Genomic DNA, 511,676 nt, shown 5'->3' with positions numbered 1-511,676 from the left:
GCAGTTCGTCTTACAGTAGGGTTCCTCTTAACAGTTTTTTCCATTTATTTGTCACCTGGGAACGACATCCTCCAGCAGTCCTTGATGATCCTCATTAAACAACTACCACCCCCTTTTCTATTATTAGGTTCAATGGACATAATACTCTGTGGGGTAGTTCTGACATCAGTAGAAGAGGTCGAATTATCGAGCGATTGCTTGAAAACAATGATCTGGCCGTTCTAAATGTGGGATCTAACACCTTTTTCCACACGGCTACCCGTAAATTTACTGCCATTGATCTTTCCATCTGCTTCGCTTCCCTCTTGCCTCTGAGTACATGGGAGGTTGAAGAAAACCTTTATGGTAAAGTGTATAAAGTGTAAAGTGTATTGATGTCTAACGGCACCAGGGGTTTCCCCCATCTCCGCATTGCTTTCATTGTAGGTGTTCCAGTTCACTGGGAAGGCCAGAGATTTAAAAGTGTATGGATTTTGTATAAGTGTTATGTATCGTTGTTCATCTGGCCATTTAGCCGCTGGACCCCTACTGAGGCCCAACGTTGCCCACACTTGGCCCCGTGGAGGCAGACCAGGTACACAGTAGTATGGAGCTTTACTCTGGCAGGCCCTGCCACCTAGTTTCCTGAGATTTCAGTGGCTAGGGCCTAACCTTTATGGTAGTGATCACTTCCCCGTGTTATCCACCATTTCTAATGGGAGACAATGTCAACAGTCGAGGATACCAAGTTGGAAGACCGATCGCGCCGACTGGAATGTCTTTCGTCATCTGGCAACGTTCAATACCACTACAGTCGGCCAGGAGCCAATTAATGAGTCAGTAAAGCACATCACAGAAAGTATGGTACAGGCAGCGGCAGTTGCAATTCCAAGGACATCGTCCCGCTTTCCACGTTGTCCAAAACCATGGTGGAATGGAGAATGCACAGGAGCTAGGAAGGCTCAAAACAAAGCATGGGGAATATTTCGTCGTTACCCCACCACAGATAATTTAATAGCCTTCAAACGTGCACGTGCCAAAGCACGGTACATTAGATGTCAGAGCCAAAAGGAATCTTGGATCAAATTTACATCTCCCTTACACAGGCTGCCAATCCCAAAGCCATCTGGGACAAAGTTCGGAAAATGAAGGGCAAATACACCTCACAACCTTCATCGATCGTTATGTTATGTTATTTTGGCTTTTAGGAGCATTAGCAACTAAGGCCATATTGCTCCGGGGATATGCGGTGGTCATTCCCTGACCTTTCCTCATCCTCCGTATTTGGTGGTGACGGGCTCGAACCCCGGTCTAATCAAGAAGCGTGTGCTACGCACTGCTGCTCCTTCCCACCTGGCTACGGAGGCGCCTCATCGATCCTGGAACATAATGGATGTACAATTGAAGATCTAACTGCAATTGCAAATACTCTCGGGGAGACATTCGCTAAAGTGTCTTCAGAAACATCATATCCCCAGAGTTCCTCGCGATCAAACAAAGGTCAGAAAAACATCATCTGAAGCTGTCCTTTAACAATTGCGAGGAATACAATCAGCTCTTTACACAGTGGGAGCTGAAATCAGCACTCTCGCTATCCAAGGCGAGTGCTGTTGGGCGAGACGACATCCATTATGATATGATTAAACATCTTTCATCAGAATCCATGGATCGTTTCCTCTGTCTCTATAATAGAATCTATGTTGAAGAGACATTTACTGACTCATGGCATGTGACAACCGTCCTTCATTTTCCCAAACCAGGTATGGATCCAAAAATACCAAAACATTATCGTCCTATTGCTCTGACGAGCTGCTCGTGCAAGATCCTGGAAAGAATGGTCAATGCTCGCCTTTTGTGGTATTTAGAAGCTAACGACCTCCTTTCCAGGATACAATGTGGCTTCTGAAGGAACAGGTCAATAAAAAAAAAGGTAAAGTGCAGCCATTATCAACCCACTGCAGGATGGAAGCCTCCTCAACAATTCATGCTGAGAGAAATGGACCATAATCTGCCACGCTGGTCCAGTGCGGGTTGGCAGATCGACCGTATTCAGCAGTCAGGGGCTTGAACCCCGGTCTACTCAAAGAGCGTGTGCTAGTGCACTCCCGCTCCTGACCACTCGGCTACGGAGGCCCATTAATCCGCTTGGAAACATCTCATCTATACGTGATGCTTTCCTCAAACGTGAGCACCAGGTGTCGGTTTTCTTTGATATGGAAAAAGCGTACGACATGGCTTGGAGATATGGAATTTTAAAAGACATATATAATTTTGGTCTTAGGTGACACATTGTCCTCTTTATTAAAAACTTCCTTGCAGACCGGTCTTTCCAAGTTCGTGTAGGATCCGCCTTCTTCCGGCCATTCTGCCAAGAAGAGGGAGTTCCACAAGGATCAGTTTTAAGTGTTACGCTTTTTGCTATCAAAGTTAACTCTATATCTGAACAACTTCCTCCAACTGTAAACAGAGCCCTCTTTGTAGACGACTTTAGCATCCTTTTGCAGTCATCCAATATGAGGGTCATTGAAAGACAATTGCAGCATGCCATTGACCACGTCAACTCTTGGGCAGTCAATAATGGTTTTAGTTTCTCGCCGCAGAAGACTGTCTGCGTACACTTTTGTCGCAAACGGAACCTTCACCCTGAACCAGAACTTAAACTCGGAAAAAACATCATTCCAGTAGAAACCGAGACAAAATTCTTGGAGCTCATTTTCGACAAGAAGTTGACTTTTTTACCCTATATCCGTCAACTGCGGACAAAGTGCACGAGAGGGTTGAACCTCCTACGTGCTATCTCCTCCAATAAATGGGGAGCAGACCGCTCCACTTTACTCAGCATCTATCGTGCACTTGTCCGATCTAAACTAGACTATGGGTCCCAGGTGTATGCATCGGCTAGAAACAGCCTACTTAAGTGGCTCGACCCAGTTCACCACCAAGCCATCCGTATTGCTACTGGAGAATTTAGAACATCCCCTGTCCAGAGTTTATATGTTGAACCACGAACCACGACTGTCATTCCGACGAAAGCAATTGTCTTTAAAATATACATTTAAATTAAAATCCCTGCCAGACAACCCTACGTGGACATCCGTTTTCAAGCCACGATGGGAACACCTATATAACACTCGTCAGACTGCCAATCGGCCTTTTGGTATCCGTGTCCAAGAGTTGCTCAGAGGGCTCGACATCATGGTAGACAATGTTGCCCAGTCACCAAGGCAACTAACTTCCACCCTGGCATGCTCGCTTACCATCATGCGACTTCTCCATTAAAAATTGGGGCAAGTCCATAACTCCATCTTCTGTCTATCAACGACTCTACGCTGCCCACCGAGCCGAATATTTCGACTTCTTGCCTGTCTTCACTGATGGCTCGAAGTCGGAGTTGTCTGTTGGATCTGCTGCTATCTTTCCAGGTCATTCTATATCTGGAAAGATTCCCAAAGGATGCAGCATATATACAGCTCAGTTGTATGCTATACAGTTAGCCTCGGACCACACGGTTTCTGCTGGCTTCCAAGCCACATTGGGATCAGGGGTAATGAACTGGCAGATGCCGCGGCCAGATCACCAGAACCCCACAACATTTATTGCCTGTTAGTTCCCTATACAGACTACAGGCATCTAATACAAGCAAAATTACTCTCCCAATGGCAACAATCTGGGCATGAGCAAGTCGTGAGCAAGCTCTATCAGATAAAGCCTGTAATCCGACATTGGCAATCTAGTCTACGCAGGAACCGCAGAGAGGAAGTTGTTTTAGATCGCCTCCGCATAGGACACAGTCATCTTACACATGCATTTCTGCTGAGGGCAGATGACTGTCCTATGTGTTAGACCCCTCGACGTGGGCACCTGTACGTGGTGAGGGGACCTCCCAGTGATGCTGCTGGTTTTCCAGATTAGCATCACTGGGATCCAACGCCCATACCTTGGTTCCAGGGTTACATCATTGGAATCCGGCGTGTGCAGCCGTGCGCCGCGACCCGTGGAAGCGGAAAGGGGGATCCTGGTGGTTGAGGGGCCCAGCCTTAATACACCACTTTGGCCCCTGCTTCGACGAGACGGGTGGTCCCGGACCGGCTCGACTGGGATCAATCGGCGGGTGGTATTATACTGCTAGGGTCAACTGCGTTCCAATAAGTCTCCCTCCCTATGGTCCTGGGACGGGATAAAGACTTATTGGTAACGTGGGTATGGTGTTCTAAGCGAACTCGGCGTCCCATTCGTGTACGCAGTACCTGCTAGTTCACGAGTGGGCGCCCCCTCGTAGGGCTCCGTGGTGGGTGAGGTACTTAGGCATCAGACATTTTTCTTTACTCTCATGAGTAATTCAAATCCCCTTTCTTCTGGGGCCCCAACAAGGCCCCTACCTAATCGAGATGATGACGCAGATAACACCTCTGCAAAACGAGCCAGAACTGAGGATAAATCACCACCATTAGTGACACCGCTTTTCCTCATTCTCCATTCCACCGGAGAGCAGTCCATTGGAAAGATGTCACCCTTCTTCATCCAGAAAGGATTAGAAGGGTTGGCAGGTTCACCAAAATCTGTAAAAAGACTGCGTTCTGGCGACCTTTTGGTCGAAGCTTCTACCACCAAGCAAGCGGAAAAAATCATAAAGGCTACATCCATAGGGGGAATACCTATCATCGTAACCCCTCACAAAACTCTAAATTCTTCACGTGGTGTCATATCAGAGTGGGACCTTCTTCATGTTTCTGAAGAAGAGATCTGCTCTGAATTGAAAGACCAAGGAGTGACAGCTGTAAAGAGAATATCGATACGGAAGGATGGGAATCTCGTCCCTACCCGAGTTCTCATCCTCACGTTTAACACCCCACGGCCTCCAAATTCCATCAAGGCAGGTTATCTAAACTGCCCAGTGAGGATTTATATCCCAAACCCACTGCGGTGTTTTAGATGCCAAAAATACGGCCACTCACAAACATCTTGTCGTGGTAACCCTGCCTGTGCTCGATGTGGTGTTAAAGACCACGAGAGCAAGGAATGTACAGCTCCAAAACCCGCCTGTGTTAACTGCCAAGGTGAGCACCCCGCCTATTCAAGAGCATGCCAGCGGTGGAAAGACGAAAAAGAAATCCAAAAACTAAAAACAGAGCTGAATATTTCCTACCCAGAGGCCAGAAAACGTATCCAACCAGTAAATAGCGGGAAACCTTCATATGCCCAGAAGGTTTCTGCTAAGAGCACTATCGGGACACAAACTGAGATGACTATACCACCAAGAGAGTCATTCACCCCGATTGCACGCTATTTATTGAGTTCTCAAAAGCCCACCAAAAAAACACAGTCAGTTGCCACTCCTATATCCGTACCTCCTAGTGCTCCACCACTACCAAAACCAAGTGGTAAAGAGCCTGAAGTAACAACAGAAAGAATGGATGTAGAGAACAAGGAGGTACAGGATGAATCAGTCTTGGAACTCTTTGCGGAGGAAGAAATGGACACGGGACATCGTCCATTCTTCCCCAAAAAAGACAAAGCCAAGACTGATAAAAGTAAGCCCTCAGCACCTCGGAAGCCGCCTGATGGACCCACCAAGCCAAAATAATGGCTAAATTCCTACAATGGAATTGTCGTGGATTCCGGCGAAATACTGATGACATCAAGGCCCTCCTGCAAAAGCACGAGCCAGTTTGCTTTTGCTTGCAGGAGACTTATCTAAAGGCAAATGATGATCCCACCCTGCATAACATCACAATCTTTCGTAAGGATAGAATTGCGGATGGTCCTGCTCATGGAGGAGTGGCTATCCTTGTGGGTAATCAGACCCCAGTTCAGCCCTTGCTAATTACAACCAGCATAGAGGCTGTTGCAATTCGCCTTACAGTGGGATTTTTAATAACGGTCTGCTCGATTTATTTGCCACCTGGGACTGACATCTCCCAGGAAGACCTTGATGATCTTGTAACGCAGTTGCCTCCCCCTTTCTTACTTCTCGGGAATTTTAACGGACATAACACCCTGTGGGGTAGTGCTAACATCAACGGAAGGGGACGAGTCATAGAGCGTATGCTCAATGACAATGACCTTTCCCTTCTAAATACTGGAACAAACACCTTCTTCCATATGCCTACCCGTACTTTTTCTGCCATTGATCTCTCTATCTGCTCCCCTTCTCTACTCCCTTCACTCACCTGGGAAGTGGAGGAGAATCCATACGGAAGTGATCACTTCCCTGTGATAACCTTGTTACACAGTGGGAGACCGTGTCTTCCTTTTAGGTTACCACGGTGGAAGTTTGATCAGGCTGACTGGAATGCCTTCCAACATCAGGCAAATTTTGACCTCAGTACAGTCAGTCAGGAGCCTATCAATGACGCAGTAACGTACATCACAGAAATCATTGTCCACGCAGCTGCTAATGCTGTCCCAAAAACATCAGCCCGGTTTCCACCATTTCCCAAACCTTGGTGGAATTCACAATGCACAGCAGCAAAAAAGGCTCAAAACAAAGCGTGGGGGATATTTCGCCGATATCCTACCACGAACAACCTTATAGCCTTCAAACGTGCACGAGCCAAAGCACGCTACATCCGTCGTCAGAGCCAAAAGGAATCGTGGATCCGTTTTACATCATCTATTAACCAGTCTACCAACTCTAAGGTAGTCTGGGATAAAATCCGGAAAATGAAGGGAAAATATACATCCCACCCTTCTTCAATCTTAGATTATAATGGATGCGCTGTTGCAGATCCAACTGCAATAGCCAATGCTCTTGGGGAAACATTCTCTAACATCTCCGCAACATCCTCGTACTCCCCAGAGTTCCTGGTCCTGAAACATAAACTGGAAAGAGAAGCACTTAATTTTAAGTCCAAGGGCCTCTATCCCTACAACGGGGATTTTACTATTCAGGAACTGAAAAGAGCCCTCGCTCTTTCCAAAGCAAGTGCTGTTGGACCAGATGGCATCCATTATGACATGATTAAACATCTTTCACCAAAATCTATGGATTGTCTGCTCCTTCTGTATAACAGAATCTTTACTGAAGGGCAGTTTCCGGATTCCTGGAGAAAGGCAATCGTTCTTGCCTTCCCTAAGCCAGGAAAGGATCCAAAAGTCACCACCAACTATCGTCCTATTGCTCTGACTAGCTGTCTGTGCAAAATCCTGGAGAGAATGGTTAATTCTCGTCTAATATGGTACTTAGAATCAAATGACCTTCTCTCCAACATACAGTGCGGCTTCCGAAGGAACCGGTCCACTTTGGACCATCTTATTAGATTGGAAGCATCCATCCGGGATGCTTTCCTAAAACGTGAACACTTGGTGTCGGTGTTCTTTGACATGGAGAAAGCGTATGACACAACTTGGAGATTTGGCATCTTAAAAGATCTGCATAGCCTTGGCCTTAGGGGGCAACTCCCCATTTTTATTAAAAACTTTTTAGCCAATCGATCTTTCCAAGTTCGTGTGGGATCCTCACTCTCTCGTTCCTTCAGCCAAGAGGAGGGAGTACCACAAGGATCAGTATTAAGTGTCACGCTTTTTGCCATCAAAGTGAATTCCATCACAGAACAACTTCCTCCAACTGTAAACTGTGCCCTCTATGTTGATGACTTTAGCATATTTTGTCAGTCATGCAACATGAGGGTTATTGAAAGACAACTGCAGAAAGCTATTGATCGCCTCAACTCCTGGGCTCTTGCTAATGGCTTCAGGTTCTCGCCGGAGAAGACCGTTTGCGTACACTTTTGTCGTAAGCGTAATCTTCATCCTGAGCCTGAATTAAAGCTCGGACAAAATGTAATTCCAATAGCAGCGGACACAAAATTCTTGGGACTCGTATTCGATAAAAAGCTGACCTTTCTGGATCACATCCGTCAACTCCGCACAAAGTGCACAAGAGGGCTAAATATTCTGCGCTCTCTTTCCTCAACATCTTGGGGTGCGGATCGATGCACCCTACTACGCATCTATCGTGCACTTGTACGATCCAGACTGGATTACGGGTCCCTGGTATACAATTCGGCCAGAGACAGTGTACTTCGTTGGCTCGATCCTGTCCATCATCTGGCTCTCCGTACCGCTATTGGAGCATATCGCACATCTCCTGTCCAGAGCTTATACGTCGAAGCAAACGAACCGCCATTATTGCTTCGACGTAAGCAGTTGTCTCTAAACTACGCTCTAAAACTGAAATCCCTGCCAGACCACCCTACGTGGCTAACCGTTTTTGAGCCACGATGGGAAAATTTGTACAACACCCGTAAGACTGCCAATCGTCCTTTTGGTATTCGTGTCCAAGAGCTACTCAAAGAACTTAATATAAAGGTAGACAGGGTTGCCCAAACACCAAAGCAACCCCTTCCACCCTGGCATGCTCATGTCCCGGCATGTGACTTGTCCCTTCGAAATTGGGGAAAGTCGGACACTCCATCGTCTGTCTACCTGCAGCTTTTTTCAGCACACCGAGCTGAACATTCTGACTTCGCGCCAGTCTACACAGACGGGTCGAAGTCAGAATCATATGTGGGATCTGCTGCTGTCTTTACAGACAGCACTACATCGGAGCAGATTCCCTCTGAATGCAGCATATTTACTGCAGAGCTGCACGCTATAGAGTTAGCCTTGGATCACATTAGTGAATGCCAATACCAACGGTTCATTTTGTATACCGACGCTCTCAGCGTGTTACAGGCTTTAATATCTGTGAGATATAATTCTCATCCAGTTCTGTCTAGCATTCAGCAGAAGATTCACTTCCTCCGAGAACGTGAATATGATATCCGCTTCTGCTGGATTCCTAGCCACATTGGGATTAGGGGAAATGATTTGGCTGACGCCGCAGCCAAATCAGCAATTCCCAATAATGACCACTGCCTGTTAGTCCCCTATACAGACTACAGGCAAATAATACATCAAAAGATACATTCCCAATGGCAGGATTCGTGGAATAGACAGACTGCGAATAAGTTATATCATATAAAACCTGTAATTGAACCGTGGCAGTCTAGTCTGCGCAGGAATCGTAAGGAGGAAGTTGTTCTTGCCCGGACCCGCATAGGACACAGTCATTTAACTCATTCGTTTTTGCTGAGGGCTGATGACCCTCCTATGTGTGTGTCCTGTGGCACAATCCTAACGATTAGACACCTTTTAATTGACTGTCCAGATTTTAGCAGCACCCGTTTTACCGCTTTTAGTCATCTGACTGAGCCTTATACACTCAGTCAGATTTTATCCGACAATGACAACGTGTCTGCTGTTTTTAGCTATTTTAAATCAATAAAAGTTTTTAATTGTATTTAAAATTTGTTATTGTTATCTCTTTATTGATTTAATTTTTATATATTTGTTATTATTTATCTGGACATGGTGACCTAACTAATTAGGTCACCGAGAATTTAAACTTTTAAATATTGCATAGTCTTGGCGCATTATGGCCACAGCTGCCAATGCGCCAATAAAAAACCAAAAACAAACAAACAAACAAACCTATGTGTTAGAATTGTGACACCATTTTAAGTATACGTCACATTTTAACCGAGTGTCACGTTTTAGACATGAACGTGAATTTTATTTTACCACTTTTAGTCATTTGTCTGAGCCTTATACACTCAGTCAGATTTTATCCGACAATGAAAATGTGGCTGCTGTTTTTAGCTATTTAAAACCAGTAAACGTTTTTACTCGTATTTAAAATTTACCTTTTATTGTTTTTTCTTTTTTGATATGTTTTACACCTACGCTATTATATGTCTTGACATGGTGGCCTGACTAATTAGGTCACTGAATGCTTAATTTTTATATATAACCTGGTTTTGGCGCATTATGGCCTTAGTTGCTAATGCGCCAATAAAATCCAATCCAAACCAAACCTCAGACATCAATCCCATCGAGTATCTGTGGTTTGTGTTGGAACAGCAACTCCGTTCTGCGGCGTGTCAACCACGGACCTTACAGGAGTTAAAGGATCTGCTGGTTACGTGTTGGTACCAGATACCACAAGACACATTTAGAAATCTTGTAGCGTCCATGTCTCGCCCGGTACGAGCTGTTTTTTCTGCATGTGGAGGACCAACATCATATTAGGTAGGTGGTCATAATGTTCTGGCTCATCAGTGTATACAGTATATACACTGCCCTATCATTAATATCCGGATACCTGCCTTTAGATAAAAAGGGCTTTTATTGTCTCATTTAATATTTTTTGATGAAACCTTTTGCTTTTATGATAGTCTTCAATCTTCGAGGCATGCTCTCCACCATCTTTTTATAAATGTCAAGTGATATGTTCCTTCAGTTCGGCCTTGTTCTTTGGGCCATCTCGACGTGCACGTACCAGAGAATCCAATACTCGTACATCCCAAATATGCTTTATATGGTTCAGATCAGAACTCTGGGCTGGCCAATCCAACTTTTTCCACACTCATGTCCTCAAACCACTGTGTTACGACCCCTAGTAGTATGGCATGGAAGTGCATAATTTTCCAGACTCTCCTGGTATTGCACAGCATTCACGGTTTTCTCAATAACACTGATAGGCCCAAGCCAAACCATGAAAAGCAGCCCCATACCATGACACTGACTTCAGCAAACTTCATTGCTGGAAGGATACAATCAACAAGTAACTGTACCCCTGCCATTCACCACAACCAGGAATGGCCATCCGACTGGTAGAGTGCGAACCTCGACTCGTCTGTCCATAGGACTGTTTTCCACTGCTCTACAGTCCAGGATTCGCACTCTTTACACCATGTTAATCGGCGTCTAGCATTAGTTGAGGTGATCAATTCTCAATTCTGTTGAATTATTGAGATAATTCTGTTGAACGTGTCATCTTGCATGCCTACTTTTGGAATTATCTGTTCGAAGCCCAGTGTGCATATTTACAGCAGGTTCTGTGACGTGTTGCATGCATAGGACCTGAGGACCCGTTTCTCCATACATGGAGGGGTGTTCGGATGTTAATGGTAGGGCTGTTTATATATATATACACACAAAATATTGGAGAACAAAATATATACAAAATATTGATGAACGTACCTAATAGCATGCAAATTCACCTATAGGGGCGATGAAAGCGGCATTCATGATGGATTGGATTCGATAAGGTCTGCACAGGTGTCTTTAATCATTATTCCATTCCATAGTCGAGAATAAATGGTTATTCCATTTCTTGTCGAGAATGGCCTTTCAGTCAACAGTCACTCAAATTAGTTTCTAGACGAGCCCCATCTTGGATCCGTTGTTCCAGACGATCCAACAGATTCCTAGGATTCGCGTCCGCTGATCTTATAGGTCAAGTCTGATGATGTATTCGCTAGAGTATTTTACATACGAATCCTACTCAATTTTCGCCTTTGGGCTGCGATTGGATCTCTTCAAAGATGTGCCGCCGTCCTGGTACGTCAGCATTATGGGATTAATCAAGGTAACAGAACCCCTTCCAGAATACCGAGTAGATCCACAACGTATTATGAAAACAGTCCACAGACGAGAACACCACCAGCAGGTTACAGAGGGAAATATGTATTCGAGATTTTTAATTTCTTTACAGACGTATATTTTGCAAAAAAAAAAAAAAAAAAAAGAAAAGAAAACTATTATTACTGTTTGGATTTTTTTCGAAATACCTAATAAATATAAATTGAAAAAAAGACTAATTTAATAATAAAAGAGAGCCTTTTAAGTTTCTTAAAAATGTTCGCAAATTAATTAATTTTCTTATTACAACTGGCAACTGAAAAGAGAAATACACAGCAGTACATCCGGGAACTGAGAAATGGACAAAAATGGCAAAAGTTCAAAATATATCGAATTCAGTGACCATCGATAACACACCCTGACCTTCGTTTCCTAAAAATACCTCTCGAGTACCCAACGGACTATCTACAGTAGGTGTTGCCTGTCAAGCCAGCACTTCGGATGGCAGATGTATGATCGGCGAAGAAACGACGGGGTTAAGGTCGACTTTCGATTCTAATGCGACACTCGAATGCACAATTTAAGTAATCACTGAACTCTCTCAGCATCTAGGAACGCCCCTCGAACATCGTACACACACGCCTACAAACCACTCTTTGGGAAGACAATGCGTTATTGTTTCCTTCTCGAGCAGTGCATTACGTGGTTGTAGTGTCACGACAGGGGACTCATTACGAACGCTATCCATCATCCGCTTTTCTCCATACGTTCCCGCCCTTCGAGCTCTGTTAGTGCAACCCCTTTCTGAGTATGACAACCGTGCCCAAAATAGTACTTCGAAAGAGGTGGTGGCTATACCAATGTTTCTTTTGTTTACTGTGGACAATGGGCGATCAGGAGATATAAAAAATGCCAGTTCGTGAGACCTGCCTCGCTCTCCAACGCTGTTTTTATTTTGAAAGGAAAAAGCAGATTGCGGCTCTTCATAAAATGTTGTTGTTGTTCAACGAGAAAACAAACTGCCCACTGAGGTTTTTTTATGCATTTTTTTTTTATTTATCGAAATTATATTGAACTTTTCCTCAAGTTCTATAGAAATTTTGTGCAAATTTCGGAAAAATAAAAGAACTATTCTATATTTCCTGCCGTAATCTGAAAAGAAATTTATTAACCAGGAACACTGATATCTTAGTTTTTGTCCAATCTAGAAAAGTAGTTCATCTATTAAAGAAATTTCTAAATAAAATTTCCGTTTCTGTTTCAAGATATATAGGGAACAGAAAAATTTATAACTACGATTCTAGAAAGCGTATTTAGTAACATCGTATGGGCTCGAACAGGCGATGAGCGAATCTCTCTATTACACGCAAGCCTAATCAAACAAATTGGGTTTTAGGGAACATTTTTTCTACCATTTTATTAGTGAAAAAACAAAACTCCTTTCAGAAAAAAGTATATCACACCCAAATCGCCTTTAGCAGAATCTGAAATGTCTTGAAAAACACAGATTCTTTTTCTTGCGATATTCTGTTTGAGAGACGTAACAAATCGGAATACCGAAGCGTGCGAATCTTGTCATCCATATATTCGCTTCTTTCTGTGTCCAACAGAACGTTACTTCTACAGAAACTCGAGATTAACCGATTTTTCAAATGTAATGTGACGCCTGACAGTTACTAATAGGAATCTTGACACCTCCAGTCTATCGGAGTGTGCATATAATAACTGCACAAGAGAAGAATTTTTTCCATATATTCAGTTAAGTGAACGCCATCGAAAAAAACCCTTGTTCTTTGAGTTTTTAATACTGCCCGAAACTATCTATTGTATATAAAACAGGCAGCAAGGGGAGTACTGTACTGTTCTTTTGGAGAGGATTAAAATAAAAATGAATTTATTTGCTTTCTGACCAGATATTTTTAAATCTAATCTTTGTAACTGTTTAGGAACCACTAAATTGTTTATATCCTCATTGTAAAACTCTTTTAGTTTCTTCTTGTACCATCTAAAACAATCTGATTCATGTCAGATCGCTTTTCAGCTTCTCAAACTCATGGAAGATTCAAGGCGACAAGTTTGGTCTGTATGGTGGATGTTTGAAAACTCCAGCGAAGCCACTGGAAGGTTGTAGAACGTTGTATTTGGTCGCTCATTTTACCATAAAAATAACTTCTTCACTTGAACTTCATGGTCTTTTTGTTTTTGGTGGATGTTTTTAATCTTAACACAAAAAATAGCACAGCAAATCGAAAACTCTATGAGTTTTCCAACGCTAAAGAAAATTTTCTTTGAGATTTTAAAAGAGAGATTTTAAAACAATTATAAAATTTAAATTGGCAATTGATAATACGTTTATGAGTCATACACGTGACTGATTGATGCCATCACCGTATTTTTAAAACAAAAATTTAAAAGCTTTCCTAATAATAAATTTTTAACTAATTTTAATTTATGAAAGATTTTTTTCTGTTTGTATTTTAAAATATTTCAATAAACAAATTTTCTTGTACTCGTATCAAAACATTTTAATGTATTTGAAGAGTTATGACGAGTACTATTTTTGGTTCTTTTGTTCATGATCTAGAAACTACTTTGGAAACTTATTAAAAGAGATAGATATGCTTTGAAACCAAGATGAGATCAAACGCATCTTGAAAATGAATCTAACTGGAAAATTTAGTCGAATACACGCATAGTCGGGGTTTCAAAAGCTCTTAGATGTCTACCTTTTAGATATCTTCCGATCTACCAAAGATTGGAAAGATGTTGAATAAAAATAAAATCGCTTTAGCAGATCAAACGGAAAAGAGAGAAAGAGACCCAGTGATGTTGAAAATAAAGAACTCAAAGCAGCGTGATCTTGGCAATAAGGGACTACTTGAATACCAATTCGCGTAGATTCAGATAAAAGAAGTAGTCTGATCTCATTACAAAAGGATTTCTTGGTATACATTTGTAAGGAAAACTTTATAAACACTTTTGATTTACTTGGACAATGAAATCTGAGAATTGACATTAATTTGTTTGGGGAAACAATTGCAGGAAACTTGACGATTTTCTTTTTTTTTTTTTAAACCGCAAAAGTTCGTTATAACAGCAAGATATCCGAACCTTTATCTTAAAGAGAATGACAATAATTTATAGCAGATGGTGTTGACAAGTAGCTCCACCCAGTGCTTGTTACTAATACGTTGATTGCAAAGCAGATAGAACGAATGCATTAATATGATTATAAAGTACGTGAATGTTGTTTGACATTTGGGCCAAGAAGTTCGGAACCTCCGGGGAATAAAAACTAATCGGAAATAATGTTTCTTTGCGAGCACCTCATTGAAACTAGTCGAATGGCTCTGAGGACGAAGTCGCTTCGTGAGAAACTCGCCAAGAGGTAGTCACGATCTTTCAATATTTGACTGCCATACAACACTGCCCTAATTTGCACGCACTACCTCAACGTCGAGGACTGAAAATGTATTTTAATTCTAATAAATATTCGCTTAACCCGATGGTTGTTCTGTTATGATTCGATGGTGGTTTCTGAAGGAGGAAAATTGTCTGATCTAATTGGAAGTGTACACTAACCCACCAGACCAAATCTTAACTTTTGATGTACTCCTAATGAAACCGAGTCTGTTTATTTGTTGCTATTAAAATTGAATATTGCTATTAACTTCTTAATTTTCAATTTTTCACGCTCTTTTCGATCGAAGTTTGATCATTCTGTACAGGACTACAACGTAGTCCTGTACAGAATGATCAACCTTTTTGTGAAACGTATGGAAGGTTGATCATTCTTGTGTTGATCTTTCACAAGTCTTGAACTTGTGAAACGTATAGAAGGTTGATCATTCTGTACAGGACTACGTTCTAATCCTGTACAGAATGATCAACCTTCTATACGTTTCACAAGAACTGATGGCTGAAAACGGACTTTAACAACCGGACACTCGTATTATCCGAGGTACTCTAAAACCCAGATACTTCAGCTCATTTCAAAGTACTCAAGAACCCACATACTTCAGATCACATCGAAATACTCTACATCTTATCTAGAACTACTCTAGAAGCAAACACTTCAGATCATCTGAAACTGTTTTAAAAAAAGTTCAGTATCATCAATTGTTTTATCCTTTATTTAAATATCGATAATTAATTCGTTTATTTTAATTTACTTTATTTAAATTAATTTAATTACTGCTTATTTACTAACATTCCACTTTTAAATTAATGAATATTTATAGAGGTCAAAAACGTCTACTTCTGGAAAATTATCTTTCGATTATTGGGATATTATTCATGGACAGAGATAACATTCCGTTTCTACTCTATAAATCAAATGGGTGAAGAAAATTGGTTGTTTGTTTTTTACTACTTAATTTTTTTTTTTAATAATAAGGATAACCATATCTGTGTCCTTGTGGTTATCTGTACATTTGTGCATATCAGGACTCAGGAGTCTATCTGTCGTGATCTCCTCATAACTGTCCCTTTAATATTAATCCACATCTCTCTGCCCAGTCAGACATGGACGATCACTACATTCTTCGCTGTTTTCATCCTAAGCGATGAAGATATAAATTAATTCTCCGTACTCGTTCATATGAAGTGCAATTTTCTCTGAACTACGCTTAATTTCTTAGCTATTGTCCCAAGTCTTTGTTCGTATGATCGAACAGGGGGTCTTTTAGCTATAGGGGAATTAGCATGTGAGAAATGGTGTGACACCCCAAGAGGTCCATTACTGTCTGGCGAGTTATTGATTTTATTGCTAATGAAAGAGTCCATGAGTGTCTGTGACTGGCAGATATGAAGCTTGCAAATGACCAACGCTTTGCAAAGAACAGCTGTTGGCGACGCACTCCTAGAGGAGAGTGTCTCATCAGTGAGCGCGCGAAACATTCGCTTAGACGGTGAATATAAGTAAAGTCCTTTCCTTTCTAATGCCATCTTAATGGAAGAAGGGAGAAGTATTGACTTAATGACTTCTACAATGGTGAAAACTTGGCAAATACACAAGACATAATGTACGTATAATACTGCTAAGCAGGAGAGCTGAGAGGCTCTCCTAAATGCATTATTACACACCTGACACCTTTGGAAACCGAGTAAAAATTGTTAGACGTCAAAAGATGAAAAATAAAAGTCTGATGTGAGTAGTAAAGTTGATTATATGTCACTAACAGTATGTAAAACGTTTCGATGGGTCCGCTATAACCTTTATCAAGTTTTTATTATTATTGAACTTCTGCGCATTCGAACTATAAATTAAGTTGGGTTGTTGGAAAAGTCAATTTAACGTTTGAAAAGTAGCTGGAGGCGAATAAATAATCCGGCAGAAATCATAATTTCGACGAATGCTAGTTTAAACTAAGGATCTAGTAAATAGAAGAGGGCTTTATTGACATTGAGCGTGGATAAAGTTTATTTACGGTGTCATTGATCAACGTTCTTCCAATATTACGGTTGATATCCGTTTAATCCAAAAGACACTACGAAAGTCAGGCAAAGCTGACAAATTCTTATCATCATTAATGTGTTGGAGTGTTCGCACATGCAGTCGAAGGGCTGACAGCGAGATATGAATCGCATCCAGCTTCAAATGATGAAGGTTAAGCCACGATCCTCGCCATTTGTAGTTAATATTTTACAGCAGTTGGTACGTGTTATCTTAGAAATGAAATAGAAGTGTGAGATGGACAGGTTTAATGGGATTAAGCACACTCTCGCGCTTGTCACGTGATTAGTGGTGGACAGCAGTAGCGTTGTAAGTTGCGAAATGTTCACATCTATTAAGGATTCCACAATTCAAATTTAAAAAAAAAAATCCTGTACGCGCTAAAGATGTTTTATTTTATGTTAAAGCAGCCTTAGAAAACATACACTTGAGATTGTATTTTCAACACTTTTCACAATTCGATAGTAGACAACGAAATAAAATCAAAACAGTTTAAAATTTTAAAATCGAACAGCTAGAACCGAAGTTACGAACAATGTAACGATTTACGTTCAGGCCCGTCTACTTACTCTACCGAATGAACGTTAGTAACTGAATTAGCGTAATTTAGGCAGTGACGTCATTTCCGTCTCGCATTTTCGTTACCCATCGGTTTTACTTCAGTCCGAATTATTTAGTATGAGCGATGTAACGTTTAATGTTCACGCTCGCTGCATACTCTACAGAATCTCAACGTTAGTGACTCAGTTAACGTCATTTAGGAAGTGACGTCATTTCCGTCTCGCATTTTCGTTACCGATCGGTTCTACTTCAGTCCGAAAATTTAGGTGCTGCCAAATATGTTTTCGCATCAAAAACGGTAAGAATAAAAATAGCTAACTGGCAAAAGGCTATATTTTGCTCTTCATGGTGTAACTACCAGTATTAATAAAACTAATAAGTTAATAGTTGGCATTGCTTAAGTTTTCCATTGAAGTATGTTTGTGCGTCGAGGAAGAGAGGACATTCATTCTTCACACTTAAATAATGATAGTGAGAGCACACCATCAAACATTTATTAAGAAGCACATCCAGGCAGAGATATGTTCGATAAGGTTCATCAACACCGTGCTAATAATCAGCTTCCCCCGCTGTTGGAAAGTGTTATGGCTAAGGATGTTGCGTGACCATTTTTTATTCCTTCTTTTCCTGGGCCGATGTGCCTCTTCTAGTAATAAATCTTAATGAAGCGTGTCATAAGAAAAATCATTGTTTCAGCAGTACAACCGTGTTCATCTAAACGTCTCATTAACGTGTGGAATATTCGCCCGCGTTTTTCACTTCCCTGTCAATAGTTACCCTCCCTTTCACTAATCATGTCCACGTTGGAGTTTACCCAGCATCACTGAACTCTGAAGATATACATATAATAGCACTTCTAGTGTCCTCTGAGTCTAAGGACTTTAAACTATTTTTTAATTATGTCTGACGATGCTTCTCCTTGTATCCTCAAGCTCATTTAAGGAAATAAGCTTCGTTACTGTTTCTAATAGGAATATTAAAACTCACGCGTTTTCTAGAGAATTTAGGCAATTTAAGCATTTTCCTCTACTTGCTCACAGATGGCAGCACATGAACTTTGTGCGTACTGCGTGTTGGAGCCCAATACGTGTAATGGTTGTAATCTCTCGGATTAATTTTATTAATCCGAGAGATACATATTTTAATTATCCAATCATCATTAGATCAAATCCAGATCCAGAATCCGTTTCCAGAATCTCTTGTGAGTCTTTTACAACTTTGACGCGGCTTTTTTTGGATGACAAAACGAATTGTTGGAGGATTTATTGTCAAAGTACTCGGTCTTCTGCTCAATGTTCTTCTAGACTAAAAAGCACTTATTCGTTTGTGTCCCATTACTTTTGGAAACATAGTGTATATTCATTATGACTGAACATGCTGTATAATCTTGGTATATAATTCTCAGGCATCGCGTTGCTAAATGATAGACAACCTTTAAATTCTTTGAGCATACGGTGGGGATCGTTCATATGGGGCAATGAATATTCATTTCCTAATCTGGTTGTTTTAAAATTAGAATTATATCATTTACAGGTCTGGACAAGTTTGCAGGCAAATATTTGCATGGGGGAAACGCGTGACTCGGATTCTTCCCATTATTTCTTAAAGAGATGATGTATTTGTAGTTTCTGGGACTTGCTTTATTCGTGGGTTGAATTTTCGTTCTAATAATGATTTCTTTTTTTGTATAGGAGAGAAAAACGGTTTTTTAGCTTAAACTATAAATTTTTCAAGGAGTGTACTCAATATGCAGATTTTAATAATAGCATGTTCAAAACGAAATACCGAACAAAGCGTGAAGTTTTAGAAATAAAAATTTATTCTGTATAAATTTGCTTTTCACTGTTAACACTTTCTCTTCGAAGACTATGTAAAACATTAATTTTAACGAATGACAAAATCCCTTTTTGGCCAAATTCAGAAAAAAGAAGTTTCACTTTCAGCTAACAATGGACATTCTGTATTATTCATCACTCCTTTCAGGATTAGTGGACTGGATTAAAGACTCGATTCGGATTGGTTGAAGCCGCCCCCCCCAAACGCTTTATATCAACTACTACATTGGCCTTGGGCTGCCTCCACGTGCTAGGGATGGTAACCAGTAATTCCTACGGGACAGTTACAACGTAGCATTGACTGGCCTTTATGTGTACTTTAAATATACGTACTACACGATGGTGTAGTTATTCTTATGGCTGGAAAAGCCTATACATAAAAATTAAAAAATAATAATATAGCTCGATTTACCCAGTGTATTAAGTATTTATTTAATTTTAACAAAAATGTATAAAATTAAATCAATTTTCCTCGTTTTTCTGTTTATTCTAATTAAAATGGTGTTATACGACATTTTCATTGGTATTTTATATACATCTGCAAATAAGAATTAAAAGAGGCGAAGAATGCAAGGGGGAGAGAAAGAGAATGAGTGAGAAAATGAAGGAGAGAGTAAAGAGAAAAAAAGTAAGAGAGGGGCTGAGAAAATGGACAGAGCAAAGAGGAAAAGAAAGAAAGAAAAAAGGAACACGGCAAGAGAGAGAGAGGAGTGGAATTAAGAATAGAGTAAACAGGAAAAGAAAGAAAGAAAAAGCAAAGAAGATAGGGAGAGAAAGAGATTGAGAAAATTAAAGACAGGGAAAAAACAAGAGAGAGAGAGAGAGAGAAGGAGTGAGAAAATGAAGAAAGAAAGAAAAAAAGTAAGAGAGAAAGAGAGGGACTGAGAAAATTAAATTGACAGAGCAAAGACGGAAAGAAAGAAATCAGCAAGAGTCGAAGAAAGAAGGAAACTAGTAAAGGGAAAACGAAAGGTAGAGAGAGAGGAATGAGAAAATTAAGGATAGAGCAAGGAGGAAAAGAAAAAAAGGAAAAAACCGAACAAGAGAGAGAATGAAGGACAGAGCAAAGAGGATAAGAAAGAAAGAAAAGGAAGGTAGATAGAGAGGGAAAGAGATAAAGAAATTAAGGATAGAGGAAAGATAGAAAAAAGGAAGGAAGAGAGAGAGAGAAAGAGAAAAAATAAAGGATGGAGCAAAGAAGGAAAGGAAGCAAAAGCAAGTAAGACAGAGAGAAGCAGTGGGAAAATAAAGGACAGAGCGAAGAGGGAAAGAAAGAAAGAGGGGAAAAAAGAGCAAGAGCGAGAGAGAAGGAATGAGACAGGCAGAAGAAGAGAAAGAATGAAAGAGAGCATGAGAGTTAAGGGCAGAGCAAAGAAAGAAAGAAAGAAAGAAGAGAGAATTAGCTTAAAGGCACGAAAGTGGAATGTACTCAAATAGGCGCATGAATAAATAATCTCCGTATTATAATTCCATGAAGCAGCAGCAGCATTCGGGCTCTATCCTTCGTCCGCTCTCACGTTTGATGCAGTGTGGTCAATAAAAGCGTGCGCGGTGGCCAAAACCTCCTCTAACCAGCTTACTCCTTTTCTCCAGGCTACTTGCCAACATAAAACGGAGGCTCGTTATTTGCGCGCACACATCTGAAAGTATCATTCAAAATTTGCAAGTGTTTCGCGATGCTGCCTCACAAATTTTGACTTAAGTGAAACTGAAAACTTCCTTCGGTAATGTTGGTCCGCCAGATGAGAAAAAGAGAACGCACCACGCGGGAAAGTTGGACGAGAGCGCAGATTTTTATCACTATAATATGTTTTTGTTTAACAACAAACTCGAAGATGCCGCGCTCTCTTACAACTTTCCAGATAAAAATATTATTACTTCGAGCAAATTACATCTCGGAGGAATAAAACCTTCGGTAATTTAGAATACGATCTTTGCCAGAATTACGGCACGAGCTGCATCCGTACATCTCTTCCGGTGCTCTGATTCCGATACACAATCCTCTTAATCGAAGGCTTTCCTGGAAATTTTCTTAAATAGTCAAATTACAGAAAAATTCCGACTCTATTTATTCCTCCGTCCGGCCATCAGTCTTGGTTTCAAAAATAAAATGTACATTATACACCTTCCTTCACATCTCTCTCTCCTTCTCTATCTATCTAGCTTCCTGTTTATCTCTACGTCTATCACTTATCTATTTGTTCACTTATCATCGATTCATCTTTGCCAGATGGGTCATCTCGGATAACTCCTAGTCTCTTCTTGCTAGAAAACCTTATAGAGCCCGAGATCATCATCATCTGCATACAGTGTTCTCTCAACTAACAAAAAATATTCCACGAGCAACTGGTATCCAACAGAGACCTACTTTTCACTATAACACATCACAAAACCATTGAATACGTCTCCAAAGATCATATCAACGAGACCATTTCTCAAGAGAATAGCATCGAATGCTTTTGAACAGTAAAAGAGCCATTTATTTTCGTGTTTCTTAGGAAATTATTTCTTTTGGGGTTTATCGCGAAATGAGGAGTTACTAAAAAGCATGGTTAAGGGACGACCTCACCGTCAATCTGAATAATTTCGATGACGGAAGGATCTTTTATGGGTTATTTCACAACGTGGCTGAGTTAGTCGGTCCCAGGGGAGGACAGCATGGTTTTTTTCTCCCGGAAACTCCGATTTTTCGTCCAAAAAGTAATTTCACACTTTTATTCTTCATTCATTTCACCAACGTGAATTCCACACCTTAAGAATTGTACAATTCACCTACCTGAATTCCACATCTTAATTCAATTCACCTACATGTAATTCAACACCTTTAAGAATTGGCCCCGAGTGCCAAGCGTTTCTAGTGATCAGGCGATTTCTGTGCAATTCTAAAGCGATTCATATAGTGAAAGAGTGTTAGATATATCAAGAGTTTAAAGTTAATTCTCTTCTGTAAATATATATAGTTACTGAAAAGTATCAGTGTAAAGGTTCCTAAGAAAGGAAAGTCACCTTTCTTTTATATATATTCTAGTCCTACTAACCACTAATCTACTTCCGCTTGGTCACTAGGTGGCACCGCTCCTGCCTCCCCGTGGCGGGGCCGGAAACCTGGGAGGAAAAGCTCTCACTCCCAGGGCCAAAAGGAGCAAACATGAATGACTCAAACATTACCACGAATCCCAAAGATCTGACTCCTTTGAGTCGGAAAAATGAGGACAATGTGACTACTGCAACCAAAAGGCAAAAAAAGGAAATAGCATCACTTAATGCACCTACCTTTATTGTCTTTAATTCTACGACAGAACAGCCATTAGGAAAATTGTCGCCATTCGTCATCCAGAAATGTTTAGAAAGTGTGGCTGGAACACCAAAAAATGTTAAGCGACTAAAATCAGGCGACATTCTAGTCGAGACAGCAAATGCCAAACACGCAGAAAGACTGCTTCAAATGAAAACATTTGGTGGGATCCCAGTAAAGGTCTCTCCCCATAATACACTAAATACATCGAAAGGAGTAATTTCTGAGTGGGACCTTATCAGCGTCTCCGAAGAAGAAATTAAAAATGAACTTGAAAATCAAGGCGTTATAGCTGTGAGAAGGATTAAAATTACAAGAGATGGGACACTTATCCCAACCAGAACTATCATACTAACGTTCAACACTCCTAAACCACCTACAACTGTGAAGGCCGGATATCTAAATTGTAACATCAGACCATACATTCCAAATCCTCTCCGCTGCTTTAAATGCCAAAAGTATGGTCATTCACAAATGGCATGCCGTGGTGTAGCTATCTGTTCCAACTGCGGGTCCCAGGATCACAGCAATCAGAACTGTTCATCCGAGAAACCGAAATGTCCAAACTGCAAGGGAGACCATTCTGCCTATTCCAAGAATTGTGAATATTGGAAAAGAGAAAAGCAGATTCAGCGGTATAAAGTGGAACATTCTGTCACATACCAAGAAGCTAAGAGAACTATACACCCGACTATCTTAAACAGACCTTCCTACGCGCAGGTCATAACGAATTGTCGTACAATAGAAACCCAAACAGATTTTACAATTCCTCCAAAGAAATCTATCTCAGACTGGGCACGAGCACTACTCACAATTTCCCAGCCAAAACATCAAGAGAAACTCACCAACACACCACTTTCCGTGCCTCCCGATAAGAAACACTCAGAATCGAAAGCACCTCAAGGAAAACATAATGTCATAAGTCAGAAAGCAACCGAACAAATGGAGACAGAAGCACCCAACCAAGCAGATGAACCAGTATTAGAGATTTTCGCGGAAGACGATATGGACACCGGAAAACCATATTTCCCGAAAAAGGAAAAACCAACGTGTGAAAGACTTAAAACAGCATCTAGGAAACAGACCGAAAACCTCTCCAAAATCAAATAATGAAAACCATAATCCAGTGGAATTGTAGAGGACTCCGCACTAACATAGGTGATATATATGACCTGATTACACAGTATGCACCATTATGTCTTTGCTTACAAGAAACCTACCTCAGACCTCAAGACTCTACCTTAATAAAGAACTATACAGCATACCGAAAGGACAGAGTAACAGGTGGCACAACCCATGGTGGTGTGGCAATACTAATAAATTCTCGCATTCCTTCCCAGATTGTCCCGCTAAACACAACCCTTGAAGCGATTGCAGTACGCATAGCCGTTAGATCCCTCATAACAGTAATAACTATTTATGTTCCACCAAACCAAAATTTATTACAACAGGACTTAGAAGACATTGTAAGGCAGTTGCCAACCCCCTTCTGTATACTAGGCGACCTCAATGGGCATAGCCCTGTGTGGGGTAACACAACCACAGATCGGAGAGGAAAACAAATTGAAAAATGGATAGACGAGAATGATTTAACTTTGTTGAACGACGGCACACATACTTATACACATCTTCCATCAGGAAATACTACAGCTATAGACCTATCTATATGTTCTCCAATACTATTTCCAAGACTTGATTGGTCAGTGCACAGTGATCCTCTCAGCAGTGATCACTATCCAATAATCATCACCATGGCACTAGGAACCACATGCAAGTCACGCAAAACTCCCAGATGGAAAATAAATGAAGCAGATTGGGAAACTTATAAAACATTAGCAAAACTAAATGTTGATACCATCAAGCAAAAACCGTTAGATGCAGCAGTACAATATATAACAAATAAAATAATTCAAGCTGCTGAACACTCTATCCCAAAAACATCGTCTCACTTTCCAACACATCCAAAATCATGGTGGAATGCAGAATGTGCGCAGACTAAGAAAGAGCGAAACAAAACCTGGAATACTTTTCGCAGATATCCAACTTTAGAGAACCTCATATTGTTCAAGAAGGCACGGGCAAGAGCCAGATATATTAGGCGGGCCAGTAGGAAAGAATCCTGGATAAAATTTGCATCTACATTAACAAGTTCCACACCATCTAAAACTGTCTGGAATAAAATTAACAAAATGAGTGGCAGATACCCGATTACCCCAACTCCGATCCTAAACTGGAATGGACAAGTCACTGCAGAGCCATCAGAAATAGCCAATGCACTGGGCGAAACCTTCGCCAGAATATCAGCGACCACTTCATATACTCCCAGTTTTCAAATATACAAGGCAAGAATGGAAAGACATAAACTGAATTTTTCCACAAGAAATAATGAAGAGTACAACCTACCCTTAACATTCTACGAATTGAAACACGCTCTATCCCAGACAAAGCAAAGTGCTGTAGGTCCAGACCAAATCCACTATATGATGTTAAAACAACTCGATGATCAATCCCAAATGGCATTACTAGAACTATATAACAGAATCTTCTTAGAAAACCAATTTCCAGACAGTTGGCGTCATGCAATAATTCTTGCTTTCCCAAAATCGGGGAAAGACCTCTCTGACCCACGCAACTACCGTCCAATTGCTCTAACCAGTTGCCTGGGAAAAGTTATGGAGAAAATTATCAATGCTCGTCTAACATGGTTTTTGAACAGAAATAACCTCCTCAATCCAGCACAGCATGGTTTCAGAAAAAATCGTTCAACACTAGATTTACTGATCAAATTAGAAAACAGTGTGCGGAATGCCTTTATCCGAAAAGAGCACCACGTAATGATATGTTTCGACATAGAAAAAGCTTACGATACTGCGTGGCGTTATGGAATTATTCAAAACCTATACCACCTTGGATTACGTGGACATCTTCCTAAATATATTCAAAATTTCTTACTCCACAGGTCATTTCAAGTTAGATTGCAGAATACTCTTTCAAAAGTTTTCACCCAAGAAGAGGGTGTACCTCAGGGGTCTGTGCTTAGCACAACCCTCTTTGCTATCAAAATAAACTCCATAACTGAGCATATACCAAAACCTATTGATACCGCTTTATACGTTGATGATTTCAGTATGTCCTATCATTCTCAGAGTATGCGAACTATAGAACGGCAGTTACAGGGAGCAATAAATAAAATAAGTCAATGGGCACAAACAAATGGCTTCCGGTTTTCCACACAGAAAACTGCATGTATACACTTCTGTAGGAAACGAAACCTACACCCAGATCCTGAACTTAAACTAGATGGATATATGATCCCAGTTGTACCAAACATAAGATTCTTAGGACTTCTCTTAGATAAAAAACTGACATTCCTTGAACATATTAAGCAACTAAGACATTCTTGCATCAAGAAGTTAAATCTACTCAAAGTTCTCTCCGCAACAACTTGGGGTGCAGATCGACAGACACTACTTAAACTTTATCGAGCAATAGTGCGTTCCAAGCTGGACTATGGAGCACCAGTTTACGACTCTGCAAGACCAAGTGCACTGAGATGGTTAGATCCCATACACCACAGTGCACTCCGTATAGCACTTGGAGCTTTTCGCACTTCACCTGTACAAAGCCTATATGCAGAAGCCCATGAACCTTCACTACAACTTAGACGACAGAACCTATTATTACACTATGCTGCAAAGATAAAATCCATCACCGACCATCCAAATAGAGAGGTTCTGTTTTCATCGTACTTGGAAAATGTATACCAAGCCCATCCACGAATAAACCGCCCTTCCAACATCCGACTAAAAGATTTACTGTTATGCCGAGAGCTTAATTATGATAGCATAGCTACCACGACTACACACATTATTCCACCATGGATCATAATTCAACCTGTGTGTGACCTGCATTTCCAATCTTGGGGGAAAACAAATCTCCCGAGAACAAACTACCAGCAACTACATGCAGCATACAAAGAAAAATATGAACATTCAACTTTCATATACACAGATGGCTCAAAAACAGAAACTTGTGTAGGAGCTGCGATTCACTCTGAAGACTGTACTCTCATCCAACAACTTCCAAAAGAATGCAGCATCTTTACAGCAGAATTACAAGCCATTTTGATGGCCGTAAACAAAATTAAACATGAACAGATAGCAGACAGCATAATTTTCACGGACTCGCTTAGCTCTGTCATTGCTTTACAGAATGCCAATACTAAAGCACACCCAGTTTTACAACAGGTACAATATACAGTATCTAAGCTATTGCAAAATAATCACAAGATCAGTTTCTGTTGGATTCCAGGCCACACAGGAATAACTGGGAATGAAAAAGCAGATAAAGCGGCAAGAGAAGCTGCTACCTCTTACTATGCATTCCGCTCAATACCATATACCGATTACAAGTCGTTAATCCACCAAAGCAGTTTAAAACAATGGCAACAACATTGGAAAGATCAAAGTAACAACAAACTTCGTGTAATTAAACAAACACTCCGACCATGGACTACCAGTTGCCGATCCAACAGACACGAAGAAGTGATCCTTGCTCGATTGCGAATTGGGCATACCCATATGACCCATTCTTACCTACTCAGAGGTGAAGACCCTCCTCAGTGCCAAAACTGTCAAGTTCCACTCACTGTACATCACTTCATGGTGAACTGTCCAAGATTTACTTCAGAACGTATAAAAGCCTTTCAAATAACCACGAACGCACAAAACAACCTAACGCTCAAAACAATTTTAGATAACCGGCCAAATATTACCGACGTTTTCTTTTTCCTTAAGTTAATCGGATACTACCAATACATATAAAAATAAATAGTATAACATTTACCAAAAAGTTACGTAATTATAAAATAAAATCTTGGCTTCCCATCTGAACAACATAATAAAAAATGTCGAAATATGAAACTCTAACCTAGATTAGGCGCACTATAGCCTAAGCTGCTCTTGCGCCAATAGCTCTCAAACAACAACAAACTTTAAGAATTGTACAAGTTTTCTTTTAATTCGTTTCACCTACCTGAAGTTCCATACCTTTACGAACTTGGAACTTAATGCCATTTCATAAAAAAATGAAAGGTGTATTAATAATTTGTAATTATTAACTAAAAAAGTTAATATAATAAAATTTTATATACATATTCAGCATTAACTTAACAAATCCAAATATGTTTTTAATATAAAAATTGCTATATTACAATATTTTACAGCGATACTTTTGAATCATTAAAACAGTAACCTAATAACATTCTCTCAGTAAATGCGATATATGCATACAGGTTCAACTATGTCAGGGTGGCATGTATATTTAATATTTTAAGGAGCCCAAAACACCCTGACACTAACGCACTGCCTTTCAACCACAATTTAAACGATAGGCGCATTAATAATATATGAACACATGTCCTGAAAGTGCTATAACCTTGACCAGATCGAGAATTAATTTTTAAGATGAAAGCACTTTACAAGAAACTTTAAAGAAATAATCGCAAATAACTGGAGGCATCGTACCAGCGCTATGGTTGTTGACACCACTCAGATATATTCTGGCACAAATATCGAGAAGACACGTGACCTCGATAGTGAAGGGTATGGAATCGGTCCCATGTTACTTGAACGTGTCGTTTATGACACCATAAATCCAGCCATCCCCTTTCCAACCCCATTTTTTTTTTCTTTCCTCCTGAAGACTGCTAATAGGAGTGCGTCATCCAATAGTCTGTCGTATTCTCTCTAAAACCAGAGCTGATAACGTGACCATATGCATTTTTTAAACCCTAAACTGTTCTAATAACCTCAATCATAATCGTTGATCAACAGGCTGAGTTTACAAGTTATAACCAGCCAACATTCGTAGATTATCCGCCACCTAGTGGCACTAAAAGAAACTAAGCTAATGTTTGTTTATATTTCTTAAAATAACATATAAAGTATAATTAATATCTGTATATAAATGTTAATAGGTAAGTAATAATTAAAATATAAATATAATAATGATAAAATAAAATTATTTATGTTCCTAACCATCTTTATAATATAAAATGTAGCAATTATTAAAAATTCGAGCAGGATTTAATTAAAGATTTTAAATAACGTTTAGCATCTATGAGTTGTATTTTATTAGCAAAGGTTGCACAGGCATCTTAATTATGAAACTAACTATGCACACCGAGTCGTACGAACTCTGATTTAAAAGCCAATTATGTGTGCGAGTTAAGAGATTTCTTCTTCTTTTCCTTCTTCTTCTTCTTGGGTTCTAAGATCTGTTGAAGTTTGGCGATGTCAGAAACACGGATTTTCTTCCAATGCTGTGTTCAAAGGAGGGTTAGGGATTCAGAGAACCGTAACATAAAACAAATTTGACCAAATTGAAGTTCCTTCGAGCGAAATGGAATTGATTTCACACCGTTCATAGACTTACATTTGCATATATTTTGTTCAAACTGAAAAACCTTTCATGCTTAGTAAATAAGGAATATTTTTCAAGAGTTTAACGACAAAGGATGCAGCAGATGTTCGGCCAAACTTTGTCAGAGTAATGCGAATATTAAAATAAACGACTCCACTATTCTTAAAGGGGGAAAAAAATGTGTAGTGAGAAACTTATCTTTAAAAAGTTTAGAAACGAACTTGGAATTTTGAGCATAGGAAAATTGGAATCTTTTTTTTTTTCCCTAGCAGATAGGGATCTCTAAATTCAGATAGGGATAGGATTAAAGATCATTACCTACAGATAGCCACCTGTTATCTAGTTCAGTGCTGTAAAGGAAAGTTATAAAGTATAAATGGGCTAGCAGCACCACCTAGTGATTTTAATGGAAACTAAACTATGGGAAATACTAAAAGAATGGGAATTTTAAGTTGAGGCATACAGCTACCTCTTATAAAATGCAGTTCATATCAAAAGGCACAAGTTGGTACAAAAAGACAGTCGACGACGAATTTAATGAGCCCTTGCGCTCCTTCCCCATTGGGTCAATATCTAGTTTTCCGTTTATCATTTCTAGGTGACAAACTAACAGATTTTAGATATAAAATTTTTATTGCATAACGGTCTTGCGAAGTCCTGACTACTCGCTACTATTCTTTGAACTCACCCAACCCCTGGGACACGTTTTCAGGAACAAGGCAAAGATAATGTTATTGTAAAATCAATACTAATTACTTAAATCCATTTACTGCACAGCTACCGAACTAGTAGCAACGGAATTTTTCACTGAAACCTTCAGAAAGTAATGTTACATATAGATATCACCTCTCTCTCTCTCTTTTTTCACTCCCTTTTTTTATTCATAAGGAAACACTGTCGCTAGATGAAACGACTAAAACATTATCTATAAATGTGTCTGCAGGAGAATTATATTTCGTAATAGCTTAGAGATTGGAGGTTTTCTTTAAATTCTTCAATAAATCTCTTAAGAGATATTTTTCAATACTATTCGTAGTTTATTTCTTTTACTGGATTTATTATTATTATTATTATTGTAGAATAAATTACTATAAATTAAAATTGCCACTTTCTTTAATTTTAATGCTTTTCTAGGAGTTGAGTGAAATTTTTAAAATTTTAAATATTTATTAATAAATTTTTCGATAAAATTGATTTAAAAGTATTTATTTTTAATTAAAAACCTTAATATTTTTAAATCGGTTAGTATATGAAGGGAAGAATTAAATCTTTCCACTAGATGGCGGCACGATATGCAATAATTTTTGACTACAGTATGTAGGTGTAGGTATAAATAAAATCTTTATGACTCTTAATAGGAAAACTAGATCGTATCAGATTCCTTGGTAAACAACGTGAGAAAAATCTTTGACGAAAATATAAATTTGAAAACACTTTGCCAAATTGTCATTCTAAAATTAGATTGTCTCGCAAAAAATGGATTGTAATTTTGTTATTATTTTTTCACAGATGTTCCATCAAAGTAATTGAAAGAGTTCATTCATTTCGCTGTTGATATATGTTTGAGAGTAAATTAAAAACTTCACATTCGAAGAATAAAATATTAACGAGTTAAGAAAATTAAAATTTCATGCGAGTTAATATTATTTGCTTTTCAAAGGTAACATAATTTAGCTGCCTTTTTGAGCTAGCTAAGATTGAAATACAATAACAACAAAAAGAGAACGATAATTTACAATCAAGGATATGAATACATAATTCATGGATCATTATTGAAAAAAAAGTGTTCGTGACTGTACATTCATTATTAAAATAAAATCCGATTCACGCGTAAAATAATTATTTTTAATTAGTAATAAGCATTGCAGCGTGTTTTTCTTAAATAAAATATGAATTAATGAGACATTTGCAATGTGTATACGTGATTTACTTACCAGTATAGAAAAATGAATACGCAACTGGATAGTGTTACGAGTGGTAAAGATTCCACCTTTGGATAAATCAAACCTTTAATAATTGATAAAATCAGTATTAGTCTGGTTTCCCTAATTGCTGATATCTATGTGATTGTGTTGTAATTCATAAAACTGTTAATTCCATCAACAAGGATGGAAACCAGTAGAATCAAGCAAATATTATTCAAAATTAGAATTAAAATATTAGAAACTTTAAGAAAAGCCCGCCCACTCGTAACTAGCATAGAAGAAGCCATGTAGATGTACATGCCACATAAGTCTAGCCTGGCATGCACAGTACAGCGGTAGACTTCCGTTGGGTCAGAAAAGGGTCAAGGGGAAACTATCTTCCCTCGTAAACATGCAGGAGCTACAAGAGCTCCACAAATATGGGATGACACCAGAACGGGGGTAGAGCTGGGGGAGAAAAGTCGCTTCCCAAGTAAGCAGCAAATACTTTGAGCCCTCTCTGAGTGATCTTGATATTGGGTAACAATCTCGCTTGCCCAAAAATGGTCAAAAGTAGCATATGCGACAGAAGGGCCTCCTTAGTGGCCATGAAAAAGTCATGACGTACCCATGGTTCGATAGTCGTGAAGAGGTTCGAAAGATGAGGCAACAGATTCCTTGTCCATGACATGATATTCTGACCATCTGGGATTAGACCCTGGACTTGGAGCATCCAATGAGAGGGAGGAGTGGAAAGAACAGAAAAAAAGGGAGCTGCTCCTGGTATAAAGCTCCCCCCCCCACACTCTACCACCTTGAAAAGGGTGGTAGAGTGTGGGGGGAGGAAAAAAAGGAGGAATGTCTTTACTTCTTTTTTTTTTTTGATATTTTTTAATATTAAATATTCTCTTTTGTTTTGTTCCCTAATAGATATATGGACCCCTTTTTTTCTTATACCCCCACTTACACATCTGACTTTGGATTCACAGGAGAATTCAGGTTCAAGGGAACTTCTCAATTACGTGTAATTCCCATCGGAAAGGCTGAGTGTTCAAGAATAACAGACTCACTAATTAATAAATAACATAGTTTATTTACACATATATATGCAATTGAGTACATTGGTTTTACACTAGAAGGGTTATTTCTTTCTACACAACATAATCAATATCCTTACAGAAAACTGCAATAGTTTCTACTTTCTTCACACATGATCAATAAATACTTAACAGGTTTAGTTAACACCCTTTTTGTTATGTAAACGAAATTCTTACTTTATAAATTGATTTAGGAATTTCACTCTTAACTTCTGATTTATTTAGTGCCCCTTTTTGTCTTGGGGAATATAATTTCACAAACTTTCTCTAATCAAGACAAATCGTACATTTGACATCAATTTCTGGACTAATGCTTGTCCCTACATTCAGAAGGCTATTTCTTTCTCTGTATTTCTCTACCCTTCCCTTCCAAAATTTATTATACATATATAACTAATAACAAATATCAATTTTCTCTCCTTTACCTTTCTACATATGTCTAATTATACATTAATCAAAACCATAACTATCATTAAGCACCCGTTTCCTCCCCTTTAGTTCTTTTCTCAATTTACGTAGTTATACCTGTCAAACTACAACTATTATCTAACTTATCTCTACATTATGTATATATTTTGTACATATATATATATATATATATATCTCACAGTATCTTTCTAAACGTTCTACTTAATTGGATGCTAGGTTTCCTACAGTCCTTTACTTGTGAGGGAGAATACTATATAACTAGTCACTTACTTAATTTTTACGAACCGAACTTCTCTGTCTTGGGCCTTCCGCTCCTTGTTTGGGACTGTCATTATCTTTTGCCAAGGGCATTCACCTTAGGGCTTTTCGTTCTTTATTGGGGGCTGCTATTCTCGTCTGGATAGGGCATCACTGAGTCTCTTAGGAATTTATGGGCTGGTCTTCGATACTGCTACTTAGCCTTCGGTTCAACTATTCTGGCGGGCTCGGGATTACAACTTTACCTCTCAGCTCACTTATCTGCGCATTGGTCTTTATCACTGCCTTCAGATGATGGACTAGGGTTGATGGTGGACTAGGGTTATTTCTCTCCTTGGCCTTTATCACTGCCTTCAGATGATGGACTAGGGTTATTTCTCTCCTTGGCCTTTATCACTGCCTTCAGATGATGGACTAGGGTTATTTCTCTCCTTACACCACTTATTTTCACGCTGGCCACTTTCACTACCTTCCGATTACGGACTAGGCTTATTTCTCCTTACACTTCACTCATTTGAATATGGGCCGCTACCCTCTCCTTCCGATGACGGACTAGACTTATTTCTCTCCACTATATTTCTTCTATCACCAACCATATGACCAACTACTCGACTGTTCTCTTCTATCATGAAACTCATCTAACTTTTCTTAACTTACTGACTGTACTTAAACTTATCTAACCCTTCACTATTCCATCTTAACTTTGTCACATCTTTCTCAACCGGCTGACAGGACAGGACAGGACTTATTTAACCCTACACAACTTACCACTTCATCTTAGCTTTGTCAGAACTTTCTCAACTGGCTGACCTGAGTACTGATCTTAACTTTGTCTCACACTAAACCATTTTCACTAACACCGACAAATATCTCAACTTTTTGTGTCCCACTAACTCATTTTCATAAACACCCACATAAAACTCAACTCTGTCTCTCTCTCTCTCTCCCTCGTTTCTCTCATTTTATTCATCTAAATTACGTACCGCCCCTATATTGAGACTTGCCCTTGTTTCGAGTCTTAACCAATCTTCTCATTTTCTCAAACCTTTCACTCTGTCCTATTCGCCCATTTACAGATCCCGTTCGTGCTCGATCCAACCTCTTATTTTAATAAATTTGTAAATTAATTGTAAAAAAAATTAAAATTGTATAAAAAAATTGTAAAAAAGAGGGAACTACTTTTAACAGTAAGTTATTTCGTATTTAAATTGTAAAAACTTAAGCAAGGGCTCATTTAAATTATAAATTGTAAAAATTTAATTAAACTGTTAATTGTAACAAAATAATTAAATTGTAAATTGTATTTAAATTGTAAAAACAAATATATATCCGGTTCAGATAGTATTTCAGCAGTATACTATTGCAGTAAGTTATGGTTTTACAAATCTTGACAAGTTACGTGATCCCCGACAGCCAGACTTGACTAATCTTTGCCTATCCAGGCATTAATGTGTATCCCAAGGGGTATTCGTTCTAGCTGGATTTTCATTTAATATTTTGGATATCTGTCACGCTAAAATCCGCATTACTTTCCTGCATTCAACCAAATAATAAATCCTCAAATAAATTACTCTCTTGCCTTAGGATGTTAAGTAAATAAATTGCCTTGAGTTCTTTTATTCACGAAATCCCAAGGTCTGGGAAAGTAAGTGTATCTTAGTGCAGCGATATATTCATATTATCGAACATCAAGAAGATAACGGTGGATAATTTACGAGACTTTTAAATCAATACAAACAGAGAAGACAAATTGTGTAATGTATCTAAATAAAATATTTCTTAAAGAAGGTTCAAATCAAAGTAGGAACCGAGAATAAATACAGCGCAGAGTATCATTTAAACTGTAAACACTTCATACGTGGCAATAGTACAGAATACGCTAAATAATGATTGGAAAACATTGGCAAAAGAGGTTGCTAAGAATAAATTTGATAGAATAGCTTGCACGTAATCCGAGATGCGTACTGATAATGAGATTTTAGTAAATAACATGATAATTGCTTGTTGTTCTTGTTAGATTTGTTGGTGCATCAGCAACCTAGGCTATATATAATGCACTAACACGATAATTAAAATTAAGACTTCTACTTCGAATACAAATACAGTGATGCGAAAAAAATTGCATCACTTGTAAAATTCATCGAACTTCTATGAAATTCCTTTGTTTTATCTCGCATTTATTAAAATTTTCTGTTAAGTAGCTCTAATTTCTTAAAAGAAATAAGAAGAGAGCCCGGAAGAAAATCTCTCTTTTCTTTAATTTAGATAGCCTTACTAAATGTACTAACTCTACGCTTGGCACTGCTCCTGCCTCTCTGTGGCAGGGCTGGTAACCTAGATGGTAAAGAGAAACTCCTAGGGCCAAAAGGAACCATCATGGATAAAAATAATTATCCACTGTTAGAGCTTTCGAGCTCAAGAACAGACACCTGCTTTGACCATGACACCAATCATGACTTAGGGAAAGAGCATCCAAAGAGACAGAAGACTAATAGATGGAGCAACCCTGCCCATCATTTTTAATTTTCCACTCCCTCACTAGTCAGCAATGAGCAAACTGTCTCTTTTCGTAATACAAAAACATCTGAAAGGTACTGCAGGATCTCCTGAGACTGTTAAAAGACTGCAATCAGGAGACCTATTAGTGGAAATTATGAACCACAGGCATTCGGAGAAACTTTTACAGATTACGATCTTTGCTGGAATTCCAGTAAAAAATATCTCTCACGCAACCCGAAATTCATCTAAGGATGTGATATCCAGTTGGGACCTTCTAAATGTCACAGAGGAAGAAATAACCCGGGGACAAAATGCAATTCAAGAAAAACGTATAATGACTAAAAAAGATAATCAACTTATACCAACCAGAAATATTATTCTACCTTCAATACCCCTAACTTACCCGCCTCTGTAAGAGCAGGTTATTTACTTTGCCGCATCCGCCAGTACATTCCCAATCCTTTAAGATGTTATAAATGTCAAAAGTATGGCCACTCACAAACTGTATGTAGAGGAGTTCCGGGATACGTCTCCAAATTTACGTAAACAACAACCCAAACTCTCAGACCAAGCATATAATACTCCTCTGACAATACCAGCGGCATCTCTTCCTCCAGTGAGTGCAATTACACCCCATATTACAAACTCAAATGTAATGAAAAATATTCAAGACACAACCGTGGACAGAGATGGCGCATCTATACAGGAAGATCCTATTTTAGAAATCTATGCTGAAGAAGAAATGTACACGGGTGCACCAGTTTTCTCCAAAAAAGATAAACCAAAATCGGAACGTTATAAGACAGTCATCTTCGAAAAGCAGTCAGATACAGCACCATCAATTAAACACAAATAATGCCTTGTGTTTTACAATGGAACTGCAGAGGATTTCGTTGCAATACAGATGATATTCATGATCTAATAAAAAGATATTCTCTAGTTGCCCTTTGTCTTCAGAAAACTTACCTAACCTCTCAAATTTCTCCTTCGATAAAGAACTATTGCCTTTATCGAAGAGATCGTAATACAACAAATGCTGGCCTCGTGTGCCAAGCGTATTTCAAGGCCAAGCGATATTCTTGTGATATATAGAGCGCTCTTGTAAAGTGATTGAAGTTATTTCCTTTTAAGTTCCTACATTTCTATCAACAGTCTTTCTTTAAAACTAGTTCTATACTTGAAAGCCACAAGAACACAGAAAGGAAACACACCTTTCTTTTTCCTATATTTCTAGTTCTACTAATAAACTAACACTTCAACCGCTTGGCCTCCGAGCGTCACTGCTCCTGCCTCCCCGTGGCGGGGCCGGTAACCTGGGGGAAAAGTTATCCTCCAGGGCTAAAAGGAGTAACGATGGATAAAAACGACTATCCAGCTCTAGAGCCTTCAAACTCAAGGCTAGATAAACCCAGTGATGATGAATTAAGCAAACCAAAAAGGCTCCGAAGAGAAGTGCAGTGCAATGAGATGCCAAACTTTCTCGTGATACACTTTCTCTCCAACCAGCCTGTCGGCAAATTATCACCATTCGTCATACAAAGATTTTTGGAATCCAAAAATGGTTAAACGACTGCAATCCGGAAACCGACTTATTGAAACAGCCAACTCCAAACATTCCGAGTGCTCAAAACAACGACATTCGGTGGCCTGCCAGTATCTATTACTCCACACAACACCTTAAATTCCTCGAAAGGCGTTATAACCGAATGGGATCTACTTACAATATCTGAAGAGGAATTAGTTCAAGAACTGAGTAATCAAAAAGTAATCAGCGCCAAACGCATAATGACTAAAAAAAGATGGAAATCTGTCCCAACTAGACAATCATTTTAACTTCAGTACCCCCGATTTGCCATCCTCAGTAAAAGCTTGCTATTTAAACTGCCGAATTCGGGCTTATATCCCTAATCCCATTCGTTGTTTTAAATGCCAAAAATATGGACATTCCCAACAAGCATGCAGAAGAGAAGCTATTTGTGGTTCCAAGGAACATACACAAGCAGACTGTTCAGCATCAAGTCCCATTTGCCCCATCTGCAAAGAAAGTCACCCAGCCTTTTCAAAATCTTGTGAAATGTGGAAAACAGGGAAGAAAATCCAAAAATATAAAATAGAGCACAAAGTCACATACCCTGAGCCACGCAGACAGGTTATGTTGATCATGCTCAGTCGTTCATATGCATCTCACACTCGAAGCTGTACGTGTATCAGTTGGGCAAATTCTAACTCTAGTATCTCTGTACCTTCCACCTAACAAGATGTGCACGTTTAAAGAATTAGAAGACCTCATAAGACAAATACCACCACCTTTTTGTATCCTTGGTGATTTCAATGCGCATCATCCATTGTGGGGATCAGACCACATGGACAATAGAGGACACTTGATCGAGACGATACTAGACCAACTGAATCTAACATTATTGAACACTGGTGAAAATACTTATACTTACCTTCCCACTGGATCTATGTCAGCAATTGATTTAACGCTCTGTTCTCCCATATTATATCCCAGTATAGAATGGATAGTATTAAACGACCCACACAATAGTGATCGCTTTCCAATCATATGCAGAATCCAAACGTTTCAAACATCATACCCTAATAATCGCTCAAAATGGAAATTCTCCAGAGCATATTGGGAAAAGTTTTCAACCCGTGTTTCTTTTGATAGCCAATTGATCAGACTACAACCCATTGATGATGTCACAGAGCATATTACCAGGAAAATACTGACCATTGCCTCCGAAGCAATACCTCAAGCTTCCACATGTAAACGCAAAAACCTTAAACACTGGTAGAATGAAGCTTGTACCAATGTCAAAAAGAAAAAAAAAAATATCCACCTCTTCCTTCTCCCATCTTAATCAAAAATGGACAGGAAATTTCGTCTGAAGAAGAAATAGCTAACGCCCTTGCAGAGAATTGCCTATAACCAACCGTTTAACCTATTTGAACTGCAAACAGCATTGAATAGATCACCCAACAGTGCAGCTGGACCTGATGGTATATATTATGTAATGCTGAAACATACAAACACGGCCTTGAATTTACTATTAATGTTCTACAATCGGATTTTTCTTGAAGGTACATATCCATCTTCCTGGCATCATTCCATCATTTTAGCCTTTCCTAAACCAGGAAAAAATCACCCACTTCCAGAAAATTACCGACCTATTTCCTTAACCAGCTGCCTAAGTAAAATCCTAGAAAGAATGATACACAGCCGGCTTACCTGGGTTCTTGAAACTAAAGCACTGATGAACAACAATCAGTTTGGTTTCCGACAAAACAAATCCACTTTGGATTATGGTGAAAGCCGAGACTAACATCCGCAATGCTTACGTCAAAAATGAACATCTTGTAATGGTAAGTCTCGATATTGAAAAGGCTTTCGACACTACCTGGAGGTATGGCATATTGAGACAACTTCATTCCATAGGATTGCGAGGGCACTTACCAGAATTCATTAGAAATTTTCTTCAACACAGAACCTTTCAGGTCCGCTACCAATCTGTACTTTCTCGGTCCTACACTCAAGAAGGAGGTGTCCCACAAGGATCAAAACTGAGTGCTACCCTTTTTTCACTTAGACTAAACACCATAACACACAACATCCCAAATACTGTAGAACTATATATGTATGCTGATGATCTTATTATATCTTGCCTTTCACAAAATATTCATACCATTGAAAGACAGCTGCAACTCTCCATAAATAAGTTGGAGACATGGGCAATGCAGAATGGATATCGTTTATCAGAACAAAAAACAATTGCAGTTCACTTTTGCAAAAAACGTAAGCTACACGCAGAACCGGAACTCAGATTAAAAACCATTTGATCCCTCTCACTAGTAATCTTCGTTTCCTAGGCTTAATATTGGACAAACTGAACTTTGTTTCACATATCACATACCTCCGAACTGTTTGTCTGAAGAAACTTGATATACTTAGGTCCATTTCTGCTATGACATGGGGAGCTGATAGATACACTCTATTACATTTGTATCGTGCTATTATCAGATCTCGCTTAGACTACGGTGCTATTGTACATGATTCAGCTAGGAAAAGTGCATTAATCAGACTTAATACCATCCAACACAGTGCCCTTCATACTGCTCTGGGCGCATTTAGAACATCCCCTGTTCAGAGTCTGTATGTAGAGGCACACGAACCTCCACTTCACCTTCGAAGGAAAATGTTGCTTCTAAATTATGCAGCTAAAATTCAAAGCCTTCCAGACCATCCCGTTCGACCGTTGCTTTCCAACCCTGAATGGACAGCATTCTATAACAGTAAACCGACTGAAAAGAGACCAACTGGCATTAGAATAAAAGATTTGCTTCATACCTGGAATATTGATTTTGATAACATTCTTCAAGAGAGCGACATTCCTCATCCACCCTGGTCTGTAAATCTTCCTCACTGTGATACCCACTTTCAGCAATGGGGAAAGAAATCCCTGGCAGATGAAAATATCAAACAACTACATAAAGAACATGCCCTCAACAATATACAAAGCTGCCAAATATATACAGATGGCTCAAAAACAGGTTCTGCAGTTGGTGCCGCAGCTGTCTTTTCGTCTTTTACAGTCTTCACTACCAGTTGAATGCAGCAGTTATACTGCTGAGTTATATGCAATCAAACTAGCCTTACAGAATATTAACACTCTCCACAATGCTAGCAGTATAATATACACTGATTCATTGAGTGCAGTGTCTGCTCTGGGCAATCAATTTTCAATATCACAACCAATCAAAAAACAAATCATTTGCTGTTTAAACCATCTACGAAGTAGGAATCATTCAGTGAAATTCTGCTGGATCCCAGGGCATTCTGGTATCTTAGCCAATGAGAGAGCAGATCAGGCAGCCAAAAAAACCAAACAGTACAACACCAGCAAATTACCAAGTACCATATAGAGATTATTTGAAGCATATAAAAAAGTTTGTATGTTTCAGTGGTCAGAAATATGGAAGGCACAAAGTAATAACAAGTTGCTTCAAATCAAAGAAGAACCAGCGTTATGGATTTCCAGCTTCAGACAAAATAGACAGGAAGAAGTTGTACTAGCAAGACTAAGGATTGGACATACGCACCTAACCCATATGTTTCTACTCATGGGGGATGACTCACCTCGGTGCACGCATTGTACACTACCAGGTCCTAATAATATAGGACCTGGCACATTTTGGCCTTAGCTGCGCTTGTGCCATTAAACACCAATACCAATCCCATCGAGGATCTGTGGTTTGTGTTGGAACAGCAGCACCAATCTGCGGCGTCTCAACCACGGACCTTAAACGAGTTAATAAATGATTAAGTCATCAATCCAGAAATGGAGAGTCCATTCTGATCCATAGCAGTTATTATTATTAAACATTCTTTTATTTCCACATCAGTGGACAGCCCCAGAACAGCCTGGTCCTGCTAGAAGGATGTACATTATGAATATTCAAAGTGATTACGATGCTTGAATTTACAAGGAAGAATTACAAGGCTGTATAATAAATAAATATAAATTAAGAAGCAGTTATTTTAATAAGCTAATTTTTTTTTTTTTTTTTTTTTTTACCCCTCGACGTGGGCACCTGTACGTGGTGAGGGGACCTCCCAGTGATGCTGCTGGTTTTCCAGATTAGCATCACTGGGATCCAACGCCCATACCTTGGTTCCAGGGTTACATCATTGGAATCCGGCGTGTGCAGCCGTGCGCCGCGACCCGTGGAAGCGGAAAGGGGGATCCTGGTGGTTGAGGGGCCCAGCCTTAATACACCACTTTGGCCCCTGCTTCGACGAGACGGGTGGTCCCGGACCGGCTCGACTGGGATCAATCGGCGGGTGGTATTATACTGCTAGGGTCAACTGCGTTCCAATAAGTCTCCCTCCCTATGGTCCTGGGACGGGATAAAGACTTATTGGTAACGTGGGTATGGTGTTCTAAGCGAACTCGGCGTCCCATTCGTGTACGCAGTACCTGCTAGTTCACGAGTGGGCGCCCCCTCGTAGGACTCCGTGGTGGGTGAGGTACTTAGGCATCAGACATTTTTCTTTACTCTCATGAGTAATTCAAATCCCCTTTCTTCTGGGGCCCCAACAAGGCCCCTACCTAATCGAGATGATGACGCAGATAACACCTCTGCAAAACGAGCCAGAACTGAGGATAAATCACCACCATTAGTGACACCGCTTTTCCTCATTCTCCATTCCACCGGAGAGCAGTCCATTGGAAAGATGTCACCCTTCTTCATCCAGAAAGGATTAGAAGGGTTGGCAGGTTCACCAAAATCTGTAAAAAGACTGCGTTCTGGCGACCTTTTGGTCGAAGCTTCTACCACCAAGCAAGCGGAAAAAATCATAAAGGCTACATCCATAGGGGGAATACCTATCATCGTAACCCCTCACAAAACTCTAAATTCTTCACGTGGTGTCATATCAGAGTGGGACCTTCTTCATGTTTCTGAAGAAGAGATCTGCTCTGAATTGAAAGACCAAGGAGTGACAGCTGTAAAGAGAATATCGATACGGAAGGATGGGAATCTCGTCCCTACCCGAGTTCTCATCCTCACGTTTAACACCCCACGGCCTCCAAAGTCCATCAAGGCAGGTTATCTAAACTGCCCAGTGAGGATTTATATCCCAAACCCACTGCGGTGTTTTAGATGCCAAAAATACGGCCACTCACAAACATCTTGTCGTGGTAACCCTGCCTGTGCTCGATGTGGTGTTAAAGACCACGAGAGCAAGGAATGTACAGCTCCAAAACCCGCCTGTGTTAACTGCCAAGGTGAGCACCCCGCCTATTCAAGAGCATGCCAGCGGTGGAAAGACGAAAAAGAAATCCAAAAACTAAAAACAGAGCTGAATATTTCCTACCCAGAGGCCAGAAAACGTATCCAACCAGTAAATAGCGGGAAACCTTCATATGCCCAGAAGGTTTCTGCTAAGAGCACTATCGGGACACAAACTGAGATGACTATACCACCAAGAGAGTCATTCACCCCGATTGCACGCTATTTATTGAGTTCTCAAAAGCCCACCAAAAAAACACAGTCAGTTGCCACTCCTATATCCGTACCTCCTAGTGCTCCACCACTACCAAAACCAAGTGGTAAAGAGCCTGAAGTAACAACAGAAAGAATGGATGTAGAGAACAAGGAGGTACAGGATGAATCAGTCTTGGAACTCTTTGCGGAGGAAGAAATGGACACGGGACATCGTCCATTCTTCCCCAAAAATGACAAAGCCAAGACTGATAAAAGTAAGCCCTCAGCACCTCGGAAGCCGCCTGATGGACCCACCAAGCCAAAATAATGGCTAAATTCCTACAATGGAATTGTCGTGGATTCCGGCGAAATACTGATGACATCAAGGCCCTCCTGCAAAAGCACGAGCCAGTTTGCTTTTGCTTGCAGGAGACTTATCTAAAGGCAAATGATGATCCCACCCTGCATAACATCACAATCTTTCGTAAGGATAGAATTGCGGATGGTCCTGCTCATGGAGGAGTGGCTATCCTTGTGGGTAATCAGACCCCAGTTCAGCCCTTGCTAATTACAACCAGCATAGAGGCTGTTGCAATTCGCCTTACAGTGGGATTTTTAATAACGGTCTGCTCGATTTATTTGCCACCTGGGACTGACATCTCCCAGGAAGACCTTGATGATCTTGTAACGCAGTTGCCTCCCCCTTTCTTACTTCTCGGGGATTTTAACGGACATAACACCCTGTGGGGTAGTGCTAACATCAACGGAAGGGGACGAGTCATAGAGCGTATGCTCAATGACAATGACCTTTCCCTTCTAAATACTGGAACAAACACCTTCTTCCATATGCCTACCCGTACTTTTTCTGCCATTGATCTCTCTATCTGCTCCCCTTCTCTACTCCCTTCACTCACCTGGGAAGTGGAGGAGAATCCATACGGAAGTGATCACTTCCCTGTGATAACCTTGTTACACAGTGGGAGACCGTGTCTTCCTTTTAGGTTACCACGGTGGAAGTTTGATCAGGCTGACTGGAATGCCTTCCAACATCAGGCAAATTTTGACCTCAGTACAGTCAGTCAGGAGCCTATCAATGACGCAGTAACGTACATCACAGAAATCATTGTCCACGCAGCTGCTAATGCTGTCCCAAAAACATCAGCCCGGTTTCCACCATTTCCCAAACCTTGGTGGAATTCACAATGCACAGCAGCAAAAAAGGCTCAAAACAAAGCGTGGGGGATATTTCGCCGATATCCTACCACGAACAACCTTATAGCCTTCAAACGTGCACGAGCCAAAGCACGCTACATCCGTCGTCAGAGCCAAAAGGAATCGTGGATCCGTTTTACATCATCTATTAACCAGTCTACCAACTCTAAGGTAGTCTGGGATAAAATCCGGAAAATGAAGGGAAAATATACATCCCACCCTTCTTCAATCTTAGATTATAATGGATGCGCTGTTGCAGATCCAACTGCAATAGCCAATGCTCTTGGGGAAACATTCTTTAAGATCTCTGCAACATCTTCGTATTCCCCAGAGTTCCTGGTCCTTAAACACAAACTGGAAAGGCAAGCACTTAATTTTAAGTCCAAGGGCCTCTATCCCTACAACGGGGATTTTACTATTCAGGAACTGAAAAGAGCCCTCGCTCTTTCCAAAGCAAGTGCTGTTGGACCAGATGGCATCCATTATGACATGATTAAACATCTTTCACCAAAATCTATGGATTGTCTGCTCCTTCTGTATAACAGAATCTTTACTGAAGGGCAGTTTCCGGATTCCTGGAGAAAGGCAATCGTTCTTGCCTTCCCTAAGCCAGGAAAGGATCCAAAAGTCACCACCAACTATCGTCCTATTGCTCTGACTAGCTGTCTGTGCAAAATCCTGGAGAGAATGGTTAATTCTCGTTTAATATGGTACTTAGAATCAAATGACCTTCTCTCCAACATACAGTGCGGCTTCCGAAGGAACCGGTCCACTTTGGACCATCTTATTAGATTGGAAGCATCCATCCGGGATGCTTTCCTAAAACGTGAACACTTGGTGTCGGTGTTCTTTGACATGGAGAAAGCGTATGACACAACTTGGAGATTTGGCATCTTAAAAGATCTGCATAGCCTTGGCCTTAGGGGGCAACTCCCCATTTTTATTAAAAACTTTTTAGCCAATCGATCTTTCCAAGTTCGTGTGGGATCCTCACTCTCTCGTTCCTTCAGCCAAGAGGAGGGAGTACCACAAGGATCAGTATTAAGTGTCACGCTTTTTGCCATCAAAGTGAATTCCATCACAGAACAACTTCCTCCAACTGTAAACTGTGCCCTCTATGTTGATGACTTTAGCATATTTTGTCAGTCATGCAACATGAGGGTTATTGAAAGACAACTGCAGAAAGCTATTGATCGCCTCAACTCCTGGGCTCTTGCTAATGGCTTCAGGTTCTCGCCGGAGAAGACCGTTTGCGTACACTTTTGTCGTAAGCGTAATCTTCATCCTGAGCCTGAATTAAAGCTCGGACAAAATGTAATTCCAATAGCAGCGGACACAAAATTCTTGGGACTCGTATTCGATAAAAAGCTGACCTTTCTGGATCACATCCGTCAACTCCGCACAAAGTGCACAAGAGGGCTAAATATTCTACGCTCTCTTTCCTCAACATCTTGGGGTGCGGATCGATGCACCCTACTACGCATCTATCGTGCACTTGTACGATCCAGACTGGATTACGGGTCCCTGGTATACAATTCGGCCAGAGACAGTGTACTTCGTTGGCTCGATCCTGTCCATCATCTGGCTCTCCGTACCGCTATTGGAGCATATCGCACATCTCCTGTCCAGAGCTTATACGTCGAAGCAAACGAACCGCCATTATTGCTTCGACGTAAGCAGTTGTCTCTAAACTACGCTCTAAAACTGAAATCCCTGCCAGACCACCCTACGTGGCTAACCGTTTTTGAGCCACGATGGGAAAATTTGTACAACACCCGTAAGACTGCCAATCGTCCTTTTGGTATTCGTGTCCAAGAGCTACTCAAAGAACTTAATATAAAGGTAGACAGGGTTGCCCAAACACCAAAGCAACCCCTTCCACCCTGGCATGCTCATGTCCCGGCATGTGACTTGTCCCTTCGAAATTGGGGAAAGTCGGACACTCCATCGTCTGTCTACCTGCAGCTTCATTCAGCACACCGAGCTGAACATTCTGACTTCGCGCCAGTCTACACAGACGGGTCGAAGTCAGAATCATATGTGGGATCTGCTGCTGTCTTTACAGACAGCACTACATCGGAGCAGATTCCCTCTGAATGCAGCATATTTACTGCAGAGCTGCACGCTATAGAGTTAGCCTTGGATCACATTAGTGAATGCCAATACCAACGGTTCATTTTGTATACCGACGCTCTCAGCGTGTTACAGGCTTTAATATCTGTGAGATATAATTCTCATCCAGTTCTGTCTAGCATTCAGCAGAAGATTCACGTTCTCCATGAACGTGAATATGATATCCGCTTCTGCTGGATTCCTAGCCACATTGGGATTAGGGGAAATGATTTGGCTGACGCCGCAGCCAAATCAGCAATTCCCAATAATGACCACTGCCTGTTAGTCCCCTATACAGACTACAGGCAAATAATACATCAAAAGATACATTCCCAATGGCAGGATTCGTGGAATAGACAGACTGCGAATAAGTTATATCATATAAAACCTGTAATTGAACCGTGGCAGTCTAGTCTGCGCAGGAATCGTAAGGAGGAAGTTGTTCTTGCCCGGACCCGCATAGGACACAGTCATTTAACTCATTCGTTTTTGCTGAGGGCTGATGACCCTCCTATGTGTGTGTCCTGTGGCACAATCCTAACGATTAGACACCTTTTAATTGACTGTCCAGATTTTAGCAGCACCCGTTTTACCGCTTTTAGTCATCTGACTGAGCCTTATACACTCAGTCAGATTTTATCCGACAATGACAACGTGTCTGCTGTTTTTAGCTATTTTAAATCAATAAAAGTTTTTAATTGTATTTAAAATTTGTTATTGTTATCTCTTTATTGATCTAATTTTTATATATTTGTTATTATTTATCTGGACATGGTGACCTAACTAATTAGGTCACCGAGAATTTAAACTTTTAAATATTGCATAGTCTTGGCGCATTATGGCCACAGCTGCCAATGCGCCAATAAAAAACCAAAAACAAACAAACAAACAAACTAATTTTTTTTAAAAAATCTTAATTAATTTTAAGAATATATATAAAAAGAATATTATGCTGCCCCCTCCATAACCATAGTAAGAGTCATCCTTCTCAAAATTGTGACCTTTGAGTCAAACTCAAGGAGGTTGTTAAATTAAGTTGCCTAAAATGTTATGCGAACATATCCATTCTAAAGTTTACATGTTGATGTAACTTAACTCAATTAACAGACAGATATAAATGAATGTAGCACAATTAAGATTTATTTTAATAAAGCGTACATCTGATCCACAGCAGTTATACATTGGAACTGAAAAGAGCCCTCGCTCTTTCCAAAGCAAGTGCTGCTGGACCAGATGGCATCCATTACGACATGATTAAACATCTTTCACCAAAATCTATGGATTGTCTGCTCTTTCTGTATAACAGAATCTTTACTGAAGGGCAGTTTCCGGATTCCTGGCGAAAGGCAATCGTTCTTGCCTTCCCTAAGCCAGGAAAGGATCCAAAAGTCACCACCAACTATCGTCCTATTGCTCTGACTAGCTGTCTGTGCAAAATCCTGGAGAGAATGGTTAATTCTCGTTTAATATGGTACTTAGAATCAAATGACCTTCTCTCCAACATACAGTGCGGCTTCCGAAGGAACCGGTCCACTCTGGACCATCTTATTAGATTGGAAGCATCCATCCGGGATGCTTTCCTAAAACGTGAACACTTGGTGTCGGTGTTCTTTGACATGGAGAAAGCGTATGACACAACTTGGAGATTTGGCATCTTGAAAGATCTGCATAGCCTTGGCCTTAGGGGGCAACTCCCCATTTTTATTAAAAACTTTTTAGCCAATCGATCTTTCCAAGTTCGTGTGGGATCCTCACTCTCTCGTTCCTTTAGCCAAGAGGAGGGAGTACCACAAGGATCAGTACTAAGTGTCACGCTTTTTGCCATCAAAGTGAATTCCATCACAGAACAACTTCCTCCAACTGTAAACTGTGCCCTCTATGTTGATGACTTTAGCATATTTTGTCAGTCATGCAACATGAGGGTTATTGAAAGACAACTGCAGAAAGCTATTGATCGCCTCAACTCCTGGGCTCTTGCTAATGGCTTCAGGTTCTCGCCGGAGAAGACCGTTTGCGTACACTTTTGTCGTAAGCGTAATCTTCATCCTGAACCTGAATTAAAGCTCGGACAAAATGTAATTCCAATAGCAGCGGACACAAAATTCTTGGGACTCGTATTCGATAAAAAGCTGACCTTTCTGGATCACATCCGTCAACTCCGCACAAAGTGCACAAGAGGGCTAAATATTCTGCGCTCTCTTTCCTCAACATCTTGGGGTGCGGATCGATGCACCCTACTATGCATCTATCGTGCACTTGTACGATCCAGACTGGATTACGGGTCCCTGGTATACAATTCGGCCAGAGACAGTGTACTTCGTTGGCTCGATCCTGTCCATCATCTGGCTGTCCGTACCGCTGTTGGAGCATATCGCACATCCCCTGTCCAGAGCTTATACGTCGAAGCAAACGAACCGCCATTATTGCTTCGACGTAAGCAGTTGTCACTAAACTACGCTCTAAAACTGAAATCCCTGCCAGACCACCCTACGTGGCTAACCGTTTTTGAGCCGCGATGGGAAAATTTGTACAACTCCCGTAAGACTGCCAATCGTCCTTTTGGTATTCGTGTCCAAGAGCTACTCAAAGAACTTAATATAAAGGTAGACAGGGTTGCCCAAACACCAAAGCAACCCCTTCCACCCTGGCATGCTCATGTCCCGGCATGTGACTTGTCCCTTAGAAATTGGGGTAAGTCGGACACTCCATCGTCTCTCTACCTGCAGCTTTTTTCAGCACACCGAGCTGAACATTCTGACTTCGCGCCAGTCTACACAGACGGCTCGAAGGCGGAATCATATGTGGGATCTGCTGCTGTCTTTAGAGACAGCACTACTTCGGAGCAGATTCCTTCTGAATGCAGCATATTTACTGCAGAGCTGCACGCTATAAAGTTAGCCTTGGATCACATTAGTGAATGCCAATACCAACGGTTCATTTTATATTCTGACTCTCTCAGTGTGTTACAGGCTTTAATATCCGTGAGGTATAATCCTCACCCGGTTCTGTCTAGCATTCAGCAGAAGATTCACGTTCTCCATGATCGCGAATATGACATCCGCTTCTGCTGGATTCCCAGCCACATTGGGATTAGGGGAAATGATTTGGCTGACACCGCAGCCAAATCAGCAATCCCTAATAATAATCTCTGCCTGTCAGTCCCCTATACAGACTACAGGCAAATAATACACGAGAAGATACATTCCCAATGGCAGGAGTTGTGGAATGGACAGACTGGGAATAAACTATACCGTATAAAGCCTTTAATTGAACCGTGGCAGTCTAGTCTGCGCAGGAATCGTAAGGAGGAAGTTGTTCTTGCCCGGACCCGCATAGGACACAGTCATTTAACTCATTCATTTTTGCTGAGGGCTGATGACCCTCCTATGTGTGAGTCTTGTGGCACAGTTTTATCAATTAGACACATTTTAATCGAATGTCCAGTTTTTAGCAGTATCCGTCTTACCGCTTTTAATCATCTGACTGAGCCATATACACTCAGTCAGATTTTATCCGACAATGACAATGTGTCTGCTATTTTTAGATTTTTAAAGTCAATAAATATTTTTACTCGTTTATAAAATCTACATTTTTCTTATACTTCTTGACATAGTGACCTAACTAATTAGGTCACTGAAAGTTTAAATTATTTTATAAATGACATGGTCTTGGCGCATTATAGCCTTAGTAGCTAATGCGCCAATAAAACCAAAACCAAACCAAACCAAGCAGTTATACATGTCAGAAATCTTCCTCCTTAATTATGATAAATTCTGAAATATTCTTAAACATAAATGACGCGAATGTACTCTTTAGTAACTTCCAATATTTTACGTATATTGCTCAAACTTTCTTCCAACTTTTGCCTCCCTTAATAAAGCTTTTTCTATTATTGCTCTTGTTCTTCGAAGAGCGAACTTTTGAAACTCGTCAGCTACTTTGGAGCATATTTTTCTATAATCGCGACATTCCACTTTTATGGAACTGTTTCCAAGCAAGAATATTATACAATTAGAAACTTCATATGGTGAAGGAAGACATAAATCTTTATTAAAAAAGAAACTTAATTTCTACGAAAGTATCGCTTTTCAGCAATAAAAAAGAAGATGTCGTCCTCTGTGAAGGGGAGAAGGGATGGATGACTTTGACATAGAGCCAGATATCAGTGACGAAGCTTTCTAACCTCAGCTAGAGTCTCTCATTTTAGAAGCGAGAGATCTCTTCTCTCGGTCTGTCTCTGACACTTATAGGCTCACTATTATGATGGATGGACTGGAGTGTGTTGTTTGCGGCTTTCAACAGCATGGAAATCCACTTTAGAAAGCCACTAAGCATCTCCGCTTCGAAGGAACAACTAAACGGGTCTGTTGGCTTTCATATTTCCATTTAGTGTGTCAGCAGTACGGGGATATCCTCTTTCCCTTTCTGTCTACCTATCGCTCTCTCTCAGCGTATTCAAAAGAAGAAAAATACATTATTTTTAAATTATCTACGTGTGTAAATATACTTAAAATCACAATAAAAATCAAACGGGAAAGACTGGAAACATTTTTTTTATTTCTTTTGAATATATCTTCATACAGGGGTGACAAAAACCCGTTCCCTTAAGAGCAGATCGAAAGAAATTTAAACCCAACCTTCGTTGAGTACTCAGTTGTTGATTCTGTCCTCACGCAAGCTTATTCTGTTAAGATGGGAGGAATTTTTATGGGTTTTTTTTTATTCATAACAAGATTGATTTCGTGGATTTTAAACTGCGAATTTCTTGAAGGAAGCTTAATGAGGAGAAATTGTAGAATCAGCATAAAAAATCCTCATCCTTGATAAAGTTGTTTAAATTTATAAGTTTTCCGCCTGCTTCAGACTAAAATGAAAGTTTGTTCCAGCAGCTAATTATCTTTTGCTAAAAGAAAATTTTATTACAGCTACTCCTCAATTATCCTTTCTTAATTTAAATCTATAGCCCTCTCCTTGAGTTTATTGAGAAACAAGAAAATGTACTTAAGTATTTAGAACTCTTTAAAAGCCATAAACACTGTACCTCGTTCAGCTTACCATGCAAATACCTGGTTTTCCAGATTGGGCAACTTAATGTTTACAACCAACAGCACATTTCTTTCTGAGATCTCAGAAAAAATTGTACAATATTCAAGATGCTTTTTAACTGTAGAATTATTGAGAGAATTCCTGTATATTAATTTTAGAATCGCATGATTTGTTCTAACAACATATTTACCTTCACGTTAGATGAAGGTCCATTACCTTTTTGGAGAAGCTGTCTGTTTGAAAGTAGTGCGATACTAGGACAACTCTTGCAAAGGCAAGTTTGTTCAGCTGCAAAAATGAAGACCCCAGCATTATCTGTGCGGTTTACATCCTACTGGCCTGTTATCAAAGGCAATTTAAACATGCCCCTCCAAGTTATACAAAAGAAAAGGCTGAGGTCATCCAACTATTTGCGTTCCTAGAGCTTAGGCTGCTGCTCGCAACTCCACTGGCTAGGGACATGCAAAGTTTCTGCAAGTTTCCAGTTGTTTTAGAAGTCTCTCTCTCCAATGTATAACTCGAATGGCACTCTCAAGCAGCAACAGCCTCCCACCCACAAAGTTCTCTTCTCTATGAAGTTTATAAAGAGAACCCCTAACCAGCACAAGGCCTGTGTGTATTTATAACTTATAAAGAGAGGATTATCCTCGAGTTACTAAGGAATATTATGTAAGACAACATCCCTTTTAATTCCGCCTCAAAAGGTAAAAACAATTAAGGGCTGCTTGTTTTTACCTTCGGGACAGGACTTAGGTACACAGCAACATCAGCTACGCAAAGTTAGCCTTATCGAATGTTAATTCTTCTTCGCACCAAAGAAAGTAGCTCGATCCAGATGCGCTTATTCTGGGCCTTGGTGAGGATCTCTCCATTCCATGGCCCTCCTTCTCTACCAATCACAACCCTACCGCTTTCTTCCATACCTGTCAACAAAACAGGAGTTAATCCAAACAATAAACAACCATCTTAATAAGGCTGCAAGTGTTCAGAAGGCTTTCCCTGTTCATCTTAAAATATCCAGTCCTTACGTCATTGCTTTCGTGGGTAGTATAGTTGGTATAATCGCTGTCCTCCCCATACTGGGTAGAAAAGACCTGAGTTTGATTCTCGTCGATGATGTTAAGAATTTATATGAGCCTTTTTCACAACGTGGCTCAGTTAGTCGGTCTCAGTAGCATGGTTTTTTCCCCCAGAAACTCTAGTTTTTCGCACAGCAAACAGAAAACCGACCACAGAATACATGCAATTGACAGACGGTATGCAGGGAACAATATGGCCTTAGTCGCTGCTGCTCCTAAAAACCCTACTACAAACAACAACTTTACTTCATTGACATGCTCCTACAGATGTTCGATAAAATTCTACAGGCGGCTAGCGTTCCTGAGATATGGAACCACTACATCATATGACGATACCTTAAAACAAAGGAGTTTAGGCCTATCTCTGTTTGGGGTCCGCGGGGTTAAAACGATGGTTGTAATCATCGCCCTTCCCACTCCGGGTGGAAAAGCCTTGGTTATAACACCGTCAATGATGGTAGGAATTTTTATGGTCGTTTTTCCCTCCATAGCTGAATTAGTTGACATCAGGTGTGGATTGCAAGGTTTTTTTTTTTCAGGAAAGTCGGGTTTTTCGTCCCTAAAAACAGGAAAAGTCGACTAGGAACATACGCAATTTATGCACATGTTACACACGGGTTCGTTCTCCCGTAGCCCTAATATGACCCTTTTTTTTCATCTCCATTGGGTTTCGTGTTAAAACTCTTAGAGAAAGCTGTGCTTAATCACCTCCTCAAACCACTATTTTGGACACATACCAAGTTACCTTTATTCAACTTTAAAAGGGAGTTCAACTATCACCGACTTGCGGAACATGTCCTAAACAAAGGGAACCAGTTGTTCAGTCGCGTAGAATAATTTCCACAGTTACCTTTCCATATATCCTCAGGACATTACGAACCAACAGGAAAATTAAGGGAACAGATGGAGAGACTACCCTGACAGCATTACCCAAACAAGGGAGGCTACCACCCTCGACTCCTTCATATCTCCGCATAGCGACTGTCTGCGCGGGTTGCACATTGGCATCGTCATCGTCCTTCCCACACGGGGTGGGAAAGGCCTAGGTTCGCATCCATTCAATGACGCGAGGAACTTTTATGGGCTTTTTTCACTTCGTGGCTGAGTTAGTCATTCTTAGGCGTAGATAGCAAGGTTTTCCCACTGGAAACTCGGGTTTTTCGTCTAGCAGAAAAGGCAAGTCGACCACAGAACACACGCAATTTACAGACAATAAACACGGCACGGCAGATGAATTAATATCCGGGTGGCCTAATATGACAATTTTTTTTTCTGCATAGCGACTTCATTTTATTTAGAGGTTTGTTTAATCTAAGGAATTTACAAGTTCACCTATAGTCTCTTTAGAGGCCACCAGCAGATCTCGGCTCTACCCAAATTCCTCAAAACTATCGGAGATGTTGTAAATGTGGAAAAGGTCGCAAAATCACATTCACAAAGAAAGGTCGAAGAATAACATCGCGGTCTCTTTCTAAGGACACTTCGGAAGAGTCCAACAGTAACGCAATTTGATATTTTTGGATGACCAGTTGACCTTGGAATCGCACCTTGCCACTACCAGAAGGAAATCCTTAAGGATACTATGCAGAGCTAAATAAGAACTTAAGGGATCCTTCCACCCTTCACTCATTGCTCAGTACATCGTAAATCGTGTAAACGCAATAGCCTTATATGTTTCTGTGATATGGGCTTCTGCTCGATGCCACCGGGATCGAATATTGGATCCTCCGTTGGCTAAACCACTCCAGAGGAAGGCCAGTCACCATTTCCAAGGGACGGTACCCTTCGGAGATTCTGCTCCAGACAGTTAACGCGGACCACACAGTTTTCGAAAAATCATTGCGCTATTTCAGATCGGTAGACTGGATAGCTCCTAACCGATTTTTTTTTGCAGATTATCAGCATATATCTGATTTATATTCAGTTGACTGTTACGTTGATTGTTTTTTCTTCCAGTATTTTTTATGCGTGCAAACCAAGCAAGCTTGTAATTATCACTATTTAGCATCTATTTTACTAACATTCTTCAAGCTACTGTATATACATTGAGTAATCACTGAACTATGACCACCCCTATGAAAACTGAACGCTACCCATTGACCACGTGGGGTACGAGAGTGCGCAATTAGTCGACTACGTAGTACAGATAAGGTGTTAGTGGTTCAGTAGATAGTAAAATTCCGAGCGTGATCGGTAAAAGGAAGGATTTATCGGACTTTGGTAAAGGACAGATTGTGGGTGCTCGACGAGCTGGTGCCTCGATTTCCCTAACAGCTGAACTGGTGGGGTGTTCGAGAGCCGCCGTTTAAAGTGTACCAGGACTGGCGTCAAAATGGTCAAACAACGACCCGACGGCAAAACTGCAAAGGTCAGCGAAAGGTTGATGATAGAGGTGAGCGCCGGGTCCGACGACTCGTACAGGCGCAGCACTGTTGAACAGTTGACTACCCAATACAACATGGGCCAACCCGGAACAATATCTGGCATGACCGTGTCGCACGCTCGCACGTATGGGCTATACCAGCAGACGACCCCTACAACATCCTCTCCTCAAGCTCAAGGTGAAAAATGTCCAATGATAGGACTCAAACCAACCTAAAAGACTTAGAAGAGAAGTAGAGTGTCAAAACCTCCCTAACTTTCTGGTGATACACTCTCTATCTGCTCAGCCTGTGAGCAAGCTATTTATGATCCAAAAATATTTGGAATCGATTGCAGGATCACCAAAAATGGTGAAGGGACTACAATCAGGAGAATTCCTGGTTGAAACAGCCACCACCAAACATTCTGAGTGACTATTAAATACAAAAACATTTGGTGGGTTGCCAGTATCTGTTACTCCCCACAATACTTTAAATTCATCGAAAGGCGTCATCACAGAGTGGGACCTGCTTTCAGTGTCTGAGGAGGAGTTAGTCCACGAACTTAGCAATCAGAAGGTAATCAGTGCGAAGCGCATAATGATTACAAAAGATGGAAATCTCGTGCCAACTGGATCCATCATTTTAACCTTCAGCACTCCTGATTTGCCATTCACTGTTAAAGCTGGCTATTTAAACTGCCGGATTCGGCCGTACATCCCGAATCCTCTTCGCTGTTTTAAATGCCAGAAATATGGCCATTCTCAGTAGGCATGCAGAGGAGATGCCATCTGTCCTATATGTGGCTCTAAGGACCATACACAAGCAGATTGCTCAGCCTCAACCCCCTTGTTTCCTAACTGCAAAGGAAGTCATCCTGTGTTTTCTAAATCATGCGATATGTGGAAAACTGGAAAAAAAATTCAGAGATACAAAATAGAACATAAAGTAACATATCCTGAAGCACGCAGACAAATTATGTCCACCATGCCGAGTCAATCTTATGCGTCTCGCACCCGAAGCTATCTTTCAACTGCAACTCAAACAGACGTGTCAATACCACCGAACACCTCTTTGGTAAATTGGGTTAAAGAAACCTTATCAGCCTCCAGAAAAGATACTCCTAAACCTAAAAGCAATGAAGCCACAAACACCCCAATTAGTATCCCAGTTGATATTCGAAAAGCTTCAGAAGACACTGAAAGGATGAAAACCACTAAAGATTGTAAGAAAGCCGAACATCAAACAAACAGTATGGAAGTAGATGTACACCCAGATTATGAGGAACCCATCCTAGAATTGCATGCCAGTGACACTATGGATACTGGTCGCCCCACATTCCCAAAAAAAAAAAAAAAAAAAAGAAACCGGAAAAAATGCCCGGAATCCAAAAAACAGCCAGATGAATCATCCTCAAATAAACCTAAATAATGCATAACATCATACAGTGGAATTGTAGAGGACTAAGCAGCCATTCTGATGACTGCTTAGAATCTAAATCTCTTAGAATCTGCTTAGAATTAAATCTCTTAGATTCTAAGAGATTTAATAGCTCAATTCAATCCCATAGCTGTATGCCTACAGGAAACATTCTTGTCACCCTAAGTTTCGCCAAAATTTTCCAATTATATGATGTATAGACGAAATAGAAACGCAGAGTCTCCCGCACGTGGAGGAGTAGCCATTCTGGTTAATTCTAACGTGCCAACCAAGCCAATCCCTTTAATAACAAATCTAGAAGCTGTGGCTACTCGTATTGCAGTTGGTACATCAGTTACTCTTGTTACCGTTTATATTCCACCATCTCTTCCTCTTCCCCGTTCAGAACTTGACAGTCTCATTGCACAACTCCAAACTCCAATTTGTCTTTTCGGTGACTTCAATGGACACCATCCATTGTGGGGGTCCGCTACAATGGACAGAAGAGGCAAATTAATTGAAGAATTTATGAATAATAGTGATCTTAATTTACTAAACACTGGATCTCATACTTACATCCACCTACCTACAAGATCTACTTCTGCAGTTGACTTGTCAATTTGCTCTCCATCCATCTTTCCAATCCTGACATGGTCGGTATTATCCGATCCCTTTAACATTGACTACTTTCCAATTATTTGCTCAATAGAAACAGCGGTAACTCAAAATCCTAACCAACGATCCCATTGGAAGTTTAGTAAGGCGAACTGGGATGGTTATTCTGCTCAAACCTTCTTAGACAGAATTTATGTCCAACAGAAACATATTGATGATGTAACTACTTATATCACCAATCAGATTCTGACTGCGGCAAATGCTTTCGTTCCAAAATCCAAGACATTTCGTGCTCATAGAAATCACTGGTGGAATGCAGAGTGTTCTAATGCCAAACAAGATAAAAACCGTGCATGGAATGATTTTCGGGAGTGTCCTACTACCACTTACTTAATTGCTTACAAAAGGCTTAATGCAAAAGCAAGACAAATTAGAAGGAAAGCAAAACGCGATTCGTGGATTGCTTTTGCATCAACCATCACAAAAGACACTGACACGCGGATCATCTGGAGAAGGATACAGGCGCTAAATGGCAAATTTGTTCAGATGCCCTCTCCTATAATTCACTGGAAAAGAAATGACATCTCTACGCCCGAAGAAGTTGCCAATGCGTTAGCAGAATCTTTTGCCACCATCTCTGCTTCTGCTTTCTATGCATCCTCCTTCCAGAGCATTAAAAATCGTGCAGAACGGTATAAAATTAACTTTTCACGCGCCGCTCTTTTCCGTACAACCAACCCTTTACTTTAATAGAACTGAAAGAATCATTAAAGAGATCTCATAACAGTGCTTCAGGGCCAGATGGTGTTCATTACATTATGCTAAAGCATTTACATGAAGAGGACTTGTGTAGCCTGTTGATTTTCTACAATCGGATCTTCTCTGAAAATGTCTATCCTGGCGCCATTCGTTCATTATCGCCATACCAAAATCAGGCAAAGATCCTATCCTGGTTCAAAATTATAGGCCAATATCTCTTACGAGCTGCGTAGGGAAAAGTTTTGCAAAGATGATTCATACAAGACTCACTTACATCCTGGAGTCAGAGAATCTCCTTCCAGACCATTAGTATGGATTTCGGAAGAACAGATCAACGCTAGACGTGCTTATCAAAGCTATCCGCAATGCCTTTGTCATGAAACAACATCTAGTCATGGTCAACCTAGATCTTGAAAAGGCATTTGACACTACATGGCGTCATGGGATTATTATGGACCTTTACCACTTGGGGCCATTTGCCGAAAATAATTAAAAAATTTCTGCAATTGCTTTCTTTTCAGGTCCGATATAAAAATGTGCTTTCTGCATCTCACATTCAGGAAGAAGAAGTCCCGCAGGGATCGATACTTAGTCCAACACTATTTTAATCCGAGTTAGCAGCATAATACGAGATATCCCAAAACCGTTGAAACTTACATGTACGCAGATGACCTTACAATTTCTTGTCAGTCTCAAAGTATGAACACCATCGAACGGCAGCTCCAACTTGCCATTACCAAAATACAGTCCTGGACTTCATGGAATGGCTACAGATATTCAGAAAAGAAATGCACTCTCACCCACTTTTGAAAGAAACGAGCTCTCCATCCCGATCCGGAATTACAAATAAACAATATTCCAATCCCGCTTGTAAGTACCGTTAAATTCCTTGGAGTGATATTAGATAGCAAGCTGAACTTCCAAGCTCACATCTCTCATTTAAGAAATACATGTCTAAAGCATCTGAATATACTGCGACCAGTCTCGGCTATGTCATGGGGCGCTGATCGGTATATTCTACTGCATCTTTATAGAACTTTAATCCGTTTACGGCTTGTTATTTGTTATTTGGTTTTTAGGAGCATTAGCAACTAAGGCCATATTGCTCCGGGAATATGCGGTGATCATTCCCTGATCTTTCCGCATCCCCGTATTTGGTGGTGACGGGATCGAACCCCGGTCTAATCAAGAAGCGTGCGTTACACACTGCTGCTTCTTCCCACCTGGCTACGGAGGCGCCCGTTTACGGCTAAATTATTGTTATCCAGTCTATGACTCTGCCAGGAGCACTACTTTACAACGTCCAAATATTGTCTAGCACAGTGCTCTCAGGACTGCGTTGGGCGCTTTTAGGACTTCTCCAATCCAGAGTCTTTATATCGAAGCACATGATCCTCCATTACATCTTCGTAGGAAATCATTACTGCTCCACTACGCTGCTAAGATCCAGAGCCTTCCATCTCACCCCAGTTGGGAGTATCTTTATAATACTCGGTGGGATTTGTTATATGACAGCAAGCCAAATGAAAACAGACCTGCTTCACTCAGGATTAAAGAGTTGGAATATCAATTTAAGTGATATTTTTCAGGACACAACTGCACCTGTTCCACCTTGGAGATACGTTTCTTCCTCCCATGATACGCATTTTCCTGAGTGGGGAAAGAATACTGTACCTTCCTTTAATATTAGGCAGTTGCACTTAGCTCACACTACTCTGAACTCCCATGCCTGTAAATCTATACTGAGGGGTCCAAAAATCAGCCAGTACGGTTGGTGCTGCTGCAGTGTTTCCTTCTCTAACGGTTACTGCCTCACTACCATTAGTCTGCATCGTCTTCACAGCCGAATTATATGCCATCAAATTAGCACTTAGTAAAATTATTGAACTTTCCATCTCACCTGCTATAATTTACAATGACTCGCTCAGTGCTGTTTCTGCCATGAGGAAGAATTTCTCATCTTCTCATCCTGCCTTGAAACACATTCATCCTCAGCTATTTTCCTGCAGTGTGGTGTGTCCAATCAATCAATAAATCAATCAATCAGTTTTTGCTGGATCCCTGGCCATTCTGGTATTCCGGGAAATGAAAGTGCGGACCTCGCTGCTAAACATCCTCAACCAGCTGTCCCAGAACATCCTCAGGTTCCTTGCACTGATTATAAGTCTGTTATTCGCAAAGCAAGTTACGACAACTGGTCACAGATCTGGAAAAGTAACACCAACAATAAACTTTACCAGATAAAGCAAGAACCAAAGCTGTGGCTCTCAGGCTTTCGACAAAACAGACGAGAGGAAGTGGTACTGGCAAGACTCAGAATTGGACACACTCATCATACCCATCTGTTCCTGCTACTGGGAGAAGATCCACCCCACTGTTCATTCTGTGACAGTCAACTTACTGTTAGGCATTTCCTCTTTGATTGTCCCTTATATTCAACCATACGGTCAAACACTTTTCAGTCGGTCTCTAGGTTGAACCTCTCACATGAACCTCTCTATGCACTTTTGCAATCCGTTTCTAATGCCCAACTACTTGTTACTCATCTGGGTTGGAGTTTAGGCTCTCCAATCTACCGAGATATCACGTGATTGGTCATCTCTATTCCAGGTAAGAGCTCTTCTCTTAACTTGTCAAATAATTACTTTTATTTAAAACAGAAATAGCGCGGCATTTGTTGTAACTAGCGCTCACAACCACTTTACCAATTTTAGGCATCACAATAGCATCCACGAAGAGTTCGAAACTGGAATATAAAGTGGTTGGCTCTTTGGAATGTGTCTTGTTAAGATTTTTTGTTCCTTTCATATATCTTTTAATAATAAAAATCTTCATTATATCTTCGAAGTATTATTTCGCTTTCAGAAATTCATACATATACACTGACGTCCCAGAAAATTAAAGATTCATGTTGCTACTGTAAAAAATAAAATGTCTTTCTTTCGTGTTTTTTTTTTAGAAACTGTTGAGACTGATTTATTTTAACCGAAGTGCGCAACATTATTACAGTAGTCTTCTCGTTCAACCAATTTTATTATCCACACAGAAATCCGGATTGCTAGAATTTCCTGAGTATTGATCTATATTCTCGGAATTCCACGAGTTTCTGATGAATTTCCACGATCTTATCTTCGTATTTTATAACGCACACACACATACAAATATAATATGCAAAAGGATGTTGAAAAATGCACCACTAAAGCATAGTTTTCTGTCTGTCTGTCTGTCTGTCGATAAGTTCCATCCATTAAAGGCATAGAAGCCAATGGTAATTAGGATTTTGTCATTCATCTGATTAGAATTTGAAATATATATTAGGAAGTAGCACTTCCTATAAAACACATACATTTTGTATACCCGGTGGGAGACTCGGTTCTGAATCTCATGAATTTGTAAAGTCCGCTTCAGTTAGGTATCCAAATATCTAATGATCTTGACTCTACTAGTTTCCTAGCGTGTCAGAAGAGAAAGAAGTTGAACGCATAGTTAGGGGAATGCCGAGAAGGTGGGCAAGAGTGGGGAGGAACTCAGGAGAAATTTCGATTTTTCACTTTATACTGGCATGAAGCCAAATCGATTCAAAAGTTCTGACATCGCTCCAGGAAAGCTAGCGATATCTGTGAGGCCAACAGATGTTGTTGAGCAGTTCTACAGGCTGCTAGCAATGCGTACACACTCCCCCTCCTCCCCCCTATCTCAGCAATGAAACGCAACAACGAATGACACGTACCGTTATACTTTTTACTGCTTTTCACTTTGCTATAAACACTTCGAAAACTGAGATTTTCAACTTCCAAGTTATTTGCGAGATGTTCTTCTTGTTTTGTCTTCTTTTCGGATGATAAAAGACTAATAGATGGATCTAGACTGATTCTCGAGGAACAAGCGTAAGAAGATGCAGCTAGAGACAAAGAAAGCGAGAGAGGGAGAGTAGGATTTCTTCTGGGCTTCTAGTTATATGAACCTGTTCTTTCTGGTCCCTGCAGACACAACAATTTTCCTGAACAGAGCACTTTTCAAATAATAGTTTTGTGTTTTTTTGTATCGAAGAAGATAAAATATTTATGCTTTATATCTCACAGAGGTTTTGTGCTACTCGCGTTTCCAAAATTGAGGAAGCTTCCTTGAGGGAAAAAAAAGCAGAAACCTGATGGCCTCAAAACTTATCTCATAATGCCAATTTTATAGTTTAATAAAAGACAGAATGCTGAGGATCGTGGCATAAAAAAACCTACGTTATAAAACAGCTAAATTTTTAATTTAAAAATTGAAAAGATTAAATGGTACGTCTATTTTTTTCGGTGAATGGCAAACTTAATGAGACATTTTCCCCTTTTAACCATATGTGGAGAAATAGACTGAACGCATACTTGAATGGTATTAACTTAAAAGGATTTCTGGGTGTTTGGTCGGGGAAGGTTCAGCAACTGAACCCGGAAGCGGAATGCAGTTACAAAGGGACCGTCTTTACCATGTGAAATGTGTGACTGAGGGCTAAAATATAACTTTGGTAATGGTTATAGTTTCCGGTGTTAAAATAGCGGTATAAGGGAGATAATCAAGATAAATTTATGTTTCAGTATATTTCAGAAAAACGACAATATGAAATCTGAGGCCCACTATACCCAGGTTTCTAGCATTGGGCCAGATTTTGTCTGGCCAATGCTAGAAACTTCAAGAAAGGAAGTTTACCCTCTTTGCTTCCTAGCTTTATATAGGAGGAGCCTAAAATATAAACATCTCCTTCCCGTTTAGGTTTTTCTCATAAAAGGAGGTCGGTAGAAGCAGAACGTTCAGGGTTTCTCCGTCCATATTGTAACACCTTTAATCCAGGTAAGATTATTTATTGATTTTTTTTAACATACCTCCTCAGTTGAATCCTGTGTTTCTCCAGGGGCATGAAATGGTTGAAGGTTGGGAAGCTAGAAGAAAATTACGGGCGCAGAGACAAGGTTAAAGGAACAGGCCATCGTTTCAACTCTTAGTCAGGAGCTTCGAGAACTACCACGGGTCCTGGTGAAAATGCCTCACTCGGCCAGAGCACTTTTCCATGTAGGGGACTCAAATTCTGACCCCTACACATTCTCCAGGGAAGCTTACCCCCCTACTCTTACTCCACCCACGATACTAATCTGCAACTAACTTTTTTCAGTAAAACTATAGCGCAAGTTGCAAACCCAATGTCAGAAGATGAGCATTACCTAGTCGGCATCTATTAATGACCTCTACTTATGGTCACTGGAACAACCTTCCCCACCCAATGTGTGTGTTTGCTAAAAAATGTAACTTACAGAGGTGAAGTAAAGCGCGAACAAGGTTCTTTTCAGTTATCCCAATCTTTAACCTGTCTGTGGCACTTTTTTAAGGATCTCCTAAAAAAACTTAGACTGTGCGTTAAAAGAGGAAGGTGGTTAGCCCCTGTGGATAGCACAGTTTGTAGAATCGCTGTTCTCCCACACTGGGCGGAAAACACCCGAGTTCGAATCCCTTCGATGACGCCAGGAACACTTATGGGGCCTTTTTCACAATGTGGCTGAGTTAGTCGGTCTCAGGAAGAGGCAGCATGGTTCTTCCTCCCGAAAACCCAAGTGTTTCGTCCAGCAAACAGAAAATTGGGATTTCGTAGCCACTCTGTAAAATCATTATAAACTGACCACAGAACACACCCAATTTACACTGCGCAAATATGGCCTTAGTTGCTGATGAGCCTAAAACCCTACAGCAAAAGAAGGTGGACAGTACGTTCCATCAAAAATATAAAATATCAACAAGATTATTGTGATCACTAAATTCGCCCTAAACGTTAGTTCATCTCCGCCATGGTTCTCTGTGATGATATATACAAAACTGTACAATGGCCAGAAATAAGTGTAGTTCTATGTTTCAGTAGTGTGTATGTTGTTGTATTGTTTAGTTGTTTCTGGCCGCTTAGCTACCAGGAAGCAGCGATCGCCAGAAGGCTGCTTACCAGTACCCGTCCACGCCATGAAGAGGCTGGCCCAACCATACACGTACTATACTAAATGTAATATTGCCAGCACCCATAGAAAGAAGGGCAAGTCGTACGGGCGCAGCAGTATCCTGTAATCACGTATGGTGGTGAATATCACAAAGAATCCGCATCCACTGGAGAAAGTGTAATACACCTCTGAAATGTTTACATATAAAACCTGGCACATTTTGGCCTTAGCTGCCCTTGTGCCCTTAAACACCAATACCAATACATATAAAACATCGACTGCACTCTAGTTATGAAGTGCAGCGTCACCATGGTGGTTTCATGAACTTTGGTAAAGGCAGGCTACAGATGATAAGTTGGAGCGAATGTCTAGTGTCACCGACACTTCATGGCTGCTGGATATTTTCTACACACAGCTGTATCAAAATTCAACAAGGATTGGTAAAGCATGCGGCAAAGAGTAGCAGTAAACGAAGGTCACTACATCTGGTGAGAAGGGCAGGATCATATAGTTTGGGACAGTAGAAGGTGCCAGAAACATCGTGATTGAACAGTTGGAAAAAAGGTTTGCTAGTTCGATGACTCATGAAACTCCTCAACCGTATGGTAGTCCTGGAGTATAAACAGAACATTTAAATTTAATTTTTAGAAGAATATCTTGAGGATAAATTCAGTGGACGTGAATCTGATATGGTGTGGACTCCTCAAAGTTCAGACCTAACAATTCGTTCTGGGACAATTGAGAAAATTTCTCAACTCCGCCCAATAAGAGTTGAAGATAGCTTCCAGGAACTGCTTTTATGACCTCCAACTGTCACCATGGAAGAAGATGTCCAGCAGAACATGGGGAGAAATTAAAATTTGTGCGGAGAATTGAAGGAAGCATATAGATGACTTGTAACTAGCATGCATAGGGATCTTGTGGCCACAAACAACAGGTGTATCCGTCAATCATATATTCATTTCTAGGCCATAAATAATACCATAGATAGACAAATAACACCGATGTTTCGGTCCTATTTGTCAAAGAATTTCAAGGTTTGATCACTTGATCAGCTAACCAACGAGAACTGCTTAGGTTAAACTCGAGTGCCACATCACCGCTAGTGATAAGTTTGAAAATAAAAACGTCATCTAATAAAGATTACATTCATTGTGCCCTTACTGACCGATCGAATTATTAATTTTAATCTACAACGAGCAGAATATTAGTTGAAATGTTAAACACTTCACTATCAGTTGTTTCCCACAGTGAACGGAGATTATGTCGAAACGCCTTGTCTAATGTGCCCAGAGGGAGTCGTTGCACTGGCGCAAATCGGGCCATTAGTGACCCAACCTTTGCGATAAATCTCAAGGACCGTTGGACAAGAATCCTTCCACTGAATCCGTATTTTGCGCGTCATATATAAATGCAACGAAGAAAATATATTCCTCCTCGAAAATAAATAAGTAAATAAAAATAAAAACGCGTACTTTTCTCCACTGGAAAGTCTATTTGTTATGTAAATCGACAGTTATCCTACATGATTATATCAGGATCTAATGCTTCATGATCGCGTTTTCTCTAGAGAAGGGTTGGCTGCCTCGGAAATACAAACTCTTCTCTTTGTATGCATGCGTATAAAAATGAAATCCAATTCGGAATATCAAATTTCGTGCTGTCTTGTTGATACCAACTCCATCGGGAGAGGAATGAAGTTTTCATGGAGAGCCTTAGGCAAACATTAGGACTGATTGCCTTTTTTTTTTTTATTAATGTACCGGTTTAAGTAGAAATTGATATTATCTGAGAACCCCGTTTAATCTACGTGCATTGGGATCACAGTGAATCTATCATATTTCATACACCGATTGGATTTCCTCAATCCTCTTAGGTACCACTTTAGTTTTTATTTAAAGGGATACCCTCCTGTATTTCTGTCCAAAGTTTCAAACTAAACAGAAAATCAAGATGTTTTCAGCGTTGAATTAGATTAAGAAAGAAATTATTCGAAAACAGAAAAGAAATATGATTGGAAATTTTGCTCCTGTTCATTATCTGCAATAGCAACTGTCGAATGGGGGTTTGGGGGGGAGTTTAAAGTGTTAAAAGCTGCAGACAATCTCCCATTCACAGGCTCTGACAGATACTCTATGATAGCGCAGAATGTGTGTTGCTAATATTGATCATTACCTGGCAAAAAGTATATTAAAGAAAGGAAATAGATAAAGTTGAAATAAGCAGCAGCTGTTTGAGTCATACGAGTCTGCTAGCTTTAAGCTTTTTATAATGATTATGTGCTCTGTGTCTGCGTGTTATTTATCAATCTACAACTACATAAAGCTGAGTGTCGTGAATAATTTGGAAAGAGAAGCGCTTCTAATCTCGCTGAGAGAAAATAATGAGAGTTTCATAAGTAGCGATGACTTTGCTACAGAATTTGAGAGAACGTTACGTCCAATGAATTATGTATGAATTTAAACCTGAATCTACTTTCTCCCCGTGCGTTATCTTCTTCTTTGTTTTATTTTCCAACATATTTCCTGAGATGAAAGGACTGAAGAATTTAGTTAGTGTTTCCACTTTGGTAGGCCTTTCCATGAGTACACGAAAAGCAAACAAGTCTTTTCTTTGAGTCGGAAACTTTGACTAAATTATCCTTCTGACTTTTTAATGTAAAGATGAAAATAAAGTCGTGCTAATAAATAGTACGCAGCAAAAATATTAACAGAAGAATATATTATAAAGGAAAAAACGAGTGCAATTAAGGTGGATAGTCTAAGAAAGAAAGAGAGAGATATTTTACATATCCTTATGGTGTCCAAATACACACGCTGGCCAAAATATACTCAATATCGAATCGGACTGCTGTTGTTTCGAATAACAGAAAGTGTGCGGCCCGACAAGGTGTTTTAGTGCGTTTTGGTCTCATTGTAACCATTATTCCAGCAAAATATCGCGTAGCTGCAACAAAGTTGAAGGAAGAGGACTTCGTTGTCCAATCTCTCTCCAGCATCCCACAAATTGTCATTAGGATTGAGATAAGGTGAATATGTTTTGACATTGTGAGATATACCCTCTTTTGAGGTTGCTTTTGGTTATCTAATTCTTGAAAATAGTGATCCAATCAGTTTTCAAGTTGGTGGTCCACGATTTCTATTGGCTGTACCCTGTTAATAGGGAGTATATGTGATTCTTTTAGTTTGAAGCTGTGTCTCTGTCCAGAAAATATAGTTTGTTCAGGAGCTCTGGAAATATTTAAGCTGAATGTTTTTGTTCTTTCTTCCCTTTCTTCCATCTTCTGTATGTCTGGCCACAAGTATACCATGCCGCACTGTCAAACCGCTTGGTATACGGGCCTTTCGACTGTGTTGGTATGCTAGTAGTGAGAAGCGAATAGCTCTTTGAGGTTCTTTGATCTCTGAAATATGCATTTCAGGTTCGTGTTCTTTGAGATACGTCTGTGGGTTTGCAGTAGATTGCTGTGCGTATGGTGTTTTCAGAGTTGTGATGAAACCTTGCAAATAAGAACAGGAGAAAGCCGTTGTTTTATTTCTACTATATCTTTGTGTTGGCCGTTCATACGAGCGAACAGGTTCTTCACCCTCTCTGGAGCTGGCTGGAATAATCTAGTGATGCTCTTAGATTAAGATTCTACGACAATTTTGACAACATTGTATTCAAGGCAATATACGCGAACCCACAGACACAGGTATCGTACTGAATTTTAGATCAAACCAATCCAACACAAATGCACCCATTGAAAAAAGTTGGATCTTGAGAGTTCTGAAAACTTGCGACCTAAGAGTCTATTTGCCACGCCCCCCCCCACCCCAGTATCGGTCCGAAGAACCAAACCAATTTACTGGACATCGCAAGTGTTGCCAATTTGAGTACCTATTTCAGAGGTCCAAGTACCTTAAACAGCTATTCACCTCGTACACCCAGGATACCAGCATGTATTGGTGGCAAAAGATGTAAACCATGTAGATTGAGAATTCCAAATGATGTACTTTCATCATCATCATCAGCCATTTTCAATCCACTGCAGGATGAAGGCCTCTCCAGCAACTTTCCAGTTCCTTCTGTTTTTGAGCACTGGCCATCCATTTACTTTACCACGACCTATAGAAAATGTGAGAAAAAGAAGGAACACGAAAAATCCATCTGAAATAATAAAAAAAAACATCTCCACAGTTTCTAAACAGCCAATCATTCCTGGGCACAGACACATAGCTTCAAAATAAAAAAGCCCCACATGCTTTCTGTGAACAGATTTAACAACCGCGGAAAGTATAAAGACTATTTTTTTATATTGGTAGATAACAGAAAAAACAACTAAATAATCAACATTTTCAAGAATCAGATAACAAAGAGGGTTTCATAAAACCGCACAAGAGAGTATATTGAGCAAAGTCAGAACCTTCTTTGGGTTGTGGATGGTCCCTCGTATACTCAACGCATACCTGGTAGTCCCTTGTTCCGTTTCCTTCAGGTGATGAATAATCGCAATATTGATTTTACACTTAAATGATCTATGTATAAGAAATTGCTCTTTACTCTGTTTTATTAATACAAATTTTGTATATATTTTAATGCTAGTGGCTGCTTTGTATTGATTCTCTGTAGTTCTCGGCTTTCTCACAATTATCTAGGGTCTGCGTGCCCTGTGGGTGAGAAATTTTGTAAATAAAAAAAAGGACAGAAATGGAAGTAATAATCATCACAGTCTTGTTCTTACCGACTTCCAGCGTCTCCTCGAAGAGGACAGATGAATGAGTCTTCCATAGTCTAGTTTTCAGCCACCAAAGCTTATCTCACGTTGACAACAACAGAAGATGGACGTTTCCATTGGGAACAAGTCGTTTTCCCATTCGTAAAAAGCTATAGCATTGCAACTGAAAAGTTAGATCAATGTACTAATTTTTTGGAATGTGTTTTACGTATTTTAACAACAGTTAACTTAGTTTGCTATTCTTTAAGTATCTGTGCAAGACAGAATTAAATAATAGACAGATTTTAGTTTAGGAAATAAAAAGCCATACGGAATCTATAGAGAAAGGTGGATGGTAAACTACTGCGATTATATGTTGCTCCGATAATTCGCGAACACAACAGAAGTGTCCTCTGGAGAATCGCCATTCAACAGATGCATTACCTGATTCCCACAGGAGGAGACATTTTCATTTGTTAATGAGTCTGAGTTGTTCGAGGACTGTGCCGTGTTGATATACTACTTGATCTTCGGGCCCAGATTAATGGTGAACACCTTTAAAATAATTACGCTTTGCAGGAGACTGGTTTCGAGATCTGAGATCGACTACAGCGACTCCATTGCTTACTGCGTACCCAAAACACTCAGGTATTTTCCCGAAAAGCTCAAGAAAATCGATAGCCAAATAATTATATAAAGGATTCGACACATTTATCCCAAGTTTTGCTTCATTTATATATATAATCAACTTTAAGTCTATAATTACGTAAAGTACTTCCATACATTAAATGTACACTCGGTGTCCATTTTTATGATAACTTACGTAATATCGTGTAGCACTTTTGCCAGCAACACAGCAGGGTTATCTTGACATTAACTCCACGAACGTTTTGTTCCTGTATTGACTCACCCACGCTGAACAATACCATGCAGTTTCTATAGAGTGACTAGCAGTGGTTCTCATTTCCGGATGGTTCTTTCTATATCGCTTTCTACATTTTCTATGGAAATGAGATTTGACTGTGGGGGAGAGATTGAAAAAGGGAAAGACTCCCATTGTGGTCCTTGAACCAGTCGGTTAAGAGTTAAGCCCAGTGCAATATCCTGTTGGAAGTTATAGGGTTTGTTTTAGGCGCATGAGCAACTTATGCCATATTGCGCCAAATCTGTGGTCGATTTGTTGTATGCCGAATGAAAAACCCGAGTTTCGGGAGAAAAAACCATGCTGACCTTGCCTGAGACCGACTAACTCAGCCACATTTCGAAAAAGACCCATAAAAATTTCTTGCGTCATTGACGGGATTCGAACTCAGGTTTTTCCCACCCGTTGTGGGGAGGGCGGTGGTTATACCAACTATGCTACCCACGAGGAAATATCGGAAGTAATAATCACCTGAAGGTATAGGTGGCCAACATCATGATATACACCTAATCCGAATAATAGCTTGAGATCGGGATTGGTCCGTGGGAATTAAGTCTTCTATAAACTACCACAAAACGTGTCCCAGCCCATCACATTTGAATGGGACATTCTCAGCATATTTAATGTTTTCTTTAAATCTGCTGCGAATGCTCCCATTCACCTGGAGTACATAGTCTGGTTCAATTCTCACAATCACACGAAGAAAGGTACAACCAATTGTCCAATAAAGTGGATACCAAGTGTGTACAAAATGCAAGAATATCTGTATATATATATATATACCCACTTATATTCTATATATCACTCCAAGTTGTTTACGAGCTCTGAAATTTGTTCATTAAATTGGCTGCTCAAATATGCTCTCTTTCTAAACCGCACAAATTTCTAAAACGTGCTTCCAATGCAAACATATTTGGAATTGTATAAGTACATATAAAATAGAAACGGGTATGCGAAGGATACATTTGTGTATGATGAATTAATTGATAAGGACAAAACGCTATATATATTTAGTTTTCTCGCTGCCAGCCTCCATTTTTATTCTCACCAAATATTTAACTTATTCTGAAAGTCTTTTATTCAGCAGGTTAAATTCTGCAGGTTATCTTTTAACACTCCGTACAACTATTTACTACCAACTTCCAGGTGAATACTTTTAGAATATGGCGTTGAAAAAATTCTTCAACTGTGCTAACGTAAAATACTGGCATTAAGACAGTTCCTTCTGAAACAAAATATGTTGGCATATTCCCCTTATATCTGGTTAGAACTGAGCAGCTTATTTTTCTCAAATATTTCCTTTTAGTTTTCAACTCGCAGTCTTTACAATGTTGAATAGTGAATTTTGATTCTTAAAAAATAAAGTCTTCTTACTAACAACTTGGTATAAAGGATACCCATATTGCATTACCCATTTCAAAGTAAAATTTACACTCAGTGACCAAAAAAATTATAAACCTTTATTCAACCTTTTATATAAACCTTTATTGGGCCACCTTTTTGCCCAATTTACACCCTATACACGGCTTAGTATGGATTCCACTTGGTGTCTGAGGGAGTCTAGCTCCAGAATTAACTATTTTTCCAACAGGATATGTGTACTACAGTATTGTGGTCGGCACGGCCTCCGTAGCCAAGTGGGCAGGAGCGGGAGTGCAGTAGCACACGCTGTTTGAGTAGACCGGGGTTCAAGCCCCTGACTGCTGAATACGTCGACCCGCACTGGACCAACGTGGCAGATTATGGTCCGTTTCCCTCAGCATGAATTGTTGAGGAGGCTTCCATCCTGCAGTGGATTGATAATGGCTGCACTTTACTTTTTACTTTACTTTATTGTGGTCGGCAGAGAGCTGCGATGCCAAATCACTCTTTCCAACATATTCCAAACTTTCTCAATTAAGAAAGGTTAATTGAAAAATTTCTCAATTATTCAGGGAGGGGAATGTCAGAAGTTTATCAAACTCTGGCAGGGAGTTAAATGATTTTGTAATACCTGAGAGCAAAGTGAAGGGGAAATTGTTGAAGTTAAACGTAAGGAAGGAATCTGGGGTGGATGGAATCTATCCAGTTATATTAAAGGAGGCAGCAAAGGAAGTAAGAAAACCCTTAGCCATAACTATGAGAGCTTCCTTGGACTCAGGGGAGGTACCCATGGACTGGAATTGTGCAAATGTGACTCCAATCCACAAAGGAGGATCAAAGGGAGACACAGGTAATTACAGACCTGTTAGTTTAACTTCTGTTCCAAGGAAATTAATGGAGGCACTGGTTAAAGAAGCATTGCAGGATCATCTAGACAAGACTGCGGTAATATTTCAGACACAGCATGAGTTTGTTAAGGGAAAGTCTTGTCTGACCAATTTGGTTGGATACTATAGTCACAAAGGAACTGAATGCAAAATATAATTTTGATATCATATACTTGGATTTTAAGAAAGCCTTTGATACTGTTGGAGGCCTCATTTTACGAAGGATGTAGAGCTTCTGGAGTTTCTCTTACAAAGAAAGGTATAAATTCTGCAAATTGCAGTGTTTGGAGACTAGGCACCTGCGAGGTGAGGTGATATGATTGAGGTGTATTAGGCTTTGAATGGTTTGAGCAAGCTCAATGCTGATGGGATTCTTCCTCTTGCCCAAATTAGTAGCCTGACGGGACATACATTCAAATTGAGGAAAGACTGTTGTAGGATAGATGTGTGGAAGTTTGCCTTTAGCTAGCGGGTGGTTGATTGCTGGGACAAAATTCCATCTGTCGTTGTAGAAGTTGATAGCTTAAATAAATTCAAAGCAGAACTAGACAAACATTTGGAGTTAATGGATGGGTGCAATGGGATTTTTTGGCTAAGCTTGCTTTCTTGCATTATGTGCCTCTAGTAATGCTAACTGGATTCAGATTTGGAGAATTAGGTAGCAGGACAGATGTTGGAATTCTTGGAAGGTTTCTCGAACCATTCAGCTATAATTTTTGCACGACGGATAGTTCCGTTGTTGTCTTGAAAGAATCCATCGCGATCAGTGTAAAAATGAAGCACTGCAGGGTGAAGGTTGTCCGATACAACAGAATACGAAAGAAAGATATTCACTAGAGGTAAGATGACCTTCTAGAGGTATGAGCGGACCCTGTCTGTATCAGCAGAACATACCTCCATATCACGATACCAACAAAAAATATTTATTTTTGAAAAACTCCTACTTCTTGAAGGTAAATTAATCAAAAAATGTGCAACCCTGTCCTTTAATAAGTACTGAGACAAAGCAGTAGAGAAAGGGGATAGCTGTTGGAAGCTGCTGAGTCTTCCATAGTCTAGTCGGAAGAAGGCTGCGTAGGAAGCCGGAAGTTACTGTGTCTGTGTAACTGCTTACAACGTAACCTCAGCGCCAACCAACCCCGGTCCTAATGCACAGACCAGAACAGAAGCCGTGGACTTTGCAGCAGCTGCAGAGCGTGATGTGGAGTAAGGAATCATAGTTCATTCATCAGTTGGTGATAAGTTTACCTCGAAAAGGCATAGATTGTCGCTTTGCCACTTTTCACCTGTTTTGAAAAAGTTTGGGCTAAATACCTGAGCAATTTCTAACAGCACCTTGAACTAAGGGAAATATCATTAATAATTTAATAAGTTAAATAAATAAATTTTCTGTTTATACTCAGGGACGACTGCACGGTCAGTGGAGTTCACAAGACAGAGAGAATAAAAAGCAGCACCGTATTTAATAATCACGCGTGCTTGAACCAGGGTCACTATTTATGGATTATAATGACATTTTTAGTTGGATATCAAAAAATATCTGTTCCTGTTGGTCTCTAAGATAAATAATTCACTAAAATCATTATTAAATATCGCATGTTCAATCCATTCCTTCTAATCGGTTCAATATTTCCTGTTCATTTAAATATAATTTCAGGAGGGGAGAATTCAGCTGGTTTCATGTGGAAAGTTTTTCCCTCTTGTATGTTTTCTTTTCGGATCTCTCTCTCCACAGGATTTTCATCACGCAAACAAGTCTTAAACAAACAAAATACACGACAAATAGACCTCAGTAAACATGCAGCTCAGACACGATACACGAATGTCTCATGGCCTGATCTGCCTTGGCTCTAATCGAAACAAATGTCCACAACTCTTCCTTAGAGAGAGAATTACGATATCTCCCATTGTGTTATCCCAATGCATTATAAATAAGCATATAGTGGTTTCCAAAAGTATTTGGACACTAGTAAATGTTGAGGAAACCGAATTTTTATTAAATAACTTAAATGGTACTTGGGCCTACCTTTGGCCTGAATAGCAGCAATTATCCTTTCTTGGAGAATTTTCATCCTTTCATCACGATGACGTTCAACTGGAATTTAGCACCATTCCTCCTTCAGAGCAATTGTGGCAGTCGAAGTGAGTCACATTGGATTGCTTTGATCCAGCATTTCAGTTTTTCTATGAGGTGCTCTATGGAATTAAAGTGAGGACTCTCAGACTCTCCGTCAAATTATGGAATGTCAAACCAGGTGTGTAAGCTTGGTTTTATGCGACAGAATATTGGTGAAGGAGATCAGTCCCATTAAATCGGCAGAGCGAAAATAACCCTAAATTGATTCAAATTTTAGTTTCGTGATTCCAATTCGAACTACATTTGACAAATTATTGACAACAATTAAGCTCTGAATTTAAAATATGGAAATATCTCAAAGCATCAGTACCTGAACCATGCAAAGGACCCTACAGAGAACCTACAACGGGAGTAGGGGACATCGGAAGCTACAGATCTCAGATACCGTTCGAAAGGTACGGCTGCATTGGTGCCAGAATGCAAACGATTGACTCAAAAGGTGGTCAACTGGTTCGATGAGTTCCCATATACACTTTTTAGCACTATTTTCACCTTGTTGACTCCATGCTAAGTTTTACTGAAACAGTGATTTGGGCCAACGGCAGTCTTAAATCCTAATAGTTCATGGGCTTAATAAAGTGGACAGGCAGTGTACATATATGTTGTAATATGCTTATGCAAATCATGCATAAAGGAGGAATTTTTTCTTTAATATAATAAAATGAATACGATATTAGCGTTAATAATAAAATGCGTATTTTAGAAACTAAAAAAATTAATTTAATATTAAAAAAGCGCAAAACATTTAAGATTAAAATTCCCAGATAGTAAAACACACCATAAAATTCAAATAAGAAATTTGATACAAAAAAAGCACATCGACAAATCAAACAAACAAATAAAAAAGTTATCAGAATAGGACGAAAATATAAATTCAAACAAATACTAATTATCAAAAATAATACATTATCAAATGGCAAAAGTATTTATAAATACCATACAATAAAAGACAGAAAAAATATCTTAAGTTATAAACATATGGACAGTGTAAATGGATCAGAGAAAGCGAACGGCTGTAACAATGCGCAGAAACGCCTAAGTGGAGAGAAATAAAATCCACTTTGACCTGCAACCAGTTGTAGTGTTCCTCCACTGGCAGGCTACATACAGATAGCCAGTCACGCACTCCATGTACCATTTATAAGAATGGACACCGAAAGTCAAAACTTACGCCACTATGCAGGACACCTTTGCGTACTTGCACGGTGCTGCACCCTGCTGGTATCGATTCATGTGCCTCGTCATTGGTGAGTGTAGGGCTATACCGCGATTCCTCGCGCAAGTAAAGCGGCTCTTACCAGGCCGCTCTCTAGCAGACACATTCACAGTGAGATTGCCTTCCAGCTTGCTCGAGCGACCCGTGTTATGTGTGAAACTGCTTTCGCGAACTGCTGCTCGGTGTGGTGATAGCTTCTTACCATTGAACATTGAGCACAATCTCACTGAGCCAAAAAGACCCGCAGCAGGGACTTTCAGTGGAGCCAACTCAAGTGCTATTTCCTTTTTTTTTTTTTTTCTTTTACAAATTATGGTGTTTAATGTGGTGATATCGAGTAACTGGATACAATAAACCTAACCTTCCTATATTTTCTGACCATGTGCGATGGACGATAGATACCAATCTCACACTATGAAAAGGTAAGTGTTTGCTTTTGCAGTATTAGACAAAATGCACAAGCTCGTGTTATTGGCTAAGTCCACTAGGAGGCGTATAATGATCAAGAAAATACTCGCTGTCATCCTAAATGGTAAGTTCAGTGAGCAGAAAAGCAGCTTGTCAACACCAGCTCTTTTCTTACCCCCGACAACTGACATTATGGCAAGCTAGTGAATCGTAGAACTGATTACCACGAAATGCATCCAGATATATTTCTCTCGCAACGTCCAATTCGTTTTTTATCTATTTAGGTTTTCGTTTTATTTATTTAGGCTTAATGATTTAGGCCTAAGTCATTAAGATTTCGGATTACAGCCTGATTAGTTTAGACTAAACATTTAATAAATGCAGATGTTAGATGAAGAGGTATGGAGAATCTATACATTGAGGAACGAGTCAGCTAACTGTAAGAATAACTTAATCGATCTGTTATTCTTGCACTGTTAAACTCTTGAACACATGTAATGTATTTCTTTAGTTTTACATCATAGAAAATAATTATATATATAAAACAATATTTTAATTATTATTATTAATCTAATTACTTAAAAATAAATTATTTTTCTAAAAAAATTCTTAAATTACTTTCTGAAACACCTTATTAAATATAATGGTTAATTTTTATATAATGAAACAGAAATAAGCAGAAGGATTTGGTTGTTGTTCTGTGGGAATGTATTTAACCTTTTTTCGTTTTTTTTAAAGATTGGGGACTCTGCTAAACGTAAGTTCTTCGTACAAGTTTTTTTGGTTGCATATCCTTTTGCCTTAATTGGTTTTCTGTTAGGAAAATGCACCTTGAGCAAAAACTGCAATTCTCGCTACCAGCTGAGATCATTTGTCTCAGTAATGATGATAACAACAAAACCAGCTATCTAATTACCCACTCTTAATTGCTGTTTTTATGATCTGAAAATAGCCGGTAACTTGACATCGACGCTTTGTGTAGTTACTTAAAAGTGTCTCAACGCTTCGGTAAACTAACCCGCGTAGGGTATCCTTCGCCTTTTACATCTTGTTCCTTTTCCACACACCCGCCCATTCTTTGCGACCACATCCCGAGTAATCCTGCCTTACCGTGAGGCTGAATTTTCTGCAATCTGTTTTTGTATTGATCTGGCAGTGGTGTTGGTAGCGGGGACCCTGTCGTGTGGCACACACGAGCAATGGGACTGCATTAATTGTCATGCATAGCGCCTCGTGCATGACTCCGGATATAGCGTAGTGAAGCGGTCCATCTGGATCAGAGAGAAATGGCATGTGAACACGACAGGAGGGGGAGATCGGTAGATAGCCAAGTCCTTCAGAATTTTTCTTGTACTAGGAAGGAACAAATATCTGTAGAGATAGCCTTGAACCTAGTGTCAGCTTTTTTGTAAGAACTTGCAGCTGCAGAAAATTGTAATTACCTCGGGGTCTGCTGCACTGTTTATTGGTTTAGTATTTATATTTAGATGCGTAGGGTTTTGTACACAGCAAGCAGAAATGTTGAGCTGGTGGTTGAGGAACCTAGCGATTGTAAGGCAAAACAACTCGCGTTATTCTTAATTTTTTTACCTTCTTAAATATAAAAGAAAGGTTAAGATGTAAAAAATGGAGGTTGTTGTAGTTGATAATTTACAAACGAAACTGCGAGAAAAAATCTTTTTGGAAACTTGAGTGAACAAATTCTACAATACTGCGCATGCGCTATTATCATATCACGTGCAAGTGAATATTGCAGTTCGTCCTTTTGTACAATAAAGGTTTATATATTATAGTCATTGAGCGTATTCGCGCCTTTATTGTATTCCTATAATAGTTATTTATACAACATTTATTGGGTCTTACGTATTGCTAGATCTAATAAGTGGTCCTGAGGGTGATTACGTATAGCTTTGTTTCACTCATGCCTCAATCAGCTGGGGAAAAAATTATAAAAAAATAATGTATTATTTATTAATAATGTTTAACTACTAAAAAAATTTATATATTTTTTTAACTTTATAAAATTTCTTTTATTTAAGAAACATCGCTTAATACAATAACTAATGAATATATAAGACTCGAAGCCAAATTTGAAAATTTGGCTTAAGCTCCTTTAAGGCCTGTTTCTTTTTTTTTGTGGAGATGTTTGTGTCTGGAAAGTCTTATTTCCTAGGTATTAATTATGCCTGGAGAGTCTTATTTCCTAGGTATTAATCATAAATTACAATCGTTTTGTTCAATGTAACATTTAGCGCGACCTATACATCATTCCCTGGCTTGCTTATTTGCATGTCTTGGGACTCAATCTAAAGGTTTCCAATGTGCTATTCTTCAGTTTTTGTTGGATTTCATGTGATCCAACAACGAGTAACCTAAGGGGGGGTGGGAGAAGTCTTGTGATGGTGGTAGCCATTGTACAATGTTGTTCCGACTAATCCATCGGTTGTACTCTGTTTAAGATTCCAGAAACATTATGGAAAGCATGGGCTGGTGCCTTTATTGTATAAACCACATCCCCTGCCAATTTTCAAGGGGTGTTTTCCAACTGTCCGCAGAAAATGTAGGTATGCTATTCCTGAAAGCCTAAAAAAAAAGTTCCTATTGATTGTCCCCAAGAACACCACAGCAAACATTAAAAAAGGAAAAAGTGTGTTGATAATGAGAACTGACAGTCGTGTGTAGGTCTCTTTCGGCTTAGGTATGAGTGTTTAGTGAGCTAATAATTCCATTTCTTGAAAAACAATTCATTTGTGACCATGAACATGACTGAGAAGTTGAGGATCACGTACATTTCAAAATGAGTGGCTGACAACAGTTTCCATTTATTCATATCTTGTAACAGTTCTTGTGAAAGGGGTGTAATTGCTGTACGTGTAATACATACGCGACTTGACAACCTTTTGGTATTTGACAGGAGATACTTAAATTGTACCAAGTACGTGCTTTTCAATATTTCAGTTCGTCGAAATTTTGCTTTGCCAGCATTTACCCTTAACGGTTCCAGCTTGCCTGTTTCTCTAAATTATCACTTGGCAGTAGCAAGTGTTTTACAGTTTGGTGTTCCTGAAATTGGATATTTTTCAGCGTATCTCTATAAACAGAGGCTACGGAATTCTTATGAATTTCACCTTAAATTAAAGTCATCAGTTAACTTGGCAAAAGAAAACAGATTTGTGGTCTCTCCATCACATCAATTGAACAAGTGGTTACTCATAACTGAATAGTTGGTGTGATTCACGTAGTAGAACCATACTAAGCATTCGATTTTGAAAGGTCTCGTCAAATTTACAGAGGGTTGCCTACTGATGTAGTTCCGGAAATGCTTCCCTTACGAGTTTTTCCTATCCCCCCCAAAGAGTGAAGTTAATTTTTTTTATTAAAATAACTAATGCACACTTTAAGTGATTGATGAGAACTTTCCTTGATGTCTACATCACAGAAAGTGTTCGAAATGGCCATCATAAGCAGACATACATTTCTTGGTGCGTTTTCTCATATATTGTCGATCATGTTAAAAAATTCCTCGAGTGCTTCGAATTGTTTTACGAACATCCACGATACGTTGTCGGAGAACTTGTGCATTACGAACCGGGGTAGCGTAAGCCAGAGCTTTAAGATATCCCCATAATAAGAAATTCGGAGGCTTTAAATCGGCATAGCGTACAGGCCATATAGTTGGTCCAGCTCTACGAATCCATTAGCCTAGTTAATTATCGAGAACTTCTCGAGGAGGGCGTGTTTGGCGGATATTCTTCCAGCAATGGAGGTAATTCCTCTTCGAAGGAATTACCTTCATAGGTGGCAGGAAAAATGCACCAGCCAGATAGTCACCAATGATACCAGCCCAAATTCCAAAGAAGCTGTTGCGGATGCTGGAACTAGGTGATAACATGCGAATTTTTCCATGTCCATGGGATTGTTGTGGAAATTCATAATGACATTTCTTGTGAATTGTAGTTTCTGTGAATAGTAGATAGTGTGTAGAAAAGAAGGTTGAATACAATGTTGCAGAAGCCGACAAAACAGAGCTCGCGGATGAAAATAACCTTGTGAGAGGGCCTGGACTTTCTGCACGTGATATAGGCAGAGTTGCTGCTCGCGAAGAATTTTCATTCAGTTGAATGCGCAGCACCTAATATTACTGCCACATTTATTGTGATAGTTCCAGGAATCTCCTCAATAGTCTCCTTCCTCTAAAACCAGTGTTCAGGCAGTTCTGGTTCTCCTGTCGCCGCTGATTGGTGATAGGCGAAAAGCATCCTGTGTCTCGAAGACGGAGATGGTTGGATGGAGGACTATAAAAGTATCCTTGACGGAACATCGTCGTTGGGGGTAAAAATTTCCCATGGAGAGACGATGAGCATTAGATTACCGATTATTCATAGCCGTGGTAAAAAATTAATAGATTGAAAATAACAGCAGAAATAATGATTCACTTACAGATAACTTTAGGACAACTGATAAACTACGGATGACTCACATTAAGAACAGTTGCCTCACCAAAGGACTAGACGCATTCATTCTAAATTAGCCATTGCGGGAAGCACAGTGATTATAATTCCCATGCAGAATGGAAAAGGTCTCAGTTCGAATCTTTCAATTGCGCGAGGAATTATGGGATTTTTTCACAACGTTGCCAAGTTATTCGGTCTCGGGCAAGGTTTTTCTCTGAGTAACTCCGATTTTTCGTCCAGCAAGCAGAAAACCGACCGAAGAAGATACACGCAATTACAAACACAACACAACACACTGACGCCTCACAGCCTGAGTTGCTTTGGCAAAGAACACAGACAGACACAGATGCACGCGTTCCAAAATTTGTATGCATGTACAGACCAAAGAGTGACCTCATATATGCAAATTGGATGTATCTATCATCTTACTTCTTAAGAGACCTATTTTTATTTTTTTCGCTATGAATTTTTTCATCATTATGCTCAGTAGAACTGCCCCCCAAAGTCTTAGACCTTTCAAAAACACCCTGTCGAGGTGTTTTTAAAAGATCGGTTTCATCAGTTGTAAGTTTAGAATACGCTCCCGATGTTAATAGGAAGATGTAACGTTTATTTATTTTAAAATTTAGGTTTATGTTGTTGTTATATACGCATCATCATTAGCAAATGCTTTCAAATATCACTCTTGTTTATACAATGTTCGCAGTTAGTTTAGAAAATACGTTAACAGCAAAGAGAGAAAACAAGTAGTATTAAACATGATAAACAAAATGGTTGTCTGGACATTGCGAAACGTAGAAAGAGAGAGAGGTGGAAATAGATGGTAATTCAGGAGGAGACTAGCGAATTACTTAAAGAGTATCAGAGTTTCGGTGCAGCAGATGTGGACGAAACAACGCAAGTAATAGTTTGTATCAACAAGACTGTAATGAAGAAAGAGAGGCAGCGATTGTGCTTCCTCCTTGGTTGCCAAGACTTCTCCAGGGATTAGAAAGTACGGAAGGAATCTGCAGAAGAATGACAATGACTTCTCCTTGCTCAGTTCCTGTAAATCGCCCAGTTTAAGAGATTGAAGAGAAGTGTTCTTTGTGTGTATGTGTGGCTTGTAAGTTCATTTAGCCACAATGCAGAAATACGAAGCATCGTCCATTTGAACACCTCCGAAAATATTTACGCTGTTAAATTTAAATTATTTTAAAATCTCAATTCATGATTATTAAAGAATTAAAAGGGATGCAAGATTTTTAACAGACGTAGTTGAAAATTTGCAAATTATTCTCAAGGATTCATTACTTCATAAGTTAATTTGATAAATAGAGAAACATTTGCCAGTCCAGATGAGCTTCTCTACTGCTTCCAGTGTAAACAATAAAAGCTCATTTCCATTAGCTAAAAGCACTTAAAAATAAAATATTAACTCCCGTACTTCTAGGTAAAGGTAGGTTGAGAACATTTTGGATATTAAAAACCTTATATAAAAAGCCCTCGTGGGACCAGCAAGAATATAATGCCACATACAAAGAGTACGGTTCCAAATTAACCTCATTATTCTGTCACAATAAACAGCGTGTTTAGCTTCAAAGTAACAGAGCCGGTCCTCACTCCACCAACGAGGTACAATTAATGAATATTTCTCGCCTCTATCTTTTCGAACTTTAAATAAAATTGTGGTTATAATTGAAGGATGTGACAGCGGATATTATATTTATGAGGCGATATCAGCTTCTGCTGTTTCCTTTGAGATCTGTTCGATGCTTAGTTTGATACTAGTTTTAGAGCGGCTAATGTGGATTAGGTCTTTGGCTATCGGTTTTGCCTGCGCAATTAATATAACATCGTTCTGGGCTAAATGCATTTTAGTCCAGAATCCTTTGCCCGAATTAGTCCGTACTGTGGTGGTGGATTTCACTAGTTATTTGAGGAAGCCTAGCTCTAGATTTGACCATTCTTCCACCAAGATATTTATGAGCTGCTCTTGTGGTCAATAGAGAATTGCCCCTTCCAACGAATCCCAGACATTTTCAATTGGATTCAGACTTAGACATAGGTGGCCAGGACGGATGTTGGAAATCTTGGAATATTCCTGGAACCATGGAGCTGCAATATTTGGACGGTGGATGGGTGCATTATCTTATTGAAGAAATCCATGGAAATCTGGGTAAAAAAATGAAGCATTGCAGAGTAAAGTTGGTCCGATACGACAGACAATTTCCGTGACAATTTATATTTGCATAGCGTACGTTTAATTATCTGTTGACGCCAATTGGAAAAGGTTTCTAATTTTTTGGATAGCGAGCGTAGTCATTGGAGAAATGTTTCTGAACTTGTATCATACGCATAATAAATAAATAATGAAATATTTAAAAGTATCATTAATACTTTTAATATTTGATAATTTCTTTAGAAATATATTTGAATTCTTTAAATACATTCTTGATTTTTAAAGATGCAGCATGTAAAATTTTTCTCAAGTTACAACTGCACGTAGAACAGTAGATACAGACAACAAAAATGAATGGTAACCACCGTATCAGTATAATAATAATGAAAAAAAAAAAGTCAAAACAATTCATCGATCCCCATAAGTTGATTACCTGTCACGAATAACAGATTATTGCTTGGCCAACATGCAGATAGATGGTCTGCTCCTTGCTATCGGAAGTATCGCGATTGATCGTGGAATATTTCAAAGATTTACTGAGTCCATCAATAGCAAAGTATCCCGAAACAACAAGTAGATGGACGGATTGTTGAACCAATTGAATTAAGAGAAATAAGTAACAAAACTCATTTCAGAAATGGGATTTAGGCAACTGCCAAGGTGTATTTAAGCCGAAGTATTAAACTTTATTTCATAATAGAAAAAAAAAGGGGAAAAAAATCGAATAAATAACTTCTGAGAGCCACTTTCAGCGAACGTAGCAGCTCCGGAAATCGACTTACTGCAGCATTGTTTCGTGAAATCAATCGATATTTTCTCTTTATAATCTACTTAAAGGATGCTTAAAGAAGTGTTTTAGGAAGTAATGGTGCTTTGAATGGTCAAAGAAAGTGTATTTTCGTATATTTTTATAATTTCCTATGCACGTGATGGAGGGAGGGAGGGTGTTCGCCGCTTGCTAAAGGCAACTTCCCCCTAGGTCGTTGAACTACTAATATGCAGCCAGCACAGTAAGCGAAACATTGAGCAGTGGTCATTTATCACTGTTCCAGGTTCTCTTAAATATTTATGCAACAGCGGGATGTGTGAGGTTCTCTAATATCCCTGGCCACAAGAGTAGTTCTCTATATTTATAGTTCACCGGCTATGCTAATAGCGTGCCGAGTGGCAACACTTGGTGCAGATTTTACGTTGATATGATGGTTTGAAATATATAAATCTTCTCCTTGGTGTACCCCGTTTTGTCTTCACTTCTACTGACATCAGTCTTGAAATATAGTTGTTATTCAAACACCTTTTTTAGATTCCATTCTAAGTGTTAACTCCATGTTTTTATTCCACTGTTTAAAATATTTTATCTAAATGGTGGTTGCTCGATGGTATTGGACAGATCGCGTGATAAAATGCAATTTTTTTTTAATTGCATGGGTGCAGGATTTTAATATCTCTTTGCAACGAATGGCCTATGTTGTTTAAGGATTAATTAATAGTTTCGATTGTTTTGTTATTCATATTTTTATTGTTGTGGTACCGTTGTTGGATGGATGGTTTGTGTGTGATGGTTTCATCCAGATCGTGCTGCATCAACGATGAAGTCTGTTGTAGTATTCGATGGTTTGAACTTGGTCCACTGTTATCGACGAAAAAACAAATGAGCTGTCTGTTATGACACTTAATATTGACATAAATGCGTTGTTGGTAATTCTTTGGAGAAGGATCGTATTTGTCTTAGTATGACAATGTCCTGTGTCACAAGCACATTCGGTGCAACAGTGGTTTGAGAAGAATAATGGGATGAACCTGCCATTTTCATCCAAAAACAGATCTGAATTCAACTGGACATCTTTGGGATATTTTGGAATAACAATTGAGAACCAGAACAAGACGCGGTTTTTGGGAGAAATGAAGCAACATTACAATCTCCACCTACCAAAACCTAAACTTCCCTCCCTAGAGGGTTAGTGATGCCATTAAAGCTCAAGGGTTTAATACTCGATATTAATTTTTTTTCTAACGAAATGTTTTTCATTTTGTGTCCCAATACACGTACATTGGAGGATGGTGTGTATACAACGAATTTTCGAGGACAAAGAAACTAGACATCTAAGGGGAATTACAGTAAAAAAAAGTCGTTTATAAATGGGAATATAGCGGTTAAAATTAACTTATAAAGAACTTAAAAGGTTTCGCATTTATGAAGTTTAGAATATACAGCAGAACTTCACAAATCCCACATCCTTGGGGACATAGGTCTTCCTGGATTTTTGAGGATTAGTGTCTTCTTTATTAAGAAGAACAATAAAAAGGGTTCTGTATCGATGATGTCTTCAAAAAAGAAATTTAAAGGATAATCTAAAAGAAGCAGTCAACAAGAATATTAAATTTGAAAAAGAAAAAAATAATCCAAACGCTCGCCAACTGAGAAAACATGGTAGGCGTCAGTACTGACTATTTTGGGAAAGTAATTATTCCCTAAATTATCTACAGCGTATCAGTTCCCATAGGCACTCTATTCGAATAGCCACCCATTAATATGTCGGTCTTATGCCGTCCGGGTGGTCAGTTTTTCATCCCGTGTTCTGTCCCAAGCGATCATTCACGCACAGTCCTTTAATTAACCGCTTGACAAGATGGGACCATGCCAAAAATCCTCGCAGAAGCCAGGTATATTACATCGACTGTCTTCCATTTATCAAGTGTCGCAACCACTCCATCACCCATCTGGGAAGTTTATACGTTTAGCTTTCTAACCTTGGACACACAAGGAATGGTAATTTACCTTGGACCGACTGTCAGGAAAATTACACAGAGTCCCGGTGTTGATTTATCGATTAGGTAACTATTGCCGGATTTGCTCATGTTGTAACTCTGAAAACGGAAGGATTGTACAGAATATTAAAGGGCTAATAACACTCGGACTATATATCACACCAAACGTTTTGGCGTAGAGGTACGCCTTTGATCACAGAAAGGGTTTATGAGAAGCTTGTTATACATTCCTGAAGTTCCACACATAAAGTTCCTTCCGAACGGTTGTAATGACCACCATTACACAACACTTTAGTAGGAGATCGAAGTATATATCCTCCTCGGATAGATGAAACATATATGCTCTTAAATATACACATTTTCCCTCTGGATGATGATTATTATACTATATTTGAAAGTCTCTGGAAATAATACTTTAGTTACTTGTAAAATTGGATTTACATCCACCCTCCAGGATGCCTCCTTAGCCAGGTGGGCAGGAGCAGCAGTGCGTAGCACACGCTTCTTGATTAGACTGGGGTTCGAGCTCGTGACCACCAAATACGGAGGATGTGGAAAGGTCAGGCAATGACCACCTCATATTCCCGGAGAAATATGGCCTTAGTTGCTAATGCTCCTAAAAGCCAAATAATAACAACTTCCCTTCCAGGTGAACCTTAAGTCCCCTCTAAAGATGGGATTAGTGTTTCCTACTTCGTCTAAGGTCCATGTTTATAGAGATGAGAAACTTAAATCCTCAGTAGAGATGAAACGCTTATCTTAAATCCCCAGGAGAGGTGAGAAGGTCAAATCCGCATTAAAGATGAAAACTAGAAATCCTCTATAGACGAGAAGCTTAAATCCTCATTTTAATGAGGATTTCATTTACAGATGAAATCTAAAATCTTCTATAGAGAAGAAACTTAAAAAACTTAAATCTTCAATAGATATGAGAAATTAACTTCTCTATAGAGATAAGCTTAAATCTTCTCTAGACGAGAAGCTCAAACCCTTAATAGAGATAACTTAACTCCTATAGACTTGAAGCTCAAATCTTCACTAGAGATGAGAACTTGAATCCTCTTATGGAAATGAATCCAATTAATGTACAGATATGAAATTTAAGTCATTATGGATGATATAAGTTGCGCATCAATATCTGAAGAGTTTTTTTTTATGTATTGATATTTCTCCAAATTAATTAATTAATTTGTCGAATTGAGTTCTCGAGTGAAGATAAAAAAAAATCTTGAATGCTTCATCATTTGCAAAACAACAGAACCACGACGAGCATAAACTCGGCAGCATTTCTGCGTGGTATTGTGCATATATCTAAATAACGGGTCCCAATCGATACACGAACAAAAGATTTTTCTGTACAGTTACGTAGTTTGGCTGCGAAATTCTAAATTGAACAAGAAAAGAATATACGTGGTTTTAAGAGAACGTCGAAAGAGAAAAAAAGAAAGAGCTCTTCTTGCTCTATTCTTTGAAAACAAGGATGATATTTTTTGTTTATAAGAGATAGTCGAAAGGAACGTAATTCTTTTGCCAACATTTGACGAATAAGATGAAAACAGAGATGACTTAGATTGATATAAGAAACCGGAGTGTGCGGATGAAAATATAAGCTTTAGAGAGATAGAAAGAGTTTCAGTAGCTACAAATAAATCTGTATAGCGCACATCAATGGAGAGTAAAATGCTATTAGGGCTGCGCTGGAATGCAAACATGCTGCGCGTTCAGCTTCCATCTTTTGGAATTTATCATATCTTCAGACACCTGGCACTATTGGTTAATTTGAACAATGTATTAACCAATGAGAGTGTGGAGTTCTTTTCAGTGACTATGGAAATCGTTGTCTTTGAGGTAAATTCCAAACCAAACGGAGTTTAGCCAGGGATAGCCTCCGTAGCCGAGTGGTGAGCAGTGGGAGTGCAGTACACACGCCCTTTGAGTAGACCTGGGTTACAGCCCCTGACTGCTAAATCCGGTTGATTTGCCAACTCGCACTGGACCAGCTGGCAGATTATGGTCCATTTTCCCTCAACATGAATTGTTGAGGAGACTTCCAGTACAGTGGATTGATAATGGCTGCTGTTTACCTTCCATTATTCAAGAGAATCGCTGTTTATCTTCTATTACTTGTTTTCTGTATTTCTAACAGAATTTCGATTAATAGACTGACTACATTAAATAGAGAGAACATTATGAAGGCGTATATGATTAATTACCTTTAAGCATTTGGTGTACTCTTTCAATAGAGATTCGTGTTATGCATCTCATTTGTATTTTTACAACTCTGTTGTGATTCTTTTTTATAAAAGTAAACTGTTTCATCAGGAACCTCGCATAATACTTTTTATTATTTTTTTTATTGATTTCTGTCTTTTTGTGCATAAATTATTGTGGACCAATAGAGGTAGTACACGAAGTCGCCTATTGAAGGAGTTTCTCACAGCCACAAAGTCGTTTAAAAGAAGTTCAGTTTGGGCGAAAAATTGCGATGGAGTGGAATATAATTCAACTTTTCACTCCACTCCCAAGCTTCGTTTCCTCCTCCTCTCTCTCTCTCTCTCTCTCTCTCTCTCTCTCTCTCTCTCTCTCTCTCTCTCTCTCTCTCTCTCTATTCCTGTTCAATCTATTTACTGTCTTTATCTCTCCTTTTTCAACTCACTCTTTCTGTCTGCTTCTACTTTTCTGATTCTTTCTTGCTGTTTCTTTTTGTTTATCACTGTGCGTCGCTTTCTGCTTATTATTTTCAACCTTTCGGCCTGTCTCTTTCTCTCGTTTTTTCAATGTTTTCCTATTTCCCTTTCAATCGATATTTTCCTTTTTATCTATTTTATTGTTCTCTCTCTCTTCTCCTCTTCCTTTTCTCTCTCTCTTTCTGTTTCTATTTCTCTCTTGTGTCTTATCGACCGTTTCTCTCTAATCAATCTATTTTTCTATCAATCTGTCACTTTTTCTTACTATTTCTCTTTCTTTCCGTCTTTATCGCTTCCTCTGCTTCTTGATCTGTCTTTATCCCTTCCTCATTTTTCTCTTCCTCTTTCTTATCGAACTGCCTCTGTCTTTCTCTCTAATCGATCTATTTCTCTCTGTTTCTATTTCTCTCTTTCTATTTATCTATATCTGTTTATCCGTGATTCTATTTCTGTCTATCTGTCTGTTACTTTTTCTTTTGATCTCTTTAGTTTCTCTTGATATTTTTCTCCCTTTTCTGTCTCTGTCGCTCTAATCGATTTCTTTGTCTACTTCTATTTCTCATTTCCTCTTTCTGTCTTTGACTTCCTCATTCTATCTTATCGATCTGTCTTTGCCTCTTCCTCATCCTGTCTTTCTTATCGATGTCTGTTTTTCTGTGTTCCTTTCTAATCGACTTATCCCTCTGTTTGCCTCTTTCTCTTTTCATTTTCATGTGTCCATCTCTCTCAACCTGTGTCTTCCTCTTTCTATCTGTCGTCTGGCATCTCTTTTTATCCCTCCTTTTGATTCTGTCTGTCTTTCTCCCTCTTTTTTTGTAATCGATCTATCTCCTGTCATTTCTATTCTATCTTCCTCTGGTTTTCACTTTCTGCCTGTTACTCTTATCTTTCTGTATTTCTCTGTCATCGATCCGTCTCTTATCTTTTTCTCTCTTTCTACCTATTTCTGACTTTTACTGTCTGTATTTTCTCTCTCTCTCTCTCTCTCTCTCTCTCTCTCTCTCTCTCTCTCTCTCTCTCTCTCTCTCTCTCTCTACTGTCTTTGCCGAAATATGGTTCGATCGTGAATTCCATCCTCGTGCAGCAAATCCCGATTCTTCAGAACATGAGCATAAGCAGCAGAGGCAGTAGTGGCGACCATTACCAAGATAATGATTACTCACTCATTTATCAGACACGATGCAGATTGTTTGAATTTGGTCTGTGGTAGTAAATCGCTTCCATATCAGCAGACCATTACAGGCTATAGATAGTAGCGACAGCTACCTCTACACAAAAGGAGCATCTCGGAGAATCACAGAAGCGGTCAATAACGATATCGACGTTACCAGACGCATCGGCTGCTTGGGTAGCCCAGTAAAACACGGGCGAAGTTGTGTCTAACCTTCCAATTTTACGTAATGGCCGTCAGAGAGGTTTTATAATTTGGTGATGAGGCTCGGTAAGGTATTATCTTGCCTGGCAACTTAATGTGGAATGAACGATAGGCACCAAAAAAAAAGTCGACTTCAGTTTTCTATACTAATGGCCAAGCTGCAAAAGACAGGTGTAGGTCGTTAAACTTCATTTAAAGTCGACTTTTCAATTATGCTAAATAGAAAGGCTAATCAGCTCATTAAAATATTTTTGAATAAACCATTTTGAAGATAGAAAAACGCGTCTTATGTCATTAATAATTAATAGAATATCCCTACAGTTATATTGGCTTTCTTAAGAAAATTTTAACCTGATAGAAGCCGTTCATTGATATTAAAATTTTCATTCCAATATCAAATGATTGTTGAAAGTTTAAACAATGAAAAAAAATGGGAGAAATTTCAACAATGAAAAATGGGAGAAATTTCAACAATGGCAAAAAAGGGAGAAATTTCAACAATGAAAAATGGGAGAAATTTCAACAATGAAAAAAAAAAGGGAGAAATTTCAATAATGAAAAAAGGGAGAATTTTCAACAATGCGTAAAGGAAGATTTTTAACAATGGAAGCTGCAGTCGATTGTTGAGAACTTGCAATAACATAAAAGGGTGTAAGTCAGAACCTGCACCTATTTTCATTCTCGTAATTTATTACAGTTTAAGAGAATCAGTCAAATTGTCGCGTGTTAATGTGACAGGATAGATTTAAATGGGTGATTTGCACCTCATTTTAAAAGGAGGCTGTTCTTGGTGCGTATGGGGAGTTTGCCATAAGCGACGAAAGACATTCACGTAGGTATCTCTAGAAACTCTTATTTTTATCACTTTACATCTAGATTAGAAAGTGGTAAATCTGATTCCGAAGCCCATTGGCCTAGATGATATATCGGGAGGCCTAAGGAAAGGCCACGTGTGGCCATCAGCAAAATCCCACACATATATTTGGAAAAAGGTGTTTTTCGATAGACCGGCAATATCGATATGTTATCATTTACCTGCGGGGGCTTTTATACTTGCGCACCATTTTTCATCCTTCCCAGTTTTAGAACATCGCCTCCGATACGGTCGGAGAACGCCGCTATCTCGTTCCGCTGAATGCTTGAACTTGTGCCCTTCGCTGGATGGAAACACCGTATAGGGGAGCTGTTATAAATGAAGAATGACTGCGAGCGATCCTGAAGATTAAGAATTATTTTCGTACGAATTATGATTTGGGAGGAAAAACACGAGAAGTCGATCGATCGATTTGTTGTTTGTATTTACACTATTTTAAGGGGTCTTAATCGGAAATTCGTCATTTGTATGCCATTTTTGGACACTAGGCGGCGCTTGTAGTCGGCAATTAAGCATTCGTCCGGTTTCTACTTCAACGCCACCTAGGGAGAGTCGTCGCTCGCGAGTTTTTAATTCTATTACCCGGTCGAGAGAATTTTATTAGCGGCTTTGCTGCAGCGCCTCCTGGAGGGGAAGAAAGTAAGTCATTAAGCGCGCGCTCGCTCCATTGTGGTTATTTTGGCGCAGATGTGCCTAATTCGATTGTTGTAAATCTATTTAGGGGGATAAATAATGTCCAAAATCCATTAGAGGATTTTGCTAAGTATGAATTTAGAGAAAGCGAATAAGATTTTCCTTAACATGAGTCGCACGTTTCACTTAAATACGCTACACCTGCCTTCAATCAATAGCCGCTGCCATCATTTACCTAACCTATTACTGTACGTGTGTCTAATTCCAATTTTTTTTGCCCGTTCCTTCTTGTGTGTGTGTGTGTGTGTGTGTGTGTGTGTGTACACGAGTGCGCGCACGCTCAGTCATCCAGAGTCGATACCCCTACCCTACCCCCTCTACGGTTTGGTTAGGTAGCATGACATCAAGAATAAAGTCACTTCATTTCCGTTTCTGACGCGGATTCATATCCCTTCCCCTCTCTCTCTCTCTCTCTCTCCCCCCCTCCTCCTCCTCCCCATCTAACATCCGGTACTTGAACACCTGTGTTCACTTAAAGTAAAAACCTACTTTTTCGCTTGTACGTTGGTTAATTTCGCCGAGGTCAGCATTTGGTGTGTTTCGATAAATAACTCGTTGTTATGGGGCTCAGTTTAACGAGAAATCGAATGAAAATACTCTTTGCAGTTTCAATCGAAAGGTTTTTAAAATTTAAAGAGAGAGAGAGAGAGAGAGAGCGAGCTCTCCCTGCCCACCTTTCAAAGGCGACACAATTTTACACGCGATCTCCTGCACCCAGTTGTTTTGCACGACATAAATAATCCTGCTTATCAACAAGCCTTGCGAAACAAAGCATACTGAGCTATAAATAAATGTTTTGCCTAACAGCCAATTCGCATTCTATTCATACGCAAAAAAAAAAAACTGCGCAGTTTATACTTTTAAAATATATATCGCGCATTGCTAAATTAGTGTGAAATTGCTTAGAAGGTATTAGAAGTTTGATAACAAGCACGAATTGTATTATCGATTATAATTCAATGTAAGAAAGAGCTAATTTGACTAGTGCAATACTGAGGCAACTCGTAAAAGTGGCTTCGTGTTACAGATTTTCCCGTTTTCTGATACTGTATACCATTTAAAGAAAACAATTCTCTTTTCTAATACGTGTACTGTTTGCAGTAGTGCAATACAGAGGCAACTCGTTGTGAAAGTGGAGAATGTGCCACATGAGGATAAAACATTATTTTAAAGAAGTTAAGTTTAATTTTTTATTTTATTTTAATGATATCATGATAATAAATATCTGATAAATAAATAATACAAGTAAATATTAAATGAATATAAATAATACAAAACAATAAATAAATATCTTTTATTATAATGATTAAACAAATTAGCATAATTTCATTTAAGACTTAGCAAGTAACGTTATTGTTTTATCTCTACTGATTAATGTAAGAGCACATAGGATATTGCTAGGTCTATAAAAGGTCGCAAAGTTTTATCGAATTTATTAAATATAAATTCTTATTGTGGACAATGAGAAAATATTTTTGGATATACTATAGAACATGGGCACAATTTTTGGCTAGTGAAAAAGGTTATGTTAGTTTACGCCACTAATCCGCGATGGATTCAAGCAAAAGAAGCCACACCCCCAAAGTGGTACACTTTTTTTTTTTTTGGTAGTTGTTGGTGCATCGGCTTCTGTGACCATAATGCACCTCCCAAAGTTTTTGCAGTACTTTGATCCAAGCCCGAGGCGGGATTCGAACCCGCGACCTTTGGGTTGCCAGGCAGGCACTTTACCCACCTGGCTAGCCCGGTCGGCTACACATGTTCTGGAGTATAACCATTTTTTTATATACTATAGTAAGTTTAGTAGTATAAGTGCCACACAACAGGAAATTGTGAATTAAACTTTTAGCAATGAACGTACTGTATAACCTATTTTTGATGTGCAAAACAATGAAAACATTTCTTTTCCTTGGAAGAAATTTGCTGCCATCTATTGGCCACTACATCAGTCGTTATGGAAACACCCATATACCATTAAAATCCCTTATCTCTTACTACTCGGACAAGAAGTAATAGTTCATTGTGTCGTTCTACATCTAAATTCTAGTAATCAAATATCTAATCTGATATCGAAGGAAAAACAGCTCGAAGGGGGTCCCATATATCTCAAATAATTGTTAAAAAAAAAGGCAAAGTAATAGCTTTGAAGCCAACCATAGGAATGACCAAATAAATCGCCATCCACTTTGATCTCGGATAACCTCAATAATTCTATCGATGGAACGTATATACAGCTGTAAATTCCAGTCGTAAAAATGTAACAGCCATAATGCATCAAGCCAAGGATTACAAACAAGCAAACGGAGTACTTAGATTAACTTTGCTACAAGAATGGCATAGATAAAGTTGGCTGGAAACGTACCATTAGGAATTAACGATGTTGGAATGCAAGAAAGGAAATTCTTTGTCAGTTCTTCTTAAACGTTTTTCCCTGAGAGCCCTTTTCTTTTTAAATCACATTTTAAAGTACGTAGCTCCAGCAACGTTCAAATCCTTCGATGCCTTGACCATTTTATGTTCAAATATACAGATGACACATTTGACTTCGAAAATTGCTTAGTATATTAAAGAAATTATAAATAATCGGGTAGCTTCTTTAATTATAAATAGGTCACTTAGGCCAGACATTGCCAACTGATTAAGCACGAGAGTGTAGTAAGGTACACGGGTGGACCGTGGTTCGAACCCCAGCGACTGCTAAATATGGATAACGATTGTATTCATTATTGAAATGATTAATTATAAACTCCTCTAACTTTGTGGTTCCTGCTGGAGTATAAATAGATTATAAAGAGTACGATGGGCCACAAAGTAAAAGCATATATCCCAAATCCCTTGCGCTGTTTAGCATTAGCATTAGCAGAGGCATATGATGCAAGAAAGCAAGCTTATTCAGCATCAGCCAAAAAAAACAAAAAAAAAAAAAAAAAAAACCCACTCCCATTTCACCCCTCCGTTCGTTCGAAATACCTGTCCAGTTGAGCTTTAAATTTGTTTAGGCTATCAACTTCAACAACCAGTGATGGAAGTCGGTTCCACCAACCAACCACCCGCTGGCCAAAGGCAAATTTCCGCACATCTATACGACATCCGTCCTTCCTCAATTTGAATTTATGCCCTCTGAGGTGATTATTCTGAGAAAGATGAAGAATCCCATTGGCATTGAGCATGCTCAAACCATTCAAAGCCTTATACACCTCTATCAGATCACCTCGCCGGTGCCTAGTCTCCAGACTCTGTAATTTGCAAAACTTAAGCCTTTCTTCGTAAGAGCAACCCTTTGTTCCATTTACTAATCTTGTTGCCCTTCTCTGTACCCGTTCCAGCAGCTCTACATCCTTCTTGAAATGAGGCCTCCAGACCTGTATACAGTACTCAAGATGTGGCCTTACCATTGCCTTATACAATGGAATAATCACCTCCTTATCCCTGCTAGAAAAATTCCTGTATATCATTGACAAGACACCATGAGCTACTCTTGCAGCTCGTCTGCACTGCTCAGAGAACTTCATATCTGCCTGCACAATTACCCCCAGGTCCTTTTCATTCTCCACCACTGTCAGTGTAGTACCGCAGAGTTGATACGTTGCTCTGGGGTTACTGTTTCCCATATGCAGCACTTTACATTTGTCGATGTTAAACCTCATTTGCCACCTCTCAGCCCATCTGTTTCAAATGTCAAAAATATGGACCCTCGCAGACTGCATGTAGAAATACACCGACATGTGCTAAATGTGGATCCAAAGAACATCAGATTGAAGACTGCCCAGCTCCAACCCCAAAGTGGCCAAATTGTAAAGGAGAACATCCTGCCTACTCCAGAACATGTGAAAGATGGAAAAAAGAAATACACAAATACAAAATAGACCACAATATTACATACCAAGAAGCAAGAAAAATGGTCAATCAACTATAACCAGTAGACCAACATACGCACAAGTAGCAACCAGATTGAAATCAGTTGAATGTCAAACTAAAATCTCAGTTCCCCCAAATGAATCTTTCTCACCACAAGTCAAACACTTACTCCAAGATAAACATGAGAAAAGGGTGAACACACCGATCTGAATCCCCTCAGATTCTCCAACCTTGCAACAGTGTAAGAGTAATGAAGGACCACGTAATCACGAACCTGCTTCCAAATGCATTAAGTGAAACCTTTGCAAAAGTATCAGCAAAAGCCACTTACCATCCAGAATTTCTGATAAAAAAAAGGAAAGGCAGAAAAAAATAAGATCAAGTCTAAATCAAATGGAAACAAGTCCTACAATCAACCACTTACCATAAATGAACTCGTGAAGTTTTGCCCTAGCCAGACCGAGTGCAGCAGGACCAGACGATATATATTACGATATGATCAAGCTCCTTAACAAGACTGAATTAGAAAATCTATGGAAACTGTATAACAGAACGTTCCAAGAAAATGTATTTCCCAACGCATGGCGCCATGCAATAATACGAATCTTCCCTAAACCTGACAAAGACCTAACAAATCCATGCAACTATCAATAGCTCTCACCAGTTGTCTAGGAAAATTACTGGAAAAATGACAAATAAGAGATTGATATGGTATTTTGAGGAAAATAACATCTACACAAACACAAACACGCAATGTGGTTTTAGACATCACACGTCTACACTGGACCACCCGGTTAGGATAGAAGCCAACATCAGAAATGAATTCGTAAAATCACAACGTATGGTAACCGTATTTTTGAAATCGAAAAAGCATATGATACCACATGGAGATATGGGATCCTACGAAATATGCAGGACTCAGAGGCAATCCTCCTATGTTTATCCAGATTTCCTTAAAACAGAATTTTCGAAGTCAAAATGCAAATTTCTTTCTCCAAAATCTACCAACAAGAAGGCGTCCCACAGGACTCAGTCTTGAGTGTCACTTTGTTTTCCATACAGATTAATTCAATCACAAACCAACTCCCTCCTTCGGTGTCACATGCATTTTACGTCGATGACTTTAGTATAGTCCTCTAGTCAGTCCCAGAACATGAGAACAATCAAGAGGCAGTTACAATGCGCAATCAACAAGATGAGTAAGTGGGCACTAGAAAACGGATTCAACAAAAAACAATGTGCACATTTCTGCCTCAAAAGAAATCTCCATCGTGATCCTGAATTAAAACTAGAAGGCCAGAATATACCAACGCAACCGAAAGCAAAATTTCTTTGGCTAATCTTAGATAAGAAACTCGCATTCGTGAAGCACATCCGGGAGCTATGTAAAAGCTGTACAAAACAGCTGAAAATATTTAAAATCCTTTCATCAACAGCATGGGGAGAAGACATATTCCTTATTAAACCTATACAAAGCATTAATTAGATCAAAGTTGAACTACGCAGTCCCAGTGTACGATTCAGCACGGAAAACAGCTCTGAAATGGCTGGACCCAGCTCATCACAATGCACTGCGTATAGCCACGGGTGCCTATCGTACCTCTTACATACAGGGCGTCTCAAAAATATTGGTACAAACGTTTAGGAGAGGTAGGTAATATCTAAAGGAATGTGAATCGCGTAGGAATCCATAACCGGAAACGTCACAGTAAGTCGGTAGACGGCGCAGTTCATCAGTTCGCGAGAGGGAAAATTTCTCGTTTACTCATTCAATCATTCAAGCAGTAGTCGCCGCACGAAGAGCATGCATCAGTATACGAACTGTGAGCTGGCAGACATGCACCCAGTGTATAGATTAGCAGAGGGCAATGGACGAGCCGCTCAACGAATTTATGGAAAACGCTTCCCAGACAGACATGTACCGGACTACCGTTTGTTTGCGCGTGTGCATCAAAATTTGTGCGATTATGGCTCATTTAGAGATAACAGGAGTAGTGCGAGCAGACCATGTTCGACGCGAACTCCCGCCATGGAAGAAAGTGTGTTGAATGCCGTCCAATAATCCTACTACCAGCACACGTGCCGTTGCCTCTGCCTTAGGAGTGTCTCGTTGCAGTGTACAGCGTGTCTGGCACGACGATCCCTTACACCCGTTTCATCTCCAAAGGGTTCAGTTACTGCTCCCCCAAGATCATCCTGCACGTGTGGCTTTTGCGCAGTGATTTCTCCAAGAAAGTATTCAAGACTTGAATTTTCCAGCCTATGTTTTGTTCACGGATGAGGCTTATTTCACTCGGGAAGGCTTATTCAATCAGCACAATGCTCATGTGTGGGCTCACGACAATCCACACAGTGTGCGCCCCCATGCGGCACAACATCGCTTCGCAATAAATGTGTGGGCAGGTATGGTCGGTGACTGCTTAGTCGGCCCATACCTGTTACCATCCCGCATTAACTCCACTAAATATCAACTCTTTCTTGAACAAGTTCTACCAGGGTTACTTGACGATGTTCCAGCAAATGTGAGACGGAACATTTGGTTTCAACATGACGGGGCGCCTGTCCATTATGGAAGATGTGTTCGTGACCATTTGAACAGGCATTTTGGGCGTCGATGGATTGGCCGTGGTGGATCCGTTGCTTGGCTCCTACGCTCACCTGATTTATCGAGCCTTGATTCCTTTCTGGGGGGGGGAAGCCTTCAAATCTATCGTATATGAATCGCCTGAGGAGACGGAAATGGATCTCATGGCGAGACTCGTCTGCGCTGCTGCTACTGTTAAAGAAACTCCAGGTGTGTTCGACCGTGTCCGCCAATCCATGCTGCGTCGGTGTCACGCATGTATCGCGTCACATGGTGGAACCTTCGAGCATCTGTTGTAACATCATGAAATGCATCCATCTCGTACTCCATTGTTAATATTATGTCAAGTAAATGTTTGCCACTAATTACTGTCTTGTGTTTCTTGTGCCTCTCCTCTGCTAGTGCTTTCCCGTGACGTTTCCGGTTATGGGTTCCTATGTGATTCACATTCCTTTAGATGTTACCTACCTCCCGTAAACGTTTGTACCAATATTTTTGAGACACCCTGTATATATTCTCTATGCCGTAGCCAACGAATCATCCCTAACACCTAGGAGACAACTGGCGTTGGATTATACATTAAAAATAAAATCTATGCCCGGACACCCCACTTGGAAGACGCTCTTTGATCCACGTTGCAGAAATATTTATCAGAATCGTCAACTAGCAAATCAACCCCTGGGGATCAGCATGCAAGAATGTTTAGCAGTACATAACCTTAATATAGACAGAGTAGCACACTTACAAGTTCCCACCCGTCCACCATGGGATTCGCATGTCCCGAAATGTGATTTCTCTTTTCAGAAATGGAATAAAAATGCAATACCTGCAACAATCTTTCAACAGTTACCTGCAGCGCACAGACTTCAATTTTCTGACTATATTCCAATATACACAGATGGCTCGAAAACAAACACTTTAGTGGGAGCAGCAGCCGTTAAACCCTGACACAACCAACCAATCTGGCCTTCTTCAGTGTTGTTTTACGAGCGTTTGAGTACGATCACACTGAATAGGCAAATCTTCTTGATCTGTGTACGATGAAGAATTTGAAAGGATAGTGATACGATCTTCAAGAACTTGTTTAGGATGACTTAACTGTCCTTCCTTATCTATTTTATCAATCATCAAAGATCAAGAGCAACGAATTGCTTGAAATTCCTTTTGATATTCTTGATCCTTTCAAAATCTAATGACAAAGGACCCTTCCCTAACCCTCCATACTGTACAGATCTTTCTCTTTCCGAAATAAAATTTAAACCACAGCACAGCGGGAGTAGATTCAATGATTGTTTGTTAGCTGGCAGGCTGGAAACCGACTTTTCCAGATCACTCGAAAGGTTGGGTTAAGGTCAGAGTTCTGAGCAAGTCAATGAAACTTGCTCACCTGACTTGGAACCAAGGCGGTACAGGCTGTTGGTGAAATGGTGCATTGTCATGCTGAAGAGAATTATAGTTCCTTATAATGCTGATATTACAGTGTAGGAAAAACGAAACTGTCCAAAATGTTAATGTATCGAATGGCATTCATTGTTCCAGGAACGATGACCAATGGTCCAAGTTGAAAATACAAGAAACAACCTACAGGTGGGGGACAACATCTGCCAAACATCATTTCCAGATCCCAACACGCCATCAGATCAGAAAACCGTGTACGGCCATTCGTCACTCCATAGCACAGCTTCCAAAGTTCCAGGGACCAATTACGATTGACTGTGCACTAGGCAAGTCAACGCTATATATTGCGTACTCTGATATTTCGTTCGCGTGCTATCGGATTTTTCGTAAAATCCGATCCATCTATATCCCTTCGTATCGAACTTGTACTGATATCACTTACAGTAGCCTCCCCGAACTCCTGGTCCGAGGAACTATCAATGAAATTTTTAGGGATGCATAATGAGTCTGTTGTCATTATTCCCATCCTTCCTCATGTAATATGTGGATGAATTTTCATGAAATTTTATATTTTGGACTTTTATAACTAATTGTGAATCTGTCCTAAACTTCATTACAATCAGACCAATAGAAATCTGCAAATTATTGTTTCTATAACTCGACTCCCATAGATGGAATTCCATGAAGTTATGTTTCGATCTGTCGGAAAGAATTGTAGAATCTTTCCAAATTTCATTAATATTATAGAAATCCAGCAATTATTATTTATTTTTTCATTCATATCACATAGATCCAAACACTATATTGTAGAAGAAGCACTAGATATTGTTTGTTGGCATGCGCTAGCTGGAGGAATAAATGGACAATGTGGTGGATGCGCAGAAACGAATTGTAATCAGTTTGCGCATTAAAGTCATTGCTTTTTGTTCCTTTTTTTTAAATAAATTATGAATTATTATTTGCTAATGCGCTTGAAATGTAACGCACAGGGTACGTTAACTAATCTTTTTCTCAAAGATAAACTTGAATATCAAAGGATGAGGTTTATAAACAGATTTAGGTTCAAAGGCAGCGATCATGGAAATTTTAATATTCTGAAAAATGACAATTTTAAAACTTGTTTGCTTTGAGGCATCTTCTAAAATAAAAAAGAAGATAAATCCGAATGAATCGTTAGAAGGCATGTAAACAGAGTTTAATTTAAATTAAGGCACAAAAACAATCCTCTTCATATGATTACATTTAAATTAAAGAAAACCACCTGAGGATACGCTTAACGTTTCTGTACAAATTTAGCTTATAAATATCTCGCATTTCCATCTCTAAAAGTGTCATTAAAAAAAGTTTTATCTTTAGAATTTATTATAGAATTTATTTTAAATACAGCTTTATCCTCTAGAGTAATAATTTTTCTCTTTCTCTCAAAATTTAATGCAATTTAGACTGAATACGTTCTTTGTGGGATAACAATTTGCGAAATATTTTAAATATATATACAATATTATGTAAGGGTACGTAGAGATATGGTGTAAAAAGTTAATGTATAATTCAAGATAAAAGTGTAAAGCAACTATTTTTATCCGTGCACTAAGAACTGGCCCCGAGTGCCAAGCGATATTAGTGACCACAGCGCCTTTTCATAGTGATTATCTGATACGCTTTACTGTATATACGTTTCTCCTGAGTTTCGCAAGTCCGTTAACTCTTGAGCATTATAATTGAATAGATCTCTTATATTATATAACCCAGAAAGGAAAGTACCTTTCTTTAACCCCCTTTTTTATTTTTCGTTAATACTAACCTTCACTTCGCTTGGGTCACTAGGCGGCACCGCTCTTGCCTCCACGTGGCGGGGCTGGTAACCTGGGAGAAAAAGGTAATCTCCCGGGGCCAAAAAGAGCACGTCATGAGTAAATCAAACTCTGACTTATCTGGGCTGCCAGATGCACCCCAGTCAACAAAAAAGAAAGACAGTTCTATTGCAGGAACTTCAAAACGGCAGAAAACTGACTCTGACATCTATCCTACTCCAGCTTTCCTGATCATGCACTCAACTGGTGAAAATGCAATTGGCAAAATCTCGCCATTTAGGGTACAGAAGGAATTAGAAAGCAGAGCTGGAACTCCTAAGTCTGTAAAAAGACTTAGGTCAGGAGATATTCTGATCGAGACCTCTAATAGTAAACACTCAGAGCGACTCTTGAATATTAATCTCTTTGCTGGAATACCAGTTACTGTGACACCCCACAGATCACTGAACACCTCTAAAGGAGTGATTTCTGATTGGGATTTAATAGATGTATCCGAAGAGGAGATGCTTGAAGAACTTAAAGAAGAAGGCGTTATACAGGTCAAGAGAATTTCCACCAGAAAAGAAGGAGTTCTGACTCCTACACGTAATCTCATTTTGACCTTTAATACACCACATCGCCCAGCATCCATTAAGGCTGGATATCTCGTCTGTAATGTCAGACCTTATATTCCAAATCCCCTACGGTGTTTCCGATGCCAGAAGTACGGACATTCCCAGACAGCTTGCCGGGGAACTCCTGCTTGTGCAAAGTGCGGGTCAGTTGATCACAACTGCGAAGCCTGTACTGCACCCCAACCGATATGCCCAAACTGCAAAAAAGATCATCCCGCTTACGCTAGAACATGTGAACGCTGGAAAACTGAGAAACTTATTCAGATTTATAAAACCAATCATAACGTGTCCTATCAAGAAGCTAAGCGAAATATCTCACCACCAAACCTTGCAAATAGATCTACGTATGCTCAAATCACCAAAAAATTCCAATCAACCGCATCGCAAACTGATCTAACAGTACCCCCAAAAGAGTCTTTCTCGAACTATGTAAAAACACTGTTCAATACAACTGAAACTCAGGCAGTCAATACGCCTATTTCTGTACCAATCGAAAATCACCACTCCCCGGATGAAGGGCACAAAGAAAAACAAATCGTAACTACTCACCAACAGGAAATGGATACTAAGGAAATACCCCCAGATGACCCGGTCCTACACATTTTTGTAGAAGAAGACATGGAAACAGAAAGGCCCTACTTTCGAAAGAAAGACAAAAACAAGAGTGAAAAACAGAGAACCTCAGCACCAAGAAAACGCTCGGAAAGTCTAACTAGAGATAAACAATGAACACAATAATTCAATGGAATTGTCGTGGTTTCCGTGCCAATATTAATGACCTATACGACCTTATCTCTAAATACACACCAATATGTCTCTGCCTCCAAGAGACATATTTCAAACCTCAAGACACACCAAAACTGTCTTATTACAATATCTTTAGAAAAGATAGAACTGATCAAAATACTGCACATGGTGGAGTAGCTGTTATAACAAACCCATTTGTTCCTGTCAAACAGGTCTTACTAAACTCTCCTCTCGAGGCAATAGCGGTCCGTGTAGCTGCTGACATCCATATTACAATCTGCTCCTTATATATTCCACCAAGCTATCCCATCCAACAAAATGATCTAAACAACCTCATAGCTCAACTCCCCACACCTTTCCTCATTCTGGGAGACTTAAATGGTCATCACACACTATGGGGTAACAACAATATTGACCAAAGAGGAAAACTAATTGAAAAATGTTTAGATGATAACAACCTTCTCCTTCTAAATGACGGCTCACCTACTTACGTTCACCTTCCTTCTGGAACATATACTGCAATAGACCTGTCTATCTGTTCTGCAAGTTTGTATCCTACTCTAAAGTGGACGGCAAACAATGATCCACTGCATAGTGATCACTTTCCCATTACAATTGAATTAGTAAATAAACCCTCTTATCAACTTACTAGAATTCCTCGGTGGCTAATTGATAAAGCAGACTGGGAGATGTATAAAAAATTAGCTAAAGTGGACCCTGAAATTATACAAAAATCCCCAACCAAGGAAGCGGTTGAGTATGTCACAAAAACTATACTACACGCAGCAGGACAAGCTATACCAAAATCCTCCTCAAAATTACCTGTACACCCAAAAATATGGTGGAATGACGAATGCCGTGCAGCAAAAAGAGATCAAAATAAAGCTTGGAATACTTTTAGGCGCTATCCAACCACAGCTAATCTCATTCAGTTTAAACGCGTTAGAGCAAGAGCCAGGTATGTTAGACGCAGTAATAAAAAGGCCGCTTGGATTCGCTTCACTTCAACCATCAATCAAGCAACTCCCACACACAAAATTTGGAAAACAATCAGGAAAATGAGTGGTAAATATCAAACGACACCTCAGCCTATCATGGAATGGAGAGGGCAGAACATTTCTGACCCCGCCCAAATTGCCAATATACTAGGAGAAACTTTTGCCAAAACATCAGCAACAGAAAGTTACATACCAGCCTTCAGAAGATTCAAAGCAAATTCAGAAAAACAAAAGTTAAACTTTTCTTCAAAAGCAGAAGAACAATATAACTTACCATTCACTATCCACGAACTACATAGAGCCTTGTCAACATCTAGGCGTAGCGCTGTAGGACCAGATAATATCCATTATTCAATGATACAGGAACTAAGTGCTGAATCACTGCAGTCACTTCTTGATCTGTTCAATAGGCTCTACCGGGAAGACACATTCCCTGAGCAATGGCACCACGCTACAGTCCTTGCATTCCTTAAACCTGGAAAAGACCCGACAAACCCTACTAGCTATAGACCCATTGCTTTGACCAGTTGCCTTTGCAAAATTCTGGAAAAGATGGTGAACCGTCGACTGATATGGTACCTGGAAAATTTCAATCTCTTAAATTCTGCACAATTCGGCATTCGACAGAACAGATCAACACTAGATATACTAGTAAAACTAGAGAATTCCATTCGGAATGCATTCCTTAGATCGGAACACCATGTAATGGTTTGCTTTGACATCAGCAAGGCCTATGATTCCACGTGGAAGTATGGAATACTCCGTGAGCTACATCGCCATGGACTTCGGGGCCATCTCCCGATTTTCATACGCAACTTCCTAGACAAGAGAACTTTCCAGGTTCGATTTAAAACTTCGCTGTCCAAACTATTTTTTCAGGAAGAAGGAGTTCCCCAGGGCTCTGTACTCAGCGCTACACTCTTTATAATTGTGATAAACACCATTGCTGAACAACTTCCGAACACTATTGATAAGGCACTGTTCGTAGATGACCTTAGTATTTCTTGCCATGCGAAAAACATGAATACGATCGAGAGACAATTACAAGGGGCAATAAATAAGATCAGTACATGGGCACAAACCAATGGTTTTCAGCTTTGTTCTCAAAAAACGTTGTGTATCCATTTTTGCCGACAACGTAAATTGCACCTACACCCGGAACTACAACTGAACGGAAAACCAATAGCAGTTCAACCCAGCATACGATTCTTAGGAATCACCTTAGATCATAAACTTACCTTCCTGGAACATATTAAAAGACTAAGAACATCCTGCCAACAAAAATTAAATATCATCCGGGTTCTCTCAGCAACAAAGTGGGGAGCTGATCGCCTTACCTTATTACGGCTATACAGATCTTTAATAAGATCAAAACTTGATTACGGGGCCCCAGTATATAGCTCAGCAAGGCCTAGTGTCCTTCGCTGGCTTGATCCTCTCCATCATAGTGCAATACGCATTGCTCTAGGAGCATATCGTACGTCACCAACACATAGTCTATATGCCGAAGCTCACGAACCCCCTCTCTCTATCAGAAGGCAACAACTTATATTACGCTATGCATATAAAATTAGATCTATGCCCGAACACCCAAATTGGGAATTACTTTTCACTCCCCAACACAGCAGGTTATACCATAACCGCCTTACTGCTAACAGACCGTTAGGTATAAGAATAAGACATCTTCTAGAAGAACTTAATCTGAGTTTTGATAATATCACAAGTACCCCTCCACTACTCCTTCCACCGTGGAGAATTACTCCACCTTTATGTGATAAATACCTTCATAAATGGGATAAATCTGCACTAAATAAAGAAAATTTTTTGCAATTGTACCATGCAGTGGTGGAGCAGTTTCCAAACTTCATTGTAGTTCATACAGATGGGTCAAAGAATGACACCCACGTTGGAATCGCCGCAGTTTTCCCGAACATAACATTAGCCTACAAACTGCCACATGAGTTCAGTATCTTTTCTGCTGAACTAATGGCAATTCAGGTTGCACTGAAGCATATCGAGTCCTCCAATATTGAAAGCAGCATAATATTCTCTGATTCTCTAAGTGCACTTCAAGCCCTGGAAAACACCATGAACATCACCCACCCTGTCGTTAAAGAAATAACAAACTCTTTATATACCTTATCTGAACTTGGAAAAACCATACACTTCTGTTGGGTCCCAGGACATATGGGAATTCCAGAAAATGAATTAGCGGACAGTGCCGCAAAAACGGCCGACTTACCACCTGATGTACAGTGGAGAGTTCCACATCACGATTATAGACAAATAATACAGGAAAAATGCATGTACCAGTGGCAATCAACATGGCAAAATCAACTTGAAAATAAGCTTCGAAGTATCAAGCCAAAACTTGAGCAATGGCCTTCAAGCCTCAGTGCAATTCGACAACAGGAGGTAATACTAGCTCGTCTCCGAATAGGTCACACTAATATTACTCATGGTTATCTTTTAAGAGGGGAGAATCACCCCCAGTGTGATCACTGTAAAACAGTACTTTCAGTGAAACATATCCTTGTGGAATGCGCAAAATTTGCAATAGAACGCCAGAATATCTTCACTCCAGCCACAACTGAAGACCCACTAACACTTGTTTCACTTTTGGGCAATAAAACAAATGTCTCAAAGATTTTTACTTTTCTCAAAGCGATCAATGTATACCACCTCCTTTAGCTAGTCAAAAATCAGTCTCCTGACCCTCGATCTATAACGAAATAGCAGAAATACTAACCTATGTATGGCGCACTATGGCCATAGATGCCCATGCGCCAAAAAAATCCCCAACCAAACAAACAAACAAGCACTAAGAACAATTCGTTTCTTTCTGCGCATCCGTCACATTGCCCCTTCATTGCTCTACCCAGTACGTGGCAACAAAAATAATACCAGCGCTTCAATTACAAGATAAGTGAAGTACTAAATTTAATGAAAATGCATCCACTGGTAGTCGTGTTATTACATGCGGACGGACAGACAAAGAAATAATTGCCGGATTTCTCTTTATCCGAAATTAATAGTTTCGGATTTAATACATTTTCTTCTAGTGATTGGCTCAACAAATCTTTTTTAAAAGGTCCAAATATAAATTTCATGAAAATTCAATTACTAGAAGATTCACTACGAAAATCCAATCACCAGCTACATTATTATTAGTAATAGCAGTAGAAAATGGTGCAAGAAAGCAAACTTATACAGTACCAGCGAATAAAAAGCCAAAACTTCCCATTTCAAGGTGTCTGACAGTTTATTTAGCTCTTTTCTGAATTTATTCAAACTACCACCTCTATAACACGATGACACTTTGTTCCAACAACCCTGTGGCTGAAAACAAATTTCCGCACATCCGACCTGTAACCATCGTTCCTCCAATTCGAATTTATGCCAACTCATGCATGTGTAGTCTGAGCAAGAGGAAAGTTCCATCAGCACTGAACTTGTTCAAAGCCTTAAACTCCTCAATCAGATCTCCTTTCAGGTGCCTAGTCTCCAGACGCTGCAATATGCAAAACTAAACCTTTCCTGGTAAGACACCCTTTTTCTCCCCTCGCCAATATCGTTGCTCTTCTCTGCACCCGTTACAACAGATACACATCCTTCCGTTAATAGGACTTCCAGACCTGTATGCAGTGCTCAAGATGTGGCCTAACTATTGCCTCATACATTGAGATAATCACCTCCTTATTCCTGCTGGCAAAGTTCCTGTATATCATTGACAAAACCCCTTGAGAAATGCAGCCAATCGGCACTGCTCAGAGAACCTCATATCTGACTGCAGAATTACACCCAGGTCTCTTTCATTCTCCACTGCCCTGAGTTTAATGTACCACACAGTCTACTAAGTTAAACTGAGAATATTGCTGCTCCCCATATGGAGTATCTTGCATTTGTCATGTTAAACTTCAATTTCCACCGCTCAGCCCATCTGTATAATTTGTCTAGATCCCGTTGCAATAGAATGCCGTCATTACTGTGATTAATTACCCTGCCAGCCTTAGTATCATCTGCAAACTTAGACATTAAGCCCAATATACTTTCGTCATCAGTAATAAATATAGAAAGCGACAATGGGCCCAGTAGTGAACCCTGAGGGACTCCACTAATAACATTATTCCATGAAGAGTAGTCTGTTAATAGCCGTTATATCTTCTCTCGCTCAACTATTCCTTTATCGAGAGCAGCAACTCGCCCTTCATGCCACATTTCTCCAACTTGTATAGCAGTATTTTATGTGTAACAGTAGCAAAAACGTTCCTGAAATCTAAGTACATGATGTCAAAATTAATTTTTTGCATCCCATTTCTTTGTTACTATGTCATAGTATCCAGTCAAATTGATCTGGCAAGTTGTCCCTTGACATATCCATGCTTGTGATGGCAGTATAATTGCATTCCTATCTAGATTGGTCCTTCATTACTTCTTTAACCAGTGACTCCATTATTTTCGCTAAAACAGAAGCCTATCATTCTGTGTATGCTCCCTAGCCTAGCAGTTTTGGGACCCACCTAAAATTGCCTCGATGGTATCAGTAAATATTCTTGTACCCCTTCTATTTAATCGTATCCCATCCATTTGGAAACTCTTCTGTTAACAAGCACAGATCATGCTGTGGAAAATTATACCCTACGAGTCTGGCACAATCTCTCCAGGGCTGAATTGATTGAGAAGGCTCTCATCATGTACTCCTTCCTATTGCCTCTGGGTAGGATTGCAGACAATTTCAATACTTACTTTTCTCAACATTGCTCTGCATGTTAATTAAATCCTCAGATCACCTACTCTTAATCCATTGGTGCCAACACGTACAACAATATCCCCTTTTCACCTTTTGTGCTCTTAAAAGATGATGGCTGCTCCACAACGTCATCTGCTTAAGTTCCTGGTAAATATGCCCTGGTCCTATTCTATCTATCCTTTCTGTATAGTACAAGGTGTATCAATGTAGGACCCATGTAAGGGATAGTTTTAGAGCCTAAAAACAACAAAAAAGCTCATGTAACCATAGATGTGGTTTCGCCCTGATTCCAAGTTAGAGCCATTTTTGTGTTCCAGCAACAATCTGCTTATGTTTACAGGAAATGTTCAAAATGATCAATGTGCGACTGAATACAAGCCTGCAAACGCCTCATCATAGATCTCCTCACTCGCTCAAAAGTTGCAGGATTTGTCTGTCGGATTTGTTTGCAGTTTTGTTCTGCACAGTGGCGTAGCATGTCAATGATAATAATTGGTGTCAAATAAACAATGGCTTTCAGATGGCCCCACAAGTAAAAATCGAGTGGATTCAAGTCCGAGGACCGTGTAGGCCAGACAATGGGTACTGCACGACTTATGCATTTATTGAGGAATCGCTCATCTAAAATGTTTTTAGCGACACGGCTAAAATGAGGTGGAGTACCGTGGTCCATGCGACGAATGACATCAAATATAACTTCTTCCAACCACTTAAATGTTCTCTTAAAAAAATTGTAATAGGATGCTCCTGTAAATCTCTCGAGCGGAACTGACTAAAATGTCGCCAGTTATTCCTGTCCATACATTCATGTCGAATTGGAACAGTTGCTGGTGTCTTTTTTGAACAATGGCATGGGGATTTTTTTTTCAGCTCTTCGATGAGTGTTGTAAAAATTGACCGCACCATCCCTAGTAAATCCGGCTTCATCAGTAAACAATACAGCGGTTCGTAAATGCTGATCACAAGCACACATCTGCAGAAACCAAGCACAAAAAGCTTCTCGTGACGGGAAGTCAGCTTCAGTAAGTCCTTGTACATCTCTGAAGATGTCATGGATAAAACTGTTGGTTCCGTAAAATTCTCCACATAGTCATATGTCCCAAGTTCTCTGCTGTTGCTATTCTGCGGATGTCTGCCCACATATCCTGCGGATATGTGGGCAGACTTAAAATCGTTTCGAAAGAGCCAAATATAAAATTATACGGAAGTCCATTCACTGAGAAGCGAGTTACTGCATGCGGACAGATGGACAAAGAAACAGTAATTGTAAGATTTCTATTGGTCACATATAAATTAAATTTGGGACGAGTGGAAAAATATTTCTAAACAAGTCAACTGTAAAATTTCATTATCAGCCATCCCCTAGGAGTCGAGTTACTGCATGCGGATGGACGAACGGACGTGATGAATTTAGGCTCTGTGCGCGTATATGCTCCTATAAAACAGGACAATCCAAATGTACAAAATATTCACAGGATAGAGACGTGACACATAAACGGATCATAAGCGAGTAATAAATAGAGAAAACATCGTAAAAATTCTTATATTTGTATTAAACACGCGTTATTTGTTCTCGTCAGTTGGGCATGTGCAGTTTCCAGTCTGTTTTATTCAGCTTGGATAACGCAGAACCTAGAAGAATAAAGGTAGTAGTCGTACCGGGATGGAGTCACCTTGGGTCTTCTCTATTGCCATTATAATTAACTCGGCTAATTTGAAATCTAAATTAAAGCTTTCTTTCGTGACCTTCTTTTTTTAAATCCTATTTGCGGTTAATTTTTAAAAGGCGCCAGCAGGATTTTATGCATTGTTAAACACTTTTTTTGAAGAAAATATATTTCGACCAGGACTGATTTTCTTTTTTACTTTTAAACGAACAGATTGTGGCAATCAGGTGATGACTGCTATTGTTACACTAAAAGCATTCACAGAAAACAAAAGAAAGAGAAAAAAAAAGAGAGGGAAAGGTTAATAAAAAGAAACACGAGGAGCAAAGTCTCGTTGGGAAGCTTACGACAAAATTGAAGTTCTCGATCACGTCCTAGTGCACTGGCAGACATGAGAATTGCTAATAGCTGTTTCCACTGGTTGAATTGACTCGCTAGAAGAATTCCGGACATCGAGGATACTGATTTTTCTTGCATTTGAGAAGCTCTATGCATTTAATGGCGTATATATATAGAAATGCAGTTGTTATTAACAAGCAAAATGAGAATGCAGTAAATAATACATTTAAGTAGACTTAAAGATGGTCTATTTGGTGTATACACCTCAGTTTGTGGGCCCTAAACTTTAATTTGTCTTCAAAAATATCTTCGTAATTGAGGACATATAAATAATATTTATATACAACAGAAAATTCGAGTTAGATGTTCTTCGGGATGAAAAACCCGAATAACTCGATTTTAGAAGCTTTTAAATGTCTGCGAATCACAAATCACACTGAAATATGGGTAAAATAAATAAAATACATTATAATTAATGTTAATAATTCGAGATTCTGAAATCTTAGGTTGTGATAAATCTAATTTTAGAGTTGTCAAATATGTACACGTGTCAGAGTTCTTAAAGTTTCCTGATTTCTTTACTGGGATTCGAATGACGCAAAATTATTGAAGCCATCCTAAAAAGAAAGCATAAAATTCTTCAATCTGTCATTTTAATTGCGATTCTTATCAGTGTATGAGAATTAGGTAAACATTCTCAGTTTAATGTATTACAGAACGGTATCGGTGGGACTAAAGAGCAAATGATGAACAAAACAAACGCTGCGTACGTGTTTAAGGAGAAAAATCAAGGCTTAATAGTCATTATCTTTCTTTGTAACCAAAGAAATTGCAGTATAAATCTACCCGCATCTTTCCAACTTCATTTGCACCAGTAAATAGCTGTAATTTGAGATGCAATTAAGACTAACTACACGTACATTTTATGAAGATAAATGAACAAAACTAATTCCTAAGATGCAGGCATCTTTAATTCCAGATACTGCTGCCGGTTCACACTTGCCGATGTACACGAAATTCTCTAAAGATAACACTTATTTGACTGAGAAAAATAATAAAACCGAAATTGCCATTTACAGTGAAATTTTTCACTTCTACAGCAATCAAAAACAAAACAGAAGTTTCAGAAATCGCTATCATAACAGCGAAATCATGGAAAGAACCCTCTCTAGAAGAAGATTCGTTCATTCTAGAGCACAACGAATGCAAAAAAAATTGAAAAGGAGTCGAGGATATTCATCAGAGAGAAATTCAAAACATCTCCGTTGCTGTGACAACCGACTCTTCTTGTTTTATTGAAAGACGATGTCGCAATCAGCTTTTTTTTTTTCAAAACATTAGTAAATAAGAAAGGCCATCACACGCAAACAAATCTATGGAGTATTAAGGATCCTTGCATTTCAACTTTTCCTACAAGTCATTGCTTTTCACTCCCGAGAATGTTTTCTTTTAGAAAAATGTTTTCCTTAGCAGCACAGACTTTGGTGAATGAAATGAATTCACTTTTCCATAATATGTGATTTTTTTTTTTTATGCTGTGATTAGTGTTATGTGCTGATCAATTGAGAAACGTTTATCTATAAAAGCACCGTTATTGATTTGAGTCCTAATAATAATCATTCCATTTTTTTATTATTTTAAAAAAATACGATAATTGTTATTCCTAAATAGACGTATCTAAACGTCTTTGAATTCTACATTCATTGCTAGAGGGCATTTATTATTTACACATAAAATACCTATAAATATTACTAGTTAAAAAGAAAGAGAAAGCGAGCTCGAGCATTCTTTTATTTATTATCTCCAACTGGTTTTTACGAGCTCGTGCCACGGTCTGATAGTATGATGGTAATTCTGGTTTTGTGTGTATCTGTAAGCAGTATAGTAAACTGCGCAGCTGGAAAAATCTCGATAAATATTTAAGATGCATTAATGGACAGCAATCTAAAACTACCTCTCAAAACTATTTTAAATTCGTCTTCCCAGAAACGATATACTCTTATTTCTTTCTATGTTCTAAAAAAATCTTGGTGCTAAGGTTTCGTGTCTTTGTAGTTGATTGTGTCTGCCAATCGACCTTGCACCATTCTCTACCCCATACCACCCCCAAACGAAGGGTTTTATTTTTAAGACTACCAAAGTGACATCGTAACAAAGTGTTAAATCTTAATAATAGATGGTAGGAGCCCAATCCATTAGTAGCCTTCTATAGAAATGGCTAACCCTAATCTTCTATCGGTGGGAATTGCAGCATTCATCAGCTCTTCCGGGAACTGAGTCCTGATGTAGCTCCAGGTTCTATCGACATTACCTTGATAAACAAAGAGATTCTGAATTCCCTGAGAGTGATGGGGGAAACGCTTAACGTCAAAGAGCATCTCCTTAAAGATCGATTGGTACCCATTTCTGGGGTCTATCTTTGCGAAGCGGATAACAATTGGTCGACCAAGCGAGCGTCAAGCTAATGATGCTGCCGAAGTTCGGAGTTCTGTGGTTCTGGTGGTTGGGACTATGAATGACACATGTCCGACGGTGTGATTGATAAGCTATAGGGGCTGTATGGAGAATTAATAAAGCCGAAACGCCGAATCGAGTTATTCTCTCTTTATGGGAGTATGAGGAGCTGAAAAGATAAAACCATTTTTTATAAAGTAAAGACGTTAATGGCTTAAGTTTTCTGAAAGATTTTTTTTAAGAATCTGAAAATTCAAGCGATGAAAATTGGACGAAATCGAATTCTTAGTAATACAAGACCCGCGCGAAAGGTATGTTTCAATGTATTGCCGATAGAGGGCACATCTCTGCTCACAAACTGGTTTCGTCCATTTTAAAGTTGTTCTTTTGCACTATTGTATCTGCGTTGTTGCAGATATCCGCTAGATGGCGCGAATCGAGTACTTGCTCGCGTGGTTATCTTTCTTGGCTAAAAATTATCATACAGTAGGCCACCCTTATTAAATGCCATCGTGTCAACTCAACTGCTGACTTAAAGACGCTTGCGTGCAGTCCACTGTTGTGCTAGGATATGCCAAACGACAGCGCATGAGCAAAATAAGCATTTTTAATATATCGGATATAAATTATTAATTTTGAAATTTTTAGGCATACTGAGGATGCGCAGTTATGACAACAAACTAGGCCTGTTTGTTTTTTTTCCAACTAGATAATTATTATTTATCTTAATAAATAGGTTAAGAGTGTTTAATCTTTTTATTAACATTTTTCTCAATGGGTTTTTGTGTTCAATTCTTTGGAGAAAAACTGCAGATGTTTGAACAGTGCCAAGTTCCATTTTGTGAGTGATCGTTGATGGCCTTCGCAGTCAAGAAGCGAGTGGAATAAGTTATCGTAGAAATTATCTGATGGTTGAACTGTCAGTGCTTTAGATAATTGGATAAAGAAAGGGGGAGGGGATAGTGAAGCAGTAAAAATACACTTTAATGCACTTCTGTGATGTGTTACTTGTACTAAGTGCAGTGGCTGAAGCATGGCTACACGTACTGGCTAGTGATCATCATTTTTATGGATGTAATTGGACAATAGGGCGCCTCGCGAGACTTACGATTCTCGATCTAGCAAACGTCTTTTGTTTGGTATAAAGACCAACGCCTGACATCACTCGAAAGAGGTTATTTGCTTAAGTTACACCAATTACAATCAAGCATATGTGTTCCCATTGGATGTTTTGTACATCACTTAATTGGTCCCGTCTTTAATACAACTAACCACAAATCCTACCCAGTGCTCTTAAGCACAATTTTCTCCATAATTACTTTGCTCGGTAATCACAGTTCATCTTATTTTCGAAACTTTGAATCCCCGAGTAATTCTTGGCCTCTTACAAAGGCTTAAACTTCTCTTCCTGAATAATTCTTAAGTCTCTCTCTCTTTTTTTATTTGCAAAAGCAATATAGGAAAATGTATCGGTCTAAGAACACCTAAGCTGGCTTACGTTAAAAACAGGAGATCCGTTTTTATTTATTTTTACTTTCCCACTAACGTGTACAGAGTGAGCTTTTATAGTTAAGAGTATTAATTAAGATTAAAATTAATAAAAAACGGCATTGTTATTACTGTGTGGATGAGGTGTAAGGGGATTATCTTCTGTTTGCCTTTTCACGTTTTTTAGATCCTGATTAAATACTTAATTCCTTTTAACAGAATCGGAAGAAGATTTTTCTTTTTTCTCGCAAAAGGTACTTTGGTAATAAAGACGGGTACTTACTAAGGACGAGATGTTAGGTAAAGTTATTTTAAACACAACGATATTGTGAACAGGGATAAGACAAAACTCTTTCGTTCTGATCAATGTCTCTGATTTACAATCACTTTCAACCAGAGGTTAAAGGTGATTGTAAATCTGGATGTAAGACTTTGCTTGTTGATGAAACCGAACATGGATGCAACTACATTTGAATATCCTATCAAAACTTATCTTTCAGATAATGGGTTCGTTGCTAATCCGGAAAAAAATTTTCCTCCTTTCCCCATCTTTAGCAGAGCTGAGAAGATGAAATGGAATTATTGTATTAGAACCATGTTGGTCAACTATTTATGTGAATCCCTGCTCTGACATGATACGTCCTGGAGCCAACGAAGTGTTGAAAAGTTATACGGCGAATATGGGACCAGTCATATATGAAAACTAAGTTTGTTCTATTAGATTGACAATCTGTGATGTATTCAGTAGCAGTTCTCTGGTGAATTTGCCTGTTTGCTAGACGAAAAACCCGTGGTAAAATCTTGCAATCTACACCTGAGAGCGACTAACTCGGCCACGCAGAGAAAAACCTATAAGTTCCATACAGTTTTGTTTGGATGCAGCGGATAATTCATATTTCAAACCTACGTTGTGTCCTATTTGTTTACATATATTTAAAAATAGAAAATAATACTTCTAGGGAGGGCGTAAATAAACATTGCGTAGAGTTTATTTCGCGTCAATAAATAAGACTGAGTGTTCTGTACCTATTGGAACAATACATATTTGCCACGAGTAACATTCTCGCTAAGGACATTTTCTTTACATCCGATGTTAGAGTTATGGTTTCAGATTTGCGTTTAAGAAAAAAATATCTGCAAAAATATATTTATGGTTGAAAGAGCTTGTTTCAAACTCGACACTACGCACGACCGTTGTGAGGTTTTCCAGTTACCTTCATATCTAGAAGAGAAATCAAATATTCTGATGGAAGAAAAGTCTTTTTGTGCTATTCGATGTCAACGGAATTTGGCGAACAGCAAGACCTGCCAAAGAAATCTCACCGATGCAAAAGTCCGTGAAAAATAGCAAGGTCTCCGTGTTCAAGTGTGCACACGTGTGATTATTTCGGGGATAACACTCTTCTCTTGGGATTCGTCGAATAGAATTAAACTATCCGAAGCAAATACTCTTTCGCTAGTTAGGTGACCAGCTAAATCAGCTTGAAGAGTCACTCGACCTAAAAGAATTGAGCAAGGATAACTTCGCTTTACACCTCTGGAAACTGTTCGTGCGCCTGAGTTTGCGATGGTTTATTTTTGTTGCCTATACAGAAAAATCGGAGCAATCCAGAAGGAATTTCGTCAGCTTAAAACCGGCTCTGTTCGTGAAATTTTCTTTTGCAGCGATATAGATCGAATACAAGGCCCACTGCGAGTAGAACAACGCAGGTGCACTGTAAATACTGACACTGTTTTTTATTATTAACGGGGAAAGTTAAATAAAACTTATTTATTTCCCCTACCCGCTAGAGATGCATCATTGTCTCAAAGCATTCTTCGTAACCGTATCTGTCCCTTCTAGTCACCAGTTTCGTTGCACTCTTTAAAATCTTTTTGTTGTTCTGGGAACCGTTTTAAAACAGCCTCTTGCAAGTGGTTTTATATAGTTTGTTTTCTGCCAGCTCACTTCTCGACTTCTTAAAAATGGAAGGCAGCAAATCAGCATTAAGCAATGCATAGTCGAGCACATGTCAGCGGAGTCGCTGGAGAGTTGTGGTGTGATGCAGTTATTTCCTATCATTGTACAGGTTTTTAGAGCAGGCTCTTCCACAGAATCATAGCTGACGTCCAGCTTCATTTGTGTTAAGACTCTGGACCTCACTGCTGTAAAATGAATCAACTACGCGCACAGGCCCAAAATTTAGAAATATTTATTCAGTGTATAGTAGATCCCGAAATGTAGTCCCCTTCACGTCGTGGCATGGATTCCACTGGAGAATCTAGCTTTAGATTTGATCATTCTTCCATCGGAATATTTGTCATCTGCTGTATTGTGGTCGGTAGAGCAATGCGAAACTGAACTATCCTGTCCAACATATCCGAGCATTCTCAGTTGGATTCAGATGGAGAATTAGGTGACCAGGATAGATGTTGGAAATCTTGGGAATGTTTCTCGAAAACCATTCAGATACAATTTTTGCACGATGGGTGGTTACGTTGTCATCTTGAAAGAATCCATCGCAAACTTGGTAAAAATAAAACGGTTGGAGATGGATACGACAGAAAGATATTCATTGGGGGTAACAACAACCTTCTAAGAGTATGAGTGGACTCAATCCGTATCAATAGAACATACCACGACACCACCTAAAATCGCTTGAGTGATGGATACGAGTCAATTTGTATGTATAGCTTCATGAGGTTCATGCCACATTTTCACTCTACCATATATTGATGCTCTGTTTGCTGTTTCTTCGGAATATGAACTAATGAACTGACATATCCTCCAAATTGAGGATATTATATTGATGCTGTGTATTATGTTATCAGAACGCTGGAAAACGATTGGTGTTATATTTGATATCATCCGTACGCTGGCACACGATTCTTCATGTGCCAGGAATGATAACCAACTAGTGGTAGTATATGTTATGCTATAAATTAGCTGTACAGTATTGTGATAGATGATGGGGTTTCCAGGAAAGCTGGCTGGGACCGCCTTCTTTAATAAATAAATATCTTTCCCATGACCGGATCGATTAAGAAGTCCCAGGAAAGCGTACAGTATTTTCTCATACTAAGGAACGAAATTATGATCATACCATGTGACAACTTATGTTTGAATACCTAATATGTAATTATCTGTTAACGCCAACTGCAATAGGTTTTTAAATTTTTTGGCCAGTGAGTGCAGTAATTTTAGAAAATACAAATACTGAAGTTTTCTAATTTTTATATAGCAACAGTTTTTTTTTTCCTGAATCTCGCACCAACACTTATTCTAGAAGCTACTAAGATTATATCAAAAGCGACGTATTGATCAAGGAAGAGACAAACCGGATGTCAAAAGAACTGATGACCTCAGTGACAGAGAATGAAAGATGCAGGGATGATGATAAATTATAGGGTAATCTTGAATCATAGTTAATTCAAATTAGTTCATAATTAAGATATTCGGGAAATTAGATACACCTAGGATGAGCAAATATAATAAGCTGAAGAAAAATTTGTATTTAACATCGACATTCACATAGAAAGAAGTTTTAGACTTATTTTTATGTTCAGTTATAGGTAAATTATCAATCCACTGCAGGATGGAAGCCTCTTCATCGAGTCATTGAGGGAAATGGACCATAATCTGCCACGCTGGTCAAGTGCGGGTTGGCAGAACGACTGTATTTAGCAGTAAGGTGCTTGAACCCCGGTCTACTCAAAAAGGATGGGCTACTGCACTCACTCCCCTGACCACTTGGCTACTGAGGTCTCTATGTTTAGTTATATTAAAAGGGGAAAAAAAGCGGTCATCAAGCCTTTAAGTATAGTAATGAGAACAACTTTGGATTCAGGAAACCTCCTTGTAGAATACCTACTTGCCTCTAAATTCGTTTTCTGTACAAGGGAAGATTGAGTCCATAATTATTGGTGTGATACAGTTCCACGAAAACGATTTCTTTTTTCTGTAAATTGAAGTTATGGGAGAAGTTATACCTGTAGATAAAGGGTTGTAGAAGACAGCCCAGTTAAGTTGAAGAAGACAGAGTGTTTATAAATGGCGCTGCTTCTCATGGATCACTGTTTCCAGGAGTTCCAATAGGGTGTGTGTGTGCACTGGGTTCGTTATATTCACTTTATATAGATTTATAAAGTTTTTAATATCAACTTAGCTGATCATAAACGGTAAGCAACGTTGTAAAAGATAGTAATGAGATATTCTACTTCAACAAGACCTAGATAATTTAAATCGGATGTGTTGATGACAGCTGTTGAATTTTAACATTGTTAAATTCAAGGTCTTGCATTTAGTTGGCTGTAATTCTAGGAAAAAACGTACCACTTGGTGGCAACGAAGTCAAAGTAATTGATGACAAAAAGACTAAAGAATAATTACATAGATCCAAAGGAAGTTCTCTGAGCACACAAAGCTACTTACTAGTACAGTCCACGAAGCAGTGTCTGTGGTATAAATGATCTTTGCCAGTAAAATAAAAATGTTTGTATAAAGCAATGGTTTAAGTCAGTTTCAATATTGTGTGCGGGTTTGGGAACCGCATTTTAGGAAGAATGCGGACCTGATATGTTCTTCTCATCTCTTTCATATTTTTAGAACAATTTTTCTACCAGAAAATGACTGTATATGTATGCAAGCCTTTTTCTTCTGAAAAACTAATAATATAGAATATTTTAAAGAAATCTTATTTTATTAGAATAAAAGTAAATAACATGAACCTAATTACCAAATGTGACATGAAGGATTAGCCTGACTGGTTGAACAAAGATGTTGATGTCTGGTGTGATGATATTCAACAACTGAATGTACGTTTTCTGCTGCGTATTCAGTGTATATATATATGTGTGTGTGTGTGTGTGTGTGTGTGTGTGTGTAGTAGCATCTGTTTATCAGAAACATTTGGAATCGAGGATCTTTCAGCTAGGCTATTTTAAATGCAATTTACAGTATAAAAATTATACTAAAACTATATTTTCTTGGACAATTTTCCTGAATATTGTTTTAACACACTACATTAAAGTATGAGTTCAGAATTCTATCTCTTCCTGTCAATATTCTTTGGTTAGATGGACGAAACCATTTGGATGTAAACATCTAATATTTTGTCCTTTTTATCTTGGTGGAAGAAACTGAACAATACATTATTGGGTTGGGTACTGCAGTAAAAGAATTGTGGTCATCCAGCAGCGGGGTTTGTTTTTTCAATATTTCTTTGGATAATATTGGATAATAAGTGGGTAAATTGTATCATGCAGTAAAAATGCAATCACCCTTGCCGTACTATCCGTTTCGCGTCCTTGACTCGCTTATATTTCCATAATTCGCTATTTTTCTTGAAATGTTATTGAAATTCAGTGTCTTACCGCGTGGTATTCCCAAGGGGAAGTTCGTAAGGGAATAACTGCAACAGCGACAATGTCTCATGGGATCTTCATTCCAAGAATCCTGACAGCGCAAATAGTTGAAGGTCAAACAAAAATATATGGAAAAGACCATGGTCGAATCGCTGGTTGCCAGGTCTTCCAGATTGATCGAGAGTTGTCCGAACTGGTTTCTATTCTTCTTCTCCCCGTAGCCTCAAGAGTGAAATATGTACATTAAACAAAACGGGGAGGTAAATATTTGCTTGCAAAGCTTTTGAACTGTATACATATCCAAACATGTTTGCATGTTTTTCAACAAAAGCATGGAACTTTAATACTGAAATAAGCGGTAATAAAATTCAATGTTATAGAACGGCAGTTTTATCATATAATAGGTTAACGATGTAAAGGAAACGTCATTAATCCATTGCAGAATATTAATGGATATCATTATAATATTCGATTTCTTTATGGAAGCTCGTTTGTGGTCAAATTTACATTAGGAAAAATTTGACAGACCAGATCAGTACTGCAGCTGAATTGACATGGTCTTAGAGGTAATCGAGGTTACCATCAATTTAAGAAGTGAAATGCAGCTACCCTTCCACTCGCGTGAGCACAGTTTATAGAATCGCCGTCCTCCCCACACAGGGTGGAAAAGAGCTCAGTTCGAATCTCGTCGTGACCTTTGGAATTTTATGGGCTTTTTCACAACGGGGCTGAGTTAGTCATTCTCAGGCGAAGGTAGCATGGTTTATTCTCCCTGAAACTAGGGTTTTTTTGACCAGTAAAGCAGTTCAATCGATCACAGAACACACAATTTATAGGCGCAATATGGCATAAGTCGCCGATGCGCCTAAAATCCCACAAGAAAGAAACAAACAAAGGGTTGTTCTATGGTGGATCTAGACTTGATGTATTTTATATCACACCGTGACCGAGTTTCGTCAGACAAGGGTATCAGCATGTGGCTATTCTGCCACCATCTTTTTCATAGTCATCCACCGCTCTGTCATCATTTACGTTCTGCAGAAAGCCTAATCAAATGCATTCTGCGCAGCTTTAAAAAAAAACAAAAACAAAACGAGTAATGTATTTGTAATTCACTTTCATATAACTGAATGCTTTGCATACTTCGGAGCTTAAAATCGTATTGTGAAGTCATATTCGGATTTACGATGTTAAATGGAAGCCAAATTTCACTCAATGAGCTACTTAATTATGTTTAGATAGAAAAACAAGAACAAAGATATATATATATATATATATATATATATATATATAACTTAATTTTTGGAAATCTTTTTTTTTTTTTTCAGGATTTATTTTAAATAATAGTGTGCAGCTTCTCCGAAGACCCAACCAAGCCATATTTTTTGAGCGGAAGGCTACCATAGGCACGTTTGCCACATCATTCATATGGCCTGATGACTAATCAATGTCGAATTGGATTGAATTGTTTAGAATTACCTCCCCGGGCAACTACTCTATAGTGTATGTCAACTGGACGTTTTATATGTTTTGCTTGTCCTTGCTTCCAGCACTGGTTATACGCTCACTGGCCAAAATACTAGAAACCTTTATTCATTATCTAGCATGAACACCTGTCCCCGAATTATGCACCGTACACATCTGAAGTATCTGTGGAGTATAGCCGAGGCTATCTCTAAATTTGACCATTCTTCTATAAGGCTGTCAGCTGCTCTATTGTGGTCAGTAGAGAGCTGAGAAACAGAACTATCTTTTCCAACTTATCTCACAATGTGACTCAGATCTGCAGTATTAGGCGGCCGGGGGTAGATGTTGGAAATGTTCTTCGAATAATTCGATTCAGTTTTCTCGCGGTGGATAGTTACGTTGTCGTCTTGAAAGAATTATAGTTAAAAAATAAAACATGACAGGGTGAAATTGGTTCGATACGATAGAAAGTTTGAAAATTGATTGAACATTGACAGAAAGAGTGGACGTAACACGACCTTCTAAAGAAATGGGCGGAGCCGGTCTGTACCATGATACCACCTTCAGCCGCTTGAGTTGAGAGCAGGACAGTCTGGATGCATGGCTTCATGAAGTTCACGCCTAAATACTAAGTTCACCTACCATTGGTGCAAAAAGAGCAAACTGAGACGTGTTAGACCTGATGATCTTTCACTATTGTTCCAGTATTGTCTTGGATACAAAGAAGCCCCAGGAAATCGTACAGTATTTATCTGATGTCGAGGAACATGTAATCATACCATATGACAACTTACATTTACATACTTTGCGTTTAGTTATGTGTTGACGCCAGTTACAAAAGTGTCTAATTTTTTTGTCCAGTGAAACTGAATTACTGAAGTAGGATAAACCTACTGTTCAACTTGTTAAACCTACATGTTCAACTTTGGACAGCCTGCAGAACATACACGCGACGTACGCTTGATTTCCATGTGTTCCTACGCAGGCTTTTCAAAATGTAAACTAAGACGTGTTCGTAGAGAAAGACATTTATTTATAGACATCGACGCAGCATTTTTCAACGTAGTCTCTTTGAATATTAAGGTGTTTGATCCACCATGAAATCACTTTCTGTTTGCACTCATAAATGGGCATTTTATGGATGCATTCACTGTAGCACTGACGTCACCACCTTATTATAGGAATGAATGTGTATCCTAGACAGATGTTTCTTCAAAGGTTCCAACAGGAACTTTTGAAGAAACATTTTCAGCAAAAAGCTTTTACGAAGAGCATTTTCACTTAGCTTTGGTATTCAAAGTTAATTCAGTTCAGAAGGACGGATGAAGAGCACAGAGCCATTATTAAAAGAACTCGCAAACGTGTTCTTTCATTCCTTCTTTTAACATTTGAAGAGGCGGAAGCTCATCGTACTAATGTGAATTCATCTGTCAGTGCAAAATGTGAGGAAGTGGCCGGAAAGTTCGAAATCATCGGACGATTGAAGTGAACGTAAAAAGCAGAGGACCTTCTTCAACATGGCGTCAATGCATTAGCATGGGAAGATAGACGTAACTCGGAAGCAGTTGATACAAACGTTTAATCCTTCACACGGCATTGTATGGGCCTTTTACATGTGTCTGAGCTACCGGAAAGTGTGTGGCAGATGATTGTCTAAGCAACTGACCGATGACTGCAGGAAAGAATGCATGGTGATGTCCCTCACCGACATACACCAGTAACCTGAGGAGAGAGAAAGGACATTTTTGGGTAGAATCGTAACCAGGGACGAGACACGGGTGTTCCACTAATTCTCGAGGCTAAGGCAGAAAGCATCACACCAAGTATTAGTATAAGTAGTGGCAAATGATCCAAGAAAGCAGCTTATAAAGCATGAGCCGAAAAATAAAATTCTTACATCACCTGTTCGTTCCCTCAAATAATTTGTATAGTTCTTTGAATTTATTCAAAGTACCCATTTCCACAACAAACTGTGGAAATTTGTTCCAATGATTAACTACCTGCTGGCTGAAGGCAAACTTCCGTACATCTATCCTGCAAGCATCCTTAATCTATTTGAATTTTGTCCCTCTGTGTCTCAGCAAGACAAATAATGTCATCACTGAGGATGCTCAATTCATTCAAAGCCTTAAAAACAACCGCAATCAGATCATCTCATAGGTGCCTAGTCTGCAGGCACTGCAATTTGTGGAAATAAAGCCTTTCTTGGTAAGACCACCCTTTTGTTTCCTTCACCAATCTTTTCCCTTCTCTATTCCCGTTCCAGCAGTTCTACATCCTTCCTAAAACGAGGACTCCAGATCTGTATACAGTACTCACGATGCGGCCTAACTATTGCCTTGTACAATGGGATAATCGCCTCCCTTGTCCCTGTTAGCACACTTCTGTATATAGTTATAAAAAAAAAAAAAAAAAAAAACCATCATGTCCTGTCCTGGTATTCTGTCTGCAGTGTTAGGAGAAATTCATATCTGACTGCAGAATAACCCCTAGTTTCTTCATTTTACACTAAGCTGAGTGTAGTACCAAACAGTTGGTACTAACAAAAAGGTCTTGTGCTTCGGGAATTTGCATACTGAAACAAATCTTGTCGCTACCAAAGAAACGCAAAAGTATAAAATAAATTACAATGTACGGAAACTTATTAAGAATGGTAATTAAATATATACAGAAATGCTAAAAGTGATAAACTACTAAACTTGATAAAAACAAAATTTATATTGTCTAAAGGGAGCGCTCTGCCCGTTTGTAAATAAGGGACACATCGAAAGTGATGCTTCTCATGGAATGAAGATGTCCAGGTCAGGTGAGGGCTTCACCAACAAGACGCATCAATATACTTCAGTGACTTAGACAACTTGACCTACTGCTCTAAAAGTCTGGACAGGGAGACTTGTACTGCAAAATAGTCATGGATGTGCATTCTCAGTGAAAAAAATTCGGAACAGTGTTTTATATATTTCCTTGGTATTTTGTAATGTCAATGCGGTTAGTCGAATAAGAGGTTAAGATAACCTTTGAAATATCACATTTAAATTATTATATGAGATGGAAGCATTGGGAAGAATAGACGCAAGTTGAACTCAGTCAGATGATAGTAAGCAGCGACATTTCCAGGAAACATAAAATGATGTATCATAAAGGTCAGTCCAAGTAATCGTGATGAATCACTTAATTGTTAATCGTTTTAGCAGTCACGGATTTAACCGCGGTTCACTCAAAGAGCGTATGCTACTGCGTTCTCACTCCTTAATACTCAACTATGCGAGAAACAATAATTCCAGTTGGAGAGAGACTTGAATTGCCGCTGTTGATCCTCAAAGTCTGTTTCTTGGAAAACCGAAAGAGAATACCATAAAAAAGGTTTTTATGCAAGGCTACCCGTCTTAATCTATTTAACTTCAAAGCAAAGGGAAGTTTATTTAAATTGGAGTCAGCAACCTGACCATGTTGATAAAGAGAGATGGAGAGTGTGTTTGTTTTAAGTGCGTTTTCCAAGGTTTGCCCTATATACCAGATGGGGAATGTAACGAGACGGAAGGACACCTATGGAAGAAGTAGTGTGTGTTTTGTTTTCTGTTTCTAGTTTTGCAATGTAATCTTCGAATCGTTCGCCCTTTAACAGGTACTGGTGGTCCGACCTTCATTTTATTGGCCGTTAATGCCACAACATACGGTTTGTTTTATGGATTAATGCATTCATAATGAAGGAACTGCATGTATGTATTTGTGCTGCATACGTGCATTAAGATCTCCGATTGAAATCCTACAGAGAATATCTGTGATACTACTTCCTCTACTTTTCTCAAGACATCTCTTACAATTAACCCGCTTCCCATAATATTGACCTGTGGGATTGTTTACCAAGTAAGGACTCTTCAATTCCTAAGATTCCACTAATACCGATACGTTAAACGGTTGCAGGTTTCTTGAAACATCCTTATTTTACGAAATTCTCCTATTTTAATTCCTTTTCAAGAGATGTAAACAAACTACTAGCACTTTTCCACAATCTTTGATCTATCCATGCTTTATGGGCTTTTAATACAATTTTAAGGATGTTTACATGATAAAAGTGATTTATTTTCAAATTTTTTTTCCCTTCAGTAATAAGGGAAAAAAATACAATATCGAGTTTTAATTACATAAAAACAGACAATTAAATAAATACCATCAAGGATGTTTATTCTTTAAAAACTGTTTTACGAATGATTTTTATATAATAGAATGCTTTTAGACAACAAAATGAGCAACGTGATGATTGATCTTACCGAATTTTTCATAAAAATAATTTAAAAGAAAAATGATAATTAAAATACTTAATCTCTTTTAGCAAACCTAACAATTGATGCAAGTATTCATCAAATATGAAATGTTTTTGATTATCAAAGTTGTTTCCTCCTTTGATAAACCTTCGGAAACCTCATTTTATAAAGGTTGTAAACTTTTACTTGAATAATTGATTGAAGACAGGGTATTTAAATTTAACAATTACAAGGGGTTCAGCCATCCACAAAACTTTTACTGCCACAAACGTGGCAGTAAAAGTTTTCTCCCGTAAGTGAGATATTCCAGATTTTTCAGGTCGCAACATATAAATGAGCCTGTGAAAACTTCTACAGACATAACACTGGTGTAATTTAGCCTAAGATGCTGATGCACTTAGATGCAAAAGAGTAGATGTTTCTATGAGCGATGTGATATACGTATTTACCCCATAAGACTCAAAATTAAAGGGTGAAGATGCTTTACCTTATTAAATATTATTGGGCATGGTTTATTTTCTGAAAGATAAATATAAAAATGGCTCTAGTATGTATGTTTATTGAAAATTTGAAGTCTGTAAATAAACATGTATATGAATTCTCATTTTATGAAGCAGTGCATAGTCCAGCAGCAGAAGTATCTGAGAATAAGATGTGAACTTAAGGAACACTGAGTATTCCTCAGCTGTCGAGTCGGACAGCGATGTTGAGATTAAGGAAGAAACTGACGCCCAATCAAGGAAGAATGTACCTCGCCCTGTTCAAAGCTCTAGACGTTCGGTTAAAATTGCCATTCTAAGCTGTCCTATCCATCGCTTTAAATCACTGTAATAACCCGCACTAGGAGCACAATTAGAGCATCAAGAGGAATTATCAGTTTCAGGATCGCTCAAGGTCGAAACCCTCTTGGCAGTTAAGTGGAAGCTCTCCTTTCTCTCAAGGGTGACGTTAATTAACAAAGCGACCACGCTGAAAAGGGCCCTGAGTGGCCGTAATTAAAGTGTACTTGTTCAGTGGCCCGGCAATTCTCTAAGCTGGTGAATTATTTTATGAAGCTTACAAATTACAGCTAATACATCATCATAGGTGTCTTCAGTTTTCGAGAAACATGGATAGATTTACACTGTTAAGATACTTTCCTATTTTTTTTAGCAGGGACTATATTTTTAACGAAAATCCGGTTCCAATCGTTTCCAATTACGACCCTGAATAATGTCTTCTTTACAGAGACCAGTAAACATACCGTCCTTTATTTGATAGCCATTACAGACATAAATAACTATAGGCAAGAGTAATTCAGAGGTAGTAACATGGAAAGAACGTTGCCTGTTTAGTAGCTGAGGCTCTCGTATTTATAACTAGCTTACTTCTGTGTTTTTATATTAAAAAGGGCAGTGAAGGTATTAAAAAATATATTTCGCTTTATTTTGTGTCATTTCGATCTGTTTTTACTTATTGCACGTCCCCACAAACAAGGATGCACGAGTGAGCACGCACGCGCTAAGATGAACGAGTTGGTTGAAGCCAGGAGTCGCTTTAATTTATGACAGTGAAGTTGAAATTGGGAGCAAAATCGATATGAAAAATAACTTCGATATTTCCGAATAAATGTTTAGTAATTACGAATCTTCGTGCAGTGACTAAGAATTATTAATTTCCAACTAAATAATAGCAAAAAAAAGGATAAAAATAAAATATTTAATAATAAAGAAAATTAGAGATGCATCGACATTATACTACAAAATTAGCTGAATAAATTAGCTTTATTTTCCAGTATTATATTACTTAAATAACTACCGCTCTCTTATTAATTCATTAAACGTTTTAATTAAGTTATCTGATACGTCATTAATATTTTAATGAATGTAAAAACGATTAAATTTAAAAATAAAACCATATATTGCTTTATTAAGTTATTGCGATATTATTATAATCTAAATACAGAAATGCTAATTAATCATACAATTAATTTAATTATGTACTTCTGTACTGTATATAGTGTTAAATATTAATATTATACAGTGGAGCGTACATGGAGTTATAGATAGCTTCTTCAAAAAACTGCTAAGGAAAGTCAATAAACGCCGATTTTATTTCTCCGGTTATCTTGACCTATTTTTTTGTTTAGGATGAGTGCCTAGACAGAGAAAGTCACACTTCTGAATGAAATATGTTCTCCCTGGAATACATAAAATGCTGCTTATTAGAACAAATGCTACTTGGCTTATCTCAAGTGGTGTATGAATCCCCTTCAGTGATGCAAGTATAAATTTATTGCTAAAACCATATCCAGTAAACTCCTGAACAGGTTGGAAGTGGAAAAATAGTGCAACAATTTTTATTTTACGCTTACATGGTGAAGGAATGAACAAGCGTGATGTGATGGAGAAAAAAGGTGCTCAAAAGATAAAAAAATAATAATTATCATATTAAATAATAACAGGAAATAGGCGATGAATATAAAGGAGATGAATACCATCCTTTCTGTCGTCGATTCTTAAAAGCAAATGCTATAAGAGCTAGCTGCTAGTCCTCAACTATTTTATTAATTTTTCAGCATTTTAAAGGGTTTTTTGTGTAAAATATCCAAATTTTTTTAAAGAATTCTCAATAGACTACTGCTTAATCTGTGATGTGCGAGTAGATCATCACAGTCAAGAAAGTGGAAGTTTTTAAAATAGGACGGATTCAAGTACTGTGCAAACTAGAGGAAAAAAAACATTAAAAATCTAATTTCGATCTAATCATCGCCAACATTAAACTATAAAAGCTACTACAACTGAAATGCGCGGAAAGTTTTCGAGATTGAGAGAATTATTCAGTTAGAAGACTGGAAAGTTCGTTTCACGAGTCTATTTGCTTCTATGTATTTCTGTCGATTGCCACATGCATGGCTGACTTTTCAAAGACCAGTTATTAGCTTTTGCTAATGAAATTTTTAACATTACATCTGAGAGAATCCGCAATAAAACATTTATAGATTTTTTATGTGAGCTGACTTTATTTGCGTAAGAAGAATGTAGTATAATTATGGAACTGCGATCCTGTTTTCTTGAAAAGAAAAACTTTACATCACCATATCGGGAGTAGAAGTAACTAAAACAAAGTCCTTTATGATATTATGGTTGGGCAACTTTGCTTAAACTATTTAAATAGTCGATTATAAAAGAATAATCTTGATTATTCTTTTAAAAGCCACGAAGCTTGTTAACTCTATTCATCAGCTGGATTCTGGAGTATTAGTGGCTGGAAATAATTTAATTTTATTAGTACACAGTTTAGAAAATGTATCGAAAAGCATGATGGGGAAAAACTGTTAAAAAACAAATATATATAATTATAATAGTATGACTACCTATTTAATGATAATTAAGTTTATCAAGCAGATTATTAAATTTATTAATAACTTAGGAGGTCGCTCACTCCCTCTGCCTGAGATCGGCTAACTATATACAGCTTCAATTGAAGAGGGCTTTCGAAATTCCTCCAGTCATCGACAGAAAGCAACCCAGATCTTTCCAGATGAGTGACAAGTAGTGCAACCACTATACTTTCATGGAGGACTTGTTATTGTGGTGGCCCCGAGTGCCAAGCGATATTAGGGACCACAGCGACTTTCATAGTGATGATTTGGTACGCTTAACTGTAAATGTTTCTCCAGAGTTTCGTAAGACTGGTAACTCCTGAGTATTTATATTTAAATATATTTATCCAAATACTATAACCATAACCTAGGAAGGAAAATCACCTTTCTTTAATCCCTTTTTATTTTTAGTTTATACTAACCCTGTCTTCTTCGCTTGGGTCACTAGGTGGCACCGCTCTTGCCTCCACGTGGCGGGGCTGGTAACCTGGGAGAATAAGACAATCTCCCAGGGCCAAAAAGAACACGTCATGAGAAAATCAAACTCTGATTTATCTGTGCTGCCAGACGCACCCTAGACAATCAAAATGAAAGACTGTTCTAATGCAGGAACTGCCAAAAACTGAGACAGAGAATTATCCTATTCCAACTTTCTTAATTATCTACTCAAATGGTGAAAATGCATTTGGAAAACTCGCCATTTAGAGTCCAAAAGGAATTAGAAAGTAGAGCTGGATCTCCCAAGTCTGTAAAACGACTGAGGTCAGGAGATATTCTCATAAAGACCTCTAACGCTAAACATTCAGAGCGACTTATGAGCATTAAACTCTTTGCAGGACTACCAGTAACTGTGACACCCCACGGATCACTGAACTCAAATGAGTGATCTCAGACTGGGATTTATTAGATGTATCTGAAGAGATGCTGGAAATTAAAGAACAAGGTATTATTCAAGTGAAGAGAATCTCCACCAGAAAAGATGGCAATCTGACCCCTACACGAAATCTGATATTGAAATTTAACACACCGCATCGTCAAACATCCATTAAGGCCGGATATCTGGTATTCAATGTCAAACTATATATATTCCAAACCCGCTACGGTGTTTCTAATGTCAGTAGTACGGACATTCCCAGACAGCTTGCCTGGGAACCCCTACTTGTGCGAAGTGCGGTTCAATAGAACATGACTGCAAAGCCTGTACTGCCCCTCAACCAATATGTCCAAACTGTAAAAAGGAACACGCTGGAAAAACGAAAAACGTATTCAGAAGTATAAAACAAACAATGTTTCCTATGAAGAGGCAAAGCGGATCAGCTCACCACCAACCCATCCAAACAGACCTAAAAAAAAGTAAACTGCAGCCATTATCAACCCACTGCAGGATGGAATCCTCCTGAACAATTCATGCTGAGGGAAATGGACCATAATCTGTCACGCTGGTCCAGTGTGGGTGGTAGTAGTAGTGGCATGCGATGCAAGAAAGCAAGTGAATGAGCTTATGCAGCATAAGCCAAAAAAAAAAAAAAATCACACCATTCTCTCCAAATGCCTGTCCAGTTCCTCCTCAAATTTATTCAACCTATCAACTTCACAACGACAGATGGAAGTTTGTTCCAGAAATTAACCACCACATTTCTGCACATCTATTCTACATCTGTCCTTTCTTAATTTGAATTTATGCCCCCTTAGTTTCGTAATCTGAACAAGTGGAAGGATCCCATCAGAATTCAGCGTGCTCAACCCATACAAGGCCTTATATACCTCAATCAGATCCCCGCGCAGGTGCCTAGTCTCCAGCCACTGCAATTTTCAGAACTTAAGCCTCTCTTGGTAAGAGGATCTCTTCATTCCCCTCACCAATCTTGTTGCCCTTCTCTGTACACGCTCAAGCAAATCTACATCCTTCCTAAAATGAGGCCTCCAGACCTGTACGCAGTACTCAAGGCGTGGCCTGACCATTGCCTTATACAGAGGGATAATCACCTCCTTTTCCCTGCTAGCAAAATTCCTATATATCATTGACAAAACCCCATGACCTGCCCTGACAGCCTGTCTGCATTGCTCAGAAAACTCCATATCTGACTGCACAATTACTCCCAGGTCTTTTTCATTTTCTACCACCTTAAGTGTAGTACCACACAGTTGGTACGTTTCTCTGGGGTTACTTCTACCCATATGCAGTACTTTGCATTTGTCAAGGTTAAACTTCAGTTGCCACTTCTTAGCCCATCTGCCCAAATTATCTATATCCTGTTGCAGTAGCACACTACCATTGCTGTCATTAACAACTCTGCCAACCTTGGTATCATCTGCAAACTTCGACATTAAGCCTGCTATACCTTCATCAATATCATTGATAAATATACAAAACAACAGAGGACCCAACACCGAACCATGTGCGACTCCACTAATAACATTAGTCCACGAAGAGCAGCACCCATTGATTACCACCCTCTGTCTTCTCCCACTCAACCATCTTTTTATCCATTATAGCAACTTACCCTTAATACCATACCATTCTGCTCGAATTTGTACAACAGTCTTCCATGCGCAACAGTGTCAAAAGCTTTCCTGAAATCCAAATATATGATATCAAAATTATTTTTTGCATCCAGTTCCTTTGTAACCACATCATAATATCCTATCAAATTTGTCAGACAAGACTTTCCCTTAACAAACCCATGCTGTGTCTGAATTATTGCTGCAGTCTTGTCTAGATGATCCTGAAATGCATCTTTAACCAGTGACTCCATTATTTTACCCAGAACAGGAGTTAAACTAACTGGTCTGTAATTACTCGTATCACCCTTCGATCCCCCTTTGTGAATTGTCTGTGGAGACCTCCCCTGAGTCCAAGGATGCTGTCATAATTATGGCTAAGGGTTTGCTTAGTTACTTTGCCGCCTCCTTTAATATAACTGGATAGATCCCATCCACCCCAGGTGCTTTTCTTACGTTTAATTTCAACAATTTCTCTTCCACTTTGCTCTCAGTTATTACAAAATCATTAAGCACCCTGTTACAATTTTATAACCTTGTGGCATTTTCAAACCTTAACTCCTCATGAGTGAATGTAGATGCAAAGTACTCATTCAGTTTGTTTGCTATCTGAGCAGGATCGTCAACAGTCGAACCATCGATTTCAAGTGGACCAATCAGATTCATCCCCTTCCTTTTAGAGTTTATATAAATAAAGAAATCCTTTGTGACTTGATTACAGACTAACTTATATCTGCCATAGGTTTCTGAGTCGCTTGATAATTTATATGCATCCCATGCATTTTCTTCTCTATTACGAGTCTCATTAGTTCATTTGATAACCATTTAGGCCTAAACCTTGAACAATATTTCTTAATAGGTATGAAACTTTTAGTAGCATCCACGATTAATTCCTTGAATGCTTCCCACTTAGAATTTACTGTTGGTAACATCATCAGTTGATCCCACTGTACAGAAACTAAAAACTGTCGGAGATCACTGTACCCACCTTTACGGAAGCAAAAACCCTTTCCTTTACCCCTGATGGTAATTAAATCTTTAAGTAAATCCCACATCAGTACACTGTAATCACTGCCACCTAGTGGTTCCTTTATCTGCAGATTCTTAATGCATGAAGAATCACTGCTGATAATCAAATCAAGAGTATTACTTTCTCTGGTTGCCTCTCGAACATGCTGCTGCAGAAAACAATCATCCAATAAATCCAAAAAAGTCTGAGTAGTGCGTGAGTGACCAACCCACAAGTACCAGTCAATATCTGGGAAGTTAAAATCCCCTATTATAAGACATTCTGATTTACTAGCCCACTCTATTTCCCTTTACAATTGTTCATTGTACTCATTCGAATCATTAGGCCTATAACACACTCCTACTCTAATTTTTGCTTTCGCAGTGCTTATGTCACACCAAACTGACTCAACAGTGCACTGTCCATCTATATCAACTGGGTGCACTTCTTTTGATTTTATGTTTTTCTTAATTAACAGCATAACCCCTCCTCCCTTCCTGTCCTTTCTGTACACATTGTACTCCCCAAATTCCAATTCAGCATTCCTTATATCTGTGTGACACCACGTCCCTGCTATCCCAACAATATCCGCCTTTGATGTCTTGACCAACACTTCAAATTCACAAATTTATTTACTATACTTCTAGCATTGGTATGCATGCAAGCATACATGCTTCTATTCCTATTCCTAGTTACCCTAACACATCCCATATACCCACCTATTTCACGATGACTGCCATCTGTCCCTGAAACCCCCAACACCCCTCGCTTCAGGTCGCTACTTATTCTAATAAAGTTGTGTAAGAATCACCTTCACCTCTGCCTGCGGCTACTGTTAAACTATTAGCCTTTGTCTCCCCCCAAGCTAGCAGTTTTCTGATCCACCTAACACTGCCTCGATAGCATCAGCAAATATTCTTGCACCCTTTCTATTTAAGTGTATCCGATCCCTGTAGAAGCAGTCTCTCCTGTTAACACGTACAGACCAGGCTGAAAAAATTCTACCCCTTGAGCCTTACACAATCTTTCCAGGGCCGAATTGATCGACAAGGCTCTCATCATATACTCCCTTCAATCGTGTCTGCGCAGAACTGCAGACACTTTCAAATTCAACCCCAATTCCCGGCTTTTTTTCAACAGTGACCTGTACTTGTTAAGTAATTCTGCCGGTCTCCTACTCTTAATATCATTAGTGCCAACGTGTACAACTATATCACCTTTTGTGCCCTTAAAAGATGATATCCGCTCTACAACGTCATCAACCTTTGCCCCTGGTAGACATACCCTGGTCCTGTTCCACCTATCCGTTTTACAAAGCATGTTTCCCTGACAATAGTCACCAACACCTACTAGTTCCTGAGGTTCCAGCGCATTCTGCCTTGGGGGTTGCCGCTGTGTTGCGTGATGACCAAGTGCAAGCTCTGGCGTTGATGTGGGCAGCTGAGAGCTTGATGGGCCCCTCAATTTAGATCCTTCGAGGGCATCCACCCTGTCCTTCAAGCTCTCATATAGGCCCATAACAACGCTGAGTTGTCGCCTGATTTCCTTACATCGCGCACACACAAAGACAACCCCACTTGGCAATATCATGTTCTGTTCCAGAGAGTTCGGCAAACATTTCACAAGTTGCACATTTTTTTTAGGCTGTGATGAGTTGGAGAATCGCCCCCTCAGTTCTCCCCCGAGTTACAGCACTCCTGCCACTTTGTGCCCGTTGCTTTGCTGCTCTAGTTTGGGGCATGATACTTTAAATTAATGAGATCAATAAATTAAATTAATTAAATGTCAATACTACGCTATCTAATAGAAACAGTGAAGCGTATTACGCTATATAATTATACGTTAGAGCTACCTAGTTACCACAATTAAAAATTTGAATTCCCTACCACTATATACAAAAACAATGACTGCAAGATTCGAACGAAATAACGGTTTTACGTATATTAAGTAGTAATCCACAAAAACTCTTTATCTAAATAAAAATAAAAATAACCAGCGTAACTATAAGACTACGTATAAAGTACAATATAAAATAACAATTAGGTAAATAAAAAGGCAAACACTTATCGCTTTTTCGGAGCCTGTAATTCACAGCTGTAATTTTTAAAGAGTCAGCGCCCTCTCAATCAGATTAGCAGATCGACCGTATTTAGCAGTCAGAGGCTTGAACCCCGGTCTACTCAAAGCGCGTGTGCTACTGCTCCTGACCACTCGGCTACGGAGGCCTATGTACGTCCAAATTACCAAAAAATATCAGTCAACAGAATCGCAAATTATATCACCATGAACTTCGTGGTCATCTCCCGAGTTTCATTCAGAACTTTCTGTACAAACGCACATTTCAGGTTCGTTTAAAAACTTCATTATCCCAAGTGTTTTTACAAGGAGTCCCCCAAGGCTCTGTACTCAGTGCTACACTTCATAATTGCAATAAACACCATTGCCGAACAGATTCCAAACACCATTGATACAGCACTATTTGTAGATGACCTTAGCATTTCGTGTCGTGCAAAAAAACACGAATACTGTTGAAAGACAATTACAAGGGGCAATAACTAAGATCAGTTCGCGGCACAAACTAATGGATTTCAACTCTGTCCGCATAAAACGTTGCGCATCCATTTTTACCGCCAACGTAAACTTCACCCACATCCGGAACTACAACTGAATGGCCAACCAATAGCAGTTCATCCCAGCATGCGGTTTTTAGGAATCGCATTAGATCATAAACTTACCTTTTTAGAGCATATTAAAAAAATAAGAACATCCTGTCAGCAAAAGCAAAATATCATCCGGATTCTCTCAGCAAATAAGTGGGGAGCTGATCGAGTTACCATGTTGCGATTATACAGAGTCTTAATAAGATCAAAGCTTGACTACGGAGCACCAGTGTATAGCTCAGCAAGACCTAGTGTCCTTCGCTGGCTTGAACCTATCCATCATAGTGCATTAGGCATTGCCATATCTCCAATACATAGCTTATATACTGAAGCGCGTGAACCCCCTCTCTCAATCAGAAGACAACTTATATCACGCTATGCATATAAAATTGATGTATGCCTCCTGAATATCCTAACTGGCAGATATTTTCACCCACCAGCACAGCATGTTACACCGAAACCGACCATTAGGTATGCGAATAAAATACCTTTCAGGAGAACTTAATCTGTCTTTTGATGATGTTGCAAATACACTTCCAATATCCTGAGCGCCTTGGGATATTACTTCACCTTCATCCGATTTATCCCTCCATCAGTGGAAAAAAATCTACATTTCATAAAGAAAATTTCTTACAACTACTGCATGCAGTAGTAGATCAGCTCCCCAACTTCTTCGTACTGCATACGGACCGATCAAAGAATGAGGCCCACGTTGGAATTGCCACAGTTTTTCCGAGTATCACATTGGCCTATGAATTGCCATATGAGTTCAGTATATTTTCTGCCGAACTAATGGCTATTCAGATTGCACTGAAGCATATCGAGTCCTCCGATATTGAAAATAGTGTAATTTTTACAGATTCTTTAAGTGCAATTCAAGCCCTGAGAAACACCACGAATATCACCAACCATCCATTCTTAAAAGAAGTAACCTCCTCTTTGCATACTTTATTCGAACTTGGAGAAAACACACCACTGCTGGCTCCCTGAACATATGGGGATTCCAGGAAATGAATTAGCTGAAAATGCCGCAAACTCGGTCGTCTTAACGCTCAATGACAATTGGAAAGTACCATATCAAGACAAATCAATAATCCAGAGAAAATGCATGTACCAGTGGCAATTATAGTGGGAAAATCAATATAAAAACAAGCTTCGGAGTATCAAGCCAAATCTTGAGCGATGGCTTTCAAGCTTCAGCTCAATTCGAAAACAGGAGGTAATATTGGCGCGCCTACGAATAGGTCACACAAATATCACTCATAGTTACCTATTAAGAGGGGAGAATCCTCCCCCTGGGTGTCTAACTGCAACGCAGTACTTTCAGTAAAACATATCCTTGTTGAATGCCTAAAATATGCAAGAGAACGCTAGAATCTTTTTACTCCAGCCACAACAGCAGACCCTCTTAAACTCACTTCGCTTATTAGGCAATAAAGCAAACGTTTCAAACATTTTTACCTTTCTCAAAATGATTAATGTATACCATCTGCTTTAACTAGTTAAACTTAATTTGCTGGTACTTTTTTTTTGCAATTATCTCTGACAGGAATTAGCATTAATACTTACCATATGTATGGCACACTATGGCCATAGTTGCCCATGCGTATAATAAATCCCTAAAACAACAACAACAACAGCTATTGTGGTACCCTCTTCAGCAATTGTGTCACTACTGGGGGTAACAGAATACCACGAGTCAGCGCTAGAGTTGAATTATATAATGTGCCAAACCAGCGATGAGCGTCCTCTGTATTTTAATAGTTGGCCACTTTCACGACAATTGCAGTGACCTTAAATTTGGCAGACAACTTTAGTAATAACACAATGTATTTTAATATATCCTCTACAAAGGTATGGGTTCTTATTCTTCATTCTTTGTGTCCACCAGGACCTGCAAGATGCCTAATATGCTGTCTAAATTCGACCAAAAAACTATAAGATATTGAAGAGTTTTTGAATACAGGATTATTCAGATCTACGTACTCGTCTTCAACATCTTTCTTTTTTTGTGCGAGTTGCTGAATTAATTCCCTTTTGTAAAACTTAATATAACTTAATAGGCCAAACTTATCAATGTAAAAACTCGTTGAAGATTCAAATATCCAAAAAAAATAAAAGGCTTAATAGTGATTACAGATCTTATGCCCAGGACTGAAGACATTCCTCTCATCTGATTTAGCATTAATCGATTCAGTACCATACTGGAACAATGGAGGCTTCCACTAACTTTTCCTTACCGTGTAGATGTCAGTATTTTATGAATGTGCAGTATAAGTTCTTTACAACAACCAATTTCAAATGAAAATTTCTCCATGGGACATGCTTTCCTATTTACCTCTGTTAAGCGAGCTTAATTATTACCGCTCGTGCAATCTATATTTTTAGGCGATATACGGTGGCACAAGGGAAAAAGACCGTTGCAATATGCATGGTCACGCCTTCCTTGTAGCGTTTCTTTCGAAATTGGTCACGTGACGCGTCAAAAACAAAGCAGATTTTTAGAAAAGGCTTCTGTAGTTGGGTAGTATTAACCAATTCTTGTTCCATTCTGTTGGGAGGAAGGAATGATAACAGCCCGTGATTGCACCGGTTGTCTTCTTTGTGCTGGTTAAATAACGCACGCAGGAGATGAATTCCCTTGTTTCTAACACTTTGCTGCTCTACCTCATCGAAGATTACATCAGATGGGAGGAGATCAAATGCCTCCTTGATCACCAATTTATTACATGTACGTTTGCAGATAAAGAAAAACCTTTCAGACAAAGTAGGGCGGAAACATGCCAGCTGGGCATCTTCTGTCGATCAGTTAAATAACAATTCTATTTCCTTCAACGTCACTGTTTAAAATATAATTTAAAAGAGACCGAGTTCCAAATAGAATAATCGAACTTTTCGTAGCCATAAATAATTTAGATGGCAGTTGAGATAACGATATGGGTTTGTTACGATGCTTGTCGACTTAAATCGAGAAATAATAGCAATAATTGCTGTAGCGGAAAATTCTAGGCTAGGAAAAATTGCGCATGCGTGTGATCTCTTTTAAAGATATTTTAACCAGTTAAACAAGGCTGATACAAACGGATTTTTTACTAACTCAGTTGGCCAATCATAATATTTCAGTCAAGATAGAATCAATGGTGCTTTTTCAAATTGTAGTCGACTTGGGCAGTCTTGAGTGAAGGCAGCGTGTTTTTTTCCTTCACAGAAAGTCGGGTTTTTCATCCCATAAATCAAGGAAATTGTCCATGGAATGAAATAAATAACAGACGCGATATTTTGATGTCTCGTGCCTTTAGTTGTCTAGGCATATATTCTAAACACTTCATCCCCCTCCAAATTTAATTGAAATTATCGTAGAGAAAGCTAAAACAGTTCGCAACTCTTAATTGTCCAGTGTTACTGAATTAATTTTTTAAACCCCATTAAGGCCGATTCTTCTGCGCAACGTTTCCTAAAGTCGATAAGATAAAAGACAGAGTCCTGGATGGTTCTTCATTCAATTATCTTCTTGGAAATGACAGTAGGCAAGCTGCCAAGGTCAAGTAGGTTATGTTCAACAAGGTGACCTGGCTAACCATAGTCTTAGAGTGTTCCGATCTCTTCGCTCTCTCAATGTGAGTGTCCATTTACGAAAGTGCTTGACTATTTGAGGAAAGGAACGCAATCAATCATTCCCAAACATGCCCGCTAAGTTCCAGACTGACGTAACACCTGACAGTTGCAACAGAACTATCTGTGTCGAACTTCTCGCTTGATTGATGACGCCTGAGAATTCGAACTCGCTTTGTCTCCGATTCTAAATTACCGATATTATCTGCCATTGAAACCCATAACCATCGTAGGCTGCAAAGTGAGGAATCGCCAACTGTCGAAGGGATTTAGTAAGGCATAGCTCGGAATTTGCTGAACCAAATCCTCACAAGGAATTTTGACGAGGCAGACCAAAAATGAGAAAGCCCAACAGACCAAAAGCAGTAGTCTTGCATCGCTGAAGAGACTTTCAGTTATCAATATCTTAACAGTGAGCTGCAGACGTGCTGTTTGACGGAAAAACATCACAGATATGATCTCTGAGCGATCACTAATATTTGGAAACGATTACTATCAGAGGAATTACAGCATATCCCCTGCCAAAATTCATATATTATATATCTTTTTGGAGTTTGTTTTATCGCATGTCAAGAAATCAGTAGAAAACAAACATGAAAAATCACATTCCATTGACTGAAAATGAAAAATTGATACTCATATTTATATATATCTATATGATATTAACTTTGGTTGCTTAAATGAAACAAAGTTTTTGAAGCTATCGATTTCTTGAAAGTTTAAAAGAGAACGACTACTATCAGGGGAATCTCCTCGTTTCCATCAGCAGAAGGTAAACCATGAGAAGTTAGGAAAAACGAAATTCATTCATAATAAGAGAATAAAATATTAAATTGTACTAAATTCATGAAATTTTATTGTCAGTATTATGTAAAATATAAAAGAAAGGCGTATAGTTAATAATTTAGTATAAAAAGAGGTTATTTTAAATAAATTGATCATGATTTTGAATCCTTACCTTCTCGTTAATATGCCTTTCAGTTAACATAGTGGTTACGATGCCCGAATTTCCACACCCTGTCGATAGCCCTAGATTCGAATCTCAGTTTTGACTAGAAGAACTTCTGTCGATTTCGAACGAGAGGTTTTATCTCCTGGAAACTCCACTACCAAACATCATACGCTATACAGACACAATATACTGATGACTCCCACACGACCATCGCCTGGAGAAAATTGTGCAAGGCTCATGGAGTAGAATTTTTCTCAGCATGGCCTGTGCTTGTTAACAGAAGAGACCTGTTTCTACAGTGATGGGATACACTTGAATAGAAAGGGTGTAAGAATATGTGCTGATTCTATTGAGGCAGTGATAGGAGGATCGAAAAATATGCTAGCTTGGGGGAAGGTACATAGATTAATAGTTTTTCTTGCATTGCTACTATTGGTACGTGTCTGGGATTTCAAGCCCTACTATGGGTCATCATGGACAACGCACAGATTTAGAAATGACGCACTTACAGTAATATTTATTTGCTTCAGCCAATACAATATATGGCAATGTCTTAACCAAGGATGCAGAAGTAATGACGGTTGATGCCCGCCCCTCTAAAAAAAAAAGTAAATAGAATAGGTTTTCCTTTATAACGCCTTTTAGAAAAAAAAAATATATATGCTACAATTTAGTGGAAAAAAGAAATTGAGCATGGATTCCCTGAAATATCAAAGGGATTTATATTAACGTATCTCTGTCAAAATTCACTTATTTGGTTTTCCAATATAAATCCAGTACAGAAAATAATGGAGAAATGCATATTCACAATCTGAGATAGATGATAGCAGCATGTATAAAATTATAACATGCTACGAACCCTAGTATTAAACCACTCTATTTATAAAATAGACTACTGGGTAATGGGTTCGGTTTATCTCTCTCCTATAATTTCATAGATAACATCAGCCTATTAGATACTCCAGCAATAACGCAAATTGGGATGGCAATCTATTAAGTCTTTGACAAACTTCGGTTCGTTTAGCTATGACAACGCAATTCTTCATATTATGCTCCGCAATCTCACTTGTCCCTCAGTGGGACTATGAGGTAAAGTGGATCACCCAAGATGTAAATATTATTAAAAATAGCTTTGGAAAAATGCGATTTATTGTATATAAAATAATTAACTTCTGCTTCCATTTCTTTTTGCTGTATGAAATAAACTTAACGAAATTTAAGAAGCTTAATTAAATAGCTATATCTATATACTTTTGAGATACCCTGTTGATGAAATTTAATTCCAGTATTTTGTGATTCGATACATTTACAAGCTCCTATGTTTGAAATATTATTTTTAGAAATATTTTTATTGAATTTATAATTCTTTAAAATTTTGTGGATAATAGAACGTAGTAGTAACTTCAATCTGTGATAATTGTTTGGAACATTAACTTAAATTACTTTAATACTTTTGCTTTGTATTCACAACAGTATCCTGTTTAAATTTAAAACGCGCTTTGAATTAACTTATCTCGATAATTATTAAATATCGCGTTTTTAAATAAGTTAAAGCCATTACATGTCCATAGATGGCGCCATCTATTCCATTTTTTTTCTTATTTTAATTCTATTCCATTTTTTTAATTCTATTTCATATTTTTTCTTATTTTGTGTAATTATTTAAAATATTAAGAAAAATAAAAGTTGGATTACCGTTATGTTATTAGCAACGATTTTTATTGAAAATCAATCCGTTACTCCTTTTATTTTCAAATTATTTCCTTCAAAGGGTTTAAAAATCAAAATGTTTAAAAATATTTCACTCTTAAAATATTATTGCGTAGTATAAAAGTTTTAATATTTTTGTTAAACTATGTTATATGAATGTTATTTCATAATTTCTTTTGCATTTTACTAAACGTGTTTTGTTCATTTTAATCAATTAAAAATTATTGCAAAAACAGATTTGAACTTGGCACCAATTTTTACTTTACGCTTGGCTTTTCTTTCTATTAAAACGTTTTAAAGTAAATTAAATTTTATATCATAAATGAAGTTTTGCCGTTTATAAACTTTTAAATATCCTTAATCGCCCAAAAGATCTGATGAGTATTTATAAAATCTGTAGAAATATCAGTACAAGGAATATTTTTATGTTAAATGAATTTTACAATAAAACCAGATAAATCATTTTTCTTTTTGATGTCTATTGTACCCAAGATCTCAACCATTCTAATATTCACATATCAGAATTATAATGCTCATTTTATACTTTCGTTAATAAATGAATAAATTTTAAATAATGGAATTAATAATAATGAAAACATTTATAGATATTCAGAAATAAAACTACATTCACTTTGGGCAACATTCATAATCAATGCGGACTTCTGAACGCATTGTGCAAACGGGAAGCGGCTGATCATTGAAGAGTCGAATTACGGGACCTCCGAACACGTGCATTTAACGAGGTAAGCCTCATGACGTTGGCGCATGCTGTCAGAGTAAACACGTGATCAGACAGGAGGATGAACAACGAGATAGACGGCCAGTAGGGTCTTCTCCCCCTATTATTTGGTGGTCTTCAGCCCATAATTACCATACCGTTAATGGACAGTTGTACCGCAACAACAGGGCCCATAGACAAGGAGAGGAGAATGTCTGTGGTAAAACCTACCTCTGTTCGCATAATTTTCTATTATTCGCTATAGTATTCATTAAGGCTTTTATTTTAAGTTTTTCTACGAAGATATTTATGATGCGTGGAAAAAGTAGGGATTAAATTTTGTAAGGGTGCAGCCAACAATCTGGGCCATATCGTAAGAGGTTTAAACTGGGGTTTAAACATCTCAAGAAGTTACTGATAACCGCTGCATAGAAGAGCAAGGAAGTTACCAGTGAATTTAATCCGAATTCAAACAGATTACAAGTAACAAACAAAAAACCCAACTTTCTTATTCCAATTAGCACAAGTAAAAGAAACATAATAATTGCAATTTTCATAAATCAGAGAATTTTTTTGGAAGAGATAGGTTGCTCTTGTTTCTATCAAGACAATAGTGTCTTAGCTGGCCAATAAAAATACATCTTGCCCACGATTCGAAGGTTCTATAAGGAGCTGTTGATGTTGTAGGGTTTTTGGGGCATCAGTGACTAAATCCATGTTGCTTCCTGTGTATTGTCTGTAAATGTTCGTGTTCTGAGGTCGATTTTCTGTTGGCTGGGAAAAAACCCTAGTTTCCCATAGAAAAAAACCATGTTACCCTCTCCAGAGACCGACAAACTCGGCCACGTTGTGAAAGGACCATAAATTCCTGCGGTCGTCGAATATAAGGAACCTTGAGCTTGTTATGTTCATCACATTTTCTAAAAATATGCGATATACAGCCAAGCGAGAGACTGAATTTGTTTTCCTTGGTGCGTGATATATTAGCAAATGACACCTTAGAGCTATATTTCATATTTTATTAAGTCTGAAGTTTGGTAGTTTCCCTTAGTTAACACTTACGTGTCCTGTTTGAAGCTGTTCATTAGGGAGCCAGGAGATTTCATTATGATTAAATATGAATTTTGGGAGTTTCGTTGTGAATAAAAAAAAGAAGAAACTACCTAAATTAATAGTGAAAACTGTACAATGGTTATCAGATATTAAAGCGTTTTTATTGCTGTTAGAAACCGTTCTTTTTAAGATGCGTAGACTATTTATATCCATAATCCCAACAATTGCCAATTAGAGAACGAGTTTGTAATCTCAGAGAAAGTTTGAGAGACAAAAAGAGTTCTTGAACAAAAATTCGGCATAAACGAGGAAGTTTTTTCGTTTCCGGCACTTCATAAATAAAGGAGCGATCTTTAGCCAATTTTTCTTTGAGAATGTTCCCATTTTACTGCTTAAACATGCAAACACACGCAGTATTCTGTAAACTACCACATAAAAAAGTGCACTAAGGAAGTGTTTCTCGAAGAAACAAAAGGTGGTATCGATCGATCTCAGCGACCAATGTATCGTTTGTACAGCATCGATTTATCGATTTCTTTTCTGAAAATGATTTTCATCCCAGCATCATATACTTCCGTTTCGTCTCAAACATACGAAACCAGTTACCGGTGATGAGCACGGAATCCTAAATAGAAGAATGCTTCTGAATAATACCACAGTCTTTTTTATATCCCTTCTGAAAAAAAAAACGCAAAAAAAAAGTTTTTCTTCTCTGTAACCAGGGAGAAAAGTCGAACATGTATGTAACTTTGTGTGCAGGGGCGACCTAACGTGCCAAGAGAACCTTGTCTTATGGTGTTGTCGCTCGGCACGAGCCATCGTCTAGTAATAGCGAAGGGAGGGAATTGACAAGAGACAGGTGGTTGCGTCCACCTGGAATTTTACCTTATTTCTTGAGTGACATCGAGATAAAAGTGTCCAATGCAATACATCGTATAAGATTGCTTCTTCGAAATACGTTCCTACTGGCAACAAAAGGAGATTTTTTTTTATTTTCTTCAGTAGTGGGCTGCCCTTTGCCAACTGAAAGTGGAGGAGGTAGCTACAGTGAAGATAACATGTATTGAACAGTCTATCTGATGGAAACAATGTCTGCTTTGAGAAATCAGAATTGATGTGGATGTTTTTGCCGTTTCAAATTAATTTTAATGCACCATAGAGAACTTCCAGGCATTTCTTTTCGTTTATCTTGAAACCCAGAACATAACGTGGATTCGTGGGTCCACTGTTTATACATTTAAATAAAATCAAGAGTCAGTTGGATCCAGTTTTGGATTGTTTAACTGTTCTTTGTTATAACTGATTTTAATTTAGCGATTTTAGATTAATATGGTGAACATTACTTTACTGCACAAGTTTTACCTTTTTAGCGGCGTTGAAACAAACTATTAGATTGTTTATATAATTAATGTTATTTTCGTATATATTATAGGCATTTGTATTTTATAATTATTAAGAGATTGTTATTGGGCTACGCCCAAATTACTTATGCTGATATGTGTCTCATTAGGCATATTTCTGTGCTTATTAGTAAGGCCAAATGACTTAAGGAAGTGGACTGTTTATGAATCGGCCAAAAAACAATTAAATAATGTAAAATAAAACAGAGAATAAAGAGAATATGCATATTATTCCAATTTCACAAAGGTAACCATTCAATTTAGTTTTGAAATTAACCAGACTCTCTGCCACGTCGGGGAACAACGTATTCCACTGTTCGAAAACTCGCTGCCCATAGGTGAAATTCATGACATCCAGTCTTTGCCGTGATTTTATATTTGTCTCCTGGTTCTCGCCTCAGAGTGAGGTATAACAGACCTTATCGATTTATACACCTCAATGAGTTCTCCCCTTATAAGTTTTGTTGTTAAATTTGTAATCCATACCTTCTAAGCCATTTTATATGCGCATCGATTTGCACTTATCACTAATCTAGTCACCCTTTTCCCTACAGAAGCTTTGTCTTCTCTTTTTTCGTGCGGTCTGCAGATTTGAACACAATACTCTAATCATCTTGTATAGAAGGATAGTAATGTTCCTATCCCTACAAGTAAAGGTTGGTATGAATTATACAGAAACCATGTGCCTTCCTAGCAGCCTTTTTAAACTGCTATTGTTATGTAAAATTGAATTCTAACGCCTAAGTCTTTCTCATCTTGAACTTTAAGGCTTCTTTCCCCAAAGCTTACACATGACTCCAGGATTTCCGTTTTTCAAACGCATAACCATATATTTAGAAACTTTAAACTTCAGTTGCTATTTTTCAGACCACACATGCAACCGATCAAAAGTCTTTTGGACGCATTATGGCCTGGCACGAATTGTTAACCACCCTTCCCACTTTCAAATCATAATCATCTGAAACTATGACAGCTTCCACTGTATGCGCTCTTCCAAATCATTTATGAAAATTATAAATGAGACCCGAGACCTGAGGGATCCTGTTTGTTTCACTGATCCACCCTGAAGACTGATGACCATTAATGACAGCCTTTTGTCGCCAATATATAGCAGCCTTCCGTGAGGGATGGTATTAAATTATAAGTACATAATATCAAAATTATTACCAGCATCCAACTTTTTAATGGTATTGTAGTAATTTACTATATTGGTCAGGTATGACCACTGAACCCATCTCGGGATTTATTCAAGATACCATTCTTGTCGATATGGTCATGAATCCCATCTTTAACCACGCGTTACATGGTCTTCCCTGCCACAGGGATCAGATTCACTACCCTGTATTCACCCATCTCTTATTCACTGTGGTCTGTGACTGGACAAATTAGCATTCTCTGATTTTTCCATAATTTGCCTTCTATTTCAGCAGATATCTTCGCTAAATGTATTCTAGCAAACTCTGTTTCCTTTGTAAAGCTTGCCATTATGAGGATGGTGTATCCTTTAAATAACGAAGAACTCGCGACTTGTATGACTTAGTTGAATTGCCAGAAGGATGCCCCAATACTTTTTAAGATTAAAATAAATTTTTTCAAGAGACTGTGTTTTTGATAGAATTTATTCAACTACTTTACTAAGGGTTTTTCACACAGCCATTCAAATCATAATAAATCTTTAAAATATCATAAGTCAGTACGTAGAGTAGCATTGCAACTGCCAGATGTAAATTTTTCATCCCAGAACTCATTGTAGAAACAAATTTTATCTGCTATTAATGAAAACATAACAAAAATAAGTTTAACTTATATTAATCAAATTATTTTACATATCAACTCTTCTCTGCATCTTTTTTAAAGATCCCATCTGTCATCTAAATTATTTTAAAAATATATTCTGCAATACTGTGCTGTTTATAACAAACCAAAAAAGAATGCTATCGTACCTTACTTTACCTGCATCGTGCCCTTTCTATAATAATTTTCCTTTTCCAGTGAGTTACTAACAACATCCGGCATGGACTAATAATTGCTCCAATCTTACTGAGATCAAAGATCCTCGTAACACGATATCCAAGAGCAAATTGTCAATACGACTTAGGCCTAACGATTATTAGTCCCACAGGATATTTACTTAATCGATGCTTTGCGTCTGTGTATCTTGTTGCAAAGTAAATTACAGGATTAATTACTTTGTCTGGTACAGAGAAAATGCAAATATCCTGCTACTAAGTTGATAAATATTTCATCTATTTTTCGTGATGAAAGCAATTAAATATAGTTATATGATCTTTCATCTATACTCCCAAAAAAACAAAACCAACGTTGTGATTGATGCTTTTTTCCCCTCCTCCTCATGTGGTTTCATAATTCTCAGAAAAATTAATTCTGTTATGCGCAGTAGGAATGATATTTACTATAACTGGGAACTGGCACTCATTGCTTTAGGAATTTAATTTATACAAAGCATCGGGCAAAAATAAAACACTTGAAATGAAAATAAAATCTCTTTAGTTTGCCTCGATATGGTTTTCCTAACAGGATAACGTTGTAAAGACAGAAGCGGGCTATTGTAAAAGCATCCTTTTACCTCAGCGAAGGTGACAAATATCATATTTTCCTAGTTGGCGTGTTTTATTATTCAGAATTGTCATCTAGGAGCTATTCGGTACAGTCAACTTTTCCACAGATACTGCACGCCATCTTTTGTTTCAAAATGCCTCTGCTATTATACGAAGACTTCTTGAAAAATACATAAGGTGCTACACACTGACGACAGTGTGACAGCCCCTGTCAACGCGAGGAATTATGCATGAGGAGGAGTTATGACAGCAATGTTGAGAGCACCATCACACATCGTATTGAACCTTCTCAGAGCTTTTGGGAAGCCTTAAAATATGCATATGTTTCGAATCCTAACGCCGTTACTTGAAAGGCAGCGTCCGATGTAAGGCTCACGGACGGAGCCACGAAATACCGAAGTAAATCTTAGAAAACACGGGTCTTTTGAAGTTGCTTTCTTTAAGACAGAAATATCCTCCTTTACACCGCGCCTTGATGTTATGAAAGTATCAAGGAAGGACGAAAAAAACCTGCTTCTCAAAGAGTTTCCTTATCTTGTTTATTTTTTATATTTTTTCCCATTTCTTACAATGTGCTCCTGAAAGCGTCTGTCCTTTCTTGAAAAGGTTCCTCTGAGTTTTTTTCTCTTTTTTTTTATTTACACTTTAATGTGTAGAGTAGAAAGGGAATATCTGAGTCTTCTTTGAATATTAGCTCATTGATTGAGGCATATTCAGTGCTGGTTCATGGTGGTGCTCTTTATTTGGCACGATGATGAAAATGTGTCGAATCTGTCAGGCTTTTATAGTTCGCTAGCATTAACTTTTCAGTGTGGAAACCAATAAAAGATTCTACAAGAAGAAAAAAAATTTTTTTTTTGTATAATTCTATGCCAGATAACGTCGTATCTGAAATAAGTAATTCGTTCTCTGAATTTGCATCTGTTTAAACATAAAACGATGTTCAAAGGATATATACGTGAAGATGTACTCGTACGTAAAATTATTACATGGATAAAAGTTAAAGCAAAGATTTAAAAAGTGAAGCAGATTGCAAAATAACTGGTTCAAGTCAATACGTGGTATTGCTGTTATCTCCCCGTGGACACCTTTACATGTTTAGGGGATATCCCAGAAATGCTGCTGGGCTTCCAGATTAGCATCACAGGGATTCAACGCCTATGCCTTGGTTCCAGGGTTACATCATTGGAATCCGGCATGTGTAGACGTGCACACGACCCATGGAAACCCGAAAAGTTGATCCAGCTGATCGAGGACCCAGACCTAATACATTTTAACCTCTGCTTCGACAAGATGGAGGGTTCCTGGACTGGAATTAATCGACGGGTGGTTCTTACTGCTAGGGTGAACTGTATTCTAATAAGTCTCCTTCCCTTTGATCCTGGGATAGGGTCAATACTTATTGGAAATGTGGGTACGATTCTCTAAGCGAACTTGGAGACTCGTTGGCATAAGCAGTACCTGGTAGATCGCAAGTGGGTGTCCCTTCGTTGGGCTCAGTGGTGGATAAATTAATTAGGGCATCTGAAATTTTTATTTTACTCTTAGGATTAAGTTAAATTCATCTTTTTTTCTTCTGGGGACCCAAACAAGGCCCATACCTAACCGCTCGGAATTGATAACACCAATCCAAGAACTGATGATAGGACATCATTGACACCACTTTTCTTCATTCCATCGGAAAACAGGCAATTGGAGAATGTAACCCACTTCATCCAGAAAGGATTAAATAGGTTGGCAGATCCCCAAAATCTATGAGAAGGTTACGATCTGGGAGATCTTTTAGTGAAAGCCTCGTGTGCTAAACACGTCGAAAACATTTTGAAAGACACATCCATAGTAGGAATACCTATTACCGTAACACCCCATAAAATTACGTTCTTCACATGGTGTGTTACCGTGATAGGTGTTCCTCCTATGGATGTGGCTTTCAAAATGTTTTCGGCATGTTTAGCACACGAGGGATCTTCATGTCTCTGAAGAGGAGATCTGCTCTCAATGAAAAGGTCAAGGAGTGACAGTTGTCTGGCAGATATCGATGCGTAAGGATGGGAACCCCGTTGCTACACGAGTTCTTGCATTCAAGGCCTCCAAGTTCCATCAGGCAGTCTACTGAAGCTGTCCAGTAAGGATCTACATTACAAATCCGCTGAGGTGTTTTGAGTGCCAAAAGAACGGGCACTCACAAACAGCCTGTCGCGGTAACCCTGCCTGTGCTAAATGCAGTACCAAACGAGAGCCACGAGAGCAAGGAATGTTCAGCTACAAAACCAATCTGTACAAATCGTCAACTAGATCGTATTGAATACTCTCGAACATGCCAGTGGTGGAAGGAAGAGAAAGATTGTATTTGCAGCGGCAAGCCTTCATATGCCCAGTAGGTTTCTGGGAAGTGTAGCGTTAGGATACAAACGGAGATGACCATACCACCATCAGAGTCATTTACTCCCATCGCCCGCTATTTACTAATCTCGCAAACACGCTCCCAGAAGGAGCAATCAGCTACCACTCCTCATATATATCCCTCCTAATGCCCAACTGGTAACTAACAGTGATAGAGATAGGGGAAAAAAAACGTGTAGTATCCGGTGTAACAGGAAAATATGGACAGCAAGGTAAAGAAGGCACCATACGATTCCGTCTTTGAACTCTGTGGGAGAAGGAATTGGGCACAGGACAGTGTCCATACTTCCCCAAAAAATATAAATCTAGACTAAAAAAGGAAGTCATTCAACGGATCCACAAAGCCCAAATAGTGACCAAACTTATAATTGAATTGCTGTGGATTCCACAGGAACCTTAATGACATCAAGACCCTCCTCGATAGGCACAAGCCAATGTGCCTTTGTTTGACGGAGATTCATCTAAAGGAAAATGAAGATCTTATTTTACGTAATGTCAGCATAATTCGTAAAGACAGAATAAGAAACGGACCTGCTCACAGCAGAGTCGCCATTCATGTGGGCATCCATACCCCTTTCCAAGTAACCACCATACAGGCGGTTAGCATTCACCTCTTTGAACAGATTGAACAATATGTTCAATCTGTTTACTACTTGGGATCAACATCTCCCAGACAGAGCTTACTGATATCGTTGCGCAATTGTCTGTTTCTGTTCTTTTATTAGGAACTTTTAATGGGCATAATGGCCTCCGGGACAGTGTAGACATTAATATGAGGGGCATTCTCGAAAATATCTGTTCTGACTTCAAAAATACTACGTCGACCAACAAGGATATCTAAGTAGAATTTGATAAGTCTGACTGGAATGCTCTCGAACATCTGGCACAGATTGATATCACAAGAGTCAGCTAAAAGTCCATCACCGATGCATTTACGTACATTACAAAACGTATTATTCACGCACACAGAAGCAGTTGCAGTTCCTAACATACGTACACGGTTTTCACCATTTCCGAAACTGGAGGAGGGGATTCAGAATGCACAGCAGCAAGAAAAGCCCGTAACAAGACATGGGGGATATTCCGCCGATATCCCACCACAGAAAATTTAATATCCTTTAAACATGTACATTCCAAAGCACGCTATATCCGACGTCAGAGCTAAAGAGGATCTTGGATCCGTTTTACTTCCTCTATAACCGAGGCTGCTAGCTCAGAAGTAGTCTGGGATAAGAGCCCTCGTGAGTAGAACAGTTGGTAGAAAGTGACACAGACCATATACATTATGATGTAAATTGCGTGTGTTCTGTGGACAGGAAACCCATGTTTCTAGGAAAAAATTAAGAAGAAAAAAATGCTACCCGCTCCAGAGACCGATTAACTCGGCCACGCTGTGAAAAAAGGTCCATGATAATTTTTTCATTTCAGTTAGAAGGTTCGAACTTAGTTCTCTTCCATTCAATGTGAGGAGGACAGTGATTACACCTCAAGGGTATATTAATGCTTTCTGCTAAAAAAACAATAATATATCTAGAAAACTAGGCGTCTCTTTCATTACTATTGCAATACCTAAAAATCCATAATAATGATCAGGTATGAGAGAAGAAACCAATGCTACTAAAAGAAAACTTTCTCACTAGCCTGGTATCCGTGGGTGACACCTTCATAGTGTTCATATATCAATTCTAATTCCAATACATACAGAGCATACGTGCAGACTCTATTTTCCTTCTCTCTGCTATTGTACAGATACCACCACTACTCTATCTTTGTGACTTATTCTCCAGTGGTATATGCAAACAGCTGTTGCTCAAACGCTCTGTGCACATAGCGTCAGTGCCTCTCGTGGGTTTTAAAATATTCTCATGAAATATTTAAGCTTAGAAATGAGCTGGCAAATAATAACGTAAGGGCTGGGTTTAAAACGTGAGGATTTTATGCTGTATGATTTTGTTCGAACAAAGATTCTCAGTATTACGAGCATTTTAGTAGAACCCATATCGTCAGCATCTCCTCATTGGAACAAGCTTTGGAACTTTTCACAGAGAGCGAGTTTTGAGTTTTTTTTTTTCTCTTTCCATATAACTTTCTTGTTACCGTATTTCATGTGGCTGCATTATTCTCAGCGAAGCCCTAGGCATTAGTATTCATCTATTCGTTTTTTATTATTCCAACGTAGATTGGCCGGTCTCCAAGTCCACCATCTATTACCTCACTTCTTCCGTCTTAAGCCTATGTAAATCTTAAAGATGCTGTACCAACACCTTTCTGGTTCTTTCTTGTTAGCTCTTTGTTACTCCCTCGAGGTATCAGTCATTTCCTGTGGTAATCCCTTAACTCATTTCGACGAAAGAATACTCGTTGAAAACGAGCGCACAGCCGTGAAGATGGTGATTTGATATGTTTCTTAATATCACTAATAGATCCCACGCTTTACGTGGCGCTCAGATTCACGAACATAATGAGCTTCTCCAGTTATAAATGTGCTCGAAAACAGCGGTGGAAAAACTCGAAACAAACACATATCGACACCCACAAATATGAGTATGTTTCGTATTTAATTTTTCTTTCTTTCCATAACTATATTTTGTTTTTTTTTTTGGTTAATCCTTCTCTTTCATTCGCTCTAATTTATCGCTCTCTCGAAAAATCGACCGTAAAGCAGACGTCATCAAGAAGTTTTATGACTGGCCGCAAGATGGCACTGTCGCGGTTAGTTCAAAATTCATACACTAGGTAGCGGTAGAATGCAATCTACCGAATAATTTTTCGTATATTTCTAAACCACTGGTGGTGTAATTTAGAAGTGAAGCTTCATTAAGTAAAGTTTTGTTTAGTTCTCTCTCTGCAGGCTGTATTTTTCTACAAAATTACTGACTCCAAAGAACAGCACATATTCATCAAGTTTTCTTTCAGACTAAGGAAAAGTGATTTCGAACCTAAGCTACTTGAAAATTTACTTTGTTTTAACGTACTTTGTATAAGGAACAATAAGGAATAATGGGCAGAACTCCAAAGTTTCAAAAGCAGGATGATTTCTGCTGATGATGGGCTTTCAGGACATTCATTCCCAAGAAAAAACATGGAAATATGATTTAATTGGCTTCCAGTCTTGGACTATTTATCTGTGTGAATATAAATGGAATTATTCTAAAGCGTTCTGATTGTCCCAAAATCGGGTAAATGTATCAGGACTTTTAGAAACAGTTTGTGGAGACCCGAAGTTCCATTCTAAGATCATCGCAGGCGACTGAACTGGGTTCATGGGTACCACTGAAATAAAGCAAGTCTTCACAATGGAAAAGTTCAAAATCACTGAGCCTAAAGAGGGTCAGACAAGTTCGTTCCACTGTGAAGAGCAGCTCATTGTATTCTTTGATATTGAAGGAACTATGAAGGAATTCATCCTCAGGGACAAACCGTAAATTACCATTTGCTAAAGACTTTTTCCAGTATCTACTAGTAGATGTGATGGTGCACTGGAGATTAGTTTTTCTCATCATGACAACTGTCCTGCTCATTCTGCTTGACCTCGCTTGTGCTCTCCTCTGTGGCAGCTTAGCTGGCACGGTACAATGCCATCTGCCACTCGTTTAGAAGTCTGAGTCTGAATTCCTGTTAATGACTGGAGGATTTTCTCTTCACTTGCGACTAGTTAGCAGATCTCAGGAGGAGGGAGTTTTTCAATGCCCTGCACGCGATTGCTTGGTGCTGTTATAAATTAATTTGATCCAGATGTCTCCAGCAATAACAAAATTTCCGGACTCAGTAGATCAGTGGTTCAAAGAATAAAATACCAGCCATAAACATTTTCGATAACATCTCAAAGCAGCTTTCGTATACGATATACTGATCCTCGTGGCCTTAGTTTCCTCTAAGAGCACCGAAATTGGATTTCCAAGCACCGACCCACCCTCACTTCTCTGATCGGTGTAAATTAGTACTCATTTTTATCGCGCACAGACAATTTCCTCCTCTGGCATCAACTTCTCTTCGTGCACTCGGCCGGAGAAATCGCACACACGACGACGCTTTAACAGCAAAAAAGGGGGGAGGGGGGAAGGGAAGGGAGGAGTCGAACGGAACGCTATGATCTCTAGTGACAGTTCACACAGATAAAATAAAAGACGTCGTGTCAAATCACTTTGACCTCACGTGAGGAGAAGACTTCCATCTTCCAACCTGATGACACGCACCCTCTCCTAATACATCCCCCTCCTCCTCCCCCCCACACAGAATTCTCTCCGTATGTACTGCGTCAAATGATCCGACGTTTCTTTGCGTCCGGCAGACGTTACGTATACATTGTCGATATTATCGATTCGTCAGTCACCGTCGGCGAATTCAATAACCCTGACGAAATCAGAACTGTAGATAAGCCATTTTTCTCATACGCTCACTTATCGGACCAACCCTCCCCCACCCACCCACCCACCCTCCCTTCCATACTTGGACCGCCGAACCGCCTGTTTCCTGAGTGGGATTTCCTCGCTTTAGTTATCAATCGGAGTTTGCGAGCCAACCGCCAGCTGGTTCGCTCTCCACAATGAACATCTCAACAAACCTTCGACGTTAATTACTGTGCTAGCCTTCCTCCGTGTGCCACTTACAAGATAGATATGGAGTAGCATATGTGCGAGAATGTAATCAACTCACGCATACCTGCACCTGATACGAAGAGGGTGTAGGGGGTGGAGAGGGGAGACCAAAAAAAAAGACAAGAATTTCACAAACGGGGAAGAAAGATTTGGTAACTTGATTAAATCTGCAGCCCAGATGTCGGATGCTAAGGAAATAAATCATCCCCGCTCCCGCTTCAACGGAACTCGTTATACGAGGAAGACGTACGGAGTTATGCGAGGTGCCTTCGACGAGAAAGACCTCCAGGAAGGAAACACACCTTCTTAATGGGACCATTCATACCTTTCGCCGTGTAACCGGTTGAATAAAGAATTCGATACGAACGTTCTTTTCGGCTTGTTTGTTTTCGAATCTGTTTATTATTGTTATTTGCCAGCGCTGTGTGAAAAAGTTTATACGATATTTAAAGCGTAATTTATTTATTAAAATCAATGCGGGAACCTAAATCAGAGAAATGGTGACAAAGAGAAAGGAAAAAAACCATAAATTTGTTTCTTAGCATTGTAAAATGAGAAGCTAACCGAACGAACTAATTGTGAAATTTTCCTGTGGATACTTTGTTTGCTGTTATTAGTATTAGTAAGACCAAATAATGCAAGGAAGTGAACTTTATCTTCCTGAGCCAAAAGTTAATTAAAACAAAACAGAAATATTCATACTATTTTCATTATTTTGCAGTTTGTGAATTTGCATTTTTTTCCTGATATTCTGAAAGATAGATTGCTAAATTTTATCGAAGACACATGCCATATTTTTGCGTATTTTTTTTAGTCTATATTTTTCTTTTATAACCTTAGTCATTGACCATCTGTCTGTCCGTCCGCATGTAACAATTCGACTTGCACTGGATGGATTTTCAGGAAATGTTCTACAAATTGTGTTTCAGGAAATTTGCGTTAAAATAGACCATTTTTAATTAATGTTCGAAAGCTATGTAATACGATATTAAAGTGATATATGAAAGATGAAGCAACTACTGTTATAAAGATCTGGCCTTTTCACCCCAGCAACGAAATCATCTAGAATTTTTTTTTCTCTGTAAATTATACTGCTTAAAATAAATAAAAAAAATAATTCTAATGTTCGTAAATTGGTAGTTAATAGAAGAAATTAGATTTACACATATATATTTTTTTCTAAACTAGTTCGGAGGTTGTTGGGGGAAATCGAAGTTCGCAGAAACCAGTTTAACTTGACAATTGATTTCCACAGAGGATGATCTGTCAAGTTCTTTCCACCAAGTACAGTTGATTTTTTTTTCGAAAATTCGGCAGCGCTCACTTCTCAGTCAGAAAGTTTCCAAGACCTTGCATTATAAGAGGAATACCATTAACTTCATGTTTCACTAGAACTTGACAGTTCTCAGAATAGTTGCTTTACAGGGAATCCAAGATCTCTTATTCGGTGCTCAAGGGGACATGTATTTCTGAAGATTATCAGGACAGATTCTGAACAGAAAGAAAAAAGAATTTTAATGTATTTATATTACAATTAAATACAGTTTCATTACACCCAGACATTTACATGTTTACAAAGTAATATTTACGTGTTATTCGTTTTTTTAGGTGCTTTTGCATATATATATATAAAGCGTCTATTACCTTCATGACCATCTGTCTGTCCGTCCGCATGTAACAACTCAACTTCCACTGGAAAGATTTTCAGGAATTGTTTTTCATAAAATTCGAATTATTTGTGTATAAAATGAAAAAATATTAATTTTCTGTCTGTACTCTGGAACGACCATAAACAGTCATATGAGCTTATAAAACTCAAAGAATACAAGAACATCACCCTATTTCGCGGCCCCGTGGGATCGAACCGCGTAGATTACTCTATCCTCGTACTTGACCACTCTGCTATGGTATCAGATATTTAGCATGTCTCTGTAAGGAAAAGTCAGCTGGACACCAAAATTTGCGCGTACGTTCTTTTAGGTCCGAGTCGATATCTCTCCCAGTTCCCTCTCCCTACAGAAAAAATGCATTTTCAAATGTCGAGCACAAAAAAGCTTGTGCACCTTTGATCAACAGACTAATTTGATATAAAATATTCAAAACATGTACGTAAATTTTTGAAATATAAAAATAAAGGAAGGAATATAAAAATAAAAGAAAATATGGAAAGTATTAAGACACTAATTGGAGAAATCTCTCGAATGTCTGGTAATTTTTATTTTTGTACAAATATCTTTTTTGCAATGGGACATAAGTTGGAGTAGTACTCCATCCCCATCTTATTTACACTAATTAGACTTTAGCATCACTCCTTTCCTGCTTATATCTTTATTCTTTGTTTGCATAACTTAAGTGTTTGAAAAGAAAAAACTTCTTTTCATTTCAGGGAGCCAGTTCTCGTTTATTTAAAACATCCCTTATATCATCTTTCATCTTAGTTATCTGTAGAATATAAGCAGTTTGAAATATCGGGTTTTCTCTATTGGTATAACAATGTACCATAGATATCCACACTACAATGAATATCTTGTTACTCAGGACCATAAAATCGATCTCGAATTTCTCAGCATTGTGTCGTTAAATACAATTTCTTCTTCCTATAATATTTTGAAAGTGTAACCTTTCAGTTACAACAGTAGACTGCAAATCCTCTATAAAATTATCAAAAAAAGTCACTGAGAGTGAATCCAAAGGCAGAGAATCTCGTAAGGAAGCCAATACTATTGCTAAAATGAGTTAACTGGATTTTACATCACTATTCGCCAAAGCCTATCCTTGAATGTAGGTTTGTAGAGTGCATCAGGCACTCTGAAAAAAGGATCTTTTGTCGTAGAAATATCTTACTTCGTCCACATAAAGAACATTGCGAACATAATCTTCTCTAGGAGCACTGTTGTAAAGCTCTTCGAGCAGCACAAAAGAGTTTTGAGTCTTTCCTTTTAGTGAAGTAAAGATTTTTGAGCCTTTTCCTTTTTGGTAGTACAGTTAAGAATAGGCCCACATTATAGAAAGTATATATTTTTTAAAGGTTTATCTGGTTTAATAGATATCTGGCTATAATGTAGATTCTGTTATAGTTGGTACAATGAATGGAATATGAGTTGATTTGGGGATTATAAAAACGTTTTAAAATTCTTCTCTACCTTTTTTAGTATTTCAACTTTTAGGAACAGTCTCTGTTCTTTGAATAAGTCACCGAATAATCGATTTTTATCTTAATAAATGTCTTAATATGATAACCCCATTGTGGTTGTTGTAATAGGGTTTTAGGAGCATCGACAACTAAGGTCATTTGGCTGTATATGTCGCAAATTTCGTGTGTTCTGTGGTCGATTTTATTTGCTGGATGAAAAACCCGACTTTCCAGGAGATACGACTGACACCGAATAACTTGGCCACATTGTCAAAAAGCCCATAAATTCCTCACGACTTCGGTGGGACTCGAACCCTATATTCTTGATGAACTATACAGATTTACAGAAGACTAAAGTTATTAATGGCTAATTAGAAGTTGAAAAATACTGAGGAAAAAACAAACAGTTTGAATATTTATTGAACATCGCAAAAGAAAGTTAAAAGATTTGCTATTTGAGGTTACTTTTCATCGTGAAAATGAGATTTTATTTTTACTAAGATATAGAACGAAAAATAAGATAAGTTTTATAATGAAATGCATTTAGGATTTATTTCTTCAGTTTTATCTGACTTTTTAATTTTAACAAACACAATCCGTTCATAATGAACGATCTTCTTTTCCTCTAAATATTTATCACTAGATAAATTAGAGGTGGGGAGAGAGACCATGATTGGCTAATTATAGGAGCACTTCTGTACCAAACTGTACTCTCCTGTTTTTTCTATTTTATTAGGATCGCATTGGGATTTCATCTTGAAAACACGCGGAGAAACATGAATACTTAAGACGTTGTGTGTTTGGTGCCCAAACTCGATTAATCTCTATAACTCTGTATTCATAGTTGTAGAGTGAGGAAAAGTTTCGCAGTTTCTTACACACAAATAAATCTGCCGAACATTCCAATGAGGACATCGTAAGTGTCCCCATACAGCTTTAGCAAGGCACGCGGGGTGAAGATCTGGGGGGATAAACGAAATGGTGAACGAAAGCAAAAGGAAGAAATCAATAGATCCCCACAGACCCCTCTCCGAACAGCGCTGCTCCCAGAACAATCGTGAAAAGTAGGACGTCTAGCATCTTCGTCTTCTTCTTATGTCGTCCGGAGGACGACTGGGCGGAGGAGGGCTGGTGATCGTTCTCGTCGTCTCGCTTCGATTGGAATGTCTCAATGTCCAAACACGAGTCTCTTCTCTGCTAGTGGAGACAAGTAGGGAAAAAAAATGGAAAAAATGGATCGTCAGACTTCTGTTTGCAAAGTTAAAAAAAGTCGGTTTAGAAATACTGGGGCTAAACTCTCTTGTGTGCTCTATTCGAGTTTTTTTGTTATCGCTCGCAGTAAAGAAATCTTGCGAAGATATATATCTCCTGGCTGGATGACTGTTACAGCTTTCAGCGAACTCAATACCAAGAGATCGATGCAACTATACACAGAATATCGCTGCAACTAGCGTTTTATTCACCATTTTACATTAAGGGACTTTGGTCATATGAATTTTAATTCTATTTCGGATTTTTCAAATCAAAAATGTAAATATTTCGATGTCTATCTTCTTTTCCTCGAGCTGCCAGCACTGGTGCAACATATCGTGTGTTCAAATCTACACGACGCCTCAAAATATGCGGTCCATTAAAAGCTAGAACCATGTATCTAGTTATAATCTCCTCTGGCTCTACATGACGATCCAGTTGTATACGCAGAACCGTTTGTATTCCTACGTATGTTTCTGTGTATAATTCTGTATTCATATTTTATGGTCATAGACATTTAGACGGACTTGAAGTTCAATGGTAGTAAAGGAGAAGCAAATCAAGTATTTTATATATAGACTAGATCTGCTTTTTAATGAGATTTTTCTCACGATATTTATATTATCCAGCAACCATACCATCAGACAAAATAACATTTGGACATTATCCTGTCTTTCCAACATTAAGGTTGATCTCCCATTTCACATAGTACAGTTGGGAACATTTGGGATTATGGTTCGTTACAAATGGAAGTAAAGCGAAATTAGGATAGTTACAACACTAGTTCCAGGAACAATTAGACATGTTTCTATAGTACACCTGTAAAATTACGGTTATTTGCTCAGCAGTTATATAATTAGACTCATCAATAAGTTGCTATGTACAGCATTTAGGTAGATGCATCATGAATGATATGAATGCTGAAGAGCAACTCGCATTTGTTTATTTATTTTGTAAATTCCAATATACCTACAGCAAGAAAAATCGTTACCGCATTTAAAATTTTTATGTTTTGTCAACATAAATGCATATTCACATACACTGCATGGCCACTTTATAAGGACCACGACCTAACAGCATGAGATCGCCGTTGACCTAAGCTAGTGCTCCGACACGAGGTGGCATGAGGTCAACAAGATGCTGAAAAGTAACATGGGTCTACTGGACCATTCGTGCAACAAAATCACAAACTATGTCGGGTCAATAAGGCTTTATAGAGCTTTCCTGCACACCTCACCTATTTTATCTAAATATTATTGCATAAATTATCGCATAGAGCCTACATTTCCACGAAAGCAGTGTACAAGTTAAAAGAAAAAAAAAGTTTATATTTAATAAAAGTTTTGTTAAATAATAAGAATAATTCAGTAATTTTTGTTTTCGTATTTTTTAAAATTTTTGATTATTTCTGACCGTTTCATTGTTGATTGTTTCATTTTTTTTGGTTATTCTGACCGTTTCATTGTTGATTGTTTAATTTTTTTTGGTTATTCTGACCGTTTCATTGTTGATTGTTTAATTTTTTTTGGTTATTCTGACCGTTTCATTGTTGATTGTTTAATTTTTTTTGATTATTCTGACCGTTTCATTGTTGATTGTTTCAATTTTTTTTGATTATTCTGACCGTTTCATTGTTGATTGTTTCATTTTTTTTGATTATTCTGACCGTTTCATTGTTGATTGTTTCATTTTTTTTTTGATTATTTCTGACCGTTTCATTGTTGATTGTTTCATTTTTTTTTTGATTATTTCTGACCGTTTCATTGTTGATTGTTTCATTTTTTTTTTTTTTGATTATTTCTAACCGTTTCATTGTTGATTGTTTCATTTTTTTTTTTTTGATTATTTCTGACCGTTTCATTGTTGATTGTTTCATTTTTTTTTTTTTGATTATTTCTGACCGTTTCATTGTTGATTGTTTCATTTTTTTTTTTTTTTGATTATTTCTGACCGTTTCATTGTTGATTGTTTCATTTTTTTTTTTTTTGATTATTTCTGACCGTTTCATTGTTGATTGTTTCATTTTTTTTTTGATTATTTCTGACCGTTTCATTGTTGATTATACTTTGATTATTTTTGAATTTTTCATTTCTGAATATTGTCTGAAGGGTAGTGCGGCAAATTAATACCAAATCACATGATGGTAGGATAATAAATTGGGTGATAATCGGATGATTATTATATGATAACAAATTGATTGCTGAAATTATAAAAATAGGTCTTCATATTAGCACATATGATTGTAGTTTAAATTTAAATTCTGGTGATTTCTAGAACGATAATTAATAATACTTCTGGATGAGATCTACTTTTCTCACTTCTCCCATAGAAAAAAAGAAAGGGACAGTTTATTCAGGATGAATAGTTTTAACATGATTTCTATTAATAATTCCAAATACCGCATGATTAAACTAATTTCGGTTCAGTTCTCTTTAATTAATCACAAGAGAAGGCGGAAAATTTTAGAGTTCACTGAAGACATTAAGGCTGTGCCGAGAAAGCCGTGTAGCCGGGTGCACCTGGATCATAGCCTGGAGCACTCAAAGAGGAAGTCTTGCAGTGTTTGATCAAGACTGATTAGTTTCAAGGTTTAAGCCTTTTCATTAATCAATGTGGACCCTTTTATTGTCTGTGTCGCTGACGGGCAAATATTTCAACCCTTATGGTCCGCGATTGAACTAAGTCATACTCGATGAAGCACTGAGGATAATGAAGAAGACTTCAGAACGAATATTATTGGAAATTCGATGGCCAAAATAAATTTAAAAAAATAATGATAAAGTAAAATGTAAGTGTGGATATCGGGTATTGTCTCTTCTTAGAAGAAGCGAGCGGTTCCAGGAAATTTATTTTTATATTCCAATTGCATTCTAGTGTTACATCTAGTTGTCAAGTAGAATATATCAAAGTTCCTAAGCTGTGCAAACAATATCCTTCTGGGTGGAAACTTAAACTGCTTGTTTGTCTAATAATAGCTTTGAATGATGATGGAAAATCCATCAAGTGTAATTTATACGTTATTCGCAGTTTAAAGAAGGATTCTTTGAATTGAGAATAATTCTTTGAACTGTTTCTGCATTATTATTTAAAAATGAGATTAGACAACCACCCAGAAAAACTAAAAAGGAAGGATTTCAAATCCATGAAGGAATTATTAGTAACATAAATATATTACAAAATAAATATTAATGAACCAAGAAAGACTAAATAAATTATTAGTAAATTAATTACGTACATTAATTATAAATTTTTGATTCATTCAATGCTACAGATCTCTTAATTTTCAAATAAACACCTTTTGTAATCATAAATTTAAAAATTACTGCATTCTGGTTTTGTTTTTATATACAAAACAAAGTGTGAGATGTTTCGTCACATGATGCATACTTTTAATTTTCCTCTTTGGAATTTCGCAAATATCGAGGCAGAATCCTGTTAAGATAAGTCTTGGAAGAAATGGAACCTATTCGTATGGTGGGTTGGAGAAATGAATGCAATGTTACTGGGAAATTTCCATGTAGTGGTGAAAGTCGGCATTTTCTTGTGGATGGCTAAATTGCTCAGTCTATTTTATACTAATACTATAATTTAAACAGCCTAAGAGTAGAAAATGCTTCTTGTCCAAACGGTGGTAGAGAATTCTGGTCTCCTACCAAAGCTATTGACCATAACTTTTGCCCATCTCTATTCCCAACTCAGCTAAAAGCTAGTGATTCTATTGCCACCTCAGCTAAAGATGCAGCCGATTTGCTAGCATCCCACTTTTCTTGTAACCTTTGTGTTAATGATCTTGATAAACCACCTCCTCCCGTTCCTAGTACACTTTGCTCAATATCTCCTGCAGTTTTCCGTCAAAACGATGTCAGAAGGATTTTGAACGATATTGATTTCAAGAAAGCTTCAGATCTTGTTAGTATTTCTCCTCTTGTTATCAAAACTTGCGCTCCTGAGCTTAATCGTTTTCACACTTTCTTATTCCACTGGTATTTTTCCTTCTGCTTGTAAATTTTCTCATATCCAACCAGTTTCTACAAAGACTGACAAATCTCCCATCGAATTATTATTGTCCTTACATTTTCTAAAGTAATGTAGAAATTCATTAACTATCAACTTAAACTCTTGACCTTCCATCCGATCAATAATCGCCAATATATGAATTCAGTCAGTGTAGATTCACTTGATGATTGATATACTGGCTTAGGTTACCCATCTATCGACCAATTCAATGGAAAAGTCTGGTGAAACTCAAGCAGTTTTTCTTGACATTTCAGACTCTTCTGATCGTGTTTGGCATATAGGTCTTCTAAATCTGCTTCCATCTTATGGATGGCAGATTGTTTTTTGTAATTGGGTATCCAGTTTTTTCTCTGGTGGCTCATTGCGGATGATGGTAAATAGCTGTCTGTCTTCTAACTTCCCCACTTAATATTGGTGTTTCACAAGTTTCAGTTTTTTTCTACCACTCATATCCTCTTTTATATTAATAGCCTTCTTCCATTAACTGGAAATCCCCTCCATGGTTTTGCTGATGTTAGCTCATTGCATTCCACCTTTCCAATTTGAGAAATATTTTTCTGCACAAACAGCTTCAACTTCTCGGATATCCACTACCAGTTCTTTAAACGCTGATCTTCAGGTAATTTTCCAGTAAGACAAAGATAACTTAGTTAATTTCAATCCTTCTAAAACTCAGTCGTCTTTTGCATCTCGCAAAAAGGATTCTTCTTCTCCAATGCTTATCTTCGATGACACTCAAATTTCTAGACACGATCATATATTTCTATTAGAGATTATCTTGACTTTTAATCTCTCTTGGCACAAATACTGCTTCCTCTGCATACAAAAAACAACCTTTAAAAGCAGTTACCGTGAAACGATTACTCGAAATGATTGGTAAACTGTAGATAAACATCTTAGTGATTCATTTCATCTATCAATATCTAACAAAAGCTAATCAATTCATTAGAAATTATTTCCATTTAAGCGAACTCCTTTGCAAGCTGTCCATTATTTGTTATGCATCTAGGATTAACGTAATTATTTCCCTAACTTTCTCCCCATTACTTTGCCCTGTGTACCACTTAAATCGACAAACTCCACACGACGGTACGATGTTACTGGAACATTACGAACCCGTCTTGCAGACATCCACACAAACTTCACAATTCATTAAAGGATTTTCGATCACATTGCAATCATTTTAGCTTCAATTTAAACTACCTTCGAGCTCTTCCATCTCGGTACAAGTAAAATAATTGGTAAATTCCTTCGCTATAGCCTAAGGAACATTTGTAACGGATCTTTCCGATACAGGGATATTAATTAAGTTTCCATTCTAAGTAATGCATTTATGGCACTTAGTACTGTTCTTCAGACTTCTGGTTGTTCATTTTAATTCAGCTCACTTAAAATATGGTTGTCTTTTAGTAGTCTTTGAATATGTTTTTATTTATTTAAGAAATTAAATTCACCATAACTGAGGGTTTAAGATTTCTGCTAACGCTATTATCATATAGGGTTATTCATTTACATAATGACTCAATGGTCAATGGTACTTACCGGGATAACTATGGCAAAAGTTACCATGAATGTGGAGTGAGATATATTTTTAGGTAATTGGAAGAATGCAGCTTCATTTTGGTAGCAGTGGAACAGCATTTGTGGTACGCAATTTGAGTTTTATCCCAAGAAGAACGCGTGTTTATTTTGGAACAATAACTTACATCGAAATCATTTTTTAAAGGCCAAATGAGATTTAGAAGGTTGCATCAAGCATACTAAAAGACAGTTGAGGTACGTCTACATATTAAAAAATAAATAAATAACAACACATTTAAAAAAGTAGAATTTATATAAAATTTCGAGAGTTAATATTTATATAAAAACGGTAATTAAAGTATTGGGAAATATTAGAGTCAGTAATTGCTGTAAAATGAGGGATATGATGATCTCAGAGAAGTGTTTGTTAGAAAAGTTACTGATATTAAAGAAGAGAAAACTCTACGTGAGGATGGTTAACAGGGTCCACACCAATTTGTTGTATGCAACATTTCGGTGCACGATACAATTTGGTATATCACCCAGAGATCAGACATTAACAAAATCGGTGAAGTAGAAGGGTTAGGAAAAAAGTGAAATTTTGCCAACTTTGAACGAGGAATGCAGAAATTTAAAGTATTTTTTACACCTTGTCTCCGTGCTAACGGCCTTTCAGGTAGCTTGTGGTCAGGGTTCATGCCGTGTGGCAAATGAGGTGGTTCGAATCCCATCACAAAGGAGGTAGTGTTATGGGTGGGTGCTTTGGTTCTCTCCCCGACCTGGTAACTTTTTTTATGAATCAAGCAAGACAATACAATAGATGTAATTCACAGACGCCTCACGAGCTTAGTTGTTTGGCGCAAAAATAAACACCTTTTTAACTACCCTCCCTCTAGATAATGAAGTGGCTTTTGGCTTACTATTCCTTAGTCAGGATCGTCGAGAACCGCCATGGGCCATGGTGAAAACGCTTCACTGGGCCAGAGCACATTTCCATGTAGGGGACTCAGGCTTCACTTCCGTCCCCTCCACAAAGAAGCTTTCCCGCCTACCCTTAACCATCCACGAAAGTAGCCTACTACTAACTTATTCCAATAAAAATTATAGCGCGGGTTACAAACCGAACGTCAGAAGATGCGCGTTACCCAGCCCGCATCCATTAATGATCTTTACTTTGGTCTCTGGAACAACCAATCCCCGTCCATTGTCCTAGATGAATTCCGAAACTACGATCTTCAAAATGCGGCCCCGAGTGCCAAGCGATTGTGACTGAGCGATTTCACTGTGATTCTAGTGCGATTTCCAAAAAGCGATTTACAGTTCTTTTTCGTTCCTGTCGTTAAGAAATCTATTTATTTCATAACAGCTCTTGTAACAAATGTACCTGTACAGAGCAAGGAAGGAAAGCCACCTTTCTTTATTTCTCATAGTTTATTACTAACCCCTACTACTTTTCGCTTGGTCACACCAGGCACTACTCCTGCCTCCCCGTGGCGGAGCCGGAAACCTTGGCAGAAAAGTTAATCTGCCAAGGGCAGAAAGGAGCAAAGATGGACTATACCAATACTGACTCTTGCGGGATGAATTCCCCATCACATTATAGAGAGCAGGAAGATCATAACCCTTCCTATGCTAAGAGACATAAAAGAAGGATACAGACCAGAATATCTGGTCTCACTTCCTTATAATACATTCCTTGACTGACCAGCCAGTCAGCAAGCTTTCTCCTCTTCTGATCCAGAAATGTTTAGAGAATGCTGCTGGCTCACCAAAAATGGTTCGCAGACTAAAATCAGGTGACCTGCTTGTTGAAACAACACAACCCAAGCACTCTGACACGTTACTTAAATTGAAAACACTTGGAGTAACTCCCACAGAAGTGTCGCCTCATGCCACCTTAAACTATTCAAAAGGAGTTATAACAGAATGGGATCTTCTACACGTATCCGAGGAAGAAATTAAACACACGAACTCTGAGACCAAAAGGTTATTCAGGTTAAAAGAATCCAAATTAAAAAGGATGGTTCATTATTTCCAACCAGAAACATCGTACTAACGTTCAACTTGCCAAATCCACCAACTTCTGTAAAGGACGGATACTTGAACTGTCATGTCCGACCGTATGTACCGAACCCTATCAGATCCTATAAATGTCAGAAATTTGGGCATTCACAGGCAGTATGTCGAGGGACTGCTGTATGTGCTTCATGTGGATCTAAAGATCATATCCATTCTGAATGTTCTGCACAATCCTTACAGTGCCCAAACTGTAGAGCTAATCACTTCCGCTTACTCCAAAGACTATGAAACATGGAAAAAAGAAAAAAATTATTCAGAAATACAAAACCGAGCATACAGTTTCCTATCCTGAAGCAAAGAAACAAATATCGCCAATTACAGTAACACGCTCATATGCAGAAACTGTCCAACAGCATAAACAGATAACTATTGTTACCACCACTACCACTGTGGTTCAAACTAATGTTACAGTTCCGCCCAACATCTTTATATCACATTGGGCTCACTCAATCCTAGCTCCATCACCAAAATCACTCTCAACACCAACTTCCAATCAAGCCATCAATACACCTGTTACAATTCCGCCAAACACGCCTTCCACGTCGCAGCCAACCACAAATACTAAAGACAGATATAGATGACAAACTCTCTGTCCATGATCATATGGATACATCTGAAAAAAGTCTCAGAGGAACCAATCTTAGAGATACATGCCGAGGAAGAGATGGAAGTTCGTCCATTTTTCCACAGAAAAGAGAAAAAAACCTGAGCGACCCAAGCAGACCCCCACTCGTAAAAAGACAAATACAAAGCCAATATAATGCGCACAATAATTCAGTGGAATTGTCGCGGTTTCCGCAGTAACGTTGATGACATTCGCTACCTAATTGATAAATATAATCCGGTAGGTGTCTACCTTCAAGAAACTAACCTAACTCCACAAGTAAACACAGCAGTGAACCGCTACGGTACCTATAGACAAGACCGATTCCCTTACAGTGGAGCTCATTGTGGAGTGGCAATTTTAATCGACTCCAGAATTCCGTGTAAACGCCTCCAAATCCAAACATCTTTGGAAGCAGTTGCAGTACGAGTCTCAATCCAGTTTACATTCTCACTGGTTTCACTCTACCTTCCCCCAAATCAAGAGTATGCATATTCGGATCTAGAAGCATTACTAACACAGCTACCACCTCAGGTCTGTATCATGGGAGATTTAAATGGACACCTTTCCATGTGGGGATCTCGCCACCAAGAAACGTGGTAAATTGATTGAAAAATTATTGGAAGAGCAAAATCTCTCACTCCTTAATACTGGAGTTGAGACATACATTCATTTGCCCACTGGAACAGCATCTGCAATTGACATTTCCATATGTTCACCTGTCCTATATCCATTGATTGAATGGACAATCTTGAATAATCCTCTTAATAGCGACCATTTCGCTGTGGTCTGCAAAATATTAACAAATGACATTACACATCACGATGGTCAAAAAAGATGGATATTCCATAAACATGCCACATCGTGGTGGAATGAAGAATGCAGTATAGCCAAGAGAAAGAGGAATAAGGCTTGGAATCTCTTCCGAAAGTATCCCATTTCCATCAACCTCATAAATCTAAAAAAAAAAGCCAGAGCTAGAAATATCAAGCGTAGAAGTAGAAAGGAATCGTGAGTTTTGCCTCCACATTTAACAAAAATACAGATACCCGTGTTATATGGAACAAAATCAGAAAACTTAATGGGAAATTTCTTTCGGTTCCAACTCCACTAATAATCTGGAATGGACGGGAGATCACTAACTCCAAGGAAATCGCAAATATACTTGCAACTACTTTTGCAAATGTATCGGCATATACCCCACCCTTTCAGAAAACGAAAAATAACTGAAAAATACAGACTAAACTTTAATACCAGCCAACAACTCCCATATAACCAGCCTTTCAACATAGAAGAATTGCAAAAAGCTCTGGCTAAGTCTAGGAAGAGTGCAGCAGGACCCAATGGAGTTCACTATGCAATGATCCAAAAACTTAATCAAAAATCTCTAAAGGCATTACTTATGCTATACAATTGAATTTATATGGAAAACGACTGTCCAAACTCCTGGCTTCACTCCCTTGTAATTGCCTTTCCTAAACCTGGCAAAGATCATACGATCCCCACAAATTATCGACCAATAGCTCTAACAAGTTGGCTTGGGAAAACCCTAGAGAAAATAGTGAACAACCGATTAACCTGGTTTTTGGAAACAGATAATGTACTTAACATAAATCAATACAGCTTTCGTAAAAATAGATCATCTCTGGACCCCATGATAAAAGCAGAGGCAAATATCCGCAAGGAATGAGCATCTAATTATGATCAGTCTCGACATAGAAAAGGCCTTCGACACACCTGGCGATATGCATTCTGAATGACCTCCACAACATTGGTTTGCGAGGCCACATACCAATCTTGATAATAAAATTTTCTGAAGCTCAGAACCTTCCAAGTAAAATATCAGAACAATCTGTCACAAATATATACTCAGGAAGAAGGAGTTCCTCAGGGTTCTGTGCTGAGTGCAACTTTGTTTGCAATCAAAATAAATTCTATTACAAAAGACCTGCCAAAAACAGTTGAAACATTCCTTTATGCAGATGACGTTACCATTTCATGCCATTCACGAAACATGAACATGATTGAAAGGCAATTACAAAGCTCAGTGAAAAAAATAGAATTGTAGACTAAAAACGATGGCTACAGAATATCATGACCAAAAACAATGGCCATACATTTCTGTAGAAAGCGAAAAATGCACCCAGATCCAGAAATAAGACTAGAAAACCACCAACTGATACCTCTAGCAAATAGTATACGTTTCCTTGGCCTGATTCTCGGTAAAAAAACTTAACTTTTTGGAATATATCAAATGCCTCCGAACAACCTGTCTAAAAAAACTAAATATTCTCAGAGTTCTTATTTTATTTTCAACAGTGGGAGAAAAAACCTATACCGTGCTATAATCAGATCAAGACTAGACTATGGAGCCCTTGTGTATAGCTCGTGTAGACCAAGTGTCATCAAATGGCTTTATTCCATACATCATAGTGCTTTACGAATTTCCTTAGGGGCATACAGAACATTGCCTGTACAAAGCTTATATGCAGAGACCCATGAGCCTTCACTATATCTCCGGAGGCTGCTATTAAAATCTGAAGTCTTCCTCATCATCCTACTTGGCAATATCTCTTCAGTCCACAGTGGGAGATCCTCTACAGCAATAAACCCACAGTAAATAAACCAGCTGGAATACGACTAAAAGAAATTAGTTTCAAAATGGGGCATAAGCTTTGACAACGAACATGAGGATAATAGCATAAGTATTCCACCATGGCACACTTTCATGCCATGGTGGAATACTTTTTCCCCACTGTGACACTTATTTTCAACAGTGGGGAAAAAGCACTCTGGCAAATGTCAACATAAAACAGATGCATGCAGCCCACTTATCACAGTTCTCTGGATATCTTCAAATATATAGAGACGGCTCTAAAACAGATACCCAAGTTGGTGCTGCAGTGGTCTTTCCACACACTGTTATCTCACAGCAACTCCCAAACCAATGCAGTAACTATTCTGCTGAGCTAATCGCCCCAGTAATGGCCTTAAAATACATTGCATCCTCTAATCTTCTGAAACATCTCATATACACAGATTCATTGAGTGCAATACATGCTCTCCAACAAAGACAGACTCCATCACATCCCATTCTCTATCAGATACAAGCTCACCTTGTGAAACTTAAAAGCAAAATGAGGCAAGTAAAGTTCTGTTGGATCCCAGGACATACAGGCATTGAAGGTAATGAAAGAGCTTATCGAGCAGCAAAGAATCCTACAAACACAAACCAAAGGCTTTACAAAGTTCGGCATTCCGATTACAGACCTATCATAAAACAAATTCTCCACACTCAGTGGTCACAAATGTGGCAAAATGAATCAAACAAACTGTTTCAAATAAAAACATGAACTTCAGCCATGTAATTCGAGTCTTCATAAGAATCGGCACGAAGAAGTCATTTTAACCAGACTGCGCATTGGACATACACATCTCACACACTTTTACTTACTCACGAAAGCAAATCCTCCAGAATGTCTTCACTGTTCTTGTCACTCGCTGTAAAACACTTCCTTATAGAATGTCCACAATACCACGCGGCGCGACAATCAGCCTTCCATCTCCCTATAAATATCCAGGATTCCCTGACTTTATCACAAATCCTAGGCGATAACTCCAACATTGAACATATATTTACTTATTTAAAACTAATAGGATATTTTAGCCAGATATAAACCATAATTAAGAAACGTCAACGTCATTGTCACATAATACTAATAGATGGGCGCAATATGGCCAAAGTTGCTTTTGCGCCAAAAAAAACCAACCTACCTTCAAAATGTACATTCACAGGCATATGCGGATGATTTGGTACTCGCCCTCGCAGTGGACCCTCGACAACAACTAGAAGCAATGGCCAACAGAGCCCTCACTACCCTGCAAGAATGGGTAAACCATAACTTCCTTCACACCCGTCACCACCAAATACGGAGGATGCGGAAAGGTCAGGGAATGACCACCGCATATTCCCGGAGCAATATGGCCTTAGTTGCTAATGCTCCTAAAAACCAAACAACAACTTCCTTCACATCTCATCAACAAAAACTAACTCCTTACTACTCAAAGGGAACCTAAATATTAGGAGGCCCGCACAAATAAAAACACAGGGAACAACAATCCGCCTAACAGAGCAAATGAAGCACCTAGGGATTGTCCTGGACAGGAACCTGACATTCACCCTCCACTTAAAATACATCCAAACGAAGATCGGAAATTACATGGCCATGGTCAATAGAATCACCCGACGAGACTGGGGCCTTAAACGCTGCACACTGTCCTTGCTCCATAAGGCTGCCTTAAGCCAATCATCAGCTATGCCTCCAGCGTATGGTACCACAAAGCAATAACAGCAACGAATAGAAAAACTTGACACGATACAGCGCTCCATACTGCTGACCATATCTAGGGGGGTTCTGCACGGTCAGCACCCACGTCCTACAAGTGCTGGCCGGTGCCCGCCCCCTTGACCTGGAGATTGTCCGGACAGGCCTAATTGTCTAACCTCAAAATGTAGTACAGTAACCTTGCCTATACCACGGACCCAACAAACACCCTCACGATGGAGAAAAGACGACTCACCTGATGCGGATATGGCAGGACCGCTGGACCAATTCCACCAAGGGAAACATCACCAGGAAATTCATAAGCAATGCCGAAAGGACCTACCCAAATTCGCCACATTGGTTTTTCTCAGGTCTACATGCTACCTTCTTGCTAACAGGACACGGACCCATTAGAGAGAAACTGTCCATCCTAGGCATCACTAACAATCCACTATGTCACTGTGGACTCCCTGAAAATTGGGAGCACCTAATGTAGAGATGCCAATTAATAACAAAAATATTACCTGCCGCTAGACCAGGAACATAACATCATGAGTGATGAAAGGCACTACGATGCCTTCAAGATATTTGCCCACGATCTCTTCGAGAGACAAAAAACCTTCCCGCTCAACTAAGTTATAATTCTGACGTGGAATGTCCCTCAACCGATGAGTATACGTCCACCCATGACCAAACCAAGCCTGGCAACAAAACTGATAGCACAACCTGGACGCGACTTGTGTACCTGGAATGATGTCTTCACCGGATACGACACTTACGTGATCTGGACTCTGCACCGACCTTGACAACCTGCAGCTCTGCTGCCAGCGCCGTCTGGCGATCTTTATCACGCTCCCTTGCGCGGTACCTGTAACCCCTCACCCCTGGCGGGGGAAGGAGAGGAGTTCTGTCTCCTCTCCTCCCCTTCTTCTGGTGAGGCATGGGCCTGCCTCACTGACTGATTGGGGTCGCCTTCCATAACGTACCCTTACTTCTGTATTTCCCCCAGTCTTCAATCTACCCCGCACTCTATTATATGCAAGCGAATGCTTGCATATAATTATCTCCAGTTTTTGGGCTTTTCCAACTTTTTTTTTAGGTCCTTGCCACTGAAATCTCAGGAAATCTTAGATGGCAGGACCTGCCAGAGTAAATAACTATAATACTGGTGTACCTGATCTGCCTCCACGAGGCGGAGTGGGGACAACATTGGGTCCCATTAAGGGCCCAGCGGCTAAATGACCAGAGGAACAACGGTACACAACACTACACATACACAAAATCCATACATCTTTAAACCTCTGGCATTGACAGTGTTCTGTTTCACACCCACAAAGTATACTACGCGACGCGGAGATGGGGGAAACCCTAACAACACTCCACACTCTCCCCCGCCCATTTGTATTTCCTAAAAATGCAACTTACAGAAGCGAAAGCAAAGTGCAAATAATGTTCTCTTGTATCCCAATCTCAATTTTTAAACAGGATATCCTAATAAAAATAAGTGCGCATTACTTCACCCTGTGTACCACTTATATCTACTATAACTGCGTACAATGGTGCGATGTTCCCGGAATATTACTTCGTAGGTTACTCGCCATCATAGTACGCACCATCAAAAATATTAAATATCAAAAATGGCATTATTGTGATCAGTAATTCACCACTTACAGCGCGGAATGTCAAGAGTTTGCATTTTCTGTCTTGCTGTGCTGTACGCCGAATTCTACCAAAGAATCCACCAATTGTCTTTCACCAAACTGTCACATTCAGCGAATTGTCATGCGAAGAATTGGCTTAATCCCTGGTATACATTCAGCTATAATTAAAAAGGCTACATATGCGTGTTGGATCCCCTCCTATTTATGATTTTCATGAACGATATTGAAGATATCCAAGCGAAGATGTCAAAGTTTGCTGATGAGTTGAAGGCATGTCCTGCCTTAACAATTTGAACCAGGACATACTACTTCAGAAAGATATGGATCTGTTACATACATACTCCTTGGTTCAAGGTCGCACGACCACTAATACGATTAATGATTATATCTATGATATATTGTATACTCCTTTGACCTTGTGGTCATTTCGGACTATAAACAGAACATATTTTTTTTTTTTTGGCCAATGCAGAAAACGCCCGCTTCCTTGCATTATATGGCTTTACCACTAATAATATTAATCGTAATTTTTTAAAGTGAAACTTCAATTCCACCTTAAATCAAGAATATTTAATTACCTCCCCCCGAAGGAGTAAGATGATCGATATATTGGAAGAGAATGCATGCCCTCTGATAATGTGAATATAATGCATTGCCAAGGTATCTTCACATATCTTGTATATTAACTGAACGACACTTTTATCGAAGTCGTCCAAGCAACTGACAGTTGACTGATGATTTCCTTTTTCTTCTTTTCACGAAAATGGAACGCATCACCTGCATTAACTTACCTTCCCCTTCCAGTTGATGCTTCTTTCCTCACTAGCCACAAGTATTCTCTGCATTTACTTTATAGTGACAAAAACGTAATTAATACGAACTACAATTCGTACCTCTTCTTCGTTTTGTACTTTTAAGGCACACCAGTGATTGGATAACAGGTTTAACCCAGCACTACTCAAAAAAAAATTCTCTGGTAATTTGAACTTAGTTTTCTCTTTGCTACGTATATAACTGAGGTTTTTTGCCTCTATACCCAGCAACAGAATAGTAATTTAATCAAAATCTGCAATTATATAAACATTTTCAAACGTCGCATGCGCACAAAATGGCCGGAAATGACAGTGTTTTGAACTTCAGTTTTTATTTTCTTTCCATTGTATTATACTGATTTTTATCAATTAAATAAATTTGCCATCTTCCCGAAGAAACTCAAAAATTACGATAAAGAAATTTTAACACGTTGATAATTTTGTGAGCTTTCTTGACACGAGGTGCAGTAATCACTCCATGAATGTTTTAACAATATTCGAATATGCGTGCAAAAACCTGACACGTTCTCTGAATACTTAATGGCACGCATATTAAAGTTTGATATAACAACCCGAATATACATTTCTGAATTGAATCACATTCACTATTCACACTAAACAAAAACTATTAAACTTACTTACCCTTTGCCGGGATTTCAAATTATTTCATAAATCTGAGAGGAACTGAGTCCCGAAGGACGATGGATAATTGCTCATTAAATGGAATTAGTTAGTTGGTAAAGTGTTTATATTTATCTACTTTTGACAGCATTTTTGTTTTTCCTTCCAGTTAATATGAATGCCTGCAGCTCTATTTCTAATATATTGAAAAACATCCATAATCTGTATGCATATTTGTTGGCTCTTAGAATTTTCATCGTCACCGGATTTTACACTCGAATTCCCTCTAGACTTAATACTGAAGAAAATAACAGACATAATGCTTGTGGGTAATAATCCCATCTCTGTGTGCTTTTTACGTGTTTTACGGATTTTCAAGATGGCGGCTTACAAATACTACTCATTTTTTAAATCTTCATAAAATATTGTTGATATTTATAACTACGATGATTTTCATAAAAGAATTTGAAAACTGTAATTGTAATTTTAATAGTCTAAATATTTTCCTTCCTTTTTTTGTATTTTGTTGATATTAATGAAAATTTATTAAAACATCTTTTTATTTTTATAATATGGGAGTTTTAAATAACAAGTCAACGGGATGGAATCCCAGTACATGGGATCTACTTGAATCCCGTGTATCTGTTTCCCCGATTCTTTAGTACTACCAGAAAAGATCTACAGTGTAGATGGAATTCCAATAGTTTTGCGTTTGTAGTTTCCGGTATTGAATTGCACAACAAATTCAGTACCAGAAGCTACAAATAAAAAAAAATTCTGGGATTCTATCTACACAACAAATACAGTAAGGGAAGTTACACACAGACACAAAAGGCGCCCTTTCTAAAATGTAGAGTTTAGTAGTTAGAATTGCAGGTGTCTACATATTAATCGGTTTGCGTACATACCTTTAAAATTGCGTACTAAAACGAAAGATTAGAATTATATTGAAAGGTATGAATTGTTTATGAAATGACTTAAAAGAAGTAAATTTGTTTACTCTAAATTCAAAACTGTAAATAATAAAACTAGCACGGGTTCTATTTTTTTAATTAATATTTTTTGGGCTTCCATTTTACATTTTTATAAGTTTACAAGCCTCTTTTAACCTAGATACAACTGCGGAGCGCTACTCAGCTGGAAAAGAAAATGGGGGAGGGGGAAACGTTTCGTTAGTGTTGTTAATGATTTATTTGCGTGTGGTTTAGTCGAGAGGGTATTATTAGGAGAGGCAGCCTAGCCTTGAAGGCTTGCATATATCTAGAACGCATGCTGATAAAGTATATGAGAACTCAGTCAAATATTTGTGCAGTTAATATAACAGGGTCTCTCTCTCTCTGAATTGTTTATAGCAGAAAAAAATTAATTAAGCTTTTCGTAGAGCACTATAGAAAAGTCATTCTTACCAAGAGAGAAAAAATGAAGAAAAACCTATCTGAAAGAAATGAAGTGGATTAAAGAAACATAAAGGGATATTGACTTAGAAAGTTCCTCGAATGTAGTGTGTTCTAGTCTTATTAGAATGTTATTAGCTTAGTCTGCGCAAGTTTAGACATTTGTAATAAGAATGGAGAAGCTAGTTCATTTTCTCCCTGCAGTGCTTTAGAAATACAAGGACTTGTTTGCTATACTTCGCAACGACTACTGATATTCAAGCAACAGAATTCGATTTCGGTATTATGCTCTGGTTGATCTCCAGAGTCAACGTCGCCTCTTCAATCAGACCTAGGAAAGGTTGCCGTGTATAAAAGACTCTTGTAGTTGCTACTTACTTCCGGTTTATTGATGGAGTTCATATAGTATTCAGAGATCTTATTAGTTGCTGAGAGTTAGTAGCATTGCTGAAGGGATGAGATTAGCGAGGGAAAGTAAGATTAATGTCCTAAGGCTATATTGATGACAAATAGGATGGAATACGTAAAGGAAACTGGAAATATCTGTAAATTTAATGATGCGAATGTAAAATTCGGTGCATAAAGGGTTCAATAATTTAAACCTTTGTCGTTCAATTAACGTAAAGGGATTTGGTTGCCAGTTAACGCTAGAGGTGCTAAATTTTAGAGAGGTATATGCAGAGGGTTGATCAGATTTGGAAATTCTCATTCCAATGAATATTAAACACTAACAACTGAACTTATATCTTTGAACATTTACACTGATTATCTTGTCCTTTTGTCTGTTTTGGCAGGATTTAAATTGCGTGGATAATGCAATGGTCTTAATTCTGACAGCCATCTTTCCTTTGTAACGAACTGCCCTGTGATAAAGAAGCAAATAAAAGGCATATATAACTGATGAGATGGAGCAAAATCAAGATGGCCGTTGTCTATCACAATACAAGTCTGAAGTCGTACAATACCCAGTAATTCACATATCCCGAAAGAGTAAAGACAGTCCAGAGGCTTCAAGTCCGGTGACCATGGTACAGAGCTGGGTATGATCCACTGATGCTCGCCAATCCTACTGTTATTATTTATTTATTTATGTGTAGGCGCCACCCTTCAAGCAATGGCATCTGCGTCGTATACAAAAAACCTTTCTTTGTGCATACTTTATTCTTTTATTTCTCTTTCACTCAGCTTTATTTTTACCAGGACAACCTGGTATTGCACTACTTTCATACACATTTTTAAACTAATGGACAGATTAGCTTTTTAGAGATGACACTACGTCACCAAAAAGGTTCCTCGAAATTTAGCCATTGTCTCATCTTTTAAAGATGTGTCATTAATTTTCTGTTATAAAACCACCGCTCTGATTCGGGCTTGAGTCGGCGATTAAAGACTTTCTCAAGTACGAAGATCCTCATTTAAAGCATAGGGAGGATCTCCCAAATGGTACCGCTTTCTAATTGAGGTCACAGCAATTTTAACTTTTTTTTTTTTTGATGAATTGAATGGTATTTGTAACGACCTAATTATGGAAGGGGGTATTCCAATATTTGTGTACGCGCTGTATGAATATTCTATAGAACTGCAAATTGGACAAGACTTATCAATATTTCAAACTGGATTTGCATTTTGTTACTGCAGCCGTCTCGTGGATGGCAATTATGGAGTTGTAACCTCCGGAAACAGACTCCCTTGTCGGATATAATTAACTTAGCAATGCTTCGGGGCAAACGGGAACGCAAACAGGAAAATTCATTGCGACACAGAAAAGGCTGCTGCCGCTTCAATATACGGCAAATGATGTCGTGCAGTTATGGTCAATAATGCTTTAGGATGTATATTTTTCTTTTGTTTTTTATGCAACCTAAAAATGTTCCAGGAATACGCACGCGATGATTAGGATTTATTCCTTCAAAGATGCCACTTCCACTCAATGACTCGCTAAATTTTCGTACGAACATAACTCGATCTATTTTTCGGTTATTGTCATCGGTATTTTCTCCAGTTCGATGATCTACAGTCATCGGGTCACATGGCTGTCTTAACATTTGGGCACTCTCTGACGCGCACACAAAAAACACCCTCTTAGACAGTAATCTTAACAGCTGTAAGAAATGAAACAAAACTCTGATTTCGCCTGTCCGATTCTCGTGTGTTCTATTTGAACCTCAATCTCTTAAATGATTTTTACGGATAATTGTTTTATCTTTTTCTTCCAAGATTGCTTCTAAGGTGTAGAAAAATCTAGAAAGAAGTACAGTAAAAGAGTCGTGTAATATATTTTCCTTTTTTTTTTTTTTTGTTTTGTTCAATGGTTCATATTAAGGCCAAGGTGAAAAAACACATCGTGAACGCAAAGTGATTGTCTACAAGGTGTTTTTCTTCACCAAAAAAGAAACATAGATTAAGACAAAGAAAAAATCTTTAACGATAGTTTGTGACTCTGCTGTGTAGTCTGGAATAGGATATTGTTCCTTGAGCTGTTTTCTGATTAGAAACTGTCCTCAACTGTACGCATGACAGATTTTAAATAGGAATAAGTGAAAATACTTTAATATTTCTCCTCTTTCAAAAGAGGAATGATAATTGGTGTCTAGATATTAAATAGGGCATAATCGAGGGAGTTACTTGGTTGAAAGTATACGGGTTCAAAGTTTGTACGTTGGGAACCAAAGGTCTTGAGTACAAACATGAACCCATAAAAAAGAAAAGCCGTAAGAGTTTTATAAACAATCTTATGGCAATCTAGGCTTCTAGATCTGTTTTCTCCCAACAAAAACGTCTCAGAAATCGAAATAAAAGGATAGTAATAATAATGATGTATTTTGTACATTATAAGGAAAGAAAAAAGTGAAATAAGACGATGGAATCTATATGAAACCGTTAACCACTTTGCTTGATATTCATGTACAGTACGCTTTAAAGTTTAATACCACTTTATTTTCGTTCAACCACATGTATTTTATGCTTGAATTAGATTTTTGAGATATAACCAAAGAGATTTTGATCGTTAGGTATATAAAATAAATGCTTTGTATTTGGTTATTTTAAAGTATGCCCCTAAGTAACTAAGGCTTTAAACTGCGAGTATTTAATGGTCGTTTTCTTATTTTTTGGGATGAAAAACACATTTCTGGGAAGAAAATTCATACAATCCTCGTTGGAGACTGGTAAGCTCAACTCAAAGAAAAAAAACATTATAATAACAAAAATAGATCTCCTTACTGGGAAGAAGTGTTTCTCATTTTCAGTCCGTGACAGTACCAAACTCATCCTTGTTAAAAGAATGAAGAGAGTAGTCACGCAATCCGCATCATTATCTCAGAGGTTCTATAAGTAAATGTTAAAAAAAACTAATAAAAATATAAAGAATTCTATTTAATAAATGAAAGAATAGCTCTTCATAAAACAAAGATAAATATAGAGTGTTTAGATATAAATGAACGAAGGTAAGAGACAAGCGATTGTGAATTAATAATTGAAGAATTAAATAACATTGAACGAAAATACTGAACCTCGGCTGGAGGATATGCAGCTACGTGTGTTCTATCAGCAAGTATAACATTGGTGAACGTTGGAATACCACCACATTGGAGCTTGTATGTACGGGATTTGCTCAATTAATTTCCTAACCGTTGGATGGTCTCATTCCCTGGATATCAAGAGATTTATCAAAAGATGCTTCAAGACACTTGAAATGAAATCGGCTTCCTTCTTGATATTCTACGTACTACCAAAGGTGCCCATGTGGGGTTTACTGAAGTGCGGTTGTTTTATAAAAGAAAAAAAAAGTGAAAATAAATCCTCTGAGTCTTGGTTAAATGCAACAAATTGGGGAATAATGGTCGCAGGATAGATGTGTGAAAATTTTGCTTTCAGCTAGAGAGTAATTGATGATTGGGGCAAACTCACATGTGCTTTTGGAAGTGGTAGTTTTAATAAATTTAAAGAAAAATTAGACAAATTATTAGAAAGGATGAGCAGGTGATGTGAGAAGTTATTTATTTTGCTTCCATTCATAAGTTTTTCGGCTACTAATATAATTCAAAGACTGCATCTTCGACGCATTAGTGAAGAGGATCATGGCTCATTGCTTCTGGATCCAATCGACGTGATGTCAGTACTATTTCAAACGGGCTCCTTTGTGTACGGGAATCAAAGGAACAGAGGCAACTGGTCTGGTCTAATTATGAACCGCTGTTCCTGGTTATAAGCTCTGTTGTGGACCCAGAAAGCTCTGAAAAAAGGTTTGTGTTCTGTGAAATCTCTGACGCCTCGCAGTCAGGGCGAAATAACAGTCATCTTGGGTGGAAATGACACGAGCAAGGTCTCGAAAGCGCGCGCGCACACACACACACACACACACACACACACACACACACAGAGTAAGTAAGTAAGTAATCGTCTAATGCCTGGATGTGACCGTGAGTCACATCCAGGCATCAGACCATTTCGGCTTGACTTTTTCCTGCGTCCAGTCGCCTTATTGCTACTCACATCAAAGTATCGCCCAAACGACCAGCTAATTTTTTGGTACTATATTAGAAGTAACTCATGTGGTTATGTCAAAAAGCCCAAAAGGACCCAAAAGTTGAAAGAACCATCAGCCATTGGGCTGATGGTTCTTTCAACGGATTGCAGTCAACAATTGTACTGAAATATTTCGGATAGCCTATCCAATGTGTGCGTCTTAGAAACTTTGACTCCTCTGGATGACCTTGCGTCGACCAGCTATTTGCAGCCGCTTATTTTGATTCAAGTGGTCTTTTTCGGTACATAATTGATACTCCTTTACATATCCTGTTCAGTTTGGGTTATGCTGCATCAGTTTTCTCTTTTACTCTTCCAGATGTACCATAAAGGATGGCCCCGGGTGCCAAGCGTTTTTCGAGGCTAAGCGACATTACTGCGACTTAGAGCGCTTTTGATAAGCGAATAACGTTATTTTTCAGGTCCCGTCTTTCTCTCAACAGTTTCATTTAAAAACAGTTCCGTACTTGAAAACTAAAAGTCAGAACGCAGAAAGGCAATTCACCTTTCTTTTCCTTTTTCATATATTTTTTGTAGCACTAACCAACTAGCACTTTAACCGCTTGGCCTCCTAGCGGCACTGCTCCTGCCTCCCCGTGACGGGGCCGAAAATCTTGGCGGAAAAGTCCTCCAGCCAAGGGCCAAAAGGAGCAAACATGGCAAGCACAGACCATGTTTCTGCTACTCAAACTAGCAGAAAATTAGACTAAGTAGGTTCAGGTACAGCTAAGCGACAAAAGACACTCTCCCTCTGGTTGCACCGCTTTTCTTAATTATTCATTCCAAGAATGAACAATCAATAGGAAGTTTGTCACCATTTCGAATCCAGAAAACTCTCGAAAGCATAGCTAGTTCCCCTAAAACAGTCAGAAGACTAAAGTCAGGGGATCTGCTAGTAGATGACAAACCAAAAACAAGCTGAACATCTAATGAAAGCAAAAACTTTTGGAGATATTCCAATAACAGTTACTCTCCATTCCACTCTGAATTACCTGGAGAGAAGAAATTACCTCAACGTTCCCGAAGATGAAATCAAAGAAGAGCTGAAAGATCAAGGGGTTATACAAGTCAAAAGAATAACAATTAAAAGAGACGGAGAAATTATCCCAACGAGGAATATAATTCTGACCTTCAACACTCCAAAACCACCGAAAACTGTAAAAGCTGGATATCTAAACTGCCCACTGAGACCATACATATCAAATCCTGTCCGATGTACGGACACTCTCAAGCAGTATGCAGAAGTTTCGCTATCTGTGCAAATGCGAGTCAAGAGAATAAACCCAACAAGACTACAGCACAAAATTCAAGATGTCCCAACTGCGGAGGGGAACATAATGCCTACTCGAAAGAAATGTGAAGAGAGAAAAGAGAATACAGAAATATAAAGTGGAAAACAATGTAACATATCAAGAAGCTAAAAGAACAATACAACCACAAAGAACAAATAGACCATCTTATGCACAAGTAACACAAACTTATAGAACAATAGAAACACAGACATAAGTAACGATTCCACCAAAAAAGTCCATGTTAGATTGGGCACACTCACTGTTCATTGACCCAAAACAAAAAGCAGAACAGGCGATAAACACGCCCATTACGATACCACCAACCAGAGAAACCAGCAACTCTACAAAACAAGATATAACCACTGAAGTAAATGGGAATAAAATGGGCAACATGGAAGTAGAAGAAAAGAATCAGACGGAAGAAACAATACTAGAAATTTTTGCAGAGGAAGAAGAGATGGATACTGGAAAGCCATACTTCCCTAAAAAAGAAGGCAAAAATCAGAGAACCCTAAGCCAACAACCTCAAGAAAACAAGCTGAAAATACTAACAAAACCAAATAATGAATACATTTTTACATTGGAACTGTAGAGAATTCCGCAGCAATTTTGAAGATATCCACGATCTCCTATCGCAGTACAATCCGATTAGTCTGTTTGCAAGAAACATATCTTAAACCTCAGAATAAAATAACGCTAAAACATTATAATATATACAGAAAGGACAGGATTACCAACAGTGCAGCACATGGTGGAGTAGCAATCTTAGTAAATTCCAGTATACCTACCCAACAGGTTCCCTTGCAGACCAATTTAGAGGTCATAGCAGTACGCGTTGCAGTAAACTTTCATGTAACAGTCGCCTCCATGTATCTGTCACCAAACCAAGATATAAGTTATACAGAACTTGAAGACCTGATACTCCAACTACCCCCTCCTTTATGTATCATGGGAGATATGAATGGCCATCATCCTCTATGGGGAAATGTAAACATAGGTAAAAGAAGTCAAATTCTAGAAAAACTACTAGATAAGCTCAACCTAACACTCTTAAATGACAGGACATCCACATATGTACGTCTATCCACAGGAACTAGCACAGCAATAGACCGTTCTATATGCACTCCATCACTATACCCCCTCTACTGGAGTGGGCAGCTCACAGTAATCCACTAGGTTCCATTTTCCGGTAAAAATTGCTTTAAACGAACCGACCCCTTGTCAATCGGAAAGAACTCCAAAGCGGAGATTAGATAAGGCAAACTGGGCAAGATATAAGCAGCTGGCCATATTAGAAGAACAACTAATCCATCAGGTGTCAATTGACATTGCGGTGAAATATGTGACTGATAAACTCCTCCAAGTATTTCAACAATTACATGCCTACTCGTTGATCTCAAGATAGGCATCATGTAGTTATTTCTCGAGAAATACCCACACTATACACAAATATATACGGATGGATCGAAAACTGATACAAAAGTAGGCGCGGCAGCAGTTTTCTCTGATACTACAATAACCCAAGTTCTCCCAGCATCTTTACAGCTGAACTACAAGCAGTGAAGTTAGTAATGGACCGAATATGGCACCAAAGGTTAACCCATAGTCTGATCTTCACGGACTCCCTCAGTGTAATACAAGCAATACAGTGCGATTCAAAGAATTTCCATCCGACTTTGAGACAAATACAAGTCACCCTAAACGAACTGATTAAAAGAAAACAAAATGTTACCTTTTGTTGGATTCCTGGACATACAGGAATTAAAGGAAATGAACAAGCTGACCATGCAGCAAAAACGGCAACAGGCATCATACCATCAACCACCAAAGTACCATGTACAGACTACAGATGTCGCATCAAAGTGAATAGCAAGGAACAATGGCAAAAAATATGGAACGAACAAACCAATAAACTTTTTCAAATTAAACCAGTTTTAAAACAGTGGAAAACCAGTGAAAGACAGGTCCGAAAAGAAGTAGTAACCCTTGCCAGATTAAGGATAGCATACTCACATCTTACTCATTCCTGTCTACTTAGAGCCGAAGAACCGCCTCAGTGTAATCAATGCCATGTACAACAAACAGTTAAGCATTTATTAGTAGATTGTCCAGCTTTTATAAACCAAAGAAAAATAGCATTTAAGTCTAAGACGCTTTTGTTTTTGAAAACATTTTAAGTGAAGAAAGTAATATACAAGAAATCTTTCATTACCTAAGATTATATAATCAGATATAAAAATAAAATGAACACAATTGAACTTCATCTCCAAGTAAAGTTGGGCATTAATGTGAACTACTATTGCAAGAGACCACACTTAAAAATTACAAAATCATGAGAGGTGCATTATGGCCACAGAAACCGATGCGCCAACAACTAACAAACAACAACCAAAAAGGATATCTGCGGTCAGCTTATAGAAAAAGCCACAGACACGCGTAATGCTTAGTGTTTCTAATAAAATTTTCACTGATGTATACACAAAAAGAACACCACGAAGAGATCCCGTTAAAATTTCACTTAAAATTAATATTTCAGTTGAACAAACCTAATTCATTATCCCCTTATAATAATTTGTTGCTTTCTCTAAGTTTATATTGCGCTCACAAAGATAATATCAACTTCTCTCAGTCTCCATACAATTTGTAAGTCGATAAATATTCCTTTCCTTGTTTGAAGTGGGCTTGCCTTACTAAAATAAACATCACCTCAATTATCCTTCCTTAGTACAAAGGCAGCTACATTATCTTAAAATTCACCCCAACTTTCGAGGATTCTCCACACCCTGCTTCAGACGTGTAACAATAATCTTTGCGCATTCCAACACCCAGCGTAAATAATTACACAATCTAACATCACAGGCTAATTTTACCTTTTCCATTCTTCCCTAGTTCATTATTTTATAATATTTAGCTTATTACCGATGCATTGTGAACGTTTCAAATTACGAGAAGTAAATTAATGTGACGTCTGTGCTTTATGCTATGGGGACTACGTTGAATGGCTCGTAACTTTCAATTGGGTTATTGGAAATACGAGCTGAGAAGACATCTGTCAACTATATATTTTGTGGCACAGTAAATCACAGTTTATAGGACCAAAAAGTCATTAACTTAAATAATTCACGGTAGAAATCTCTACTCGTACCAGAGATGAGTCCGTATAGTCCCATTTGAAAAGGACTTTTCAAGGTATTCGAACCCGAACCTTTCCAAACAAGTGACAAGTGGCGAATCCACTCTTCTGTCATGGATAACTCCCAAGAGGGTCGACACATAGCTACAAGGCAATCGAAATCATCCAGGCTAACCAGAAGACTTATTTTCTTTATATGGAGTACCAATCTTGTATAAAACAAATTGCTGGCAATTGCTGAAAATCATTACGGAACAGTCCTCTTTCCGATGCTCCTGTTGGCTTAATCATTAAGTAGAATAACCCAAAGCAAGAACTGTACGTTAAAAAGTTTCAATTTCTTGCACGTGGAGTCCCTTGCTAAAATAATGAGGTGCAACATTTGTCACTTAACATTTCGCTGGCAACTCACACTCCCTGGTAGGTAGGTTACTCTCTGATATTGCAATCGATTCTAGGTCAATTACTATGCAAGATAGTGAACCCCATTTGGTCGGTGTTTGTATGCCGACCTATCAGAGCTCTTCTAATGCTCGAGAACCGATTACAAGCTCCCACTCTTTGAAGTGGAGTATTTACCTCTCAGCCGCTGCACGATGGGTCTTGTTCTGCATAGCTACGTGCGTGAGTCTTGTTAGCTCGCAGACACGGAACTGCTATGCAGAACGTGAGCCCGGAGAATAAGTAGCAAACACAGGGGGAGAGAGAGTTGCTTCTGTAATGATAGTCGCCGCAAAAGCGCTTGGAAAGGAGCGAGACATTTTTGTTGTAATTTTGCTTTGTCTGCGTTGCCACGGACAACCACTTCATTTAAGGGACATATCAATGACTCATTGTCTTAACGGCAGATGAAACTGTTACTAGATCAACGGTCAATTATATATTTATGTGTAATATTTATAGGACTGCTATGAATAATGGTTTCGGAAGGGACTTGCATATCTCCATAATGATGTAGTCCAATGATTACACCATCTGGAGATAGTTAATTTGATGAGAAAGGGGATTGACGTTGGGGGGGGGGGATGGAGAATGACATCATTAATAGAAACATTTCTTCTAGAATCGGGATGATTTTCCAGATATTATTACAATATCCCAGTTAGACGTTGGGCATCAAATGATACTTGCCCAACGCCTATTAAGAAATTAAAGTCATTTAGAAATTATCGCTTTTTAGTTTGAAAATAGAAATGTTTGAGTTGCCTCAAGAATTCGACAAAGAAGTATCCAGTTAGGAAGTTTAACTGCAGTCTCTGTGTGGTTGTAGTCAAGTTCCAGTCAATGGATTATCTCCAATGTTTGGAGATAATCCATTGAGATTTACATTTACCGATAGTTTGTTCCAATCATTATTGTTATTGTCCAATGTAAAATCTCAGGTTTTCTGAACTCCCACCCTCCAGATAAATTTTAGGATGGCCTCTTTCCTTTAAAAACTAAATACATCGACTCAATGGTCTGGTCCTCATCTCTTGTGGATTCTTGTTCTTGTATTTATCGCAGAACCCTATTTTGTAATTCGAATTGCGCATTTTATTGTTGATACTGTATAAATGAAGATTAATCGTGCTGCCATCTGTCGAACTTTCACTGAAGTAATGCAGCGATTATTCACTGTAGTGGCATTATCGAAATACAATGTAGCCGGATGAAAATCCTCCAGTCTAATTTCAATTTAAACTAACCAAAAAATATGGATTCCGAATTCTTACTATATAGAGAACCTTAATAGTTATTCGAACTGCTGAAAAGCCCAATGTTTATTCTAATAGTGATAGTGTTTGTTGTTCGCTCTACCCTATCTTGTTCTTATATTCTGTGGACTCAGGACTCGTGTTAAAAGAGTAAGGAATTATAACTCGCCTATCATTCCTAATCGAAGGCGAAAATATTTGTCCATTGTGGTACTTAGTCATCCAATAGTGTGGAGATTTTTCTGCAATCTCTCTTTATAAACTAAATAAGAAAAGAAAAATGGGTGTACGATAACTTAATAACTTATGGAGTGACCGACATAAAATAATTAGTATTTGTGTATTTTTCTATATTCTATAAATTGTCTTATAAAATTTCCAATATAATAATTACAAAATTAATAATTACAATTCTCAAAGATAAGTTTTTAGCAACATTATTTAGGCTTTATGTGAATTATAAAACGAATCTTAAAAATAAAATTGAAATCTATTAAGGACAAATATTAATAAATTGTTTTTATTAAATTTATTTCACGCTTTAGTTAATAAAATCATTATCATCCGCTATAAACAAATATATCCATAGTCGGTTTCCTTGGAAACAGGGTGGATAATAATCTGCCTATTAAAGAGTTCGTTTCTGCCTATATCCGAGGTCACGTGACTTTGGATGAAGTCAACTAAAAGTTCACTTATATTTGCACGTACTTAACTTATATAATCTTTCCAAAAAAGAAAGCTGTGACCTTTAGATAACTAATAAATGAATAAAAATCTTTTAACCTGTAGTCAGCAGCATTTTGTAGTATTAAACCAAAATAGCTTTTTAAACAAGTTTTTTGTGAAAAGACAGAACATAAGAATAAGGCAATGAAATGCAATATTAACGAAAAGGGACGGATCATTTAACGCAGAGCACGTATTACAAAACTTCGCATAAATATAAAAACATGTGGGAGAGATAGACTAATTTAAAATATAAATTGAATCTTATTTTAGAGCAGTAGATTGTTTCAAAAAAATATGAATTCAAACGTACACCGTATTAGAGAAGGAACTCCTTTTCGAAAATTAGGTCGCAGGAGTTAAAAAAGAATGGAAAAAGTTGGGTTATTAAATTTGCGCCCAAATAGGTTTTATAAAATAGAATAGTTCTGGTTCATCTATCAGTGTAGGTATTCATGAATAGACAGAGAGTGCAAAGCCTTAAATACATTAAAATTATCGGCAATTCAATTACAGTTGGTTGGACGTGATTAATTGGTAATTCAGTGTTAGAGCGCCAGCAAATAGAAACCCTGCCCATATTAACTTCTCATTAGGGATGGAACAGCTTATATTAAAATCATTAAGGCTTGTTGGGGAAGTCATAAACCGTCAAAGACTGGTACCTTGGGAGTTACATATTAAATACGGCTTGTGAAAAATTCACGTCTCATGATCTAAAATGGAGAAATACTCTCTGGAAACGCGCGAGTAAGCTTCATGCATGCATGACTCGGTTGAATTGCGACTTACACTCAAAGATGAACGTCATAAATCAAAGAAGGGCCATCAATCATTAGACGAATCAGTTAAGGGTTAGAGATTCTAAGGATGTAGACGTAATACGCTAGCTTCTTCACTCCTTTCATTAATTCTATTTCTTAATCTCTTTTTAAAATTGTTTTATCCATGGGTGGAATTTTTGGATTTAGTTCGTTTTGGTTATTAATAGAGTGGACTATAAATGCCAAACGATTGTAATAGTTCTCCAACAGTGGGATGGTGTATGTAGCGTGAGCAAACCTTTCGATTAGTGAGGTGAATCCTGGAACAGGTTATGAAGTCTGTTCATCGGAGATTCAATGGTTTCTGATGGAAAAGATGGCTGAACCTATTGCTTCTGTGTAAAAAAAAATGTCATATTAAGGCCACCAGAGAACGAACACGCATTTCCATAAGTTGCGTGTATGTTCTCTGGTCGATTGGCCTGTTTTACCGGACGAAAAACCTGAGTTTCCGAGGGGAGGGGGGAACTTATTGTCCACGTTTGACCCGACTAACTCAGCCACGGAAAGAAACAAGCTCAAAGGTTCCTAGCGTTCCTGATTTGGTTCGAACCCAGGCCTTTTCCGCTCGGTATGGGAGCACGAGATATTGAGGCCTAACTCGCGTAGGTGCAACTTCTAAGGCCGACCGGGCTAGCCGAGTGGGTAAAGTACCTGCCCGGCAACCCAAAGGTCGCGGGTTCGATTCTCGCCTCGGGCTTGGATCAAAGTACTGCAAAAACCTTGGGAGGTGCAATATGGCCACAGAAGCCGATGCGCCAACAACTACCAAATAAAAAAAAAAAAAAAAAAAAAAAAGCAACTTCTAAACAATCCTTTCAAGAAGTTCTACTAAAATTGCGTGTAGAAACCTTGATGTAAAAACACAAAATAAAAATGACAGCAGAAAGTTCCAAGTATTTTTAATTCGTTGATTTTTTTTTTTGAAAGGCTCTTTCCATACTTTTGATATTTTTAAATATTCATTGCTTTCGCATATGCATCAAGTGTATATAACATTTTTTATACCAAACATGAATAGAATTTCTGTTTAGGTCCCCTACTTGAATTTGGTTCGCTATTTGAGTTACCCGTCAGTGGAGGATTCTCTTTTGTGGATGGAAAATACATTTCCACGAGAACAGCCTCGTTTTTTTGAATTCTAAAGGAACGTGCGCACACACAAAATCACTACTCTTGACAAAAACACGTTGTACATGGTGTGGCGTAAGAAATAAGGCATTGCGTTGATGTTTGTAGGGTGACCAACTGAGCCCATTTGAGCAGCTGGAGATTTTTTGGTAGAAAAACAGTTTTTCTTCAGGTCGGTACGCTATGGTGTCTCTCCAATATCTCTTAACTTCAAGGATCCGTTAATCTGAATAAACTATACGCAGCTCTTACCAAATAATCTCTCACCTCTATAGTTCCTTAATTTTCAATTTAGCATGTTTATTTATGGGATAAATAAACATTCGTTTTTCCTTGTACACTGGGCGTGTACAAGGAAATGAAAATGAGGCAGACTATTTCGTGTGTCTATAAAGACATTCTGGATTGTACAGTAGTACAATCAAGAATGTACAGAGCAATGATATGTTCTCACAGATGTTCAAATAATACATCGTAATTTGCGATTTATGGATAGTTCAGATTACAATAATAATTTTGATAAAAGTTAAAATTATAATTGAAAATAATAATTTAAAAAATAAGAAATAAAACAAAGAATAATTTTAAAAAATGAAATAAAATGAAAAGAATAATTGAAAAAAAGGAATAAAACGAACAACATTGAAAAAATAAGAAATAAAGAAAAAAAACCTTAAAATAATTAAGAAATAAAGAAAAAGTAAAAAATTTAAAGAAAAAATTAAAAAACAAGAAATAAACAAAGAATTTTAAAAAAGAAAAAATTTAAAAATATAAGAAAAACTAAAAAAGAAAATTTTAAAAAAATAAGAAAAACTAAAAAAGAATTTTAAAAAATAAATAAAAATAAGAAATAAACAAAAAAACTAAAAGAAAATTTAAAAATAAGAAAAAAATAAACGAAAAAATAAACAAAAAAAACGAAAAAAAATAAACGAAAAAAAATAAAAATAAGAAATAAACAAAAAAATGAAAAAATAAGAAATAAAATGAAAAAAATTAAATATAAATTAAAAAAAATTTAAAAGATCGAAACAACTTTAAAACAGTTGAAGATGATAAAAAATTGAATAATTAAACATTTTGATAAAGAAATTTTAAATAAAAAAAATTAACAATTACAAATTAACGTGAATAAACGAGATAAACTAATCTGACCTTATTCATTATCGTTCTTCATGAAAAGATCGACTTCCTCTGAGCATTTATAAGAGTGCGCTTCCCCTGGGCTTCGCTCCTCTTGTTTGTTTTTATTAGGGGCCCAATAAAAAGAACGACGCTTGTTATTCTCATTAACCTGAACTTAATGTCCGCTGTTTTTGCGCTACCAGCTAACTAACTGGGTCACGTGACGAACATGTGACCGATCCGCCGATATTAAAACAGGCCGCGAGTTTCCTCGCAAGGAGGGTGATGTATGAAAGAGGTGAGTGAACTCGGAGTACGGGATGAGCGAAATAAGGACACAAGAATAATAAATCCTCGTGGGATGAAAGTGTCTCCGATTTTTGTTTGTGCATATTTAAAGAAGAGCGAAAGATGAGTCAGTTCGTTGTATTATTTCTACTTGAGTCGCCAATTTTGAAAATTACTCACAGTTATTCGCGGAGTAACGTTAAAAAGAAAGAAAGAAAGAAAAACCCTCACCGATGTGGAGCCAGAGTGATTTCATGTTCGTCATTTTTCATTTCTGCCGTTATCTGGTGCTTTTATAGTCGCTCGCCCGCCTGTGCTAGCAGTTTGTGGTTGAAACTTTTTCCCTACTTTGGATCGCCATCACATATCTCTCGGTTAGAACGTAAAATTGTGCATCGGAGGACCAGTAGGCAGCATGGTTCATTCTTTCTTTGTCTTCTTATCTCATTTATCCCACTGCGCTTGTTTCATACTTCAAGAAATTCGTGCGTACCAGACTTCCCAACCAACTTTGACCATTAGAGTAAGACACGTAGCCGAATGTAAGTGGAGAGAGTGAGGGAACGGTAGAGAATTCTTCTTTCTCTCTGTCGATCTACTCCTTCTTTAGGCATCGGACTGAAATAAAAAAGATCTTTCAAACGATTTGAACAGAACGATAAGTAAAGAAAAAGAAATTTAGCGCATCATTCGAATTATAGATCAGAAAAGCCATTTTCTTTAGAGGGAACTGAACGTTTATATTCTAATATATCCCTTTTCCCTCCGGCGTACGATATTACCCTTTTTTAATAGCACTATACGTCCTTTCTTCACAATATTAATCAATCAGTGAATTGTAAAAAAAAAAAGCAATTATTTAATTTAGTTTTTTCTCTTTTCGTTTTTTTTTGTCTAAAGACAGGTGTCTGTATATTAATGGTAGGGCAGTGTATATAACTCACTAAGAGAAATATCCCCTCTTTGTTGGTGAAACAACTGCAAAATTGGATCCCAATCCTACTCCGGTATCATCTAGCAGCAAAGAAGGATTCAAGAATGAATAATTCCTGTATAAGGCTATGAAAGGTCAGAGATTTAGTGACGTGTTATGTTTATAATTCTGTGTTCGCCGGTATGCTTGTTTCTGGGATGAAAATCACCCACGCTCTTTCGACACTGAAAAATTGAACACCGAGTGAAAATGAATTCATTATGAATGAAATTATCAGTAGGGAAAAGGGGCAAAATGAAGGGCGGAAAAAATAATATTCTCATATATACGTTATCTTATCTAGGGTTGGATGTATTTCAAAGTTTACTTTATGATATATTACACAGGGTGGGCACTTTATTTGTCACTTTACCGAAAAGAAATGCAATTTATGGAAAAATAAATTTAGTTTCATATAAATATCATAAACAATGTAAAAATAACATTAATATTAATGGGGTACTATGGGCGTCAAATTGGCTTCTAGATTTAATATGTATATAATATAGTGACAGATTTTCTTGTCTAGCAGCACCTGGGTTTTTGCTACAAACCCGAATATGCTTTGTGACGCAGTACAAACTCAGCAAATACCAGAGATAGTGTAAGTATTTCAGTTGGTTTGCGTAGTGTAGTATGGGTTTATGTTGGTCTCTTGTTCCTCCGGTATTTAGCCGCCAGGCTCTCTAGTGGGTCCCCGCGTTTCTATCCACCGCCTCGGGGTGCAGCCGAGTACAGTAGAAGAATGACATTGGCAGGGACGAACTCCTGAGCTTGCCAGGGGGGACCCAGTGTAAAAGAAGAAAAAAAAAAAAAAAAACTCTAGAAGGTGACGACGTGAAAGGTAGTGATGGTGGAGGAGGAGGGAGCAAAGCAAGAAGGTTACGGTGGATGATAGGAAGGCTGTCCACCAAGAAGTAGGAAGTTAAAGGAATAAAGGGGCACCCCTGAAAAAAAAAAAAAAAAAACCTCTTCATCCACACGGGGTGAGGACTGACAAGAAAAGTAAAAGATTTGTTGTTGTTGTATTAAGGTTTTAGAAGCATCGGCGACTAGGCCATATTGTTTGTAAATTGAGTGTGAGTTCTGAGGCCGGTTTGTCGTGGTAACCCTGCCTGTGCTCGATGTGGTGCGAAAGACCACGAGAGCAAGGAATGTTCAGCTTCCAAACCGATCTGTGTAAATTGCCAAGGAGAGCACCCTACTCCAGAGCATGCCAGCGGTGGAAGGACGAAAAAGAGATCTAAAACAGAGCTGAGTATCTCCTACCCAGAGAAACAACAACCATAAATCCTACCTAGAAAACGCATACAACCAATAAATAGCGAGAAGCCATCATATGCCCAGAAGGTTTCTGCGAAGTGCACTATCGGTACTCAAACTGAGATGACTGTACCACCAAGAGAGTCATTCACTCCGATTGCACGCTATTTATTGAGTTCACAAAAGCCCACCAAAGAAACAGTCAGCTGCCACTACTATATCCGTACCTCCTAGTGCTCCACCCAAAATCAAGTGGTAAAGAGCCACCAGTAATAACAGAAACAATGCATGTAGAGGACAAGGAGGTACCGGACGAATCAGTCTCGGAACTCTTTGCGGAGGAAGAAATGGACACGGGACAGCGTCCATACTTCCCCAAAAAAGATAAATCCAAGACTGACAAAAGTAAGCCCACAGCTCCCCGGAAGCAGCCTGATGGACCCACCAAGCCAAAATAATGGTTAAATTTCTACAATGGAATTGTCTTGGATTCCGGCGAAATACTGATGACATCAAGGCCCTCCTGCAAAAGCACGAGCCAGTTTGCTTTTGCTTGCAGGTGACTTATCTAAAGGCAAATGATGATCCCACCATGCATAACATCAAAATTTTTTGTAAGAATAGAATTGCGGATGGTTCTACTCATGGAGGAGTGGCTATCCTTGTGGGTAACTCAACCCCAGTTCAGCCCTTACCAATTACAACCAGCATAGAGGCTGTTGTAATTCGCCTTATTACAGTGGGATTTTTATTAACCATCTGCTGTATTTATTTGCCACTTGGGACTGACATCTCCCAGGAAGACCTTGATGATCTTGTAACGCAGTTGCCACCCCCTTTCTTACTTCTCGGGGATTTTAATGGACATAACACCCTGTGGTGTAGTGTTAGTAACAATGGAAGAGAACGAGTCCTAGAGCATATGTTCAATTACCTTTCCCTTCTAAATATTGGAATAAACACCTTCTTCCACATGCCTACCCGTACTTTTTCTGCCATTGAGCTCTATCTGCTCCCCCTCTCTACTCCCTTCACTCACTTGGGAAGTGGAGGAGAAGCCATACGGAAGTGATCACTTCCCTGTGATAACCTCGTTACACAGTGGGAGATCGTGTCTTCCATTTAGGTTACTGGACTGCCTTCCAACGGCAGGCCAATTTTGACCTCAGTGCCGTCAGTCAGGAGCCCATCAATGATGCAGTCACGTACATCACAGAAAATATCGTCCAAGCAGCTAAGAATGCCGTTCCAAAAACATCTGCCCGGTTTCCACCATTTCCCAAACCATGGTGGAATTCACAACGCACAGCAGCAAAAAAGGCTCAAAACAAAGCCTGGGAGATATTCCGACGATATCCTGCACCCGTAAGACCGCCAATCGTCCTTTTGGTATTCATCTCCAAGAGCTACTCAAAGAACTTCCAATCAAGTTAGACAAGGTTGCCCAAATACCAAAGCAACCCCTTCCATCATGGCATGCTCATATGTTCCAGCATGTGACTTGTCCCTTAAAAATTGGAAATTCGGACACTCCATCTGTCTATCTGCAGCTTTATTGAGCACACCGAGCTGAACATTCTGACTTCGTGCCAGTTTACACAGACGGCTCGAAGTCGGAATCATATATTAGGATCTCCTGCTGTCTTTACAGACACCATTACATCCATGCAGATTCTCTCTCAATGCAGCATATTTATTGCAGATCTGCACGCTATAGAGTTAGCCTTGGATTACATCAGTAAATGCCAATACCAACGGTTCGTTTTATATTCCGACTCTCTCAGTGTGTTACAGGCTATAATAACTGTGAGATATAATTTTCATCCAGTTCTGTCTAGCATTCAGCAGAAGATTCACTTCTTCCGGGAACGTGAATATGATATCCGCTTCTGCTGGATTCCTAGCCACGTTGGGATTAGGGGAAATGATTTGGCTGACACCGCAGCCAAATCTGCAATTCCCAATAATAACCGCTGCCTGTCAATCCCCTATACAGACTACAGGCAAATAATACACCAAAACATACACTCCCAATGGCAGGATTCGTGGAAGAGACAGACTACGAATAAATTATATCGAATAAAGCCTGTAATTGAACCGTGGCAGTCTAGTCTGCGCAGGAATCGTAAGGAGAAAGTTGTTTTTGCCCGGACCCGCATAGGACATAGTCATTTGACTCAATCATTTTTGCTGATGGCTGATGACCCTCCTATGTGTGAGTCCTGTGGCACAATTTTATCCATCAGACACATTTTAATTGACTGTCCAGATTTTAGCAATATCCGTTTTACTGCTTTTAGTCATCTGACTGAACTGTATACACTCAGTCAGATTTTATCCGACAGTGACCACGTGTCTGCTATTTTTAGCTATTTAAAATCAATAAGGTTTTTACTTGTATTTAAAATTATTGTTATTTCTTTATTGATTTATCTTTTATACATTTGTTATTATCTATCTTGACATGGTGACCTAACTAATTAGGTCGCTGAAAGCTTAAATTTTTATATATTACCTAGTCTTAGCGCATATAGCCTTAGTTGCTAATGCACCAATAAAATCCAAACCAAACCAACCAAAATCATCGCACATTCAGACAGGACACAAGTGCCACCTAAAGTCATCTACCAAGACAGGGCATTTTTTCTTTTCAGCAAATCACAGTGCATTCATACTTGATATTTAATTTAATATGTACAGCGCATTTAATATGTGCATAGTGTTTAGGGTAAGGCGCCCCTGTGGTCTTCTACAACTGCGCCGTCTGTACTCTAGTGAAGTATGTTGGATTCTTTAAATGCCAGAAATATGTGTGGCATGTCTATAGTATTGTGGTGGGTTCTGTAGTTTCTTGGACGCAAGGCTCCTAATGGAACCGTACGTTGCCCACCACCACCACTGGGAGGGAACCAGGCTGCCCATCATACTCTGGCTGGCCTCTGCCAGGGTCGCTTGAGATTCCTGGCAGAAGCCACAATAAAAAATAAAAAAACACTTTTTGTTGAAGAGAATTCACAGGGAATAAGTTTGTTTGTTATTTGGTTCTTAGCAACTAACGCCATATTGCTTCGGGGATATGCGCCGGTCATCCCCTGACTTTTCCGTATTTGGTAGTCACGGGCTCGAACCCGTGACTTCCTTATGAATATTCGGTTCTTTCTCTATCCAGTTTGGTTTCCAACACTTGACGTCCCCGTAATAATAGCAGTCTTAGTTCCACCCACAAAACAAAATCAGTTAAAAGTGAAAAATCGAAGTTCATGAGCGATATCGCTATTGTAACTCCCTGTGGTGAGATCAACGAAGTGAAGGTCTCACTCCTGGCATCACCTCCACCCCTGTGTCAGTCACTTTCATACGTTCCAATGGAGACGGCAAAGTAATTTATCTTAGAGATAAGATAGAGGTGACTTAGCTTATCATAAATAAACAGATAAGAACTGATAAGACTCGTTTGCTCTTAGTGTCAGATGATCAATTACTTCCTTTCATGCATTCTATTTAACTTGACCCCCCACTTTTCCCCGGGGCTTCTTAAACATACTTTCGCGAAAATTTCCAAATGTTTGATGAAAAAATCGAAACTATTAAGGAAAAGCAATCCATGCATTAATTTTTCTGATGTTACACACTGACCTTGACTGTTTCTGTGTAATTATTGATATTGCACCAACAAAAACCATCTCAATGCATCGTGGCAATGGACACTGTACTTACCAGTTTAAAATAAAATGAGGAAAACTTTTGATTTTTAAGTTTTAGTTATTAAATGATGGTAGAAAGGCCCTGTCCCTCAACATCTCTTAGTAAATATTGCTTAGACTTATTCTTATGAACCGCTTTCAGATCCTGTCATCAGGCCTTCAGGGGACTAAGGAACGAACGATCGCTGTAATTCCTCCAAAGACTAGAGGTAAAGCTCCTTGTCTTGTCATCACCTTCATACTTTTAAACAACCTAATTTCGATCTACTTGAACATTATTGGCTTCCAGTCTTGCTCGAAAGTCGCGATACGGCCTGACACTACGAACATGATAAAGCTTTTTCGCATAAAACAAGTGCTTAGTGTACTCCATTTTATTTAAAATTGCTTAGAGAATTTTCCGCTAGAGGTCAGATATAGGTTGCCATCCTAGTCCCATCTGATGATAGTCAGTTAAAATGCCAATAACCATTATTTGAGCAATGGGAATATTCCTGTTCCTTGGTATATCATTTAAAGTTTTAAACTGCGTTATACACATACTAGCCAAAAAAATACGAACCTTTATTCAGTATCGGATCGGGCGGCCTTTGTTTTGAATAACAACAAGTGTGCAGCGCGGCATGAATCATACAAGGTGTTTCAGTGCTATTTGGTCTAATTGTAACCATTCTTCCAGCAAAATATCGCTCAGCTGCTACAAAATTGAGGGAAGAGAACTTCGTTGCCGAATAATTCTCTCCAGCATATCCCACACATTCCCAAAATAACTGACATCAGATGTGGGCCAAGAAAGATGGTGGAAATGCATGTCATGTTTTTCGAACCACTCATGCACGATTCTGGCGCGGTACGCTGCTTTATTATCATCCATAAATTGGCCATTACCTTTGGGGTAAAAGTGCAACATTGCATGGTGCCAGTAGATCTGATACAAAATTCAGGTACTCCCTGGATGACATTCAACCTTCCACCGGAATCAACGGACCCAGTCCGTGCCTGGATCTTCATTGTTCAATCATGACTTTTTTTTTCTTTCTCTGAAACAAGTGGCTTCCTAATAGGCAGGCAACTTCCAATACAAAGTTTCTTCAATTCCCTGCGCATGGTACTGGTTGAAATAGGGCAGTTCTGGGCTTGATTGAATTCAGATATTATTTTCTGCACGCTGGATGTCCACATAGTCCTCCCTACAGTACCACAGCTTCGCTCTTGAAGTATTAGTTTTTTACTACATTTACCTTTGAAATGTGGAAGAACCGTTTGCTTTCCAATCATTAAAATCCTTTGAGATGGACACTTTTGAGAAACCAGTTTTGTCTTTCGTTTCTTGAGTCGTGGCTCCTGCTAAACGTGCATCCACGACAAGACCTTTTTTAAAGTCTGATAGATCACACGTTTTCCTCGTTTTGGCTTCAGATTGCTGCCAGTCCAACAGCCTGTAGTCTTTATACCCAGAAGCAACAGATCATCACTCCATGTCACAGTTTTCTTTGCATCTATTTCAATTTCTTTTGCCTGTGGCTGTCTTAATATAAAGATTCGTATTTTTTTGGCTAGTGTGCGTATATATGTGGTAAGAACGAACACAAATTTTACACAGCTCCTTTCTTGCTACAGTTAAAATATTTTATTATAATTTTCATTCTCACTTTTGTTGCTGAGAGAGAGAGAAATTTAAGCGTTTGCAATCCTACATTATAAATGCATATACATCGTTTCTGACTCTGTTATTAGCACAACTATTTCTATATCGATACATCAAAGTTTTAATAAAAGCTATTTTCTTATTTATTAAGGGAAGGCAGTCTAGCGATGTGACACTAATAAGGGTGTATCCACAGTGTCATCTTAAGAGTTTACTTTTGTTATGAAATGCTAAGACTAAAAGGTAGTTAATTCAATGGAAATATACTTGATTTGTTTCGTCCGCTGCAATACCAACATTCTTTTTTTGCATCAATAAAAAAGCCCACGGGGATAGCACATTGGGTATAATCACTGCCCTCTCCATAGCGGGTGAAAAAGACCCGAGTTCGGGTCCTGTCGATAATGTGAGGATTTTTGATGGGGCTTTTTTACAGCGTGGCCGAGTTATTCGGTCTCAGGTGGGAGTAGCATGGTTTTAAAATGATTAAAGCGAATTATTTCTAATGAAAGGAAAGTGGTCATCTTATATTGTAGACCTACGTCATATTAAATGAATAATTTTGCCAGAATTTTTAAGAAATTTCGTGTTTCGATGGGGAATTATAAACTTCCTTGTACACTTTCATACCTCGGAAGAAGCCAGTCTCTCTCCTCTGTGAATCTCAGCTATGTTAGCGATTTTAAGAATTTCACTACTGCTGTTGCTTCCTTACTGTGTCATATTGATCCATCAACACGGAAATATACTGCGTTCTGCATGTTCAATGACCTACAGCAGGGAAAGCTAAAAGACAAAAGCTAGAGACAAATTCCAGCTCATTGAAATTTCTAATTTCTCTTTTAGGTGGAAGTCCAAACAGCGTATGCAGTGATGTTCACAGACTTGTTTATATATTTTTTTTTTTTTTTTTTTTGAGTCAGAGCCCCAAAAGCCTCTTACAGCCCTTCTTCAAAAGGCAGATCATGAACCTAATCTCTCTTTATCCTGCAAGTAAGACTTCCTCAGCGACGGTTCTGAATAATCCCTTTAGGAGCATTTTTTTTGTATTATTTTGTATACACCAGTTGGTTTTGTTGCCAGATAAATAAATTAGACATTTTAATATAATTAACAATTATATCAATACATATAAATATCTAGAATGTTACATGTGGACGGACGGGAAATTTTGAAACTTGTAGGGGGTGAATCTGCAAACTGTGTGTGAAGAGAGAGATCTAAAAGGTGAATAAAACTGAACATACATAGAAACTATCAAAGGATAAATCATTTTCAAAAATGATTGACTGAGAGCCATATGATAAAAGGTGCGAAAGATGGTTAAAAAGACTTCCATTGACTGTACTCCTTCTGTTGGCGCTTACACCAGTCGTGTTCTCCAGCTAGAAAATACCTGTAAGATATTAACTTATTTTGTTTATACGAATATTATATTTATTTATGCGAATCCATATTTTGCATTAAGCGGATTTTTCCAGCGCAAACGAGATCCACCAGTTTAATAAACTCTCAAATGCGAACCAAACTGCACCTTAATGCTTTTATGTCCCCAACACTCGAGTTCTTACACCTGAGAATGCTTGCCTTAAAGGGGCAAAAACTAAGATGTTTCGGCGTGGGCTCTTTGCTAGCAAGTTGAAAGGAATGATTGCGTAGAATAGCATTAAATATTGCCAAGGATGATAGTTTTCGCTGTGTGTTTACTTATTCATTGTCACCATGGAAACAGTTCAGCAAAAGCCGGTCTCAAGACGACTTTACCTTCCCTCGCACAATTAATCCTCTCAGTATACCTGCGATAGTTTCTCGATTACTTATAAATGTTTTACGGTGATCTACAACCGAGATATGTTGCTCGGGGGATCCCGAGAAACGTTGAAAATTAGATTCTAATCAAGACAAAAAAGTTGGCTATCCGTATCGGCAGTTTTTCAACGGATTCTCACTTTGTCAGCTGGTTTGTTTATTTACTAAGGGAATACTACATTTCGTTTACATTTATTGATTTACAGCCTTTTTACACGTATCCGGTATTAGTGGAAAAATCCCAGAGGATGTCGCTGGGACTTTTCTGCATCGAGCCCATACAGAATATTTATGCACGATGGGAGACAAAATTAATGGTAGCGCGCGCTGTTTTTGGTCAGTATTTTTGTAACGGTAAATCATTAGATGAAAATGGACTGCCCTACCAAAAGTAATCGGACTCTCCTCCCAGTGTAGTGGACGGTGCGAGCAAGATGTACGCAAAACAGGAAGCAGCCAATAAGCCCCTTTCTACAGCTGAACTGGCGGTTGCAATGAAGGAGGAATGAACAGAAATTCCTGCTGCCCGCTACAAAGAAGTGCTCGACAGTGTTCCACGAAAGATCGATGTTGCCATCGGGGGATAGTGTGAGCTTACATCTTTTTAATTATTTATTAAAATTCGTGTTTTTCTTAAGGGTGTTTGTATCCGAATACTTTTGGTATGGTAATGTAGTTTGTGCGTGCAAATATTTAGTGTGTATTTTCACTTTTACCTTATTTCGAGTGAAGAAATGCGTTTATATTATTAGAAATGGCAATTGTAAATATAAATAAATTTTAAATATGCAGTGTTGTCAGAGAAATTGCTCCATCTACGGAGAATGAACGGATTTACCTGAAATGGACGTAAAGAATTAGTGTGTCAAGCTAATCGGCGCAGTAAAAAGTACAATAACATACCTGTTACCACCCTGATGCAGGAATCTTAAGATAGACAAACATTTGAATGCAAAAAAAAAACGGTGAACGAGTATCCTTGAGTCAGAGTGTGCAATGTCTTTCTCACGAATAAGGCGACTCTATGTACAGTTGATGGACTTTGAAAGGGATTGGATTGTCAGAAACTGGATAGTCAACACGAGAAATAGCATTTGTGTGCATTACCAATGCTCTGGTAACGTCTGAATAATAAGAAATCGAAGTTTGACACATCTGCTGAGTAGTGTCAGGAATTATGCCTCTCACCAGGTTTCCAACAGCATAACCTCATCCCTGTCTGAGACCATGTCTAGAAGCAAGTTTAGCACACAAATTTGGGAAGTGAGGCTGCATTCTCTCCATCCGTCTACCTCTGAGATCATTCGATCGTTGTCAGTAACTGTAGTGGTGCAGGGAGAGAGATATTTAGAGACAGGAATGGCATTGTGTTATCTTTGCTAACTAACCACGTTTCTATTTGAGAGCCAGTAACAGCTGTATGTGCGCCTGGAGGCACCACAAGGACAGAAGTAATCCAGTCCGCATCAGGAAGTATTACATATATAGTACTTTTCAAAAACGTATCCGGACACACACACACGTTGGTTTAACATTTACGTCAGTGCCACTCACTTCAATAGTGTTTCGATCCCCCTTTTACCTTTTGTGTATCTTATATACCGCTCTGAGTCATTTGTTTATCACGGAAAGTTCAATAGACTATGCAGACAGGATTGTCCAGAAACTTTTTGGATGTACTATACATTTCAATGAATAAATTTAATAATTAAAATCTATTTTCCTCTTTTATAATAAGTAAAAGAGGCTCCTGTGGCAAATGGACCAAGAAAGATACGCAAGACTCTCTCTTCGCATAAATGGAGACACGAGTCTCCAGGCAACAAACTCCATCTAGAAGAAAAAGTTAATTGTGTTGCTGAGGAAAATAAGTTGATAATATAGAAAAATGAATGATTCGCCCAACGAATTAGAGGATTAGTTGGTATGAGGTCTTCTTCTAAAGCTGGAAGAATGTCTGTTTAGTACTACGACAAAAAAAAAACGTATATTAGATTTTCGGATTCCCAAAGGAAATAACCTGTTTCATCACTTTAATACCCATAAATTCAATCAATTGTTACAGCCCTTGATTAAAACAAGCACTTCATCAGTAAGCTTAGGATAAATTAGAAAAAAAAATAAGAGCGAAAACAAAATTACAACAACAAGTATATGCAGTTGTTGTGAGATAAGATTACCAATAAAAGGCCTCAAAATTATTACAAAAAACACGCATATTCTCATCATTATTTATAATCTGTCAAGCGCATTTTATGGTGTTTTGTTTTCCTGGAAATAATTAAATTTCAAAATCCAATATAGTTTACAAACTTGTCCAATCTAAGACCCACACTGATCCAATCAAGCATCCAACTCCTAGATTGAACTATTTATGTTTTAATTATTTACGTGCATTATATTAATATTGTAAATAAATGGTTTAATATTTTATGGGCATTTAAGCACTGGTAAATTTTACAGAATTCTTTTCAAAGTTTTATTAGTTAGGGGCGCCAATTGAAGAATACTAGAGAGAGAGATGCTTTCAAAAGATGAAGGATAGTCAGACAAATGACAATCTTAATTTTCGAAGAATGCAAATTACTTCGCCACAGTATAATTCGAAATTAAAAAAAAAACACTGAATATAATGAGTTCTGACCATATTCAAAGAACGACTTGTGGCATCCTTGAAAACTCCAGTTCTAAATCTAAATCCAATGCTAATAACTTTAGATAATGCAAAATACACAATCATAAACATCGTACGTTATTCATTGAAATATGCTTTAATATTTTGGCGACTTCAGCTAAATGACTTCGAGCCTTTTCGTATGTAAATATATTTAGAAGAAGAAGAAGACTTCGCTAAAGAATTCGCATATTTGATCAGCCTTCAGATGAATAAAATATTTCATCTTTGAGAGAGGCTAAGATTCATTATAGTAACTTCCATTACCGGGCCATGAGAAAAGCTTAAGATTTATGGGAACATGGTGGTAATAACTTACGCTCCCTCCATGAGGCTTACCGTTAGCGCGTTGTCTGAATATAAAGAGGATTACATCAGGTAAGACACTAAACATAAAATGTATAGCGAGGTGTCCAGGATATCGCATTAATTCTTCTATTATATAATGAAAACTAAAATTATTCGCGCGCACACTTCTACAAACATAAGAACACATTTATCATTCTACATAAATCCATATTATTCTAAGTAATTTTGGGCCCCTGGGAGATGTTTATTTTAATACCTTTGCTTACTATTGTTTTGAGTTTGTAGCTGAATCTTAACACTGATGAAATGGGTAATAATTTATCCGATGTAAAACTTGCACACGGTTCAAATTAATGGCTTCCGGAACCAATGTCGGAACCGTTATTTTTAACTTCCGGAACTACAATCCGCACAGTTCCGGCCTAATTTCAGCGCTCATTAACTGCAGTTAATAATAATTTTAGCGTATTTATTTAACTCGAGTTAAATCATTAAAGTTAAAAAATAACTTAATTATAGGCGTTCAATTATCCGCCTGCAAATAGATTTTTTTTTTTTTTAAACGAATGATAAATCCAAAGAGGTAAAAATGATTTCGAAAATATTTCAAACCAGAAAGTTTTCGGTACAGAAAATTGCGTTGTCATCGGAAAATAATGGCAACCAGACTATAATACTACACATAGTAGCACATGCTATTTTATTATCCTACTAAAAGTGACAGACACCCATTTCAGAGTGAAGTGGCCACTAATTCTCGTATCATATATTCTCCCGAGAGATAGATGAGATAATTTAAAAGATACGTAGGGATTTATATGAATGTAGAGTACAGCTGTAGAGTTTTCAATTAGATTTATCACCTGTCGTGTACTGGATAGGATTAAGGGACCCATTATCCTTCGATATCATTATTCAGGGGAAGCTTTGTGAACCACCTATAAAAAATGAACGTGTTTGCATTAAAGAAGGGTTTTTATATGCCTTGCTTTCAAATCAAATAAACAGAACGAAACGCTTTATTTTACCCACTTGGAAGAAAGAGTCAGAACCTGGATTCTGCACATTTTATAAGAATTTAGGGAAAAATACGCACACTCTGCAAGAGCTGTTAAAAAGTAGCAACGTGCTCCTCCATTTGAACACTGTTTTATTTAAAATATGTAGCTGAATAAAATAATATACATAATATAACTGAATAAAGCTAATAAAAACATAGCTGAATAAAATATGTAGTGCAATACAGACGCAACTCGTGCTGGAGATCCTCGACAATATGAGATCGATGGACTTAGTAATAAAACCAGTCATCTGCCTGTAAAATTAAGTTCAAAAATTAAACTAGCTGATTGAATGAATTAGATGTGACGTCATAGGCTGCTTTAAGATTTTAAACAAATTTGAACCACGTCTCGAAAACTCTTTTTACACTTAACCGAAAGAAAGGGGGCGCCACTTGAATGTCGAATTACTTCGGCAAATAAACAAAATCGTGTTGGTATGGTAAAGGCTATCCACGGCCGTTCATTATCATGAGTGACAAGTAACAGTTTCCATAAGCTAAACAATACCACTTTGACTTGTTTTTACGGTACCATCAGGTGATCGATCTACACTAAAAGTTGTCCGCTCAGTAGAACACGGTAAACAAAGTACACTTGCATAATTTACCATTCTCAGCCAGTCTTCATATAATAAACAACTCCTGGGACGATGTTTCTCATAGATCAATTTACGCCACTTCCATTTCGAAATGCGAACCCGTTCTTGTTTTAATAATTCACGGTAGATTTCATGGGTCAGCTTCTCTAAGAAACTCGATGGTAAACCTACTTTAACACTTCCCGAGCACGCGGTTAAGACGATGTTCGATTTGCCTGTTGGTGGGATAATAAATCAAAGAATAAAGCTTCTTATAAAATTCCTGTAGCCTGCAATGGGTGTCGAACTCGAGACCTGACCTTTCCAAGCCATTGTCTCCGAGTCATATGCGCTCCCTCAGAATTTGGTTGGGCAAAATAACTTTATTTACTCTAACAACGAAACCTTTTTTCTCCATGCAATTTCCCGGATTAAGCTAAAGGTTTTATTATGTATTTACACAAGGTTGAATATTGACATACTACTTTTAGATAGAGTGGTGTATTATTAAGTGGGCAAATGACTTCTCCAATCGGGTGTGGTAGCCACACAGAAGTTGGTACATCCTCACTGAGAAATCTTGACACGAACTCATTGATAATAAAATGTTTGGTTTCGTGTCATGGTTGAAATAGAGCTGTTCAACTTAAAGCACGCTAAACACACAAGTCTTAGGTACCAACGTAATTTTGCAAACAAAGCATTCCAGTTTCCAAGGTGACACATGATGACTGTGTCATCACGCTCAATTTTCCCTATTGCTTTGTTGTAAGTAAACAGTTTATTTTAAAGTGGGTTTATTCAGTAATGTTTGTCTCAATACCTGAAAAACGTGAAAGAGATAATATGATACTGCCCTAAATAAAACTGAACACCACAACTTTAACCTTATAATTGTGCATGTCCTCTTTTCATTTTTTCAGCATTTCATTTTATTATTAAGATTACAATAGTTTTTCTGTTTGTTTACAGGTGTGGCTTTCGAGACAATTAATATAATTGCTCTGCAGGCCAATTTTTGTTAAATGGTCTTGAAAAATGTCATTAGCAGTGTGGTTCTTTATATATGTTTAAAAAATCTTTCGAATTAGCTGTATTTCTTTAATGATGTTAAAGGAACTCTAGAGCAGCTATTTTTAATTCAGCTTTTAAATTGTCTAATTAGTCACATATCTGATTATAAATTTCTCTAATAATTACTTTAATTAAGTCGTGTGTTTAACACTCTGGTATTTAAAATCTTGCTTACCGCAGTTTCGCCTAAGTTCTTTGTGAAAAGGAAGAGTTTTTAAATTGTAATCATTGGTCTAATTAAGAACTCCAACGAACAAATTCCCTTATAATTGTTAGTACTAACCAAAGTTACAAATATGTTGTTTTTATATAAACAGTCTTGTTTTCTTTGACCCAAGTACAGATATCGGCGTATTCCTTCACACTAAATAAAGTACTCTTCTGGTCCATCCTAAATAGGCGTAGTTTACAGGTTCAAAAGTAATCGAACACCTACCTATTTCGAATACCTTTCACTGATGCAATAATTTAATAACGTGTCGCTTGTGATAAGAAAAAGGCAGTACTTTAGTCTGTTCCTTATTCAACATATTTCTTTGAAATATCATGGTACATAGCCATGCTGAAACAGAAAAGGAACCTTCCCACACTACTACCATAGAGTAGGAAAAGTGAAATTATCCAGAACATCAGCTTATTGCATTCATTGTTCCAGGGATGACATCCAATGGTTCAAACCACAAGAAACAACCCCAGAAGGTGACAGCCCCTCAAAACTTCAGCTGGGACGACACACTCTTGTAATATTTTTCGAGCATGGCCAGACTCAAACATGGCTGTCAGATTGGAAAACCATGTACCGTGATTCGTCACCCCCATAACACACCTTTCCAATGTTCCAATTATAGTAGGCTGTGCACCAGAGAAGTAGACTCTGTACTGCAGACCATCTGTAAAATTCGATGATATGCAGCTCACTGCATATCGTCTTTGTACTAATATCAGTTCTGCAAGCTCCCTGAACTCCTGGTTGACAGTATATGATCAGGGATCCACTCCTTTGAGTGCCCTTCGGTCTCTTTCCGTCGATTTTTGCTGTCTATCCGAATATTTCTTGGTTGTACATGGCACGGCTGTATACAACCTGGCTGTATATGACATAATCACCTAATATGACATCCGATGACGAATTTCCTGTTTCTTTTATACCTATTTCTGGCACGTGGATGGCGCTGTAGTTCATTTTTACTGAGTCATAAGGATATCCGGATAAATTTGAAAATATGATATGCAGGGTGTCCCAAAAAGGGGTAAACAATTTTAAATGTTTGTAACAAATGTAATTTTAATGATAGAAACATAAAACCTGCTCTAAATGTGAGAAAAACAGTTGAAGTTTTTACTGACATTCAACATGTGCGCCACTTGTCACACGAACAACATCTAATCGATAATAAAGTTCATCCCATGTTTTTTCAAGGATGTCACGCAATCATGGTAATTGCATTTGTAATCCTGCGCTTTAAGTCTGCGATGTCTGCAACAGGGGTCTTGTAAACTGTGTCTTTGATGAATCCCCATAAGAAGAAATCACAAGAGGCTAAATCTGGTGAACGTGGTGGCCACGCAATGGGACTATCAAGCCCAATCCAACGGCCAGGAAACTTGTCATCAAGAGACCTCCTCACACTCAAAGCCCAATGTGGCGGCACTCCATCCTGTTGGAAAATAACCCCATTTGGCAGTTCATCCAATTGAGGATACACATAAAGCTCAAGCATGTCGTGGTAATTATATATATATATAAATACAAATATATATATATATATATATATATATTTTTTTTTTATTATTCTTTTGTATTATAATTCTTTTGTATTATCATTCTATTGTTTCTTAATCTGTTTTGTGGGAACTATTGTAAACGTATATATATATATATATATATATATATATATACTTTTTTTTTTTTTTTTTTTTAAGGTCCTAGCCACTGAAATCTCAGGAAATTAGGTGGCAGGACCTGCCAGAGTAAATCTTAGTCGACTGGTGTTTCCTGGTCTGCCTCCACGGGGCTAAAGTGGGGCAACGTTGGGCCTCAGTAGGGGTCCAGCGGCTAAATGACCAGATGAACAACGGTATACGACACTACACATGTACAATATCCATACACTTTTGAATCTCTGGCATTTCCAGTAAACTGGCACACCCATCACAATGCAAGCAATGCGGAGATGGGGGAAACCCCTGGTGCCGCTTGACACCAAACACACTTTATCCGCTCTCACAGTCGCTTCTTGAAAGAAAAAGGGTCCAATAATAATCACGATCAACCATGATGATGCCACACAACGCATTCACCTTTGAACTATCTCGCTGATACTCCTGCGCGCAGTGTGAGTTTTCAGTCCCCCAAATTCTGACATTTTACTTATTCACCTTTCCCGAAACATGAAATGTGCACTCGTCCGTGAAACAAATCCGTGTCATTACACGTTCATCTTGTTCCATTTTCTCCAACATGTCTTATGCGAATTGTTTACGTTTCACACGGTCATCCCGGGTTATGCGCTGGAGAATCTGCAGTTTATAAGGGTGCATTTTCAATTTCTTTGCAACACTCTTTCACTGAAGTCTTGGGGATGGCCAGTTGATGTGCTGCTGTTCTAAAGGATTTTCGAGGACTATGAACGAATGCATTTCTCACAACTTCCACTCTTTCCTGCATCAATGCTGGTCGACCAGGACTTTTCTTAGGATGGACGCTACCTGTTTCCTTAAATAGCTGATACCACTTTCTGATGCTGTTACGGGTTGGTGGCTTTATCCCGTATTTACTCCTGAAATTACGCTGAGCCTGCGTTTCAGACCGGGTTTCAATAAACCACCCCACTACCTGTGCTTTGGTCACGGGATCCATTTGTTACCTCTCTACTTAAACTTCAGGACAACCGTCACAATCTGCAAACGAAAAGAACAGATTATTAGAACGGATTATTGAAGTAAAAACTTCAACTGTTTTTCTCACATTTAGCGCAGGTTTTGTGTTTCTATCATTAAAATTACATTTGTTACAAACATTTTAAAATTGGTTACATCTTTTTGAGACACCCTGTATATTCTGAAGGCGCGGGATTTTAGAAGAAAAAAAAACAAACTAATCCGAATATATGGTAATATAATTATTAAATATTTTTTGTAATTATATTAATTTGAAAATTCAATCTATTTCGGGTTCTTGTTTTTTTTTTTTTTTTTCTTTTTTGTAGTGTCTGAATGGATCACATGAGTAAAGCTGGCCGCTTGACCCGCCAGGGATCACGGATGAGACGACAACGAAGTCATGAATGGCAGGATTATAGCTCTTCAGAAAATGATGACGAAATTAAGAAACAACATTACTGCTTCCAAGAAGATCATGCTGCTCATCAGTATGGCGATCAAAGGGTGGCACAGGATACAAGGAAACACGGCATTGGTATTTTTATTTAATTATAAATTAATTAATTTCCCTACGTTTCATTTCGTTCATTTTATATTTTTACTCATAGACAGTATTTATGCTATTTTATATTTATAACAGAAAGTTGTAGCATTCTATATTCTTTCTTCCTCTACACACCAATAAATTATATTTTATTTTGCAATATAAAATAATATTATTTTATATAATACAACTTCTTCGAAAAGCGTAATGAAATAAAAATATTAACAGGGTTTATTCAATATAGCTATCATACTTCTTTGCCGTTGGATAAATAAATCTAGTAAATAATAAAAAAACAAAAAGTTTGCGGATTCCCAGTCGTCTTCGTTTTTCGTTCGAAACTTCCAAACTTATTTTCCGAAGTGGTGGTATAGCGAAGAATTAATACAACCAGCCATAAGTCGAACCATGACACGCGAAACAAATTTTACGATCACAAGTTAATTAAATTCAAAGATGCCATGTATCTGGACAGCTGTCGAGTTTGTCACGTTCAAGCGTGACTATGCGACATTAAAGGGGATCCAAGCAAATATAAGGACACGAATCGAAGGAGATACTTCTAGAATTGGATTTTCTGCATAGACGAGAAACAAACTCGGTTTAAGATCAGATCGGTCATAGTGGCGAAGAACATCCAGGTGGCTTTATGACAGTTTCACTTTAGTGAGCAAGTTCTAATACTGAAGACTTATTCCCAAAATGTATTTGTAACCAATTTCCTAGAACTTCAACAAACTTAAAGTAGACCGTCAAAAATTTGTTTCCATCCAAACAGTAAAATATAAATATTTGTTTTTAAATATTTGATAAGACATTAATAACCTTTTAATCTCAATATTAAATTTATTTTTCATCGGATATAAACTTGTTTTTTTTTTTTTGGATTAAGTTAGTTTTCAAGAAAACCGCTAGAGTTTATAAATAGTCAATATTATTAAATAATACTGACTATTTATTAATATTTATTTACAAATCGAGAATGCTTGTGTGACCACTAGAGGGCGAACTATCGCGAAGCATAAGAATGTGTTTAAATAATAAAAACGCAATTATGAAAGAAGATATCAGGAGAATAACTGTCATTTTTAACATTTAATATTAAATTATTTTTTATCGGGCTGAGGTATCTTCTTTTTTTAAAAATACCTCAGCTTAATTTAATAAAGTTTAATAAATTAAACTTTATTAAATTAAAAGTTAAGCGCACGAAGTTTGTCTTAAAAACCACTGATAACTGTTTTTGTTCTCTACTGAATAGTGTAAGAATAAAGTTGTTTATTGTGCATACAGGACACACAATAGACCTTGTACAGGATACCAAGGTGACTACTAGAGGGCGGTATGAGCAGTGAAATCAGTCTGCAGTAAGAATGTATTATTTAAAAAAATAAATAACACGTTTAAAAGACCTTAATCGTTAGTATGCATTTAAGTTTTTCAGCGAATAAGAAGCACAAGAAATGTCTCTGCACAACCAGACATTTCCATTTTGGACAGGACATTGGAAAAAAATTAAATTTTTGGCTTATAGGGGTAACTGGGTAACTAAGCGACACGGAAGAACGCTATCAGCGTACGAATCAACGGAGAAAGCGTTGGGGTGTTAATGTCTTCGCCTTTCAAACGATTTGTTTTTTTCAGTTCAGTGCTCCGTAGGTCCCCACCTTCTCAACCGTGATCACGAACAAGTTGCCCCTCACGACAAAAGCTTCTCCTCCACCCATTAGCGTCCTCTTTTTTCTCTCCTTATTTTTCAACTCGCTCTCTTCAACGTCTTGCCCCACATCTTCATAGTCATTTGTCTACGGACATCACTCTGCTTCGCCTCCTCCTTCTTAATTTAACGGGTCATTTACGTAATATTTTCGGCCCTAGGATCTCTTGAAAGCCATGTGCCTCATGACGGAAAGAATCTCCGCACCTCATGTTATCCATGACCAGCGCGAGATTTCCTGCATTCCTTGCTGTAATGGTTTTCTCTAAGGAAAGCTACTCTTCTTCTTACACAGCGCCGGTATCGAAGACTCCTCTCTTTTTTTCTTTTCTTCCCTCTTTCTAAAATGTCTTGCGTCCACTCTACATGCAATTGAACTTCAGTTTCTACAGAAGTCCAAAAAAGTAATTCAGAATCCTTAAAGGAGAATAAATTGGTTTTCCAGGCTAGCCAGTCACCATTTAGATCGTCTTCTATCGGGTAAAGTTTTAATGCTTCCATTTAAAAAAAAAAAAAAAAGAGGAGAAGATATAAGATATTGTCCTCTTAAAGCATTGGGGGATGGAGAAAGAGGGGAGAAGGTAAAAAATAGTCTGTTGAAAACATCCCTATTCGTATGACTGCATTAAAGATCTTTCGGGTCTCTTAGAGCAGCAGCAGTCGGCCTCTAAAGTGAAGGAAAGCGAGATAAAAGGATCCATTTTAGGAAGCTCCAATTGTTATTGCATACACAGTTTTATGATACAACTCATTCGGTTATCGTAAAGCTCAGATAGGAGAGATATCTTTGCATTTATCCGTTTTCAATTTCAGGAATAAGAAAAATAAATACAGAGATAAAAGTTAGGAGAGTTAAATATTGGAAATGGTCGTTGAAATAGATAAAGAATCTCTTTTTTTTTCCCTGTCCATTGGATGGTTTTCTTTATGTTCGGTACATTTGAATAAATAACAAATTGCTTAGGATGTTTACACTCTCTCTCCTCCTCTTTGTATATACACTGGTGGACAAAATTAAGGTAACAAACAGTTTATCGTCAATATTTTAATTATGGTCATAAAATAAAATGAAAATATGTTATCAGAAGTAGATTTCAATGCAGATTCCGAATAAGTAACCGAAATTGAAATTAATACAATTAAATATGAAATTTATTACTACCCAATGTCATTTGAAGGGCATCATCACTTGGCGGACCGCCAGGGGATAACACAGTCCATAAATCACTTCAAATCAGGGATTTTGGGATGGCCACTCAGCTATCACCTATCTATAAGGCACTAACCAAAAGTTTATGGACTTATTTTTTTTTTTTTTTTTGTTGTGGCAACTCGGTTGATGATATGGTGTTCTGTGGCTAGGTGGTGATAATGTGCATATAACTTTGGAGTCAACTTCGCTCGTATAGCTTGCTTCAGGATTTTATTGTACGGGTCTTTGAGTAAGATTGTGTTGAGTACCCATTATGAATTCTAGTTTTGTTAGGATTACGGATTTGAAAGAAATGTTCTAATCAAGTTTCTGTTAAAAACAACTCTGAAATATAAGAAATACTTAAGACTGCAGCTCTAAATGGGCTGAGCTCTATTAAAGATTAACGTTCAGGGTGTTCATCCATGGTCAGCTCAGATGAAAACTCTACAAATTTTAGCGAGCTTCTTAAAACTGGAGACTCTCCTATGGAAGAGTTCTCACTCGGAACCCTTCTATCAAACTTAGCAACATTTTTTACAGAAAAATCTGAACATGTAGCGGATAGCGCTGAAATCTGTTGTGTGTCATGTCAAGTTAATGCGTATGTCACTGTCTTCAAGAACCTCATGAAGATGACCTTACCTTCGTTTCAATTACGAGAGGAAAAGTGGGAGGAGAATTATATCTCCGGCCCCTACGATAGTTTAATATATGAGAGTTGCCTCCACCTTTAGACCTCAGAACAACTTCCATTCGTTAGGGAATAGAGTACAAGATGTGCTATAAGCGTTCCACAGGGAATTTAGCTCGTGTAGACTACCTCATCTTGAAGATGATCCTTGCGGGACACAGACCATCCCCCCTCATCCCAAAAATACTCAATCGGGTTGACATCCAATGACTCAATAGGCCAGTGTTGGGTAAAATCATAATGCTGAATTCGATATGAGGCACAAAAAACACAACAGCTTTAAGACAACTGCGTGCGAATGACTTATGATACGCAAATGACCTTGTTGGTCAGCTACTAAGGCGCATTGTAATGTAAATATTTGATGGTCAGTGGGATCGGTAAATTTAAAAGCCCATGGGAAGAAGCAGTTAGGTTTTTAAAAAGAGAAAGAAAAGAAAAGTTTATATTATGTTTCTTACGAACTACCAGGTCACATTCTTCGTTTTGTAAAAAATAAAATATTTTCTACTGTAACTTAAGCTTCCTATTTGATGAAATCATTATTTTGTACTTTAAATATCTTTCGAATATGCAGAGAAAATAAAGCATAAAATAATGAGTTGTAGCATTTGATTGCTACAAAGCAGGCTCAGCCTTACTTTAATATTTTCTCGGAAAACAAAATCCGTGGAAAGTGAATTCTTTAGTTCAAATTGCTGTAGTGTTATTGAGTAAACATTCGGGAAACAGAGAAGTAAATAAAGGAGACGCATTCTTAGGCGGAACGAAGAGCTGGGAGGTTTGTTTCCGAATTTAGTAAAAAGAGACGAGATCCATATGTTGTTTGAAATATCAAATTTCAAGCAGTGAATAACTTTTCTTGTTTCCTGCATGAAGGCATTGCTAAAATGTATGAAGCGCAAAAAATGTTTTTCTTCTTAATGATGCCTTGAACGTCTCGGACTGCAGTATGTTATTAAGTTTAATATGAAGCCAAGAACGTGGAAGAAACAGGAACGAGCAAAGGAAAACAAATGCGTGCAAAATTGTACACCAAACACACAATACCTTAAGGAATACAATTGAAAGAAATGATCCTAACGTTCAGATTTAGTGCTTCGCCAAAATTAAAGTAAACGTTAACAAATTTTAAAATGGGTTTTAAATTGGTATATTTCAAAATTTAATACGGAATTACTTCTTTGGAATTATCCTCAAATACATTGGTCAATGGTGTATATGATGTTTTTGGATATGGAATGATATTCTTAGATAGGTGGCAGAAGGTAGTTTCATTGTGACAGCAATGCTCTTTGAGGGATAGTGCAGTGCGTAACGTGGTTATTTTTCTTCGAGAAGAACGTCTGTTTAATTAGGAATATTATTTTTCATTTAAATCAATTTTACAATGAGACAGATTGATTTTTTTTTATCACACTGACTTGGAGGAATCCCAACTGGATTACACCAAATGAAACCTTCTTCAAAGAGTCGAAGGAGGACTTTTCCAGCACTTTCTCTAAGTTTTAATTAACTTCTCTGTTCGCTACTAATAAAATATTGTCTCATTTTGATTGGATAACCTTTGTTTGGATTAGCTTTGTTAAAATTCTTATTTTCAGTTTGTGGTACTCTGAGTATTTGTTAGTTCCCTGAGATTTGGGATTCATGAATGGTCTAATGATGTCCAGGACTGTATAGGCGTTTTTTAAATCATCCCTATATGAGAGCTGAGGTTCAGAGTTTATACGAGACTAATGCAGATACTCTGTAACATTTCTATTTCTGCCTAGGAATGCGGGGACACTGAGAAGAACTGGAACTCATTTTCCTGCTTCCACCTGATCGTTACTTTTGTCTTGTTCAAAGTTATTACAAGGGGGCAGTTAATAAGTATTTACTCTCACCTATAAATATTTGAATTAGGGATTTGAAACTTGGTTAACAATTTCATTCTTCTCTGTGTAAGCTACCTTCTAGAGCTACACATTTCCCCATCTCTGAATAAGATCTTTCAGGACTCGTGAATAGAGCTCCGAACAGAAAACCCAGACTTCCATTTCAATAATTATCTCTTTATCAGTCATCCGAAATCTATGATCATATAATAATAGTTAATTTTAAGGAATAAGAAGACGGCAGAATGTTTTCAAAGCCGCATTTGATTTCAATTTCCCTGTGAAAGCAGCCTTGTAAGCAAGAGCATCGTTGATTAGAAGGTGGATACCTTTTGGATAGCTTTCCGAGTCTCTTAACTTTCCTAGACGGTTTCTGTAGAACTTCCCATGATGCTGTTGCCTTTTGGGAGGTAATCTGTAAGGATAATACCTCTACAGACTCAGAAGACTGAGAACTTGAGCTTGGCATTTTTGGAAATTGCTGAAAGAGCTGGCTTCCGCTAATATTGTCTTTACAAAGATCCAACAATCTTGAGGGAACGCTCTTTCCTGTGGAGATTTTGAAGAGGTGTCAACAAAAACTGTCCATTGATGAAAGCTAGCTCATTTCAGCCATACACTAAGTAGCCACTAGATAATACCATTACTTCTCAGTCTTCGTGTTTAAAGGTTGACTGGAACTGTACATGCTTCGGCGCTGTTCCTGTTTCTGTCCAGACCGAACTGTTGGAAACACAAATCCTCAATGAAAATTAGAGAATACCAAAAATCAGAGTATACCAAAACGCTATTTTTCTCTTATTCTGAGAGAACGGTTGATGATGGCAAGGTTTTAGGTAAGAGTATGTTTATGATTTCATATTGATGTAGGCTACTTTGGACGTGATTTTGCAATATTAAACCCTGGCGTTTTAAATGTTTTAATTTTACTGCGATTCATGACACTCAACCTGACTGAAGATTCATCGTTTTTAATTGGATACATTTGTTTGTTACAAAAACTGAGAACATATTAAATGCAGGGATTAGTAAACCTCCTTTCCAATATAAGCACGTGTGTGTCCCCGTCTGGTATGCTTTCTCTCTCACTCAAGTTAACCCAGTCATTCTACGATAAAGTCTGGAGACATCCATCTTAATATTCATTACAAGAAAAGGACGTTTATTGTACACCCCGTTGTGCAAACGAATGCGGTAAGAACTCCCCCCTCCCCCCAGGAAATGTCCTATTAAGGTCTCGACCAGTAGTGAAATAGATTCAGGAGTAGTTGACAAAATGACTCTCAATCTGGGGCGATTAGGTCAAGGAGAGTCTTAACAAAGAGAGCAGTTGGGTGCAGAGACTGAAAACCATTAGAATACAATGACGGATTACGTTACAAGTGACGTCACCATATATGATATTTGAATGGATAAAGCTGAGAAGTGGTAATGGCAGAGGAATACGGACAGAAGACCTTCATAACAAAATTTTTAATCTGAGAGAGAGATTATCCTTCTTGCAACATATAAAGAACCACGATACGCACAGATTGCACGTTACAATAGCTCATCATGGAACTTTAGTCGGGGATTAACAATAAAATATGGGAATGTTCTTTAACTAAAACAGATGTCAAGGAAACTGAATAAATTAAACTTCAATAAAAATAATGTATGGAAAGGTAAGGTAGCGGTTACAATTCAACTGTCAAAGCTGACAAGTCCAGATATTTTATTATTATTATTATTAATATCAATTTATTTCCGAAGAACTGTCCTTTTACAGCTATGCAGCTAGAGGACATGAGTTATATACAGAGAAAAAAAAACATAAAATACAGACATATGCATTGCATACAGAGCCAGATACAATATACGGCCTTAAACAGCCACTGGTGAAGATACAAAAACATAAAGTTATAAGAAATACAAAAACATAAAGTTACAACAAGTACAAAAACATAAAGTTACAACAAATAAAAGTGCATCCGGATACATCGAAGAATGGATATTGCGGTATCACAGAGAGTCCACCTAGAGCTTGACTAAGGCATACATGTCTGCAAGAATGGAAGATCTGTAGGTTCTGTCCTTGCAAAGTTTCTCAGCGTCTATGGCTAATCTGTTAAATATTTGGAAGGAGTTGTGTGGAAACATGTTGTCCAAGGAGGACATGCTACGCAGCTTCGACCTGTGTGGGGAGGTGTTGGACTGGCATCTTCTACTGTCGGACGGTCTGGCGATGATATCCCAAATATCGGGTGACCTCAGTTTTCCGGATAGAAGCTGAGAGAGGGTAAGAAGGTTCCTAGAGATGATGTGATACCTCCAAGGAAGCGTATTAAGATTGGTGACCAGAACAGATTTTGAGATTGTAGGTGTTAGCCCAGCAACCCTATTTAGCCATTTCAAGATCCAGAATTCCAGGGAGAGGAACCTGGCTTGGTATGATGAGGGTGCTGAGGACCATATAGTCGAGGCATATAATGGAATTGGGAAAATACAACGAAGAATGTATTTGATGATAAGGTCCGGGTTATGGAAGTTGGAGATCTCTTGTTTTACTGCCCATAAAGCCGAATATGTTTTCGTTCGAGTGGCATTAAAGTGAGGCAAGAAGGTGAGGTCTTTGTCCCAGATGATACCCAAATCTTTATGTTGGGTGACTTTTTTAACTGGAGAATTCGCAATAATGATGTCCACCTCGTTGGTATTTTTCTTCTTAGTGATAGAGAGTTGTGCAGTTTTCTCTTTATTAATGGAGAGCCCAATCGCATGAAGGTAGTTTTCCAGTTCATGTAGCTGTCGGTTGGAGCTCACAGTAATAGACTGGAGAGACTGGGGGCATTTTGTGATGACGAAGAACTTAATATCATCTGCGTAGGTGGTAAAATTAGTACGGTTTGATAGGAAGGGTTCTAAAGATGCGGCGAAGAGGGCGGCAGAGAGAACGCCCCCTTGGGGGAGCCCTCTGGAGCAGAGAATGTGGTGATTATGGTTTTGATTTCTGATCCATAGGATCCTGGACTGAAGGAGTTTCCTAAGGAGAACTAAGATGTTGCCAGAGATTTTGAAATAGTTGCACAGTATGGTACATAATGCATGGGTGGACAGATTGTCAAAGGCCGCCTTAATGTCGAGAAACACAATATCCAGTTGCTCTTTGTTGCTTAAGGTACTTTCAATTCTGAACAGTGTGTCCAAGAGGTTGGTGATCGTGGAACGTCCAGGTAGTACACTATGGAGGTATGGAGGTTTGTGGCCGAACATGTGATGGATGAGAGCAGGAAGTATGGCTCTTTCCAAGATTTTGAGAAAAGTGCATCCTACAGAAATTGGTCTGTAGTCATTAGACAATTTTGGGTTAGACTTTTTTGGAACTGGAGAAACATAATATGTGTTCCAGATAGCAGGGTAAACTCCTGTTACGAGGACGGAATTGAATGCATCAAGCAAGAGATCAATGATATATACACTGCACAGTTTAACCATGAAAATAGGGAATCCATCCGGGCCAGTGGTAGACTTGTTGGGAAGACTGTTGATGACCTCAGTAAGGCGTTCCTTTGTGATGGCTATTTTATCCAGTGATGTCTGGTTAGCTGGTGGATTAACCCGAATTTACAGGAGATATTCACTGAATTAAAGGTGTTTGAATTTGTTGGGTTTAGAGAAAGTGTCCAGTCAAGTTAACCAATCTTAGGCTAAGGGATTAGGGTTTTCCTCTTAAGTTAATCCGTATTTTGAACCAAACGTGACCCCAAGATTGTCTTGGTTTTGAACAAGTAGGATGGAAGCTCCTTCCAGAATAGGCTGGATGATTGTTAGGTGCTTCTTTTATGAGAAGATCACAGTTTCAGTTCTATGATGCCTAAATGAAAGTAGCATGAGATATATATAAAAGGAGAGAAAATATATGATTGGTAAAAATTTGTTTTGATGGAAATTTCATTTTGAAATAAGGTGCAAAAATTTAACATTACCTATAGGACTATCTGATATACAGTTAATCTAACAGTTAAATAAGAAAATTTCAAGAAATGACTATGTTATTCTTCGATATTTCGTTGAACCAAATTCAGTTCAGCAGGTTATTGCAAAACAACTGAACAAAAACAGAAGGTCTTCTAAATTTTACGCTTTGTTCCTTTGAACACCTTGTATCGACTTTAATATTGCCCTTCGTTGGTTTAAGCGTCTCTTCCCCCATCTCAGTGCTCTGAGTTCACCGATTCATGTCATACTCGAAGCACAGCAGCTAATTTACACCCACCCGTCAGAAAAGAAAAAAATCCACTGATGGTGTAGATGATAGACGAACTAAGACGAGCAACAGACCATCTGCACAATGCATTTATCACGTGATATACAGGCCTCAGTGAAGCGTGAAAATTCGACAGCACAGGAGAAACACTAAAACAATATGGCCACTATGGTTTTTATCGATGCTGTAATGGCTAAAACATCGACTAGGTTAAAGTAGAAGACGTACGATAAAAATCACAAACGTCACACTTTTTCTCAAAAGATAAGATTACTCCAAAAATAACCACAGAAACTTTCAAAGAACGTAAAGAAACCAAAGAAGCAATCAACAGCTCGTAAGGCTATGCACATTTTGTTAGATGTTAGTATTATATGATGAAAATATGCATTCTAGCTTTCATCTAAATATATGATGTCCAAAATAATTTTTACGTCATGTACTTGGGTTTCAGTAAAGCTTTTGACACTGTACACAAGACAGTTTTAGAAATCAGAGCAGTGCCTTTTTGTACAGCTGACCTATTCAAAAAGGGGCAAGTTATTGCTAGGAACTCTTGAGTGGGAGAAGACAGAGTGGTTATAATTTGGCACTGCTTTTCTTGGACTATAGTTATCAGCGGAATCCCACAGGATTCAGTGCTGTACCCATTGTTTTTCCAATATTTATTGATAATATTGATGAAAGCTTAATGTCTATTGTGGGGGGGGTTAGAATATTTTAATTATTTTTATTTGTATATGTAATTATTTACACACAATATATATTTTCATATCCCTCCTCGGAACCTTCATTAGGCCGATGCTTAAGAAATTTATTTGATTTTCTTTTCTTGAAGCAAGGGGGGTCCTCAATTTCCTTCCAAGGCCCACATGCTACCTGCTGCATAATATATATTATCCATTAATTTTATCAGAAGATCCAAGTTCTAAGGACTTTATTTTATTATTTTTCTCTTTACTCTAGCTTCCCAGTTTGGATAGTTCGTACCACTAATTGTTAATAGTTGGTGTCAATATCACACATAAGCTCAAGATAAAACAACAAACTAGATTTATTTTATACAAGATATTTACACACACTTTATAATTCATAATATCGAAATTTTACAACAATAAACTATTACTATACATGTTATGATGTCTACACTCATCTTTGTTCTTCTAACCATAATTGTAACTTCCTCATCTGCTATACAGAATGCTAATAACTAACCAATACAATCATTTGAGGTTAACACAATCATTTGAGCCTTTTCAGGCTTAATAACTTTCCTTGTTTCTCAGATACTTCTAATCACAGATGAGTAACACACACACTTTCTTTCTCTCTTTCTCCCAAGTTATTGACTCTACTTCCTATCTCTTACAATATATTCTGTTCCCCTGGTCTCAGTTCTTTACAAAAATGTCCTGTCCATTACCTTTTTCTTTCGTTTATTTATTTCTAACACCGTTTCCGTTAATAATTATTCTACATAAACTTACTTGCTTTCCTTTTCTACCACCTGGATGAGTTTTCCTGCTTTGCTTCAGCTATTTCCTCGCTGGACTTGGCCACCGCAAACTCGCTAGATGTGCTTCCGGCTCGACTTCAGACGTTCCAACCGCGTACAGAATCTTTTTCCAGGACTATTGTGTTTAGCCCTCCAAGGGTAACTCGGACGACCTTCCTTACTCAGATCATTCCGCCTTTGCTATTATCTGCACCCACTAAACTATCATGATCTAACTTTCCATACGCGTTTCCCCGCACTCCAAAAAAATATCTTTCTGCCACTCTTTCGCACCTCCGGGATTCTCCTCCGGATCTTTCCCTTCCAGGCTTCGGGACTCTGACTCTCCGGCTCTCTTCCATCCGCGTTTTTTGTTTCCAACTCTCCCTTATTTTCCATCCAATCATTTTTTCCTCTCTCTCTTCATCTTGAATTTCATTCGCTTATTTTTCTTTTCTCCTCGCCTGGACCCGCGTCTCATAGGTACAGCTGCTTTCTTTGTATTCACAACATCCGGGCTCTAACCAATCTCAAGAACTATCTTTGGGATGCCCGCTACCACTTGCTTCTTCCGTCACACTTTCTTCCAAGACACCGCCTGTGAAATCATCGAGAGTACCTCCCGTGTTGGCCTGTTTGTACTTTGTTTACAGCTCGAACACGGAGAACTCTCTGATCTGGGCCTTCCCTTTGGATGGGTTACCGAAACCACTTTAGGGGTGTGGGCGTTCTTTTGTCTCCCGCTACCGTCAGTAGCCACAGCCCTATTTTTTCTGTAGGCACCAACTGCGTCAAACTGGCCTACCCTTTGTATCATAGTCTGGTCAGCGTCCTTCCTGCTGCTACGCTAATCTCTCACTTTCGAAGTGTAAACAGACCAGAAATTCTACTGAGTGCTTCACTGTTTTTAACTTAGTTATTTATTAAAATTTGATAATCTATAAATTCTAAAAATAAGTGTAAGAATAGTTCTTACACTATGTTTGCAGATGATACAAAGGTTGGCAGGGTGATTACATTACTGATATGAATCAGGACGTGCTGCTGCAAAGAGACCTAAGGATAAATTGTATTCGACATGAAGTTCTCTGAGCAGTATAGGCAGTTAGAGTTCATGGCATTTTGTTAATGATGTACAGGAAATTTGCTACCACGGACAAGGAGGTAGGTATTCCATTATATGAAGCAATGTTAAGGCCACACCTTGAGTATTGCATAGGTTTGGAATCCTCATTTTAAGAAGGCGTGGATCTTTCTTGGAACAGATGCAGAGAAGAGCAATGAAATTAGTCAAAGATACAGAAGAATAGTCTTGCCAAGAAAGAATTCAGCAAATTGTACCGCTTGGAAACTAAGCACTTCTGAAGAAAGTTGATTTAAATGTTTAAGGCTTTAATGGATTGAGTAAACTGAATGATGATGATATTCTTTCTCGGATAAAACACAACTTTAAATTGGAAAAGGATGCCGGCAGGATAGATGTGCTTTCATCCAGAGGGTGATTGATTGTTGGAACAAACTTCCATCAGGTATTGTGGAAGTTGGTCGTTTGAATAAAGTTAAGTCGAATTATTAGAGGGATGGTCAGATGCTGTAGGTGTTTTTTTTTTTTTTTTTTTTTTTTTGACTGATGCTGTGTAAGCTTGCATCTTTGCATAATTTGCTGCTACTAATATTAATAATCGAGTTACTGTTTATCGAATTCGCATATATCCGGGACTTACTCTATGTTTTAATAAGCTGAGCAAATCGAACAAGACGCCTGGTGGATGAGCCGCTGGATATAAAAATCGGTAACCTAAAAGTGCAGCGATGCCTAACAACACAAAATTAAAATCAGCAAGCAGAAGACTTCAATCAAGAAGGTTATTGATCAGTTCATAAATAAATAAATAACCGTAATACGTCCGGCGTATGTAAAGCAGAATAAACACAAACCTTCTACAGTACATCGAATCGCATAACTCATCCATGGCGAACGGTGCAATTAAAAAATGAGATAGATTTTTTTAATATTTGGATTTCTTTTTTTTTTTGTTAAACACTCTGACCACACTAAAAGTGGACAAAAATCGTATCTTGTTTTCAGAAATGGAAAGTGGGCTTATGGAATCACTGCTTGTATATGTGTCCTTGATAAATTTTGGTTTCAACCCGATCCAAATTAGATTTATATTATACGAAAGGATGGGCACGATCAATTTAGAAATTTTCGTTCTATAAAGAACGAAATCTTTTAAGATAACTAATTGGACAAGGGTCGATCAATGAATAACCTATATTTAATACTTGGCTTGGAAAAGCATCATTATGTTAGATGTTTCCATTATTTTGTCCACCCACTGTATTTTTACACTAATTATCATCGCTCATCTTCAGTTATGTCATTAAAGGGTTGCCAGGTGTAGTCACTGGAAGAACATCGCTGCCTCTTACCGATGGGATAGCAATAACCATCAAAATGGCCGCATAGTAATAGCAAAGTATTAAAAATAAATGGCATAATTTTTTTTCCTTATGTTGTTTGCTTATATTTCAGCACTGAGACAACTCTTAAAGACAATTTAGAATTAGACAGAATTAGAAATTAATATCAGTGTGAAATTTTATTACATTCTCTAAAGATTAATTGATCAATAAGGTTGAATAAAAATATAAATACTGTTATTACTTACATATCCAGGATCACTGTTATAAAACGCGAATACTTTTAATTGTATTTTAATTCATTCTATGTATTCATTGTACATACACGCAGAACATTGTCAGAGTGAAGTGGATGACTTTGCTTACGCTCAGTTGATAATATTTATAGAAATTCTTTCGATTTTCTCTGTTGCTGTTTATTTAAATGATTTATTTAAGAGGCCTAAAACATGCTCTCTTGCGAATAGATCGTACGATAAATCAATTTAATGCATCAATAATAAATCAACGTCAAATTTCTCTGTAAGCTAAAAAATCTCCTTTGACAAACAATCAGGGATACTATCGGTTACAAAAAAATACTGCATGAGCGATTGGTAGGGTATAGTACTTAAAAAAAAACTTTCTAAAGTTTATTTAAAATTTAGATACATCAAATCGACAAAGTTCGGCCAGTTTTTCTTTCAAATATTGTTATTTGTTTGTAGCTATATTTTTCCTGTTTTCAACGAAAGGATAAAGATTTTTTTTTGTATGATCTTGCCATATGTCTGTTATTTCATTCGTTTCAAAAACAAACATAGTGAGTAGATAACTTTGCTGGATTGAAAATCGAGTAGCATTTATCTTGAATTTTATCCTGGTGACTATAATCAGTAAGTGAGATCGAGTCAGTTGCAAAATGGGTTAATTGTATCTTGTATATTAATTTTTACAGCAGTTTATAATTGGTCCTTTGCGGGTGTTACAATGGACCCTTGAGGGTGTTATATTTGGTGTTGCAATGGATCCTTGCGGGCGTTACAGTTGGCGTTATAATTGCCTCACACGTAGGAACAAAAGCCACAAATGCATTTTTTCTGAAAATATTTATAAATTGAAAAAACTAGTTACATTTCTTTTAAAGGTATATCTACAACCACAAAATAACACCCTTTCTTGTACGCAAATTTCATAACTTCGTTAAAAATAGCTTCGTTATAAAAGAAAATGCAAAAAATGTTACCACTGATCCCTCGGGCTTATTGAGTATACGCAAAGATTAATTGGAATAATTGCAAACTGAACAAAATCTTAAATTGATTTTTAATGAAAAAAATAAACGTTTATATAATGCAAAATAAATAAAATAGTTAATTCTATTATGGTTAAAGATTGAATTATTATACGATCTTTATTAATTAATAAAATATTTATTATCAATAGAAATACATTTACAATTAAAGTGTGACCTGTTTAGGCAAGGCGAATGCATATAAACGTCCCCACAAAAAAGGATCATGGAATTTTCCATATTCTAAAGGGTAGAGCAATTGAGGAGATTTCAAGGACATGTCTTGACGTTTCTTAACGATTTAAAGGAATAATGCAGTCCAGACGATATTGCATTATGTTCAAGAATGTTTTATAGCCTCTTTTTCTTAAAATTCCTTCAATTCTGATGGTGTCGCCAACTCCAGAAAAACAGAAGCAGCCCTAGATCATGATGGAACCACCACCGTGCCTGAATGTAGCCATTAAACAATGTGACACCATTTGTTCTTTCGTTGATCGTCTCGCAAACTCTACGCTTGAATCCAAACATTTCAAATTTGGATTCATCCGTCCACAGTACGTTTTAACTCTTTTCAGTTGTCCAATGTTGATGGCCCTTAGCCCAAGCCAACAGTTTCTTTCGATTTTCCAGTTTTAATAAGGGTTTTTGGACCGCTACACGACCGTGAAGTCCTGCTTGTTTAGGATGAAGTTTTAGAGCAGATGTAGACACGGGAGTTTCTCTGTTCTTATTGAACTCAGCTCGGAATTTAGATGCAATAAGTCTTCCATAGCGTTTAGAAATCACTGTTGTGGTCTTATCTTGTTTCCGTTTTGGAAGCTGATGATTCCAAACTTTTGGACCGGATTGTATGCAAGTAGTTCTGTTGGTTAATTAGTGGTTTTACCTTATACATCAACTTGTACAACATTTGTTTGTTTTAAATTAAAAACATCTGAACTATGAAGAAGGTATCTCCAGCTTACAATTAATTCTTATTAAAAATTGTTTCCCTTAGTTTGTTTCATTTAACGTTGTACAAACGAAAAAAATAAACCCAGACTTGAATATTTTAATAAAAATACAGCGTTAACTGGGGTCGGAGAGAGAAAAAAATGAAATGAAGGAACTAATTTTCCTTTATCAACTGACTTTAAAAAACAGGAACCTTTTCATGACCATTAATGGATTCAGTCTAATATCTGTTTGCAACAGCAGTTCTAATTCATGTTCCTTATACGTGGAAGGTCACAACGTTGAAAATTCATATGCACACCACTTTAGCCCTATTAAACTAGAGAGAGAGAGAGATAATGGAATTTAATGGAGAAGGAAAACAAAATGATTCCAAATTAAAGCGAAGTTTAAAAATCCAGTAGGCAGAAAAAGATGGTAAAAGAATACATTTCCTTAAAGCCCATCATTTTGCCCCCTGTTATTGCCATTCCATTTGCCTCATTTTAGATTTAAAGGAAGGATGTAGTAAAATACTCTGGCGATCAAGACATTCGGTCGATTAGCACGTGCGAGAGAGAGATGCCCTTCCCCGACACTGTCCTTAGAGTGGCAGAGATAACTAAACTCCGCAGCTTTCATTTTATGACAAACTTAAGTTCGCAATTTCAATTTCCGCTCCGTCCATCTGCACAACCCTCTCATAATACGAAGAGAAAGAGGTGAGCCACCATGACAGTATCTGTTAACTGGAGATCCCTTGTGTTTTCAATAAAGCGGCATTGTGCTTGTCATTCCTGTATAAATAACACATAAGATATTCGGACGCATTTGGGAGATGGAATGGTGTGTGGGGGGGCAGGAGGAGGACACTTTATAGGAGCACAATTGGCTCATTCAAATGGCGTACGGATGCAGCTGTAAGGTTTCCACATAAGATTATAGTCACGTGATCAAACTTCAATTTCTATCGTGTGTGTACCGGCGAATGCTGCTGGCCAAGACTGTTGGCTGGAGGAATAAGACTTAAACAGTTCTACTTTTTTTCTTTCTTTTTTGACTTAGACGGAACACTGCTTTTGTCTTCTTTAGAAGAAAGAGAAGTCTTAGAGCTATCAATATCACGAAACGCTATTGGTGTCGAGTGTTGGTGCGGTTGTTTTCGCCCTAGGGTAAAATTATCGGCATTGTCTTTATAGTTTCCGACTAGAAGTCTGGCTATCGATTACTTGGCAGAACCAACTTCATCGAGAATTGCCTCGTCAGCATTATATAGTTGTATTCGGAACGGCATAGAATACAGAAAACTAGGTCATAAATTGCACTCTGGCTTTTAAAAAGTTCTCAGTAAAAAAGAGAGAAAGTAGAAAAGATTGAAGAGCTATGGGAAGGACTTTGGGTATTCGCTAACAATATAATAGCATTGATCACGCCTAAAATGCAGGAAATGCTATTTAGCTTCAAGTAGAGGGACCAGACAGTCTCAATTTAACGGGATTTGTTTCGGTTTTTCGATTTTTTTGTGCTGGTGTTTCAAAAGCTTCTTTTCGGGACTTAAAACTATCCGGTTTTCCTATATTTTAAACTATACGCAAAGATTTATTGACATAATTGCAAACTGAACACAAAATCTTAAATTAATTTTTAATGAAAAAAAAAAAAAAACAAGCAAGCATTACCCAACAGTTTTTATCATCTCCATTTGAAAATTGAGACTAAAAATGAATTTTCAGGAATTAAATTTTCAATCTCAAACTAAATCTGTAAAATACCCATAACAAAAGGTATTCGCATTTCTGGTGCTCGAGAAACAATTTTTATGAGCGTAAAAATTCTTCAGGTTCCGTTTTCGATTTGAACGTTGGAGACCAACATTTTCCAGCCAACTCTGGAAAATGTCTCTTGCTTTGTCAAATAGTTCTTGTGTCGTAAGTCCCTCCCCTGTCCATTCATTGATATTATCAAGCCACTTTTTTCTTGGTCTTCTTTTAATCTTCCCTTGCAGGATTAGTCTCTGCAGGTCATATTGTGGGCCTCTTATAATATGCCCGAGGTATGCAGTCTTTTTCTTTGCAATTGTAGTTAGTAGTGTCCTTGTGGTCCTTGCCCTCTTTAAGGACTTGCTCATTGGTGACCCGATCTGTCCACGGAATTTTGAGCATTCTCGAAGACTTCCAGTTTCCTGCCTTCCGCATGACACAGGTCTCGCATCCATATAGGAGAATGCTCCATGTGTAGCATTTCACCATTCTATGTCTTTTCTGAAAATCCAGTTTGGTGTTACAGAAGAAGTTCTTAAATACCTCTTTGGCCATACCAATTCTGCTTCTAATTTCTGTCTTGGTCATTATTATTTCTAAAGATCTTCCTTGGATATTTAAAGCTACTGAGTTGTTCGATGGGGGAGTTGCCACAGTGTATTTTGATTCCAGGCAAGGTGTTTTTGTTTATGACCATAGTTTTAGTCTTTTTGGCATTAATTATTAAGCCTATCTGTTCTCAGATTATATTTTAAAAAATCTACAATTCACTAATTATTTCGTAGTTTATAAAATCTACTATAAACTACATTAAAACTATTTATATTTTTTTTGAAAATTCATTTTTATTGAATATAGCTGTAACACACCACAGTAATTAAAGTATTCGTTTAGGATTCTCTCTCTCTTCTTTCCACATTTAATTGGTCACATGAACGAAACCGTGTGGATATAAAAACCGTTAATGCCATGGAACGAGTAAAGACTTATTGATAAAAATCACCTAAACATTTTGAAGTCCTCATTGTCCCGATTTTTTTTTAATTGTCCCAGATTTTAGACTTCAAAACCCATTTTGTCCCAATTGTGGCTGTCGGCGTCTGTTCGTCCTAGTTTCGAATAAAAAGCGAATGTCGAGATTGGCGAATCTGTAATCAGCAGTGAAGGTATTGTTGAACAGAAAGGCCTTCCATGACCGTAGGCGAATAATTTTGCTTTTTCGTTTCGATTCTAGTACTGCACCTTGGTCGTGAAGCTTTGGAGCAATAATAGCGTAGGAAAGGTAATTTCGGTTAGTTACTTGCTAGTCCGCTAGGCGGCGCAGCGATCGCACTTGAAAACTGACAAGTTTCAACCGGTTTAAGTCGTCTGCCATTAGCAAATATCGTTTGGCTTCTATTTTCGCTTAAATTCTGAATATTAAAGATTCCTTTTGTTTTTTAAACTGTTTAAGAATTTTTGCTTTTGTAAATACCGGAATGCTTATTCTCTCCAAATTGATTAATTATTTTAAATAAACCTGGATAATTTACTCATTAACACGCTGAAATTCGCTATTCTGTGGAGATACATAGCGTATTAGTTTAAGGATGTTATGTAGTTCTGGTGTTAATTAAAGATAAAAAACAAGCGCATGTATTTGGCTATAATACCTGGAACTTTTCATAATTAATAACTGCATCGCTATAAATAATGACGTCACAGAGTAGCTTGAATTCTACCAATTTCGGTTTTCAGTGACTGTCTCTAAAATAGTGAAAATTGGAAGCTAAAAATTTTGTAAATTCTTTGAGTTGCGATGATGATTTCGAAGCTCTAATTATTTCGCATTGTTCAGCGCTATTGTATCCGGAACTTTTAATAAATGCCGGACAATTAACCAACAGTTTCTGCTGTTGTTTCCCTGAAGATGAAAGATATTTGCAATTTTTTTATGACTTGTTCTCGAAACATTTGATGGGAGTGTGGGCTCCTATTGTGTTTACACGTGCTAGTGTTCATCTCAGCTGGCTACCGCTAACCGCTGTCATTGTAGTCATCCTGGTATATTGACATTTCTGTCATTGTCAATAGACGACACACAAAGTCTCTTGTTATCGACGGATCTAGATACGATTCGGACACAAGTCTGCGTCTCGTCTCCCGACATTGCCTGCTCCTTATTAGCTTTGATAAAGACTTCAATAAGCTCTGGTAGAGAGGAAGAAAGCTGCACTTGGAGAAGGGGTTTTAATCTACCTTCGAGATCAATTATACTTAGGAACAACTTTTGGTCAGCAAAACTATATTTATTAAATACGAACTACTTCAGTTCCTAATAACTTTCGAGTATCTATTCGCGCGCATTCAAAGACCGGAAAGCTAACATGCTGTCGTCAGCCTTAGTTGGATGCCGGAAATGACGAATAACTTCAACAAGAGAATGATCGTTAGTACCAGTTCAGCAGACATTTGACTGAATAAGGTATGAAAATAAGCTTATATTCTTGTATAAAGTAACACTCCTGGGTAGAAACGACAAGGATTTGATTCTGTCGCTGGCCGAGGTTGAGAAATACACTGCAAGACCATTAATGTCTGATCTTCAGCAGCATATGCTGTGTAAGCTTGCTTTCTTGCATCATTTGCCACTACCAGTATCTACAAATAACCTTTATTTTACAGGAAAACTAATAACATATGATGAAACCTTTAGCCTTTGTGATAGCCCTAGTCTCCATTGAACACTTTATACTAGTTTTTTTTTTTTTTGTAAATCTCCTTCGATATTTTCGGCCTTCAAAGTGGCGACCAGTTCAGCGCTGTATTTTGGGCAGCTGTCCAGTCCAACGTTTCGACTCATGTCGTCAAACTACTCCTTCACAACGCCAAAAGTATAACATGGAGTTGTCCTGCTGATACAGGTATGGTTCTTTTACAACGTACTGTCACAAAGCAGGTAATACGTCCAGAACGTCTAGATAGAATTCATGGTTTTGTTCAAAATCACCAATGGACCATGAAAAGCTAGTGAAGATCATCACACTGCTTCCACCAAACTTTATTGTCGCGACAATACAGTCTGGTAGGCAATTTGCTCAGGAACTCCACCACACCAAAGCACGACCATCAGATTGGTAGACGTGTACCGTGACTTGTCACTCCAAAGCACGGCTTTCCATTGGTCTACGTCCGAGAACAGCGGGCCTTACACAAAACTAGATGGAGTCTGGGATTAATCGAGGTGATTAGTGGCTTGTGAACGGCTGCGTAACCGTGGCTACCCATATCATGTACAGTCCTGTGCATTGTAATGATGTTGACCTGCATCTCAGTCGTCTCAGTGAGGATCTGTGTGCTTCGGCAACGTCGCCCTGCATTCTGAGCAGACGATCCTTTGCAGGGCCTCCTCTATCACCAGTCTTTATCCATTTGCAGATGACATCTCCAATCTTCGACCTATGGATCTTCAGTGCCGTTGAAATGCCATTTACAGCTCAATTGTTGTAATACTGTTTCCTCGAAGGCCTAGGAGCATATTTATAATTGTCTGACACGTGATTCTTGGACAGGACATGAGGAACCATCAATCGAGGGATGTTCGGATAGTATCGTAGGGTAGTGTACATTCCTTTCCAAGTAAAGTCCGCTTGGAGGGATTTTGTACACCCCACAGGGGTAAAAACTAAATAAATAAATTGGTAAGTTCAGATAGAAACTTGTCAACTCCTGGTGTTTTTTTTTTAGTAAACGAAGGACTCACTGGCATCTTATTTTTACCTTAATCTATTAAAATATTTTTGATTTATTTACGTTCTTGGGTTCGTCCCTTAACTTTTCAGCTCTACCATATTCTGGTAAGACGGTGTAATGCACTCCTACGTTGCCGGGAAGAGAAAGATGATCCGTATTTTCTGCCTAACTTGTCACTAAGAGACAAGGACGCATTTAGGGTGGCGAGCGCTTCATTTGTGGTAGCGTCACAAGCTGTCTCCCCAATCGTGATATAATAATGCGATGTTCAGCCGATACAATGCAGATGCCACTGAAGTGCGGATAGGGAGAATTGCATTTTGGTGGCGAACTCATATTACAAATGCATCTGCTCTAAAAGCAATCCGATATTCATGAGCGTTCGGAGGGAGGAGTTTTGGTTATGCTGATGAGGAACCCCGATAATTCCTTCTGCCGCATTCTACTTGTAGCGCGGCATTTAATCCAAGCTACCGCCGGCATCACTTTGACGGACGGCGTGACCTGTCGAGAGCACGAGGTCGTCGGTGTCAAATAGCAGTTACACCTTGTAGAGACGTCGGAAGATCGATCGTCTATGCAGGTCCGTATGATTATTTTATTAGCACCTTCTAATACACGACTATATATAGATATCCGCCGTTTCTTTCGTCGATGGCCTTTGTGTTGGTGGGCCTATTATTATCCGAAAGTAATGGATGAGAAGATCGAGTCGATTTTTGGAGACAGATTTTATTTAGAATGTTCTGCCAACGTCTCAATCTCTGGTGACTCGCCCCGGATGGGTGGTAGTACCGTTTAATCATACTTGGAACTTGCTTATACACTTGCCCTTTTGCTTCGACAGCGGTCTTTAGGAGTGTTATGAATGTCCCATTGCATTTGTAATAGAATAAAAAAAAAATGGAAGAAACCTTACTGCCACAAAAGAACAAAAATAATGGCTTTTGGGTGATCAATTATGATTATCCACTAGTTTTAGCACTCGGCTATTCCTTCCCTCATGGCGGTAGCACAGTTGGTAGGATATCCGTCCTCCCAACACCTAGTGGGAAAAGACCTGAGTTCGAGTCCCGTTGATAACGTGAGGAAATTTTTTAGGTCTTTTTCACAACGTGGCTGAGTTAGTCGGTCTCAGGCGAAGGTAGCAAGGTTTTTCTCCCGGAAACTAGTTTTTTTTTTTCTGTCCAACAAACAGAAAATCGACCACAGAACCCACACAATTTACAGACAATATACACGGAGCAACATGGCCTTGGTTGCCGATGCTCCTAAAATCCAATAATAACAACCGCCTGGTGGCAAAGGTGTCCCGATGAGTACTGGAAAATGTGATACTGAAAGTTCATGGTATGGGGTTCATATGGAGTATTTGCTTAGCTGGGAAAGGAACGTGATCTGACGGACTGCGAAAATGGGGCGATTGTCAGGTACAATCATCCCGTCGAGGTGTTCCAAGAGTAGACGGATAGTATACAAAGCAGCAGTCGCTGGGCCAATGGCGTGTCACCACCACAACTCATTGATGGTCGTGTGGTCGATAGATAGAGAACGTTGGAACAGCTGACCACGATCCAATGAAATCTACTTCGTATGGGCCTTTGGAGTAGGAGCCTGGTCAAGGTACCCATATTTACGGCCACCTATTGCCAACGACACCTAAATTTTACATCTGAACAGCGTCATTGGATCATTGACAACTGGAAAAGAGTTGCCTCTTCCGCTGAATCACATTTCCTGCTATGCTGTATGGACGGTAGACGGAGGGTACAGCGAAAAACTCTGTAGAAAAATCACACCGACAAAAACATGAAGGTAGCGGTAGTGTTTTGGTATGGGGATATTTTCTTTGAAACTATTTGGAGTTGTCATACTCCTGGATGTTGAAAAACTAGCAACCCGTTGTGTCTGATCAGGTACACCCCTTCATGGTGACTGAATGCTGGGATGACACAAGTGTTCCAGCAGGAAATGAAAGCGCCCTGCCATGTTTCCGATATTGTTTGAGAATGGCTCACCCAACAGGAAAGGGACTTAAAGGTGCCCACCAAATCCTTCAGATATGAATCCCATAGGACTTCTCTACGATTGCCTGGATTGACAGTTCCGACATATGATTATTCCAACACGGACTGTTCCAGATACCCCCTCTACCATGTCCTGAAGACATCGTAGAGTGGGTGTCTAAACGTATAGCGGCGGTACTGACAACAAGAGGAAGATATACCCACTAGGCAGGTGGGCATAAATGTCTGACTGGACAATGTACATATAGTAACATTAACCAGGATTTTCTGCTAACTATACGACTAGAAGTAAACTGTTAGCTAGTTGTAATCCTATAGCTTGTATAGTAGTGGTTCATGATCTGAAATAACTTGGCTTTGATCCAAAACAACCTCAATAGTAGAAAATGCAGGTCTGATTCTTCCACTAGGTAAAGTATCGTATTTTCATGGAGTGCATTCTCTAACAGGGGTGGTTTTGTTTATATTTTAAACTCGTTCAAATTTTAAATGGTTTATTCTACCTTTACATCCTTATTATTTTAAAAGAATATGCACCATAATAAAGAGATTTCTGAAAATGAAACTTTCCCCCCGATAAATGATACTGTAGGAACCAAAATAGCTGGTTCGTTGACCTGTAACTGTGGCTTAAACGAATATATATGTATACCCCAGTGCATTTCAAGACAACGTAATATAGAGATCCACTTACGCACTGTTATTTACAGCTGTACATCACCAAAGCTATCCTGTTAGCTACCTTTAGTTATCAACTTGTAGATTGCCTGTGGCGTTATAAACGGCAGACAGTACTAGCGTATACACACGTGCATTTAGAACTCCCAAACAAGAAAAGCTTGCACAAGTGAAACAAATCATTTCCCACAAGTTTGGACAAACAACAGTCGTGTCCTCTGCGCGCAATGAAACAAAAAAGATTTATTTAGGAGGCTGGAGCCATTAAGTAAGACAATAAGTGTGTTATTGTCCGTAGACCATATATCACTTGTCCAATGTGGACAATAAGTATCTTGAAAACACCGCATTGCTTCGTATCAAAGATCAAAATAATTCCGCGCACAGGTAGTCTCACATTATTTAGGTGGACGTACAGACGTAAAAAGAAGCATTTGATGTTCGTGGTAACAAATCTCTTTGGACATTTTTTTTTACTAATGTACCTTGGCATTACAAAAAAGGATTTCATTGAAAAGTAATTGGAAAATCTCTGGGGAAAAAATCAACATTACACACCGTACTAATAAATAACATATGGTGGTGGAAACAGGTCAACTGTCTCGCGATTTACCACCGTCATATCTTATCCTTCGTGAATCTGGAGTGGTCAGTTCAGATATCTCCCCACATCTGGTACATAGCCAATGAACAAATGTTTCATCCTTTTCGAACAGGACAATTTCTTACTTCCACAAGAAACCAACGAGGAACTTTGTAGAGGAACCAGCTCCTTTTCATAATCGGATGGTAGAGTCGATTCCTCCATTGTCTGTGGTAATTCTATTCTTCTGTTAAGCGCCTCACAATGGTACCGTGTTTTAAATGCTCGCGTAATACAATAAACCGATAGTTCAGTTGTAATGTGAACCATTCTATTTGAATGGCATCTCGTCTCCATAAGTAGGATTATTGAAATAGGATCTTTCTTATTTTGTGACTTGAATACATCATCGATAAATCTGGAAGGATGTAAAATCCATTCTGCGCGGTATTAGAATTCTTCCTTCATTAATTTTAATTGAATTTTGTCTATACCTTTTAGCATTTCGAGAGCTAAATTTAAAGTTCCCATTCAACTAGTCTTATTAGTCCCATTTTCGAAATGGAGTTTCCATTCTCGGTATTTTTCTATCGAAATCACAAGGTTTTCATTGCTCCGCTAATTCCTTAATCCTGCTAGCATGTGCACTAATCCCAACTTTAACACGTCTCCCCCTTCCTCCCTTTTTAGATTTTTATTTTCTGGAGAAAATTTTCTAATTGGATAATGCTACTGTAATTAAATAATTTGCATATTTTTATGCTACAGCGTGACAAATATTTACATATTTTAATATGTTGATCGAAAGGATTACCCAAATTGAACATTTTAGTTTCGTTTTACATCGAATCTGACAGAATTCAGTAATTAATGTACACTGTATTGTACCTAAAAAATTTCTTTTTTATTCTTTCTTGATCGATATTTCCTTTTCGGAACAATATCTCAGTAATATCGATATCGGTAAGGTATCCAATCCACGTGTTCGACAAGATTTTGCAGTTCCGGCGAACGCCAAGTTTTTAATTATATTTAGCCGTTTTAGTAACTTAATTGTTATATTAAATTATTTTCTATAAGTAGCTTATAGTCCTAGTCAAGCTCCTTGGTTTATTTTGAATTTAGATAGCGGTTTTGAAAGTTAACTATAGCGAAACACGTAGCACTGTATTAGAAATCTGTTAGCTTAGTATAGTATTATCGATTAATCAGTAAAATTTATTAATATTATTAAATTTCATTGTTAATTAAATTGTACTTAAACATGACCCAGACTAGAGCAGCAAAGCAATGCTCACAGATTAGCCAGAATGCTGTGGTTCGGGGGTTAACCGAAGGGGGCGATTCTCCAACGCATCACGGCCTAAAAAAATGCGCGAAATGTTAAATGTTTGCTGACCTGTCTAGAACAGGACACGAGCTGGACATATATGTGTGCTAGGTGCAGAGACTGTGAAGAAATTAGGCGCCAACTCAGCGTTCTGATTGGCGTCTATGAGAGTTTGAGGTGTAGGGTGGATGCCAACGAGGAAATTAATAACAGGGGCCCATCAAGCTCTCAGCTTCCCAACTCAGTACCAGAGCTCACTCCTGTGCATCAGGCAACACAGCGGCCAACTCCAAGGCAGAATGTGCTGGTCCCACAGGAACTAGTTATTGTTGGTGACTCTATTGTCAGGGAGACGGGGAATATATTATGCAAAAAGGATAGGTGGAACAGGACCATGGTATGTCTGCCAGGGGCAAAAGATGATATCTACCCTACAACGTCATCATCTTTTACGGGCAGAAAAGGTGATGTACACGTTGGAACTAATGACATCAAGAGGGAGAGGTTCGATGGGCAACCAGAGGGGAGTAATACTCTTGATCTGATTATCAGCAGTGATGAGCATTAGGAATTTGCAGATAAAGGAACCACTGGGTGAACTGGGTGACAGTGATCACAGTCTACTGATGTGGGATTTACTTAAAGATGTGGCCCCGGGTGCCAAGCGTATTTCGAGGCCAAGCGATATTCTGGTGATATATAGAGCGCTCTTCTAAAGTGATTGAAGTTATTTCCTTTTAAGTTCCTACGTTTCTACCAAAAGCCTTTCTTTTATAACTAGTTCTATACTTGAAAACCACAAGTTAGAACACAGAAAGGAAACTCACCTTTCTTTTTCCTATATTTCTTGTTCTATTAACCAACTAACACTTCAACCGCTTGGCCTCCGAGCGGCACTGCTCCTGCCTCCCCGTGGCGGGGCCGGTAATCTGGGGGAAAAGTTATCCCCCAGGGCTAAAAGGAGCAACGATGGATAAAAATGAATATCCACCTCTAGAGCCTTCAAACTCAAGGCTAGACAAACCTAATGATGAAGACGTGAACCAAGCAAAAAGGCTCCGAAGAGAAGTTCAGTGCAATGAAATGCCAAACTTTCTGGTCATACACTCTCTCTCCAACCAACCTGTAGGCAAATTATCACCATTCGTCATCCAAAGATTTCTGGAATCGATTGCTGGAACACCAAAAATGGTTAAACGACTGCAATCTGGAGACCTATTAATTGAAACAGCCAACTCCAAACATTCCGAGTGGCTGCTCAAAACAACTACATTCGGTGGCCTGCCAGTATCTATTACTCCACACAACACCTTAAATTCCTCGAAAGGCGTTATAACCGAATGGGACCTACTTACAATATCAGAAGAGGAATTAGTTCAAGAACTGAGTAATCAAAAAGTAACCAACGCCAAACGCATAATGACCAAAAAAGATGGAAATCTCGTCCCAACTAGGTCAATCATTTTAACCTTCAGTACCCCAGATTTGCCATCCTCAGTAAAAGCTGGCTATTTAAACTGCCGAATTCGGGCTTATATTCCTAACCCGATTCGTTGTTTTAAATGCCAAAAATATGGACATTCCCAACAAGCATGCAGAGGAGAAGCTATTTGTCCTATTTGTGGTTCCAAGGAACATACACAAGCAGACTGTTCAGCATCAAGTCCCATTTGCCCTAACTGCAAAGAAAGTCACCCAGCATTTTCAAAATCCTGTGAAATGTGGAAAACAGGGAAGAAAATTCAAAAGTATAAAATTGAACACAAAGTCACATACCCTGAGGCACGCAGACAGGTTATGTTGACCATGCCCAGTCGTTCATATGCGTCTCACACTCGAAGCTTTATTTCAACAGCAGTACAAACAGATGTATCAATACCCCCCAGCACATCTATGGCTAATTGGGTTAAAAATACACTATCTAATTCAGGAAAAGACACACATCAAACTAAAACCAGTGAATCGACCAACACTCCAATCAGCATCCCAACTGATACTCGGACAGTCTCGCATGATAAAGAAAAATTAAAAACTACCAAAGACAACAAGAAACCTGAATCATCCACCAATAGTATGGAAGTAGATGTACACTCAGATCTTGAGGAACCCATACTAGAACTTCATGCAAATGACACTATGGATACTGGGCGCCCCAGCTTCCCAAAAAAAGACCGGAAAAAGTGCTCAAACAAAAAACAGTCTGATGAATCATCCTCAACTAAACCTAAATGAACCACAGTATCTTACAATGGAATTGCAGAGGTTTTCGTTGCAACACCGACGATATTCAATACTTAATTAACCGATATTCTCCAGCTGCCTTCTGTCTACAGGAAACTTACCTGACCTCACAAATTTCTCCTTCGATAAAGAACTATTGCCTTTATCGAAGAGATCGAAATACCGCTAATGCTGCCCATGGTGGGGTAGCAATCCTAGTAAACTCGAAGATCCCAACTAGACATATCCCAATCCAAACTGAAATAGAAGCTGTTGCTGTTCGCATAACTCTCCATAGTGCAATAACACTTATCTCAATCTACCTACCACCAAACCGTTCTTACTCTTTAAGAGATCTTGAAGATCTGTTTATACAGATACCTCCACCTCTCTGTATATTAGGGGACTTTAACGGGCACCACCCATTATGGGGTTCTCCCAAATTGGATAGACGTGGCCGACTAATTGAAAGCTTTTTAGAGGCACTAAATTTCAGTATACTCAATACTGGTGCACCGACACACGTACAGCTCCCAGCAGGACACACATCAGCAATAGACCTCACAATTTGTTCACCAGTACTAGTCCCAACCATAGAGTGGAATGTAATAAATGATCCCATGGGCAGTGACCACTTTCCAATAGTATGCAACTTTCTGATAGCAAAGACTCCTTCAATTCAACCGTGCAGAAAGTGGAAATTTGTCCGAGCAGACTGGGCAAAATTTCAATCGTCAATTGACCTTGATGAGGAAAAAATCCGCCTCCAACATATTGATGATGCCACAGATTACATCACGTCGCATCTTCTAAATGTGGCTAAAAATACAATACCACTATCAAATCCCCCGGGCCGAAAGCATCATAATTACTGGTGGAATGACAAATGCACCACAGCAAAGAGAGCAAAAAATAAAGCTTGGAATTTGTTCCGGCAATGTCCGAGCACAGTCAATCTTATTAACTATAAGAAGTTAAGGGCAAAAGCACGCTTCATACAAAAGCAAGCAAAGAAAGAATCCTGGATCCGTTTTGCCTCTAGTTTTCACAGAAATACTGATTCCAAAATAATATGGAAAAAAATTAGACAGCTGTCTGGTAAGTTTCCTACCATACCTTCTCCAATCCTCTCTTGGAATGGGAAAGATCTCTCTAATCCAGTAGATATAGCTAATGCTTTGGGAAATACTTTTGCCGAAATTTCAGCAGCAACAGCCTATCCTACCTCATTCCAAAGAATTAAAAACACTGAAGAAAAGCATGCTATTCATTTTCAAACTGCCCGTCTTCTCCCATATAACAAACCTCTGCAATATTCTGAACTTTTACATGTCATTAAAACTGCCCGCAATGGTGCTGCCGGGCCAGATGGGATTTATTATGTCATGCTACAACATCTTGATGACAAAGCTTTGCGCTGCCTCCTGGTCCTTTACAATCGCATATTTTTAGAAAATGTTTTTCCAGCTTCTTGGCATCACTGTACAGTTTTGGCATTCCTGAAACCTGGAAAAGATCCATCCAACCCGAATAGCTATAGACCCATATCTCTCTCAAGCTGCCTCAGCAAAATTCTTCAGAAAATTATCCACAGAAGACTCGTCTGGATCATAGAGTCGGAACAGCTAATGAGCCATAGTCAATATGGCTTTCGTCAAAACAGGTCATGCCTAGACCTTATGGTCAAGGCTGAATTTGCCATCCGTAATGCTTTTGTCAAACATGAACATCTAGTAATGGTTTCAATAGACATAGAGAAGGCTTTTGATACCACTTGGCGGTATGGTATACTTAGTGATCTTTACCTTCTAGGACTACGAGGCAACCTTCCTATATTTATTGAGAACTTCTTACATACTAGATCATTTCAAGTTCGATACCAACATGCCCTTTCCACAACTTTCATCCAGGAGGAAGGTGTTCCACAGGGATCAGTACTGAGTGCCACTCTTTTTGCTCTGAGAATAGATTCTATCACTAAGCAGCTTCCAAATACAGTTGAGACTTACCTTTATGCAGATGACCTTTCCATCTCCTGTCATTCTCAAAATATGAGGTCTGTTGAAAGACAGCTTCAGATATCACTTAATAAAATTCAACAATGGGCAAGCCTCAACGGCTATCGGCTCTCGCAGCAAAAAACAGTTGCCATCCACTTCTGTAGACAACGCAAACTCCATCCAGATCCTGAACTTCAAATTTCTAACATCGTTGTCCCAGTCACCAGCAACATCAGGTTTCTTGGATTAATCCTTGACAACAAGTTAAATTTCCTAGACCATATTAAAAATGTACGGACGTCATGTCTAAAAAAGTTAAACATACTCAGAGCTTTATCTGCCCAAACATGGGGTGCAGATCGTACCTCGCTTCTTCGTTTATACAGGGCATTAATCAGATCCCGTCTCGATTATGGTGCTCCTGTCTATGATTCTGCCAGAAAGAGTGTATTACGCTGGCTTGATCCAATTCAGCACAGTGCTTTGAGAATTGCAATTGGTGCATTCAGAACGTCGCCAGCACATAGTCTCTACATTGATGCTCACGAGCCCCCACTAGCTTTACGCAGGAAAACACTGTTACTCAAATATGCTGTAAAGATACAAAGTTGTGCCTCTCATCCCGTTCAGTCATACCTTTTCAACCCACCATTTGAAATCTTATACAGAAACAAACCTAGCATAGTAAAGCCAGCTGGTCTTCGCCTTCTTGAATTGGAGCAAGTTTGGAATATTTCCGTCCATTCCGTACAACAAGTAGCCACATGTACTCAGCCACCATGGACTCCTCCTCCTCTTCCAACCTGTGACTCTTACCTCTGTCAATGGAGAAAGAATACTTTGCAAGCATCAAATGTCAAACAAATTCATGCAGTTCACACTCAAAGATATACTGACTTCTCCCCAATCTATACAGATGGCTCTAAATCTAATTCAAATGTTGGAGCAGCTGCAGTGTTTCCGAATACAACTGTATCAGTTTCCCTTCCATCAGAATTTAGTATATTTTCTGCTGAATTATATGCAATCAAATTAGCTTTAGAAAATCTCTGTTCAGACAGTTCCTTCAAATCAGTTATTTACACTGATTCCCTCAGCTCAATCATGTCGTTATGTAATTCCTCAGATGAAGTCCACCCTATTCTTAATGAAATCAGAAGCTTATTACTGCAAATTAAAGAACGCAACCAACTGGTCACTTTTTGCTGGATTCCATCCCATTCTGGTATTTTAGGCAATGAACTGGCCGATAAAGCTGCAAAAAATCCAACTACTTTTGATTTAACCAATATCCCTGTTCCAGCATCAGATTATGCACTAACTGTTCATGCTGCTTGCATATCACAATGGACAGCACTCTGGCACTCTCAGACTAATAATAAACTCTTTCAGTTTAAACATGATCCAAAAATCTGGCACTCCAGTATCCGTACATCGAGACAAGAAGAAGTAGTCCTTTCAAGGGCAAGAATAGGACATACCCATCTGACCCACCTTCATTTACTCACAGGAGATGATCCACCACAATGTACACATTGTTCTAATAATTTGACAGTAAAACATATTCTTATTGGCTGCCCCTATTATAAACAAGCCAGAACTTCATCCTTGATCTCACTGGTTAATCTCCATAAACCAATAACTCTTGAAAATCTCATTGGTGATAAGGCAAATATTTCTGAATTTTTTGACTTTCTCAGGCAAACTGGGCTTTTCAATTATTTCTGATTTCAGATTTTCTTTTGATTTAGGGAAAACTCATGTTTTAATATAATAAGTGAATAGGCACATTATAGCCTTAGCAGCTTATGTGCCATTAAGCCTCCAGAACAACAACAACAACTTAAAGATGTAACTACCATCAAGGGTAAAGGAAACGGTTTTTGTTTTCGTAAAGGCAACTACAGTGGTTTTAGACAGTTTTTGAATTCTATACAGTGGGATCAACTGGTGATGGCCCCGAGTGCCAAGCGATAATGACAAGCGATTTTTCCCTGCGACTTATAAAGTGATCTTTGAAAGTGATATAGTTCTATTTTTGTTGTGCGATTTTCTTCTGTTTTGTTCACTTAAAGTGGTTCTTTGCTTAAAAAATCTTACGTAAGAACCCAGAAAGGGAATCTACCTTTCTTCTTTAGTATTTATATTAAATACCAACTCACTCTACTAATCTTAATAACCGCTTGGTCACTGGTGGCACTGCTCCTGCCTCCACGTGGCGGGGCTGGTAGTCTGGGAGAAGAAAGTCCTTCTCCAAGGGCTAAAAGGAGTAAACATGGATACTAATGATTTCCCACGATTAGAGCCAAAGAGCTCGCAACATGACAACCACGAAACTGATCATGACTTCTCATTGTCGAAAAGACTAAAAAAGGATGCAAACAAGCAGGAAGCTCAAGCTTTCCTGATCATCCAGTCTCTATCTTCACAACCTGTCAGCAAGCTTTCGCCTTTCATCATACAACGATGCCTTGTAAATGCAGCAGCATCTCCAAAAATGGTGAAACGTCTTCAATCTGGTGACTTGCTAATAGAGACCTCTCTTCCAAGACACTCTGACCTCCTGTTAAAACTTTCATCTTTAAGTGGAATTCCAATTCAAGTCACTCCACATAACACCCTGAATTCTTCCAAGGGAGGGATCAGTGAATGGGATCTATTGAACGTTTCCGAGGAAGAAATAATTCAGGAACTAAAAGATCAAAATGTAACTCAGGCCAAGAGAATCATGATACGAAAAGACGGCACCTTAGTCCAAACCCGTAGCATAATTTTAACCTTTAGTCCGTCGAATCTACCATCCTCAGTGAAAGAAGGATATTTAAACTGTCGTTTTCGGCCCTTTATCCCAAACTCTCTGAGATGCTACAAATGTCAGAAATTTGGCCACTCCCAGACAGCATGCCGTGGAGATGCAACATGTCCAAACTGCGGTTGCAAAACTCACACTCAATCTGAATGCAAGGCACAAACTCCGCAGTGTCCTAATTGCAAGGGCAATCATCCAGCCTACTCAAAAGATTGTGATCTTTGGAAGCTAGGAAAAAAAATACAGAAATGCAAGACTGAAAATAAAGTATCTTTTCAAGAAGCTAGAAGACAAGTAAAATCAAGTATTCCAAAAACTACTTATGCTTCGGCTGCCCATAGTTACAAATCAGTAGCATGTCAGACAGAAGTGTCAGTCTCTCCAGACAAATCGATCGCCGACTGGGCTCGATCAGTACTATCAACTCAGCCTACATCTGAATCACAGTTAGTGGACCAAAGTAATAATACGCCACTCACAATTCCAACTCAGAACATAACCCACAATACAGTGGCAGAAAAATTGCATAAATCAGATAGTGTGGAACTGAAACAACCAACAAACATGGATACTGATGATATGCCCAACCAAGAAGATTTTCTTGAATTATATGCAGATGGAGATATGGAGGATAAAAATGATTCAGGACGCCCTAATTTTCCTAGAAAAGAAAAATCTAAATCTGACCGTCATAAACAACCTACGTATAAAAAGCAGACAGATTCATCTTCCTCTTACAAAACCAAACATCCTTAGAAGCCGTTGCCACGCATGTTGTTAGTGGTATTACTTTGACATTGGTTTCCATTTATCTTCCGCCTAAACATCAGTATACTATTCAGGAACTTGAAGATCTTGTTATGCAGTTACCATCACCGTTTTGTTTACTAGGCGACTTTAATGCACATCACCCATTATGGGGTTCCCCCACCTCAGACAGACGAGGTAAGCTTATCGAAACGTTGATCGATAGGCAGAATTTAACATTACTGAATACTGGGTCTCCTACATATGTGCATCTCCCTACTGGCTCAACATCTGCTATAGACCTTTCCATATGTTCCCCAATACTCTTTCCAAGTATAGATTGGATACTTCTGAGTGATCCTTATAGTAGCGACCATTATCCATTAATCTGCAAAATTCAAACATCCTGTTCATACCCAACAGAAAGTCCAATTTAATGGAAATTTTCAAAGGCTGACTGGGCAAAATACAGATCGCACATCTCATTTGACAACGATATCATTCAGACCGATTCCATGAATAGTGTTACTGAGCACATCACGACTCAAATCCTGGCAGCTGCATCAGTCACCATACCTCAATATCAAGCAAGAAATAGACGAAAAATAAATTACTGGTGGAATGAAGATTGCAATAAGGCAAAAAAAGAGAAAAACAAAGCATGGAATCTTTTCCGCAAAAATCCTACCACCCTCAATTTTATTAACTATAAACGGCTCAGAGCTAAAGCTCGCTACATCAGACGCAAAGCAAAAAAAGAAACTTGGATTAAATTCGCCTCATCAGTTAATAAAAATACCGATATCAGATTAATCTGGAGAAAAATAAAATGTTTAAACAATAAATTTCCACCTCTATCCACCCCGCTACTAAACTGGAATGGACAAGAACTCTCTAATCCCACAGATATATCAAATGCACTGGGAATTGTATTTTCTCTGTTGTCTTCTTGTAATGCTTATGATCAATCATTCCAAAAACGTAAAACAGTTGCAGAGAGGTCCAAACTGAATTACACTGACAATTCTGCTTTATCTTATAATCAGCCATTTACCATGTTCGAGCTACAGCAAGTTCTTACCAACTCAAGAAACAGTGCTGCTGGCCCTGATGGGTTATATTATGTAATGCTCCGAAATCTGGATCAAAGATCACTCTTTTCGCTGCTCTTATTTTATAATCGAATATTTTCTGAACATATCTTCCCCAGCTCCTGGAGTCATTCTTATGTAATACCGATTGCAAAACCCGGTAAAGATCATTCGGTTCCTCAAAATTACAGACCAATATCACTCACCAGTTGTCTCAGCAAAACTCTTGAGAAAATGATACATCACCGTCTCACCTGGTTCCTTGAGTCACAAAACTTGATAAGTAACAAACAATTTGGATTCCGGAAAAACCGATCTTCATTGGATCTTATGATCAAAGCCGAGACAAATATCAGAAATGCTTTCATCAAAAAGGAACATCTGGTCATGGTCTGTCTTGACGTTGAGAAAGCCTTTGACACTACGTGGCGTTTTGGAATCTTAAAGGATCTACATTCTCTTGGCCTGAGAGGTAATTTATCATATTTTATCCAAAATTTTCTACAACGGAGATCCTTTCAAGTTCGTTATCGGGGAACCCTCTCTAAAATCTTTATTCAAGAAGAAGGAATTCCACAAGGATCTGTTCTCAGCGCTACCTTGTTTGCAATGAGAATAAATCATAATTGAACTCATTCCGAAAACTGTGGATTCATACCTATTCGCAGATGATCTCTCGATTTCCTGTCATTCCCAAAACATGCATTACATTGAACGTCAACTTCAAATATCAATGAATCGCATCCTGACATGGATGACACAAAATGGTTATAGACTATCCAGCCAGAAATCTACTGCCATACATTTCTGCTCCAGACGAAATATGCATCCTGAACCTGAGCTACACTTGAATAACCATCCTCTTCCCATAGCTAACTGTACTCGTCTACTAGGATTGTTCTTTGACAATAAGTTAAATTTCAAAAAGCACATTGAACATCTCCGCACTACTTGTCAAAAAAAACTGAACATACTAAGAGTCTTATCAGCCACAACATGGGGAGCAGATCGCCAAAGCCTGCTACATTTATATAGATCAATAATCAGATCTCGACTGGACTACGGTGCCCCTGTCTTCGATTCTGCTAGGGAGAGCGCTTTATCTCGCCTCAATCCTATTCAACATTCAGCTCTCAGAACAGCACTAGGTGCGTTCAGAACATCTCCAGTGCAAAGTTTGTATGTTGAAGCTCATGAAACTCCCCTAAATATCAGGAGAAAGATGCTGCTGCTGAATTATGCAACCAAGATCCAAAGCCAGATGACCCATCCTAATTGGCCAATACTTTACAATCCACAGTTTATGACCTTCTATAGAAACAAACCACAGACAGTTCGGCCTGCTGGTATTAGGCTAAAACAGCTAGCAGAAGATTGGGATATACACTTCAATAAAATCTTACAAGATCCTATAGATCCTGATCCTCCATGGTCTGTCATCATGCCATCTTGCGACAATTATTTCTACCAGTGGAGTAAACACTCTCTATCAGATATTAACATCCAACAGCTCCACATAGCGCATACTCAACGTTATCCTGACTTCGCTAAAATTTATACAGATGGATCGAAGTCTGAGAGTGGATCAGGCGCAGCAGTAGTACTCCCTGATACTATCATTTCTCTATCTCTCCCAACAGAGTGCAGTAGTTACACGACTGAATTATATGCCATAAAGCTTGCTATAGAAAGTATTTTCCACATGTCAATCCCCTCGACGTGGGCACCTGTACGTGGTGAGGGGACCTCCCAGTGATGCTGCTGGTTTTCCAGATTAGCATCACTGGGATCCAACGCCCATACCTTGGTTCCAGGGTTACAACATTGGAATCCGGCGTGTGCAGCCGTGCGCCGCGACCCGTGGAAGCGGAAAGGGGGATCCTGGTGGTTGAGGGGCCCAGCCTTAATACACCACTTTGGCCCCTGCTTCGACAAGACGGGCGGTCCCGGATCGGCTCGACTGGGATCAATCGGCGGGTGGTATTTTACTGCTAGGGTCAACTGCGTTCCAATAAGTCTCCCTCCCTTTGGTCCTGGGACGGGATAAAGGCTTATTGGTAACGTGGGTATGGTGCTCTAAGCGAACTCGGCGTCCCATTCGTGTACGCAGTACCTGCTAGTTCACGAGTGGGCGTCCCCTCGTTGGGCTCGGTGGTGGGTGAGGTACTTAGGCATCAGACACTTTCTCTTTACTCTTATGAGTAATTTAAATCTTTCAAACCCCTCTGGGGCCTCTACGAGGTCCCTACCTGAAACTGATGAAGATAATGTATCATCAAAAAAGAAACACCGAACAGAAGCTGCACCACCTCCTGTACCTCGATTCCTTATCATACATTCTACCGGTGAAAAGGAAATAGGTAAAATGTCGCCCTTCTTTATTCAGAAGGGTCTAGAAGGGCTGGCAGGGTCCCCGAAGTCGGTAAAACGACTTAGATCGGGTGACCTTTTAGTAGAAACTTCCTCAGTGCGACATTCAGAAATGCTTCTCCAAGCAACATCTCTTGGGGGCATTCCAATTAAGACATCACCACACAGGACATTGAATACATCGCGTGGCGTAATTGCCGAGTGGGATCTCCTTGAAACATCTGAAGAGGAGATATGCACCGAACTTAGTGATCAAGGAGTAACAGCCGTTAAGAGGATATTTATGCGTAAGGAGGGAAAACTAGTCCCAACTAGGGTTCTTATCCTTACATTTAACACACCTAAACCGCCTACTTCCATCAAGGCTGGTTATCTGAACTGTCCTGTAAGACAGTATATTCCAAACCCGTTGCGATGTTTCAAATGTCAAAAATATGGCCACTCTCAGATGTCATGTCGTGGATCACCCGCTTGTGCCCGCTGTGGAGCAAAAGAACATGATACAAAGGAATGTTCTGCCTCGAAACCAGCATGCCTGAATTGTGGCGGTGAACACCCTGCATATTCAAGAGCATGCCAAAGATGGAAAGACGAGAAACAAATTCAAAAAATTAAGACTGAACAGAACATCCCATATGTGGAAGCAAAGAAACAGGTAACACCAGTAAACAGTGGAAAATCTTATGCACAAGCAGTTTTGAGGAAGGTTTCAATTTCGACGCAAACTGATATTTCAATATCGCCACGTGATTCTTTTGCACCCCAAGCTAGATACTTGTTGACACAAGTACAGCAAGATAAAGCAGTCGCTACTCCCATTTCAATACCACCCAAGGAAGTAGCACCTAAAGGAAAATCACCTCCAACTAAAACCCCGCCTGTTATTAGTGAGGTACAGGAGGAAATGGAGGTAAATGAACAAGCTGAAAGTGTGGAAGAATCTATTCTGGATCTTCATCCGGAGGAAGAAATGGATATAGGGCGCCCTCAATTTCCCAAAGGCAGAATAAAACCGAAAGCGGGCCAATCAAAACCCGCATCACTTCGGAAGCCAGTCAACGGTTCCACTAATTCCAAGTAATAATGGCTAAATTTCTGCAATGGAATTGTCGTGGATTCCGACAAAATATGGAGGATGTCAAAATGCTAATGCGCAAACACGAACCTGTTTGCTTTTGCTTGCAGGAAACGTACCTAAGGGCAAATGATGACCCCATCTTGCGAAATTTTACTGCTGTTCGTAAAGACAGAAACGGGGATGGTCCGGCTCATGGAGGAGTCGCAATCCTAGTGGGCAACCATACCCCTTTCTCACAAGTTCTGTTGAACACTAACTTGGAAGCAGTAGCCATTCGTTTAGCTATAGGGTCTTTACTTACAATATGTTCTATATATTTGCCTCCTGGGACACACATTTCCCAGGCAGATCTTGACGATCTTATTACGCAATTGCCCTCTCCTCTTCTACTTCTTGGAGACTTTAACGGACATAGTGCTCTGTGGGGTAGTGCAGAAACTAATGAACGAGGTCGTATTGTTGAACGTTGTCTTGACAATAACAGCCTTTCATTACTAAATATGGGAATAAACACCTATTTCCATATGCCTACCCGTACTTTCTCTGCTATCGATCTCTCCATCTGCTCGCCTTCTCTGCTACCTTTGCTTTCCTGGGAAGTGGAACAGAATCCTTATGGAAGCGATCATTTCCCCGTAATATCTACCATAATGGACGGACAACCTTGTCATCCATTTAGAACTCCACGGTGGAAGTATGATCAAGCAGACTGGAGTAAATTTTCACGGCTTACTGAATTTGACCCTGTACAAATTCAACTGGAGTCAATTGATGAAGCAGTGAAGTATATCACAGAGTGTATTATCCACGCAGCGGCAATTGCAATTCCAAAAACATCCTCCCGATTTCCACGCTTTCCAAAGCCATGGTGGAACCAAGATTGTAAAGAAGCAAGAAAGTTACAAAATCGGGCATGGGGAAAATTTCGACGTTATCCCACCACCGCAAATCTTATAGCCTTTAAACGTGCCCGTGCCAAGGCACGATTTATACGCCGACAGAGCCAAAAAGAATGCTGGGTCAAGTTTACATCCTCAATTAACCAGATGACCAGTGCCAAAGTCGTCTGGAATAAAATTCGGAAGATGAAGGGTAAATACACATCAGTCCCTTCATCTATGTTACAATATAATGGTTGTACATTAGCAGACCCAACTGCTATTGCCAACGCTCTAGGAGAAGTATTCTCCACTATATCTGCTGAAACTTCATACTCTGCTGAGTTTCTAGTCTTAAAGAAGAAAGTGGAGAAACAAAAACTTAACTTCCCTTCAAGCAAAGCCGAGACTTATAACCTGCCTTTTAGTGAAGTAGAATTAACTATTGCACTTGATGCCTCGAAAGTGAGTGCCGCAGGGCCAGATGAAATTCAGTATGAGATGATAAAACATCTTTCATCTCACTCTCTAGAGCTGTTGCTACACATCTACAACCGAATTTACTTAGAGGATCAATTTCCTGTTTCTTGGAGTAGGGCAACTGTCCTCGCTTTCCCAAAGTCAGGAAAAGATCCAAAAATTCCTAGCAACTATCGTCCAATTGCTCTGACCAGTTGCTTATGTAAAATTTTAGAAAAAATGGTGAACGCCCGCCTTATATATATTACCTTGAGGCAAACGACCATTTGAACAAAATTCAGTGCGGCTTCCGAAGGAATCGATCTACTTTGGACCATTTAATCCGACTGGAAACAGCGATTCGCGATGCTTTTTTAAAGCGTGAGCACTTGGTATCAGTCTTCTTTGACCTGGAAAAAGCTTATGACACAACCTGGAAGTATGGTATTTTAAAAGACTTCTATTCCTTTGGTCTGAGAGGCCACCTCCCTATTTTTATTAGAAACTTTTTATCTAAACGACTCTTCCAGGTTCGTGTTAAATCCAGTCTGTCTTGCTTCTTTTGTCAAGAGGAAGGAGTTCCCCAAGGCTCTGTCCTTAGTGTAACGCTGTTTGCAGTCAAAGTTAACTCCATTACAAAACAGCTTCCTCCTTCAGTAAATAGTGCTTTGTACGTTGATGATTTTAGTATTTTCTGTCACTCCTGTAGCATGAGAGTTATTGAACGACAATTGCAGCAAGCACTCAATCACCTTAGTTCCTGGGCTTTAACCAATGGGTTTAAGTTTTCTGCCCAAAAGACCGTTTGCATGCACTTTTGCCGCAAACGGAATCTTCATCCTGACCCAGAACTCAGACTTGGACAAAATCCAATTCCTGTGGTAGCAGAAACAAAATTTTTGGGACTTATCTTTGATAAAAAATTGACATTCCTACACCATATCCGTCAGCTTAGAACAAAATGCATGAGGGGTTTGAACATGCTCAGTGCTATCTCCTCCAACTCTTGGGGAGCAGATAGAAGCACATTATTGCGTCTATACCGAGCACTTGTTCGCTCTAAACTTGACTACGGTTCCCAAGCTTACTCTTTTGCTAGAATTTCTGTACTCCGATGGCTTGATCCAATCCACCATAAAGCCATTCGGATTGCCACGGGGGCTTTCCGCACCTCGCCTGTCCAAAGTCTATACGTTGAAGCCAATGAACCACCTCTGATGCTTCGACGTCAGCAATTGTCGTTACAATATGCCATAAAAATAAAATCCCTGCCTGACCATCCTACGTGGACATCTATTTATATGCCACGGTGGGAAAATCTATATAATACCCGTAAAACTGCTAGTCGGCCTTTTGGTATCAGGATTCAAGAGCTGCTTCATGATATTAACTTCACGTTGGATAATATATCCACGTCAGTCAAGCAAGTCCTTCCCCCTTGGAATATACGATCTCCGTCTTGTGATTTCACTCTTAGGAGTTGGCTGAAAGCTAACACATCGCCATGTATATATCGGCAACTCTTTGCAGCACACCTTGCCGAATACTCTGAATTCTTACCGGTTTATACAGATGGCTCGAAGTCTGAAGAGTTTGCGGGATCTGCTTGTATCTTTCCAAGCAAAACAATCTGCAGTCGTATTCCAAGTGAATGTAGCATATACACTGCAGAGCTACACGCAGTAGAACTGGCCTTGGATCATATAAAAACCCACCACTACCAAAAGTGCATGCTATATATGGACTCTCTAAGTGTATTACAGGCCCTGTCCAATGTGAGGACCACTCACCCAGTATTATGCCGGGTTCAGCAAATACTACACTCGCTCTTAGAGTTAAAATTTGATATTCGATTTTGCTGGATTCCTAGCCATGTTGGTATCAGAGGCAATGACTTAGCTGATGCAGCGGCAAAATCAGCAGCGCCACAAAATCCCATCCGCTTGTCAGTCCCCTATACAGACTGCAAGCAACTGATCTACAAAAAATTATGTGCGCGTTGGCAAGAATCTTGGAATGGGTGCCCTACCAACAAGCTGAATGAAATTAAGCCTGTAATAATGCACTGGCATTCTAGTCAGCGCAGGGTCCGACGGGAGGAAGTAATTTTGGCTCGGCTACGCATAGGACATTCTCACCTGACGCATTCGTATTTGCTGAGGGCTGATGAATGTCCTGTGTGTAGACATTGTAAAGCAATTTTAACCATCCGTCACATTTTAGTCGAATGTACTTTTTTTAGTAATGAACGCCGCTCATGTTTTAACCATCTGCCTGAGCCTTATACACTCAGACAGATTTTATCCGACGATGACAATGTGCCAGATGTATTCAGGTTCTTACAACTGATTAATTTACATAGTTCTATTTAGATTGCTCTAATGTTTAATATACTGTAAATGTTTTATGCCATATTTTAGTGTTTATAATATATTAACTAGATATGCTACTTTATATTTCTAAATATTTACATTTTGTTACCTTAGACTTGGCGCATGATAGCCTTGATGCTGATGCGCCATTAAACATCAAATAACCAACCAACCAACCAACCACATGTCAATTCAAAAGAGCTTAATTTACACAGACTCGCAGAGTTCCTTATTAGCCTTGCAAAACAGCTCCCCGTCTACTCACCCTCTATTAAAGCTCATTAGAACAGAGTTCATACGTCTGAGAGAGCGCCAACAAAAGGTTATTTTCTGCTGGATACCTGGCCATACTGGAATACCAGGAAATGAAATTGCGGATGATGCTGCCAAACATCCATCGAGAGCAGCCCCAACAAATTCCTTAGTACCGTTCACAGATTATAAAATGAAGATCCGAAGTATATGTAAAGGTCGATGGACTCTACAATGGCAAGCACAAATTCATAATAAACTTTTTCAAATTAAACCTGTACCAAAATTATGGGCTTCTAACCTCATTGCAAACAGACAAGAAGAAATAATCCTAACCAGAGCCAGAATCGGTCATACTCATTTAACTCATTTGTTCCTCCTGTCAGGGAATAACCCTCCTCAGTGTAATCATTGTCATTCACCACTTACAGTCAAACACATACTTCTAGAATGTACTCTGTATCATAATGCTCGACTAGTGTCATTCAGTTCTCTGGCAAGCTTAAAGGTACCTTTATCACTTAGCCATATCATAGGCGAAAAATCAAACATCGCAGAATTCTTCTCCTTCCTAAAACGAATAGGACTATATAGCCGTTTCTAATTGCTTCTACATGAACCAAACAGGCAGTATGAACCACTTTTCTAAGTGCAATATGGCCTAAGTAGCCATTGCACTTAAAACCCCATAAACAACAACTGATGATGTTAAAAAAACTTTATAAAGGAAGGGTTTTAACAATCTCTATAATGTCTCGCTTAGAGAAAAGACTAAAATCACTTTGGAAATATTGCTATTATCACTCGGGGCCATTTGAACAGGATCATCAACAGTCAAACCACCACCATCAAGTGGACCAACCTGATTCATCCTCTTCCTTCTAGAATTTATATAAGTAAAGAACTCCTTGCTGTTTTTCTTTGCATCCTTTGCCAAGGATTTTTCATAATCAGCCTTTGCCTGTCTAACCTCCTTTGTGACTTGATTACAGACTAGTTTATATGAGTTTGTTTATATGATTACAGGCTAGTTTATATTCATTCATTTATGGTGGGAGAGTGTGTGCCAAGGCACACTCTCCCACCATAAATGAATGAATTGTACCAGACAGTTATACAACGTTTTATATAGTTATATTTTTCTAATCGGAAAATACCTGTAAAGGCAAATACCTTAGTTATGATGCAAGCATATATAGAAGATGTCCCCATGGTTCAACTAAATTCCAGCATATTGGTCCCCAGGACTGGGGACCAATATGCTGGAATTTAGTTTTGGGTCAATGGCTGTCTCGGTGTCATGAGCACTGTCATCGAATTGCATATGCAGGTGATCTAGCCATATGTATTCCTGGGACTCTACAATGGAGTTAGAAACCATAGGGAGTAAAATATTACCTGGTTGTCTGGGCGTCTATTAACAAGTTAGGCATATCTATTCATGGACTAATGTTATTAGAGGAGTCCCCAGGGCTGGGTGTTTGGTCCCATTGTTGCTTTCTATATTTATCAATGATATTGATGAAGGTATATCAGGCTTAATGTCCATGTTTGCAGATGATAAAAAGGCTGGCACGGTGGTTAATGACAGTACGTTGCTGAAACAGGATCTAGAACAGTTGAGGCGCCTCCGTAGCCAGGTGGGCAGGAGCAGCAGTGCGTAGCACACGCTTCTTGATTAGACCGGGGTTCGAGCCCGTGACCACCAAATATGGAGGATGCGGAGAGGTCAGGGAATTACCACCACATCCCAGGAGCAATATGGCCTTAGTTGCTAATGCTCCTAAAAAAATCAAATAACAAATAACAACAATAACACAGAACAGTTGAGCAGAGGGGCTGACAGGTGGCAATTGAAGTTTAACATTGAAAAAATGCAAAGTTCTGCATATGGATAGCAGCAACCCCAGAGTAACGTACCATCTGCGGCATTACACTCAGGGTAGTGGAGAATTAAAAAGATATAGGGGTGGGTAATTGTGCAGTCAGATATGAAGTTTTCGGAGAAGTGCAGGCTAGCTGCCAGAGCGTCTGAGCAAGTAGTACAGTGGTATCGTCACCGTCCTCCACACACCGGGTAGGAAAGGCCCGGGTTCGAATCCCGTCGATGACGCGAGGAACTTTAATGGGCTTTTTTCACTCCGTGGCTGAGTTAGTCGGTCTAGGCACAGGCGTAGATGGCAAATTCTTTCCTCCAGAAACTGGGTTTTTTCTTCCAGCAAAACAGGCAAATCGACCAGAGAACACACGTAATTTACAGACAAAACAAATATATGGATAGATGTAATCATTTACGGGTGACCCTAATATCATAATTTTGGCTGCCAGAGCAACTCATTGGTCTTGTCAATGATATACAGGAAGTTAGCTAGCAGGGTGATTATCCTTTGTTACCCTTGAGTACTGCGTACAGGTCTGGACGCCTCATTTTAGGAAGGATGTAGAGTTGCTAGAACGAGTACAGAGAAGGGCAACAAGATTGGTGAGAGGAACAAAGGGGTACGCTTATGAAGAAAGGCTTAAGTTCTGCAAATTGCAGTATCTGGAGACTAGGCACATGCGAGGTAATCTGATTAAGGTGTTTAAGGCTTTGGATGATTTGAGCTAGATCAATATTAATGGTATTCTTCCTCTTGCTCGGATTCCGAACCTGAGGGGGCATAAATTCAAATTGAGGAAAGACAGTTGTAAAATAGATGAGAGCGGAAATTTGCCTTTAGCCAGTGGGTGGTTGATTGTTGGAACAAACTTCCACGTGTCATTGTGGGAGTTGATAGCTTAAATAAATTCAAGGAGGAACTGGACTTTTGGAGATAATGGATAGGTGAAATGGGAAAGTTTTTTTTTTTTTTTTAGCTGATGCTCTGTAAGCTTTCTTTCTTGTATCATATGCCACTGCTAATGCTATTAAAATAACCAAGATGATGATATTTAAAGGATCATTCAACAATGACCGCCCACCAGAAATATTAATTTACGATAAGCAAATAAAATATGTAAAAATTTGGGAATAATATTAGACGACAAATTACACTTCTCGGTTCATTTGGACGAATTGGCTAATAACTTAGGGGCATTCTGTGCTGCATTCATGAGGTTAATTAGAGCAGATTGAGGTTTAAGTAAAAAGACATTACGGTTATCTTATAATGCGGTATCCGTGCCTATAATGACATGTGGAACCGGGAGCTGGTACAACCGGATTTACACATAGTATACAGAGAATTAGAATACCATTATAAGAAGGGTAAAGACGTTAGTACAATTAGTATAAATTGTCAGCTAGAGAATAGCTTAAAACGGAGAAAAATAGATTTTTAAATGAATTATATCAGATATGGAAAACAAGATGGTGTAACTGGGACGGTGATCAGATTAATAATTCAGTTTAAAAAACATATTAATCAATAATAGGAAAAATGTCGTTTTCCTGGGACGGCTACATCGTATTTACTAACGGGACATGGCTCTTTAAAGGCCAAGTTATTTCAGCTTGGGTTAGAACGAAGATGAAAATAATTGCTTATGCGGCTCTGAAGAAACATGGAAGCACATGTTATTAGAATGTCAAATGTATATAGAAAGACAAGAGATGAATTATTCTGCCTAGCTTCAATAAAGGATGGTTGCCAGTTACCGGTCTTATTGTTGAATGAAACTAAATTTAAAGGGTTATATATATAAACCCATTAAACGTCTGGCGCCCAGTGGATGCTGTTAGATACTGGACATGGGCCCGGCTCCTCGTGCCAGTGGGCGGCATTGGGAAGCAATTGTCCAGGTGATGGCTGCTCCCCAGTGGCAAAGAGGCCTGACATAACAACACATACTAACCACATGTCAGGCCCGCTTTACAGATTTTCTCTATATCAGAAAATTTTTACGTTGTTGGAAACACCTTCCTAATAGTGAATAGGTAGCCCTACCCCGTCTGCCATTAGAGATACCTGGATTCTTCGTAGTATGGACTCAACGAGGTGTTGAAAGCGTGCCACAGGAATGCTGGTCCATATCGACTCAATTGATTTCGACTTTTCAAATTGGATATTAGCAAATCTATACTCCGACTAGCTCATTTCACTCACTATTCCACAGGTTCTCAATTGGATATGAGATCTGCGAATGGGAAGGCCATCAAAGCAGGCCGAATGTACTTCATATTCCTGGCTTTGTAGCGTTGCACCTTATCCTGCTGAAAAATCCTATTTGCAGATGAAGACACTGAAGCCATGAAGGGATGAGCCTGGATAGAAAAAGCGTCTAGGAAACCCGTGGCATTAATTGTTGCTCCACTGGTATGGTGGGGCCACGTGCAGCACGAAGCACTCTCCATTCCACCACCACCACCAGCCTCATCGCTGACGCCTGGCAGGATGTACGAAGTCATGCTGTTTTCACCCTATTCTAATCCTCTGAACAGGTTAAATGCAGGAACCGGGGTACGTCAGACGAGGCAACGTTTCTCCACTGTTCAATGGAGGGTTGGAAAAACATTGAACCCACTCTAACCATACCACTGTCTAGTGTTGTTCCTGAATCCACTGCAACCGTGCCGTTTTGTTTATTTTTCATATACCAACCTTTAACAAACTTCGCCTACCTATTAAAGAAGAATTTTTGCTATAACAACACCTCGTTATAATGAACAGTTTGAGTTAACCCGAAGGCATTTATCATTATAAACAGTTTCAGCTGCGTTCTACTGGATAAAACAAATAATGAAAGAAAAAAATATAAACGTTAAATTTGCTTCTCCTCTATACTAAGAGGTATCAAACAAAAGAACAGAATACTTTAAAGATCTGTTTTAAACTACGGAAACTCTTAGCTGGTTAAGAACTGCGAGGCAATCAATAAATGCGCCCCCCATCATTACAGAAGCCTACTTTTGATCACGTTTAGAAATTGACAAAAGAGAATTCTATAATTTAGGGGTGTTAGCAGGAGAGACACGAAATTTGTTTCTATAGTTTGTGCGCGCAGCGCGTATAACGATGTACGATAACCATAACGAGTCGTATGATAATAAACATAAGCTTGGGTTCCAGGGTCTGACTTGCGCACGTTGCTTATAGTAATGTGGGCCGTTTTGTCAACAAGCGTTGGTCTGCAAAGGCTGCATTTCTAAAAGATGCCTGGAAGTAAAAACGTTAGAGATTCAGACACGGCATTGGGGTCTACTTATAGCACAATTCTCTCTTTCTATCTATCTTTCTTTCTCTCGTAGAGAGCTGCATCATCCGGTACTCGTAAAATTCAATATTATAAATATTTAAAATGCAATTCTGTCGTGATTTGAAAATGTAAAAAGTAGAACAGAACTTGACTACTTTTTTTGTTCTTCATCGATTTTTCCTATACTTTTTTTTTTTTCCCTCTATCTCATACGAGAGCAGAGTTTAAGAAAAGTACTCCCAAGAGTATTGTACTTGGACCACTGACATCTTCCACCTTAAACCTTATTAATAAACTTCATGAATATGGATGAGCAAAGACGGAAGTAATCTATAGAATTCTTTCACAACTAGCGATTTCTTCGTAGGTAATAATCTAGAGCTTTCTTGTCTTATTATGATTTGATTTAGGAGAGTAGGAGATCATGATGAATACCTAACTGGAAATAGTGTGGACTGCATGTTAGGAGACATTTAATATTTATCGGAATCCGCAAAATATTAAAACTAATTTATGTTTTACCCGTCTTGCAATAATGGAAAGAATAGAGCTGGTTAAGTTTTATACAAAAGATGAGAATTCAAAAGTTATAACACCGGAAGAGTGGCAGAGCTTCCAAGACGTGGTAGACTTCTGTTTTAGAACCCTTATGGGAAGATTCGCTGTAATAAACTGAATCGTATATTCTACCACTCTTATTACTATCAGTCACTCTGCATATACTAATACTTTCGCCTAGAAACTTCGGATATCAGAAGAACCTCAAATGTCTCGTTAAAATTCTCTCTAGGAATTATGATTCTGTGGAACTCTGCAACTTATCGACTTCCATATCCTTACTAGGCCAACAAGACATACGCGGACCATCCAAACCCATCTATCCAACAGTGATATTACGAAATACAATATTGAGAACAGGCTCTTAATTGAAATTTAGACTTTTTTGACAACCCACAGAATTTCCTTGATTTCGTTGACGTTCTTGAGTCTCACCTTGGTACAATAAGTCATGTGATCTAATCAGACTCTCCTTTCTTGTTATCCTCATAAGTTCCTATTATTCTTATCTTATTACCATCCCTGTTAGCTTTCCACAATCGTAAAACTCGATGAAGGGATGTAATATTGTTTCGAAAAGTAGCCATCTGGTCATTAAGAGTATTTATTGAGGTGCTTCTCATTATTTTGATATGCCATTACGTGAAACCACGTAACAAAAAGACGTAAGATGTATTAAGATTGCTGGCCATCATTTTGGGTATTGATCTCACTCATTTTGGATTATTATAAATATTTTATATTTCATCATACTATTGGTTTAGCCTTCAATCCATTTTTTGCGTGCATATTGAGGAGAAAGTGATTTGTGGTCAAATCTAATACGTTTTTTTTGGTGATGCTTTGGTAGAAAGCGGGTAATCTCATTAGCAACTGAAAAACGTCTGCTCTAAATAGATGAATAGAAACTGGGGCATTGAGATGCAGAGAGTATTGAGAAGCTATTGATATCGGGACTCTGTTTAACAATTATAGCAATACATTACCCATCTTTCTTTTTTTCTGTGCGATTCAAAAATTCTTCTGGAGAAAGAGGCTCCCCACGATACCGGATGCTATTAGTTTGCTACACTTGACGGGCAGAGTTTCTGCTGACGGCCCACTGCCGACATCTCTTCCATCGTTGTGTTCATTCCGCCACACTGGTTATTGCGTTAAGCCAGATTCTGCCGCTTGTCACTTCTCGTTATTGTCAACCTCCTCAACTAGCTGTCGCGTTAAAGTTGACAAAGGCGTCCCCCCCACCAACCCATAACCCTAACCTTTCGATCCATCCGTACGACAGTGACGCTAAGAGGTCAACGAAGCGCAAGATCGCTGCATCCTTCGGTGATGGAGAACATCAAAAAGGTCACATAGCAAGGGGAAACGGGGATATGGAGGACAAGGTGTGTGTGTGTGTGTGTGTGCGCGTGTGTGGGGGGCGTGTGTGTGCGTGCGTGCGATTTCCCGGGTGATGCAGAAGATTTGGTTCTCTCGAAACTCAGTCAACGGAAAAATCGTGACAATGATGAGTGTCCGTACAAATATCCCACTTAAATATTGGAGGCAGCAATGGAGTGCCATATTACATTAACGTTATCTGTAAGAATGGATTGCCACAATGGGTTCCACTGTCCATTTCAGACAATGACTAGCAAGCAGCGAAATGCATTATAAATCCGATAGCATCAAATTGGGATACCATCAGTGAAATGGGCTAAAAAGATAATTTATTTTAAAAGTAAACAGTCGTGGAAAACCGGACCATTTTAGCTGTCAAATCAATTAATAATATTTAGTCTAGGTATTTAGTAACTATTTTAATCTTTATTTGTAAATTAATTTGCAGTATTGTTATTTAATTTTTCTTTCACAAATCATAATGAGCCCACACGGTTAAAACTTTACTAAAATGTATCAGCTACCAGATACAAAAAAATACAAATTTGTTTATATTAACAAATACAGAGTGTACTAAAAGTTTGGGCATAAAGAACCTTAGCTGATCTCAAGTTTCCCTTTAAAATTCTCTCTGGGAATTATGATTCTCTGGAACTCTTGCAACTTATCGACTTCCATATCCTTACTAGGCCAACAAGAAGACACAAGTAGACCATCCGTAGCCATCTATCCAAGAGTGATATTACCAAATACAATTTTGAGAACAGGCTCTTCTCAACTGGATTCTGTTTGCGTCCACTGTAAATAGAAACACTGACTTCAAATTAATATGGAAGAACATTAGACAGCTTTCTGGCAAGTTTCCGACTATTCCTTCCACAATCATGCCTGACCAATCTGAAATAACTTATCCCATTAGTTAGACATGATTTCTCTTCAAATCCATGTTTCGCTTTTCGTATAATTCCATTCATGTCCAGATTTGTAAACTAGAGAGACATTTGGACATCTCCAATCTATTGGGATTTCACTTGGGTCCAGGGATGAATCCATTATATAATATATAGCGGTTTAAATCTATTCTACTCTTCCCTTTAATATCACCGGATAAATCGCATCAGCTCATCGTGCCATTTTCCCATTTCAAGTGTGATAATTTCTCTTCTACCCCATTTACAATGATCACACAGACATCTAGTTTCCGATAACTATTATCTGGGCCGTAGTACTCACTCTATCAAGACTTAAAGGACATTCACGAGTAATTCATGAAGTAAAATTCATTTAGCTCATTATCCACCTGTTTACGATTATTAGTGATACTACCAAAGCTATCTTGTTGTGGGCCAGTATGGTTCAGTTCCTTCCTTCCTTTCAGTGCGCATATATCTGGTGGAGAGACATTTGCATATCTTCAAGTTATTGTGTTTTCACTTTGGATCTAAGGTTGTATCCTTTGCATCCAAAATGAAATTCTTTAGTAAACCCTTTTGGGAAGCTGCGAGTCCAGATCGAATAAGAAAAGACGCCTATTGTTCTAAAGAAGTAATTAAGATCAGATCGCTGTTATTTTTTTCTTTTCCGTTCTATTTCCCCCCCCCCCCCAAGAAGCACCGACTAAGAATAATTACTAATTGTTTCTTGTGAATTGAGTAATAATTTTCTTGCCGGCAGGATCAAGTCCTGTTTTCAGAACTATCCAAATTTCGAAATCATTCTCTTTTAATTTGAGAATAATAGTAAGTAAACGGGTGAACCAAGGGTTGGTATGAGTTGAAATAGTAATCGTTTTTGAAACTGCATGCGATGAGATTAAAGCTAACCCATAAAGGAAGACAGACCATTGCGTTCATTATCGATAAAAAATGTAAAGTCTTTCAGGGAAAAGAAAGATTAATTTTAAAGCCCGAGATTCGAATTTTGTATTTACCAGTAGGAAATATTTTGACGCAATTCTTTACGATAAAAGATGTTAAGGAATAGATATCAGAAAAAAAAAATTAGAAGCTCGAATTAAGTAAGGAAATTTTACCAGATGAAAAATTTACAAAGAGTAAATTACAAGTTTAGAATCATAAAACTAATACTAGGAAGATTTAGTAAATCTGAATTGTGTTTAGCAGTGATCTAAGTCTCCAAAGAGTATTGTTATTAAAATGGCTAAATAGTAGTTGTAGTAGCATGTGATTCAAGAAAGCAAGTGTATGAGCTTATTCAGCATCAGCCAAAAAAAATACAATAAAATAATTCACACCATTCCCTCCAAATGCCTGTCCAGTTCCTCCTTAAATTTATTCAACCTGTCAACTTCCACAACGACAGATGGAAGTTTGTTCTAGCAATTAACCACCCGCTGGCTAAAGGCAAATTTCCGCACATCTATTCTACATCTGTCTTTTCTTAATTTGAATTTATGTCCCCTTAGGTTCGTAATCTGAACAAGTGGAAGGATCCCATCAGAATTCAGCGTGCTCAATCCATTCAAGGTCTTATACACCTCAATCAGATCACCGCGCAGGTGCCTAGTCTCCAGCCACTGCAATTTGCAGAACTTAAGCCTCTCTTGATAAGAGGATCCCTTCATTCCCCTCACCAATCTTGTTGCCCTTCTCTGTACACGCTCAAGTAAATCTACATCCTTCCTAAAATGAGGCCTCCAGACCTGTACGCAGTACTCAAGGCGCGCGGCCTGACCATTGCCTTATACAAAGGGACAAAAACCTCCTTTTTCCTGCTAGTAAAATTCCTATATATCATTGACAAAACCCCATGACCTGCCCTGGCAGCCTGTCTGCATTGTTCAGAAAACTTCATATCTGACTGCACAATTACCCCCAGGTCTTTTTCATTTTCTACCACCTTAAGTGTAGTACCACACAGTTGGTACGTTTCTCTGGGGTTACTTCTGCCCATATGGAGCACTTTGCATTTGTCAAGGTTAAATTTAATGAAAAGAAGGTTAAAGGTTAAACTTAATGAAAGTTTAACCTTTAACCGGTCTCCGAAGCCCTCATCTCACGATTCAATACATCCTTAAATGCGTTACACCGATTCCGTTGTACGCATCGACTATCTGGTCATAGGCCCCCGAGAACAACATCAAGGCCTTCTTAGGAGTAGAATACTGGCTCCTGAGATGGCTAAACAAGATCGCCGGGAAACCGTTTACCATCTCAAGAGCGGTCTTGTCTGCCAATCTGGACATCACACCCTGGAAGTATATCATCACAACCAGAAACATCTTAACTGTGGCAAAGCTACTAATGGAGAGAATAAATGCGCCGAAAGTGGGAAACGTGATCACTCGCCCTCGGATGATATGACCGAGAATAAACAGAAGAACCAAGTCTCAAGTGCCAACTGACTCAATTGGACTCTCTGGGGAGATTTTTCCCAGCAAATACTGTGAATTATTTTAATAATTTAAATATAGATCCAGAGAAACTATGTACAGACAAAATGTATAGGACAGAAATATTTGGTAATGTGTACCGGCAGGTACAAATATAATAAGAAGACTAATTTAATAATTTATATAATAATATTTAGCATTTAACAACCATTCGCAATTAATCCATTAACACATACTCTGTGTTTTTTCATCTCCAAGTATTGTAAATAAGTTCATGTAAATATGCTTGTAAATACTGATATAATGTAACCACACCCTCTAGCCACGTGCTGTCTATGGGTGTCTCGTAAGAGAAATAAACAGATCATAATAATAATAATAATAAATTTCAGTTTCCACTTCTTAGCCCATCTGCCCAAATTATCTAGATCCTGTTGCAGTAGTACACTGCCATTACTGTCATTAACAACCCTGCCAACCTTTGTATCATCTGCAAACTTCGACACTAAGTCTGATATACCTTCATCATTTAAATATACAAAACAACAGAGGACCCAACACCCAACCCTGTGGGACTCCACTAATAACATTAGTCCACGAAGAGCAGCACCCATTGATTACCACCCTCTGTCTTCTCCCACTTAACCATCCTTTTATCCATTGTAGCAACTTACCCTTAATGCCATACCTCTCCAATTTGTACAGTAGTCTTCCAAGCGCAACAGTGTCAAAAGCTTTCCTGAAATCCAAATATATGATATCAAAATTATTTTTTGCATCCTGTTCCTTTGTAACCACATCATAATACCCTATCAAATTTGTCAGACAAGGCTTTCCCTTAACAAACCCATGCTGTGTCTGAATTATTGCTGCAGTCTTGTCTAGATGATCCTGCAATGCATCTTTAACCAGTGACTCCATTATTTTACCCGGAACAGAAATTAAGCTAACTGGTCTGTAATTACTCGTGTCACCCTTCGATCCCCCTTTGTGAATTGGGGATACATTTGCACATCTCCAGTCCATGGGAACCTCCCCTGAGTCCAAGGATGCTCTCATAATTATGGCTAAGGGTTTGCTTAGTTGCTTTGCCGCCTCCTTTAACATAACTGGATAGATCCCATCACCCCAGGTGCCTTTCTTATGTTTAACTTCAACAATTTCTCCTCCACTTTGCTCTCAGTTATTACAAAATCAATCATTAAGCACCCTGTTACAATTTGATAACCTTCTGCCATTTCCTTCCCTTAATAATTCCTCATGTGTGAATGTAGATGCAAAATACTCATTCAGTCTGTTTGCTATCTGAGCAGGATCATCAACAGCCGAACCATCGATATCCAGTGGACCAATCAGATTCATCCCCTTCCTATAAGTAAAGAAATCCTTGCTGTTTTTCTTAGCATCTTTTGCCAAAGATTTCTCGTAATCTGCCTTCGCCTGCCGAACGTCCTTTGTGACCAGATTACTGACTAGCTTATATCTGCCATAGGTTTCTGAGTCGCTTGATAATTTATATGCATCCCATGCATATTTCTTCTCTGTCATGAGTCTCATTAGTTCATTTGATAACCATTTAGGCCTAAACCTTGAACAATATTTCTTAATACGTATGAAACTTTTGGTAGCTTCCACGATTAATTCCTTGTTGCTTCCCACTTAGAATTTGCTGTTGGTAACATCGTCAGTTGATCCCACTGTACAGAATTTAAAAACTGTCGGAGACCACTGTACTCGCCTTTACGGAAGCAAAAACCCTTTCCTTTACCCCTGATGGTAATTAAATCTTTAAGTAAATCCCACGTCAGTACACTGTGATCACTGCCACCTAGTGGTTCGTTTATCTGCAAATTCTTAATACACGAATGATCACTGCTGATAACCAGATCAAGAGTATTACTTTCTCTGGTTGCCTCTCGAACATGCTGCTGCAGAAAACAATCATCCAATAAATCCACAAAACGTCTGACTAGTGTGTGAGTGCCCAACCCACAAGTTCCAGTCAATATCTGGGAAGTTAAAATCCCCCATTATAAGACATTCCGATTTACTGGCCCACTCTATTTCCCTGTACAATTGTTCATTGTACTCATTCAAGTCATTCGGCCTATAACACACTCCTACTCTTATTTTTGCTTTCGCAGTGCTTATGTCACACCAAACTGACTCAACAGTGCACTGTTCATCTATATCAACTGGGTGCACTTCTTTTGATTTTATGTTTTTCTTAATTAACAGCATAACTCCTCCTCCCTTCCTATCCTGTCTATCATTTCTGTACACATTGTACTCCCCAAATTCCACTTCGGCATTCCTTATATCTGTGTGACATCACGTCTCTGCTGTCCCTACAATATTCGCCTTTGATGTCTTGACCAACACTTCAAATTTAGTAGAAATCTTTATTGCGATAATAATGATACAATTCGATAGATTGCAATGTTGCCCTTCACGGCCACCAGGCCAGGGGTTAACAGTAATAATACAATATAAATAGGGAACATTGATATATAAAACATAGGAAATGCATATGCGGAAGTACAATTCCAAACTCCAAGTATCATACAGTCATTTACAATACAATATATACAGAAGATATGGGCGGAAACGGATAATTTCATATGCATATAGTAGTATAAACAGGCAACGTTCTTTGCACTGAACAGAAGTAGTTAGTCCATCATTACTAACTGTCATACTGAAGAGTTAGTATACCGTCTTCACATCAGGTGGTGTTGATGGCTTGCAGCATTAAGACGAGCTTCGAGGAGAAGGATCAGGGACAGGGAAGTACAATTCAAGGGTGCGACGTCTGTATTCCCTGTCAGAAGCGAACTTGTTAAGGTCAGCATCCAAGGACTGGGCACACGAAAGTAGCTGAAAAGGCAGAAACCTATCTGATAGGTGGAGACGGCTGTGATGTGGGCATAGAGTTGGAGTCGCTCTGAGGGAAGACTGAGGGATTCTCCATGAGCACAGGTCCCAGAATGATGGTGCCGAAATCTCGCCAACCATCATTTTGATAGTCGTGGTAAGACGTTTCACCCTAATCAGCGTGGGGAGCCTGTGAATTTGAATTAAGCTGGCCATTTCAGTTGTCCTGAGCTGAGGAGGCAGTTTGTGTTTGTTTATGGCCCATTTTAAGAGCCAATACTCAGCAGAAAAAAGTGGCCTGATTGTGCTAGTTGCAGCTGATGCCCATATCTCTGCAGCGTATAAAAGCGGAGAGTATACAGTGGTTTTATATATTTTCTAGTAGTTGTGACTTCATTTATATAATGTAGATGCTGTTTGGCAATCCATCGGAGTCGAGCTGCCAGGGTGAGGAGCTTGTCTATGTGGTAACTGAAGCAGAGCTTAGGATCAAACACAACCCCGAGATCAGTATGCTTATTGACGATGGGAATTGGAGAATTACACAGAATGGGCTGAATATAAGAAGGTGTTTTCTTTAAAGAGAATATCATAAATTCAGATTCTCTGGGTTTATTTTTAATCCGAACTGGTTGAGGTAGTTTTCAATTTCCGTCAGTGTATTATTAATTGATCCTGTTATCATGAGAAGATCATCGTATGGAGAAATCGGTGTGAGGAGCTTTATATCATCTGCATAACATAAGATATCATACCTGGACTCAACAAGTGGAGAGATAAGTGCTGTGAACAAGAGCCCAGATAAGACACCACCCTGTGGCACGCCTGAAGAGATACTTCGCTCATATAATGTGCCCATGGACAATAAGCTGGATTATTCTGTTTCGAAGGAGTGACGTGAGGAACTGTAGAGTGTCTCCCTTGATCTGGTAGTGGTCTGAAAGTAGCTTCAGCATTGAAAGAACGTTTATAGAGTCAAAGCTTTATTTACTATACTTCTAGCATTGATATATATGCAAACATACATGCACCTATTCCTAGTTACCCTAACACATCCCATATACCCACCTGTTTCATGATGACTGCCATCAGTCCCTGAAATCCCCAGCACCAATCGCTCCAGGTCGCTACTTATTCTAATAGAAGTTGTGCAAGAATCACCTTCACCTCTGCCTGCAGCTACTTTTAACCTTTTAGTCTGTGAACTACCCCAAGCTAGCAGTTTTCCGACCCACCTAACACTGCCTCGATAGCATCAGCAAATATTCTTGCACCCTTTCTATTTAGTGTATCCCAACCCTTATAAGCAGTCTCTTCTGTTAACAAGTACAGATCACGCTGAAAAATTCTACCCCTTGAGCCTTGCACATTCTTTCCATGGCCGAATTGATTGAAAAGGCTCTCAAAATTATATTCTCCCTCCTATCGTGTCTGGGCAGAATTGCAGACACTTTCAAATTTAACTCTATTTCACGACTTTTTTGCAACATTGATCCTTGTTAAGTAAATCTGCAGATCTCCTACTTTTAATGTCATCGGTGCCAACGTTTACAACAATATCACCTTTTGTGCCCTTAAAAGATGATATCTGCTCTACAACGTCATCAACCTTTGCCCCTGGCAGACATACCCTGGTCCTGTTCCACCTATCCTTTTTACACAATATATTTCCCTTCTCCCTGACAATAGAGTCACAAACAATAACTAGTTCCTTTGGGACCAGCGCATTCTGCCTTAGAGATTGCCACTGTTTTTCCTGATGCCCAGGAGTGAGCTCTGGCGTTGAGTTGGGCAGCTGAGAGCTTGACGGGCCCCTCATATTAATTTCTTCGAGGGCATCTACCCTACACCTCAAGCTCTCATAGACGCCCAGTAGAACTCTGAGTTGATGCCTAATTTCTAGACACTCTCTACACCTGGCACACACAAAGACATCCTCCTTGGCTAGATCATATTCTGTTCCAGAAAGTTCAGCAAATATTGCACAAGTCGCACATTTTTTTTAGGCCGAGATGCGTTGGAGAATTGCCCCCCTCAGTTCTCTCCCGAGTCACAGCACTCCTGCCATTTTGTGCCCGTTGCTTTGCTGCTCTAGTCTGGGCATGATATTTTAAATTAATAAGGTCAATAAATTTAATTAATTAATTGTCAATACTACGCTATCTAATAGAATCTTAAATGCAGTGATGCGTATTACGCTATATAATTATACGTTAGAGCTGCCTAGTTACCACAATTAAAATTTTGAATTCCCTACTACTCTATACAAAAACAATGACTGCAAGATTCGAACGAAATAACGGTTTTACATATATCAAGTAGCAATCTACAAAAACTCTTTATCTAAATTAACAATAAAAATAACCAGCGTAACTGTAAGACTACGTATAAAGTACAATATAAAATAACAGTTAGGTAAATAAAAAGGCAAACACTTATCGCTTTTTCGGAGCCTGTAATTCACAGCTGTAATTTTTAAAGAGAGTCAGCGCCCTGTTTCAAATGATTCAAAGAAGCGAATTTTTTCTGAATCAGAAAAAGAGATCCTTAAATCGTGTTCGATTATTTATAAACGCTGAAGCCTTCTGTTACACCCTGAGCTTTTATACCGATGTCCCTTTGGTTCCAACCGCGCCTATCAATATATCCTCATTCAGTTACTGCTCTCTTTAGTAATTTTTCCCTCTCAAGCGCAAGACCTTATATTTAATGGAATTGGACCATATTGCCACTTCCAGACCATATTTGTGTTGGTTCAAATCATTTGAAACAACATGGCCTGGTTCTGGTCATTAACTGCTCGTCAAACGTTCCGACCGACCCTTGTATTCCTTCGTCAACGCCATTAGGGAAGATTAGAATCAAAAGGCACTCTGGCACCGATCCTGAGGGACACCACTTGCTACTCTAGTCCTCTCTGAAGAATGCCTATATACGACCATCCTCTGTCTCCTGTCTTTCAGCTCCCTCACGCCTGATGGATCCAGGAATCTTCCGTGTAATCCAAATTTTCTCCAATTCATACAATAATCTTTAGCGGAGAACAGTACTCCGTGGCAGCGTAGTCGGCACTTCACCACTCATTTGTTGAGGACTGGATTCGAACTCCTCCCTCCAATGACTGGAAGCATTTCTAAAGTTCTCGATCGAGGATGTGTTTAGCTGGTATCAGGAGAGGGATTATGGCTTTTCCCATGAGTTATTCTGGGTTTTTCGGTCGCGAAGCATGCACATTGGTCCTTGAACGTGCATTTCTACAGACATACAATAATTTAATCAGATTGGCCTAACAACACTTCCATTTCAAGACCTCATGTTTTGCGATTACTTTCGAACTTAATTTTTTTATTCAGGTTGTCCTGAATTGTCGCCTTAACTATAGGCTTCATGATCTTGCCCACTACAAAGGTCAAACTCACCAGTTTATACTTTCTATTGTCTCTTCAGGCCCTTCCTTGTGGATTGAGAACGAGTATGAACTCGTTTCTAGTCCAAAAGGATGGTATCGGAATATAATAATGGCCTCAGTAACGTTAGTAACGCTATAATACTCAAATGTCACAATTTTCGGCATATCTGGATGTATACCATGTACCTGTCGGGCCTTAAGTTCCCTCAGCATCGGTAACTTTTCCGACATACGCTTCTTGGAGATTCTGCGAAGGATCCATCTGTTCTTTGCTGTATTCACACTTCTTCCCATTCGCAGTAGTTTGTCACAAAGATGTTTATAATTATCATACGAATCAGGCTTCCACTAGTTTGAACCTGCACCATGCTTTATTTTCCTCAATTAAATCTTTCAGGTCTGGTGCAATCCACTTTGGTTTCTTTCTTTTGCGCTGGAATACTTCAGCACTGGAATTGAATGCTTTAATACAGAGATAACGAAAGTTTTTGATTTACGTTGCAATTTATTAAAATAAAAATAAAGCCAGTGCAGGAATATTATCAGTATGACCCGTATATAGGTCGGAAAAATTACAGAGCTATTACTGTTTGTATGCGAAGCGAACTCAATTTGGGACTGTTTGTTAAGAATAAATTACAGTCTCATTTAATATACCAATTGTAAACATCACAATGCTCTGCAAACTTCTATCAAATAATTATTCAACATACACGCAGAATGGGAAGTTTGCTAACAGTAAACGCCGTGATCAGCATTCGTATATTGAAAGCAAACTCTTCATAAATGATGCATTGGGCGAGATGCATCTTGGGTTATATGATACCTGTTCGCAAAAATTTCACCACAATCATATTTAGATGATTGTGGTGAAATTTCTTAGATACTTCAAAAACTATATAGATATACTAAACAGTGGAAAAGGTTAGAGTGGAAATACAGTTGAAAAATGAAAAGTGATTAAATGTTAATATAAATAATTTAAAAGTGATTTACACGTTAAAATTTAAATACATGTCAACGATATAAGAGTTAATTTAGCATGCCAACCGATCTAATATTTTCTATTATTTAGCTGTGATACACAATAGAAAATATTAAATGATAAATACGTATTGAGAGATAGATAGATGCCAAACGATAGCAAAGCAGTTTACATGTCAATCAATAGAATAGAAATAGAAGACAACAATAGAAAATAGATTTAAAAATACATGCCAAACAATATAAAAGTAATTTACATCATAACAATAGAAGAGTGATTTACATGTTAACAATAGAATCTTGATTACGTGAATAGAATAGTGATTTACATGTCAAAACAATAAAATTCGCGAAATGTGATTTCGTTATCATTTTCTGGGGACTATTTATAAACAATAAAATGAATTGCGAGGCTTCAGCGTTTGTATACTGTAGAAAAGAGGAACGATTTAACAATACGTCTTATACAATAGAATTTGCAGGAATGCGGTTTCAGTTATCTCCCAGATTTATGTTTAAAGCAATGGGATCAATAATGCGGCAAAGTCTAAGACTGCTTGCAAACAACTGAAATTAATTTGAATGGAAAGTGAGGAGGGCCACTGCAAAAACGCTAGCGATTTGAATGAAACCTGTAAACAACCCGGATGGTTTAAGCTGCAATAGAACGTGTGGAGACCCTGCTTTATCGAGGAGTTATTTCGCATGCAAATGTTACAGTAGCTATTATTTGGATTCGCGTGCAGTGAAAAAAAAAAAAAGCGAGAGACGGGGAAGAACGTTCTGATTTCATCAGAAAGTCTCTCAATTTAAATATCATCTACGACGACCCCCCGCTGTTCCCCCAACGTGCTTGTGTAAGCCAACTTACCTTTCAACTTTCTAAGATTCGGAGTAAATTCATTAAGAAATCGATTTTTAGTATAAAGGAGAAGAAAGGGCCTTTTGAGAGGAAACTTCCGAAGTTTCTGTGAACTTTGTGGTATCTGCTAGTAACAGGATTACAAGCATGAATCAATCAGTTTAGTGAAATTAAAAATAGCCTCCCCAGGACACCGCTCCTTCGGTAATACTTGAGTCTACAACGAGTGTGTGTGTACGTGCAAGAATTTTCCCTCTTTCATACCGTATTTCTGAAACGGCTGCAGCTAAAGATTAACGGAACTTGGCCATAACGAGCAAGCTGGAAGTTATCAGAAAAGCAAGCTGTACGAATTTATTGTGAAGCTTTGTTTTTTTTTTTTTTTTCAGGTTTTTGGAAGAGGACAGTTTCTTTGTGGGAGCGTGTTTTTCTGTGTGAAGTATGAATATTTTTAAAACATAAAACCTCGATATTTAAATGATTTAAACAAAATATAACTACAATTATTGTAATATTTTGTTCAATTCTGCTTGGGGATCTCTCCAATATTTTAAATGCTCAAAAATATCTAACGCTAGATATCTGAATAGTCTAGCAATGGAAGTTAAGGTGTTCAAATATCCAAAAATACCCAAAACTGCAAACGTTTAAATATTATTATTATTGCAATCCTTTTTTGCATGTTTCTGTCTTTGAAATTACTGGGGAGAAGAAAACTTAGTGGTATCCTAAGGATTAGTGTTCGTGGATTGAGTTATTGATCTTTTTCGATACCTTGGATCTTTGGAGAATTTGTCGAAATCAGAGTTCAGTTATTGGACCAGGCTAAGCATATTAAAACTCTTAAAATCTAAAAGATGTATGTTTAGATAACTTTAAAATCTTAAAAACTAAAGCTTAAATAATTTCAAAATCTCGCAAATGTTCGAATATAAAATAATTACAAAAAATCTCAAAGAATCCCCGAAAAATCTTAAAAACTACGAATATTTAAATATAAAGAAATCTCTCAAAATTGCAAATGTTTAAATATAAAAAAAAACCATCTACCAAAGTAAAAATAATTAAATATAAAAAAATCCTACTTCAAATATATAAGAATTCAATAATCAGTGTGATCTTCAAGAACGGTATATTTGTTTTATTTCTAAGAATTCTTGGAGCATAATTTCCTTAATAAGAACAGAACATTGAACGTTCATCTCCTCTGTTATACCTTCACAATGATTTACCTTGGTACTAAGCAGTTGTCTATTGTGAAGTAGAGTGGCAAAAATCGAAGTTAGCTTATCTTGTCACGAGATTCGACTCAAAATGATGGAAATTGCTCTTTAGATGAGCGCGAATACAGTGTTTTTCCACTGCAAGGGTGCCTTAAATGACATAAGCTGAGAATCGCAGCGAATGGACAATATGTAGGACGAACCAGTTGTCACGTAAGCATTATAACATGTCACCACCAGGACGGCGATAAACTTTATCCTCATCAGAAGCATCAATTTTTCGCTAATAGGGCATCGTGTTATTTCCTTTTTAAAACAGTTTCTGCTGCTAAATTGGAGTAGAATTGATCAAAATGTTTATTGAATTAAGTGAGCTTTATTGGTTAAACTTATTCGTATACGCCGCTGGACTGTTGAGAGTGGAATCTCTGAGGAGATCACCAATAATCGCTACAGTTCAAGAATTGAAGCAGATTTTTTTCGTTAGTGATGGCATACACTATTGATATTAAGAAGTTATCCAGCTCTCAAAACGTTAGACATTTCATATCTCCTTTAAGAATGGTAGTTAGAGAAAAATACATATTATTCACATAAAAAAAGTATAAAACGAATTTTAGCACCTAATATAAAGATATGGTCCTTAGATTCAGTAAAACCGCACTAAGCTACACTGGCTACGTTTCAGGATCAACTATTGAGACTTTCATCAGACCAATAATGGGGAAATGTGAATTGATAGTTGCCTAGCTAATCCCAAAACATATTTTAATACAGTATTAGGTACAAAATAAATTAAACTTCAAATTTTCCACTGATAAATGATAAAGCGCTTTTCTTTTATATTTTTTAATAACACCCACATAATATCCTTTGCGCAATAAATTAATCTTTCCTATCATAAATGCGAAGTACATATTATATCAAGCCTTAGAACATTATCTGTACCACTTAAATAGAATTAACAGATTGTGTTATAATAATTTATACGACATGGCTAAATCGAGAATTCCATTTAACTGCCAGAGTTGGAAGTTGACGTTAATTTGAAGTTAATTTTTAATTTTTAATTTTGAAGTTAATTTTAAATTAATATATAAATCATTATTTTTAATACTTCTCTTTAATTAAAATAACGGCTTTTTCCTGCAGAACGAGGTCGTGGCAGAGGAAACAGCAGCAACAGCAGTGGCAGGTCGTACAGTCACAGCAGCATGGAGTTACTCACAGGCCGAAATTACGGGGGCTTCAGCGGGTCTGAAGGGGAGATCGAAGGCGACGCCCGTTACGGACAAAACGCCGGACAACACCGAGAAGCAGCGTTGATCGCAAGTAGTGCGAAAAATGGACAGTATCCCAGATATGGGTCGTTGCCACGTCAGGGTCACAACGGCTCTGCCGCTAGTCGAGAGCAGATGGCGTCAGTGTCAAGAGAGCCGAACAGGAATGCTACTCCGGGTAACAACCCTCGAAGTAGGTTGTCGTTGTCTCTTCGTCGAGGGCCGTCCTCTTCATCTACCTCGGATAACAATTCGGATGCCACGTACACGGACTCTGAGTTCATGGCAAGGAGAAGGGGAGTGCTAGAAAGCCAAAATGGTAGGCGCTGTAAGTCCTTGTACGTTAAGACGCATTCGTGAAAAACTATCCATTTAAACTCCTTTTACTGCTAAAAGTGGTTCTGTCCCTCTCTCCCACCTTTATTTTATATATCGGTTGATAAATCCGTTGCTCTTTTCTTCAGGTAAGGATAAAAGCTAAACTTAATCATCAGCCTCCAGATGACGCCACAACACTGTTAGTTAACGTACGCAAACACTCCCTTGTTTGTAATTGCAGAAATACATTACAATTTAACTATGCACGATGACTACGTTTAAACGCTCATGTTTACCATCAACCCAAATAAGCATAATGACGTACTGTATTGCTAATCATGGCCGAGAACTAGCTCTAACTGAAGTATGCATGAATAAATAAATGAGTGAGACTCCGTTAGGGACACCAGTGGTTTTCCACACCATATTTCTTTAGTTATCTGCTTAGTGTTCTCAAGCTAGGAGAACTGAGGCAAATAGGACCACCTATATGTTTTCCCCGATGTGCAACACAATGCTGAAAAGTGAGAACTGATGTCGCTCTTACTTTATTTTCTCCGAAATGAGGACCAAAATGTGTTTGTTAAAAAGCACTTACAATTTTCAGCATCGATCGAAGTGTACATGAAATAAAGCACACAAGACACTGGAAACAGTGTTGCCAGAAGCCGAATTTCGTGATTCAAAATTGCGTTATTCCAGTTGTATCTGGACATTAAAAGCTTAACGAAGCTCCCTCTATTAGTTTATGTAACATTCATGTGTATCAACTGCATATTCGAAATGCCAAAATAATAAAGTTACTTTTTCGTCTACGAATTTCGGTGACAGTACTTTTATTTTACCTTCTTAGAACCTCACCGAACTATGTTGATGACCACTACTTCTAGTTACCTTCTTGCGGAAAAAAAATGTGCATCGGTTGAAAGAGGGAGGTACAAAAACCAGAAAAGTGTGTCCGATTGAAGGTATAAAATAGACACTGGGTATTTCGGTTGAAAATCGGAATGTCCGGCCGAAAACCAGATGGTTGACAGCACCAACTGGAACCAACCTCTTGAGACAGCAAAATGGTATAGGGCGTATTTTCATAACATATCCTTGGTCTTCCTGATCTCATCAGAGGGCATCAGTGCCAAAGTGTATTAGAACATCATTTATAAAACACCTAGTAGTGGTGCATGCTTGCCTTTAAGACCGGGGGTACTTTCAAGATGGCGGTACACCGTCCATCGGACCAATGTGTAGAAGGTTGGCTTCAGAAATAAGAGAAAGATTATTAGTACATGGTCCTAATGAAGTGACCAGGCAGTATATAACTCTGATAAAAGAAAACTTGTAAAACGTGTTCTGTCTTCTTATGTTTTTGACAATTAGAGAAACGCAAATAAAGTTTCCTTTGAGTACATTGTTTGGAATATCATCTTGTAAGTCTGTTTCTTACGAAAAAGCGAATAGTTGCAGTGATGTTGTAAATATACTTCTCGTATTATCTACTAACATACAAATATTACCATCGCTTAGTGATAATATAGGCGCCGTGACAGACCAATTTATTTTTTAAAACTGTGGGTTTACTGTGCTTATTTTTATCTCAAAAAACAGAATATTATGATAATATTTTGCAAGATTGGTCAGTTTCACAGACAAATAAAAAAATCCAAAAACAAAAATAAGAAAAACCTTCTCTTAAACGTATAAAAGGAAAGATTAAGAAACTTTAAATCGTAAACTAGACAGTCCTATAAAAACAAAGGATGAGCATACTGTCCTTTGAACTGTGTTTCGATTTGACTTGGTTGTTTACTTGTGACCTGCTCCACGTGAGTATTCATATTACTGGGAGGCTTCGGTGCATTGCTCTTGTTGTGTGCTATAATTTTATAATCAATATTTCTTCTCGTGACAATAACAGAAGCCTATCGTTCCAGTTACTTCATTGCTGAAAAGTAGTTTAAGTAATTTCAGCCGAGGAAAGAGTCAGAACAAAACAAAACACAGCGATCTATTTACATGCGCTAACGAAATCCCAAACAGAAACGATCCTATTTGCTTCATAGTTGTGATACTCGACTCCAGACTCACAGTGGCACATTGCTCTTCCGACTTCAGCACTGCAGCTAAAAGAACGACATTATCAAAGACTATTAACTCTCTCCAATATAGGCGATGACTACCTGTTTATCGAAACCAGCGAGGATCTGGTGAAACTCCCGATAATAACTGAAGATGTCACAGTCCACAACGAGGAGGTACAAGTCACCCGGATAGTGAAAGATACTTAAGTTTTTTCTGGTTCTCATTAGTATTTGATGAGTTTGTCTCGTCAAATGATTTCGTGCACGCAACCTAAATAAACTCTCAAACTTTTATCTATTTTTCTTGCAATCTTCGCGATAATTAATTTGAAAGTCATCCATTATGTTATGTAGTTCCTAACTCAAGACAGAAATACGAAAGGTCACAACAAAAAAGTGAATCAAGCTACGCTGTCTTGATGAATTAAAAGGCTCTTCGACGCAGCTTTTTTGATTCTGGCTTTGCATTATCAGGATTCTGTAATAGCACGTCCTTAGAGGCCACAATACTTATTATATTAAAAAAACCACCCAACAGCTCAACTCTTAATAACAATTTTCTTCCGTGAGATAATTTAAATAATTCGCTTGTAGAAGAATTCATTATGATAAAGGTATTTTGGTGTAGAATTAAACAGCTCGTAAATGCTTTCTTTCTGTACTAAATATCTTTTTTAAACATCTCTTTCAGTCTTTAATGCTTTCCGGAACTTCTTTCCTTTAACTTGCAGTATTTAGAGAAAGTCCTCCAGAGCCAGCGCCTCCAGCTGTTCCTCCTCGAAATATCCCTCCAGTACATCACATAGAATCTCTAGGCAGGCGACCTAGGTTAGGATACCTAGAGAGTGAGTGCGAATCAGAGCCACCGTACCTACCAACCATGTTATCTGGTCCATTACATTCGTATAATTCAGAAGGTAACTGGAATATTTACATAGTATCGATCTAATTTATATACATCAAGATAGAGTCAAAAAGCTCTCCAAACTTCAGTATCTACCTTAAATGATTCAGGGTTGTACACCACGCTACCTCCAAACAGTTCCTTTTCCAGTATACCACAGCATACAGACATTTTTTACTTGGGAAAAAACTGGATCGAGTGAAACTTGACAGATTTTCATATTAATTTCGGCTTCTTAACTTTTTGACTCTATCTTGAACATGTTAATATAACGATCTAATCATACTGGCCAAAAAAAATCCTTCCAGGATTTTTAAATTTCATTATATTTATTAAAAGATTTTTAAAGTGAATAATATGCAATCCAAATCGCGAAATTTGATTCAAAATTTGTGATAATTATATATGACTTAGTATTAGTAATGGCCACATGGTGCAAGAAAGCCTTTGGCTTATGCTGCACCAGCCAAAAAAAAAAAAAAAAAAAAAAAAACCCGAACAAAACAAATAAATAATAATTAATAAAAAAAAGGAAATAAACATATCATCCTATGCGCTTCCCTGACCCGCAGGTACTATCCAGATGACCTTTGAATTTCCCCAAACTGTCAGCCTCTACCACCCATGAAGGCAACTTATTCCAGTAATTTATAACTCGCTGGCTAAAATAAAACTTCCTGCAGTCCAATCTAAACATTGCCCCCCATAACTTGAATTTATGTCCCCTAGTTCTAGCATCATTTATAATCTTGAAAATTTCGTCCTCATTCATTTTACTGATGCCTCTCAGAGCCTTAAACGCCTCAATCAAATCTCCTCTAAGGTGTCTAGTTTCCAAACTCTGCAACCCACATATTTGAAATCTTTCTTCATAAGGACGCCCTTTTGCCGATCTCACCAGGCGAGTAACCCGTCTTTGCACCCTTTCAAGAAGCTCGATATCTTTCTTTAGGTGCGGTCTCCATACTTGAACACAGTATTCCAAGTGTGGTCTAACAAAAGCCTTATATAATGGGATTATCACGTCCCTATCTCTACTTGCAAAAGTTCGATAGATCATCGATAGGACACCATGGGCCTTCCTTGCGACCTGTTTACAATGCTCAGAGAATTTCATGTCTGACCGATCGTAACACCCAAGTCCCTTTCCTCCAGTACTGGGTTTAGTTTAACTCCACCAAGTGAATAAGTTATTTAGGGATTACTGTTTCCCAGTCGTAATACCTTACACTTTGTTTGATTAAAGCATAGCTTCCATTTTTCTGACCATTCCTGAAGTCTATCTAGGTCTCTCTGAAGAAGCTCAGCTTGACAGTGATCATTACCTACGCTACCAATTTTAACATCATCTGCAAATTTAGACATCACGCCCTCTATCCCTTCATCAATGTCGTTTATGAAAATTAAAAACAACAGTGGTCCTAATACTGATCCTTGGGGAACCCCAATTCTTACATCAACCCAATCTGAGGAATAGCCATTTATCACAACCCTCTGCCTCCTGCCCTGAAGCCATCCTGCTATCCATCTAAGGATTTTCCCAGTGATTCCAACCTGTTCAAGCTTATAAAGCAACCGCTCATGTGGGACTGAGTCAAAAGCTTTGCTAAAATCTAAATAAACAATGTCGAAATTATTCCCTAAATCCAGCTCGTGAGTGACCCTTTCGAAATAGCGAACCAGATTTGTTAAACATGATTTTCCCTTTACAAAACCATGCTGAGTATCCTTGAGAATTTCAATTCGATCCAAATGATCCTGAATTCCACCCTTGATCATTGCCTCCATGATTTTACCTACCACTGAAATCAGACTGACAGGTCGATATTAAAGTTGTATGGTATTAAAGTGGATGAATTGATCTTCACAGTAGGTGTGTTAATAGCAAATACGTAATGAGAAAAGTGAAAATCAAAATTTACAGAATACCTACAGGAGACAAATGCATTGAAACATGATGAGAGTTCTAATCTAATAGAGATTTCCCCTTGGGAAATAGATATGATCTGCAGTGATTTTTCATGCCAATTAACAGAAGCAGAAGTGTTTTAGTTGCAAATAATGTCTAAAAGTTTAGAAAACGAAACCATCAGCAAAGTAACACTACTGAATATTTTGATGTTGTCGGCATACAGTCAAAGTTGTACATTAGAAGTGGCAAAATTAAAACACTGGTCACTGATAAATATAATAAAGAGAGCACATGGCCTTCAGGAAACAGAGCAGATGAGGAAAGATTCAGGTTCTAAACCTTCAAACAAACATTCCTTAATGAAATCTTCTATCCCATATAATTTCAATTTCTGCAACAAATATAAGAATTAAAACAATCAAAATGAAGTGGGTCCATAAATATTCTTAGACACAAAATTTAGAATGCTGTGATAATAAACCAGAAGGTTATTGTTCAAGTTACTGAAGAAATTGAAAGTGAAAGGCGGAGTTATAGTCTGAGAACTGTTTTGCTAGTGTGGATTGCTTCTCCTTTTCTCTTAACCTTGAGTAGAAGACAGAGTGGCCACGTATATCTTGGATCGTGGAAGATCCTGTACATCTTAGCATGCATTCTTCTCCGTAAGGGAGCAAACCTTTTTAGTCGGATGGCGCACAGTCAAACATCAGCTAAAATTTTCAAGCACAGCTGGATAATATGACCAGAATTTTGTTCATTTCCTACAGCCTACGCTCACTTAGAATCTCATTCGCGGAGATGGGGTAAACCTCTAGTGCCGCTTGACCCTAAACACACTTACTTAGAATCTCATTGAGAAGATTTAACCGTCTTGGAGAATCTCTATCAGTGCCCTAAAATGGTTGGACAAAATACTTATTAACATGATCAACACTTGAGACGTTCATTGCAATCCAGTCCAGGATGTCAAAAGTAGTCCAATTCGCTGTTGACATTATCATAGATTTTTGGCTAGTGGCTAGAGGGCAATAGAGCTATAACTAATACTAATTAATCAAATTAATTTGAATGTTCTCTCATAATGTTGGTAATTTTCTTTAATGCAATTATCTCTTGATGTTATCCTCTTATCTAATTAATGTAATATGAGCTAATCTGTAATTAAATCTATTCTTTCTAATGCAATGGATCCGATTAAATGGGGTGTGACGCAAGCTATTCTAATCAAGCAATATCTGACTAGCTGCCGTAATATGAAACATACCATAGTGGCCATTTAAGACTAAACGTTTTCCAGCTGAAAAGATGCCATTGGAAACCCCCCCCCCCTTTACTTATCTGATATTAATCTAATAGCATTTAATGTAAACGAAAGCCAAAAGAGTCCCTCACGGTAGATCCCAATCACTGTAATGTATCGAAAACTACTATTCAGAGATTGCATACTCCCAACTTCAACTAAATCTCTCCAACAACTGCATAAACATCATTTAAGCCATTTCTTTACAGTCACTTAACAAAGAAACATTAGCAAAATTAATCCCTACGTATGTATTAAACGAATGTAATCCCAATTGTCTGCAAGTAGTGTAATTTTCTACACCCAAATAACCTTTATAATGTCTTAGTTAACCTCCAGAGGACACAGTTAACCTCTAAAGAAAGTTTAGTCGAGAAAGTTTCCGACCAGTACCACACCAAGCTAAATTACATTCTAAGTATCGGTATAATCACCGTAAGAGGGAAAAAGGTCAGGCATTGTTTGAATGTATTTTCCTTTGGTTTTATTTATATTGGACACACTTTGAAGAATGTGGGTCTAGTTGAAATAGTACTACGGTGAAATATAAATGAGAGAGAGAGAGAGAGAGAGAGAGAGAGAGAGAGAGAGAGAGGCAGGCTACATCATAATGGTGGCACAAGCACGCTTGAAGATTGGGGAGGACAGAAAACTCGTGCTCGTGTAGCTCATTTCCAACCTTAAACGTTATCAGTAAGTAATTATTTATATTACACCGTAGCGTCGTAGATGGCAGATGTGGCCCCGTAACTATAAATGTCTCTTCCCAACGATTAGTGACATTTTATCACCCTTCATAATTTCCAGACATGACTACTGCCAGCCATCCGAAGCAGATAGTAGAATCGACGGTGCCGGTTGCAGAACAGACGGTGGATGACGGTGGTAGAGAAAGCGTTAACAGAATTAACAAGAATGAAAACGAAAGGTACGTGCCTTAATCTACCTTAATAGCAATAACGCGCTGTACGCAGCGAGGAAATCTGACATTGTTTTCTCATCATCTTTATTGCCACAACTTCCATAAACGATGTACATCGATAATAAAGCTGAACGTGTTTTACTTTTTAATTTCTTTCCTTTTTTTATTCTGTAAAATTTTACTTCCTTCGTAATGCCATTTTCTTCTTATTGTTATTGGAGCGTTTTCCAGGTGGCGCTTTGTGGTCGGCATGATTTGCCAAAATTTGTAACTTAAATCTCTCATTTAATATCCCCATTAGGCTAATAATGTATTTAATCTCTACAGTTAACCACTTTGGAAGCGCCCCTAGTGGCAAAAATGTCTGGATAATGTTTTATGAATGATGAAAATTGGATTACGAAACTTTATTCTGTAAACACAAATACGGTGTTGAATTTTATGCTTGAAATTAGTTTTAGAAGAGTATTCACATTTAGAAAATTAATAGCTTCGGTTGTATTATTTGAAATATGTTCTTATTTTATAGGATTTCTACATTTCATTTAACATCCTCGTTAGGCTAATAATGTATTTAATTTCTACAGTTAATCACCTTGGAAGCGCTCCCTAGTGGCGAAAATGTGTGGATGATGTTTGATGAATCATGAAAATGGTTTTAAAGAAATTTTATTCTGTAAACACAAATACGGTGTTGAATTTTATGCTTGAAATTAGTTTTAGAATAGTATTCACTTAATATAATTAGAAAATTAATAGCTTCAGTTGTATTATTTGAAATATGTTATTTTATATGATTTCTATATTTAATTTAATATCCTCAGTTAGCCTTTTAATAATGTATTTAATTTTTACAGTTGGAAGCGCTCCCTAGTGGCAAAAATGTTTGGATATGTTTTATGAATCATGAAAATTATTTAACAGAAATTTTATTCTGTAAACACAAATACGGTGTTCAATTTTATGCTTGAAATTCGTTTTAGTCTTGTATTAGCTTTAGTTGTAGTACAGTATTTGAAATATGTTCAAATTTTATAGGATTTATTTATTATTCTCCTTGTTTATTAATTATTAAGTTTCTTATTTAATAAAATTTATAAATAAATAAAGCAAACATTAAAACAATTAAAGTCCTTTTCCTAATAACTCTATAAAGATATCAAGAACGGGAGGGGTATTTAAACACCTTTTATTTTTATCATAATTATTTTATACGATTAATATTCCCACTAATATTAATTTAGTGTTAGGATAAACCTGCTCATCTTCATTTTTTTATGAAACCGCTAAACACTACAAATCAGTAAAACACTAAAACTAATTTTGATTATGATCAAACACTTAAAATTTAATTTTGTTACTTTTTATTATATTTTATTTTACTTATTTTTCAGGAAAATCACCTAAAGTTTAAAGAAATATGCACGCGAAGCATTTTACACCAATACAGTTTATTAATATCCTCAACTAACTTCATATTCCTATTTGTTTTCTCCGTTTAAATATTATCTCCAATAAAAATTATACAGTAGGTGCTCCATTTTGTGTAAGGCATAACTTTCCGGTGAGCCTAGAGCCAAAGTTTTACCCTCACTAAAACTCTGGCTGTTGAATATATGCTAAATGTTACGTAATGGGAATTTCTTTTTGCTGTATTTCTACATAAATCTCCCATTTCGGTAAAGGATAATTTAATACGCTGTTAGAAGACTTGACAAATTATTCCTTGTAAGGAGAAAGCATGCTAAGGTTTCTCTTCGTTGTATTCAGCTTTCCTTGAAACAAATTTATTCTTGTGAAGCCTCCTATAAAAGTTTCATTACTCGTATTTAAATATTCGGGTACATTATGATGCAAATGAAGATTACAATTCTAATGACATCTTTGCAAGGTAATTACGGAACCAGACAATCACATGGGCTTTGCTGAGTAGTAAAAATGGAAACAGGGTTACCAAATACACTTATCACAGCACTCTGGATCAGAGTAATATTTTATAAGTGAGGTAACGTGTACGCTACAAGCGGGTGACGTTCCACAATGCAAAATTAAAATCAAAGCCTTCATCTAAACAGATTGCTAGATCATTTGGTCTCGTGTCTCTTGTGTAGGCATTAATTGTACTCTAAAATATACTGATAGTGTTTCCTCCATTTCACTACCGATGTTGAAAATTAAAATTCAATTTGCAACTTCAGTTTTAAGTTGCCAGTTAAAATTTAATCCGAATTAGATTTCTGAATAATTAAAAATTTTATATATTCAATATTAAAAAAAATCAACAACTTTAGAACAACGTCTGATATTTAAATTAGAATTACTTAAAAGTTAATCTGAGACCTCTATCGTGGAATCTCCGGTCTCCTCATTCATCCCACTGGTATCTCCGGTTTAATTTTTAACCAAATCGCCACTCACTTTATTTTTCTAATTAGCTGCTGACACTATCTAGTTGTATTTTCTTTGGTTATCTAGGGTGTACAGCCAACCTCTCCAAGTCCAGATGTGTCGGAAGGATAGTGACTCATCTTCTCCTAAACCAACTGTCACTTCTCCTCCATCTGCTCCTGTTGCTAATAATCCTTCGTCTAACACCGTAGGTCCAACGTATTGCAATCCACTCCCTGTTTTCTGCAGCACTCCTAGTTCGACCACAGGCCCTATGGTGCCTATGACTAATTGTGTCAATCCACAGTTTATTCAACCTCCCACAGCACCGGGTGCTGTCCGGCATCCCTTCTCGTCTCCTTCAGCCTTTTCATCTGCCGCCATTGCATCCTCCAGGTTTCACTTCCGAAAATCATGTACTCACCGTTGTTCCTGGAAAATGGCTACCATTGTCTTAATAGTGATAGGGGTGGTGCTGACAGCAGTTATGGCCTATTTTGCAGGTAAGAAATAAAAGAACAAGAAATTGCATGCGTGTCATGATATTTCTTAACTAGTTCTGTAAGAACATACGCCATTAACAGATGATTCTGTAAAGAGTATCAGATGCAATTAACTTTAAAATATCAGCCTGCATGTGACAGTTTATTAATTAGATGGGAAGTCTTTCCAATAAGGATTCTAATGTTAGTTTTTGTAATATTACGAAAGATAAAACTCTCTCTCTCTCTCTCTCTCTCTCTCTCTCTCTCTCTCTCTCTCTCTCTCTCTCTCTCTCTCTCTCTCTCTCTTTCTTTCTTTCTTCCCCTCTCCTCTTTCACCCCCTTCCTTCACGGCATTTTACTAATTTTCTTCGCGATATCTTTCATTTTCTTAAGATATTCTCTTCGATATCTTTGTTTTCCTAATTTAAGATGTGAGGGAGTAATCAAAAGATCATAATGTCCACGAATGTTTCCATTGTATTCAATTCTGCATCCCACACACACCAATTAAACTTACTTATCTATATCGAGTCGATCATTCATAGACACTAGTAATACAGTCCATAGGTGACACCTGATATACTCATTCACGTGGTCGAGACTGATTTATTATCAGCCTTGGGATTCTTCTGTCTCTTGAATCTGTCAGAAGCATAATAAAGAAACTCCGGGAAGAAAAACTATGCATTTTTCTGTCTTCGTATTCTCTATAAATGAAAAATTGCCCAGAGTTTAGTGTTTCGCTATAGAAAGAGGAGAGCAATTTCCTTTCGTAAAATATGGACGGCAATCTCACTCCTCGGCTACAACAACCCTGTCCTCGCGTTCCACTAATCCCATATATTTCCTCAAGTGCAATTTTCCAAACTTACAGATAAACCATATTGATCGACTGAGAACAATAAATTCCCTTTCTGTTTCAGCAATGAGTTCCTTGGGGGTGAGCCCGGAAACAAATAAGCCATGCATAGTGGTTGAAGATAGAAATCATGACAGTGCGACAGGAACGCCAGCGTCGCCATTAGCGAAGGGTAAGTCTGAATTTTTCCTACGTCTCTACCTCTCTCTTGAACGTGCAGATGGACAACTCCATCCTAAGAAAATAGCGCAGTTATTCACAACCGATTTCGCTGTCGTCCGTTCGACCTACTTCGAAATACTGATAGTTACCACTTGTTCTAAACAAAACTCAATGCATTAATCCACTAAATGTATGTCGCAGCGAACTATGCATGCGTTAAGAACAAATACTTTTTTTAATCCAATAAATAAGGCAGGAGAATTTCAGCAACAATACACTACATTTTGAACATCTATATATATTGTCCTTGAACAAAATGTGCAAATCTGAAGGTTCGAGATCAGGACTTTGAGGTTGTATTAAGATCTTAAATTTAAACCACCGAATTCAGTCCTCCGTTCAATAATCAATATTCCCTTATTTAGAAAGTAGCGCTCCGGAATATTCTTAACAAGTTATTGGATTAAATGTATCATCTTAGATGCGTTCCCATCGAAAAATAATTCCTTGAAAGTTTTCAAATCAAAAGTCGACGGATGTAGTTCTCGAATGTTTCAATTTATCAGTCAACAAGTCACGATTTTTCATATTCTGAAAATTCATTTCAATTTATTAATATTTTTCTTAATTAAGAAACATCGATTGCTTAGGCGAATTATAAGAAAACATTTCTCAGTCCTTTATAGAATTTGTCATCAATTGCAGTCGCTAGAATTACTAATTGAACATCATCTAACAAAGTGATTAATGAAATTCGAATTCATTTATTATAATATCGCAGCAGCTAACAAAATCAAATACACTGCCAGTCAAAAATAAATAATGAGTTTGAGGAATGCTTTTGTTTTGAGTGTATGGAAAATTTCAACAGTGACGTCACCAAGTCTTTATTGGCATTTAAAAAATGATAACGTAGTCTCTGAGTACGTTATAACTGAGAGATGATGGAACCAGATGTATAAGAAAACATTTTATTTATGATTGAATTACTCTTGTTATTTAGAGAATGCATTAACGTATCATTATCATGATATTTAGTAACGTATAATTAAACCTGTTTAAAATGAAATTAAACAGAAAAACTTAATTGTGTTTCAGACATTCACGGAGATCAGATCAGGCAACCAGTGTGTGTGATTATGCCACGAGAAACGTCCCTTTACCACGAGCTGAATTTAGGCACTCAAATATCCAGGACTCTAGAAGCCCACGAATCATGGAGCACTTGGTTTAGCCATCCAGAGGCTGCCTTTGTTAGATTCAACTTTTCAATCCCTCATGGGGCAAGGTTAGCTATATTAGGAAAGAAGAATGACCCGCCTTCAATCACGGCTTACGACATCATGGATGTGGCTGGCGATGAACAAAGAAGATACGCAAGAGCAGCACTGGTAGGTAAACTATTGAAGTAAGATAGTATACAAAGGGCTTTTGGAAGGGCATTGATAACTGTTGAGAGAAATATATGAAAGAAGTATTTTTTTTTGTGTGTGTTTCTAAGCTCCTCTAGGATTACTCGTGGCCCATCTCGATTAGAAATTAATTAACTAAAGTGTACATAACACTGACCTTTAATTAAGAATCAGTAAACATCAGAACAATGAGTTGAAAGGAATCAACGGTAACTTAATCTCCAGAAGTTTATAAATGCGCACAAAAAACGCCATAACTCTCTCAGAAAACAATCCATTATCTTATCTGCTGAGGATGCAGTCTTAACTTCTTCTTCTGGCCCCGGGTGCCAAGCGTTCCGTGGCCAAGCGATTTCAGTGCGTTTATACAAGTGAACTATCTAAAGAGCTTTTGCCAATACATATTCTGTTTATTTCTGAATAGCGTTTTCTTCATTTCATTTTATATTTCAGTAGCTCCTTCGTTCTACAAGTAGTAGGCAAAGGCCCAGAAAGGAAAGACACCTTTCTGTTTCTTTTTCCTTTAGTACTAACTCAACTAACAGCCGCTTGGTCACCTCGTGGCACTGCTCCTGCCTCCCCGTGGCGGGGCCGGTAACCTGGGAGGTAAAGAAAAACCCCCAGGGCCAAAAGGAGCCAACATGGATAAAAATACTTATCCACCATTAGAGCCTTCGAGCTCCAGGGCAGAAAATTACAATGACCATGACACAAATCACGATATAGGTAACAACACCAAAAGACTGAAAACTGATAGGATGGAGCAACCCTGCCCATCTTTTCTAATTTTCCACTCGCTATCTAGTCAACCTATGAGTAAACTGTCTCCCTTTGTGATTCAGAAACATCTGGAAAGTATTGCAGGATGTCCAAAGACTGTTAAGAGACTGCAATCAGGAGACCTATTAGTGGAAACCAATAACCACAGACATTCGGAGAAACTTTTGCAACTAAGTAATTTTGCTGGTATCCCAGTAAAAATATCTCCTCACGCAACCCTAAATTCATCGAAGGGTGTGATATCCAGTTGGGATCTTCTAAATGTCAGCGAGGAAGAAATAACCCAAGAGCTGCAGGGACAAAATGTCATTGAAGCAAAGCGCATAATGACTAAAAAAGACAATCAACTTACACCTACCAGAAACATTATCCTCACGTTTAATACCCCTGACTTACCCACCTCTGTAAAAGCAGGTTATTTGCTATGCCGCATTCGCCCATATATTCCCAATCCTTTACGATGTTACAAATGCCAAAAGTATGGCCATTCGCAAACTGTGTGCAGAGGAGTTCCAGTCTGCCCCAATTGTGGGTCCTCTGAACACAATCAAAGTGACTGTTCGGCTACAAAAATGACGTGCGCTAACTGCAAAGGTGACCACCCTGCATATTCCAAAACTTGCGAAAAATGGAAAACAGAGAAAAAAATCGTAAAATACAAGGTTGAGAATAAAGTCAGCTACCAAGAAGCAAGAAAACAAGTTACACCTACTATAAACAAAAATTTAACCTATGCCAATGCAGTAAAAAAATATGAAACAGTCTCCACTCAAACAGATGTCACCGTTTCCACTAATAAATCAATTTCTGATTGGGCTAGAACTGTCCTCTCTGAGAAACAACCAAGTGTACGCAAACAACAGCCCAAAGTCTCAGACCAGGCAAATAATACTCCTCTGACAATACCAGCAGCATCTCCTCCTCCAATGAGTACTACTACGTCCGATATTACAAACTCAAATGCAATGAAAAATACCCAGAACACAACCATGGATACAGATAGCACATCTATACAGGAAGAACCAATTTTAGAAATTCACGCTGAAGAAGAAGAAATGGACACTGGTCGGCCAGTTTTCTCCAAAAAAGATAAATCAAAATTAGAACGTCATAAGCCAGTCACCTTCAAAAAACAGTCAGATACAGCTCCATCAGTTAAACACAAATAATGCCTTGTATTTTGCAATGGAACTGCAGAGGCTTTCGTTGCAATACAGACGATATTCATGACCTGATAAATCGGTATTCGCCAGTTGCTCTTTGTCTCCAAGAAACTTACTTAACTTCACAAATTTCTCCTTCGATAAAGAACTATTGTCTTTATCGAAGAGACCGTAATACAGCAACTGCTGCCCATGGTGGTGTTGCAATTCTGATAAATTCAAAGATCCCAACAAAGCATATCCCACTGCAAACTGAAATAGAAGCTGTTGCTGTTCGTATAACGCTCCATATTTCATTAACACTTGTGTCAATTTACTTGCAGCCAAACCATACATACTGTTTAAAAGAACTTGAAGACCTCATCATACAGATACCTCCACCTTTCTGTATTTTAGGAGACTTTAATGGTCACCACCCACTATGGGGCTCTACTAAATTAGATAGACGAGGTCGACTCATTGAAAGCCTATTAGAAGCACTAAATCTTGCCTTACTGAATACTGGCACGCACACTCACATTCAGCTCCCAACTGGAGATACTTCGGCAATAGATCTTTCCATTTGTTCTCCAGTACTGGTCCCGACCATAGAGTGGTATGTTATAAACGATCCTATGGGCAGTGATCACTTCCCAATCGTATGCAAGGTATTGATAGCACAAGCTCCTTTAACTAAACCTTGCAGGAAATGGAAATTTACAAGAGCAAACTGGGCAAAATTTCAGTCATCAATCTGTTTCGATGAGAAAAAAATCCGTCTCCAGCGTATTGATGATGTGACAGATTACATCACGTCGCATCTCCTAAACGTGGCTAAAGATACAATACCATTATCAAATCCACCGGGCCGTAAACACTATAATTATTGGTGGAATGAGGAATGCACCAAAGCAAAAAAGGCAAAAAATAAAGCGTGGAATTTGTTTCGGCAATATCCAACCACAGCCAATCTGATAAATTATAAGAAAGAAAGGGCAAAAGCACGTTACATACAGAGGCAAGCCAAAAAAGAATCCTGGACCCGTTTTGCATCAACAATTAACAGAAACACTGACAGCAAATTAATTTGGAAAAAAATTAGACAGCTTTCTGGTAAGTTTCCAACCATACCTTCTCCAGTCCTCTCCTGGAATGGGCGAGAATTATCTAGTCCCTCGGATATAGCTAATGCTTTGGGCAATACTTTTGCTGAGATCTCAGCAACATCAGCTTATACTACATCTTTCCAACGAATTAAAAACAGTCGAGAACAGTATTCTGTTAACTTCCAAACTCCCCTCTTTCTACCATATAACAAACCTCTACAATATTCTGAACTATTGCATGCCATTAAAACAGCTCGTAATGGTGCCGCAGGACCAGATGGCATCTATTATATCATGCTGCAACATCTTGATGACAAAGCTTTGCGCCTTCTCCTGGTCTTTTACAACCGTATTTTTTTAGAAAATGTGTATCCAGCTTCTTGGCACCACTCTATTGTTTTGGCTTTCCTGAAGCCTGGAAAAGATCCAACCAATCCCCATAACTATAGACCAATATCTCTGTCCAGCTGCCTCAGCAAAATCCTTGAAAAAATTGTCCACAGTAGACTTGTATGGATAATAGAGTCACAACATCTCATGAGCAATAGTCAGCATGGCTTTCGACAAAACAGATCATGTTTAGATCTCATGATCAAGGCTGAATTTGCCATTCGCAATGCTTTCGTTAAACATGAGCATCTGGTAATGGTTTCTATAGATATACAGAAGGCTTTTGACACCACCTGGCGACATGGCATACTTAGTGATCTTTATTCTCTCGGTCTACGGGGCAATCTTCCCATATTTGTTCAGAACTTTTTATACACTAGATCGTTTCAAGTAAAATACCAAAACGACCTCTCTACAACTTTCATTCAGGAAGAAGGTGTCCCTCAGGGATCTGTACTGAGTGCCACTCTCTTTGCTCTTAGAATCGACTCCATCACTAAACAGCTTCCAAACACAGTTGAATCATATCTTTACGCGGATGACCTTTCCATTTCCTGTCATTCCCAAAGCATGAGATCAATTGAAAGGCAGCTTCAGATATCACTGAACAAAATACAACAATGGGCCAACCTTAACGGCTATCGACTCTCACAACAGAAAACAGTTGCTATCCATTTTTGTCGACAACGCAAGCTCCATCTGGATCCTGAACTTCAAATTTCCAATGTCTCCATCCCAGTCACTACTAACATCAGATTTCTAGGATTAATCCTTGACAACAAATTAAATTTCTTAGACCATATTAAAAATGTACGTACATCCTGTTTAAAAAAGTTAAATATACTGAGAACGTTATCCGCCCTAACCTGGGGTGCAGATCGCACCTCCTTACTTCGGTTATACAGGGCATTAATCCGATCCCGTCTCGATTATGGTGCACCTGTCTATGATTCTGCCAGAGCAAGTGCTTTGCGCTGGCTTGATCCAGTTCAGCACAGCGCCTTGAGGACTGCACTTGGGGCTTTCAGAACATCACCAGCACATAGCCTCTACATCGATGCACATGAGCCCCCTTTAACTCTACGTAGGAAAACACTGCTACTGAAGTATGCCGTTAAAATACAAAGTTGTGCCTCGCATCCAATTCAGCGATACCTATTCAATCCACCATTAGAAAACCTCTACAGAATTAAGCCTAGCATAGTAAAACCAGCTGGTCTTCGCCTTCTTGAACTGATGCAGGTTTGGAATGTCCCCATACATTCTGTACAAGAAGTAGTAACATGCGCTCAACCACCATGGACGTGTACTCCTGTACCCACCTGTGACACTTACCTTAGCCAGTGGGGAAAAAATGTTCTTCAAGCATCAAATGTGAAACAACTTCATGCAATTCACACTCACAGATATTTTGACTTTTCTCCAATTTATACAGATGGCTCTAAATCTAACTCAAACGTTGGAGCAGCAGCAGTGTTCCTAAATACCACTATTTCAGCATCCCTTCCACCTGAATTCAGCATATTCTCAGCAGAATTATATGCAATTAAACTAGCCTTAGAAAATCTCTGTTCTGACTGCTCATTAAAATTTGTTATTTACACTGACTCCCTCAGCTCAATTATGGCATTATCTAACTCCGCAGATAAAGATCACCCTTTTCTAAATGAAATTAGAAGATTATTACTGCAGATTGAAGAGCGCCACCAACTGATCACCTTCTGCTGGATTCCGGCACATTCTGGAATCTCTGGTAATGAACTGGCTGATAAAGCTGCCAAAATCCATCTACCTTAAATTTAACCAATATACCTGTTCCAGCATCAGACTATCCACAAATCATTCGTTGTGCATGCCTAACAGAATGGACAGCACTCTGGCACTCTCAAACAAATAACAAACTTTTTCAATTTAAACAGGATCCTAGAATTTGGCGTTCCAGTGTCCGTTCATCAAGACGAGAAGAAGTACTTCTTTCAAGATCAAGAATAGGCCATACACATTTGACTCACCTTCATTTACTCACAGGAGATGATCCACCACAGTGTCCACATTGTTCTCTAAATTTGACTGTGAAACACATTCTCATTGAATGCCCACACTATAATCAAGACAGAAATACAACCCTACTATCTTTGGTTAACCTTCGGAAACCAATAACCCTAGAGAATGTCATTGGTGACAATGCAAATATTCCTGAATTTTTTAATTTTCTGAAGAAAATTGGACTTTTTACTCATTTCTGATTTCTCCTTTTCTGACGTGACAGGAATTTCTAATATTTTATTACAATAAAGGAATAGGCGCATTATAGCCAAAGCAGCTTATGCGCCAGAAAACCCCCACAACAACAACAACAATTAACTTCTTCTTTTTTTTGTAGGGGGGAGACTAAGCCGAGTGCTGCCATTTCATTGGTGAATGTTTGGATTTGGATTGAGTTATGGAAAGTCCATAATCCATTGCCGATGTTAATTGTGTTAGTTATTTTTCTTATATTTTCTTACTTCAGTTTATTTTAGATTCTATAACTTATTTCCTTTTCATCAACTCTTTTTAGTTTTAATCAGTTTTCATCAGCGCGCATCCCTCTTTCTTTTAATTACCTTCTTTTGGATGTTCACTTCGGAGATTAATATTTTATATGTTTACGAACATTAAAGTTAATTTAAATCGAAAAATCTTCTTGGTTTACTTAAAATAAATTATTGAAAGATAATTATCTTTCATCGCACCATCCATTTTAAATATTCATTTCTTTAAATTAACTGTTTGCCTCTTATTTAGATGTTAATCGGTATTTTATTGAATCGAACAAGATATAAAAGAAATCCAACATTGTTCGTTCATTATTAACTATTAATGTATTAAGAAACTTCGAGAAAATTATTTATTCAAAGGAAAACGACTGAACTTATAATTTTGGGTGCTCATTCTAGCAAACGTGTACATGAGGTTATGAATTTTTTAGAACAAGCAACTTAGTTCGCCTTTGGAAACAAAGTTTCTTTCCAAAAGAAGTTGTGTCCCTATCGTGTATACTCATTAACTTAGCCCTTTATTTTATTAATTTGCAGCCTCCAAAGAGACGCCCTCGGTAGCTAAAGGTTAAATAGTTTCACTAGGGCGTCTTTTGTGCAGGTTAGCTGGGATGAAAAGCAGAACCTGTTATTGATCGGAGAGTGCAAATTAGAATTTATTGGAAACAAATACATCCTCTAAGTTTTTAATCTGCGGCGATACTTATCATCTCTCTCTTTCTGCAATATCAGCGTCCTTTATCTCCCATTCCCAAAACTTCAAGCGTCTTCGAGGTACGAAAGAAGATTCTAAGTTATGCTTTTCAATTGGAGGGCCTTTGTCAGTTTTCGGTTTAAACAAAATTAGAAGCCTTTTCATCCAACTGTATTTCTGTTTATCCTCGAAAAATTCAAAGAATGACAATGATCCATCTAAGATTGTAGCTGAGAAGAAACAACGGACTTTAGATACTCGTAATATGAACATTGAGTTCGTTCTGTTAGTCTTTTTGTAAGGATTTATACTCTGTGGTCGTTTCGAGTTTATGTGGAACTTTTGATTCAATGGCAAAAATTGAAAAAAAATCTGACCTTTGCAGTTTCATATGGTGACTAGAACACCCTCACTACAAGACGAGTCCTATTATTGATATTCAAAACTTCACACTCTTATGGGGTCTTGTTTTATTCCAGATTCTTGTTGCTGGACTTGAAATGCATTCTATGAATATGTTTCTTCATCTAAGTCCGTAATTAATTTTTTTTAAAAGAGGTCAAATCAAATAGATCTAAAACTTTATTTATTACAAAAGAAGCAGCGGAAGCAAGGGGGCAAGATGATTATTAAGCATAGGGGAGAAGTCATCGCATTATTCTCCCAGTTGGTATAATCCCTCCTCCATACAGTGCCAAGACCCCGAGTACGGATCCCGTTAATGAGGCAAGGAATTTCTATGGATCTTTTTCACAACGTGGCTCAGTTAGTCTGTCTCAAATAGGTAGAGTGGATTTTTCTCCCAGAAACTGGGATTTTTCATCGAGGAAACAGAAAATCGACCACAGAGGCCTAAGTTGCTGATGCGCCTACAGCAACCACATTATTCCTTCCAGCAGAGAGTGTTGAAGGTTCAGACGTCCCTTAGGTCTCTGTTGCAATCATAATGGATACGAAATATCATGGAACTTGCATATCATCATGAGAGAAACTACTTTTAAGGGGACCGTTTATAAATATGCTGTGTGTACTCTATATTTTAAGAATAAAATCTTGTAATTTTCAGACCTCATAAGAAATAATAAGATAATGAAGTACAAAAACAACACAATGAGATTCCGAAGCACAATATGAACATAGTAAGTGATGGCGTTACTATTTCTGAGTGACGAATTTTACATAAATTTCTAGAAATCGAATTAATCAGTGGAATAACAAACAACTTTGTATACAGCATATTAAAGACGTATTTAATGAAAGAAGTTTGTTTTTGATATATTTTTTGATCTTTTCCATAAAAGAATAATAACCATGTATGCATGCTAAAAACGAAAAATGAAACCAATTAGAATAAAAATAATCTTGTTTATTTCTAAGACAAGAAAAATTCACTAGCACTACAATATTTAAATCTTTTGTTTTATCCATCTCAACGGGGAAAAAACCTTGCGGTGAATAGAGAGAAGTCTTATTTTCTTTGCATGAGTTACATTACTTAGTAGCCCAACTAAGTCGCCAATATCCTTAAACCCTTTGCAAGTAGCAATCTAGTAATCCTCTTTCAGAGGATCAAAGTTATGGTTGTTTGCTTTTTTTACCTCCAACTTCTGACACAAAAAAGATTTTCGCTGTACGAGCTTAACATTAATTTTAAAACGTTACAGGACTTTGGAAAAATAAAAAAAAATGAAGTCCAAACAAAAAAAATAAAAATAAAATAATAATAAAAAGTTGGCAGAATCATTGCATGTTCTTGTCTCAAGAAAGGCCTGTTTATACTGGCCTCCCTATTTGCAATTCATATTATCTTAATGCGTGGTTTTATTTCGTAGGCACTGGCAGTTAGCAGTTTTCTGTGGAGATGGAGAGTGCAGTGAAAGGAGAAAAAAATGGATGTTTAACACGGTGTATTGTCTCTTCCAGCTGCGAAATCTATTATTCGTTTCTGACCTTATACTGTAATTACGATAATTTTTCAGGTTTCCCCCGTTTTCTGCAACTCAATTAGGGCGTTACAACCAACGTTAAGTAGAACAAACTATTAGAATAATTATGTTAAGCGAGACCAGAAATAAAAACAAAATCACTCGTTTACATTGCTTGACAATTAAAACAGTGTAATACGTGAGGCTTAAAATTAATGTTTGCTTATATTATTGAAAGATAAGTGGGGATGAAGAAAGAAGAGAATGGAAGCGCAAGATATTTCACATAAGATGGAATCCATTACTGACTAGCGAGAGAAATATATCAGGTATTCTTAGAGACAGAAGAGTGGTTCAGATTTCGTAGTAAACTTCACAGAGGCTGTAGTTCCTTGTAATGTGGAAAAGCCTCCATGTTTGTAATGTTTCCAATTTGATACATCTTTCCATTACTCTCACAATGGATTAAGTAGTTCATTTACTTGGAAGCTAAATGGGCTCCTTATCGATGGAGAGCAGGACAGGTATCGCAGTTTATGCCCACTCACTGCTCGTCCATACACGAGATTGGACGAGCAGTGAGTGGACATTAAATTTTTCTTAAGGTTAGATAAAACTTCAAGTAAGAATTAAACTTTGATCCAGCTGGTATAAATTTGTTTCGAAGCATTTCCGCTACCACTTCCAACTATTGTTTACAATTGCGTACAGTTGTTATTATTTTAGTCTCTTAAGCATGTTTTCCCTTTTTCCTTTCCAGTCTGACTTATTTACAAGTGTTACACATGGCTGAAAAACACATCCTCTGTGTTTAAAATGCTGCATCAGATTATTTTGTATCTTATCCGGCTGATCTTTAATTATAACCTGTTTTTTTTTTTTTTAATCATTGGAGGTTGCAGCTTTGCCGCTAAAGGAAACAAGACAACTTTGGTTTATTTGTCCAAACTGTTCTGAATAATTTTTCTTTTCAATTTTGAAGACAACCAATTTCAGAACTTCAAATTTTGTAAAAGAAGTAAAACTTAAGACTAATTTGTATTAGTGCTATTTCCTTTATCCCTTTGAGCCTTGTTTGTGGGGCGGAGATTTAATGGGATCACTAATTCTCCCTCTTCTCTTCTAGCAAGTGTACGATATCTCCTATTTTATTTAAAAACTCGACAATTTTCTTTTTTATTTCTTTTTTAAACCACCGAGAGGTAACAAAGTTACTCCCCAGGGTAAAATAACAACTTCGCTCCTTGACCGGCTTCAGGTTTTGAATTTTTGAGTAAAGGAATTTATGGTTTCAGAGACACGAATATGTTTTTAGATATCCAAGATGTCAATCTACAAATGCGTATTTTTATTTTTCCAAAAACGAACGGTTTATATTACTAATAATTCAGAACAGTAACGAATTGGGACGCAGCTACCTTATCTTTTTTCTTTCTTATTTAGTAAATCCTGGAAATTTTCACGATATATATAGCGAACTAGAGGGGAAACTTGAAATAGTAACTTCTAGAGAACATCTACAACGATAAAGAGAAGAGAGAGATGTACAAATCTCCCGGTTACTTTTATCAGGGAATTGGTAGTGTATATAGAAAATAAATGGACCGATTAGATGGAACTAAAGATACATCTTCTCCCCCTCTTTCTCCCCTTATATAAACGTTTTCTTATTTTTTTTTTCTCGGAAATAAAGAGTCATAAAGTTCCTCAATATATCCGCAGTACTTCTTCCATATTTATACCTTTGATTAGCGGTCGCATTCCGTTTAAGGTCTCAAGGCATATTATCCTCTCTCTTGCTCATGTTCAGAACGAGTAATTTTGTTTACTTCATGTACGCTTATGATTTTGGCTGCTTGCCAGTTTGCACAAGTAGTTTCGTATCTACCCTGCCGTTATTTCCTCTTCCTGTGTGTTTTTCTCCTTCCTCTCTTTAAGCCAAAGCTAGTTTTCCTTCGATCATAGACTACCCTAAACGGCTCATCTTATCTTCATATTTCCTTCAAGATTGATTCCATCCTACTTTCTACTTTGGTCATTTATCGGCCCAAGTTTCCTCTGATAATCGAATACGTGTCGCATAATTCGTAACTGGAGACTCAAATACACCCTTATCGCTGCCATAGATCCGTACGAGTGTGGTGCAGATGCTTGTTATCAGTGGGGGATGGAGACTGTTAGATGTTGCTATCTGAAAAATGTAACATAAAAAAATTTCTTGCAACATTTAACGCTAATAGGTGAAATCATTAATGTATCTGAAAAGTTTTAAGAAAAAAAAAGCCACGGACCACTTTAATTGTGTGAATAATCTTCATGTGAGGTAAATATATCATAAAATTCGCGAAAGAGAATACCACGTTATTCAGGATGGAGAAAAACTTATTTCTTTTTAGAAATAAACCTTAGAGAAAGACTACATTATCATTCTGGAGTGTAGTTTTCCTTGGGGACTCCATCTTTATCTTAAATACTTCACGGTTGTTTGAATTCTTTATCGACTCCAACTGACACCGTATTCTTTTGAGTTGCAATACTTCAGTTTGGTTTTGAGGTTCAAGACTGCATGACAGGTGTTCCCTCTCCTACCATACAGTTGGGATGCCTCTTCAGATAGTCTGAAGAGGCGCCCTCTAAAAAAACTATTATGTAGATGTTGATTTTCAAGTCATAACGGAGTCAGAGGTGCCATGTGGCTTCACGAACAAACAAAAATATTTTTTCCCTAGGAGGATTAAGAATAACTTGTGGTCTTGTGCAAGTTTGCAAATTTCCGGCCAGAGATAATGCTAATTTGATCTTGATCTTATATTCTCCTCTACCTCGACCATCATCATCACCAACCATTTTCAATCCACTGCAGGATGAAGGCCTCTCCAGCAACTTTCCAGTTCCTTCTGTTTTGTGCAATGGCCATCCATTTACTACCCACAAACTCGTGAATTTCATCCGTCCATCTCCGTTGTTGTCTTCTAGGTTTTCTTTTAGCTCCTTTTGGGTACCATTCTGTTATTTTTCTAGTCCATCTGCCATTATGTCTTCGAGTTGTGTCCTGCCCAAGTCCATTTCAGTTCTTTAGTTTTTATAAGAATGTTCTTCACTTGTGTTTGCTGCCTAATCCACGTGTTTCTCTTCTTATCCAACAGTCTGGCTTATAAGATGGTAACGTGATATTAAGCTAAAGACCATCTAGTGCCATAAACAGAACACCAATGCATGTGTGTACTTATATTAATCTACTTCTGTATCATTTGAAACAATGCATCTTTTAGCTTTCTAGCGATATACATCAACAGAATAACAACTTCAATAAAAGTAGTTTAAATAATTAATATTCGTTGCTCAGAATTTCCATTTTTTTTAGAATTCTATTTTTAAGAATGCCCTATTATTTCTTAAAGTCTGTTTTCATTTTTAGCTATTACAGAAAGTTTTGAAGTTTTCCGAGCAGAGTACCCACATGAATTTTCCTCAGCTCTTCCTTCGACTACACAATTACATCGGCAACATAAAAAAACGATACACGTTGCATGCAGCCTCTTGCAAAGTTCCCAGATTTCTGTGAAACGACACAAAGTTTTTGTCATTTTCTGTTCAGGTGTGTATTTCGTTGCCATGGTAGCGGAAATGCGTCCGTCGAATAACACCGCAGATTTTAAGTTGATTGTGGCGGAAATAAGGGAACGAAGCTGAAAAATATAGAGCTCAAAATTTCATCTCTCAAAGCGTGATTGCTTGTAACATCCTTGGGAAGTCCTGCACGCACGCCCTACATGCTGGCTGGTGGTGCCTGCTGCGCCTTGTGATATTATACAAATTATGGTCCATGCTTAAATTGCCCAATGGAAAATGAAGATAAGTCGCTATGAATTGCTTCTCTATTTAAAGACGACCTCATGATTGATGTAATAATCCAGAGTAAAAGTTTCTGTTTTGTATCGAGTATTTATGTATTATCTTAAGCGTTCGTATAGAAGCATACACTGTGCTACAAAAGTCACGGGACAACGCTCTGTAGCCAAACGATGAGCACACGAATATTGATTGGTTGTCATGTGGGGGAAAATGCCTTCTCGTACTATTTCTCGGGAATTAACCCTTGTGCTGGGTATCTATGAGGTCCCAGAAGTTGCTTCTTTGCTTGTAATTTTAATAATTGGTAGCCAGATAATAGGTACTGAATCTTCGGCTGCCAGAATTCTCTGAAGCATCTTCCTAAAGGACCTGAGAATTTTCTAAGATCCTTTTGAAGTAAAAGTACATTTATTTTTGAAATGTAAAATATTGTTTTTTTTATTTATTTTAATTCCTAGTAATAGATCTAGATGTGATGGTGAAATGTGCCACCTGCTGGAAGGATCTTTTGAAGCTTGAAGTTCTGCTGATGAATACTATCATTTTCATATCCACCATCAAGGCATTCAGAGGAAGATGCTAACAGTGGCGAATAATTTTTCATATCATTTTCTCAATCCAACTAAAAAGATATCCTTGAAAGAGGGTGCACGGCAACTGCATTTTACTCAATATATTTTGCGATACGTTGTGTGGACGACAATTGTAAAATAGCAGAAATGAAAAGTTGATTCTAGGCAACTTATTCTTCTTATACAAAAGGCCTTTTTATAATTGGAATAAAAGAAGTTATATCTGAGCAGTGTAAACAGGCAATCAGGACAACCCATGGTGTCCTATTGATGATTCATCTAACAATATCCTGTAGAGATATGGAGGTCATAGTCCTACTGTATAAGGCAATTGTAAGACTACATTTGGAATACTGCGTTCAATTATGCAGACCTCATCTGAAAGAAGACATTGAGCTTCTTGAAATGGCCCAAAGACGGGCAAATGTGATATCGACAGAAGGGCGACCATACGATGAAAGACTTCGATTATGTGGGCTACAGAGCTTGGAAACTAGGTCCCTCAGAGGTGACCTCATTGAGGTTTATACGGCTCTGAGGGGGTTAGTAAAATGAATGAATGAAGGTGGAAAAAATTCCAAAAGTAGGGGTCACAAATTCAAATTACAGGGGAAGAGGTTTAGACTAGATTTTAGGAAGTTTTTTTTTAGCAAGCGCGTCTTTTATTACTGGAACAAGTTGTCCTCGCAGTTGAGACTGACAGTTTGAGTAAATTCAAAGGTAACATATGTGTTTTCTTAATTACATTTTTTCCGGACAGACCAGCAAAAGCCTGTGGCTTCCTTGTAGTGTATGGCTACTACTATTGTTTATCACAGAGCAGACTTCACGAAGTTATACGCATGCCTCATTTGCATAAGGTCAGCTTAATACCCCCGATACATCGCCGAAAATACCATGGTATACTCTTCATGCGTAAAGTAACAAATTACTTGATTGATTCGCCTCATATCTACCAACCTTGTACTTTAACACGCAAAGGCTACATGCTCCTGGCACATTGCGGTTATCCCAGAATTCCATGGGACGTGATGCTTGGAGAATAAATCTTTTTGGGATTTTAAGAAACAGTTAAAATATATTGTAGCCGGAGTTGTTTATTTTTGGTGTATTTCTCGTTTATCATTTTAAGTTTGTTTAATTAAAATTTTACATTGTATAAGAAATGTTGTTTTGTACATTTTGTATACTGTATTATTGGCTTCTGATTATGAGGGATTCGTTTCTGCGTCATATTAAATCCATAAGTTGCTGCAATCTGTTTGCTACCCCTGTAAATGACGCATTCCCTCAGATCTTCAATTATTGCAAAACTCTTACAGCGAAGCAACTTCTACAGGGGAAATGCAGACTACAATTGAACAAACCGTGTATTTATTCCCTTATTTCATCCACTTCAACGCAGATAAATGCTCTGCTAACTACTGGAACATACATCTCACCTCTGTGTGAGCATTTCCGATTATTTATATCCGCCATGTTATGCCCTTCCAATATTTCCTGACTGTACTGTTGCCTAAGAGAGAGTTAAGATGAAGTAGTAGCTACCATTAAGAAAACAATAAGTCTGTAGCATCAATATTTCACGAATGTACTTTTACATTTCCTTCTAGAATATCTTCTAGCCACGTAAAGAAAATATTTCAACTTCTTTTTTTAGCCTCGCCAAGAAATCAGCTTTATTCATTATTTAGAGCCAGGGACGTGGTACTTATCAATCATTAATGACGAAAGGAACGCTGTTACCATTGGTTTCCATCCTGCACTGGCACGTGAGTACCTTTCTCGTTCATGCAATTCTTAAACAGAGATTTACAGTTAATACCGCGATGTGTCTGCAGACAGTGCACGAAGATAATGCTAAAATTTTGGGGTCGATATCAGTCAATCACGGTTTAGCGTAGTTTTAAACTTGAAGAAAAAAATGAGTTTAGTACACTCAGATAAAAAAGGTTAGGGCGCATTTATTTTAAATTTATGCTTCGATTTTTGCAGTTGGATGTTGCTGATATGTAGCATTTATTTTTCCAGGAGATGTGTCGACGTCATGTCCTAGCAACTGCCATCACCATGGAAACTGTCATCTTGGAAAATGCCATTGTTTCCCGGGGTACATTGGTCACGACTGTGCTGACAGTGAGTACAGAAGCATCTAAATTATCCTCTCAGATGTCTTCTTTTTAGAAAAAAATAATAAGCGGGAAAGTTTAATTCATTAGTTGTTTAGATTCTTATGTCTTTCAAAACATATTGAAGAACGTTCACAAGGAACAGTTTAATTTCAATTTTCATATCAATTTTAGATTCATATCTCAGTACGAATGATGGCATATACGTTCAGTTTACTGTTCGAGTCAAATATTCTGTAAAATCATTTTGTATAAAGAGATAATGAGCAAGGAGAGTTATGTCATCCTTTAAAAGGAAACTTTACACATAATAATTTCTATAACAAGCAATCACCTTCTAGATGTTGGGAAATCCTCCATAGAGTACGATAAGTCTTAAGTTCTACAATATATTTGCAATAAACTTACTGGATGCATAAGATAAAATCAAAAGCATAAGTATTTACAATAAAATTATATAACTTTTAATTCCATGGTAGCATTCGACAATGATATGCTGTGCGCTGCCTTCTTCTATTGTCTATTCATTAATCGGACCTCCTGTAACCGTTATGCTGGGTCATCAGAGGAAGCATGTGATAATGAACCCTTGCGAAATGTGCTCCATCTTCTGAAAGTAAAATATCTTTTGCTGTGATAGATGCAAATGATATCTTATACCTTTTAAGGCAAATATGAATGATTGACTTTTGCGTGAAGTTTGTAAAATTGGAAAGAAGTTGGATCTTATCTAGAAAGTTTTTGTATTGGGCGCATTAAGTAGGACATCAGTATTCAGGTTACAAAAGCAGTTTAAGCGTGGCAAAGGGTTGATGGTCAAGGACTATTTCTTTCAACAGAAACGGTTAAACTGATCAATGATTGTTCCAGAATGTTCCTATCCAGAATAGCAGGTCCGGTCTCAGAACTTTTCAGACTCCTCGTAAAAGATTGATGAGATATTTTCTCTGGATTTTAAAAGTGTGCAAAAATGTTTGCTCGAATAGAACATATTCTTTAGAGCAAATTAACCAAACTTTGATCATTGATAATGGATTCATAAAAGTAATCAGAAATTAGTCATTTGTACCCACCATGATCTATCGAATGAGTCAAGATATTCCACAAAAAAAGCACATGATTCTAGAAAGTCCACTGATAACGTATTTATTCTTATACCATCGAAATTCTTACCCATCTTACAGTTTCTTCGAGAACAAAATTATGAACTAATTTTTTTAAAAAAAATCCCCTAAGTGCAAATATTCTTAATTATTAGCGATTTTTTTAATTTGGACATTATTAATCGTAGTATTTTAATACTTTAAACTCTTAAATGGACATTATTTACAAGGTTATTTATATATAATCGCACAGTGAGTGAAACAACTTTTAATTTTGAAAAAAATATTGCTCAATAATACTGGCAGCACATGACTTGAATTAATATCACATATCATTCTTAGAAGAGAGGCATTTTAGCAACACAAACACGTTTTTTTTCTTTATTTATAGGTGTATGTCCAGTTCACTGCAGCGGGCATGGGCGTTACATGCAAGGGACGTGCCGATGCGAACAGGGCTGGAAAGGCGTTGAGTGCAACGTGCCACTGACGGAATGTGAGACTCCTGATTGTAATGGACACGGAAAATGCTCTGATGGGAAGTGTTCTTGTGAAGCAGGCTTCAGAGGGCAGCATTGTGAAGAGGGTTAGTTTTATGTATTTCTTATATTTATTGTTTTATTCTTACAACAGACTCATGTTTAATATTTTAGTAATTTAAGGAATATTCACATCTATAGATGTTTTTTGTGAGTTACCACATAACCCATTGTTTTGTTGATGCAGTCGATTGCCTGGATCCAACTTGTAGTGGTCATGGGGTGTGCGTCCAAGGGAAGTGCTGGTGTAAAACTGGGTGGAAAGGAAGCAACTGTAGCGAAGGTGATGACAGATTAACTCGATGTTTCCCTGATTGCTCACTTCATGGTGTCTACGACTTGGACAGTGAAAGCTGCGTATGTTTCGATCTTTGGACAGGGCCTGATTGTTCTCGAGGTAAGATACTAATAAATGTTAAAACCTCACTTAATTTTAGATTATATAAAAATTCAAAAATTAAGTGATCAGTTTAAGGTAAAAGTTTAAAATTAATTAAATTTACTGTCGATTTCATTTAAACTAAAACGATACTGAAAATAAAACAAACCGATTTATCCTTAGGCTTAAAATATTATATTAAATTTATATATTTTTAATTTTTTTATATTTATTTAAAAGGCAAAACTTTTATGTTGATCACTTCGATTGTTAAAGTTATTTGTTAATGCTAAATTCGACTGTTAAAACCAATTGTTAAAGTTATTAATGTTAAATTCGATTGTTAAAGTTATTAATGTTAAATTCGATTGTTAAAGTCAATTGTTAAAGTTATTAATGTTAAAGTCAATTGTTAAAGTTATTAATGTTAAATTCGATTGTTATTAATTAAGAGTCTTAAAGAGAATACTGTTGCAGTTAATGCTATTGTAATTTAAAACAAAAGAAACGTTAATAATCACATCATTAATTATTTAAGTTCAATTTATTAACTTTTAAAGAGCATCTATTTACCAATTTTCATTTTTAACGAATTTACTGAATTAATTTTGATTAATATACCTTTCACCTTTATTTAAACCAAAAAAAAAATCAAATTTTATTATTAATTAATGCTAGGGAATCTCTCATTTCTGTTCTTTCATTTACTCTTTTAATTCTGCCTATTAAATATTTAAAAATATATAAAAAAGGTAATTTTAAAAGATGGGGATTCCCTTTATTTCTTATATTATCGGAAACTCTAATTTTGAATAATAACCCCCTCTTGTAAGCGAACTCTTTCCCCGGATTTAAGAAACTGCAGTGATTATAATGTACTCACATTATTACGAATATGAAAATGCGGTATTCATTACATTAATGGCCTAACAAAAGTAGACAAGAACATTGGATCTCTCAATTTCAGAACACGCATTAATCATGACTCTGTCTAAGAACGAAGGACCTTTTACAATGCAATGAAGGTCGAGTTTTATCAAGAATTTCGGATGAAAAGTCCATGTTTTTTGTTTGACATATTCGGTGCCTACTAGAACAAATTACCCTAACATTAATAGGGTAGAAGATAAAGAAAAAAAGTCTAATTGTTATAACCTTCGAAAAGTAGCTCAGTAATCGGTGTTTTTGGCGCACTAACTGTAAAAGGTCTAATTAGTCACAGGCCTGTGAATTTTTCGCATGAAGAGTTCGATAAAAATCTCTCTCTCTAGCTAGTAACATCCCGAAGAAATATATAGGAGAACATTATCTTCCTTAGATATAGACAGTTTCAGAATCATAATTATGGTTTTATGTAACCTATACTAGACGAAATAATTCTTTGGCATTTATTGGGTTGTTTAGTCCGAATTTCAATAATTGTTGATGATTTTATTGATTTTCCGAGTTCAAAAAGGAAAGATTTTAATGGGTTACCAAACGTTTGGTTGAGAAAAAGTTCCTTAGGTTAAAAATATGCAAGGGTCAACTGACAGTGCGTTCCAGTATATCTTATTATTTAAGTATTTGATGAATCTTTCAGCCAAATGCAATCTCGACTGCGGACCACACGGACATTGCGAGGAAAGTCGTTGCCGCTGCGAAGAAGGGTGGACTGGAGATCACTGCGACGAAAGAAGCTGCGATCATCGATGTCAAGAGCACGGCCAGTGTCACAACGGCACGTGCGCCTGTCGCCAAGGGTGGATGGGAAAACATTGCACAATAGGTGAGTTGGGTTTACAAGGGTTGATCAGACTTTTTGAACAAAGCGATAGCCCATGAAAGAATTTGTTTTGATTAATAGCAAGGGTCATCTAAAAAGTGTGCATTTGTAGGAGATTATATGGAAGAAACATTTATCATTGAATAACTTTTTGGAACATTCACCTAACCTTTTTTTTTATCAAACCTCGTAAGGATTCGGTTTATAGCCTCAGCCACCTAATTATAACGCCATCAGACAAAATAAAGTTCTGTTTATTCTGTAGTTTAAACACGTTACCTCATTATAAGGCATAATTCAAAAGACTTGCCTCGTTTATAAAACATAAAGACGTTAAATTATCCATTGGGACCATCGGTATATCACAGTTCGTGAATATTTGAGGAACTACGCACTTCTTCACCAAAAACCTATTTAAAAGCAAACCTGTATTCAATCTCTCGAACACCGTTCCTTAGCACCTACTTTACTTAGGCAAGTATTTTAATCGCATGTCCCAAAATGGTCTTTCGCGAACCCATTTTAGAAAACTGCATTTTCTATAAAAGATGCCCGAAATCTCTGATGTACACACGTAGCTGCAGAATAATCGCAGTTTGTAAACATATATATCTTAAAAGGCTTTTATAGCGAAATTTTCTTAAATAGCTGCAGGTAGTTTGTCAGAGGGAAGGTGAGCTGTGGTATAAATAGCTAACGACATTATTTCTAGGAGGCGGTGTTCCTAAACATGTCGCACGCCTGTGTGCGTGCCAGGATGGCTGAGTTATATCTACTTAAAGTTCTGAAAACTTTCTATTAAACATTCAGAATCCCTGTTTTATGGCATTGATTTTCGTATATCAGTAAAGGCCGAGAGTTGTTAAAAATGACTCCAGTCTTACATACTTTCCTACTGTGTATACTTTTTATCTTTAGATAGAGAAAAGTAATGTATAAATGTTTAAACGCATGTAGCTGGTATCTGATTGGTGCTTATTCTTTCTTTCTCTCTGGCAAGATGGATGCCCAAGGGAATGCAGCGACCACGGACAGTGTTCTCTTGATAACGAAGTTTGGTCATGTCGATGTGACCCCGGATGGGGTGGACGAGACTGCATTGTTCCCCAAGAGACGAACTGTCGAGATGATATCGATAACGATGAAGGTAGGCGATTCATATATCTCTCTATTTGTGTGGCTTTTAGTGATAAATCATGTCTTCTTGTCAGGAAAAAGGCTCACATACGAAGGAACAGTGCCGCATTAATTTTGATTTGTGATAAAAGATATGGAACTTCTTCAGTTTTCAATTTCATGAAGCTATCGTAACAATAGAAAACTTTGTTTGGGAGAAAAAGGAATTTATTCCTGAGGGGAGAAGGTAGGGGTCGAACGCAACGCTATTTCTAACTACAATATATTTAGCCTCACGTAATATCAGAGGCAAAGATTTGCTGTTTTCATGCACTCTGAATAAGTCATATTTCTTTTGTTGCGAGTCTAAAATAACAAAATAATGAGGAATATTGGTTTATTCTACTAACTAATAATATATTTACTAATATACCATAAAGCATTGTTTTTTTGAAGGCTACTGTATCTTTGATAAAGATCGAAAATGTTTATATGAAGTCAGGGCAGTCAAATAAAAATAATTCCTAATTTTCTTTATTAAAATAATGATAAAACTAACACTCAAACCCAAAAATAAATAATAAGTACATAAGTAAAAATGATTATAAATAGATTAATTTATAATAAAGGTGTTAATAACTCAATGGTCCTGTTTTCCAGGTTGTTTCTTAAGGAAACTTTAATAACTCAATGGTAGTTTCTTTTCCTGATTGTTTCTTAAGGAAATTCAGTAGCCAACCATCAATTTTATATAACTGTTGAAGCGGCTTCGAAAAGTGATGCTATGAGGGTGTTATCAAAGGCTGCTTCCAAGACAAAGTAAATAATTGCTGTCTCTGATTTTTTTTTTTTGAATTCAGAGAGTTTTGGTAATTATCAGCAAGCTTGTAATGGTGGATCATTCATGCATGGCAGAGTGAAGCTGCAGAGGTTTGTGAAGTAGAATTTTACTCGTGAGTAGTTAATATAGATGTTTCTAGGGGGGTTTCGTTGGCAGGAGGGATGTGATATCTGTATAAAGTATTCCGGATGAGATAGTACCGCTTTCTGACCATTTGATGCCTTATGTTTTTCAAAATCGGTGGTTGAGAAAGACATCAAGGGACTGAATGAATTTAGTCCCTTGATGCTGAACTCAGGCAGAGAATTTGCGCCGGTTGTTCTTGTGGTTGGTGAGCAATTGATTACTACGATGAGCTGCTTTCATGTGATTGGCATCAGTACGAGGTCGTCTCTGGGAACCCCATCATCATGCATGTGAAACTCCGAGGCTTAACCATCTTGCATTGTGTTGAACTTGGAAATGAAATGTAACACATTTCCAAACTGCTCTGCAGGGGAGGTTTTTTTTTTTTTTTTTGTTATGCTGAGGAATAGGTGGTAATCTTTCTTCAAAGTGGCCTCTACGTGCCCTCTCATGATGTGATTAAAAGCGGTTAAAGCAAGCCCTGGCTTTAAAGTAGACCACATTCTCTCCGGTGCATGACCAGACTTATAACGCTTATGAAGCTCTTGTTTTTTTCTAAACTCCACTGTTTCTGAAGCGGTATATTTTGATCGATAAAGCGTTCGGTTACCAGTGCTGTTGGTAACTGAATATCATATTTCGGTAGTGGAACCCATCGCATTTAAGGGGTTTTTAAAGCAATTTCTTTGGTTGCATTCATTTGAGCAAAGTTTTCATAAAACACACCCGAGCTGCCCGATAGTAACAGCTGGTCTAAAGTTGTCAGCTTGGTGCGAATACTCTGCATGTACTCAGAGTATTTTTATGGTTGTTGGAACACTGTAACCAAGCCACTGGCTTGGTTACAGTGTTCTCTGTGGAGATCGCCTGTGTCCTCTCAATTCCAAGAGGGATATGTTGACCTTATACAGCAATGTTTAAATTATGAAATAAGAATTTTTTTAAAATAATTTTTAAAACCGATTACTTTATACACTTTGAATATCTCAGTGTTTTAGTGCACGAAATCATCAATAATGTACCTCCGTTTCCAAGCAAAATGGTCTAGGATCCGTCGAAAATAAGGGTATCTCTAAATGCCACACGCTTTTAGAGTATAATCACATCATCATAGAAGCTAGATGGCGCTACAGCATTCTGACTGGATACAGCAAAGTGTGACGGCAAGGATACTCTGCTGCTTCGCTCAATAAGTTTATTACTTCTGAATTTAAAATGCCTAAAACATTTCTGTAGAGAATTTCCAACTGGACGAACCGCATTTTACATGCATTGTAGATCACGCACACGCACACACATGAATATGGCAGTTTTACTGACTTAATCCGTATTTAATGCGCAAGAAAACATATTTGCTTTGGTTTAAAAGCAGTTGCGAAACTACCTTTGCTTCTTATCCTCAATAATGTACACAAAGTTTGTCACAAACGCACAGAGAACTTGTTCGACTCTTACTAGAGATCGTACCAATCCTGGAGAGCCTTTATACAGTAGCAATAAAGTTTTATAGCTAACCATTGCGCATGAAATTCTCTATCACTACCTTTTGCTATTATTAACTCATTAACATTTAATGGCTTTGATGTTTAAACAAAGTGCTATCTATCGGCTTTAATTACAACTCTTGAAAGTGAATGTTAAAGTTTCTTTTACGATCAGGTTTTAAGTTCGGATCGATATAAGTGGATAAAATTTGAGATTAAGTTATAAAATCTCTGTAAAGAAATCATAAATTGTCTCCATATGGCAGCTGATAGTATCAATGGCATCTTAAAACCAATTACTAATAAATTACTAGTAGATCTTCATTTGCTGTATAATGAAGAGGCTTTAGTGCGCATGTTCTGTGCTTTTTTTCTAAATCTAAACAAATCGATTACTATCATAGAATTTCATGTTTTGTTTTTCCTCTACGACTGTGTTACTAATATCCTTAATATTTATAAACAAAACAGATGGGTTGATAGACTGCGCAGACAGCGAATGCTGCTTCACCGAACAGTGCCAAGACAGTTTGATGTGCGTATCTTCTCCAGATCCTCTTGATATTCTTCTCAGAAAACAGCCACCAGCTGTGACAGCATCATTCTATCAGAAGATGAAATTCCTTATTGAAGAAGACAGTGTTCAAAGTTATGCCCACCGAGACGAATATTCTGAGAGGTAGGCTAAGTTTTCATTATCTTCTAAAAAATCTAAAATAGTCTTTCTGGTGATTACTCTGAAAATAGAACTCCTATCGAATATAAATAAATTGTCTTTTAATGCCTTTAAGGTAATACCTTATTTGCGACAATTAACCTTTAAGGTCATATCCTATTTGACCTTTAATGTCATTGTCATACCTTATTTTAACCTTTGTCTTTAAGGTCATATCATATTTGACCTTTAATACAATACCTTTAAGGTCATATCATATTTGACCTTTAATACAATACCTTTTAAGGTGATACCTTACGTGGCCTTTAATGTTAATACCTTTGAGACTGTACCTTATATATGAAATTTAGGGTAATATTTTAAAGGTCACGGTTTATACCTATACCGAAAGCTATTTTGACCTTACAGCTAAATTTTCTGCTTTGGAATGATAAAAGGCAAAGGTTTCTAGCCTGCCAATTTAAATAAGTATGTAAATTACTAGAGGAATGTTTTTTTTAATTCTTGCTTCTAAACAAATTGAGGTATTATCGTGATAATGAATTTTATAAGTGACTTACAAGAATCTGTATTTTTTTTGTTCCTTTTTATGTTATTTGAAGACTGGAATTCTTAAGTGTCGTAATTTTTCTTTGAGCATTCTTACATCATTAAGTCTAGATTCTAATTGCAATCAAAAGCTGGTTCTGCATTCTAAACAGACAATATAATTCCTTTTTTTTTTCTGAACGGAGATAATTAAATTAACTTAGGCTCGAAAATATGCGGATGTGTTTGATTTTACAGAAAAAAATAATTAAGATTACATTTTAGACAAAAAAAATGGAAAATTAAGATTACGTATTAGACAAAAAAAAAGTGGAAAAAAAATCGAAGAGGAGTTCAAAGAAATTTAAGAAATATTTATTCTCCGTTAAACGTCTTAGAATACACAGGCATTTGACATTTAGACGTGTTGCCAACTTGATATCTTAATTCTTAAGAAACTAATTATTCAAAACAGAATGCTAGAAGCGTGAATTTTACTTCTCTGATGTGTGGTAATATGAAGTTTGCTTCTAGAACATTTAAAAGCTATTAGAAAAGCGCTAAATGTGCGTGAGTTTATTGCCCAACGTTCTATTCTTCAAATAGATGGTATTATGATACGATTTTGAATACTGTGTGATCGCTAAATGCGAATTTTCTCTTCAAATATATGCAGATACCTTTCACTGAATATATTTCGCTTTGTGTTTGAAGTCCAAATATAGAAGATATATCGCATTATCCTAATGCGTTAGGGTAATCAATAGCTACCAGCAACATATCTCATGAATGCACTGGATATTTATTTACTAGAGAGACCATAAGCCAAGTTTGCGCGAAGCGAAGGCTGTCTCTTATAATATGAAATCCTTAAAATAGTGCGTAATTCGAAAAAATAAGTTTTAAGTTTAATAAAAACCTGAGTTTTTCATCCAGCAAAACAACAACTCGACCGCAGAACACAAGCGATTTACAGACAGCATATACGAAGTCATATGGCCTTTGTCGCTGATGTTCTTAAAATCCTAGAACAAGAACAACAACAAGGTATGAACATAGGATCCTTGGTATCAGATGAATAGTGTACGCTCTCCTGGGACTTCTTAGTCGATCTGATAGCTGGCAAGACGGTTGATCTTTTAGATTTTCAGAAAGTTGTTATTTTGGAGTACTTTTAGCAGGAACCACAATTGAGAAAACAAAGGATATCACTGAAGCGACCATCTGTAAATATACGAGTGGAAGACAAAAGGAGAATGCAGTTCTATGAGAAAGAAATATATCAGGCGGGAGTTGAATAATCTGGGATTTCGTAGTCGTGTACGTACACGAAGTCATACTGTCCAAACTGTTTCGTGTCCGCCACTCAAGCGGTTGAAGATGGTATCGGATACGTTCTGTTGGTACGGACTGTTTATATTCATACAGTAAGAAGGTCATGTTAGCTTCAATCAATATCGTGTCGGACCAAATTCACCCTGCATGTTTCATTTTTACTCTGATTGCGATGGATTCTTTCAAAACGACAAGGCAACTGTCCATCATACAAAAAATTGTATCTGAATGATTCCAGGAACATTCCCAATATTTGTAACATCTTCTCTGGCTGTCTAAATCTGAAAATCTGAATACAATTGAGAATGGCATGTTTATGTTGGAAAGAACGGCTTCGCGGCTCTCTGCCGAGCAGCTGACAAATATCCTGATGGAAGAATGGTCAAATGTGGAGTTACATTCCCTCCGACACCTAGTGGAATCCATGCCACGATGTGTGCGGGTTGTTATTTTTATTTATTTTATTTCAATTTAGAAAAAAATGTGACCCTACTAGATATTGAATAAAGGTTTCTAAATTTTTGTCCAGTAAGTGTATAATCAACATTTATCTCATTGTAATTTTAACAATCAACTTGCTGAAATATTAATTTATGAAACGTATTTTTTAGTTTGGTTCGCTCTTCATTATACTTTAAATAAGCAAAGATTTATGACATAAGTGATTCATTAAATGAAATTAGAAACTAAATTAACTTTTATTAATTTGGCTTCAAAAATAATTTGAATTGTGTTTGAATTCCTGATTTCAAGAACGTTTTGGTTCAGTCTCGTGATTATTTTTAATCTGATTGACACTAACGAGATTACAATTTTCAAGAATGCTTAATATTGAAGCCTATTAGAATAAACTCGCTGTTTGAAAGAGTAATTCCACTTTATAAATCAATAATTGTATTTTCGATGTTGATATTTGTTAATTTTGTGTGTCTAAATGTTCTGTGTGGTGTCCAATATTGTGCCAGTGTCTTTCGTGTGTGTTTATGTATACAGTTATCACACGGAGTGTAATCCTAGTCTTGTGTCTGTGTGTGTGTCCTTTTCTGTTATTTAATAACATTATGTATATTATATAAACAGTAGAATTTTTGTATTAAAATACTAACTTTCACAAATATAAAAATTTACTAATTGAGTAAAGAAATTGTTATTTTTCTATGTGTTTTATTAAATATAAAAGTGTATAATATGAACATGGATGTATTTATGTATCCCATTGCTTAACCACAGCTATACTTATTAATTTATTCACAATTAACAAGTGATTATTACCTTTGTTAATAGCATCACGTTCTGGAACTTCTGGCTGTCCCTTGGTCGCATGCACTACTCCTACCCCTTCACCTGCTATGAGAGGAATAGTGCATGTGACCAAAGGGACTGGCAAAAGTTCCAGAACGTGATGCTATTAACAAAGGTAATGATCAATTGCTAATGTTTTCTTAATGGAAATAACTTGCGAAGGAAACCGACTGTTTTAAAGTCATCATTAACAATATTTCACTTTGAAATAAAGAAATAAATTCTCAATCCCATTTACTTGGGATTGAGAAACAGATTTTGAATAAGTTTTGCTATGCTTGACGTAGCCGATTGGTTATCAGGGGAGTATAGATATGCACGCGTTTCAGTTGGTCATGGTTCGGATCCTTGACCGCTAAATGCAGTAATTTTCTCTTCTGACCATATATGGCTGTTCCAGAGTATAAACAGAAAATATTACTTATGTCACAAAGCTATGAAGCATCCGGTAATATAGTCTTCCATGATGCCTGAAGAAATCCAGCGAATTATGCAGATAATTGCTAGAGTTGAGAAGTGGAAAATTGGTGATTGAATCTTCTTGCAAACAGCTGTTGCAATCGTATCACAGGACTCAAACTCCCAACAAATCTTCTCCCCAAGACCAAGCCACTGTCACCACCAACCTGGATTGTCTGAAGCATGCTTTTTGAGTCCATGGCCTCGTGTGATTTTGTTCACAAGCGATTTCTAGCCATCATCTTTATGCGCAAATAAAAGTGACAGGCAAATCGCAGTTCTGGAAACGGGCAGTTAGTCGGGATGTCTACTGTTCTACTACAATTGGTGGAGGGAATATTATATCAGCTGGAAAGAGCAGGCCTAGATTTCACTTTCCTTTTAGCAATCGCTTCTGATGGCTGATTTTTATCCAGTTGTCATTCTGTATACAATTCAGGGCAAGAATCATTTTTCAAACCGGGATAAACCATAGTGTCTTTTCGTGATTAGTACAATTTCAAACAAGTTGGTAACATTGATAATGACTTATCACGATTAACAAGCCACTGGTAGGGTGGGATAACTATGCTGCCTCCATAAAATATACAGACACAACTGTAGCAGACGCGATTTTAGCAACGTTAAGCAATGGGAACGATGTAAAAGATTGGTGTATGTTAAAAATTTGTGTTGTGTTTCTTTGTGCGTCTTAAAATGCTCCTGTACATAGAGCTGACCGTATATTTCGTGTTTCCCCCTTTGCTTTATCTCCATAACCTCACAGCCAGTTCTGGAGTGCCTTCGTTAAAAGGTAAGCAAATCAACCCACCCACATTCTGTCTATGTCTCCCACCCTCTTCCTGCTTGTACCTGCTGGCTTGCCACTGCTTGTTTCTCCACCTAATCCATCCAACGATGCATCCGCTTTGCTCAGCCACCACCCTGGGCTCTGTCCTCCTATGCTGTGCTCCTCTGTGGTGCTCCTAATGTTAACTACAATCAATACTCGTGCTTGTGCGGAATAGCTCCGTGTGATGCCACCTTTTTGTGTTTTCGAGCTGCTTTGCTGTACTTTATGTGTAGTCCTGAACTCGGGCTCCAATCTGTTGTGTTGTGGAGCCTTGCTTGTTGTCTCAATGTACTCAGTGGATAGGCCGCATCTTTAAATGTATGTCAGTTAATAGAAGAATGCAGTTAAAATGCTCACAGCTGTGTGTGCGCTTTATTTCAATAACCAATGTGTCTTGTTTGTACATTACTAGCAGAGCAGTATTAATAGTTTTCCATCAGTTACTAATTTAACCAAATTAATCATAAAAACATCATGCATGACCGCACATTGTAGCTTAGATTAATACTGAATGGTATTTTTTGTTGGATAATTATACATTTTTGTGCAGGGATGTCTGCTTTAGCTCACCTAGATCTAGATCATACTATGAGGTTGTTCTCATAGTTAGTAGACGTTCTGCTTGGGCCCACATTACATTGGTGCATCAGCTAAGCATCATTGTAGTTTTGCATGGATGGTGTCAATTGCTCAGCTCTGTTTTACTAATTTCCTCTCCATATTGCACCAACTATGTAGGTAGTATGCATGCGACTTCTATAAGTCATATATCAAGTATAAAAGCATTTCATACAAAACTTCCATTAGTAACTATTGTTGTATTATGTTTATTTTTGTATAACTGTTTATACTATATATTAGAATTAGTACGTGGACCCATTGATATGTAACTTTCTGTACGAGATACACGATAAATTCGGTACTGGAACCAAAGATGTGGAGAATCCCGAACTCAAAATTCATAGGTGTATTTCAGTGTCCGTTTAATGGATATAATGAATGATAAACTTTACTGATTAATTCATAAACGATCTTTTAAAAGATCGGTCACTGAGAAGCCAAAATATTACAACTGCTAACCGATTTATGTAAGTCACAGGAATGCCCAGGGCTATAATGTCCAGGATTTATAAGAAAAGCTAAGATGCTTAGGGAGAGAGTGAGTATTTCAATATACATGGTTAATCCGTATCTTCCAGAACAATTCCCAAAGAACTGGATACCAACAGTTAGCTCACTAATAGTCTGGAAATAGTATTGGGGTCTGATGAACCTCGATTTGTACTCTTTCGTATCGACGTCAAAGCTAGAGTTGGAGAATGGCTTAAGGGTATGAATCCATCTTGTGCTATCTCTATCGTACAAGAAACAATTGGAAGTATTGATTGTGTCGAAATGTTCTCGTGGTATGGACTGGGGTCCATCCTGCAACGCTTAATTTTTACACATAAGGTGATGGCTAATTAGAGATAATAATATGACCGTCTACCCGCTAGATCTGTTTGTGAGTGGTTCGAAGAACATGATCAACATTTGCCTGGGCCATCCATTCTCCAAATTTGAATCCACTGGAAATCTGAAGGGGCATCAGAACGTGGTGTACAGGAACAAAGTCCGCTAACTTTCATGATTGAAGGAAGGGGAGTAATTATTGTCGAAGGAAGTCTCTAAACGCCATTCGGTTGCTAGTTTAGTTCATGACATGTCGAATCCAGGCATGTGGAAGTCCTGAAGATTCAAGGACTTCAACATGCCTAGATTCAAGGACTTCCACGTGCAAAATATCAGAAGGGTCAACTTCTGATATTTTGTCAGGGTCGGACCTCCTAAATATTCAATTAAACTGGGAAATAATTCATAGCAAAATTAGGTTGCCTGTAATCGAAAGGTGGCCAATGCTACAAAACGTTTTCATCTCAATGGGTCCTCACTTTGTTTGGTAATTAAACCTAACTATACATTTTGATAAAATTAACGTTTGACGATGTGAATTAGTTAAGATGGTTATGAATTAACATACATTTATAAAAATATTCGTTGAATCTTCTAAGTGCAATTTTCAGTTTGATTTAATACTGAAGGAAAACAATTTTTCAAAAAAGCCTTAAGATAATCCACTCAATATTCTTATTAAAACGACATTGCCAAAACAACATGTTTTGACCATTCAAATTAAGCCAATAAGTAATTAATAACAGAACTTCAATGAAGAAACATTTAAAAATTTGAATCGCTTGATCTTCTGCAGTGAGTGTGATACCATAAGCACCCTAGTTTTCTTTCTGAACAGAGAAATAATTTATCTTTACGATAGAAATAATTGAAAAGTAAAGCTCATTCAATAGGGTTATGTTTTTGTTTAATAGGGTTAGTATTTTCTATAGAAGTGGGAACAACTGTCTGAAAGTAAAGTGTAATATTACATTGTCCATCTAATGAAAATGGAAATGTATGAATTACATGCATGAATTACTTATCGTTCAAATGGCAGATGAATCATTATTCAAAACATTTGAAACTAGTATGTTGAAACCTCTTAAGAGGCGCCTCGGTGGGCAGGAGAAGCAGAGCGTAGCACACGCTTCTTGATTATACCGGGATTCGAGCCCATCACCACCAAATATGGAGGATGCGGAAAGGTCAGGGAATGACCACCACATATTCCCGGAGCAATATGGCCTTAGTTGCTAATGCTCCTAAAAACCAAATAACAACAACAACCTCTTAAGAATCTGAGAGGTGATGATCAAAAAGTTCTGAGAATAGAATTTAAAAGACATGGATACAAAATTCTGCGTTTTTTTTTAATTTTTCAATATTCATCTTTAAGTTCAATACACTTTTTGTATTTAATCTTCAAAGAGTTTAATTACTCAATTTCTTCAGATTGTGCATCAAAAGAAGCTTCCACAACTGCATTTTAGCTCTTCATCATCTGTGGCTTCTGAACACATGAGGCTATACGTATGTACAAAGCCCTGTGCGATCTGGGCTTTGTGCATACGGGCGCAGCGTTATGGAGAACCAAACCCCATGACCCAACTTTCCTCATCTTTTTCCCTAAATGCAGCTTTTAACTTCGGCAATAAGTTGCTTAATATTCACAGGCAATTGTGGTTTTACACTCAGTGATCACAGAATTGTAAACACCCCATTGGTAATGGACTAAACCGCATAGCTCGCAGTATACAAAGTGGAACAGCTTCATACGCTACGCCCACTGTGGTTAAGATGTACAAAGAATGGTGTCGAATGGATCGAACCACCTTCGCTAACAGAATTGTAAAGGATTACGCAAGGTGGATGTTCTTGGTAAGTGAAGGGTGAGCTGCACGGACTGAACGCCAGGTTACTGTGCGACAGTTGACATCGCAATACAATGTGGGAATGCAAGAACGATATTCCAAATGACGATGCGCCGCACGCTAAGATGTATATTAGGTATTAGGTATTAGGTATGTTCGGGGTCTGACGGCACCTGGGATTTCTCCCATCTCCGCGTATGTTCTCTGTATCGGACAAGCCAGAGATTTAAAAGTGTGTGGGATATGTACTGTGTAGTTTGTTGTGCCCATTGTTCGTCCGGCCTGTTAGCCGCCGGGCCCCTAGTGAGACCCGACGTTACCAATACCTGCCACAGGGAGGCCGGCCGGGTGTTACCAATATTTGTACTCTGGCTGGTCTTGCCACTTACTTTCCTGGGATTTTAGTGGCTAGGACCAAAAAAAAAAAAAAAAAAAAAAAATCGAGGTTGATATTAGTGATACAAGTTAGTATTAATATTGCGCGACGTGGGGCTGTGCGGTGAAAGTGAGTTTTAAAAACCAAATAGGTTCGGGCAAGAATTTTGATGTTCTCTTTTGATTTTGACATGTAGGGCTAAACGCTGTGCAAGACAAAAGTTTGGGGGGAGGATGAAGACTGGGGGGAAGAAATTGGAAATAAGGGGCCGACAGAGTAGATGGCCCCTGCAGGTAGTGAGGCATGCCCGTGCCCCACCAGAGTGAAAAAATTGGGGAGGCAAGGAGAGGCAAGCCTCTCCTCCCCAGGAGTTTGGAAAGAAAGATCCGCTCAAGAGAGTGCGGATTTGGGTCGCCAATAGGCTGTTCCGGCGGGAGAGTGCCACGTATGTCGTCTCCATCAGTTTGCAGGCCCTAAAAAATTGGCCGTTGAGTCTCATCTAGGTGGGACACTAATAGGGGATTAAATCTGGATGTCATCCTTCCAGACTGCATGTGGTCTGGGGCTTATTTTCTGGTCATTATCTTGGGGTCATAATCAAGTCTACTGGCTGTCATTATGGGGTTTTATCCCTTCCGTGATGTTTGCTAGTCCTTACACTACCTTTTGTCATTATGTAGTGGGTCTATGCTGCAAGGTCTTGGGGCAGTGTCCCTTTGTTCTGATGTCACGACTATTTAAAGGTGTTTTTTCGCTTCTATTGGCGGTAATCATGACTCTTGTAGTTCGACAATCTATTGTCACTTGTCTTTTCCTAGTGCATTTTGTAGTCAGTCCAAGGTCTGTATAGTCGGTTCCTCTGTGTCGTCTCGCAGCTATTTGCAGTTTTGTTTTGTCTCATTCCGTTAAGGTCTTCGGTATATGGCGGCTAGTGTTTGGCGCCTGCTAAATAATCCCTGGGCAAAATCAGTTAAGGCTAAATATTCTTCTTGTGTATCTAGTAGATGTGACTCGAGATCCCTCGGTAAATAGTGAACTCTAGTTATTAGTCTGCATCTAAGGTCTTCGTATTGGACACACTCAGGGTTCCACAGCAGACGACCCAAGTGACCCCCCTCTCCTGACCACTGATCATCGTCGTCTGCGAACACTGTGGTGTCAGCAACGCGCTGGTTGGACTGGAAACGAGTATGCTGGTCGAATGAGTCCAAATACCTGGTGCAACATGCCGATGGATGCCTTGTTGCGTGGCGCAAGCAACACGCCTCCAAGGACCCATTGCGCATGGTACTCACTCTCCAGGCAGATGGCGGCAGTTGATTAATATGGGGTATGCATTGCTGACAAGAACTAGGACCCGTGGTGTGCATGGACCAACGTTCCACTGCTGAGGTTTACCGGCAGCTCTTAGGAGACCATGTATACTCTGCCATGTTGCAGTTTTCTCGGGCAGAAACGGATCTTCCAAGACGATAATGCGCCGTGTCATCGGGGTGGCACTGGGCACGAGTGGTTCAACGAACACAGTGAAGATACTACCCATCTTGATTAGCTTCTAAATTCGCCTGACCTCAAACGAAACGAAAAGTGAGGCGCCTATGAACACGCAACCATCATCTACTCAGACACTGTAAAAAGCTTTGAAGACAGCATGGCTGCAGATCCCTATGTACGTGTTTAGACATCTAGGGGAGTCAATGCCTAGGCGAATAGCGGCTGTAATCTCTGCAAATGGCAGCCCAATGTGGTATTAGGTAGGTGATCATAATTCAGTGATCACTGCGTGTAGGTACAAGGTAATCAATTAGCAGCAATCCTTTTGTTACCCAGAAACTGAGTTGAAATATTAACTGCATTATTTAAAATGAACAGTAAATTAAAAATAGAAAAATAAAACTGAACCACGTCGCACTCGCGAACCAGAAAATTAACTGAAAACCAGATCCGCATTGGTAGTAACCCGTGGATTTCCTCTGGTACCCGACCGAACCCATGCAGGAAGGACTCTGTCTAGTTGGATCATTTAAATAGAAAGTCATGGAAAAATCAAAAGAAAATACACTAAATCTCAAGAATTATATTTTAAAATTGCGTTTATTAATTTTGATATAATTTAAAACTTATTACAGAATATCAAAAGGCATAAATAATATTTAAACCTTCTTGTCCTGTAATCCACACACCAATTACATCTCATAGGCTTTCATTTTGGAGATTTTGCTTAATTCCTGGTATTTGTCGAAGTTTATACTATCCGTTTAGGATTATGAGCAGAAAAAGGGGAAAGATAATCTTATTAATAAGCCTAATTAAGTCTCCAAATGTTTAAATAAGTAATTAATATTCGTAAAAGGATCTTTGAACGACTACTAGATGTATATTTATTTATGTAGTCTTAGTTATAAAACTAAACATTTTAACAACAAAGATAGAATGTCAACTCAATCATTTTATCGTTAATTTTTAACCGTAAATAATTAACTCTATTCAAATTAGTTCTAAGCTATCGGTTTAAGAATTCAGTCTCTTAATTTAGTTAAGTACTTCTAAATATAAGAAATTTCTGTGAATTCTTTAAAAAGGATTGAAATAAAATAACTTCCATTACCGCTGATTTCAGTCGAGTGTCTGTGATTCGTGGTAGAGTCATTAGCAAGGAAGGCAATGGACTTATTGGGATTCGTGTGAGTGTCGCAACCGATCCACAGTTCGGGTTTACTCTTACCAGGAATGATGGTTGGTAAGTGGTTTTGCATTCTAAACACTGCAGTAGACCTCATTAAAATAATTCGTTACATATTAGGCCACGATCCATCCTCCCTGTAAAAGATTCTTTTGTTATGGCTTCTTTTATACAGTCTTATCTGGTTTAACGTTAATGAGCGAGTTTACAATGCATAATCACGTTTATAATTGACTCGAAGTTTTTAATTCTTTAGCCATCTTACGAGAATTTTTAAATTTACCATTAATGATTTCTAAACAATGCGTTTTAATCAAAATTATACAAAGAATAACCTCCCCTTGAATTTCCCACATTTACAATTACAGCATGGTCAATTTACGTTTTGTGAAATATTTATCAAAGTCCAACGATTATAAAAAGAAAACATTACTTTAATAAAACACCAAATAACACTAATTACACTTCACATAAATATCCGAGCACGTTTTGCTGAATTTTCGCACGAGTAACTCGCTGTTGTTGCTTCTACGAACAAATAATAACAAGAAAAAAAGTTTGACTTTAATGATAAACTAATTAGGCCTAGTTAAGCCTAATTAGGCTTAAACATGTTTTTAAAAAAACGTACATGAAATACTAAGGGATGTTTTTAATTGAATTCTATATTTAACGGCTGAATTATTAGGACACAGACTAATAATGAGATTATTTTATTAAATTAAGTAGTAATAGATAAATGAATAAAATATACAAAAGAGAGAAAAAAAATCAAAAGTTTGTTTTGTTTCTTTTTTCCTTTATGCACGTAGGTTTGACATACTCGTTAATGGTGGAGGAGCAGTTACTCTGCAGTTTCAACGTAATCCATTCCATCCATTGAAACGAACGGTGCTAATCCCGTGGAACGACATCATCGTTATGAACCCTGTGGTGATGTCAGCACTTGCCGAAGTGGAAGTAGAAGAGACCCTCTTCGACCACCAAGAAACGTGCGAACATCATGATTATGATCTGATGAAGCCAATTGTGTACCAAACTTGGAAGCCGGTTTCCCAGGAGGGGTGCACAGAAAACAGTGCTGTGATGGCGGAAACTCAGGTATACCTCCGGATGGTGAATTAGATGATGAAGTAAAAGGGGTGGAAAGATCATATATTGGATCAAACAGTATAAATTGTTGTCTGGGTGATGGTATTCAACTAAGAATAAATAATAGAAGAGTTTTGTGATGGGAAGTGTTATTTATTCCAAGTATAAGGGATAGGCAACTCGTTGTGAAGGATTTCACAATATTAAATGTTTATAATAACGATGCCTAACGTACAAACTTCGTTTTGTCTTAAAATTCAACTACATGGTAATGATGCAATCGCATTAATAATGTCATAGCTTGAATTTTTCATAGTTTGAGGCTTTCTGTCCTATAATTTAATTAATATACGAATAGTTCGATTTGGGACCTGGTCCAAATATAGGAACCTTTCCCCTACATTATACTGGATAACAATGGCATTGGCAGTTATGTAAATAAGGATTCCAGAATTATCTAGACCCATAGCTGGGATAATAGGGAGTTATGGGGCTCATTTACACTTTAAAATCATTATTAGGGGCGTGTATGTATGTATAGCACGCACATATGTGCCCATTGTCTTCGCAATGTTCATCTGTCTGCTGTCTGTCCGTCCGCACGTGACAGAGGAATTCCCAATGGACAGATTTTCATGAAATTTTATATTTGGGGCTTTTAAAAATATTTGTCAAGCCATTCCAAATCTGATTAAAATCGGAAAAATGAAAACCGAATATTATTTAAGTTTTCAGCTTTTTAAAATTAAATTTAATCCTGAGGAAAAAAAAGTGTCCGACATTTCTTCTGGATAATCCCCATATTTAATAAATAAAATGCTTTAAAAATAAATACTGATATTTTATGCAATACTGTGTATTTCTCTTCTTTGTTTGTTGTCTGAAAAAACAAAGTTCGATATTTTAGAGATATGTTATTTCTCTATTCTAAAATGTATGAAGGGTCCTCGAGGCTACATGTGGCGAAACCTTTTCTGTGTAGGTGCTACAAGAAAGTCTCTCAATTCCTGGATCGGACTTGTTCCTTATATACCACAGCAGTCACGCCCAAGGATATCTCTCGACCATCCACATGCAGTTGACCCCTTCCTCCATCCCTTCCGCCCTGCGGTTGGTCCATCTACGTATTATAGTGGAGGGAATCCTTTTCGAGAAAATATTTGAGGCCGACCCAGACATAAAATACACGTATGCGTGGAATAAAAGAAACATCTATAAACAGAAAGTTCATGGACTCACTACAGCAAGAGGTAAGCTCGAAGATTGTACGTAATTTATGTTTTCATTCCATTTATTTTTCTTTTCCAGAATATAAAAGCGTAATCTGTTCTGTTTCTCCCGTAATCCCAGATTAATGCAGTTATAAATTACTGGGACGTAAGATTATTTCTGGAAAATTTTCTTCTTGGAACGAAAACAAACCCAAATCTACCACCGCTTCTTTCCACTCCAATCTCTTAAAACAACACAATATTCTATTTTATTTACAGTTTTCATTATCTTCTCGCGAGAGTAAAATCGCAGTAAATTTTCAACGATAAGCCTCGTGCTCTTTCAACTCTGGGAGGCGATACCTTGCTCCCCATCACCTGCTTAACTCAACAAAACAATGCACAGGACTTCTGGTTTTTATGTGATATTTATAGCCAGCTTCTAAGCAGCTCCGAATTTTTTATTTATTTTTTTGAAACAGGATGCTAAAGGATTGCCTCCTGATAGGATGATGCTCGGCTCTTTCATTTCTCAAAGACTTTGTTTGAAGCAGCGGAAGAATTATTTGATTTAAGTAGATTTATGTTTGAATTAGAAGAACAAATATCGATAGCAAAAATCGATAGGTACTGCAGTTTGGTATTATTGCTGTCAGTTGGGCATCCTTGTATTTTTCTGCAATTTTTAATCCGGAAACATTTACTTTTGAAATATATACAACCCTCTAACCAATTAAAACAATTAAAAGACTTTGTAAGTTGTTTTCGAGATCCTAAGTTAATCAGAAATGTTTTGGGGATGTCAACGAGTTCCAGGTGTTCCACTTCTGTGGCAAACTTTTTATTAACGTAGGGGATTTCGGTAGCATCCTTCTCTTGTAATTCTGATCTTTCTATTAGGGGAAGGGATTAAGTAGCGAAGCTGGTTTATAAGTTTCTAGGGAGGTTGCAAACTTTTGGAATGATGCCAGAAACACTTAATAAAAGATTTGGAAACTGTGATCCGTCGTTGAAACATCTGAAACTATCCTCAAAGTAGGCTGTAGTCGACTACAGTGTCCCCTTGCGAGAATATTTTGAAAGTTTATCCGAATATTGCCTAGTTTTTCACGAGTGACTTAACACCAGTTTTTTTTTCTAAAAGATCAGTTAATTAATTATCAGTTAATTAACTATACGTCGCCAGCTTACTTTTCTGACGGATTACAATACTCATTTCTTTTGTTTCCTTTTTTTTTATAATTTAATTTGTCTACAAAGGTTTTGGATAAATTTAGCACTGAAATTGATTTATTTTCCTAATTTTAAACAATTCAATAAACTAAAATTGCAGCATCTGGAGACTAGGCACCTGTGAGGTGATCTAATTGAGGTGTATAGGTCCTTGAATGGTTTAAAGTGGCTCAATGCTGTTGGGATTCTTCCTCTTGCTCAGATTACGAACCTGAGGGGGGTATAAATTCAAATTGAGGAAAGCCAGTTGTAGAATAGATGTGCGGAATTTTTTCTTTAGCCAGTGGTTGTTGATTGCTGGAACAAACTTCCACCTGTCGTTGTGGAAGTTGATACCTTAAATAAATTCAAGGAAGAATTGGTCAAAATTTTGGGGCAAATGGATGGGTGAAGTGTGGCAAGTTTTCTTTTTGACTGATGCTGTATAAGCTTGGGTTCTTGCATCATGTTCCTTGCTAATGCTAGTTAGGAATGCAACAAGGAGCTTCTTAATCATTGTACGCAGGGCAGGATAGCGATCAGAAATTTCCTTCTGTAACCAAAACTCTTGATACGACTATCTCTTAAACTTTGGATTCAGCTCAATGTCATTTTGTAGCTCAATAGTTCTTCCTCCACTACCTCAACTTCCTCAGTATCTGAAAATGGATTTATCGCCCATGGAATTTCCATCAAAAGAGATCCTCTTTATGCAGCGATCCAAATGGTCGAAAAACTTTCAAATCATCCTCCAGCGCATCCCTACTTCTCTGTGCCTCTCAGCGCCACCAAGAGGCGGTATCGCTAACTTTGGGAACCACTGGATTAAACGACAAAATAGTATGTTCTATCCTTGGTGCTACATCATTTATTACTCACAGTTAATGAACCCATCATAAGTGGTTGGTGGAGTTCGAGATACGCCAATAATATTGATTAATAATAATATTATCATTTGTAATGTTAATTAAACGAAATTATTATTATAATAATATATACACGAGGGGTGTTTGGAAAGTTATAGGCTGTAGCTGTTTTTCCTAAATCAAAATTGTCCAGAAAGTCAGAAACAGTTTCTTTTTCGAAATTTGCTTTCGCATTTCGTACACTTCTTGTAGTATTCTATCCATTTCTAAAACACACGCAACAGACTGATTTTTCGTCATGCACTTCAGCATGATTTTTTTCATCTCCATATCGCAACTCAATTTGCATCCTCTTGGCTCATGTTCGTTGTACACATCGTGTATCACCTTAGTGCTGCATGCTTCTTTGACAAATGTTGGTTTACTGACACCTGTTGGATTCAGCTCTGTATCAATGATGTATCGGAAATACTACCAATCGACGTGTGACAATATTAATTGCCTTAAAATGGTGCGATTTGATTTATGATGGTTTTAAAGTTTGTTGTTTTTCTAGGGTGTTAAAAGTACTGGCATAACATCAATTACTGTTTTGTGAAAATGTAGAAACCTTAGAGACTTTTGTGCCCCCAAGAATAACTGTACGATAAACCAAATACGCTTTTATCGTTTTAAGAAGAAATTTCAACTACACTTTTTCCCCTTTAAAAGAATATTCCGAGAAGAAAGTAACCGAATCCCCAATAGAAACTCCATTTATCATCTTTCCTAACACATGTGCAAGATTTTACTTTTTTTTCTCTTTCTCATATTTCAACCGGCGATCGTGGGAAATTAAATTTATTGTAGCAGGAGTGTCTGTGAGCCATGTCAGTGTTTTAGTGGGGTTCGCTTTGGTTGAAATATTCCAGCCAAATGACGAACGCACAAGGCGCAACAGAAATTATCATATCCACACGCTATATTTAATATTAATCAGCCATCTGGAAACTCGTCAAGAATTTTTAACGAACTAACTTGTCACAAACAACCGACCTGCTGTGACAAATGAGGTAACTAAACCTTCAAATAAAGGACGTCTGCGACTTAACAAAGACATTAAAGGAAATATCGGACGATCTGGGAGGTTAGATGATGAAATATTCAGCAGTCGAGAAGTTCTTCCCGCACAACTTCCACGATTTTCATCACGCTAAAGATTTGGCTCATCGGAAGGCTGTGGTGGTAAATTTAGAGACATCGTATCTAGGGATCAAGGAAAAGTATGCTTTGGAGACAGATGCTAGAATGAAAGAATAATTTCGGTAGCTTTCTAATACACATTAATACTCACATTCGATGACTCAGATATTTTTCTTTCTTTTAAAGTTTGCATAATTCAGAAAGATCAAGTTTAGAAAAATCAGCGCACACCTAAAATTTCTTCTCTTTTGTCTTCACAATGAATTTATAATTATTTATTTATTTTTATTGTCTTTTATATTTAGTATATTAAGGTGTATTATATTTAGCATATTAAGGTGTGTTATATTTAGCGTATTAAGGTGTATTATATTTAGAATGTGCTACCTTTGATTTGCAATTCATCTCTTACAATGTATTAGCGATTGTTTTCAGATACATTTTTATTTTATTTTTTCTTATTTATTTTCATTCATTTTACATTTAGGTGTGCTAAAATATATATAATTTTAGTATCCTTCAGTTTATGATATTACTGTTATTCTAGTATTTGTATTTACATTATATTTTGATGGTTTTGTGAGCAGTTTTTGTATCTGTTTAATGTCTTTTTTATTCTTAGTGTACGTTAATTTTTTTTGAAATTTATTTTAATGCTTATCTTAAATATGAAAGGTTATTAGTAGCATTATAATATTGTAAATACGTTGAAGGGTGAGAACCCAGCAGGACCTCGTTGGTGTCTGATTGGATCTCTGTATTCTAATTTTCAGTAAACACAAAAAGAGAAATTTTATACATGAGAGAGATGAGAAGTAGAACGAAATAAATGAAGGAAAAGAAAAGATGGATCAGTTGGACCGTTGGATCAAAGCTGAACCATACATGGATGTTGGATGATTAACTTGTTCTGACTGGTTTGGAAGAAGTGGAATTTAATGTGTGACCATAAGCTGTTATTGAAGATGAGCATGGGAGTAGACTCCTTTTTAAGAGAAATAAGATAGGCTGGATTTTATAAGGATTGATGTGTGAACTGAGTTCTCTTTATTTCAGTGGATGCTAGCCGGCAATCAGCATTTAAGAAACTGATGGTGGATATTCGAGAAGTTGAAGCTGTTTGTGGCAGCAGGAAAGAGGAATGTGGTGAAGGGAAGCTCGAGATCAACAAAATTTCTTGAAATGATAACGAAATTTAAATGCAAGAACGATTGTTCTTTTGTGATTGCAGATGTGTCATTGAAACAATTGTAATATTTATCTTAAAATTACAAAATATATCTTGCCTGACGGAAGAAGAATTAATATGCCATAGAGATTTTGCAACTAGTTTCTTCTTCAAAGAAGATGTGCAATTATTGCAGCATAATATTACTCATACTATCACAAGGCGTTCGGTGCTCTTCCAAACTCCCTTTTAACGAAAAACCGTCTCTTGGTTTTTTGTTCTAACTACTTTCAGTTCCTTCACACGGCATACCGTGTGATGGAACTGAGTCCCTGCCTTAAATTTCGATGAAGTCCGATCGTTCTGCGACAACTAAATCCTTTGCTTGCACCTTCACGATGGCGGTACTGTTAGTAATCTTGAGTATAACCCTCGCGTGTACTTGATATACTGGAGGTGACTATCCAGATATGACCAACGAAAGCAGGGTTCAAGGTGTGGCGTCCAAGCTACACAAAGGAATACTACCCGTCTGTGTTATCAGACAATACTAGGTGGTAGATGACTCTCATCAACCGGTAGTGTCACCACTTTGCTTATTGGAGGCTTGAAGTATGAAACCCATGTTAGCCCCCAGAGAAAAGCTCCAGCACCGCCCATCTTTTCCATCATGCCGGATGTCTGATCTATGACTGACGTATTTTGAGGTTATGATGAGCATCATGGAGAAATTCAGTCTTTCTTACATTTCGAGGGTACAGCCCTAAAACGGTGTTCATTTTTTTCATTCATTCATTTATTAATTACACACAATATAGTCTCAACATTATGTACATAAAAGTATATACATGATTTGTATACAAGATATATTTACATATAATTATATGCTCTGACAAACATTAAACTCTCGTGTGTGTGTGTGTGCAAGTGTGTTCTTATTCAGGGTAGCTCCCAGGCATAAGCCCAAATCTACCTTGAGAACTTGGGAATATATAGTCTTTACAAAGCAGTCCTTAAAAAGTATGTTAAATTACCTGAGTCTGATTTTACTGTAGCGCTATTCGCACTTGAAATCCCGCACCCACTGGAGGTAGTGCAATACCAGTGAGTGCCAGCAATCCCGCGCCCCGGGTTGCCCATACCAGGGAACCAGCAGGGGAAAAAAAATAATAATAAAAAAATAATATATATATATATATATATATATATAATAAAACAACAATAATATTCAATAGTCTGGATGGCACAACTATAAACTTCAAAAATCACAGTTCAACTGAATATTTCCTCAGCTGCTGTTTCACATGCACTGGAACCACCAAAACCAATAACGGTACTATCCAGCAATCTCCAACTGTACGCCATGGATAATAGAACCTTTAGACCACCAGACCCGACGCAATGAATCTAAAACGGCGTTGGCAGGTCCGCCGCTAGACAGTCCACCGGACCGAACCTATTGATAACTCTCTAGGAGACACCCGGATCAGCTAGAGTGTAATCTCGCCGCCTGTTTTTTCTGAAAGATACTGAATGCAGAGAGTCCAGCAGTGTGTATGTGGAGCATTATTGGGGCCACGTTGTCAGGAGCTACGGATATTCTTGCTGTGTACACCATATCCAAAAATTTCATTACTTCATACAACATGTCCCCCACCTTGCAGCTTAGTAAGAGGAAATGGCTATTCCTATCGATATGGTCATCATTGGTGACCATCTCGATAGGAATAGCCAATTAACCAATCAGCCAATTAACCAATCAGCCAATTAAACAATTAACCAATCTAGTTAATTGTTGGGTTGAAGTCATAAAACAGTTGGATGCAAGAAACAACATTGACATTATTTATCTTGTCTTCCGTAAAGTTTTCATACAGTTCCCTGAAAAAGGCTCTTTCAGGGAAAACTGGGGCTAATGGCTAAAATAGCAGACAGAGTAGACATAACTGGACATTCCTGGGAGTGGACCAGTATTGGAAATACTCCTGTTTTTAATCTTCCTTAATGATATGTGTATGCAAGGTAGTGCAGAGGAAGTTGTCTAAGTTTATTGATAAATGAAATGTATTAAGAGTGGTTGATGACCAGAAACAGGCTATTTTGAATGACTTAGAGAAGCTGCCCAAATGATCTGAATAAAATGGCAAGTGAAGCTTAATGCTTCTAAATGTAAGGTTTTGCATTTGGGCACAGAAATTCAGGAACTGCATATAAGCCCGAGGGGGGGGGGGGGTTGGATTTACAAGTGGTTCGGAACAAGAAAGACTTAGAGGTTTAAAACAATCAGATGTGAAATTTACCATGAAGTATAAAGTAGTGGGAAAAATGATGTCACTGTTCCTTTGTATAAGACTAAATTGAGACCGCATTTAAAATAGTGTTTTCAAATCTGGAGACCGCACTTGAACAAAGACTTTTAGAACTAGAGCTTTTAGAAAGGGTTGGAAGGAAGGCAACCAGATTTTTTACGTGTGCTAATCGGTGCCCATATGAACAACTGTAGTGCGAACTCCAAAATTTGGCAATTGGACATCTTATAGAGAACTTGATAGAGGTAGATGAAGTCCTGAAGGGAATGAACAGAAAAATTAACGAGGTAGATATATTTTCAGTGTCATATGAAAGAAGAATGAGGGCACAAATACAAAATTTGGGAAATAACAGAAGGCCGGTTCTTATTAGGTTCACTTTCGGGCAACGGGTTGTTTATCAACGGAATAAATTGCCTGCCATGGTGACCGAGGCGAAGAGTTTGGTAACGTTCAGAACAGAAGTAGATCATCACTTTTTGGCGATGATGAGGAGAGTGTGAGTAATTGAGAATTTTTCCCATTTTTTCTTTGTTTTTTGAAAATCCAACTGAAGTCCGCTAACTTGCATCATTTAGTCATACAACCCTTGCAAGTACAGTGTCCTTTTCAAGTAGTCCTTGTTGATCAGTGGGCCAGTTCATTTAACTGACTAAACGCTTGCTTCCTTGCATTATTTACAAATGCTAATACTAATTATAATACTAAAACAGCATATATTGAGATTCGTTGCTCCAGAGCATCCTTTTCTGCGTACTACCATTTACAACATCAGAAAATGCATTTACTTATTTGTGTCCTGATGCTTTTTTGTATATTAGTGACAGAATTATGTTGCTTAATAGAGATTCCTTTATTTTTTATCCTAATTGTGTACTGTATACATGTTTTCATTTCCGTAGTTGATGCGGTATCTTCGATTTATATTTTTCTTTTATAAATTTCCAAATACGCTCCTGTTTGAATGCGAATTCTTTCATAATACTCACGAGCATGGCTAGTCTCATTGTCACTGAGTTACCTGCAATTCGGCTTGCTCTAATGTCCCTGGTTAAACAGCAAGAACTATCTCAACGTACAGCTGCAAGAGTCGTTAAGCGAATAGAATGTTCTCTTTTTACGGAATGTTTGAGGCCATTCAACTCCTCCTGGATAGTTTCCGAAAACTTGGACAGTTATCAAAAAGCTCTCAGAGGACCATTAATTGGCTAATTCGGAATAAATATAATACCGGCTGAAGATACACTCCCTTATATCATTTTAACATTTCATTTTTATTTCCTGTTATGATCCTAAACTATTTTATTTCAGTTTTCTTCCACTTTTATATGCTTCCTCGTACACAGAGTCCGTATACAATTGCCACAAGCCACCTAGAAACGCTTCTCTTTGGTGTGTTAGTCCTATGGCGTAGCAAAGACATTTCACGAGCAATAAAACAGCATTATTGGCCCAGAAAAGCAATGTAAGTCGTTAGTTTCCTTGCCAACTTAATCTTGGAAAATCTTGCATAAACTTTCATGGTACCATAAAAATTGCAATCAATTCTGCAACTACGATTTTTGATTTCTTTCTGATCGAAGTGATTTCTGTTAAGTTATAATGTTTTACTGTACTTTGCTCATTCCTTTGTTTGTTACGATTATTTTAATGTCTTTTAAGATTAGTTGAGAATGTGTCGAAGTGATAAAGTTATACGAAAAAAAGAAAGATAAATTAATAGTGAACTATACGATAAGAGACTTAAAATTTTAAGGATATTGGCAATATCCCAACCTCAAAATATAAACAAATCAAACCTGCTTTTGTTCATATTCATTTCAATGAACATCACGTCTCCATCATCCCGTTATGTGTCGCTTTTAACAAGAGTTATCCACATCCGATTGAATGAATAAAGATCAACTGATTACAACCATCAAATGTACATTGCATAAACCCTATTTAGCTATTTATTACCAAGGAAGTTATTAAGTTTTGGCAGCTTTGAAGATATGGTTCACTTCATTTATACAAACTAGAACTCTGGTACTTCCTGCTCTCCAATGGGACTGAGTGACATTCATTGTACCCACTGGAAATAAACAACTCTAGCAATTACTTTCAACTCACAACGGCAGAACTTTGCCATGAAAATGAACAAGACTGTTGAAAGCAAATCTAGACAGAAGATGAATGGTATTGCCCAGGATTAAAGGTAATACATATCCACAAACACGAGAGAAATTTCATCTGTGCCAGGTACTTCAATACTTTGGTTGTAGCGACATATTTTGCAACATATGACCCGAAGAAAATGGGTTTTCGCTTTGACTTAATTTGTCATTTCCGCTTGGTTCAGTAACAGGAAAATTTATCCACTAAATAGAGATCGTTGCGTTGCTTATTCATTTGAACAAATACGTTAGAGAATAAGAAACCTTATCTTGACTTACATAATTAGGACTCATTAACAGCGTTTTTAAGCTAGTTCTTCCCTCGAATAAGTTAACGGATAATTGCAGCGAACGCCATACTCAGACAAGAGCGATGAAGTGACATCTTACATCATAACTTACGAGGCAAAGAAGTGAATCCAAGTTAGAGTTTACCTTGTAAACAGTGGTAATATAATACCCCCTTCTATCCCCCTGCTGTAAGGATTTCGGTGCGTTTAAGCAATTACTTATGTAAACAGTGGACTTGAGTATCGCATATGTTGACAGTAATCTTTTAGAGTTCAGTACTTTCGTTACAAATTAATTAACTGCTCGTTAATTGGCTTGTGTCAGTTTTCTGCTAGCCATCATTGTGTTTCCTATTCTTAACTGGCAGTTATTAATCTCCACCCACACACTGCTGTCGCTTGCAATAAGGATAAAAGTGACTTGTCATAGATATAGTAGGCGATCTCGACCCATTTTAGCTTGGGTAGGTGATGAGTAATTAAATTCACAACGATTCTTTGGAAAAAGGCTTTTTTTTTGGGATGAATTGTTGAGAAAATTTTGTTCAAAGGAAGCCGATTTCTGATATGATGACAGCAGTTATAGGAAAGTTGAAACAGATGCTGTTACTTTAAAATTATAGAGAAATATGCACCTAAATAAAAGCATGAAATAAGTAATATGCTTTTCTCTAACATCTTTAAGAAGCACCCATCTCTTCATCTTCATCACTGTTCTAAGGTTGGGTCAGGTGGTCAAAGCCTTCCATCTTTTTCTGCCTTCCCAGATCTTGTATTTTATCGTTCTCTCCCACTCAGTTCCTTTTGTTTCCACATCTTCTCTAATCTGATCTTTCCACCTCTTCCTCTCTGCCTCTTCTTGTCCATTTTCAAACGCATTACGAAGGGCCCATATTTTATGAAAAATGAATGTTAATGCATATATTGATGAAAATATACATATTGATTAATCAGTACTGATTTATTTAATAGATCTTTAAATTGTAGTTTTCGTAGGATACGATTACATGAACTGCAAGCGAACAATCTGGATAGCTTACTCTACTATCCTGAAAGGATACGATATGGATACGTCTGAGTTAGGAGGCTGGAATCTGGACATCCATCACAGATACAACTTCCACGAAGGTTCGTTGTTTTCCCATAAAATGATCTTAACAACATAATAATGTCTGAGACTGTTTCTTAATACATTTCTTAATAAATATTTTATATTGAATTATGAAATCTGTTCAGCTTTTTTAAAATTTATTTTCTAACTCTTAGGAGTGTTACAAAAAGGAGATGGCACAACGGTTTACTTCCAACAACAACCCCGGGTGATTTCAGTTTTAATGGGAACAGGTCAACAGCGCCCTCTGTTGTGCCCCGAATGCAACGGAATGGCAAGAGACAGCAAGCTATTAGCTCCTGTGGCACTGACAAGCGGTCCGGATGGTAGCATCTACGTTGGAGATTTTAACCTTGTCAGACGAGTGACACCTAGCGGTCAAGTGTACACCGTGTTTAGGATGAGGTAATAACCTATCCAAAGAAAGGTAAAATTAGTATCATTATATACCCTAACGTCAGGATCGCTAAGAAGAGTTTTTCTTGCCATACTCAAACGTCAAATGTCATTATATCAAAATGACACAGAAACCAAAGTAATGGGTTTTTGTGTTATACTGTTTATCTCGGTTACAATACCACTTTTTATAGTGGCAATTTATTTCTTCGCTTTAGTTTTTGTCATTAGACAAGTTATATTATGCTCTCCGGTTGAATTACTAGTACTCGGTGTATTGTGTTGCTCTGAAAGATATAAATGGGCATGATCTATTTTTATTTTCCAAGAAGCTATTGGGTTTTTTCTATTGTCATTATTTTTCGATTAAATTCTTTAATTCATGGAGGATTTGTTAGACGCAGTAAGGTCGTCTTGGACATTTAGAATAGAGGGTACATATACTCGAAGATATTGATTATTTCTTTTATAGTGGACGTAAATTATACGTCCACTACAAAACAGCCATTTCGCATCGAAGTCCATTTCGGTCTTTGTCGTTTTCTTCAAAAAAAGAGAGAAAATCGCATTTGGTGCGCTGTAGAAGAGAGAGGTATGAAAGAGGCTTCGAAGACTAGATCATATTTACGCAGCCTGCTTTAAAACACGCAAAAGTAGCACGCGTTGTTAATTGCTGTTGCATCAATGACGAAATAAAAAAGAAATGTTGGTAGGGGGAGCCATTAGAAGGAAGCTGGTTATAGCTCAGATGCCATTGTATTCATATTAAAATCGCACCATTTGCCTGAAAATTTTATGAAACAGGGGCAGAGAAATCTACTTTAATTCGTGAATACTAGCAATTTACGAAAATGAAACCGCGCGTTTAATTTTCCATTCTGCAAAACAATCATTGTCCTCGGCTTAATGTGTTAAACATTCCATAGCTGTGGTTTCTGTACAACTAACGCTAATGGGACTTCAGCACACAAGCCAAAAGAGCATACAAGAACTGACGTCCCCTTAAGTTGCCAAAAATGGCTTCGTGAGGACTAACAGGAAAGAAATGTCACCCAGTAACATTGTTCAATGGGAAAAGGTAGTTTAATCGCACGTGATGAGAGTTGACGCGACGTGGGGGGGACCGGAATTTATAATTACATCACAGCTGGAGTTACCAAAGGCGTCTTTTATCTAACTACATGCAAATTTTCTGAAACGTACGAGCTATTTTTGCCTTCATTTCTGTAATTAACAGGGCTCCTTTAAAAATTCTTCCCTCATTATCCCCGAAACAAAAGGAGAACATCGCAGCACTAATGTAGCCTAAGTGCTTTATGATAAAAGTGTAATATGCGGTGTAATAATTTTGGTAACTTCGTGTGTGTCTCTGTAAGCTCCTAATTATGCAGTTCTGCAAATTAAACACGCTACAACACGCGTATCTAACACATCATCAATTATGTAATTTTAGTTTTACATTTTTGTTTTTATGATTCTATTTACAAGGTGTACCATATTGTTTGGTCATCTGGCATTTAAATGTTATTAAAATATGCTTGGTTAACAACTCTTTTCTTTTCTACAGAATTAAAATGCTCGATTTAGAAATGCATTGCTATTTCTATTAGTCCGTGAAAACACCTACCCTTAAGAGATCGCTTCACTGCAGCACACAGCAATAATGCAGGGCAACACCAATTGAGACTGTTGCTCTGCATTACAAGACTGTCATGCCAAGTAGCGACATTTGAAGGGGCAATTCGTAAACTCTTCCTTTTCTATTTATCCCGGAGTATTTAGAAAAGTTAATTCGCTACATGATGGAGCGTTACTGAGAGTTAAAGTTAGTCTTCATCTCCTTCTACTAAAAGCACTCTTTATTCTGCACATATTAACTTTTTTGTATAAATAAAATAGCATGAGACTTAATGAACAGTTGCGCGATAGGTTTTCATTTATATCACCAACAATTGTTCTTGGAAGCTATATATATGTTATGGCACACATTGACTCCTTACAGGAATAGACAGAACGACGGAACTGTGGTATGATGTTAATACCAACGTATATTAATCATCCTGTGTTGACTCTATACGATGATCATTAATCTTGAACATCACACTCCAGACCATACATCTTGCTGATATTGGCATCTCAACGCTAAATTGGATGGCCTTATTCTGTCCTTTTCACAGTCCTGATCTGATGTTATCATTAAAAATCCTTTTTTTTTATCCTTCTGGCTGAACGATAGCTTTTAATCTTTTCAAAACGTAAATATGATTTTTTTTCTAAAACTGTAGTCCTCCTTAAACAGTAAAAATTCTAAATTTGCATTGAATGCCCTCTTTATCCAACAATGTTTGTTTATTTTGTGTATATATACTCAGAGACCAATTTATTAGGATCACTAGTTCCTGCAAGTATATCAGGTGAACTGTTTAATATGTCAGTACCTCTGGCACAGTATCATAAATATAGGTTATGGAACATTTAAGATCGAGTAAAATCAATTCAAAGCTCTTCAAAACAGGTATAGATCTTTAGCCATTAATCCACACTTAAAAATTCTGATTTCTTACATCATATAATTTAGATTTTCTTTAAATTTCAGAACCACTGAAATGGCTACCCAGTATCACGTCACACTTAGTCCTACTGATGGTCATCTTTATATTTCCGACCCTGAGAGACATCAGATCCTAAGAATACATTCTCTGGATAAAGTAGAAGATCCTGACTCGAATTTCGATGTAGTAGTTGGTAGTGGAGAAAGATGTTTGCCAAGAGATAAGGATAATTGCGGGGATGGCAAACCAGCTCTAGAGGCACGAATAGCATATCCAAAAGGTATAATGAAAAATTTTATACTTAATTTTCAATAGTTGCTGACATTCTTTACTTCAAAAATTCTGGTAATTTGATACTTTGATTTTTATGGTTAATCTTTCTAACAGTAAAACATTTAATACTTTTCATCCCTATTTTAAAAATGGTTTGGATCAATTCTACACATTTGATTTGTATACTTCCCGAGATTGTTCTCTTTAGAATTGTCCTATCTTTCCCCAGTGCATACATCAAGCGTGGTTGTTAATAAATTTGTTAAGTAACATATTAATGAAATGATTTCAGCGGAGTAACTTCGGTTGTTGTGTAATCCGCCAGGACGCTTTTATAAAACAGAGAATAGATTGTGTCTCTCCAATGCTGGCATTTCTGGCTGTTGGTCGTGTGGCACAATCATTAATTAAATGCGATGAATCGAACACAATTATTAATTAAGATTACTCAGTACTCCTTAGTGTTATTAATCGTGATAATGTTTGGAACTCTGCATCCTTCAGAAATGATAATCAGGAAGGAGATGAGAATTTAAAAATCCCTTTGCATATTTCAGTTTCTGGGACCGTTGTCGTAAGGGTCCAATAATAACACAACAATAATTAATAGCTGTTTAATGTTATTCGTACGTTTTCCTACGCAGAAATTACTTATAATGCAATTATTGATTTATAAATACACAGCTGGGGGCGTGTTTGAGTGTTTCTAGAATTCTTCCTAAACATGGCTGAGTTAATCTATCTCGAGAAAGGTTTGCATAGATTTCCACCGAACCGAAAACTCCGGTTTTTCATCCCTTAGATTACCTTCAACACAGTACTGCTGAATATCTTGGAAGATGTTTTACTCTCCAAATCCCGGGTCTTTTCTCCATCAAACAATGGACAGTGGAGACCGAAGTGGAGCGAAGAATACACGCTGTTACTGATGCCTGATAGTCTCGGTTGCTTTGGCGCTTAACACACACTTAAACGCCTTAAAGAACGTCTGGATATTTTTGGAGGAACACGTGGATACATGCGTGCGCTCGTATCTTTAACATAACTGCAATGATTGCCGATCTGTTCTCGTGAAATTATAAAACGAAACGGGAAAAATATATCCAAACAGAATAATCTCATTTTGCATCTAAGTATTCTCCACCTAGAATTTAACTCTCGCCTCACAGAAAATCCTGCACAAAAGTCTGTATCCAGTTTCCATCTCCGCCTTGGCAATTTGTGAATGGAAAATGCTTCAAGCCTGAAAGGGAAAAATGCTCGAAAGTTGCGTGCAGGGGTGGTTCCGGAGGTCGTATCGCTTTCCCAAACGTTTCCGTGTTCAGTGGTGTATTGCAGTTAAATTATACGGTGAAGTGAGGTGTACTTGGGAACCTTCCGAGGCTATTCTGCAAGTAAATATTCAAAATATAGAAGCAGCAGCAGAAGATGGGTGATACAGCAGGCAGGAAGGAAGGAAGCAGGATTATTGTGGAGTTTCATCCACAGGGCTTTTCAACGCTGCTGTAATGGAATTCGAATTCTACTTTGAAATGTAGTTCTAAAATGTCTAAGTTCCTAACGATATTGCTTCGTCTCTTATGGGATAACGGTAAAAAAGAATCACGGCGGACAATAGAAAAGTCTGTACTTATCAAGAGGAAGGCTTTTCCGAAGACCAGCAATTCCGTAGAAAAGGGGTTGTGCATCCAACATTAAATTCGTAAGAGTTTCTCTACCTGTACGTATTTATATTTAACCCAAAATATCTTTATGACTCTTGACTTTATTATTAAATACATTAAAGTTGTTTTTATGGTGATGCTTATACAGGAATGGCTGTAGCAGTGGACAATACATTATATTTTGCCGATGGCTCAAACATACGAATGGTTGACAGTCGGGGAGTGATCCACACGTTGATTGGTGACCACCATCACAAGCGCCAGTGGAGACCAATCCCGTGCTCCGGAACCCTGAAAAGAGAAGAGGTAAGTGGCCCTGCCATTATTTACTTTTAATATAAAAACTTTAAAATATCTTCCTCGTTATTTTACTAAATTAGGAGATCAAGGCACTAAGGATTGTAATTTAGCGCGCAGAGATCAAATTTATTCCTTGAGAATCAGTACTCTTAAAGTACTTTGCTTTGATAAATGGAGCACGTTCATCATATTCTACAAGAGTATGGTTGAACTCCTGTCTGGGTCATCGGAATATATATCAATGGAACCTACGAATGGCAATGGCAATTATCTGGTGTGTGACTAAGCCACATACGGATACTTATAATAGGGAGCATTTGGATTATCTGTAACATTACTATAACAATGAAAACGGCACTTTCATTGTGAGAGAGTCAGAAGGCACGCGCATAGGTGGTGGATTTGATCAGTTGTCATCTGATCACTGAAGCCCTTCTAATAATTATCCCCGTATGGGTTCACGCAGCGAGAAGTGGTGGAATTCCGAAAATTAGTCAACCGGACATAATATTTGGACATCTGAGGGTAGTTTAAATTATAATTAGTAGCTGAATGAGGTTTCATAACCAGAGCAGGTGATGCTACATAGGCCATTAGCAACGGTATCTACTGTTGAACAGAAGCATTGTGTAAGGATAAAATCTGTAATGAAAATTGAAACTTTGCCGAATCGTCTTGATAATTTATAGCGAAAGATCAGTATGTTTATGTAGCTAACTGATGACTCTTTAAGAATCTTAAATTATTAGCAGTTAAAATTTAATTAAATAATGATCAAAAATATATATTGCAGAACATCGCATTTGGCTCTCGAATGTAGTTACTGGGTGGCAGGCAGGCAGCTGTTTGTATTTCTCATAATTTGATTGGAAATGAGACTCCTGTAGGCTTTCAGAGTTGAGCAACCTCTTATAATCAATGATGTGATAATTTATGTGGTGAAGGGATGCATCGGGGAACATCTTGTCCATTTGTTTTAGTCTAGAGAGTTTGGATTTGAATTGTTGTTGGTTCCTTGAATTTTCTCTGCTGGTGGGAGCTATTATGTTAGCTGAGTTTGGTGAATCGGTTTCAGAGGTAATTAACTTTGCAAGAAGCATCACTCCAGACTCGTTGATCATCTGTTGCAGAGGCTTTGTTTTTATAAAGCTGTTTTCTGGATATTGTATGGGGAAAACGAAGTTTACTATTCAGTCATCTAAGAACCCAGTACTCTAGGGCAAGGAATTTCTTGACGGTAACTTGAGGAGCACCAGACCAGATTTCGGACGCATAACACAGAATGGGAAAAATGCATCTCTGAACATGGTTTATGACTGCTTTTCTATCTTGAATCGCTGCTGTTTCTTGCTTGATTAGCCATTTTGCTCTTTGATTTTTTTTAGCAACATATACACAGTGAGAATTAAAGGAAAGATTTTTGTCAAAAACAACTCCTAGGTCTCTGTGAGCATATACATTTGGAATTGAAACGTCTGCAATTTTAATTTCTATGTGGTTTGGTTGTTTTTGTAAGGAATAAGTTATTTGAGCAGATTTGTTTGCATTTATAGTCAGATTGAGATTCTTCAGATACTTGATGATTCTGCACATCTGTAAATTCGCATCATGGCTAACCTTGGAAATGTCATCACAGGATTTGGAAATAAAGCAGATTTGGATTTTCTTGTAGAAGTGGTTATAGAGATGCTGAAAATATAGTGTTGGAGAGAAAACCTCCTTGAGGAATGCCTGTTGTGGTTGTGACGAGAATATTATCGCTATTAGTGAGGAAGATGATTTCTGTGATTTAGGCTGTACTGTAGATAGGTGTCAGCTAGGCTTGTTGTTGTGGAGCGACCTCTAGGACCAAAATGCATGTTGACAGGTGCATTAGCGAAGATCGCATCCTGAAGATATGGCAGCATGATCTTATCAATAATTTTAGCGATTACTGACGATAGCTTATATGGTTATTACTAGTAGCCTGTTTTGGAATCAGGGTAATTCTAAAAGTCTTCCATAGCCGTGGAAGGAATGGCTGGGAAATGCACCTGGAAATAATATGAACCAAAGAATCAATGATGAATGCACTGGACATTTTAATAATAAAACTAGGGATGCCGTCAGGGCCTTCACTACTATCAATTCGTAATTGGTTAATAATTTTCTGAACTGTATTCTTGTTTACAAGTTGGTTGATTAGCAGGGCTTGACTAGGAAGCATTTCGTGTTGCACACTATTTGCATTTATAAGAATTGAATTCTTTAAATCTGTTTTGCATATCTTCAGTGCAGATGTCAAAATTGCATGTTTCCATATTGATTTTTATCCATTCCAAATCCTGGTCATGCTGCGAGGTAGCTCTTGTTTTTGAAGAAAGTGCTCTTTTATTATGCTTGAGCCTGAACATTAAATAATTTTTGTACGCCTGAATTTTTTTGAGCTGAAACAGTGCTCTGCTCTTTTTATACTTTATGTATGTTGATGAAGTTCCGTACTTCTTCAACTGCCTGTGGCATTTTTGTGTCCTTTTAAAGTATGGTTTTAGATGGGATTTGAACCACGGTTTGGATTGAAAAGAAAGTCCTACGAGTTTGGATGCCGACTCTGTTTTTAATTTAATTGATTCAGCCATTTTATTAGTAGAAACGTGGCGTCCTGAATAGGTGTATTTTTGCGAAACTCCCACTTCTTTCTGAAGGAATTTAATTGATGATATTCTTCTAGTGATTTCCAGAGGGGGGCGAGAATTCCCACAGCGAATTGCTGCTTGCAGTTGGACGATAGCTTTTGTGGTCAGATCTAAATGTAATGTTGCTGCTACGTTTTTCTTGAAGTTGAAGATTAGAGTAAACAAGATCAAGCGATTGATTATCTCTTGTAACAGGGACATTGATATTTTTAGCTCCTAGAACTAATAAGTAGTCGGACAGCAACTTCATTTGTAAATTGTATTCTGGCAGGGGGAGATTAAAGTCGCCCATTATAATTATGTTAGATTGAGACTTATGAACAGTAGTGATCCAGGTTATTACTTCATTAATGATATCATCCAGGGGGAATATAAATATTATATATTTGAAGCAGTGAAACTTTAACTTGGATCAAAAGAGAAATTCCTTCAAAGTTGTAGGAACAGCAGTTGTAGGTGTTAATAACTTTAATGTTGATTTTAAAATAATTGCTGACCCTCCAACTCTTCGATTAATCCTAGATGTCATGTATGGCGTGCAGTTGAGATTTTTCGGCAATAGAAAAACATGCTGAAGAGGTTCCTGCATCCATGTTTCAACTAAACAAATTATGTCATGAGGTTCTTCAACCAAAAGTGCTATAAGCGTAGACAGTTTATTTTTTATACTTCTTTACATTCTGAGGAAAAATGCTGAGATTAACATAGATGTTAGAAGGATGTTCGCAAGTATTAAGAGGAAGGATAAATGATGGACTATGATGCGAACCCGGACTGGTATTATCTAGCTATGCAGACAGTTCAACAGATTGAGAGTTAGACGTTAACTTCTCACTAGACTTGTTGACAGAACCTAGAATAGTTCCATAAAATGGCATGACGAGTAGACCATTCGGCCAGATATCAGGATTTAGATACTTTTGTAGATCACAATCATTTAGCTGAATTCTGAAGGATGCATAAGTCGGATGTTTGGTTTTTATCTTGAAAGCACTATCCGGAATTTCCAGCTCCAATGGTAGCTTATCCATCTTCTGGGAGGTAGTATTGGGATCTAGTCTGCTAACAAAAATATTATTACTTCTAAACATCGGACGATTTCTATTTCTAATTTTAATACAAGACTGCATATTTCTTGTTCCTTGTATGCTACCATATCTGTTTTTTTCCAGCGGGGAACCTTGAAATTTGGGGAATTTGAAGGAAAGCTATTATGGGTAGGCACTTTGGGATTAGGATCAGATGGATAATTTTGACAGTGCAAGTACATACTGTCAAATTTCTGTTGATTGCTAATTGTGGTGGGTATCAGTTGCATTGCCTCTGTCAACAATACGTTGAGAGGATACACGATTCTACCCTTGGAGAGAATGAGAGATAGAACTAGATTTGATAGATAGCGCTGATGTTGTTTCTGGAACAAATTCTTCAGCATCTGGACTGAGGACTGGAACTGCAGAAACCTGATGAACATAAGAAGGGCGAGGTATTGGAGGGCTCTCAAACATTGCCTTTAGGTCAAGAAGCATATGGTAGAATTTGCATTGTTGATCTTCTCTTCGAAAAATATTCTGTTAATATCATCATTTTCTCTAAATTGTTTCCTCAGCATTTGTTCCAGGGTAACAAATGGGATATCTTTGTTCGGGGATATCGTAGGCAGTGGTGACGGGTAGGAAATGTCCTCAGTTTGTGTGGAGGCATCTAAGGGCTTCGGAGATGGTAATAAATTGACAGAAGGAGATGAAAGATTGTCAGAGCTGCATGGGAGATCAGCATCTGTTGGGGTATTCTAACAGTTTAGTTTATGTTGACTAGAAGGAGACTGTAAATTCGAACTTCCATTGTTAGCTTTTTTACAGGAAGGATATTTCTAATTATTTTTTTTTAATACACCTGATGACTTCAAAAAATTTTTAATCAAAGAACATAAATCACAGTAAATCATACTGCAACCATTGCAAATAACCCAATTACGAACTGTTTTTAGACATACATTGCATGAAACTGCTTCTTTAGGTGCCATGCTGAAGATTTAAAAATGACTGAATACCAGTAAACAGAATATACAAAAAAGCAGGTGGTTCATTATCGACACAGCAGGGTACCGTAGCGAAGAGTTAGAATGTCCGAGTAGCTAGACTACAGGTTAGATCGGACGTAGGTGTGGCTAACGGAAAAATTTCTGGAGGGCTACAGGACTTGACCCAAAGCAGGAACAATATCAAGGTCACAAACGGCCTTATGACAGAAACCAGCGTTTCTGTACGTAAGGCTAGCGAGAACGTTACACACTATAAACTTAAAACTCAAATAAATAGTACTTATCTTCATGAAGACTTCATAAAAACCATCCAAGCTGCCCGATACTCATCTACATGTCAGGGCACAACTTTACAAAAATGCCATTTAAAAAGCACTTATAAATTACTATAAAGCAGGAACTAAATTACAGACGTCTAATACCTAGGCCACCTAGCGACATATTTATGGAAACAGAGATGGGGCGAAAGTATTAAGGGTAGGGAAAACTATATGTTTTTACCTAGAGTAGATATTATTGATGCAAAGAAAAACTATGGCTCCAGTTTTGGTATCCATGCAGCTTTCCTATTAACTGGGCATGGATTGGCATTAAGATTATGTCAATTAGGCCTTATAGATAGTACTAAGTGTTCCTGTGGAGAGGAAGAGACATCAATACATGTAATGTTTGATTGTCCTCAGTATGCCGATTTAAGATTACAGTTAGAGTTATCACCTGGAAGTTTGAATCGCTAAACTTTGTAGTTGATGTTTGTTGATAAGAGATGTTTTACATATTTTCGTTCATAACGTTTTAAGTCGAGTATATTATTAAGAAACAGATAGTAGAGCCCCTCCTCCTCCTCTCAGGGATGGAAACCCGATTCATTGGGCTGAGGAGAAATAATCTCAAGGCTAAATCTTTTAATATCAAGACTAAGTGGTCTTATCCTCTATTTGATCTTGATTAAGATTTAATTGAGTTAATTGTTCATTTAATTATTTATTTTATTTTAATGGCAATATCTTCTCTTTTGTCCTAACAAAGTTTTGAGACATCCACGGATGGACTTCGATCCGGGGAGTGGTTGTTAAAAGTACTTTAAATGGAATTCCCTACGAAGATGAGTATATTAAGTATAAATAAAATAAATTAAAATTGCGTTCAGTTAAGATTCAGCTCTAGAATAAAACTCCATAATTATCTTTTAATATATCCTTCATAATCATCAGCCTCAGGCTATAATTATATGATAGCATTTCTGTTCAAGGAATATTTTCATAAACACTCTCATTCATTGCATAACTTGCTCTTGAATCAACTGAATTCAGAGAGCCTACAATGGCATACGGATTTCATCTACGCTTATTAGAAGAGCCTAACTTTCCTCATTCATATTCTCTGCTCTTTAACAATAAAGAATGCATTAACACGTGTTTTCAAGACCAAAAACAATCATACTTTTCTTTCAAACCTACCTGGAAAAATATTGGCGGAGAACTTTCACTGTTAAGGATGATATTTTGTTCAAGGTGAACTTTCCTTCTTGAAGGCTTCTAATAAGTTAATTAAACGATTGAAATAAATTAACTTGCCATCATCTCTCCAAAACTGATACAGATATAAAAGTCTCTCTCTCCAATTGAGAGACAATCATGAAAACAATAACACTGCATCTGGCAAGGTGCCAAGGATTCTGCGAGTTTAATTATTGTCATAGAAACGCAACAGATGGTTGTAATTCGTGCTCTGAAAGGTTTCTTCAGAGTCTCTTATCGCTGAAACTTTATAAAATTCATTGAATTTTCATCGGATTAATTTGTGTTCTCAGTATCTGAGTTCTTAAAACTGAACTTAATTCTCTTTCGCACTTAATGCATGTTTTTGCCAAAACTCCAAGTTAAAAAAAAATAAATAAATAAAAGAGAAAGTCGTAGTGAATGTTGCAGTTGAGAGATGGCTAAAATTAACTTTAGTGAGTCTATAAAAATAATGTCATACAGAAATCTTGAATAAAAGAAAGACGAACTTGTCTTTTTTTTAATTAAACTAATCAAAGTAAAACTGTCGAATTTCAGAGTGAATTTTTATTAATCAGGAAGAAAAAGAAAAGAAGGATGTAAGAAATGCATCCTACGATGAATTTAGAGTTTGTAGTTGCATTTAATTTGCTTTCATTATACAAATATATCACAATTCTAGACGAAAGTGCTACTTAGAATGACTCTTTTTAAAAATAAAAGATTTTTCAGCTAAACCAAAAGTTTTATTTCATTGCTGGTAGTGGTTGCACAATGTATACATATTTATATTTTTTTCCTGACAGGCAAAGCTGCGGTGGCCAACAGATTTAGCAATCAATCCACTGGATGGCTCGCTTTACTTTATCGATGACCACATGGTGCTCAAACTGACCTTCGACAACTGCGTGATGGTGGTAGCCGGCCAACCCGTATACTGCAAATCCCAACACACAAGCAGCCACAAAACCAGAGTAAGCGGAGAAAGGACTTTGGGATCGCTAATTGGCTTCACCTTTGGTCCATCGGGCACTATGTACATCGCCGAGATAGACTCCCGCAACGTGCATAAGGTCAGAAGTCTGTCCCCGGAAGGCGATCTCTTGCACTTCGCTGGAAGAGAAGGTTCTTGTGAATGTGAATGGCAGAACTGCTCGTGCGCATCAAAAGAAGAAGGACTGTTGGCCTTGGACACGCGACTTTTGGCAATTTCTTCTCTGACGGTGACCAGCGACGGGGTCGTCCACATAGCTGATCAAGGGAGCTTACGCATTTTGTCCGCTATCCCCTACCTTCCGCAGGCGGACGAACAACAAGAGTTCCAAATCGCCTATCCAGAGAGCCACGAGGTGTATATCTTCAATAAGTACGGCCAGCATGTCGTCACGAGGAACGTGCTCACTAATAAGAACGTCTACACTTTCTTGTACAACGTCAATACGAGCTTCGGTAAGCTGAGCGCAGTCACTGACGTATCGGGAAGCAAAGTTTCCTTCCTCCGAGATGCGGGACACAGTCTGCACACCATCGAAAACACCAGGGGTGAGAAGTGCCGCGTGCAAGTGACCAACCAGGGACTCATTGAGAGTTTCACAGATCCCGACAACCTGGACACAAACTTCGAGTACGATGGGCAAGGTCTGTTGACCGTCAGATCAGATGGAGCCGGAAGATCATTCTTCTATTTGTACGACGAAAACGGTAGGCTTACTCACGTCGTGAAGCCAAGCGGGAAAGTGTCATCTCTGTCCTTCGACCTGGGTCCAGAGGGAGCGTCTGTTGTTTCGGAAGATCAAGAAGGGATGCGATCAACTGTAACAGTTAAAGGAACCACAGTGGTCACTGAAACAGGTAAAGTAGTAGTTTTAAGATATTTCTTAACATACAATAGGGTTGTAATGGGTGACAGTGCCACCTAGAGGATTATTATAGAAAGACTAACGCATAATTATTGCTGTCACGGTGTTTTAAACAATATTATATTTACTTACTGGAAGCCTTATTGCTTAGTACAGCGCTTTTAGACTATATATTAAGAATCCCTCAAGGCATTGCGAGCTTCTTCTTGGGCAGAATGCGAAGACTGTTATCACATAAAATTAAAAGCTAATTTAGAAATTAAGCACAATGAAAATATGCTACATATTAAGTTTTTCTTGACCTTGGTGGTATGAGGATAGCGGGAAGAAAACAGGACTCTCCCAGAGGAAGATGCGGTTCAAGATAAAATAACTGAGAATCGCTGACTTAGAGGAATAAGACATTATTACGAGAAAAATATAATGCTCTTACGTTTGGTTATCTTGTAGCTTACATATTAAGAAGAACTTTAAATACAGCTCAAGGGAATAACTGAAATGTAAAATAGTAGAATAAAATAAAACTACTCCGTTTCCTAAACATAAGAAATTTTTGCGTTTAATTATTAACCGTTTTTTTAATTAAAATACGTTATATTTCGATATTTAAAAAAATCATGAAAAATATGCTGTTAGTGCTTCAAAAGAAAAATATAAAATCATATTGAAGTAACTTTTTTGAAAACGTAGTAAAAGGAACATTAATTCAATTGAGAAATTAAATAATGCTTTTTGTTATTTATTTTTTCCCTTTCACTGGAATGCGTAAACAAGAAATAAAAGAGCAAAATCCACATATTGGATAAACTGATAACAAAATTGTGACAACAAAATTGTGAGAACAAAATATTATGCAATCATTTGCCACCAGATGGCCATACGATCTAATTAATCGAATTTGTATATACCTCACAATATTATGTAAATAGTTTAGTAATTCCTTAAGAATTTTACGACTAGTATAATTAGTAATTCATTTATAATCTAGAATGTTGATTTTACTGGCGTTAATTTATAATAACTAGAGGAATACAAGAACACCAACACTACATTGATTGTCCCTGAACCTTTCTCTCTTTGATAATGAGATAAATTTTGATTTTTCCTAATCTAGACATCTCTCATTGTACCACTAAAAGCATCATTCGACAGTAGCGATATCTGCCGGTAGGATTTATAATTTAAAAAAATAATAATTTAATGTTAATTAGCGTCATTAAGAATACTTGTGTCACAGCATGATAAATGACACGAAAGAAAAAGAAATGACATTTTTAAAAACACACACCGACGAATATCAAACATCACGAAAATTCTATTAAGTTACAAACAATCACTATTTGTGTCTGTGCGTGACAATTTCTTTACAGATCAAAACTGTTTACACTAGAGGAGGAGGAGGAGGGGGGGGGGAGGCTGATTTCCATTAAGTCATATTTATTTCACTATGGAATATTTTTCTTCCTTCTTTCATCTTCGAAGCGCTTTTATCACCGTCATGTTTTCATAGAATTAATTAATATCTTTTGAGAAGGAAAAAGGATAAATTTACGACTAACTTAAAGCGTCTTTGCACTTCGTACTTGCCAGAGTTTAATTAAAATTCTCACAGTGCAGTGAGCAGAAAATCTTTCAAGGTTCATTATGTCGCATCATAAGTAAAAATACAGTAGTAATATCAGTCCGAGTAATTTACATGCCTCATGGGCTGGAAGATAAGGTGATTTGTCCTCCGGAGCTTTAGGATCGTCCTGCGTGGTTTTCACTTGGCTGAAACGCAATTTTTGGAAAACTTTTTTTTGCTTCTTCTTTCTTCTTCATTCTTTCCTTTCGAATTTAGAAGAGAATCTAATTTTCCGACCCATAATATGACAAAAGATTTACGTTTAATATTTGACGTGAGAAAAATAATAATGCGCCCTCGCACGAACTGCCAAGCGGTAGCTAAGAGCCGACCAAGGGCCACGCGTTTCTCTTTTCTTTTGTACCAACGTACCCACGTACGCGCGCGAGGAACCATATCCTGTTTCCTGCGCGCTTCTTTTGTGAGAAAATACTGCTTCCTAAGGTTTCTGTAGATTAGCACTCTTTGAGATGGTGTAATAGATATTTTTATTAGCATACTTTATTTAATAGTAAGGCTTCTCCCAGTAGAGATTAAGGTTACCGATACGATGGAGCCTTACAACGTCAGTGCTAAGTTCTCCAGAGTTTTTAGAGATATCTTTTGCATAATTATTCATCCAGCTGATGTAAATTGCTTCTAAATGCTCCACACGTATCTATTATGCAACACTTATATATAATAATGTACAGGAAAGTAAAGCACACTTTCTCTTAATTAATAAACGGATCAGAATGGATACAGTGATTGTGTTTTAGATTAACTAAATGTTCTTAGAGTTACGTTTAATGAGGGTAAACAACCTTCAACTGTAAAGACGTTTAGGATGACTTTAGATTTGTAAATAAACATATGCATTCGAAGAATGAGGTTAATCTGATTATCCTTAAATACATTTGGAATTGATAAAATTTTCAGAGTAATTTACTGTTACGTTTTTCAAATAGATGGAATACCGATCCAGACAACATTATATCAAGATGGAGCTATAGAAGTGGAGACACCATGGCAGCAGGCTGTTGTTTGGGAAGCTACTTCACACCCTGTTTTGACAGGAACCCTTCCAGTGCAGGCAGGCATGTTTCCTGTACCCGTCTCACAGATGACATTCATAGGAGATGAGGAAATCAGCAAAATTTCCTGGAATTATGGCATCAAATACAGTAGAAAGGAGAAGGAGAAAGATGATAGACTGATATCGGCAGTGGAAAGGATATTAATGGTAAGTTGCCGATTTGAAGCATAATATCAAAACTACTGCTGTTTTTTTCGTGAAAATGTATAGTGAATTATGTTTTCAGCCATTACATAATTAAACTATAGTAGTTTGCAAAAATATGGAGCGCTCAGCATTCTTTAGCTGTACACTGTATAATAATATATTTATATTTTTCAAATGATTATTACATGGAAAAGTACGCGCAGAAATTCTAGGAGTAATACTGTTTTTTTGCACATATTTTTGGGTGCAGCCCATTTGATCAGTTCATTTTAAACACATTTCTCTACAGTGTAAAAGCTCCATATTTTTATCCATTACTTTAATGTCATAAATGAGAAAAAGAATGGAAATGTATTTTAATGCGTCACAATTTTATTGAACTTAAACCGATCATATTTCAAATCATCGGTGTGTACATTTTGTAGGTAAACGAGACGCAGTATTTAACCGTGGAGTACGACCTTATCGCTGTTAGAGAAATCCTCTACAACAGCTCTCGGAGACCATTCCTTGTAGTGCAATACGATGCTTTCTCAAGACCAGTCCAGTGGCTTCCCACTACTACCAGGCTGCCACTTAACATCATGTACGAACGACTAGGCAGAATCTCCGGTTGGCAGCAAGGAGCTCTCTCAGAGACGTTCAGCTACGATAGGATGGGTCATCTGTCAGAAGTGAAGTATTCGGATAACTCCGTAATGAGATTTGGATATGAGGGGAAAACAAAGGTACAGTTCTACGTATATACGTAATTATTTCAGAGTACCTCATTATGACACTAAAATGCCAAAGCTTTGCGCTTAAAAATATTAACAAAAATAAGATACTTTTTTTTTGTGAATTCATGTATTCATATTTTCTGTAACTCCTATTATTTTATATTTTGTCTTTGTTCTGTACCGTTTTGGTGTTCTCTTTTATCTATTTTTCTTTTCATTCTTGTATTTCTAATTTTTCTTGTGTCATGCAGAATACTGCATACTAAAGGAAGTTGTTCCTTCCAATGTTTTGGATGTTCCCTCACTCGAAGCAACTTGATCACTGAATAGAATATAAAATATCCTCGAGAACGGAATCCATTTTAAATTGCTAAAGACAGCGAACAACTATGAAATGAAATAGCTGAAATATTTAAATTTTGTATTTGGGCTTGTTAAAAATATTAGTGGAGCCAAACCAAATTTCTTTAAACTCCGATAAATAGAACCAACAATTGTTATTTCTTTTTTCCATACAGTTTTTTTATAGTTAAATGTAATTTTAATGCAGTATTATTCCTCGTGAACGTGTTATTTTTTTAAAGAGACATATATAAACAGAGAGAAAAGAAATTTAAAAAGGTGTATATGGGAGAAGAGTAATAAATATCATAGAGAACTTACAAAGTTTAAGTAAGTGCTCTATAAAGTTATAACGATAGTAATTAATTGATAAGGAGATTTTTATAGTTACTCTTAATTTCTATTAATCACAGAAAACGAAAAAAAATCCTTTTTTTTTAAGAAAAAAAGTCACGCCTGAAATTTAATGTACTGTTTATATTAACTAACTTGTTTCCATCGCTAACAGACAAATAGTGCTCCCAGACAGCCACCAAATATTTGTATACTATTAAAATTCAATAGAGTACACACTGAAGAAATATACTCCCACAAAAAAGAAAAAGAATTCTTTCACTCATTCAAAGATAAATGAACCTCAGCGTATCTGAATACTGTTCTAACCGTATTTTACACACTCAAAGCTCAGCAGATACTTAAAGGAAATGCAAGTGGGGATACATTGGCATGGTCATGGAATGCATTTCACGAAGACTGCTGAGTTTGCAATTGGAATGCACAGATCCTCTGGGTTCTGTAACCTACTTGTTCTGTTATGCAACGAAGAACACGATCGTGTTACCGAAAGCCACTGTTTGCGTGTCATTTTTAGATAGGTAAGGAAAGAGGGCTTTTTTTTATTATTATTTCTTCCTTTGTTCGTCTTTGGAGGGAAAACTCATGAAATTCGTTGCTTCCGGTGGGACGTTCTGTTCCATTCCCAGATCCTTTTAGCCTTGTTGAAGAATTTATCGTGTGGGAAAAACGATAGTTTTAAAAGAATCTCGTTTGGTAGCGTGGTATAACTAAGACGTGGTTCGTCGTATTTGTCTTATTTCAGTCATGTTGGTGGCAGGTTTTTTTCCTTTTTTTTTTTTTTTAAGCGCAGCTTCTTAATTATTTATTATTTTCGATTTCAGTCATGTTGGTTTTTTTTTTTTCCTTTAAGCGCAGTTTCTCAATTTTCTATTATTTAAATTAATTTTAAATATCATTTAATAAACTATTTAGAGAGAGAGAGAGACAATGAATTTAATTAATTAACGTTGATTTAGAATATTTTAAAAAAAGCCGATTTTCAAATCGAAAAATCCAAAAATAAAATTAAAAATCCCAGTTTAAAAATAAATACACCATTAATATTCAAAGATACTTATGTTCTATATATTGTATATTTGATCACCTGCTTTAGTTTTGATGGTTATGATTTATCGTATCTTATCATTGTAATCATATGTTTATTCTTCAAGGTTTCTCTTTACCATGAGCATGCTCTTTTGGGATTTTTTGTTACTTATGCTTTTATTTATCATACTTTATCTTGTTGAACCTTATTTATTGTATTATATTATACTTTATTGTGTTTTATTAAAGAATTTCGCTACATTTATGTTTTAAACATTTCAATTGTACAAGGTGCGGCTAAAAAGAACTGTTGGGTTTTGGTTTGGGTTTTATTGGCGCATTAGCAACTAAGGCTATATGCACCAAAACCAGGTCGTATAAAACAAAACAGTTAAGCTTACGTTATAACAGTACTGGTATAAAATATATAACAATAAATAAATAACAGTAAAAAGGTATAAGTTAAATATGAGTAAAAAATGTTTAGTGATTTTATATAGGTACCCCATTACGTTACCCTTAATCTCAATGTGCCTTGGGATCTAGCAGAAACTGATGTCAAAGGAACACTTAAAAAGAGAATGTAACATCTGCTAGACTTGGATCAGGAATGGATTATATCTCATCTCTGATAAAGCCTGTAGTATACTTAAAGAGTCAGTGTACACCATACACAGTTGCTATTTGTGGGTCCAAGGCTAACCTGTAGAGGGTGTTCAGTGGGAAACGACACCAAGGGTTCCCCCCATCTCCGCGTAGTATACATTGTGGGTATATAACAGAACGCTGTCAATGCCAGAGGTTTAAAGGTGTATGTATGGATTTTGTATATGTGTATTATCGTGTACCGTTCTTCCTCTGGTCATTTAGCCGCTGGGCCCCATTAGGGACCAAAACGTTAACCACACTCCACCTCGTAGAAGCAGACCAGGTACACCAGTATTATAGTTATTTACTCTGGCAGGTCCTGCCACCTAACTGCCTGAGATTTCAGTGGATATGACCTTAAAAAATAAAAAGGCTGACTGCTATAGATAGGGGCCAGCCAAAAGGGGTACTAGTTAAACGATTTGCTGTTATTAAGTTTTTGGGTGTAGGGCTCAAGCTAACTCTATATTATTATCATTTATTAAATCCAAATACACTACAGATACATTCTCAATTACTGTCTACAGTGAATAAGTATTACAATACATTCCGATACATATAAAAACAAATAGTTGAAAAAAAAACTAAATTTATGAAGGTACAAAGGGTAAGTAAAAAGGAAAGGGTGATAAAGAGAAATCCCCAGAGGAAAGGAAGGATTAAAGAGATATAGTGAAATCAATAAATACCTATACAGTATGTGTGAACATCCAAACAGGACTTGTCCAACACCAATATACAAAACATGGCAAAGGCCACTTTGAAGTCCACGGCCGAGGACGTATTTCCAGAAGAAGCCACAGAATCCAGTAAGAGCCTAATCGCATCTACCGTTGATTTACGTACTTTTACGAAATCCGAATTGGGAACCAGCCTGTAAATTTTTGTAAGTATAGTAATACATAAACCTAGTAACTATTAATTTTTCTAAAACTTTTCCAAGAAAAGGCAACAGGCCTATTAGACGAAACAATGAAGAAGAATCAGCAGATTTACCAGGTTTCAAAATGAACTTTAAATTAGCTACTTTCCAAGGTTTAGGAAAAACACCATCACTTAAGTATTTGTTCATCAGATTTAGGATAAGATTAGGTTTCAACTGCCATATTCGTTTTAGGATCACTACTTCAAGCAAGTCTAGACCTGGACATTTGTTGTCTCTGAACGTATTAATAGCTTCCCCAGTCTCATTCTCATTATATGCATCCTCCTCACTTGCGCCTATAAACATAAGATGGTCTATTCTATTCTAATATTAGCCTGGTCTGTGCTTTCTGGAACATAAATGTCTTGACTGATAATCTCAACTCTGTAGTGGACATAGTGCTTTTGTCAAGCAGTTCCTGTGGTTCCCCACAAATCCGCGTTGAGTACTCTGTGAAGTGTGCACAACATTTTAAGGCCAGTCAGTGTGAGGCCAAAAGCATATAATCCCACTGCAGTGGAGAGGCGGCATCAGCAAAGGAACTTCAAGGAGAACAGGTAAAGGCAGGAATCCCCTTGGTTTGTCAAGAGAAGTTGAGAATCATTCGGTGAAGTCTTCTTCTAGGAGCAGCGGGGAACATGTTAGAGCATTGTAGGAGAAGATGAAGTTACTGTGATTGGACAGGAAAAAATTAGACGGCTCTCGAGTGGCCACATAATAGAGACTCGGTGATGTGATTGCAATGGTGCATCCTGTGTAGCACATAATCATTACTGGAATTGGTATATCCCTATGGCTGACAAGTTATTTAATTTCTGATGTGACTGACAGTGGGGAAAGCTAGTTGACAGGATGAGCTACGGTAGTCATAGGTATGCCAGTTGGTGGTTGTGAGTGATAGCAGTGCCTGTTGAAGACCGCGGTGGCATAGGTCGAGAATGCTTTATAGGCTCCTTCTGATTCCAATACCCTAGCCTCTGGATGGGTTGTTGATACATTGAGGGCCAGAAGAAGCTGGTTGCGGGGGTCAAGATAGATCGGACAGGAATGCATCACGTGGTTCCAGTCCTCTAGCTCTCCACAGATGCAAAAGCATTGTCAGCCAGACCAAAATCGAGAAGACGCCTTTTATATTATACATGGCCAGTCAAAATAAAGGATGTGTAGACATTGGGATAGAATGAGTTGCAGCGTCGTTTGTTGAGGAAGGTGACATCCGGAATAAAGAGTTTAGTAGTAATTTCACCTGTTGATGAGCTGTTCCATAGGGAAACCAGTTCACTCCACACACGGGTCATCTCATGTTTGGTGTTAGTGTCTGTACGTGTTTTTATGGTGAGTATTTCAACCTTTTTATTCTTCTTGATGGCATGAGAGAGGTCGAAGTATATGACATGGAGATCTAGAGGTAGGCATCCAGTAAAACTTCTAGTGCAGCGGTTGACGATTCTTCAGGTTGCAGCATCATAAGCTGCTGAACCTGAAGAATCAGACGTTGCATTCTTACTATAGTCATTCTGTTATACTACACTGCGGCGCCATATGTGACAATGGGAATAAGCTAACTCTATAGTAGTGGCATAGTATATAGGGTCAGGCGCCACGGGTGGTTTCCCACATCTGCGCTAAGCTAACCCTATAGGTAGGTATGTCGAGGGTCAGACGGCTCCGGGGATTTCTCCCATCTCTGCGTATGTTCTATGTATCGAGTGACTATGCCAGAGGATTAAAATCCCCTGTCTATGCCAGAGGATTAAAAATAATGTATAGGTCATGTGGTATGTAGTTTGTTGTGCCCATTGTTCATCCGGCCTATTGGCCCAAGGGCCCTTAGTGGGACCCGGCGTTACCATACCTAGCGACGGGGACGCCGGCCGGGTATACCAAGAGACTAATTATACTCTGGCAGATCCTGCCACTTACTTTCCTGAGATTTCGGTGACTAGGACCTAAAATAAAGGTTGGAGCGATCTCAGTTGATTTAGGTAAAACTGCATTTAGAAAGCGCTGCATGGGATTTTAGGCTGACAGAACTATTTCTAGACAGCCTAAAAGGTCGGGCAAATTTTGATGTGATTTAAATTTGGACATGTGGGGCAGTCGCTGTACAAGAGAAAGTGTTGGGAAGGGAGTGTGAAACTTGAAGAGGGGTCGATAGGAAGGTGACCCCCCATTTTCAATGGGGCATGCCCATGCCCCACCAGAGTGAAAATATGGGGGGCGAGGAGGGGAGAAGAGCAAATACTCTCTTCCCCCTCTCCGGGAAATAGGAAAAAACAAGGCCGCCCAAGGGAGTGCGGTTTTGGGTCATCAGTAGGCCATCCAAGTCACTCTAAAGTCTTGTCTTACTGTGGTATGGTGAGTTTTGTGTATGTCACGTACTTGTTTGACCTCCTGCAGTCTTTCTAGTCGGGTTGCCTTTGGTGTATTTCTATCATTGATTTCCTTCTGGAAAATAGATTCTGGGAATATTGACTGAGTGCCTTGGAGTCTTCTTGGGTGTCTAACAGTCTGGGTTCTTGGTTGTCTGGTATATATTGGATTGCCGTTATTAGGCGTAGTCGTAGGTCGTCATATAGATCGCACTCAAACATTAAGTGTCTTCAGAACTCCGAGTTGCCACAGGGACAGTCCGCGTTATTTATGATGCCAAGTTGGTGAAGCTTAGCTTTAAATGGGCCGTGTCCTGTAAGGAGGAAGGTGAAACCACACTGGTGCCTTAGGGTACAGTTTGGTGACAGTGGGGAGGAATCTTCTAGGCACTGAGCCTTTTTCTGTGTCGCTTCATCTCCTCTGCCAAATCTGGACAATGTGGTCGGCGATTCTTCTCTTCTCACAGTTGCGGTCATATATTTTACTAAGGGTTAGCAGCAGAGCTATGGGTCTGTAGGAACTAGGTATCTCCGGTAGCCTTGTTGGGTTTTTAGGAGCAGTTTTAAATTTACCTTTTTCCACTGTAGTGGAAATTTACCTGCTTCTAGGCAGCAATTGAATAGTTTTAGCAGTAATTCCGGTATATGTTCCATTGCTTCTTTTGCCATCTCCGGTTCGATTAGGTCCAGTCGACGGCATTTCTTATTTTTCGTACGGCTTGCTGCACCCTGAATTTCTTCTAAGGTGAAGGGGGGGTTCTATTTGGTCATTATTATAGCAATTATTTGCTTGGCAGATAGCCTGCAGCTCATCTGTTAGTGTTGTTGGCAGCTCCTGAAGTCGGACATGTGGGGCAGTGGCAGTTGTCCAGGATGTTCCCAATCGACTCCTTCCAGGTTATGGATAAATTTCCTTGTGCTGTTTTGGTGGCTGTCACGACTTACCCCCTGGGCAGTTTGTGAGTGGTAATTTTGTATACCCCCCCCCCAGGGGTTGCTGTTCCCTGAACCTTGTACCAGCATCTCCCATGATTCTCTTTTCTTTTTCTTTATCTGTTCAGTATAACAATTTCTAGCGATTCTATATTGGTTCCTAAGTTCAGTAACTTCTTGTTGCGGCTAATTCCTCCTAGCCCTCTGAAATTGTTTCCTTCTGTGCTGTACTAATTTCCTCATTCGTGTGAGCTCTGGAGTCCACCAGGGCGTGGCCCCTGCAGTGAGATTCTTCTCTTCATGGCTTTTTCTGCTGCTTAAGTTATTATTTTTGTTACATCCTTCTGGAGTCGTTCCGAGTTTTCACTCCCGCATGCCTGCTCCCTCAGTGTGTGCAGTATTGCTGGCCTGCTCTGCGTAGCGTCTCTCGGAAGGCGTCCCAGTTTGCCTTGCTGAGGGCGAATCTATTTAGCATGTGCCTGTCGGCAGTTGTCCTTGTCAGGTTCCTTTCTAATGTGAAGGTTATTGTACGATGGTCCGAGATCGTCCAGGCGTTTCTAACCGTCCAATTTGTGATGTGGGTGTCTATGTTTCTTGTGGATAATGTTATGTCAATTTCTGCTTCCCATAAGGTGTTGCAGAAGGGTTCGTTTTTAATAACAAATATGGAGTTGGCCAGGTGCTCCTCGAGCCTTTGCCCATTCATTGAGCCTCTTCTTTCGGGCGTAGTACGGTGCCAGAGGGAGGACCTGCGGTTGACGTCCGCCACCACTAGTACCTTGCGTCCGCTTAGTGCAGTTTGAAGATTCTCCAGGTATGTTATCGCATAGTCGATTTCTGCCCCTGGCCTACGGTATAGAGCAACCACATAAAGACTTCCCAGGGAGGTGACAAGGTGGGCACATGCTACCCAGGGAGTGCAGAATTGTGGGATTTTTGTGACCGTGATATGGGGGTTCCTGATTATCACAGTTACCCATGGGGTTTTATCTGTGTACTGCACAATTTTGTATTTAATAGGATATCCCCGTACTTGCTTTTGGTGTGTGTACGGTTCCAATGTTATGAGTATGTCGACGTTTTCTTCGTCAGCTTTTAGTCGGACTTGCTTCGCTACCGCCTGGGCACGCTGTGCATTGAGCTGGTGGAATGTGAGAACTCTGGAGTTGAATTGTTTATGGTGTGTGGCCATAATCTATTCTCTGTTGGTAGGAACTCGTGATTTTTTGGTATGTCGGACACCCAGTATCGCGGATCCCGAACGAGCTTAGGTGATTATGCATAGTTGATGGAAGATGTGAAGTGGATCCAAGATTCCTTCTGACTCTGTGACGTATTTGGCACATGTACGTTTGAAGGTATTATGTTATCTGTGGTGGGGTAACGGCGAAATGTGTTTAATTGCTGCGTTGTGTTCTTCTGAATGTTTGCTAAGTCCTCAAATAGTTTTCCTTTGAGGTGGATTTTAAATTTCGGGAAAAGCGCACAGTGGCTGACTCATGGTTTCGTCACCGTACACTTTCCTTAACATCACCAACGTTTCTGCACCATTTTTACTGAGTTTCGCTACAATTTTAATAACGATTCTTTGCTTTAAATTACGATCACTCATTTTTCTGCTTCAGTATATAAGGGTTAAAACACTGATTCACTTAAAGATGTACAGTTAAATCAAAACTTAACCGATTACAACGAAACAAAACTGATCTGTACAGAAAAATACAAGCTACATCATGATATGAATGTCGTTGACATGTACAGTGGTAAGGCGTTGGTAAGAAAGATTCTTGTTTCATTTTAGCCGTACCTCTAAGTGTTTCCTTTTATAAACATATTCAAATAATATAGAGGGAATATAAAATAAACAAATTCTGCTGCACAAATGAAATAAAATAGAAAATAAATAAAACGTAAGTTTTCTCTAACTATTCTCATTTTTTTTTCTGCTTTTCAGCCAACTAAAGTCTTCTTGCCTAGTGGACGCAAATATACTTACCATTATGATGACAAGGGCGGATTAAAATTCGTCACTACCCCTAAAGGAACTAGACATAACTTTGCAGGTTATGTGTCTCTGGGATTCTACAAACTATGTTACACACCTCCAGGGAATAGTGGAACTTACGTAGTGAACTACAATGATCTCCGCTTGCCAGTGGTCAAGTACTATCCGGGAGATCACGGACGCGCCCTGTACAAATACAACAAAAAGTCTTTGTTGATCGGTGTGGTGTATGGTGGAGGACAGATATTTAGGAATTATACATCATCAGGGTTGGTCCACATCGAGTACTGGAAGGGGCAAGATGCAGAAGTTAGCAGTGAATTCGTCTATAAAGGAGCAATGCTCAGTTTGTGGAAGTTGAGATTTACTGGCCAGTTCCAACTCACGGGAGCCACATTCACGTACAAATACAACGGGCTTTTTAGGGTTAAATCAATTTCTCCAAAGATTGGGAGTCTCCTTCTACCGGCATTGGAATTTACCTACAATGAAACGACTGGTAAGTTAGAAAAAACTGGTGGGTTTCGATGTGTGGAGACTCATAAGAACGAGACACTCTTCTCTGATGGTATTGCGTCGTTTGTGAGGCAATTCGACGCGCTGCATCGTCTGAGAAATTTCTTCATTGTGATCAGCGAGAAGGAAGTGTATAGGATGGATGTCCAGTATGACAATCGAAACTTAGTAGTCCAATCGCGCATCTACATGAAACACCTGGGGACATCGAAGGTGAGGTCGCAGAACTATTCCTATGACGAAGATGGACAATTGGTTGAGATGGTTGGGAGAGATCACTGGAGATTCCACTACGACCAGAACGGCAACATGATCACCATGCAGTACATGGGCAACAAGATCGACATTTTGCATGACGTTGGCGACAGGATCGTCAGCTTCGGAGAAACGCCTTACATAGTCGATGGACGAGGTTTTGTGGTGCAAAGAGGCGAAGAGAGATTTGTATATAATGCAAACGGCCACCTAATTCGCGCTTTCCGGACAGGACGGTACGACATTGAGTACTTCTACGACGCCAGGGGGCGTCTAACCATAAGAAAAGATAACCTCGGTAATGTGACCCAGTTCTTTTATTCCAATCCTTCGCAGCCGTCCGTAGTAACACACATGTACAACAATGCAGATGGGAGAATTATCACTCTGCTTTACGACGAGAGGAATTTTCCGATTTTTATACTCCTCAACAAGGAAAGTTTCTACATAGCAACGGACCATACCGGAAGTCCACTGCTGGTGTACGACATTTACGGTGACGTTGTAAAAGAAATTCACAGGGGGCCTTACGGACATGTACTGTTCGATTCCAATCCGAACTTCTATTTACCAGTGGACTTTCAGGGAGGCCTGTTGGACCCCATGACCGGACTCATCCATTTCAGTGAGAAAATCTACGATTCGTTGGTTGGACAGTGGATGAGTCCCAGATGGGACGACATTTTATCCTTCCTGCACGATCCTCGGGGACTGCATCTTTACAGGTTTAACAAAAACGATCCTGTGAATCTGCACAAACGGTTCCAGAATAAAATGGGTGAGTGTAAGTTAAGCTTAGTTATAATTAATGCTCTGAAATGTTCATGCCATGTTATGAATTACTGTCGTAATTGAATAAATAAATACATCATCATCAGCCATTTTCAATCCACTGCAGGATGAAGGCCTCTCCAGCAACTTTCCAGTTCCTTCTGTTTTGAGCACTGGCCATCCATTTACTACCCAAAAACTCATGAATTTCATCTATCCATCTCCGCCTTTGTCTTCCAGGTTTTCTTCTAGCTCCTCTTGGGTACCATTCTGTTATTTTCTTAGTCCATCTGTCATGTCTTCGAGCTATGTGTCCTGCCTAAGACCATTTTAGTTCTTTAGTTTTGATAAGAATGTCCTTTACTTGAGTTTGCTGCCTAATCCATGTGTTTCTCTTCTTATCTAACAGTCTGATTCCCAGTATAATTCGTTCCATTCTTCGCTGTATAGTTCTCAGCTTCTCTTCCATTCTTTTGGTGAGTGCCCAAGTTTCACTTCCATAAGTCATGGTGGGGAGTATACATTGATTCATTATTTTACGTTTCAGACAAACTGGGATATTACTCTTCAGTATGTGACTATATTTCCATCCAAAATTTATTCTTCTCTTGACTTCCAGCCATTTATCATTATTACAGCTAATAACTTGTCCCAGATAAGTATATGACTCCACCTTTTCAATTACTGCTCCTTCAATCATTATTTCCCTTTCTGTGGCATACTTGTTCATCATTACTTTTGTTTTAGCCATATTCATTAAGATTTTCCTCTAATTCTTTGGGATCGTGGCTTATGACCACAATGTCATCTGCAAATAAATAAATATAATGCACATTAAATTGAACATACGCTAGAAAGATTTTGATTAACCATCTGAATGAATGATTGTTTTAAGTTTCAGTTTTATGAGTGGATAATCAGATGATCACACGACCCAAATTGAGACGAATGTCTTTGAGGTGTACAAAGAAAAGTGATATTAAGGCCACCCGAAAACTAATTCAGCTGCCAATGTGTATTATGTCTGTAAATTTCGTGCGTTTATCTGGTCGATTTGCTTGTTTTTCTGAACTAACCCAAGGAGTGAAAAAAAGGTCCTGGAGTCATTGATGGGATTTGAACCCGGGCCTTTTCCACTCGGTGTGGGGAGTACGGTGGTTATAACCATTATGCTAGCCTCACCGACTCCTTCTAAGGTGCATAGAGCAGGTTCGAAGATACCCGATATCCGGTTATGAGATTATAACGTTGATTGTCACTATTTATAGAATGTCCAATGGAGACATCAGATATCTCTTCTCACCAGTTAAACAGCGCGATGATTTTGATGGCCGTTTCAAGAGATCTCGTTATTCAATCCACTTGTTTACTAACAGCATGCGGTTCAAGGGAAATGGCCTTCATGATGGTACTGGAGGAGTTTCTATGCTCTTAAAATTTAGATGAATTTAAATCAGCCAGTCAATGGAAACCGATTTATTAGACATTCTTTCCATTAAACACAGGAAATCAAATATACTCTTTTGGTCTGCAGAGAAACCATCATTAGCTAAAATATAATATTGGATTAAAGTAATATAATTTTTCAGCAAACTGTAACCAACAAACACAAAAAAATATACCAAAATATACCAAATATACGCCGTATACCAAATACATTCATTTGTATAAAAAACCTGGATTAATTTCTTCTGTATATCATCTTATTTATAATAAAATATGCTTGTGCGTTATGAATAAGGAACATTTCATTTCATTAATTAATAAAAGTAAATTTTATTGGTACGACATCTTTTACAGAAAATTGTAAGGTAAAGAACCATCCAATCGCTGAAGTTTATTATTTGGGAATTTCTACATTGATACTTCTTTTAAAATATTCCTATATTGATACTTTGAAGATAGGGGATAAGGCAAAGTTATTTTTGATAATCACCACGTACATTCTTTGTTGTTTTTAAATATTTCGTTAATTTACATATAGAAAACTGAGTTGCGCACCCATTACAAAATAGAGCAAGACAGTCTGGCTTGTATCAGTTTCTATTAGCATTCCAAACCTCCAGTTAACTTTGGTTATCCACCAGGGAACGAAGGTATAACAAGATACCACCGAAGGTCTGGAAACCAATCAATGCATCTTGATCATGTGAAACTGGAGAGAGTAATAAGAGTTTACCGGAAGGTAACTCAGACGATAATTACCATAGACTTTTAACCTATAGGTTAACCGATGCACCAAGCATTCGATATTTGGAGAAGCTGGATAACTTAGATTACAGATTAAACTACTCGTAACTGAATAGACTCATTTCCCACAAAAGGTCATACTTCTCTTAAATTATCAGTTTCTGATTAGAGAAAAATACCTCATTGCGCAAGATTTGATCCTTTACCCTGAGGGCTGGCATTGGTTGTCTGTAATTGATTTCGACAGCTGATGGCGACAGTTTCGTAAAGTTTTGGTAAATTGCCTAAAGGTGTTACTATCCAAAATAGAAATCGTTTATCTAAATGTATTATGTGGAGTACTTTTGATTGTCTTGTAATAAGTCTCAGAAAAAGAAAGATGCCCAATGAAATAAAGAAAAAATAATGATCAAATTTAATGATCACACCTCGTATTTAAGAAATAAGTCTTTTGGATTGAGTTCTGTGGTATTTTTATCATTTTAATTCCACATTAATGTGGTAACCAAACAAACAGCTGCCATTAATCCCCGTATAGTAATTATAAATGTATTTAACCAAACAATTTGTTTCGATTTATTTTATTTTTATTATAATAATATTATTGTGCTTTCAGCTTATAAACAAAAGCCAGGATAGGTTGTTTGTTGCTGTTTTTTTTATTTGCACTGAGGAATCTTAGGTCATGAGGCCTTGGTCCGTTGTGTAAAACCGGATGAGAAACCAACTACTTGAGATCAGAAACAGTTCAATCCACGCCCAAGGCCGAATGAAGCACATTTATCAATCAAGACAGGTCAATAAATATTGATCATAGTTATGTTCATAGTCAGTATCTTTAAATGGCCTATTTCTTTAATAGAATGTCCGCGTGGTTAGCACAGTGATTAGCATCACCGTTCTACCCACGCCGGCTAGGAAAGGTCTAGGTTCGAATCCCAGCAGTGATGAGAAGAACTTTAATGGGCTTACTCTCTGGCGTAGATCGCAATATTTCCACCTGAAAGTTTTTCATCCAGCAAAATAGGCTAATTGATCAGAGAACATATGCAAATTACGGATATAATACACTTGGGCAGATGAGTTAGTTCTCAGGAAGCCCTAAAATACGATGTTTATTTTAATAAATAATGCTATTTTGTATATTATCTTATATTTATAATTTAAAATTGAGATATTTTATTTTAAGCTTATATTGATAATTTTTATACTTGAGTGCCCTAGCAGTAAAATTAATTTGTATTTAAATTATCCCTGTGTTTAGATCTCTTGGACTGGATAAGGAATCAAGGGATTACTATAGATAACCTGGACCTCGCAGCCACAGAGCTAACGAAGAAAAGAGTTCCCTCTTGTATAAATCGCGTGCATTTGGAGATGCCTTCTTTGCCTCTTCTTTCTGGACTTACGTGTGCTGTAAGAAAGAAATTGGACACTTTCTCGAGATTCAGTAGCGTTGAGAAATCTAAAGTGAAGAAAGAGCAACTTTTTGAAGCTGGGATGCCAAAAATAAGTACTCAAAATGTGCCTTTTGGACCAGGAATCACGCTGTCTCGTGCCCGTAGAAAAGTCATCGTTCGATCGACCGGAAAGGTCGACTCGACAAGGCGTGAGGTCGTGGCAGCAGTTTTCAACCACAGCTATCTGTTAGACTTCCACATGGTCATGCACGGGCAGGACACTTTCTACTTAGTGAAGGAGAGCCCATGGATGGTAGGAGACGACCTGAACCAATTACAGAAACTCGGAAATTTAGTGAACACCTCTGTGCACGAGATTAAAGCCGAAGATCAAAAATCGGGCCACAACGTGGATGTCAGGATACACGCTCATCACACAATTCTGAACATCAGGTACGGAACCACTTTAGAGAAGGAGAGCCAAAGGTTGCTGCGACACGCGGTGAAACACGCCATCGGCCAGAGATGGATTCAAGAAAAGAACGAGATCATGGCCAACCAGCGCGGATCGATGAGGTGGACAGAGAAGGAGAAGGAGGAAATACTGAATTACGGCTCTGCAGTGGACTATCTCGCAGAATTCTATCACGACTTAGAAAAGTATCCCGAATTAGCAGACGATCCGTCTAACGTCGTCTTTCTGAAGTCGAATAACAGACAGAAGAGGTGATAACGGACAATTCGCTATGCAACTATCTTAAAGCCATCCGTCAATTTCAAAACAAAATAGAAACCAAAAGAGACAATTCTCCATGAGGAGGAGGAGGCTTCAGGAAGCATCGAAAGTGCTGTTGGAGTACTCATAGTGCCAACGGGAACATCGCGGTGAATCTGGCGAAGTTCCACGAGAACACTTAGAAGTGAAAAGGGATCAGAGTTCCACACACACGCCTACAATCTGAACAAACAGTTTTTTTTTTTTCCTCGTTGTTTTCGAATTCCACGTGGAGCTCGCGACGACGAATGATCACGTGACTATCTACGGGTGTTGTGTCTTCGTCAAGGTGCTTGGGAGTCGATTCTTACGGAGCCTAGATGACACTGCGGTGAGCATCAGCACTGGTATTAGTACGGTACCTTCCCCTACCCCCGATATTGTGATAAGTGCCATATACTACGAACAGTTGTTGCAGCGTTGTCACGTGGCTGATCCAACAGTTTGGATTAACCAAAACATTGCCTTAGTTCCTTCATACACTGAAAAACACAAACAAACACGCGCCAATAGAATAGCAAGTCTGGAAAATCCCAAACCAAAGATAAAAATCAACCTACCATAGAAACTCTATTGCCGACAATTCTTCCGCTGGAATACGGAACTGTTCGTGTTTTGTTGTGGTCATAACAAAAGAAATTAAAAGAAAAAAAATTAACCCAAGAGTGAGCGCGATTTGCCTTCAGGTTTCTTGTGCTAAGAAATGCTTGTAGAATACGAAGTTTGTACAATGGACTTCTCGCACTGTTGTTAAGAGTACTGCAAACTGAATACACCTCTCTGCTGCTTGCTGCTTTGTTTATAAATAATAAATCCATCATTTTATACTGATTTCAAAGTGTGCTTGCCTCATGATTGTTTTCTCTTATTTCAAAAGCAGGATTACTGTACTTCACTGTCTTTCATTCACAAGTATATCCATAATTCTATTCTCAATCAAAGTTTCATTTAAGAAATTTATTGCATAAATTGACAATATTAGCTTGATAAATTAATCAATAAGTCATTGAAGGTCACTAAGATTACTTACTCCGGTGTTTCTATCAGTAAACTTGATGGATTACTAACTGATTACGCTTGATGCTGATTAAATTTGAAAGACGAAGTATCCTGTGGAGACAACTTCCTATAACTCCTAAATTATCCAATAAGTAAATTAAAGGAATAGTGAGAGGGATTCTGATTAACCATTAACCACTCAGTGATATAATCTTAATAGTAAACTAATAATATTGCGATTGTTATTAGTACATTTATTACTAAATTATTATCTACTAACTTAATTTAAAAATTAATTATAAATGGTAAATTAACGGAGGTATAGCATACCACCGTCTCATAGGTGAATTTTTTAATTTTATAAATGGAAATATGAATTTATTAAATTGAAAATCTGTAAACCTCAATGCCAACAAATTGATTTCAAAATATGCAATCCAAGTCCACGAACCGACTTCAGTTCCTTTAAGAATCACTTTCCATGTAATGTAAACAATAAATGCAGTATTTTCCAATTTAAAAAACATTTAAAAAATTTTTAATATAAATTGTTGTTTTGCTGACCATTTTTGGTTTTTTATAATTTTTTTATAATTTATTTAATTGGCAGCCTCTTTGCAACGGGTAAGCAGGTGGCGCAACTATCGTTTTTCTTTTTAATAATGTCTATTATTTACTTTTCAAATATGGCACTACACTATCACTTTTACACTCACACCTTAATAGCACAGCAATTCTCTTTAAAAATGGATGACAAAGCGAACAGAATGATCAAAGAACAATCATACAAGACCAAAATGGAATTCTCTGGACATTTTATAGTGAAGGACGAGAGAAAGAAATATAGGACAACTGGCTCCTTAAACTAACGCTCCCTATAAATAAAAATGTCTCAAAAAATCGATAAATTATTTTTCCTGCAACACTTACTAACAGCATTACACACCATCGACTTAATTATATAAGAAATACTTATTTATATCCATAGAATTAAAACAAATTAAACCCTTTCAAGCTTTTTTCCACCCAATTCTTTATATATGTTAAAGCAAATTAAAAATGAGTTAATTGATTGAGATTCTGAAAAAAAGCAAGTTGTACAAACACGTGGTGGAACACTTCATTTTGTTAAAATTCTTTCCTGGAGCACAAAAATAAAATACTGCGTAATTCCATCCTGCTGTTACTTAGTACAGAGGACACAGAAAGGTCATGAACAGAACGGAAGAAAGAGCACCGTGTAACTAAATGAGATAAACGGAAATAAGACTTGAATCGGTAAATATCTCTTAGGGAATACGATAAGTAGAAAAAACAGAATATCAGGAGGATGGATTACAAGAAGCTGGATAAACAAACGAATGAAATATTGAAGGTACAGCTATTGCGAGTCCATGAACAAACAGAATACAATTATTCGGGAAAAAATAAAATAATTGATGATATAGAAATAGAAAAGCTAATTTAGGTCAAAGCTTTCTGCTACGAGAACTGCAGAACATTATTATACAGGTTAGGATAATAGCTTCAGTATTTACTAATATGGTAACACTTCGCCACGAGTTGCCTCTGTATTGCACTAGGCAACTCCCTCTAAAGCAGTGTTTCCCAACCTTTTTTTTACCATGCCCCACCTAAGTCTTTCTAAAATTCTGATGCCCCCTATGTAACGTTGGGAAACACCGATATACATATTTTTTATATTCAAAAATTGAATTATTCCCTAAATGAAGCCTAATTACAACTTGTTCAGGACACAAAACTTAGGTTTTAGGAAGAAATCATTAGGAAATTATTAAGAAAAAAACAGTAAGTAAATTTTCAAAACATATAATGGACAACTAAAATTCAAGTACAAAATAATTTATATGAAAGATTTTTTTATAATATTTTAATTTTTAGTAATTATTATTTAATTGTTTAATAATTTCAACATTCCATGTGAAGTCACTTCTAGATGAGTGCACTAAATTTAGTGAGACCCTTGTGCTTGATGCTTGCCGCAGAGAGATTTTATATTGGGCTCCAATTTAGTCAGCTTCAGTCTCAAGTCTCCCCGTTTTGTGATATCCAGTCGATTTCTTTTCTTTAGGAACAAATCATTTATGGCACTAAATCCACATTCAGCTAAATATGAAGATGGAAACGGTAACAATAGCTCTCTTGCAAAGTTGGTTGAATTTGGGTATTTAATTTCTGTTTCATCACAAAGCCATGCCATCGCTCCTTTTATATTGAATAAAGTTTTAACTGACTCATCATTTTGCATTTCTGAGAGTTCTTCTTGGTACTGCATTGATACATCAGACAAATCCACTAACATTGGTTGCATCATCCAGGTTGGAAAATCAATTTGTTTTAAATCAGAAAACCTTTCTTTTAAATCAGCGGACAGAATTTTCAGATGATCGACAATAACAAGTACAGCGGTATCAGTCACTTCACATTTTTGCAGCCAACGAAACTGTTCAAAATTTTTGTTACAAATATATTTTTGACATAATTCAATAAATGTAATGAAACCAAATATCTTCGCTTTTGCATCGACGAGAGTTTTATTTGTTCCTTGAAGTTGTTTATTTAATATATTTAGTTTTTCAAAGATATCGGCTAAATAACTCACAAATGCTTTACCATCGACCGTTAACAGATGCTTCATTTCAGGTTTGTCACTTAAAAAGTCACTAATAGTATCAAATAGTTCCATGAATCTTTTCAAGCAGTTCCCTTTCGAGAGCCACCTTACTTCAGTGTGAAGTAAAAGTCTCACATGGTCTCCATTTTGTTCTTCACAAAAAAGCTTGAAGAGACGCTCACATTTGGCATTAGCTTTAATAGCATTGACACATTTTATAACTGATTTTAGTACTTCATGAAGAACAGGCGAAATATTTTTAGCTACCAAGTTTTCCCTATGAATAACACAATGCACAAGAAGCATTTCTGGATTCTCATCTTTCATCAATTTTAAGCAGCCATTTTTCTTGCCCATCATATTAGGAGCACCATCTGAAGCGCAAGATGTTATATTTTTCATTGGTATATTATTGTCATCTAAGTAATTTTTTAGCTTATTATATATATCTTTGGAGGTAGTGGTGCTCTCTAATGATTTACAGAATAACATTTCTTCAGCAAAATTACCTTTATCAATATATCTCACATAAGTTATCAGTACGGCTTCACTGTCTCTCAAAGTTGATTCATCCATTTGCACTGAGAATTTTCTTGTTTTCAGCTTTCCAACAAGTTGTATTTCAATATCTTCACTCATTTCATCTATTCTTCTGCTAACAGTATTGTTATTGAGTGGCATAGCTTTCACATCTTTGTCATCTTTTTCCAGAACTGTTTTAAGAAATGCTGATATTGATGGTTTGATTAAATTCTCTCCTATAGTATGATTTTTCCCAGATTTAGCAATGAGTAAAGAAATTTCATAACTAGCCTCAAGAGTACGATTGACAGTTGCAGTATGAGCAATAAACAGAGACTTTAATGTTGCTCTTTTTTCAAAATTCTTCTTTAAAGTTTGAAAGTAATCTAAATCTGAATTTACATGAGCATTATGTTTCGCCTTCAAATGCGCCTCAAGACGACCTCGCTTCATTGATTCGTTGGTCAAGCATTGTTGGCATAAAAGACAAAAAGGTGACCTTTGATCGTGGATAGCGGGTATGAAACCAAATTTTAAGTATTCCTCTGAATACTGACGAACTTTTTTTTTACTTGCACTACTCATTTTACTGCGCAACTGAAAGAAATAAATACAGTATAAGATAAATCAAAAACTAAAAATAAACTATGCATTAAAGTTAATTTAATTTTATTTTAATATATCAAAATTAATTATTAGTACGCTTTTTGAATGAATAAATCACACGAATTACTGAATTCGGGCTATTAAATCTGTGGTCTCTGTGAACAAGCAGATAAGTCTAATTTGTCAAAAATGAGATAAGTGCACTATAATAAAGTATTTATTATTTACTATTATGTGACACGCAGCTATCTTCGTTATTGTAGTTTTAGCGTGAGTAATAAATATTTGTATATTCGAATATATGCGTGTTTATATGAGAGTGTGAAGTTTATTTTTCCTCTCCTGCAAATTCGAGTTTTTGGACTTATTTGCTTATTTACTGAGACCACAGAAATACATATATGACAAATACATACCATTGTATATCACGGTTCTTCATTAATAATAATTCTGTGCGTGGACAAAGTAATTTTTATTTTAATCTGAGATCGTCAAACCTATCCAAATGTACAGTCACGATGCCCAAACGAGCGTTTGTATGAAAGGAATTACCTATTTCATATAACATGCTGAGTTTGCGGTAGGCTACAGTAGACAACCACTTTGCTTGCACATTGCATATGCCATAAGCAATCGTCCAATACAGTATGTACTATTCCTTCACTAGGCATAGTAAGCAATACTCTCCGAGCAAACTGTAGTTGATATTACTCCCAACTTTCAAGTGCAGCTCTATAGAAAGTACAACATTTAACGAATGCTTATTTAAAATTGAGATACCAACAATTCTTCTTTTGTACAAGTTAAATCATAGTAGGCGGTTGTTTTAAACTCTAGACGAGCAATTTTTGAATTGCCCCCCTGAACAATCAAATTGCCCCCATGTGGGGCGTGGGACCCACGTTGGGAAACACTGCTCTAAAGCGTCTTCTATGTGAGGAATTCAATTCGTTATAATACCAAGTACCGATGTGCACGTACTTTTAAGTTATCCAGCTGTAATTCAAGCTATTTGTACAAAGAGACGTCTATGGGCATTGGGATAATGAGTGCATTTTTCATAATTAATTTACCTTCGCATTACGCTTAGCTTCATACGCACGTAATGAAGTTTTGTGGAGATTTGACAATGGCCACTTTATTCAGATCCATACACCGTTTCTAATATACAATTTAAAAAAGCGACTATTTTATAATGAAGCAATTTTCTCGCGTTGTTCGAGCACAATAAATGATGCTAATTTATTCTCTCATTAGTGGTGCACTATCGGTGTTCTATCTAAACTTTCTATGGTACTAATTAAGCCATTAACTTGCTAACAAATAGTGTTTCTACGTTTACATTTTACATGTTACAGCATGTCACATGTGCAGCCTTCGAACTTTTCGTGTCTCTCCTTGTAAATTCGTTTTTACAGAAAAGTTGAGATCCCGTCTCTCATCAATTAACTATCATTGTAATGATTTCATTACACCAAATTTTCCTTGTGGCTTTGTGAAACAGGTTAGCTTTAACACTTCCAATCTACATCTGCCTATTTTTGTATCTCTCCCATCACTTAGATACCTAATTGGTTAACAAATAAATCTTATTTACTAGCCAAGATCCCTTGCGACAAATGATTTTCCATATTAGATTATTTTTTCTGCAAATCTAATTAACTTTGCTGCGTCTCAGTTTCCCGAATTAATTAGTTTTCCTCTCTGTCCCATCTGGCCTATTAAGATCCACCTGGGTCTAATTTCTGTAGAATGTTTCTCCACTTTTTGTCTTGAAACTTTCTTCGCAGATACCTGTAGATATTCAATCCTCATAACATCTTTATATATTCGAACCAGCATTTCATGGGCCTTCATCTTTCTCGCTGTATAGTCACGCTCAGAAGACTATTCTGATATACTCGGACCATGCATCCAAATCATTTCAAATACACCAATTATTGTACATGGAAGTTTATATTTATATTAAGGCGATACCCGGAACATGCAATACCCTGTTAACGGACAGAATCTGGTTCTCTGTACTCATAAGCGAAGACACCTTGATCTTGGTCCACTGCCTCTTAACTAAAACAATTTTTCTACTAATTAAGGATATTGCATACATTTCAAAGAACAGTATACAACAGTTGTATGGTTAACAGTTAGAAGGAAATTAAAATAATGATTTAAATAAAACAAATAATCTCCATCTAGAGGTGGAATTGTTGGGACCAAGAAACATTGCCAACAACACATCCTAGAACAAGAAACTCTGCAGTTTTTGCACGCTGCTATTAAAAATATTGAAGATAATTTTCAAACGTGTTTTGGTCTTCAATGACAGGTGGTTTTCTATTGATCTGTACTGTACAAATGGCTCTAAGCTATGTTTTCCTTTAGAAACTATTTGTAATGTCAGTTTTCAAAGCGTAGGCATCTTAAATAACTAGATGTAAATAACGAAGTCAAAGTTTTTTTTTTTACATTCTTGTAGAGCATCCTTTATCTGTTTCGTTCCATCTTTTGAATCTCCTTTGCATGTTTGTTCTTGTAAACAATAACACGGTAATACAAATACGTTAGTATTTATCTACTAAAAACATTCAAAAGTTTTAAACTTAAAACTCCAGAAAGCCCAAGAAGTGCTTTAAGGGATAAGAGTATTAACCAAAGGACAAGATGAAACAAAGAAAACAAATCTGCACGGAAACGATTCTTTGGGATTTATGTCTTCCAACATAAATCTCAAATTAATAACCTACGAACAAACCCTATTATGTTTCATGGTTCAATGAAACGCTTAAAAGACCACAGAGAACCTAAATTAAAGTCTCTAGAAGTATATCAGAACTCAAAACATTTCATGTGATAATGAGAAAACTGAAGCGTATAAAGGAGTTGAAAGGTAAGAATATTTTTAAATCTTACACAAACTATTCACTGGAATCATCTTCATTCTAATGAAATAACAGAAGATAAAGGTTAGGGAATGAACCAGAACTAATTATTCTAATTAACAGTGCAAGACGTAGTTGACGCAGATAATAAACAAAGCGAAATAAGACTTTTAGATTAATAATCTTAAGGAGAAGACAGAAGTCTTTGTATCGATGTATATGAAATCTGAGGGGTTAAGAAAACTATTCTTACTGCTTAGGAAGTTTGAAAGATAATTTGATTTCCAGAAGGATTTCGAATAGACAGAGAACGAGGTGGTAGAGAGAGAGAGAGACTTTCTCTCTACTTCTATCTCTCAGTATTGTGAGCAATACTGGGAAGTCAATATAAAAGGACTGACAACGTATTAAGCGCTGCTGTGTTTCTGTTTTTTTTATGGGCAAGTCTGCTAATGATGTCGACCATTGAATACATGGATGGAGAGCAAAAATAACAGATCTGATTGTGTGTATGTGTGTGAAAATGAATAAATAAACACCCATTGAATCACGAATCGCCGTGCTTGCAGTTTTTCCCGTGTATATCGCTTATGTTATTGCGTTCTTACGTAAATCGCGCCTGTCTGTCACGTGAATTGCTGTCCACTTAACAGTGGAAGCAAAATTATCACGCAAAGCAAAGCTTGTTCTTTGTGGTGATTTCCCTCGAGGTTCCAGCCGGGCGACTGATTTCGCTTTGGAGTGAGCAAAGTCTATTCCTTCTCTGTTAATGGCCTAGAAGAAGTCAAGATTAAAAAATACGTAATCAGAAATGTCCTCAGAAGCCACTTTGCATTATTTGATCTTCGGGGATTACTTTTTTTTCAATTGAAATTAAATGAAGAAATGAAAATAAATAAACTTAGCTGGCATCGAGAATATAGAAATCCAGCGGTGGCAAAATAACTTCATAAGATAACCTACTTTCCCCCCTTTTTCTCCCCTTAATACGACGAGAGGATATGTTTAAAATACTTACCGAATTCTTGGGAGTAATATAAACACATTCTTCGAAAACGGATGTATCGATCCTTGGGTTGCCATCGCAACGGCCACCTGATGTATCACTTTCAGAAACATTGTTCCGAGGCATGAGTTGGAAATGTATTTTAATATTGCTTATCAGTAACATCTAGTAAAGTATTTATGGACTTGATCGATATTCGAACTTCTGCATTGTGAGGTGGAATTTCACGTCTTTGCCCGATGAGAAAATACAATCATCTTGAAATAAGAAAGGTCTCGAAATAATCATATTAAAATATTCTCAACGGTTGCAAAGAATCGATGCAATTTCTTCAGGAAAAGTATTATAACTCGTTGGATTATAGACAAAATTGTAATCAATAGCAATGCCGTCTGGAAAATGGCTGATTGTAAGTTATGTGGCTGTAGGACTTGTATTGCAAAGAGGCTATGGTTTGTTAAATGGTTGCCTTATTTCGAGGCCAGAATAAAACAAATCATGGAGAATTTTGCATTTTACTGATTTTTAAACACTTTAAAAACCGATTTGTTAAGGCCCAAAGAGGAATCATGTTGGCAAGAGCATTTTACTGGAGGTTGACGTCTCCATATTATGGAGTTTGGATGGATTTCTGCACAGGAAGTTTCCTGAACTCCAGTATATCAGAATACGGAAGTCATTAGTTTCTCTCACCTTACCAATTTCCTATTTATTTACTGGATACTTTGCTACCTAGTTTCAGGTGTTTGGGATGAATACCGCGAGTGGCCAGGAGAAAAAACAGACTAACTTGATCGCAGCATCTCCAGATGAGATCATAGCCAATTCCAGTTGATTCAGATAGTCTATTTACAATTGTCAATTTTCTGTTCGTTAAAGACTCGAATGACACTGGTATGAATACACAAGTGCAGCAGTTCTCTCTGCTGAAGACTAAAGGAGCACCTCTTTAGCAGTCAGTGATCTCCGCTTCCCACGCTAGTAACCATATTCAGCCACCAGTTGGCTCACACAGGTTTATAGGGCTTTCCTACATATATCACACACCATGCGAAACATAAAAATTCCTTGAGTCATTGGCTGGATTCAGACTCAGCCCTTTTCTACCTTGTGTGGGTGATTATAATCTCTGTGCTACACACAAAGACTCCTAGAACCAGCTACGTTGCTGAAAGAAAGAAGACTTAACAGTTTCAGACATGGCAGCTAAATTTTAATGCGTCTAAAAATTTTGAAAATGTAAGGTTTTGCACTGTGGATGCAGAAATCCACATTTTCAAGCTAATGGAAAAGGAAGGAGTTGAAAGTGGTTTAGGATGGAAAGAGCTTAATGATTATGATGAAATGAGATATGAAATTTACCATGCAGCGCAAAGGAAGCGGCTCGGAATGCACGTGAGTTTTAATAAGGCCAAATGATGTAAGGAAGCGAACTTTCTATATCAGCCAAAGAAATAATAAAGAAATAAACAAAACAGTGATAAAGAAAATAATAAAATAAAAGAGAATATTCATAATATTCCCATTACGATAAGGATCCAATTCTGCTTTGAATTTATTCAGACTCACAGCCTCTTCCACGTTCGGAGGCAACTTACAATTGGAAAACTCGTTGCCCATAGATAATCCCTCATAGGTGGTATAATCACCTTTCTTCCCACACAGCGTGGAAGTGATTTGAGTTCGAATCCCATCAGTGACCGGGGAATTTTTATTACGTTTTTTTTATTTTTACATTTTATTACCTTTTTCGCAACGTGGCTGAGTTAGTCGATCTCAGGCGAGGTTGGCATGGTTTTTCTTCAGGAAACTCGGAGATTTCATATTCCGTATACGCGCAATTTAGAGACATATTATATACGGCACAATATGGCCTAGGTTGCTGATGCACCTAAAATCCTACAACAACCAAGCTCATAGGCAAACTTCATAAGATCCAATCTCAAGGAATAACAGAAGACTGGATCTTATGAAGTTTGCCTATGAGATGAACTTATGAAAGTTCATCTCCAACATAACCCCCATTACATTAACGAACGAACACACACACCTTGAGATTTATATTTGTGTTCCCTGGTTCTTCTTTCACCTATGAAGATAGACTTCCCTCATTCATTTTATTCAACCCCTTCAGTAACTTATACACCTCAGTTAGATCTTCCCTCAGTTGTCTAGTTGTCAAACTATACTTCAAAGACTAGCAAAGGACATATACTCGTAAATCATAGATTGGACACCATGTGACTTCCTAGCTTCCTTGCCACTGCATGGAAATTTTCACATCAGATTACACCTAAGTCTTTTTCATCATTAGCCATTTTTAAGTCTCTTTTCCTAGCTTATACGTGACAACAGGATTTCTAATCCCCAAATACATAAGCTTACATTTAAAAGCATTATAGGCCTACTTTAGTTCCCATTTTTCCAGCCATATATGCAATTTCCGGTCCAAGCCCTTCTGGAGAAACGTTGCCTGGCTCGGATTGTCAATTACTATTCACACCGTAAAATCATTAGCAAGCTTTGATTGCTTCTCCTGGATACCACTGTCAATGTCATTTACGAAAATCAGAAACAGTTGAGGACCCAACACCGATGCTTGAGGGATTTCACTTATTACGCTGGTCCACTGTGAAGACTGACCATTTATGACATCTCTTATATCTTTTATCTAGCCTGAAATCCAGCGAAGGAACTCATCAGAAACTCCAAAATTCTTCCACTTTTATGTAGCAGCTCCATGAAGGATCATATGAAAAGCTTTATTAAAGTCTAGACACATAACATAAAAATTGCATCTTACTATTTAATGAATATATGATGTTAACCCATGCTGTGATCTATTCAAGATACCATTCAAGAGGGCATATAACATAGTCTTGAAAAAGGGGCGGAATTGGATGGTTACTTTTTTTGCGATGGGAAGATGCAGAAAAAGTCATCATTTAGCCATTCTAATACTAATCCCAAATTGATGATAATGAAAATAATCTAGAGGGAGGTACAATAGACATAAACATGAAATTGTGGTGGTATGTAGATGTCATCTACTACTGTCTTTTCATGTGGAAACAAGAAAGCGACGAATCTTGCCGTGGAGACATTTTGGATATCATAGGCCAGGAATCAGCATATGATGGGTTTCAGAGCTTATCAAGAAGAAGAGTTTCAGAGCTTATCTAGAAGATGGCTTTCAAAGCTTATCGCCTTTCAGAAGGAGATACTTATTGACATTAGACACTTGAGTTTCTGCAGATTGTAATTTTCATGAAATACACGTGGAGGAAGTTTGTTCCAAACAACATAAGTTAAAGAAGTTGAAGGGATAAATGTTGGTTTGGTGAGCTTGAAGTTGAATAGTAAATGGACGTTGAGTGTTCAGACTAGTTTGGAAAAGACAGGAAGAATTATATAAGCTCATTCAAAAGAACGGTGCCCATGGAAGTATCTAAAGAAAAGGCATGCAGAAGAAATAAAACGTTTGTGAGATAGAGAGTGGAGAAGCTTTGTATTATATAGGTAATTAATTAACCTAACTGCCCTCTTTTGCATGGAGCCTAGAAGACCGAGAGAGGTTTTCCGAGCACATACAATAATCAGGGTCAACATACAATAATCTATTATATCATTTTCAAGACCGTAAAAATTAACCCAATGAAGAATGAGGGCTATAATTTAATCGGCTTATAGCGTGGAAGTTGGACTGAAAATATCTATGATTTAATCTTTCAATGCACCAACCTTAATATTTGTCTTTATAAAGGTTGTCGGTTGAACAAACATCCTAAATTTTATACGAAAATACAAAGAATTTTATCTCGCATGCAACCTGCGCTAAGAACAGAGCAACACTCTTTCCTGATGATATGTGTGAAAGCACACAAGGGAAGAGAAAGAGAGAGAGAGAGTTTAATTTCCGGAAGAAACCTTGCAAATGTTTCATAACATCTTTCCTAGTTTGTGTAGTTTGACAGTAGCTTCCAATATTTCACTTAGTCCGTAGTTTAAAACAGAACGTTAAGCCTTCGAAGAGCAAACACTATTTCCGTGTGAATGCAAGGCTGGCCCAGTTTTCTCTCACCACTGTGGAGAGCTACACCACAATAGATGCAGAGCACTTTCACGTTTTAACACGAGACTTCCAAACCGTAAATTTTCTTTCGAAATAATTAACTCGGCAAATATCTTTTCCGCTGTTTTATTATAAAATGAAATCCGTGTAGAAATTCTTCATGGCCAGTGAAGCAACACGCACCTAAAAGTATTGTATGAATTTTATCTGTTATCTTCTGAAGAGAAAGGTACTGTTCCATTGGAATGTGGGTCATTAGCCGAACAGAATTTGACAGACTCAATATATTTCTTTAAGAATTGTTTCTTCTTTTCATCGCCTGAGTGATTCCTTTGAAATGTATTCCATCGAGATATTTGGCAAGAGTTAAAAAAATTTGCAGTTAAATTGAGTGTCTTGGTAGGATGGCCATGTGATCGAACTTTCCAGTGTGAAGTGGTTTTGAATCAAGATAACGATAGGCCCCCATACGGCTAATATTGGGTATATCCCCCTTATTCACCAGACTTATCCCCGTGCGATTTCTTCCTGTTTCCACGTCTGGAGAAAGCTCTGAAAGGCAAGCGTTTCATGTCCGACACAATGATGCTCGTAGATGATGATAATTAAGACGAAATCTTGCAGTTCGCGAATTAAATTATCAATCCTTGTAGTAGTGATAGAAAAAAATATCATTTTACAATTTATTTGCTAAATATCGCCGACATCTTAGTTTGTAGAAGTGGAATATACACCACCATACCAAAATAAACTAAGCGCCATCGAAAATTACCAGCTGTAACCCATAGGTTACAGCTGGACTGGAGAAATAATCCGCGTAGTTATTGGAATGCTTTCTTAAAATAGTATACAGACACAATTTCTTAGAGTTAATTTCTATAAGAAATACTGTTTCTATTTTCTTTAAGAAGATTTTTATAAAAAAGTTGGCATGCTTTAAGTTAATTTAGAATAATAAAAATATTGGCTGGGATCTTGATTTTTGTAATTGTTAAAGGAAAAATTATTTAAACACCTATTAATCTTTATAATAAATTGCAACTAAGATTATTGAAAATAGTGGTAGTACGTTATTATCGGTTAGTTTTACTGGATGACTGTTGTATGTAACGTTCAAAAATACAAGGCTGGAAAACAAAGATGGCGGCCTAAGTGTTGATTCTCTTTGCTACTTTAACAGAATTAAAAGTAATAAGGCTCGGCTATTTGTTTATTCTTAGGACCAATTAGAAGTCTGCGTGAATTACTTACGTACCCTGTCTCTAATTACTGCTTTGTAGTCATCGTTTAATGTAGCTGGATGCAAATTCGTAATTATTATGACGAACATGTCCTGTTCTACTAGAGGACATTCGCACGAAATTATTATTTCATCGTCCACTCCCACCCATCACAAGAGTGCAAGGGTTCATATTCAACACGTTACGTTACACAAAAGGAGTTTCCATTTAGCTGGTCATTGACGACGCTACATTTCATCCTAAATGTGGACACGCTCTTCTTTGTGGCTGTTCTCCTATGAAGGTAATTTCGTTTAATTATGAAATATTTCGTTTTCATAAAATAAAAGTGCTAATGTTAATTATCTAATTATGACCAAGAAAATATTCTCATAAATTTTCTTTTAATCTTTCTCGTATAAATTCGAATAGTCAGCGGCGAAGGCTTTATGTAGATACATTTTGGGTAAGGTCATTTTCCAAGATATTTCTAATCAACATCTTGTATTTCAATGGTTAATAACTATCCTTCATTGTTTCTTTATTAGGGGTCAGTAATCGTGTTCATACATTAAAGGAATTAACGCGCTTATAACAATATAATTCGTGCGCTTTAATAGGTGGATCTTTACGATGAAAATTAAATGAAATAATTCTAGAATAAACAAAAACAGCTGTTGATGGTGTGAGCATACAGACCTGATTACACTGCTATAGAGAAATTGCTTCAAGTAGAAATAATGGATCGATTTGTTTGAAATTTTGTATGAATAAATGTGGCGTATATGGACGTAAACAATTAGCATGTCAAGCTGATTGGAGCTTGATGACAGATCACGTTTCTCTTTGGGATTCAGTGACATCGGTATGTAGGTATCCTCAATCGGTATCGATTGAGGATAGAGTAATCTAGTCTGCATCGATAAAGAGTATATTGGGACAACACCTGGAATCATGGTATTGGGGAGCCATCAATTACAACAGCCGATCACTTCTGGTCATTATTAGTGGCACGTTGACTGCAGGACAAAAATGTGTTAGTTGTCTGACGGCACCAGAGGTTTCCCCCATCTCCGGGTTGTGTACTCTGTGTAGACCAGAGATTTAAAAAATGTGTGTGGAGTGGAAGGGTGTGTAATGTTGTGTACCGTTGTTCTTCTGAGCACCGTTACCGCACTTGGCTCTGGGGAGACAAGTCAGGTACCCAGTAGATTTTAATTTTTACTCTGGCAGGCCCTGCCACCTAGTTTCCGGAGATTTCAGTGGCAAGGACCTCTGTAAAAGAAAAAAAAATGGGAGGAGGTTAACGCTAGAACATAAAGGGCCGAGAGAGGTTTATGTATGGGGACGATAGAGAAGGCGACCCCAGAAAGTCGGTGAGGCAGGCCCATGCCTCACCGACTTTCTGGGAGGAGAGTAAAAGAAAACCAGGATAGAGTGCTCGGTTTGATTGCGAACGTGGCTTGTGGTAGAGAAGCTGCTGGTGTCTCCAATGTCTGGGTTTGGAGTCGTGCGTGGGACCAGGTCCCGTCCGGGACTTGAGGTCACTTCCTTGTTTCTTCTAATTCTGGTGGCAGTTCGGTGGATTGCGTTTCGTGGGACGCAGTCCAGTCCATTCTTCTTTTATGTTGTCGCATATTCAGGATCCAGACGTCTTGATTTATCTGAGACAGAGTCCATCAGGGTTTGCCGTCACTTCTTTGTTGTTTCATTACGTTGTGGAGCCACTTTAGTGCACTGTCTTTCGTGGAACACAGTCCTGTCCGTCATCGTTGGTCATATGCGTTGTGGCATTGTAGCGACCTTCTTTCCTGTAATAGGATAGTCAGGTCCTGTGGTTTAAAAGTTAAAATCAGGTAATATCACAGCCCGATTTGACTGCAGGATATTATACTGAGCCCATTCTACGACCAGTACATCTTCCCTTTGTACGCTCCATCTCAAACGCTGTTTTCCAGCAGCAAAATGTCCACCAACAAACGGGTCTTATATTTTCTGACAGTGCCAACGTGATGTGGACATACTCCGTTAGCTTGCCCAACTTACAGCACAAGTGCAAGTATCATGGCTCGATGTTCTATGCTTCTTGGCACATTGTAAGTAAATATTTCTGAACCCTGATTTAAGTCTTATGTACTTTGACGTCCCACTCCGCTTATTTTGAGTTCAATGCATGCGCTCCTTTTAGGTGGGGAAATGTCAGTAAAGAACACTATATTAAAATCCAGTTTTTCAGAAAATGGAACGTTAGAAAATAGAAACAATTCTAGTATTTGGAAGTTTTCTGACAGAAAAAAGGTGATACTTAGATTTTTTACTTATTATTGGAAGGAATATATTTCTTTAATTATTACTAATAATATCAGAGTGGACCATAGTATAAAGTGTAGAACTTACCTTTATCTCGTTTATGAACACTAAGGAATAGGTTTATAACTATAGATTATAGTTAAACGCCCTCTGACTCGATCCAATCAACCAGTCTTAATTAGGGGCGTATTAAAATCTAAATCTATGCAGTATACCAAGGGATCCATGAACTTCTATAAACCATGCCCCAGCCCATCACACTTTCTTCACCGAGCTGTAGTGTATCCGCCATCCTAGACAGCTGGATAGCTTCGTGTTGTTGTCGCTACATCCGAATCCTGCCATCAAGCATGGTGGAGTTCGTCGGATCACTAAGTCCCTTTCTATTCCACTAGTATCGTGAACCGAAAAATGTATACTCCGCTTTATTAGGTAGTACATATGCCTAAATTGTCCGATCCCTCTTTTTTTTCATACTAAAAGGTATGAATAACTGGAATAACTTAAAAACTGGAATAATGTTCTGCTGATATATTTATTTATGCTTGGATGGTTACTTGCAATTTCCATAGAGTCTGTCGCAATGGCTCTTGATTTATCTTTTGATGTCATCCTAAGACTGAGGACGGATGACTGTGGCAGGGACCATTGAAGAAGAGTGAAATCTCTAAATCTCAGTCCAACAGAAGTAAATATGGTATCATGGCCTAACTTATCGTATGTAAGAAGTATCTAATCAACGTGATGGAACATATATGATCGGCAACGATGTTCAAATACGCTCTCGCCATTAAAGTCTGTCCAAGACCGCCATTGTCACCAACATCTACATTTTCCGAGGATTCTGGCATGAAAGCGATCTATTGCATGACCCTATCATAGCTGCTTATTTCATTCGCCTTAAATCATCTCGTCATGAATATCAACTGAATGGCCTCTTTATCAGATACATCTATTCTTCCAATGACATCGGTAACAGTATCACCTGTTCGTACCATTCAGTACAAAGCAGGTTAAGCATATATGTAGGGATGATCTATGTGCGCAATTCGGTGGGCAATGGGCAAGACGAAAGATCTGGCTTGACTTTGAACAACATGCCATCATAGTCGGAATCAGAAGTACTGAATACGGGTAGCAGTAACCCCAGAGAAACGTACCAACAGTGTGGTTTAACACTTAAGGTGGAATAAAATGAAAAAGACCTGGGAGTAATTGTGCAGTCATATGTGAAATTTTCAGAGCAGTGCAGATCATGGGGTATTGGCAATGATATACAGGAATTTTTCTAGCAAGAAAAAGGAAGTTATTATCCCTTTGTATAAGGAAATGGTCAGGCCACACCTTGAGTACTGCGTATAGATCTGGAAGCCTCATTTTAGGAAGGATGTAGAGTTGCTTGAGCTTGTACAGAGAAGGGCAACAAGATTGCTGAGGGGAATGAAGGGATCCTCTTACCAAGAGAGGCTTAAGTTCTGCAGATTGTAGAACTTAATCTGCAGCGTCTTCAAGCCATGATGGGTTGAGCAGGCTCAATTCTGATGGGATGCTTCGTTTTGCTCAGATTACGAGCCTGAGGGGGCATAAATTCAAATTCAGAAAAGACAGTTGTAGAATGGATGTGCGGAAATTTCCTTTAGCCAGCGGGTAGTTGATTGGTGGAACAAACTTCCATCTGTTGTTGTGGAAGTTGATAACTTATATAAATTCAATGAGCTACTGGACAAACGTTTAGAGAGAATGGATGCGTGAAATAGTTTTTTTTTTTTCGGCTGATGCTACATAAGCTCATACGTTTGCTTTCTTACATCACATACCTTGATTAATACACTGGTGTGCAAAATTTAAGGACCAGTCAGATTTTCACCTGTAGCTTCTCATAGGAGTGGCCTGGATATGGGAAAATCATACCAAAGGAACCTCTTGAGGTACATAAATGATGAAGGAAACAACACCGACACAGCAGTGGAAACAAAACGGTACAGAGGGACTTTATTCAAAAATGACAACATATCACTGGCTGCCATGATACAGATGCATCAATGCCAGAGATGGAAACAAAGGGAAGAGGTGGTCTTTAGTAGGAGATATGGCCACCCCTAATGTTGATGCAGGCTTCGCACTGCCTGTCCATACTTAGAACAACGTTGTTGATAAATTCTTGCGGTAACATCGTCCATTCCTCTGTCAGTGCCATCTTCAGCTGGTGAACATTTTCTAGTGGGTATGGACGTGCCGCTAGGTGTCTCCCCAGAGCGTCCCATCTGTATTCGTTGGGATTTAGATCGACGGAACAGGCAGGCCAATCCATACGAACAATATCCTCACTTTCCAAAAGCATATCAACAGCCGCAGTGCGATGGGGTGTGGCGTTATCATCCATAAACAATAACTCGGGGCCAATGGCACCTTGGAACAGAAGGACATGGGGAAGGATTACCTCAGTGCAGTAGAGTGCACCGGTTACAGTACCGTATTCCAGTATCTGGAGTTGTGTATGTCCATCCAAGATAACACCTCCCCAGACGAGAACACCTCGACCGCCATATCGATCCCTTTCAGTGATTTTTGCGGGGCAACACCATGTGCCAACCTCTCGCCAGATTAGCTGACGTCCAGAATCGCTGCTGAGACTGAATCTACTCTCATTAGTAAAGAGTACCTTAAGTAAATATTTGTGGTTGTAAGCTTTAGAAATAGTGTTGGTCCTTGAGTTTTGCAGCCCAGTATACTACTACTAGATGCAACGGTATAAGTATTTCGGAAAACGCGTCCCTTCTGGGGATTTTACGTACGATTCTGTCTCGGGTGTATCCAGATTGCCCAATAGCTAAAATAACATTCAGCTAAAAGCGATCCTGTGGTCAGAAACAGCTCTTCGATTAGCAAGGCAAAAGGGAGCTTTTGAGACTTGTGCAGGGTGAAAGCATGCAACAATCAGTCAATTAACAATCCAGTATAACAGTAGTAACCAAAGAGGCATTTAGAAAGCACAAATCATCGTACCTTGTTACGGATGGGGGTGCCATAACAGACGAGCGAACCGGGTTACGCTCCTGTTAGCAAAATACCACACGATGCGGTTACGATGGGCTCAGGAACTCCAACAGTATAGGAAAAAACTGGAAAAACGCTGCTTGGTGAAGCATCCCATTTATGCAGTTTCACATTGATGGCAGGACCAGAATATGGGAAAACAGTAGGAGTCCATGGACCCATCCTGCCAGGTGTCAACAATGCAGGCTGATGATGGCAGTTGTGCAGAACAGATGGCAGTGTGGAGTACACTCCCCACACCGTTACACCGCCGTGGTGCACACTGGGTCATTTAATACTTGTGGAGTACATATGAATGAATGCCAGTGGTTATCTAGTTGTTTCCAACCAGACGTATCCCTTCACAGATGGAGTCCATCCATCTGCGTGTGGGTTCTACCAAAAGGATAATGTGCACAAGGCCAAATTTGTACGAACTGGCTCCAGGAAAGTGAAAGAAAATTCAGCCTACTGCGGTGGCTTCCACAGTCATCAGATCTCAATCCAGCTGAGTACTTGTGGGATTTGGTGTAACGAGTTACTTGGAGTACAGATCCGTAATCATACACTTTGAAACGACTATGAGAATCAATTGAATCAACATGGATCAGCATCCCTGTGGCACACCTTCTTCATCTCGTTCAGTCCATACGCCATAATCACACCTGGTTGTTCTAAAGGCTAAAGAGGAACCTACTCGGTATTAGGTTGGTGTACCTAATAAAGCGGCGATTCGGTTCACTATATTGCCAAAAGTATCAGGACACTCCCGATCCTGGAATTTGGGTTGTGAACAATACCTGGCATTCTGTGTAAAGAATAGGTATAAAACAAACTGTGTCCAAGCGTCAATTTCCTCCGAGTTTCCGGAGGAAAAACCATGATACCCTCGCCTCAGATTGACTAACTCAGCCATAAAAAATTCCTCGAGTCATCGGCAGGACTCGAACTCAGGTCTCTTCCACCCAGTGTGGGGAGGACGGTGATTGCTAGAGGTGTTGAGTTTAGCCACTTATAACGAGACGTCAACATAGGATGTCATATTGGCAACCAATGTGTTCGTGCCATTGGAGCAAACACCCTATATCAACGGTGGCCTAGATCATCACCAAATGGAAGCGTCATGTGGATACTACTGCACCATAAACGTCTGAGTAGCCCTCAAAAATTGACGGAAAGAGACTGGAGGACGCTCAGAAGAGAAGTGCATAGAACCTCCTTAGTCCTTATTAAATCACTCAGGAGTGCAAGGAGGCCACAGGAACTGGCATTAGCAGAACGACGATATTTAGGAAGTTGCAACATCTCATCATCGATTTGCCTGATGCTAACTCATCGTATTAAATCCCTGGAATGTATAAGGCTGTGCTATTGTCAAGAATCGCAGAATATTAGACCCAAACAGGGCCATCAGATCGGTTTTCCAGTCTATTTCGGCCTGATTCTGGCAGATGCAAGAAGAATGTCAATTACCAGTGTGTGCTGGCTCAACTGTGAAGCTTGGCGGAAGTGGGTGTGTCAATTCTGTGACTGTTTCTTTTGGTTTTAGCTTTGATCACTGGTTTTCATTCGTGGAAAAACGAATGTCGCGCGGCACATCGATATTCTAGACAATTCAGCTCTTCCTGCACTGACAGAAATATGGAACAGGCCGTTTTCTGTTTCAGCATAATAATGCACCATGCCATTCTGCACAAAAGTAGAGTATAACATGGTGCATTGTTAGTGACTGAAGCGTATCCTATAGTGGCTTAATCTGAACCTTAATCTTGACCTGCCCAGAATCATGATCTGAATCTTTGAACGGTTCTTTGAAACATGCAGTTGTCCAGTTACTTTTGGAAATATAGTGTAAATTATATATTCAAACCTTCAGTAAAATCAGAGTGAAGAAACGTGAATTGGATCATAGAATAGACAAGACACGCTGATGCCTGGTGGCCTTTTCTATTGACGCCATTTCTGAAGAACACAGACAAGAATGAAAGCTTTTTAAGTACTTTGAAGATCCTAAATGTATTCTACCCATCTTTAAACATCACTAAATGAAACAGATGCCTAACGAAAGGTCGAATAATTTAAAAACAGAAGAGTGCAGCTTCTTTAAGCTGATTCTTCTAAACGTACGATAGTTTTTTTTAATTATATTTAAACTGAATTTTTTTACTCTGGCTTCCAGTGTTTCAGATAGAGGCTAGCTTTCACATAATCTAAAATATTTAATATTCTTTACCTGTAGCTAAAAATACGTCATTCTTCCATAGTCATTGTTACGCATTAGGGAATTTGGCCAAGTTTCTTTTTCAAAGAGCTCTCTAGAGACAAATCTTTTGAGACGGTACCTATCTAACATAAAAATTTTCTACATTCACCGTTTCATCCATTTTTTTTTCTTGGTGTTTCGTCTACAAAGTAGCCTATTCAGTTGCAGAAGTTCTCTCAACCATATACGTCTATTCAGAGCACGACTAGCCAGACATGCAATGTTTCTTTGGGGATTCTTAAGACATTCTAATAAAGGAAAACTTGAATAGAAAAAAAAGAATTATAATAAACGGAAGTTTGTGACACCTATTAGACGTGGAACACAAGGATATAAGAATCTCTCGAGAAAGAGGAGAAGATTAAGAATTTTAAACGAATGAAATAGTTCTTTGAGTCTCGGGTGTCCTAAATACTTCTTTCGTATGATGGAAGAAAGGTTTTATTTTCCGCTTTAAGTCAGGAATGCAACGAACGAAAACATCACGAGAATCTTGTGAATGGGTCCTTTTTTGACTTTAAATCTAAAAGGAAAATTAAGGAAAGTAATTCCAGGCACATACATCCTGTCTTTCTGGATGTCGTGAAGAGAACTGGATGTTGGAGATTTGTTAAAGTCTAAATTTTATGAAGATAAGCTATTAGCTTTCGACTTATCATTGGATAATCCTTAAGGTGTGTTTAATTTTTCTTTTATTTATTTTTTTTTTTCTGGCAAAGGATTAGTAAATGAAATATGATAAAGTAATATATATTTAGAGAGCATTTTGGCTTTCTTTTGTATTCGCCATCTTACTGGCTGGATTTATCCATTGATTTCAGAGGATGGAAAATAATGAAGCTTAAAACGTGTAGTGGTTACAAGAGATTCTAATTTGAGAGAGAGAGAGAATAATATGTGGTTGAGCTGACATATATCAACTACTCTTATAAGTTCCATATCTACATTCGTACTTATTATAATTGGTTTCATTAAATCTTCAATAATTGTGGTTAGAACAATTTGTTTACATGCCTGACTGCCTCACTTAAATGTCAATTAATGTTATATGAAACTACATCAGAACAGAATATCAAATATAGCAGTGAGGTTCGTTACATTATTCATATTAATTAAATCTACATACAAATCGTGATTAAAATTGGGTCAAGTAGGGCATCGTAATCAAAGAGAGAAGTAATACTGCTAGAAAGGAAATCTGTCATCGAATTGGTTCCACTTTTTCTTATAGAAACTTAAATAATTACCGAATATTTCTAAGACAACATGTTTTGTCTGTAGTTTCTTAATTAGAATTTTCTCCTCTGTAATCAGACAAACCATTCAAACGACTGCTTCCTATTTTCTTGAGTGCAAAGGGCGTTATAATTTCGGATGAAACTTAGCCTATTCGATTTTCTAGCATAAAAAAAAACAACAGAAACCCTTGCATGTTTCCACTTGATTACAGTGAAATCCTGCTAGTGTCCACCAAGTGTATTCGTCTTTTGAAATTCGTTCGTCTTTGAAGTAACTCCGTCATCACATAGCCTTGGGAAATTTGCGTTGGGGATGAACTCAAACTCTTTCATCAGATGCGGACGTTTCACTCATCGAGAAATTGGAGTAAAGAAAAAAAAAAAACTAACAGAATTAAAGTAATTCCTTTTATAACCTTGGGCGACTGATCGGGTTAAAGTTTGAATTGTAGCAGGTGGGTTCTTCGGCAGTGTTTCTCTCTTCTGTGTAGAGCGTGGAGAACTGGTATTTTTCCCCATCTTGTTGGTATGAGAAGAGGAAATTTCTCCTTTGCCTTGAGGATGGATATCTAGATCGAGATTAAAAGAGAAAATCTTTGTTTATTGTAAACTATTTTGTCATTCACGTCACTTCGATTTCTATAGATTTTGGTCTTTAATGGAGTCCAATGTTTCCAATAGAAGCGAATGTTAAGTTCTTCGATGTATGTAAAACGTTTGCTCAAATAAGTCATTCATTAAGTGGCCTTTTATTTTAATGTGTGCAGGGATCGGCATAGAAAAGCGCTGAACACAAGTATTCCGACTGCCTGAAACACACCAGGAATAAGAACTGTTAAATATAATATAAATAAAGAATAGCTTTAAAGAAGGCGCATTTTTATTCTACCATCGAACTTCGAATTTTTGTCCGAAATCCATACAGCACGATAAACAGCATCTAAGCGGAAAATGTTTGGTGTCGGATTCATCTCGCGATGCAGAAGCTTTCCCTGGAGGAAAAAAGTAGCCTCTCTCTCTCTCTCTCTCTCTTTCTCTTTCCTTCCCATAGAGCCACAAGGTATTTTCTGGGTATTCTAACTTCGTGTCACAAGTGTACGAATCAAGCAAGTAACAATTCTTGCTTGTGCCTGAAGCACATTTCACAATACAAGGCAACTGCGTATCGACCAGAAGAAGGGGGGGGAGAGCAGATTTCTACAAGGAAGCCGCCTAGAAACGTGCAATTTACCAGGAAAGGAAACAGCAACCAGTTGCCAGTTTTTGATCCGTAACCTCAGCCTGCGAGATAAAAAAAAACATGAAAGAAATAAAAATGTTTCACAAAATTCAGTCTAGCATAGTTGTGGTTGGTATCCTTGATCGGAATTTATCAACGCTGTTTGGAATAAAACCACCTGAGACAAGTGACTGATAAATACTTGCACTATATCTCCATCTTTAAATTTTTTTCTGAAGCAAAAGAGTTTTTTGAGAGTACAATAATAAATGCGTCGTGTGCTATCATGGTTAGCTTTTTAAAGGCATCGATATTTATTTTTATGGTAACCCAAACACGAAAGATTTTTTGTGATACACCTAACAGGTAGATCAAACCTAAAGAAGAGTATGATAAATCTTTCAGTCATCCTTGTATTAAAAAGTAATAAAAATAAACGCCTTTATCTTTAGAATAAACTTTGAGAAGAGCGTAATTTAGACTTTCAGACGACCATGTCCCACTTGGGGACATTTCAACTTAAATAAGTCAATTTGCTGCCCATCTTTCCAGTTACAGGAACTGATGTACTCTCCAATTCATCACGAAGTGCCTAAGTCCATTCGTTATACAACCGCTCCTCGCTGTCCTCATTGGTATACTGAAGACTCTCTTGTTTGAGAATGGACTGTAATTAAGCATTACAGTCCATTCTCAAAGGCCTCAACTCTACTAAAGTAATTTGACAAAATGCTGCTGCTATTCTTCGCCAAACAGATACTTGTAGATAAGCCCACCCCAGATTGATTATGTGCTGTCCCAACGATCAACGACTACAAACATCCTCGCAACCACAAATGGCAAATAATCAGCGTTCGAGTGGAGTGCAATGATGACTTGGCATAACTTACTTGGTATAGAGGCCAGCTTCGATGCAGTGATGTCCCATCAATATTATGGCTATTAGAAGCATATTGCTACATTAAAGGACATATCCTACTGCCTCTAAACAGAACAGCACTAGAAGATGCAATAGGGTTTCAACGCCTTTCCGAACTTATTAACAGATTGGATCCTTGTGCATTGGGTGTGCGAAAGTCTTAGAAAGCCCAGCTGATGTTGCAGATGAATTGAACAGGCATTTTGCATCTATCTTTACTGATGAAAGACCCTTCATTTTGAGAAATGGCTGCGAGAGTGAAGAGGAGCAATATGAAAGCAATATTATAGATTTACAGATTATTTTATTAGAAAAACTTTTGAGCATAAAGAAAAGTAAAGCTCCCGGAGTTGATGGCATATACCCTGTAGTTTTGAAGGAAAGGGCGAGGGAGTGTATTGGACCACTGAGGTTAATTATGAGGGAATCTTTGGACTCAGGGGAGATTCCTTTGAATTCGAGAAGTATCAGTGTATCTCCAATACGTAAAAGTGGTTCTAGGAGTGAAGTAAGTAACTACAGACCGGTTTGTACGACTTCAGTGGCAGGAAAAATCTTAGAGTCAATTATTAAGAGTGCAATCCAGGGACATTTAGATAGATATGCCATTCTGAAGGACACACTACATGGCTTTGTTAAGGATAAATCATACTCAGCTAACTTAGTAGGCTATTTTAACAGTTACTCATGAGCTGGATTTAGGGAAAAATTTCGACAAAGTTTATTTCGATTTTAGCAAAACATTTGACTCAATACCTCATGAGAGGTTACTATATATACACTACCCTACCATTAGTATCCGGACACCTGCCTTTAGACAAAAAAGTGCTCTCATCGTCATTTAATATTTTGTGCTGAAACCTTTTGCTTCTATGACGTCCTTCAATCTTCGCGGCATGCTCTCAACCAGCTTTTTATAAATGTCAGGTGATATGTTCCTCCACTCGGCCTTTAACGCAGCCACCAGTTCGGCTTTGTTCTTTGGGCGATCTCGACGTGCACGTACCCGACGATCCAATACATCCCAAAGATGCTATAAAGGGTTCAGATCAGTACTCAGGGCCGGTCAATTCAACTTTTTCACACCCACGTCCTGAAATCACTCTGTTGCGACCCGAGCAGTATGGCATGGCGCGTTGTCTTGCTGATACAGTTATGGGCCTTCCCCGAAGTACTGCCATAACGTTGGAAGCGCATAATTGTCCAGGATATCCTTGTATTGTTCAGCATTCATGGTTTTGTCGATAACGACTAATGGCCCAAGCCAAACCATGAAAAGACCATGACACTACCTCCACCAAACTTCATTGTTGGGGGGGTACAATCAGGAAGGAACTATTCCCCTGGCATTCTCCACACCCAGCAACGGCCATCAGACTGGTAGAGTGCGAACCTCGACTCGTCTGTCCATAGGACTGTTTTCCACTTCTCTACAGTCCAGGATTCGTGCTCCTTACACCATGCTAATCGGCGTCTAGCATTTGTTGAGGTAATTCTGTTGAACTACATCAACACAATTATTAACGTCGATGTCATCTTGCATGCCCTCTTTTGCAATTGTCTGTTCTAAGCCCAGTGTGCATACATATTTATAGCAGGTTCTGTGACGTGTTGCATGCATAGGACCTGTTTACCCATCCATGGAGGGTGTCCGGATATTAATGGTAGGGCAGTGTAAACTTGAACAGGTTGGGATTACTGGCAGAGGGTTGTGATTAATGGATATTGTTCGGATTGGTAACGTCAGGAGTGTGTTCCCTCAAGGGTCGGTTCTTGGACCACTGTTGTTTCTCATTTTCATAAATGACATCGACGAAGGGATAGAAGGCGTGAGGTCAAAATTTGCATATGACGTAAAGATTGGCAGAGTTGTTAATGATCAGTGTTGAGCAGCGCTCCTTCAGGATGACTTAGGCAGACTTCAAAGATGGTCAGAGAAGTATCTGCATCTGACTGATCGTTTCCTTCCTTTTCAAATGTTGTCTGAGGTGTACAACGTCGTGTTAATCTCTACAAGTTGGCGATTGAGAAAACTATAGGCAAACTAATCAAGAATACTTTTAAAGATCTGTGGAATCGATCGAACACAACTTGGCCTGCACTGTGGTGCAGGCCAAGTTGTGTTCATTTAATGTATAAATTATTTATTCATACGAGTATAGTATATCTTTTCTTAAAACACTATTACTTTATTGCTCTCTTTCTATGCTTCTAGACGATAAATATCTTCTATTGTAATCAATTTATCCTTTTCTCATGCGTGCTAATATCGAATTAATTAATCTACAGAGTGCATTATTGACAGCAATCTAACGGATCCCTTTGTAGAATACCCAGCAATGAGACATGTTGTTTCTAGGAATAATGCAGTCTAACACATATAATGGATCATCCTGGCTAACTTTCTCATATCGAAACTGTCTGGATCTTTTTCACTTGTTTTTTTTTTTACCTGTGCTGACATCGAGACAAATCAACTGTCCTATGTCAGAGATCAAAGATCAGACCTTTAGAGAATAAATGTTAAAAGCGGCTCTGCTGAAGGATATGAAGTGAAGGCAATAGGCCGTGCTCTGTACAGATGAACGTGTCGATATGGTTCGCTGACGACAGCTTCGGTCATGAAGAATGACGACTAATCGATCTCAATAGACTTATATCCCAGTCACGAAGTATTATGCGAATCGGTTCGTGGATGCATGATGTACTTCCGTTAATAGGAACAGAACATGGCAAAACATGCCATAAAGGTAGTGTATCGGGCGATTATCGAAGGTATATATAATATACGAATTTGGCTGATAAGTCACGTTTCTAATGAATTGACTGATCCACACAGAACACAAAACCTTAATAGCTGTAGGGACTATTCTTGGATTATATGAAATTACGAGCGTGAGCGTAATTTCATATAACACACACCATCGTACTCTCTCTCTCTAATATTATAAATGTTAAAAAAAATTGAAACTTTGGCAAAAGAAAGAAGTCACAAAGAGCCAAATCTGCTGAATAAGGCGGATGGTCGAACTCCGTGATCGCTTTTCGTTACAAGAAATGACTTTTGGAAAATTCACGATCATGGTGAAGAATTCAGTTAGTTCTCCAACTGCAGGATGAGTTAAAATTCGCGCAACCTAAATGAAATATATAATTTCTTTTAATTTGGTAGCCATATGGATTTCTTACAAAACCATTTTGGACGCGTTTTCGTTCAGTGATGAAGTTTGGTTCCACGTGAATAGTAACGTCAACAGCCAAATGAACAGAATATGGACTGAAAATCCTTGTGTTTTTCATAAAAGGTCTTTTTATTCTCAAAGAAACTGGGACGTGGTAGAGCACAGATGATTGAAAAGTATAGAATCTCCATCCCTCTCCAAAATTATCCGAGCATCAAGTCCGCTAGAATGAAGAGGTGATGTGCATGCATAAAAAATTATGCCTATACCTCCTTTGCTCATTGGCAAGGATCAAACAGCCAAATCTAACACATAAATCTAAATATTAATCAAATTTGTCCCTTATTAATCGACGCCAATGTTTTGTAGTTAAAAAAATCATTTCTACGATTTCTGGAACAGCAACTGGGCTAAATATTACACTGGAAATAAATCTGTGACGTTTTAATTGTAAAAATTTAATCTTATTCTAATCGGTTGTCTTCTATGTAAAACTTGTATGTTTGTGGTTAAAAGTGGAAGAAGTCAAGAAAGATACGACTATTTTTTTTGTCTTCAACTTTATCGTGGTTTCTTATCTAGCGTTTGAAGGGATACGGCTTGTTGTCCTCGTGACAACGAGGGAGACGGTTTAGGTGACTGTTTTCTCTGCTATAAAGTTGTCGCTACAAATCTGATGTTTGATGGAGTGAGGAAGTCAGGTGGAGATTATCTTGTTTTCAATTTAAAGCAGATCAGTTTGTGATTTACCGAGAATTCAAAGTAAATTCACGGCTGTTTTCCGGGAAAAGGTTTTTTTTTCTCGAAAAGGGGAAGTCATATTAGTGAAAATTGATGGAACTTGGAAAAGGGTGGTGTCACGGACTTCGATGAATATCTGCGTGGGCATTGTCGGTTTTTGTTCAATAAGGAAGGCGTCGCTTGAAAAAGGAGTGGAGTGTTCAGATACGCAAAGCATTATTTGCAGAGTCAATGGAAATAAATCCTTCAGCGCCTACTTGAAAATGTCAATCAACTTGTGATCTTCAGTAACTCTAAAATTTAATTGGTTCTAACCAAGAGAACTTGCCGGGATGAGGAGCATATTATCTAGTAAGTTGGGTTTCCATAGATTGCTTCGAAAGGCTAAATAAATATGTATAAGCCAAGATTACCATATAGTTTAATGACTTGCACAGAACATACGCAAGATGGATGAATAATCTCATTGAAGTTGATAGTATTTATTAAAATTTATTGATCGCACCAACACAAAGGAAAGGATACAACGAATATTCAGAGAAGCTTTAATGAATGTTCGCGAGAAAAGCAAATAACCATAACAGATTACAAATGAACAGGAATTGGTTTTCTCACGAGAAAGAGTTTAGAAAACAAGCAATCTGTAGGGATTAAAAACAGTTTCTTTAAAGTCTATTGTTATTAACTACAAAGGACGTGGTGGTTTATTGAAGGAGTCTTATCATTCAAGTTTTCACCAGGAATGATTTGAAACATATTGATTGTCGTCATTAAAATAGCTGTGGCATTAAATTCAGAGCGTGAGGATTATTTCAAGGTGGAGGGTCTTTGTTGTTTAAGCATTGATCGTCAGCTATTCGAAGTGTCTGGAAAATGTGTGGCATTGCTGATACATTTGAGGACTATCATCTGATAGGACAGAGAACCAATATCAATTTGTCTAACCACAGAAGCAGAATTGGCGCACAACACTCGCGCTGTCTTGGGCGAAGTGACAAAATAGGTATTTAATGAGTTGGTGAAAATGAATATCCTAGTCATGCGTACAACGATCGTAAATCATACTGATGTTGCGAAGAATATGTGAGTTGCAGTTTGAAACACTGTTTACAGTTTGGTGAGGATTTATATTCTCAAAGGAGGGCAAATTCGTATTGAAGTTATAATTTCTTAATGTTTATACTCAACATACAATCTTCAATAGTTTAAAATTGAATAACTACCTTTTGAAAAACAATTTAACAGTTCTGTTAAAAAATTTCTGTTATACTTAGAGAGATAGATATTGAACATGATCGTGTATTTTTGGAGCATCGTGCAGTTTTGAACACGGTTGTAAAAATAAAGTTAAAATCGTTAACTGCCATGGTGTATCATAGTTTACCTTAATAACATATTAAAATAGTTTTTAACGAAGCATTTAACTATTAATAAGCAATTTTAGAAATTGTGTAGAATTAGTAGTAACAAAACGATGCAAGGAATTACAGAACTGCAATTTATAGAACTGCATTCGTCCTTGGTATCTTTCAGATAGTTAAGTAGTTATATAAATTATTGTTCGATTTTGGTATTAGCCATAGAGTTCAAGAAAGCCATAGGCATTTGCTGCATCAACAAAAAAAAGTAGAAAGGAAATGCGAATAATGCGCTTCCCTCTTCACATAGGCCCAGTGGACCTTTGGATTTCTTAAAACTGTACCAGCCTCAACTACCTGTTAGTGAAACTTGTTTCAGTAATCAACGCCGCAGTGGCTAAAAGAAAACTTCCTATAATCTAGTCTAAAGTCTCCTTCCCCTGTAATTTCAATTTATGGCCCCTAGTTATGAAATTCTTAATAACAGTGAAACTTTCGCTTTTATTAATTTTAGTAACCCCACTCGGAGCGTTATAAACCCCAAGGTGCCAGCTTGCTATGCTCTGTAGCCCACATAATTGAAGTCTTTCCTCGTACGGTCTCCCTTCTGCTTTGGACAATTTCGAGAAGATCAATGTCATTTTTTTAGATGATGTCGTCATACTTTGACACAGTATTCCAAATACGGTACAAGATAATAGTAAAGGCATCTGATGCAAGGAAGCAAGCTTATGTAGCATCATCCAAAAAAAAAAACATTTCACACATCCATTCCCTCTAAACGTTTGTTTAGTTCCTCCTTGAATTTATTTAAACTATCAAATTCCACAACAACAACAGATGGACGTTTGTTCCAGCAATCAACAACCCGCTGGCTAAAGGCACATTTCCGCACATCTATTCTACAAATGCCTTTACTCAATTTGAATTTCTGCCCCCTCAAGTTCGTAATATGAGAAATCCCCATCAGAATTGAACCGGCTCAAGTCATTATACGCCTCAATGAGATCATCTCGCAGGTGCCTCGTCTCCAGACACTGCAATTTGTAGAATTAAGCCTTTCTTGGAAAGACCATCCCTTCGTTCTGCTCACCAATCTTGTTGCCCTTTTCTGTACTCGCTCAAGCAATTCTACATCATTCATAATGAGGCCTCCACACCTGTACGCAGTACTCAAGGCGTGGCCTAACCATTGCTTTATACAGAGGGACAAACACCTCCTTTTCCCTGCTAGCAAAATTCCTATATATCATTGACAAAACCCCATGACCTGCCATGGCAGCCTGTCTGCACTGCTCTGAAAATTTCATATCTGACTGCACAATTACTCCCAGGTCTTTTTCATTTTCTACCAGCCTAAGTGTATACTACACAGTTGGTACATTTCTCTAGGGTTACTTCTACCCATGTGCAGTACTTTGCATTTTTCAAGGTTAAACTTCAGTTGCCCTCAGCCCATCTGCCCAAATTTTCTAGATACTGTTGCAAACTGACATTACTGTCAATAATCCTGCCAACCTTTGTATCATCTGAAAACTTCGACATTAAGCCTGATACACCTTCATCAATATCATTGATAAATATACAAAACAACAGTGGACCCAACGCCGAACCCTGTGGGGCTCCACTAATAACATTAGTCCACGAAGAGCAGCACCCATTAATTACCACTCTCTGTCTTCTCTCACTCAACCACCCTTTTATCCATTGTAGCATCTTACCCTTAAATCATACTGTTCCAATTTGTACAGTAGTCTTCCATGCGCAATAGAATCAAATCTTTTCTTGAAATCCAAGTATTATGATATCAAAATTATTTTTTGCATCCATTTATTTGTAACCACATCATAATATCCAATGAAATTTGTCAGACAAGAGTTCCCCTTAACAGACCCATTCTGTGTCCGAGCTATAAGTGAAGTCTTGTCTAGATGATCCCGCAATGCATCTTTAACAAGTGACTCCATTATCTTCCCCGGATCAGAAGTTAAACTAACATCTCTGTAATTACTTGTTAACTCACTTTGTGAATTGGGGATACATTTGCACATCTTCAGTCCATGGGGGACCTCACCTAAATCTAAGGATGCTCTCATAATTATGACTAAGGGTTTGCTTAGTTCCTTTACCGCCTCCTTCAATATAACCGGATAGATCCCATCCACCTCGGGCTCCTTTCTTATGTTTAAATTCAACAATTTCTCCTCCACTTTGCTTTCAGATATTACAAAATCCTCTAGCTCCATGTTGCAGTTAGTTAAACGTTTTGCATTCCCCTCATTGAATAACTCATCATGTGTGAAAGTAGATGCAAAATACTCATTCAGATTGTCAGCTATCTGAGCAGGATCTTTTTTTTTTTTGTGTTAGTTGTTGGCGCATCGGCTTTTGTGGCTATAATGCACCTCCCAAAGTTTTTGAATTTACTCTGATCCAAGCCCGAGGCGGGATTCGAACCCGCGACCTTTGGGTTGCCAGTCAGGTAGGCACTTTACCTACCCGGCTAGCCTGGTCGGCGTTAGCAGGATCATATTGTTCAATAAATCAATGATAGGATACCATGGATTTTCCCAGCCGCCTGTTCACTCTGCTCAGGAAACTACACTATGGTGCCACTTTATTAGGTACACCCCTGCTGTGCACACACAAATGGTTTGCCCCACAATGTTGCAAGTCACATGACCACAGTTGCGGATATAAATGCAGCAGCACAACCTTTCTTGTATCAGTTAAGCGTACAAATCGTAGCAACAATAGGGAAAAGGAGTGATCATGGTAGTAGGTGCAAGACGTGCTGGACAAAGCATCTCTGAAACGGTAGTTCTCTTGATCTTTTCACACACCACAGTTTCAAGGGTGTATGTAGAATGGTGCAACGAACAGAAGACATCCTCTCAACGGCACTCTTGTGGAAGAAAAGCGCTAATTGATGAGAGAGGTCAGAGGAGGTGGCTAGAATTGTGCAAGCAAATAGACGCACCACAATGTCGGACATCACGTCAGAATACAACCTTGGTGCGCAGAACAAAATATCTTAACGGACCACTAGTCGCATTTTGTCGCGAATGGGATACAACAGCCAATGGCCACATCGCATACCTTTGTTATCAATGAAGAACAAGAGAGCACGCTCATGTGGGCACAGCAACACCAGCACTGGACCACTGAGGATTGAAAAACAGTTGCTTGGCCTGGCGGATGGAAGTTCCTGGTGCATCATGTTGATGGAAGGCTCAGAATTTGCCGAAAAGAACATGAATCCATAGACCCGTCATGTCTGACGACTACTGTGCAAGGTGGTGGAGCAGTGTTATGGTGTGGGAATGTTTTCTTGGCATACGTTGGGTCCATTGATACCCATAGATTCACGTCTGAATGCCACATCGTTGCTGACCAAGTGCATCCGTTCATGTCGACAGTTTATCCTCAGTCAGATGGTTACTTCCAGCCGGATAATGCGGCGGTGCAAAAAGCCGGAATCACTATGGAATGGTTCCAGGAACATGACAATGATTTTTTTTGCTGCAGTGGCCCGCTCTGTCCTTGGATCTCAATCCTATTGAACATCTTTGAGATGAGCTGTAAAGGGCTGTTTCGCTGCAGGTCTACACCTCCGTCGAATCTCAAGGAACTGCGTGACACACTCATGTCTGCATGGTACTCCATTCCAGCACAACGTTTTTATTCCTGCACAAAGTGGCAGCACAGTGTATATCTGCCCGTATTGTAACTCCCAGATCCCTTTCCTCCTTTACTGTTTTTCGTTCAACCCAACAAGTCTATAAGAAATCCTGCTGCTTCCACTCCCTAAGATCTTGCATTTTATTACATCAAAACATAGCTTTAACTTTTCTGGCCGCTCTTGAAGCCTGTTCAAGCCATCCTGAAGAAGAGCTGCTTAACAGTGATCGTTAACGACTCTTACAATCTTCACATCGACTGCAAATTATGATATCATCACTCCTTCTATCCCTTGGTGATGTAGATTTTGAAAATCAGTAACAAGTGTGGTCCAAGAATTGATCCTTGAAGGGACCCTACTTTCGGATGTTACACAATTTTGAAGAATATCCATTAATCACAACCCTCTGCGTTCCATCTTATAATCTTTTCATTGTTTTAGATAGTTATAAAGTTATATTAATTAATTATTATTCAATTTAATTTTAGTTTTCGAATTCAGATTAGAAGCTAAAAAAAACCGAGTTCTTTGATCTCTGAAAGCAAGCAAACCGATCTTAGAACACACAATTTTCCGATATAGCGTACTAAGCTCTTCACCATAACCTGTGTGTCATCCAACAGTTCCTAAAATCTCATCGCAACTCATTTGGACGCAAATTTCCTGAGAAGATAAAAAGAAGAGAAATAAATTTGTGGATATGAAATATGACAAAGTACATTCATCTAAGTAGCCTTCTTTTGATTCTTCAGAACGTTACCATTTTTTTTTTAATTCGCAGTCAAATCCACGCTGAGGAAACACGAACCCTGAGAGCATTGAAAACTGCATTATATTCACTACCACACAGTTTCAGGTGTAACTCTTTAATGTTTTACTTTCATCCAGCAAAACATATAGATTTATTTTCGTTTTTTTCCCTTCCAAACACAACTTTCCTGTAAAGCATTTTACAGGGTGTAGCAGGGAAATTCAATTAAACTTCCTTCGAGTTTTATTAAACTCTTAGAAGAAAGGATATGACCGTGCTGGAGAAATTGGAAGGCAGAGATCTCTCCTTTGAAGAAGGTACTTAAAATACAGCATACAAAATAGCGCACCAAAAAAAAAAAAAAAAATAAATAATACAAAACCCCACAATGCTGTAGAAAGCTAAAGCAGAAATGTATTCTAGTTTCGCAAACTTTTTAGGTTAAAATCCTTGATCATTTGTTTCCAATGTCTCGAGGCCGTAAAATGTTTTCCTTCCATTGTAACCAAAGGATAAATTGAAGGAGAAAAAAAAAAAAAAACAAAACAAAAACTGCATTGCATGCTAAACATTGCGTGAACTGGAGTAGCTAAAGGTATTGTTGAGAAATAATGAGAACAGATTAGGGTTGCTATAGCAACCCCGGGGTTATTATTAGCCCAATGATGGCTTTGTTCGATGTCCAAGTAACAATTAGTTTGTTTCTTAATTCGATCAGCCTCCTTCATTGAAGGCTGTGCCGAAGAGGGAAAACGGACTTCAGTTTGTTCTTTAATCAGACTCCTAGAAATACAAATAGCGTGAAGAGGGGATGGGGGGGAGGGGAGTTCTTTGAAGTACTGTAACAAGGGGTTAGTTCCTAACTTGCCTCAGTTCTTAGAAGCCTATTTTGTTTTTTCCAAGTTGAATTTACAAGCGAGTAATATTATTTTTCCTTTAGAATTAATTAGTATTCTTGTCATTAATTTGTATAATCTACTGTATGCTGTTATTTCAATTTATTATTTTAAACAACTTATACACTGCCCTATCGATTTATTAGTTAATCCAGCATTCGGAATTTCGTCCATGAAGCAGATATAGTTTAAGGTTTTCGATTGGTGGAAACTATGAGAAAAAGTCAAAGATGGACCTTTGTATTATTATTAGGCACGTTTTCTAATACTTTCATAAGGCAGTGTATCCCCCTATATTCTCCCCCCCCCCAGAATAGCCTCGATTCATCATGGCATGGACTCAACATAGAGATGATGCCGATTCATGTTAACTTAACTGCTTCCCACAGCTAAATAGTTATGGATCTCTAACCCGAAGAGTTTCTTTCCACCTTATCATTACATTTGAGATCTATTAAATTGGGTAAGCCACCGCAATGGAATGAATTCGCTATCTTCGTTCCTTCCTGGAACTACTTCTACACAATTCTGGTCTTGTGACATGTGCATTATTAACATTAGCATTGGCACATGATGCAAGAAAGCAAGCTTATATGGCATCAGCCAGAAACACATACACACTGACACCTTTTTTATTTCACCCCATGCACTCGCTCCAAATGTTTGTCTAGTTCTGCCTTGAATCTGTTTAAGCTATCAACTTCTACGCAGATGGAAGTTTGTTCCAACAATCAACCACCCGCTGGCTAAAGGCACATTTCCGCACATCTATCCTACAATTGTCTTTCCTCAATTTGAATTTATGTCCTCTCAGGCGATTATTCTGAGCAAGAGGAAGAATCCCATCAGCATTGAGCATGCTCAAACCATTCAAGGCTTTATACACCTCAATCAGATCACCTTGCAGGTGCCTAGTCTCCAGACATTTCCAGAACTTAAGCCTTTTTTCGTAAGAGCAACCCTTTGTTCCATTCACCAATCTTGTTGCCTTTCTCTGTACTCGTTCCAACAGCTCTACATCCTTCTTAAAATTAGGCCTCCAGATCTGTATGCAGTACTCAAGGTGTGGCCTGACCATTGCCTTATACAAAGGAATAATCACCTCCTTTTCCCTGCTAGAAAAATTCCTATATATCATTGACAATACACCATGAGCTACTCTTGCAGACCGTCTGCACTGCTCAGAAAACTTCATATCTGCCTGCACAATTACCACCAGGTCCTTTTCGTTCTTTACCACTATCAGTGTAGTAGCACAGAGTTGATACTTCACTCTGAGGTTACTGCTTCCCATATGTAGTACTTTATATTTGTCAATGTTAAACTTCAGTTGCCAACTCTCAGCCATCTGCTCAACTTTTATAGATCCTGTTGCAGCAGCGTACTGTCACTAGTGTCATTAACAACCCAGCCGACCTTCGTATCGTCTGCAAACTTGGACATTAAGCCTGATATACCATCATCAATATCATTTATAAATATACAAAACAACAATGGACCCAACACTGAACCCTGGGGGACTCCACTAATAACATTAGTCCACGAAGAGCAGTGTCCATTGATTACCACTCTTTGTCTTCTCCCACTCAACATCCCTTTATCCATAGCAGCAATTTGCCTCCAATGCCATACTCTAATTTGTGCAGCAGTCTTCCATGTGCAACAGTATAAAAGCCTTTATAACATCCAAATATATAATATAAAAATTATTCTTTGCATCCAGTTCCTTTGTGACTACATCATAATATCCAATCAAATTGGTCAGACAAGACTTCCCGTTAACAAACCCATTTATTAAGTCCGAGCTATAACTGAAGTCTTGTCTAGATGATCCTGCAGTGTTTCTTTAATCAGTGCCTCCATTAATTTCCCTGGAACAGAAGTTAAACTAACAGGTCTGTAATTACTTGTGTCTCCCTTTGATCCTCCTTTGTGGATTGGGGTCACATTTGCATCTCCAGTCCATGGGTACCTCCCCTGAGTCCAAGGAAGCTCTCATAATTATGGCTAAAAGTTTGCCTACTTCCTTTGCCCCCTCCTTTAATATAACTGGATAGATCCCATCCACCCCAGGTGCCTTGCCTTTCTTGTGTTTATCTTCAACAATTTCTCCTCCACTTTACTCTCAGTTATTACAAGATTATCTAGTTTACTGCCAGAGTTGAATACACCTCTGGCATTCCCCTCGCTGAATAACTCCTCATGTGTGCATGTCGATGCCAAATACTCATTCAGTTTCTTTGCTACCTGAGCAGGATCATCAACAGTTGAATCATCGATATCAAGTGGATCAATCAGATTCATCCCCTTCCTTCTAGAGTTTACATAAGTAAAGAACTCTTTGCTGTTTTTCTTTGCATACTTTGCCAAATATGTCTCATAATCTGCCTTTGCCTGCCTAACCTCCTTTGTGACAGACCAGCTTATATCTATCGTGGGCTTCCATGTCACCCATTAATTTATATGTATCTCATGAATTTTTCTTCTCTGCCACATATCTCATTAGTTCATCTGACATCCATTTAGGCCTAAACATTGAACAATATTTCTTAGTTGGTATGTAAAGCCTAGTAGCTTCCAAGATAAGTTCTTTGAATGCTTCCCATTTTGAATTTGCATTTGGGAACATCATCAGTTGGTCCCACTGTACAGAATTTAAATACTGTCTCAGAACATCATAGTCGCCTTGACGAAAGCAAAAACCCTTCCCTTTACCCCTGATGGTAGTTACCTCTTTAAGTAAATCCCACTTCAGCACACTGTGATCACTGCCACCTAGTGGTTCCTTTATCTGCAGATTCTTGATGCATGAAGAATCACTACTGATAATCAGATCAAGAGTGTTTCTCCCCCTGGTTGCCTCCCGAACATGCTGATGTAGAAAACAATCATCCAATAAATCCACAAAAGTCTTGCTAGTGTGTGAGTGGCCAACCCACAAATTCCAGTCAATATTTGGGAAATTAAAATCCCCCATTATAAGACTATCTGATTTACTGGCCCACTATTTCTCTGCACAATTGTTTAATATACTCATCAGATTAATTAGGCCTATAGCACACTCCTACTCTCATTTTTCCTTTCCCAGTGCTCATGTCACACCAAAAGGACTCAACATTGCATTGTCCACCAACATCAATTGGATGCACTTCCTTAGATTTTATGTGTTTCTTACCCAGCAATATAATCCATCCTCCCTTCCTATCCTGGCTATCCTTTCTGTATACATTGTACTCCCCAAATTCCAGTTCTGCATTCCTTATATCTGTGTGACACCACGTCTCTGATATCCCAACAATATCTGCCTTTGATGTCTTGACTAGCACTTCAAGCTCATCAAACTTATTAACTATATTTCTAGCATTGGTGTACATGCAAGTATACATGCACCTGTTCTTTCTCTTAGCTACCCTAACACAGCCCATGTATTTACTCGTTCCCTGATGACTCCTAGCAGCTCTTTAAATCCCCAGAAACTTGCTCTCTAGGCTGCTGCTAATTCCAATAGAAGCAGTGCAAGAATCACTTTCGCTTCTGCCTGCGGCTACTGTTAATCTATTAGTCCGTGTATCCCCCTAATCTAGCAGTTTCTGACCCACCTAACACTGCCTCGATAGCATCAGAAAATATTCTTGCACCCTTTCTATTTAAGTGTATCCCATCCCTGCAGAAGCAGTCTCTCCTGTTAACAAGTACAGACCAGGCTGAAAAAAATTCTACCCCTTGAGCCTTGCACAATCTTTCCAGGGCCGAATTGATCGACAGGGCTCTCATCATATACTCCCTCCTATCGTGTCTGTGCAGAATTGCAGACACTTTCAAATTCAACCCTAAATTACCCTGTTGCGCAAAGAGTAATTTGCAGATGGATATGGCCATAAAGGGTGCTCTTGATCAGAAACAACTGTAAGACACGATGAGTTGAACCGTCTGAAATGCTTCTTTCATTACTCTCATTGAAATGAGTTGTTATTTGATTGACTGTAATCTTTCTGTTACCTTGTACTTCTTGCCATCCTCGCACTGAATTGCACACATAAAGTACTCCTACGTATCTGCCCATCTGATTTATAGCGCAGAATGACTTGCTCATGCTGTTACTCAAGCAGCGCTCCAATTCATGAAAAGGTAGGGTTACCTAATAAAGTGGCCACTGGGTGTATATTATAATGATTATCTCTCATACGGGAAGAAAATGTTAAGCATTTAAAAGTCTCCTTTTCTCCTGTACTGCATTTACATAATGAAGGACTGATGAATTTTACGTCTATTCTCATTTTCAGTTGCTGTACCTCCAATAGTTTTCTTCAGATCGACAACTGATGGTCTGTATGTGTCTAATCTACGTATTCTTCAAACTAGAATTTTTTCTTCAACTTCATTCTTAAAAGAAATTTTAAGGGTATCAAAGAAGGCAGTCTCAGCTATGGATTTTTTTTTTTTAGTTTTTTTTTTTTTTAGGAGAATTAAATTTTTGTAATCTCATATAATACGATTACATTTCAGCTTCTTAAAAAAACAAAAACAAAAAAAATCTCGCTCGCGTGCAGATTGTCGGCTCAGCAAAGTTCAGCCAAACTAGTAAGAAAGACGTAAGAATTGTGTGACTTTTTTAACCTATTTTAATTAACTGCCGAATTTTTTCTTTAAATGGGGCAAACTTTCTCGGAAGCAATTTTAAGGAAGGGAGCTCAATATGTTAGTAAGAACGATTTAATTTTGAACTCCCAGTACGATAAAAACAAAAAAAATTGTACATCTTACTATTTCATCTGTGAAAGATTTAAAATTAATGATTTTTTTAACAAATAAACTCTGTTTTCTTTTCGTTCTGGTATTAATTTGATGCAGTTCTGCTAACGTATGACTGCCATCTCTGCGTACAGAAAATTTGGAGCATCAGACCACATTACAAATACCTTCCCAACTTATCTCTGCGCTTAGCACAAAGCGTATCCATCCTAAAATTCAAAACAAAGATCTAAATATTTTTAGATCTTTGTTTTGAGACCCAATCAATAAAATACAGAAGCCCTCTCATCCAACATGATTGGGACCCGTAGTTAGGGTGGTTAAAGTGGGAATTATAAACAAAAGTATACATTTACATATATGCACATTCATTTACATAAATCAGATGATAAAATGCGACTATTTATGGCATAATCCTTTCACTTTTATAAACATCACATCGTCGGCTGCTCCATCAGCCTCCTGACCATATAGCAGATAAGAAAAGTTTGATTTAGCATTTGATTCTTGCAACTTGCAATTTCGTTCTATGCTAGCATATATTCTAAACACATCCTTGATGTTGATGATTGTAACGATTCTATAATATTTGCGTTATTTGTTTTTTCCAAACTTTACTCGACTTTCGCCTACGTTTTCTCTTCAGATGTTGTTGTTATTGGGTTTAGGAGCATCGACGACTAAGACCATGTTGCTCCTTGTACATTATCTGTAAACTGCGTGTGTTTCGAGGTCAATTTTCTGTTTTCTGGGCGAAAAACCCAAGTTTCGGGGAGATAAAACCATACTACCCTTGCCTGAGATCGACTAACTCAGCCACTTGTGAAACAACATCCATAAAGATTCCTCTCGTCATCGACGGGATTCCAACTCGGGTCTTTTCCACCCGGTGTGGGGAGGACGGCGATCCTACCAACTGTGCTACCCACGAGGGCTCTTCAGATGTTTTAAAACCCCTTAAACCATAGGCTGGATCACGGATGTTGCATTCAATGGCAAAAACATGGCCTTTATAGCTCCTTCTTTGAGTTCTGCACAATTTCAATGTGAAGGAGTGATATTTAGAAAGAGAATAGCCTTTTCAGATAAGTTTATTTTCTTCATTGAGTCTTTCCAGATCATATTTCAGCAAATTACGAAATATTTAATTAAATTAAGTACTGGGAAGTTCAATAACAAATAATTTTAATGGTTTTAAACAAACCCACGACTGACCTCCCGGGAAGGATGCAACTCAACAGATGGACTTAAAGGCAAGGGGAAAATAGACACATTACAGTGATAGTTCTAAATATTTTATAAATAAAAATCATAATTAATAATATTAGCGATGAAAGTATAATTTTGTAATATCTGCCAACAGTTAATGAAATTTTAATGAGCACTTTTTTTCCCAATATACCTTCATAAATATACAACCGATAGTTTCTCACTACTGGCAATATTTCAAGAAGCCTTGCCGATGAGATCCTTTATCTACAAGTAGAGGAAGCCAGTACAGACTAAGCTGCTAGTTTCTTAAAGAAAACAAACAACATTTTTTGTTCCTTTCTTCATTCAAAGCACAATATTTTTCTTCCGAACTTTTTAAAGATTGTAAAGAAAGAATAAGAAAGAAATCAAAATCACCACTCATTGAAGGAAGATGTATTATTATTTTTTTCTTTTTTTAAAGTCCTCGGAGAAAGTAATACGCAGCGAGGAAGGGGCTAAGAGGGGAACAGATGAGAACATCCTTCAACTATCCTCTGTCAAGGATATTTTTCCAACACTTCCAAGTCAATATGAAGATATTTACCACACTGGTTCCCATCCATCTATAACTCAGACAGGCTTTATGAAACCAGCGGCAGTGAAGAATGATGTGTCACATTCTTTGTTTCATTCTGTAAGACAGAAAAATATTTTCTTGGCGAACGCAGCAGGTTGAAAGCAACTAAGAATCTCGAAGATTGATTTCAATCAGAGTGAGAAGTGATGTAGTATTATGCAAGCTATTCTTCAACTAACGGCTACCTTACCATCTATCGGGCTGCAAGTTAAACCGAAGAAAAACGATCTGGGAGCAGAACTGTTTCTCCTGTAATCCCCAGATAATTTTCGCTGAGTTTTTCACACAAAAACTTTAAAAACACATTTTACTTCGAAAATTACGTACACTTTTGTTTAGAGAATGTTATCTGCATTAATCTACACTTGTTGTGCTGAAATGCGAGCAAAAAAAGCAGTTTTTTTTAAGTTTAAGTCTTTTTTAAAGATTAGTCGATTTTATCTTGCTTTACCTATTAAGACATCTGACAGAGTAGAGTGTGACGTCACAGAGAGAGAGAGAGAGAGAGAGAGAGAGAGAGAGAGAGAGACGAATTCAAGTTTTTGCCTCAGCTGATACAATTAAAAGCAATTCTGGTGAACTTAGTTTACTGAATACCTATAATACTGAATTCTATAAAATTATAAACTACTTAAAATGAAAGATTAAAACTATAATAATTAAATACTAATGTAAGTAAATCGATTTTATGAAATTTCTATAAAACTTTCTGTAGAAGCACAATTCCAGGTTTAGACTTCAGGTGACATCTGGTGTCAACAAGTATGAACTACGAAAATGTGCTAACAAATGAATCCTTAATTCATACATAAAGATTGTTTATAGAACGAAAAACACAAGAAAATGTTTAGCTCATATTGAATATAAATATAAAAATACGATTGCAAATATTATGAATTTATTAAAATATTTATTTTAAATCAAAAAAGTTCTTTTTTTAGGGGACTAAAGTAAATTTACAAAAAACACCTTTCAGTATTTCTTATCTTATGAAGAAAATAATGACGTATAATTAAACTTTTTGTTAATTTTGATTTTGTTTGATTTGATTTGGGTTAGATTTTCATTTAAATTCTTTTTGTTTTAATTTTTGTTTTGTTTTAATTTTTGTTATTGAATTTTCTTTTTAATTGCTTCAATGATATTTAAGAGACATGATTTTAAATTTCGATAAAATCATGCAAATTCTGAAAATGATTTTTAGTTCTGTTAAGTAAAATTTCATAAAGAATTTTCGGTAACTTAAATTTCAATAAAATCATGCAAATTCTGAAAATGATTTTTAGTTCTGTTAAGTAAAATATCATAAAAGTTTTCGGTAACTTAAATTTCAAAAAAATCATGTAAATGATTTTTAGTTATATGTACAATATCATAAACAATTTTCGGAAACAAATCAAATTATTGCAGTCCCATCTAATGAAACTAACGTTCATTTAAACAAATTAAAAAAAAAAAAATAGAATAGAAAGTAGTGATTTTCATAAACAATCTTTCTCAAAATATGTTAAATAAAATGATTTATAACTTAACTGATTCATTTAAGTTATTTTTTTCACAAATCCAACTGCTTTTTACACAATTGTAGCAATTAATCTACTTTTTTCGTACCTTCTTCGACCTTTAAAGCTAGCAGTAAAAATTTTATTATTTTTCTCTGAGCCCAACAACACCGCTCTATTTTTATAATTTAATTATTTATAATTCGCATAGATTGAGGAGGTATAATAATAGGAAGGTGGGAACTGACTTAATGCAGAGAAAGCAGACAAATGTGTCTGAAATATCTCGAAGAAACTATAAATGGAATCCATGTTCACTTATTTATTCTTCTTTGTGATCTTTTCTGTAAATACTATTCTGAATCAAAATACGTATCTGTGGATGGCAAGGAAATCGAGTTTTTGTAGAAAAGGGGATTAGTTACTTTCCACTTATACCAAATCTTATGATAAAGTAAAGCAATGGTAAAAATTTTCTCTAGTGCTAATGTCATATCCGATGTCTAAAAAATGCCAAAAGCAAGAAGAGCAAATGATTGCTTCTCTGATTTTAATTATAAAAATGGAAGTATTAAAAATGATCTGTAGAGATCGACGCTATGGAAAAGATGTAAGGTTGAAATCGAAACAAATTGAAGGTGAACTTGTAGAAGGATGATATTTGAATAGAAGTCAGTAACAATACCCGTTAAATTTTCTCTCTCTCTCTCTCTCTCTCTCTCTCTCTCTCTCTCTCTCTCTCTCTCTTCAAACCAAACAAAAATATAGCTTTCTTTGTCGTGTCAGGTCACGAAAACGAAAAATGTTTTAAAGTTGGGGGACGGGGAGGAAATTAAGATGAAGCCAGGCAGATAACGGGCGTGACACAACAGCGAGACACCCTGGCATCAGGTAAACTCTAAGATTCAAGAACTATTAAACTCCCGTCTAACTTTGGCAGTCCATCATGCTAAAAGACAGAACAGCGCGGAATTTTGTTGTTTCGTAGGAGTTACTATTTTTGCTTCCTTCTTTTTTTCTTGTTGTTGTTCTTCTTCTTGCCAAGAAGACTTATTCAGATAGACTTCCTGTTCTACTGATGATCACAGTTTTTAAAAATTCAGAACAGTCCCTTTAATGATATATACGCTACACAAAAAGATTGCGCAAAAACAGGAAATGTATATTTTAAGAGAAAAATAAACTACACCTCCTACCTTCGAATAAATATAATTCAGCCAAACAGAATCCTCCACCCACCCAAAAATACAATCCAGATGAAGGTTTCAGACTCCAACCAAGACACGAATATCAAATTCAATCCATAATATTCCGTCTATATATTTATTTACGTATATACTGGATTATAAAAATTATCTGGAAAGAATTCTTCAAAATGCACTGGTCCTTTCACACCGTGGCCCACTTAGTCGGTCTCGGGTGAATGTGGCATATTTTAAGATTGCACTGCATTTTTATTTTTAATAAATACTCTATATGCTATAAATCAGCTACTTTTATTATTGTCCATTACTATTCATACTATATTAATTTTTTTAATTAAAAAAAAAGCAAAACTACAGAGATTTGGTCAACTATAAATTGGCACCTCTACCACCATAAACTGGAAACCGAACGTGTAGGGCAACCTTAAAATATGCGTGTAGCTCATTCATAGCTTTTGGTTTGTTATACATATGTGATTATGTGTTTCGAGTGCTAACATGAAATACTAGCTTTAATTTGTTTGCTTTTCAGGTTTTATACAATTATTAGGCACGCCCACTTGTCATTCTTTGGACAGCTGTAATTTATCACAGACTTCTCTGTTTTTCAGTTTTATAATGAATTTGTTTATATTTGTTTATAATTTGTGACCAGTGGAGTGAAAACATCTGTCTGCGATCAATAATGATATTTTCATCACTAAACAAATAATGAAAACTCGATTGGATAAGTTTTATCAATTAAATGTTTAAAAATTTTATTTATCGTTTATAATTTTAAAAAATGCACATAAGTGTAAGAACACTTCTCACAATTGATAATGAAACAGGATTTATGCATAATTCATTTTTATGGAAAAAATACTGATAGTCACATTCGGATATATTTGTAATTCTAAGGGTCAGTTGCAGTCACTCGTGTGGATTCCCTCAGTTACATCACATACGGAAGTTTAAAACGGTAATGGACTGATAAATGTGACACGCACAAATCTCCAGGGCAACTAAATCTTTCTCTACATCTTCATGCTGGTTATGGTGGGCATGTTAGTAGCATTCGGCATATCTTGAAGCGCAACGCGCTGTATTAATGATGTCGAATACGCCGTATGATTGCTGGTTATTTTGATGGTCGACAAGACGACTCTGGCTAAGAAACTTTAGTGTAATGTCTGTAAATTGTATGTTCCTAGGCCAGTTTGTCCATTTATGTAAATAAGATGTATAAGAAAATCCAGAATTCGGATGTCTGCAAGCGTCCCGCCGTAGGAAAAGCGAAATCGAGTGGAAAATATGGACAACAGAACTATAAATCATTAAAGGTGTAAATAAGGAAATTCAGAGAACAACGAGAGCTTCATGAGAGCTAAAATCATAGGTTATGAATATTGCTACGAGCAATAACAGAGTTCACCAATGTATTAGCAAAGTGTTTAAGCGCCTTCAGGAACTGGCAATAAGAAGATCAAGTTCGGACGGAAGATGGTATTTCACCACCGGAATCGTTAAATTCGGAAGATCACATTGCTGATAACCACTAAAACTTTCAATAACGGACGGATGGCACCCATTTCTGGAACATCACGCAGAGAGCTCAGGTAAATGGGTCTAAGAAGCTGTATGACAATCCATAAGATCTGTTGTTGTGAAGACGGAGCAGAAGTATCTGCCTTTATGATGTCGGCAATGGTTTCTGGAACACTGGGAAGGTCTAATGCGGTAAGGCAAATCAGCGCAGATTATTTAACACTGACGGAAGTGTGTCGAAAGTTGCACGAAGCAGGAGATCCCGAGTAAGTTGTGACTTCTTTGTTTTGTTTGCTGGTAGCGGTGGTGTACCCTTATGGGGAACTATTTTTGCGGTACTCCAGGGTTTGTTTCGTTATCCTAGAGAGTCTTGTCATCTAAAGGGTGTATGTGAACACGTGTCTGCGCGTGCAGCACAGTGGTATCGTCACCATCCTCCCCACAACGGGTGGTAAAGGCCCAGGTTCGAATCCAGTCGATGAAGCGAGGAACTTTAATGGGCTTTTTTCACTCCGTGGCTGAGTTACAGTACTTACTAACGCCAGTCTGTGTTTGTGAAGTGTGGGTTATGTTGCGATGTTGTTTAGCTGGCTACCTTGAACCAGAAGCCATAAGCAATTTTCTTAACAACCGCCAAAATTTTCATCCTCATCCTCCTTGTCTTATTATTAGCCTTCTTCCTCGTGGCAAATTAAAAAGCTTGCCACGAGGAGGCGGGATATATGCCAATATGTCACTTACTGATTTTAGAGCGATCAAAAATAAAAGAAAATAATAATAAAATAAATAAATTGAAAAGATATAAAAATTCTGCATCCCGTGTAAGCATCAGCAGCGCAAATCCCCAAGGAAGTCTCTCCCCTACACCCTCCACCTAAAAAAAAAAAACTTCTTTGCCACTAGAGCCTCACCTAGTGGTAACAACGTAAATATCTCCAAGAGCTTCTCTCCAAAAATAATATAAAATAATAAAGAAATATACAAAGAAGAGGACAGGAGAATCATGGATCGCATGAATTAATCAGGGCGAGAATGAGTCTAAGATCAGTAAACATCCGCCCCTTCCTGTAGCGGCCATCGCAGATAAGGCCAGGACCGAGCTTGCGCATGTTAACATCTCAACGGAAATGATTATAGAAGCAATAAACAGCCAAGCCATTCCAATAAATCTACAGTTGGTCCCGACGGATCTCCCCTCTTTATTCTCAAAATATGCAGTATTTATGTGATTGACCTGTGACATCACATCTCCAACCATATCCTCGAGACTGGTATTACACCGACAATTTGAAATGTCTACCATGCTTTACTAGTTCCAAAATCTAATAAACCAAAAGATCCCATAGGCTACAGAGCAATCTCTATTTCCTGTGGACTACTACAAGTATTTGAAAAAATGATACGGTCCATCTTAGTCGATCACTGCTTCAATGGGCAAACACAGCATCTTCATACTGTTATTCCTAGGAGGTCTACGCTTTTAAATCTATTAATGACCAGCTGGGCAATCCAAAAAGCCCTTAACTCTAAGAGACAACTTGATATCTTATTCCTAGACACACTCAGCACAACAGAGCTAGTTAAAATTTTGAAGCATTATTTCAGAATCGAAGGTAATCTTCTTGCTATCCTCCATCTACTCCTCATCAACAGGCAAATCTTTGTTAAATATGACCATAGATTGGAGAGGACCACCACGACCTCTGTCGACATCCCGTAAGGGGGAGTTCTTTCATCATGGTTTTTTGCCGCAGCACTAGAGCCCTTCTTTGCTAAGCACCGAACTTCATTTCATACGCTGCTGATCTTAAGATGCTGGTCACATCCGATGATCCAGCAAAAGCTGAGGCAGTCGCCTATGAAAATCAGATAGTACTGTTTGAACTCCAGGATTATCTAAGACGTCTGGGACTTAAACTGAATCCTCAGAAAGCAGCTCAGATGACCTTCACAAAAAGGAGGACTATTAATAAAATTATGCTCACAATAAATGGGACTACCATTATAAAGGTTCACTCCCACGTGGATTTGGGGTGAAATTGGGATTACGGGCTTACTTTCAAAGACCACCTCAAGATGGCTAGGCTAAAAACGCTTACGGCGTTCTGGGCAATCCGGCAGGAGTTGGTCGGTCTTAGGACTCGAGAGTTCCGTTTGGAATACGTCCGACAGAAGAAATTTAATACCCGTACCGCTCTACGCTTCGGTATTCTGGTCAGGCGCCTTCTCTACTCAACTAGAGAGATTTCTGGGGGTTGAATATTGGCTCGTGAGATGGCTAAACAGGGAGATGGGCTACCTTTTCACCATTTTTAACCTTGGCATGAAACCCTGGGAAACCATCGTCAAAAGAGAGGAATCTACACACCTTGGCACAACTTCTATGTGGCCAAATGGATTCGCCTGATATCTAGGATGTTTCTGCAAACCCCCGGGCCTCACAAAGAACCCGGTGCAGTTCAACACTGTCTACAATCTTGTCTGCAAAATGTACAATACCTTATGTCAGTGTTCCCGGCGAATACGTTCGGAATATATAACACCCTGGGAGTTACTCATCTTTCTGCAGCTCAAAGCACTATAGACAGGACATAGAAAAAGAACTCTATAAACATGAAAAAAATTCCCTGCAAAGGCTTCCCTGGATTCACCGTTGTGTTTTTATTGTTTGTTTTTTTATTTATTTCATTTTTTATTATTTTATTTATTGATTTTTACTTTGTTGTGTATTTTCAATCTGTTTTGATCTCTTGCAATTCCAATCAATGTAATCAACTGGAATTTGCATCATGTACACCCTTCTAGCCGAAACCAGGCTGTTCCAGGGGAAGGGGCACTAATGTGGAAATAAAATGATATTAATAATAATAAAAAAATATTACTGGCTGCAGATTTAAATTTGAAGGTTCCAGATAGATTATTTGGCTGGATTATATATCTCTGGTGAGAGTCCAAAAGCGCAACGTTAGTTTAGTGTCCTCGTTTTATGATATATTGACACGATTAAGCAAGCTTAAATATGTTATTGGTCTGATTCATCTTGATAAATAGAGAATTATTTACCACCATTGAGTAGTTAAGATGCAAATTGAGTATTTAAGAGGACAGCTCTCCTAGAAAAATGCTCTTTTGGCAAAGACTTTAGATTCTGTTCGTGTTCCTTGAGTAAGCTATCCGACCAGCATCGGAAGTGGAAGGTGCAGATAAGAGAGGCAATAAAGTAGGTGTATCCAGTCCTCAACGTCGCATTTCACTATCAGAGAGCTTAAAATAGTATAGTTTTGCGTTTAAGGAGCCATGTGCAGTAATCAAGTAAGAAAAGCAGAGCACAGGAGAGAACCACTTTCTAGTAGCTTTAGTTGTGTTGACGGTAACATTTGGGATAAATAGTTTTGTGACCTCTCCCTTAGTGGAATTATTCCTGAAGGCCTTGACAAAGATGGTAACAGTGGCCTTTAAAATGACATATAGGTCTAAAGAGAGGAAACCAGTAAAGATTTATAGAGCAAGCCCTAGTCACTGCAGACGAGTAGCTCCTTTGAATTGAGTTGAGTCTACCTTGTGAGGTCTGGTTCCTCGTTAGACCTCACAAGGTAGACTCAACTCAGTTATCTCTCGTCTCCTACAATGATGAACCAGAGACTGGTCCAACAGGTAGCGACGGAAATCACAAATATTTGAAAAAAATATCGTTGAACAACGATATTTTTTTCAACTTTTTGCGAAATGTAAATAAGATGCTAGTTAAAAGTTAAAAATATTGCCAAATAGGACTCCAAGATGGTTGAGATAGGAAACAGCAGTATAGAGATGTCATATTTAAAGACAGGTGGCCTGTTGACTGAGAGTTTTCCTATAAAAACCATAGCTTTAGATTTAATTGTGGAGACTTTTAGTTTATTAGCAGATAATCAGTGGAAAAGGTACTCCGAACCAGTATGAGAAATTTGTGTTAACTGAGCACGTGAATTTCCATAGGTAAGGGTAGACAAGTCATCAGCGTGTGCGATGAGTTTGGTGTTGTTCTCTGGCGAACCATTCATCCAGGACAATATTTCAGATAGAATAGAACCTTGCGGGTATCCTTCTGAAACCGGCTTGGAGATAGATCTTGTAGAAATAGATATGCTTCTTCCAGAGAAGTAATTAAGAAGGATGTTATACAAAGTGTAAGGGTGTTTAGCAAGATTGAGTCGTTGAAGACTTTCCAACCATAAGGCATTGAACTCTTCTTCAAAGTCAATGAAGATGGCTAAGACAAATCTGAAGTTTTCATTAGCGATAGAATGGCAGAGCTCGACAACAGCAGCGTAACAGCTTTATCCGGAAGTAAAGCCAGATTTATTATTAAACTGGACTTTTGAAATAATGTAGAGTAATTTACCAAGAGAAGAAAGAAGAACAATGGGTCTGATGGAGTGAGGATCATTCAAGGGCTTAAGAACATTACAGACTATGACCCGAATCACAGTTTAGAATTGGACTATGTCTAGCTTTTGTAAATTAATTGACTTCAAGGCTCTAAGCTCCGAATTTATATACAGTTTGAAATAAACAAACTGTATATAAATGGCCTAAACCTACTTCAGAAAATCTGAAAAATATAATGCGTCTGAGTAAGACGCAGAAACGAATATTGCAGAGATAGAATGAGATGTCGTCTTGTTTTCTAATCCATTTTTCGAATAACTCGAAGTTTAGAAAAAAATATATAATATGGTGTGGAACATAACAAAAATCTAATAGGTTTTCTTTGCCTCATTTTCTTCGTTGACAAACAGAGGGTAGGACTCTTGAAAGTATTTGGCTTAAGAATGTCTTCTGAGAAAAATAACCCCCGACAAGACTGAAATATAATACGAGAGAGTTCTTGGCCGTAGTGCCTTGTCCAAAGTTACTTTGTCTAGACTCGAAATAAATCTCTTTTGCCGAAACAAAATAGCGAAGCAGACAAAATGGAACGTCTGAGTAAGACGCAGCAAGGTGTTTGTACGCCAACGAATATTGCTCGAGACGAAATGTCGCGAGAGATGATTGTTAAGTAGAAACTCGAACATTTGAAATGATACATTTGCACCAGTTTCACCTACTAAAAGGATGCTGCCAACTTTATGTTACCCTTAATAATCACGTCCTTCGGTGCAGTTTGGATGCGTGTCAGTCATTCTTTACCTCTGAGAATGACCAGTGAAAGAATTCCGAAGAAGAATACAATATTCGTAAGATGTGCGTAGAAAAATCTTTCTCTATTGCTGTATTTCTCTCTTTAGTTTTTACTTCTTTATTAATATTAAGAAGTAATTACGTATTAGCTGTTCGCATTTATCTCTTGTATAAAAATGTACAGAAAATCTTTTGCTAAAAGGAATCCCTAAAATCATGTTATTTCGAATAATCCAATTAATGATTGTTGTTATCAAAGGACTGCCACTAATCCACTCGTTTATTTTGAGCGCGTTGATTAAATGATTGCTGATTTTAAGCCGTATTAAGACAAGACAACATTATCCCTCTCATAAAGCCAGTGTCACACTTAAATTAATCTCTAAAACGTTGCAGCCATCGATATCAGTCATCAGTTTGTTCATCGGGCTGTCTACTCCTTACTAGGACACCAAGGAGTTAGAAGATCGCGTAAAGAGCTGGCAAGTAGTTGCCATCTCATTAAGCGATTAAGCAACTAAGTCAGCAAGTTCATTTCCAGCAATTCCAACGTGACCAGGATCCAACAAAAGAGAACTGGTTGTTTGTTTTTATTTAACTTGGTATTCCAAATCTGTATGAGTTAGGATTTATCATGATTCTTATTCTGCTGGATAGCTGGGACATCACTAATGGAGTCTGTATAGATATGTGTTCAATATGTTTGTTGAAGATGCGAAGTTTAAAGATATGTAGATGGCACAGAGTTCTTCAGTGTAGCTGATACATTCAATGAGGAGTTTCTTGGGTATGGTAAGGTTGGGAAATATTGTTGCTGCACCAACATGGGCGTCAGTTTTAGAACCGTCTGTGTAGAATGGGGTGTACTTTGCATGATGGGTTCTCAATGCGGCGTGAATTTCCAGTATGTTCTGTTGGGATAACGATGTGAGCGAAATGTCGCACAGCGGCATGTAGTACACCCAAGGTGGGACTGTACAAGAGGCAGTAGGCTGTATTAGACCAAGGTCAAGTTGCCATTCAGTGATCAGGAAATGAAGGCCTATCCCTGTTGATGGGTTTGTAGATGGGAAAGCTATGTAAAGGTTCCCCCATTTGGGCGACAAAACACCATTTCCGAGTAGGGTTGTCAAGTTGCCCTTTGAATTTTGCTGCGTAGTTTAACAAAAGCATTTGTCTTTCGTAGATGCAAGGGGGTTTCATTTTATTCGGCATATAAGCTCTGAACTGGCGATGTACGATATGTCCCTAGTGCAAGACGAAGAGAACTGTGGTGTATCGGATCAAGCCAACGTAAAGCATTTGGTCTAGCAGAGCTGTAATCTAGACGTGACCTTGTTAATGCATGGTACAAATTCAGTGGTGTGAATTGTTGACTCCCTACGTTGTTCCAGATGTTCAGCTTTTTAAAGCAAGTAATCCGGAGCTCTTTTATATGTTCGAGGAAGGTAACTTTTTGGTCAAAAATCACAGCAAGAAAGCGGACATTAGAAACCATCAGGACGATTTGATTTTCTAGGTGAAGTTCCGGATCTGGATGTAGGTTAAGCTTCCTACAGAAGTGTACCCGACAGTCTTTTGGGCTGAGAGGCGAAAGCCGTTGTTTTGGGACCATTTAATAACTTTGTTGATGGTACCTTGCAACTCTCTTTCGACCATTGGCATATTATGGGAATGGCAGGAGATATAAAATCATCGGCATTCAGAGTAGTTGACATTGTTTGTGGTAGGTCCTGTGTTATTGAATTCATTATTATAAATAGGGTCGGAGCAATATGGCCTTAGTTTCTAATGCTCCTAAAAACCAAATAACAACAACATAAATAGGGTGGCACTTAACACTGAACCTTTCGGGACCTCTTCTTCCTGGATAAAATTTGAAGATAACTGGTTGTCGACCCTAATTTGAAATGGGCGGTGACGTAGAAAGTTTCTGATGAACTGTGGCAAGTGTTCGCGTAGTCCGAGATCATATAGGTGTCGCATTATGCCATATATCCAAGTTGCGTCAAAGGCTTTTTCTATGTCCCATGACATGGTGTTCTTTTCGTATAAAAGCGTTACGGATGTTTATTTCTGCCCTGATCCGCAGGTCAAGAGTGGACCTGGCTTCACGGAAACCGCATTGCACTGGGTTGGGTTAAGGAAGTTATTTTGAACTAGAAACCAGGTTGGTTGGTTATTGGAAGTTTAATGGCGCATCAGCATCTAAGGCTATCGTGCGCCAACTAGAAACCAGGTTAGTTGGGCATTAATAAATTTTTCCAGGACCTTGCTCATGCAGCTCGTGAGTGCAATAGATTGGTAACATAGCAGACTTGTAGGATCTTTTCCTGGTTTCGGAAATGCCAAAATTTAAAGCGTGACGTCATTTATCCGGGAAGGTATTTTCTTTGAACATTCTGTTGTAGAGAAGTTACAGTGTCTTAAGGGCTGGTTGAGTAAGTTGTGCTATCATGATGTAGTAGTTTATTCCATCTGGACCAGCTGCACTGAGTTTGGTGGTGGCTAACGCATGGTGCAATTCCGACATTGTGAAGGAGAGATTGTATGCAGCACTAGATGCTGATTCGAAGTTGATGAAATGTTTCTCAGCCTATACCTTGTGTACCTGAAAATGAGAGGGGTAAGATGTCTTAGCTGAGATTTTCATGAACGATTTGGCCAATGTATTCGCAATCTCCACTGGTTTTGTAACGTCACAACCGCTAACAGTGAGTATGGGAAGGTTTTTGATGCGTGGATGTTTTGTGTACGTACGTTGTACTTTGGCCCATACCGTTATTCTTTTTTAGCTGCGCTGCATTCATTATTCCACCACACTTTTGAGCATGCTGATATATTTTTTGGATTGTTTTTAAATCGGTTGGTCCACTGCGTGAAGTATTTGGTAAGATATATATTCTGTGGCCAAGTTTATGGATGTTTGTTGGACCTGCTTTTCTTCCAGTATTGCTAGCTGCTTGTATATATATATCCCATTTTTCTTTGAAAAAGTTCCATTTGACAATTTGGTTAGAAAGGTGGGGAGTGCTTGTATCAGTGCGGAATATCACCGGGTAATGGTCACTAACTAGCGGATTGCTATGAATAGGCCATCCAAATAGAGGATATCTGACTGATGAGCAAAGAGAGACATTAATATGTGGAGAAATTCCTGTACGTAGAGGTAAATGCGTATAAGTGTACGCGCCATTATTGAGAGTAATAAAATTGCGCTGGTCAAGCAATTTTTGATAATCTGTCGACGTTTGTCCGTGTTTTGATTTCCCCATAACGGATGGTGACTGTTGAGGTTCCCTAGGATAAAGTAGGGCTGAGGAAGTTGTACCACTGATTCCTCTAGGTCGGCGTAGCTTATATTTTGATCAGCAATTGCAGCACTCGTGCTGCAATTGCCTTAAGGTTTGTTTTTAGTGGGATTGGTTTTTGTTGTATCTGGCCACTTTGCTACTAGAGAGCAGCGATCACCAGGATGGTCGCTCCCTGGTACCCGTCCACGCCACGAGGAGGCGGGCCACAACAATACGCGTACTGTCAAAAGAAAGTGACATGGTAAGAATCCCTCATCCACTAGAGGAAAATCAATTCCAGTGGATGCCAGCAAATCCCGTACCACTGGGAGCCCAAACCGATCGTACTAGCAGATAAATAAATAAAAATAAAATGAAATGAAAAAAAAAATTTTTAAATTTAAAAAAAAAAATAAAATAAATAAAAAAAAAAATATATATATAAATGAAAAAAAACATAAATAAAAGAGCAATCAATGTAATAAAATAAAAAATAATAATAAATAAAGACAAAAAATAATAAGAAAAAATAATAAATAATAATAATAAAAATAAGAATTCTCAAAAAAAAAGAATGAACATAGGCAAATAAAAAAAAAAATTTTCAGGTAGACTTGGCCAGGGCGACACATGACAGAACAGAAGACTCAGTGGAACTGATGCCAGGAAGAGAGGAAAAACGTATACAGTCAATGATGGTAGATGAAATCACAATTCAGTTATAAGGCAGATATCCAGATAGGAGGGAAGCAAGTTAGCTGGCGCCGTCTGTTAAAAATTTCTTTTGCAAATTCTTGGAAGATTTCAAGAGTTTCCTTATTTGTAATTAAATCGTGTTCATTTCCAGGAGCAAAGTGATGAGATGTAGTTGAGATCTGTTGCCGAAGGTTTTGGTAAATTGGGCAGGAATAAATTACGTGTTGCCAGTCCTCGATGCCACCGCATAAGCAAGAATCTGTAGTGGTCAGATTAAACTGTATGAGCTTCGCATTCAATGATTCATCTCTGTACCCATTGGACTTCTAGGCTTTAGGAACAGTTTGCTCCATTTCGTCCTGGAAGGGAGAGTTTTTCCTCTTCAGATTACCGAACCCGCCACGTCGAGGCAGGAGCAGTACTACCTTTGTGACTAAGCAATAAAAAGGAAAAACATCTAACATCTAGAAGGTTATTTTGCCTCATGATCTACTAAAGTGCTTTCTTTACTGAAGATTATTTAATTGAGAGTTACTGTAATGCTAAAAACAAGGAAACGATTTTATTTCTTCAAGAGAGAGCGCAAATTTACTGGCAAAGATATTTTAACACAAAATCGCTTGGAGCGTGGGGCCATTTGAATACAAAGATATAATTACTCAATAAAAATAATACACCTTTAATTAAAGCATAAAATTATAAGTATCACACAGTAATTAAAAGCTCCAAAGCTGCTCCGTTTATAGGTTTTAGTAAAGCACCTTTCGGTGAATATCAATTGCTATAGCAACTCCGAGTGATTATAAAAAATATAGACATCCCTTTACTGTAGGGGCAGGAGAAAGTGAGCTTGTATGAGTGATGTCTAAACAGACACGGCGATGATATCCCTGTATAGAGTCATTGAAGATGAGAGAGACGGAGACAAGTTATCTGTAAAGAGCGTTTGTTGTTCTCAAGTAGCAGTAACAAGATCTCGAGCTGTCTAAGCAGCCACCATCGTTACAGTGGAACTTTTGTGGTTGACCGATTACTTACAAAAAAAAAAAAAAAAAAAAAAAACTGAAGGCAAAAACGTTCGAGATCCGAGCAAGATTTAGCTTCATCACCGGAGGTGTACAGATCGTTAGGATCACAGCAGTTGGTTATTTCAGGAGGTATCCCATCGATGTTTCAAGAGCCACTTTTCCACCCCAAGTTCTCACTTTTTATCCATTACTCCCTATAGTTTCTGCAGATTTGCTGCAATTTTCCGAAGGGATGTTTTTTTTTTTCATTTTTCTCCGGAAAGTGCGAATATTTTTTAAAGATATGCGCTGTGAAGCAGTTTTGGTCATCAATCAAGTCAAGTAATCGGAGAACTCGTAAATGACAGGACGCCAGGAAAATATGTTTTGGCAGAGAACGGAAAAGAAAAAACAGTGAGGGAAAATTGTTTCCCCTATAGACATCTGGAAACAAATCCTTAATCTAAGTCTGAAAACTTTGACACGGAACAGAAAGGACTTTATATGCGCGGGCTAAGATATTAATACTTGCAATTAGTTAAAAAGATGAACATTAAAGAAATTAAACAGAGGGTGGCGATTATTGTACTAAAACTGCCCTAAAATATCAGAGGACAGAGAGCATGCAACGTGTCTATACACTAAATCCAAAGATCGAAGTTCAAATATGGTCACAATACTTGAACAAATATATAGGAATTTTTCTGGTCAGTACTGAGTTAGTTGAGCTCAGATCATGCGCATAAGTGTTCTTTGTTTACGCCAGATTTATTTTTTAAAGTATGAGATATTCAGCGCAGAAACCAGGCAATTGCTTCGTTAAATTACATCTTCTTGTTTAGAAGGACGAGAGCAATTCAAACAACTATAGAACCAGTAAATAAAAGTAAACGGAGCCAAAATAAACAGAACAAAAACAAACAAAATAACAAAAAAATAAATAAAACAAGAGACAATAAACGAATGAAAGAAAACGGCAAACAAGACTACAAACAATACACAAAACATAAAATGAAACAAACCGAAAGACAAACTACTATACGACTTACAAACAACTGTGGAAATTACAAATAATTCAAATGGCAACATATTTACTAAACATACTTAAGAAATAAAATGGAAATTCATTTACGCTCACTTACATTAACAAACAATTAAGTTACATGATTCAAATTGTTCCTAAATAATTAAAATACTCTATTTATATCCTTACGATATTCAAACAGCTCAAATAAGGATACATTACCTAAACTACTCAAATAAAAAGAAACTTATTAAGCAGTTAAACTAACGATACATTTACTAAGCAATCTAGTATTACCATTAGAATAATGGAAAGATGCGAAGGTTTTCTGCATCTGCCGAAAAAATCCAATCTTTCTCCATTATAAAAAGCATTATCATAAAACTCCTTTGACCTAATTCAGGAAAAACTCCTTCCCCCAACATAAAACTCCTTTAATTAGTTCAGGAGAGTTTACAACTAATCATTCTGATAAGAATACAATTAATAATCTTATTTAACAATCACGTGGGCTCGAACCCCCGTTCAATTCAGATATGTGGGCTATTGTGTTCCCACACTTGGCTACGTAAGGGGTAGAAAATTTAAATAACCAATTCAAACAGCAGTACACTTACTAGATAGTTTTGATAGTAGGACATTCATTAAACAATTCAAATGATGATACACTTGTTGATCATTTCAAGTACTCAAAATTGTTATCAATAATTAAGCAATTCAAATGACAACGCGTTTTCAAAAAACGAATAGCAATACATTTACTAAAATCTTAAAATAATAGCGCGTTACTAAACAAATTCAAATGGTAATACAAAACAATTCAAATAGCTATGATTCGTGAATGTTATTTTATATTGTTTGTACTCTAACGTAAAAGCAGCTTGTTTGCATTACAACAGAGCATTACAGAGAAGCATCCACGAACAATAAGAGATGTTTATCAAGATATCAAGTTGATATCTCTATCTCTGAAACATAAAAAGAAATCCATTTATCGCCTCACCGAATACTAAATCACTTCGAAGTACAGACTGCTTCATGCACAACTCAATAAGCAACTTTCAAAATCATTTATTTACCTTTTTCCAGATACTTTAAACTAAAGAAACATCTTCGGTATTTCGAATAAATTCTCCACGTACACTTTCCCTAATTTTAATAAGATTTCAGGTAATAAACGTTTGCGCATTTCAAACGAAAATATTTACTTATATTTTGTGGGAAATATTTTTTTTTCTTGTTCCATCCTCTTATATCTTCTCGAAAACTTCCACGCGCAAAGAATTTTTTTTTGCGAAGTACATTTTGTTTGTACAAAATAAGGAATAGTGAGGATGTTGGCTTTCGATACGTGATCCAACGTGACTTTTACTTTCTCTCTATTTCTCTATCCCACGCTGTCTCCTCACGTCCCTGTCTCTTAGATCCCTTCCCTATAGCAGTGTATAAAGACTGCACAGGGGAAGTGTATAGCTTACTACAGATCGGATTTCGATAGCTGAGGCCTGCCACGTTCTGACTTTGTTTACTGGAAACGTTAAGGTGACTTCGATGAAACGAACGTCACAAGTTGTTAGCCATACACGTCTCCACCTTCCCCCAATACTTTTACTCAGTGTGGGGGGGGGTGTAGGGAAGATAGTGGCTGATCTAGTAATTGGACAACATCTAACTGAGAGAAAGGGAAAAAAAAGTTACACGCGAAACAATAAGGATAAGTGTTTTCTGCTGGTGCACGAGGCTATTGGCTGCTCAACGTGACTCAGCGTGGCCCTTTCAAAGCTTTGTATTAGTGTTTGTAGAAGGTGAGCTGAAAATTACTTTGAAGTTCTCTTTGGAGTTCATGATGATCAGTCTCATCTGTATTTATTCAAATTTGGTACTACATTTGCGATATTGCAGACGTATAAAATTACCGGTTGGATGCTTTCTCTGTGAAGAACGCATCTAAACCGGTAATTTAAAGCCTATAAAATTGAAAATATATGATAACAGAACTTGATGTCATTATATATGGAACTTACTGTCGCGTGTGCTTGTTTATATATTTGTGGCAATATTTTGTTTATCATCTATTACTACGGAAACTCCCGGACAATATCTAAATATAAGAGTAGTTTATTTTCGATTTTGATTTATTAATGAAGTTTTCGCTAACAGTTGATTTAAAAATGGCCATGGTTTACTCAGTGAGCTAGCTTTCTATCTACATGTCTCGATTCATAAAGATTGAATTGTAACAGTTGGTTGCTGGTGTGGTGAAATCTTTAATTACAGTGGAAATTCAGCCATTATGCTCACCAAAGCTACTTTTTTCCCTCTTTTCTGGTCTGACTACTGTATCAAATTAACCTTAAAGCTCTGATTGTATCAGCAGTGTAGAATTGAGAATATCACCAGGTGATTTGAAGAAAATAAAGAAATAAACGTATAAGATCTTATCATCTTTAACTTTCTCTTCAGTTACATCATATTAAAATATTTAAAAAAAATTAAAAGTCCTAACCAGCTAATTACATCCCCGGTTGAAGAAGCCTTTATGAATTCCGCCAGTCTCTGACGCAGGATAATTAACTTCAACAGACATAAAATGACATTAAACCACTTACTGATGAATACAATACTATTAAAATTTCTATAAAAGAACCACAAAATCTTCAGATTATAAGGAGAAAAACTCATTCGGGACCAGTCAGGATCCATACTTTCTACTTAGTTTCATTTTGAAGTAATTTATAATGAGAAACACAAACACACGCAGAGCTACACGGAAATAAGAAGCTGGAAGCATTGCCTCGTGACCTTAACAGCTGCATGCAAGCGAGCAACTCCCACATTCACAGAGAAGAAAACTTCCATTGCTAATCAATTCCCAGCGAACGCGTGGAATACAAGACAAGACGTTTACTATTCTTTTTGATCATTTGAGTTTCTCGCTGTTTGAAGTGAAGTTTTTTTTTTTCGACTTTACAATGGAGTTTGATTATTAGATATACAGCAGATGGATCGGGGAACACCTTAGAATATACCTAATAAGAACAGCCGTACCACTTACAGTTCCGAGGCACACATCGCTTCCAAGTTATGACGAAAGTGTTTCAAGTATGGCTTCAGAGCCTGCATTACTGCTATTGTTTTTCGATATTTGTGTTGTAAAACAAAATACCTGACTGCGGTACTGAAAATTCCAGCCATCTGCTCCCTCTCACGTCTACAACACTTTCCTCATAATGTAACTCAATCGCGTATTGTGTACACTGAGTGGTCGATTTATTAAGAAACTGTCTATAAACGTGTACAGAAGAGCTTAAGAAAATTTAGTATCTACAGTCTTTAGATATTTCCCAACCCGAAAGGAAATAAACACATAATTAGTCAGCTAATTAACGGGAGTATCAGGTGCAACCTCCTCCCAACCTGTTAGAGTATAAAGAAATTTTAAAATCAAATCAAATCACTGAGGATTCAAAAGAAAAAAAATGGGCAAGAGCAATTGTAAAATACAAAGAAAGTATTAAATCTCCATCTCCGTTTTGGGGTGTTAAAACTAATAAAGAATGTCGTCCCATGAGACGTCTTGTTGCCTTTCAGAACATCACCTCAGCTCCTGTTTCCTTGTTAATATTAAAGATTCTTTAGCCACTAGAAGAGTTGAGAATTTACATCTTTTAAACTCTACGGAGATCCCCCAACTGATAACTTGATTTTAAGCGAGATTAACTTATTATGCATTGCATATTAAGTTAATGTATTCCAATTTATATAAAGGCTTACATGTGGAGCTGTGTCAAAGGTTTTGCTAAATTCTAATTATGCACTTTAATAGGATTATTTGCACCTAATTCTTTTCTAAAAACCCCATCACAACTAACCAAACTTTGTTTCTCCTTATAATTCCTTTTATATCCAGAATACTCTTTCAATATATCCTTATTCGTGGACTCCATAACTTTTTCTGCCTTAAAACTTCAAATTACAGAAATAAAATTATCTATTTTTCCCTTGCAAACATGTTTATAATTTCAACAGAAATCTCCACAATTCAGTTAACAAAAATCGTATCTTAGTCCAAAGAGTGCGCAGCTTTATTTCCCTAGCAATAACTGAAAATGAGCATCTCAAATTCAAATGCCCATTTCCAGGATTACAAGGACTCTCGCGGTTATAACTATTTTTATGATCACGGCCCTTCTACAGCGCAGGGAAATATGTCTTGGTTCGAATTTCATATAGACGGGAGGAATGCTTATCGACTTTTTTTCACAACTCTGGCCCAGTTAGTCGGTCTGCGGCGAGGGTTGCATGCTTTTAAGTGGGAGAAATTCGGACGTTTGTTTGTCCAGCAAACAGGCAAGCCGACCGAAGAATATACGTTAATGATAACTCATAGCATAAATTGCTTTGGCATTAGCACACGCCATATCACTACTACCTATCTAATAAATGTTAACCGTTGTACCCTAAATGAATATGTAAAAAATATCAACTATCCTTGCAGGTTAAATTATATAAATGTGAATGAACTCCGTAGACAGGTAACCTGTGTAAAGTATGCGTGGAGAGAGTAGAAGTTGTGACTGTCTTGGTGCCTGTTTATAGGTGGCATCTGCGTCTTGTCTGTGTATGATGATGAATGTAATAAGGCAAATTCGGGAATGAAAGCGATCATATATGCTGTTTCAAGTCTACCCCTAAACGCGTCAATAAAAAAGGTACTTGTGTAAAGGATGACCGGTATACAGATGAGCTGAATACATGCAGAGTGTGTGATGTTCTGACAGGTCCCAACTTGGACTGCAGTCAGGAAACTCCCTCTGCCATGCCTCTTCCCTCATCGAGGCATGGCGTGAGAACTACTGACACCGGCTTCAGTTGTGGCCGGTGTGGGATTAAATACACAGAAGTGTCGTGTATCCACAGTGCGATCTCCTCCTCACATAGGGCGCCCTGACTATTCATTTTAACCACTAAAATCCCTGTTTCCCCACCTCCCATCCCAACCTTTTCGCCTGGTGGACACTACTTCACAAACCTTTTACTGCTCATGACAGTCCCCATGTGGAGGGAAGACTCCTTCCATAGGGACACCTCTCTATCCCTCTAACTTCCTATTTCCAGGTGGATAGTCTTCCTACTATTTACCTTCTTTTTCTTTACCCTCTTTTCTCCAACACTTGAACTATAACCCTAACGCTCTATATCCAATAGTAAAGGCGCAATTTGGCCATAATAGTCCTTGTACCATTAAATCTCACTCTAACAACAACAACAACCAAGCTTCCATCTTATGGTCTGCCAACTGTTTTTTGTAATTGGTTGTCCAATTTTCTCTTTGACCGCTCAGTGAGGGTGATGGTAGATGGCTCGCTATTTTCTAACTTCTCCACTAATGCTGGTGTCCTCCAAGGTTCAGTTCTTTCCCCCACTCTTTTCCTCTTGTATATTAATGACCTTCTTCCATTGACTGGAAATCCTATCCATAGGTTTGCCAATGATAGCACATTGCATTCAACTTTCCATTTTGAGAAACTCTCGCCCTGCTCAATCAGCTTCAACTTCTCGAATATCCACTACCAATTCCTTAAATGCCGATCTCCAGTGGAGCAAAGACAACTTAGTTGATTTCAATCCTTCTGAAACTCAGTCTTGTCTTATATCTCGCAAACAAGGATTCTTCTGCTCTTATGCTTATCTTTGGTGCACTCTGATTTCTAGGCAAGTTGATATATCTCTTTTGAGGATTACCCTGACTTCTCATCTCTCTTGGCACAAACATATTACAAATATTCTTCCTCTGCATCTAAAAACTTGGTTTTCTCTTTCGCTTTCGCCGTTGCTTTTCTTCCAAAGCTCCGTTCCACAACAGAGTGCTAACGAGTCCTAACCTAACCTTTTCTGTCGATCTGGCAGGCAACGAATCGGTTTCCGACCATCTCTCAGGGAACCGATCTGGTTGAAGGAATATCCCTTAATTTTAAGACGGAAGCTGTGTACTTAGCGTTCCGTGATTTATGTGTCACTTTACTGTGATTAAAGTACCTTACTTTATAAACATCCCCATTACTTATCTTGACCAGCATAAAACGAAAAAAAGAAAATTTAAACCGCACAGAACGTTATCAGATCACAATACAAAAATGTACCACAATAGAAATATTTATTGATATACGAGTTCAATTGTTTCATAAGAGATATTCCGTTTTCCATTGACAGTGACGGATGCACACAACAGATCTGCGCAGATATGTTCAGCTGTTATCAAGGGTTTACATTCAGTTTCTTTTCTTCTCTTCAGAAACACCAATAACCATGGACATTACGTTTAATAGTTATTTCAAAAAGAAATGCGCCCTCACCACCTTACACTCTAAATAATCTCATAAATCTAACGTATGAAAGAAAAGCTATCGCCTTAACAAAAGCCATTAGTAGTTGACGTAAATGACCCTGGATATGCGGAGGTATGATGCGATACTATTTGCGTGTAGCTCTATTCCTACTTCAAGAAAATAATGCAATTTTTTTGCATTTCAAAAGATCTACGCCTCCTCCTCCTCCTTCCCCCATCTTCCTTCCTGCGGCTCCTTTTTTTTTTTTTTTTATCAAAATGTGCCTACTGAATATAAGTGTATAAAGTTCGGTAATAACTCACAAAACAATACGAAGAAGCGAGGGAACTGATTTACATGTATAATTATGCTCTTCCTGGCAACCGAAATAGAATTTTCTTTGCAGGCACTAAAGCATAAATCATCCGGCGAATAAACACATTCTGTCTTCTAGTTTCCATGCGAAGACTGCTAGTGGAAGTTTCCACCATAGCAGAAAAAGAAAACTTAAAAAAAAAACAGCGGACAGAAAATTTGCACGACGATTTTTGCCAGCTGTTGTTTTCTCCATAAACATAGCCGCGACCATAATTTCGCAAGTGGCTTCTATGACAATGGCTATTATCTCAATATATAGTCCACCCTTCTCTTAAAATTTAATTTGGCTTCGCTATATTTATGGAATTTTTCACAACAACCCACTGTTTTTTATCTGACCGTTCTTAGAGAAAGAATTCGGAATAGTCCAGCAATTTAAATTGAAATATTCTGCAAGTATCTTGATGTTGTTTTAGAGTTGCACTGATTATCAGGATTTGATAGAATTATATGTCGAATTAGATAATAATTGAGAGAAGACAGATCGATAAACTAATACTAAAAGTTTTCTTTTCTTGTATACTGCTCTGTCCGTTCAACGCATTTGATAGAAAGTGCTCAAAAGGATTGCCAAACAGATTTTATTTCTAGCAAAGAACCATTTCTTTCCAGCTGACCAGCCCTTTCTCTCTAAAAATTGGTTGTCAGTCCAATCTAGTCTTTTTCTACGATATCTTCAGTGAAAGTTTACTGGAACTTGCAAACAGAGCGCTGTGTTATTTCTCAGTACGATTTCTGTCGAGATTAAAGTGTGTTTTATTAATTTTTCAATTTTCTTTAAAAGAAAAACGGGTTTTTTTCGCTCGCTGTAGTCTCGCTACTGTGAAGGACGATTCGGAATAGGAGGTCAATAATTTGCAAGGTTGTTCCACTCGAAAATGCAAATTTAAAAGAAGAAAAAAAATCTATGGAGAATTTTGGATTTAAAAACACCGTTTGGATTTAAAAAACGCCTAACTTCCGTGACATCATTTCAGCTCAGGCGTATAGTGGACAATACACATAATATAAATACCTGTATCATTTTGGGAAAATCCAGAACATCCCATTAGGATGCGATGTTCAAATTGATCCCAGTCGGATCCGACAGATGCGATCTGGTTGTTCGAGAAACTGATCTGTTGTTCGAGAAACTGATGGGCAACTGCAGAAACCGCGTGAATGCAATTTAAAATGTTATCGTGGATCATGGTACCCGTGAGTTGTCATGATGAGTAGCACAGTTGGTAGGATCGCCTTCCTCCCCACAGCAAGTGGAAAAGACTTGAGTTCGAATCCCTTCGATAACGTGAGGAAGTTTTAAGGGCCTTTTTCACAACATGGCTCAATTAGTCTGTCTCAGGCGATGGTACGATCATAGAACATAACACAGTTTACAGAAAATATACATGGAGCAATATGGCCTTTGTCGTTGATGCTCCTAGATCTTGCTTCAACAACAACCTTTGCATTGGACATGATTATCATATGATTATCATAACATATAATTGAAATTAACAAAATTAACATTTTGTTTTTTCAGAAAGAGCAGTAAAATAGGTCTCATTATCTTTGCAGAAAATGACAGTGGTTTGTGTTTCCGACAACGGACATTAGGTTACAGAAGATTGGAGTTGCATAAAGGTGCATGAAATTCAAAATTGGCTTTCCACTTTTTTTTCTTGTATTTTGTGGGCAACGTCTAATTTCGTGCCATTTTTTCACAAGAATACATACATCTGTATATTATTTTTAAAGAATCTTCGAGGATAAAGAATCTTTTCATTAAAAGATTCTTTATCCTCGAAGATTCTTCGCTAAAGTAAGATAAATATTTCTATTTATCGATTTTCCAGCAGAAACTTTCGAAATTATTTAATCTTCTGAGTAAAAAAATAATTTTCTAAATATTAATTTCTAATTTAAGACAAAACAAACAAACAAAAAAAATAGTAGAAATATTCATATTAAAATATTTTGATGAATTCTTTGAATAAACGTATTTGGCCAATGATAACAAAACAGTAATAAATTTTATGTAATTTGTAAATATTGTTAGATACTTCATCTTAGCTGGCTATTATCAAATTTTGATATTGGTATATCCCAGCTGCGTAAATGACAAAGAAAAACGCAGATATTTTAATATATGACAGGTTAAATAGCGAAATCGTATAAAAGAAAGGAAGAAACAGCGAATGCTCTCAGCATCTTGACATCTGACCCATTGCGTGCTATCTCTTCATTTATTTCAGCTTAATTTTAATTTTAAATGTAATAAATTGATCGATTATTACGTTATATGATTGGATGCGAATAAAAATACCATCTAATTTCCTATAATCATTTTAATGTCGCGTTAGCGTTAGCTATCTTGTAAATGCGAGGCTGATAGGCAATTTAGGATAATTCTGAAAACAATCAATCTTGCTAACGTGCACTTGCTCCTCAATTTCCTCCACAACTCCTTACTAAGTTCAGAGAAACTGAGCTTACACGATTTGCAAAATAGCAGGACTTTGGAAAATTAATAACCAAAGCAGTATAACCTGAATCTTACAGTACTCAGAAATCTGTTTCTATATTAGTTACAACTTAATTTTAACTATCAGAAATGATGAATGAAAATTAGAATAATGATTGCCTAAGTCGTACAATTTGCAAATCTTCTTCTACCCCGCCATGCCAACATTGAACTTCATTCAGGATTTGAGACTTCAAGCCACACGATCAGCATACAGTTATCTTGCTCTTTTCGGATTTTTTTGAATCTTTGGACCGATTCAGGGTGATTTCGGGGTCACAAGTTCCAGGATTATACAGAAGTTCAAACTGAATCGATTTTGCAAAAGTTTAAATTGTCTACACCCTTCAATAAACGCTTTATTCTTCTGATAGAAGCATTTCCATATTTTTGGAATAAACAAAATTCCAATAACGAATTCGATAACACAGAGAACTGAATTCATCTTTGGACATTTTTTTAAAAAATAAGAGTAATATCATAAGCGAATACTGTGGATACAAAATGGTGTAGGATTAGTTTATATATTGAATTATTTCTGTGCCTCTATTCCAACAGCATACATGTAGCTTAAAATACGTTTAAAAATTCGAAATTTAGAATAAAAATAAACATATCATTTAGTTTCAAACTTATATCGCCGTGTCAGACAGGAGAGGAAAAATCGATACTTTGTCGCGTGACACGAGGCAGAAAAATAAAAGTTCTGCACTATTCTTTCTTCTACCGAGATGATTTGAAAGCAAAACTTACATTCTACGACTCAACAACTCAACCATCCAAGCGTGATAGAAAGAAAACATTAAGTGTTACGAAAGAATTTATAGATCCTGATACGGGAAAATAATAATGGATATATTCAACGCTGTTCCGTTTAAAGTTTAATTGAAAAATTGCTAACTTAGAACACAATGCGCAGAGATATATTTCAAAAACCTAATGAAAATATTCGAATTTTCTGAACTGGAGGGTCACAATACATGTACTGCATTGAATAGATGGATGCCGATGTTTTCTAGAGGAGGACTGAGATCCCGGATTTTGTCCGTATCGTAATATGGTCAGAGAAGAATAGGAAATAAATCACACAGTTAGATTTAATGGGTAGGTAGAAGAGTTTAAAGTGGAGAAAAAAAGCATTTAACGTTGAAGGATGAATAGAATTATTTAAATATGCTATAGATATGGAAATTCTGGAATATTTTTCTTTCCTTCGATGATTAAATAGCTAGAAAGTCATATTTTTAGCCATCAACAAATAAAACTTTGTGTGCAGGGACATAAAAGTTAATCAACACTGTTCTTCTAAAGACAGAAAGAGAAGAAAGATAACAGCGGATAGAAAGAGCGAAAGAGAAGAAGCATTTAATAAGGAGATTAATCGCTAATAATATACCTGTGAATAAAAAGTGAAAGATTCGACTCTTTCAAGGTCAAGGCACCGCCTGTGAAAATTGTCGTCAGGTGGTGGCATAATGAAAAATATTCTCCTTCTCGTGTCACATGATGAGGGGAGAATACCCGTGTCTAACTTGGATGTTAACATCTTTAAAGTGTATTATTTTCATCATGTCCGCCCGTCCGTCTGTCTGTCTGTCCGTCCGCACATAACAACTCTTGTCCGTTCGTCTGTCCGCATATAATAACTCCATTCCCATTGGATGAATTTTCATGAAATGTTATATTTCACTATTTTTGAACGGATATTATGCCTGTTACTGTGCGCTGATTAGAGGAATAAATTGGCAATATGGAAGATACGTACAAACGAAATGTTCTCGGTTTGCGCATAAAAATCGTTTGTTGTTTGCTCGTTTCAATTTATTATTATTAAAATGTTCTGTTTATACATCGGAACTACCACTAGATCAGAGGAGTTTACAACTAATGACGTTGACAATGAATGTAATCATTAACTATATTTGGTGGGCGGGTTGTGGGCTCAAACCACGGACAACTAAAATGCGTGTGCTACCATACTCCCATACTGATCATTCGTTCTATCAGGCCACACTTTTATTTATATCTTAAATTAATTATTATCAGCGAACAGAAGCAACACCAATCGAAAAAAGCAAAACAAATGACAAATTACTGGGTTCGTAACTTGAGGAATAACTTCCTCAAGTTACGAACGTCCAACTTGTGAGACCCTGTTTGCAAACAAAGATCCCATAAGATAAACATTACAATATTTTCATGAATGAGCAGTCTTCGAAAATTTATTTATTTATTCCTTAATTAACTACAAATGGAAAAAAAATGCTGTGGTAGTGTAGCATCCATAGAGTTTATCTTTATTGAAATTCATGCCAATCTTGGAAAGATACAGAAAACAAAAAAACTCACAGTTTAGTCTTATAGATGCTAGATTATCCTGTGAAATACTAGTCGCCATTTTCAAACTTCATAGTTTCCAAGCAACCAGGTGCCCGGATTTGTCGATCCCTACTTAATAATACACGAATTTCGTAGGAGAAAATATACAGTCGACATATCAGTGGTATGTGCCCTCTGCCTCAATTTGATGAGGGAAAAAGATTGCCAACTTTAGTATACTTTCTACCTTCCTTTCTGGTAGAAATCTTACTTAGAATTCATGTTTCCTATTTGAACTTGGTAACATTAATATCCATTTCTTGTTAAGCGAGCTATTTCCTACAAAAACCACATCAAAATCTTACTGAGACAACAGGAGTCAGAATATCCTCTAAACCAGTACCATCTCCTATAGCAGCGCCATTTAGAAATTTAATCCCATTCGATTTTTTTTTTTTTTCCATAATCATGCCACTGATTATAAGACGTTATGTAAATAAATTCGAGCAACATGAGATAAAAATCCATCGATTACTCCCTTTGGCATGCACATAATTGACACTTGAATATTTATGCCATTTCCTTTCATACCGCTTTAGCATTTCTGAGGAATAAATATCCATTTACTGTACAAAGAAATGGGGACAACTGACTCCACCACAAACGCTCATTAAAAATACAAAATTATTGCATTGTGTCGTTTACTAGTTTTTGTTTCCAGTAGAATCTTTCCGAAATAACTAAGTCATTACGAGCCCAAGGAATAGGCTATTAGAAAAGGATTCATTTATTATCCGACGACTCTACATTAAAGATTATTTAGGGTGGTTTTTTGTTGTTATTTTTTCCTCAAGCATCACAATACGTGCGGTTATTTCAGACAAATAGAACCATTACATTTTGCCCAATCAGAAATGGTAATAATCTTACGAAGTTCTTTCCAATTATTTGGAGTAACATTGAAAAAAAGGAGAAAGTTTTTTATGCAACTCAACTATTAAATCCAAATCTAAGTAAACAAGTAAACGGCTCCTTACCATTATATATTTTAATGGACTTTATTTTCTAAATGGGTGTACCGGGGGTTTTACCCCAATATTTAGAGATTTCTGAAATAAAAGGTTTACTTAATCGTATTAATTTTTCTTGATTAAGCATTACGTTATGCATTATGAAGAGATTACGTAGAGAATTAATCTTAGGTGATTAAGAATTCCACACTAATTCCCTGAAAACTGAAGAAGAAATACAAAAGTTAGCATTGACTGAAGTTAAAAAAATCATGGTAAGTTTCATCTCGTAAAATATAATTTAAAAATTTTATTTCGACATATTAATATAAAATAATTATGTATAATTATAGTAGTAAAGATTGTTTACTATAATTAAAAAAAAATTTTGAAGTTCCCTAAAAATTGAAGAATTCGGTAAAGAATTGAAACGCATGCGCAATTACTATTCTGCTGACTTCGAAAAAGTTAGCATTGACTGAAGTTAATAAAAATCAGAGGAACAATCGTTTTTCTTAAGATTGTTATTTTAAAATTTTATTTCGAGATAGTGTATATAAAATAATTATGTATAATTATAGTAGTAAAGGTTGTTTATTATAATTTAAAAAAACAAACAATGAACATAGGTCTTTCTTCCACTAATATACTTAAATAAACCATTTTAGTATTTGGATAGCATTAATAACTAATGTACATCTACAAATAAATTAAGAAAATTATAAATTATATATAAATTTCTGGATATTCAAATTATCCATTTCCTACAGAAAATTATCTTTCTGAACAGTTGTAATTAATGTAATTTGTATTAAATGCTAACAAACAGAATAGAATTAATGTAATTTGTATTAAAGACTAACACAAGAGAAATGCCAAAATTAGTTTTGTTTTATTGGTTCCGCAACTAGCTTACAATTTCCAAACCACCCCATTTTACACACGGAACATCTCATGCTTAATTCAACTACAATGGATTTAGTCATTAAACAAATAATCTTCCAATTAAATCTAGAAAGTTAGTGAGTTCCCGTAAGCTAGTGTCAGCTCCATCTCGAAGCACTGGACAATTTCTACACGATCTGATGCAAATTAAGAGTAGCATTCCACAGACTTGTATCTTCACTAGTTCGGTTTCAATTTTTAGAGATAACAGTGTCTTATCATTTATTAAACTTGTTGTTAATTACCTCAGTATTTGTCTTCGGGGTAATTACGAGACCCGAACACAAGGAAACATAATTAATAGATTATAAGAGAGTCGATAACCTTTCCAACATATCTTGTCAAGATCACACTTTTCGCACATTAAACTCTTTGAGAAATTCAATTTGTTTGTAGTCCATCATTTTATCACAACAATTTATACTTTGTCTTCATCCGATATCAAAAAATTAACACGAGAGAATTGGTGATTGACGCGTATCAGTTCGCAAAGAAAACTGATGTTCATTAGTTTCGTAATTATTGTTAAATTTAATTAATAACATGGTCATAATTATAACAAATTCATCAAGGTATTTTGTATGGGAAAGAGTCTACTTGTCAGTGAATACGTTAGTCGCAGAAATACAAAGTAAAAATTAAAATACAGTTAAATCTGTAAAATCCAGTACTTTACAATCCGGATTTCTTTAAAATTTTACACATTTAAAAATCTGGAACCCCTTTCAAAAATCTATATGTCTTTATGAATTCATGCAAAAGAGAGTGAAAGTCATTCTTTAGTGATGTTGACGGGACCATCTTGTTTGTGCTTTAATCTGTTTCTGCGGCCAGAAGTATTTAAATGATTTGGGGTGGTCAACCCGAAACCTTCATGAGTAGCACAATTGGTACAATTACCATCCTGTGGTGGAAAAGACTTGAATTCGAATCCAGTCAATGATGCGAGCAATTTTTATGGGTCTTTTTCACAACATGGCTGACTTAGTCACTCTTAGGCGAGGTGCATGGTTTTCCTTCCGGAAACTCGAGTGTTTTATCCAGAAAACAGCAGATTGACCACAGAACACATGCAATTTACAGACATAAGATAGTTAGCAAAAACATTTGATGGGGCAACAGGAGCTCCGGAGGAATGTCGATTCCGATAGTTTCACAACCATCCGTATGTAGCCTCCAGTGCGGAGAAAGGTTGGCCACCCCTGGCATAGATAACACAATAGCGTGAATTCTCACAGCAGAACAAGCCTGCCTTTGCAGCGAGTTGCCCTGGTATTACACTACTCTCAAATAAATGGCCTCTCTAAAAGGTTAGCTGGCCACTTGTTTAGAAGATGAGAGTGCCATGACAACCTATTTCAGTACTAACTGGTCCCTCATTAGATAGCAGTTGGTAGATGGTCACTAATGACAGCACGCAGACAAAACAGATGTCAACAAGTGGGAGCTGCCATGCGGTATCCTAACCAGTTTTCAAATTTGTAATATAACTAAAGCTATCTCTTGAAAGAAGTGCAATGCCACAGCAACTCGGTACAAAGGCAAGTTTGTTCTGCCGTGAGATTAAAGACCAGCGCATTATTTATTTTTATTATTCTAACGTTTACATTATTATAAATATTTAATTGTAAACATTTATGTTATGAATATTTACAACTGTTTGTAAAAATCTGTTTTTGTTGGGTAAAAACCTAGTCTTCCCGTATGGCTGACTAACTTGACAATTTAAAAAATTTCTCCCCTTTCTCTGACTGAATCATTCCAACTCAGACCTTTATTAAGCGGTTGGAGCTTGCCAAATCGACTGCGTTACAGAGAAACGTCAAAGGGTGTTATTTTTTCATATTAAATTTCTAATGTTTCCAATTATTTCGCTTAGTTTAGAGAGAATTACTCGCTTATTAAAGACACCCTGCTTGTTAGGATGTCTGTCACCATTTCGACTTCCATAATGAGCTCAAACAGTAATGACTCAGTGGGTTAATTCGTTCCATAAATCAGCCAGATGGAAGTATTTTTCAATCAAATAGTGCTTCGACTTGTTACGCTTTTTTTTTTCATAAAAAGATTCTCTTTAGCGTGCATTCAGCTTAGGTTGTACTATTCTTACAGGAGCTGTTTTAGATTTCTAACTAGGTTGCTTTACATATTTATTGGAAATTAAAAAAAGAAAAATAATTATAAATTTTAATTGTAAATAAAAGCGAAATTGTTATCTGTAATTGCTCGGTTTATTAGATTTAAAATATTCAGTTTTGGATTTAATCAAGCTTTTTTCTGCTCTATTATAATTATTATTTTCATTTCGACTTCTCATTGGTTTTTGCCATTTACAGGGGTGGTTCCAAGTTGATCTCAGCTTAATTTTTAATATGCCAACACGAATACATCAAACCTGAATTGAAAGATGCAGTGTCTGTATTTCTTACACTTTTTTCCATATTATCGTGTTTCCAGTGTGTGTGATAGGGGTAGGTATAAAGTTTTCAGAAGGCCGCAAAGGTCACCAGCCGACCGCATGCCTATATTTAGCAGTTTGCACACACACTGACGCGAACATTCACCACCCCGCCCAACTTATTTTGGAAAACAGGCGCATTCCAGTGCGTAATACTGCATCCAAAATGCAGATAAATGTTGGAAGTGTGGAACAATTATTCATGGCCGCTTGCCGTGACCATGAATCCTTCGATGCTCAGTATTATAGTAAGCAATATGTACTAGAAGCAAGAAAAGGCTCGGAAAACTGAGAAAGAAGACCATCTTCCGCATGACAATGCACGACCGACACCGTTAAACTTCAAATGAGAAATCATACTTGAGCATCATCTGGTCAGAAAAAAACAAAATATTAACGTCGAAAATCACCCCATGGCCTTTAATAACATTAATAATCCTCTGGAGAGCACTTTATAAACGTTTTTGTGCATGGAGACTGCAGTATTGCTCATGTTCTCTGGTAAGGAGCAGATAATTCTCTTCTCGAAGTAAATAAGAACTAGATCAAGGCGTCTTGATCAGTTTTCCTTTTCATAATGCGAAGTTCGGCATTATGAAAAGGAAAATCAGAGAACGACTGTAGAAGTGTTTTTGCAGTTATAGGCTCATTGTTTAATTCGCGGAATGGCAGCGCCACCGTGCAACTATTCAAGTTTCGGCGAACTGCCGATAGATGGCAGAAGAGTGTATATCCAAGAATACGCTGACGCAGTCGTAAGTCCTGACATGTTGTCTGGCAGTTAGATAGTGATCTTAAGTTAAGACACGAGGTTTTAAGGTTTGCGACATTTTAAGGTGCTCTGTAACAGTCACGTGTGCACTGCCATATGAGAGTCACATTTTGCTGCTTAGCTTACGGAATGTGACACTCCTGTCTTCATCCAAAATTTCCCTTTTCAGTTTTCTCTGGAGTGGTTGAAATCTTTGGCCACATCTTCTCGACCTTCTTTAATGCGATTGTGCCACTTGGAAATTTCAGTTTTCGTTAAGCAGTTGTCTCCGTAAATATCTGACATTTCTTTCACAGTCTGTGTATTACCCAAACCACTTCGAAAAGAAACGTTGCTCACAGCTATCAAGTTTTCTATTATGCAGTTCACAAAACGATTCATACTTACAGCACTTAACTTATGGTCATTTTCAACTGCCAGACAGAAAACATGTCAGAACCTTCAACTGTGTCTCAGGAATACGCTGCTGCTCTACCAAACTTTTCCCTACAGTGTACCAACTGGATGTGGTAGACGAGTTGCCTTGATATTGCGTGGCTCTAAACAGAAGGCACTGCTTTAGTGTGGAAACATATAGCATATGTAGTCAGAGGGTTGCTCAGGTCTTCACAATACCTATCTGCCTACTGATGAGACTCCAATCAGAGTCGAAACCCGGGTCTGTGGGTAATGGCATACGCTTTAAATAAAAAGCAATATAGCTATTCACTGACGCAGTCCCATTTATTTAGAGTAGGGCAATACCAGGAAACTCGTGGTGAAGTGCCTCCACAATATGAGATCGATGCACTAAGCAAAAAATCCGATTTGCTCATAACAATGCCCGACATGTACATTTATTGAAATAACCTTAAATTGCAAGTTATTGACATCACGTTACGATGAATAATGTCAGTTCTATATGCAGTGTTTGTACCAGAACGTTAGGTGAGAGATAACAGTTGTCATGGTTGCAATTCAGAGTTTGAGCAGCCAATAGAAGGGAAAACGAAAAGAGTGGTGAAGGCAGATACATGTCAGCTTCATTGCAGCGGATAAATTCCTAAGTGATAAGTCGCCTGTTCAAACATCTCTCTCCAACACTTCCTATAAGGGAAACCTCAAAACGTTTTGTGACATCACCATGTTCACTGTGAAGTGGAAAAGGAAAGACTCAGTAATTACAGACCTGTTAGTTTGATTTCTGTTCTAGTGAAAATAATGGAGTCACTGTTTAACGAAGAAAGTCAGGAACATCTACACAAGAATGAAATTAATTACACTGCAGTCACAACATGGAATTGTTAAGCAGAAATCTTGTCTGACCAATCCGATCGGATACTATAACACAGTAACAAAGGAACTGGATGTAAAAATCAATTTTGCCATCATACACTTAGATTTCAGAAAAGCTTCTGACACTGTTACTCATAAAAGACTGCTGTATAAATTGGAACAGTAACATTAAGGGAAAGTTGCTGGTATAGATAAAGGGATGTTGAGTGGGAGAACACAGGGAGTGGTTATCAATAGGCTTTCTTGGACTAGCGGACTTTTCCAGGGTTCAATGCTAGGCCCATCGTTATTTTTTTTTTTTTTGTTATTCATTAATGATGTTGGCGAAGGTGCATCAGGCTTAAAGTCTAAGTTTGCAGATGATACTGCAAACAAACGGTGAGTTGGCAGGGTAGTTCAAATCCTATTTAACGATCGAAAAGGACACGAGTGAGCCACTCGAACAACTTTGAGGCAATCTGCACGACGCTGTGGAGTCCCCTTCACCAAATCCAATGCTGCCTGGTTTACATTCCCCCAGACCACAATGAAGACTCTAGAGCTGAGCTGCTTACGTGGTTAGCAACCAACCTAGTGCCTAAAGTTCCAACTACTGTAGCAGGTGATTTTAACTTGCCACTGTCCAGGCATGGGGATGTTCTTGTGGGCCTTAAGGTCACTCTTCGGCCTTTAATCTTACACAGTTAACGACGCAACCAACTAGAGAGAGTCAAGCGCTAGACCTAATCTTCAACAACTTGCAAGACATCAAACTCCTATCTAGCAACTTTCGATTCCAATCCGATCACTCGCAAATTGCATGTAAACTATCCTTACAGAGCAATTCCCTTGGGTTCCCTGACGAGTACTCCGCTGACCTGCCTAGGATAGCCTTCTCTACTAAATATCTGAAGCCAGAGATCATTTTCCAATGCTTGATTGGGTTTGACTTGGGAAGTCTCTATTCTGAGCCGTTGGAGGATGCTATTATGCTCTTGTCCGAACAACTGAAGTTAATTTCACTATGTGGTGCAGCCGGAATCACCAGGATTGGTAACAGGTCAAATCGTGGTTTTAATGAGGAAACTAAGACGGCTTTCATCAGGAAGCAGAAGGCCTACCGGAAATGGCAGAAAACCCAACTTCCCTCAGACCTTTCCACCTTTAAGAAAGTAAGAGCACGATTCTTGAAAAAGAAAAGGCAAGTCCTTTACCAAGCTGTTCTGGATAGGTTGAAGAGTGGTAGAAGGATCCTTTCGCATCATCATCATCTAGTCATTGACTAAAAGCTTATCCAGGAATGGGTACAGTTTCAGCTTTCTGCAGGCAGATTTTCCTGATTCTGATTCCCCTCTCACACTTGACTGACATCGAAATAATCAGAGAGACCCTAATTGATGTCACTAATAAACTACCCAACAAAGCTACTCGGATAGTTTCCCACTCTTTATTATCAAAATTTGCAGCCCATGTATAGTTGACCTTCTCCTTCACCTTTTCAGACAAATCCTGCAATCTGGAATAGTTCCTTCAATTTGGAGAACTTACCATGTTAAGCCCATTCCAAAAATAAAGAAACCCAAATCTCCTAAAGACCCGCGACGACCAATCTCCATCAATTGTTCTTTACTCAAATTTTTTCAAAAAGTAATTCAGCCAGCAATTGCCCAGCATTGCTTTGGACACAGGCCCGAGTATTTGCATACCGTTCTGCACAGGAGATCGACAACTACCAATCTTCTTGATACCCTCTTCAGAATTCAGCAGATCCTTAACAACAAATAACAGATTGATATCATATTCCTGGACATTAAATCGGCTTATGACAGAATACACCTCCCAGCTCTTTTTACCATTCTGAAACACTACTTCGGCACGGCAGATACCTTAATTCAAATTTTGAAGTCAATTTTACTTCCTAGACATCTGTGACCCACAGCAACTTCCAGGTAACTATTGACGTCTCAAGAGGCATCCCACAAGGAAGCATGCTGTCAGCTATCCTGTTTGCAGTAGTTTTGGAGTCTTTCCTAGCTCAGAATCCTAACTTTGTCTCTTACGCCGATGATCTGAAGTTCTACGTGAACTCAGATCATAATCATCAGATTCATGATATCAACCAACAAGCTTCTAGGCAGATATTGAGCTTGGAAAATTATCTTGCCACAATTGGGCTGCATCTGAGCCCTTCCAAATCAGTGCAACTGCCAATAACCAAGAAGAGAGTCAAAAATGATATCCAAATCCTTGTTAGTGGGGAGCCGGTGCAAAACGTGACCTCCCATACTGACCTTGGCCTCACCTGGGACGTGGGGCTCACCATTCAGCCTCACTTTTAGGTCTCACCTTTTGGCCTCACCTTGGGTATTTTAACCACTTTTAAGTGGTTAAAATACCTAAAAGTGGTTAAAAGACCAACTAGGTGCAATACATGAGACATTAAACCGTGGATGAAAACCATTTGAAAGACATATCCGCAGCAGCAATCAGGCTTATTAATTTGCAGGGAAAGAGAAGTATTTATTTTACCTTTAATTTTGATAACCCATGATTGTATGGTTTCCTACTGTTCCCCAAGAATTTCCAGTTCAATGTCTTAAACTTAAATGAGTTCACGTTCAGTATTTCAGCATGACAGTATTCTCAACAAAGCACAAGGGTCTCGTATCTGTTTCGCATGAGCGGTAACTGAGCTGCATTTTCTTTCAAGTGACAATATGTCACAAAGAATAAATATTTCGGTGGACTGGGAAATCTTCAAGAGCTATCGAAGGTTAATTTAGTTTTTGCTACTCATTACGAGAACTGGTTTTTCTCAAAGTGCATTCCGTGTACTTATGCAAGAGCTTTCTACATGCCATCATTTGCTTCCTTTGCACATTAAATCTTTAAAAAAAAAAGTATCCTCCTAAAAGTGAGTGGTTTTTCTTAAATATAATTCGAATAATGAAAGAAACATTTAGAAATAAAGAAAAATATAAAATGCAAGAATCTTAAACTGTCAACGTGTTTGAAAACAAAGAGATGTTTTTTTTTTCAGTGAATTATGCTAAAATGATTAAGAGTAATCCGTAAGAAATATTAGCATAAGAGATATATTTGTTTTTCTCTGGCTGACGCATATTAAAATGGTAGTTTTTTATAAACTGTTTCCATCATGCAATAAGTTACGTTTCCATCGCCTAGATAAGGGTGTTAAAGATATTATCCAACTCCCTCAGATTGTCTCAGGGAGTTGAATATATTCGATGAATAAATTGAATATAAGATAAATAACTTGAATATATCCAGGGATTATCTTAAAATTATCATATTATTTGCATTGAAAATTTAAAATTGTTTAATACTTCAGTCAATTATTCAGAAGGATCTCGGATAAAATGCGTCTTTCTTGTTAGGAGTACTCCTTTTGTGTCCTAACTAATCTTGTTGCTCTTCATTCCTTCCCTCGTGGGTAGACAGTTGGTAGAATCCCCGTCCTTTGCACACCCGATGGAAAAGACCTAAGTTCGAGTTCCATCGATGACGTGAGGAATTTTTATGGGCCTTTTCACAAAGTGGCTGAGTTAGTGGGATTCAGGAGAGGATATCATGGTTTTTTTCCCTCGTAAACTCGAGTTTTTCATCCAGCGAACAGAAAACCGACCACAAAACACACGTAATTTACAGATAAATTTCCATTTTATTTGTTAAAAAACTCAAGTTTCATTTCTTAAAGAATTAAATATTGATAATTAAACATGTATCGAATACAAGCTATTAAACGAGAATTAATTGTAGAATAAGCCCAACCAATGTAAATTAATTAATTAGTTTATAATATACTAAATGATTTAATTCGTAAAAATCATTTTATTACTTATAATAAAAAGACTTCGTATTAATTTAAATACTGTCATTGTTTGTCCTTTATTATAATGGAACGGCTGCATTTGTGCACACGTATTCTTTTTTAATAGAAAAATTCTTTTATAAAAGTGTACTCCCACTTATTTCAACAACACGATAATTGTAATTCACACTATTACACCAAGTAATAATTAATAACCCTCACTTGTCGGCCAAAACGCGAATAATTCTTTGGCATCCATCTTTATTTTTGTATGTACCAGCATTTCCTTCTGTTTGGAAAATAATCTAATTAGTCTACACCTCGGGCAACTTTTTATGTTAATTGTCTTTATTACTTTGGATGTTATTATTTTCCAATTCTATTAACAACACTGCCAGATGGCCGGAGTCACAAAAACACATCGACTTAATCGCCCCAATTTTTACAGAGAACATCTTCTACTGTAACAACATATTATGTTAATTTGAGGCATACGCAGCGCCTCCTGGAGTTTTTTTAAAACTTCTCTTCCGTTCTTTTTTTTTTTAAGTCTAAGTTCGACTTATGAAGCTATTTTTAAATAAACTGTCTCTGCAAAGAATTTTTATCTTACTGTACATGTCAACGAAATATTTATGATGAGCGCATTAAAAATAGTTTTTCAACTAGCTTCATCAAACAATAAAAACAAAATCTGCGAGGAAATAAAATTAAAAAAGAAAACATAATTACAAAAAGGTAAGGTAAGTTAAATGGACACGCCGAAACAATAAAGGTTAATTTAAATACGAGATTTTTTCAATTCCGGTTTAATGTTTACATAACAGGAAGTTGAATAGAAAGTCTTTCAATTGGTGGGCATTGTTTGATGAAAATCTTCGATGTCTGTTTAAATATTGATACTCAATTTGCTCAAGGGGATTGGTTCTTTAGGGGTGTATGCGGTGATGGAACATAAATTGCGTGCCATGACAATAATATACCAAAAATTAAATGTTTACCTAATATTACGTATAATGTAAAGTTTGTGAAAGCAATCTTTGCCCCTCCAGTGATCTGTTAGCTTGGTTTAGACTGCCACGAAAAGTTTATCATATGTGGTTGTTGTTCTGAGCACTTTGCTTGCAACAATGTCCCCCATGTGTGCCTACAAGATAAGAGAATTGGTAGCTCGGTAAAATTATACAACGTCAAAGTTAAACTGTCTGTACGGAAGATGTTTGAAAACGTGTACTGATTACTTTCGTGTCGTAGTGAAGAGTTAAGCCTGACTATATATTTTATGTTAACAAAGTGTTTTCAAGGAGTTAATATGCCAAGCCACGCTGACACCTGTTATGTCTCCGCCACAGATTAACATAAATCTAGCGCTTGTGGCGGAAGAAGATATTTTATCACATCATTTTATTTCGGTAAACATATTTTATACGGTTTGGGAACTGGACCATATGAAGTAAATCACCGCAATGTGTCATGTCCATCTAAAACAATCTTAATTTCTTAATGAAGCATTTAGGCCCTACATTTGTCGCAGATATCACAATAACGAATGCTAATTTATAAAAACAAATAAATGAATAAATACACAACTACGCCGCTCGAGAAAATTAACAAAACAAATTTTTTTATTGTAAACAGTGTCACCAAAGGCGAATGTTTAATATAGGCTTCCTTGTATGAAAATTCTGAGTATCAAATAGAAATGTACCACATTACATAGCCAGAAGTTATGCAAATGATATAGTTGCGACCACGCCACTTCATTCCCGGTTTTTGGTTTGCTCAGTGGGATAGTCACATCTCCAATACTCAAGATGGCAAATCATCGTAGTTTAAATGATTCTTTCAGATGGCGGGCCGTTAGACAACTTGAAGCCGAACAGTCGCACGCGGAGTTGGCACGTTGACTTAATGAAGCAGTTAGATCATACTTGCATGACAGAAGGATTACAGTGACTACTCCCTTTCTCCAGGCAGGTCCACAGAGGCTATCCTCAGGGATCTGTCCTGGGGCCCCCTTCTGTGGACTCTTGTGCTGGATGAGTTCCTCAATATGGAAATCCCTAGCATATGAACGCTGGCATATGCCGATGATCTCATACTGATGCTGCAGGCTAATAGTAGGACACCGCTGGAGATCCATACAAATCATGCCATTTCTGTTCTGCAAGTATGGGCAAATGGAAACCTACTAAACAACTCACCGAAAAGACGCACTCAGTACTCTTCAAGGGCTACCTTGATCCCAGGAGGCCTCCCCACATCAAGATAAATAGAAGAACCATTAAACTCCAAACAGAAGTCAAATATCTTGGTGTTATCCTAGATAGACACCTCAACTTCACATCGCATCTTAGTTACCTCAGAGTAAAATTCAGGAACTATTCCGCCCTATTTGCTAGAGTTACACGCAGAGACTGGGGTCTGAAGAAGAGGGCGCTTGCCATCTTCTACAAGGCATTCTTCATCCCCGCACTGGCCTATGCAGCAGGAGCTTGGTACGCTAAGGCAAGCATTGCTGTTAACAGAAGGAAATTGGAAACCATCCATCGAATAATTCTCCTCACAACAACTAGAGCATGCTGCACGGTGAGCACCCACGCTCTCCAGGTCCCTGTGGCATTCTCCCTCTGACTTGGAGATTATGGGCCATGGGCTGCTGCACAAACATGCCAAAGGAAGGGTAATCCATATTTGGGATACACTACGGACTCAACTCTGACTAGACCACAGGAAAAAAAAGACGTCCTAGAGACCACATGAGAACACTGTCGCAGAATCGGTGGAATTACTCCACTAAAGGCCGCATAACTAGAAGCTTCATACCAGACATTGGACGTGTTTACTCTATTTCCCCGAACTGGTACTCTCCTGGATTTAATACCACTTACCTGCTGAGAGGTTATGACAGGGCAGGAAGAAGCTACACGATTTTGGAATCTCGGACATAGCGCACTGTAGATGCGGACAAGAAGAAACTTGGGAGCACCTGCTCTATGAATGTAATATCTATGAAGACCTCCGTGGCCTGCTGTTTACCAAACTACACTCCATCCTTAGAAATCAGGAGGACATAGTACTGCAGGAAGAAGAAAACTATAAGGCTTTCACGCTTTTCGCTCAAAATCTCTTCGCGAGGCAAAGAGCACTTCCACCACCCTGAAATAAAATAATAAGATTTTGGACCACCGAATAGACACAAAGAACACAACTGGTCATTAATAACCAGCTGAGTGACTACAGTACTTGAACACAAGAGGCGGTGACAGCAACTGAAAGACAACTGAGTCCTTACTGGATGCGACCAAACACTGGAACCTAGATGTAGCTGGCTTGTTATGTGCAGGCGACGCATCCTGGCCTCTACCGAGACTAGGAAAACCACCTGGAGAGTCAAAGTGAACGACTTAGATTGCAGCCTTGCTGCCAACTGCTCAAATGGCGACCCAAGTCTGGCACCTTGCCGGGCCTGCTTTATCTCATTTTCCTGGTGGGGGACGACAGCCCTGTCCCCTCCTCCCCCTGCCAAACCCACTTTCCCTCTGGTGTGGCATGGGCATAGCCACTGAACATTTAGGAGCAACCTTCTCTATCGGTCCCTTTCTTCTTCTTCTACCCTCCTGCCTTCCTCTTCCCCACCCAAATCTGTCTACCTTCACAGCGCACAGCCCCACATGCCAAAATTGCTTGCCCGACCCTTTTCGGCCAAAAATAAACTCATCCAGCGTACAATCCCCTCTCGCTCTTAAAGCAAATCTCTATGACCAAACAAAAGCATCAACAGCGATTAAAGCGATTTTTTTTTTTAGGTCCTAGCCACTGAAATCTGAGGAAAGTAGGTGGCAGGACCTGCCAGAGTACTGATTCCTTGCTGGTAACACCTGGCTAGCTTCCCCATGGCACGGTATGGGCCACGTCTGGTCCCATCAGGGGTCCGACGGCCAATAAGCCAGATGAACAATGGGCACAACAGACTACACTATACACGATCCACACACTTTAAATCTCTGGCTTGACAGGGTACTGTCACTCGATACAGAGCACACCGCGGAGATGGGAGAAATCCCAGGAGCCACTAGCCCCTCAACAACTTTTTTCACCGGGTGGAAAAGCCCCGGGCCCGAATCCTTTCGATAACGTGAGGAACTTTTACTGGCTTTTTTTACTCCGTGGCTGAGTTTTACGTTTTCAGGAGTAGATAGCAAGGTTTTCCCACAAAAACTGGGGGATTTCGTCCAGGAAAACAGACAAATAGACCAGAGAACACAGGCAGTTTACGGACACAATACACAGATACAGTGGCAGACAAAAAAAACTGCATCACCTTAAAAAAGTAACATTTGTAGTGAAACGTGTAAAATATTGTGTGATTACAGTCATTTTGTTTCTTGCAAAGCAAAGGTATTGCGTCAGATAACGCTTCTATTGCATCAGACAGTATTGCAAGGTATTACATCAGCTGTTTCTATAAATAAGATGTTGGAAGGGTATACACGCTCATTAGTATCCTGTTTTGCGGAGGTTTAAGCATGGTTCCATATGTTCAATTGATACCAAGAAAAAAAAAGTGTAGCTGTTGCTCTGTCCCAGGAAGGGCTTTCTACGCGTGCTATCGCTGATAAAATAGGCTGCCACCAGTCAACAGTATCCCGGGTGCTGAAATTAACGCGTAAAATCGGTGATGTGAAGAGTAGACCTGGATCAGGCCTTAAGAGAGTGACGTGACTACACCTTCTCAAGATCGATATTTGAAACGGCTATGCCTTCGTAATCGTCATGCTAGTGCTCCTGATCTAAAACTAGACTTTGAGATGGCCTCTGGTGTTGAAACAAGTGCATGAACTATCCAAAGACAGCTTTCAGAATGTGGTCTGCATGCCTATTGACCCAAGAAGAAGCCTTTGTTGACCCACCAAATGAGGAAGAAGCGACCTGCTTGAGCTAAAAGGCATGTTTCATGGACAAAAGAGCAATGGGACATCGTCATCTTTAATTCTGAATCGAAATTCAACCTGCATGGCTCGGATGGGAAGCGATATATCAGAAGACGAAAATCGGAGGCATACCATCCTGACTGCATAACATCAACTTAAAGTTCCCAACCCCCCGGTCAGACGGTCTGGGGATGCATAACAAGCAAACGGGTGGGGCGAATTAAGTTTATTAACGGAACAGTGAATGCAGAAACCTACTCTGCTATCTTGGAGGAGTGCCTGAAACCCGTTATTAGGGATCACCACACAGACGTCCAAAACTGCATTTTTCAACGGGACTCAGCACCTTCCCACACAGCAAAATTGGTAAGTTTTATACTTTATGGTAAGTTTGTGTTCTTGTCTCACAAGGCTTAAAACATACTTACACCAATGTTTTCCCTCGTTTTTCTCCCTTAAGGTGCAGTCATATCTCAGAAATGCTGGCATTACAGTGTTGGACTGGTCCGACAACAGTGGAGATTTGAACCCTATTGAAAATTGCTGGTACATAATGTCGTCTAAAATTGCTCAGAAGAAGCCAACAAGTAAGATTCAGCTGCAGGAGAGCATTGTAAGGGTGTGGTACCACGAATTGGGCAACCGTATATCCAGAAGTTGATTAACTGTATGCCAGATCGTTGCAAGGTTGTAACTGAAACTCAAGGAGAAACAACAAAATATTGAGCACTTATTTTGCCGATTTACAGGACATAATTGATTGCCATTTGCATGATTTCTCATATTTCCATTAATTACGTATTTTACCCTTTGGGTAGGGCGACCACCTCTCTAACCTTAAAAATGAGGACATTTGGGCAGAAAAATCTAGATTTTTGAGGACGCTTTTCCCCTATTGTAGCAAAACACACCTTATTCTCTTACAGTATTCTTAAAAATGCCTAAGCCTTTAATAACAGTTTATTATGATAATAGGGTAATAATACAGTCACTGGCAAAGTAATAACATGTTAAATATTTTAATTGAATATCTCAAATCCCTTAAATTAACAGGATTCACACTTACCATTCTTATGCGGATTTCTTAACTTGTAAAAAATGATACACAAAAAATTTATGGTATGAATAAAACAAATACTTTTATTTTTCTCAGCGTAATTAATTTGCTGTTCTCTACATTTCTTTTATATTTTTCCACTGATGCAATTTTTCTCTGTAAATCTGTGTTTTTGGATAAATATGAATGGAAAGCTTTACACAGCATATCACTGAAATTGAATATTATAATCATTAGTCCCTTAATATAATCCACAGTAAACAAGTTTTTATCCTTAGACCACTGCATCTCATCATTAAAAACAGTCTTTCAATAAATGCATTATGTGGTGGTATGGAAAAGAAAATTTGAGCAATTATTAATAGCTCTGAGAAAAACTCTTCATTCTTAGAGTTGCTAAAATAATTAGCCCATCTTACATTACAAGGAACAGAAACATCAGTATCCTTAATTTCCGCTACAATTTTTTTTAAATTACAAAACTGATCAAAGCACTTCACATCATTCACACACACTCCTTTTGTAAGACAGTACCTAATTGTGGAAACTACGCTATCCCATTCAACTTCTTTCATTCTTTTAAAGACATCCACCTGAATGAAGAAACTTCTTCCAGTGGTTTCAAACCCATGCCCCCAAGTATTCAGTGCATGATGAATATACACTGTGCTGCCACTTTATTAGGTACACCCCTGCTAGGCGCCTCCGTAGCCAGGTGGGAAGGAGCAGCAGTGCGTAGCACACGCTTCTTGATTAGACCGGGGTTCGAGCCCGTCGCCACCAAATACGGAGGATGCGGAAAGGTCAGGGAATGATCACCGCATATTCCGGAGCAATATGGCCTTAGTTGCTAATGCTCCTAAAAACCAAAAATAACTAACTAACTAACACCCCTGCTGTGCACACAAATGGTTTTTTCCCCACAACGTTGCAATTCACATGACCACAGTTGTGGATATAAATGCAGCAGAACAACCGTAGCAAGAATGGGGAAAAGGAGTGATCTAATGGACTTCGAACGTGGCATGGTAGTAGGTGCAAGACGTGCTGGACAAAGCATCTCTGAAACGGCAGTTCTGAACTTTTCACGCACAACAGTTTCAAGGGTGTATCGAGAATGGTGCAACGAACAGAAAACATCCTCTCAACAGCACTCCTGTGGAAGAAAATCGCTTGTTGATGAGAGAGAGATCAGAGGAGAATGGCTAGAATTGTGCAAGCAAACAAACGGGCCACAATGTCGAGCACATCACGTCACAATACAACCTTGGTGCGCAGAACGAAATATCGCAACGGACCACTATTCGCACTTTGTCGCGAATGGGCTACAACAGCCGACGGCCACATCGCGTACCTTTGTTATCAATGAAGAACAAGGGAGCACGCCTCCTGTGGGCACAGCAGTACCAACACTGGACTATCGAGGAGAGGATTGGAAAATAGTTGTTTGGTCTGACGAGTCGAAGTTCCTGGTTTCATGGAAGGCTCAGAATTTGGGGAAAACAACATGAATCCATCGACCGGTCATGTCTAACGACTACTGTGCAAGGTGGTGAGGGCAGTGTTATGGTGTAAGACGGGAATATTTTCTTGGCACACGTTGGGTCCATTGATACCATACCCATAGATTCACGTCTGAATGCCACATCGTACCTAACATCGTTGCTGACCAAGTGCATCCGTTCATGTTGACAGTTTATCATCAGTCAGATGGTTACTTCCAGCAGGATAAAGCGCAAGTGCACAAGGCCCGAATCACTATGGAAAGGTTCCAGGAACGTCATAGTGACATTTCTTTGCTGCAGTGGCCCGCTCAGTCCCTGGATCTCAATCCTATTGAACATTTTTGGGATGAGCTGGAAAGGGCTGTCCGCTGCATGCCTACACCTCCGTCGAATCTCAAGGAACTGCATGACACACTCATGTCTGCATGGTACTCCGTTCCTGCACAACGTTGTCAGCATCTTTTTCAATCCATGCCTGGATGAATTCAGGCTGTTTTTAAGACTAAAGTAGGCTCAACACGCTACTAGGTAGGTGTATCTAATAAAGTGGCAGCACAGTGTAAGTTCTGGATATTTCTTCTGAAAACTCAACATTTCTCTGTATATTCTTCTTCTTCTTGCCGCTTCTCCAACATTTCCTTCACTTTGAGGGAAATGAACCGACATTTACTTCTTTGGGACACAATATCCCTTATGGAAGCAAGAGCTCCAATAACTTCTATCAAAGAATTGTCATTCCTTTCAATGCTCATTATATGTGCATTGAAGACTGACATTACAGTTCGGCAATGAACAAGATAAATTTCACTAAACTCATCTTCAAAGAAAAGTTTTAACATCTTGGAGAGATTTTCTTGAGACGAAAAAGAAAGAGCTTAGGGCTGGATAAATATTTATAATCCGTTCAATTGCAGATAACAGAGAAAGCCAGCGTGTTCTGATATGACACAGAAGTTTTTTATAGGTAACCTCTGTAAATTCGCAGAATTTTTTTTAGGTTTTCAACATGTACAGTGTAGACACTGAAATAATTCAAAATCTTAAGAACAATGGAGTCAATATCTACATCAATTGCATCTGCTCCACGCTGGATACAATTATGCAGAATGTGGGCAGGGCAGCCCACTCCTATTAGCCGCACTCCTCCAAACATGGTGTTACAATTATCTCCACAAATACTGTACATTTCTTATCCAGGCCACTTTTACACAAAGTCTCATAAACATGGTCAAAAATAGTAGCTGCGGTCTCATCTGACTTGCTATTTAATTGTATTAGCTTAACCTTTGAGCCACCATTTTTCCAGTCAAAATAAGGCACAAGAATAGCAAAAATTTTCAGAAATCCATGATTAAAGGCGTGAGTGGAAACTCCGGAAAACGGTACATTCTGCAGAGACTTAACAACTTCAAATGAATTCACTGCTAAGACAGAGTTAATTATGGCTTCAGTCTTTGTTTTTGCACAAGTGAACCTCCTAGAAATATCTGAATCAGAGCGTATCGACTTTAATAATTCTGCTATACAAGACATCGATTTATAGCTGTGGTGATGTGCCACCGTATGAACGGAAAGGGTTCCTTCAGCAACAAACTCTTGCGTCAAGCCTTTTAGGGGCATTTACTAAAACAAAGCCATTAGAAAGAGACTCATAGAGGACATAAGAAGATTTAACACAAGAAAAGTAGAACAAACATTAAGGGAAAACAAAGGATTTAAATCAGCAGCCATGAGCAGTAATACAGAAAGACAAATGATACTGAAACTAAAGAATAGCGATGGGGTACTTATAAACAGCAGAGAAGGCATAATTCAAATAGCAGAAGACTACTATAGAGAATTATACAAGGAGCGAGGGAATGATAGCAGCAGTGGGGAAGATGTATTGAAAAGTAGCAACACATACGACATACCCGATATTCTTCCTGATGAGGTAGAACATGCATTGAAGAAAATGAAGAATCAGAAAGCCCCGGGGGAAGATGAAGTTACTGTAGAGTTGTTAAAATTGGGAGGAAGAGACATAACACAAAAACTGGCAAGGCTCTTCACAAAGTGCATTAGAAAGGTGTGACGCCTAAGCAGTGGAATAAGGCAATCATAGTTTTGCTGCATAAGAAAGGAGATAAATCAGAAATTGGAAATTATAGACCAATTAGCTTGTTATCCCACATCTAAAAGTTGTTCACAAGGATCATTACTAACAGATTAGAAAGAATACTTGATGAGAATCAACCGAAAGAGCAAGCTGGCTTTAGGACAGGATTCTCAACTATGGATCACCTTCACGTAATATCACAGTTAATGGAGAAAGCAAATGAATATAAAACACCATTATGCCTGGCATTTGTGGATTATGAAAAGGCATTTGACTGCATACAGCATAAGGCAATGTTTCGGGCACTGGAAAGACAAGGCATTGATATCCCATATATTATGATTTTGAAGAAAATATATGAGAGTGCTACATTCTTTATTAGGCTAGACAAAGACAGTAGGAAATTTAAAATTGAGAAAGGAGTTCGACAAGGAGACACAATATCTCCGAATCTGTTTACTGATGCCCTTGAGGAAGCTTTCAGAAGATTAGACTGGTCGCAGAAAGGAGTCAATGTGAATGGAGAGTACCTAAACCATTTACGATTTGCAGATGACATTGTGGTCATAAGCCACGATCCCAAAGAATTAGACGAAAATCTTAATCAGTTATGCACAGTTAGTAAGGATTTTGGACTAAAGATGAATATGGCTAAAACAAAAGTAATGATGAACAAGAATGCAACAGAAAGGGAAATAATGATTGAAGGAGCAGTAATTGAAAAGGTGGAGTCATATACTTATCTGGGACAAGTTATTAGCTGTGATAATGATAAATGGCTGGAAATCAAGAGAAGAATAAATTTTGGATGGATAGCATTCAGGAAATATAGTCACATACTGAAGAGCAATATCCCAGTTTGTCTGAAACGTAAAATAATGAATCAATGTATACTCCCCACCATGACTTATGGAAGTGAAATTTGGGCACTCACCAAAAGAATGGAAGAGAAGCTGAGAACTACACAGCGAAGAATGGAACGAATTATATTGGGAATCAGACTGTTAGATAAGAAGAGAAACACGTGGATTAGGCAGCAAACTCAAGTAAAGGACATTCTTATCAAAACTAAAGAACTAAAATGGTCTTGGGCAGGACACATAGCTCGAAGACATGACAACAGATGGACTAAGAAAATAACAGAATGGTACCCAAGAGGAGCTAGAAGAAAACCTGGAAGACAAAGGCGGAGATGGATAGATGAAATTCAATCATGAGTTTTTGGGTAGTAAATAGATGGCCAGTGCTCAAAACAGAAGGAACTGGAAAGTTTCTGGAGAAGCCTTCATCCTGCAGTGGATTGAAAATGGCTGATGATGATGATGACTAAAAGGTCCGTTACCTTTCTGCAAGATTTTTCAAATCTAATGTTCTTATGTTTTTTTTTTTTTTTTTGAATTCATGTGGATATCCAAATCACCTGAATCCTTGTTAGCAACCGAGATATAGCTTTCTGGGCTGCAAACGATGCATTCCGCCTCCTCATCTATTCTTTCCTTTCGAAAACCTGGATATTTCATCCTCAAGTCGTCAGTAAACTTGCACTTCCTTTTGACATAATGAGTATTCCTGAATTTATGTAAATTAAAGAATTATTTTAGTTTAAATAGTAGAAATAACAAAATTATTTGAAGTGACTGATTACGTCATGAGCCGATAATTAAGAAATATTGCATACAACAACTATGCTTACTCGTAAATAAATACGACGAATTGAAGCTGGACGTATTAAAATCTTACAAGTACTGTAATTTATATTTGTATAAAGAATGATACCTTTGCATTGCAAAGGTATAATTTTTTTGACTTAAATGTCTGAGATATTTTAAATTTAAAACTAATAAAACTTTAGAAATACAGATGGGAAAAATACAACAGCTGACATTTTATTTGTTCAATTTTTTCTGCATTTGGAATTCACTTCGGAATTCCAAATAACAAGATATCTGAGGTAGTCAGTTAAATATAAGCCAACATATTCAGAGTAAAGTAATGGTACATAAAACCATCAGGATATAAAATACAAATTATCAACTAAAGAATAATTTCTTTGGATCGATGTTTATTTTTCTTTTGCCATTCTCCTACCCAAATATTCCCCAGTTAATATTAGCAGAGCTGCTTATTAGCAATGTCTAAAAATATTTATGTGGCCAGTCTACCCGTTCATAGAACAGATAGGTAGGGACTGTCAATTTATAGGATCATTTTTGTTCAAATTTCTTACTTTTTTTTATTAAAAATGGCCTGTGTTATCGAACCAAAGTTTCCCCTTAGTTCCATCCACACCGAACATTATCGTATTTTATCATCAAGAATTTCAATAACTACACTGAAAGTATTAAACATTAAAGACACATTAAACATCACATTACCTAGACATTCTGTAAATCATGTCAAGTAACTATATTTTTATTATCGATCAAAAACTTTGACCAATTATAAAAGAAGTTCTTATAAGTTGAGAGTAAAGATTTTTTCTTGTCATTATTTTTAATGAATAGGTTGAGCCTAGCTCAGTAGATGAGCTAGGCCCATCGCTCACGTTCTGCACATCGCTGGTTCGAGCTTCCTTACGCCACAAATACGCTGCCTGAGCTTTCTCCGGAGGCACATAATCGCAGTCGATCAACCCATTAGTTGGTGGACCAACATCCATTTAAGTACTTCAGATCAGAATCTGTATAATATGTAACCTTTAATCTTTTCCAGTTGGGTTGCTTATATTAGTGTCACTCGGCATATAGTTTCTGAACATTATGTACATTCTGTAGCAGAAAAGTTTCCATACGTCATAAGGAATGGAGTTTCAACTGATTCCATATTTAACGTTAAATCAAAACTGGTTTCCCACTATAATAGATTCCTAAATTCAAAACTGAAAATCTGTTTCTGTTGTTTATTATTTTTGGAGAAGCGTGTTTTACAGAGGAAGGTGACAGATTTCATATCCAATGGGCACCGTGGATGCACATCGTAATTAGTAGTGTACTCTGACGTCAAAGGTCATAGGGATGAGAAGCATTTACCAAATAGATTTAACCCTTAATTTCCACATATATTGGTTCAGAGCATTAGAAGGGATGATGGCTGGAGAACAGATTCTTGCATCCAGACATATTCCATCAATTAATGTCAATTTATCCAACACGCTGTGTTCACGCCTTCTCTAATTACTAAGTCACCAACAATGCGTGGATTACCGTGGGATTTCAGTGAGAATTTATGCTAAAGCTCATCGCATAGGTGTTCTCCTTTCAGGGAACAGACATGTCGTCCATCAGTGAGATTAAGCCATCTGTCATAACAGCTCATCTTAATGATGTCAAAAACAGATACGAAACTTCTGCAGATAATTTACCAGAAAATGCATCCGCTTTCAGTTCACATATTTAATGATTCCTTTCATTATTATTATTATTATTAGTGTTATTATTATTCTTATTATATGCAGTTTACGGAAACAATTATATATTACAATTAAAACAATTACAGCTTCTAGTGGAGAGACAGTAAAGCCAGAAGTTGATCTAATCGTCCTAAATCTGCGTGTTCACTGGCCTGTTCGATTGTCGGCTGGATGAAAATCCGAGCTAAAAACTTACAACCCGTTCCAGAGGTTAAATACAACCCAAAATAAAAATCTTAACAGAATTCTCTCGATCGCCAACAAAATGGAATCCCTAACTTCAAAAGCCTGATTTTGTTCTTTTTGCCTCACCAGTTATTCATGAAAAGGTTGGCATTATTCGTTGTATTATTACTCAAGAGAGAGAGAGAGAAAGACAATAAATAAAATTGTTAAAAAAGTCACACACCATTACAACCCAGTTAATTTCACTACCTTCCCCGAATAGATTTTTTTGTCCTTTTCGTGTACGTAGTGGCTTTTGCGAAGAATTCGCTAGCTAGCTAGAATCTCGCCTACGGTTTCATGACGAAGTCTGCACGACGCATCTACAGGGAAAAAACCAGAAATGTTCGTCGGAAGTCGAAAGCCAGGAAAGACAGCTCTCCGACACGCTAATTACCCAGAAGACCAAAGAGGAAATCTCAGAGGACAAATAACAAGTGATGGGAGAGAAACTTCGTAAGTAAATCCCCCTTACTAAACTGTAATATCCGTGACGAAAAAAGACCCAAACAAGAGATAAAAGACTGAAGTGAGTTCTTCGGTTAAAATGAATTTGGTGCTAAACATTGAAAGGTTAAAATGTATTCTGCTGTTAGTTAAACTGTAATAGAAGGTAGAATTGTAATTAATAGATCAATTATATAGAGTAGGGGATGAAAATAATCATAAATAAAAGCTGACGGTCCAGATATTGACTTCAGTCGAAAGTTTCAAAACTTGGAAAACAAAACGTACAGTGCAGTCACGAAAGTGTGCAACTCTAATAATATTTTCTAGTCGTGTTGCGTCTTAAGGACCAACCCGATTTAGTAATTTATTATCACTAGGGGACAAACTATCACTGAAAACAAATAGAAATAAATTACTCTGGGAACACATTTTGAGATCAGAAGGTTCAAAGGAAGGCAAGAATTTGCAAAATAGATTTAACCCGTCGTTTCCATATACATTGAGCCACGAAAGATCATTAGATGGAGTAACGAATGTAGAACAGATTCCTGTGTTTGGACACATTCCATCAATTAATGTCAATTTATCCCATACGATGCGTGTTTGCTAATTCTCTAATTACTTAGTTAACAGCAATGCCTGGATTAGTTGTAGGATTTGAGTGAGAATTATAAGTTAAGGCCTTCTATTGGTGCATTTCCTTTTATGTAACCTCCACATTGTCCATCAATGAGACTGAAGTGAAAAGTCAAATTTTCATCTTTACAGTATCAAAATTTCTAAAATTAAATTATAATATTTCGATTTAATAAAGTAACCGTTTTCCAAGTCTGTTGATTTTTGATGTGCAAAGATCTCTAGCGGCACCTAAATTTTTCGGACCGAAGTAAAACCGATTGGTAACGAAAATGCGAGACGGAAATGACGCGAATGATGTCACTTCCTAAATAAAGCTAATGGCGCTAACTATTTCGGACTATTTTGTTTTCATAATTATGATATTTTTGACTTTTTATTTCTCGAAATGTTCAAATTTATATTTTTTCAAAATTCAATTTTAATTTTTTTCAATTATATTTAGATCCATATATATAATATATTTTCAAATTTCCAAATTTATGTTTTTTTTTACATTTCCAATTTTTCATTTTTACATTTCCAATTTAAATTTAAAATTTTAATATTTTTTATGAATTTAAATTTTTTTCATTTTAACTTTTTTAAAAAATTCAAATTTCCTAAATTCTGAAATTTTAATTACATTTTTACAAATTTTTTCATCTTTTCCATATTTTATTTTCGAAATGACTTGTGCGCCAGATTGAAAATTATAACAAAATTCTGCTGAATGGCCGAGTTAACACAAGTGGACAAATATCGCCCTCTGTAGTCCAACTTCAAAGATTAATTGGCCTTGGATACAAATGTTGGAAATGCGCAAAGTTAGTGTCCACTATTGTTAAAATCACTTCCTGTTTAATTTCGATTGCATTAAGTCTACTTCATGCAACGTATTGGCTTTCCAAATGGAACACAATGCAATTATCAAATACCACTATCAATCAAGTGCGATATTGAAGATAGTACCGAGTAAATCCACATATCTGCTTCCTGCATTGCAATAACGAAGCACATTAAACACCTGGATTGGTTTGCAGAATAATCTCTAATTAATATATACCCACAATGCATTTTGTAGTAATTTTAGACGTTAATTAATATGTTACAAAAACCTCAGCACGAGTACTAATCTCTAGCGAACAAGGTAATTAAATCCTCATTACTGGATAAACATCCAATAGTGCAACTTAAGTCCCCAACATACAGTACTTAGTGGAGTAATTAGGTGAAGGTAATGAAAATAGAGGTTGACAAGGGAGTATTACGTTTATTACATTTCATGTTAAAAGGGAATGTATTACGTGAAGGAAACCACCAAACTTGTAAGCATTCTTTGAAGTCAAATATTTCAACTTACTGCACAGAAATCACCACCAGCTTAAAGCCATTCATTAATAAAGATTTCTGGTGATTAACAAGCGCCTCATTGTAAGTCCAAATCTCTTTGACGAGGGACGTGGCCTTTTGTCATAAATGATGGACTGTTCAAAGGATCTGGTTGATTTACTGCTTATTTAGCGGGCCATTATTTCACTTAATCACTGCAAGAGGTAACATTGCCCAACTGATCAGCATTGTGTTTCTCTACGCCCATGATCATATGTTGTCAAAATATTTTGTGACAAGAGAAACAAATGAAAATTACTGATTATTACTTTATTCGCTTTTATGTTATAATTAAATTGGTATTTCTTATTTTATGATTTTAACTTTTATTTTAGGTGTTTTGTTGGTACCATTTTGTCCCATTTTAATTGCTGTTTCTTTTTTTTTTTTTGTTTTATCTGATTACAGTCCTCGTTTTTTATTTATTTCATTATTTTATTATTAAAACTTCCGGTTTTAACTATTTTTCTAGACGTTATATTCACCGCACTAGAAAGTTACGTTCACTTTGACCTTTAGAAATACAACGGTGCCTCAAATGAAATTCGAAAAAAAAAAATCACATATTAAACAAGCCACATATTTTAATCTTGAGCACAGTTTCTCTCCATCTACACCCGCCCTCTAGTGGAGGACTACTGCTTTAAGCAATTATCACACTAATTAAAAAAAAAAAACATACAAATATTTGAATCTAAGTAAACCGTGTTGTGTTCCTAGAATAATATGTTTCTTTACAATAATATTTGTTATGTAAAAGTAAGTTATAAAGTTTAATTTATAAACAATGTTTAAATTTGTAAATAAAATTTTAAAATGTAAATATCTGAAACAGTAATAATAAAGTGGTAATTTTATTTAATATATATCGAATAAATTTTGTTTTCTGGGAAAAGTATTGGAAAACCACAATTATAGGCCAGAACTGTACATCTGGTGTATTCTTTTTGAATGTGCTACAACAACCACTGAAGACTTTCAAATTCCTCTGAAGAGTGGAATTTTCGAATATTGACAAGTGTCTTTCTGGGCTTCCCAAGATGTCTCGTGTGCGGTATCAGAGCTGGCTCCAAGAAGGACTCTTCCATCTTAAGAAACAGATCAGCGTCATAGGGACTCGTGTCAAGGGTTATGGTGAATTATAGAACTGTAGAATTTCTCAGTGTCTATAATCGAGAAAGTTCTTATCCTTGGAGCCAAATAACGGCATGCAGTCGTTGTAATATCAATGAAATTCCGCCGCTCTAATTACACTGTCGGCTGTTCATGGAATGTACGCTTGTAGCTTTGCTATGGAATAGCATGAGGCAGTGCGATATCCTCGCAACCATATATAACGTTCATCTATGACGTCGACTTTACTTGGTTCCTATCGGATGGAGACACTTTCTGAGCGTGTAAGTCACATAGCAATGTTCCATTACGTTTTTCACAGCCCTCGTATGTCTAAACCTGATTTGTATCCAATGTTTTTCATCCATCGTTTTACCTCTCTGTCTCTCTGCAATACATTCACGCTTAAGTTAATGTCTCTACAGATGTAAATGAATATCAGTTTAAATTTATTCATTAGCTGGTACCTGTTACATGTTTTTCATTCAATTCTTACAAAAAAGTAAGAGTAAATCGGACAGTGTACTACACATATTTTTTTGAAAATTAGGGGCAGATCTTCAGTTATTTCTCTACAAAATGTCATTATTTCATCGGTGTCATTATTTGAAACATAATTATCAAAGATAAGCAGATAAAACAGCTCTTTATAACTACCATGTTACCACCTTCGAATAGATACTGGCGTTTTTAAAAGTAGGGACGGTCCTAGAGAAACGAATAGTAAAGGTAGTAAGATACTCCGTTACTTTTACAACGGTAGTGTATGCATAATGACTTTGAAAGCTCACTAAAATGTCACCCATCCACAAAGGTCTATTTATAGCGTAGCGAGTGGAAATATCTTTTCTTCTCGTGTGCTGAAATGTCGGGAATAAAACAGTGAAGGTGATTTTTGCATGGAGGACCGAAGAAGAGATCCCACCCATTTGGCACGATGGTTCCTAATCTCCAGTCATTTCACACTGGTGTCGGCCTCTCCTGTAGTTGTGGATATTGTAAAATTTTGAATGCTGCAATAAAAGCTTCAGAGGAATACGGACATCTTTTAATGCACGATTGTTCTTGTGTCTTCGACTAATGCAATAAACAGATAGGTATAAAAAGAGAAATGTCAGACGTTTTCTACGCTGTCAAAGAAATAAATAAGGAGCTTCCATTACAGCCAGATGAATATCGAATAATAGCGAGATAAATCAAAATGACTGCTCTGACATAAATTGGCAGATGTGAGGATTCCACAGAGACAGACTAAAGCAGTGATGTTGCCTTTTTATGCCGATAACTAATACTAAAGACACAAATCGATATCCGCTTACGCTTTCATATGCAGCAATACACGGCTTGTTTTCAGCGACTCTTTTCAAGAATCTATTTATAATACCTTTTTTCTGGAGATTCGTGTCTTCGCGTCAACTTAAGGATAAGCAATGATTGGGGGTCAATGCTTTCCCGGATGACAATTCCTAATGGTATCTCTTTCTTTCTCTTTTTAATGTTTAAAAGTTAAACTAATAAATACAGCGGTACGTGGACAGTACATCCTACAATATGAGACCAGCAAATGTAAGAATATCATCTTGTATATTACTATTTATTTTTCTAATGGTCTCAATTCCACTCACTTTTTTCGAAAATCTGGAAAGATCTATGCTGAACCACAAAAAGAGTAATGAGCAATCATCTTCTTATTGTGTCTGGTTCGCTCTATCAAACTGGAAACAATTATGGACAAAGTTGGATGGCTAGACAATCGCTGATTTTATTATATATTAGATTTTTTTAAGAAGTGAGTCAAGATGGTGTCGCAGATTTAAAAACCTAAAATTCAAGGTGTATTAGATTACTTAACAAAATCTCATTAGTGAAGGGGATGGATATCGCACATACTTCTTTCAGCATAAGTGAAGAGTTCCTTCATCAAAAGTTAAGACCATGAAGAGTATATAGGACTAAGACCTGTGCGCTAAATCCGAAGCAAGTATATATTTGTGTTCCCTGGTTTTTGTCTCAATCTACGAGGTAGAATAAACTTCCTCGTTCATTTTATTGTACCCCTTCAGTGCATTAAACTCCACAGTTAGAGCTCCTCTTAGATGTCTAGTTCAGATTGCTCAAATGGACCCAGGGGTCCTTCGGGGAGTCTGCGAGTGATGCCCGAAATTTGTTATCATTATTTAAAATGGAAAAAAAATTAGAACATATAAAGACTGTAAAGACAGGGAGGGGATTCGCAAAAGCATTTTCAAGCTAAAAGGGGTTCACGAAAAGTTTTTCAATCTAAAAGGGGTGATCCTTATATCATTAAAGATTGAAAACCGCTGGTTTAGTTGATTCTAAAGAGCTCATTAAATATCATCGCTGAAGATTCAGATGAGTTGCTACTGATGTCCAACCTGCTCGGAAGGCGGACCGATGGTAATATCCGTGAGGAAAATCCTGGCTCTGCTTCAAGAATTTAAAAATGTTCTCAGTCCTTACAAATCTGTGACCTTTGATGTGGGCCTAGTTTGGGAAAAACAAATATTATAGGGACTTAAAGCCGGTGAGTGAGTATGGTGGATGGAGTACTTCGCAAGCAATTCTTGAATGGAAAGAGGCGAATGTGCAGGGGCATTGTCATGATAGCATCAATTCCTCGAAGCCAACTTTTCCGGACGGTTTCTCCGAACAGTATCGTGCAATCACCGGAAAACTGTCTTTGAGCATTCCTGGTTCACTGTTTGCTCACTAAATCATTAATTTTAAAATGCAGACAAACAGCTGGTTCATGCAGTGTGTCTAGATCAGTCTCCAAGCCAGCAGCAATTAGCTAAAATACCGCAATTCTAAGATAAAAAATTCAGTCCCCAAACTTTTTAATCACACTTCGTACATACACAGTATAGCTGTTTCGACCATCAAAAAAAGATTTTAGAAAAGTATTTGATTTATCAAAGAATAAAAACAAACGTTGATAGACAACGTCTCGTCTGTACAGAACTATTATAGAGAGTTCTGCGAATCGACTACACCACGATCTGTTGCCATTAGAACAAATAATTACATACTTCTACGAACAAACGAGTGTTTTCAATGGTCACGAAAAGGTAATTTAGCGATATCAGAGATTCTAAGTACGCACCCAAGACACAAGGAAGCTCCCTGAACAAGACTCTAATAGCAACACGATTGCTTTCGTGTTGTGTGTAAGGAGAAATGAGAATGGGATATGGCGTGTTATTGTATCAAAGAATTCTGGTGGGAGATATCTCATTCGGATAAAAGGCCTCACTGGTTATGACGCAATGAAAAGAGAAGCCCAATGACATAGAGTACATCACTTCAACTTTGTTTTTGTTTTCGTTTTCTTTGTCGCCAGGTTGTTCCCATCGTTTCCTCATTAAACTGATTGTAGCCCCTTTTATAGTTTCAGACTCTTTTAGTTCTTTTTTCTAGAGCATCGGTGAGACTTTACAAAGAATCAGACTGCAGCTTTTTTTTTTTCCATCATCAAGACAACCGAACCGACTTTTCTTATCACACCTCTCTGATGGTGGCCTCTAATGACCCGATAAGTTGCAAGATAATTTCGCTCTGCCACCTGCCGGTAAGCGAACACAAACATTACAGTACAGCAGCTAAAAGATGGATTTTTATTTGATAGCACACAACTGCTTCTCTAGTGTGCTTTGTTTGGTGACTTTTTCTGAAGAGGGATAAAAACAATCATTTATTATGACCCACAGGTTTCCCAGAATCCTTTGCGTTTTAATTGCAAACTTTTTTTGCCTTTTGGATGCCTTTTGTACCATTTGTAATCTCTTATATAATAACATATCTGTATTAATAAAATTGGTTTAACTGAAAGGTGGTTTATAAAACGGATGTTTTCTAGGGGGTGGAGGGTCACGTTAATAATAATTCCTTAAAAATTAAGGTGTAAATTGGAAAGCAGAAACAATATAGTAAAAATCGGTTAAATTTAAGATGGTGGAGTAAAGAATATTAAAAAATGGTTCTTTAAAACATTGATTCGTGGATAGTGTACGCATCCTTATATTTACAATATAATATTCATATCCTTGCTTTGTTTTCTATTATTTTTTCTAGAACATCAAGTGGAATTAGGCAAAGACGCGCTTTAGTGGCAAAACTACGTTCTCATGATACAAGCTGACAACGGATTCTAGACTGCAGCTACACATGGTGACAGTTGCGAGGGATGCTCGTGAGACTACAGAATATAACGCAAAGAAATACGCGGATCGATTCAATACATATTTTTCTGACACGCACACTACAGCTCCTGTCTTCTTCCTATGATGTAAATTAGAAGCAAATTGTAAAGAATAATGATTCATTTTCCCCATATTTAAAGCTTTGTGTAATTAAAATAATCGAATAATTAAAATTACCACCTACAATCACTCCCCTATCTAAGTTCATAGAAGTCAATGAGTTTTCTTTTTTAAGAGAATTGAAATCATACTGTAAACCTCATAAAACACCACGAAGAATAATGGATGTTTGTGTGTATCGTTCATAAATTTAAGAACTACTTATGGCGATACATACACAATTCGAAAGCAAATATTCAATTTTTTTTTTTTTTTTGCTCGGGATCTAATAACGTAACAAACCGTATTTAGATTTATACCAATAATTATTATATAATAACTATTATAAGCTATTATATCCTTAGCTTTTCATTTCATTTTGTATTTGTCATCAAGTACTTAAATTCGTTTTGTTACTTTGGAATAAAATTTTAATTAAAACGTACCAATGAGATACACTGTTTCCTGTTCTGTCTTACTTGTAACTGATAAAAGTTGACGTCATTAAAATAAAAAAAAACACCGATCTCGTTATTCTGTCATCATCAGATCCAATCTTTCCACCAAAGAGAAGATCTTCTGTGTTGTGTTTTAATGTACGCTCTTCGTGTGGTATCTGTTCTTTAATATTCAGCGTCATTATACCGTTTAATCATTGTTTGTTGCCAACACTTGCACTAATCTTCAGACTAACTACTTCTTACGTCAGTTTTAGCTAAGCAATATAATTCAATTACAATAATTAGGATCAGCTGGTTAAACACAATGCGAGAGAAAGGCAATTAAAAGTCTAGCACACCAGGAGAGATGAGAGAAATTAAATTAAAAGCAGCTTAAGGCATTTCTTACAAAAGCAAGGAATAGGCTGAGATGTGCATTCTGAGATCTTTGAACTCCTCGGAGAATTGTTAAAAATACCATCACTGCAAGGAACACATCGAGAATGGGAAAGTAATTTCTAAGATTAAAATGAGAGCTGGCTGAAGACGATTGCAAATCGAGGTCTTTGCCCATCTATTGATTATTCGCTTTTATTCTACAAATCAGTGATTGCTATAGTTTCAGTTTTGCGCAACTGTGTGCAAAGGTTGGAAATGTGTCATGGGTTTTGCTATCCCGTCTAAAACAACACCTTTAGCTATTGCTGAGCCATCTGTTTCTTTCCTCTGGTGTCTCTTTTGGGATCTGATATTAGTCGGTAAGGGTCTAAGTGTTTAGGTGAGATGCCATCCAGCTGGCTGTCAATTAAATTCAAGGCGACGTCTGAGAAAGAAGCAATAACGTATAGTCAGCAAATATTATTACCGCAGATCTGAAGAAGTGACAGGTTTTTCACAGATATGACCAATTTTTATTAATTTTTTTTCGAACAAACTTTTGTGGGGGTTGAAGTGATGACGTTCCTCATTTTGTGTTTACTTCACGTCTAAAATATAACATGACAGTCCAACTAATATCATCAAGAAAAACACTGCATTCGCAGCTTTCAAGAAACCTATTTATTCCTTTTTTGACACTTTTAAAAAAGGAAAGTTTTTAGAGGAAGAGCAAAATAGCAATGGCTGTTTGTTATATAATTTCGAAGAAAGGTAATACGAAACAGTTCTCATTGATCAACAATTTTTATCTTGCGATATTTGCATGATAGTACTGTGTTCTTCTCCAGCTGCGTAATAATTTTACGTTTTAACACAAAGTGATACCAGAGGGACACCATTGCTATGGTGTTTCTTTTGGATTAATATTTCAGTGTGAGCTTAATTCCTGATGTACTTCATTAAACATTTGTGCCAAATGTTCCTCATTAGATTTACTAATCGTTAGAGTATCGAATCCGAGTGGCCAAAATTAATCATCAATCATTGATGGTTTAAAGTGGTGGAACCCATGTTTAGTCTCCAGAGCAAATCTCCGGCAAACCCTCCCCCCTAGTATGATTGATGTCTTTTCGGGTTATGATGGACATCATGGCAAGATAGAATCTTCCTTTGTATTTCGAGGGTACAACATTAAACCGGTGTTCGCAGGCCGGCTGCTAGATTGCTCACCGGACCGAACCTATTGGTAATGCTCTAGGAGGCTACCGAATTAGCTAGTGTATAATCTCACAGCCTCTACTCTTCCAGATAGCGATCGGAGAGAGTCTGAGTAGTGTGTATCGGGGGGGGGGGGGCCTCATTGTCGATGTCAAGTTAAGGAGCTGGATATATTCTTATCATGTGTACGCCATATCCAAAAAAAAAATATTATTTCATAGAGCATTTCCTCGCCACTTTTGCTTACTTCTGAATACACCATGAATTGCCAAACTAATAGAACAAACATACAGAAAGATATCTGCGAAAAGATTTAAACCACCCAATCACTTCCTTGTTCATTTCACAAATATGCGGGGTCTCAGTTACAATCTCAATGATGTCCATTTTCATGTACAGTCTCTCAAGCCCCACTTACGTTTTCTGACAAAATCACAATTATAGGTTGATTCAACTCAAGCTCATCTCAATTTTCGCTGTATGATTCCTTTTTCTTCGAAGGTTGTACTTGTGCATATGCCCACTCTGATATTCCCTATCAGAGACTTAATAATTTGGAATCTCCTCTTTTCGATCTTCTTTGGCTTAAAGTCTCTCTACAACATTCTGTCAAATTCATCTGTTGCCTCTATTGTTCTCCCAACTCCACTAATCATTTGCCCACTCTTTGACTTCATCTCTTTCAGACTTGACTTTTTACAGTCTAACTTTCCTAACGGCGAAGTAATTTTTCTTGGTGATTTTAATGTTCACAACTCCAGCGGGCTTTGTTTTCTAGTCATACTGACATAGGGGGTCGAGATGCTGAGACTTTTGCAATTACTAATGACCTCTCACTGATTGTTCATTTACCTAACTTTTTCTAAAAAAAAATCCTTCTAACCACACGGTCGAGGTGAGTGGTCCTCTAAGCAGTGTGTATGGTCTCTTCTCCAATGGAGCCTTTCAGACCACACAAATGAAGGAAAGAAATTTTCTTCATTTATTTGGTCTAATTAACTGAGAGGAAAGTGAAGGAGAAATTGTTGAACATAAACATAAAAAAGGCACCCGGGGTGGACGGGATCTATCCAGTTATATTATATTAAAGGAGGCAGCAAAGGAAGTAAGCAAACCCTTAGCCATAATTATGAAAACTTCTTTGGACACAGAGGAGGTTCCCACGGACTGGAGATGTGCAAATGTGACCCCAATTCACAAAGGAGGATCAAAGGGCGACATAAGTAATTATAGACCTGTTAGTTTAACATCTGTTCCAGGAAAATTAATGGAGGCACTGGTTAAAGAAGCACTGCAGGATCATCTAGACAAGATTTCAGTTATAGCTCGGACACAGCATGGTTTTGTTAAGGGAAAGTCTTGCCTGACCACTTTGACTGGATACTATGATGTGGTCACAAAGGAACTGGGAATAACTTTGATATCATATATTTGGATCTTTGAAAGGCTTTTGCTACTGTTGCGCATGGAAGACTATTGTAAAAATTGGAGCAGAATGGTATTAAGGGTAAGTTGCTACAATGGATAAAGGGATGGTTGAGTGGAAGAAGACAGAGAGTAGTAATCAATGGACACTGCTCATCGTGGACTAATGTTATTAGTGGAGTCCCTCAGGGTTCAGTGTTGGTCCACTGTTGTTTTCTGTATTTATAAATGATAGGTATAGGTATGTTGAGGGTCTGACGGCTCCGGGGAATTCTCCCACCTCCGCGTATGTTCTATGTATCGAGTGACAGTACCCTGTCTATGCCAGAGGTTTAAAAATAATGTATGGGTTATGTGGTATGTAGTTTGTTGTGCCCATTGTTCATCCGGCCTGTTGGCCGCCGGGCCCCCAGTGTGATCCGGTGTTACCATACCTAGCGACGGGGACGCCGGCCGGGTGTACCAAGAGACTAATTATACTCTGTCAGGTCCTGCCACTTACTTTCCTGGGATTTCGGTGACTAGGACCTAAAATAAAGGTTGGAGCTATCGCTGTTGATTTAAGTAAAATTGCATTTAGAAAGCGCTGCGTGGGGTTTTATGCTGAAAGAACTATTTCTAGAGAGCCTAAAAGGTCGGGCAACATTTGATGTTATTTAAATTTGGATATGTGGGGCAGTCGCTGTATATATAAATGATATTGATGATGGTATATCAAGCTTAATGTCCAAGTTTGCAGACGATACGAAGGTTGGCAGGGTTATTAAGGACACTAATCCTTGTCCTTAACACTTGAAATAACTGGGAGTAAAGTGGAGGAGAAACTATTGAAGATAAACACAAGAAAGGCACCTGGGGTGGATGGGATCTCTCCAGTTATATTAAAGGAGGCAGCAAAGGAAGTAAGCAAACCCTTAGCCATAATTATGAGAGCTTCCTTAGACTCAGGGGAGGTACCCATAGACTGGAAATGTGCAAATGTGACCCCAATTCACAAAGGAGGATCAAAGGCTGACACAAGTAATTATAGACCTGTGAGCTTAACTTCTGTTCCAGGAAAATTAATGGAGGCACTGGTGGTTAAAGAAGCACTGCAGGATCATTTAGACAAGACTTCAGTTATAGCTCAGACACAGCATGGTTTTGTTAAGGGGAAGTCTTGCCTGACCAACTTGATTGGATACTATGATGCAGTCACAAAAGAACTGGATGCAGGGAATAACTTTGATATTATATACTTGGATCTTAGAAAGGCTTTTGATACTGTTGCACATGGAAGACTGCTACACAAATTGGAGCAGTGTGACATTGGAGGCAAATTGCTGCTATGGATAAAGGGGTGGTTGAGGGGGAGAAGCCAGAGAGTGGTAATCAATGGACACTGCTCATCGTGGACTGATGTTATTAGTGGAGTCCCTCAGGGCTCAGTGTTGGGTCCATTATTGTTTTCTGTATTTATAAATGATATTGATGATGGTATATCGGGCTTAATGTCCAAGTTTGCAGACGATACAAAGGTTGGCAGGGTTGTCAAGGACACTACTGACACTATGCTGCTGCAACAGGATCTGGAAAGGTTGAGCAGATGGGCTGAGAGGTGGCAAATGAAGTTTAACATTGACAAATGTAAAGTACTACACATGGGAAACAGCAACCCCAGAGCAACGTATCAACTCTGTGGTACTACACTGACAGTGGTAGAGAATGAAAGGGACTTGGGGGTGGTTGTGCAGGCAGATATGAAGTTCTCTGAGCAGTGCAGACGGGCTGCAAGAGTAGCTCATGGAGTATTGTCAATGATATACAGGAATTTTTCCAGCAGGGATAAGGAGGTGATTATTCCATTGTATAAGGCGATGGTCAGGCCACACCTAGAGTACTGTATACAGGTCTGGAGGCCTCATTTCAAGAAGGATGTAGAGCTGCTGGAACGAGTACAGAGAAGGGCAACAAGATTAGTGAATGGAACAAAGGGGTGCTCTTACGAAGAAAGGCTTAAGTTTTGCAAATTACAGTGTCTGGAGACTAGGCACCAGCGAGGTGATCTGATAGAGGTGTATAAAGCCTTGAATGGTTTAAGCATGCTCAATGCTGATGGGATTCTTCCTCTAGCTCAGAAAAATCACCTGAGAGGGCATAAATTCAAATTGAGGAAAGACAGATGTAGGATAGACGTGCGGAAATTTGCCTTTAGCCAGCGGGTGGTTGGTTGGTGGAACAGACTTCCATCCCTTGTGGTGGAGGTTGATAGCCTAAATAAGTTTAAGGCTCAGCTGGACAGGTATTTTGAACGAACAGAGGGGTGAAGTGGAAGTGGGTTTTTTTTTTTTTTTTTTTTTTTGGCTGATGCTGCATAAGCTTGCTTTCTTGCATCAAATGCTAATGCTAATGCTAATCTCTGCAGGGCCAAATTAATTGACTAATGCTAATGCTAATGACAGTACGCTGCTGCAACAGGATCTAGAAAAGCTGAGCAGATGGGCTGAGTGGTGGGAAATGAAGTTTAACATTGACAAATGTAAAGTGCTACATATGGGAAGCAGTATCCCCAGAGTGACGTATTAACTCTGTGGTACTACACTGACAGTGGTAGAGAACGAAAAGGACCTGGGGATAATTGTGCAGGCAGATATTAAGTTTTCTGAGCAGTGCAGACGGTCTGCAAGAGTAGCTCATGGTGTCTTGTCAATGATATACAGGAATTTTTCTAGCAGGGATAAGGAGGTGATTATCCCATTGTATAAGGCAATGGTCAGGCCACACCTTGAGTACTGTATACAGGCCTGGAGGCCTCATTTCAAGAAGGATGTAGAGCTGCTGGAACGAGTACAGAGAAGGGCAACAAGATTAGTGAATGGAACAAAGGGTTTCTCTTACGAAGAAAGGTTTAAATTTTGCAAATTACAGTGTCTGGAGACTAGGCACCTGCGAGGTGATCTGATTGACTTGTATAAAGCCTTGAATTGGTTTGAGCATGCTCAATGCTGATGGGATCCTTTCTCTTGCTCAGAATAATCACCTGAGAGGGCAAATTGAGGAAAGACGGTTGTAGGATAGATGTGCGGAAATTTGCCTTTAGCCAGCGGGTGGTTGGTTGGTTGGTGGAACAGACTTCCATTTCTTGTTGTGGAAGTTGATAGCCTAAATAAGTTTAAGGCTGACCTGGACAGGTATTTGGAACGAAAGGAGGGGTGAAATGGGAGCGGTTTTTTTTTCTTGGCTGATGCTGCATAAGCTTGCTTTCTTGCATCATAGGCCTCTACTAATGCTAATTACTGTGTCAAATCTTTTCATGTCAACGTTTGCTCGGATCTTTTCAGTAAAACTGTTTTTCTAGGAATAAAATAATTTATTCCAATCTTCACCTTAAAATCTTGTCCTTATCTAAACTTTGGTTGTCCAATAAATGTGGTAAGGAGGTACAAGTTAAAATGTTGCTTATCGCAATTGGCTTATATTAATATGTTCAGCTTTACCTACACCAAAGCTCGCAACAATTGTAAAGCAGTTATTAATCAGTCCAACCTAGGTTTCAAGCACGCTAGTATTAGTAGTATTAGTAATGGCCATATGGTGCAAGGAAGCCAAAGGCTTAAGTGTCGAAAGCTTGCTTCTTGTTCAAATGGCAGTCTAGTATTCTGATTTCTTGCCAAAGCTATTGACCACAACTTTTGCCCATCTCTCTTCCCACTTCTGTCAAAAAGCAGATAGTTCTATTGCCATTTCAGCCAAAGATAAAACTGACGTGCTAGCATCCTACTTTTCTTCTAATACATGTATTGATGATCCTCGTAAACCACCTCCTACCATTCCCAGTACACTCTATTCGATGCCTCCTACGGTCCTCGATCACAGCGATGTCAGAAGGATTTTGAACAATCTTGCTGTTAAGAGAGCTCCATGTCCTGGTGGTATTTTTCCACTTGTTCTAAAGACCTGTGCTCCCGAGTTTACAGTCAACATCCTCTTAATGTCCAACTTCAAACTCACATAACCAACTTTTCTTCTTCCTCATTTATTCATTCAACTTCCGTTTTCTGGAACAACCTCCCTTCACATGTGATTCCTGAAAATTACAGTCTACAGAAATTCAAGTCCGATGTCAACAAATATCTTCTTTCATCATCTCAAAAAGGAAACCATTCCTGAACATCGAGTTATGATAGGCTGCCCAAATTTATGTCACGCAGAGAAGAAAATGCTTCTGGAAGACGAAACTCTTCTCGGACTGATTTAAATGTCACGTAGAAAGCATTTTAAATGGAACAACCTATTAATAAAATTAAGAAAACTGAAAGCTATGCTGCATAGTTCATTATGGAAAGGATGGCAATAATTCAGTGTATATATACATTTGTTGACAAATTAACAAAACAAAATGTTTTTCATGAATATTTTATTGAACAATGTCACCGAAGGCGAATATTTGATATAATAGGCATCCTGTTATGCAAATTCCGAGTACCAACCAAAATCGATCTACCATCTTACAGAGCCGCACATTATATAAATTATTCATGCCTATATAAACAGGTTGCGACCACATCACTACATACACCGTTTTCTGCTTCCTCAGTGGGGTAGCCACATCTCCAGTACTCAGGGTGGCAAGTCATTGTCATTTAGATGATTCTTAAAGATAGCGGGCCGTTGGGCAAGAGCTGGGCAGTTGCAGATTAAGGTGGCACGTTGGTTTAATGTGTCACACAGTGTCGTGTCGGCACTATGGAAGCAGTTTCAGGAGACAGGAACCATTACAAGAACAGCTGGCCAAGGTCGCCCGAGGGCTATGCCAACCAGAACAGACCGCTACCTGGCTCTAACAGCAAGACGGAACCCTACAATGTCCTCTCATCAATTGTTTTGAGGTTGCTGCGGCCACAGGCGAAAACATATCCCGTGTGTTAAAAACGCTCGATACAAGTGGACTGGCGCCTCCGTAGCCAGGTGGGCAGAAGCAGCAGTGTGTTGCACGCGTTTCTTGATTAGACCGGGGTTTCAGCCCGTGACCACCAAATACGGAGGGTGCGGAAAGGTCAGAGAATGACCACCGGAGCAATATGGCCTTAGTTGCTAATGCTCCTAAAAACCAAACAACAACAACAAGTGGACTCTACGCAAGGAAGCCAATGGTTTGTATCCCATTAACCCTGTCTGCCCGTGTAGCACAGTGATATCGTCACCGATCACCCCACACCGGGTGGAAAAGGTCCGGGTTCGAATCCCGTCGACGATGCGAGGAACTTTAATGGGCTTTTTTCATTCCGTAGTTGAGTTAGTCGGTCTCAGGCGTAGATAGCAAGGTTTTTCCCCCAGAAACTCGGATTTTTTCGTCCTGTAAAACAGGAAAATCGACCAGAAAACAGTCGCAATTTACAGACATAATACATATGGTATATGTAAGAAATTACGGTGGTCCTAATATAACATAATTTGAATTTAATTCTATTAACCCTGCAGAGATTAATGGACAGCCTGGCTTACCTCCTAGCCGTGTGTACGAGCAACGTGGGGTCCCATTAAGGGTCCTGCGGCCAAAAGCCAGACTACAACAACATAATACTTCTCTCATACCACACACGATACTTTTTTGTTTGGCTTTTACAGAGTAATGTATAAAGTGTGTAAAGTGTAAAGTGTAAAGTGTGTTTAGGGTCTAACGGCACCAGGGGTTACCCCCATCTCCGTGTAGTCTACATTGTCGCGTGTTACAGAACACTGTAAAGGCCAGAGATTTAAAAGTGTATGGATATTGTTGGATGTAGTGTCGTGTACCGTTGTTCATCTGGCTATTTAGCCGCTGGACCCCTACTGAGGCCCAACGTTGCCCACACTTAGCCCCGTGGAGGCAAGCCAGGTACACCAGTATTTTTAAATAAGTACTCTGGCAGGTCCTGCCACCTAATTTCCTGGGATTTCAGTGGCTAGGACCAAAAAAAAAAAAAAAAAAAATGGGGGGTGCGCTAGAGGTTGGGTCAGGCCAAGGAGTTTTAAGTTATACAGTGTGGAATTAAGAATTTTGGGTGTAGGGCTAGGATAATTTTGACATGGGATGAACGCTAGTTGGAAAGCTAGAGGGGGGAGGGGAGACTAAAGGCTGGGGGGTGAGAGACAGAAGTATAGGGTCGATAGAGTAGATGACCCCAAAATCAGTGAGGCAGGCCCATGCCACACCAGAAGGAAAGGGGGGGGGGTGGCGGGGAGGAGACAAGGGGACCTTCACCTCCTCCCCGCCAGGACAGGGGAGAAACAGGGCCGCGCAAGGGAGCACGGGTTCAGGATCGCCACGTGGCATTGGCAGCAATGCTGCGTGAAGTCATAGTTGGCAGAGTCCACTCCGAGAAGGTAAGATTCGAGTAGTGCAGTCCTGGGACAGACAGGTCCCGGCCGGGTGGTGAAGTCATTTCAGTAGTGAGCTGCATGAAGATGTATTTGGTAGAGTCAATCAGAGAGGATCAAATCGGAGTAGTGTCAATCCTGGGACAAAGAAGTCCCGTCCAGATAGTAGAGTCATTTCAGTGGTGAGTCAACTTGGTGGGAGGCGAAGCCGGAGCGGCAGTCATGGTAGATGAAGGTGATGTTGAGACTACATTGTAAAGGCACAATTATTGTGCAGGTTGAAAGTCTTCACGGGGATTGCAGTGTGCTGAAGCAAGTAGTGGTCTTAACACATGGCTGTTTAGGCCGTTTCATTGCCTGGTTGGGTCTGATTCTGTGGTTGTGGTAGGGTTTTCCGCCTCGTGAAGAGGCCCTGAGCAAAGTTCAAAAAGGCTGTATAGGTATGGTGGTCTTCCAGGAGATGTTGCTCCTGATCTCTCGGGATGAAATGAATTTGTGTGATGAGAGAAGATCTGAGGCCATCATATAGTAGGCAGTCATGCATCAAGTGATCCCAGGTTTCCTGGGCACCACAGGTGCAAAGGGGGCTGTCGGAAAGTCCAAGAAGGTTCAGTTTACTGCGAAAGGCACCATGCCCTGTTAGGAGGTACGTGGTTAGAAGGCCTGGGGAGAACCAGGATGGTGATTTGGGATATACTTTGCATATGTCTGGTATAAATTTGCGGGTGATGGCCCCTTTGGTGGATTCAGACCATCTGGCTTGCCAGGTCTGTTGTAAGTAGGTTAGGAGTCTGCTTTTTTCGCTGGAATAGGTGTTAGCAGGATCCGTGGTAAAATCAATAAAGGTGGTAGACTTTCCTCTGCTGAGTTGATACATCATCCCCACATGGGCCACCTCAAGGTCTAGGGGCAGTACACCGGCGAGGACTTGTAGGGCGTGCGTGCTGGAGGTGCAACATGCTCTGGTTATCGTAAGGAGAATTGGCCGTTGAATGATGTTCAGCTTTCTTCGTCCTACCACAGTGGAGGCTTTGGTGAACCATATGCCAGAACCGTAGGTGATAGCTGGTATGAATATGGCGTTATACAGTAAGGCTAGAGTGCGTTTTTTGAGCCCCCAATCTCGGCGGGTAACCCTGGCAACTAGTGCAATGTAATTTCTAATTTTCTTTTGTAGATAGTTGAGATGTGGGAGAAATGTTAGTTTGCTGTCGATGATAATGCCAAGGAGTTTCAGCTGAGTAACAAGCTTGATGGTTGTGCCATGTATCTTGATTTGAGGCGGCCTCTGCGGATCAAGATAGCCCTTCAGGAGAATGGATTGAGTTTTTGTGGATGAGATGGTCAGATGGTTTTTCCGGACCCACGCTTGAAGGGTGGTAAGAGCTCTGTTGGCAGATACTTCAAGCTGAGCCCTGGAGTCCCCTGCCAGGATCAGGGAGAGATCATCAGCATATGCCAAGGTCTGGACATCGCCTAAGTCAGTACTGAGAAGCTCGTCGAGTACAGAGTTCCAGAAAAGGGGGCCCAGGACAGAGCCCTGAGGGCAACCTCGGTGGACACGACGTTCCACGCTGGAGAAGGGAGCCTGAACCACAATGCTCCTGTCACTGAGATAGTTGGCAATGCAGTTGTAGAGATTTCCTGGGAGCTCAGCGCGTCTCAGCCGTCCGAGGACGCTAGGCCACCATAAGGTGTCGAACGCCCCAGCAAAGTCGATCGAGATGACAAGGAGGTACTTCTGGGTGCAGTTCCTGGCAGCATTTGTAATAGCCTCCAGCGCATCGACCGTAGACATGCCCGGTTTGAATCCAAATTGATTTCGTGCTGGTAGCTGTGCAGTATTGTAATGGTTTTCCAGTCTCCGTCTAAGGAGCTGCTCAAAAACCTTACTCAGCACAGGAAGGAGAGCAATAGGCCTGTACGAGTCAGGGCGATCATACGGTTTAGTTGGATTTTTGAGTATGAGCCGAATGGACGCAGTTTTCCAATCAGTTGGGAACCATCCCTTTAGCAGGCAATGGTTGAAGAGGTTTAGCAGGGTTTCTGGAGCGAATTCAGCAACTTTTTTAATTATTTCGGGCTCGAGCATGTCCAGGCCTGGTGACTTGTTATTTCTCAGTCTCCCAATGGCCATAGAGAGATCCTCGACGTTGAAAGGCTCTTCCACGAGTGTTGAGTTATAGTTGTTATTGTCGAGGCAAAGCTGCTGTTGTTCTGGTGAGTTGTCATCTGGTGGCTGTTTGAAAGAGTAATCAAGTATGTTTGAAATTGAATGCTGCCAGGTGGAGGTCATGTGGCCTTGTGGGGTGATTGTGGAGCGAATAACTTCTCCCCTTGGCAGTTTGTTTGTTGTTACCTTGAACACGACACCCCAGGGGTCAGAGTTACCAACTGTTGATACCAGGTGCTCCCAGGACAGTCTTTTACGCTGCCTGATCATCGCGTTGTAGGCGTTTCGAGTTTCTCTGTACTCCTGCCGGAGGTATTCAATTTCTGCAGGGGGCCAGGATCGCCTGGCTCGTTGGAATGCACGCCTCTTTTGGTTTACTTCACGTCTGAGGGCCTGAAGCTCTCCTGACCACCAGGGGACTGCTCCAGGGATGGGATTTTTCCGTTTTATTGCTGTGTTTGCAGCGTTCGTAATTATGTCCGTGACCTTGCGCTGATGGGAGTCTGGATGCTGAACTTGCACATTCTCGGTTTGTAAGTGCAATATCCCATTGATGAGTGTTTCTTTAAACAGGTTCCAGTCAGCTTTGTTCAAAGCGTATCTGTGTTGCTTCTGTCTGATAATTGTGGACTGAGTAATCGATCTGTACATGTTGAAAGTTATGGCCCGATGGTCTGAGGTGGACCAGCCCTCCCGTACGGTCCAATCCGACAGAAATCTAGCAAAGGACCTAGTGGAGAGAGTCACGTCAATCGTAGATTCCCAAAGTGAGCTGGAAAACGTCGGCAGGCTGTTGGGCCTATTTATGACTTCCAGACCACTATTGGCCAGGAACTCCTCCAACCGCTGTCCATTTGCAGCACTTCTACGCCCTGGGGTCTCACTGTGCCAGAGGGCAGAGCGGCAATTTACGTCAGCACAAATGACAATCTTTGCACCCGCCAGTTCTGTTAAGACATGTTGTAGGTACTGGACTGCAGGTAGAATGTCCTCTCCCGGCCTGCAGTACAGAGAAACGGCATAGAAGTCGCCCAGAGAGGAGATGATGTGGGCACAGGCGGCCCATGGAGAACAGAGATGAGATATCTGCATCACAGTCAAGTGAGGATTCCTCACAGCGATCGCCGCCCAGGGTGTCACACCAGGAGCCTGGACAATTTTGTAGGACAAAGGGTATCCCCTTATTTTGTTTGAATGAGTGTAGGGTTCTTGTATTAAGAGAATATCGATGTTTTCCTCATCTGCCTTCTGTCGGAGTTGTGCCACAATGGCCTTTGCCCGCTGCGCGTTTATTTGCAGGAATTTTATCTTGTTGCTGTTATACTGTTTATGCAGTGTCCCCATAATTTATTCGTTGTTGGAGCGTGCTCTTGGCCTTGATGTAGACAGGGCATTTATTATCCCGAAGTGAGTGGGCATGAGGTAGTTTCTGGCTTTTACAGTTAGCACAGATTGGTTCATTGGCCTTGTTCGGGCAGGTTTCATAGCTGTGGCCTTTATCGGCACAGTGACCACAGGTCTGTTCTGTCTGGGTGCACGTGTGGGTCGTGTGACCGAAACGACAGCATCTGAAGCATTTTGGGACAGCTACATGCTCCTTGTAGCGGTGAGAGCCCCAATTTATGTACACTCGATTGTGGTGGGTCAGTATGTGCCAGGCTGTTGGTGCCAGTTCTACAACCCAGTTGAAGGAAGTGCCACTTCTAGACTTTGTTTGGTACTTTGGCTTTATTAGGTTAGCTGGGTTCTCTTTTGGGAGTGCATGTTGGAGGTTGCGCCTGTACAATTCATCTCGTATGTTGTTGGGGTCCAGGCCCTTGTCGATGTCATAAATTACTATTGAGGGTGCCTTTTTCCTTGGGGGCTCAGCTAGAAGGCCCAGGGTAGGTATCTTAGCATTTGTTAATATCATATCAGCGTCGTCCTTCGAGTCAGTTTCTATGATGATGCCAGTATTTCGGGTCTTTCGAATGGATTTTATTTTAGTGTTTCTCAGGTCATCAGTAAGGGAAGCGATTACAGTCTTCTTAATCTCCTCGCTTGTTTTTGGTGCATTGGCTGTGGCCGGCTTGAGAACTACCAGGTGTGGTGTTGGTAGTAATGTCTTTCTTTTTGGTGGCGGGTCCGTTCTCGTATTTGGCTTTGTGTTCCTCAGCGCATCAGCAAAAGTTGGGGCGCGCTGTAGCATTTGTGTGCCCCTACATTCGAGGTATGCCTCGAGTTTGGCCTCATTCCTCTCAGAAGCAAGGTGAACGTTGCGCAGGATGGTTTCAAGCTTTGCCCAGATACCAACAATCTCGCCCCGAAGGGTTGAGGTAATGCGGCTGGAAGACTCTTTTAGTTTATTTTCTAGTTCAACTCGCAGGGCCAATACCTGCTCATTAACGGTGCCCTCTGGAAGAGTTGGGTCGATGTTAGTCGACTCTTGCTGTTTTGTCGTCTTTTCGCGGTTGTCTTGTATGGGGCCCTGGGATCCCTGGGGCTCTTGAGGCTCACTTTGCGAGCGGGTTTCCCTGTCCGATTGGGGAACTACCCGTTTTCTATGTTTCTTTTTGGATACCGGTGTCAGCCGGACATCCTCAAAATTATCCGTGATTTCAATGTCAGGTTGGTCACTTTTTGTATTATCAGTGGTTTGTTGAGCGCTCGATGAACAAATCAATTCAGTGGGATTTGTACTGGGTGTATCCATATTCTCAGATTAGTTGGAAATATCGGTTTATCGGGAATATTCGGATAACAGATTATTGCTGCACAGTTTGATAGAGGTTGAGGAATGACGAAGTTTGGTGCCAACCACAGGTTTGTGGCTAAATTTGAAGCCAGATAGTGCACGGATGTCGATTTGGGCTATCCCCCACTGTAACGTGAGGGGGGGACGCACAGCCGTAAGATAGCCTTGGAGAACCTGTGCTACTTTCTTCTAGCGTTTTCGCAGCCGCAGAAGCTTATGGTAAAGTCTGTTTTTTTACTATACAAGCAGGAACGAAAGTAAAAGCTGTCCATGGTAAGTCTATTGCAGCGGGGGGGGGGGTCACTGAAATCATGATTTCACCGAAAATTGTTCCCTAACATAGTTTGAAGATATTGGACGTTATCACAGTTCAAGGTTTCACAGGTGGAATTGCCGTCCCCAATCAAGGTCACAGCTGAAGGGGTAGATAATTCACTAATCCCTGCGCCGGAGGGGAGTGCTACACATTCCTCCCAAGTCTAGTGCAGGGTATTTGCGTGGCAACCACAGTATAATTGGTGCCTCTCTATAGCCCTGCTGTCAGCCGCATGGTGACCAGTACGGTCTGGCAACAAAGGATATAGATAAAAAACGCAAATAATCTGCAAAGTTCCCGTTAAATAATCAAAAGTTTCTCACCCTGAGATCCACTGTAGTAGTTATACTAAGGAGTAAACTTTTCAAAAACTAGTAGACACTGTTACCACATATTAGTGAACAAGATCCAGGAGCGCGGAGAACGTGCGTCCACACTAGACGGCGGCCATATGTATACTTCACAAGAGTTCTTATGAAGTTATGGGAAACCACGGGTGGTGCCCCCTCCCCAAACACTATGTCCTATTAACCCCAAACCACCGCAGAGCTCGTAGAAATTGGTGCCATGAATATGAGACTTGAAATCCTGACAAATAGGGGTGCATGTTCTCTGATGAGTCCCCTTTTAGCCTACAAATAGATTCTAGACATTATTTCATCCTGAGACAGCGAGAAATGTGGTACCATCCCTCTAACATCAGAGAAATAGACACTTACGATATAGGCGGTGTTCTCGTGTGGGGCAGAATAATCATCAACGGCCTCGCCTCTCTTTGTGTTTTTGATAGGAGTACCGTAACTGCGGGGAGGTACCAAGAACAGATGTTCGAACTTTTTAGGGGTCCCGTTAGCCCAGAATTTCTTTTCATGCATAACAACGCCACTGCACACAGAGCTCAAGTGGTGGAGGAATATCTTGAAACTGAAGATATCCAATGACTGCCGTGGCCAGCACGATCACTAGATTTAACTGCATAGGTAATGAAATGGTCCAGAGCGAAACTATAAACCCTAAAAGAGTTTGAATGGACCGCTTATATTAAATAATTATATCAAACCAGCCGTCGGGCCCTCTCTATGCGGTGTGAGACCTGGCGGTATTATAGTTTCGTCACTGCGATGGTTTGATTATCAGCATAAAACAAACTAGCCTTTGAGACACGTTGATCTGGTACTGCGCTACTTTGAAATAGATGGCCCTTCCTAAAAGTTAATTGGTGATTCGCTTAAAAGATGAGACTACTATGCCAGCCTGTTTGAGGGCTAACTGATCCCTAACCAGATAGCAGGTAGTCGCAATGACAGTCTGCTATCTGATGTAGGGCAACTCGTTACAAAGGCAAGTGTCTTCTATCGTGATGACTATGGACATTACATGATCCATGCAGTTTAAATCCTGCTGGACACAAAAACAGATGGTTAATCACATCCATAAATAGTGATTTACAACAGAGTTATTTCCACTCAACTAAGGACTTTGCGCCCATTATAACTACCCATACAACTTTTAGTTGCATTACTACATTAGGGAAGAAATCAAAAGGCGGGTCAAGATAATTCACTCGTCTTTCCACTCCGCACTAACGCTATGGAAGAGAAAGCCCAGTGAGGTATCTTGAGCCGCCTATTGATTTTCCCCTCTACAACAATTTCTCTACTGTACATTATTAAAATAAAAACGTGATGCAAATTCACGAAGAAATACTCTAAGCTAACCATATTTTTATTGAATTGGGACTATACTCAGCTTTCATTTTTAAATCTACGTAATTCTTTTGACCTACTTTTTTTTGTCTTTCTAGTAGAGACAGATTTTCTGTAGTATTTCTTCTCGCAAAGTTAACATTGGACGAAGTATATTTATCTCTTATTTAATATTGAGCAATCTTATAATCTTATTTAAATATTAAACAATCTTAAAATCTAAGTGGTGCTGTTTGAAGTCGTGCAGGATTATTTTATTTTCTTTATTTGTATCTTATAATTTTATTATTTATTATTATTTTATATAATATTTTGCAACGATTTTTGAAATTATGTTCGTTAGACACGGACTGTTGGCCGCATGCTGTTAGAGTGCTCATTGATCATTCTGATCTGCATCAAATGATCATAAATATTTCACATTCTACCCATACTTTCCGCTCATTGCCAAGGGAATTTGTAAAGGTAAAAAAGAAAAAAAAAAGGGAAAAGAGGAGCGTGATGTGAAAGAAAATAATCCGCTAGTTTTCACATAGTCGAAGCACTAATACTCGCTAGTAAAGGCTTTCTTATTTGGCTGGTTCAGCGATGATAAAAAAAAAACAAGATATACAACATATGTTAGCTTTCCTTTTATGATTGGAAATCCTTACCGGAATAGTTTTTGCTTGCAGTCAGCGGTGTTCAGGAGACTAAATAAGGAACAGACACATGAAGCTGTCTCCAGAGAGGACAATTGTTTTGTTATGTTACATCCATGTTGAATTTTATTCGCCTTAGGCAATAAACACTAGCCGTAAATTTTTCCCAGCTTATGGAAAAGTCACTGTTCTACTCAGCCCCTTCGCTTTTTTCGAAATATTTTTCCATCACTGAGCTGATAACGAAACAGAATAGAAAATCATGATTTACAAGCATAAATGGAACTGTTCCCAATAGATCTGCTGCACACTTTGCACATTTTATTTGTTTTTATCGCATCCATCTTACTTTTTAATACGTTGTATAAGGAAGACAGAATTTAACTTAATTTTTGTAACAGAGATTGCATCATCATCACTGGTGATGACGCAATACACGAATGACGTAATATTTGTATATTATGTGCATCTTATCGATAAAATAAAATGATAGATGGCAATATTATACTGCAATTTGGGAAAAATAAGAATAAATTTTGTGATACTTCTCGTTAAACTCCATTTTAGCCAATTCGAAATTACAATTACCAGCAGGATGCACTCTAGATCCGCTGATTCGTGTGGCTTCCTCCGCACTTACAGCAGTGTGAAATAGAATTTGTCGGCGTTCACGATACCACTGAAACGAAAGCGACTCTGTTCTTATCAGTGCTTATTCGAAACTAAAATCGAGATAGAAAATTACCTGGCAAATTGAAGTGACGCTTCAATAGAACAAGCTTGAGAACGATGATATGAAGTGGTCTTCTTTCTTTGGGGCTGATCGAATGGAATTTGTACCCGGAAGACTTACCAGTATGGTTAGCGGGGATCCTTGGGAGCTTTTCTGCAAACGAATTTCGGCTTATCCACCTTTATTCTTCTGTATAAAAAGAAGCCTTCTTTAAATTGTCCACCGAGGAGATATACGTCTAGAAAATCAAAAATGAAAGAGTTTCTTTCTTTTAGTTTCCGCAATGCTTCTGCCAGTTAATTATATATAATTAAAAGATTAATGGAGAGTTGCAGTGATCAAAAGTCATCAGTTGTCAATTGTCTTAGTGAGCTTCATTTTTCAATCTATGTATACTCTGTTCCGAACATTACCTTTAAACAACAGTTATTTCGAAGAAGTATCCCAGAAATGTAAAGTGGTTACGACGATAGTAATAAGACAGACAGCCATTTGGTGCCATCATGTTCAGCATTTTCATTGCAACAGCTTGCACTTCTTTACCATCTTCGAGACGATAACATTATATCATGATCTGAATTTTTATTCAATGTTACCTGGATTACTATTTAACCAAAACGATGTGTGAAAATGTGTAGTGATATTTAGCACCTCAGTTTAGTTTTTTAAACAATTTCTCTAGCATTTTTGTTCTGCTCTCTGGGACTACAAAAAACTTCAGCGTGGTTTTCAGTCAGTACAAATCGCTCATCAGGTATTTATTCAAAATGGCCGATGTATCTGAGATAAAAATTGTACTGTTTATTGTATCAAACTGTCAGGAGCAATCAAAGAGATCAGTCGATTAAAAATAAAAACCTTTGATGAAACAGTTCGTTGACTGAAGAAGCTCCTATCAACTCGGATTACCTATTTAAAGCTCTTGTTTTTCCACAGCTTGAAATTGCCACACACATCTGTGACCCCCATCAAGTATCAACCAACTACTAGAGAAACAGCAAAACGATTCATTGGACTTCATAAATCGTGACCATTGTTCTACCACAGAAAATATTAGGGCCAACTTTATAAATATATTAGTACTTCAGCAGCTAGAAGAAAGAAATAATCACGAAACTGCTTCTTTTTCTTATACAACAGCAAACTGTTGTATAAGAAAAAGCAGAATATGAAAGCCACAAGAAATGCTTTATCCACAGGAAAAAGTTTCAGCTCGGATTACTGGACTCGAATGCCATTAGCCGAACTCCAATATATTATGGTCGTTTATAGAATATAGTTAGACTTTTATGGCGGTCTCCAACCTTGTAATCTGAGATGGAGATATACATTGCGAAATAATTTTTGCAATTTATTAATATGTAATTTTTAAGTTTAGTAAGTGCTACAACACCGACGTCAATAAGTTTCTCCTGCTTTGCAACTGTCCACCATTAATGACACAGGAACACTATGGGTTCAATAACCTTTGTGATTTAAATTCTGTGTAAAATAAAAACTGGTAAATGGAAACTGTTCACTTCCTACTTCCAGACAACTTGTGGCCTGGAACATGCCATCGACGTCTTCATTAATAACTGATTTCAGAGAGCTGTTGAGGAAGTGAGAATAAGATCTAGCCACTAAGTTGCCCAATTACTTGTCTGCTCTTGGAGGAAGATATTTTATTGCCTCGCCCAAATTGGACTACATGGAGGTAAATAATCGTGTTCATTGAAAGTTCTAATTCATTGCTTTTTTAGTCTAGAAAACCAAAAATGAAAGAGTTTCTTTCTTTTAGTTTCCTCAATGCTTCTGCCAGTTAATTATATATAATTAAAAGATTAATGGAGAGTTGCAGTGATCAAAAGTCATCAGTGGTCAATTGTCTTAGTGAGCTTCATTTTTCAATCTATGTATAAACAACAGTTATTTCGAAGAAGTATCCCAGAAATGTAAAGTGGTTACGAAGTTCTAGTTCTGGCTTGTATTTTGAGTAAAGATTACTAGTTACCATCGGTAGTGCTTTTTATTTAGAGTAATGCTTATAGGAGTTAGTTGGTGGTGTCCTCACAATATGTTATCGACGCACTAAACAGGAAACCTAGTTTGTTTATTGCTATATATAAAATAAGGCTATATCTTGTCTGTACAATAATGTTTTGTAGATCTTAAGACATGATGCGTATTTACTTTATATATAAAATCTACTATAACATCTCGGATCATACATTTTGTGGATATATCCTATTGTTATCCAGGCAAAAATATAATAAGCGCAACTACTTTTTTTTATTATGTTCTTTGACAACACTGAATTTTGTTACAGTCAGTTGATAAAAGTCTTCAATTCACTTGCTTGCATTGTGAAGGTGCTTTTACTTTTAAAATTCTTGTATTATTTATTTAAACAATGCATATAATTCATCTTATAACGTCATTATGGTTATTATCATAAGGTTATTATGTAAAAATAGAATACACGATATAAATCTGGAACTACATCCACATGATAAAGGATATCTTCAAGTTTTAATTAGAATTTTAACTTCAAATGTCCCATGTAGGTAATTCATTGTTCATGTTCCATAATTGTGCCTGGCCTAGGTGAAGTATACACCTGGTCTTTCACAACTCCCCAAGAGAGTAATATCTAAAGGGGTCAGATCTGGAGATCATTGGGGCCTCAGAATTGGTCTTTCTCTTCCAATTATTGTTATTCTGAAGTTTGAGCATAAGGAATTTATGTAACATACAGTACACGATGCCTGTAACGGTACCTTCTCCAAAGAAGAATAAAAAAATATGAACACTTTGTCACTTTCGCAAAAGGCCAAATTCTACCCTGATGACGGTTTTTCGATTATGCTGCCATCTACTGCAGCGCGCACATTTTCTGATTAGTGAAGAAAAACTTGAAGATATCCTCTATCACCTGGAAGTGATTTTAGATTTGTATCATTTATCCTATTCACGCAGTAACCTCTTAGTTTGGTAAAATAAATTTCTGGACAACTTGAAAATTAATGAACTAATACAGTATGCATATACTGTAAAATAACCTTGAACATAGAATAAGATTAAAATGTCCGTCGTTTTAATTTGCCTATAATAAAATAAGCAATAGCAAAAGAAGTTTCTATTTTCAAACAATATTTAAAACAATAGAAATGATATTAAAGATGGCCTTTTCAAGCAAGAGAAATTATTATAATTAGTCGCTTGAGAAAACACGATTGCAAACAATTTTTTAAAACAAAAATAGACGCCATAACTTCGTTTAAAACAATAGAAATAAACTGTATTAAATATAGAGTTAAGAAAGGCTGCAGTAACTAAATATTAATTTAGAATGAATTCACTGTATTTAGTTACAATTTTCTAAGCGAAACTCAAGAAAGATCAAGAAACCATCTCGATTTAACAGACCTCGAATCTTACATTTTTTTCCCCTCTCACATCAGCAGATTTTGACAAATCGTCTCCAACTGGAGTGGAAAAGATGGAGTTGATTAATCTCTTTTTTTTTCCCATTTAATATCTTTCGCGTGTTGGCAATGTAACTTCGTCTGGGTGTTATGGAAAAACTTGCAAGAAGTTCTTATCGAAAGAAATCGTACATCGGAGAGCAATGTTAGATATTTCCCAGCATCTTTCAAATCTTGCACCTAATATTCCTTTCCGTATAACAGCAACGGGGTTTTTCTTCTTTCCTCTTCTGATACCCCTTTTTACTTGCAATGAATGGAGCCTTCGCTTTGACAGCTGATTGGTAGAGATTAACTTGTGCGCCACACAGACCCAAAGGGACGCTCCGAGGATACTCTTCGTGTTCCGTAACAGAGGCCGATTCAGAAAGTCGACTGACATTTGATGTATGACATTTTTTTCCCTTTTTCCCCTCCCCCTCATTCTCGTCTGCATCCGGTTGACAGTGGCTTTTAGAACCATTTCAGATATATGAACAGATCAAAATTCCAGATACTAGACCCGAATTTTAACATAGCGCTACGTTCCCGAGTTTTCTTTATAAGTTGGGGGTGTAGCAAAAGGGGAGATTTATCGCCGGAAGTTTTATCACTTTCCTGATAACAAAACTTAGATAGAAAGATTTTTTTTATCGCTAAGCAACGCTATTAAAAGGGGGAAAAAGTTCAGAGAATGATAATATGCAAATGCATCTAATGATATGAGTCTGTCGTACGCTCAACCAGAAAATTTGCAATAAATCTGATCGAAAGCAGCACATGGTTAGCGATATTTATGTGGAAATAATATTCTAATGGAAATAAACTGATCGTTGGTTGTGACGTTTCATCTTATTTCTAATAATCTTCTTCAGATGAACATCACATTACACAGACGCGTCATGAATTGTTGAATACTTTTGACATTCGGTTAGTCTTTCACTGCTTGCTCAGATTAAGAACCTGAGGGGGCATAGATTCAAATTGAGGAAAGACAGTTGTAGAATAGATGTGCAGAAATTTGCCTTTAGACAGCGGGCGGTTGGTCAACTTCCACAACAGACTTCCATCTGTTGTTGTGGAAGTTGCTAGCTTAAAGAAATTTAAGGCTGAACTAGACAATCATTTGGAGTGACCAGATGGGTGAAATGGAAAGGTTTAACTAGAAAAACAAAATAACGTATCGATATCCCTAAGTACAAATACAAAATTGTAAATTTTTATTTATAATTCTAGTTAATACCGAGCGAAAATTAAGTTTCTAAATAAAAAGAAATAAAACAAACATTCACGAAGCTATGATTTGAATCATGTAGCTACGTGTGAATGCACAGCAATATTCACTTTCAATTCCTATGAGCGAGTCCATATAAAAAGGAAGTATTGCCTTTATTTTAACTTCATATAACTGTTTAGCAGCGTGTTGGAGCCCTCCTTAAATGATGTATGCCTTCCTTTATGGGATATAAAATGAACAATATTTCTGGAATTTGCTGTTTATAGCTTTTATTTCTTGGCTACGGCTCTACACACATTCCTGCCATTGTTTCATATTTTGCCTTCTTCTTTTGAAAATGATTTAAGAGAATAATAACTATGTTGTTTCTTTCTTCATACACGTTACGTCTCTGGACAGTGTGTAAATTTAAATTTTCCACTTTATAGCGTTGTAAATTTTTCCGAAGACAATTCACATTTCGTAGCGTATAAACCACAGCGGCAGTCATTTACTGCGTTGACACTAACTGAATAATAGATGTATGTTAGTACGAAGGTTTAAGTACAATTCACTGGCTTTATGAGAACTTCGTGTGTGTAAGCACTTTTCACTTATTGAATCTGTAAACCAAAATACAAAAAAATGGAACTCGTTGAAAAATATGAAATGTTCTGCAGTAGAATAAAATGGCTTTTCATTAAGCCAAACTCACCAAAACAAAACAAAGAATGCTTCCACGATTAATTAATGAAATTAATTGCAAAAATCATTTTCCGCAAAAAACTGTCATGATAAAAAAAATTTTAAATAAATGATGGTGTTATTTAGAAAGAGTTTTCTTTTTAACATTTTTAAAAGATTAAAAACAATACATAATACAAATGACTGGAAGCAATAGTAAAACTTAGCATCTTTCACTATATGAGAACGTCTCAGACAACAATAGGTGTCTCAATAAATTTTCGGTTATTAACTAGAAATTTTAAGAAAATTATTCTATAAATAACTAATAAATATTAATTTAAAGAATACAGATTTTTTTATAGAACTGTCATAAAAGTTTAATATGCAGAACATGAATTAACACCATTTCACTGAATCTACACTACCCTCCAAAACGTATGCGGACACACGTTTTCACTATGACGCCCTGCCATTCACTTCAGCAGTCAGTCTATCCCCTTTGGCCGCTGTGAAACATTCCACCTACCTGAGTAGGCATTCCTCCTACAAAACAGTAAATGGTTGAGCTGCCGCTGTGGAATGTGTTTGTCTGGTCCTCAACCGATGTTTCAGTTCATCCCATAGGCGTTCCACAGGGTTCAAATCGGTACTCTGAACCGGCCATTCCAACTTTTATACATTCATATTCAAGAAACATTCTGGAACAGCACTAATTGTAACGGGACATTCTGTAGAAACAAACACGGTATTAGTAATAACAAAGGCCTGCCATATCGGCATTCATGGTTCCCAGATCAAACAACAACAGGTGGATTAAACTTTCCATTCAGTGCTAAGGCTGTGAAAGCCTAGTGAATGACCATGAACCGTCTGTTTTTCTCTCTACTACAACTGGACAATGTGAAAAAAGATCGTAAAAGTTCCTCCCATTCAGAATCTCGGCTTTTTTAATATGAACTCGCCCTCGTAACCACATTGGTAAGCACCAGACTCAATTATCAATATACTTAAAGCAATAACCATCATAAAAACTAACCAGCTTTCTAATTTCTGCGAAAACATCCCAATTCTGGAATTACAGACAAACTGCTTTCCCACCTGAAAGCAGTGTACCTTGACGAACATTCTCTGTGTGATTAAATTTCCTGATAAATATGAGCAGCAATCATCAGGGAGTAATGATAAAACTGTTTGGCACAGAAACATTAAAAGTGGGCCATTTCATGCTGTACAGTGTATGTGTCAGTTCGGGGGTGTATCTGGTAAACTCGTGCACTGAGTGAGTGATTGATGGCATTATAATAGCTCCCATTCCCCAAGAAAATATCCTGATAAATAACCGATAATGTTATTTAAGATATAAAATTACTCACTACTTGCCAAACCCTATTATTCAAAGCAGGGAAAGCAAGAAACAGGTAATAAGTATAATAAGCATCCTGTCACTTATTGTAGATCTTATCAGATTGTTTACAGATAGTTTAAATATACGTAGGTCCGAAGATAACATTTCTGGAGTTTAATATAATTTCAGTTTCTTCATTCACCAAACATTCCCTAATTGGCATGATCTAGTTAATCCACACAATCTGGTTAATCCATGAAGGATATTTTCAATCATTTTAAACTTTCATTATTTATGTAAGAAATTAGCCAATTTTTAATTAATTAGTTTCGCTTTTAATAAAAATAATTTTAAAAGTTCATTAAAACAATTAATTAAATTACTAAAATTAATAGAATTGTCAACATTAATTTAATTTAATTAATAACTTTATGATATTGATTTTATTAAAATTATTTAAATAAACATTAAAATAACTGCAGTGATTAAATATATTAAGCTAAAGAACGGTTTAAGATTTTAATTAAGGAATCACTCTAAAAAAGTTGTGTGGTATCCAAATTTTTGATTTTTAATGCCTAAAAGGAGCTTCTTAGGAATTGGTGAGATATAACTGGAGGAAAACTATCATATTATCAAAGGAAAATAAAAAAGATTTTAATTATTTAATTTTTTTATAAAAAATACTTATGATTTTTATAGTTTCAATTAATTTAAAAATGCATATTTATTTAAAACATTTCTGCAGATCACATACCTTGTAAAAATCATGCGTTTTCTATTGATTTGGCTGTTCATAATTAGGCTAGCAGTTTTTTTGAGAATTTTGGTAAATCATTCTTATATCCTGATAAAATATGAAGCTGTTTGAAACTAAATCTTTTATTCACAGGCTTGCATCCTGTGTTTAATTAAAAATAAAAAGTTGTGTGGTATCCAAAATTTCGATTTTTAATGTCTAAGAATTTTAAATAATGTCTATATTATTTAAAATTTTTGAAATTATGATTTTTTATTGATTCAATTAATTTTAAAATACCTATTTATTTAAACACCTTTCTGCAGATTACATGCGTTTTCTATTGATTTGGCTGTTCATAATTAGGCTTTCAGTTTTACTGAGAATTTTGGTAATTCATATTTTTGTAAATGAATTTGTTTGCATCCTAGTTGTGTGGTATCCAAAATTTTGATTTTCAAAGCCTAAAAAAAGCTTCTTAGGAATCGGTGAAATATAACCGGAAGGAATCTGTCATGTTATCAAAGAAAAATGAAAGTTTATAAATATTTGCGTTGTTTTTTAATAAAAAAAGTCTTCATTATTTAAAATTTTTAGAATTATAAAATATTTATGATTTTTATGATTTCAAATTAATTTAAAAATACCTATTTATTTAAACATCTTTCTGTAGATTGCATACTTTCTAAAAATCAAGCATTTTCTATTGATTTGGCTATTCATAATTAGGCTAGCAGTTTTATTGAGTATTTTCTATTGATTTGGCTATTCATAATTAGGCTAGCAGTTTTATTGAGTATTTTCTATTGATTTGGCTATTCATAATTAGGCTAGCAGTTTTATTGAGTATTTTGGTAAATCATTTTGGTGATAAAATAGGCCAATTATGTCATTTAACAAAAGAATTTCACTGAAAACTTGACTGCCGAGTCGTTTAACTTAGCATTAAACTTTAAATATGCCATATTTGATTACGAAAAATGCATTAATAGATAAACAGACAGCCGAATTTGCTGCTGCTTCGTTCGAATATCGCTTTGAATATTAGAATCTCAATAGAACAGCGGCTGACTTAATGATTTCCTACAGTCGCCCGTAGTGGCTGGTACAGAATACTAATATTTGTGATTATCTCGCCGAAGCATGAGCGTAGTGGAAGAGCCATTGTAGGATACAGGTAGACATCGCGTGATCTAACAGTAACACGTGACTCGAATTCATTTCCTTTCATAGCAACGAATGGTGTGGCAAAATCAGCCATTATAAGCGAATTCATAATGCCATCATGCACATAGCGGCGCACTAACGCTGTATAAAAGCCTCTGTGCATAATTCACAAGAATGCTAGCCAAAGACTGTTACGCTGAATAGAAGCTGCTTTGTTCGAATATCTACACTTTTCATAAAGACCCGTGAGAAAACAAATTGGCGTTCAGAATTCCATCAACTGAATTCCTAATGTGGGTACTTCGAGTAATACGATAGACAGGTCAAGGTAAAAGCAGACAATTATATGTTAACTTCCATGAACGATCAATAAAACTTTTAGTCAACACACACTTATTGACACACGAATGCAATAAAATAAAATCTCGGCATTATTATTCAAAATATGATATAGTAATGTGGTCCAATACTACTTAATTATTAAATATATATTTATATTTAACTGTATAATTTAATTGTGAAATTTGTTTATTTAGTAAATAATTACTCACGAAAGTATAAATTTATTTTATTAACTAGACATTGTCAGGTAAGGCGGAGCCTTTGCATGTAGCAGTGAACAAAGTTTGATACTGTACGCACCAATCTCATATCGTGGAGGTACGAATTGCCTCGGTATTGCACTATACATTTTGAATTAAAACTGTTCAAGTATATTGCTATTTATTCAAAATGGTCACCCGTATACTTTACTTTCATAAAAACTGCGCTATGAGTTTAAATTTGGAGCATCAGAAGTCGGCCATTAAATTCAATGCTGAAAGTATAAGGAAATGATCAGGCCCCACCTTGAGTATTGCATACAAGTCTGGAGGCTTCATTTTAGGAAGGATGTAGAGCTGCTGGAACGAGTACAGAGAAGGGCAACGAGATTGGTAGGAGAGAACAAAGGGTTGCTCTTACCAAGAAAGGCTTAAGTTCTTCAAATTGTGGTGTCTGGAGACTAGGCACCTGCGAGGTGATCTGATTGAGGTGTACAAGGCCTTGAATGGTTTAAACAATCTCAGTGTTGATGGGATTCTTCCTCTTGCTCCGATTACGAACCTGAGGGGGACATAAATTCAAATTGAGGAAAGACAGTTCTATAATCTTCTTCAGCTCCCGTGTTCAATTTGCTCTACCTTGGAGACCAACAATTTCCAGCCAACCCTGTCTCTTTGTTAAATTGTTTTTTTTTGTCGTAAGACCCCCGTCCACTCTTTGATGTTATCAAGCCACTTTTTTCTGTCTTCCTTTTTCTCTTTTGCCTTTAATCTTTCCTTGCAGGATTAGTGTCTTCAGGTCATATTGTGGGCCTCTTATAATATGCCAGAGGTAGGCAGTCATGCAATTGTAGTTAGTAGTGTCCTTGTGGTCTTTGCCCTCTTAAGGGCCCGCTGATTGGTGACCTGATTTATCCACGGAAATTTGAGCAATCATAGGAGAGTGCTCCATGTGTATCATTTGGCCATTCGATATCTAGTTCTATAATAAATGTGCGGAAATTTGCTTTTAACCAATGAGTGGTTGATTGCTGGAACAAACTTCCATCTGTCATTGTGGAAGTTGACAGCTTAAATAAATTCAAGGTAGAAGTGTACAAACCTTTGGAGCGAATGGATGAGTGAAAGGGGAAGTTTATTTTATTTATTTATTAATTATCATTTCTTTTTTGGCTGATGGTGTATAAGCTTGCTTTCTTGCATCATATACCTCTACTAAGGCTAATGTTAAAGTACTTTTCTCTTTTTTTGGTCGTGGGGGGGCCAGAATGATAAGTACGAAAGAACATCAAGCTGTTCTCTTGAATCTTTAATCATATGCGTTTTTATGTTTGCCTTTGCAATAATCTTTCTTATTTTCGGATTATAAAATTTTAATTTTAATTTTGAAAGAATACTCAAGAGCATTAATAAAATACTGAGCAGGTTAAAATTAGTTAATTTATATTATCGCTAGAGGCATAAGGGGAAATGGTGATTTGCTTTTTGCCCAGTTTCTTGTGAGCGTTATACAACTATATGGAAAATCGTGTAATTAACTGAAATTTCAAATGCGCTTTTCAAACGAGCAATTAAGATTCTTTACCTGGGGTGATTACATCCGGGAATCTAGATAGGATTTTTTTTGTCCTCCATGCAGAGGACCGACTGATTCGCTTCTTATGATTTCACTATTTCAATATAAAAAACAAAAAAAAAAAAAAACGGCTAAAAGAAAGCCGAAACTTTCTCGTTCCGACCTACTTAGACTGATTAATATTTAAATATTTAACATACCTTACACAGAAGTAATCTCGTTAACATAAAATCCACACACTCTCTCTTATACGAATAGGAAGATATCAGAACATCCCACTTCGCTAAGATATCACTGCGTATTTTAATGAAAAAAAAACCTTCATCTAGAAGAAGGAACAGTAGAGAAAAGAAAAAAAAAAAAGAAATGTTTTATTCGCAAATGCACTTCATGCACTAAACTCTATGCATATTTATGCAACAAAATGTATAAATCTAGTTTGTTGTTGTTTGATTTTTCGGTAAGGTGGTTAAGGCCATGAGGTGCCAGTGTATTGGATGTATTCAATGGGCAGTTTACCTATTTTGGGATTATCAACCCGAGTTTCTGTATGCAAAAATAAGTAATTAAAGCTTAACCCAAGGCCGACTAATTGAGCAACGATCTATAAAAGCCCATGAAACCTCATTAGGTTATGCAATTCGGTAACGCAGAGATCCTTTGTGTTTTCATTAATATTTTCTATGGGAAGGGCAGATGAATAGCAAAGAGTTCACGATAGATGTTCATCTCAACGCCCATGCAGTGAAAATATGCTTAATAACAACGGAGGTGACATATGTATCGCTGTAGACCGAGTTAAGAATTTATGAAGTGCCCAATCATAGAAAAAATCCTCAATTATAAGCACAAGGCAAGCCAGAAAAAGCTACTTCAAAGGCATTGAGGATGTCGACGTAAACTCAGACACCTTCAGTGCGGACAGAAGGTGAATGCTCTTCACTGTTCAATTCTCTTGTGTTGTGTTTTCAGGGCTTTGCATTTTCCTCATATTGTCCCTGGCACATAACAAAACTCTCAGGCCTACCTGAGTATTGTTCTAGGCCAGGTTCTTCCTGCATTTCTGATATTACCCTTAGAACATAATGGAATATCCCACGATTGCAATTCACTGCACACAGAACAAGGATTGTTGAGGAATACGCCGAAGGAATCTCCGAATATGTTTTGTTCTCAGAGTCTTGTATTTAAATTAATTCTCTAATTTAAGGGATAACTATCAACTACGTTTCCTACTATTTTGTTAGGGCAGTGCGTTTGTATCATTTAAAATATGCAGTATTGTCTAAAGACTTTTCACATATAGGTACTATTCAAGAGCATTAAAATAGCCTCTCAATGCAAACAGCTCTACCATTTTGCTTACCATCTCGATATATTTCATAATAATAGCTTTGCCACTGACTGTTCAACCATATCTCGATTCTACGTCCAATTACTGGAAAAAACTCTGGATGTTTTATTGCGCTCGGTCAAACGTGGTCGAAGCACTGTTGCTGATCGTTGGTAGAAATTCTAGTGACCGTGCACATCAAGTTAAGACTCGCGTTCTGAAAATAGAGTAAAACTTTTACGGAGATGTTGAAATCCAAAAGATTTTAATCCTTGTTCCCTACTCTGTGACTAAATTGGTGTTCTCTTATGAGAAGTGAGGGAAAGACAGTTTCCAGTTCTAATACGATTATCACAAAACTGCAGAACACGGGAATGACATCCAGCCGTTTAAGAGAGAGACGGTCGACAAGTCGAGTGTCAGTCTTGGCGAATGAAAGAAGTGGCCGAGTGAAAGAACAAAAAAACTGAGAGATAAATGGACGTATCAGAAAATACACCATGTCTGACGGCGAGTGTAAAAGTGAAGGAACTTAAAAAGACATAATAAATTTGGCCATAAAAATTGGCGATGAAATTGCAGAGGGTCCTTGTAAAAAGGTTTTCTAAAGTGGTAAGGAGACCAGTGCAAACAGTGAGCAAGCGAAAGTAAAATTTATTGGATAATATACAATCTTTCGTCTTAAATACTGTTCAATAAACACCTTTATAAACGTTATTTTGGATGAAATACGGACTGGTTTGATCGCGCCCTCTGCAGTAGTTTAGATACAGTTAGGAAACTTTTATACCCTTCAAGTTATGTAATTTAAAAAACTGTTCAAAATACTTTGAATATTTGTGCGTCGCATTAACGGGGGGGGGGACAATTCTTTTATTAGGAGAATTGTAAGGAGGTCAAAAATTGGCGAATAAATAATTGCCTGAATGTTATTTTAATGAACAGTGAGCCACGATTCCTGCACTTGTACTGTAAGCTGGGGAGCAACAGCATGCGAAGGAAGTCAATAAATGTCCAGTCATATCTCAAATGTGTTCGATGGGCAACAGATCTGTTGAACGCACAAGCCAAGGAAGTATATCCATATCAAGTAGGCAAAATCGAGATATGAGACCTCTGTGTGTGCAGAAATTGCCCTTGCTGAAGAAAACACCGTTTGGGATGGAAGGTAGAAGAGTCAAAAGCACTGGTCTTAGAATGGTTTCAACATTCTGTCTTGTAACAACTAGAGGTGAATGGCTGTTTTAACTGTTGGCTCCTCGTACCAAGACTCTAGGTTGTTGGTGTTGGCTCTGTATGCTGTTCAGAGATGCAGGTTGAATTACCGGAGAGTCTCCATTTTTCCTTACACTGTTGGGTGGATTTCAAATAGAAACGCGATTTGCCACTAATCATGAGATGATACCATTCTTAACCCCAAGCAGCTGTCCCTGCAACACTGCAGACGCTGACGACGATGGAATGGCGTCAGAAGAAGAAGAGGCAATCGATGTCGAGAATGCAACTCCACTTCTCGCAATTGTCTGCTAATCGCGATCCTGGCACAGGTGTTGGATATTGTTATGATGTTATAAATCTAGGAGATTATAAAAGATCTGTTCCTGTATCTACTCAGCGGCTCCATTAATTCTCTCGTTTTCTGACGTTCTCTGGGTGCTATTAGATCCCCAGAGATGCATCTGAGTACCTTCCTTTACTCATCATTGCCAACATCGACCAACGATTCTGGCATCACGATCCATAAGAACAGCGATCTGCAGTCTTGATCATCCAGCTTCAGACAACCCAATGATTTGACCCGGGACCTTTTAAAGTCCTTCAGATGAACGTAAAGATGCCCTACGCGTGTTAAAGGCACCATGTTTTGATCCCTTCTCGAAAACAGTGGAGTCTAAGCTTCAAAAATGGAAGACAATTATTGCAGAGATTAATAAAGTACGATGATCTTAATATTTTGTTTAACGCTGTATTTGCAGAGTACGCACTAAACGATAATCAAATTACCAAAATTCTACGTAATTTATATACCACTTAAGAGGATTAATAAGGAGCGATTTATTCTTGTCCCATCAGTTCGTGTAAATTATAACTAATATACGCCATCAGTCTTTCTAAAGGACATTCCTTAAGAACACACGAAGGCGCTGGAGTAAGTAAAAACAATTTAAAAGAGGGTCTAATTGTAGGTTATTGGGGAGTAACATATAATTCCATTTTTACGTTGTCAGAGTAGCTAAGATTAAGTAGATCGCATAGATCACGTGATACCCTCTCTAATAACTGCAAACTATACATCAGATCCCGGTAAGTAATTATTATCCAGACTTAGCAGAGCGGATAATGAATGCTCGCGCAATGCCATCACGAATACTTCGATAAAGACAAGCAAAAACTCCTTCCTTATAGAGTTAAACGGTAATTTGCATACAGTCACGCCTATATCATTTACATGTGCTTGTACTTAATAAATATAATCACCTTTTGTATTGTATTGCCTGAATTTTATCGCAGGACATTGTGCGTATCGAATTTTTGATGTGAAGCAAATTGTTTAATTTGTCTTTATGTGTACAAGGCTTTGGGTTCATTGTGAGTTTGCCAAGTTGGAGAGGACATAAGGGCTTAACTTCGCTTCATTTCTTTGTTTTAGACGAATATTGAAGTAACCTCATTAATAGACGTTGTTGTAAAAGTTTCACTTGGATAATTGCTTTTTTTCTTTTATCTTATATAGAATTAAATAAAAAAATCTTTCTCATCATCCCATGAAAGATCTGGGTTCAAATCCCGTCGATGAACACCTGGAACTTATTGAATCCTTATCGGGCTGAGTAACCGCCAATAGACATTCTCTCTATTATAGTTTTCATGGTGGCTGAGTCAGTTGGTGAAGACTGCATAGTTTCCTCTCCGGGAAACTCGGGTTTTTCATCACCAACAGACGCAGTGAACTGACTCCTCATGACCTTAATCTAAAACGACGACATTTGTCAGGATTTCAACTAAATTTCGAATCACCAGCGCCCTCTTTGAGATGTTTGTTCTATTGATGGCCTTGCCGGACTTTCTACGCATGCGCATTCTAGTTATTTTCTTTATCACCCAATACTTTAGTTTATTTCTACAACGGCCCTTAATGTTAGGCATCCCTGGAGTAACGATTCTTCCCGGGGAATTATTTCGAATGAAAAGAGTTGGAAGGTGGGGATGAAACTGTTTTGGGCTTCCAGCAACGAACGACAATGTGTCATCTCTACTAATACTCCTGTGACAGCCGACAGAAGTAGTTCCCAAATAACTGCGTCCTTCTTTTCCCTAGAGTATGGTGAGAAGTCATTGGTTTGTAGGAAGGGACTGTTCTCAGGCAACACTGATGCGATGTTTTGTCAAGCGAACATCCATTTCGCGAGAGCCGATCTTTTCACTGCCGCATCCTTATCCAATAGGGAGAAAATTAGAAGTGACACTAATCAAGCAACCACTTGTATAACAACGGGGATGGTCAATAGGTACCAGCATGTGCGTGAGAGCGGATGTTTGTGAATAAAACCGCCACGGAAGATAGTTAAAATAATATTCAAGTACGTTACGTTAGTGTAATTAGTTCCTTAACAAAAATCAATAATCATAAATCAATATGGCGACAATTGGCGATTATGAAAAATCAACACTCAGAAATTAACAAAAGTCGACAATCGGCGAGTATCAAAATTCAAAAATCAACAATCAAAAAGAAAAAAGACAATCGACGAGTATCAAAAATCAACAATCAAAAAGAAAAGACAATCGACGAGTATTAAATATCAACAATCAGAAATTAAAAAAAGAGTCAACAATCGGTGATTATCAACAATCAGAAATTGGCAAAAGTCAACTAGCGGTCTGCAAAATTCAACAAAAAAAAAAACAGACAATCGGCGATTATCAAAAATCAACAATCAAAAATTAAAAAAAAAAAAATCAACGATCGGTGATTATCAACGTGTGGACATGTGTTTATGTAAGGGGCGGCTCCTAGAACGTTAGTTCAACTCCGCCTCGTGTCTCTGTGAAGAACAGTATCACTACAAATGGGCCAGATATATGTGTGACGTCGGTTTGTGTGTGTTCTGTTATTATGTTCTGGCCACTTGGCTACCCAGAAGCATCAATCACCTGGACAGATGATTCTGGGTACTCGTCCACACCACGGGAAGGTGGGCCAGTTCCAGTAGATGGGACACCTATGGTCTCAGAGTATGAGACAAAAAAAAAAAAAAAAAAATCCTTCTCTGGGGCCTACTCCAGAAGGGGGAAAAAAAAAGGAAAAAGAAACCCGAAAGAAAGAGAAAGAAAAGAATAAAAATATTTAACTAAGATAACAAAAAAATAATAAAAATAAATAAATAAAAAAAAATAAATATATATACTAAGTATATATATATATATATATTGGTTTTTAGCATATATACGCAAACATACATACATATATATACCAAAAAGTGAAAAACCAAGGGGGGAAGAGAGAGAGATAAAGAAAAGAGTAGATCTTCCAGTTGTGCAACCAGTAAGAACGGCAGCATAAAAACACTTCGGTGCCTCCAGCCAGATGGATTTGATCAACCTCGTATCACTGGAATCATACTTTTCCTTAGTTCGAATTCTTCTTTAGCAAATACCTGGAGCATCTGAAACTTACTAGAGTCTCTTAAAAATATAGCTTCTTCTCCTGGAGCTATACTCTCAAGAATTTCACGTATCGCTGTCCTGGCATTGTCATATATTCGACAATCGGTGATTATCAACAATTATCAACAATCGGTGATTATCAACAATCGTTGATAATCACACGTTGATAATGACAACAACAATCGTTGATAATGACACGTTGATAATGACAACAACAATCGTTGATAATCGGTGATTATCAACAATCAGAAATTGACAAAAGTCGACAATTGGCGATTATCAAAAATCAACAATCAGAAATTGAAAAAAAAAAAAAAAAAATCCAGCAATGGTCGCCAGGGTCACTCGCCGGGACTGGGGACTGAGGAGGCGCACTCTCGCGCTCTTCTACGAGGCAGTCTTCATTCCGATCATCACATATGCCTCAGGTGCCTGGTACCGTAAATCCTCAACAGAAGGGAACTGGAGAAGACTGGGCATAATCCAAAGACCGATCCTTTTGACCATAACACGTGCCTGTAACACGGTGTCAACTCATGCACTTCAGGTGATTGCTGGGGCTCTACCCCTAGACTTGGAGGTTGCCCGTGTCAGCATGCTCTACCATCTCAACCGTGGAACCAGCACTACATTCATGAACTTTACCACAGATCCTGCCAATAACCGATCCATGGAGAAGAGGAGACTACAAGCCCATCTGATGACCATCTGGCAACAAAAGACAGACGCTGGACAGACTCCACAAAGGGAGAAATTACACGAAAGTTCCTGCCAAGTGTACAAACTACATATCCACAGTATCCGTCCTGGTTCTCCCTAGGCTTATATATAATACCAACCTCCTCACAGGGTACGGAGCAACCGCTGCAGACTAAATCTGCTGGGAATTATTGATGACCCAAGGTGTGCCTGCGGCTCCCTGGAGTACTGGCACCATCTTATGTACGAGTTAACGAAGATCTCCGTGGTTTACTTGTCACCCAACTTCATTTTATACCTACAAATCAGGAGCATTACCTACTGGAGGATGAAATCATGTACAGAGCCTTTTCTGAATTTGCTCAGAGATGTTTGCTAGACGCCGGACACTTCCGCCACCTGCTGATCTTAACCTACTGGATCCACCTTAGATATAACCTCAAGCCCTGGTCAACCTGGTGCAAGGAAATCACACACCGTGGAAGAAGCAGGCTGTAACAACAAAAGTGCAAACCAACCAATCACTACGTCATCGTCACCACAAAGAACAGGACATCAGTCCCAAAAGTGACCACCAAAACCCGACCAGACTCACTGAACGGACCCTCTACATTTTAAGTGCCAATTGGACGGGACAGGCGTCCCAAGTGCTACCAGACTCAGACTATAACTAGGACAAACTGGAAGATGGGTCACCGTTCCCATGAGTGATATTTCTTATACCGGACTGGACTCACTGAACAGGAACTCCTAAGAAAACTTGCCACAGCTTTGATGTTCAAGGCCATCTTGGCTCTCAAAACCATGCTCCCTTGCATGGTCCTTTCTTCCCCTCCTCCCAGCGGGGGGAGCTGACGGTCTCTTTGTCTCCTCTCCTGCTGATCCCTCTGGTGGGGTATGGGCCTGCCCCACTGACATCTTGGGGTCGCCTTCTCCATTCACCCCATATTTCTGTCTGTTTCACCCCTAGCCTTCAGTCTCACCCTCTGCTCTCTCTTAAAAATTTACATGACTAGCGTTCAAACCAACCCTTAGTAATCGTACCCCACACTCAAAAACTTAATTAACACAATTTTTAATTACCTCGGCTAACCCTATTTCTTCTCCCCCCCCTTTTCTATAGGTCTTTGTCACTGAAATCTCAGGAAATTAGGTGGCAGGACCTGCCAGAGTAAATAACTATAATACTGGTGTACCTGGTCTGCCCCCACGGGGCAGAGTGTGGGCAACGTTGGGTCCCATTAGGGGCCCAGCGGCTAAATGACCAGAGGAACAACGGTACACGACACTACACATGTACAAAAATCCATACATTTTTAAACCTATCAGTTACAGGTGTCAGTTACAGGCTCCGCAAAAACGATAAGTGTTTGCCTTTTATTTACATGATTGTTATTTTATATTGTACTTAATACGTAGTCATATAGTTATAGTTACGCTGGTTATTTTTTATTTTTAATTTAGATAAAGAGTTTTTGTGGATTTTACTTACGATAGGTAAAACCGTTATTTTGTTCCATTTTGTAGCCATTGTTTTTGGATATAGTGGTAGGGAATTCAAATTTTTTAATTGAGGTAGCTAGGTAGCTCTAACGCATAATTATACAGTAATACGCTTCACTGTTTCTATTTAATAGTTTCTATTCAAATACTATTGACATTTAATTTATTGATTTTATTAATTTAAACTACCATGCCCCAGACTAGAGCAGCAAAGCAACGGGCACAAAGTGGCAGGAGTGCTGTGACTCGGGGGAGAACTGAGGGGGGGCAGTTCTCCAACGCATCACAGCCTAAAAAAATGTGCAACTTGTGAAATGTTTGCCGAACTCTCTGGAACGGAACATGATATTGCCATGGGGGATGTCTTTGTGTGTACGCGATGTAAGGAGTGTAAGGAAATCAGGCGACAACTCAGCGTTGTTATGGGCTTATATGAGAGTTTGAAGGACAGGGTGGATGCCCTCGAAAGATCTAAATTGAGGGGCCCATCAGGCTCTCAGCTGCCCACATCAACGCAAGAGCTTGCACTTGGTCATCACGCAACACAGCGGCAACCCCTAAGGCAGAATGCGCTGGTCCCACAGGAACTAGTAGTTGTTGGTGACTCTATTGTCAGGGAAACGGGGAACATCCTTTGTAAAAAGGATAGGTGGAACAGGACCAGGGTATGTCTGCCAGGAGCAAAGGTTGATGACGTTGTAGAGCGGATATCATCTTTCAAGGGCACAAAAGGTGATATAGTTGTACACGTTGGCACTAATGATATTAAGAGTAGGAGACCGGCGGAATTACTCAACAAGTACAGGTCACTGTTGAAAAAAAGCCGTGAATTAGGGTTGAATTTGAAAGTGTCTGCAATTCTGCCCAGACACGATAGGAGGGAGTATATGATGAGAGCCTTGTCGATCAATTCGGCCCTGGAAAGATTGTGCAAGGCTCAAGGCGTAGAATTTTTTTCAGCCTGGACTGTACTTATTAACAGGAGAGATTGCTTCTACAGGGATGGGATACACTTAAATAGAAAGGGTGCAAGAATATTTGCTGATGCTATCGAGGCAGTGTTAGGTGGGTCGGAAAACTGCTAGTTTGGGGGGATAAAAGACTAATAGTTTAACAGTAACCGCAGGCAGAGGTGAAGGTGATTCTTGCACAACTTCTATTAGAATAAGAAGTGACCTGGAGCGAGGGGTGTTGGGGGTTTCAGGGACGGATGGCAGTCATCATGGAATAGTTGGGTATATGGGATGTGTTAGGGTAACAAGGAATAGGCATAGGAACATGTATGCTTGCATGTATACCAATGCTAGAAGTATAGTAAATAAATTTGATGAATTTGAAGTGTTGGTCAAGACATCAAAGGCGGATATTGTTGGGATAGCAGAGACGTGGTGTCACAAAGATATAAGGAATGCAGAACTGGAATTTGGGGAGTACAATGTGTACAGAAAGGATAGACAGGACAGAAAGGGAGGGGGTGTTATGCTGTTAATTAAGAAAAACATAAAATTAAAGGAAGTGCACCCAGTTAATATAGATGAACAGTGCTCTGTTGAGTCAGTTTGGTGTGACATAAGCACTGCGAAACGAAAAATAAGAGTAGGAGTGTGTTATAGGCCTAATGACTCGAATGAGTACAATGAACAATTGTACAGAGAAATAGAGTGGGCCAGTAAATCAGAATGTCTTATAATGGGGGATTTTAACTTCCCAGATATTGTCTGGAACTTGTGGGTTGGTCACTCACACACTAGTCAGACTTTTGTGGATTTATTGGATGATTGTTTTCTGCAGCAGCATGTTCGAGAGGCAACCAGAGAAAGTAACACTCTTGATCTGGTTATCAGCAGTGATCATTCGTGTATTAAGAATTTGCAGATAAAGGAACCACTAGGTTGCAGTGATCACAGTGTGCTGAAGTGGGATTTACTCAAAGAGGTAACTACCGTCAGGGGTAAAGGAAAGGGTTTTTGCTTCCGTAAAGGGGAGTACAGTGGTCTCAGACAGTTTTTAAATTCTGCACAGTGGGATCAACTGACGATGTTACAAACAGTAAATTCTAAGTGGGAAGCATTCAAAGAATTAATCGTGGAAGCTACTAGACTTTATATACCGATTAAGAAATATCGTTCAAGGTTTAGGCCTAAATGGTTATCAAATGAACTAATGAGACTCGTGACAGAGAAGAAAAATGCATGGGATGCATATAAATTATCAGGTGACGCAGAAGCCTGTGGCAGAAATAAGCTAGTCTGTAATCAGGTCACAAAGGAGGTTCGGCAGGCGCAGGCGGATTACGAGAAATCTTTGGCAAAAGATGCTAAGAAAAACAGCAAGGATTTCTTTACTTATATAAACTCTAAAAGGAAGGGGATGAATCTGATTGGTCCACTTGACATCGATGGTTCGACTGTTGATGATCCTGCTCAGATAGCAAACAAACTGAATGAGTATTTTGCATCTACATTCACACGTGAGGAATTATTACAATTTGAAAATGGAAGAAGGTTATCGAATTGTAGCAGTGTGCTTAATGATTTTGTAATAACTGAGAGCAAAGTGGAGGAGAAATTGTTAAAGTTAAACATAAGAAAGGCACCTGGGGTGGATAGGATCTATCCAGTTATTTTAAAGGAGGCGGCAAAGCAACTAAGCAAACCCTTAGCCATAATTATGAGAGCATCCTTGGACTCAGGGGAGGTTCCCACGGACTGGAGATGTGCAAATGTGTCCCCAATTCACAAAGGTGGATCGAAGGGTGACACGAGTAATTACAGACCAGTTAGTTTAACTTCTGTTCCGGGTAAAATAATGGAGTCACTGGTTAAAGATGCATTGCAGGATCATCTAGACAAGACTGCAGCAATAATTCAAACACAGCATGGGTTTGTTAAGGGAAAGTCTTGGCTGACAAATTTGATTGGTTATTATGATGTGGTCACAAAGGAACTGGATGCAAAAAATAATTTTGATATCATATACTTGGATTTCAGGAAAGCTTTTGACACTGTTGCGCATGGAAGACTACTGTACAAATTGGAGCAGAATGGTATTAAGGGTAAGTTGCTACAATGGATAAAAGGATGGTTAAGTGGGAGAAGACAGAGGGTGGTAATCAATGGGTGCTGCTCTTCGTGGACTAATGTTATTAGTGGAGTCCCACAGGGTTCGGTGTTGGGTCCACTGTTGTTTTGTGTATTTATCAATGATATTGATGAAGGTATATCAGGCTTAATGTCGAAGTTTGCAGATGACACGAAGGTTGGCAGGGTTGTTAATGACAGTAATGGCAGTGTGCTACTGCAACAGGATCTAGATAATTTGGGCAGATGGGCTAAGAAGTGGCAACTGAAGTTCAACCTTGACAAATGCAAAGTACTGCATATGGGTAGAAGTAACCCCAGAGAAACGTACCAACTGTGTGGTACTACACTTAAGGTGGTAGAAAATGAAAGAGACCTGGGAGTAATTGTGCAGTCAGATATGAAGTTTTCTGAGCAGTGCAGACAGGCTGCTAGGGCGGGTCATGGGGTTTTGTCAATGATATATAGGAATTTTGCTAGCAGGGAAAAGGAGGTGATTGTCCCTCTGTATAAGGCAATGGTCAGGCCACGCCTTTAGTACTGCGTACAGGTCTGGAGGCCTCATTTTAGGAAGGATGTAGATTTGCTTGAGCGTGTACAGAGAAGAGCAACACGATTGGTGAGGGGAATGAACTGATTCTCTTACCAAGAGAGGCTTAAGTTCTGCAAATTGCAGTGGCTGGAGACTAGGCACCTGCGCGGTGATCTGATTGAGGTATATAAGGCCTTGAATGGGTTGAGCACGCTGAATTCTGATGGGATCCTTCCACTTGTTCAGATTACGAACCTAAGGGGGCATAAATTCAAATTAAGAAAAGACAGATGTAGAATAGATGTGCGGAAATTTGCCTTTAGCCAGCGGGTGGTTAATTGCTGGAACAAACTTCCATCTGTCTTTGTGGAAGTTGATAGGTTAAATAAATTTAAGGAGGAACTGGACAGGCATTTTGAGGGAATGGTGTGATTTTTTTTTTTTGGCTGATGCTGCATAAGCTCCTACACTTGCTTTCTTGCATCATGTGCCACTACTACTACTACTACTACCTCCAGCATTGAGAGTGTTCTGTTTCGCACCCACAATGTATACTACGCGGAGATGGGGGGAACCCCTAGTGCCGTTTGACGCTAAACACATTATACTACACTACACTACACAATCGGAAATTGACAAAAGTCAATAATCGGCGGTTATCGAAAATCAACAATTGACAAAAAGTCGACAACTGAAGATTAGCAAAAATCAGCAATAAAAAAAAAATGATAATCGGCGAGTATCAAAAATCAATAATAAGAAATTAACAAAAATTGACAGTCAGCGATTATCAAAATTCAACAATCAAAAATTAACAAAAATTTACTACGACTGTTAAAATATTAACAAACGCCAATAATCAACTTAACAGAATATTTATCAAAAATCAACAATCATAAATTGACAAAAATCAACAATTAGAAATTAAAAAAAAAAACAAGACTGGCATTAAAAAAATAAATAAATAACTACTTAAATGTCAGGAATTTTTTTTTCCACCGTTCAAAATAAGAGAAAAATGAGATCACATTTTTAGCCACTCTAGTGATTTCAAAAGCTGTGAAGGCGTCTTAAACGCTCCGAAGATATCAACAAACACCGCCTGTATTCAAGTGAATCATTTATTTAACCATTACACGTGTTGCAAAGCTTGTCTGGGGACCAAAGTAAAATCCCAGTTCGCTGATAACTATAACGAAGATGGATGGCCAAGTGCACTAAATCTAGTAAACAGTGTTAACAGAATGGAGTAAAGTAGAGAGGAAATTTCTGCATCACCTGACATTTCTCAATAGATGCACAGAATGTAAGGCCACGTAACATGGAGAAGGAGCAGCTTGATACGATAAAGCCATTCAAACATCTAAAAGGAGCGATAAAAAATAAAATATTTCCCTTCCAGCGAAGAGGAGTACTCATTTGTTAATACTCGCTGAGATCAGTGACATAATATCCAAAATAATAAAGGATTAATGTCTCCAATAAACAGACATAAAGCATCCTGGATGTAGGAGGTGTGATCGTACATTAATGAGCCCAAATTTGTTGCGCTGATGAGCCACGTTCACAGGGTGTGTTGTCTGTGGAGACACGTTCTGACACGTTTTGTAGGCCATTAGTGATTAGTACCGCGAGCTGCCGATTGGAAGGGGTTCATATTTTTTTGTTTCCTATTATTACTAAAAACGAATTAATTTAAATTAATCAAATAAAAAGCGAAAACGACAGTCATTTGTTTCTTATATTCTATAAGATTCTATTAAATGCAAAAGGAAAGATGACGTTTGGCGAAGTGAGCGAAGGATTCACCACGATAATGGTCCAGCTCACAATAAATATAACTTCACATTATGAAGCAATAATCAATCGACAGAAGTGTCACTTGTAAACTGCACAGACACATAATTACCGAATATTATTTTGTTAATGCAACACTACCTTACAGGTAGTGTTGCTGTAGCAGTGGTCAAACATGGCTGCCTCCATGAGTGTCCATCACATCACCGTGCTGTTATTGAATTGTTATTGTAAGGGGAAGGAGACTATTGGAATCAGTAAGAAGCGACCATAACAGATATGTACCTTTTGTCTGCGTAGATGCTGTCGACCGCAGCATGGTTGGTCGCAGCATCAAGCAGATAATGTCCACAGGAGATTTAAATGCCAATTGGCACAAATACTCTCGCATCGAATATCGAAGATGTCCAAACATAGAAGCGCCATGTTTGACTACTGATCTCGAAGCATCCCCTTGCAATGCAGTAACTTGGATTTAGCGGACTTAACAGGAATGTACATATAAGAATATGAAAACTTCTTTGGAGCGACTCGTACATATACTTTACATCTAACAGATAAGTTCTTCACCTGATGAACTGGGTTTGAAGCTTAATTACACAATTCGAACTCGCATCCGCACCTATAAAGTATATCTTAAGAATAACGTGAGCTACCGAAAAATATTTCAATATATCTTTTACGACTTCCCCAAACGTTATGCATAAATTGACATCTGCATTATTCACGTATATAATAAATCAGAACAACTGATTTTTTTTTATTTTGCATATATATTTTATGCGTAGATTTAACGCATTTTATATTTATTTATTCTATTTGTCGATGCAGTGCACGAGGCCGTTAAAAGAATAACACTACTCAGATTTTGCTAGACAAGTTTAACGTTTCTTACGTTCCAGTATCATCTCCATCGTTTAAGAATCATTATCTCGCGCCTCCCGATATTCTTGTTTATAATTCCGTTGAGAAAAGTAGCTGTTTCTTAATCCTATAGTAAGCTAAATTGATAAAAGAGCTCTTATCTCTTAAGGGTATTACCAGATATATCTGTATTTTAATGCATCGATGATTCTGAACAGCACATTGAGGTAATTGAGTCTGAAACATGTTACGCTTTTCAAACAAAATGAAGCGCATCTTGTACGCCTCATTCTTTCCCCAGCACTTGAAACTGTTATCATGCTCGCACCAGGGAAATATTCTCACCTTTACAGCAGATAAGAGAGATAAGGCCGCACACTTGGAGATTACTTTAAAATATTATTATTGCACGGCCATTAAGGTATTGTTTCTGTAAACACATCGCTCAGTGTTGAGCTCTGTTTTCTGCTGTACCGATAACAAACTCCTTTCTGATGTAAACATTGATAAAAATCGACACAGTAGCAATAGAGGCTTTAAAAGTTCTGAGATATCGAGCGAAAACGTATAACAGGCAATCTAATGGAATTCAGCTGGGCCTGCGCATTTTAAATTAGCATACGCTCCTGTGATACGCAGATCCTGGTGATGGAGATAAGGAAATAGGGGTATTTGGCAGCCGGATGTAGTAGACGTGATAGAAAATATAAAACCCTCTTTTACACTGGTTAGGCTGTAGTGATTGCTGATAAAATCTCAAAATATCCAGCCAGCTTTCTATTTAGATGGAAGCAATACGCTTAGGAGCCAATACGTTGGGATTAAAATTTTAAAATAGTAAAGAATAACTTAATAGTTCCTTGGAAACATTTATTTGAAATTATTATTAAAAAATACCTTTATCGTTTACGATAAATGTGTACAATATAAAGATGTTTAAGATCTGAAAATTATTAGTTCATAAATTGAAATTTATTAAGACGCCATTCTTTTTTTTATTAGGATGACTTTATAATTTTAATACAAGAGAGATCCGTTTGTTATCATTGAGGGTAACCATGGTAATCCGTACTCAAGATGGAATTCACTGAGAGCCACCGACTTTATATAATAAGTATCGATTTGTATAATTGAATTATATAATCACTTTAGTTGATAGCATCGATTAATTTCGCTTGTATCATTACTAATCAGATGAATTCATTCTTTAATTCTGTTAACGGAAATACAGAATGGTATATCGTTATTTTCAATATTCTTTATGTCGAAGCCATTTTTGTTCTGCAGATTTAAAAGAAAGAAAATAAAATGGGTCCTCTTGTTTTTATTGTAGTCCTTTATGCAAGAGAGTAGTGGCATCACTATTATCATAAAAATGGAAAAATTAGGCATCTTCATCATGAGTTTATATATTGCACTACTTAATAAAATCAGTAGTTCTCTGGTGTTTGAATACTGACTATGTAAACTTGTAGTTGTTTTAATTTATTTATTCGTACCAAAACAGAATCAGATCATAAAAACTAAAAGATCATTCGCATCATAAAATGTATTAATAAACAATTATCCCGTACGATTTCACTATTTAAAATACATAAAAATATTAAATATATGAAACTATAAACCATTCGTACAAATTAATATGAGTGATATTTCAAATATATATATATATATATATATATATATAACCTCCAGTAAATAATATATATATTTTGTCCTTCAGCTTTCATGTCATCTACTATAGTTAACTTACCATTTATAAGCATGTTTTTGTTGTTTTAGGGTAGTAATTTGAAATAAAAATAATGAGAGAATACGCTTTAATAAATAGCCACTGTCAAAATACTTGAGTTGAAATGACTATGAAATCTCTGATCCTGTTTCTTTATTTTAATTATTACAATTAAAATTGTAATATCTAATTGGGGCATTTTCAATGATATACAGGAATTTTTTTAGGAGGGAAAAGGAGGGGATTAACGCTTTGTATAAGGCAATACCAGGCCACACCTTGAATACTGCATATAGGTCTGGAAGCCACATTTTAGGAAGGATGTACAGTTGCTAGAACGAGTAGAGAGAATGGGAATGAGATTGGTGAGGGGAACGAAGGGGTGGTCTTATCAAGAAAGGCTTAAGTTCTGCAAATTACAGCGTCTGGAGACCAGGCACCTGCGAGGTGATCTGATTGAAGTGTTTAAGGCCTTGAATGGGTTGAGCACGCTGAATTCTGATGGGATCCTTCCACTTGTTCAGATTACGAACCTAAGGGGGCATAAATTCAAATTGAGGAAAGACAGTTGTAGAATCGTTGTGCAAGTTGATAGCTTAAATAAATTCAAGGAGGAAATGGACAAACATTTAGAGGGAATGGATGTGTGAAATTTTGCTGTTTTTTTTTTTTTTTTTTGGCTGATGCTACGTAAGCTTGCTTTCTTGCATCACATGCCTCTACTACTACTACTACAATTGCACTACTTTTAAACAAATATAATTCGTGAAAAGGAAAATCTGTCATTTTTAACAAAATTAGATTTTTTTTTCAAAACATTTGACGTTTATTCCTATTTATCTGGTTCATCTTTTCCTTTGTTGACACGTCCTTATTTACCTTTTATGTCCTCTTTCAGTCACTGACTTTTCCAAATTTTAAATGAAATAGTTCAATCAAACAGTTACTCTTCAAAGGTAGTTCGTTTTCCCATTAGGCTCATTAAGAAGAAAATCCAAATTCGTTCATCGTCCCCTCGAATCTTTTCAAGTCTAAATTATTATTTTTCCCTTTCAAAATGCTTTTAGTTTTGCCATCTGCAATTATATCCGGACATAATCGCCTCCTTCCTCTATTTACAACACTTCTAGAAAAGGAAATCCGAGCAATTTATTCTTTAGATTCATTTTCTTTTATTAAAACCCATCAACTGAAAGTGTTTTTGCAAATTTATTTCAACTCCCCCCACTTCCTTTCTAACCAAATTACACTTTCAAACATAAATGTCAAAAGTTTGTTGTTCATCTTCCTTCCTTCTGATTGCTTTAAGAAAGAATATTTTGTTTTTGTTCATTCTTCGGAAGAGCAAAAAAGCAAAAACAGTGCATCCCATACACTAAGAAGCTTACTTCCCTATGATCACTCAGGAAATTGCATCTTTTCATCTCTCGCACAGCCCCGATATGTAAGCGACTCTCATTTGTTTTCCCTTCCTGGAGCAAGTTTGACAACACACTTTTACGCACGTGGGTTTATTTCTTCGAATTTCAGCTATTGATTAATACTTGTGTTCCTCAACTAGATGTGACTTTTGTGACTGTAGCACAAAGTAGAATTGTGTCGCCGGTTTAATGTTGCTTCTCAGCCCATTCCCACTGCATTACTGCCATGTCGTCAATAAAGGTGAATAGTCAAAACTGTTGAAGGATATTTCTTTAGGAAAATGAAAACTGATAAAACTTTGCTCTCGAGGAATCCTTATTCCAAGACACTTTTAAGTGCAAATGATTTCTATGATACAAATAACAACTGAATTTCTTTGTATTATCGAGTTCTTTCTATTTGTCTTTTTAAAGAATTGCATTTTTGAATGCTAATATAACATCAGAAGACAGAGAAATATTTTGAAAGATAAAGAAATATCTCTAAAATAAAGTGTCAACATTTAAATTCCTCGTGTATAAATATATTTGTTCTCGCGCATGTGCAATTAATGGATAATAGATTAAACTGATACACGGTATAATAATTATGAATTATTTTATCGTGTTTCTTATAGAAAACCTATAAAAAATCGTGGTAGCTATCTGGATGGTGTCTGTCCAGCAAAGAAAAAAAAATAAAATAAAATTTGCCTAATAAATATAATAGCCTTATCGAGGCAACTCGCGTTAACCTGCCTTCACCACGAGCTGCCTCGACATTGCACTACTTTTAAACAAATATAATCCGTGAAAAGGAAAATCTGTCATTTTTAACAAAAAATTAGATTTTTCCAAAACATTTGACGTTTATTCCTATTTATCTGGTTCATCTTTTTCTTTGTTGACACTTCCTTATTTACCTTTTATGTCCTCTTTCAGTCACTGACTTTTCCAAATTTTAAATGAAATAGTTCAATCAAACATTTAGTAGGGTTTCTATATATTTTATTTTTTTAAATCAATTAACCTTCCAAAATCTATTTGGCCACTAATCTGAGAACATTTTAGTCTTAAATTTAATTTTAAAAAAAGTAAGAAACAATGGGAAACTCTCCTACTTTTCATATGTACAAAATGTTTCCCCTATAACGATACGCTGCTGTTTGCGATTATTACAAATATTCGAAGTGTTTAGATTGCGATACACAGACCAATTTTAGGGACATTTCTCCTCAGTTCTGAGTTAGTTGACTTCTAATAATAAGTAATCTATCTTTTCAAGGCACGTTCCTCCAATCGGAACTTCAATGATCTTGAGACTTCAGACACTAATCAATTCACTTCCTTCTTTAATTAGAAAGGATCGAAAAAAAAAAAAAACCCATGTAATTAAAAGGTTCAACTCCTTTAAAACTTTGAGATCAACAAGTGTAACGAAGAACTGCGCACTCGAATTGGTCCACGCTTTGATCTAATAAAAGATTTCATCCGCATCGTTTCGTTAAAGTCAGCTCCATAAAGAAAATTGAAGTCCCAATGAATTTCGTAGATTCATCTTCATTGGCCAGGACATGAATTAACGCTTCACGCTCGCTTCACTAACGTAACTGCTGTTTCCTGAGAGAAATTATTTACCTGTTAACCTCTAATTGTTTAAGCGACGAAGCTGAGGGCCAACGAAGTTTTTCTCCTTCTCTATTTACTTGGCGCGGTGATACCTTATCTTGGGTGATCCGCAGTCTTGTTCAATTACAGTGAGTCTTAAGTGAAGAAGTCCTCAAACACTTGAGATTTTCCTTGCGATTACACACCTGCAGAGTAAGAAAGCGAATTAAACGAACGCTTTACTTCCCCAACTGGCGGCCAACACACAAGGGCTCGCTTTTATCCACTTCAAAATTGAAAACTTTTCATAAAAGTTGGCCGATTTTGAGGTTTCTTTGCATGACTGTATCGATTATGCTCTCAATTTTTACCAAAGGCGGACTCTTGTAAGTATATTCGCCTAGTTAATGAATAGAACTAAAACTTTCAATAGATACATTTTTAGAAATGGTTATTGAACCCTCATGAATATCCACTTAAACCCCACGTCCATTAATCGTCAGACAATTCGTTATACGATAGTTAGGTGCATGACAATGGTGGTCAAGGCGAAAGTACACGAGTACACGCATTCGAGGTGGCCATTGTTCAAATGGATTGGACTGATTTATTGATGCTGAATATTCAGCGTGTCCACTCGCACAGATGGAAATGCTGCCCGAGTTAGAGATCTAATTCTGAAAAACAGACTTCTCAACAACCAAGATTGATGAAACAGCTGGGACTGTTTCACTCCCACTTGTTTCACACTCAATAAACTAATTGACCCGTTGGGCTAAGACCAACCCCCCCCCCCCCGAAAAGAAATTATATTTAATGAATAAACCAAACTTTCATCTAAAACAGAATGCTAAATGTATACGTCATTAAATTAAATTAAATTATGATCACTTGCCGATCGATATAAGGTGTGTTAAGTAAATAATTAATTATTAAAATAATACCAAGTTAGAACAATAATCTATATTTTTTCTAATACTAATTAAATATAACACTTTATTGTTATTTTAAATTTGTAAAATCGAACCAGTTATTTCGACGAAACTTCACAACTTGCATTACAACTGGAGTCTCTTATAACAGGAACCATAAATAGGATGAATAAAGCTTCTGTTGGATAATGCACGCTTGGTTAGTAATTTAAACTACCGGAGATAATATTCCATAAACAATGAGTGGTGATTCAGTTTCTCTAAAGGTAGTGATTATAAGGAATTAAAGTTATGAAAACAGTGCACCAACGTTCGCCTTCTCCGGCCCTCTTCAGTTAGATCTTACGTGTCATACCTAAAATTCTTAACACAAATATTAACTGCGACATTAAGAAAAGTACCTGAAGAAAGATAATAAACCCTATTGCCATCGTAATTGCATTGGAACTAATGTCTCTCCAGAGTCTCATATATCCAAAAGGATACAGATAAGTACTGCAATATCGTGAACACAGGGATCTTCCTCGAATGGCCAAGAGCATAGCTCCTGTTTGCTCTTTAGCTGAAAATGGAAACAGCTGAAATAAATGATGGGACGGATCGCAATGGAAAGATGGAATTGGTACTACAGGTAGTTTGTAAACTGTTAGCGAAACTAGAAGATAAATAAAAACTCATCCGAAACTATGCAACCGAGAGTTATTTAAGCAATATATATGTGCTTGTGTAGTTAGATAAACAGATGTATAAACACGACGAAATTATTGCGAGTGGAAATAAAGAAATAAATCTGTTTTCTCACTAATGAGACCTCCACCAGTTAAGCCTAATTTAAATATATTTGTAGTAACAACATCAACAAGAAAACAATATAAAGATAAAATAAAAAAAAGAAACTAATCTCGTAGCAGTTAATATTTAAGATTATCTTTGTTTATATATATGTATATATATATATATATTCAAAACATTAAAAATAAAAACAAGTCATGACGACAATTTGTGTGTTTGGGAAATTAAACAAAATAGAAAAAAAAAATCTGCATCTGCATCTAAAATGTTTATTGTAGAATGGCAAAGTAGACTACCATTACTGATGGAGGTTTCTGCTATAAAAACATATAATTATTCCTCAGTATAATTGATTTATACCTTAACTTGATAAGAAAGACTATTATATACATAAAAAACTGACTTAATTTACTAAACAACATGAAGAGAATAAGGTGGCTTAATTTTACAATAATTTGAAAACTGATTTAGCAATGAAGTGTATATTCCACAACACCAGACGGTAGTTTGTTCTAAACATCAATTACTCTTTGGCTGAGGGAAAATTTTCGCACATCCTGCAGCCATCCTTTTTTAGTGTGCGTTTTTGTACCCTTCTGTGCATTGTCTAAGGAGTTAGAATATCATCAAGATTAAGTTTACTCAATCCATTTAAAGCCTTAAATACTTCAATCAGATCTCCTCGAAAGTGACTGTTTTCAAACGCTTAAATCTTCAGAACCGAAATCATTCGTGGTAAGATACCCTTCTCTGGTTACAGGGCCAAGAGAGATCCTTTGATTCCTGCTGGTAACGTTCCCTTATATCATCGATAGAACCCCGTGAGCTGTTCTGGAAGCCTCTCTGTACTGCTCACAGAACTTTGTCTGGTTGTACAATTACCCCTAGGGCTCTTTCGTTCCCAGTACCCTAAGTACAGTACTACTTAATGGATGCGTTATTCTGTGATTACTGCTTGCACATACAGTACTTACTATTTACCAATGAATCAAGAATGTATCCTTGAGAATTATTCACCGTTATTTAAAATACCTTTTGAACTTGATTCTCTGCACCGAATGGGGATTGACAGTCGGATCAAATTATCCGAG

At 38.1% G+C, this 511,676-nt stretch overlaps 1 protein-coding gene across 4 annotated transcripts; it reads left to right on the top strand.

Annotated features, from left to right (window-relative positions):
• Nucleotides 1-73,979: 73,979 nt before the first annotated feature.
• LOC150078095 (teneurin-m-like) lies at nt 73,980-361,011 on the top strand. 4 transcript variants are annotated; one of them, XM_090384887.1, is made up of 28 exons: nt 73,980-74,332; nt 206,146-206,354; nt 269,582-270,028; nt 272,837-273,022; nt 277,029-277,149; nt 279,619-280,034; nt 280,940-281,047; nt 282,136-282,428; nt 297,114-297,225; nt 297,485-297,589; nt 299,077-299,271; nt 299,412-299,621; nt 301,186-301,371; nt 302,369-302,515; nt 305,407-305,614; nt 310,002-310,028; nt 316,369-316,488; nt 317,244-317,532; nt 318,506-318,773; nt 328,905-329,045; nt 329,184-329,433; nt 332,021-332,256; nt 334,062-334,219; nt 341,241-342,285; nt 344,865-345,139; nt 345,565-345,867; nt 354,416-356,015; nt 359,463-361,011. In XM_090384887.1, the coding sequence occupies exons 2-28, from the start codon at nt 206,153-206,155 to the stop codon at nt 360,326-360,328; spliced, it is 8,514 nt and encodes a 2,837-aa protein (XP_090241013.1). In that variant the 5' UTR covers nt 73,980-74,332; nt 206,146-206,152; the 3' UTR covers nt 360,329-361,011. The 4 variants fall into 4 exon arrangements, with proteins under 4 accessions (XP_090241013.1, XP_090241014.1, XP_090241012.1 ...); XM_090384888.1 differs by having other exon boundaries at nt 269,582-270,037; nt 328,914-329,045; XM_090384886.1 differs by having other exon boundaries at nt 269,582-270,037.
• Nucleotides 361,012-511,676: the final 150,665 nt, after the last annotated feature.

Source organism: Mastigoproctus giganteus, chromosome 11, assembly GCF_048544385.1.
Source record: "Mastigoproctus giganteus isolate SK-2022 chromosome 11, ASM4854438v1, whole genome shotgun sequence".
In the NCBI taxonomy this organism is placed as follows: domain Eukaryota; kingdom Metazoa; phylum Arthropoda; class Arachnida; order Uropygi; family Thelyphonidae; genus Mastigoproctus; species Mastigoproctus giganteus.
The sequence above is the reverse complement of the archived record's forward strand: the minus strand, read 5'-3'. Positions and strand labels throughout refer to the sequence as shown.

Bases quoted from the DNA above. Each gene is read 5' to 3' on its own strand.
- LOC150078095 (XM_090384886.1), top strand. From the start codon at position 206,153: ATGGATCACATGAGTAAAGCTGGCCGCTTGACCCGCCAGGGATCACGG. The intron at 310,029-316,368 runs GTAAGCAAATCA...CGCTGATTTCAG, and splicing joins TGGAGTGCCTTCGTTAAAAG to TCGAGTGTCTGTGATTCGTG. The intron at 332,257-334,061 runs GTATAATGAAAA...ATGCTTATACAG, and splicing joins ACGAATAGCATATCCAAAAG to GAATGGCTGTAGCAGTGGAC.